This window comes from Pleurodeles waltl, chromosome 9 (genome assembly GCF_031143425.1).
Source record: "Pleurodeles waltl isolate 20211129_DDA chromosome 9, aPleWal1.hap1.20221129, whole genome shotgun sequence".
NCBI lineage: Eukaryota > Metazoa > Chordata > Amphibia > Caudata > Salamandridae > Pleurodeles > Pleurodeles waltl.
In genome coordinates, this window is record NC_090448.1 from 312,531,882 (window position 1) to 313,108,597 (window position 576,716).

General features: G+C 44.9%; 2 protein-coding genes across 7 annotated transcripts; both read right to left on the minus strand.

The window, feature by feature from the left end:
- Nucleotides 1-21,993: 21,993 nt before the first annotated feature.
- IFRD2 (interferon related developmental regulator 2) lies at nucleotides 21,994-91,075 on the minus strand. Of its 2 annotated transcripts, XM_069206815.1 has the most exons (13): nucleotides 90,839-91,075; nucleotides 81,395-81,454; nucleotides 78,908-79,027; nucleotides 76,644-76,728; nucleotides 75,955-76,079; nucleotides 64,842-64,999; nucleotides 58,000-58,050; nucleotides 46,805-46,986; nucleotides 45,564-45,669; nucleotides 36,732-36,869; nucleotides 35,456-35,584; nucleotides 34,728-34,823; nucleotides 21,994-24,627 (listed from the first exon to the last, which is right to left on the minus strand). In XM_069206815.1, exons 1-13 carry the CDS (start codon nucleotides 90,885-90,887, stop codon nucleotides 24,547-24,549), a joined length of 1,380 nt encoding a protein of 459 aa, XP_069062916.1. In that variant the 5' UTR covers nucleotides 90,888-91,075; the 3' UTR covers nucleotides 21,994-24,546. The 2 variants fall into 2 exon arrangements, with proteins under 2 accessions (XP_069062916.1, XP_069062915.1); XM_069206814.1 differs by lacking the exon at nucleotides 81,395-81,454 and having other exon boundaries at nucleotides 90,839-91,019.
- A 106,377-nt stretch (nucleotides 91,076-197,452) lies between these two features.
- SEMA3B (semaphorin 3B) lies at nucleotides 197,453-465,757 on the minus strand. Of its 5 annotated transcripts, XM_069206820.1 has the most exons (19): nucleotides 362,634-363,141; nucleotides 347,656-347,936; nucleotides 303,917-304,104; nucleotides 289,153-289,310; nucleotides 286,043-286,105; nucleotides 257,622-257,741; nucleotides 254,429-254,522; nucleotides 254,208-254,327; nucleotides 243,231-243,373; nucleotides 229,833-229,950; nucleotides 228,679-228,748; nucleotides 223,160-223,304; nucleotides 218,672-218,891; nucleotides 217,390-217,481; nucleotides 215,690-215,731; nucleotides 214,595-214,752; nucleotides 209,655-209,710; nucleotides 207,881-208,020; nucleotides 197,453-203,252 (listed from the first exon to the last, which is right to left on the minus strand). In XM_069206820.1, exons 3-19 carry the CDS (start codon nucleotides 304,014-304,016, stop codon nucleotides 202,776-202,778), a joined length of 2,316 nt encoding a protein of 771 aa, XP_069062921.1. In that variant the 5' UTR covers nucleotides 304,017-304,104; nucleotides 347,656-347,936; nucleotides 362,634-363,141; the 3' UTR covers nucleotides 197,453-202,775. The 5 variants fall into 5 exon arrangements, with proteins under 5 accessions (XP_069062921.1, XP_069062919.1, XP_069062920.1 ...); XM_069206818.1 differs by lacking the exons at nucleotides 347,656-347,936; nucleotides 362,634-363,141 and adding an exon at nucleotides 465,624-465,757 and having other exon boundaries at nucleotides 254,208-254,330; XM_069206819.1 differs by lacking the exon at nucleotides 347,656-347,936 and having other exon boundaries at nucleotides 362,634-363,551.
- Between the last annotated feature and the right edge of the window lie 110,959 nt (nucleotides 465,758-576,716).

A 576,716-nucleotide genomic window follows, 5' to 3' on the forward strand; every position in this document is an offset into this window, starting at 1 on the left:
CAGCTAACCCTAGAGAGGTTTTGCTATCTGGACACCTATTCACTATCACTAAGGGTTGCATGGACTGAGCATAGGGTGCCACACCGTAGGTTTACACCATCAACTGAGCCAGACTCGTACATTGGTGGTGCAGTGGTGGGATAAGTCACTTGTGTTGCTTTACCACTTGTCAGCAGTGACTTTTCATAAGAATGATCACTACTATTAGTTACACACTACACTAATAACTTCAAATAATTCTAAACTTTTGCCTGGGTAGTCAGGGTCTAGCATAGCCCCTTCTCCAAGCCTTTTAAAAGTTTAGAAACTTAGAGAAGGTAGGTACATCACGTACACTACTCTAACACCATGTCTTTAGTTGAGGGAGCTGACCAGTTCAAGGAACTCAGGGCCCTGTGTACAGCTAGAAATCGTAAGACAGGTAGTAACCCTAACAAAACTATTCTCTTAAATTTACTTATTCAGGATGAGATACAGAATCCTGATAGGGAGAGAGAATTAGATGAAGAGGGTAGACTCTCTCTCAACCCCCCTTCCCCCTGTGTTGGAAAAAGAGGTACCAGATACCTCTGACTTCACTGACCAAGACAATGAGGATTCTGGGAAGAACTTTCAACTGCAGGGATCTGTGTTGGTAGCACAAGAGAGGGTGGTAGTAGCAGGCCAACTTTTTCTTCCACAGGGTTGTGTATGTATATAAATAAAGGGAGTACCCAGGAGGAGCGCATCGTCCTCATCCTCAGATTCCCTTGCCTCAGCATCTGCTGTTGGCACCATCCACTCTAGCTCAGATGAAGAATCCCTAGATAGGAGGTTCAGTTTGCTGAGACTTGAGCAGGCCATACTCTCTCAATAGCTAGTTGGTGCTTTATTTTTTTTTTATTTTTTTTTTTACTTGAGGCCTTAATGATGGATGGGAAAAGAAAGTATTTGGGGTTAGAAACCCATGGTGGCAGCAATAGAGAGTCTAGGGTCAGGGAAGCAACTTTGATTCCAGCAGTATCAGCAGGATAGTTCCCCCTCCCCTCCTCTGCTTTAGAGATGTCCTGTAAAGTCCAGAATGTCCATCAGAGGCAGTGGGCAGCTATCCCGTGGCTCTCCTTTGCAGACAAAGGAAGAAACAAACTCTTAGCAGTTAGAAAAGAAGATGCAGACGATGACTAAGTCTTGAAGGAGGCTATGATTGATGGGTTTGGGCTTACTACTGGGCAATACAGAATTAAGTTCAGGGACACTAAGAAAGAATCCTCACAAGACTGGGTAGATTTTATTGACTGTTCAGTTAAGGGTCTGGCAGGCTGGCTTCATTGTAGCAATGCACATGACTATAAAGGGCTGTATAATTTGATCAGGAGATAACACGTCCTTAACAACTGTATGTCTGAAAAAGGGCACCATTACCTGGTGGACTCTGATCTATCCTCTCCCGAAGAATTGGGAAAGAATGCAGACAAATGGGTTCTAAACCACGGTGAGCAAGAAAGCTCATAGTGGGAGTGACCAGAAGAAGAAAAATCATTCTAAGTCCCAGGAGTAGGGTGGGGAGAAGTCAAAGGATAGAAATAAAAACTCCTTCAGGCCCCAACCATCTTTCCAAGATTGGGGCTCAGGTCACTTCTATCAACATAAGTGGGTCCCAGGTAAGAACTGAGATTTCACTAAGGCATGGTGCCATGGCTGTAGACAGACAGGGTACAAAACAAAAGGTATTGCCTGTCCTAAAAACAAACCCACTAACCAACCCTCAGGGGTTGCCAGTGTAGCCATAGGGGATGCTTCCTTAGATGAGGAGGTCTCAGCCTTTAACTGGGAATTGGGGCCAAAAGGTGAGTTGGAGATTCTAGAGGGAAGCAAGCACTTCCACTACCTATTGGTGAATGGAATCCCAGCCACTGCCCTGAGAGACACCTGTGCCAGTCACACTGTTGTGCATGACAGGCTGATGTTCTCAGACCAGTGTATTCCAAGAGAGACTGCCAGGGTAAGGGTTATACCAGGGGAGGATACTGTTAGGCTTGTGGCTCTAGTGCCCTTAGAGATAGCTGGGTCCCTTAGCTGGAGAAAGGTGGTAGTCAACCCAGACCTCCCCCTTGATTGCCTCATTGGTAATGACCACCCAGAGGTTGGACAGAGCTCAAAGGAGGAGCTGGACCACACCCACCCACCCCTCTTCCAAGGATTCTGCAGGTGCTACCCCTGCAGTGAATGCAAGTAGACCTCAGAAGTAAAAGAGAAGGAAAAAGTTAGAAAGGCTGGGCAATTTTTAGCCAAAGTTACAGTGGACCAAGGAGAGTCTACTCCTGTAGGCAAGAACTCTAAAACTGGCCCTACTGAAGCACAACCTGACAAGAAGTACTGACTAGTTAGGCCTCTGTCCACTCCGACTTGGTGGCTCCTCAGCTGACAGAAGAGAGTGGAAGAAGGGTGTTTACTGCAAAATGCATTACCCCCCCAAACCCCCCACCACCACTCTAAAACAGCAGACATAAACCCTGAACCCACAGAAGCTTATCACTTAGTCTTTTCACTTGTCAGTAAAGAGCTAAATTGTGGTTCTGGACACTTGTCCTTGACTGACAGACTAGGAAGAGACTTCCAGATGTGGCTTAGTTTCCTGGCCTGTTGGCTGGTTGTATGTAGTAAACTCGGTTCTGAATGTAGTAGCCCCCACTTTTTTTTCTTGGGGTCAGTATGTTTTGGATTGTAGTGCATTGAGTTCCTGCTAACCAGGGACCCAGTGCCAGTGCTCTCTCCCCTAAATTTGGTTGCACTTAAACTCTTTAAGCCCATGTAAGTCCCTATTACTGTACATGAGCACCTGGGGCATTGGTGCACCAGGGGTCCCCCATGGGCTGCAGCATGTATTGTGCAACCCATGGGAGCCCATGCAAACTGCGGGCCTGCCATTGCACCTGCATGAATTGGTGCATGCATCCTTTCACCATCGAAGCTGGTTACTGCACTTAGACATTATAAGACACCCCTCTGGTAGGCCCTTCAGCCCAAGGGTATGGTGCATGTCTAAGTGTGAGGGTACCCCTGCATGTGCAGGGGTGCCCCTACAGACCCTAGGCCAATTCCTGGACTCTAAGTGCAGGGAAGCCAACTTAAGGTATGTAGTGGACAGTGGTCAACAAGCGAGGTCCAACTACATAATAGCTTCTCCAAACTTAGGCATGCTTGGTATCAAAAGTGTTGGAACCAAACATGTTGGAATCATGCAACTACACTGATTCCGTGTTGTACGATACTATGTACTCTGGGGTTCCTTAGAGGATTCCCCCAGATCTGCCTGTGCAGCCTCACGGGGTCTAGCTGCCAGTACATGCTGCTGCTCACCTCAAACATTGTTCTTCCCTCCTGTCAGTGAGCCAGGCTCAGGTCAGTGAAGCAGAGCAAAGGATTTCCTGCAATGGAGAGGTGTGACCACTTCTCCCTGTGCATTAGGTGTCTAAGGGCTGGGGTGGGATGGCCTCTTAGCACCGCCTGACTGCTTTGAAGGACACATTTAGTGCCTTCCTTGCATTATCCAGTTTGCACCAGTTCAGGAACCCCCAGTTCCATTTCTGGCGGGAAACTGCACAAAGGACATGGGGAGCTAGGCCAGGCAGATGATGTCTCTGATCACATCTGATAGGTGGGTCACTTCAGAAAGTGACCAACCTCCTTTTAGGTTTCTTAAGGGCTCCCCAGAGGGTGGGTCCTCAGATTCGTCAAGCAAGCGTCTCCAAGGAACTCTTTACAAGATGTCTTCTACTCCTGGCCTCAAACTGCTGCTGCTCTGCTTCTGGTGGGAAGGCTCACATTGCAACATTATTTCTCCGGATCCTACAAGAATTCTGCAACATCCAAGGCTGTGCATCCTCCAGGGTCACAAGGAAACTGTTTGCACCTGAAAGCATGAAGGAATCTCTCTTGGAGTGAAGGCGTCCTTTCCCTGCATCCGCAGGCACCTCAAAATGTCGTTGACCAGCTGGTGGGGTCTGCTGTCCCACAGACATCCAAAGACTGCTTCACAGGTGGTGAGTCTGTGGCTTCCTCTGGGTCCTGCTTACCTTCTAACCAACTTGGGAGACTGTGGGCCCCTGCTCCTGCCACTGGACTGGAAGCTCTGTGCACTGCGACTATTGCACTTGCCCAGGATTATTGACTCTACCAGGAGATCTTCAGGTGCCAAGAAGCCCAGCCTCCAGCACTCTGCAACTCAGAGATCAGCACATGTCCTGCAATGTTGGACTTCTGTTTAGTTGTGCTGGTAAGCCCTCCCTGTGTCCTTCACCTGTGGGTCACTCGTGGAGGCTCCATCAACTGCTGCTGGTCTTCCTGCATGCTGAAGGCCAGCCCTTACTCCCCCTCAAGGTTAGAGTCTCCTGGACCTTGCTGGTCTCTAAAACTTTGCATATAGCTCGCTAACCCTTCCACATACTCTTCCCTCATCCCAGGCCTTTGGGTTGAGTAAATGAAGGCTATACTCCCAATTAACACTTCTGGATTTCTTGCCTCCTCCACCCCTCCATTACTCCAGTCAATCTAACAAACTCTCATATCCACGGCTCAAATTAACTCATAATAATACTAAAACTGTACTCATTATTTCCCAATACTAATCCATCACTAATTCTTGTGGGTTCCAGAGTAGCGTTCTACTCACCGAAAAGCACTTTGACGCCTCGTCAGGGGTAGTAAGGGCTATATGAATACAATTACAATACAATATACTTCTTCAAGTCCTGCATTCATTTCCCAGTGCTTGTTGGTGGCTTGTCTGGTCACTGACCCTCCTTCAATCCAGTGACCATCAAGGGACAGATGGCAGGCAGCTCCTGGGATCTTTTGACACTCCTTAACCCCACAGCTGGACTTCTTCCACCGACTTGCAGGAAGATGACTTCCCGGAGGGTGGGCATTGCCCCCCTGAATCACCTGGGCCCCTCCAAGGACTCGGTCCCCTTCGGTTGCAGTTCTTCCGCATTTGGAATCTGTCCCCGGGTTCCACTGGCCTGGTCCAAGGGTTGTAACAGCAGCTGGACAATCTGAGGCATCCACTGACTTCAGAAAGAGTCCCTTCTTCACTCTGCATCCAGGTTTCCTGGTGTAGGTACTCCATCTTCTTGGTCCTCTCCAACCTTCCTCTGCTCTGCTCTGCTGGTTTCCTCGGGGTCCACTGGGAAGGGTTCCAAATCCTACAAACTCCAACCACTATTCCCTGTGTTACCCTATGGGACAACTGGGTGAGTAACTACCTTGTACCAGATTGCTGGGGACACTTACAGTAGTTACCTCTCATGTTTTTATCTACCCCAGCCAATAACTACCACACTTACCTTGGTTGGGTTCCCTATTTCCCATTCCACATTTTTAGTGTATGGTTTGACCCTCTCATAGGGACCTGTGTATCTTTATGCTATCCCTGATGATTATTTTGTGTATATATTGTGTGTAGGTATCTCCAAAAGAAGATATACAAATGTTGGTCTAGTAGTAGTGCTGTAATAAAGAATCCTTTATTTTTGCAACACTTTTGTGGTGCTTTCTTGTGAGAAAGTTACTGTCTGACTACTGTGGCAATTCAAATGCTTTATTTTCCTCCTGGATAAGCTTCAGGCGCTCGCCTCAGCTACCCTTAGAGCGCTTTTGCTATCTGGACACCTATTCACAATCACTAAGGGTTGCTTGGACTCAGTATAGGGTGCCCCACCATAGGTGTACACCATAAACTGAGCCAGCCTCCTCCACTCAACATTCAAATGAGAATGATACATGAACCAATCATTCTCGGAAGCGGCAACAAGCCTCTGGAACTTCCTCTGACTCCCATGCCAGGATACCTTTAAAACGAAATTTAAGACTCTTCTCTTTGAAAGACCGTTGGGGACAGACCTAATCCCCAAAATACTTTGAATTGCCAGTTTTTGTCTTTTTCTGTGCAATATTACAAACAGATTCTTGTGACGTTTGTTGGCAACTGTTCTCTTGTAAAGCGCAGTGATGCCCCTGGGCCATGTCCACACTACATAAACCCCCCCCCCAAAAAAAAAAACTGAACTAAGGGTCTGTTTATGTATTACTGAATGATAATTCAGTTATCCCGCCACTGCACGCTTGACACTGCAGGGATGGGGAGTGGACAGAGGGCCCTAAAAAGTGTTGGTAATGGAGTGAATATGCTGGTAGGATATAAACGTAATGAGAATGAAATACCATGGTAACCAAACGAGTATCACGCTTGCTCACCTCACTCACCCTCGCGGTGTCATACAGGATACAGTACAAAGAAGAGGTATTTTTGTTTTTTGACCACTCCCTTGGTCTTTGGTTTGGTAGTTGTTTGAAATAAAGCACAATTATATGGAATCTTGCTTACAATGATTATCTCTCTCATTTCCTTTTTCAGGGCACTCCCTGCACTGTACGCAGACCTGAAGAAGGGGGTTGACATTAGGGGCAAAAAGCACTTACCTTCTGCTATTAAAGAATTCTTCACGGAATGGCGTCAAAGGATCAGTTTTAAAATGACCTTTTAAATCACCTTCAGCTGGTTACATTATTTCACGTAAACAGCGCTGTCGCCATGCTCCCACTGTCATACTGTTTCATTGACACAATTGTCACATTTGTAAAATGCATTTCCAAGTAATTATCAGTGCTTCTGTCCACGGGTAAACAATGGAACCTTTACCCACAAAGGCAATGTGAAGTATCAAACGAGTTTAATTTTCACTATACATTGCACAACAGAATCCTACCAAAACCTCCTTTGCTAATTGAATAAAATGTGTGAATCATGGAAAGCAGCCATCCCCGTGGGCCTCCGATCGCTCGCATGGAAGGACCCATTTGAGCTCTCGGTGATGCTACTGGAAGCAGACACCCCAGCACTGAAATATCAGACTAGAGCACACAAAATGGTGATGTGCGATTGGGGTGGAGCAGATGACGGTACCTGCCCCCAAGCCCAAAACACCCCTCCCTTAAACACTGGTGTGCTCGCCTATGGAGTCTCCTGGCAACGGAGGAACTAGATACCAATATCGGTGATAGAATGGTAGACTCTGACGTGTGAGCTTTACTGCTTTCTGCCTATCAGAGGGGCTGCCCTCAATGACTTGTCATGACTTACGCTCTTTGAACTTGTTTGCACTGAGTGTAAGAATAATCAGGAAAAAAAATCCTGAGACGAGCTCGTATTTTGTTGTAATATATGCTAAAAGGGAAATTCTTGCCTATATTATTTGAGCTGCATCTTGCTCTTGAAAGAACAGTGAGGACAACTGGGGTGATCTATTGGTGGGAGGCAGGTTAAGTAGAACTCTTCCAATGGATTTTTGGAACTTACAGAGATATGTAGACGACAGCTTTTACACTGTTCGGGGGAGGGCAGGGAGTTATTGTATGGTCTGGATATACACCGATCCGAGAAACATAATAAATGATTAACCGTGTATCTTTTACGAATCGCTGTGCATGGTCTCAATAATTTTACAGGGAAATGAGACGACTGGATGCATAATTATGTAGTCAGAACAACAAAATGTCACTTAAAAAAAATGGAAGGACTAAGATGTTATACTCAAGCCTACACTCAAAAAAATAAGGACATTTGAGGAAATTTGGTACAATGTTCATTGCTCCTGGAGCGGACCGGGCCATCTGGCTGCACTAAAATGACTCATATACAAGTTTCCTAAGGATTGTGACCTTGGTTTAAATATTTCCAAAAGATGGTCAGAGTCCGAATAATGATGCAACGGGATGCAGCAAACAATTGTTTCTACTGTTTTTGCTTCTTGGATGAGACCTAAGAAATAAACTCCTGTGTCGTCCCCGATTTCACCTTCCCAAATCTTCACGACAGAGCTAGATTTGTTTCGTGGAGCAGGGTCATATTGAGTAATCCAGAACAGCTTTTCCTGGTTCACAGCCAATGTCACCACCACTTACTAAGCCGAAAGCCAAACAGTATCTTTAGCAATGAGCACAGCTCACTGCCTAAGATCATACCTCATGGTCTATGCAGGACATATAGACATCGATTTCCCTGCCCCCTATGTAATGCAGAGATTGGTCCGGGGAAAGGGTAGGAACATATAAAATGATCAAACTGGGGTAAATTAATGAATACAAGTACACGACCTGCTAGGAGTTTTTTTTAACAGTGCTCCTGTGATCCTACATCCCTGCTGGTGATCTGTAATGCCATTTCAGAGAAAATCTGCCGCGCTCCATCCCTGCTCTACAGCTGCAAAGCTCTAAAATTTCTTCAAGCAAGACCTGCTTACTGGGTAAACATGTATGCTAGACCACCAATGAAAAGTTTACACTTCCAGGCACTTCCCACGCCACCCACAGTCCCACCACTTACCTCACCGCACCATATTCAGCCCTCAACCTCACCCCACCTCCACTGTAAATAGTGCTCTGTATGCAGTATCTCACCAACAAAGATGCTGAACCACCATTGTCTACAACAATTTGGTACATTATGCTATTACAACGGACACTAGGAAAGAGCAGTAACACAGGGAACGCAGAGCTAGTCAGCCAGCCAACATTCTGGTGACTTATTCCCACCTAAAATAAATATGGAAGCGGCACATGGATGACGGAACACGAGGAAAACGTGCCTCACTGTAGCCCTACATGGTTCCGCAACTGATAATACTCCACCCCTGACTACCGAGCCCAGAGGGGGCTGACACACACAAGAGGTGTGTACAGGCCGTGCCATGCTGAGGTGTTGCGTGCAACACAGGCAGTCATTTCATTGACGTTTACCATGCAATGTTACATCCTCCGGAGTCCTTCTTGCCAAGATAGGTGCACTTGCCCCCCTCGAAGTGTCTTATTGTAGCACGATGATGGGGAAAGCGGAAGCCTGCTGGAGCACACTTCTAACCCATTGTACAACAGTAGGTGGTGGGTGGTACAACAGTAGGTGCTGTTCATTATAAAGTGAACGGTTAGAGAGATTGCTGTCCAATAGCTGGTGATGCAGGTGACTATTGTACATTACTGGTTCATAGCATCTATTTGTGCAATACTGAATGTGTGTGGCTGCTGAACAATTCCAGATGACAGCGGTGCCTACTTATTCCTGAAGGCAGCTCTTATTACAGAACGGCAGAGGTACTAATACACAATACTGGCTGACAGGAGTGTAAACCACACAATGCTACCAATTGGGTTGAATAGTTAATTACGCCTTTTTATACAGGCAACTGCTACACAATACTGAGTGATGAAGCAAACTCCTGAAACTGCCTCAGGTCACTAAGATCTCCTCTTCCTTGTCAGCTCATTGTTTCAGATGGATAGACTGAGTGGCATAAATATTTCCTGGAACCAATTTATGAAATGTCTTAGTTACTACCACATTTGTGATGATGTTAGTCAGAGATTGGTAAACTTCTTCATTTAAAAAAATAGTTCGATTTCAGTACAGCTGGCCACTGAGAGGTAACCCCAATCTTTCCAATAACCAGATAATTGTTGTGGCTTGTGTACTACACAACTCCAATATTTAAAATTCCTAGCGTTGTGTGATAGGGCTGAAATGTCGACCTCAGTGGCTGCCTGCTTCATAAAGTGTCAGATGAAGGAATAGTGATCTATACGGGCTGACAACGAACAGTAGGTTTTACATGGCTAAGGATATTTTTAAGGTGCAAAACGTCAAAATGCTTCTTCATGCTATTGTAGTGACAAGACAGTGGAGAAGGCCTGAGGACCACTACAAGAAAAACAAAGCATTAAAGTCCTTGATGGCAAGTGGAGTGTGACAAGTATTGAGTGGTAATGGGATCACCACACAGAACTAGACGATAGTTGCAAAGGATCAACTCCTGATGTCCAGATTACTGTTGGAAGAATGACTTCACAGTATTGACATTGTGATTTGGCTAGTAATGGCAATTGATGTGGCCGTTCACTGGGTATTTTGCTGCAGTTTTGGCCGAGCTACCAGCTGTTAAACCATCTCTCATGTTCTGAAGCTTTCACAAGTCTGATGATAGGAGTCACAGTCTTCTGAAAACCACAAGGATTCATAATTAAGATTTCAGTTTATTTTGATGTGACCTGCATATACTTTCCTAGAGCAATTTTGTCCATTGGTTAATAGTCCAGCACCCGCAATTGGTTAGTCATTTTAATGATATACATTAACAAGTGGCAGTCACCACTGGGCCGTTCAATTTAGGATTGCGTTTCCGAAGGAAATGCATTTTTTTTTTCTCCTGCAAAGCTGATAAATAACGTTGGCACTGTAGGAGGCTGGCCCTTTATGTCGTATGGGAATACTGTGTAAAGCGTCGAGGGGGTCCACAATGAGTGAACAGGACTTGCTATGCAAGCCCAAAATGATCTAACAAGGGGATGTGTGATCAAGGAGTACAAGACATCTACAAATACACACAATAGTCAATAAATGATATATACAACTCAAGGAGGAGATCCAAACCAAATAAAAGAAATAGCAGGTATCTTTACATATGTTCATGCATTGGTGAAAAATTGCGCAGGTAAGTATGTTTTTAAATAGGAATTATTTTCACTTAAAAAAAAAAAAATGGTCAGTGCAGTTTCAGAATTCTGCAATGTTATCCTATGGGAGGAAAAACAAGTTCTGCAAACAGGTAGAGTACAGCGACTTATAAGACCTATCTCCTAGGATTGAGGAGAGTAGTGGGCAAGGCAGCCCCCCCACCGTACACCCTCAACAGAACGTGGGCAGGCCCGTGCAGTGTGTAAAACAGCATTGGTTACCCAATGTGCTCCTATGGGGATCAGTCACTGTAGAAAGAGGCTACAGGATCTGTCTAGGTGGCCAGTCGGGCTAAACCAACTGTGGAGCTGAGGCCTCACAATGCTCAGACACCTGTAAGCACCTCTGGTCCTCTTCACACTCAGGGCAACCAGTTCAGAGGTATCCTTGGGTGTTTTTTTTTTTTTCTGACCGGACCAGTCGCAGTAAAGGTGGGCTCCGTGAGGAGGCTGCAGGCAGTTGTGGAGTCTATGGTGGTGGGTTGGAGGGGGGAAAGGGGGTGGGGGGGGGGGTGGGGAGGGAGTGTAGTAGTAAAACAACAGTGGACTCAGACTCTGGAGGGCTGCTGGGGAACCTTGTTGGCACCGGTGGTCCACTTCAACTCAGGTCAGAGACAGCCGGCACAATGGTGACTTCAGGTGTCTGGTTTTGGTGGTTCCAGAGGCTTCGGAGTCCCTTCATTTGGAGTTTGTTGGAGAACAGGTCCGCTGTTCACAGATCTGGAGTCCTTTCAGAAGGCAGGCAGTCCCTCCCGGGTTTCTAGAGTCACAGCTTGTAGGAAGTTGGCTCTGTATGTGCTATTTCAAAGTAAGGAATAGCATGCACAGAGTCCAAGGGTTCCCCTTAGAGGTAAAATAGTAGTAAAAAGAGATAATACTAATGCTCTATTTTGTGGTAGTGTGGTCGAGCAGTAGGCTTATCCAAGGAGTAGTGTTAAGCATTTGTTGTACATACACAGACAATAAATGAGGTACACACACTCTGAGACAAATCCAGCCAATAGGTTTTGTAATAGAAAAATATATTTTCTTAGTTTATTTTAAGAACCACAGGTTCAAATTTAACATGTAATATCTTGTTTGAAAGGTATTGCAGGTAAGTACATTAGGAACTTTGAATCATTTCAATTGCATGTATACTTTTCAAGTTATTCACAAATAGCTATTTTAAAAGTGGACACAGTGCAATTTTCACAGTTCCTGGGGGAGGTAAGTTTTTGTTAGTTTTACCAGGTAAGTAAGACACTTTCAGGGTTCAGTTCTTGGTCCAAGGTAGCCCACCGTTGGGGGTTCAGAGCAACCCCAAAGTTACCACACCAGCAGCTCAGGGCCGGTCAGGTGCAGAGTTCAAAGTGGTGCCCAAAACGCATAGGCTTCAATGGAGAGAAGGGGGTGCCCCGGTTCCAGTCTGCCAGCAGGTAAGTACCCGCGTCTTCGGAGGGCAGACCAGGGGGGTTTTGTAGGGCACCGGGGGGGACACAAGCCCACACAGAAATTTCACCCTCAGCGGCGCGGGGCGGCCGGGTGCAGTGTTAGAACAAGCGTCAGGTTCGCAATGGAAGTCAATGAGATCAAGGGATCTCTTCAGCGCTGCAGGCAGGCAAGGGGGGGCTTCCTCGGGGAAACCTCCACTTGGGCAAGGGAGAGGGACTCCTGGGGGTCACTTCTGCAGTGAAAGTCCGGTCCTTCAGGTCCTGGGGGCTGCGGGTGCAGGGTCTTTTCCAGGCGTCGGGACTTAGGTTTCAGAGAGTCGCGGTCAGGGGAAGCCTCGGGATTCCCTCTGCAGGCGGCGCTGTGGGGGCTCAGGGGGGACAGGTTTTGGTACTCACAGTCGTAGAGTAGTCCAGGGGTCCTCCCTGAGGTGTTGGTTCTCCACCCGCCGAGTCGGGGTCGCCGGGTGCAGTGTTGCAAGTCTCACGCTTCTTGCGGGGAGATTGCAGGGTTCTTTAAAGCTGCTCCTTTGGATAAAGTTGCAGTCTTTTTGGAGCAGGTCCGCTGTCCTCAGGAGTTTCTTGTCGTCGTCGAAGCAGGGCAGTCCTCAGAGGATTCAGAGGTCGCTGGTCCCTTTGGAAGGCGTCGCTGGAGCAGAGTTCTTTGGAAGGCAGGAGACAGGCCGGTGAGTTTCTGGAGCCAAGGCAGTTGTTGTCTTCTGGTCTTCCTCTGCAGGGGGTTTTCAGCTAGGCAGTCCTTCTTGTTGTTGCAGGAATCTAAATTCTTAGGTTCAGGGGAGCCCTTAAATACTAAATTTAAGGGCGTGTTTAGGTCTGGGGGGTTAGTAGCCAATGGCTACTAGCCCTGAGGGTGGGTACACCCTCTTTGTGCCTCCTCCCAAGGGGAGGGGGTCACATTCCTATCCCTATTGGGGGAATCCTCCTTCTACAAGATGGAGGATTTCTAAAAGTCAGAGTCACCTCAGCTCAGGACACCTTAGGGGCTGTCCTGACTGGCCAGTGACTCCTCCTTGTTTTTCTCATTATCTCTCCTGGACTTGCCGCCAAAAGTGGGGGCTGTGTCCAGGGGGCGGGCATCTCCACTAGCTGGAGTGCCCTGGGGCACTGTAACACGAAGCTTGAGCCTTTGAAGCTCACTGCTAGGTGTTACAGTTCCTGCAGGGGGGAGGTATGAAGCACCTCCACCCAGAGCAGGCTTTGTTTCTGTCCTCAGAGAGCACAAAGGCTCTCACCGCATGAGGTCAGAAACTCGTCTCTCAGTAGCAGGCTTGCACAGACCAGTCAGTCCTGCACTGAACAATTGGGTAAAATACAGGGGGTATCTCTAAGATGCCCTCTGTGTGCATTTTTTAATAAATCCAACACTGGCATCAGTGTGGGTTTATTATTCTGAGAAGTTTGATACTAAACTTCCCAGTATTCAGTGTAGCCATTATGGAGCTGTGGAGTTCGTTTTTGACAGACTCCCAGCCCATATACTCTTATGGCTACCCTGCACTTACAATGTCTAAGGTTTTGCTTAGACACTGTAGGGGCATAGTGCTCATGCACCTATGCCCTCACCTGTGGTATAGTGCACCCTGCCTTAGGGCTGTAAGGCCTGCTAGAGGGGTGACTTACCTATGCCACAGGCAGTGTGAGGTTGGCATGGCACCCTGAGGGGAGTGCCATGTCGACTTAGTCATTTTCTCCTCACCAGCACACACAAGCTGGCAAGCAGTGTGTCTGTGCTGAGTGAGGGGTCCCTAGGGTGGCATAAGACATGCTGCAGCCCTTAGAGACCTTCCCTGGCATCAGGGCCCTTGGTACCAGGGGTACCAGTTACAAGGGACTTACCTGGGTGCCAGGGTTGTGCCAATTGTGGAAACAATGGTACATTTTAGGTGAAAGAACACTGGTGCTGGGGCCTGGTTAGCAGGGTCCCAGCACACTTCTCAGTCAAGTCAGCATCAGTATCAAGCAAAAAGTGGGGGGTAACTGCAACAGGAAGCCATTTTTTTACACAAGCCCCCCCCCCCAGCCCACAGGCCAGGAGACTCAGCCAAAGCTGGGAGAGTCTTCCTAGTCTGTCAGGTGAGGAAGAGTAGAGGAAATAGGCTGGTTTGTTGCAGGGCCTACTCTGCCTTACATCCTCCTGTCCAGGTCATTCCCTCTGGGGAACTGACCCACTTCCACAGTGATAGGACCTAGTCTGAATTACCTCTTGTCTGGGTCTTTAATGTCTCCACCCATTCTCTCTATTTTGGGGTTAGAGGTATCCACCTCTGCTAATCTTATTTTAGCCAGGGTCACCCCTAGCTTACCCAAAGAGGTTACCCAGAGCTGGAGTAACCCCACCATGACCAACAGGGTCAGGGGGCCTAACTTGCTATTTGGTATGGGGTCAGACCACCATGCCAAGGATAGTGCAGCCATAAAGGCTAACACCCAGCAGAGGCCACTGACAGCTGTCAGTGCCCAGAACCACACCTTTAGCTCTTCACCTACAAGGGAAGGGGCTAAGTTACAGGCTTCTTTGGGTTCAGGGTGCCTGTCTGCTGTATTAGAGTGGGGGGTTACCACATCTTGTAGTAAACACCCTTCTTCCACTCTTTCTTCTGTTAGCTGAGGAGCCACCCACTCAGGCTTAACAGTTGCCTGACTAGCCAGGACTTCTTGTGGGTCAGGTTGGACTTTAACAGTGCCATTTTTGAAGTTCTCCCCTACTGGAGCAGAATCTCCCTGGCTTGCTGGAACCTTGGCTAAAGGTTGTCCACCTTTCCTACTCTGTTTTCCTTTCTTTTTCTTCTGGGGCCTACTTGCAGTTACTGCAGGGGTAGCACCTCCAGAGTCCTTGGGAGAGGACTGGCACTGGACCAGTTCCTCTCTTGGGCTCGGACTAACCTCTGGGTAGTCATTTCCAAGGAGACAATCAAGGGGGAGGTCTGTACTGACTACCACCCTTCTCCAGCTAAAAGTCCCACCCACTTCTATGGGCACAAAAGCCAATGGCCTATCAGTGACCCTGTCTGGGCTAACTCTTACTCTGGCAGTCTCACCTGGGATGTACTGGTTTGAGAACACCAGCCTGTCATGCACAATAGTGTGACTGGCACAAGTGTCTCTCAGGGCAGTGGCTGGGATTCCATTCACCAGTAGGTGGTGGAAGTGTCTACTTCCCTCTGGAATCTCCAACTCACCTGTTGGGCCCTTTTTCCAGTTGAAGGCTATGAAGATCTCCTCATCTGAGGAGTCATCCCCAATGGCTACACTGGTCACCCCTGGGATTTTGCTAGGGGGTTTGTTTTTGGGACAAGAGGTGTCCTTAGTGTGGTGCCCTGTCTGTCTACAGTTATGGCACCATGCCTTAGTGGCATCCCAGTTCTTACCCTGGTACCCACCTTTGTCTTGGGTTGTGTCTCGGGGCCCACCCACCTGGTCTGGTTTTTGGGGGCCTACAGAGGACTCTTTTTCTTTGTTTCTAGTGTCACCCACTTTCTCCTGGGGAGGCTTTGGAACCCCTTTCTTTTGGTCACCCCCAGTGGAAGTTTTGGTTACCCTAGTCTTGACCCAGTGGTCTGCCTTCTTTCCCAATTCTTGGGGAGAAATTGGACCTAGGTCTACCAGATACTGATGCAACTTTTCATTGACGCAGTTACTTAAAATGTGTTCTTTCATAAACAAATTATAAAGCCCAACATAGTCATACACTTCATTTCCAGTTACCCAACCATCCAGTGTTTTCACTGAGTAGTCAACATAATCAACCCAGGTCTGGCTCGAGGATTTTTGAGCCCCCCTGAATCTAATTCTATACTCCTCAGTGGAGAATCCAAAGCCCTCAATCAGGGTACCCTTCATGAGGTCATAAGATTCTGCATCTTTTTTAGAGAGTGTGAGGAGTCTATCCCTACACTTTCCTGTGAACATTTCCCAAAGGAGAGCACCCCAGTGAGATTTGTTCACTTTTCTGGTTTCACAAGCCCTCTCAAAAGCTGTGAACCATTTGGTGATGTCATCACCATCTTCATATTTAGTTACAATCCCTTTGGGGATTTTCAACATGTCAGGAGAATCTCTGACCCTATTTATGTTGCTGCCACCATTGATGGGTCCTAGGCCCATCTCCTGTCTTTCCCTTTCTATGGCTAGGATCGGTTTTTCTAAAGCCAATCTTTTGGCCATCCTGGCTAACTGGATGTCCTCTTCACTGGAGTTATCCTCAGTGATTTCAGAGTTGTTGGTCCCTCCTGCGAGGGAACCAGCATCTCTGACTATTATTTGTGGAGTCAGGGCTTGAGAAGCCCTGTTCTCCCTAGATAGGACTGGTGGGGGGGGGGAAATCACCCTCCAAGTCACTATCATCATCCTCTGTGTTGCCATCCTCAGAGGGGTTGGCTCTTTCAAACTCTGCCAACAGCTCCTGGAGCTGTAGTTTGGAAGGTCTGGAGCCCATTGCTATTTTCTTTAGTTTACAGAGTGACCTTAGCTCTCTCATCTGTAGATGGAGGTAAGGTGTGGTGTCGAGTTCCACCACATTCACATCTGTATTAGACATTATGCTTCTAAAAGTTGGAATACTTTTTAAGAAACTAAAACTAGTTCTAGAATCTAATTCAAACTTTTACCAAACTTTTAAACTCTAAAAGAAAATGCTAACAGGGACTAACACAAGGCCCTAGCAGGACTTTAAAGAATTTAGAAAACTTTTCAAATTGCAAAAATCAATTTCTAATGACAATTTTGGAATTTGTCGTGTGATCAGGTATTGGCTGAGTAGTCCAGCAAATGCAAAGTCTTGTACCCCACCGCTGATCCACCAATGTAGGAAGTTGGCTCTGTATGTGCTATTTCAAAGTAAGGAATAGCATGCACAGAGTCCAAGGGTTCCCCTTAGAGGTAAAATAGTGGTAAAGAGAGATAATACTAATGCTCTATTTTGTGGTAGTGTGGTCGAGCAGTAGGCTTATCCAAGGAGTAGTGTTAAGCATTTGTTGTACATACACAGACAATAAATGAGGTACACACACTGAGACAAATCCAGCCAATAGGTTTTGTTATAGAAAAATATCTTTTCTTAGTTTATTTTAAGAACCACAGGTTCAAATTTAACATGTAATATCTTGTTTGAAAGGTATTGCAGGTAAGTACATTAGTAACTTTGAATCATTTCAATTGCATGTATACTTTTCAAGTTATTCACAAATAGCTATTTTAAAAGTGGACACAGTGCAATTTTCACAGTTCCTGGGGGAGGTAAGTTTTTGTTAGTTTTACCAGGTAAGTAAGACACTTACAGGGTTCAGTTCTTGGTCCAAGGTAGCCCACCGTTGGGGGTTCAGAGCAACCCCAAAGTTACCACACCAGCAGCTCAGGGCCGGTCAGGTGCAGAGTTCAAAGTGGTGCCCAAAACGCATAGGCTTCAATGGAGAGAAGGGGGTGCCCCGGTTCCAGTCTGCCAGCAGGTAAGTACCCGCGTCTTCGGAGGGCAGACCAGGGGGGTTTTGTAGGGCACCGGGGGGACACAAGCCCACACAGAAATTTCACCCTCAGCGGCGCGGGGGCGGCCGGGTGCAGTGTTAGAACAAGCGTCGGGTTCGCAAAGGAAGTCAATGAGAGATCAAGGGATCTCTTCAGCGCTGCAGGCAGGCAAGAGGGGGCTTCCTCGGGGAAACCTCCACTTGGGCAAGGGAGAGGGACTCCTGGGGGTCACTTCTGCAGTGAAAGTCCGGTCCTTCAGGTCCTGGGGGCTGCGGGTGCAGGGTCTTTTCCAGGCGTCGGGACTTAGGTTTCAGAGTCGCGGTCAGGGGAAGCCTCGGGATTCCCTCTGCAGGCGGCGCTGTGGGGGCTCAGGGGGGACAGGTTTTGGTACTCACAGTCGTAGAGTAGTCCGGGGGTCCTCCCTGAGGTGTTGGTTCTCCACCCGCCGAGTCGGGGTCGCCGGGTGCAGTGTTGCAAGTCTCACGCTTCTTGCGGGGAGATTGCAGGGTTCTTTAATGCTGCTCCTTTGGATAAAGTTGCAGTCTTTTTGGAGCAGGTCCGCTGTCCTCGGGAGTTTGTCGTCGTCGAAGCAGGGCAGTCCTCAGAGGATTCAGAGGTCGCTGGTCCCTTTGGAAGGCGTCGCTGGAGCAGAGTTCTTTGGAAGGCAGGAGACAGGCCGGTGAGTTTCTGGAGCCAAGGCAGTTGTGGTCTTCTGGTCTTCCTCTGCAGGGGTTTTCAGCTAGGCAGTCCTTGTTGTTGCAGGAATCTAAATTCTTAGGTTCAGGGGAGCCCTTAAATACTAAATTTAAGGGCGTGTTTAGGTCTGGGGGGTTAGTAGCCAATAGCTACTAGCCCTGAGGGTGGGTACACCCTCTTTGTGCCTCCTCCCAAGGGGAGGGGGTCACATTCCTATCCCTATTGGGGGAATCCTCCTTCTACAAGATGGAGGATTTCTAAAAGTCAGAGTCACCTCAGCTCAGGACACCTTAGGGGCTGTCCTGACTGGCCAGTGACTCCTCCTTGTTTTTCTCATTATCTCTCCTGGACTTGCCGCCAAAAGTGGGGGCTGTGTCCAGGGGGCGGGCATCTCCACTAGCTGGAGTGCCCTGGGGCATTGTAACACGAAGCTTGAGCCTTTGAAGCTCACTGCTAGGTGTTACAGTTCCTGCAGGGGGGAGGTGTGAAGCACCTCCACCCAGAGCAGGCTTTGTTTAAGTCCTCAGAGAGCACAAAGGCTCTCACCGCATGATGTCAGAAACTCGTCTCTCAGTAGCAGGCTTGCACAGACCAGTCAGTCCTGCACTGAACAATTGGGTAAAATACAGGGGGTATCTCTAAGATGCCCTCTGTGTGCATTTTTTAATAAATCCAACACTGGCATCAGTGTGGGTTTATTATTCTGAGAAGTTTGATACTAAACTTCCCAGTATTCAGTGTAGCCATTATGGAGCTGTGGAGTTCGTTTTTGACAGACTCCCAGCCCATATACTCTTATGGCTACCCTGCACTTACAATGTCTAAGGTTTTGCTTAGACACTGTAGGGGCATAGTGCTCATGCACCTATGCCCTCACCTGTGGTATAGTGCACCCTGCCTTAGGGCTGTAAGGCCTGCTAGAGGGGTGACTTACCTATGCCACAGGCAGTGTGAGGTTGGCATGGCACCCTGAGGGGAGTGCCATGTCGACTTAGTCATTTTCTCCTCACCAGCACACACAAGCTGGTAAGCAGTGTGTCTGTGCTGAGTGAGGGGTCCCTAGAGTGGCATAAGACATGCTGCAGCCCTTAGAGACCTTCCCTGGCATCAGGGCCCTTGGTACCAGGGGTACCAGTTACAAGGGACTTACCTGGGTGCCAGGGTTGTGCCAATTGTGGAAACAATGGTACATTTTAGGTGAAAGAACACTGGTGCTGGGGCCTGGTTAGCAGGGTCCCAGCACACTTCTCAGTCAAGTCAGCATCAGTATCAAGCAAAAAGTGGGGGGTAACTGCAACAGGAAGCCATTTCTTTACACAGCTGAATACTGGGTCTCCTTTGGTGCAGATTTCGACGTGGAATGCAGACTGACCACCAGGATTGGTACCAGGTCATCTGCTTTTCTCTTCTGCTGTTGCGGCTCTTCTGTTTCCTTGGACTTCTTGGGTCATCAGGATCTGCTTCTCTGGTGCCAGGGGCTCCCCTAAATACTGAATTGAGGGGTGTTGGAGCCAATAAGGTAAGGACCCTTGGGGAGGGGTCACTACACCCCTATATGACAACAACTTGTGGGGAGTGGGTATAATAACCCAGTCCCAGAATTCCTAAATCTGCCAACAACAAGATGACAGATTCTAATCAGCAGATCATCCTGTAGGAGGCGCCTTGAGACCCTCACGGGTGAGTGGTGCGCTTTACAAATCCCCTGATTGATGGGTGTTACACCCTCTTCCCAGAAAGGCTTTTGTTCTGTGCCTCCTGAGAACAAACAGCTCTCACCCTAGGAGGTCAGATTCTTGTCTGGTGGTGGCAGGCTGGCCCAAACTGGTCAGCAAGCACAAGAGGGGCTGGTAGGTTTTCAGGAGGCACCTCTAAGGTGCCCTCTGGATGTATGGACTGGGAAATCCAACACTGGCATCAGTGTGGGTTCACCAAAATGAGATGTTTGCTACCAAACATCCCTGTCTTCAGTGAAGCCATTGTGTAGCTGGGGAACTCGCACTGACCAGAATCCAGCACATGCATTTACAATGTTTTCCCCAGTCACTTACTATACCTGAGAATTGACAAAGACATTGTAGAGGCATATCTGTACATGCAGATACACCCTCACATGTAATATAATGCCCCCTGCCTTAGGGCTGCAAGGCCTGCTAGTGGGGTGACTTACATATATTGCATGCAGTGTTGGGAGACATGGCACACAAGCTATGTGCCATGTGGTGTCTTCACTTTTGTCTGCACCAAGACATGCAGCGTACAAAAGCAACCTGCCATGTGCTTGGTGAGAGGTCCCTTAGGGTGACAATTCTTGCTGCAGCATTTTTTTTAGTATCTCAGGCCCTAGGAGGAAGGGGAACCATTTACAAGGGACTTACAAAGGGTGCTAAAGGATTTGTCAAACTCTGCAGTTTTGGGATGGAGCTCTGGCACTGGAGACCTCATTAGTAGGAACCCAATGCACTTTGTCAAAAGTGCAAAAAAGGGTTTGGGGAGGGGGTGGGGGCCACCACATGAAAATGAGGCACTTTCCTACAGGCTCTGTTTGATTAATCTCCAGAAAGCTTTTCCAAAAGTGCTACTTTTTGCACAATGAAAGTTTCAAGGTGGTCCATCAAGCACTGGCATGATTACTTCAGACACAGCTAAAGCCTAAACCGCTGAACGGATTTATACCACATCTGGATCTAGGTTCAGAAACAGTGCTTTATGTACTTTGGTGTAAATCCATTCAGTAATTTGAGTAATTAATGCTCAAATAGGTTGCATATCTAAAAGCCAAGATCTCATTGGGTGCCTCCACTTTAACGGCACTGCTAATTGCCCCACATATTACATCACTCATGACACCTGCTATGACATTGATATTACTCACTGCAACATTTGATGTGAAATTATTGATGAGAAAACTGCATGGCAGGGATGCAAGCTAATGAAAAACCAATGATTGTGACAGACCTATATATTTTGTGAACTTTGTGTTCTTCCGCTGAAAAAAAAATATGATTGTATTGCACCTTTAGCCTCGCGGAAACCTTCTACTCACTAGGTTAACACTGTGGTGGTTATTGTGACAAGCAAATGACCAAGGATATTGGTCTGATCGCTCCACTAAGCAAAGTTATGACTAAGCTATTAGCTTTCTTTCTTGTCACACTCGTATGCTTGCATCTTATTTGATGGTTTTCCTTTTCTTTTTGTGTTCATACCTTCGAGGATAGCCTCTTTACCATCTTTTTAAACAGATGACTTGTCTGATGGTCAGCTATGGAAGGATACAACTAGTTTTTATCATTTCCATTCAGCACTCCATGAAAGGTCGTAGCTTTCCATGCTCTCTACCTTGTGTGCTGCTTTTCCTCCCAATGTACACCGCACAGACTCTCAAGGTCACTCCCACAGAGTCTGTAAGAAGCACAGCAAGAGATATATTTTTGCTGGGGTAGCTAGAGAGCAGACTGTTTTTGTTTCAACCCCTGCATTACACACACTGCCAGAAAGCACAAGACTTACAATACCATGGCATTCATTGCACGGGGTGGGCCGTTTGCTGCAATCACTTAAAAGGGGTTGAGACAGGAGGCCTATTTACCATGACTGAAAAGGAGGTTATCTACCATGGGATTTTCCCTGTAATAATGAGATCTGCAGGATTTGCTAATACTTGCTTCTCCTTCCATTCAGGTGAACAAGAGAGAAATTATTTAAGTGAATGCCTGAAACTCCATTTTGGAAAAAGGTGAACGGTTGAAAGGCAAACTATGGCCAGCTCAGCTCGATACCAATCTTTTGGGGGGGGGTGCGGTTGGAGGGGACGGTAAGAAAAAAAATCACAACCCAAAACCAAATTTCCAATATCTTTATTTTCACAGATTTTTATTTAAAAAAAACTGAAAATAAATATCAGCTTTAATCAACTGTGTCCTCATTTTCTACTCTGCATTCTATGTAAAAATACAGGTCATGAGAAACTTACCTCTTCCTACACCACTTCACCATCAACACTATCAGCACCGAATTACATTGAAGTCAATTACTTAAAAAGGATATGGATTTTAGACACAAATACATTTGTCAGCGTTTTTAAGCTTCAAAGCCGGGCTGAAAGGAGCGACGGGGCGAGGAAGAAAAAAAAAAAAAGTGGGTAGTAGCAGCAGAAAAAGCAGCATTAGGTTTGTGTGCTGTGCCCCTATACCAAAGAAAGCCACTTACAAATCAAGAATTGCAGAAGTAACGCCACAAACTCAAAAAACACCCAAATAGGAACAGGAAGGCGACATCATGTGTTTATGTCCAGCATACAGAGCATGTCTGAGGTATGAAAAGAGAGCAGCCCCCAGCACAACTCCACTACAACAGGCAATTTATTACAGGAAAAAAGGTTTACATCTTAAAATGCAACTCTTACCTAGAGGTGGTTAGGAAGGTACGCAAGGGCATTCAGAGGCATGACTGTTACAGTATGTGGACCCTGTCTTCCCTTAATCATTTTGCCCATTAGTATTAGTAACCACTGCAACAACAGTCGTGAATACACCTCTATTCCGCAACTGAACTAAGAGAAAGGGAAGAAAAGCTAGCCCAAAAACTTCTATGCCTGAATGGATTTTGTTGTCACCTTCTGACACAATTTAAAAACTACTCTCAGCTTTCAAAGAGAATGTGGTAAATGGCCATCCCAACGACCTGTTTAAAAGGGAAATCCTTGCTTCAAGTCAATCATTAAATAAGCACAGCCTACAAATGCAACATTTTAAACCACATACCTTTCTAAAACATTCCAATTTAAAATCGTTCATGCAGGTTATACAGTGGGATTAATGTTTGGAATTCATAACTTTTTAAAAGAAATTCATTGGACCAGTCTCATGAGGCTGAAAGCCCCGTGTGTTTTTGCTACTGATTCAGTAGGTTCCTTCGCCTTAAGCTCAATGATCAATGAGATGTGGGCGATGTAAGTGACTGTTGGCCAAGCTGTGCAGCTAGCAGAAAGATAAACCAATAGAGGAAAGTGAGGACCATAGTCTCAAATACATTCAATGGATATCCTGCACATTTCAGCAACTGTGCCATATTTGTGTAGCTTGAAAACACCACACTTCAGATACATGTTCAGGTTTAAGTGCAGACTGTACACATTTAGCTACCTCAGACTGACTTCGTCTCAGCTCCTTAATTTCAACCATTCTCATGTACTTGTAAACCCTTTTCAAGTTCAACTTCATTAAATAGAACGGAGTGCAGGATAACCTTTCCTTTGATACCACCATTACAAGTACTTTGAAGATGTTTGGCAGTATAGCGTCAGCCCTTCTGCAACAGGAGCCAAGCCAAAAAACCCTTGTGGTCAAATAATTACACTTTGGGAAAAGGGGGCGGGATGAAACAGAAAGGGACGGTGCTGTAGAAGTTACTGCACCTTGCACTGTGAAATAAGGCAACACATTGAGTGAGTTGTGTAAAAAAAATAAAAAATTATATAGTATAGATGCACGAGTTACAAAATCTCGGAAGTGCTCAGATAATGGATGTTGTAACAGGCCTTTTTACTTAGTGGGGAGGGATGGACAGGGTCAGCTTCAGCTGCTGCAAAGCACCCAGATTGAGGGATGCAAATTGAAGTGGGGAACTGAAGAGTACGTTCTTTCTAAAGGGACCACCATTGCAGACAACTGCATGTGCTTTAGGTGAAGTAGGCTTCAGAGTTCTGCTCAGGGTAATGGCTCCGCATTAGCAGTAGACTGAATACATTGAAAAGTTGAAGAGTCTGAAGGAATGTGGAGACCCAATTAGGATCAGAAAAAAGGCATACTAACAGAAGTGTAGTAAATGGCTAAAAAGACAGCTGCAGGCCACACAGAATAAAAAGCAGCTCATTTTCGAAAGGACATCAAGAGGTAGCACTGCTAAAATTAAAACGCAAGGAAAGATACACAACAAATTCGGCTGCTAGAGGTGCAATGGCCATTTAAAACAAAGCCCTTCTTGGATCAATCTGTGACAGATCCTAACTTCTAAACTTGTGTCTTCAATTAAAAACATGTGTCCGTCCTAAATGTGTGCCCAGCTGCCCTATCAAGTCCAATAGCACGCGTCCCCCATGATCACAGACAATGGCACTGTTCAATCAGGTGAATGATGTTTTTTTTTTTTTTTTTTAAATAGATGTACAAAACACTCCAGGTTAGAGGACGCCCCTCGGATGAAGGCTGAGGGACAGCATGCTGTAGGGTCCGATGCTTCACTGTAAAAGCTGTGCCCCCTTCTTGGCTGTAGTTTTGGCATCTTCTTTCAGTCACAGTGGATGGCAAGTGTAGTTTATTTGGGCCTTTTGCAGACTAGGCGCATGTGGCATGTCTGCCCAGATTTAGGATAGTGTGGGTCACGTTCAGCAAGGTCACATGATGTCAGCACGCTTGTCACGCACTTTGCTCCTAGCTTTAGTCCGGGCTTTAAATGCTGCAGAGTTGTACATGTGCTGTAGATGAAGGGAGTTGTAGAGATACGAAAAGAAAAAAAAAAGTAATTAGACTACGTTAGACAAAAATAGCAAAATGTGATCAGAGGGAAGCAGAACACTTAAAAGCAAGTACAACCCCACAACCAAAAAAGAAAGAAGCGTGCACTAAAGACTCAATAGTGTAAACACCACTCAAGTCTAGAACACCTGGCTGAAAACTTCAAACAGTCCAAAGGTCCAGCCTAAGAGTGGCAGCAGTGCAAGCCTCAATCAAAAATAGGTAGTAAATTTGCAGTTACAGCAATCCCCTTTCCACCGAGGGAACAGTAAATCACTCCAAAGGGCATCTCAAACCGTCCCAATTACTCAGATGGAGCTTTAGAAGCCTGAATTTGCGAAGTCTCAAAACTAGGTAATAAGGGCGCCGCTGGCCATCCATATTCAGCAAAATTATGGTCTAAAAAAAAAACAACATCAATTAAAGTGGCGCTTTTGGAGTGTGGTGGAGATGTAACCTGATGAACAGCGCATGGGAAATAAGACTAGACTAAAGTGGTAAAGGCAGACCACCAGCAATTGCCTATCAAGGCAGAAAAGAGCAAGAAGGAACAGTCACAATTAGACGTTGATGCCACAGCTCCAAGTTCTTCTATTATGGGACAGTGGCAGGAAGAAAAGAAAAAAAATGTAATATATATAAAAAAAATATGGAAAATGTCACTTACCCAGTGTACATCTGTTCGTGGCATGAGACGCTGCAGATTCACATGCTGTGCATATCCCGCCATCTAGTGTTGGGCTCGGAGTGTTACAAGTTGTTTTTCTTAGAAGAAGTCTTTGAGTCACAAGATCGAGGGACTCCTCCCATTTCGGGTCCATTGCGCATGGGCGTCGACTCCATCTTAGATTGTTTTCCCCGCAGAGGGTGAGGTAGGAGTTGTGTATATAGTAAATGCCCATGCAATGGAGTAAGTATGTATGTACATAATGTGACAAAGTGTTATATTAAAAAAATTTCAAATGTACAAGCTTAATTTTAGTCAACTTATAACAGCTACAGGCTCCCGGGGAGGTGGGAGGGCACATGTGAATCTGCAGCGTCTCATGCCACGAACAGATGTACACTGGGTAAGTGACATTTTCCGTTCGATGGCATGTGTAGCTGCAGATACACATGCTGTGCATAGACTAGTAAGCAGTTCTCTCCCCCAAAGCGGTGGTTTAGCCTGTAGGAGTTGAAGTTGTCTGAAATAATGTTCTTAGTACTGCTTGTCCTACTGTGGCTTGTTGTGTTGTTAACACATCCACGCAGTAATGTTTAGTAAATGTATGAGGCGTAGACCATGTGGCTGCCTTACATATTTCGGTCATTGGTATATTTCCTAGAAAAGCCATTGTGGCGCCTTTCTTTCTAGTGGAGCGTGCCTTCGGTGTAATAGGCAGTTCTCTTTTAGCTTGAACATAACAGGTTTGAATACATTGAACTATCCATCTGGCAATGCCTTGTTTGGATATTGGATTCCCTGTATGAGGTTTTTGGTAAGCTACAAACAATTGTTTTGGTTTGCAAAACTGTTTAGTTCTATCAATGTAGTACATTAGAGCTCTTTTTATGTCTAATGTATGTAATGCTCTTTCAGCTACAGTCTGGTTGTGGAAAAAACACTGGGAGTTCCACAGTTTGGTTTAAGTGGAACGGTGATATAACTTTTGGCAAAATTTTGGGATTTGTCCGTAGAACCACTTTATGTTTGTGTATTTGTATAAAGGGTTCTTGTATGGTAAAGGCTTGTATTTCACTCACTCTTCTGAGGGATGTGATAGCTGTTAGAAAGGCTACTTTCCAGGTTAAGTATTGCATTTCACAAGAGTGCATGGGTTCGAATGGTGGACCCATGAGTCGCGTTAATACAATATTGAGGTTCCACGAAGGAGCTGGTGGTGTTCTTGGTGGAATGATCCTTTTTAGACCCTCCATAAATGCTTTTATGACTGGGATTCTAAATAGTAAAGTTGAACGTGTAATTTGCAGATATGCTGAAATTGCTGTGAGATGTATTTTAATGGATGAAAAAGCTAAGTTAGATTTTTGTAAGTGTAGTAAGTAGCTTACAATGTCTCTTGCGGACGCGTGTAATGGTTGAATTTGATAATTTTGACAGTAATAAACAAATCGTTTCCATTTATTTGCGTAGTGTCTTGTAGTAGGTTTTCTAGCCTGTTTGATGACCTCCATATATTCTTGTGTAAGGTCTAGGTGTCCGAATTCAAAGACTTCAGGAGCCAGATCGCTAGATTGAGCGATGCTGGACTCGGGTGTCTGATCTGCTGTTTGTGTTGAGTTAACAGATCTGGTCTGTTTGGTAGTTTGATATGAGGCACTACTGACAGGTCTAGTAATGTTGTGTACCAAGGTTGTTGTGCCCAAGTTGGTGCTATTAGTATTAGAGTTTGTTTTGACTCAATTTGTTTACAAGATACGGAAGGAGTGGGAGGGGGGGAAAGCGTAAGCAAATATCTCTGACCAACTCATCCATCACGCATTGCCTTTGGAGTGAGGCTGTGGGTACCTGGATGCGAAGTTTTGCGTTTTCTTTTGTTGCGAATAGGTCTATTTGCGGTGTTCCCCACTTTTGGAAGTAGGTTTGCAGTATCCGTGGATGAATCTCCCATTCGTGGATTTGTTGGTGATCTCGACTGAGATTGTCTGCCAATTGGCTTTGAATTCCTGGGATGTATTGCGCTATTAGGCGGATGTGATTGTGAATCGCCCAATGCCAAATCTACTGTGCTAAGAGACACAGTTGTGATGAGTGTGTGCCTCCCTGCTTGTTTAAGTAATACATTGTTGTCATGTTGTCTGTTTTGACAAGAATGTGTTTGTGGGTTATTAGCGGGGTTGAAATGCTTTCAACGCTAGAAACACTGCTAGTAGTTCTAGCTGATTTATGTGAAGTTGTTTCTGCTGAGTGTCCCATTGTCCCTGGATGCTGTGTTGGTTGAGATGTGCTCCCCACCCTACCATGGAAGCATCTGTTGTGATTACGTATTGAGGCACTGGGTCTTGGAAAGGCCGCCCTTGGTTTAAATTTACAGGATTCCACCATTGAAGCGAGGTGTGTGTTTGGAGGTCTATCAACACTAGATCTTGAAGTTGACCCTGTGCTTGTGTCCATTATGTTGCTAGGCACTGTTGTAAGGGCCGCATGTGTAATCTTGCGTTTTGGACAATGGCTATGCATGAGGACATCATGCCTAGTAGTTTCCACACTAGTTTTACCTGATACTTTTGGTTTGGGTGCGTGCTTTGTATTACGTTTTGGAATGCTTGTACCCTTTGTGGACTTGGAGTGGCAATCCCTTTTTTTGTGTTGATTGTTGCTCCCAAGTATTGTTGTATTTGACACGGCTGTAAGTGTGATTTTTGGTAGTTTAGTGAGAACCCTAGTTTGTGAAGGGTTTCTATGACGTATTTTGTGTGTTGAAGACACGGTTTCTGGGTGTTGGTTTTGATTAACCAATTGTCTAGATACGGGAATACGTGTATGTGTTGTCTTCTGATATGTGCCGCTACTACTGCAAGGCATTTTGTAAATACCCTTGGTGCTGTTGTTATTCCGAATGGTAACACTTTGAACTGGTAATGTACTCCTTGGAATACAAACCTTAAGTATTTCCTGTGTGAAGGATGTATGGGTATATGGAAGTACGCATCTTTGAGATCTAACGTCGTCATGTAGTTTTGTTGTTTGAGCAAGGGGATTACGTCTTGAAGTGTTACCATGTGAAAGTGATCTGATGTAAAGATTTAGTGTTCTGAGATCTAATATAGGTCTTAGAGTTTTGTCCTTTTTGGGTATGAGAAAGTACAGGGAGTAAACCCCTGTCCCTTTTTGATGACTGGGTACTAGCTCTATTGCCTCTTTTTGTAACAACGCTTGGACTTCTATCTAATAGATCCATGTGTTGTTTGGACATGTTGTGTGTTTTTGGCGGCACATTTGGTGGTAATTGTAGGAATTCTATGCAATAGCCATGTTGGATGATGGCTAGGACCCACGAGTCCGTTATTTCCTTCCAATTTTGGTAAAAATCTGTTAGTCTCCCCCCCACTGGTGTTACGGATTTGTGACACTGAAGTCACTGTTTGTCTTGAGGGGTCTTGGGACTTTGGAACTTCCCTCTAGTCTTGGGGAACTGTCCCCCTTTGTATTGTCCCCGAAAGCCTCCTCTCGGATACTGGCTCTGGTATGTGGGCCTGGTTTGTGAAGTTGAGGGTTCTGTTGTTTGAGCCTGAAACCCCCCTCTAAATTGTGTTTTCCTAAAAGTGACTCTGCTCTGTGGGGAGTAGAGCGCGCCCATGGCCTTGGCCGTATCTGTATCTTTTTTCAACTTCGATAGCAGTGTCCACTTCCGGCCAAAACAACTGCTGTCCATTAAAAGGCATATTAAGCACAGCCTGTTGGATTTCGGGCTTGAATCCGGAGGTGCGCAGCCATGCATGTCTCCGAACTGTCACGGCTGTATTTACAGTTCTTGCAGCTGTGTCTGCTGCATCCATTGCTGAACGTATCTGGTTATTTGGAGATACTTTGGCCTTCTTCTACCACCTGTTGTGCACGTTTTTGGAATTCTTTGGGCAGATGTTCAATAAAGTGTTGCATTTCATCCCAGTGGGCTCTGTCATATCTTGACAGCAAAGCCTGTGAATTCGCAATGCGCCATTGATTGGCTGATTGTGCTGCCACTCTTTTTCCCGCTGCGTCGAACTTGCGACTTTGTTGGTTGGTTGGTGGTGCATCTCCGAAGGTGTGTGAATTCGCCCTTTTACATGCTGTGCCAACTACCACCGAGTCCGGTGTCAGTTGCTGCATAATGTACATAGGGTCTGTTGGTGGAGGCTTGTACTTTTTCTCCACCCTAGGAGTAATGCCCTGCCTTTCACGGGTTCTTGAAATATTTCCTTTGCGTGTTTCAACATTCCCGGTAGCATTGGAAGACTCTGGTACTGACTATGTGTGGCTGACAGAGTATTAAATAAAAAAAGTCATCTTCGATAGGTTCAGCGTGCAGTGTGACGTGAAAAGCAGCTGCTCTGGACACCACCTGCGTGTAAGCAGTACTGTCCTCAAGTGGTGATGGTCTTGCTGGGTAACAGTCAGGACTGTTATCTGACACAGGCACATCATAAAGATCCCATGCATCTGGGTCATCTTGGCTCATGCTTGTGTGTGTTGGAGACTGCACCACTGGTGGGCTAGCGATTGGTGATGATTGCGGTGAGCGTTGAGGTGATGGTGGCAGAGTTACTTGTTTTGCCACCTTTGCTTGTGGTGGTTTATCCTTCTCTTGGAAAGCCAGTTTCCTTTACATCCTTATAGGAGGGAGAGTTCTTATCTTCCCGGTCTCCTTTTGGATCTGGAGCCTTCTCTGTGTATAATCTGGCTCCCCTGTCTCTAGTTCCTGTCTGAATTTATGGCTTTGCATTTGTGTGGAAAGCCCTTGCTCCTCAGTGTAGGAACTTGTTTTCGGCTCCATAGCTGGATGTTTTGGGATCGAAACCTTTTCCACCATCTTTTTCGGCTCCAAAGCCACTTTTTTGTGTTTCGGTGTTCCGATCTCTCGGTGCCGAGTCGTCTCGGTGCCAGTATATCGGTATCGAGATTGTTCTGACCCAGTGTCTCGGGGTCGAGTCTTTTCTGTGCCGGTATCTCGACCGGAGTCGAATGACTTCGACACATGCGTGCCCTTTTTCGGTGCCAATTGACGATCACCGATTTTTGGGGTTAAGCCATGGCCTGCCGGCGGTGGCGTCCCCTGGGCTCTGATGAATTTCCCGTAAGTTTTGGCTGGGGCGGTTTTACTCACGGTTTTCGGCGTCTGTTCTGTTTCGGCCTCGTCCGAGTCAGCAATGGAGAAGGTTTCTTCCTCCACTTCTTGGTGTCCTGACGGCACCAACGCTATTTGAAGTCTTCTCGCTCTCCGGTCCCTCAGCGTTTTCCTCGATCGAAACGCTCGACAGGCCTCACAGGTATCCTCTTTGTGTTCGGGAGACAAACACAAGTTACAGACCAAATGTTGATCTGTGTAAGGGTACTTGTTGTGGCATTTGGGGCAGAAGCGGAATGGGGTCCGTTCCATTAGTCTTGTCGACGCACGTGGTCGGGCCAACCAGGCCCCGCCGGGGAACCGAAACCCCGAAGGGCCACCGGAGCTCTTCAAAATTCGGTGTCGATCTGTGTTAACTAACCAGATACCGAACGCAAACAATACCGTCAAATTTTTCCGATATCTAACTAATTTTCCGAACCGAAACACGGAGCGTAGAGGAACACGTCCGAACCCGATGGCGGAAAGAAAACAATCTAAGATGGAGTCGACGCCCATGCACAATGGAGCCGAAATGGGAGTCCCCCCCTTGATCTTGTGACTCGAAAAGACTTCTTCGAAGAAAAACAACTTGTAACACTCCGAGCCCAACACTAGATGACGGGATATGCACAGCATGTGTATCTGGAGCTACACATGCCATCGAACATACACACACACATATATATATATATATATATATATATATATATATATATATATATATACACACATACACACACACACACACACATATATACACACACACACACACACACATACACACATATATATATATATATACATATATAGAAAATGTCACTTACCCAGTGTACATCTGTTCGTGGCATGATATGCTGCAGATTCACATGCTGTGCATATCCCACCATCTAGTGTTGGGCTCGGAGTGTTACAAGTTTTTCTTCGAAGAAGTCTTTGAGTCACGAGATCAAGGGACTCCTCCCCTTTCGGCTCCATTGCGCATGGGCGTCGACTCCATCTTAGATTGTTTTCCCCGCAGAGGGTGAGGTAGGAGTTGTGTATATAGTAATAGTGCACATGCAATGGAGTAAGTATGTATGTACATAATGTGACTAAAAGTGATATATTTACAAATGTACAACTTCAATTTTTTTTATCAACTTATAACGGCTACAGGCTCCCCGGGGAGGTGGGAGGGTGCATGTGAATCTGCAGCGTCTCATGCCACGAACAGATGTACACTGGGTAAGTGACATTTTCCGTTCGATGGCATGTGTAGCTGCAGATACACATGCTGTGCATAGACTAGTAAGCAGTTATCTCCCCAAAAGCGGTGGTTTAGCCTGTAGGAGTTGAAGTTGTTTGAAATAATGTTCTTAATACTGCTTGTCCTACTGTGGCTTGTTGTGTTGTTAACACATCCACGCAGTAATGTTTAGTAAATGTATGAGGCGTAGACCATGTGGCTGCCTTACAGATTTGTGTCATTGGTATATTTCCTAGAAAGGCCATAGTGGCACCTTTCTTTCTAGTGGAGTGTGTTTTTGGTGTAATAGGCAGTTGTCTCTTTGCTTTTATATAACAGGTTTGAATACATTTAACTATCCATCTGGCAATGCCTTGTTTGGATATTGGAATCCCTGCATGAGGTTTTTGGAAAGCTACAAACAATTGTTTTGTTTTTAGCGAATGTGTTTGGTTCTATCAATATAATACATTAGTGCTCTTTTTATGTCCAATGTATGTAATGCTCTTTCAGCTACAGAATCTGGTTCTGGAAAGAACACTGGGAGTTCCACTGTTTGATTTAAGTGGAACGGTGATATGACTTTAGGTAAGAATTTAGGATTTGTGCGTAGAACTACTTTATGTTTGTGTATTTGTATAAAGGGTTCTTGTATGGTAAAGGCTTGTATTTCACTTACTCTTCTGAGAGATGTGATAGCTATTACAAAGGCTACTTTCCATGTTAAGTACTGTATCTCACATGAGTGCATGGGTTCAAATGGTGGACCCATGAGTCGTGTTAATACGATGTTGAGGTTCCACAAATGAACTGGTGGTGTTCTTGGTGGGATAATCCTTTTCAGACCCTCCATAAAGGCTTTTATGACTGGGATTTTGAATAATTAAGTAGAATGCGTAATTTACAGATAAGCCAAAATTGCTGTGAGATGTATTTTAATGGATGAAAAAGCTAACTTGGACTTTTTTAAGTGTAGTAGGTAGCTTACAATGTTTTTTGCAGATGCGTGTAATGGTTGGATTTGATTATTATGGCAGTAATAAACAAACCTTTTCCACTTATTTGCGTAGCAATGTCTTGTGGTTGGTTTCCTAGCCTGTTTTATGACCTCCATGCATTCTTGTGTAAGGTCTAGAATTCTAAGATTTTAGGAGCCAAATCGCTAGATTTAGTGATGCTGGATTCGGGTGTCTGATCTGTTGTTTGTGTTGAGTTAACAGATTTGGTCTGAGATATGAGGCACTACTGGCAGGTCTAGTAGTGTTGTGTACCAAGGTTGTCGTGCCCACGTTGGTGCCATCAGTATTAGCTTGAGTTTGTTTTGACTCAATTTGTTTACTAGATACGGAAGGAGTGGGAGAGGGGGAAAAGCGTATGCAAATATCCCTGACCAACTCATCCATAACACATTGCCTTGAGAGTGAGGCTCTGGGTACCTGGATGCGAAGTTTTGGCATTTTGAGTTTTCTTTTGTTGCAAATAGGTCTATTTGCGGTGTTCCCCATCTTTGGAAGTAAGTTTGTAGTATCTGGGGATGAATTTCCCATTCGTGGATCTGTTGGTGATCCAGAGAGAGATTGTCGGATAACTGGTTTTGAATTCCTGGTATGAATTGCGCTATTAGGCGAATGCGATTGTGAATCGCCTAATGCCATACCTTTTGAGCTAAGAGACACAATTGTGTTGTGTGTCCCTCCTTGTTTGTTCTGATAATACATTGTTGTCATGTTGTCTGTTTTGACAAGAATGTGTTTGTGATTTATATGAAGTTGTTTCTGTTGAGTGTCCCATTGTCCCTGGATGCTGTTGGTTGAGGTGTGCTCCCCACCCTACCATGGAAGCATCTGTTGTGATTACGTATTGAGGTACTGGGTCTTGGAAAGGCCGCCCTTGGTTTAAATTTATAGTATTCCACCAGTGAAGCGAGTCAGAGTCAGCAATGGAGAAGGTTTCTTCTTCCTCCAAGTTTTGGTGTCCTGACGGCGCCAACGCCATTTGAAGTCTTCTTGCTCTCCGGTCCCTTAGCGTTTTCCTCGACCGAAACACTTGACAGGCCTCGCAGGTATCCTCTTTGTGTTCGGGAGACAAACACAAATTACAGACCAAATGCTGATCTGTGTAAGGATACTTGCTGCGGCATTCGGGGCAGAAGTGGAATGGGGTCCATTCCATTAGCTTTGAAGACGCACGTGGTCGGGCCGACAAGGCCCCGCCGGGGAATCGAAACCCCGAAGGGCCACCGGAGCTCTTCAAAATTCGGTATCGATCTGCGTTATCTAACCCGATATCAAACGCAAACAATACAGTCGAATTTTCCGAGATTTAACGAACTTTCCGAACCGAAACACGGAGCGAAGAGGAACACGTCCGAACCCAATGGTGGAAAGAAAACAATCTAAGATGGAGTCGACGCCCATAGGCAATGGAGCCGAAAGGGGAGGAGTCCCTCGATCTCGTGACTCGAAAAGACTTCTTAGAAGAAAAACAACTTGTAACACTCAGAGCCCAACACTAGATGGCGGGATGTGCACAGCATGTGTATCTGCAGCTACACATGCCATCGAACATATATCCATCTTTCTCCACCGGGTAAGGAAGACTATACACACACACTCCTTGGCATCTACTGTTACTGTAGCATACCTTTTTTCTCTAGTTCCTTTTGCCAGTAAAAATACCCTTTCTTCGCTCACTACAGACCATATATGCTGCGAGTCATGACCCAGTCACATTATCTTCCTCATAAACATAGTCCCTGTTGTAATGCATGTGAAGTCGCTGCTCATTTATGGCAAATCCTCACTAAAAAGGACATTAGTGTCAGGTTTATTTGAACAGATATATTCGAGTAAAGAAAAAAAAATTGAAATCCGGTCACAATCCTCTTAACACTATTAGGGTGCTTTTGTGATTCAATAAAAGGAATGGAACGTAAAACGGGAATTACCAAATGTATGCACTGGATACAAGGCAATTCTCAATGTAGCTTCCACTCCTGTAAGGCATTTGTCTTGTCACATACCTTTTCTACTCGTGTGATCTTGCTAGCTTTGATGGCAGCTGCATCCAACACAAGAGGAGGTCCCAATTCCAAGATGTCTCTGAGGAGCTCATTATGCTAAGTAAAAAGTATGACAGTAGAATTAGAAAGCCAGAATACAACTCCGTTCATCACACACACGCACAGCCTTAAGTTTACAAAGGCAACTAACAGTTCAGGACTGTCAGCACAGCATAAGCTCTGCACTTTCATTCTGATTTTGAACACTTCCGAAGTAAAGCAAAAATTAGTATCGGGAACACACAATATGGTGGTTTGACAGCATCTCGCTAAGAATTTCAGTTTTCACTAGCATCTTACCTTCATGGGGTGGGTGGGTCTTGATACTCTCTTAATTGGCAGCAAGTTAAAATACTTGAGAATGCCGTCTTCCTGGACTATAACCATAATTTCGCACTTTCAATATTTCTAAGATGTACACAGGAAATAGTGTAACTAAGAGCCTATATTTGTAAATATGTGGCACGTGGATGGCATAAACCTAGCCACAAGGCAGGAAGGTAAAGTGTACTCATCAGTAGAAAGGGGCGGCTGGGTGAGGATAGGAAGCAAAATGTGATTGAATTAAGAAAACAAAACGTATGCTGTACTTTCACCCGTTAACTGTTATGTTACACCACCACCAGTCAAGCACTAAATACCAACAGCTGCCCACAACCGTGTCCTTGATATGCCCTCCTTGATCATACCTGGAGATGATGTCGCACACCAGAGCCCAGGACTTCCTTGAAGGCGTTGTACGTTCTCCTCCGAACCCAGCTATCTATGTACATACACTCCAGGCCAAACTTGATTGTCTCCTCATGGCACTCTCCGTTCTGCAGGTGGCACAACAAATGGACCCGTTAGTACTATGTGATCAAGCCCATCTCCAAGCCCAAGGAGATTTTGATGCTCAATGTGGGAAAAGCCTATGCTCACATTAACTAAAATGTTAAGGATTCACTGTGCTCTGATTTGTCACTTTCCACAAACCCTAACCTCACCAAGTTTACAATAGACAATTATTTTTCACAATTTACCAGCAGGAGACAAAGGCTAACTTAAAATAAAAAGTGTATAAAAGAAAAAAAAAAAGAAAAAAACCACACACACACACACACACACACACACACACACACACACCGCTTACCTCAGTCATACGCAACTGAGCGATTTGAAAAGAGGCTAAAGACGATCAAGAATAGGAAGGCCACTGCAAAGCCTGTCCGCGCAGCATTCGGCTAGGCTTCTGCACCAGCATGTCATATCATTGAACACTGGTTCCAGAATGGTAGGTCAGAGGAAGACAAAGTAACTTTGTGAAATTTTTAAATTATGCATCAATCCTATATAGAAACGAGTCCTCAAAGGTCCGAGTTTCTGCTTCACCAAGCCTCATTCAAACTATCAAAGGCAATGGCGGTTCAGGTGCAGTGTTGGGAGAATCGAGGGGTAATCTAAAGTAGATTGTGGTTAAAATGTGATAGCAAATTTTCAACACAGATTTTCAGTGACCCCTGAAACATGCTCCACATCCCAGAAAGGAAAATAAACCTCCGAACAAGGACCACAGATAAGGACCAAGTATACTTTAAAATCTTTGTTTGAGCAAGTTAATGAGTATTGCCTAATGCATATGGGCTCAGACTACAGAATGGCGAAAAACAGAAAATTATTTTGCCTCTTGTATGCAGAACTAGAACCGTAGATCTTGCAAAATTGCTCTTTTTAACAGGCTGTACTACTTGCTCTCAACCAGGCGTGGACTCCGCTCCCAGTTTTTGGAGGGGTTGGGACAAAAAAAAAAAAAAAAAAAAAAGAAATTAGGCCAAGCCTGCACTTTCTCTCCATCCCATAATCAGGACCAGACTTTATCCCATTAAGAAGATCCAGAACTGAATGTCAATGGCCAATTTCGGGTTACTAATTTAGGTAGACAGTACATGCAGTACTGGAAATCAAATACACATCCACTAATTTTACCTCTATGAAGTGCAGTACATCTCTGAAAATAGAGCGCTGCTTGCGGCGGTCCACTTTAGCCCGGTACTTGTTGCTATCTGTCGCCAGGGCTTTTAGCTTTGAACACAGAAGGTCAGTATCTTCATAGAAGAAATCCTCCTGTGGGGGGGGAAAAAAAAATGAATGAATAAATAAATAACCCACACGATTCAATAGCGGCAACCATCTATACCAGAAGAAATAATAAAAGCTCAGTTTCCCAACATTTGCAAACAGCCCAACTAAACTGCTCAAGCACTTGTTCTGAATGCACCACGACTTTGACAAAACAAGCTAACCACCTGACATTTAATAAAAATAAATAAAAATAAAAATAAAAAAATAAAATAAAAAAAAAACACACAACTAGTAGCCTTCACATGCGGTCAAATGCTGCTTCGTTTCCGCGATCATAATCACCCCGATGGCGTGATTGTCCAATTACCAAATGTCAGTAGCTGCGAGACATAGAAAGCCCACAGCAAGCTTGGATCACATCAGCCAGGCATTGAGTTGTTTCATTCGTGCCTACTGAAGCAGAAACACTTCTTTCAAAAGAAGAGCTCATCCTTCCAACATCAACAGGTACAATACTAAGGTTAGTTGCCCAAGAGTAGCAGAAGAGAATCCGTGAAATACTCTACGAGAGAGGAACAGGGTAGGTAACTGATGTTTAGGTGTCTTGGGTAAGAAGACTAAATTGATGGTACCACGCTGATGGACAGGCTAGGTTGTATACAAAGCAACACTTAACCATTGCAGTCTTCGCGATTACAGTGAGCAGGCCAACTCACGTTTCAAGGAAGGTTCTATAGGCGATGCAGAAGAAAGAATGCTCATCATACTTAAGATGGATACTCTGGCCTCCACCCTATAACAATTTCTGGTAGTGGCCATCAACTTAGCATCTGAAACAGCATGCATGTCATGTGTGTAGGGACCAATTCAAAGTGACCACACTAGAATGCTCAGGGCTTGAAAGCCACTTCTCTATTACAGCAGCACATGTCCATTAAAATGCATGCGTGTGAGCATGTTGGTGCCCATCAACTCTAAAAAGGTGCAGAAAAGTTACCAGATATCTAGAGTTTTTAGGGATACTGTGCTGAAGCACGGGGTTGCTGAGCTTGTGAAAGCTGCAATGGCCGTTATTTTTGCAGACAAATACAGTCTGCATCTCTGAATAGAAGGCGAAGCGCCTACGGTTCTTGGTCTCTTCTGCACGGCTTTCATATCCCAATTCCTACAAACCAAAATAACTATTACACGACTGACCGCCAATTTTGTTTTCCATCACAATAACTGCGCATGCGGTGTGTCGGGTCCCGCTATGCAATAGTGTTGTGTAAGAAAACTTGATTTTTTGTTGTTGTTGTGTCTGCATTCTTCTGGCAGCGCCTAGAACCGCACGTTGCTGCACTTATAGGTATCTGCTCAAACACAAGCTTTAATGAGAAAGCCTCCATTAATAAGCTCATACGACTCGTGGAATTTAATGAGGCAACGTGCCATCGTGTCCAAAATGAGTAAAATTAATTTGAAAGCTAACACTTTGTGTATATTTATAGCTTTTTTTTTTTTTAATTAACGCACATAGATAAAAATCTGTTTCCTTGGGGCTCCCTCTTGTGGCACAAAGTTGCAATTGCCTCTCAGTTAAACAACTTGCGATCCTAAAACATATACTCGAGTTTAGACCAATTGGCCAAGCAAGGCAAGCTTTAGGGGGGGGAAGGGGAAAAAAAAAGAAAAAAAAAAAACAAACAAAAAAAAAAAAAAACTGCTCAGCCTAGCATATCAGGTACACATTTTCCTCTCACTTCAGTTTGACCGCATTTTTAGGGCACACTTCATCGCCCCGTTGATAATCAGTGAGTTAAAACTTTAAATCCGAGCACAGCATAAAACCCAATCGCATTTCCTCCTCACGAGAAACGTATTTTCGCAGACTTTAAATGAGGGTGCGAGAAATGAGAAAACGAGTCCAACTGAAGAGGGTATTGAGGTGTCGCGCAGCCTGCACTGGACTCGCAAGATTTTTGCAACAAGCTATTGTCACTCTTCTGCAACAATAAACACCTCAATATATACTACAACTTCGACTCAACCAGAACACGTCACTATTGCAACTCAACTTCCGATCACAGCCGAATAACAAACTGTGACCTAGTGGCCTGCCATCATCACCTATACTATGGAGTCCATCTACTCCGGGGGCCCCCCATCTGAGACTTGCCCCCCCCCTCTCCCACCACACACCTTCACCAAAGGACTACTACTGATGAGCAGCCCATTAAGCCATCCTCAACACCTTAACTGACTCAGTCACATTCCAAGCCACCTGGAAACATGCCACCACCCCTGCTTAAGAAACCATCAAGTGACCAAACACACACTCCAACTACAGACTCATGTCCTTCTCCCATACCTGGCCAAAAACTTCGAGAACCTAGATCAACCGACATCTCACCAACTACCTCAGCAACCACTGAGGTCTCACCTACCACATGTGCAACCACCGACTCATTACCACGCAGTCAAGCACAACCACAGTACAGAAACAGCCTTCATCACCGCCACAAACATCGCACAATCCTTGACAGAGACAGATTGCTATCCCTGGCCCTGCTGGGTCTCTTCCTTCTTAATGGACATAACAAGCCTGGTAACTTACTCCTCGGAAGGTCGCAAACCCATCTGTGGAGTGCGTCTGGATTCACTGAACAGCCACACCCTCTTCAAACGCATGAACGATCTCTGGCCAACATCATCCGCACACATGACATCAAGATCCTTTCCTTCATCAAAAGGATCACAACTCATACTTTCCTTCTCAGACAAGAACCCCAACACAAGCAACACACTCACTGGCTGCTTGACTGAAGTTGCCAACTGAATGAAAGCGGACTGTCTCGAGCTAAACACCAAAAAGGCAGAAGTGATTTTTGGCAAACACACCTTGCTGTGGGACTCCAACTCATGGCCGGCCCAACTGACCCACACCAGAAACCTCAATCATCATTGACAGGAAACTGGACATTAAGACACAAGTCAACCACTCAATCATTGCATCCTGCTTGTATACCCCGAAAATGCTGAGAAAGATTTTTAAATGGCTCCTAAGCTACACCACAGAGCCAGACACACACAGACACTTACCACCAGCAAGATTGACTACAGTAACATCCTCTATGCCAGGAATCACCAAACAACTCACAAGAAGACTAGAAACTACCCAGAACTTCCCAGCTAGACTTATCCTCAACCACTCACACAAAACTCACATCACACACACACACACCACACATCAGGGAGGTCAATGGCTTTCAATACACAGAGTAATTTCAAAATTCCACTGTGGAGTATTGCCACATCCGCGTGCAGACGGTCTCCACGGAGATGCCGTGAGAATACCTTGCGCAGTCTCCATGGAGAGGCGGACGGGAAAAGGACGGTTGGAAGGCAGACGGCGAGGACGGTTACGAGATGTCGATGGCTGGGGCAAAATAAAATAAATCCAATACTTTGCTTTTGAAGGAGTTCTCTTGCCTCTTACATTGAGCACCCTTCTTCACACTGGTGACGAGGGTGGCTCAATTTTGCCCCAACGTCGCAGGAGAGGCTGGCGTTTTTACACGTCATAACCTGGTGTTAATATCACGCACCTTGTTGGTTTCCAGTACAGGCAGTTACCAGGCGGGTGAACACCGTTTGGGAATCCGAGTCTGCCTATGCGAGGAGCGACAGCAGTGGAGTGTACCGGAGTCGAGTTCAGGCTGGATGAAGTGCTCCGGTTTCCTGTTTCATGGAGGCATGGTTTCCTCTTAAAGGGATGGTCGAGGATCAGCGTTAAAGGGGAGGTGTTCCTTGCTGTTCTGCTGCATTGTCAAAGAGGAATTCATTCGGTGAAGTTGCTGGATGGTGAAAGATCTGTAATATCTGTATACGGTGACAGGCACACCTGCATCATTGGGTGTTGTATACATTACACGGTGACAGGCACACCTACTGAAGTGGCATTTTGATTGAGTACAGTTGGACAAACATGCATTTAATGTGAAAATGAGTATGCTGGGTATTGTATAGGAAGTTTGCGAATTTAGGATTCTGTTTTAGTTCTGCACCAGCATATTTTAAGGGAAGTGTTTTGTTAGCTACTATAGAATACCTACTGTTTAAAAATGCAGAATGTAACACCTCCCTTATTCTTAAGCAGTCCAGGAGATCCTACATACCCTTGGACTAAGGGTAAGAAAATGTTTGTTCACTACGCTAGAGTGTGCGGACTGACACTCAGTGCAGAGAGGAAACACGCACTTTTGATGCACTGTTTGGGGGGGTGGGGGGGGTGAAGGTAAAAAAAAGTACTCGAAAACTTACCAGACTTAAGTATTGAAGGGTCTAGAAATCTACATGAATACAGATTGTGCATTAGTAAATTAGACAAACCTTATATACCGAGAGTCCGTACGATCATGGAGAGGTTTCGTTGTGAACTGCCACAAAGCTAATGCTAGCAATTGTCCTGCACTAAATGTAGTGTGCAATGGGTGTGGGAGAAAAGGTCACTACCATAGATGTCGTAACAAGAAGAATGGTAACAGCAGCACAATGAGAGGTTAAAGAAGTCTCAGGAGGTGGTTTTCCAAGTTAAAACACTGGGAAAAAATTAGGAACATCCGAGTGAGGTGGTGAAAGTAGAGGGGGTTGATTTTTTGATAAGGTTTGATTCCTGTTCGCAATTAACGATAATTTCCAAGAAAAGTTTTGATTTATTAACAAAGAAAGATATAGTTTTAAATAAAATGGATGTACGTCCAGGTGGATATGGTAGACAACCAATAAAAATGTTAGGATACTTTGAGGGTCATCTTGAGTTAAAAGGGAGACATTTAAGAGGAAAGATATGTGTCAAACCAGGGGGACAATCTTTTAAGTTGGGAACATCAAAGATTGTTGGGGGTTGTATTGAATCCCAACACACAACCGCAAGTGCAGTGTGTTAGTAGTGTTGAAGGGGAGTTAGTCTCTGAATTTCCTAACGTGTTTTTGGAGTAGTTAGGTTGTCTAAAAGGATACAGACATAGAATTAGACTGAAGGAGGGTGCCATTCCGGTAGTAGCTAAAGTGAGGAAAATTCCTTTGGCGCTACAAGAGGCAGTGAAGTCAGAACTTAAGAGACTGCAGGATTTGGGCATAATTGAGGAAGTGGAAGCAACAGAATGGTTGGCACCCATAGTTGTAGCAAAGAAGGGAGATGGAGACATCAGATTATGTGTGGACCTTAAGGTTCTGAACAGAGAATTTGTAGTTGACAGATTTCCTCTTCCAAATATTGAAGAATTTGTGTCCACGATTGGAGGAGCAAAATATTTCTCCACACTAGACTTAACATCGGCATACCAACAGGTAGAGCTAGAAGAGAGTTCACATGAGTTGACGGCATTCATTACACCTTTTGGTGCCTTTGAATTTAAGAGGATGCCTTTTGGACTGATCAGCAGCCTCTGTGTTCCAACGCATTATGCACAAGGTTTTGGGAAATGTAGGTGGTGTGAAGTGTTATCAGGACAATGTTTTGATTTTTGCAGACACAGTGGCAGAACATTGGGACCGTGTGAGGTTGGTATTGAGAAAATATAAGTCAAGCTGGTTTTACTCTTAAAAGGAGAAAATGTCGGTTTGGTTTAACGGAAGTTGAGTACCTAGGACATTTAATCACGGGAGAAGGTGTAAAACCCAAACCTGAGTTGGTCACGACAATAATGAAATTATCAGCTCCCCAAACCAAGGAAGAAGTTCATTTTTGGGGATGGTAGAGTACTATGGGAGATACATCAAGAATTTGTCAGAGAAGATGGCGAACATAAGACTTCTTTTAAAGAAGGGAAAGGAGTTTATTTGGGACACTGAATGTGAAAAATAATTTGTTACAGTTAAGGAAGAGTTGGATAGTGCTCCGTGTCTTCAGGCTTTTAAACCGGGCAAGCCTACTATTATTGTTACGGATGCCAATGCAAAGGGTTTGGGTGCAATTTTGATGCAAGATGACAAAGGGAAGAAGTGTTTGATTGCTTGTGCATCTAAAACTTTGAGTGGAGCTGAAAAGAATTACTCCGTATTCGAAAGAGTCGTTGGCCATACACCGGGCACTGAGGAAATTCAGGCATTTTGTCTGGGGTACAGAGTTTGTGGTGCTGTCTGATGATAAACCTTTAGTTGAGGTGCTTTGCAGCAAAGGTTTAAATTGTATTTCAGCACGAATAAGGAGGTGGATTATTCCTCTACAAGAGTTCAGATTTAAAGTGGAATATCTGCGAGGAGTGTTGAATTTTAGCACAGATTGTTCAGATTAGTTGCGGAAGATGTTAAAGGGGGTGAACAAAAAGGATTACCTGGACAGGAGGATGATGGTTGTGAATTATTCTGTGATGTATATGAAATTGCATGTGGGGTGATAACTGAGCGAGAGAGGAAAGAAGCGGTGAAGGATGATGCAGAACTGCGTGAGGTGTGCGAAGCATTAGAGAATGGAAGATTTAGGTCACTAGATAGAGTATGGAATTTGGTAAAAAATGAATTAGCAGTGAATAATGGCATACTGTTGAGAGGCACAAGATTGGTTCCACCTGAAGTTTTAAGGGTTAAGATTATGAACCAAGCTCATGAAGGTCATCTGGGAATTGTTAAGACAAAAAAATTGAGGGAGAGTTTCTGGTGGCCAGGAATGGATTTGGAGGTGGAACGTGTTGTCAGTGAGTGTATACAATGTTCACTGTGTGATAAAATATTGAAAACTCGCAATGTACCAATGTGCTGTAGAAAGTCGCTATAGACAGACATAGTTGGCCCATTATCAGGTGAACATTTTACCCCATATCTGATTGTATTAATAGATCTATATTCAGGTGGGTGGAGGTCAAAAATGTATGTGATGTCTCCTCTTCCAGTGCGATAAGTTTCTTAGAGGAAATTTTTAGGAAAGAAGGATTTCCTAAATCTTTATCAGACAATGGTCCACAATTTTGCTCTACAAGCTTTGAGAAATTTATGAGTGAATGTGGCATCAACCACAAAAAGTCAGCGATATATCATCCCGAGACAAATGGTGCAGTAGAGAGATTTAATAAAATGTATTAAAGTATCCAACTGCCAAAGGCAAAACACTTTGAATTGGAGGACAGAGCTGTTGAAGAGGATCACAACTTATCGATTTTCACTACATGCTACCACTGGGAAATCTCCTTTTGTTCTGTTCAAGAAGAGGTTACCTAATACCAAGTTGTGTCCTGGCTGGATGGAGTGGAGGAAAAATTGTTTCAATTTGGACAGTTCAGATTGGCGGGACAGAGAACTAAGACTTTTAGAGAAGAGGAAGCAACAATTTGATACAAGGAAAAAAAAAAAATAGTTTCAAAAGTGAATTTAGCTGTGGGTGATATAGTGAAGAGAAAGGCACCCACAGGGTGTGTAAAAGGATCAAATTTCACAAGAACTTGTGGTAATCAAATTATTTTAAAACGCTATAAAAACTTCGGATGGGAGAATTTAGAACATGAACTGAGTGGTTCGGATTAGGGATGCAGTGCAACCAGATTGAAGTATTGGAGATAAAAGCAGAAGTGTATCTGGCTCAGGAACACAAAATGACAGCTCGTGTGGTGATACAAGGTGTGATGGGATGAGAAGTAGTCGGAAGAAAGTCTTTCCTGAGCATCTTAAAGACTATGTTCTAAATTGAATGTATTTGTTCAGTGGTATGTGGGTGTGTTTTTATCCTATGCTTTCAAAGGGTAATATTGCATCCACTTACTGATCGTGTATTAAGAGAGAGAGGTTGTTGGGTCACTGGCTGGGATGCATTTCTGGGAGAAGTTTAAATACTGTTGTATGAATGTTTTTGTTCTACGTTCATGATCTTATATTTAGATAAATTTTAACATTGGAAAAAATGTGTTACTATTAACAGAGGGAGATGTGTGGAGTATTGCCACATCCGCGCGCAGGCGGTCTCCACGGAGATGCCGAGAGAATACCTTGCGCGGTCTCCATGGAGAGGCGGACGGGAGAAGGATGGTTGGAAGGAGGACGGTTATAAGGTGTCAATGGCTGGGGCAAAATAAAATAAAACCAATACTTTGTTTTTGAAGGAGTTTTCTTGCCTGTTACATTGAGTACCTTTCTTCACAACCACCATAACCCCCTCCCCCTTAGGTCAATCCCTACTGAAATAATAGCATCTCCTTCCACCAAGCCACCCAGACACTGCCACAGGACTCATACTAGAATACATCCCACACATACATGGAAACATACAAGGATGACAGCCTTACTCTTACATTCTCTTAAAGCATGTTATGAATGCCCACTCCACACCAGAGCCGCCTCCTCTCTAGTTCTGCAAGAAGCTGAAGATCCAGCTTTTCAATTAACCAACCTACCCCTATGCAGGGATAGGCGCACATACACACCTGCTCAGCGCCAGGATACCATTTTGGGCAATAGTGTGCTTTATAAATACACATTAAGCTTCCAGAAGGCTGGTTTTGCAATATAAAAAAAACAAAGATTAAGGCTGTGCATGGAGGATGAGCTATGGGTCAAACTATACATTCATGGGCTAGGAACGGAAAATATTGACCTTTCTGGTCCTAGCAAGCAACCAAGTCCTGGTTCTATTTTGCAGAAATTAGGCATAATGGTGGACTTTGCTGTACATAGAAAAAAATGCATACTTGGAAAGTACAGAAAACTGTAACAAGGTGTTGAAAGAAACCTACACAGACATGCCTACCCACTCCAGTTTATACTTGCCTCCAGTTCTCTGGCCAGTTCAAACAGCAGTGCGATGGTCTCGCCAGCCACAATGCGCAGGTTGACATTTTCACTGGATAGTATGCTGGGCAGCTTGGGTAAGTGGCTGGATAAATGAAAATAGCATTACACAGTATGAGAATGGAGGCCAATGGTTTTCCGTGGAGGGGACAGGACTGGTATTCCATATCAGGGACACACCACAGATTCAAAGTGACCAAGTACCTCAGAAATCCATTTGAAAATGCTGTTCAAATGAATAAGACAAAGTGATACATCTGTATTTTGGTGGATGGAGCTTGGTATCACTATCGCAATTGAGGTCTCACCGCACATTAAAGAAATTTTTTTTTGTTAAACTGCCAGCATCATAATATAGTCAGGTTGTGAACTACATCTAAACATGAAATAAGTTCAACTATTGAAGAATCTCTCGAACTACCGACCTAGGCTAAATAACTTCAAAACTGTTAGCACCTTCCTTTACAGGACGTCATAAAACCTTTCAAATGGTAACCTACAAGTTTCATCCACTTATGCCCTACAGAGTGGAGTTTAATTTGTAACTATTTACACAGAACATTTTCATCAGGTTTTAAAATCAGAGATTAGGATGGAGCATGGGTAAGGGGTGATGGAAATAATTCGCTCAGGTGTGTGTTGGACAGGATTACATTTAACACCAGGTGCAAAACAAGTCACAAGTTTAAATTCTAGCAGGGAGACCGTCTTTTATCCTTCCAACACAGAAAACACGTGAGAATATGTCCACCATCTAGCTAGAAACAACCTTTAAGACTGTATGAATAGCAATGTATTGAGCAACTGTAAGAACACTAAGTAACCACAAAACCATGAGCACAAATAAGTTATTGTTCAACATTAGTGAGCCATGCATACACAATAGAATCCTTATGGTACGCGACAAATCACATAAAAAAGGATGTTTGCTTAGTGTAAATCAATGTGTAGGGAATGAACATGTGTGAGATATGATCAACCTCTCTCAGCAAGTTTAATGGGGTCTCTTGCACCACTCTATAATTTGAGAAATGTTGGGCAAGAAAAAAAAAAAAAAAAAAACACACCTGTGCTCCATAAACTTATGAGGAGGATAAATAGTGTGGTTATTTTATCATTGCACACTTCATCAAAAAATGAAACAAAAGACTCAACAACAAATGGTTCAACTTTCCTCTCCCTGCCTTCTCTCACCAAATTAGCTGCTGCTCATAACTTACTTTAGAAGGATCTTTTCCACTTGTGAGTTGGGGCAGATGGTCAGCAGCAGGGACCAGGCATGCAGGGCACTGCAGTGCAGTTGGTGGATCTGAGGGTTGTGCTGCACAGTGATGGGTGAAGTAGCATTCAAGTATGAAGAGCTGAAAATTCCTTCTAGGCAAGTGAGGCAAATACTTAAATCCTATATGCGAGTGAGAAGAACACAAAAGAGACAGCGATTAGGAAAACTGTAATCAACATTTGTAATCTAAGTTTGACTTTATCTCATTTGGATCTTAAAGAATTGAACACAACCACCATTACACCTAATAGTTACTACAGAATATTGGGTTCTAGACAGTGGTAGAGAAGACACTGCAGACAAACCGTATTGGTGGAGGGGGGAGAAAGTCGGTTCGTAATAGTCAACTTGGCAGATGGCTTTTATGATTTTTCTCCAAAAGGCCATTCTAAAATTCTTTTGGAATCGAAACCCCTTGCCCCTCACATATGTGCAAGTCTCTCTCAAAGCAGACAGATGCATTCCATGGACCATGATGTGGCCATTGTAATGGCCTCCGAATATGCCATGCTGAAACGTAGCAAGGAGAAAAAAAAAACAAACAAAAAAAATTCTAAAAACTGAAACAAAAAGGTGGCAAATCAAGGCGTATTTTTTCTGTAGATATAAAAGCTTGTAGGCCAAAGTCATAACACCCCCCCCCACCAAAAAAAATCATGGCCCATGATCAGTTAAAAGGTGCAGGTTTTGGTAAAGTTCTAGTCTGGATTAATTTAGATTTACTAGATATATGCTATAACTTTAGTAGGTCAGTTCTCATGCTGAAAAGATTAAACTAAAATTCAAATCCTTGTGGTTCACTTGGAAAATTGAGAAAAATGATTTCCAATGTACGGGAAAGTGTGTTTACAAAGTGTACCCTAACTTCCTCAAAGTGGACTACAACACATTTGGGATTTATGATGTTTCACAATCTAGCATTTTCTTAGGTAAGATTCACTGCTTCCATTCGACACACTTTTAGGCAATTTTGTTATTTCATAGCTAAAATAATGAAACACAACCAGTATTTTTAGCAATAACATTATACAGTTTTGTGAGGCAAAGCACATGACCTGCCTTCTTATCCTTCAAGCCTACAGAAGTCAAAGTAGTATTTTGATTTTTTTTCTAGTTTATGCCAATGGCATAATTACTGCATCAGCCAGTTTATTTTCTATACCAGAATATTCTGATGGACTGAATTATGCATGTATTTTTGGATATGTTCCCCATGGAGTACACTCACCTTGAAACCAAATTTAACTTGCCAGTCGAAAGGAATAAAATCAATTTGAGAAACTTTATTAGTAATCTCCTTATAGTCTGCAACCACATTCAGATAGACCTCACTTGTTTAGGAAGCTTGAGAGTGGTTCTGCAATCTAGTCTTGTAACTGCGCTTACATATTGCTTTGTGCCAACAAGATGCTTGATTGCATTTGTGGGTAGTTGGGAAGCTAATCTAAGGGAACTACTTGAATGGAAGAGTGTGCATGTCGCATGGCCTACAAGGGTAGCGTTTTGATGTGGTGTGGGAGGACTAGATTTGTGGCCTTATTGCGATTTAGCAATGAGGACTTGGCATGAATTGTAGCAAAAATGAGAGATGGGAAGTTTCATAATTAGATGCTAGCTTATGAGCTCATGCTCTGGAGCCAACTCAGGAGAGGCAGATAGAGCAACTCGAACCAAACCAATTCCTATATTTCATATTCTGGCAAGCAACTTCCTGAAAGGTGAATAAAGCAGCTGATATTCAAACAATTAGTGCCCTCTTCATTCAAAATGCCCAAGTGCCAATGGAAATATGCCATTTCAGAGAATCTTTTAAAATGACTATCCAGCATGAGTAACCTTCTACAGTACTCAAGTGGAAAAATATGACGAAGATGCAAACCAATACTAAAGCAAAAGGGGTTTGCCCATCTTCACACACGACATGGGTATACCACAGCACAAACTGTTTCACTAATCTGCTTCTATTCTATACCAAAGACAAGCAGAGGATTTGGACTAGAGAACAAACAGCAAACACAGGGTCTGCCGAAAAGCACAAACTCATAACTCTAAAGAGTTGAGTGCAGTGATATTTATATGATCCAGACTATCTGCAAAAAAAGAAATCACCTATTGTAGAACTGTTCAATCAACAATTACATCTTACAGAGGCACCTACAGTGGAGTGGTTATTGCAGAACTGTTATTAGCTCAGACTAACATACCTTATGATTATAAACTCAGTGGGCTATATCAGAAATACACATACATTTGCCCAGATATCTACGATTGAAGAACGATGAGAAGAGAACACAGTAAAAGGGTTAAATAGAGGGAAAGGAGGTGAGATGAGTGTTGTCAAGTAGAAGGAAAGATCTAGGGAGACATGGGCATGAAAGCTAGTCTGCCAATTGCAAGAGCAATTCATCAACTTATGTCAGAATGTGATTCAGGACAGTCAGCATCAAGGCGATTTGAGCTTGTGTGTGGCAGAAGCTGGGGGAACTAGGTCCATACACACACCTCATTTCTCACCAGGCGATGCAGAGGATACCAAGCATGGACAGGCTCTTGAACCCACACACAAGGGGATCCCAACATTTAAAACTTGCCTGGATCGACAGATTAGGATCATTCTGCATTTGCCTTAGCTCACCTTTTTAAATATGCTGGAGAAACACAAATCTGAAGAAAAAAGTAAGAGGGCGCAACCAGCAAACATTATTTCTGAGCTGATGTGGACCCAGAAAAACTGACTGAGCACTGGCAATCATGGGCAAGCTAGTAAAGGCCTTTGGATACCTACTGTAAGAACAAGGCCTCATTTCAGCTAATAAAGTCATCAACCAACACCCAAAAAATAATTCCAACTTTTCAAGAGGAAGGAATCACCCAGAAGAACATGATTTGGGGGGAGCAACACGGAGGGCATGGGTGGGCAGCTAGCAGAGAGACATGAGCAAAAGGAGAAGTGTATGGGTGTGGGCAGGAGTGAGGCGCACACAGTGGGAGTGAAAAAGGCAATGGATGGGAAGCAACATGGAAGGAGCGAGGAGGCAACAGAGGATAGCACAGGAGAGCTCAACATGGAGGGTTGGGGAGAAGCACTCGCTAAGAGAGAAATGCTGACTGCAGGGGGAACCAAAATATAGGTGTGGGTGGGACTGTGGAGGACAGAATTTTTTTTATCATTCAGTGCTTAACACAAGATGGAAGCAGAGATGACAGCCAATCAAAGAGATAGTAACAAGGCAACGTTCCATGGGAGGGAAGGACAGACAAGGCTGACAAGCTGGGACATGAATAAAAAGCAGGAAAAAGAGTGACTAAAACAAAACAAAAAAGCCAACTAATGGTAACGATTGGGTGGAGTCAAGCCCCTCTATGTTCTTGGTAAGCGACAAAATGCCTCACAGTCAGCGCATACTGTGTCTAGTAAGCTTGACCTAAAAGGCATACTATGGATCTGGAAAAAAGTAAGTATGACACAGTAAGAGCTATATAAACGAATTGCAAATATACATATCATGGTTAAAAAATAAAAATAAAAAAAATTTAACCATTCCCAGCATGTTTGAAAATTGCTTGAATGGCACCTGCAACCTTCTATGGCATTTGTATAATTTTAAACTAATTTGCTCTGGTTTGCTGAGATTTTAAGCAGCAAAAAGACCCTGGAGTGGAACTGAAGCCAAGATGCGGACTTCTCATATTTATTCCTTCCCTACCAAAAACACACCTACTTAATTAGCACAAAATGGTTCCTAACAAGGAGATAAAGGTCTGAATGGAAATGTAAGTTGACCTCGCCTCTCGAATGCCACATTTTTAAATACATGAGAGGTAATTAGCGATCTACCCGTAAACATTTTCCTGCGTATAGAAGGAAAAGGAACAAAGCTGTTTCAGTGCCTACGCCAGGGATTTAAGCCAGTCACAAGTGCTGGCATTTGGCAGTAGGCACTGATTTAATTGGGCTGTGCCGGTAGTAGGTTCAACCTAATGGAGACAGGAGTGAATAGGGTTGAAATCAAAGACTGCGGGGTCATCGAAAGCAAAATAAAGAAGAGAAAATAGCGCTCCTGTAGGCAATTTGCAGAGAAAGCTAAGGAAAACTATTTCAGAATTCTCTGGACTATGGTAGCAAATGACAGGACAGCTGGGAATACACAGGCCAGCGTAGCAGAGGACAGTTTGTGTGGAACACCTCAAAAACACAAATAAAAAGATAACATATCAATACTAATACGTAAGTGTTAGAAAAGGGGTCTCTAATTGGCTTTCGGTTTGCACCCTGTCCAAGTAGGGACGCTCACTCTAGTCAGGATAAGGGAGATACCTGCTCAGATAACCCCTGCTCACCCCCTTGGTAGCTTGGCACGAGCAGTAAGGCTTATCTCCAAAGCAACGTGTAAAGCATTTGCACATAACACACAGTAATAAGTGAAAACACTACAAAAGGTCACCTCACCAGTTTTAGAAAAATAGCCAATATTTATCTATACAAAACAAGACGAAATACAATAGAAATCCAACATACAGTAAGAAAAATATGACTTCTGAAAGATTTACTCAAAACTACAGTTCCTTGAAGTCGATAGCTCCACCTGGGGCTATCACAACGTTGTGATCAACAAAACCAACAGTTCAGGCCGGCCGCAGCGTTGCGGGCCAGCTTCGGTGCCGGAAGACCCAGAAACAGTACCTTGGATTTGCACGCCGAGTCGCGATCCTCGAGGTGAGCTCAGGAGAGCGGCATTGGTTCTGGAGTCTGTGCAGGAGTCATCGGGCCCTTGAGGTCACATGCGTTGCAGATCGTACTCCAGGCTGATGAAGTCAGGCGCGCCGGCGTGGATGGGGTCAGGGCTGCGGTGCGAAGCGGGACGATGCGATGTGCAGTGTCCACAGGTAACCGCGCAGGCAGCGGCTCAGTGACTGCATCCAGCGGCGGTAAGACCAGGGCTGCAGTGTGAAGCGGGGCGGTGCGATGTCCGGTGTCAACAGATCATGGTGCAGGCAGCGTTGTCGTAGTTGAAGCGCTGTCGCCGGTAGGCCCAAGCCAGCGGGGCGGGACGGTGCTTCGTGACCCTCACGAGCTGTGTCCACAGGCCACGGTGCAGGCAGGATGCCTTGTGATGACACAGGGGGTCGACGGTGCTGCCGTCGGTGGACCGGGGCTGTGGTGCGGGAGAGGACGGTGCTTCGTGTACCTCCCGAGCAGTGTCCACAGGTCACGTTGCAGGCATCGGTGCTGGGTGTCAGCAGGAGCGTAGTTGTCGGGGATGCCCAGGTTGCGGTGTGAGTAGGCGAAGCTGGAATGCGGGGCCCACAGGTCGCGGTGCGAGCAGCGGCTCGGTGAAGTCGTCTGATGACAGCATCAGGGAGACCAGGGTCGCGGTGCGAAGCAGGGCAATGCGAATGTGCGCCGTTGGCAGCGTCACAGTGGTTTCTCCTCTTGAACAGAACAAAAACACACAGTTCCCAGTGCTGCAGGTCGAGGATACTGAAGTATTTGGTGTCCCTGAGACTTCCAACAGGAGGCAAGCTCTACTCAAAGCCCTTGGAGAATTTTCTCAAGCAGGACACACAGCAAAGTTCACCCTTTGCACTCTTCAGGCAGAAGCAACAACTGCAGGCCAGTCCAGCAAAGAAACACAGCAAAGGGACAGTACTCCTCCTTCATCTCTTCTCTTGCGCAGAGGTTTCTCTTGATTCCAGAGAGATTCTAAAAGTCTGGGGTTTTGGGTCTTCTTCTTATACCCAGTTTTGCCTTTGAAATTGGCAACCTTCAAAGCAAAGTCTCAAGTGTTTGCAAGATCCTTCCTTGCCCAGGCCAAGCCCCAAACGCACACTGGGGGGGGGGGGGGGGGGGGGGGGGGTGTAAATCAGATACAGCATTGTTTGAGGGCAGGCACAGTACTTTCAGGTGTGAACGACCACTCCTCCCTCCTCTCTAGCTCAGATGGCTCATCAGGATATGCAGGCTACACCCCCTTTTGTGTCACTGTCTAGAGAGGTGCAAAACAGCCCAACTGTCAAACTGACCGATAGACAATCCACAAACAGGCAGAGTCACAGATTGGTATAAGCAAGAAAATGCCTACTTTCTAAAAGTGGTATTTTCAAACAGACAATTTAAAAAACAACTTCACTTAAAGATGTATTTTTAGATTGTGAGTCAGAGACTCTATACTCCACATTTTTACTACCCTCAAAGGGAATCTGTGCTTTAAGGATATTTAAAGGCAGCACCCATGTTAACCCAGGAGAGGGATAGGCCTTGAACAGTGAAAACCGAATTTGGCAGTATTTCACCGTTCGGACACTAGTATATGTCCTACCTTAAACATACACTGCACCCTGCCCCTGGGGCTACCTAGGGCCTACCTAAGGGGTGCCTGGCATGTAGTAAAAGGGAAGGTTTAGGCCTGACAAGTGGGTACACTTGCCAAGTTGAATTGGCTGATTAAAACTGCACACAGCCACTGCAGTGTCAGATGTGAGCCATGGTTACAGGGCTAATGTGGGTGGCATAACCAGTGCTGCAGGCCCACTAGTAGCATTTGATTTACAGGCCCTGGGCACCTCTAGTGCACTTTACTAGTAAATCAAATATGCCAATCAGGGAGCACTTGCACTTTAGCACTGATTAGCAGTGGTAAAGTGCGCAGAAACCATAAACCAGCATAAAACAGACCTAAAAAAATAGGAAGAAGGAGGCAAAAAGTTTGGGGATAACCCTGCAGAAAGGGCCATTTCCAACAATAAATATGACAGAGCAACAATAGAAATCACCAACCTTAGGAGAAGAAACAAGAAGTGTTAGGGCACATTCAATAATGAGGCAATGAAAACATCCATCGGCAGTCTAGTGATGGGTGTAAAGAGCAAACATACTGCAGTCTAAATGCTTCTGCAACTTTCAAAGTTGGTGGACTCCGCATCTGAGCCAGTCATTTAAAATTTAATGAAGACTCAAACCTTTCAGAACTCAGTGGTGATAGTGTGGTGTGGTCTCCATCAACACTAAAGGAGAAAACAAGTGCGAGCCTTCAGGCCCAACAAGTCTTCTAGATCTATACCATAAGCTCTTCACTAAACACAAACTGGAAGCTTTACAAACAAGGATAACTGAGCAGAATAAAAAGGTTGTCAAAAATAGGCCAAATATTTGGGCATACGATATTATCAAACAATTTTGTATTAAAAAGACATGGCAATGTAGGTCATCATAACTACCTAAAGCCCATGCTTTCACACCAATCTACTGTGGATAAAGCTTGAAAATCGGTAGAGCCTCCACTGTAACTCAATTAAACTACTTCTGCACCTATATCCAAAGGGGCAGAAAACTGGAAACAAGGAGTAGAGTAGGGCTACTTCCTAGTGTGTGCACCTTAAGCTGTACATCAATGATTATACTGACAAAAGCTATAAAAGAGGTTCTGCATATTGGATAGAAAACAGTTTAATTTCTCATATGCAGACGAAACAGCCCTGCTAAAAAGGACTGCCAAACTTGACAGCTCTTGCTAGGCACGAAGGAGTAAAAAGACAAGCTGGATATCAAAACATAGCAAACCAGAAATCACTGAAAAAACTCGAACAAAAGGGACAAGTAAGAAAACAGTCCTGGATGTAGTACCAAAACCCCACGGGTCATAAACCTCCACACACAACGCAAATTTGAAGAAAATCTCAATTAGCTGGACAGGGCACAGGGGTGTGGAATTTCTATAGCCTGGCACCCAGGACATATTGCTTGAGATCAAGGACAGCAAGTTCTCAGGTTAATTTTGTCCTTGGGACAGGTAGACCCAACCTCCCTGCAGCACAAACCCATTGGCTGCCAATTTACAGTATTACACTACAGAGCAGTGAAGTGAACTGTCTGCAGGCGAGATAATATTGGTGTCCCTATGTTAAGGCTGTTCAAACTTGCATTTACGGTTCATTAATAGAAAGCCTTACTATTAGGGTGAACCTTCTAAATAAATGTTGTAAGCTTGGGCTGCACTACTGACAGTGGTTTCAATAATATATATATATTTTTTTTTTTTAAGTGTACACAGGTCTGCAAAGTTTAAAAATATGAGAGGACGCTTAATGGTTCCTAAGTGCTTGGACTAAACGCAAATAATTGAATACGTTTGAAAGCAAGATTGATGATTTTTTCCATTCAAAATAAAATGTTCACAAAAAAATGCAACTAGGTAGGAAAAAAAAAAATAAATCTTTTGCTGAGCTAATGTGAAATTTTAGGTACCATTTCTTTGAAGCATCATTTAGCACAATGCCTTGATGCATTTCCCAAAAACATTCATAATAGAAAGTCAGTGTAACAAGTTTCAATAAGATTATAGGAAACATCAATATAAATAAGCACTGGCAAACCCAACAGATCCGGCATAGGTGTCAATGCCTGTCTTGTTTTGACACGGCTTTTGTAAAACTTTACTGTTGTGGGAGCTTCTGGGCCCTCACCAATGTAACAAATATTAGCAAAAAGTAAAAATATTTTTTGGGTCGCAAAACGTTCACGTTAACCCAGTAGTTCCTGGTACTGAACAAAACTACTTTGTGTGTCACTATGATCGTGTAAAAGAGCAGATTGCAAACATTGTAATGCAACATGGATCTGCCCAGCATGCAACTTGTCACTCACAAGGGTATCCAGGTGCTGAGCAAGAGCGGGTTCTGCAAGTAGGATCAGTCACAGTGAAGTCAGCTGACAGATGGATAGACAGACACATTGTTTTATTAAAATTCTAAGTTCTTGGTTAATGCCAGATGTAATTAGGGGGCCCAGTTCTTAAAGAAAGTCACAAAAACGCACCCGTGGTATAGGTCTTTGTATTAGTGCAGATTAGAGCATTTCATGAATTCACAATAATTTATAGATGTAGACAAGGAAATCGTTTTCCCAGAAAACATCTGAACTGCATTTGAGGATGAGCAAATATGTAGGTGTAAATTTGCTCAAGTTAAAAAAAAAATAAAAAAAAAAGCAGTTGACTGTTCGCAAGTTCACTTTACCTTTTCCACTTTTTCCCCAACCCTGGAAGACGTTTTACTTCGGATCCTTGTCAGAAGTAAGTTTCCAACCTTTCTAAGTAAATGGGAAACAATTAGGCGATCTGAGGAAACCCTTAAAACGTGCAAGTTAGTAGATTTGCACGGACTCCAAAGAGTATTCCAACCCTGGAACTGTTGCTTGCTGTTGGCTCCAGACCTTTCTGCAGAAAGGTGACAAAATAAGGAAACTGCTATTATTCAAGCCCTACTATAGTATTAGCCCTAGCATAACCAGAGAGGCTATTTATCAGGAGCACTTACATAATGAGATTGATGCCATAATTTGTCACCGTACTACATGGCACCAAAGGGACAAGTAGTTTTTTTTTTTTTTTTTTTTTTAAACAGAAGAAGTAGATTTATGAAGCAACCGGTCCCATGGATAAGTAGATATTTTATTAAATTCCACTACCCTGAGGGTATAAGTTGGTTAAAAGCCTTGGCCATAATTAAGCAATCTTACTAGACAAGAACTATTGACATCAAGACAAGAGGGAAGAGTGCCTGTACAGCACAGCTGTGCATATAAAAAAAAATAATAATAATAAGTTGATGGTTGAGAGGAAGCTGGGGAGAAAATTAATCTATGCATCTCAAACACTTTAATTGCAAGAGTATGACAGATTTGACACACCATTCTAAAAGCCTGACCAAAAAATATTTTTCTATAAAGAGACACACTCCAAAGAAACAACTTGGTGGACAGAACATGGGCAGAGCATAATAAATGAAGGAACAATATCCCCTTACAGAAAACATTCTCAGAAGACAAGGGTGTCTGGATATCTGCACACCAAACCATCAGGATTGTAAAAAGTGGCCTTTTGCAAATTCACCAAAATGAAACTAGTAATTTCTGGAAAGATAGAACCGGCTGATGTCACCATTGAGAAAGATGTTTCTCCATTGCGAAATGGCCTCAACCTGACGTAATTTTTGCACTACCCAGAAGAAAGGCCACTTAACACAGCAGTAAGACACAATCTGCCAGTGATTGCGCAGTTAAAAAAAAAAAAAAAAGCGGATGAGATATCTGTTTGACAAAAAGAATCAGAACAACGCTCAAACATTTTACTTTAATCTGCCCAAAATAAGACACAGGCTATAAAACAAAAATTGTTTTGCTTTTAGGATACCACTCTGAAATCACTGCAAGAGTGGTCTCAAAGCATGGACAATTAGTAAGAAGGGAGTGTGGGTGAGAATGCACGAAAGATTCGAAGAGCAGCATTGAGCCACAAACTCCACAAGAGGTGATAATGGAACAATCTCTAAGTTACATTGCCCCGAACAGTTCAGCTGGCTCAGCCATAATGTTTGTTTACCCCGGTAGCACCCCATCTCTCACTTTCCTTAAAGTACTGATTTGACAGGCCATACCCTACTGCTAGCTGAACATTTATTCCAACTCTGCATGCATTTTATGTTCTACTTTGGAAATGTGCAAATGAAACAATAAAGTTATTATATTATGACACAAAAGATGCCTGGCATAGCTTTTGTTTTCTAATAAAAAGTGAAATTGATGCACCTTGACAAAAAGGTACCAAGAGGTTTGTGGAACAGTAAATGTTAATACGCTACCCAAAGCAACCCACATTTGCTGTTTGTTGTGAAATTCATATTTTTAAGCCGGGATATTAAACACACATTATATATATATATATATATATATATATATATATATATATAAAAAAAAAAAATGAAAAAAAACCCACACACACAACACAGCACAAGAAGCACTATTAAATAGCTCGAAACACCTGCCAAGTATAATTGTAATAAAAAGTGTGAGTGAACTGAACGTTTTAATCGTTTGGGACGGATTTCCATGACGCTATTATTGCTAGCCTTCTCAAAATGAGAAAAAAAAAAAATCCATCTGTCTAAATGATCCCAGTCTTACACATCCATAATCTTACAGCTAGCACAGTAAGCAAACAAATTATTATTCAGGCTTGCATTACTTACAAAGCCATTTATTTCAAAGGCACACATCTTAATGATAAAACATAACACTCTGAAGGCATTCCCTCAAAAAAACAGCAAGGTGGACCTCTGCATGAAGACCTCGCTTACCTCAACATCAGCTGCAACCAAGTAACAGCACATTGCTAGGGCAGAGGCACACTGCGGGGAAGAAAATAGGTTTGTGAGATCAAGAAGTACTTGTGAATCCATCAATATACTACACAAATAAATATTAATAAGGAAAGCTGCTTCAGGAAGGGTTACGTAGGATTACGTACTTGGCCCTCTTCTCAATTTTTATGAATCATGGCCCTCTCAGACTTGGATTAAGGGTTGGAATAATCGTAGAATATAAGTGACACTACTTGGTCCTATTCAACTCCAGTGGGACTTCAGAGGCTTCAGGATATTGTTTAACAATATTACTTATAGCACTTAAAAAAATAAAATGGCTATGTCAAGCTGTCATAGGAAAAAGTGTGGTATGCTAGCACCCTAATTAGAATAGTCTCCGAATTCAATTATGTGGGGATTTTGCTTTCACTAAAGCCGCCCAGTACCAGAACACTTGCATTGGAACAAACACTGTTACAGAAAAAACAAAAAAATAAAATAAAGCTGGTTGGCACTCTAAACTAGCATTTGAATCAGAAACATCTTAAGAGTTGATTATGGGCAAAACTTTTCTAATGTTAATTTCTCTTTAAATGAAACCTTATTTAGGATCAGATATGTAAAGAGTTTACATGTTAATTCAAATGCATAAACTGCACATATCTGGAGATTATATGTTTTCCTGCAACCTGTTGCAGTACTGGGGCTATACCATAGCATTTAAAACAATAAAGATCCTTCTATGATATAGAGCATTAACGTACACATTGTTTATAGCTGTTGAGCATTTGAAAATTCTCCTTTATTTTGTTAAAAATTTGCTCACTTCAGTCCTAAAAAAACACCTTAAGAAGGTCCACTGTAGTACTAGTCACTATGTAGTATTTTTATACTAGAACCACAGTTTGCAATAATGACTCATTCTTAGGTAGGGCCTTCCTTTGCTAATGCCTGTAAGTTGTTAGCAGAAGATTTCTGTAGAGCAATTTTGTAATTTGGGTCAGTTGATATTGTGCATGTTTCGCTATGTTCACCATTAATGTCAGGCAGGTTTTACGGTATAACATACATTTAAACAGAGCTCAGCAAACAACCAGGTACATTTTATTTTATTTACTGGGAAACACTTAGTTGTATTTTATGATGATTTGCAAGAAATGTTTTAGATGCTGGAGCCAGAATACTTGACACAAACTCAATACAAACACTATTTTTAAATTGTTTTTCTTCTGATCAGGCCTTGAGAAAGTCTTGATGACGAAATGTGTCTGCTGTAAATCAAACTGGAATAATTGTTCTTGTGAATAAACCATAAAATATCATCAATGGGTTGAAGACTTCATGTACTCGTTATGTAAAGTACAAGGTTCTTTGTACTTCTGCAGTGTGCCCTGGTAACCTTTGAAAATTCGTCTAGCCTCACTTGGATTTTTTTTTTCCAATCTAACAATTACACCCTTGGTGGTTGAGTGTACACCAGGACGGCACCTATGGGACATTGTGCGTGTTCAAATACTATAGTTTCCCTGAATATTATGTTTACTGCTGGGATGTGCAAACTAGAGAGCATAACCACCATTGTTTTGAAAATGTAATTTACTGTTCTTAGGGAGTGTATAGAAGACTAGAGCAGCTTAATTTTTCACCACCTGAAGTTTGTCAAAAGCACTGCTGGGAAGACCTAAAAAGACAGAATTTGCATAATCTAATTTCGGTGTAATGGAAGCAAGGATTGCCATTTTTAGGGCTTCTGTAGGAAAAAAAGGAACTATCAAGTCATTTTAAAGCGATACATGCATTTTCAGATCACAGCTCCAATTTGACATTTCATAGAGATGCAACTATGTGGGACAGAGTGGAGGGTTGCTACACGAATTGGGAATGCTGGTTGCTTCTGTTCTGCATGGATCAGTGTATTGCCCTTTTGTGGATAGCTGCAGTTGCATTAACTGCTAGGATTATATACTCTCCTTATACTGTATGCTGTAGTGAATGTTCTTTGCTGCAATGTTGATTCAACTGAACTTACAAATAAAAGGTTTCTATAACCAAAAACAAAAAAAAAAAACAAAAAAAAAAAAAAAAAAAAAAAAAAAAAAAAAAAAGAAGAAGAAGAGCTCGAAAAATCATAAAAAGGTTACTAGTCCTGAAGGTCGAGTAACTTAAATAATCTACTCAACCTAATTGTAATGTACTTGACCCGTAAACAAATTGTGTGAGCCTAGGCAAATAGTTTACAGAGTCACCTTTTTCTTAATTCTCACAAATGATTGCACCTTCAAATATGAGAGCTCAGCATTTCTGGAGTTAAAAAAAAAAAAAAAAACTGTTTGATTAAGTAGACTAAAGTTTGCTGCATGCATCACAAGAATCTAGCCCACATACCCATGAGGTCGAGCCCACATAACCTAGGACTTCTTTTAGTTTACTAACAACATTGCCATCAGAGCAGGAGTCTCTCAGTTTGTTTAAACACTCAATTTTAACAAATATACTACTAAACCATGATGTGGTAACAATGCCATATACACACAGTAACTTTCCATAAAATGTTCAAAAACATCTCCACTAACTTGCAGCTTTACTGATAAAACCATATAGTGTATTAATCTATGAAAATTGGGTTTCAGAAATCATATCCTTTGCACATCAACATGTTAAGTATTCGGATTTGTTTCTATCCTATTAAAATATTTATTTCATCACACAGAAATATATAAAAAAGGGCTTTCACAACTGATGAAAGCTATTTTGAAGTGTTTGCACAGTTGACTTAGTCATTTAATTGTTAGGTGTTAGGAAAAACCTAACACCCTATATCATTTTATTTTACATTCTAAGCAGCAGGTCACAACCTTACAAAGTCCTGGAACTCTGGAGTCAGAAGGAAAATTAAATTGTAAGAAAACGGACTTTTGACCTTTGTCTGAGAACACAGAGCAAATGTGGCATAAGAACAGGATTTAAAGACATCTTTTATTGTCCCTCCACTTTGCAACTAAACAGAACACCTGTTCAGTGTCAACTCGAGCCCAGAGAGATTATATATATATATATATATATATATATATATATACACACATACATACACACACACACACACACAATCTCTCTATCTATATGTACAGGTGGAGTTTGCATCTCCAATGGGCAGAGAAGGGATTTCAAAAGACCCCTCACTTACTCAAGACCACCATCTCAGTTTTATCACGTTTCATTCTGGATGCTTATCGCACATCTAATTTCAGATGGCTCATGATATTTTTGAACTCAAGCTGTGTGGCCATCTAAACGGATTAGGAATCAGTTGCATAATTATATAATCTGCAGCCTCTGCACCAAATCCTTTATTAGAAGCATACACATTAATCAAGTGAGGGGATAAAGAGGATCCCTGGGGGAACTCTGCAGTTTACAAATGAAGCAGATGCTATAAATGGAGATTACTGAACTGCTTGGGTCTTTCAGAAACAAATTTCACCCTATTCAATTTAATAGCTGTAAAAGTAGTGATGCTTCCAAAGTCGACCAAAATATCATGGTTAACAGTGTCAATGGCCGCAGTCAAGTCCCGAAGAACTAAGGCAGAGCACACTGGTACACCCATATAATTCCCTTGTATATGGTACCTAGGTACCCAGGGTATTGGGGTTCCAGGAGATCACTGTGGGCTGCAGCATTTATTTTGCCACCCATAGGGAGCTCAGGCAATTCTTACACAGGCCTGCCCCTGCAGCCTGAGTGAAATAACGCCCACGTTATTTCACAGCCATGTTTCACTGCACATAAGTAACTTATAAGTCACCTCTATGTCTGACCCTCACTTGGTGAAGGTTAGGTGGCAAGTTACTTAGTGTGGGGGCACCCTGGCACTAGCCAAGGTGCCCCCACATTGTTCAGGGCAAATTCCCCAAACTTTGGGAGTGCGGGGACACCATTACACATGGTACTATACATAGGTCACCATCTATGTATAGCGTCACAATGGTAACTCCAAACATGGCCTTGTAACATGTCTAAGATCATGGAATTGTCACCCCAATACCATTCTGGTATTGGGGGGACAAGCCCATGACTCCCCCCCCCCCCCCCCTCCAGGTCTCTAGCCCAGAACCCGGGTACTGCCAAACTGCCTTTTCGGGGTTTCCACTGCAACTGCTGCCAACCCCTCAGACAGGATTCTTCCCTCCTGGGGTCTGGGAAGCCCCAGCCCAGGAAGGCAGAACAAAGGATTTCCTCTGATAGGGTGTTACACACTCTCCCTTTGGAAATAGGTGTGAAGGGCTGGGGAGGAGTAGCCTCCCCCAGCCTCTGGAAATGCTTTAATGGGCACAGATGGTGCCCATCTCTGCATAAGCCAGTCTACACCAGTTCAGGGATCCACCCCCAGCCCTGCTCGGCGCGAAACGGGACAGAGGAAAGGGGAGTGACCACTCCCCTGACCAGTACCTCCCAGGGGAGGTGCCCAGAGCTCCCCCAGTGTGTCCCAGACCTCTACCATCTTGGATTCAGAGGTGTTGGGGTCACACTGGACTGCTCTGAGTGGCCAGCGCCAGCAGGTGACGTCAGAGACCCCCTCCGATATGTTCTTACCTCTCTTGGTAGCCAAACCTCCTTTTATGGCTATTTAAGGTCTCTCCTCTGGGGTATTCGTCAGATAACGAATGCAAGAGCTTACCAGAGTTCCTCTGCACTTCCCTCTTCGACTTCTGCCAAGGAACGACTGCTGACTGCTCCAGGACGCCTGCAAAACCGCAACAAAGTAGCAAGCAGACTACCAGCAACATTGTAGTGCCTCATCCTGACGGCTTTCTCGACTGTTTCTTGGTGGTGCATGCTCTGAGGGCTGTCTGCCTTCACCCTGCACTGGAAGCCAAGAAGAAATCTCCTGTGGGTCGACGGAATCTTCCCCCTGCTAACGTAGGCACCAAAAGACTGCATCACCGGCACTCTGGGTCCCTTCTCATCCTGACGAGCGTGGTCCCTGGAACACAGGCACTGGGTCCAAGTGTCTCCCACAGTCCAGTGGCCCTTATGTCCAAATTTGGTGGAGGTAAGTCCGTGCCTCCCCATGCCCGACAGGAAACCTGTGTACTGCGAGATTTGCAGCTGCTCTGGCTTCTGCGCACTTCTCCAAGGATTCCTTTGTGCACAGCCTAGCCTGGGTCCCCAGCACTAAGTCCTGCAGTGCTCAACCCGCTGAGTTGGACTCAGACATCATGGGACCCTCCTTTTGTGACTGAGTTCACAGAACTTCCAAGCGCCTGCTCCGGTACTTCTGCGGGTGCTGCCTGCTTCTGCGGGGGCTCTCCGAGTTGCTGAACGCCCCCTCTGTCTCCTCCTCCAAGGGGCGTCATCCTGGTCACCGGCAGCACCCAAAAACCTCTACCGCGACCCTTGCAGCTAGCAAGGCTTGTTTGCGGTTATTCTACGTGGAAACACCCCTGCAACCTTCCGGACGCCATGGGACATCTTCCATCCAAAGGAGAAGTTCCTAGCCCTTTTCGTTGTTGCAGAATCTTCGGCTTCTTCCACCCGGAGGCAGCCCTTTTGCACCTTCATCCGGAGTTTCCTGGGCTCCTGTCCCCCTGGACACCATCACGACTCTTGGACTTGGTCCCCTTGCCTTGCAGGTCCTCACGTCCATGAATCCTTCAGTGTTTTGCTGGTGCTTGTGGTTCTTGCAGAATCCCCCCATCACAACTAGTATCTTTGTGTGGTAGTGGGGTAGTAGGGTAACTTTACTCCTACTTTTCAGGGTTTTGGGGGTGGGGTATCTTGGACACCCTGACTGTTTTCTTACAGTCCCAGCGACCCTCTACAAGCCCCCATAGGTCTGGGGTCCATTCGTGATTCGCATTCCACTTTTGGAGTATATGGTTTGTGTTGCCCCTAAACCTATGTTCACCTATTGCATCCTATTGTGATTCTACATTGTTTGCACTACTTTTCCTACTGTTACTTACCTGTTTTGGGTTTGTGTAGATATAACTTGTGTATATTACTTACCTCTTAAGTGAGAGTATTCTCTGAGATACTTTTGGCATATGGTCATAAAAATAAAGTACCTTTATTTTTAGCAACTGAGTACTGTGTTTTCTTCTGATATTGTGCTACATGATATAAGTGGTATAGTAGGAGTTTTGCATGTTTCATAGTTCATCCTAAACTGCTTTGCCATAGCTACCGTCTATCAGCCTAAGCTGCTAGAAACACCTATTCTACTAATCAGGGATAACTGGACCTGGCACAGGGTTTAAGTACCACAAAATACCCACTATAAGCCAGGCCAGCCTCCTACAGTTTGTGAGCTCAACATCAACTTGAATTTGAAACATCTAGCCCCACTCTCGTAGGATTAAGTCTTCGCCACCGCAATCCTGGTGAAACACTAAACGCAATTCAGAGTGTTGATGGCCTCCGTTGTCATAAAACTAAGGGCTCTACCTGTAAGCTGTACAGACTGCTGGAGAACCATGTTGCAGCTAGGCTTTGCATCACATATAAACGGCAAACCTGCAGTTCATTCACTCTTGACAAATGTCTACTCTTTCTTTCCTGGGCATATAAGATAATCAAAAGGTCGATCAGTCCTATTTGGATCAATAAAGATTTCATACACAATTCAAGTATCCCTGAAAGCAAAATCCCATAAATGTATCTTCGCATAGCCGAAACAGATAAAGAAAGTTCACACAGGCAACTTGCTGAAGTTACAAATACAGGCAAAGGGCCATGATAAAGGTTTACTTAATTGTTACAAATAAACATTAGTGACCAACTTCTGGAAAGCAATATAAAAAGTAAAGGACATTTAGTCAAAAATTAGTACTTACACTTTGCCGGGCGATTAGGCTGGCTGAGGCATCAGTGAGGATACTGGTTAGAAGTGGCTTAAGACTCCGGAACACTTCTTCCCCTTCAGGCCCAGAGCCCATTTGAAGGCACAACAGTATCAGCACATTAGCGGCTGCAGACTGCTCCTCTCCTTTCCCTAACATTTATGGAGAAAAAAAAAACACACACCACAAATGAGACTTCTACGTAGGAAAGTGAGTTTGGTGCACATGGATCAGTGCAAGACTATTGTCTAAAGCCAAGACATGGTTTATATCCATAGGTATAAGTTTATGCATTAAATAAATCATAATTTAAGCATTGTCATTTTTGCACTCATGTACCCATTTATCGAACAGACTCATCATTACATTCACCCTCTGTCGCCATAAAATACACACAACACAACATATGCAAGATAAATAAAAGAATACATGTCAGGAAAATATATAACATACTGTCGGCCTAAACATAGTAGGCATGCGCTTGCAAAATGAAACTAAACAGAATCGGATGTCCACCTTGCAGAGATAGTGACTAAAGCTACTGTTTTAATGCTCCAGTATGTCGCCACGTTTAGAACCAACATACTGGCCATCTTGGAACAGTAATGAAAATGTCACTTACCCAGTGTACATCTGTTCGTGGCATCAGTCGCAGTAGATTCGAATGTTCTGCAATAGCTCGCCATCTGGTGTTGGGCCGGAGTGTTACGAGTTGTTTTTCTTCGAAGAAGTCTTTCGAGTCACGGGACCGAGTGACTCCTCCTTTTGTCTCCATTGCGCATGGGCGTCGACTCCATCTTCGATTGTTTTTCCCCGCAGAGGGTGAGGTAGGAGTTGAATTGTAGTAATAGTGCCCATGCAATGGAGTGACTAAGTATGCACCTATTTAAGGTTGAGATGACACATATATAAATAATTGAAGGTAACTTCCAAACTGCTACAGGCTCCCGGGGAGGCGGGTGGGCACATGCAAATCTACTGCGACTGATGCCACGAACTGATGTACACTGGGTAAGTGACATTTTCAGTTCGATGGCATCTGTCGCTGTAGATACGCATGTTCTGCATAGACTCGTAAGCAGTTATTTCCCCAAAAGCGGTGGATCAGCCTGTAGGAGTGGAAGTAGTCTGAAATAATGTTCTTAATACAGCTTGACCTACTGTGGCTTGTTGTGCGGATAACACGTCTACACAGTAGTGCTTGGTGAATGTGTGAGGCGTAGACCATGTGGCTGCCTTACATATTTCTTGCATTGGGATGTTTCCTAGAAAGGCCATGGTAGCACCTTTCTTTCTGGTTGAGTGTGCCCTTGGTGTAATGGGCAGCTGTCGTTTAGCTTTAAGGTAGCAGATTTGGATGCATTTAACTATCCATCTGGCTATACCTTGTTTTGAAATTGGGTTTCCTGCATGAGGTTTTTGAAATGCAATAAAGAGTTGTTTAGTCTTTCTGATGTTTTTTGTTCTGTCAATGTAATACATCAATGCTCTTTTGACATCTAATGTATGTAGTGCCCTTTCAGCTACGGTATCTGGCTGTGGAAAGAACACTGGAAGTTCCACTGTTTGATTTAGATGGAACGGTGAAATAACCTTTGGCAAAAATTTAGGATTGGTCCTTAGGACGACTTTATTTTTGTGTAGTTGTATAAAAGGTTCCTGTATTGTAAACGCCTGAATCTCGCTTACTCTTCTTAGGGAAGTAATGGCGATGAGAAATGCCACCTTCCAAGTTAGGAACTGTATGTCGCAGGAGTGCATGGGTTCAAAAGGTGGACCCATAAGTCTAGTTAGGACAACATTTAGGTTCCATGAAGGAACAGGTAGTGTTCTTGGTGGTATAATTCTCCTAAGGCCCTCCATGAATGCTTTAATTACTGGTATCTTATATAGGGAAGTTGAATAGGTAGTCTGCAGGTATGCAGATATTGCTGCAAGGTGTATTTTAATGGAAGAGAAAGCTAGGTTAGATTTTTGTAAGTGAAGCAAGTAACCCACTACATGTTCTGGAGTTGTGTGTAATGGTTGTATTTGATTAATATGGCAGTAGCAAACAAACCTCTTCCATTTACTTGCATAACAGTGCCTGGTGGATGGCCTTCTGGCTTGTTTTATGACTTCCATACATTCTTGGGTAAGTTGTAAGTGCCCGAATTCTAGGATTTCAGGAGCCAGATTGCTAGATTCAGCGATGCTGGATCTGGGTGTCTGATCTTTTGGTTGTGCTGTGTCAACAGATCTGGCCTGTTGGGCAATTTGATGCAGGGTACCACTGATAGGTCTAGCAGCGTTGTGTACCAGGGTTGCCTTGCCCAAGTTGGTGCTATTAATATGAGTTTGAGTTTGCTTTGACTGAGTTTGTTTACCAGGTAAGGAAGGAGAGGGAGAGGAGGAAAAGCGTAAGCAAATATCCCTGACCAGTTCATCCATAGGGCATTGCCTTGGGATTGTTTGTGTGGGTATCTGGATGCGAAGTTTTGGCATTTTGCGTTCTCCCTTGTCGCAAACAAGTCTATCTGAGGTGTTCCCCAGAGTTTGAAATAAGCGTTCAGAATTTGGGGGTGAATTTCCCATTCGTGGACTTGTTGATGATCTCGAGAGAGATTGTCTGCGAGTTGATTTTGGATCCCTGGTATAAACTGTGCTATTAGGCGAATTTGGTTGTGAATTGCCCAATGCCAAATTTCTTGTGCTAGCAGGCTTAACTGCGTGGTGTGCGTCCCCCCCTGCTTGTTTAGATAATACATTGTTGTCATGTTGTCTGTTTTGACGAGAATGTATTTGTGAACTATTATTGGTTGGAAGGCTTTTAGTGCTTGAAAAACTGCTAGAAGTTCTAGGTGATTGATATGCAGTTTTGTTTGATGTACGTTCCATTGTCCTTGTATGCTGTGTTGATCGAGGTGTGCTCCCCACCCTGTCATGGAAGCATCTGTTGTTATTACGTATTGTGGCACTGGGTCTTGGAAAGGCCGCCCCTTGTTTAAATTTATGTTGTTCCACCACAGAAGCGAGAGGTAAGTTTGGCGGTCTATTAACACCAGATCTAGAAGGTGACCCTGTGCTTGAGACCACTGTGATGCTAGGCATTGTTGTAAGGGCATCATGTGCAGTCTTGCGTTTGGGACAATGGCTATGCATGAAGACATCATGCCTAGGAGTTGTAATACCATCTTTGCCTGTATCTTTTGTGTTGGATACATGCGTTGTATGATGGTGTTGAAATTTAGAATTCTTTGTGGACTTGGAGTGGCTACTCCCTTTGATGTGTCTATTATGGCTCCTAGGTATTGTTGTACCTTGCGCGGCAGAATGTTGGATTTTGTAAAGTTGACGGTGAACCCGAGTTTGAAGAGGGTTTGTATGATCAGATTTGTGTGATTTGAGCACTGTATGAACGAATGGGCCTTGATTAGCCAGTCGTCCAAATATGGGAACACATGTATTTGCTGCCTTCTTATGTGTGCAGCGACTACCGCTAGACATTTGGTAAAGACTCTTGGTGCGGTTGTTAATCCGAAAGGCAGTACCTTGAATTGGTAATGTATTCCTTTGAATACAAACCTTAGGTATTTCCTGTGCGATGGGTGTATTGGTATATGGAAATAAGCATCCTTGAGGTCTAAAGTTGCCATGTAGTCGTGTAGTTTTAGCAATGGCAATACTTCTTGTAGTGTGACCATGTGGAAGTGGTCTGATTTGATGAAAGTGTTCACTACTCTGAGGTCTAGGATTGGTCTCAGTGTTTTGTCCTTCTTTGGTATCAGAAAGTACAGTGAGTAAACTCCTGTGTTTATTTGTGTGTTTGGCACTAATTCGATTGCATTCTTTTGCAGTAGTGCCTGCACTTCTATCTCCAGGAGATTGGAATGGTGTGTTGTTAAATTTTGTGCTTTTGGTGGTATGTTTGGAGGGAATTGTAGAAATTCTATGCAATAACCATGTTGGATAATTGCTAGAACCCAAGTGTCTGTAGCGATTTTCTCCCATGCTCTGTAATAAGGACCTATTCTTCCCCCCACTGGTGTTGTGTGGAGGGGGTGAGTGACATGTGAGTCACTGTTTAGTAGTAGGGGTTTTGGGGCTTTGAAATCTTCCTCTATTTCTAGGGAATTGCCCTCCTCTATATTGTCCCCGAAAACCTCCTCTATACTGTCCCTGGTAACTGGACGGTGTGGCTTGTGAGGTGCTGGCTTGTGTGCTTTGACCCCGAAACCCCCCTCGAAAGGGCGTTTTACGGAATGTGCTGTAATTCCCTCTGCTCTGCGGGGAGTAGAGTGCGCCCATGGCTTTGGCAGTGTCCGTATCTTTTTTGAGTTTCTCAATCGCTGTGTCCACTTCTGGACCGAACAGTTCTTTTTCATTAAAAGGCATATTGAGAACTGCTTGTTGAATCTCTGGTTTAAATCCAGACGTTCGGAGCCATGCATGCCTTCTGATAGTTACAGATGTATTAATTGTCTGTGCAGCTGTATCTGCAGCATCCATGGAGGAGCGTATCTGGTTGTTGGAGATGGTCTGACCCTCCTCAACCACTTGTTTTGCCCTATTTTGTAAGTCCTTGGGCAGATGTTCAATGAGATGTTGCATCTCGTCCCAGTGGGCTCTGTCATAGCGCGCAAGTAGTGCCTGGGAGTTCGCGATGCGCCACTGGTTTGTAGCTTGTGCTGCGACTCTTTTACCAGCTGCATCGAACTTGCGGCTTTCTTTATCTGGGGGTGGTGCATCTCCAGATGTGTGAGAGTTGGCCCTTTTCCTAGCTGCTCCTACAACGACAGAGTCTGGTGGCAGCTGTGTAGTGATGAAAACCGGGTCCGTAGGAGGCGGCTTATACTTTTTTTCCACCCTTGGTGTGATTGCCCTACTTTTGACCGGCTCCTTAAAGATGTCTTTTGCGTGCCGGAGCATACCAGGGAGCATAGGCAGGCTTTGGTATGAGCTGTGGGTGGAGGAGAGTGTGTTGAATAAGAAATCATCCTCGACCTGTTCTGAGTGGAGGCTTACGTGGTGAAATTGTGCTGCTCTAGCCACCACTTGAGAGTACGCGGTGCTGTCTTCTGGTGGAGATGGCTTTGTAGGGTATGCCTCCGGACTGTTATCTGACACTGGGGCGTCGTATAGGTCCCATGCGTCCTGATCTTGGTCACCCTGGCTCATGGTGGTGTGAGCTGGGGAGTGTGATGGAGTTTGTGCTGGTGAAACGTTAATCACGGGCGGAGGAGAGGGTGGTGGTGTAACTCTTTTCACCACTTTTGGTTGTGGTGTTTGTTCCGTCTGGAACTCCAACCTTCTCTTTCTCCTAATGGGGGGGAAGGGTGCTTATTTTTCCTGTCCCCTGCTGAATGAAGATACGCTTTTGCGTATGGTCCACATCAGTTGCTTGTAGCTCTTCCTCAAACCTATGCTTCTGCATTTGGGAGGTTAGCGAGTGCTCTTCTGTATAAGAGCCTGAAGCTGGGTCGCTTGCAGCTTGTTTCGGCATCGAAACTTTGTCTGCGTGTTTTTTCGGCTCCGAGGTGACTTTTTTCCTTTTCGGGGCCGAAACCTCTCGGCGTCGATCTGTTTCGGTGCCGCTGTCTCGGCGTCGAGCCGTGTCCACACCGGCATCTCGGTGTCGAGGCTTGTCTCCAGCACTTTCTCGGTCCCGAGAAGGCTGCGTGCCGGTGTCTCGACCGGAGTCGGACGATCTCGGCACTGTTTGGGCCTTTTTCGGTGCCGACGGTCGGTCACCGAATTTATGGGTCGAGCCATGGCCTGGTGGCAGTGGCGTCCCCAGGGCCTTGTAAATGTTCCTCTGAGTGGATTTTGACGTCTTACTCACGGTTTGTGTATCGTCGAATCCTTCGGAGTCTGAGTCTTGGATCGAGAAGGTACCTTCCTCTTCCTGTTCCTCGAACTCCCGTTGGGCTGTCGGTGCGGACGCCATCTGAAGTCTTCTGGCTCGACGGTCTCGGAGTGTTTTTCGGGACCGGAACGCACGACAGGCCTCGCAGGTGTCTTCGCTGTGCTCAGGTGACAGGCACAGGTTGCAGACCAAGTGTTGGTCTGTGTAGGGGTATTTATTGTGGCATTTGGGGCAGAAACGGAACGGGGTCCGTTCCATCGGCGTTCTTCAGCACGCGGTCGGGCCGACCAGGCCCCGACGGGGGATCGAAAAAACTACCCCGAAGGGCACCGGAGCTCTTCGATCCTTCGACGCGGTGTTGAATCTAACTACGCCGATCCCGAACGCAACAATACCGACGAAAATCTTCCGAAATTAGCTAATTTTCCATTCCGAAACTCGGAGCGACAGGAACACGTCCGAACCCGATGGCGGAAAAAAAACAATCGAAGATGGAGTCGACGCCCATGCGCAATGGAGACAAAAGGAGGAGTCACTCGGTCCCGTGACTCGAAAGACTTCTTCGAAGAAAAACAACTTGTAACACTCCGGCCCAACACCAGATGGCGAGCTATTGCAGAACATGCGTATCTACAGCGACAGATGCCATCGAACACAATGATACACTATGGACAACAGCATTCCATAAGTAGTCGCCTGGTTTATTGGAAGTGGCCAAATGGGGTGTGGCGCAATGCAGAGCAAGTACCCTCCTAGCATTGCATGGAGAGCTGTAGTATCCTATTGTGGAAATTTGAAATAAAAAAAAAAAGAGAAGCAAATAAATGAAAGGGGAATCCCAAGAGGAAAAAAAGCTGAAAACTAACGGACTCACTGACGGCCCATAACACTGAAGCGCTCTCATTTTCATGAGAATGTGTACATCCAATTAGAAAACATTCAGAGACAAGAGAGCCTATGATTGATGTAGACTGAACTATTACACCATGTAGAATGTTATCATGGATAGAAGAAAAGTGGAAAAAAACATGAAATTAAGAAACAGCAGAAGATGGGGAGGATCCAAAATGTACTCTATGGATCTACAGTTATTTTATTTAATTAGTATTTTATTGCAAGATTGAGGAAGACAGCAAGCTCATCAGGTCTTTTGAAGAGATTCCAGCAAGAATTAAAACAGCACAAATCTTCTACCCTAAAGGGTTTGTGAGAGGGGGTAATCCATACCAAAATACTTTGCTACAAAGGAATTCTGTTAGATTTCATGTAACAAAATCTCTATGAGCTTCATACCACACACACCCACCCCTCACTCACCCCACCCCCACCACACACGAAGAAACCGAAAAAACCATGAACTCCATCCACTCCGGTTCCCCCTCCGACCCCTGCCCACACCGCATCTACAACAATGCTAGATCAACCATCGCCCTCATACTCTACAACATAATCAACTCTGCCACCTACCCAGAACCCTGGAAGCACGCAGAAATCACCACTCTCCTAAAAAAATAAAAAAAAGCCCCCCCCCCCCCAAAGCCGACCCGGAGATACTCTCCAACTACCGCCCCCATCTCCCTCCTCCCTTTCCCCGCCAAGGCTGCAGAGAAATTAGTCAACGCCCGCCTATCCCACTTCCCATAAGCAAACACTCTTGACCCCTCACAATCCAGGTTCCGCAAAAACCACAGCACGGAAACCGCCCTCATCGCATGCACTGACGACATCAGGACCAAAGTCGACAAAGGCGAGACCGTCGCACTCATCCTCCTAGACCTCTCCGCAGCCTTTGACACCGTCTGCCACCACACACTCCGCACACGCCTCCACAACATAGGAATTTGCCACAAAGCCTTAGACTGGCTCACCTCCTTCCTCACCGACCAGACCCAGAGTCCGCCTTCCACCCTTCGACTCCAACACTACCAAGATCACCTGCAGAGTCCCTCAAGGGTGCTCCCTCAGCCCCACACTCTCCAACATTTACACGATCCCCCTAGCCAACATCCTCTGAGCACACGGAATCACTATCCTCTCCTATGCAGAGGAGACCAAACTCCTCCTCTCTCCCTCACCCGCAACCCCACCACCGCCAAGACCAACCTACACGCCGCTCTCCTCAACACCGCCAACTGGATGACCACTAACAACCTCAAGCTCAACTCAAACAAAACAGAGATCATCATCTTCAGCCCCAACAAAACCACATGGGACGACTCCTGGTGGCCCACCGCCCTAGGCCCAGCACCCACCCCCCGCAAACCACGCACGCAACCTCATCATCATCCTTGACCCCTCCCTCTCCATGACACAGCAAATCAGTGCTCTAACCTCCTCCTGCTTCCACACACTCCGCACTCTAAAAAAAATCCTTCATATGGATTCCCCCAGAAACCAGAAAGACATTCACCCACGCACTCATCAGCAGCAGACTGGACTACGGTAACGCCCTCTACGCTGGCACCACACTCAAACTCAAACTCCAGAGAATCCAGAACACAGCCACACGCCTCGTCCTTGGCCTTCCCTGCAACAAACGAATCTCACCACACCTCAAATCCCTTCACTGGCTTCCCATAGACAAGAGAATCACATTCAAGATCCTCATCCACGCACACAAATCCCTCCACAACACCAGCCCAACCTACCTCAACAATAGAGTGAACTTCCACACGCAACCTCGCCCTAGCCACAGTCCCCCGCATCACCACAGGAGGCAGGTCCTTCTCCTACCTCTCCCCCAAAACCTGGAACTCCCTCCTCACCAACCTTCGCAAAACCAAGGACCTCCTGGTCTTCAGAAAGAAGCTCAAGACAAGGTTGTAGTCTTCAGCATTGGCTTAACACTATCCAGCACAGGCCTACTGATGTGTGCATAAACTGTCAACCATTGAGCAGTTATATAAGTCAGAAATCTGTACAAAATTACTGCTGGCAAAACTCTACACAACCCACCTTAGTAGGGCCTAAGTAGATTCATCACAGTGAGATTCTCTCCCAGTGGTGTGTTAGAGTGGGTGACCAACACCAAACTCCTTGCCTACTGTGGCCGAGATCACATGTAACTAAAAACCAGTCTACGGCCCGTAACAATGTGAGAAGGCATTTTGGCTTTAACAAGAGACTTTCACAATAAATAAGCCAGGCCTACTGCTTTTGCCATAAAACTTTTCAGAACAAGCAGATCAGACACACAGCACAGGATGTTCCCCAATGCACCAACCAGGCCTATAGCTTGTCATATCCAAATCAGGCCTACTATCTTGGGCATAAGCTATTTCACAAGGAAACTATCAGGCACACAGTCATAATATTAGAAACGTAGACACAATTTACAGTTGAGTAAGCCAAATACTATCTCATTAGACAGCCTAGTAAGGATTCTCATAGATAATAGTCTATATCCATGTTTCATTACAGGTAACAAAACACCAAATCCCTTTCCTACTACTACTGTAATCTGCGAAATTCAATGTATCAAAATACATCCCTGTAGGCTTTAATGCAGAGTAATAATCCACCCTTAAATGCTGATAGAGTTTAACATCTGTTTTTCAAAATTAATACAGCCTTTATCATGACATGTCATAACAAACAGATCAGGCCTATAGCCATTATCACTGGCTTGTCACCATAAGCTCTGCCACAAGCCAAAAAGCGCAACACAAGTACTCTTTAGTGGAAGTACATACATGTAGGCCTATCATATCCTGTACTTAGGGAACCAAAATGTGGATTTACTCTACTCCCCTCTCAGTAGTACTCCGCAGCTTTTTTTGTTCACCACATAAGGACAGCCAACAGCTTCGGTGTTAAGCCAGACCTTAAAAGGTATGTACATTAGTTTAGCCCTGTGCATCCCATTCTGCTCTCAAACATAACTCCACTCTAAGTCTAAAGGGAATGAAAGAAAGGGAAGGGGCAGTTGATGGGACTGGAAAACAGCAACGTGTTACTCATGGCTGCCCTCCTCCATCTGTGCTTCTGCCAGAGAAACACAACCTATTTAATCATCTACTTATCTAGGACACTTCAACAGCATTACAATTCCCTGTGTCCCTACCCGAAAGGCTAATAGTCACTTCTCAAGGGAGCCATACAGCTAATGGTTAAGTCAGCAGGATAAGCAAAATAATCAAGTTGTATGGAGGGGGGGAGGGGACCCAAAACAAGTATCCTATCCACAAACATATGGACTTAAAGTCACTCTGTAGTACTCCTGAAAGCTTTTTTTTTTTTTTAGGTTTGTCGAAAGCTCTGCTGTCGAACCAGACCTAAAAATGATAAAGACCAATAAGTGGAAAACTATTACAGACAGCATCAAAACAAATTAAGGGGCAGGTCCCTAAAGAAAGACACAAAATCTGCAGGTGTAGATCCGTACACTGGTGCAGATTTGCACATTTAGGAATTCACAATAGTTTCACTGTAGTTTCTAGCAGGCTTTAAAACCATACTTCTATAATTCTATTTTCACATGGGCAAACTTACTTCATTGATTAAAAAATTCTCTTTTCCTACACCCCTACCCTGGAAGCTTTCTCCAGTCCTTCTCAGGAGTAAAGTCCCAACTTTTTCAGTATGGAAAGAGACTGAGGAGGAGTTGGTGACTATCCTTAAACATGTTTATGGGTGCACACAGGCACCTAGGACGTTATAACCATGGATCTGGCATTTCACGTCTATTTTGAGCCACTAAATGAGTATCATCCCCAACACAATGAAATAAGTTAATATAGGAGCTCACATACAATTAGACTGTTACAAAGCTGGACACAGCACTGCATGGCACCACAATGAACGAACAGATTTTTACACATGGCAAGTACATTTCCGAAGCATTCTGCTCACTGAACAACTACATGTTTTAGAAAATTACACAACCCTGTACAAATGACTGGTGGATGCCGTTACTCAAGGCAGTGATCTGCTTGAAGGGAGAAGGCACAAAATGTGCTTGATTGGTAGTTCCTCATTCCACACAGTGATACAGATGCCTGGTGACAATATAAGAGATTAGAAAGAAGGGATCTGATAGTGTGGAATATCCTATATAATGATAGTTGGGTGCCTATGGACGTTCTTTATTCCATTAAACACTGAAGGCAGAAAAGTAGCTTAAGGTCTTCTGAAGATGGGGAAAACTTGAATAAAAATGCTATTTCTTATCCAATCATTCCTCTCCTCTGTTCACCACCGCACTCTTCCCCATCACCGTGCAGACTGCATGATGACAGACACCAGTTTCAAGACGCAACCTACCTTTCTTCAGACATCGTTCCAGAGCATCTGTGAGTGTGAGACGTCGCTCTAACAGGAAGTCATACAAGATCCTAGCTGACAATGCAAGCCGCAAGCTCTCCAGGGCCGTCTGACGTGTTTTAGCACTGTTAAAAGAAACAGGACACGCTGGGTCAACAAAGGAAAAGATCCAGGGAAAAGCAGGTTCTCAGCTCACCGGACAAAGACACACTTTTTGGTGTCATTTATGGGTAGACAATGGTACAGGAAATGTAGGCTACACTTGTTCTCTGGTACAGATGAGGAACTTTACAGATGTGTGGAGACAGCTCTCACAGCATGGCTCCAAAAGAAGAGTCCGTGTGCAGGCCAGGTACTTTTAAAACTTGTGCATGCAAAGTTTGAACAAATACCACAGTTACCGCCGTTCACCTTTAAGTATGCACATGGGATACCAGGAACCTTATTTGTTTCGTCAACAAAAACCCAGTCACTTTTGCTCATGGGACCATTTCTTCAGCCATCTGTTAATCGATTTAGCAGGATTCCTTGTCAGTATTCCTATCAAGGCCCTTATACCTTTACACCTCCATTAACCAACTGTCTGCTGGATCTACCTTTGCAGAGCACAAACACCACTTATTTTTTCTTCTAGTTTTTAAGCACGATACATAAAAGAAATTCAACCGTGGCACAAAATGATGGCTCACCTCTTATCCATCACATTGTCAATGCATTCTTTCAGCTTATCTTCCCGCTCTTCCTGCAACGTCTGCTCATCCACCGACTCACTCCCTGAAACACAGATGTAACTGTCAAAGTGGCAGTCAGATTTAAAAATTATTTACTGGGTTGGGGACAGACCTAACTTTGAGGGGCATTTTAAGCCTTAGGTTTACATGGGATTATAAGAGGCTTTTGAGGGGTAGGGGGCTGTAAAACTGCCGCAGGGTGAATAAGTTTAAAATCTACTGACTAGTGAGGCACCAGGCAGACCGATTAAATCAACATTTCTCGTTTTGGTGTCATCTGAATTACAGCAGACATAATGCCAAGCTGATAATTTTACGAAGGTCTCCAACTATCATCCTGAACCTTATGGGCCGATGCCTGTGCTCACCATGGTCATGTGTGCTTGATGTTGTGTTCAGTCACAAAGCATTTAAAAGAATTTCAGCAAGCTGGAAGTCAATAAAATTCATACTGCAAAAAAATAACTAGTTTTTATTAATGGGAGAAACCTTAACTTGTAGTCAATATGAAGCCTCATTAAATTTTACTTTTGTAAGTCATCAGTATGTTTTCACCAGCTCAACAGAGCGGCTCCAGTGTCTAGTTATTAATATCTCCGACTCTCAGTCAAAAAGGTAAGAGCTCAAGGGCCTTTGTTGTATATATTTGAAAGTCTGCTAAATCAAAAGGTGCTACAATTATCTCCACTAAAAGCGTTTATATTGCAAAAGGACAACATTTTTAATAATGTGGGAGGAGTTAATTTGAAGTCACAGAGTCTTCATTAAACACCACTCTTCGATCTTATGTCAAAAGGTGTTCACTTTTTAGCCGCATTATGTTGAGGTGCATGATCAGTTTAGGATCTCCTGCTGTTTAAAGGACTGTTCTACCAGAATGCATTTCAAGGCTATCTGAAGAACGTGTAAAGTCAATAGCTTTCATCCTGCAAACAATATAACATTTATTGGGATGGCAGAGGAGTTAACTTGCAGTGTTTGAAATTCTATTGATATTAAAAAGGTAACAAACTGGCATAGATCTCGCTTTGGGACATATTGCCTTTGCAAATGGTTGTAGCCATGCTGCACAGAAACCCAGATGAGTGCAATGTGGAGTTAAAGAGTACAATTATGTATGTAAGAGCAGCACAAGGGGCAAAGTTGTGGGAAGGACATTTCATCTAATAAAAAACGTGCTGAAAGAAGCGGGCAAACATGCTGAATGGTAAAAATATATATGTACTCTTACAGAACGCTTAAGAAAATTGTGTGTTTTTTTTTTTTTTTTAAGTTATGTTAGCATTAGCGGTAAAAGATAAAAATGTGCACACAGAAATATAGGAAAGGCCCTAGATAAAACAGTTTAAAACAGTGTGCAGGAGAGCCAGTGGAAAGGCGGATCTGTATAAAACTAAACAGTAGCTCAAATGCAAAAAGTGTTGAAAATAGAATTTTATGATTTTTTATAAAAATAAATGTGCTGGGAGAATTGGGAAAACAAAGAGGGAGAAATGCATGCATTCTCAGAGTGCATTTCAGGAAGTTTTTTTTTTTGCTCATTCTAGAAGCAAACACTTGGGGAACCCATCAAACAGATAAGGGGAGAAAAAAAAAAAAAACTATGCTCACAGAAGGGAGACAGACTAGCCAAATGGGTTAAAGCGAATAAAACCAATACATGAAGAGCAAGTACATTAGAGGCAAAACAAAAAGTCAATGGAAGGAGTCCCTTTCAAAGCAACCATTGGCATGTCCTCAATAAGTCTTTCACAATGAGACAGCTGTGCCATCTGGCAGGAATCTACCCAAGAATGAAGTGCAGAACAGTGTGGAGCATTTAAAAAAGAGACAGTACACTGCATCCCCTTTCCATCTTAGCCAAAGTGCGACAGTAGCTTGCCCGCAATGACTTAATGTGGGCAAATCACTGATGAAATCCCGCACACAGGGCCAGAATCCCAATGTCGAGTATCCAACGTAGGAAACGTGCACACTAGAATACCCTCGACTTCACTCTTAAGTGAGGAACATATGCACTCTAGTGCAGTAGACACCTAGGGGTCAGAAAAAGAACTGGCCACAAGGAGACGAAGTCACTTAATTGGATGGAAAAGTAGAGGCCATTTGCCAACAGAAAGCCTTGTGAAACACTTAGCAAAGGAAGTGCAATGGGAAAGGGGTTTAGACAGGCTCATGTAGAGAAATGACAATTAGCCCTGACGATTCAACTGCCTACTCACCTGTTCCTTCCTCCGCAACACTGGCTGTTTCACTATTGCTGCTGTAGTGGCTCTGCCCTTCACTGGCAACCTCGTCATCGTCGCTGGCCTGCGAATCTGCTGCAGCTGTGCCTCGGACACCTGGGAAATGAAGAGCAATGGTCAGTATCAAAGGTGGCACCCTAGGGGCTGGGCTCCTACCATGTAAGCACCAAGTACGAGAATGCGCAGGCCATGCATGTTGAAGATCAGCCTTACAGAAAGGAATGGGAGGGTATAATGGGGCTAAGGCAGTTTCCAATGCATAACTTATCTGTTGCAGCCAGTATAGTGTAGAGAATATAATTTTCCGGCGTCTCGACTTCTACCTCCAACGCTTTCCAGTTCACGGGGTCACTCCACACAGACCAGTATGACATCTACTGCACCTGCACACCAAGTATGACCTTGAGACCCTGCACACCTTTGCCGTGTTTACTTCAACCGAGACCAGCAGGGGAGCTGCTATTTGTGTCATTTTATATCTGCCTACAAAACCAAAGTAATCCTCTGAGAAGGACAATTATTTTGTCGTCAGAGGGCGGAATCAACTCTCACGATTACACCACTGCTTAGTCGTGAGTGTTCTGACCTGTGTCAAATTACTGAAACATTAGCATTTAGCTCAATGGCCAGAGTTCTAACCATCACTAAGATGATTTAGAACTCGGACACGGGGCAGCTTGTGCAAACACTACTCAGTCTGAATGTTTTAAAAACTCAATCTAAACGGTAACAAAAGACAACCCTAAACCTCAACAAATACCACAATAAAGGCTTCATAGACTTCATACATAAAGAACCTCTCCAACCAAAAAGCATGTCCTTCCCATTGCAAAATTAACATACTATTGTGGTGATAACCTCTCTCCAGTCATTAGACTTGCTATCCAGCCCTGAACTTCCCACCTACAAATCACTGCTTTCAGGTATGTTAACCTAATTATGTACATAAAAGCAAAACAAGACTACACCGCCCAGTATGCTCTATTGTGCCTCACAAATCCAGGCAAACACTTTGCTTAATTAACGGAAGAAAGGTGGCATGCTATTTTGAAAGCTTTTTTTTCCCTTTCTTTAATCATGCTGCATTAAAAAGAGAAATAATTATGCTAACTTTGGCGAAAACCTAAAGACAGCTGTCATCTAGGAGTTAAAGCATGAAAAAAGAAGGATGGGTGGGGGCCGCACAGAGGCGGCAGCTATTTCTGTACAAGGACGCTAATCCAACGCTAGGACGGAGCCAACAGGAGGCTGGTGTGCAGCGTCAGCACACTGAATGGGATCCCAAAGCTGACGAGGCTCGACCTGGCGTGCACTGATAGGGCGGGTGGGGCCAAGGCGGGCAGACTTTCATTGGCGCAAGGCCTATAATTACCAGGACCTGGCACTTTCTGAGGAAACTCCATGACCTGCGAGAATACGTCAGGATTACTAACGCCGTAAAGCAAACAATCCAAAGCAGCGCTGCACGAAAGCTGCCACAAGCAAACACCAACTATAAAAAGGCAGAGGAGTCGGTGGTGGCACTAAACTAGAGGGGAGGGATGGCGAACGAGATGCATAAAATGCAATGACGTCATTTAGCAAAGGACGTAAGCACCAACATAGTAAAACGCCGGATCAATACAAGGTCACAGAAAACGTAACAAACCCTGAGCATACTGCGGCAAAGGGCGCGTCTAGGGATCTTTTATGTACACAGTTTAAAAATGTGAAAAAATTAAAGTTTGAATAACGTTTACTACAAATACAAAGTTCTAATTATTTTTAAAATATTTGCTAATACAAAAATAACTTAATAGTTGCAGAGAAAGGCAAATGCTAGGGACAGTACGCCTTGGTCGGTATGTACGTGCTACGGTACTCTAGAGCGTAGGCTACGGCAAGCGAGAAGGTGAGGATTACGGATTTGGTTTGCGCTTGAAAAGGGTCTGAGAATGGATACGTATTCATGTACTTCGCAGCATTGGCAAAACGAACAAAATACACTTAGGAGTAAAGGGTAAATCAGGATGCGGTTATGGATGAAAGTAAAGACTAGATGTGTGTTTTGTTGTCTTCTTGATTAGATTATGCGACTTACATCGTGGGCAAGATAAATGTAGCTACCTTATGAATACAGGATAGAATTTACATCTTAAAGATGGATAAATGAGGTTCTTTAAATGGGCATATAAAGTATCACCTGATATTTCGATCTAATTGTATATTAAGTTTCTAACTAACTCCATGCCCCCTCCCCTAAAACGTACACACATTAATTTAGTATGCCGGCTCTGTAGGTTAAGGGAACGATGGGTGGAGGTATGATTGCACAATGTACGACACCCACCTTCCTCAGAGGTCACATACAAGCTGAGCAAACATTGTTGAGAACGGCCAGCAATATACAGCGCAAGAGGGAGTGTTAGCGTGTAGCCAGATGGTGGGCCATGCTTTAGAAAGTGGGGAAGCCGAGACCATTACCTTTCACCAGGCTGACTTTCGCTGTGACCTGCAGCTGCAGCAGCTCCTGTCTCAGAGACCCTTCGGCCATGGGAGAGCAAGGTAGGCACAAAACAAAGTCAACAAAAACACAACCTCAGTAAATAATGTATGACACCACTCATAAGAGCAGATTATGTTGTGCTGACATATTCGTTTTAGTTACACCTGAAGCAAACGCTAGTAACATTTGTAAGCATATCTAGTCGGACAGACTCGGAGAACTTATTTCCAGAAAAACTTGCGTTGCACCTTCAAGAATATCGGATGCACTACTGCTGCACTGATAATCATGTGGGTAAGAACCTACATCATAAGGGTTTTGAACAGCTGTGATCTTGTCAAATAAGTCCAAAAGCATGGTAGAATTGCAAGAGGAAGGAACAAAATCGAGAAGGTCCAAGTTTGCCTAAAGCATTTCAGCCCACGCTATACTTCCAAGCATGACTAAAAGGTGAATTTCCAAAAAACAGAATGATGGCTGTAAGGGCCAAGGACACATACCTTATACCATCTGTAACAGATCATTGCCTAGTTTACAGGTGGAACCCTCAACATGTTCTAGTCATCGAGATCTACAAAAAGGTGAAAAAAAAAACGGCTAAACCCCACCAAAGGGCATATCTGAGACGACAACTACTGCAGGTAGGCTAACAGGCCATGCCTATGGCATCTTTGAGTATGGTAAGTGAGAATATTCATAGATATATTTTTGGGGGCAAGTTTATACACCTGAATTTAAAAATAATAATAAAAAATATGTACCCACTCCAGAAATCGTACTGGCAGCAAAACTTGCGTACAGTGGGATGCTTTTCCAAATAACGAGCTGGATTTTGAAGGACAGGGACTACCTGGTTTCCAAACTCATTTATTGATTGAACAATAAAACAATGCACTTATATGCAATGCCAAATCTTAAATTGGATCAATTTATTTAAGGGTTCGAATGTTTACATGTGCATCACCTATGGGTACGCTGTCTAGTAAATTGGTTTTCAATGTATTGGTTTCTATTACCAATAGTTCTGTTGGGTTGCAATAGCCATCTACATGATCAAACAAACTGCCCTCAGCAGCCCTTAAGTCACCCACACCAGTACGAAGTGTCTGCTGAAATAGAACAAACTCTAGTAGCGGTATGCTCCCCTTTTAGGCTGAGCATGGCAGCACGCAAGGGCTGCTTTTCTGACATCTTGGTATGTATCTGGGCTTTCAACCACACCCATCAGTACCATTTGTTTGTTGGCTTGCTCTTCAAAAATCCTTTGAAGACATTAGTAAATGGTTTAGGTTTGTCCCTCCATTGGGGAGGCTTTGTTACCGCATTGGCCATCGCCCCTGTTACATGGCTAATTGCACTTTTGCCGATAAGTGTTACTGCGAGCGAACTTCTTTTTCCTTTTGTGTGTTCACGCTGGTGCTAATGGTGGCCATAGCGCTGTGAATCCACTTGCTTATGTGAAACTCTTTTTACTTTTCAATTTATGTGGCAAGAAAAGTCCGTTTAGGCACTAACTTTAGCAAATGCAAGACCCATTGCATTGCAAATGCTCGTTAGCATACTCCGTCACCACTGCTCACAAAACCACCAATTTTGTCCTAGAACATTAGGTTCTCTTTCCAAAAGACTACCAATTAAGATTGGTAGAGCTTCACTTGTAAGTGATTGTAGGGACGGTGTGCCAGTTTGCAAACTTATTAGACATTTGGGTGAGAAACGGTGACAAAAGCAGCCCTGTCCCCCAATCATGGACGCTGAAAAAAAGCATTGTTTGCTGGTGTAAAAGAATTGAGAAGTCTAGGCTGAGAGTTGTCAACAAGTCACCCTGAACCCTTTTTCAGCCAACCGCAGATTACAACTCTGCATAAAATTAAATCTCAACGTTCTGACCTGTAAAATGCTTTTGGATAAAAAGCTTGATTGTAAAAAGGTGTTCATGAGGATACTGGTCTATTGCCGACTCTACATCCATGCCAGAAAGAAGCAAAGCTTCACATCGAGGGTAAACAGAACAAAGAAGTTTAAAGTGGATAACGCTAACCAGCCTAGAAGGAAAGTTATCAAAATGAACAACACTAAGGGCCAGATGTATCAAAGGGTTTTACCCATTCTGTGGATATGGAAAAATGTTTCAGTACATCTGGCCCTAAGTCTCTACTTAGCAGCCTTTCACTCACTCCCAAAGAAACTTAATTATTGGTAGCCTTGAACATTCCAACTTTAGTGGCAAGATCTCAAAATCATTTTGCAGCAGGACGTAAAGATAATTGCTTGCTAATGATTGAATGAGGGCTGAAAATTGTGAAGAGGTTGCAGCCAGACAAATTAAAAAAAATAATAATAATCTGAGATGCGCTGCTCTAATTGAAGTAGGCCTCAACAAATTAGCGCTGTATGCCAATTAGTACTTTGGCTGTTACCACCTGGTGAGTAAGCACCTCAAGAACTGACTGTATAAAATTCCTGCTGCTTAGGTAAAGACGCAATTTTAAACATACTTCTACATTTTAGACGAAATCAGTGAGGAGGTACAGGATGTAGGTCAAATAAGGAATTCATTGCTGACACTTGAATCATGAAGTCATTTTCTGAAGTAGAAATATCTATTACAGTCAACAAGTAAAGTGTAGGTACAGGCGTTTTGCTTCCATTTGATAAGACAAGACCAATATGGTTAAAGACAACATAAGCACGCCAACCATGTTCCTTGTCAGTCCTCCTAGGTCCCCAGTTCAAGCACCAAATGTAACTACTGGTAATGGATCCATCAAAACGTCATGTTAAATCAAGTTTTTTTTTTTACCCCCAACACAGATCCATGAAAAGGTCATACAAATAATTATGCGAGGCCTCCAGCTCTTGGAAACAAGAACCACCAGTGAAAGAGGACGGTTGTGTTGAAAAGCTGACGTGGGTGTAATAAAATGCGACCAACACGAGAACAGCCCTGCGCGTTGGTGTACGAAGACCCACTACAAATGTGTTAGCACTGTCAGCACACTCCTTTATATTGCCAGGGAAACTATGGGTGAAACCTGTTCAGAGTGCACTTACAGCTCTCTATAAGCTGTGTTCATGCAGAAACTTCACTTTCTCGAAAGAGCATGCTTCTTGAGCAGCACCAAGGTTTATTGATGTCCATCTGATATTGGTCAAATCACCAATGCCTACTCCACAACAGTGGATAGATGGAAAAACAAGCATTTGCAATGCAACGGGTCTCACATTTGCTCGAGTTAGAGCTATTAGCGTTGTAAACTCGCCGGACTTTTCTTGCCACACCAAAAAAAAAAAAAAAAAAAAAAAACACAGCACGATCGCACGGAAATTGAAAACGGAGAAGCCAAGCACGATCGCGCCATGTAAACCCCAGCGTGATCACACTGCATGGAAAATATAAAGATAAAGTAGTCCGGAAACCATGCTGAAAACATGGAGACTCGTATGTTTTCAGTAGTTTACCGGTGCGCTGAAAGACGTCTAAATACCAGAAAAGGCATGAAGTATGCATGCCTTTCACAAATGAAAGCAAGCGGATTTTAAAAGGCATGCCAACAAACTAATGAAAGTGACTGACGTGACATGGTCGTGGTTAGAAGCCCAAAGAGATTACAACAGGGGACGGATCGCTTTGCGCTCGCCCCTAAAAACAAGGCTGGTCTATGAAAGAGACCGACAAAAAAAAAAAAAAAAAAGACAAAAAAAAAATACACACCATAGGTATTACAGCATAGGCTAATATTATGTTTGTCTTATAATTTGATCTGGGTTCCACAATACCTGGATTATCACACTCAAATATGCAATACGTAAAATTGATTATTACACAACACTACACTAAAAGACCACTGTTAAGAGTGAGAAATATAATGAGATGCTTCTATGGGCCCACCTTTATTCCTTACTACAAAACATTAGCTGCAACAATGTATACATTATAGCAATGCCTAGTGTGGCAGAATGAACAAAGTAGTCACGCACAAGGACATCAATCAGGGACAAAGGTGCTGTTGGTAAAGAGATTAACAAGAAAACTAGGAAGTGGTTACTGCGGGGGAAAGGCGACGCGCTATGCAACGTCTGCATATTCCAAGCTACTTTCTAACACATTCGTAAACGGCAAGTCTGCTATGTCTGGTCACAGTTTGCCATTTTGAGCACTAAGCAAATGCACTCAGTAAGTCTGCAATACTGAAATCCTAAACAAACTAAAACAAGATAACCCTTTGAGGGAAATAAGTGGTAAATACTTCATAGTACTTTAAAGTAATATGGGCCTACAACACCATTCATTCTGACTTTCATCAGATGTCTTAGCAAAAAAAATGTGTTTTGTTAGGTCATTACACCAATAATTTGTTTGTGGTCCCTTTTCTTAGCATACGGCAGAAGGTTGGCAATTGGTGCCTGCTCTGAAATGAGGCCAAACATATCGGGGCAACCTGTTTTTTGGCATGACAATTGTTTGTTCATAAATCATACCCGACCAACGGGCTTCTGATTACACACACACACACAGATGTTGTGCTTTATACACCAGGGCACTGTTTTTTTTTCATGTGCAGGGTCCTGACACAATGACCCGACAAGGAACAGCACGGACACTTCAAACTAGTTACCAACTTGAACCGATCTGCATTTGAGAGTATTGTATTAAAGTATTACTCCTGCAAAGTCTGAACATTTCTCAACAGAGAGAGATGATAAACTGTCGCAAAAAACTATTATGGTGGTGGGCCATAGCACGGAACAGTCACTGCAACTCATGCAGTACAAATATGATCTGCTGTACATTCAGTAGGTTGATAACTGGTATATAGTTTACAGAATGCATATTTTCTGTTTTGGAGAAATACTGCTCCAGGATACGTTGGTTAAGTGCAAGGTACTACACATATGTGAATCGATATTTGCAGTATACTAAAGACTCAAAATTGAAATGCCATCCATCACTGGGAACGGGGCAATATAAATTGAGGAATATGCCAGGGCAGCACCTCTATTCAGCTGGTTTGCCCCAGCTAAACCAGGAGACAAGGCAGATATAATGATGAAGGCGAAAGGACAATCCAAACCACAATATGGCATAGCTTAACGTTGGTGGATACCAACATATGGCAGCAGAGTTCATATCTAACCAAGTTTTTGTCCCATAAGTATTTGAGTCTCATAGAACCAACAATTAAAGTACACGCTGGCAATTTTAGAGGATAAAAAACGACAATAGATATAAATCAGGAAGAATTGGAGGTAGTAAATATTCATCTTGATATAGATTTATATACATATCATTGAGTCAAGTATTAATAATAGTAATAATAATATGATGATGAACTATTTTAGTATAGGTGAGCAGAATGTCAGGTTGAAAAAAAAAAATGGTATTCCATATTCAGAGGGCAGTTCTATGTTGAACAAAGGTGGAAATGTACGACCCATAAATGTATTACAATAGATATACATCATTAGTAAGAAAAAAAAAAATAGAAAGGGTGCGATGGAAGGGGGAACACAGCGAGGCTAATGAATAGATTGGAGAAGTGATAAGGTAATGTAGATGTCAGCGTGTATTGGGAAATATATATATAGCTTGCCAAACTCTCTCCAAATCTCTTCTTAAGAGGTATGGGGCCATCTGAGATTCAGGCCCACCAAGCGTCACTGGATATGTTTTTGAAAGACTTCCACTCTGAAGATAATTTTGGTTGCAATGGTCTGAAGTTGGTCATGTAATGCCATATCATGCACAGAGGCCTAGAGTGTTTGTTGATGCCCAGCAACCTAAAAAAATTTATTGGGAAGTTTAAGGAGGTTGGTATTTCAGATATCTGTTAATAGGTTCTCAAACAAACAATGAGCATTATGGGCCAAGGAGGACACTGCTAAAGAACACATGTGTGGGTGTTCCACAAGTCAAGTTGCAATGCCAGCATTTGTTGTGATGCAATTTTAAATTGTGTAGTTTGACAGGTGCCCAAGGCAGAAGTTCATAGGAGGAAAAAAAAAAAAAAAAAAGTGTGTGTGTATATATATATATATACATATACATACACACACACACACTTACACTTGATTATGAGTGATGTGGCAATTTTGTTGTGAAGTGATGTGTTGCAGGTTTTTGACGAACTTTCTTCTGAAATCAAGTCAGTGTATCTGGGGGTTAGATGTTTGGTCTATTTCAAATGTAGTGGAGAACGTAGCGTTGGAGGAATGCTGGTTAAGATCTTTGTACATTTTCAATGCCGTATGCCCTCAAGTGCCAAGATAATAATTGCGAGGCAATATCTTGGTGAACAAATGGGTTTAGTTTTGATGGCCTCACTATTTTTTTTAGGAAGGGATACAAGTTTAAATTGGGCAGGTTGAATATGGGCTCGAGTTCAGCAAAGGAGCACAGATTGGTGTTCTCGTGGAGGTCACGAATTAGACTTTTGCCTTTGGTTGCCCATGAAGTATCAAGGACAGTTACTCTTTCAGGTCTGATTTTCGGGTTGTGTCATATGGACTCTAGTTATAAGTTATAGATAGATTTTGGCATCTGTCTTTAAAGTATTCTGAGCGCGCTCATGTATCAGTAAATATTTAGTGAGTGAGTAAACTTATTTTGACGTGGTGATAATGGAAGTGGTATTGAAGGGCTCGCATAATGAACATTCTATTTCCAAACAGCAGGGGTGTTCCATTGTATCTGGCAAAAGCCAAGGGGCTCCTTGCACTACCAAGAAGGCCGACTAATAGAGGTTCCAGTTTGGTAGGTTGCAACCTCCCATCGCAAAATGTATTCAGTCTTATAGGTGATTCTAGCTCTTCTGACATTCCAGATGAAGTTGGACGTCAGCTTGTCGACAGAGTTAAAGTGGGTGATCGTTTCAACTGAAGCATGGATGTGACAAAATGTACTATTGGGTTAGTCATCCTTTTACGTGTCTGGAGTTTGCCCCACCAAGATATATGTATTTGGGGGGACCATGAGGCGGAAAGGTCCTTGACTTTAGATACGGGTTGGGTTTCATTGTGTCTTAGTGATTCAGTTAGATCACTGGTAACTGATAGCCAGGTATTTGATGAACTTGGGCTGCCATCTGAGTCCCAAGTCTCCTCAAGCGAGTAGGCAAGCCAAACGGGTTAAGGGGGAGCACCTCCATTTTGTCTTTGTTTAAGAGTTAGCCAAACACCTGGGAGAATTGTAGGATTATATTAGTGATCTCTGGAATGGCTTTCCTAAAGCCTTCAGAAGAAAATAAGTTACTGTCTGCAATGCTGCAGTTTTGTATTACATTGTCCCAAACTGGAACTCTAACTTCTGGGGAGATAGTGATCATCTGCAGTAATGGATCAATGGAGAGTAAGAAATGTAGAGGAGAAAGGGGGGCAACTCTGTCATGTGCTTTGGTGTAGGCTGAGGGGAGTAGAGTGTGTACAGTTGATTCCGATTTTCGACGTCTGGTTGGCATAAGCCATAGTCAATTTTATGAACATTGTACCAATGTTGTTTGTCTCGAGAACTGACTGCAGGAACAACCACAAGACCTTACCAAGGGCCTTTTCAGCATCACGGGCATTTGCAACCTCTGGGAGGATAGATCGTTGGGCCTTTTCTAATGTATGGCAAAATGTATATGTTATTTCTGGCAAGCTTCTTTTTAACAAATCCCGTTTGAGAGTTGTGGATCAGATTATGGATGCATGGTTATAATATTTTGGGCCAGATTTTAGAATAGATTTTGGCCTCCATGTTGATGAGGGATATTGGACAGTAGTTTTTTTATGTCAGATTCACTGCAATTGTGGCTTCTGCACCAGTTCTAGAAACCGTACAATGTACCGCAAAGTGGTCAATAGTATCTTTTAGGGATTTAGTTATAGCTCTAGTCACTTTTTTTGGGGGGGAATATCATGGGGAGGCCGCATGGGGCTTTACCACCCTGTTAGAATACACCAACCTGCTCACTATTAGAATGATAGCCAACCACATTAAATGACAAAGTGTACCCCTAGGGCTGTAGACCTTCTAGCCCCATCTGCAGAAAAGTACAGAAAATAGGTGCATTAATAAGACTTTACCTAAACTATTCTCCGGCACATTTCAAAACCAAGGGGAGGTTGTAATCTGTTTTTAAACCAGGCACACGCATACTGTGCATACCAAATCTTACAAAAGTCATACTAATTCTGAAAATATGTATTGTAGAAACCGCCATCAAGTGTTTTCACTCAAATGGCAAAGCACGTTAAATGAAGTTAACTTTTTGGATCTTGCAGTTAAGCCCTTATCATAAGCAGACATATGGAACTGGGCAGTCATCTCATGGCTAACATTAACGAAGTCCAGCCAGACATGTACTTATAGTGGGAGCAGTGAAGGAACGGTTTCATTTAACATTCAAGGCACACTGATAAACTAAGCCACGGTGACTGTTCATTTTAATTTCCTTATATAGGCCGTATGCGTTTACGAGTGTGTGTGTGTGTGTATATGTATGTATATATATATATATATATATATATATATATATATATATCTTAGTGCCCAGCTTTATTTAATAAAATAAAAAAATATATATTTTACCTTTAGGTATAATCCTCTAGTTTTCATTTTATTGCTATGTCGCTGCAATTACTGTTAAAGAGTTGTTACCTAACATAGATAACGTACTCGAAATACTGAGTCTGTGTTAGATTATGATCTCCAATCACATAATCAGATGGGGGGGGGGGGGGGGGGGGGGAGTGTGGCAACAAACTGCCGTGTACTGACCACAAAAGCAAACAGTCCGCGTACAGGGAAGAGAGGAGCAAAGTGGAAAGGCCACCCTTCTCACAAGGTCACCTCCACCTGCCCAGAAATGCAGGCCATCCTGGAAGGAGGGTGACTGTGAGAGGAGGCAGATATTTCCTGCTGTCACACACAGGTTTCCCCACTACGGTGCTGCGATAGGGTACTGGTGTGATGTTCCACCCTCTAGGTAATGGCCAAGGTGGATGGCCCTTGCGCCGAACAACCTACATATAAAATTATTAAACCTAAAAAAACGTAATGGAAACCCGCAGCCTTCTAACCGAAGGTCCTCGGTAGGTCTGCACCAAGCAGGAATGACCGCAACACTAGATCGCCAGCACCCTTGTTTCCTGTCGCCAGCCGTGAAGGTCTCTTTTCGGCACTCCTCTAAAAGCCCGAGAAGTACAACTCCAGAAGCTCGCCCACACGGCTGCTCAGTAACACGCACCTCCAGTCAAGCCTTCAAAACCCAGCCACGTATTCGGACCGTAGCACGCTTGCCACCCACTAATCACATATCCCGATATGTTTTTATCATCATTATCTCATCCCACGCGGCCAGGAACGACTCGATCGCTTCTCCAAAGCCTCGCGACAGCTGCCTAGCCTCCCTACCCACCCACACCTGTCCCACACTCACCCCGGCCGTTCCGCTTGGCCTGCGGGTGGGTCCTTCTGGGCTTCGGCATTCCCGCTATCAGGAGTGCGGAGTTTGCGCTGCCCCGCCGCCGCTCCACACGTTTTCGCTCAGCACAGGGATTGGGAAACACACCGCTAGCTCCGACACCATCTTCTTTCGGCGCCCTCTGAGCTGTCCCCGCTCCCGCCCGCTGCTGCAAAGGTCCCTGGAACCTGCAGTCCCGCCGCCACAAGCGCCCCTTTCACGAGGACGCTGCAGGACTATAACTCCCACAGTGCTTAGCGCAGCAGCACATTTCCTAGCGGCCGACAGGGCTCTGGCATTATGGGAATATAGTTTTCCTATGACGTAACAAATTTGCCAGTGAGGGGTTTTGCAGCTATATGAAATACATATCCCAGGCTACATGCAAAATCATTGCGCATCCAGGAGGACGTGTTAGCTCGTGGAAATGTTGCGGTAACTAAGCAACAGGGTTCATCCACACGGAGTAAAATAAGGGACAGGTCTCGGAGAAATAGAAGAAAGACTGTGCATCGTTACTCTGTAGCATCAACAAACAAGAAACACAGTTACTGCTGCCTAGCCTGGCTTTGCTGCTAAACATAGTTCATGTTTCATTTGTGGCAATACTGAGGAAACCTTTTGACATTTATTGTTTATCTTCTAATTAAACTGGAAGGGAATATTTAAATCCATTGTACTTGCTACTGTAAGTAATGGGCATAGTACGCTGCGAATGGAAACATTTAGGAACACCTTCATGGAAGGCGAGGTAGAGAAAAAATTGAGAGAATACTACTCCCCTTTAAAACACATTGAAGAGGCGGGAGTTTCAAATGAGAGAAAGTAAAATGGCGTAATAGCTGCTAAATTTTCAAATTACTTGAATTAGAAGGTTTCAAAGCATGATTGACGTTATTCTGTCACGCCTATGACACTGAGTGACACTAAAAAAAATTCTAGCTTACGCGTCAAGAATTTTCAATTCTATTAAGGACACTGAGGCGAGGATTATGCTGTCTCTTTCTTTACTGAATCTCACAGCAGCCAATTGAAATATATTAAACAAAAAACTACATTTCCCACGATGCCCAGAACCAGGCATCACATGTACCAATCACCGACAGTGACCTTAGCCCACATAAGCTGTAACCCCAAACGTCACATCCTCTTTCTTTGTCCAAACCAATAACTTTTTAACTTTTCCCAACGAAAACTTCTTCTGTGTCCGTAGAATCGAAAAAATCCACTCATCTGCATCAACAACTATCAATAAACCATCCAGCTTGGATCGTGGAGAAGCTTCTTAACTTCTTAAGGCAGAACATGTCCAACCGCTAGACTTCAGGAAACATTTATCAGGAATTCTTCTGATCCGAACCTGGGATAAGTAATAAATAATATAGGTAATACCACCAAATGGTAGACAAAACCAACAAAATTTCTTTCCCAAATTCAAACTCCAACATACTACAGGGAGGGTATAAATGAAGAAAGGTTATATACATCTATACATTAACAGAATTTCTTTATTCATTTGAGGGAGGGATAATCCTCGCCTCCGTGTCCTTAATAGAAATGAAAATTCTTGACGCGTAAGCTAGAATTGTTTTTATTCTATGTCAGGACCGGAGGCTCAGATTCTGCTAGTTCAAAGCTGACTAACAATAACAGAGGCTACATCCATCACAGGTTTAAAATAAAATTTATGAAAAGTACTTTCAGAAGACCAGTCTGCTGTCTTCATAATCTCCTCAAAACTAGAACCCAAACCATATGATTTTGATGCCATAGCCCCTCTAACAGAACGAGCTCCAAATTGACTGGTATTAATACCTTCTTTACTCATTAACCATCTTATCCATTTTGCCAAAGTGGCTGAGGAAACCGGTTTAAAAGGCTTCTGCCAAGAGATTAGTACTTGACCATTCATGTTTTGTCTGAATTCTTCAGTAGCCAATTCATAATCCTTTAAACATTGCACAACACATAACTTTGAATTATCTGGAAACCAAGGGTAAGATACTGACCTGCAATTGGTTTTAGTTCTTCTAGAAATGTTGAACGGAACACCCTCGGGGGAGTAAATCCTCCCAGACAAGTCTAAGGCTCTGACATCCGAAACCCTCATGCAGGAAACTAAACATAACAACATGGCTAATTTAGCCAACAGTTGTTTGCGGGATAAATATTTGTTACTGGGCAAAGCATTTATGAATTTCAACACAATGTTAACATCCCATAAGACCGAATATTTGGCCTGAGGAGGGTTAGAAAAACGAATACCTCTCAACAGTTTGCAAAATAGTGGATGCTCCCCTACAGGTTTACCATCAATGGGTTTATGACCAGACGATAACGGTGATCTAAAATTATTAACCGTCCTGTAAGCTAGACCTGACGAAGCTAATTCAACTAAAGAATGTATTATTAACTCAATACTTGACTCCATGGGATTGATACCCTTTCCATTGCACCAACTAACCTATCTGCGCCCTGCAGATGTATATCTCTTGTGAGTGCTAGAGGCCCAGGCTTGCTTGATATAGTCCTCAGCCTATTGCGAAATGCCTGGGGTTTTCCATCTTGCTCTGAAACCATCCAAGCCATCAGTGTTAAGTTCCCTGATGCAATCAATGGATGTTGAAGGCCCTCCGGATTCAATAACAGATTCTGGCGAGGAGGGATGAGCAAAGGAGGAGCACAAGCTAACTGGAGCGCAATAGGGAACCAGGGCTGAGACCTCCACAACGGGGTCACCAGGACCAGGTCTGATTTCTGTTTCCGAATTTGAGATAGGACTCTGGGAATCAATAGAAATGGAGGAAACGCATAAACCCGAAAAGGGGACCAATTCTGTAGAAAGGCATCTGTCGCTAATGCCAGGGGACCCGGTCTCCAACTGAAGAACTTCGGAACCTGAGCATTGAGACGAGAGGTCGAAGAGGTCTATCTCGCAAGGCCCCCCTTCCTGTACAATCTGTTGGAAAATAATCGGATCCAGTCTCCAATCGCTGGCATCCGTCAGATATCTGGAGTTCCAATCTGCTATGGTGTTCTGAACTCCCGGGAGGTACTCTGCCTGGACCACCAATCTGTGACTCAAGCAATAATGCCAAAACTCCTTGGCTATCTCCGCAAAGAACTCTGGACCACGTTCCTCCCAGTTTGTTGACATAACGCACTGCTGAGACGTTGTCCATTCGTAGAAGGATGCAGCAATCTGTCTTGTGAGGAGACAAGCTCTTTATTGCAAATGATCCCGCTAGAAGCTCTAGACAATTGATATGGAGACCTTGCTCTGTCTGTGACCAATGGCCTCCTGTCACTACTGATCCGCAGCGGGCTCCCCATCCCCACTGACTGGCATCTGATTCTATGACAATCTCCGGGTGAGAACCGAATATGGCTCTGCCATTCCATGCCTCCATGTGATGAAGCCACCACTGAATCTCCTCCTTGACTTCTGATGACAAGGGGATCAAAGCCGAGTAACTCAGGCCCTGTCTCAAGTACTGACTCTTCAGCCTCTGTAGAGCTTGGTAATGTAGGGGGGCAGGAAAAATTGCCTGAATGGATGAGGCCAACAGACCCACCAATCGGGCAATGTTCCGCAGGGAAACAGTCGGGATGGATAACGCCGATCTCAACTCCCTCTTGATGTTGCGAATTTTTAACGAGGGGAGAATCAATTGAGACTGAACAGAGTCTATCTTGAAACCCCAAAACTCTATCATCTGAGTTGGTTTCAACAATGACTTCTGTGCATTGATAAGGAAACCTAAATCCTGCAAAAGACTGATTGTCCAGTTCAAGTGCGTCAACAAGGTCTGAGGTTCCTGCGCCATCAATAAGATGTCGTCCAAGTAAATTATTAGTCGAACTCCCTTGGTTCTCAGCCATTCTACCACTGGTCTCAACAGTTTTGTGAAGCACCAGGGGGCCGAGGATAGGCCGAACGGTAGAGCTGTGAACTCCAAACAATGATCCTTCCATTGAAATTGGAGAAATCTCCTGTGAGGAGCAAGAATTGGAATGGAGAGATACGCATCCTTTAGATCTAGACGTACCATCCAGTCTCCCTCTAAAAGTATATCCCTCAACATGTGAATTCCTTCCATCTTGAAATGCCTGTACACTATCCAAGAATTGAAGTCTTTTAGATTTAACACCAGGTGATGTCCTCCGCCTTTCTTGTCTACCACAAAAATGGGATTGCAAAACCCAGAAGGGTGAGGAGTTGAAAAAACTACTGCTCCTTTGTTTAGTAAAGCTTGTACTTCTACGTCTATAAAACTCTGATTTTCTAGGGAAAAAGACATTTGTGCAGGGGGGTACAATTGGACCGGAGTACTGGTAAACTCGAGTTGAAAACCTGTTACCGTCTGAAGAACCCAAGGATCCCCTGAGATGTCTCTCCATTATTCCACAAATAAACCTACTCTTCCCCCAAGTGTAACTTGAGAATGGTGAATAATGCTTACCAGAAAAGAAGGAGTCTTGTATCGCTCCTTGCTGTCCTCTGCGATGTCCCCTGCGAAACCTGGACCTACCTCCTCTAGAGCGAGAGAGGTAGAAGGTAGCATCTGATTGGTCACCAGACCAGTTACCCCTGCCTCTGGGATAGTAGTTTTGGGGACTGGTATAAGAACCCTGGTCGGGCATTCGTCCGCCATAATGCTCAGCCCTGAGAAAAAGGTCACGTTTAAAGACTTTTTTAAGTGACAACTGAGCTTTGTCCAGAGTGGAAAAGGTGGAACAACATTTTGCTAGCTCTTTAATAAAAGACGAGCCAAAAAGGAGTCCTTCAGCTGCTGGTCCTGCCTCCGAGGAGGTCAGATCTACCAATTTAGGATCCATCCGCATCAGGATGGACTTACGTCTCTCAGTGGAGATGGCGCAGTTAGTGTTACCTAACTGGCACACAGCTCTCTGAGCCCATCCCTGCAGAATGTCTGTGTCAAAAGGGTTACCTGATTCTTTGGAGACAACGGCCATATCTAAAATCTTAGTTATCGGACCTGAAAAGTCTAACAATCTGTCTTGACAAAGGCGCCATGATCTATCTCATACTTTTTTAGGATCCTTCGCAAACTTTTTCAAGAAAGTTACCATGGTAGTATCAATTTCCGGAGTGTCCGTCACATTGTTGTCCAGACCTGGACTAGGACATTCCGCCTTGAGCCAAGAACGAACCTCCTTGTCAAAACCTCTATGTATATTAGCATGAACATACTGCGCAACGTCCGAGGTTGGGACCCAATTAGAAGACCTAGGGTGTAGAATATCAGAAGGATCGAAGTCTAGCACCTGAAGGGAAGGAGACTGTTTTTTTTGCTTTTTTAGTAGGTACTGAACTATTCAGATCATCAGAATCTTGATCGTCAGATTCTCCCGAAGTGGAGGAATTATTTAGCCTACTATAATTATGTTACGCACTTCTTTTCTTGAGTAGTTTTTCAAACATGTCAGCATGTAAGTCCTCTGAGGGACCCTCTCTTACGAGGTTCTTAGTTTTGGCTTTAGACTTAGATGCAACCTTTGGATTATTCTCTTCCGGGACAGAAGATGTATTATCAGTCATCCAGCCTTGAGAGTGAGCGTACTCTAACAATTGCCCCGAAAAGGGGCTTAAGGCTCTCACCAAGGCATCATTTACTGACTGTTGCACCCTAGAATCGAGTGCTTCAACTAGATTAACCTCTAGTTGGTTATCTATATCCTCAGGGTAATACCCTGCATCTTGGCCACTCCATTGAGCCATGATCAATAACAGTCTGTTCCAAAAATCAGGATCAGAAACAAGGGGGAGTGAAAAAAAACCTCCAGGCACTAAAGAAATGAAAAAGTTTCTTTATAAATATAATTAGAGGGAGCTGCCTGGTATTCACTCTAGGCCCAGCCTCATATATCTTTTACATCCCAGAGGGAGGCACTCTGGGCATCAGGGAGGTACTTAATATGTCAGTGGACAGACAACACTCGATTTGCCTGGACGCGCTAGCTGAAACGAGCCGATCTCTTCAAAGTATTGAAGGAAAGGAGATCGTCTTGTAAAAGCGCGCGCGCCCGGCAACACTCGTTGCCAGGGAAAACAGACTAAGCGCATAGCGCGTACAGCACTCCCGCTCCCATTCCAAATAAACACACAAAGGCAAAGCGTGCGCTCGGCAAAGCGCTGAGAATTATGGTATTAAAAACATTGAAAAAGCGAGCGGAATCCCGTTGCTTGCTTAATAGTACACAGAAAACATATATAACAATCTTAAAGTATAAGAACTATAGGAGGAAAGATAAAAGTTACTTATCTGCTGCAAAGCAGCAAAGAAAGAGGATGTGACGTTTGGGGTTACAGCTTATGTGGGCTAAGGTCAATGTCGGTGATTGGTACATGTGATGCCTGGTTCTGGGCATCATGAAAAATGTAGTTTTTTGTTTAATGTATTTTAATTGACTGCTGTGAGTTTCAGTAAAGAAAGAGACAGCATAATCTGAGCCTCTGGTCCTGATATAGAATTTCAAGCACATAAGAACATAAGAGAGAAATATCCGAAATTATCCCCATTTGAGCATTGAACAGCCTCAAAAAGGTCTTGAAACTGCTTCAAAACTAGGGTGACTAGATGTCCCAGTTTATCAGAACTGTACCGTTCTTTAGTCGAGCTCAGTGCTGGAATTAGAAACACGTTACTGGGGAACCCATAAATTAGGAGTGAAGGGGTGGCAGAGGAAAGGCAGTTGAGCCACGAAGGGCGAAGCTTGAAATGGAAAGTCTAACAGTCAAATTACAATTAATTTTTTTAAGTTGACTGCAAAAATTGACAAGGACACATGTGACAGTAAATCTGTTCCAGCTTACTTAATTGGTCACAAAGAGACTGTATTTTAAAATATCTTACAGGCTTAAGACGCCTGCTGCGGCGATCTTTGTGTGTTGAGCAATTTTGAGGGGATTATAATAGGGATAAGATAAATCTGGTGAGTAATTCAGTTCTGGGAAAGTTCTTTGTTTTGTCCAGTCATAGTCTTGAAAAAAAAGTAGAATCGAGGGGCAATGTGCCAGCTGCAAAGCACATTGTGTAATATGCAGATCATATATTTGTATTATATGTAGATAGGTAAGGGCGCTGCTGCTTTTCACTCTGAGATCACCTTGTTTGTTACTTCCAGTTCATAACTTGCAATCTTTATAATAGACACAGTGATCAATTTACCACATCAAGAAGCCACACGCAAACTGTAAGCCATTGGTATAGACCCTTATAGTGTTTTTTCTCAATCCGTTGTTATTCTAAAATTGCAAATAAAGGGTCCATTTGGAAGTCACAAAGACTTGTTAATACAGACAATCCCAATCACTGTTACATTTTGTATCCTTATTTTGTGTTTTCCTGACCATTTACTCATAGAATTATAATGTCAACAAGTATGGATATTATATGATTCCTCCAACTTATAACCCTGATTGTCTTGCATAACATTCCCATACATTGATTTGCTATTGATTTATTGTATGATTTATTGTGTCTCTGTACATGATGTAAAGTGCCTCTGACACCTTACACTGGGATGAGTCACTCTAGAAAATAATTTAATAACAAATTAGAAGGTGCCATAAAAATCATTATTTGTGTAATTACTCGTACAGATACATTTTGCATCCTTACAGTGCAACCACACCTTTTACATTGGGGGACTGAACAAAATCAAAGGCCTGTCTGCAATTCATTGTTTCTCTAAAGTACTTATGAAGTGGTAAGCTGTGTGCCATAATTTCCTTCCATTGCATAGGCATCTAGGTGTGTTGGCCTTTATATAGCTTGCAGCCAGGAGGATACTTGTACAAAAGACAGCCTTTGCTACCTACTGGAAGTGAAACTAAGAAAGCCCACTCGCAGCATGGGCATCGCACCACTAAACTGAATGCAAACAATGTGCAGGTGCTGCTGAATTGTGTCCTGGTATCAGAACATCACAACAGGACAATTTCAGCCAATTTTATTGGCTCATCCAGAACCCCGCTCTTAACCAGAAATATCTTGGGAACCAGGATCCTGCATATTCCATCTACTTTACAGCACTGGTTGAGCCTAACTAATAGCTGCACAATAGTGGGCCCTGCCAAGAACTTTGAGTGGGCCTAAAGACTGACCATTGGTTACCATTGGTTGGTCTACTGCCACTCTCATTTCCTTGCTTCTTATTCAATGGCTTGCCTTGTCCATCTTGTTTCATCTTGTGTTTGTCTTCTCCATTGAGCAAAGCCCCTTTATCATTCTTTTAATCTGTCTGACTTGTATTCTCCCACTCCTCACATTCAGGAAGCTGCTTTTTTGTTTTTGGTTAATCACTCAATGAGAATGTTTATGTTTTCAAGCTCCCCCCCTCTTCCTTCTGCTCACCTAAATGCCCCTCATACTCCACTTTTCTCTCTCCTGTACTTCTCCCCCTTCCACGTGCTCCGTGTTGTTCTCGTTCTCGTGTGCTTATCACCTGCTCTCTGTGTTGCAGTCACAATGTGAGCCTCTTGCTCTATAAAGCACTCTATTTTCTTGTACCTGAAAATGGCATCGACGTCATTCTGCGGGCACGCGCAAGTCTTGTGCTGCACATGTTTACTAGCAGAATGATATGACTTGTTATGTCATCACAATTTTTTTTTCTATTTTGTTTTTAACCAGTGTTGCACAGCTTTGGGAAAACGCATTTTGCCCCCCTCCCCCCCCCTCCATGTCATGTTCAGCATTTCAAAAAGTCATGTGAAGCTGATAGGTCTCTAAAGGAAGACCTATTGACGTGCTTGCAACAAGTGTGTGCCAGAGTCCCAAGAGACTGTGTTGGGATGCATTTTCAAACTGGATTTCTAAATGTGGCACATGTTTGTTGTATGACAAACACTGGGTAACACATCAAACTCTGCTTGGCACTGTACCACTGCCAGGTGATGTGCGGACAAAAGTGGATTTCGACTTTGCAGGTCCTTTTGAGGTATTGCTTTCAGACCAGAGATACCTCCTGGTCTTGACAGATTATTTCTCTAAATGGGTGTATTTTGATCTCGTACCCACCACTTCAATGGCTACAGTAATCACATTTTAGCAAAACATTTTTTGAATTGGAAAGTTCTACAAGGGAGTTGGTGACTGACAATGGCACCCATTTTACCTCTTTCCAAATGAGAGATTTTATTGATCATTTCCACATCAAACATTTGAAGGTAGAGCTGTATTCACCATCCTCAAATGGACTTGTGGAGAGGATGAATGGATTTCTCAAAGAGGGTGTCCAAACTGCCATTGCAAACAATTTGCCAGTTGAAGATTTCATTAGAAGTAAATTATGGGATTATTTGATCACACCTCATACTACAACAGGTGTATCACTGTTCGACATTTTAAGGAAAAGATCACCAAGATATGAAGTGTGTCCTGATTGGATTAAAGATCTGTTTATCAAGGAAAGTGGTTGTCAATGTAATATTAATAAATCTGTGAGAGAAGACATTTTCAATGTACAACCTGCACACAAGGCATACTTTGATAATATGAATTGTGTCAAACATACCAATTTTCAATCTGGTGATTGGGATTTAATTAAATGCGCACTCAGAGTGAAAAATGGAGAATCCAGGTTTTATGCACCGGTGAGGATCACTAAAGTTGCTAAAGGATATGGTTTGTGTGATAAAAAGGAGTGGTGGAGCAAAAGAGCTTTAGTCCTCAGAACAAGCTGAAAAAAGCAGTCAAAAGAAACTTGAATGAAGACAATGATGAGAGTGCTTGGTGGTTGACCATGGACAGCTTATGCTCTGGTGAGGCAACCAATAAGAAATCTGATCATACATTTTCAGGTGATGCAGAATTCACAATGGATTATGAAATAGGTGATATAAATGTTTTAAATAACTAGATTCACAAAGCAGTGGCGAATATAATGGATTTGAAATTTCTGAGAGGCTTGCTCGCAATGCACCCATGCACACATGATTTAAGATTTTCTTTACATAAATTGGTTTAGCCTTATGTGCTATGCTTTTAGGTTAGGTATTGTAAGTTATGACTTCACTTTGTTTTGTTAAAATAAGAAGATGATGTAGTGTTAAGTATTATGTCCTGCATTTGTGACTCAGGCTGGTGTACAGCCTCATTTGCTGATCAGTTTTACTATGGGTTTGCCGTTCTGTGTTCATTCACCATGGTTTCCAATTGCAGTTGAGACTGCTGGATTTGCGATTTCGTGGAGATAGGCTCTACAGGACGTGGGCTCCCTTCATTGAATAAAGGTACTTAACTTACTCCACTGCTTCTGCCTGCTTCATCCTGCATCAACTACTCCACACAGGTCCTGAGCGACTAGTAACTGAGCCCTGCCTACCATCTGTGGCCTATTATCAAGTGGGTCCTGGCTTTTAATATCATGTTTAACCGTATAGCGCTAATCACCTTTGAAAGTATCCAGGTACTTTACAGGTGGATATCAGGTCTCTTCCTGGTGTGTTTATTCTAACAGCACGGTCTTCAGCTTCATGCAGAGCTCAAAAGTGATGAGGAGACTCTGGTGTGATGTCGGAGGTTTGTTCCATGCTTTGAGTGGGGTATAAGAGAAAGAGCGGCCTCTTGCTTTGGTTTTGAGGATGTGGGGTAGGTGCACCTGTGAGAGTCCGACAGAGAGGAGGAGCCTTAGGGGTAGCTGGAAGAGTACATGGTTGTTGGAATAGGCTGGGACCAATGTTGTGTAGTGCTTTGTATGTGTGCATGAGAAGTTTGAAATGAGCACATTTGTGTTTGGGGAGCCAGTGAATCTTTCTGAAGGTACTGTGGGGTAATGAGTGTGTGGGGATGTAGATTGAGGAGGAGTCTTGCTCCAGCATTTTGGATGGTTTGGAGTGTGTTTGTGAGATTTTTGGTGATTCCTGAGTAGAGTACATTGCCGATAGGCGAGAAGTTTGATGGTAATCAGGGCCTGTGTGACCATTTTTATAGTGTTCTCTGGTAGCTATTTGAAAATCTTTTGGAGCATCCTCAGGGCAAAGAAGTAGGTGATGGTCACTGCATTCACCTGTGCTCTGATGTTAAGCTTGTCGTTGAGGATGATGCCTGAATTTCTGGTGTGGGTAGTGGGAGAAGGTGTGGGGCAGAGGTCTGATGGCCACCAAGTAGAGTCCTAAGCAGAGGTATCCTTTCTGAAAATCACCCCTGCCGTTTTGTCACTGTTGAATTTGGGGCAGTTGTATCTAATTGAGATGGCTATTGAAGTCATGCAGGTGGTGAAGTTGCCTTTTGATTTGGTGGCCTTGTCTGACAAGGAGAGCACCAGTTGAGTGTTGTCTGTGTAGAGAAGTATGTTGATGGCATGTGATCTGATGAAGTCAGCAAGCAGGGTCAGGTAGATGTTAAATAAGGTAGTACTGAGGAACGTTCCCTGTAGGACTCCACAGGTGAGGTTCTCGGCTTCTAACATGTATGGTAGCAGGCTGACTCCTTGTGTTCTATCATTGAGGAAGGAGCAGATCCAGTTAAGGGTGGGTCCTTGGATGCCTGCTTCATGTAGTTTTCAGATCAAGGTGGAGTGGGAGATGGTGTCAAAGGTTGCTAAGAGATCGAATAGTATGAGGGTCACTGTTTTCCCACAGCTGAGGATCAAGCTAATGGTGTCTGTTGCTGTGATGAGGGCTGTCTTAGTGCTTTGATTGGGCTGGAAACTTGATTGCGTAGTGTCTTGGAGTTGGGGTGTGTTGAGGTAGTGAGATAGTTGTTTGTTGAGGGCTTTTTCCATGACCTTGGCTGGGTAAGGTAGATAAGAGAAAATAGCGGAGCACACAAGTTGTTCTTAGTATAAAAATATTAAGGGCCAATTGCGGCTTAAGAAGAATAATATAAATTCCAAATTATTCCTAAAATGATATTCTTATATTAACAACAGTGGTGTAGGTTCTTTTATTAACATATACATATAAACTCCTTTATACATATAACATTTTATTAGAGAAAACATGTATCATAAATGACAAATCATAACACAAAAACGAATTCAATGAAGATGCACTAAATTGTAACTGTCACAAAAAACGCTGTGTATTCTTATTGAAATGACCAAATTTTGAAGTATGTGGGCCCAGAATTTGTACTTTGAGCGCACATGTAGCATCAGCCGACACGTGTTTCGTCCAAAACTGGACTTCTTCAAGACTGATAAATTATAATACAAAAACATTGTATTACTGATTAAAAATATTTGGTATAAAAACTACAATGATAACTACACATTGTGAATGAATGAAAAGACACACCAAGTCTCCAAAAGTGTATAATAATAATAAAGATTGTGAAAAAAGAACCAACACCAGATGTCGAAAATCCTAGTTGTTGTAAAGTTGGTTAATTATTCATTAGCCATGAGTGGGGCCAAGTGCTCGAGCAGTAGAAGTGCAAATGTTTTTTAAATAGAGCAACCATGCAAAGATTATGGATGTTGAAAAAAGTCCCAATAGTTCCTGAAGTAAAACAAGCCCTATTTGGCAGGTCATCCCCAGAGTGATCATATTTGCTAGCCCCAAAGGTAAATACCTTAATCATCCATTTCTTCATGGGTCCCAAATCGATATCCAGAACTATAAACAGAAATGGGGACCAAGTCATGAACTTAGGCTCAAAGCTGTATAGATGTATTAATTATGAAAGTGTTCAAGTCTCATACTAACCTTCATAAGAATAGCATCTGTGCCAATTAATTATAATGGGTCCCAAAAAATAATTTTCTTGTTGAAAAATTCTACTTGAACTCTCAGGTCTCAGCTAGTCTCAGAAGAAGATAGTATTCATATATATCTCATAAATAGAGGAAAAAGTCACAAAAGACTATTCTTCTACCTACAAGCAAAAAATGAATTGGCTTAATATTAGACAAAAACATTTTTCAATTATGAAGACTTTTTAACGTAGATTGTTACGATTATAACTCTATGGTGGTCATTACAACCCTGGCGGACGGTGTTAAAGCGGCGGTAAGACCGGCAACAGGCCGGCGGTAAAAAAATTGGAATTACGACCGTGGCAGAAACCGCCAACAAAGACAGCCACTTTAACACTCCGACTGCCACGGCGGTACAGACAAACAGCTTGGCGGTCACCGCCAACAGACAGGCGGAAGACAAAGTACCGCCCACAGTATCACAACCTACCAATCTGCCACCTTTTCCGGGGTGGATTCACCACGGACAAAAACACGGCGGAAACAGGACTTCGAAGGAAAAACGCTCACCTCTGCACACCCTACGAGGAATCCGGACACCATGGAACCACAGCTGCACATCCTGCCAGCCCTCATCTTCTTGCTCCTCTACCAGGAGCACGAACGCCGGCGGTGAAGACCACGGTGAGTACTGCAGCTACGACACAGGGGAGGGGGGAGGGAAAAAACAGGGACACACACACGCTACACCCCCACCCCCACCCTCACCCACTACAACACACACTAATACATATTTATACATTATAGTTACACCCCCCAATACCCCTTGAAGAATGCAAAGACAAAAGGAAATGAGTGTAACCATTGTAATATATTCAAATCAAGTACGCAAAAATATATATATACACCATAAACAAAATATACACCAAGCTTAGTAGTCCAGGTAGTGCTCCAATGAAGTCCGTGGAACACTGGGCCCACACCGTATGGGCGAGGCCCACACAAGATCACCGACCATGACAGAGAGAACACTGCAGGGGCATCAGAGAGCAAGAAAACAGGCACCTCAGGGGGAGGGAAAGGGGGGGCACCTCAGCCGGTTGAGTGCACAACACCAAATCCACGAGGGGGCCACATGCCCACTGTTCAATCCTGGGGAGTGCAAAGCCACAGTCTCTCAAGTCTCTACATTGGGTGAGTTGCCCACTGTTCCATCCTGGGGAGTGCAAAGCCACAGTCTCTCAAGTCTCTACAGTGGGTGGTTTGCCCACTGTTCCATCCCGGGGAGTGCTCACAACAGTAAAGAGCTCTTCAGCATCATCAAAGAGCTCTCCACTCTCAGGACCTGCTCCAACGAACCCCCACCTTCACAGGAGTTCTGCAACTCACTTGCATCCCACTTCCGTCGAAAGATAGAAGAAATCCACAACAGCTTCAACCCCCAGACGCACCAGCTGACTACAAACACCCACGAACCCAATGTCCCAAGCAACCCCCACCTCCTCCACACCTGGACCCCCATCAACAAAGAAGACACTGCCAACACCATGGCCTCCATCCACTCCGGATCACCATCGGACCCCTGCACACACCATGGCCCTCATTACAACCCTGGCGGTCGGTGGTAAAGCAGCAGTAAAACCGCCAGCAGGCCGGCGGTGAAAAAAAAAATGGAATTATGACCATGGCGGAAACCCCCAACAAAGACAGACACTTTAACACTCCGACCGCCATGGTGGTAACAAACAAACAGCATGGCAGTCTGTAGTATCTTAATAGCAGCGGTTGCCGCTGCGCGTGCCGATCAGCTTTTCCTTGTCTCCGCACGCGCAGCGGAGCTGCTCACACACGGCTGTATTTCACTGTTCGGGGTTCCTTTCCGCGTTACGAGCGCGAGGAACGCCGAACATTTGAAAACGGCAACGGCAGGCAGCACAGTTGAAACTGAGGAGAGGAGAGCCGTTTATGCTGCGCGCTGGGGTGATTTCATGGAAAGAATTTAAACTGAAATAAATTCAACTTGATTTCAACAACGTGGTGTCTGGAGGTTTGTTCCCAGCTTACTTTATGTGGCGACGAGCTGTGGAACTGGATCACCCCAGGCTATTACGTCGAGGCCCACTCGTGCATCAAACCTCGACCTTCTGGACAGCTGTATTTACGGTGAGAGTGTCTCATCTCCCATGAACCTCGTGTCAGAAGGTGTGGCTACAGCAGGTTTTCATTCTTGTGGAAGTATAGCGGCCATCTTTAAACGGCTACTTTAATCAAGGTTTTTATACTATTATTATAAAAAATCTGTGGAGGAGTTAATTTAATTGGTATTATATGGTCCCGAGTGACTTTATTTTCTTTTAAATACGGTCATGCAGTCGGTCAACCCTCCGCCACCATTCTTGGAAACTCCTGGTGAGCCAGCCATACCATGGAAGCAATGGTACAATGCTTTTGAAACATATATGGGTGCCATTGGAGCGTCAAGATTCAGACCTGAAAGAAAGAAATGTTTATTGCTTCATTCTTTAGGTTTCGAGGGTAGGTCGGTGTTTAAACATTTACCAGATATTCAAGTGGAAGAAGGCGAGGAACTTGATGAATTTGAAGAAGCTCTTAAGAAATTGGCCACCAGGTTTGACGCACCTCCTAGTTTGGTTATTGCAAGACATACGTTTTTTAGGAGAGAACAAAAAAAATGGAGAGGATGTCAATAACTACATTTCTGCTTTGAGGAAACTTGCGTCTGAGTGTTTCTTTGACACATTTACTGATCAGTTAATACGTGACCAATTCATTTGTCACTGTGCGGATAAATTGATCAAGCAAAAGTTGTTGTCCTTAGGAGATCCATCTTTGTCAGATTCTATTAGAATTGCTAAAAGCATTGAAACTGCAATGAGATCTGCAAAAGAGTTGGAACGTGCACAGGCGGAACATGTGAACGTAGTACAGAGATCTGACGACAGGCGAAAGATGAGTGTTCCTTTGCACAACAAAGTGGAAGTGGATAAATCCAATAGTTTTTTCAAGCAGTCTAACGTTTGTTTTAGGTGTGGCTATCCACCACATATAAAAGGAGGAAAAATATGTCCGGCAAAGAATGTGCAGTGCAGATTATGTGGCAGAACTGGTCATTTTGCAAGAGTGTGTCAAAGTAACAAAAGTGGTAACACTAAGGTTAATACTGTCATGGATGACGGTGATGACAGGATGGATGAGTTGATGAGTGAAATGCAAGAAATTATTCTGACTGTGGGTGACTGTGACATAATCACTGGCAATCCAGTGGACTGCATTGATCCGTACGTTTTAATTCAAGTAGGTGACAAACATTTAAAGTTGTTGGCTGATTCGGGGGCTAGAATCACTATGATTACTCAGGAACTTTACCAACAGAATTGGGGCACGCGAAAATTAAATCCTCCAGATAGGACTCCGTTTTCATTTGAGGGAAGGAGGATTGACTTAGTTGGTTTCTTTGAAGACATTTTGGTATTCAAGGGGCGACGCATTGTTGGGAAAGTCTATGTTGCTGTAAAAGGTTTGAACATTTTAGGATGGTTTCACCAAGGGCTGTTTGGAATGGTTTTGCGTCCAGGTACGGGTGATCAGGTGACAGTTATTAGAGATACCTCTGATATAGAGAAATTGCTAAATGAGTTTCCCAGAGTTTTTTCGGGTGATTTAGGTAAAATAAGGGGCTTTTCACACCAAATAAAGGTCAAGGACAATGCCATTCCCGTTAAACATAAATTGAGAGGTGTGCCATTTAGTGTCAGGGATGAGTTGGAGAAAGAATTGGAAAGTTTACGGATGAGGGGAATCATTGAGCCCATTGATTCTTCGTTATGGTTATCTCCGTTGGTGGTGGCAAAGAAAAAAAATGGGGAATTGAGAGTTTGTGTTGACTTGAGGGCACTCAACAGAGAGATCTGGGTGGACTCTCATCCATTGCCTAAGATTGGAGAGATGCTTTCTTGTATCAAGGGAGCAACATTTTTTACTGAACTTGACTTGGCCACTGCTCATCACCAAGTAGAATTGACACACGAGTCGCGACACTTTACTGCTTTTGTCTCCCCGTGGGGAACGTATCAATATTGTCGCAAGCCTTTTGGACTGGCGTCAGCAGCGTCAGTATTCCAGAGAATAATGTCTACCATTCTTAAAGGTATCGATAAAGTGTGTGTTTTTCAGGATGACGTGTTGATTCATGCTTCTGATCGATATGAACATGATGCGATTCTGAGGCAGGTCTTGAGTAAGTTTGATAGTGCCGGTGTCGTATTAAGAAGAGAGAAATGTCAATTTCTCCAAACGTCTGTAGAATATTTGGGGCACGTCATCACACCAGAAGGGGTTTCTCCCAGACCAGGTCTTGTAGAAGCGATTGCAAAAGCACCTGCACCTCAGGACAAAGTTGGTGTCAAATCATTTTTGGGTCTTTGTGAATTTTATTCCAGATTTATTGAAAATTTTGCTACTCTAGTCAGACCCATTTCTAATCTGTTGAAATCTAAAACAGAGTTTTTGTGGAATGCTGAGTGTGCGGAAGCATTTGATACTATTAAACAGAGATTGAGTAGTGCCAATGTTTTACAATCTTATGATCATAACTTGAAATGTTGTTTGACTGTCGATGCCAGCAAGTTCGGTCTTGGAGCAGTTTTGACGCAAATTAATGAAAAGCAGGAGTATACTATTGGGTTTGCGTCAAGAGTGCTCAGACCTAATGAAGTACATTATTCTGTAATTGAAAAAGAATTCCTAGCATGTTTGTGGGGTATAGAGAAATGTATGTCTTTTCTATGGGGAAGACATTTTTTTCTCCAAACAGACCATAAGCCATTAGTCTCTATTCTAAATGGTACCAATCTTAAAGGTAGCTCACCAAGAATTGCAAGATTTGCGGCCAGGTTGCTTCAATTTGATTTTTCTGTGATACACATCTCTGGTGGAAAAAATGTGAGAGCAGATTACCTCTCCAGGTATCCAGTTTCCAAAGATATTGGAGAGGAAATGGACACTCAGGATGAAAACTGCTTCATTGCTCCTGTCGAATTAGAACGTACTGGATCGTTTTCCGAAAAGATGTGGAAAGAAGCGTCTACAAGTGATAATGTACTTTCTAATGTTTTAACGTATGTTGAGAATGGGTGGCCGCATGAAAAAAGTTTGAATTTGAGTACTCAACCTTTTTTCAAAGTGTCTGACGAACTATCAATTGAAGATGGTGTACTGTTGAAAAGTGATAAAATGGTGCCTCCTGATGTTATAAGATCCATTATTCTGGAAAAAGCACATGAAGGTCACTTGGGTGCTACTCTTACTAAAAAGAGGGTTAGGCAATACTATTGGTGGCCGCAAATGGACAGAGACATTGAACCTTTGGTCAAGTCCTGTTGCATTTGTTCAACCAGTGATAAGGCCCTCAAAACGTCAACTCCTCCGCTAATGCCAATAGAATGTCCGGCAGGTCCTTGGGAAAAGATTGGCATCAATTTGTTGGGTCCCTTCAATTCTCTTCCTCCTAAATTACGGTATGCTTATGTAGTAATTGATTATTTTTCCAAGTGGCCTCATGTGAAGTTTGTGAGTCATGCAGATTCCACGTCAGTGGTGTCGTGTCTGAAAGATGTATTTTTGGAAGAAGGGTTACCCAAGGAACTTGTGTCTGATAATGGGGTCCAGTTTGTGTCTTGTGAAGTTGAAAATTTTCTGAGTGAGTGTGCCATCAAACATTTGAAGAGTTCTCTCTATCAACCACAAACGAATGGTTTGGTTGAACGGTTTAATAGAGTGGTTGGGGAGTGTATCCAGTGGGCGTTAGCTAATGGGTGTGTGGTTGATGGTGCTGTAAAGAGTATGCTCTGGTTCTACAGAACAACACCCCACACTAGCACGGGGATATCACCATTTGAGGCACTTAGAGGGAGGAAGCCTGCCACCCTATTTAGACCAGCTTGGTTGTCCAAGTTTTTCAAGCATTCTACATGTAAGGAACTCATTTATGCACAGGTGGGTTCGAGTATTAAAAATTCTCAAGAGAAACAAAAGTCATATTACGACAAGAAAAGAGGTGTGAAGGAGGTGCAGTTCCTGGTGTGTGATTGGGTGCGGGTTAAATTACCGGTGTTTGTCAAGAAAGGTGATTCCAAGTTTTCTGAACCATTCAAGGTTGACAAAGTTTGTGGGAATGCTGTGCGGGTTGATGGACGTAACTGGTGGAATATGGGGAAGGTGGTAAAGGTTGAACCTAAGAATGTATTGTTACCTGTTCACAAGAAGGTTGATCACTCTTCAAAAGCACAGGATTTCTTGAATGTACAAAATTTTTTGGGGGTTAAGTCCTCGAGTTTAAAGGAGGTGGATTCATGCTCCAATCTTGTGCCTGTCAGGAGAAGTGATAGGGTGCACAATTTACCTTTAAGGTATCGTTAAGTAAGATTACCTTTAAGGTATCGTTAAGGGAGAATCGCTTATACTAGGTTTTATGTGTAGCGTTTGATTTGGTTATACACAACATGTATGGTTACTTTCATAGTTTAGTTGTGCAAGGGGTAAGAAAAAAAAATAATAATAATTGTTTCTTTGCTTGTTGTTTATTTAAAGTGTTAAAAGAGAAAACTAAATGTAGTATCTTAATAGCAGCGGGTGCCGCTGCGCGTGCCGATCAGCTTTTCCTTGTCTCCACATGCGCAGCGGAGCTGCTCACACGCGGCTGTATTTCATTGTTCGGGGTTCCTTTCCGCGTTACGAGCGCGAGGAACACCGAACATTCGAAAACAGCAACGGCAGGCAGCACAGTTGAAACTGAGGAGAGGAGAGCCGTTTATGCTGCGCGCTGGGGTGATTTAATGGAAAGAATTTAAACTGAAATAAATTCAACTTGATTTCAACAACGTGGTGTCTGGAGGTTTGTTCCCAGCTTACTTTACAGTCACCGCCAACAGACAGGCGGAAGACAATGTACCGCCCACACTATTATAACAGGCCAATCCACCACCTTTTACGGGGCGGATTCAAAGCAAACAAAAACACGGCTGAAACAGGACTTGGAAGGGAAAACACTCACCTCTACACACCCCATGAGGAACCAGGACACCATGAAGCCTGAACTCCAAATTCTCCCTGCGATAGTCTTCCTGCTCCTCTACCAGGAGCACGAACGACGGCGGCGACGACCACGGTGAGTACTGCGCCTACAACACAGGGGAGGGGGGAGGGAACAGAGAGTGACACACACATGCAACACGCAACACCCGCACCCCCACCCACAACAACAAACACACAAATACATGCTGCAACATTACATTTACATCCCCCAACCCCCCCGGGAGAACGCAGTGACAAAAGGAAATGATTGTAACCATTGTAATCAAGAATAATCCATTAGCCAAAAATGTATATACACTATAAACAAATATGTACACCAAGAATTCAAGTCCAGGTACTGCACCTATATAGTCTGTGGACCACTGGGCCCAAAATGCATGGGCGAGGCCCAAACTCGATACCCGATCGAAATGGAGAGAACACTGCAGGTGCATCAGATCGAAATAAAACAGGCACCTCAGGGGGAAGGGAAGGAGGAGCACCTCAGGCGGATGAGTGCACGACACCAGCTCCACGAGGGGGCCCCATGCCCATTGATGTATCCTGGGGAGTGCAAAGCTGCAGTCTCTCAAGTCTCTCCAGTGAGTGGTTTGCCCACTGCTTTATCCTGGGGAGTGCAAAGCCACAGTCTCTCAAGTCTCTCCAGTGGGTGGGTTGCCCACTGCTTTATCCTGGGGAGTGCAAAGCCACAGTCTCTCAAGTGGATAACAGTGTCCACTGGTTCTGGAGGTGGCTTTGTGCCCAGAGTGCTTCATCCTGCCAAGGACAGAGGTAGTGGATGTCATTCTCCACTGGTTCTGGAGGGGGCTTTGTGCCAGAGTGCTTCATCCTGCCAAGGACTGAGGTAGTGGATTGCTTTGTACCCAGAGTGCTTCATCCTGCCAAGGACTGAGGTAGTCGATGTCTTTCTCCACTGGTTCTGGAGAGGGCTTTGTGCCGAGAGTGCTTCATCCTGCCAAGGACGGAGGTAGTGGATGTCTTTCTCCACTGGTTCTGGAGGGGGCTTTGTGCCCAGAGTGCTTCATCCTGCCAAGGACTGAAGTAGTGGATGTGACACTCCACTGACGGTGGTGCAACATGCAAGCTGCCCAGGCCTCTGGAACTGACCACTAGCCTCGTAAGAATGACCACTGGGGATGGCAGCCATGTCTGCGGAGGTGCCACCGGCTCAGGATGTCGCGGGCCGCTGGCGGTGCTGGCGTCGGGGTCAGTAGCGGCGGTGATTGTGGTAGTCATTATGGCAGCGGTGCTGGTGGCGGCCTCACTGACTGTGGTGCAGGTGGCTGGCTCACTGACTGCCGTGCTGGTGGCTGGCTCACTGACTGCTGTGCTGGCGGCGGTGTCAGTAGCGGCGGTGCTAGTGGCAGGCTCACTGACCAAGGTGCTGGCGGCGGCGTCAGTAGCGGCGGTGCTGGTGGCGAGCTCACTGACTGCGGTGCTGGTGTCAGTAGCGGCGGTGCTGGTGGCGGGCTCACTGACTGCAGTGCTGCTGAAGGGCACAGTGTCTGCGGTGCTGGTGAAGGGCTCAGTATCTGGGGTGCTGGCGGCGGTGTCCGTGGCGGCGGTGCATGTGGCGGTGCCGGTGGCGGTCTTGTCTGCCATGCAGGTTGGCGGCGACGTTGACTTGCCTTTCATTTTCAGGCCCTTCCCTACCTTGGATGGTGGCGCAGCTGTCTTGCCACTTACAACAATTGTCTTGCCTGAGCCCTTGGTGGCAGGTGTTTTGGCCTTCTCCCTCCGGGATGTGGGCAACGTTTTCTGTTTTGGAGGTGGGGGAATGTCCTTGGCCTCGCTCCTTGGGACACTGGCAGCCCTGTTGCTTGGCGCACTCCAAAATCCAGCTATTGCTGGCACCACTGTGCCCGGTGATGTGGTGGCTGAGGTGCTGGGTTGGGACCTGGAAAGGCGGGCCTTCGGGACGGACGGGGTGGGGGAGGTGTAGGGAAGAGGTCAACATTTGATAGGAAAAGCTTTTTAGACACACTGGGACAGGTAGATGGAGGGGGTTTGGGAGTGGAGGAAGAGGTAGTGGTTGTAGGAGGTGTTCGTTTGCTGACTTTGGGTGAAGGTGCATGGGCTGGAGGCTGTCGTGAGGTGGATGGCTGCTGGGTGGGTGTGTGACTGCATTTGTGTACTTTGGGAGAAGGGCTCACAAACACACTGGGAGAGGACACAGGGGATGTGTGAATGATAGTGGGGTGGTGAGTGCACGTGAGCGGTGTGTGGTGATGGGCATCCTAGTGATGGAGGTAGTGGCTGAAGATGTAGTGTATGCAGGTGTGAGTGGAGACGTGACAGGGAGGGAGGAGGGAGACTTGGAGGAGGGGGACACAGTGGAGGCAGTGGTTGTTGGTATGTGTGCATGGGTATGATTCTTGTGTGAGTGCCTGTGGGATCTGTGGTGCTTATGTTTGCCAGAGCCACCCTTGTGTGTTGAGGTGTGTGCATGCTGGTCTGATGGTGTGCTTGGGATAGGCTGAGGTACTGGGGATTGGGTCTGGGTGGAGGAAGTTGGAGGGGGGAGGCTGGACACAGGGACAATGGCTGCCATCAGTGCAGAGGCCAGAGCCTGAAAAGCTCTTTGTTGGGCTGCCTGGCCAGAATGAATGCCCTCCAGGTATGCATGTGTCTGTTGCAACTGCCTCTCTACACCCTGGATGGCATTCAGAATGGTAGACTGCCCAACAGTGAGGGATCTCAGGAGGTCAATGGCCTCCTCACTGAGGGCAGCAAGGCTGACTGGGACAGGGCCTGAGGTTCCTGGGGCGAAGGAGATGCCCACCCTCCTGGGTGAGTGACCACGGGGCACACGCTGAGGGGCTGCTGGGAGGGCAGTGCGGGTAGAGGGGGTGGCGGCTGTACCTGTAGATGCGGTGGGCACAGAAGGGCCCGCCACCGCAATGGAGCTACCATCAGAGGAGGAGTCGGTGTCGCTGGTCTCTGCTCCTGTCCCTGCCGTGGAGCTCCCCTCGCCCTCTGTCCCACTGGTGACTTCAGACTCCATTGTCTCGCCCTCCAGGACCATGTGGGATGCAGCTCCCTCCTGCTCCGGTGGCACAGCTCCTCCGCCTGATGATGCTAATGCACACAAGAATAGGGAGACCACAAAAAGGGGGGGGAAGAAAGAAGAAAGACATGTTCAGTGCATGCAATACCGCTACCGTTGGCGGACACTACAGACACAGCAGCCCTCTGCACCATGCCATGCACTTAGAGTTCCCTAATTAATCACAGGGACATGGGGTACATGGCCTATGCCTGATTGCTGCACACATGGAAGTCACAGGAGCCTGGCTAGGTGTAGATGGCTCTTACTACTGGTGGGGTTGGGGTGCCACTTAGCCTGCCTCACAAAGGGTCCTTGCCTACAAAGCTCGACCTAGCCTAGGGGAACCCACAGCCCACCTCCCCCCTCCAGACACCTCCAATGCGCGCAGAGTCAGATGGATGTGACGGTACTCACCCCCTTGTGGCTGCTGTGATGCCCTCAAAAGCCCATTCAACTCCAGATATGCCACCGCCAGGATCCAGAACATCAGGGCGTTTATGGTGCGACGGGCACCCCTCCCACATTGGGAGGCCATCCCCAGCTGGGCCTCCGCCATCTTCTTGCTCCAGCGGCTAATGTCCTCCCATCTTTTACGGCAGTTGGTGCTCCGTCTGTGGTGGACCACCAGGGTCCGGACGTCCTTGGCGATGGCACGCCAAATATCCTTCTTCTGGTGGGGGATGACATACAGGAATAGTGCAGGGGAAAAGGAAAAACTTTAACCGTCCTGACCGTCACAGTCATTGTCCCACGTTCCCACCTTTGCCCTGACTCATATACACTCACCGTCCGATCATGCAGGCCTCATCCCCCCCGTATCTTCCATCCACACCACTCCAAACAGGCATTGCCCATACAGCATGCTCACAGTGTACACCTGTTTGTCTGGATGACCATAGAGTAGCGTGTACTTGGGGAGGACCCCATCCACTAGTTTATCGAACTCCTCTGATGTGAAGGCAGGGGCCTTTCCCCAGACACATGAGCCATCATCGCTTCAAGACTGAGGTCACAGCAGCACTTGCAGTGTAGGTCCTCTCTTGTCGAAGATCAGGTATCAAGTGAGTGAACAGACAAAAAATGGCGGTCACGTCCGGGGCGGTGCGTACCGTCACCGCTGGCGTACATCGTCATTGGCGCCTGGGACCCAAAGGGTCCAATGTTAACCAATGCAGGATTGCGCCGCGGTCTTCGACCGCCTACCGCGTCAATGTACAACGCCAGCGCAGTTACCTCATATCCCCTTGTCCCACATTACAGGTCAGGGAGCTGCCATTTCAGGGGGCCACATGGCATTACTTTTAAATGGATCACACATATCTAGGCCTTGCATACACACAAAGACAGGCACATAGCGGATTGACAAATGTGTGCAATAAAATTGTTTTTTTACTACCTCAGTGTTGGCTTACTCTGTGCTCGCTGTTCTCATCCACAGGGCACGTACGCTGGGGCAGGTGAGTAGATGGCGGCATCCTCCGGTGTACAGACGGCTGGTGGACCTGTCGATAATGGAAGAGAGACATGTAATAGTCACCTACAGACTTGATTGTGCCACAATCCAGGAACTGTGTGCCCAGTTGGAGCCAGACCTGATGTCAGTTATCTGCCATCCCACAGGAATCCCCCCTCTAATGCAGGTCCTGTCAGTACTCCATTTCCTGGCAAGTGGGTCTTTTCAAACAACAGTGGCCATAGCATCAGGGATGTCCCCGCCTATGTTCTCAAACGTGTTGTCCAGAGTGTTGTCTGCCCTGCTGAAACACATGCGCAGGTACATCGCGTTCCCTCAGGTGGAGGATTTGCCTACAGTGAAAGGTGACTTCTATGCCCTGGGACATATCCCCAACATAATAGGTGCCATTGATGGGACACATGTGGCCTTGGTCCATCCCCCGCTGGAGTGAACAGGTGTACAGAAACCGAAAGAGCTACCATTCAATGAATGTGCAGATGGTGTGTTTGGCCGACCAGTACATCTCCCATGTGAACGCCAAGTTTCCTGTCTCAGTGCATGACGCTTACATTCTGAAGAATAACAGCATCCCTTATGTGATGGGGCAAGTCCAGAGGCACTGTTTGTGTTTAATAGGTGAGTGCAAGGACACTATACCCTGTGAATAGTTGTCTGGGTCTGGGGTTGTCCCTAAGGGTTAGTGTGTGTCTAACAGTTGTCCCTTGACATTTGCAGGTGACTCTGGTTACCCAAACCTGTCATGGCTACTTACCCCAGTGAGAAATCCCAGGACAAGGGCAGAGGAACGCTACAATGAGGCACATGGGCGAACTAGGAGAGTGATAGAAAGGACCTTCCGCCTCCTGAAGGCCAGGTTCCGGTGCCTCCATATGACAGGTGGTTCTCTCTACTACCCACCAAAGAAGGTGTGCCACATCATCGTGGCCTGCTGTATGCTGCACAACTTGGCTTTGCGACGACAGGTGCCTTTTCTGCAGGAGGATGGTCGAGAAGGAGGTCTTGTGGCAGCTGTGGAGCCTGTGGACAGTGAAGAAGAGGAGGCAGAAGAAGAGGATATCGACAACAGAAACAACGTGATCCAGCAATACTTCCAGTGAGACACAGGTAAGAAGACATCACAGCCTCCTACATCTGATAAAATTGTTAGACCTATCATATGTCTGTCACTTTCACCCAGTGTATGAACCCTGACCTGTCACTTTGCCTTTCCATTTCACAGATGTGGGTCCCACTGTGTGACCTCTGCTATGTTACCACATGGACTAGAGCTGTGTGACATAGGTATGTTGACAATACAATGGACATTGGTATTTTCCTCAGTTATTGCAAATACACATTTGTGAAAGCACAGACTGACTCCAGATTGTTTTGTGATTCAAGGGGTTTATTTAAGTGCAATATAGTGGAGGGGGTTGTAAAATGGTCAGGGGTGATGGTGGAGGGATGTCCATGGCAGAGTCCAGTTATTTGTCTCACAGGTGCATTGTCCAAAGGGGCATAGGAAGTGGAGCTAGGGCAGTTTAAGGATGGACATGGTGACAAAGTGGGACAGAAGGATGACATTCAGGGTGGTCTCATTTCTTGGCGGAGGTCTTTGCATTGTTCTCTGTCTTTGTCCTGGATTTCAGGAACCGTTTGCGGGGTGGTTCTCCATCTGCAGGGGGTGGGGTGCTGGTGTCGTGGTCCTGTGGCGGTGTCTCCTGTCCACTAGCGCCGGCGGAGGTGGTGGGCAGTTCATCGTCCAGGCTAGTGTCAGGGGCCCCTTGGTGTGCCACAGTGTCCTTCCTGGTGTTCACAAGGTCCTTCAGCACCCCTACAATGGTGACCAGGGTGGTGTTGATGCACTTGAGTTACTCCCTGAACCCCAAATACTGTTCCTCCTGCAGCCGCTGGGTCTCCTGAAACTTGGCCAGTACCGTTGCCATTGTCTCCTGGGAATTATGGTACGCTCCCATGATGTTGGAGAGGGCCTCGTGGAGAGTGGGTTCCTTGGGCCTGTCCTCCCCCTGTCGCACAGCAGACCTCCCAGTTCCCAGGTTTTCCTGTGCCTCTGTCCCCTACACCGTGTGCCCACTGCCACTACCCCCAGGTCCCTGCTGTTCTTGGGTTGGTGGGTTTGCCTGGGTTCCCTGTCATGGTGGACACACTGCTGCTTGACTTGTCCTGGGGACAGAGGTATGGCCCCCCTGGGTGGGTGCTGTGCTTGTGTTTCCTGAGGGGGAGGCTCTGTGGTGGCTTGTGACTTTGTCAGGGGAACCGACTGCCCAGAGGTCCCAGATGAGCCGGGCTGGTCATCTAGATCCAGTTGGACAGAGCTGCTGTCATCACTGTGGGCCTCTTCTGTGGGGGGGGGGGGGGGGTGGACATGTCTGGAACCTCCTGTCCGGTGACATTGGGTAGGGGTCCTGCAGGGGTGTAAAGGCATGATTATTGCATCTGTGTGTGCCATTGTGTGCAATGGGTGGGTGCCCCTGTACCCCAGTCTTACATTCTTGTGTAGGACCTTGTGTGATAATTGTTTTGGGGTCTGTGTGGATATCTGTAGTGGACATGCTTTGGTGATGGGTGTCCATGCTTTGTTGTTGCATGCAGGACTTGGTGATGGGATGGGTGGTTTGTGATAGTGGGACATATGTGAGGTGTTGGAGTGATAGGGGTGAGGGTGGGGGTATGTGATAGCATGCAGGCAGGGCGGGGGATATGGTAGTTAAGATTTGACTTACCAGAGTCCATTCCTCCAGCTACTCCAGCGAGGCCCTCAGGATGCAGTATAGCCAAGACCTGCTCCTCCCATGTTGTTAGTTGTGGGGGAGGGGGTGTGGGTCCGCCACCAGTCCTCTGAACTGCAATCTGGTGTCTTGAGACCACGGAACGCACCTTCCCCCGTAGGTTGTTCCACCTCTTCCTGATGTCATCCCGTGTTCTTGGATGCTGTCCCACTACGTTGACCCTGTCCACGATTCTGCACCATTGCTCCATCTTCCTAGCTATGGGGGTGTGCTGCACCTGTGATCCGAATAGCTGTGGCTCTACCCGGATGATTTCCTCCACCATGACCCTGAGCTCCTCCTCAGAAAACCTGGGGTGTCTTTGCGGTGCCATGGGGTGGTGTGGGTGATGTGTGAGGTGTTGTCTGTTGTGATGTGTGAGGGGATGTGTTTGTGTGTGTTGTGTAAGGTGCATGGATGTTGATGTTTTAGGTCCTGAGCTCGCCCCCCACGTCCGCAGCACCAACCTGCTGTCTCCTGCCTCTGACCCCCGCCCACGCTGCTGCTAGCGTGTTCGAGGCTTCACTTGACCCCGTGTGCCGTTTTTCCGCCATCCTGTAAGTGGTTTTCTATTTTCAGCGCCTTGCCTCTTGCGCTTCTGCCCCCGCCGTGCCCCTTCTGATTGTGCCACTTTGCGCCGTCCTGTAAGTGCGTCTCTACTGTTTTCAAGCGCCTCGCCTCCTGTGCATCTGCCCCCGTTGTGCCCCTCTGATTGCTGTTTTCCCCGATTGTATACTGTGCCATTAGTGTATTTCTGTGACTGTTTTTAAACTGTAACTTTTTCTAAAATTGTGCCCGACTTTTTTTGCCTTGTTTTTCGTGTTTTCGCCCCTTGTGCGCTCCCCCTTGCTCTCCGCTCCCTGTGGCCCCCCCCCCCTCGCGCCCCCATTCGCCGCTCCCTCCCGCCTCCCACCTCCCAGCTGCTCCTCCCTCCCCCCTCCCTTCTTAATGGCGGGCACTGCGCGTCGCGAGTGAGCGACCTCTGACCTGTTTTAGGTCCTGAGCTCGCCCCCCACGTCCGCAGCACCAACCTGCTGTCTCCTGCCTCTGACCCCCGCCCACGCTGCTGCTAGCGTGTTCGAGGCTTCACTTGACCCCGTGTGCCGTTTTTCCGCCGTCCTGTAAGTGGTTTTCTATTTTCAGCGCCTTGCCTCTTGCGCTTCTGCCCCCGCTGTGCCCCTTCTGATTGTGCCACTTTGCGCCGTCCTGTAAGTGCGTCTCTACTGTTTTCAAGCGCCTCGCCTCCTGCGCATCTGCCCCCGTTGTGCCCCTCTGATTGCTGTTTTCCCCGATTGTATACTGTGCCATTAGTGTATTTCTGTGACTGTTTTTAAACTGTAACTTTTTCTAAAATTGTGCCCGACTTTTTTTGCCTTGTTTTTCGTGTTTTCGCCCCTTGTGCACTCCCCCTTGCTCTCCGCTCCCTGCCGCTGCCTCCCTGCGGCCCTGCCCCCCTCGCGCCCCCATTCGCCGCTCCCTCCCGCCTCCCACCTGCTCCTCCCTCCCCCCTCCCTTCTTAATGGCTGGCGCTGCGCGTCCGCGCCACTGGTGCGCCGGAGGCGCGCCAGAGGCAAGCCCGTCTGCGCCCGTCCGCGCCTGGACCGCGCCAAGCGCCACCCCCCCTGGTCCTCACACCCCCGCACCCCCTGCCTTCGATACTCGGCCCGCGAACTCCTCGCCCTCAACCCTGGCCCCTCCACAGAGTGCTTCCTGGCCACCCCGAAGCACACCAAAGGACCTTTTTCCTGCCGCACCTGCAACTTCTCCTGCAACAGAACAACGAAGCCAGCAACAACCAACACAAACCAACTGCACTGCATCCTCCTCAACACACGCTCCGCACGAAAACACGCCATCGAGCTCTGGGACTTGCTCGACACCACCACCCCAGACGTGGCCTTCCTGACCGAAACATGGTGGAACGACTCTTCGGCCCCGGACATCGCCATCGCCATACCTGACGGATACAAGATCACCAGAAATGATCGCACCAACGGAATCGGCAGAGGGATAGCCATCGCCCACAAATCTACCATCAAGATCCACACCCACACGGACGACACCCTCAAGACAGCCGAACACCTCCACTTCCAAATTCACACGGACCCCAACACCACCCTCAGAGGAACCCTCATATACCGCCCCCCAGGACCAAGAGCCCCCTTCAGAGACACCATCTCCGACCTCGCAAGCACCCACGCCCTCGCCTCTCCAGACTACATCCTCCTGGGAGATCTAAACTTCCACCTGGAAAACAACAACGACGCCAACACCGCATCACTGACCACCAACCTCCTCAACCTCGGACTCAGTCAACTGGTCAACACCCCCACCCACACCGCCGGACACATGCTTGACCCACTCTTCACCTCAAGCAACCACAACTCTTTCAGCCACACCTCCGAACTCCACTGGACCGACCATCACTGCGTCCACTTCACCTTCAAGAAAAACACCGAACACCACCGCATCCCTCTACCGCCTCACCGCCGCTGGGGAAAAGTCACCGAAGACTAACTAACCAGCACGCTCGTCAAATACCCACCACCCGAACCCACCGACCCGAGCACCGCCGCCATCAACCTCCATCAATGGATCCTCAACTGCGCCAACACCTTAGCCCCTCTCAAGAAACCCACCGCCAACCAAGAAAAGAAAAAAACAGCCTGGTTCACAGACGAACTAACCACCTCCAAACGCGCCTGCCAGAAACTCAAGAAGAAATGGAACCTCGAGCGCACACCCGACAACCTTGCCACCCTCAAGGACGCCAACCGGGAACACCACCAACGGATCCGACTCGCTAAGCGCGCCCACTTCACAGAACGCCTCAACAACAACGCCCACGACTGCAAAGAACTCTTCTGCATCATGAAGGAACTCGCCAACCCTAACGCCAACGTCAACGACATCCCTCCCTCCCAGAAACTCTGCGACGATCTCTCCACCTTCTTCCACCAGAAAATCGCAGCCATCCACGACAGCTTCAACACCGCACCTCCGCCAGACCCCACCCCGACGACTCCTCCCACGCCTGCCGCCTCACCACCTGGACCCAAGTAGACGACGCCAAAACCCTAAAAACCATGAATTCCATCCACTCAGGCTCCCCCACGGACCCGTGCCCACATCACGTATTCAACAATGCCGACGCCACCATCGCCCCCAAACTCCGCAAGATCATCAACCTCTCCTTCAACACCGCCACCTTCCCGGACAGCTGGAAGCACGCAGAAATCCAACCCCTCCTCAAGAAACCCAAGGCTGACCCCAACGATCTCAAAAACTTCCGACCGATCTCTCTCCTCCCTTTTCCAGCGAAAGTCATCGAGAAGATCGTCAACGCACAGCTCGCCCACTTCCTAGAAGACAACTCCATCCTAGACCCCTCACAATCTGGATTCAGACGAAACCACAGCACTGAGACCGCACTCCTCGCCGCCACAGATGACATCAGACAACAAATGGACAACAGCGAAACCTCAGCCCTCATCCTCCTCGACCTATCAGCCGCCTTCGACACAGTCTGCCACCGCACCCTGCTAACCCGTCTCCACGAAGCCGGCATCCAAGACAAAGCCCTTAACTGGATCTCATCCTTCCTCTCCGACAGAACCCAGAGAGTCCGACTCTCACCCTTCCGCTCCAAAGCCACCAACCTCATCTGCGGCGTTCCCCAAGGCTCCTCGCTTAGCCCAACGCTGTTCAACGTCTACATGGCCCCCCTCGCACAACTGGCCCGTCATCACAACCTCAGCATCATCTCCTACGCCGACGACACCCAGCTCGTCCTCTTCCTGACCAGAGACCCACTCACCGCCAAAACCAACCTCCACGAAGGACTAAAATCCATCGCCGAGTGGATGAGCAACAGCCGCCTGAAGCTCAACTCCGACAAGGCGGAAGTCCTCATCCTCGGTCGCACCCCCTCAGCCTGGAACGACTCCTGGTGGCCCACCGCCCTCGGACCCCCACCCACCCCAGCCAGCCACGCACGAAACCTCGGTTTCGTCCTCGACTCTGCTCTCACCATGTCCAAACAGATCAACGCGGTCTCCTCTTCTTGTTTCAACACCCTCCGCTGGTCCACAGGATCTTCAAGTGGATTCCAACAGGAACCAGGAAGATGGTGACGCAAGCCCTCGTCAGTAGCAGACTTGACTACGGCAACGCACTCTACTCAGGCATCTCATCTAAAGACATTAAACGACTCCAACGCATCCAGAACGCTTCCGCCCGCCTGATCCTCGACATACCCCGCCGATGTCACATCTCCCCCCACCTGAAGGACCTCCACTGGCTCCCTGTGGAAAAAAGGATCACCTTCAAGCTCCTCACCCACGCACACAAGGCACTTCACAACACCGGACCCACCTACCTGAACACCAGACTCAACTTCTATGTCCCCACACGTCAACTCCGCTCTGCCAACCTCGCCATCGTCCCCCGAATCCAGCGCAAGACCTCTGGCGGCAGATCCTTCTCCTTCCTCGCCGCCAAGACCTGGAACGCTCTCCCCACCTCACTACGCCAGACCCAGAACCTCCTCACCTTCAGGAGACTCCTCAAGACATGGCTCTTCGAACGCTAGCAGCACCCCCCCCCAGCGCCTCGAAACCCTGTCGGGTACATAGCACGCTTTATAAGTTGATTGATTGATTGATTGATTGAGTGATGGTGTTGAGTGCCTGTGGATGCTAGTTTGTTGATGATGGTGTCTCTCTCTGGTCTTCTGTCACAATTCTGGTCGTAAGTGTTTGTGGGTGATGTGGGTGTGTGTTTTATATTGTATTAGGTGTGTGGGAGTGCTGTGTGTATGGTATCAGGTGTGTGTATTTCGATTTGTCCAATGTGGTTGTGTTTTGTAAGTGTGTGTGTATTGTGAGCATGGCGGTGTGTACCGCCAATGGAATACCGCGTTTGAAAGACCGCTGCGTGGATTTGTGGGTCGTGATAGTGTGGGCGTATTCCTGTTGGTATGACGGTGTCGGTTTTGTTATCGCCAGGTTATCACTGACCTTTGGTGTGGCGGACTTGTGTGGGTGTCTGGATTTTGGTGGATTCCGAGCTGTGAATCGTAATAGCTGTAGCGGAATTCCGCGGCCGCAGCGGTGTGTTGGCAGACTTCTGCATGGCGGTAAGCGGCATTTACCGCCAATATTGTAATGAGGGCCCATATCTTCAATAAAGCAAGCATCATCATCGCTCCCCACCTCTGCAACACCATCAACATCTCCTTTGAGTCAGCCACCTTCCCAGAAAGTTGGAAGCACGCAGAAGTCAACGCCCTGCTGAAGAAGCCCAAGGCAGACCCAGACGACCCCAAGAATCTCCCTCTTCCCCTTCCCAGCCAAGGTCATAGAAAAAATAGTGAACAGCCAATTATCCCGGTTCCTGGAAGACAGCAAGGCGCTCGACAACTCCCAGTTCGGATTCTGCAAAAACCACAGCACTGAGTACGGACTCATTGCTGCCACAGACGACATCAGTCCCATGCTTGATGAAGGAGAAACAGTAGCACTCATCCTCCTGGACCTCTCCGCAGCCTTCGACACAGTATGTCATCTCACTCTCCGCACACGCCTCCACAACGCTGGAATCCGCGACAAGGCACTCGACTGGATCTCGTCATTTCTCGCAGGCAGAACCCAGAAAGTCCGCCTTCCACCATTCCTGTCAGAAGCCTCCAGAAACATCTGCGGCAGCCCCCAAGGATCATCGCTCAGCCCCACGCTCGTCAGCGTTTACATGGCCCCTCTCGCCAACATCGCACAAACCCACCACATCAACATAGTTTCCTACGCAGACGACACTCCGCTGATCCTCTCCCTCACGAAAGACCCTACAACTGCAAAGAACAACCTCCACAATGGACTTCACGCCATCGCCAGCTGGATGGAATCAAGCCACCTCAAGCTAAACACAGACAAGACAGAGATCCTCATCTTTGGCGCCAACCCCTCAGCATGGAACGACTCCTGGTGGCCCACCTCCCTAGGACCTGCACTCTCGCCCACCACCTACGCACGCAACCTTGGATTCATCTTGTACTCCACACTCAGCATGACTCAGCAGGTCAACGCCATCTCTTCCTGCTACAACACTCTCTGCATGCTCTGCAAAATCTTCAAGTGGATTCCCGTTGAAACCAGGAAAACTGTCACCCACGCCGTGGTCGGCAGCTGATTGGACTACGGAAACGCCCTATATGCATGAACAACAACCAAACTCCAAACACAGCTGCAAAGAATCCAGAACGCATCCGCCCGCCTCATTCTTGAAGTCCCATGCCACAACCACATCACCCCCACGTCAGAGACCTACACTTGCTACCAGTATCAAAAAGGATCACCTTCAAACTCCTCATCCACGCACACAAGGCCCTCCACAACACAGGTCCAGCCTACCTCAACGACAGACTCACCTTCCACACCCCCACCCGCAATCTTTGCTCCGCCAGCCTCGCCCTCGCCTCCATCACCCGCATCGCTGCACCACCGCCGGAGGAAGCTCCTTCTCTCCCCTAGCCGCTAAGACCTGGAACTCCCTACCGCTCCACCTTCGCCAGACCCAAGACCTGTTGATATTCAGGAAACACCTCAAGACATTGCTTTACGACCAGTAGCTCCCCCGCACCCTCTGCGCCATGAGACCCTAAAGGGTGATTAGTGTGCTTTATAAATCCTGTGATTGATTGATTGATTGACTGAAGTAAAAAAATAATACCCAGTATATTATTTTCAAATATAAACCCTCCCTCTCTACCCACAACAGTCCCACCCCTCTCCCCGAAAAAAAATATAACCTCATCCTCACAAAGTCAAATGAAAAGTCCAAATTGGAAGTCCATCCCAACTCCCTCCCCACCCTCTATACCTACAACAAGTCCCTCTCACTAAAACAAAAAAACAAAAAAAGGACTATAAAAAAAGGGCACTCTCTATATGGGTGCAGAGCTCGTCAATGCTCTGCTCTATCCTGGCGAGCCAGCTCTCCAAACGGGCCATCCACTGCAGTATGCGTCTTTGAAATGCACTAATGGAGCAGGTGGGTACAGCAGCAGGTGCAGTCAGGGTCCCTGACTGCTGAAGTCGGTGTCAACGATGTAGTGGCTGGGAGGCTGGGGGCTGACGTGCTCTTCTTCTGGGTCCTGGGTCCGAGGCAGCTGTTTCGGCCTCTTCCTCCTCCAAAATCACCAGGCGCTGGTACTCGGCCCGAATGTTCCCAAGCCTCTGCTGCGCAGACTGGACACTATTTCCTGCCTAGTTGGTGGTGGTCGTCGGACAAGAGTATCTATGTTGAGAAAAAGAATAATAATAAAAGACAAATTATAAACAATGGTCTGAACAAACACTTGTCCAAATGATAGATAGTGGGTAGCACAGTAGCACTACATTGTAGGTCCCCTAGGAATGATGGAATTTGATGTGATTATTATTTATGATTAGGAGAGTTACAGGGCCAACATTTTATTTCTTTAACTACCCATGCCTCACATAAGAATCACTAACTGTCTGACAGAAAAGAATTAAGGCCGAATTAGAATAGATTAAAAAGCTGACGATTTTTTTTCTTTTAAAGGCTTTTCTAGTAACTAATTAGACACATTTAGTGGAGAAAAAAAGAATTACCTCTCATTATGATGAGTAAGGCATTATGCACTATGGAGTACAAGTAGCTATGCGAAATTATTGGAGACATGTTAGCCAGCGCTTCAAGTACCTTGCTACTGTCTGCAGCTCGGGCAGCTGTATCTGACAATTATCTATCTTTAATTCCAATGTCCCTGCTCTTCCCCACATGCCTTTCTCTTAGTTTAGTTTCTACCCTGACTCCAAAGAGGCAGAGGAATAAATATAAGATGCATCACACATGTCATGTATTAAATGCAGAGATATTTTCCTGCCTGCTGTAAGTAGATGGGGGGGAACAATGCACTGCACCACAGAGAAGGGAATGGGCTATATAGATTGTACTTGGCACATTCGTCACAGAGTATCAAACTTAAAATCACATCAGGCACTTACTGGTCCATCTTTAGTCACTGGTTTCACCCACCAACACAAATTCTTTCCAACAAATTGATTTGCTGGGAAGTAAGGAAAGTAAAGAAACTTGACTTACTCTACTGCATAGTAAGGTAGATGTATTAGGCAGGTAGGTAGAGCTTTTACTATAAAAGAATAGAGGGGTCTCACAGATCTATCTACAAAAGAAGAGCTCCCTTCTTTATTCATCCAAGCAATTATTCAATCATACTTTCATTCTTCTCCTGTATACACATAGCCACCATGATTTAAGCTTTACTTTCTCTAATCCAGCCTTCCACCCAAATTTACAATTCTTTATCCATCCATTCAGTACCCACAATATCACCCTTTCTTTCAAACATCCTTCCACCCATCCATCTATTTATCCAATACCAATACTCACCCATGCATCCTTTTTCATCCACCCACGCATCCTTTCCTTTCACTCTTTTCACCGATCCTTTTCTTTTAACTTCCGTTCTTTCCCCTTTCCATCAAGCCATCATTGTTAGCATACATTATATGTGCTTTTGCTGCGTTTCAGATAGAAGAGGCCATAAGTAACCCAACCACCGCTGTAGCTGTAATGCTGTGGGTTCATGAATCCGAACACGGAAATGCCCTTGTAGATAGTGAGTAAGAGTTATTGTCAATAAGCAAGCAATTTGACTTACCAGCGCATCTCCCTCTGCTCCATCTGCTCTTGCAGCGGTCGAACCTGAGCCGGCTCCTCTAAGCCCACTGGTGGGTGGTGTGGCTATAAAAAAAACAGTATACAGTGTTTAATTGCCAAATCCCATTCTTAATTTTTAAAATAGAAAAAATGCAACTACAATCGTTACAGTTTGGTTAGCACTGAAGTATCTTCTGTCAAAAAAATTGTAATCCTGCCCTCCATGTTTATCATTCGTTCTTGCATTGACGCCATTTCCAGGGTAATGTCGCCTAAGGAGGGTTCAGTAGTAGTGACCCTTTTTGAGAGCCTCCATTGATCATCTTGCAAAATTCCCATGTCTGCCACCATAGCATATATTTTCAGTTCAAGTGCTTCTCAAGAAGTGGCAATGGCCTGCAGTACAGTGTCCAATGTAGCTCAATGGTGCCCCCGCCTGGAGATCTAGTGTCCAGAGCCTTACTATCCACTTCAGTAGATCCAGATACTTGGGAAGAGCAAGAGTCAGCTGCCTCCTTTTTATGGGAGTATTTGCTCAGAGTGTCCCAAGGGCTCTGATCCCGGAGAGGGCTGCATCTGGTGTGACAGGTAGGTTCTTCTTCCTGTTTTAAAGAACCTCTAAGGCTCCGAGCCCATGAGAGGGATTCGACCGGCGCTGCAGATACAGTCCACTCCTGGCCACACAAGACCCTCAGGGGAGCCAGTAGGGGCAACAAAGCTATAAGTCTCTGCAGTAACCTCACCGGGTAGCCAACAATACCAAGGGTCATCAGGCAGTGACAGGCCTCCGTCAGCTGAACCGTAGAGAGCTTCTCAGCAATAAGCCACCTCTCTCTTACTCAGCAGCAGGTAATCAGCACAAGCATTGAGGCAAGTTGGCACATCACCAGTGGTGCCCATGACCTTCTGCACCAAGCCACTCATGGAGGAGAATGGAGGAGGCCCCTATATAATCTCCAGCCATGCTGCACAGGTCAGGTCCTGAGCAGCCCCTTGGGCTGGGGCAGTGCTGGTAGGCCAGGTAACAAGTCCCAAGTCCCAACTGTTTGTGCTCCTGGTACCCATTCCACTGGGCCCCTTAGCAGCAATTAAGTCACAAAACAGTAGTGGGGGCCACCAGTGAACCCATGCTCCAGGTCCCAGGCAGCAGGAGGGACAAGGGAAGGGGTGAGGCAGACATCCCCAACATTTTCAGGGCCCTCAGGGAAGGTGGCGCCAACAGTCCCACCAGAACACCTCCTGATTCAACATAGAGCCAAGGAGGTCCAGGCCGCCACAGGGCCTCCAGAGACCATTACGTTTGCAGAGCTGCACCACAGATCACTCAGTAGGCCTCTGGCAGTCCGCCCCAGCAGGCCGCAAATGCCCACTCCTTTCAGACGCCTATATGGCAGGGAACTCAGGTGCAGCACTCTGGGTCAGACGTCTTAGGACAGTTGGCTAAGCATTGCACAGTGCTACAGCTGCACCATGTGTTTCAAATGCCGCAGAGGGTGCATCGGCTCATCCTGAGCCTCTCAGCAATTTCTTAGCAGCCCTCCCTGGCATGCCGCAAATAAAAACAGGGCTTCAGCTGCGCCTCCCACAGTACAGTATGCCGCCTTGAGGTAAGCGCTTACAGGCCAAGGCACAAAACACTGCGTCTGTCCTGCCCCCGAATGGGATGAGTCCTCAGCGAGGAAAAGTGAGGAATGCTGCAGCAGGAGAATGCGGCCTCCTCAGCAGACTCGTGCCACCGCCTTGGGAGAACAGCTGCACAGTATCCTCGATCACCAGGGCAGCAGAATGGGATGTTAAGGACCCCCACAGGGCACATCAAAGGGGTCCAGTGGAAGAGAGGGCTCCAGTTGTTTGCAGGAGAGTGTCAAACAAGGTAAATGGAGCTCAGGATGCCCTCGGATGGTGGAGTTTGGCTGGGAGCACTACAGCTCTTGTCCTACTCCATCGGTGCTTAGCCACCCCCCTGTTTGTTTTATAGTTTGCATAGTGGTGGATAACTACCAGAATACTTTTCTATCTAATTTTGTACAGCCTGGGCCCAGCTAATGGGTTTAAGTGTTTACAAAATGTATGTGTTCCTAATGTACCATAACTGTGTAGAGGTATTGAACATGTTATAAATGTTTCCATTCAAAAGTAACTCTGAGTGCAAGCAACAGGTGACCTGTATTCATGCTCCCTACAACCTTTTGGTTCTGGGTAAAAGGTCGCCAACAGGAGAAAGATTCTACATAGAAGATACTAACTTTTGTAAGCAGCATTGATTTATTGGAGAGAATTGTGCCAGCATAATAACTTATACTTAACATAGAAGACTGTGTGCACCGGGTACTAACCTATGTATGTGTGCTTGTTGTGCATCAGAAGATACGTCTGTAACGTTTTCACCACAGTATGAAGGCTGCAGGCAGTTTCATCCTTAGGATCTTCCGATTTTGCATTTTGTAGCAACTAGTGTCTTTTTGCCAACTGTTGCATAGAGTGTAAATTGTTTTAGTAGTTTCTTTTTAATATATGGTATCATTCTCATGAGAGTTTCACTGGTTCCAAACAGTGTGGCACAGATTAAACTCTATCCATAGAGTAATTACTGTTTACATTACCCACTTCTCTACTCATATTACGTTTACTTCTCAATAAATGTTTCGTGAATGTCGTGGATTTGATACAGATTAAAGGTGTATGTATTAAGATTCCTTTTAACGAACATTCATTATTTTGGGTTTCTGTCAATAATTGTATAGATATTGAACACTGCGGCCAATGAGTGTTTCTCATATATCTGTGTTTGATTGTTAATTTGATCTATGCTGCCTGTGTAGTGTATGCTATAGGCTCAATGTTGCTTATGATCCTTGTTTTCAACATCTTAAGAGAGTAGTGTGTATAGTGAGTAATGGGTGATATTCTCCAGAACTATTTTATACTTATTGTCAGGCCTCTAATGTCATACTAGTTTATAGATCAATATATGTGAAAGTGAAGTTTGGATGATGTCATCAGTGATGTCATCAATGATGTCATTTGAGACGTCATGAGTGATGTAAAAAATAATGTCATAGAACATGTCATGAATGATGTCATATGTGAGGTCATAAGCAGTGCATGGCAGGAGTACAAGTTGTAGTTAGTGCTAGTAACTATAGCTGCTGAATGTCTGTGTTTTATTTTTTGTTCAAAACATTAACGTTGTCACTGAGAAATTCACCTAACTATAGCATTGCTTTGACCTTTGTGTTTTTTTCTGTGAATTTCAAGTTTTTTTTAAAAGTAACAATTATTTTGGTGAGTGTATGGATGGTAGATTCACTTTATGATAAATCTTGTGTTCGGACATTATTTTGTAAAAAGAATGTTTTTTTATTGTGACATAAGATATGGTTCACAACTCACAAAATCTTTCTAAACTGTGTGTGAGTATTAAACAAATAAATATTCAATATTTCAATAGAAACTGTTTATTTGCTCAAATGTTGTAAATCTGATATCAAGACATGCCACTAGCAATCTTTTTTTGAGGTATCATTACTCTCAAGAGACGCTTGTGGGTCACTCACGAGATTGTAAAGTTCTAAATTTCATTGTCATCTGTTGCATATGGTTTGTGATCATGTTTTCAATTATAATCTAATGTTAATCTATAATAGAGTAGTGAATAAAATATAGTTTGATAAAGATATATACATATTTTTTTTAAAGAGATGGCTCTCGCGAGACGCACAATCCCCTGTGTGAACTCCAAAGGGGCTGTACTTCCTGTTCGGCGCTCGTGAACCACTGGTAAGATTTTACATGTAGAATTAAGTTAATTACAGTGTTTTACTGTAATTTCGAACAAGCTATAACCTTAGACATGATGTTCAAGGTAGAAAAATGAATTATATATTATTCTTTCTCTCAGACGATGGCTGCGCGTAGTATGTGGGTTTTTTCAGAGCTCTCTCAGATGATGGGTATGATTGGTAGGGTAAGTGGAGAGAGACTTGCCTCTCCACTGAGACATCTCTTTCAGATGACGGCTATATATAGTAGTTTGTGTGGAGTGACAGGCCTCTCCTTTCAAACCCCTCTCTCTGATGACAGGTGTGTGTAGTACAGTATTTGGATTGACTGGCCTTTTGTTTCAGACCTCTCTCTCAGATGATGTGTGTGTTTAGTAGTGTGCTGAGAATGACACGCCTGTCCTGTCACACTTCTATCTCAAATGACAGCTGTGTGTAGTAGTGTGTGGGGAGGGACTGGCCTTTCCTTTTAGACCTCTCTCTCAGATGATTGATGTGCATAGTAGGGTGTGTGGATGGACCAGGTCTCCTTTCAGCACTCTCTCTCAGATGACAGGAGTGCATAGTGGGTTCTCTGGATGAACTGACCTCTCCTTTGAGACCTCTCTCTCAGATGACTGGTGTGCACAGCAGGGTGTATGGGGAAGGACTGGCCTCTCCATCACGCATCCCTCTCAGATGACAGATGTGTGTAGTAGGGTGTTGGAAGGTACTGCCCTCTTCTTTCAGACCTCTCTCTCATTTGACAAGTGTACCTGGTAGGGTGTAGGAAGAGACTGTACTTTACTCAAAACTCTACTAAACTGATGGGCATAAGCAGTAGACTCTCATAAACACCATCTCCAGTAATACTCCTTCCTACAGTAGCAAGTGTGCATACAACAGTGTATTCAAAGATCATCTACTCCTTCCTATTTTTCATGATCCCATGAGAGTCTTGTGAGATTGTAAAATTTTTCTATAAAAAAGACTTAACCTTGTACTCATCAAAGTACTTATATCTTACACACGTTCTCTCAATAGCACGGACCACAATATGCATTTCTACTAGTAGAGTATTTTAAGAACTCACATACTCCTTTTTACTATTTACTATCCAAAGAGTGTCCAGCGAGATCGTAAAAATTTGTTACAAATATTATACTTTTATAATCTTCACAGTAGTTATCCCTTAGACAGCTCCTCTCCTCCTCTCCTCTCTAAATCCAGGAGGACAGCATGGCCTTCTTCTGCCCCATTATATAGTTATTTGCTTCATTTCCACAACAACTTAAATTTTTCACAGTAAACAGTAATGGTGTCCATTCCATTTCTAACATTTCAACAGCCAGTCAATCAGAATGCTCACTCCTGCAAAAGCATGAAAGCTCATGGGAAAAATAGGCCTCTCAACTAATCAAAGGGTCCATTTTTGAATCTGTGTTCTCACTGGAGGCTTGTGAGACTCTTGAGAGCCCAACTGCCAAAATATACAATTATTTTTTACCCTTAATTACTCAAAAACTACTGGTTGGCAGTTCAACATTTCTGTGCCAATGGGAGCAGATGCAACCTGTATGCTCTGGTGCTAGCGCACTCACCACCCCCAGAAGCATGCGTGGCATAGCTGTGGATGCGGAAGGAGACTGCTGATGGTGCCATGGAGCTCTGCCCGACCAGGACCAGGAAACAGGCTATGAGTGTGAAGATTTGGTGAGCCTTCTAACATGCCAAGCCACTTCTACGGATTTGGGCATCAGTGGCTGCTATTAGCAAGGCTCGGGGAAGCAGCACAATAAAGGTGAGTGTGGGTCACTGGAAGAAGTTGGGCGGGCCTTGACTCACCTAAGACCCATTTCGAGGCCTGTGGAAAGGAGTGGCTGTCGGAGAGGCTGCCAATCTGTCACTTTCATTGCTGCAACTTCATGTTTTTTGGAAAGTGTCACCGTAAGTGGGCTAAGCTCTTCAAGACTGCTTCTTTGGAGGCAGACAGAGCTTTGGAAGTAGCTCAGTGGGCATGAAAATGATTCCTCTGAGTTAGGATTAGGAGTGCTAGGAGTGCTTCTCCTTTTTTGCCAAGTTGGTCAAGTGTTGGATGAGGCCCAGTGATAATTTGGACAAGTTTGTTAGAATTGCAGCAGCAATCTTGGGCCGGCACTCAGTTGAACTTTGTCTGTAGAATCAGTCAGCATAAGGGAGCTAATCCAGTTGCTGCCCCGTGTCACTCCACCTCATCCCAGAAGCTAAAACTCAGAGGTGGGCCAAATCAAAACAGTCAGCACATGGACGAGTAGCAATATGCATCACAGGATAGAGTTTGGAATTAGAGAACTCCTTGAAGCCAAGACAAATGGTGCTAGCATTAACCCTCAGGGGGGTGCCATGGGGCTGCACAGCGAGAGCGGGGGAGAAGTTTTGGATCTTCTGTCAACTGATTCGCTCTCAGGATTAGTTACTATTGATGCCGAGGTGGGGAAAGCGGATCTGCTACCACAGCAGGGAGTTGTGTAGCTGTAGTCCCTCAATCTAAGTAATACCGCCTTTTTCTGAACAAATAAAAGAGCCTATGCAGATGGGGGATCCGACCCAGCCCGTAGATGTTGAAAGTACTAACCAACCCGCTTCTCTTCCTGAAAAGGTGCACCTGGAGGTAGTGACACCTCAGACTGGATTTCAAAGTATGACTCCGTTGATGAAAGCTGTGCGCAACAAGCACTGGGGGATGACCGGGATGATCTAGAACAACCCACCAGGAAAATGTTCAAGGCAATTTTAGCCAACATTAAATACCTGAAAGCCACACAAGCACAGGAAATTGCTGCTCTCCATGGACGTGTGGCTAAGACTGAGGAAGTCATGGGTCATGTCCCAGACATGCTGACGGAAGCGGAGGTCAAAATTTCAAACCTGGAGGACAAGGTGGCGGCTATCCAACAAGAAGTTGCTCAGCTGAGAAAGCGTGAATGCCTTTTGGAAGACAAGCTGCAGGACTTAGAAAATTATAACAGGCAGTCAAACATCAGAATTATAGGGGTACCAGAATGGGTTGAACATCAAACGATGGCTGAATGGGTGGCCAATCAATTGAAAAAGGCTATACCAGAGCTAACGGGCGAATTGACAATTACATGGGCCCATCTCATGCTTGCTCAGTGCCTCCCAGATGCTAAATATCCACATACAATTTTGGTAAATTTTGCTGATTACCGAGTTAAAGACCACGACCGGTCCCATGCCATTGAAAAAAGAACATTGTCTACACCAGAGGTGTCCCAGCGCAAGGTTTTCTCCAACATGTCAGCACTGGCAGCACACAGACGAAGAGAGTTTGTTAAAATGATTGACTTGTTTAAGACTAAGGGTGCTCAAGCATCACTTTTTCAGCAGTCTAAGCTCAATGTCCTGGCAAAGGGCCAGTTTCATCTTTTTTCAGACATAGGTAAGGCCCAGACCCTGCTGCAGAATCCATCTAGTCAGACCATCCTTTAGTTAGTTAACTGGATTTTGCCTTTTGTTGTTGGGTTGGCATATACATATATATGTGTGTGTGTGTGTATATTTATATATATATATATATATATATATATACATATATATGTATATATATGTATATATATATATATAAAAATTTCAAAAAGCGTTGCAAAGTTTTTCAGCACCAAATGGCTGCACAATATCTAGAAGATCGTGAAAAGTAGATAGCGAAACAAATCAAAATTAGTTTTTGTGAAAATCGTCGACTCTTTTTATTGGAGAAAAAATTCATAAAGGCAAATCTCAATATATGAAGCTCAAAAAAACAATCAAAAAATGTAATAAGAATAAAACTAATGCCAAAAAACAACAGACACACGCTGTCCCGGCCAAATATCAACTCGTTTCGGCAAACGCCTTCAAATGGACATTTATTATATAGGTGGAAAGAGGTCGAGATTTGTGTTGGGGGTGGGTCACCAGAGGTCCCTAGGGAACGCTTGAGGTTTTCTGAGTGCGATAGGGTGTAGTGTCATGGAACCCAGGGCAAGTTGGGGGTGATGGGAGGATGTGCGGGTTAATGCTCTCTTCCCTAAGGGTGTGTGGCTTGGTGCATGGTTTGGAGGGGGGGGGGGGGGTGGTGGTGATTGCGGGGTTTTGCAATGGGGAAAAATGGGAGAGGTTTTCATTCACTATGCAATATTAGGTATGATTGGGTGGAACCCAGTAGGATCCGAGCAGGAAGTGTTTTTTGATGGAGGTGGTCAAGCCGGGAGCATCAGGGACTGCCCCAGAAATTGGGATGTTTCAGTGTCAAAGGGGTTGAAAGGGGATGGCCCAGTGTGGATTTAAGCAGGGTTCGTATGGAACCATTATGTGGTAGGATAACAACCAGGTTTTTGGGGTTATGGTGTTTTTGCCATCATCGCACTGCACCTTAACGGAACAACTTTTCAATGTTTTTTTCTTGGGGGTGAGATAACAGCAGGCAGGACTTTACGTTGCACTATTACTGCACTTTGTACTTTATTACTACCCTGCACAGGTGGGCGCTCAATGGGGTACCTGGAGCATATCAATATCTATTTTGATGTTCTGCCTGCAGTTTTTTGTACTATAACAGGTTGTAATTGTCAGAGGGATGGATTAGGGCTGCTCGAGGGTAGGCAAGCTGCCATGACAAATATGGATGCATTCGTATCCCTTCTTTTTATGTATTCTCTTTTTGGCACACTGCACTTTTTTTTGCAGTCTGTATTTGTCAGCATAGCATATAAGCTCAATACTTTCACTCCTATGTCATCCAATAGAAAGATAGAATGGATGAGAAGCAAAGTGCTTTACTCACAACTATTTGTAAGAACCAATCTCGCCCTCCCCATTAGGCACATCAGAAAATATTATGAATTGTCCATAATTTAGGGTTTGGTATCATTACTTTTAATGCTAATGGCTTCAATAATAAGCGTAAAGCACAGGCAATTGAAGTCTGGGTAAAAGGGCATTCGCCAGATTTGGTTCCCATTTAGGAGACACATCTTCAAGACAAAAAGGTACCAAAATATACATTTTTGAGCACTGGGCAGGTTATCAATGCGCATCATCCGCGAATGCCACCCATGGAGGGTGGCAATATAAGTGAGTCGTTTTTTCTGTACAAGTCGCATTTTCTGAAATAGGGAAAGCTGGACGATGGGCTCTTATTAGTGGATCGCGTAATAGCTGCAGAGAGACTCTACGCCCCATTCCCGATGATCCTGCTCCAGCCTGTGAACTCACTGAGGCTTAGTTAACTATTCCTGGACCAGTAATCATTGGGGGATTTTAATTTCCTTTTAAATCCAGCCCTAGACTCTACATCCCAGGGGCGCAAGCAGAGTAAAACGAGGCTGGCAAAAGCCATATCTGACTGTAGGAAAACTTTAGGTTGACCAGATTTGTGGCACGAAAAGTATGCATCGAAACATGAGTATTCTTGTGTTTCAGGTAAATACAACTCTGCTGCTAGACTGGACTATTTTTTGTCCTCTTGTGAGTTGAAATTAAGAAGCTATACTCATACAGTTTTTCAGACCATTCTCTGGTGGAGATGGATATTATAGGGATCAAGGTAGAGAGACCCACTGTGAGTTGGCATTTGGATAACGTTAATCCCAAGAATGAAGAATGGTGCAAGGAAATTATTAGTGAAATAATAAGCTACTTTACACTGAAAGCAGACACCACTAGCAGAGGTTGTGTCTGGGATGCATTTAAGGCAACAATACGTGTCCAAATAACCTCAGGTAGTATTATGCAGCAAAATGTGCCTTCCACTTGCCAGCGGGTCTGGAATTTGCCCTCTGGCAATCAATTTTGCATATTCTTGTAATAAAAACACTATTAGTAAATTGGTGCTCAACCAGGCGAGAATGAATATGCAAGCCGAATATTATGAGTGTGGATACGTTACAAATTCTGCTCATCTTCAAAGGGCATATGAGGAGAGTGAGTATGCAGGGCAATTTTTAGCCAGGCAGGCTCGAGAACGTCAGATACAGAATATGGTTACTTCAGACTGAGCCTACTCAGAATTTTGATGCATTTTCATGCACTATAAAGCACTCTATAGTGTGCAAAAACAAGTGTATATGGTTTGCCTCAAAAGTTTTTATCTCAGCTTCCTCTGAAAGCTCAGAGCTAGTCGAACACAGGCACTGCTAGCTACAATCTCCCTTGAAAGATTGAGGAGGTGGTGAAATCATTGCCCAGTGGGAAGGCCTGTGGTGAAGATGGGTTGCCAGCAGAGTTTTTTAAAATAAATTTACACCAGCTTTAAATCCAGAATTGATAAGGCTCGCTAATCACATCTTGGCAGAGGGTGGGGTCCCAGCCTCATATCGCACTGCAGCAGGGTCAGCTTTCCACACAAAGATAAAAATAAAGAACTAAAGGGTATGTTTTCGACTTTTATATGGGCAAATAAGACACCTAGACTAGTTATAGAGGGACTTTAACGGCCTGTTAAAGAAGGCGACCTAGCTTCGCCTGATCTGAAATGTTATTACTTTTCTAATTTTGCACATTGCTCCTACAGATTTCTTAAAAAGGCTTCCAGCAGGATGAGTGTAGATAATTCTTTTACTAATTTGACTTTTCAGGAATATGAGATTGTTGCATTTCTTCACCTCACAAGATCCCCCAAAAAAGGCAGATAAAAGGTTTGCGGGTGGTTTCTTAAATGTAAAGATCAACTGCGCAAACACTTCAGCACCCCGGTTATTAATGGTATCATCCGCCTGGCAGATGTTTATGTTGAGAATTGCTCTTTATTGGATAAGAACATTGTGGCCAGGTGGGAGTCCAATGACTTTAGTAAGATCCTTGATTTTTTAAATTTAGCCAACTGGAAACCCAGGGAAGAAATCGAGCACTCATTGAGGCATTTTAAGATAGTGATGCAAGGATCTTTTATTTGTATGAGACAGTTTGAAGCAACTTAGATATTAACAAAATTTAGGACAACATGGATTTGGTAGGAGACTCAACATAAACCACTACAAGAAGATCCATCAGCTGCTAGGTTGGTATCCTTAGACAACAGAAGGCTAATACCTTATACTTGACAGATCAAGATAAGTGGCTGTCTAAGGAAAGTTTCTTAATCACAGAAGAGATTTGGGACAGGATAAACACCCGCAATTTTTCATTAATAATTGCCCTAACTTTCGCAGAATGCGGTTTTACGCAACGTGGCAGCTTTATAGAACTCTCAAATTTTTGCACAGAATTAATCCCCAGAACCCTCATAGATGTTTAGGTATTCAGAGAAGGGTAGAGCTAATTGGACTAATATTATCGGGAGATATCCTCGAATAACTTCTTTTTGGGCAGAAATTCAGATGCACTTTTCACACACTTTAGGGTTAGACCACCACATAGATGTTAACACTGCAGTCCTGGGGTATTCTTCTGATACGAATATTACATGTTTGCTGAAAAAAAGATTGCTTATATGCGCATTAGTAGCCAGATGTATTATTCTGCAAAACTGGCAATCTGAGTTGGTTCGAGCATATTCACAATGGTGCTCTAAAATGCAAAAAATGTAAGAATTAGAATGTCGCTATGTACTAAGATCCGGATCTCTTGAGAAATTTGGCAATGTGTGGGGAACTTTGTGCTAGGGAGTATAGTAGCACATTTTTGAAGATTGGAGGTGGCAGAGATGTATCTCTTCAGAGTGGTGCTGTTAGAGGTTGCGAGATGGTTGTATATTACAGTATATAATGTTACGATGCTGCCAGTCTTTTCCAATGATTTTTATAACCTGTATGTTGTATGAACTCTTCCAATAAACAAATAATAAAAAATCACGGAATGGATTTACACCAGATCACAAAAAGCACAATATGCAGACTAAGGTCTAGCTTCCTCCTGAATTTGGTGCAATTCTGTTCAGCAGTTTTTTCTAAAACCTGTCTTAAAGAAGTCTATTGAAAATGTATGGGGATTTTACGTTTTGGAACCCCCCTCCTTTTTTTGGCACCCACTTGATAAATCACCCCGAATCTTTACAGGAATGAGCTGAGGTGAATGAACTTTTTTTTGTAAAGTTTTGTGACAATTCGTCAAGCGGGGCCAAAGTTATTATCAAACCAAAAAGCGCTCTGTCTGTGGAGAAGCAGACCTCACCATAACTACCTACTGGTGTCTGCAGCAGGTAATGAATATATTACGGTACAGTTGTTTGTAGTACTGGAGAAATGTGTCATTGATCTCTCGATGTGCCTACTATGTAACCTCTTTATTTTTGTCTTTAATCAATGTGATTGTGTGGTCTGAGAGTTGCTTTGCGTACTGTTGAACTCAAATTTCAAATGTTCAAGGTCCTTGTACTTGAAGCTTAGGTTGTTCTTGATAACTGAGGTAAAGTTGATGCAAAGTGCCCCTTAGACCATGCAGTTAAGACATAATTGTCGACCACACCCATTGTGCCGTTTCAATGCTTATGTTTCAAATTGTGGTGTTGAAATCCTCCCATTCAATTCACTTTTCAAGGAATAACTGTTCTTTATGTATTTCTCTTGTGTGTCTAAAAGTAGCATCTTCTTACATCATATTTACATGCTCCCTAGCCCAATGTAACTCTGCCTATAGCAGATTATGATCAGATGTAATTATTATATTACACTCTGAATGTTGAAATAATGTTCACAAAGCAGCTGTGCGTACTGTACAATCTAGCCTTGTATACGTATTATGCATAGCTGAATAAAATTATTACTATCTTACGGAAAGGGTCTTGACTCTCCAAGTGCCCTCCCTCCCTCCAGAGCCCAATATTCCATCCATCTCTTCAGCTCTTTCGCATTGAACATGTCTGGTGCTTCTAGTAAAATGGACCTATCTAATGTGACATCAATAGCCCATGCTGCTATTCCATTGGTCATCAGAGACCACTAACTAGATTGGTCTGAGTTTGGGGTGTATATATTGCTCAGCAATATTAGAGATCTATTTATATTACTTCTGATTAAGACATTTCTGGCTTCTCTATCAAACAGTTTCCTCTACCTCAAATGGGACTCCCGCGCTACTCCAAATCAACACTCCAAGCACATAGGCTGAGTAGGTTGTGGTATGAATTTGTGCTCTTCAACTGTGCTGTAGCTTAAGTCCCTCAGCTGAGAAAAAGCACATCTCTTGAAGAAACATAATTTGGGGTTTCCACCTCACGAGGGAAGAACGTATGCAATATCGTTTCGTCACAGCATTTACTCCCCTGACAATCCATGTTATAATCCTATAGTTGAAATTTAATTGTAATTTGCATTAGAAATAATCAGTGTGATGATGATGACCAAGTATCCCCATCCTTCCTGTGATTCTGACCTTTAAGGAATTGCCAAGGAATTATGAGGTAACATATTCGCCATGTTTCCCCTCTCTATGTGCTCTGACCTGGATCCCAAAACCAACCCCCCTCCCCTTGGACAGACCAAGACAATTGCCTGTCCATTTCACTATTTCACAGAAGGGGTCTGCATGTGCCTTATTTTGGTATCCTCAGGAAAGAGGTATTATGGAGGAGGCTGCAATTTCAGTGCCCCCTGAGCTATACCTACCCACTTCATATGTATTCCATTAAGCAATGTGTCTGACTGGAAGCTCTACACTGCCGCTTGACATAATAAGCACATTTTAACACAGGACAGCAAGCCTGCCATAGAATCTTTTCACATAATCAGCTAGATTGGCTTATTGTTTTGTTGTCGTTCCAGGCGATTATATGGTGTATCTTCTGCATACACTTGTGCCATGTCGCTTAATGTTGTTCAGCACAATCCCATGCTGATTCTGGCTCTGTAAAAAAGGGAACACTGATTGTCTACTATTCTCAGCTTTGCTAAAAACAATAATGCATACTTAAACCAAGAGGTCTCAATCAGCGGTGGCTCCTCTGCTATGGCGGAGGAGCGTCGAGCCCCATCCCCGCTAGCAGCAGCAGCTGCAAAACTTTAATAAACTTTGTTAAAGGGGGAGTGTATTGTGGATAACGGGGATGAGGGGGAGTGCACAGCACCCCCTTTTAGTGCGCATGCATGTTTGGCCAGCCATCTTGGGTTAGCCAAACTCCCATGTGCACTGTGCTCTCTCCAGCCCGGCACAGCCCGGCACTGTGTTGCCGGGCTGGAAAGAGCCTGCACAGGCTCCCAGTCTGCCTGGGAGCGCCTTGGCTGGGTGCTCCAGCCAATCCTAACGCTGCTCTGAGCAGCATCAGGATTGGCTGCAGGGCAGGCTGGGAGCCTGTGCCTGCTGAGGGGACAGAGGAGCCGTGGTGCGGCGCGCAGGTAAGTTTTATTTTTTTTATTTTATTTTTATATTTAATGTTTTTGTTCCCCCTTGCCCCTCTGCACGCCCCTCCGCTCCTTTAACACGCAGTGAGCCGCCACTTGTCTCAGTATGCTGGACCGCCAGGGTATAATGACAGAATATCGAGATCTTCATGTTGTCAGTGTTAAACTATCCTGCATTTCTTTCAACTTGCGCAAATGCTTCCTGTCTCTATATTTCTTATTTAACTGCTATGGGTCTTAGAGCCGGTCCAGCAGAAATCATGTAGTCTGCAACCTGTGTGCCTGGTCTGCAGTGAAAAGTGGTGACGACCCCTGTGAAAGGCCTCATTATATTGGGTGGAATCGCAGCCAATGGAGGACGGAATTGGAGGCGGATGGAGGGGAATCAGTGGTGAGATCGGTATTTGAAAGGGAGTAAGTAGCACAACACAAGAGAGAGCAAGGATACACATGCACTCTCATGGAGTGATTCATGAAAAATAAAGTTTTTCCCTAAATGTGAGTAGTGGAAGGGTACAAGTAAACCATTCAAAAGGATGGTAAGGAGGCTGGGCTCCATAGGAGCAACAAGCACAAGAACAGAAAGGCAAGTCAATGAATAAGAAGCAAGTAAATGAGTGACAACAAAGGTAACCAGTGTAAGCAATGGGCAGCCTCTAAGCCCGTTCTAAGAATTTGGTATGATCCACAAGAGGTTTTTGCATACAGAAATCTAAATGCTGTCCAGTAGACAAGACATAAAAAAAAGAAGATGCATGAATCCTCTATCAGAATAACAAAGTGAATTTGCAGGGGAGGAGAATAAACTGTGGAGCACCCCAGCAACATACAACATAGAAAAATAGTAACCTTAAGCATGCAGCAGAAGAGTATAACTCATCCAATCAGAAGAGTGTGAGACAAAATGTTCCTAGATGGCACAAACACAAGAATATTGGGGAAAACTGATGAATCAAGAGCAGGCAAGTGTGTTAGACAAGGTAAGTAATTGGTTTATTATTTGGTTTGCGCGACAGCCCAGGAACAATCACAATTATTGTCTAGGTGAACTCTCAAAGTCGCTAAATTAACTTGAGCTCAACTCCTCTGTAGTTATAGCACAGTACAAAAGCTTAACCTAGAGAAAATTCAAAACACCAAGCTACAAAACTTCCAACCAAATTAGAACAGAGTAAACTTTAATAAAAAAATTACATCAAATGTCAAAACTCCAAAAAGGGGACCATATGATATGATTCTTTAAAGTTTTATGTAAAAATATTGACAAGAAAAAGTAAAGCGCCAATCATGCTCTATGGTCATAGTAGACTGAGATATAGGCGTGATTTGAGGCCAAATGCAATGGAACGGTACACCAACCAGGTTCATGTTGGTCACATTTTTAACTTCTGACTTAGTTCTTTGGATGCCAATGCGCCACAAAAGTACACTTCTTAACCCCCCCCAGGATCCCAAAGGAGGTAATTGAAGTCTCACAGGGTGTCAGGCAGAGGCCAACAGCAAGGTCCTTTTCAGGCCCATTTGCCACTGGTCAGCTGGGTAGATACAGGAAAAGGCCTCTTGCAGCTTGTTGTCTCCCTCTAGCCAGACAGGAGGTCAGCCAACTGACCATTGGAGGACATTTCTTTGTCCTGGATATAAGAGAGAGCATGCCCAGCCCTTCAGGGCTCCTCACAGGTCAAAGGCATCAGGTCCTGTCCTTTTAAGATCTTCTTCCAGTCCAGAAAGCATTTTGAGAGGGTGCTTGGTGATGCCAGTTTATGCCTGGTATTAGCTAGTGGGTGAGGATGATGTCTGATCCCACCACAACCAATGGGGTACACGTTCTCAGGGCCAACCTTACCCACTTTTTCAGTAGTTCCTGTTTAGCTCACAGCCCCACAATGCCACATGTTAGGGCATTTTCAAGCATGCAAAAGCCTTCAGCCATGCTAAACTTGGACTCTAGGGACTCGGGATATGTGTGGGGAGTGTCCAGTGGTAATTATAGTGTCTGCCCTCAGATAATACTAAATTTGAAGCAGACACTGTACCCACTGCAAACCCAAAGCCAGAAGCCTGGCCATACAAGAACAGGGCCCTTTAGCAACCCGACAGGTGATCCACAAGAATTGTTTGGCATCCCGTTCTCTCCCTTTGAAGTGTACCCCAAGCATTACATGTGGCTCAAATGACCTTTCAAGCAGGTTATGCTACTGTAGTGTCAAAAATGATGCCCACAGCCTCCACTCTGACTGTTCTGTGGAGATCGGAGGAGTCATCACTGCCCTTTCAGATGACCCTATTGTTTGCTACTAGGAAGCATTTCACATCTTTTTCACACCGATTGAAGTATAAGCACATGCTGGGAGCTGGCAGACTTATGCTACTTAGCCTTGTAACAGTTCAGGGTACCTTTCTAAAAGTTACTTTTCCTTAATCTTTAGTAAAAATCCAACATCGCGGGGCGTCAAGATGGCGGTCGCACTCTGAGAGTGCTCTGGACCCCTCTGTCATCCGCCCCATGAAGCTGCCGTTATCCAAATAATTGGCGCTGCCCTAAATGCGCCCGTGGGCTCCTGGACCCCGGGGATCCCCTTGAAAAACGAGCAATGGAGAAATCTGAGCCGTAGACGCCAGCCACGAACGGATCGGGAAAACTAAGATGGCGTCCGGGACTGCGGCGCCCCGCCCGACCCGGAGTGAGGGGCTGGCCCACTGACGCGACCGCCCTGAGCACTGTGAGCGGCACCGGGGGCGCCGGCGCTGCGCCCCGGGACCTAGACCCTTGTGAGCTGAAGCGAGGTTGTGGTGTGAACGGCGGAAGGAAGACTCGTGGCGGCCCGGACCCCGCTGTGCAGGCGCGCGGAGGTCTGGGAGGAGGGAGAGACAGACTGAGATGGGGAGAGGACTCCCTCATCTGGCTTGACCGGACCGACGAAATCAGGATGGCGGCCGTGGCTGCGGCGCCCCGCCGGGCCCGGAGTGAGGGGCTCGCCCGCTGACGCGGCCGCTCTGAGCGCTGTGGGCGGTGCCCGGGACACGGTCGCTGCGCCTCGGGACCCGGACCCCTGAGAGACGGGGAGAGGTTGTGGAGCAGAGGGGAGGCTCCCGGCGATCCGGACCCAGCTGTGCAGGTACGCGGAGGTCCGGGAGGAGGTAGAGGCGGACTGGGGTGGGGAGAGGACTCCTCCATCTGAAGTGAGCGGAAGGGCCGCCGCATGAGGCGCTTGCACTTCTGACCGTTGGCTCCGTGTGCCTGGGGCGGGGCGGGCGCCCCCCCGGCGGTCCACTGGTCTCCAGGGGTCAGCCCTGGGAGGCGAAGCGATACCGAGCTTGGGGGGTAGGGGCCCCTCCCCTCCCGCCTCGGAAGAAAGAAAGAGCTCCAACCCAAATTTAACGAGGAGATAAGACCCAAGCGAAATAACAGGCCGGGCAGCTGGACAGCCCCAGGCTTCCCCTGTTGAATATCACCGCAGCTGATCCCATAGAAGAATAGATCTATAATCCTGACTGGTGCAGGGGGACCTCTACGTGCCCCAGCCGCACTTCAGGGACGCAGCGCGGGCAGCGCACACCAGCCAACCCCGGCCAAGGAGACCTGCTGGGGGTGTGCTGGGACGCCGGGGAAACAAAGAGTCCTGCGATCTCCTGGTGATCTAGGGGAGCGAGGCGGGGCCTGATGCAGGACCGGGCGGTCGCCCGGCGGCGTGATCTGGCAGAGTGAAGTGGACCAGTGACTACCGGACCCCAGGGAGGGGACTGAGACAGTGTCTGCCCGCATGTACTGTTGAGACCCCGCTGGTGGACCTCCTCCGGGACGGCCCGCTGTTGGGGCGGTTCAGGTGCTGGAAGCTAGACGAGGTGGCTCTGGGAGTCGACATAAGCCGCCCCCAACTTCCTGAGACAAAATGGGGAAGGACAGAGCGAACAAGCAACCCCCGGCCTCCCAGCAAAAGATCGACCAGTTCACGATGCTGGCGGGCCCCAGGAGAGAAGGGGAAACTGCTAATGGAGGCCCAGCGCTAGACGGAGTGAGTGCCATCCTCCAAGCAATCCAGTCATCGCAGTCAGCCGTGGAGACCAGAATCAGGGAAGTGCAAGAGGATAAGACCTCAGAAATGCAGTGAGCCGAATTACTGAAGTGGAAAGTCGGGTCTCCCAAACTGAAGACGAACTGGCTGATCTTAAAACAAAAGTGGCCCAGTTACAGACTCGAACAAGCGAAATGCACCGAAGATGCAGAAAATCAGTCAAGACGCAACAACCTACGCTTTGTCGGATTCCCAGAGGGTGCGGAGGAAGACAAAGCTTCGGAATTCTTGGAGCGCTGGATCAAGACCTGGATACCAGACCAGGCTCTCTCACCCTGGTTTGCAGTTGAGCACGCCCACAGAGCCCTTGCACCGCGCCCCCATCCGGGTGGCCCGAAGCGCCCGATGATCGCACGCTTCTTCAACTTCAAAGATCGGGACAATATCCTTAAAGAGGCGAGACGCTCAGAAGATCTTCAATGGGAGAACCACAGGATCTTAATATTCCCAGATTACACCCGGGAGGTCCAGACCCGCCGCCGATCGTACGAGCAAGTCAAACAAAAACTTAGAGCAATGCAATTCTCGTACATGCTCCTCTTCCCTGCGTGGCTTAAAGTCATTATGGCTGGTAGGGCGTATTTCTTTGAATCTCCGGAGGAGGCATGGGACTGGCTGACCGAGGAGGGCATCGAAGCCCGAAGGGGACCCCTGAAACAAGGGGGAGGAGCCCCCCTGGGATGGCCCCCCATATGGGAGGACCCCAGAGGAGCCAGAGACGCACCAGATCTCAGAAAGGGAAGCGGGGGGACCTAGCCGTTCCCATAGGCGGGGGGGCGGCTGGAGACCCTGGCTCCCAGATGGAGGGGACCGCCGTTGAGTCCCTGGAGGTGCAGGACCAGGTGCGGGCCGAGGATGGTGGCCGCCTGAGCCAGTCCCCAGTGCTTGGCTGAAATGTTACATGGAGTTCCCGGCGTGGTGCATGGGGAGGACCGATGTGACCGGGTCGCCCCTGAGGGGCCCTCCGGGGTGCTTCTTCTGGTGGCCCGGCGGCTCCCTGGGGTTCGCCAAGTATGACTTGATGACTTTTTACTGATGATTGCAAATGATCCTATTGAATGGAGGGATCCACCACTCCACTCCTATGGCAGTCTCACTGGCTGTTTTGTTCTGGTTGGGTACTTGGGCAACAGATGCTTCTGGGGTGGGAGTATGGGGAGGGGGCGGTTGGGGGGTGAGAATTTTGAGTTCGGGTTAGATAGTAACATTCTGACATTCATTTTCTATGGTTTTAATATTTCACTGTTACGTTTTAAACGGTCATCCCTGTGTCCACTGACAGACACCCAACAATGTACGGCACCCACGCAGCCCACGCCTGGTCCTCACTGACACAAATCATCTCCTGGAATGTGAACGGGCTGTTAGACAAGATCAAGAGATCCGCAGTATTCAATACCCTCCGTAGATATTCCCCCTCGGTGGTCCTACTGCAGGAAACCCACCTCCTAGGAACTAAGTGCCCTATGCTCACACGAGGAGGATTTGATAGGGTTTACCATGTGGGCTTCTCCGGGGGCTCCAGAGGAGTGGCCATCCTACTCAACCGCTCACTACCTATGGTGATTACATCTACGCTGTCCGACCCACAGGGCAGGTTCGTAGTTGCCTCAGGGGTGCTTCACGGTTCACCGCTGAACCTTGTATGTGCATACGCTCCCCCCAGCGGGATTCGATGCCTTCCTACTCTCACTCCGCCAGGTAGTAGCGGGACTCCCCCAGGGAACCACGTTGGTAGGGGGGGACTTCAATGCTGTTCTGGACCCCAGACTGGATGTATCTGGTGACATTACTACTGGTAGGTCCTCCCGGGCCACGAGTCTTAACGGATGGGCCGAGAGTCTCGGCCTATGTGAGGTATGGAGAACATGGCACCCCAATGAACGTCAATACACACACACATCAGCCACCCACTGGACACACTCTAGAATTGACTTAGTATTTCTGCCTGCTCTAGACATCATCGTGTCACAGGGGCGGAGATACTGCCTCGGGGGTCTCAGATCACGCACCTGTGCGAGTCCAGTTGGGTGTGGCAGACCCCGCCAGACGCCCGATGTGGCGTCTGAACGCATGGTACTTACAAGATAATGAATATACCCTTGAAATTAGAGACCACCTTGCTCAGTATTTTGAGCTGAACTTGGGAACGGTCCGGTCCCCAGGTATAATATGGGCCGCTTGCAAGGTCACACTAAGAGGACATGCTAAGTGTCTCCTTCGTTCACGTGAACGTGCTCGAGACTCACGAGTATCTGAGTTGGAAGCTGAAGCACTAAACCTGGAGCGCCAACAAACGACCTCATCCTCGGCCTCTACTCTGAGGCAACTCACTAGGGTCCGAGAGGAAATTAGGCACTTAGTGCTAGAGTCAGCAAAACACCTATGGAGAGCATCAGCCGCCCGAATATATGGCTGGGGAGACAAGAATGGGAAACTTCTGCATTGGCTGGCCACCCGCCCCTTGGTTAATAGAATTATACCTGAGATCAGGGATGACTCGGGCGATCTTGCTACAACAGCCGTCGAGATTGCACAGAGCTTCGCCTCCTATTATGCACACCTGTACGCAGAACACCCTCGGCCCACTATTGAAAGGGAATCCCCCCTCTTGAATGACATAACTCTTTCTAGAGTTTCCCAGACGGCCAGGAATAGAATGTATGAGGCAATTAGCCTCACAGAAATAACCAGCGCGATCGCTAGCCTGGCATCGGGCAAGACCCCAGGGCCTGATGGATTCCCGGCAGAGGTATACAGGAAGTGCAGTGATATTTTGGCTCCACACCTGCTCAATATGTATGAAGAAGCTGAACAGAAGGGCCACTTCCCTCCTGAGATCGACCTAGCTACAATAGTAGTGATCCCCAAGACCCAACATCCGTCGCAATACTGCTCGGCATACCGACCCATTTCACTCCTGAATACTGAAGTCAAAGTGCTAGCCTCAATCCTCGCCTCAAGGCTAAGAGACGTAATGCCCACATTGGTACACCCTGACCAATGTGGCTTCATGCCTGCCCGTAGCACTAGGCACTGCATTAGGCGGTTACACCTAGCCTTGGCGCACCATAAGACCCTGTCTCACACCCCCCTGGCTTTGCTTATACTCGATTTCGAGAAAGCCTTTGACACAGTAAACTGGTCCTACCTCGAGCACGTCCTACAAAGAAACGGACTTGGACCCAGATTCCGGGGCCTGGTGAGGCTACTTTACTCTAACCCGAAGGCCCGTGTCTAAGTGAACGGGGTAATATCCGACCCATTCCCTATTGGCCGTGGCACCCGGCAGGGGTGCCCGTTATCCCCCCTGCTTTTTGCGCTAATAATAGAGCCTCTGGCTAAGTTGCTTCGGGAAGACCCGTTGATAGAGGGTTGGCCCTGGCCTGTTTGCCCAGAGGACCGTGTAGCATTGTACGCGGACGACGTCCTGCTGTACATCTCTAACCCGGCTAAAAGTGGCCCCCGCATTTTACAAATTCTAGATCTCTTCTTGGAAGCCTCAGGACTGATCCTAAATCCTAGTAGTCCTTATTGGTTCCTCTCCATCAGTCTCGAGACTGTGTGGACTGGCAGCAAAACATTCCAGTACGGAGAAATAGCTTTAAATACTTGGGTGTACATGTCTCCATGCTCCCTGAACTAACATTGGAACTCAACATCACACCATTAATCAAGAGAATTAAAAATGACCTCCAGCGATGGAGGGACCTCCCCCTTTAATCTACTTGGGAGAATCGCACTTTATAAGATGATGGTTCTCCCCATACTCCTCTACCTCCTCCAGAATTTCCCTCACCCTATTCCCATGAGATGGTTCGGAGAGATGGACTCACAGGCACGCCAATTTTTATGGAATGGCACCCGTCCCCGGTCGGGGATTAAAACCTGCCAGAGAGACGTTTATGAAGGGGGACTAGGAATGTCCAACATCCATTATTATCATCTAGCAATGCAACTACTCGTGATCAATGACTGGATGGGGGGTGGATGGACAGACCCGGCGTACCGGCTAGAACTCCAGTCACTGAGTTATTCGAAGATCTTTGATGCCCTATATGGCGGGCCGATCTCGGGCGGGACCCCGGAAGTGACTGGGGTGGTACTGCGGGGTTGGTGGGCAACCCAAAAGGTGACTGGGTGGTAAGGGGCGCCTCACCCAGCAGACCCCACTATGGCAGGGGACGCACTTAAGAGAAGTGGCGGGCCTGGAGGGATTACAGAAATGGGACAGCATAGGTATCTCTACACTGGGTGACGTATGGGATGGCTCACACATGCGTTCCTTTGAAGACCTCCAGAAAATCTTTTCACTAAACAAGACGCAATTCCATAAATACCTCCAGATCCGCCACGCCCTACTGACAGAAGTCCAGACAGGGGACAACATACCTGAATATAGCCCTATAGAGGCGAGAGCACTGATGGGGAACCTGGGTAGGGGAGGCGTCTCCCAGATATATCGTACATTAATCGCTATCACTGCCTGTTCCCTGGAGGGGCTGCTTCAGAGATGGGAGGGATGGGTGGGTCCTATGGAAGAGGTGGACTGGAACGAAGCATTGGCAGCTCCACACACACTAACGATGACGACTCGTCTCCGGCTAATACAAACCTACTATCTCCATGCGGCCTACCTTACACCCGCCAGACTGCACGGGGCAGGTCTCCGACGCACAGCTGACTGCCCCCGTTGTATGGGCCCAGATGCAGACTTTTTCCACATGGTATGGACTTGCCCAATTATTAAAGCCTACTGGGGGGCGGTTACACAGGAGATCTCAGCGGCCTTACAGATAGACATGCGGTTGACACCACTGCCACTCCTGCTGGGGATCATGGGAGATACTGGACTGAGGAGAGCGGAACAAACCTTTCTAGGGGTGGCGTGCCTGGTGGCCAAAAGAGACATAATGACAGACTGGAAAACCAAAAGCGCACCGGCTTTGACTAAATGGAGACGAGGAGTGGATTGGTGTGCACAGTGTGAAAAACACGTATACGAGGCTAGAGGGTGCCCGAATAAATATAATAAGGTGTGGGGGAAGTGGGAGGCCGCAACAATCAACCTCCATGCACTATAGACTGGCTCAACATTGGAGAGAGCCGGAACAAACCCCTTTCCTCCCCCCCAATGGGTTAAAGCATTCACGAAACGCTCCAACAGGGAGGTACACAATCTACTAGTTTAACGTGCTGTCTAGGACTTGGGATTGACCACTGTTCGGTGCCCGTTGGCGCCTAGTTACATGTATGTACCATTGTTTTACTTTTTTGCAAAACCAATAAAAATTTATTTATTAAAAAAATAAAAAATAAAACAACGTCGCCATTGATTTGGATTTTTAATAACTATCAAAAAACGTGTTTTCATTATTTTTCATGCTGGTCACATTTCCTAGATATAGTATTAGCATTTACTTCTGTACTCTGGTTTTCTATGTAGGACAGAGAAGCTTGCCACAGTGAAAATAGATTTTAGGGCCTTGTTATTGTAGGGACATCATAATATAAATTTTCTACATGTCTCACTTTTTAATACCATGTACCCTACCTTCTGGGTTATGGGGCTTACATAAGGGTGACTTGCTAATATTTAAAAGGGAGTTTTTACCTGTCAAAAGGGTTATTTTAACAGGTTGCAGTGCAGCAGTCAGGCTACACAAGGTAGGTATTTGGGTATGTATGCACTGTCACTGTAGTGGATATAACAGTAGATGCTGCAGCCCACAACTGGCAGTTCACTTTCAGGTCTTGGGTGCACTTTCTACACCATATACGAGGGATGTACAGGCAAGTTAAATCAGCGAATTACGAATAAGCCGAGGTATCCATTTTTAAAGAGGGATCACAAGTACTTTACTACTGGTTCGCAATGGGGAGTGCACAGAGTTCTAAAGCCAGAAAAATATAGGTGGTCATTAGAACCCTGGCGGTCGGTGTTAAAGCAGCGGTAAGACCGCCAACAGGCCGGTGGTAAAAAATTTGCAATTACGACTGTGGCGGAAACCGCCAACAAAGACAGCCACTTTAACACTCCGACCACAACGGCGGTACAAACAAACAGCGCGGCAGTCACCGCCAACCGACAGGCGGAGGACAAGGTAACACCCACAGTATCACAACTTACCAATACGCCACCTTTTCCGGGGTGGATTCACCGTGGATAAAAACACGGCGGAAACAGGATTTCAAAGGGAAAACGCTCACCTCTACACACCCCACGAGGAACCAGGATACCATGGAGCCGGAACTCCAAATTCTCCCTGCGATAGTCTTCCTGCTCCTCTACCAGGAGCACGAACGCCGGCGGCGAAGGCCACGGTGAGTACTGCACCTACGACACAGGGGAGGGGGGAGGGAAAAAACAGGGACACACACACGTAACACGCAACACCCCCACCCTCACCCACGACAACACACACACTAATATAGCATGATACATTACAGTTACACCACCCAACCCCCCCCGGAAGAATGCAAAGACAAAAGAAAATGAGTGTAACCATTGTAATATATTAAAATCAAGTAGGCAAAAAAAAATATATATACACCATAAACAAAATATACACCAAGCATAGTAGTCCAGGTAGTGCTCCAATTAAGTCTGTGGAACGCTGGGCCCACACGGTATGGGGGAGGCCCACACAAGATCCCCGACCATGACAGAGAGAACACCGCAGGGGCATCAGAGAGGAAGAAAACAGGCACCTCAGGGGGAGGGAAAGGGGGGGCACCTCAGCTGGTTGAGTGCACGATGCCAAATCCACGAGGGGGCCACATGACCTCTGTTACATCCTGGGGAGTGCAAAGCCACAGTCTTTCAAGTCTCTACAGTGGGTGGGTTGCCCACTGTTCCATCCTGGGAAGTGCAAAGCTACAGTCTCTCAAGTCTCTACAGTGGGTGGGTTGCTCACTGTTACATCCTGGGGAGTGCAAAGCTACAGTCTCTCAAGTCTATACAGTAGGTGTGTTGCCCACTGTTCCATCCTGGTTAGTGCAAAGCCACAGTCTCTCAAGTCTCTACAGTGGGTGGGTTGCCCACTGTTCCATCCTGGGGAGTGCAAAGCCACAGTCTCTCACGTGGATAACAGTCTCCACTGGTTCTGGAGGGGGCATTGTGCCCGGAGTGCTTCATCCTGCTAAGGACAGAGGTAGTGGATGTATCTCTTCACTGGTTCTGGAGGGGTCATTGTGCCCAGAGTGCTTCATCCTGCTTGTGATGGACTCAGTAGCGTCAGTGCCCTTGGCACTCATGGGCCAGCGGTGCTTGAGGCGGTGGTGCCCTGTTCAGCGGTGCTTGTATCGGCGGTGCCCTGTTCAGAGGTGCTTGTAGCGGCGGTGCCCTGTTCAGCGTGCTTGGAGCGGCGGTGCCCTGTTCAGCGGTGCTTGGAGCTGCGGTGCCCTGTTCAGAGGTGCTTGGAGCGGCGGGCTCCTTTGCAGTGACTTAGCTGCTGGCGGTCCTCTCTAGCCCAGCGGGGCTTGTGCTGGCGGTCCTCTCTAGCCCAGCGGGGCTTGTGCTGGCGGTCCTCTCTGGCTTAGCGGGGCTTGTGCTGGCGGTCCTCTCTAGCCCAGCGGGGCTTGTGCTGGCGGTCCTCTCTAGCCCAGCAGGGCTTGTGCTGGCGGTCCTCCCTGGCCCAGCGGGGATGATGGCCGTACTGCTCTTCCCAGACTTTCCTGGTTTCTTGTGGCCCTTTCCCACCTTGGAAGGTGTCGCAGCTGACTCCACACTCCCACCGGGACCCCTGGGAGCGGCTTTGGTGGCTGGAGTCTTCCCCCTCTCCCGCCGAGCACTGGGCAAATTTCGATGCTTCACAGGTCAGGGACTGTCCGTGCTGTGGCTCCGTGCCACACTGGCTGCCCTGGTGGCCGGTGCACTCCAGATTCCGGTGACTACAGGCACCACTGGTCCCGGAGATGTTGTGGCTGAGGTGCTAGTTCGGGGCCTAGGAGACAGATGGGGTGGGGGAGGTGTGGGAAAGAGGTCAAGGTTGGACAGGAAAAGTTTTTGGGAGACACTGGGACGGGTAGCTGGAGGGGTTTTGGGAGTGGAGGAAGAGGTTGTGGTTGTAGGAGGTGTACGTTTGGCGACTTTGGGTGAAGGTGCATTCGCTGGAGGCTGTCGTGAGGTGGATGGCTGTTGGGTGGATGTGTGCCTGCGTTTGTGTATCTTGGGAGGTGGCGTCACAGACGCACTGGGAGAGGACACAGGGGACGTGTGAATGGTAGTGGGGGTGGTGACTGCACTTGAGCGGGGTGTGGTTGTGTGTGTGCTGGTGATGGCAGTAGTGGCTGTAGATGTAGTGCATGCAGGTGTGAGTGGAGACGAGACTGGGAGGGAGGAGGGAGACAAGAAGGAGGGGGACACAGTGGAGGCAGTGGATGTTGGTGTGTCTGCATGTGTCTGATGCTTGCGTGAGTGCCTGTGGGATGTTTGGTGCTTATGTTTGCCTGAGCTTCCCTTGTGTGTTGACGTGTGTACATGCTGGTCTGTAGGTGTGCTTGGGATAGGCTGGGGTACAGGGGATTGGGTCTGGGTGGAGGAAGTTGGAGGGGGGAGGCTAGACACAGGGACAATGGCAGCCATCAGTGCTGAGGCCAGAGTCTGAAAAGCTCGCTGAAGGGCCGCCTGACCAGAATGAATGCCCTCCAGGAATGCATTGGTTTGTTGCATCTGCCTTTCGACACCCTCGATGGCATTCAAAATGGTAGACTGCCCAACAGTGAGGGACCTGAATAGGTCAATGGCCTCCTCACTGAGGGCAGCAGGGGTGACTGGGGCAGGGCCTGAGGTGCCTGGGGCGAAGGTGATGCCCACCCTCCTGGGTGAGCGGGCACGGGGCAAAGGCTGAGGGGCTGCTGGGAGGGCGGTGCTGGTAGGGGGGTGGCGGCTGTCCCTGTAGATGGGGGGGGGCACTGATGTTGCCGCCACCACAAGGGAGCTCCCATCAGAGGTCTAGTGCTTGTTGCTGGTCTCAGCTACTGTCCCCGCCATGGAGCTTCCCTTGCCCTCCGTCCCACTGGTGAAGTCCGAGTCCGTAAGTGTGGCCCTCCATGGCCATGTGGGATGCAGCCCCCTCGTGCTCCGGTGCCACTGCTCCTCCGCCTGATGATGCTAATGAACACAAGAACAGGAAGACCACAATAAGGGGGGATGACAGAAGAAAGACATGTTGAGTGCATGCATTGCCGCTACCGTTGGCGGACACGACAGACACACAAGCCCCCTGCACTACGCCGCGCTCTTGGGCTCCACTGTTCAAATCCTGGGAAATGGCCTACTAGGCTATGAACGACATCTGCACCCATGGATGACACAGGGGCATGACTAGGTGTACTTGGCACTCTACAGAGGTGGGGTGGGGTGCCACATGGCCTGCCTTACGGAGGGACCTTGCCTACGGAACTCGCCCTGGCCTAGGGAAACCCACAGCCCACCTCCCCCACCCAGACACCTCCACTGCGCGCAAAAACTGCAGGATGAGAGTGTACTCACCCCCTTGTGGCTGCTGTGATGCCCTCAAGTGCCCATCCAACTCCGGGTAGGCCACCGCCAGGATCCTGAACATCCGGGGGGGTCATGGTGCGATGGGCACCCCTCCCACGTTGGGAGGCCATCCCCAGCTGAGCCTCCGCCATCTTCTTGCTCCAGCGGCGAATGTCCTCCCATCTTTTCCGGCAGTGGGTACTCCATCTGTGGTAGACCCCCAGGGTCCGGACGTCCTTGGTGATGGCACGCCAAATATATTTTTTCTGGTGGGCGCTGACCTGCATGAATTGTACAGGGGGAAGAGAAACTTATTAGCAACTGCACCGTCACAGTCATTGGCCCCCATCCCTACCCTTGCCATGTGGCACATGCACTCACCGTTGTTTCATGCATGCCGCAATCTCCCCCCCCTTCTTACATCCACCCCACTCCACACAGGCATAGCCCATACAGCATGCTCCCAGTGTACTTACCTGTTTGTCTGGAGGACCGTAGAGTAGCCTGTACTGGGGAGGACCCCGTCCACGAGTTTCTCCAACACCTCCGATGTGAAGGCAGGGACCCTTTCCCCAGACGCACAAGCCATTCTCTCTTCCTGACCGAAGTCACAAAAGCACTTGCAGTGTAGGTCCTCTCCTGTCGAAGATCAGGTATCGAGTGATTCAACAGATAGAAAATGACGGTCACGTCTGCGGCGGTGCGTACCGTCACCGCCGGCGTACATCGTCATTGGCTCCTGGGACCCATAGGGTCCAATGTTAACCAATGCAGCATTGCGCCGCGGTCATCGACCGCCTACCGCAACGGTGTACAACGCCAGCGCAGTTACCTCACATCCCATTGTCCCAATTTACAGGTCAGGCAGATGCCATTTCAGGGGCCCACATGGCTTAATTCTTAACTGCGTCACACATACCTAGGCCTTGCCTCAACACTCATACAGGCCAAATTTCGGATTATGATTCGTGTTCTGTGTAAGCTGTAGGTACGTACCTCTGAGTTGGTTGACTCTGTGCTTGCTGTTGTCCTTCATAGGCACCGTCCACTGGGACATGTGAGGAGATGGCGGCATCCTCCGGTGTACCGACCGTTGGTGGACCTGTCGACAATGGAGGAAAGACATGTGATCATCACCTGCAGGCTTGACCGTGCCACAATCCAGGAACTGTGTACCCAGTTGGAGCCAGACCTGATGTCAGCTATCCGCCATCCCACAGGAATCCCCTCTCAAGTGCAGGTGCTGTCAGAGCTCCATTTCCTTGCAAGTGGGTCACTTCAAACAACAGTGACCATAGCATGAGGGATGTCCCAGCCTATGTTTTCCAACGTGTTGTCCAGAGTGTTGTCTGCCCTGCTGAAACACATGCGGAGCTACATCGTTTTCCCTCAGGTGGAGGATGTGCCTACAGTGAAAGGTGATTTCTATGCCCTGGGACATATCCCCAACATCATAGGTGCCATTGATGGGACACATGTGGCCTTGGTCCCCCCACGCAGGAGTGAACAGATGTCCAGAATCTGGAAGAGTTATCATTCCATGAATGTACAGATGGTGTGTTTGGCAGACCAGCACATCTCCCATGTGAATGCCAAGTTCCCTGGTTCAGTGCATGACGCCTACATCCTGCGGAATAGCAGCATCCCTTATGTGATGGGTCAACTCCAGAGGCACAGTGTGTGGCTATTAGGTGAGCACCTGGAAGCAAGACAGTGGGAATGGTTGTCTGGGTCTGGCGATATCACTACAGGTTAGTGTGTGTCTAACTGTTGTCCCTCGCCATTTGCAGGTGACTCTGGTTACCCCAACCTGTCATGGCTACTGACCCCAGTGAGGAATCCCAGGACAAGGGCAGAGGAACGCTACAATGAGGCACATGGGCGTACACGGCGGATAATCGAGCGGACCTTCGGCCTCCTGAAGGCCAGGTTCAGGTGCCTCAATATGACAGGTGGATCCCTATTCTACTCACCAAAGAAGGTGTGCCAGATCATCGTGGCCTGCTGTATGCTTCACAACTTAGCTTTGCGACAACAGGTGCCTTTTCTGCAGGAGGATGGTCCAGATGGCGGTGTTGTTGCAGCTGTGAAGCCTGTGGACAGTGAAGACGAGGAAGCAGAAGAAGAAGACATGGACAACAGGGACTCAGTGATCCAGCAATATTTCCAGTGAGACACAGGTAAGAATACATACCTGCCTACTACATGTACTTTAACACTACTACCTCTCTACTGTCTGTCGTTTTCACCCAGTGTATGGTCACTGAGTTGTCACTTTCCCTTACGATATCACAGATGTCCTACAGCTGTGTGACATAGGTATGTTGACATTACAAATGAAAGAGCTTTTTGACACTGTAATTGCTAATACACTATTCCGAAATCACAGACAGACTCCAGATTGTTTTGTGCTTTAAGGGTGTTTATTTTAGTGCTCAATATTGGAGGGGGTAGTAAAATGGTGAGGGGTGATGGCGGAGGAATGTCCATGGCAGAGTCCAGTCTATTAGTCTCACAGGTGCATTGCCCAAATGGGCATAAGAAGTGGAGCTGGGGCCGTTTAAGGATGGACAGGGTGACAAAGTGGGACAGAAGGATGACATTCAGGGTGGTCTAATTTCTTGGCGGGGGTCTTGGCATCGTTCTCTGTCTTTGTCCTGGATCGCAGGGACTGTTTGCCGGGTGGTTCTCCCTCTGCAGGGGGTGGGGTGCTGGTGTGGTGGTCCTGTGGCGGTGCCTCCTGTCCACTAGCGCCGGCAGAGGTGGTGGGCAGTTCATCGTCCAGGCTAGTGTCAGGGGCCCCTTGTGGTGCCACAGTGTCCCTCCTGGTGTTGAGTACTTCCTTCAGCACCCCTACGATGGTGCCCAGGGTGGAATTGATGGCTCTGAGTTCCTCTCTGAAGCCCAAATACTGTTCCTCCTGCAGGCGCTGGGTCTCCTGAAACTTGGCCAGTACCATTGCCATCGTCTCCTGGGAGTGGTGGTAGGCTCCCATGATGTTGGAGAGGGCCTTGTGGAGAGTGGGTTCCCTTGGCCTGTCCTCCCCCTGTCGCACAGCAGCCCTCCCAGTTCCCCTGTGTTCCTGGGCCTCCGTCCCCTGGACCGTGTGGCCACTGCCCCCAGGTCCCTGTTGTTGTTGGGGTGGTGGGTTAGCCTGGGTTCCCTGTAGTGGTGGACACACTGCTGATTGACGTGTCCTGGGGACGGAGGTATGGGCCCGCTGGGTGGGTGCTGTGCTGGTGTTTCCAGAGGGGGGAAGCTCTGTAGTGGCCTGTGACTGTGTGATGGGAACCGACTGTCCCGAGGTCCCCGATGGGCCGGGCTGGTCATCTAGATCCAGTTGGACAGAGGTGCTGTCATCACTGTGGGCCTCTTCTGTTGGTGGTGTGGACATGTGTGGACCCTCCTGTCCGGTGACGTTGGGTAGGGGTCCTGCAGGGGTATAAAAGGATGTATATTAGATCTGTGAGTGCCATTTTGTGCAATGGGTGGGTGACCGTGTACGCCAGTGCTTGCATTCCTGTGTGGGACCTTGTGTGATGAAGTTTTAGGGGGGCATATGGGTATGTGCAGTGGTCATGCTTTAGTGATGTGTGTCCATGCTTTGTTGTTGCATGCAGGGCTTGGTGTTGGGATGGGTGGTTTGTGATGGTGGGACATTTGTGAGGAGTTGGAGTGATGGGGGTGAGGGTGGGGGTATGTGATGGCATGCAGGTAGGGTGGGGGATGTAATAGTTAAGATTTTACTTACCAGAGTCCATTCCTCCAGCTACTCCTCTGAGGCCCTCAGGATGCAGAATCGCCAAGACCTGCTCCTCCCATGTTGTTAGTTGTTTGGGAGGAGCCAGTCCGCTGAACCGCAAGGTGGTGTCTTGAGACCACGGAACGCACCTTCCCCTGTAGGTCGTTCCACCTCTTCCTGATGTCAGCCCGATTTCTTGGGTGCTGTCCCACACCTGTGATCCGAATAGCTGTGGCTCAACCCGGACGATTTCCTCCACCATGACCCTGCACTCCTCCTCCGAGAACCTGGGGTGTCTTTGCCGTGCCCTGGGGTGGTGTGGGTGATGTATGGGGTGGTGTGTGTAGTGATAAGTGGGGTGATATTTAGTGGTGTGATGTGTGAGTTGCGTGGAGGTTATGTGGGTGATGGTATTGTGTGCCTGTGGATGCTTGGTAGTTGTTTGTGGTGTCTCTCTCTGGCCTTCTCTAGGTAATTGTGGTCGTAGGGGTTTGTGGGTGATGTGGGTGTGTGTTTTATATTGTATTGGGTGTGTGGGAGTGGTGTGTGTATGTGTATCAGGTGTGTGTATTTCGAATTGTCCAATGTGGTGGTGTTTTGAAGATGTGTGTGTATTTTGAGCGCGGCGGTGTGTACCGCCAATGGAATACCGTGGTTGAAAGACCGCCGCGTGGATTCGTGGGTCGTGATAGTGTGGGCGTATTTCTGTTGGCGTGACGGTGGAGGTTTTTTTTTTGCCAGTTTATCACTGACCTTTGGTGTGGCGGACTTGTGTGGGTGTCTGAATATTGGCGGATTCCGTGCTGTGGGTCATAATAGCTGTGGTGGAATTCCGCGGCGGTGTGTTGGCGGTCTTCTGCACGGCAGTAAGCGGCTTTTACCGCCAATGTTGTAATGACCGCCATAGTGTCCAGCTGGCCATGACCGTGCAGAAAAGGCGACAAATTTATCATAAGTACAGGCTGAACCAAAGCATACTCTAAGTATACAGGAAACAATAGATTTAGCCAGCACTTAGTACAGCTGTCTGTAGCTGAAACCTAAAAATGATATGCATGTTCTTTTTCTGTCTTGAGTGGGATGGTTAGTTTAAGTAATTTTGGACACTTAAAATGTACTCATTCCATGTCAACAGATACACTGTAGACCTTTTCCTAGGTTGCTAATGTAAATTGTACCCCTTCCTCTATGACGTTACCTGTCCTGGTTTTTCACTTTGAAAAAGTCATGGTATACAAAAAACATGAAATGAGAAGTCACTAACGTAACGTAACCTTGGGTGATGACTGCCATGAATACTTCCAAACCCCTTTTGAGAAAAAACGTTCTGAACCTTATTCTGTAACTACAGTGTACTACACTAACCACTTGTCTGTTTACTAGGAAAGAGGGAAGGCAACAAATAATCCACCCAGTCATCTCTTGGGATACCACTGGACCATTATTTTAACAGTCTGGCAGGTATTTCAAGTCAATATATGTAAAACCAATTGGGAAAACCTGTAGAGTTCAGTATTTTATACCCTTTGAAAAGAAACCTACACCAATAAATAACAGAAAGAAGCACATCAAACATGTTTATATTTTGTCTAAACTTTTCCTAAATTAGTTTTAAAGCACACCAACTTGGAATACGTAAAGTGCTTTATTAAGCAAAAGAGTAATGAAGATTTTACTCAAACTATATTATTTTAAAAGCAAAAGAAGTACAAATGGCTGATATTTGTCCCTAAGAAAGGGATGGGGGGAAGACTATCATCACTGATTTCCAGGCATACATCAGACAGGCTGCATTGTAGATCTCTGGGAGGCTAGACTGTTGCTGCAGCTAGTGGTGCAGATTACACCCAGCTGCTGCCACTGTGCTAGTCTGGCAGAGGGGTGATCTCCCTGAGCTCTGGGTCACTCTATGCTGGGCCAGGTGGTACTGATGGATGGATCAGGCACTGGTCCTGGGAATACCGTGTCTCCAAAGCTGGGTGCCGCAGTGCTCCATAGGATGCTGTGTCTTCAGTCTTACATATGGTTGCCCAAGTACTAGCTTGATGACCAAAGATATAGCGGAGACCATACACAGCACCTTGTTTTGGAAGCATAGATGCCAAACAGAAAGAATGGCTAAAAGTTAGTGACGTGGAGTAGGGTGGGGTAGATTGTAGGAGTAGACTGTTGTAGAGTGGAATAGGGTGGATTGGGTAGAGTAGAGTAGATTGGTGTAGAGTGGATTAGGGTTTGAGTGGGGTAGAACGGAGTTGGGTGGATTTGGGTAGATTGGTGTGTGGGAGTTGGGTAGTTTAGCATGGTAGTTTGGAGTGGGGTACATTAATTTGGAGTAGATTGGGGAGGAGTGGGTGGATTGTGGGGTTGAGTGAAATAGATTGGAGTGGAATAGGATAGATTGGACTGGGCTATGTTAGGGTAGAGTGGACTATGGTAGGTTGGGGAAGATTGGAGTGCAATGGATTGGGGTAGATTGGAGTGAGGTAGATTGAGTGTGGTGGATTAGAGTGGGGTAGATAAGAGTGAGGAAGATTAGAGAGGATTTGGGTAGATTGGAGTGGGGTAGGTAAAAATAAGGTACATTGGAGTGCAGTGTGGTAGATTGATTGAAGCAGGGTAAATTATGGTGAACTGGGATAGATTGGAGTGAGATAGGAGTGGGGTAGATTGTGGTAGATTTTAGAAGAGTGGGGTGGATTGAGTGGAGTAGGTTGGAGATTAGTTGGATAGAGTGTTGTGGGGTAGATTGGGATGGGGTGGGGTAGACCAGAGTGGGGCAGATTAGAGTGGGATAGATTAGAGTGGGGTAGATTAGGGTGGGGTTGTATAGATTGGGGTGGAGTGAAGTAGACTGGAGTGGAGTAGATTGGGGTAGATTGAAGTGGGGCACATTTGATGGGATAGACTGGATTGGGTAGCTTGGGGTGGAGTGGAATAAGGTAGACTGGAGTGGAGTGGGGTTTATTTGGGTTAAGTGGGTTAGATTGGACTGGAGTGGGGTAGATCTGTCTTTGAGTGGCGTGTGATAGTATGGAGTGGAGTGGAGGTTGATTGGGTAGAGTACAATGAAGTGTGGTAGATTGGGGTCGAGTGGAGTGATGTAGATTGGGTGGACTGGAGTGGGTAGATTGGAGAGGGGTAGATTAAGGTAGAGTAGAATGGGGCAGATTGGAGTGGAGTGGGGTTGGATAGTTTGGAGAGGAGTGAGATAGATTTGGGGGAGAGTTGAGTGTTTCGGGGTAGATTAGGAAGGAGTGGGTAGATTGGGTAAATGAGAGAGGGGTAGATAGAAGAGGGATGATTGGAGTGGGGCAATTCGGAGTGGGTAGAGTAGGGTGGGTGGGAGAGTGGAGTGGGTAGGCTGCAGCAGGGTGGGGTGGAGTGAGGTGAAGTGGGGTAGAATGAGGTAGAGTAGATTGGAGTGGAGTAGATCATGGCACTCATATCAAGTAAGACAGGAATAGGGTGGGGAACATGGTGGGCGTGTGATAGCCAATCGCTAGAGCACGTACCAGGGGCACCCTACCCCGGCCAGGGAGTGTGTTGTTTTTCCCTTGCATCGTTTCTCTTCTTCCTCGCACTGCGGTACCAGACGCCGCTCACTGATGTGCAGAGCGCTGGCCCCGGTGAGCATCAGGAGTCTCTGGAGAGGCTCTGAGTCTCCTGTGGGGAGTTGCCATGGATGCATGCCTTACTGCAGCTCCAGAAGAGCCGCAGGGCAGCCTCACGCATTCCCCTCTGGGGGATCGAAGGCAGAGTCAGCACAAGAGGGAGCAGAGCATCAGTGAACCTTGGCAAAGAGAGGCTGCTTGTGGTGGAATCTCCTGAACCTACATGTGTTTGAGAGGAGGTGTGAGGCATCATGGAGAGTGTGGTAAGGAAACAGCTCAGAGGGCTGCCTCCAGGGCCTTTGGATACGAAAAAGGAGCCAAGGGGGCATCAGAACAAAGAAAGTGGACAGAAAAAACGGTTCCTAATAATAAAGTGTGGGGAGGGACAACTCAGAAGAATCTGGACAACTATCAGGGGCTTTGGGCAGTGGGGAAGCGTGGAGCACTAAAGAATCTAATAAATTAAAGCATAAGCCTAATACAGCTCACCCTAAGGTCACGCCCTCTCTCAGAGCATATTTTAAGGCTTTACCACTGGTCTTGAGCAATTGCTCCACAAGTTCAATGGAGCTAGATCCAGAGCGGAGCCTGTCTGTTGCACAAAGTATGGAAGATGGGAGTTTGGATAATGGGGAGAAGGAAGCCAGTGCCTGCGAAGGTAGTCAAGCTATCCAAATCGTGGCAAATATTTTTATGGCTTTACCTCCTGAGACCTTAGAGGTACCTGAAACCAATCGATCAATCAGCCCTCCTCCACCCCAGTCTCTAACATCTCTTTGGAATCTATGATTTTGGCACTTTCTGAAAATATCAGAAGGGCTTTTCAGTTTCTGAGGCAAATCAAAGAGAAATAAGAGGGGCCCATGAATCTCTGAAAAGAAATTAAACCTCCTGACAATTAGAATGGAAGAAAGGATTAAATTTATCAGTTAAGAGAGTATGAGAGAGTGTTACAGGGGAGAATGGAGCAATTGGAAAATCATTTGAGAAGGAATAATTTGAGAATTTTCCATGTGCCAGAAGGGGTGGAGGGAGATGATCTTCGGATGTTTATAGCTTCCCTGATTAAAAAGACACTTTCTTTGGAAGAAAGCAAGGAGGGGCTGGTGGGGGATATTCAGAGAATCCACAGAGACCCTTTTAGGAGGAATACCAACAACAAGAAACCGCAGAAGATTCTGCTGAATTTTCAAACCTATCTTTTGAAAGAAAAGATTCTGACAAGTGCATTACAATTGAAATCCCTGAGAGGAGAAGATTATTCTTTTGAAATGAGATCTCATCTGTCTGGGACAACGTTGAATAAGCAGTGGGAGCTGGGGAAACATTTAGAGGAATTTAAAGCCCAAGGTGCAGTGGCTGAGCTCAAATTCCCAGCATTTCTCCAGGTGATTCATAATGACCGAATGCATACTTTTAAAGATCCTATGGCAGCAGATCAGTTGTTGGCAATGATTAACAAGGGGAATGTGGGTGACTAAACATTCTCTTCTTTTTTTCTTTTCTTCTGGTATTTATAGTTACCCGGCTGGGTTGGGGGGGGGTCTACAGGAGCTCTAAAATCTAGGCCGATGGGTCTACTAAAAGAAGGGGGAGTTCCCCAGGGAGGGGAGAGTCTTGCTAGAATACACGGTGGAGGGCAGTAGGTGCTCATTGGGTGGAGAGCATGTGGGAAAAAGAGAAAAAAAAATACCTCATACACCTCGGGGCATCATTATCTATGATGTTACATGTGAATGGTTATTGCCCTTATTTAGTGTAATTGTTCCATGCATGAGTATTTGCTTCACGTGTGCTGTTGGTTTGCTGTGTAGTGCTGTGTCACAATGTTGCCTTCATTGTCTATCTGTTTCATACCCTCCAGGCCTCCTCCAGGTAGTTCCTTAGTAAGGTAGGCCGTTTTGTTTCCTTTTCTAGAACTGTTACCCATCGGACATCGGTTTTCTTGTACTCCTAGTGTGAGTCTTAGGGACCCTTTGCCCTGATGAATGCCCCGAGACCTTCCTAGGCTCACCACTGAGGGCAGAAACATGTCGGCTATCACTCTTTAGATAGGTGACCCTGTGAGTCCTTGCTCTCACAGAGGTGTCCCAATCTACGTTTTTAACCACACCAAACAGACCCTACTATTAAAAATTCACACAGGTATCTGTTTAGGTGTTTTTATTCCCTAGATTAGCTGGATCCCGATCTTTCCAGACCTAGAATTGATTTACGCACTCCCTCCTGTTCTTGTAACAGCGAGGTTGAGTCCGCCCAGGTGGCACTGTCCTACCTGGGTAGGGCTAGGTGGTCATATGATGAAGCATGACACTATATAGTATGTGAGACCACCTAGTCCGTAAAGGAAATTCCCCACTCTTTGTCTCCAGACCCACTGCTTTCCCACGTCACACTGACCCCCCTCCTCCATTAGAGGACCACAAGGAACCTGGGGCACAATTGGTGCACCAGGTGTCTACCCCTTGTTGCAATGGAAGAAGCCTGTACTCCATTTGTGTGTTTTCAGTTATATAGGGAGTTGAGTATGGTTGTGTTCCCCCTAAAAGATCCCTTTCTCCCACATACTCTCTCTGTGTGTATTCACAGAAATGGATACCCTGCTCTGCAAGTTCAGATCATAATTTTAATACTAAAGGGGCTGCGATCCTAGTGAAAGACCAGCTCAATGCTACACTGTTGGAGGTGGTCTCCGATAAACAGGGTAGATGGGTAATAGCCAAATTACAAATTGAAAATAGGAGATTCACTTTAGGAGGGTTTTATGGGCCTAATCTAATTGTGATGATATAGAACCACTCAGGCAGGTCTTTACTCATCTATTAGAGTTCCCTGATCCGGTTATAATGGCCGGAGACTTTAATGTCGTTTTAGATAACAAATTGGACAGATTGGCTAACTATAGATCGGTAGGTACCCCTAAATCCCAGCAATATCTCAAAGGGACGATGAATGAGCTTGGACTGTGCAATCAGTGGAGGCAGCGAGCTGGGGGTAAACAGGGTTTCTTGTTTTATAATAAGTACGGCCATGCCTCTCGGATTGGCAATTTTTTAATAGATCAAGCAGTTTGTGGTTTAGTGTGTGATATTAAGTACTCAGCAGCACATTTATCAGACCATGCAGGCATTATGTTAAAGATTAGTCTGCCTCAGGTTGTAGATGGAGGGAGGTGGACTTTCAGTTGTACACTTTTACTAGACGAGGAGCTTAAAAGACAACTCCGGAAGGAAACAGTGGACTTCTTTAGGATTAATGCGGGATCTGCTTCCGCTATTATAGTTTGGGACATTTTTAAAGCAGTAACAAGAGGGAGGATTGTGAGCCTCACTAGTCACAGAAACAAGCCTTATAGGGATGAGCTCAGTCATATAGATCAGGAGTTGTCGCTATGCAACAGTTTGAGAAGTATGAATGGGGAGAAGCAGGCATTAGATAAGAAAATACAGCAGTTAAAGCAGCAGCTGGAGAATATACTGCAAGTTAGGAGTGTTGAAAAATGGCAAGCAAGTAGGCTCACTCGCTTCGAGTATGGGGAAGGCGCTGGAAAATTGTCAGCCTGAAATCCAAGGGTGAAGGAGTGAGAAACTATATCAAAGAGATCGAGGTTGATCAATTAGTGGAGCAGTTAGTGGTAAGGCTTACCTCTGTAGAAGATATTGCAACTGCTTTTCAGAAGTTCTTTTCTGTGCTCTATTCTGAAGATTTGGTGGTGGGTAAGGAGGCAATTGAGAAATGGCTGGGGCTGGGGGCTGTTCCCTTATCGAGGCTGGGACAGGAGAAGCGGAGTGCTTTGAATAAATCTATCTCTCAGGCAGAGTTAAGGAGGGTGCTGAAAGAAAGTAAGGGGGGAAGAGCAGCCGGGCCGGATGGTATTCCTGGTGATTTGTATAAAGCTTTAAGGGAACTTTTTTCAGAAATCTTTGATGCTGGTATTCTTTTACTGGCCTCATGGAATGACGCAACAGTCTCACTCATTTTGAAACCAGGGAAAAGCCCACATCAATGTGAGTCCTATAGACCTAGTTCCTTGCTCAATAGTGATTATAGGTTGTTTGCAAAAATTCTAGTGGATAGGTTGAGTGGAGTAATAGGGGATTTGATACATCCAGATCAGAGGGGTTTTATTAGAAACAGATATTTGCATGAATTAACATTTAGCATGATAGGAGCTATAGATATGTCTAAAACATTTCAGGAACCCCTAGCTGTTATTGCTCTTGATGCTATGAAGACGTTTGATAGGCTTAACTTCAACTACGTTAATACGATTCTTAAGGGATATAAACTAGGTGTGAAATTACACAGGGCTATTTGTTCTATATATCATTGTCTTTCTGCAAGGGTATTGGTGAACAGCCCCCTTTGAGATAACTAGAGGTACAAGACAGGGCTGCCCTCTTTCCTCCCTGCTGTTTGATTTATATGTGGACCCTTTCGCTGAAAAGATTAGGCAAACCTCTACAATCTCTTCCTTCTGCTGTAAGTGGGGGGAGAAGTGAGTTGCTTTGTATGCCAATGACTTGCTGGAGTACACATCTGATTTATCTACGGCCTTCCCTGCTGTGTTGAGCATTGCAGAGGATTTTGGGAAGGTTTCGGGTTTTCATGTTAATGCTGATAAAACTAAGATCATGTTATGGAATTAGAAGGGGGATCAGTGGCAGATAAAAAAGTCAATGATGTATTTAGGTGTAATGATCGTGTGGGAAACTGAACAAATTGCTATGATTAATTAAAAAACCCTAATGGTACAGTGCCATAGGTTAATGCGTGGCAGGCTGCATCTACCCCTCACAATTATTGGTAGAGTCAATTTGGTCAATATGATAATTCTACCCAAGTTGAATGGACAAATGGACAAATAATTATTGGACAAATTCCAACAGGATATAAACTCTTTTATTTGGGCTCATGACAGCCCAAGTATTGCTTGGAAGAAGTTGTGCAGAAGGTGGGAAAAGGGGGGTCTTTCCCACCCAGATTTACAATCTTATGCTTGGGCATTTCATTTTAAAGAATAATAGGATGTTATTCTCCCCTGCGGGTCCATCAGCTGTTGAAGTCATGTTTAAGGCCATGATAGGTACAGTGAAAGGTGCAGCAAAGCATTTTTTGTTTAAATTCGGCAATCCCAAATTCTTTAAAAAAATTAAACTTAAGGTATTATGGGGTGTGGTAAAGACCTGGTATAAAGTTCGGCAAGTAATAAAGATGGAGTATTATAGTCAAGGGGCCCTGATTTTGGACTCCCCGAGATCCCCTGAATATTTGGGAGATATATTGGCGTTGCCTCTTAGGAGGGCGGGAATTGAATTCTGGGCGAACCTGGTCAGAGACGGTTCCCTACTCTCTTGGGATGACCTCACAGTAATGACCGGGGGGAACCTTTCTAGGTTGAAATATATTCAGTTGAGTAGTTGGTTACAAAGGTGTGGGATAAGCAAGGTAGTGCAAGGGAACCTGCTGGAGGATAAGCTGATCATTGACATGGTAGGTGCCAACAAGATTTCCAGTTGGTATTGGGCAATCTTAGAGATACCTGATAATGATTTTAATCAACCTGGAAAGCTTTGGGAAGGAGATATGGTGTTGCCGGGCGAGCAATTGCAAGATTTGTGTCAGTCATCCATGAGTATGCTATTTAGCACAGTAAGGCCTGCTGCGCTGAGAAGGAATCATCTACGTAGAGCTTACTACTCCCCTTTTAAACTTTCAAAGGTGAGGATGGAGGGTATGGTATACTGTCCTTGTGTGGTTTGCCGAGTGCATCTGATGTCCATATGTTTTTAGACTGCCCTGTTGTTCTTCATTGCTGGGAGGAAGTTTGCAAGCCGATGTCAAGTATATTAAAGCAGGAAATCTCGGCATCCCTCCTGCTAATAATCTTCGGTTTACTGGAAGATGGGGATATAAAGAGAAAGACAGCGAAGATGGTTTTCTTTTACGAAGTACTCCTGGCCAGGAGGGAAATCTGTTGACAGTGGGTTTCTGTCATCCCCCTTCATATGAGCACTGGTTTCATGAGCTTGTTCAAGCGGCAAAACTAGATATGCTTCTGGGTACTTCAAGGGAAAAGAAGAGGAAATTATGGTCTTCACTGCTGGAACGGAGGGATTTAGGGCTAAACTACGAATAATGATGGTTTATTGGGTTTGTGTACTTGTCCTATGATTAATCACCACTCTACTCTCCCCTTTCTGGAGGCAGGTCTTGCTTCCAGGATGCTAGTGAGAGAGATTCTGGTGCCCTGGCATTGGCCACCTCCACATTTGCGTTGATGTACCGGAAAACTAGTTTGGAGTGGGTTAAGAATCTGAGGTGTATGAGGACAAAAAAGAAAAAAAAGACAGGAATATGCTGCCTCCAAAGCAAACACATAGAACGGACATAGCTGTAAGAGAAGAGGGCCTTGTACACCATTGCACCTGGGTGCTATCAATAAATATAAAAGAATAAAAACGTTCACAGAAACAATTTATTTCAAATAGGTTAAAGCCTAAAATATATTAAACATTTGTTGATTTGTGCCAACAAAAAGGCGCTTTTTAAAAAGGGTCTGACAACAAAACAGACAGTCGTCACCTATAACATTTGGGGAAATAAAGAAGCAGGTCTATGTTGGCGCAAACCCTTATTTTGAAGTATTGTCAGCAAATACCTACGCAACAAGGGGTCATGACACTGGCAGAAAAAGAAAAAAATGCTCCAAAGAATGTAGAGAATAATCATCACAGCAGCAGACCAAAATGGTGCTAGGGTCAAATTGGTCCAGTAGGAAGCAAATGTGAGACCTAATCCAGCCCAGATGAAACATTCTTTCCCATGGGTTGCTAATCAATGAGAGGCAAGGTTTGGGTCCAGGGCAGGTGTTAATAATCGCATAATCTCTCAAGGTTGGCTTACCCAAGACCACTCTCTCTCTCTAGCTTCCAAGGCATGCTTTGCGAATGAATCTTTAACATGTACAAGGTCACCTTTACCAGCTCACTGAGGAGAATAATACAGTTTTGGCCTACCCAGGTTTACGACAACTTCCCAAACATAATCCAACCAAGGTATTTTAAGGGTAACCTTCAATTACATCATGATTGAAAGTGGTGTGCTGGCTACTCCAGACCTACATCCACAAGTGCAGCGGAGAAAGTTTAATGAGGTCCTCCACATAGTCTAAGCTCAGCTCGTCAAGAAAAAAAAGCTAGGGCTAGTGAGACCCAAGCCCAGCAACCTCCTGCAGAAGTGATTCTCCTTCTGCTGGAGCTTCAAGCTGTCCTGATAGCCCCAGCTGGCAGCACTTGAGGTCAGAACAGGAACACACTTCATTCTATACACTTCCAATAGTGGTAAAAAGGGTTAGCTGCCAACACTTGAAGTGAATCTGAATAAAACTCCACACGCCTGACTAAAGCACAGGCACAGATTAGGAAAAGAGGGAAACTAACTATTCTGTAAATCACAGGTGACCCTGAGTAAGGAAACTTGCTAACTCTGCCACTGATGTTCTCCTTGATGGATATTGGCCTAATTTTGGACTGCCTCTCACATGTTATATACTGCGTCTTAGCTATATTTGTATCCAGATTTAACTGGCCTCCCACATGTCATATACTGCGTCTTAGCTATATTTGTATCCAGATTTAACTCATCCATTAATTCTACAATTGAGTCAATAAAGGGCCTGAGATCAATCGGGTTGCAGGAGAGTAGCATTGCATTGTTGGCATATAAAAGGGCAGGAGTGGGTGTGGATTTCACTTTAGGCATATCTTTCCCATTTGCAATCAGGAATGAGTTCATGCCATTTACATATAACAAAAATGGAATAGGAGCCAGAACACAATCTTGCCTAACATCCCAGGGGAGGCAAAAAGAGTCTGTACATTCCCCCATTCATATCATATCTAACAAGGGCGTTGATCTCTGAATGTAAATCCTGTAAAACCCCAATCAGAGGTTGAGCCAGACCAATTTTGGTTGAGATGTACCACAACTTAGATGTGTTGACCTGGTCGAAGGTGCTACTTGGATCCATAAATGCTAAATAGATTGCCCCTTCCTTGCTGTTGCATATTTGCCTATGATAAGATTACGATTCAAACACTGCTCCTGTATTTCCATGCCTTCCCTAAAGCTGTTTTGCACTAGACAAAGGAAATTGTTAAATGAATTCAGTCCTCAATTCTATTGAGGATAATATGGCCCAAGATTTTAACTAAATAATTTAATAAAGAAATGGGCCAGTAACAACGATGGTCCCGTATGTTCCCTTTCTTTAACACTGAAACAATGGTCGCCGATCTCCATAGATGGGGGATTTTAATAGAAACAGCAGCATTTAAAATATTGGTGATTAGAGGGGCCCATATTAGGGAACTGGCCTTATCGAGGACCAGGGGTACCCCACCATATCCTGGTGCCTTGTTAGAGTGGATAGCCTCTATAGATGAAGATACCACCTCATGCTCATAAGAAATCCCCAAAGGGAACAATGGAGGCTCTGCTATGACATCTGCTGCTTCATCGTGACCTGACAAATAAATCTGCTTGAAGTGAGTCACCCAATCATCAGGGTTAATGTTAGATCCGAGGCCATCAGACAAGGGAAAGGATGCCTCTTTTCCATTAACAATTTCCCAGAAACCCCTAGCAGCTCAGGCATTATAAGTGGAGACTAAACGCTTTCACGTCTCCTCCTTAATAGCTTGCTTCTTCTTTCTGATAGCCTCCTTATAAGATGCCCTTGCCAAAGTGAAGTTATGCTGATTCATTGGGTGAGCATTAAGGGCTTTACGGAGCATACTGTTGGAGACCCTGCATTGCTAGTCAAATCATCCTTTTTTCTGTATCCCCCTAGGGCCAGATAGCTTGAGCATAATTGTTCTAGTAGGTGAGACTGAAAGGCACCTAAGATTACCGTAGACAGGGTATTAGTAGTTAAGAGAATGTCTGTCACCAGACCCAGGTTGAGTCCAACGAGGGAGTTGGTCAAAGCAGGTATGGAAATTCCTACCCGCTTTATCCAGAGGCCCTTGTCTTTGAGGTCATCCCAGTTATACCAGGGGAGGCTAAGGGGCAAACGCTATAAGGAACGCTGAATACAGTCTCAGTCTCACTATAACCATTTTGGAGCACCCCACCTGAAAAGACTAACTGTTTCAAATGCCTGGATATAAAAACATAGTCAATGGTCATACCCTGGCACCAACCAATTAAGGTAAGGGGTTGATCAAGAGAATCCTCTGACATGTGCATCACATGAAGCAGGGCCGCATGACAAACAGCTTCGAACAACCTCCTCCCACTGTGGTCAGATGCCCTAGACCAAGTGAAAAAGTCACTAGTCACAAAAGGGTCTGTAACTGGATGGTCCATGCTCAATGTTGCACTGAAGTCCACTCCTACAATCAGGTTAAACCAATTAAAAACAGTAAATGATCTCGCCTCCAGGTTCGACAAATCTTCCAACAGGATCTTTATCTGACATCCTGGTTCATACACAGAATTTTAAAACTTAACAAGAAATGTGTTTTAATTTGTTAGGCAAAACTATCCACAAGATCTGAATCCCATTATGCTTGTACTGAAGCTGGACGACCTTAAAGGATTTAAAAATAAGAATCGTGATAGCTAGGCCACCATGAGCTCTTTGCCCCAGGAGGAAACAGCAGGGATATCAAAACTCTCAAAACCATCCCACCTGATAGCCTCGCAGGCCCGGGTTTCTTGAAGCATGAATATATCAAACTATATAATAAAATCAAACCACTTAGTATCTTATTCCTTGACCCTAATTCTGGCAATATTCCAACAGATAAGCCTAATAGCAAGGTCCTGTTTTGGCTTGATAACTCTGTGTGGGGAGTAGCTGCTGATAGCACACCCCATGTTGGGCTATTGGATGGAGGTTCTACCCATCAATCATTGCAGTCTAGGTCTAACAAGGGAAGAAATCTATTGGAAGTGGGGACAGGAGGGTTCCCATTCTCACATGCCAGTGGGGGGAATCTATGAGGTCCTACCTCCGCCTTTGGCCGCAGGTGCCTGTGAAAAAACCCTGAAGGGAGAATGTTGATGTCCTCGCCCAGGGCAATCCGCCTGCTAGTGCCCACCTACTCCTCCTCATGAACAGAATGAGTTAGCCAAAGACATACCTTATTCTTCAACTGAGAGATCAATTTAGAAACACCTGTCATAATGGCAACATAAGGGCAACACTCTGGGGGCAAATTAAGTCAAGGCGCTTTTGAAAGTGTGCAGTCTATCCTCCAGTGGGGCAACACACTGAATGACAATTGATTTACATCTGTCCAGGATAAGAGTCCCAATCAAAGCTTGGCACTGCATTGGCCGAGGCCAAGGGGCACATCAATCTGCTGGCAAACAGTAACAGAACTTTTCTTAGAATTACATTGTGGCTGTGACCTCATATTACCGGTTCGCTGTTGTTGACACTTTCCTTTTAATGAAAGCACTCAGTTGCTGCCATTAGAGATCACAGAGTCATTAACTGCTATAGTCAAAGGGAGAGATACAATCGGATCAGAAGCAATAGGCACAGAGTTACGTAAAACATTCAAGTCAGATGAGCCTGGGTGTGATTGAGGGCCTGATTGGATCGAGGGAGGACAGCTATAGCACCCCACTCCACTCGAATCTACTCCATTCCACTTCAATCTATCCCATTCCACTCCAATCTACTCCATTTCACCCCAAACTACCCCACTTCAATCATCCCACTCTGGTGTACCCCACTCCATTCCAATCTACTCTACTCTAATACACCCAATCTATCCCACTCCACTCTAATTTACCCACTTCACTCCAATCTACCCAACTTCACTCTTTGCCGGTTCATCTCACTCTACTCCAATCTCGACTCCACTCCAATCTAGTCAACTCCACTTCAATCTACCCCACTCCGATCCACTCAATCTACACCACTCCAATCTACCACAATCTACCACACTTCATTCCACTCTACCCAATCTCCCCCACTCCACTGCATTCCACTACCACATACCACTCAAATCTACCCCACTCCATTCCACTCTAATCCAATCCACCCTACTCCACACCAAACTATCCTACCCCAATCTACTCCACTCCACTCCAATCTACCCCACTCTAACCCAGTCTACTCCACTCTAATCTTCCCCACTCCGCCCCTACTCCAATCTACCCTAGCCCAGTTCACCTCACACCACTCTATCTGACCCCACTCCAATCTACCCAACTCCACTCCAATCTACCAGAACCTACCCCCACTCTGAACTACTCCCTCTTATCTATCTCACTCCAATAGACCATACTCCACTCCAATCTACCCCACTTCACTCAATTCTACCCTACTATACTTCACCCAGTCTACCACACCCCACTTCAATTTACCTCACCTCACTCCACTTCAATCTACCTCACTCCACTTCTGTCTAACTCTTCCCACTCCAATCTACCCCAGTCCACTCTGATCTAGCCCAATCCACGGCACTCCACTCTTCACCAATCTACCCCACTCCAATCTATCCCAATATATCCCACTTCACTCTACCCTTATATACCTCATTTCAATTAACCCAACTCACCTCCAATCTACCCCACACCACCCCAATTTACCCCGCTGCCCCAATCCAATCTACCCCACTCCAAACTACCCCAATGCACTCCACTGTATCCCAATCACCCCATCTCAATCTACCCACCCCATCCCAATCTAGCCCACATCACAGCATTCGACCACGCTCCCCTCCAGTCTACCCCAATCTGCTCACACTCCATTCCAATGTACCTTACTATAATCCACCCATCTACCCCACTCCAATCTACCGTGATCTACTTTTCTCCAATCTACCCCACACACTCCATTCCAATTTACCCCACTTCACCCCAATCTCAACCAATTCAATCTTCCCCACTCCAATCTATCCCAATCTACTCCACTCTAATCCACCCCCATCGACCCCACCCCAATCTATTGATTGACCTAGCCCTTCCCACCCAATCTACCCCACTCCACTTCAATCTACCCCACTCCCCCAATCTACCTCACTCCACTCCAGTCTACCCCAGTCTGCCCTCATTCATTCCAATCTACTTTACTATAATCCACCCATCTACCCCACTCCTCTCCAATCTACCCTTCTCCACTGCAATCTACCCCAAGCCACCCCACTCCAATCTACCCCAATAAATTCCACTCTACTCTGATCTACCCTACTCCAATCTTCCCCACTTCAATCTACCCCATTCCAATCTGCCCCACTCCAATCTATCCAATCTACCCCAACTCCCCCAATTCAGCCCAGTCTACCTCAATTCAATGTACCCCACTCTAATCTGACATGCCAATCTTCCCAGCTCCCTCACTTAAGTCTACCCCCATTCTACCCTACTCCACTCTTTTCCAATCTACCCCAATCTACCCAATCCACACAACTCAATTCTACCCAACTCTACCCCAATCTACCCCACTCCACTCTACCCCAATGTACCCCATTCCACTCTACCCCAATCTACCCCACCCCACTCCATGCTACTAACCTTTAGTCATGATGAACAGCAGACACACCTATGTACATCACAGCTTAAACACATTGCTAAAGGCAATAGCTCTTGCCTAGAAAAGACCTATTGACTTTGCCAGTGCTTGCTTGGAGGGTTTCTAGGATATAGGTCTCAATCAGTTTGGAACTGTACACCTGTGTGCTTATATCCACATTTTAATACATTTATAACATTTCAAGAATTTACAAAGAATTTTTGGAGTACGCTTGAGAGGCTGCAGATTCACAGGAGTACTCAAATTTGTCACAATTTAAGCATTCTGAAAGAAAAAGTAAAAGTACATTTTTATTTTGTAGTTTTCAGTTTTTTCCCATGAGGTAAATAATTCCCAGAGGGGGAAGCCCGTTCTCTAACACCCTCCTAATTGAGGGAGCATTTCTTCTTTGGTCCCACTCTGAAAACCCATTTAGGGGGTAATTTTGACCCTGGCGGTCTTTTGACCGCCAGGGTAAATGTGGCAGTCCCACCACCAACAGGCTGGTGGTGCAGACCGCCACATTATGAGTGTGGCAGGTTGGCCTATGCCAACCTGCCACATCTCCACTCATACCGCCAAGGTGGTCAGAACCGCCGGGCCGGAGATGATCATCTCCGACCCGGCGGTCCACAGAAGACCGCCGGTGATATTAGGAGCCGGCTTTCCACCATGGTTTCCCCGGCGGTAGCACCGCCACAAAAACCACGGCTGAAAGGCTACCCGTGACAGGAAATTTCTTCCCTGTCACTGGTAAACGGCCCCCACATCCCCCTAGCAAGTACTAGACCCCCCTGCAACCCCTACCTCCTCTTCAGCCACAGCGTCCCCCTCCACGCAAACATGCACACAGTCACCCACCCGCACCACGCATACACCCATTCACCTACACTTACATAGACAAATCCACTCACACTTATCCAAACATGCATACTCACACGCATACACACTTACATGCAGACACGCACTCACTTCTACATTAGACATGCTTACCACCACGCATTCACACATTCATGCACACACTCATACACGCACACACAACACCCGTCCCCTTCTCACCCCCCCTCCCCTGTCGGACAATCACCTTACCTGTTCCAGGGAGAAGGTCGTCTGGCAGGGAACGGGAAGGGGTGCTTCCACCGCCAGTAGCGTCCCCCCAGCAGGACACATCCAGGCCGTATTATGGCCCATAGTATGGTGGTGGTGTCCTACTGGCAGGGTGGGGCTGGTGGTGGAACCACCAAAGCGCCTCTGCCTGCCAGCACTGATACTGCTGGATTTTCCACCTAAAGTGTGGCGGAAATCCGGCAGTACCCGTGATATGGTGGGTGGGAGTCCGCCAGCACTGGAAGTCTTGTGGTGCCGCGGCTTTGGCGATATTCATGGAAGACCACCAAAGTCGTAATGAGGGCCTTAGTCTTGCCCTAGACAGTAGTCAATCTTCAGCTCTTTTCATAATGGGAAAGTGAAAATGGAGACTAGTGACAAACTTGTGAGTATGATTGTTGAAATAATAAATGATAAAATAAATACCCTGTAAGTTTTACAGTAATACTTTTATAAAACGCAGAGGCCTGTAGTCAGCCTCCATGTGTGACTGACTCATAGAACAATGATTTATTTGGGTTTTTATACCTCTTAATACATCTTGCCTAATTAACATAGCCAATCAGGCTAACCTGGCATTGTGGATTTCCAAATATTTATTCAATCATTCAACAAGAGACATTTATCTATATTTGAATATTGTTGTGTAACCGAAGGAAAGCAACAGTTTGACAATTATAATCATAACCTCAGGACAATGGAGCACCAGGCCTTTAGATGTTCTTAAGTGTCACAAAAAAATGGAATCTGAAACTAAATGTATTCTACATCACCTCCTCTGATACTTAATATTGTAATTTAGGACAATTCAATAGCCATCAAGCATTTTTCTTCTTGGTCAATTGTAGGTTCTATTGGTATTATCCTCGGATGTTTGATAAATCACATTCATTTCAACATTGACCAGCTTGTTGCTGAGGCCACATCTGGACTTAACCTCCTTCCTGTACATACTGTGCCTTGTTACCTATGTGGTGGATCTTATCTGCTGTGTGGCAAATGTTTCCACTGCTATGAGGAGTGTAAGTGGAACACTTCTAACAACTACCTTCAGAACACCACCTTTCTTTGCCAATAAAAGATCTATTCTGGATCACTACTGTGTTCATTGGAGTAATATTTCCTAAGGCAGCTGTTATTTCATCATATAGATTCTCAATCAATTTAGCCAACTTATTTATCTGGGCACAGTTATGGGATACCCGAAACGGCCTTATCATTATGCCCAGGCCAGTCAACATCCCGCTCTGAGCCAGGTGGCCATTCTAATTTATCTTAGTTTTCCTTGAGCAAATATTGAATGTTTAATATCTTGGGCATAACAAATGACAGATAGCGGCTCCCATAACACACCCCTTCTCGTAGCAGATGGAAGTAAGCTGATTGTCCACGTATGAAGAACACTCCCTTGTGTCCAACTACCTATGGAGAAGGTCCTGCGCTTTGCCCATCCCCCACTGGATGCGTGCATCTGAAGAAATCTATGTAATCCCATATATATGTTCCTGTACTGTAGAGTATTTCCCATGTGTTCAATCAGAATGTCAATGACATGACACTGTATGGTAGGTACAGTTGATTCTGACATGCAAGGGAAATGCACAATGAAGGGTGCAGCTCCTTTTTATGATAGTGTTCCACTATTCGCTGTACTATTTGCAGACTGGATAACCACGTGCCATTTCCTTAGAATCTATCATGTTAGGCTTTCAGGGTCAATTTCCCCTGCCTTAGGACCCTGGCGATGCAGGAAGTGGAATTTTTCTTGTTGACATTCCCTTTTGAATCACATAATTGTGTGTTACATCTTGCCTCGTAAAACATTTCCCTTATAAAAACACAGCTTGCAGTCTTTATTAATGGCACTACAGTGTACATCATATTGTCTTGGGTGCTGGTGATCAGATGTGTGCAGACAATATACATTAATTACTGGGACATATAGTTCAATAACAATTTAACATAATCATTTCCTTCATACATTACATCTAGACAAGACTAATCCTCAGTTAGCTCAATAGTAGCAGGTACTTTAATCATTAGTAGCAAGTGATAGAAAGTTTCTTGTTTTCCATCAATTTATGGGATTCTTATACAATTCTTGAAGATAATGAGTAACACAGTCACTAGTATCGCTCTCACGAAGGTGCATGATTCAGCAAGCGCCAAAGGCCACTTCCTGGTGGTTCTTGATGTGGTCTAAGTCATCAGGCACAGAGAGGTCAACCAGTACTTCATATGCACTTGCTTGTGATCTCACTTGTCCATTTATTGTAAACACATAGGCTTCCTCTACCTCAAGTTACAGCCTGTTGTATGGAAAGGTGCAGGTAACTCTTGCTTAAAGTTGATGATACTCTGCTGCTGCCCAAGCAGAATTTCTCTCTCTGTATAGAAGCTGCTCACTCAAGAACTCAGTCACACACACTTTGTTTGACTCTGGTGTGTTGCTGGAGAAATGCTCATTAACATCAAATTCATTACCAGATTTGGGCACAACAAATATAGGTGAAGCAAGTGTTGCAGGTGGAACAACAATGGAAGGTTCTACAGTATTCTGCTTCTATCTCTTGAGATAGCTGCAGGCAGGGCTGTTTTAAGTCATGAGCAAAGTGGACAATTGCCCAGTGCCCCCACCTTCAAATTGATCAGGACAGTCAAAAGACAACCACTCCCTTCCTCTACCTCTTTCTGCCTACAACTACCTCCAACACTGTATTTCTCTGCCTAGCCCTCCTTCATCATGCTCCATCCTTCCATCTACCTCGCTTTCTCTACCTCACCTATCTCGTGTTCTGGTATCAATCAATCCTCAGTCTTATAGAGTGCACAGCTATTCAATGAGTGTCCTGGCGCTAACTAGGCCTGTAGATTATTCATGCCCAACAGGTTATCTAAATGCATTTTCAAATAGCCAGGTTTTCAGATGGCGTTTAAAGGTGAGTTTGTCCTTTGTCCTGCGAAGCTGCAAAGGGAGAGAGTTCCAGGTGGTAGCCACAAGGAATGAAAAGATTGAGCCACCCCAATTTTCCTGTTTGTCCTCTGGACCACTACAAACAGCACATCCGAAGGGCACAGAGGATGGGAAGGATGATATGGTCTAATCCTTTTCATTGGGTACCAAGGCCCAGAATGCTAAAGGCTCTGTGTCAGAATGAGTTCTTTGAACCTCACTCTTTCCTTGGAGAAAGGGTTATAGAGTTCATCTACAGCTCAATGAAAACCTTTCTGGTTTCAGGAAAGAAAAAACATCTCTCAGACATAAACACAGCCTCAGCTTTCAAAATTTTTTTTGTTACAAATAAAAATGAAACCAGAAAAGTTTTGGATGAATTGGATTGCACTGTCACCAGAGTTGATTTTAAACATTTTCGTTCTACCTATGAAACTGAAACCAGATAGGTTTTTGGTTGAACTGCCGATGAACTGTGTAACCCTTTATTCAAGAGTTGATTTATGGCCGAAGCTGTGAGCTGCTTTTATTTCCCAAACCAGAAGAGCTTTCTGCAGAAACCTGTGTAAACAGAAAAACACTTAGTTAAATAAAATGAAATGTTGTGCAGCCTTGAATTCACTGGAAACAAACACACAGTTGCATTTCCTCTCTTCTGTCTTCACCCAGCACATGCAATGAGAAGGCTGTGTTTCAGTGAAATAGAATGCAGCCCTCTCTCATAACTCTGATTGGCTGTTGCCAACCACTCAGTATGAAGGTGTGTTTCACAAAACTGAAAATGTATTGGTATGACTGAGGGATGAGAAATGAGGAGTAGGGATGATGAGAAATAGGAATGAGGGAAGATGGATGAGAAGTAGGGATGAGAAGCAGGGATGAGGAGTAGGAATGATGGAAGAGAAGTAGGGATGACGGAAAAGAAGTGTGGATGAGAATCAGGGATGAGAAGTAGGGATGCTGGAAGAGAAGTAAGGATGATGGATGAGAGGTAGGGATGATGTTTGATGGCTGAGAAGTAGGGATGAGGAGTTGGGATGATGGCTGAAGCATGAGAAGTAGGAATGATGGAAGATGGATGAGAAATAGGGATGAGAAGCAGGGATGAGAAGTAGGAATGATGAATAGAAATAGGGATGATGGAAAAGAAGTATGGATTAGAAGCAGGGTTGAGGGGTGAGAAGTAGGGATGATGGAAGAGAAGTAAGGATGATGGATGAAAAGTAGGGATGATGTGTGATGGTTGAGAAGTAGGGATGATGGATGAGAAGTAGGGATGATGGAAGAGAAGTAGGGATGATGGCTGAATAGTAGGGATCAGAAGCAGGGATGAGGGATGAAAAGTAGGGATGATGGATGAGAAGTAGGGATGATGTATGATGGATGAGTAGTAGGGATGATGGATGAGAAGTAGGGATGATGTATGATAGAAGAGAAGTCGGGATGATGGATGAGAAGCAGGAATGAGAAGCAGGGATGAGAAGTAGGAATGAGGAGTGAGGAATGAGGATGTCCTAAAATGGATGCCGTACGCCAGATAGTAAGCTCCTCGTAGGTCTAACTTGGTAAACAACAGGGTGCTCTTGGTCTTTGAGTCTGGAAATGAGAGGCAGAGAATAGCGGTTCTTTCCAGTTACATCATTAGGAGCTCTATAATCGATGCCGGCATGCACCCTCCCCCCTTAAGTAGGAAAAATAAAGCAGAAGAAGCAGGAGAAAGGGATGGCCTTTTAAACCCTATCTGTTACATCTCATCTAGGTATTCCTTCAAATAGATGTTCTCTTGTTCAGTGAGTGCATGTATTCTGCTACATGGTATACGCTTCCCAGGAATCAAGTCTATTTGGCAATTATAAGGACAATGTGGAGGAAGAGCTGTGGTTTTCTTTTTATTGAATTCATCTGGTAGGTCTTGGTAGGATGCAGGGAACTGAGTATTTTCTGTTGTAATAGACAATGGTGCCATCCTTTCAGGTTCTGACTGAGAAAAAGTGTGGAAATAGTGCTCCCTACAATACAAAGAGCAGAATGTAATCTCATGTTTCTTCCAATCTATAGCGGGATTGTGGGTCTCCAACCATGGTATGCCGAAAATAGCTTGGAATCGTGGTGCTTGTATCAAATCAAATTGTATCTGTTCTGAATGAGTTTTTTTATTTAATACTAAACCCCAAGACAGTAGTGGCATGAGTTACTGGACCTGATTTTAAGGTGCTGCCATCAATAGTTCTCACCTCAAAACCTGCTTCTCCGGTTCACAAGGAATGTCATATAATGAAGGTCAAGTGCGATCCGTAAAATTATGTGTGGCTCCTGAGTCTACTAATAACTGAAAAAGTAATTGAAACTCCGGTCCAGGTCAATAGAGCTGTTATAAAAAAATGATGATGGTTTGGATACAGGATGTTTGTGCTAAGGTTTTAGATGCTAAACTAGTCCATTCACCCAAAACACTTGTCTCTTTAAATTTTGGGTGTTCTAGTGTCCCACCTCAGTTTTCTTTTTAGGTTTCTTTGGGCAGTCGCGTAAAATGTCACTTTATCTTCACAGTATAGACAGAGCCTTAATGTCCTTCGTCTCTGCCTTTCCTCCTTGCTTAAAGGACCCCTTAGACTGCCTATCTGCATCGGTTCTGATTCATCACTTTTGTCTGGGTCAGTTCTTTTGTTGTTGAATACTGTTATCCTAGTTTCCGTTCAACTTTTATCTCACCTACGCTCTGCCAGACAGTGATCTAGTTTTCACTACAGGTCTATGAGATCATTACAGCTCTCCAGGGGATCAACCACTTGAGCCTGTAAGTCCTTCAACTCATCAAGTAACCTTTTTTTAGAATAAGGAACTTTGGCTCTCATTATGACATTGGTGGTATAAACCGCCTACCGCCATGGTGATGGCCTCCAAAAGACCTGCAGACATGCACAGACGCATTCCCATGTAAAGGTCTGTCAGATAGTCGTCGCCTACTGCATGCTTCACAATGTGACCCTCAGAAGGCATGTACCATTCCTGCAGGAGGAGGGGGAGACAATGCACCTGTGGCAGCAGATGAAACTGAAGACAGTAATGAATATGGGGAGGAGGATGATGTGGACAACAGGACAAATCTGATACACCAGTACTTCCAATGACATTTAGGTAAGACTGTAGTTCTGTTCATACCACCAGTTCAATGAAAAGCTCTGTGGCAGCAATGATGTACCAAGCTCTAATGTGTGCATGATGAAACCTAACACTGTTCCATCTGGGGTTAGTGATGCCAGTGGTATGATGATTGGTTAAAAAGCGAATTCTGCTTATGCAATCCATCAGCTGTTTTGCAGTTTCACATACATGCCCACTTCCAACTGTGTCCTCAGTCCATACAGTACTTAGCATTTGTTCTTGGAAATGTAGTGTGAGTTTGAATGTGCTTACACAACCTCTCTGTGATTTCATTGTCCCTGACAGTTTGGCCTAGGTGTTATAGAGGAGGAATTGGAGAACATGGCACAGCTCATACCGTGGTAACTTGTCTAAGGCCCTTACAAATGTTGTGTATTACTCACAACTAGTGTTTTGAGTTCATTGCAGTGCAAAATATTAGGTTGATGAATGTAGGCTGTCATGTTACAGGGACTTGTGTTGCTTTACTTCCCTTTAATTCTGATGTGAATGTCACTAAAGGTTTCCCTTTTTTCAGATGTTGGTGTGATCACTACTGTGTACTCATAGAATGCCTACAGACTGCTTTATCACAGTGTGGTGGATGGTGACTTGTGGCAAGCACTTCCACTGGTAATGTGTACCCCAAGCTGTCTGTAGATGGAGTCATGCTTCACATGGTATTTGAACACGGAATAAAGGTCAAGACATTGCATATACATGCAAGAAATGCACAAATCCTTCTGTTGTGTTTAAGTGTGTTTAGTATAATTACAAAAAGGAAGGGATAGTGCAATTGAGTGGTGTGATGGTGGATGCTTCTTCAGTGTAGTGGCCCAGTTAGTTTGTAGCACAGGTCCATTATCCATGGGGCAAAGGACAAAGGAGCAATGGCAGTTCAAAGTGAACAAGGCATCTCAGTGGCACACAAGGGAGACATGTTGGTGAGGCCCACTTCCTGGCAGTGGTTTTGGTCTTGGCTACAGTCTCTGTAGGATGTTTGGCTCACAGGGTATCTTTGCGGGGTGGTTCCTCTGCTAGAAAGGGAGGGGTGCTGGTGGGCTGTGAGTCCTGTGGCAGGTCCTCTAGTCCACTAGCTGCAGCAGATGTAGAGGTCAGGTCAATACCCTGGCTAGTGGAAGGGCCCCGCTGTTGTGTTGTGGACGCACGCATGATGGTGGCAATTTCACTGAGCACCCCTGCAATGGAGGCCGTGTTGCCATTGTGGGCCTGCAACTGCTGCATGACCTCCTGGTGGTGTTCCCTCTGCAGCCTCTGGTTCTCCTGCAAGGTGGTAAGTACCTGGGATTTCTGGTATGCTCCCAGGACTTGTGACAGTGCCTCCTGGGCAGTCGGTTCCCTGGGTTGGGCCACCCCTTGGCGCACAGATATCCTTCCACTGGCCCAGGCCCCCTGTGCCTGTGTCCCCTGAACTGTGTGCCCACTCCTGCTGACACAAGGACCTTCTTCATCTTGCCTGAGAGGTGTTGACTCCGGTCCCTATACAGATGGGCACACTGTTGATTGACATGGCCTGGGGACGTTGGGTGGCTGCTGTCGTCATGGAGTCCGGTGTGGGGTGCCATGGGGTGGACTGGGTGTTGCTTGTGGTGTCTGTCTAGCCAGTGGTACCAGATGGGCCAGTACGATCTTCCAGATCCAGACATCCAGAGTAGCTGTCATCACTGGGGCCTTCTTCTGGTGGAGGAATGGGTAGACGTGACACATGCTGCTGGCTGACATTGGCGTGGGTACCTGTGGAAACGTATGATAGTTGTTTATTTCATCCTCAGATACATGTTCAACATTTATGGCTTTCCCTATGGGATGGGTGTTGTTTTTACACCTTTGGTTTGTGTATGGTGATGCATTGTGGGATTGGTAGTGCTTCATGCTGACCATGCATTACTTATGTGTGTGAATGATGACCTTGGAGAGGTGTGATTTAAGTGGGTTGGGCATGCAGGGGAAAATTGTTGTGGGTGGTTATGGGAGTGGTTCAAAGTTTGGGATGGAGTGGGTTGAAGGGAGATAGGGTGACAGGGAGACATGCCGTACAGGTGTACGTGGTGGTAGAGAAGTATGGGTGACTTACCAGTGTCCAGCCCTCCAGTTATTCCAGTGAGAGCCTCAGGATGCAGGATAGCCAAGACCTTCTCTTCCCATGTTGTCCACTGTGGGGGTCCACCGGCAGCCTTCATGATGGCCATGTGGGACATGGATGCCATTGCATGTACCTTCTCCCATAGGTCGTTTTACCTCTTTCTTATGTCGTCCCTTGTGCGTGGATAGGTTCCCACAGAGTTCCCCTTGTATACGATTCTCTGCCATAACTCCATCTTCCTGACAATGGATATCTGCTGGACCTGTGCACTAAACAGCTGTGGCTCTACTCTGGCGATTTCATCTACCATGACCCGCAACTCCTCATCAGTGAAACGGGGGTTCTTTTAAGGTGGCATGCCGACTGTGTAGTGTGTGTGTGTTGTGCTGAGGGTGGAATGTTTGGTGGGGGTGAAGGTTGTGTGAGTATGTGGGATGCTGTGAAGTAGTGATTGAGTACAGAGGTGTTGTGCGTGTTTGGTGTAGAGGTATGATGTGTGGTGTGTGATACGTGAAGGGTGTATGGATGGCTGTGGTTTGTGTGTGCAGTTCAAGGGATATGTGGGCTGACAACGTGTAGCAGAATTTGGGATTTTGCTAAGAATTGTGGGTTGGGTGGGGATTTGTTTTATAGTGCTCTTGGTGGGTGTGTACGGTGTGTGTATGCGTATCAGATGTGGGTAATTTAGTCTGGCCAATGTTGCCTTCTGTTGTTGTGGAGTGGCAAAATCGACCGTGGCGGTCCGCACTGCCAATGGGTTACCGCAAGTGATTTGTGGGTCGTAATTTGGAGGGTGGTTTCTTGTTGGTGTGGTGGTAAGGGTGGTGGGATCGACTCTTCTCCCACCTTCCTTGGATCTGGCGGTGTTGAATTAATGTCTACTTTCTGGCGGTTTTGTTTTTGTAACTCATGATACGGAGGGCGGATTGCTGCCTCCGCGGCGGTCTTTTGGCAGCCGTCACCACAGCGGTCTTCGGTGTGGACCGCCAAAGTCGTAATGAGGTCCTAATTCTTTTGAAAATTCACATCTTGGCTTGTGTATGTTGGATTTTTGTCACCCTGGTCTTGTTTGATTTAGATAAACATTACCTATTTTTCTAATCTGTTGTTGTGTCCATTTTGTAGTGTTTTCACTATATTGCTGTGTGTTGGTACAAATACTTTACACATTGCCTCTGAAATAAGCCTGACTGCAAGCTACCAAGGGGGTGAGCAGGGTTTATCTTGAGTGTGTATCTCCATTGCCCTGACTAGAGTGAGTGTCCCTGCTTTGACAGAGTGCAGACTGACTGCCAACCAGAGACCCCTTTTCTAACAGCACTCATATGGGTGGATGTGGCATAGGTCTGTGCAGCAAGTCTACACGTTACAAGTCATTAAGCCTCACTGCAGGAGCTGTTTGCGCATCCCCAGGTTTACATGGTTCTGCCACTTTGGGGAAGTGTCAAAATCCATGAGTGCTGTGTTTGAACAACCCTCGTAACACTCATGGAACGCACCCCCAAGTGCAGAGTAAAGCAACAAAGTGATTTGCGCAGCCATGCCTCACTCCATAACTAGGAGGCCATTAAAAGTGGCTTGGAGTGGCCTCATAGATATGATTTAGTAGTGAGCGCAGCCAGAGCACCACAAAAAGTGATACTCAGGTTTCTCAAGGGGCTCATAAATATGCCCCCATGTCTCTTATGGAGAGGAGTAGTCACAGCTGGTTTGTAAGTCCATGACATGGATACTTGCTGACAAAATCCCAGAGCCCAAGAAGTATAGTAATGATGTGGATGAGGGGTGCACTGATGCCAGCAGGCTTGCAGTTGGGGAAGGTGGCTTTGGCTGGTAAGGTGGGTGTTGAGGAGGCGAAGCATATACATCTAGTGGTTGAACTGCACAAAGTGAAACCAGTAAAGGTGGGAATCAACCCAGCTTCTCCAATTGAGAAAATTGTGTGATCCTAGACAAATGTTTTTTTTTTCACTTTGCCTCCTCTTCCCCCCAATCACATATGAGCAAACCTTGGAATACAGGACTTCAGGATATGTGCTGTACATAACTGCATCCATAGACCACGATGTTATTCATGTAAATTGGGAACACAGGCCAGAAAAAGAGTGCACAGAGGAAATGATTGACCTCCCAGTCCACAATAGGCAATGTTGTTCCAGGGAGGGGTAGTGGAATGAATGTCACCCAAACCTTGGTTGGTAATTGTGCATATCAAACTTGTACTCTGCAATGTATTGACATGGTCTTATGTGCAAAAGCAAACAAGTTCTGCATGTTTTGGAAAACTCCTTTAGAAATTTGAAGAGACCATATCATACTTATGATGCCCCTAAAAATGAAGGTATGCTGTGCAGGACACCCTAGTTATTTCCATCTTGTAGCTATCAGTAACCTTGGTTGATATGAGGGCTGTGTTGTATTAACAGCTGACCCCAGTGTTGCTGTTGACCAGGAGGCCACATGTAAAGGTCAGGAGACACAAATGTGCCCCCCCGTCTGTAACTTGCAGATCACTGGGCTCTAACCTATGACATGTACATGTAGAATCACCATCATCCTTTGCACTTAGATATGCACTTGTATGCTACATTCCAGCTGCTGGCAGGACTACCTCAGAGATGCAGATGACACCATCTAGGGGTTTGGGAGACATCCTGACTGCAGCAGTCAAATCCACTGCCATCCGCCCATCAGATAAGCGTACCATATAGTGTTGTAAACTATTGATACTCTACTCATGCACAATAACCAAATCCTTGTGGAGGGGCATTACTAGATATAGCCACTTTTGCATTGCATCTGAAGTTGGTGCGTAAAATGTCCCCAACATAATCAGAAATGTGTGTGTTTTGTGCATATTAACACATAAGTCATGCAGAACATTAACTATGATGTGACTTCCTTCACAAGCTGCTGGATCAAGGACCATATCTTCTGCCACACACTGAGGAGCCGGCCCCAGCAGCTCACATCAATGGGGATGTCAATACCACACAGAGCTGTGGTTGGAACTGGTGAGTTTGCTTTTGCATTGTATATCTGCATTGAACACCTCAATGCTACAGTGTGAGCTGTCATGTGTAGATGTTACAAACCAGGTCACATGTGTAACATTCGTAGATGCAGAGATAATTTGACTCAATCCTTGCGTTGCACCGCATGACATTCTAAGGTAAATACTTAGCCTATTGCAACCTCTGTTCTACAGAGAGGATGATGAATTGCTTCAGGAAGAATGACCATCCACCAGTGGCGGGCGATGGGCAATCCAAAGGGAGAACCGATTACTCTTCCAAGCTGCCTTGTCAGCTGCCAGAAATGCATAAGAGGAGGAGGAGGAAGTAGAGTAGGATTAAGAACAAGCACTGTTTGCAATGTTGAAGAGGCCGATCCCGTGCCCACTATTGCTGGCCTACACTCGATAGCATCTAAGCCTACATGTGCTCTGATCAGCATATTGCCTGTTACTCCACCTCAAAGGACTGCCCATTCCTCAAATACCCCAACACAACCATCTCCTCTTGGCAGAACTCACATCCAGGTCAGACGTGTTGGTTGCCGTACACATTCCTAGCCTGACAGTGCCTCCCAGGCCTTCTCTCCAACATCTGAGGGACATGCCAGCCCTGGTGAGGAGCAGGTAGCCCCTAGGCACAAATTTCTTCCCCACAACTTCCCACCTACTGCCCTCCGCCCCTGTTGGTGGACCTGAAGGTCGCATTTGAGGCCTCCTCAGGGAGAGAGGGCTGGGAGATGTTTATGGTGGAGAGTGGGAGAAGGATTTCTTCCAACAGCAGTCTGATGTGAGGCAGGACATTTGTGCCATGGGGGCTACTCTGTCTGACATGTCAGACTCACTACAGGAAATGTGCCAACTCCCACAGTTAGTCCACAGAATGACCCAGGTATTGGAGAGGATGGATACATCTTGGCAAGACATGGGAAAGAGGCTAAATGATACCATGGCCATAAAGAGGGAAGAGAGTGCAAGACACCCTGCATTGGCTATGAAGATGATGGAGGGCATACTTAAACAGATACCAAATCAGCCTTCACAGTCAATACATGGAGGGAAGCCAACACATCTACCTGCACCATGTCGCACCTAGCCCCTGGTAACAAAACCTGCACAGGCTCCCCCACCAGCCTTCAAAGGCATCACTCCCCTTTTACATGCGTCCCACTGCACAGTCACATCCCCCCCCTGTCTAGGTACCACCCTCATCTGCACAGGCACCACCACCCTCTGTTCAGTCACCTCTCCCACTTGTGCAGGCAACACCACCTCCCGTCCTGGCACCCCCCGTACAGGCACCACCAACCCCTGTTCAGGCACCTCATCGCCCGTACAGGCACCATCACCCACTGTCCAGGCACCTCTACAGGCACAACCACCCCTTGTCCAGCCACCTTCCACCCCCGTGTCCAGGTACCATCACCCCCTGCCAGACACCTCCCTCACCGTACAGGCACCCTCATCCCTTGTCCAGGCACCTCTACCCTGTACAGGCACCACCACCCCCTGTCCACGCATCTCCTCCACATGTACAGGCACCACACCAACCTGCACCTCAGAACCCCAGGAAATACATACTCACAGTGATCCTCACCACGAACATCGAAAAGTCGCAAGAGAGATCCCCATGAGCATTGTACTATGTTTTCACAAAAGTTTGTAAATAAAAGACATAGGGGGTTATTACAACTTTGGAGGAGGTGTTAATCCGTCCCAAATGTGACGGATATACCACCAGCCGTATTACGAGTTCCATAGGATATAATGGACTCGTAATACGGCTGGTGGTACATCCGTCACTTTACCGTCACTTTTGGGACGGATGAACACCTCCTCCAAAGTTGTAATAACCCCCATAGTCCACATTTAAATTGAATTGACTTATAGTTGATGATGCTCAATTGTTTAATGTGTTATAGACCATAAATGTGTTGATAAACATGGTAAGACATGTTTATTAGTAGAACCATCTGTGTACAAAGGTATCATGTTGAAAGCATAGCTAAACCATTCCAGACGTATACTTCCATACTTTGATTCCCAGATTCCAGTATATTTAACCACAGGCCTGGAGTGGTGCATCACAGGAGCAGCAGCCAAACATGGCAGCAATGAGCATGGACTATCCACGTCTTTACATTGGTCCAATTGTACCATGGTGTACATATGACAGACATATAGCCACACTGTCAAATTAGCTGCATCACATACAAGGGGCCTGGTTCACAAAGGGCCTCTGCCCTCGTGGCAGAGGACCCTCAGTTTTAGGAGAGTCTCCCCACTTGGGGCAGGATCTCTACACTGTGAAATATCATTGCAGCAATTCTGCCTTGTGAACAGAAACTCACCTGCTGATGTGGCTCCTCTGCCCCAAGGACAGAGATTCTTTGTGAATCAGACTTCTCTCCTGAAACTGCGCAAGGAGGTCTCAGACATGCATATATTTAATCCCCTGTGTCAATCGAGCCCTTAGCAATGTTGTCCACACTGATCTCTGACATGTGTACATAACGTATTGCATGGCCAATCTGTTAACTCTCGTCAAAGGCTGTTGTTTACAGACATCATGTAAGGCTTACAAAGTAGTCTCATTGATGACAGACTGCAAACCACATGAAGGTCATGACACAACAAGTTGCTCAGGTGAAAAAGGTGCCAACCAGTGTCCACGCACCTGCATACCTGTATAATACTCTGTTTTATACAATAGCCTGATTGCCCAGATTCAGACCTAAATGAGGGTCCAGAGGTATGAGTAAGCCATGATTTAATGCTATGTTTGTGCAAAACACAACAGGCTACTATAATCTTGCACACAACTTGAGGGGAGTACAGCAGCACCCCCCGGCATGGTCAAGACGTCTGAATCTTAACTTCAGGAAACTACAACTGCACTCAATGATGGCTCGTGTACATCTGTGGGCCCTATAGTACCTCTGGTGAGGTACTGTGGTTGCATGTCTGCATAGTGTGAGGAGATGAGGGGAGAGTGTATATGCAGCATCACCTGAGGAGGGAAATGGAGTAATATTCATACTTATCCCTCTTGCATCTCTACAGCACATGATGTATGAAATGGTACATGCTGTGTCTGTTGGGTCATGTAGGGTGCATGAGGATTAGTGTTGTATGATGGTTGTGTATTTTGAAAAACAATTATACATGTCATACTGGTGTGGTGCTTAATACTTACACAGTAGCCACGTGGTGCCAAATTCTCCTGTTGCCATCCGCCGGGAAAGAAGTGACCTGCAGAATACATAGCTGTCATGGATACTGCCTGGGAACACAGCATGCACATCAATCAAGCAACCACTGACGTCACAGACACCCTTCACATTGATGGAGTGCCAGTGGTGTCTGTTGCAGAAGATGTGTTCATTGCTGTTAGAAATGGGGTCTCTAGTTGGCAGTCGGTTTGCACCCTGTCCAAGTAGGGACCCTCACTTTAGTCAGGATAAGGGAGATACCCGCTCAGATAACTCCTGCTCACCCCCTTGGTAGCTTGACACGAGCAGTCAGGCTTATCTCAGAAGCAATGTGTAAAGCATTTGCACATAACACTCAGTAAGAAGTGAAAACACTATAAACAGACACCACACCAGTTTTAGAACAATAGCCAATATTTATCTATATAAACCAAGACCAAATACGACAAAAATCTATCATACAGTATTAAAAATATGAACTCTGCAAGATTTACTTAAAAATACAGTTCCTTGAAGTCGATAGCTCCACCTGGGGCTACCACGGCGTTGTGATCAATAAAAACCAACAGTTCAGGCCAGCTGCGGCGTTGCGGGCCAGCTACGATGTCAGGAAGACCCGCAAACAGTACCTTGAATTTGCAGGCCGTTGTGATCCTCGTGGTGAACTCATGAGAGCTGCGTCGCTGACTTCGCAGTGTCGGTTCCGGAATCGGTGCAGGAGTCGTTGGGCCCTTGTGGTCACACGCATTGCGAATCAAACTCCAAGCTGATGAAGTCAGGTGTGCCGGCGTGGATGGAATCGGGGCTGCGGTGCGAAGCGGGACTATGCGATGCGCGGTGCCCACAGGTCACGGTGCAGGCAGTGGCTCAGTGATGGCGTCCAGCGGCATCGGTGAGACCAGGGCTGCGGTGTGAAGCGGGGAGGTGCGAACGTGCAGTGTCCACAGGTCACGGTGCAGGCAGCTGCGTCGTTGTTGCTGAAGCGCTGTCGTCGCTAGGCCCAAACCAGCGGTGCGGGACGGGAAGGTGCTTTGTGACCCTCACGAGCGGTGTCCATAGGCCACGGTGCAGGCAGGATGCCTGGTGACGACAGAGGAGTTGATGGTGCTGGCGTCGATGGACCGGGGCTGCGGTGCAGGACAGGATGGTGCTTCGTGTACCTCATGAGCAGTGTCCACAGGCCAGGATGCAGGCAGCGGTGCCGGTTTCAGCAGGAGCGTCATCGTCAGGGATGCCCAGGCTGCGGTGTGAGCAGGCGGTGCCATAGTGCGGGGCCCTCAGCTCGTGGTGCGAGCAGTGGCTCGGTGAAGTCGTCCATTGGTGGCGGCGGGAAGACCAGGGTCGTGGTGCGAAGTGGGGCAATGCGGCTCCCTGTGGCGTCGCCAGGTCACGGTGCAGGCCAGCGTTGTCGGCGCAGTGGTTTCTCCTCTGGAACATCACAAAACAAACAGTTCCCAGTGCTGCAGGTAGAGGAAACTTAAGTCTTTGGTGTCCCTGAGACTTCCAACAGGAGGCAAGCTCTACTCCTAGGCCTTGGAGAATTTTCTCAAGCAGGACACATAGCAAAGTTCACCCTTTGCACTCTTTTCAGGCAGAAGCAGCAACTGCAGGCCAGTCCAGCAAAGCAGCACGGCAAAGGGACAGTACTCCTCCCACATCTCTTCTCCTTGCAGAGGTTCCTCTTGATTCCAGAAAGATTCTAAAAGTCTGGGGTTTGGGGTCTTCTTCTTATACCCTGTTCTGCCTTTGAAATTGGCAAACTGCAAAAAAAAAAGTCTCAAGTGTTTGCAAGATCCTTCCTTGTCCAGGCCAGGCCCCAGACACTCACCAGGGGGTCGGAGACGGCATTGTGTGAGGGCAGGCTGAGTCCTTTCAGGTGTGAGTGACCACTCCTTCCCTCCCCTCCAGCACAGATGGCTAATCAAGATATGGAGGCCACACCCCAGCCCCCTTTGTGTCACTGTCTAGAGGAGAGGTGTGAACAGCCCAACTGTCAAACTGACCCAGACAGGGAATCCACAAACAGGCAGAGTCACAGAATGGATTAAGCAAGAAAATGCCTAATTCCTAAAAGTGGCATTTTCAAACTAACAATCTAAAAACCAACTTCACTAAAAGATGTATTTTTAAATTGTGAGCTCAGAGACCCTAAACTCCACATTTGTATCTGGTCTCAAAGAGAATCTGCGCTTTAAGGATATTTAAAGGCAGCCCCCATGTTAACTTATGAGAGAGATATGCCTTGCACAGTGAAAACCGAATTTGGCAGTATTTCACTGTTAGGACATTTAAAACACACTAGTATATGTCCTATCTTACACATACTCTGCACCCTGCCCATGGCACTACCTAGGGCCTAACTTAGGGGTGCCTTACATGTAGTAAAAGGGAAGGATGAGGCCTGGCAAGTTAGTACACTTGCCAAGTCGAATTGGCAGTTTACAACTGCATACACAGACACTGCAGTGGCAGGTCTGAGCCATGTTTACAGGGCTACTAATGTGGGTGGCACAACCAGTACTGCAGGTCCACTAGTAGCATTTGATTTACAGACCCTGGGCACCTCTAGTGCACATTACTAGGGACTTACCAGTAAATCAAATATGCCAATCATGGATAAACCAATCAACAGTACACTTTACACAGAGAGCATATGCACTTTAGCACTGGTTAGCAGTGGTAAAGTGCCCAGAGTCCTAAAGCCAACAAAAACAGGTCAGAAGAAATAGGTGGAAGGAGGCAAAAAGACTGGGGATGACCCTGCAAAAAGGATCATTTCCAACAATTGCGGTGAGGTGGCTGAAGTGCCACATGTGTACAATCAATCACACCCTGCACAAGTGGGAAGTGGAACATGAGGTAGAAATCCTTAGCTACCCTTTACCTTCTGGCCATTGTATGGGGCATTTGTATGTGGAGATGGACACCCATACCGATGCAGCTCAGTACCTGATGCAAGCATCAGAACTGGGTTGCCTGGGAGATATCCACAAGGTCACTGGAGACCCTCTAGAATGATGTTGTAGCAAGAAAATGAAGGGCTGTTAGGATCTTGACATAGGCTAGGATGGCGTGGGAGCAGCAGGTCACAGTCAAGATCCTGCTTCCACTCACAAACCATCTCCAAGGTGGCATTAGGGGGAATACGGTATCTAACCATGACATCTTGGGTGGACATCACAAAGAGGTTTCCCCCTTGTCTGAAAATCCTCTCTACTCTCCCTCTCTGCCTCCTCAAATCGTCCAGTAGTGTAACAAGGGGAAAACCAACAATCACATTCAGCAACATGTTGAAAGGTCTTAGGTGTTTCAGCTGGAGCTCAGTGGGGGGATGGTAGGCACTGACAGAGGTGAATCAATATGAAAGATTACCTCCTCCGGTCCGAGTGCAGATGATCCACCCCGAGTGCGGATGATCTGCCCCGAGCGTTAATAATTCTCCCCAGTGCGGAAGATCCACCCCAAGTGCAGACGTAAAGATATTACTCGTAGCTTACCTTTGTGAATACCGAAAAGTCATAAACATAAACTTTTGGTCTAAACTCATGAGTTTACCTTTGTGAATCGGGCCCTCAATCTCCAGGGCCAATAAGGTTTTAAAAATGGGAATATCAGCATATTTACCTTAAATGGGCTGGAGACACTATTCACTGATATTGCACCTCATCTAGAATTGTTTTGAAATCTTTCTTGGCAGCAGGCTTCAGAAGACATCAGTTAAGGGAATAATATGTACAACAGTTCCTCATCCTGACCCTGATAATTACAAATGGCAGTGACCAACTGTAGTGCTGTTTAGTGACGTGATGGTCCCTAAGTGAATGGAACACCAGGGAGTAGATAGCATCCATTTAAACTTCTACCTGATAGGGATTTGAAATAACAACTTGAGTGGGTCAGACTTTCTCAGTTAGCATAATATCATAACAATCTGATAAATGAGCTCACAATATCATTGATATTTTCCACTTAATATCCCTACAAATTTGAATTTGACTTGTGTAAATTAATCCCAATTCACTTGAATACCTATATGGAGTTTCAACTTGAACAAGGTTTTTTGGTGACGCTTGAGATTCATCTGGACTACTGTGATTCCCAAGGTACTGTCTCAGATAGTCACCACCCACACCCCGGACATCAGGAGAACTCTTGGCATGCTTCTCCCTTCCAGGTCCCTTGAAAGAAAGGGTACTTTTGTTTGGATCTGCTCTACTACCCCCACAATCCTAGATAGGGTGTATATAATGTTCATCAGAGGATTACTACCTCTCGGGTAGAGGATTGGGGTCTTTCAGGGCTCCATTGTTTCACCTTTCCTTGAGATCACAACCCCTGTTCCTTTTATGTATGATAATATTGATGTTGTATTTTAAGAAACTCACCCTGAGTTTTAGAACCATCACCTTGGGACTTCTGTTGATGCTGCTTCTTCTGTTGTCAATTATAATTATTTTAAGACTTTAGGCCTGATTTAGCATTTGGTGGAGTGGGACCACCGCAAATGCCGGTCATCCCTCCGTTTCAAACTCATGGTACTTTTGCTCAATTTTTTGTTGTTGAGGGAAGGTCAGCTTCACATCAGTGAGCATCCTGTGACGCCACAAGTAAAAAACCCTGACCTAGAGACATGGTACTAAAGATCTGTCAAGCCTTAATGACACTCATCCTGCACCATTAAAGGGCAGGGAGAATGCCTTTCACATTTTGTTGTGATGCATGGCAAATACAGATAGAGTAAATACACACTAGGCTTCAAGCAAAGGGACAAAACTCCAAAGTATTTTTTTGTATTGAGAAAACAAACTCCCTTTTGGGAGTTTATTTTATCAGTACAAAAAAAGTTTGCTATGAAGGGAGCTGCAAACAGCTGAAGCTCCTTTCACCCTACGTGATCCCTAACAAGGTCTAAGTGACCCCATTAGACTTTAATTTGGGCCTTCGTGCCAGAAAGTCCAGTCCCATTGAAACAAAAACTTGAGAAATAATATTTGACAATTCTGCTTTTATTCGGACTGGCCGTGTAACTACATTTGTTTAATGTATGGCCAGAACTGCTGCGTCCTTCTTTATATTACCAGGGACCATTTCAGTAATGGCCTCGGTTTTCCAATCAATTACATGTCCATGCCTAATCCTGGAGATGCTCCATGCTCTTCTTGGGTCTGTCTAAGAACTTCAAGCAATACTGCTATTGAAGAGAGTGTGAATGGTTGTATGTAAGGCAGCAAATATACTTCCCCAAGTTTGGCGGGGCATCTCAGTATCGGACCATCACCAACAGAATGACTTCATCTCTTCAACCATAGCACCCTAGACCCACACAGCTTCTACATGGATTCAAGAAAAGTGAACGAACACCAGCAAAACTACAGCCAATCCTCAAATAAAAGACTTTTGACGTGCCAGAGGCTACTTGGCAATTCTAAATCCTTAGGAGCATAGACTGTACGAGACTTGTGCTTGTTTCAAACAACGTAATGAAAAGTCACAGCTATGGCACTGTCAACAATTGTGCAATGACATAAGACAATGCAAACAACATGCTGCAATGCAGAGATGCTGGAACAATGTTATATGGTGGTAGCATGCAGTCTAACATTGATGACTGTAGATTTCAGGGAGCTTTGGTGCCAACTCATGTTCGGACCTTCTCTAGAGATATTGCAGGTAGAGAGTGCACATGGAAGTCAATCTTTTGTACATTGGCTGCATCGACTACAATTCTCTGGCAATGGCATTGACAGGCTGTCAATTGGTTTTAAATTTTATCTTGGCTCATTCTGTAAAATGCTTCTGTTTAGTTGAAAGATAGAATTTATTGGTGTTACACTCATCCTGACACATTCTGTAATGTGCTTCTGCTTAGCTGGAAGATGAACTTCAAGTGTACCGTCTATCAGGAAAGATGACATTGCTGGACAAATAACTGTGTGTGGTTCAAAGGGTAGAAACTGATAAAGCACATGGAAGTACTTTTATCTAACATATTGAACATACCTAAAATTCTTCAAAGCTACACAGAATAAAAGCAACTTTCTTTTCTTTCATTAAGCCGTCTATTCGGATTTTGTGGCTGACTTTTTTCACCTAGTTTCTATACCCCTTCTTTGGTCAGCGCTGAAATGATTTTTGTCGGGTTTTAATCATTCATGTCTTATGATGAGTGAATATCCTAATAACTGGCTATTTATGGAAGTATGATTATCTTTTATGTGTGATCAGCGTCAACACGTTGCTTATTGTTGGCTAGATGTACACTTATCCTTGAATTTGGGGCAATGGCTTGGGCATGCTTTTGAACTGGTGTCTTTGATGCGTTGCCCAGTGGATGCTTTGACTTTGATTAGCCCATAGGTTGTGTTGCTTCTTTAGGTCTGGTCACTTGCAGATTTGATACTCCTAATACAATCATTGGTTTCCCTTCTGTAACTGGATTTAGATCTGGCCTCTCTTGTGGTTGATGCATTCGATGTGCCTTGATTTGGAGTTAGTCCTTTAATCAGGTTTCTTTGGAAGTGGATGCTTTGGAACATGCTCAGAGCTTTAATTGGGATGAAAAAGTGGGAGAAGCCTTTACAGACTCGTGGCTTATATGCATGTGAAATAGCATCCTGTGTTTGTTAACCTACTAAGTAGGTTCTCACTGGATAAAGCATAATCAAAATAAACAGGGTATTTTATTGAATTGCTTATATATCACTTTTATCTAGGGCAAAAGAAATAAAAATGACAAGGTAAGTTTAAAAGGAAGTGGCAATAAATTAGCTAATCGGTTGGAATGAAATAATGCTTTAGGCCCTGGAACACCAATGGTAAACAACAGAAGCCACTTGCCACAAAGTCAGTGTGTCACAAAAGGGACTCAGGGTGACGTTGTATTGCAGTACTAGCATGTGACAGGCAGGATGGTAGGGTGTGTTCTTTAGCCAGTGAATGACAGAAATAGAGTACAGCAATTAATGGCCACTTTCTGGCTTTGCCACGGTGCAGCCCTGGAAGACCCTGGTCCACTTAGAGCGCTTAATACGGTCTTAATATGAGTAGATACTCACTGATAGGCACATCTGAAAGAGCTGGATCGTCAGATATCACCTTCAACAGGAATGGATTAGATAAGACTTCCTTCGGGGATTAGTGTGTTAGATTTGGCTTAATTTGTAGTTGCTGTGTGGATGAGGGAATTTACAACACTGTAAATTTGAAAAATCGCCATTTGGGTCACTCTCTAGGTGGGATCTAGTTCTTTAACCTGCCCTCAGACGTTTGGTTTAATGTAGGTTAGCCTTTTCACCTAATCCACTGCCCTGAACTGATACTTTGAACGTGATCCTCATGTGATGGGGTGCTTTGGTTCTCTGTCATTTTTCCTTCCATTGTTATTTCGGGTTTGCCTTCTTTTGGTATTTATGAAGATTTGGTGCTTTGAATGAGCCCTCAGTTGAGTGAGACTGCTTTGAGTCAATGATTTCCATAAGGTACCTTTAGTGAGTTGGTTCTTTCGGTATGGTCCCTTTCGAAGTTCTTGCTTTGAAATATAGCACTTTGGAAGTTGATGTTTGGATCCGACGCCCATTACTATTAGAAGCATTTGTCTGGCCCTATTAGGAGGTGGTACATTCGCCACAATTAAGAAAAGATACCTGGATGGGCCTCCTCTGATAGCTTCTATTTTTGTCAGGTGCCTGTATTAGGCTCTCTTTGTTTGTTTGAGCTATGAATCTAGCTTCTTGGCCAGTAATTGCTGAACACCAGACACCAGCAGAACATTAATTTATTTTTCTTCCTCACATTAAGAAGGTATGAACTAAACAATGTAATCAACTGCATTTATTATGTTAACTTAATACAATTTGTCTTTGAAGGTTATTTTTTACATATTAATCCTCACATTATTTTCTCCAAAATGTTCGTACCTCTATACATAATTTGAACTTTGACCTTGTTTGTAATGACATCACATTTCATGTCCAACGTCCATCTCTTTGGCCTGTCTTTCTCTCCTTCCATGTCCAAAGCCATATATACACACACACACACAGGATTAAACCTAACAAATATTCTACTTCTAGAAATATGAGTTTTTCTGCATCTAGTGTCTTGTTTGCATCGTACTCAAAACCAAGGAATGTTTGTCTTCAAATATTATAATTTAGATTTTTACTGTTAAACAGAGGGTCACATCTACTTTCGGCTGCTTTTAGGGTGGAGGGGTTGCATGTGCAGAAATATTGATCAGATATCACTGTAATTCCCCCAGGGGATCAGATGAATCACGCGCTCGGAGACTCTACACGAGTCATTTTTTACTCCAGTTTAGTAGAGCTCTCTGAGTTGCACATTAATTTCTAGAGAAAATGCGCATTTTGACGACCACCAAAATGATATGATTTTTGGTAATCCTCTAGCCAGGGAATATGCAATAAAGACCACCAACCAGTACCTTAACTGATATAGCACAAGTGGAATCTGCAATGCACCCTGCCCTGAGTAAAGACATGCAGCCCATATGTAGCTACCGGAAGTCAGCAAGAAGTCACAGGCTTTCCACAGATTTTCCTGATCTCAATGTTGATGTGAAGTCTCTCGGACAGTGAACTTCACCCCACTGGTGTCAGAATTGCATACAAATATATCATAATATGCCTGCAGGTAATAAAACACCCAAAATAGAAATTAGATGAATGTACACACACATACACAATACCTCCCTAAAACTCACAATAATCCCTGGTTTGTGCCGAAATGGTTAAGATTGCTTATATGTGAGGTGCATTCTGGCTGAAAAAATGTTGGTACTGATGATACGCGGTCCAGGCTGGGGTTGGCTGGCAAAATGATGTGGCCTAGTTATAATAGTCAGATTGCAGGTGATGTGATGTAAGACCACATTAATTATTAGATGCTTATGTGACACTGTGACAACAGTTTTCTCGAAACAAAGATCAAATCTATCACAAATTCCTAGCTCATCCCATTTATTCTTCCGGAATTTCAGATGGCCCATCCTACACCCCATTTTTCAGTTCACCTTTATCATTTACACTCCTTGATATGTTTCCTTGTAATCTGCTTGGGTTCACCATGTATTCTCTCACAATCTTTTTTTTCTTGATCTCCAGTTTGTTTCTAGATTATTTTGCCCTCGGTCTTACTGAAGTTGTTTGTTGACAGGTGCACACTGCGTTCCTCTCTAGCAATATGTTGTATCAATCTATGATAAAAACCCTGCCTCTATCCTTCCTTGTGGTGGCTTCATCCATGATTCCTCTGTCTTTTAGTAGCGTTTTGTTCTCCATGTTGATCGTATTCCTCGTTACCCTTTATGTTGCTTAACATTTATGGTCATTCTTTTGCTTCTTCGCCCTTTCCTATCTCACAAGAATTCTGCTTCCTGTTAAGTATCTCCTGCCCTGGTGCACGAAACAGCTGCCTATGTTGCCTAGTGGATTGGGCCAGCTTTATTTTTAGTTTCTTTCTCCTACGCGTTTACTGACTGTTTTCTTGCCTCTGTTTGCTTTCTTGGTGGCAGTCCTGTCTTCTGGTTGTCCTATCTGTTGCTTGCTCTTTTGAGTGACATTCCCTTTGGTACATGTTTCTATTTTTATCCTGTCATTATAGAATCAGGTGGCTCTTTTGGTCCCTGCCCACTTGCTTCCGTTCTTATACTTAGACCCCCAACAATGTCCTGCACTTCTCGTGTTATTATTTATATTATATTTCTGATCATTAAATAATGGGACACCACAATGAGCTGTGTCCATGTGCTTTATTAACTGATGGTAGATATTTCCTAACTTACTGGTACTCATTTGATGACTTATAAAGGATGAAACTCTATGTCAGTCCTTAAGGGATTGTAACCTGCATGCAGCTCACACCTGGGTCGCCAATCCAGATGGCACTATTTTGTCACTTTTTTACTAATTCGTCTCCTTGTTTTATTAGCTTTTTTCCTCCTCTTTCTTGGTAGGTTCAAAGGAGATTCTGGTGCCGGTGTGATTTGTGTCAGCCTGAGTTCTGTTCTTACAGTTGCTGTGTTTTCCTTTAGTTTTAAGGGTCTGTTGGGCACGCCTCTGCCTTGTGACTCTCCTGACTGCTTCATATTTTTAGTCCTTCTCCTAGTGTTACTATCCCTGGCTCTCCTATTTTGTCTTCGTCTGTTGTTCTTATTCCAGCTTCTCCTTTCTATTCAGGACCTAGATTCCAATGTTCCTGGTTCTTTTCTCTCACTCCAGCTTAATACTCTTAATGATGCCTTCCGTTTCTTGTAGCCCTCTTTTGTTAATCTTGTTCTTTGTTTGCTCTTTCAGTTGCTATTGATTTCCTTCGTATTTCTTTGTCTCATCTTTTCTTGTGGCTGCGTCGTCTTGCCCCCTACTGCTCCTTTACCAAGGGACTCCTACCAATCAGTGAAGCAATCGCATCCATCCTCAACGCCTCCATCAAGTCAGTCACATTCCTGGACATCTAGAAATATGCCACTGTCACGCCCCTGCTTAAGAAACCATGGTCTGAGCCAGCCGTGCTCTCCAACTACAGACCCATCTTTCTCCTACCATACACAGCCAAGGTCTTAAAGAAACGAATCAACTGAGGCCTTGAAGAGCACATCAGCAAATGCCAGCTCCTTGATGCCATGCAGTCTATATTCAGGCCCAACCACAATAAAGAAACCCTACATCGATGCCACAGACAACATCCTCATGATCCCTGAAAAAGAACACAGAGCAGTGCTCATTCTCCTGGACCTCTCTGCAGCATTTGACATGGTATTGCACCCAAGGATTCACTCTCCACTGAATCTGCTTCTTAACGGATAGAACATAAGCTGTCAGCCTGGAACCTTAGTTCTCGGAAGCCTGAAAACTCATCTGTGGAGTGCCTTTAGGTTCATCACTCAGGCTCACCCTCTTCAGCGCGTACACAATCCCTCTGGCCAACGTCCCCTGCAAACACATCAACAACACACAACTCATACTCTCCCTCTCTGACAAGACTCCCAGCACAATGCACAAGTTCACGACCTGTTTGAAGAAGTTGCTACCTGGTTGAAAGGCAACTATCTCAAGCTCAAACCTGACAAGACAAAAATAGTGATCTTCGGCAAGAACACGTCACCATGAGACTCCAACTGGTGGCCGAATGAACTCGGCACCCACCCCAGGACACCCTGAATCATCATCAACAGCAAATCGGACATGACTGTATAAGTCAACACCATCTCAGCATCCTGCTTCCAAAGCCTGAGGAAGCTGGGGAAGACCTTCAAATGGCTCCCAAGCAACACCAGAAAAAACATCACAGAAGCCCTAGCCACCATCCAACTGGACTACGGAACACCCTTTATGCCAGGATCACCAAGCAAGTCACCGGAAGATTATAAGTGACCCAGAACACAGCAGCCAGACTCATCCTGAACCTCTGACACACAACTTACATCACACCATCCCTCAGGATGCGCCACACACTCCAGATACACAAACATGCTCATTTCAAACTCCTCACACACACATTCAAGGTACTACACAAGTTAGAACCCACTTACCTGAACAGTTGCATCTCCTTCCACCTATTTCATAGATGCCTCCACTCTGAAGGACTCCTACGAGCACACATCCTGCACACACATAGAACTAGATCAGGGAGTTGGGCATTCTCTTACATTGCTCCTAAAGCCTGGATTGAACTGGCGTTCCACATCAGAGTCTTCACGTCCTCTTCTTCAATTCTGCAAGAAGCTGAAGACCTGGTATTTCAACTACCCAACCTACTCAAAGCAGGTCCAGGACACCCTTGTGGATGATAGTGCTTTTTACAAATACACATAACATAACTTATAAACAGAAGATTTTGACTCTACTTCTGTGGTTCCATGTGTGCTGTGTTCTGCCATATTCTAGTGATCATTAGACAACCATACCTCAAGACCAGAAGAAACATCATGTGATTTTTCAGTAGGCAAGAAAGGAATGGAATTGTGGCCTGAAGATTTCGGATAATACTGGCACACCTGATAAAAATAGAAGTGATTCCTAAAGATATATGGAAAACTGTTGCCTATGACTCTACTCTCCAACCTTCATGTCCCCATGTGTGTGCGTTCTTAGACTGGAACACACACTTGAGTCAAAGATTATAGTTTAAACTGAACTGAAACCAATTATAGGGAATATGGGTGATTGAAATACATCTGTGATGATTAGAGCCATGCTGATGAAATCAGAGGGCATTCAATACACTTGTCAGACTTCAATCTATGATGTTCATATAACTATGATAACACATGTGAAATACATAACTTGTTACTCAGTGAAAATTCAGTCTTCAGCTCAGGATGGGATTGATGCCATCCTTATGGAATAACCTGATCTGGATATATGGCAATCACAGTGTCCCAAGCCAGAGCTGAACAGTCAACACCTTTGGAGCAATACTCAAATAAACCCAACATGAGCATCAGAAATAAAATTGAAACATCCCTTTGGAGTGTGGAGGCAGGGTGAGAGAAAAGGACCACCACAATTGTGACCAAACAACTTCCTATCACCCAAACCTTGATACTAACACTTGACCATCTGACTTGACCACAGTCGTTCTCCCCTACAAAACATGTCCTTCTTGCTGGTGCAAAGGTTGAGCAAGCGAGGCGATGGAGGACCACCACAACCTGGTGCCACCCAGGTCCACCTTCTACGATCCCATACTTGGTCTCCATCTTTGGTTGCTTGGTGTCCAGAGATTCTGGAAGTCAGGAGGAGATTCCAACTGGCCTTCAGGAGGCTATACAACAGCCCTCTGATTTTTTTTGCCTTTCTTAATTTCACCTGTTTGCATCCTGGTAAGAGGATTGATTTGCTATCACTAAAGTGACTCTCCCCTACCAACTACATGTGTAAACATTATTATTAAATAGCTGTTAGTTTTTATGGGGGGAAAGCTCATCTGGTGCCATATTCCTCCAGGCATTAAGGTTTTGGCATACACGTGTTCAGAGTTATGTGTATTTTGTCATCACAAAGTTTTTCCTCTATGGTAACCTGACTGAGAAGGTTCCATGGGCAGTGAAGAAATGCCTGTCACCATATGGTTGCACTTCGAGGCCCTCGGTCAGCTCTAGATGTTTCATGAGTCCGTCGGTTTCTGGCTTTTCGTTTCTCCTCCAGGTGCTTCCACTTGTGAGCTTTGGCCCGGACATTGAGAGGTGGGAGTGCTGGAGGCACTAAAGGCTTCTTTTTGGGTGGATGACTCTTGCGACTCCACAGTTGTTCACACACTTGGTCCACTGTGTTGAGGGTGGGATGGTCGACCAGCTGGAGGAAATCTTGGTACCACACTTTGCGAGAACCAGGTGCAGAATTGGTACCCGTGGGACCTTCTTCCTCAGAGAATGAGTCTGCTTGTTGGGCCCCAATAACCTCCAGGGTGATGCGCATGAGGCTTTGTGTAAAGCCATGCTCAGTAGCGTGGCACTGGTAGATACCCCCATCTTTGCGCAAGGTGCTGCGAAGAAGGATTCCTCGGTCAGTCTTCACAACTCGGTCATCTAGATGAACCTAAGAATGGAAGGAGAGCAAGAAGAGTAAGCTCAGTCAGGTGGTGGTATTTTGTTTTCTCAAACCCAAACATCCCAACCTATCCCAATATGGATAAGTCTTGCACAACTAAATGAAAGAAGACAGATATTTGATGTAACAAAGACCCTTGTGCTCTGAAATGTAATGATTGCTTTTAACTGGGCACTTCTAAAAATTAAAAGACACAAATCAGACATTACTTTTGTAACTCTGTGTTCTTCCTTAATACTGTTTGAAAACTTGCAAAGACCATTCATCCACCCTTCCATCCGAACCATCACCATCCTGACATGTACTTTTATGCATGTGTGTTTGACTTGAGGAGAGGGCTTTCATGACACCTCAGGCCCATAATTCAGCAGCCGAATGGGAGGGAAAAAGCGGTACAAAAATATTACTTTTGGAATCTGCCATCTTCTGTACCCAACTTATCAGAGGTCTGTGTTCCTTGTTCTTTTTGGCCATATGACCTCTGTTGCCTATGTCAAATGTCATTACCTGTATGCCCAACCACTGGCATAAAGTAGCTGCAAGTAAGTTGGTGAATTCAAAACTAGAGTAACCAATGGCTTTGTCTGCTTCCCAAACTATGAGCTACCAACAGCTGGGCTCTCAAAATGTTATAGCATTGTTCATCACTGATAAACAAAGGTGATATTCCTTGCCCTAAAAAGGCCACTTACAAATGCCTCCATGGAAGAGCCACTTGCTGTCTGAAGTAAAAGGTCATCCATATACCCTCAGCAGATCAGTGGATGAATAGGTACTGTCAGACCCCATTTGGTGGTCAGAGGGCAGACAGGGTCTACTGGACCTTACTTGTGGGTGCTTTGGTAGTTTGCACTGATATCATAAGGCCAGCCATTCCTATGGCTTTGCAAAGCTGGCCAAGTACAACCCCTCTGCATTTGACTCTCCGGGGAGCGTTGCCAAGCAGTCACAGAATTTCAACTGGAAGGAGGATAGATGTGGTCCTAGGGAGTTCCTCTGCATTTGGAGTCGTCTGGACAGCTAGTGTGGCCCCTGACTGGACTTTCAGCACTTCAGCAAATGAAGGCCCAGACAGGCTTTCAGCACATTGGCAGATGCAGCCCCTCTCGCTGCATGGGACTTCAGCAGCAATTTGGCAGATGCAGCCCTTAATTTGGCAGATGCAGTCCTCGACTGCAGGCCGATCAGGTCTTCCCAATCACAGGATTGCGATTCCTGCTAGAAGCTTAAAGGAGAGTCTAGAGGAGGTCTTTCAGGCACCGGGGTTATCTCCAATTGCTCCCACTTAGTCTGCTGCTTCTGGGAGCCCCACAGAGAGGGATGCAGTGGACCTTATTCATTCATGAACAGCCTTTTCTCCTGCAGGCCCAGTAAGACTCCTTCCATCTCTCAGCAGAGGTAGACTTCAATGCATTTCAGACCAGGTACACAACTCCTTCAGCAAGAGATGTAGACCTCAGGTGATACCCCTTCACCTTTGAGAGACTGCCAGTCAGGCACCCATCCTAGTTTCACAGCAAGTCTCTGAGTACACTCCAGAGCACTCCCTTCCTTGGTAACAGAGGAAATTACTCTGGAATGAGTGGGTTGTGTGGGTTCCACTTGTATACACAACTTTCAGGCAGGACATGGGGATTCACTGTCAAACAACAGAATCCATTTTTGGAAGTTCTTCTTTCAAATATCCTTTCCAGGATGTTCTCTAGACTCAACATTTGTGTAGAGTGATGCATGTCAGAGCATGGTTGCCTCCTTCCTGCAACACATAAAAGTTCCACAAAGAGGGCAAGGTTTCTGCATCTTGCTGTTATTAGCTCAAATAAATGAGTAATCTGAGAAACACAAAAAGGTAAGCCCTTACCTGAAGGCCTTCTAACTTTTTAGAACAGGATCTGCATTCCTGCCTAACCTGTACCATACTCCAAACGGTAGTTCAGTGACCCAGATAAAAAGGTTTGGACACCCTAATTATCTGCTATGTGGCTACAACTGAGCTAGGTATTAAACTCATGACAGGGATAGTAGTCCTTTGTCATAAATGAGGGCACAGGACGAGTCCAGGACCTCTCATAGATGGGTACATACCTAGAGATGTGCACACATGCTTAGATAAGCGTGACACAGGGCCAGTAATGAAAGTCAGATACCTGCACTCAGGCATTCAGTGCAGGGGAACAGGCCCATTTGTGTACATGTGAAAAGTTACAAGTACTAACTTTACACTTGTAAATTTGGCTCTACCCCATGTTTCTCAGGGTGGAGACAACAGTAGTAGATATACTACAAAGTGTAAAGTAAATTTGCCTATTTAGATGTACGTACTTCTAACTTTACCTTTGTGAATATTCCTCGATTTGTTTGACAGGTGATTCTTAGTGATAGCTGCTGTATTCTGTAGCAGTTTCCTTCTATATCCTGTATGTCTGCAAAAAGTTCCCTTTGCTTTAATGGCGTGTTTGCATGGAGTTGCTCTGTGGCGAACACCGCATTTGGTAGAAGATCATATGTAAGGCCCACTGTGTACGGCTGCATTTCTTTTTGGCAGCCTTTGTGTTCGGTATGTGGCCCATCGTGGTAGCCAGTGTGTTTTGGTAGGAGTTTCTTTGTGACAACTATTTAGGTGAGCAGACATCCTTTTGAGGTGAACTGATTGGGAGATCTTTCTTTTCAAAGATTTTTATTATTTTTGAATAAAATACAACAGAATTTGCAAACCGTAGCGGAAGAAAGAAAGAAAGCAGTGCCCTTTTGTTTCCATCAATTCAGTATCATTAGTAAGAATCTCAGATTAAAGTGATGTAGAACCAGATTCTGAACAATTAAACCTCAATAAATATTTGATATCATCCTATTTTCATATCTATTTAACCTCTCATCACAATGCAGATCTTCTGGTATTTTATCATCAGTTTTAAAATCAGACCTTCTGCTATCAACCATTCCTTGGCATCCAGTTTCCATAGATTAACTAATGGACTAGGTGCCTGTAACCAGTGAATTATATATATGTCTCTTGGCCAGCACCTGTGACAGGAAAGTGAAACTGTGTTGTAAAGGTAGAAGATCCTTATGCTTTCTGGTCTAAACAAAATATGCCTAGCAATTATACACCACCTGAGGTCCGTCCACTCCAAGATTGCCCAGCACCTTCATATAGTGACAGGTCGAGAGAGTCAGGGGCAGCCTTATGAAAGGGGCAGCATGGTAACTAGGGAGAGAGGTGGGCTCTTGGTGCTCCACCTCCTCCCACAGAAGCAGGCGGCCAGGTGTGATAGACCTACATGAGGAGAAGGGCATGCCCAATTCCATGTTGGAAAGGCTTGGAACCCCAGTTGGCCTTCCGTTTTGTGTCGGGTGTGATGGATGTTGCTAAACGGCTTAGCCCCCCGGAAGGCCATCCTATTATAGGGGATGATGGCAAGCTGGTACTTTGCTTTTCACCCTCACTGGGCCATGCCTGCTACTTTGTTCCCTGTCAGACCTTCCATTTTGTGCAGGGGTGGGTGGCCTTGACAGCTGGCACTGGTGCCCAGGCAGACCTTCTTGCTACAAATGGGGTGGGAGCAAACTGGTGCTTTGCTCCCTACCTCCATGGGGGCTATGTCTACTGGGCTTGGTGTGCAGGTAGGTCTTCTGTTTTTTGTGTGCTGTGGCCCTGCCTTCTAGGCTTTGGTGCCCTGACAGGCCTTCCATTTTCTGTGAGGATGGGGACGCAATGGCTGCTTGGCTTGGCCCTCTGGCAAGGTTTCCATTTCCATTTTGTTTGGGTTTTGGTGGGCCAAACCTAATGGATTTGGTGTCCCAGCAGGCCTAACTGTTTTGATTGAGGTAGGGGCAAGCTGGCACTTTTTGATCCAACCCCATGAGAGCTATGCGTTCTACCCGTGCTATGCAGGGCAGGCAGCAGTAAGTGAAAAATATTAAATCACTGAGCTTTGTTATAAAAAACAAAACTACAGCAAAGATATACCTAATCAGAAATAAGCAGGTAAAAACTACTATGTACATCACCTGATGTTCGAGTTGGTCCAATGGTGAAACTACTTTTCAAACACTGTAATACACTGTCTCGGGCAAACTTTTGTGAAGTTGAAATGTTTAAACACTGATAAACATTGAATTTTGTAAAAACTCTGGAAAATAGCCATTGCAATTCGCAAAAAATAAACACAGAAAACAGGAGACTCTAGAGGTCCGGTATGATAATCAATTTGTTTATCAATACATCATCATTCTTGATAACCACCGTATTTGGTAGGAGATTCTTTGTGATACCCATAGTATTGTATACACATCTGTTGTGACTTCTGATTTGTCTTTCCAAACTTAAAGTTTAGTGGGTTTGTCAAGTCAGTTTTCAGAATTTGGCCAGAAGTTGGCAGTGTGGCCATGGAATTAGCATGGACAATTGTGACATACTAGGTGTCACACTCACAATATGGGTAAGAGGCAAAATCAATTAATTAATCTACCTGTTGTTTGACAGAAGTATTGAATAACTCATGGTAAGAGAAATTACATTACATCATGTTAATTGCTGCTAAAACGAGTTATGCAGCCCTACTAACATTTTTCTTGGGATCCCACAGAGTGACAAGAAGAAAGAAAACACTTACCTCCTTTCTAATGCTGTCTCTGGTCTTTTGGTAAGTCCACGTCACCTGAGCTTGTAGGGATTTGGGTAGACATTCCAGAAAGGCACTGCTCCCTTCCACACCATACAGCTTCTTTTCCTGCACACTGATACGGTGGTGATCTGGAAGGACCGAGAGATTTAATGGGTCAATGCCGAAAGACAAGGTAACAAATCCATTCATATAATTATATTTTAGTGAGTCAGGAACAGCACCTCCCGAATTAAGATTACAATCAAGATATTGTCTTTTAAGCAATTTTGACAGCTTCAGAAAATATTTGGTTCTCTGTGAATACTACAGCTATATTTGGTGACAACTGGTCATGAGGAAGTAGGGTCAAAGTTGAAAGTGGGCCACCAAATCCAGAGCCTTCATTCAAATCCACATATGTAAAGAGAAAGTGCTTGATCTGAACCTTGCTGAAGATGTCAAGCAGTCAGCGTGAGAGTCTGTTCAAAATGTTTTATGAACTTTCCAAAACATGTTAACCGGTTTTCTGGACTTTGCCTTTTGTCTTGTTCCTGCCCAGCTCAGATCAGGTAAAGTATGCACTCTTTCATTTTGTACAATGGATTTATTGGTCTTTGCTTTTGAATCATCTAACACTGAAGATCGGTCCACCTTATTGCATTGTTTTCCTCCCATGCTTACTGTATCTCCCACTAAAAGCCCCCTAAGGAGTTGCCAGTTTTTCAATGGCCAGATATTGCTGCCATTTCTTACTTGCTCTGAGATGTCTTGGACAAGCTCCTGCCGCAGATAAAGAGTGTGACCAGTAGATTCATAGAGATTGACAGTTTATGTTGTGTTACAGAAATGTATGCTGTGCTGCACTTTTAATGTTTATGTCACACTTGATACCACTGAAGGTTGCTTCAGCCATTTATGGACAATGAGCTGATGATGCAAATGAATGAAGACAACACTCAGAGGAAATAAATATACATATAGCTGTTTACCAACAGATGTAAGACAATCTGAGGTGATGAAACGCTATGTACTTACAAGCTAGACCCAAAGAATGCTTTGGACAAGCCACAGAGTTATAAAAAGATAGACTGACAAAGATGCAGGGGAAAATATGTAATACCAGCCTAATCAAGCATACACACACATATGGATACAGACATACAGGCATGCAGATAGTCAGATTGGTAGGCAGACAGATCACCAATAGATAGATAGATAGATATCATTTTTACCCAAACTGGAGTCCTCTAAAAAGTGAGTTTTGGTTCTAAAAAGGTTGGGAAGCACTGACATTCCTAAAAATTCAAGTTCTTGTGTGATCGTAATTTGCACTGCAGGTAAATAACGTTAGAGACTCCTTGAACATGTAATTAATTTGCAGACTAAAATTCTGGGATGATTTGCAGAGGATTAAAGAAACCATTCAATGTAGAGAAAAAATATTTAGCTTTACCTAGCCCTGCATCACTAATAATCCTGAGTAAGAGGTGTTCTAGAACAGTGGTTCCCAGCCTGTGGTCCGGTGACCCACGGGGTCCGTGAAGCCTCCTCAGGGGGCCCGGGACTGCTTAGAAAATTAAATAACATTAACAGATTGGGTCCCCAGCTTTCAGTAATGACTCAGTGGGGGGTTCCCCAGATTCCAATAATCATTCAGTGGGGGTTCCCGGATTCCAGGAATGATAAAGTGGGGGGTCCATAGAAGTCAAAAGGCTGGGAACCACTGTTCTAGAATGTTCAAAATGGCATCCTCGAGTTATCATTTTGCACATGAAGCACTCACCCCCAGAGCACAGTGTGTTCGGGTCTCCATTCCGCACATCCTGCCGCCGAAACCTCCTGCAAAACAGAGTGTAGAAGCCATGCTTAATCCTTCGTCATACACTTTCCACATCACTTGTACTACCCAAGCTGCATGTCCCAAAAACAGTGTGAGCTTTACTGGCCTCTCTAAAACGGCCCTTGTTAAAAATGTACCCTTGTCTCTTCCACGCCAGATTAGTTTTTTAGTAAGAGCTGTGCATGTAATAGCTGCTGTACGGTGTCATGCACACTGCAATCTACAACAATACTGACCACACTTCAGGTTCAATTCACCATCTCTTTACAGGAAGACTCTAACCACGAGCAGGGAGAGACATACGGTCCACATGCTTTCGATTTTAACCATTAATAACCGAAATGGGACTAACCCTTATTTGTTCAAACAGATAAAGATTGCCCTGTGCTACAGCGCTGTTAAGTATTGCACTTTCGAAGCAGGCTGACACAGACATCTTGATCCAGAAAACATTTTATCTTGAATACGGGTGTCTTATTGGTGAAATAAATCACAGCTAAGCAAAGAGTAAGACACAACTACTTACAGAAAGCTTAGTGACTCAAGCCCGCAGTAAGGGAAGCTACACTGCTATTGCATCAAGATAAAAGTAAGTGTGAGAGAGAATTTATGCTTTTCAATTTCTCACTGAAGGGCTCAAAACAATGTGGCTTGTTTGTTGAAGGCAGCAAGTAAGAGAGGTTCAAAATTAGTCTATCATTTTGATGTTAGAAAATGCCACTAAAAATAGTTTATTTTATTTTCCTTCCGTTTGTCTCATTCTTATTTGATGGCCCACAGTGACCCAGGGATTACAAGCACATTTGCTACTCTGATCAAACTATTAATTCAAGTCAGTGTATAAGCAGTGGCTTTACCAAACATCTCATGGATTAGTGATTCATGGTGTAAATTTCTCTAGCTGAGAGGGGAAAGCATAACACAAAACATTTCACGTACGAAAACAGGACAATGCTCTCCGTATCAATAGATGCCAAGTGGCCCAAGGGTATGTGCGAAACAATCAGTCAGGCTTGGGTTTTTGACCCCATACTATATGGTATTCCTTGTATTACAAATCTCAAAATGTAAAGGGGCATATTTACTAGAAGTGGCCAGCATGGCTGCTGCACCAAAATTGGCAGTGCCGCTCTGCGTCACTTCTAAAAGGCAGGGATGTGCCGTATTTAAAAGAATAGGGCAAATCCGTGTGTTTCTTCCTGCGCTGGCGCTAAATTAGCTGCCAACCTCCAACGCAGCCACACTTGCGCCATGGTGCAAGGATGGCTGCTTTGCAGGGGAGATTGTTTTTGAGCAGGACGGGACACCTTCCTGCACAAAACAATCTTTATTGTTGATTTGCTCCTTCAGAATGCAGCACACATAAAAAGAGCAAAAAACGAGAATAAATGAAAGCATTTCTAATTGTTGCGCCATGCTAACCCCACCCTTGGGGTGACATTAGATTTTAGCACTGCTTCAGGTTAACAAAATCTTGTAAATCTGGGGCAGCGTCAAAATGCAATGGGTGTGGCTGTCGACCGCCCCCAGCAACACCCACTGCATGCCGCTTACATGCAAAGTGCTGCGTGTTAAGGGACTGTATTTACAAGGAGCGTTAAGCCACAAAAAGAGGCTTAACGCTGCCTTGTAAGTGCAGCACAGTGTACAGCGCCACCAGAGCGTCACAAAAAGTGACGGTCCGGTGGAACTAGGGGCTTGTAAATATGCCCTAAAGTATTTTGGGATAATACGTTTATGTTGATATTACATCTGACAATACAGTCTTTATGGCTGCAATGAATATTCACACAATAGCAACACCATATCATATAGCTTTCAAAAAGAGTAAATGAGGTGTGGGGATATCATCAAAGATTGTCCAAATAATAAACATTTAGTTTGGCATGGAGCTGTAGCGAGGTCAACATTTTGAACTTATTTTGACTGTTATTGGCACAAGTAGGTATCTTTAACAGGGAAAATGCAACATCACAAGTATTCGTTTTTCAACGATATTGAAGTATGCAACGCCCTCAAGTGGATCACCTCCTACCTCAAAGAACGCATGCAGAGAATCCAACTACCACCTTGACCACAGAACTCAAGAACATCATTTGCGGCACACCCCAAGGATCCTTCCTCAGCCCCACACTATTCAACTCCTATAGGACCACCCTCGCTGACATCGTCAGATCCCATGGATTCAACATCATATCCTATGCAGATGACACATAGCTCATCCTGTTGCCAGTGTCGCCGACTGGATGAGAACCAACTACCTTAAGCTCAACTCAGATAAGACAGAATTGCTGAGCTTTGGGAGAAACACCTCCATATGGGACAAAAGCTGGTGGCTATCTAAAGCTCGGCCCTTCCTCCACTCCAACAGACCAAGCCCGCAGTCACAACATCATCCTCGACAGCAAACTTACCATGAAGCGCAAAATCAATGCAGTCACCTCCTTCTGCTTCCACACCCCCTACACGCTCTGGAGAATCGCTAGATGGATCCCCGTTGACATCAGGAAGACTGTCACTCAGGACCTCATCACGAGCCGGCTATACTACCATGATGCACTCTACTCCGGCACCTCCAACCAACTCCTAAAGAGGCTCCAGACCATACAGAACGTAGCAGCCAGCCTCATCCGAGATCTTCCCAAACAGGCTCACATCACCTCCCACTTCAGGAGCCTTCACTGGCTCCCTATCCAGAAAAGATGCCAGTCCAAGATTCTTACACACACCTACAAAGTATTACACCAACAGGGACCGTGTGAACTTCCACAAACCCGCCAGATACCTGCGCTCCACCTCCCTGGCCCTTGCACTCACCCCTCTCATTTGCCGCAGCCAACGTGGTGGTCGTTCTTTCTCCTACACTGCCGCCAAGACCTGGAATGATATGCCCCTCCATCTATGAACAGCACCATCCCTGGCTGAATTCAGAATGAAACTCAAGACCTGGCTCTTCGACTGAGACCTTGCAACCTCAAAACCCGGATACCCTCAGGGGTGATAGAGTTGTGCTCTACAAATACTGCTTGATTTAAAAAAAAAAAAAAAAAACATTTGTGAAAAAAGAGCTACTCCCAGCAATAGACTTTTCGTTAAATTTTCGCTATACCGGTGGCAGAGATCTCCCTGAGGGTAAGTATGGGGAAAAGTTAAAAAATTTATCAAACTTGAAAAAACGAGTTAAAGTATTTTTAAGTTCAATACTCATGTTAATTAATTTTATATATTTATTTTGAGCATAGAACAAAGTAAAAAACAAATTCAGCATTAATGTGTAGTTTAAGTTTAAAATGCAATTATATTGAATATACTAAATTTAAATTATTTTTCTGAAGGTTAAATTGAAAAATACTTAAAATATAAATATATATTATTAAAATGTATAGAATTATTTCAAAGCTATTCAGTTATGTTCTAATAAAATAATGTTACATACATGTTTGAATTAAGAAAGTTATTAAAATATTAAAATAAAATAAACATTTTTTCTTTTTAAATGTGTTTTTACATTACATTAAATGTTTTTATATTTTTAACTATTTTAAATAATTTAACATTTCATAATAGGTTTTCTTTTAAGTCTTTACCTCCATAATTTTCTAATGGAGAGTTTTGCTGCAGTTCCAGTGATTGGCCACATGTGGTGCAGGACTTATTTAGGCTTTGAGATGGAGTATATTTATGACTGTTGTGTGTTGTTTTGGCTTTAGAAGTGCAGTTGTGAATTGCAATAGGTTTGGGGCCTGATTTAGAAGCCACCGGACGGGTTACTTCGTCACAACGATGACAGATATCCCATCTTCCGAAATCTAAGTCCCATAGGACAGAATGGGATTTAGATTTCGGCAGATGGGATATCTGTCACCGTTGTGACGGAGTAACCGGTCCGCCGTTTCTAAATCAGGCCCTTAGTCTTTGGTGGGTGGATGTCTGTCCCTCTCCAAACAGTACACTCTCTAAACCACTCCCATTTAGTAGTAGGTATGCCACTTCCATCAACCACTGCCCTTGGTCGCTCCCACATTTACCGATAAGTGGTAAACTTTTCATAGGTGTGGATTACCCCGTAGAATAGTTAGGAGAGTTGGTGATTATAATTCCTAGGTTTTTGAATTGCATTTTGTAGCAAATATGTAGTACTACTTTATGTACTACAAAATGCAGTTTGAGGTTTGCAGTTTGAGGTCCTTTTGGGGTTAGGCTATGTGCCCCTGAATATAAGATACTGGATGCAAATCATTATTATGTGGGGTAATTCAGTCCATTACTAGTGGCAATTGTATGTTTTGTCCTGTCTTAAAGGGCTCACATACACAGTATGTATATTTATATATGCAGTAAGGAGACAGATGAACAAAGAAACATGTAATATATAGTCTGGGAGTTTTTCTCTATATACATATCAACCATAACGGATAAACCTTGTGGTAATGATTGCTTTTTCCTTCTATCGCTCAGGTCTTTTACTCACTGACCAGTGCTGCCAGTAACTTGTTATTGTTTCCTGCTGCCCTTTTCCCCGAGGGCTCTCTCTGCTCTGGCTTGTTACTAGAGAACAGGGGCTCAGTGCATCAAAGTGTGACAATTCCTCAGCAGCCCATGGTAGAGTATAGGAGTTGACAACTATCTTAGTAACTTTCCAGGATTTGTTGAATTTTCCAGACTTCTTGGTCAGTTAACATATTGAGAAGATCAGCTTAACCCTATATATGCAACCAGCTCTTCTACAGTGGGGGATATTTTTGAAAGAAGCTACCGAAGGGGTCACTGTCAGTTTAATATTTATTTTTGCACATGCACAGAGATGTTCCTCTCTCTCCCCATTCAAGCTCCCATACTGGGACAATGTATTCTTTTAGATAACAAATTCCTCTACCACAAACCTTTTAGTATTGGGCAGATAACGGGTGCAGGTGTTGCCATCCCAGGCGCAGTATGGGTCTCTGGCCAAGCAGCACTCGGCACAGGCTCTGCCATATATACTGCATCGGTGCAGAGGTACCTGTGAAATGGATGTCCTGGATCCAATGTACAGTTGTTGCTGTGGGAAAAAAGGTATAGGCAGATGACTACTAGCAACAGAGTCGTAACACATTAACTAACCACAACCTCACTGAGCCTACTCATGCCTTGATGCAGTGGATCTCCAAATCAATTTTGTTTGACATTAAAGAGGTGCTGTTGCAGCATTGACTACTTCACCTTTCCTGCAGGGGGTTGGTGATCCATGATGACCCATCTCATTTTCGCAGGTGTACTAAAAAGGAGATGCTGAGCTTAACAACTCTTTAACATTTTCAGAGTTTATTTATACATGCAAAAGATTGCTTTTTGGCTCAACCGTGGATATGAAGTGAATATGGGAAGGTTTTTATTTCCTTAAACAGTGGTGTTTGGGTGGGGGCTTCCCTCTTCTCATCACGAGTGTCAAATGACAAGCCTACAAAAGGGGGGGACAGCATTGCATGAAAAGCAGCAAGAATAGTATGCGCAAGGTTACCTCTTTACCAACTCTCCACAAGAGGATTTCATCCACAAGCCCACTTACAATAATATCTTGTGGAAACTAAAACGTGACTTTCACCAAACTACATATTTTCTTACTTAAAAGAGCCTGAGCCTTCAACGTGGGTTTTATATTGACCCAGGAACTCAACATTTTTATCTACCCACAAGAATCACGCAGAACACCAAAAAGCTTATTCTGTGTATAAGGAAACCAAAACAGAGAAAACCAAACTAATGCATCTATTTTTAATGTTAGGTTTAGAGTGGCTTCCTTTGATCTCGGCCAAGTCACTTTACTCAGATGTGTCTCATTCATTTGTTCAAGCATCAATGGTTCAAACTCAGAAACAGGCTGAGCTGGTCCACATCATAAAGCGTGTGGCACGATGGAGGTTGAAGGTGTAGCCTTCCTCTAAGTACTATACCATCGTGCAGCTTTTTTCCACTTAACCAATCAGAAAGCTACTTACTCGTTTTGAAGACAGCTGTAAGTTGGTGATGGGAGATGAATCCTGAAGAAACAGAGAAAGACAAGGTCAAAAATTTAATTTTCAAAAGGAAGATATTTTCAGTAAAATAGGCACACTTAGGCAGTGCCTGTCATTAGAGGGTGCAAGAGGTGGTGTGTAAGCTCAGGATCATGTCTTTAAAGAAAGGTATTTCCTCCATATATATATATATATATATATATGTATAGTCACCTGAGAAAACCGGGTCACTCAAGTTGGCCACGTGTCTCTTATGAGACAGTGGATTATACAATGGTTGTCACCCAGCTGAGGTTGAAAATTGAACAGGTCCACAATACGTAGATAAACAGAAACAAAGCAAACACCTTTGTTAACCCCAATCCTGACAGCAAACTACGTTTAGATGTTCCTTTCTAGATTATAAGCATTTTTCACACTTACACTTTTATTTCCATATACAACGCTTTTATTCATTTTAACAGACTTTCAAGGGAATCTCATTTAAAACATTTTCTCAAAAATGCTAAAATGTCAACTTCGATTAAAGAGAAAGATGAATCAAAGGTGTAATAAAGCTGTACTGTGGACTTATCAAAGGACTTTTACAGTTGCAGCTGCTACCAGGAAGGGGTGGGGGTAGGGGAAGCACACATTGGGGGGGTGCAGGGGCAGTTAAATTTAAAAAGAAAAAAAAAAAAAACGTACCTCCCCTCTGCAATGCGGTGCTCCACTCAAGACGCTTCGTCTTGTCTCCCCAACCAATCACAACACTTCTTTCATGTTGTTACACCGCATGAAGGAAGTGCCGTGATTGGCCTGAGCAGGCAGAAATGCCACTGAGGGGGAGAGTGGGGCACTGCGCTTGGCCCCCACCCCGCTGTAAACACACAGCCGGGTGGAGAGTTTCTAAGCGCATGTAGGTTTGGCTGGCATCAGACAGCCGGACAAACTGACATGGACACTTAGAAGATCACATACCACTCCTCCTCCACTTGGCGTGGAGGAGGCTGGCCCGTCCCACCCTAGGAAGGTGGGAAAAAAAGGGATAATAACATACTTTTAGTATGCCTTTATTTTTTTGCTTTTCGTCAGTGGGGCGACTCTCCTCTGCCATAGTGGCGGGCCCCCCCCCGGACTTTTAAGCTATAAACTTGTAAATTATCACTTAATCCATAGGAGAGAAGGACTTACAAAAACACATTTTCATGGAAGATAACATCTGATGCTGCCCTGTTCAATTATAGAAATGGCTTAAAAAGATACTAGTGAAATACTTATCAAAGGGTCGGTCAGAATAATAGGACTATAGTTTGCCAGCCCATTTTTTAAATGGGGATGTCAGAATCGTTCCCTTCCAAAAAAACAAGACCGCACAGAGTTTTCCAAAATCAAATTTGAAATCCTGTTGCGACCTGCTGCACAAAATGGCCTTCGCTTTTACATCAGTTTCCTGATATCAGTAGCACAATGGTGTACTGCATAAGTAGTTCAAGTACGATCAGTACATGAGTCATACAGGAGATTGTGATTGCAAATATTCAGGAAAGGGCGGACGCCAAACCTGAAGAGATTGAAAGGAGAAATCGCAGCAGGATTCACATGGTGCCAGAAGGAACTGAATAGGAATTGTTTTATCAGTAACTGAATTTAGCTAGAGATAGGGTGCATCATCCACCACAATCATGCATTGGATAACTCACCTTTAAGACCTGCAGCTCCTCCAGAAGAAGCTCCTCCATATTCTGCCAGCTTTCTTTGGGCACTGAGATCACCTTGAGCACTGTCCCAATATCTGTGTTAGAGAAAAACAGAGCCGGGCATGTCAGTGTGGCTATGGGCACTCTGGAGGCGAAGTCAGAATTAGGTTAGGAGGTCATCAGAATTTCACAGCAATCACTTGGTCTGGTAGTAAAGTGTGGGATTCTGCTGAGGTGCACTATTCATGTAATGTGCTAACATATGAGGCTCTAATATGTTGATGGTGCTAGAGATGTTATAATGAGTGAGGCTAAGTGTGTGAGGTTGCCAACTCAGGGCATGATATGAGTAACATGGGCATGGAGTGAGACACCATTGAAGTGCTCAACTTTTCTGTTATCTGGATGCAATGAGATACCACTGAAGAATACATCATCGATGATGTGGGGATGGAGTAAGATACCAATGAAGACCTGGTTATTAAGTGATTTGGGAGTGACGTGACCACTACTACAGTGTTTTGTTACCAGTGTAGGGATGGAGTGAGATATCTGTGAAGTATATGATGTTATTGATGCTGGTATGGAGACACACTTATATAATGTATGAAGTCACAACAGGACCTGTAGCATGAGACATGATAGCAAAGAAAAGTGTGGGAGAACAATGACATCAGAAATGTGTAGAATGATGAGACTAGCATGCTTGGTAAGAAAAATACTAGCAAGGAATAGTGAAACCAGTATTGTGGAAAATGAGACCATTGATTTAGGGACCTATGAGGCATGTGTGGGGAATAATAGCACTGAGATGTAGGAAACGATGGGGCAAGTGTTAGGGACAGGGCAAACATCAATAATGCAGGGAAGGAAGAGGTATGAAGAAATGGTGAAACAGATATTTGGGGAATGCTAGACCCCTGGCGTGGGATGGTGGAACGAGTGATGTGGGGGCAATGCGTCCAACAAGATGAAGAATGATGAGACAGTTATGTGGGTTAAAACATAGGTGCAGGAAATGATAAGACAAACAACGCTGGAAATGATGGGCCTAGCGATATATGGAAATTTGTTGCCAGTAATGTGAGGTCATGTCACCAACAATGTGTGGAATAATGGTATTAGTGAAATTGGGCGTGGGCCAGGGATGTTTGGAATGATGAGCCAAGTGACGTAGATAAAGGCAGGATAAGAGATGAGATAAATGTGAGACCAGAAATGTGAGGAATGATATTAGCAAATTAGTGAAGGTCCTTCAGAGCGCTGTGACCTTCATTCTTCTTACCAGTGCCTATAAAGAGGACGTCATACTGCCCATCAGCGGCGGTCACTCTATCGACTACAATCTGCGTGAAGGTGTAGTTGACATTGGTTTTTAGGAAGATGGGGCGATGGTTAGAGGACACAACAGGGTTGTACATGAGTGGGTGGTTACGAGCAAACTGGATGACCTCATCTGGAAAGTTCTTAGTGGACTCAAAGCTGCCAAAGGTTTTGCTGGGGCACTACGGATAAGAAAGAGAGATGTTTCATTGACATTCACAGCAATGGACACATTACACTTATTAGCTACACTAATGCAAATATCAAAGGAAATTGTATGCAAACCTTCAGTAATCAAAGTATTGCCACAAATGTCAGGTATATTGGTCAAAAGGCAGAATAAATTGACTATAATTTGAGAGAAAAGGTACATCATGAAGAAATGATCTTTCCTACTTAAGAAATGTGTTAATAAAGCAGCTACTTAGAACAGAATATTATGTTGTCTAAGGTTAGAGCTCGCTACAGCTTTAAAGCTGAAAACTCACGTGGGTATTTCTTGTTTGGTCCTGTAATATCTGTAAATCTGAAGAGTAGCTCTCATATCTGAACAATTTATAACGCTTGAAGGTAGAAATGCTGAGTGGGGTCTGAGCAAGCAAACTGGTAAGCCTCAGGCATAGCTCTATTTTTCATCTACCCCTGAAGGATTGGTAAATCCGAATGATAGAACTAATGCCTTGATGTTAATGTTCACAAGAAATTTAAACCTGAGGAATAGCTTGACACTCTAGAGACTGATCCTGTAAGATCTGTAAACCTGAGGAATAGGTCTGAAGCTCTTTAGACAGGTGCTACTTTAGCCCCTATTGCACTGTGAGCTCGGGATATCTGGATATACCTATACCACTTAGAGTGACTGTGGGAATTCTCTATTTCTGTGAAACACCGCAAGTACCATGTTTATGCCTACATTTTGTTCCTGACCTGGATGTACCTCTGGAACTCAAGGTCCACCTCTACAATGAGGTTGCTGTTTTCCCCTTCAAATGGAACAGAACTAGAGGCTTGGTCAGGGTAAGGATACATTTGCATACTGTTGGTTAATGTCTATATTGGCACAGGAGCTAAAAAATATTCAAATTAAATGGTTCTCAAAGCAAAAACCAGAGGTAAGATTGATGAAAGCATTTCCATCCATCACATTTTGCTGTGTAATTGAGTCCAACTGAAAGCCTGGAATCTGAATTAGCAAAATGTGTAAACCGGCTCTGCTGCCTGCATTTCCACCTGTGGAAGCAGTGAATGTGGGCGATTGCTCTGCTGTTTGGAGTTTGACATTGCACAATTAATAACTCCGTGGCCTAGCTCTGCTGTTTCACCTTCTAAGCATTCACGTTCTCTAAGTCCAAGGAATAGCTGTAGTGTCTGAGATGTGACCTTTCAAGATTGTATTAGTAAACATGAGAATTAATGCAGTTTGGGTCTGAGCCTTCGTGATCTGTAAATCTGACAGATACCTATTCTAGTGGCTGTCACTTTAGGCTTTGCTATGTTACATCATTTACTCTAGCACCTGACCACCAAGAGGTACTTTACACAGAATGGAATAAGTATAGTGAGATGGAAAACTTAATATATGAAAAAAATAATCTGATCAGAAAAATAGAGCAGAAAAAACACAACAATTGCTTTTCTTTTTTAATTTGTAATCTGTGTAAAGTCTATGGCTGCCAAGCTCCCGGCATTGCTGGGTATGTTCTTCTAGAAAAGAATGCAATGTAAGATATCCCAATACAATTAATTGCCTTGTGCACCAAACATATATGGGGTCGAATAATAATTATCATCACTAGTGCAGCAAATGTATAGTGAATGAAATGGACTTGAATTCTTGGCACTGGGAACACTGAGTGACAGGACTGGGAACAGCAGTGTTTAGGAAACGCTGCAGCTGGAGGATTAATTTATTTGGAAAGCTCAGGTTCAGTCTTATTGAGTAATCCTAACTGGCTGAGATCAGTAAAGCAGTAGCCATGCTTCAGAACTTTTCAGGAAGAACAATAAGCACTCTCTTCACTCTCAACCTAAAGAGGTCAAATGTAGAGGCAGCCTAAACTATGGGTACATGTAGTTCAATTGGAGTAAAGTTAAATACCCAAATTGTAAATAGGTCTTACGTGAGCTGGAAATAGGCCCCCACATGTAAAGACCTCTTTCTTAACCAGTTAATTGCAAAAGGTATATATCATCCACATAAGCAACAAATTGAAGATCATAAATGAGGTTAGTTTGGCCAGTGGATGCACATAGAAATATGTAAACAGAAACTAAGAAATGGGTCTTTAGAATGCCACTTATAAGACAATGTGGAGGAGAGGCAGAAGGATGCAAAACAACATTTCAAAAATGAGGTTACACTGCAGGGGACTGTGCCTATTGGCCCAGTAAATCCACCAGCTTACAGACCAAGATCTTATAATCACCTGTGTCAGAGATTGAGTAGGATGACAGTGCAGTATTCTCATTGTTTCATTAGACCACCCATCAGAGATGTTACAGTAGATTCCAGGGTTACCTGTGATGGCTCGCAAAGCTAATTGGCCTCAACAAAATATATCCTGAAATTGTCTAGTGAACATCTTCTCAAGAATTTCAGTGGGATACAGCAGGTGAGAAATGGGTTGGCGGTTGCTCAAGTCGCAGGAATGTAGTGAACGTTTTAACAAAATAGGGAAACTGACGGTTTTTAAAAATTGGGTGTAATGTTGCCTGTGGTGGCGCATTATATCTTGTCTACCATGTGTTTCACAATCTATTGGGTACTTCTCCTTAGTTGACCCTAATGATCGGATACTCCTGATTAAGGATATGGTATTCTACAAAGAAAACTATTAAAAATCAGTAACCAGATAGATTCAATCTGAGGATTCATCTCAGAAACTTGGTAGCGTATAACTGATGCCATGCCAATCGGGTAAAAAGAAGAAAACCTTTTACCAATTTTCAAGGTTTTATCACAGAGAACAAAGAGCCTAAGGAGTAACAAGAAATTTATGAGGTTATCAAATGGGCCATTGTTCCCATTCAGACGAATCTTGGAAAATTTGGAAAAAATTATTTGGAAAAGTTTGCTACCCAATATTTCTGTGAGACACACTATTTTCCACCTTGGAAATATCAAATGATATTTATTTTTTACATATATACAGGCCGTGGGGATAGCTTGAGGAGAGTCCCTCTGTCAACACAGTCCTAGGTTATGTTTGTTACCATTAATAATACAAATTCTTGAATGAACCACGTATTACTTTTACAGAACTAAATTTAGCCAAAACAGTTGAGTGTGCCAGATACACCAATGGCAGGGTAAATACATCTAACCTGGTGGTAAAATCATCTTTATTAAAAACAATTGAGAGCCTCTTGACCCCTGAAATATGTTTTCAAATCTTTGTAAGTGGAAACAGACAAGGGAAGTTGGATATTATTTGACCAGATAAGTCTTAAATGTAATTGGTTGCAAACACTGTAAGATTAGCACATATCACTTCTATCACATTTCCATATGTGTGTTTAAATTGAACACTATTTAAATTACATTTAATGCAGCCAATAAATCACCCCATGTTTAGGAAACTACAATGTAATCAACCTATGTTTAGGAAACTATAATGTCATTAACCTAAACCAATGTGTTAAAATCCAACAGCAGCTAGATAAGAGCTCAAGAGATACAGTGAGATCAGAAAATGCTCTATTTTATTGTCAAAACTGTCATTATTACTAGCAGGTCTTTCGATCATGCCAAGGTTAAATTTTGTTTTAGTGGGGGGCATGGTGGGGGAGGAGAAGTCACTGCCACAGCCTCAAATGAGAGAGTCTGTTCAAGGGCGCATTTTAAACGTAGGCCTATTTCTATAAATCACCCCCAGTCCTCTTCCAATTCCTTGTGAGTGGAGTTTACTAATGGGTTTACTAACGATTGAATAATCGAAAGAGACTAGTATAAAAATTAAGAGGCTGCTATCCTAATTCAGCCATGTCTACGTCAAACACAATATACAATATTGCCATTATGTGGACGCTGAAAGAGATCCAGGTCTTGTTTATATGGTGAGTGGGCATTAATAAGCAAAATGTTCCAGGAGTGTCCCAGGGTTTTAATAGGGGAGTGAGGTGCAGTGGTCTTTGTGTCCTTAAGGCCTCTGCACCCTGCGGTACTTGCCTCCATGGCATGCTGCCTCTGAGAGCTATGCAGTGCTGTCTCCTGGCAAATGCCTGGATCCCCAACTGATTTATCATGATTGTCTACCTGACGCTCATTAAGTGACACTAAGAGGCATGGTAGAGGAAGGCTTGCAAGGAACTTTAGATGACATTTATTCCAGGGGTTTGATTCTGTTTCAGGGATGTGTATTTCTAATCTGCAATTTTAGCAAAGTTTATCTATTTCATACAAAGTATTTTTACAGAGAGCGCACTGTCTTGGAGAGAGGCAAGCACTTACCATCCCTGGCCGTGGATATGGTACTCGTCCCTGATAGGACACCCATTGGTAGTTTGGTCCCTCCTTGTGTGCAAATGGGCCCAGGAAGGCTCTTCTGATGTCATTCATGGTGTAGAGGCAGACAGCCGAGCCTTTAAAAACTGAGCTGAAAGAGATTAAAAGAGCACCAACGCATATTTTAGGAATTGCAAGGAAAATAGGGCCACAACACAAGAGGAGAGCAGGGCGTCCTACAGAAGGTCTGAACACTAAGTGAATTTTTTAAATCGTACTGATGGGGATTCCCTATACATCATGCTGTGGTCTGTCTCAATATAACAGAGCATATCAAACTTCTATAGGGGGTTAGTGCCTGCTGACTACCAAGCTGTACGTCTCAAAACATATGCAAAGCATTTCAGGGTACCTGTTTTGCTGGGCGCCTGCTTTAGTCCGTGTACCCTGTACCCTGTTCTGGTGCTCTCGCTGTAAACAGATGACAGCTGATAAGTGTGCATGAAGAAAATGACAGGCTTTGACAGGCCATCTGCAGAAGTAGTGGAGCTGTTAGTCCATAAAGGAGCTCAGACTAACAAATGCGCTGGGAGCTCGCAGGGAGGGACAATGGGAAAGAATGCATGAAGAGGAGGGGGAGCACATAAAGGTGCCCAGTGAGAGACAGATAGAAGACAGAGGGAGTCGTGGTGTCAGGGTTCAGCAGGTAAAGGGGACTGATTGGGAAAAAACACATATGTGCATGTTGGGGACTTGCACACAGGGTATCCCTTCCATAACAAACAAGAGTGTGTCCTGCTTATGTTTGTGTAGTAAAGCACATTGCGGGGTTGGATAAGAAGTCTTGGTAGTATAGAAACACAATAAAGGGTACAATAGGAGGACAAAGAATGTTACACTACATCTAGGTAATAAAGTAGGCTAAATATGCTATACAAAGTGTTGGTAGTGGAGCAGATCACAGTATGTTATCATTTGTCTTGGGAGTAAAGAAGGCCAAAGGCTATAGATGCCATATAAATTACAGATTTACTTATTCCAATATTATGTGTATTACTGCCTGCTGACACCTTTTGTTTGGATTTTATTTTCGAAAGGCTCCTCGTGTACTATACACCACCATCGCTTGGGCTGAGTGGAAGTAGGAGTGAGGATTATTGTTGTGTTGCACATCAGTGATGTCATAAATTATGTCATAGAACATGTCATGAGTGATATAACATGTGAGGTCATAAGCAGTCCATGGCGTGAGTGCAAGTTATAGCTAGCTCTGCTAACTGTAACTGGTGAATTTCTGTGCTTTTATTTTGTTGAAAATGTTGTCACTGACATATTGACCAAAATATAATGTTACATTAACATTTGTTATTTTAAGGGTTTCTTTAAACAAAAACAGATCGTTTTATCACACCTAACTATAATGTTACTTTAACATTTGTTTTTTTCAGTGAATTTCTATGGTTTTTCTAGAGTCAAGTAATATTTTATTACCGTATGTAAAGCCAACCTTTGCTGCGCACAGGCAAAGGCTGTATGTGGCGGGGGTAGTCACCAGGCCCTGCAGCAAAGCCCCCACAAGCAGCCAACCCCACACTGTGCCATTTGGCTGTGCACAGCAGGGGGTTGGCACAGGGCCTGACCTGCGGCCAGACCCTATAGCCAACCCCAGTGAAGGCAAACAACCCCACCCTGTGCATAGCCTATTGTTGTGCGAAGAGTGGGTTAGCCATGGAGCCTAGCTTGCAGCCAGAGCCTGCATCCAACTCCCCGCAGGCCACCACTCGGAGGCAGCCAATGCCACTCACAGCCTTTGGTCGTGCATGGTTTGGGGTTAGCCACAGGGCCTGTGTTGCAGCCAAGCCCTACTTCCAAATCCCTGCAAAAACAACAAGGTCATGGATGGAATGCTTGAATGAGTCTCAGCCACAGGCAATCGCTGGGCCACATCCCAATCCATCATTATTTTGCCCACCATGCCACCCCAGTTTTCAACAAGCCATATCCAAATCAGCCTTGACTCTTCATGGGAACACTCCAGCCAGAACTGCCCGGCCATGTCCTCCCTGGACCAGAAACGAGCATCATGGGACTGGGTTCAGGGTATCTCCCCCTCATCAGCCAGAGTAGCTTGAATCTGGTGGCATATTGAGCCCAGAACCCACGTCTGGGCATACCCGGTCGACAAATGCAAAAACAACACGGGGATGGATATAATGCTTGAATTAATCTCAGCCACTGGCAATCACTCGGCCCGCATCCCAAACCATTGTTTTTTTGCCCACCATTACACCCTAGTTTGTACCTAGCCATATGCAAATCAGTCTTGACCCTGCTCCCCATGGCTATAGTCCAGCCCGAACTGCCAGGTCAGGTCCTCCCTGGACCGTAAACAGGCATCCTAGGATTGGTTTTGGGGTTATCTCCCCTCATAAGCGAGGGTAACTTGAATCCACTGGCACATTGAGCCGGGGACCCACGTCTGGGCATACCTGGCACACTTAGGGCAACAAATTGTTTAAAAAACAAGGTGATGGATGGAATGCTTGAATGAATCTCAGCCACTTAAGTATAGCTGGGTCCAAACTGGGGTGGCATGGTGGGCAAAAATTGATGGATTGGGATGCGGCCCGATTACATTGTCTGAGATTCATTCAAGCATTCCATCCAACACCCTATTGTTTTTGCATTCAACTTCCTGCAGGAAGCCAACCACATGCTGCACCCAGCCTTTGGCTGTGGGTAGCGGGTGTTTGGTCAAATAGCTTGGTCTGCCACCAGATCCTGTGGCCAACCCCCCCCAACAGGCTGCCAACCGTACACAGCTTTCGGTGTGTGCAGCATAGGGTTGGCCTTCAGGACCTGCAGACTCCATCGTCTGGGGCCATGGAGAGGGGGGCATGCAGAGCCCTACTCAACCCTTGATTGGCTCCGGGGACCTTATCCCCTGTGGTCAAATACAATAAATAATGGGAGTGAGCAACACGGCCCCTCCTCCCCAAGCTTTCTGGTGCCCCTGGGACCCCTATACCAAGGCAAAAATCTAAGAGCAGAGAGCATAAAGCCCCTTTCCTCGAGCCTTATTAGGCTGCGGGGACCCCATCCCCAGGACCACATATAATATAAAACGAGAGGAGGGTGGGGGCCCGCCAAGCCTTATTAGCCCACAGAAATCTCATCTTTTGTTTGAAAGGCCTTATCAGTGGGTGGGAACAATCTGTTGATTTGCTTCAGGGAACAGATCTCAAGTCTGCTTCCAGCTGGCAGGAGAATTTTTAAAGCTCCTGATGGGAGCAGACTGTGTTGCTCAGTTTGGCAGGAGGTTCAAAAATACTTCAGCCAGGTGAAACAAACACCTGTTCTGGGCCCGCGCTGGTGCGGGCAGGGACACTATGGCGGTCATTACTACACTGGGGTCACTTTACCGCCAGACTCACAGTGGTGGTCGGACCACCGCCAATGCGGCGGTCTGAGCGCAACATTATGACCACGGTGGCCATGACGCGGTCTGATCGCCAGCACCGTCAGAGATCCCAGCGGTCTGGCAGTTGCGGCAGTCCTAATCCACCAGGACACACTGCCGTGAAAATGCTGGTGGAGAACAGGTGCAGGGTCCCCCGGGGGGCCCATGCACTTGGCATGGGCAGTGCAGGGGCCCCCAGGCCATCAACCTTGCACCCTGCACTCTACAGCATTGCCGCTGGCTCGATTATGAGCCGGAAACAATGATTTAGAGTGTTTCCTGCTAGGCCGACCTGCGAAACTCTTAATGGGTACAAAGGGAGATAACCACTATGGTGGCAATCTCCCCGTTGGAAGTTTAGCAGATGGGCTAAACCATCCGCTGCTCATAATCATGCCCTATGTGTCTGGGAGTGGACCCCCGGGACACAGTATGTGAGCCAGGCCCTAGGGTGGATTCCCCAGGGCCTATAATGGCTTGGGAGAAGGTCCCCACGGCCTCCCTCCCCTTTAATTAAAGAAAGCCGACCCAGCAGATGGGGACTCCAGGGCCTTAGAAGACTCAGTAGGGGGACCACACAGCTCCTCTAAGCTTTTATGGACATTTTGGCTGCAGGGGTGTGCTCCCCGGGGTGTATTATGGCTCAGCACAGGTGGTCTTCCGCCCCCCCAGCCCCTTGTGAAATGCAGCCCAAGTGTAGGAACTTCCCTTAGCCTGGGCATGCACCCCCTCTTAATTAAGCAATGGGGCATGTGTCCCCATTTTGTTTTTGTTTTTCTCTGATCCTGCAAGAGTCCAGGGGGATTGTAGCAAAACTTTTAAATTGGTATTTATTTTCTCAATTTTGGCTCTGGGAGGGGTTCCCTCTTGGTCCTTCCTATGAGGCCAAGGGGGGGAAGAGTATTCCTACCCTGCTCCCTTATATTATGTTTTTTAAAGTTCAGGTCAGGTGAATAAGTCCCTGAGTCCTGTAATGGCTGGCAGGAACATTTTTTTGATGTTGTTGGCGGCCAATCAGGGAGCTCACTCCCGCAGTAGTCTGACTCCTACGGGAGCCAATTGGCCCAAGGGTAAAAGAGCTCTCTGTGTCAATCGGAACAATCTATATATGAACTAGGGCTCCCAACCATCCAGATATACAAATATTTTTCAACCTTAATTTCTAAAAAAACTATTGAGCTGATTTACACCAAATCACAAAAAGCACAAAAAGACCAATATTTAGGTTCCTGCTAAATTTGGTGTAATTTTGTTCTGTAGTTTTTGCGGTAGTGCTTTTTAAAGAAGTATATGGCAAATGGATTGAGACTTTGCGTTTTGGGACCCCCCTTCTTTTTCTTGGCCCCTGGCTGACGGATCACCTCAAACCTTTCCATGCATAAACTACACAAAAAAGAGCACTTTTTCAGGGCCAAAGTTATTAGCAGCACAAAAACACATTTCCTATCGAAAAGCTAACCTAAGTATAACTATGCCATTGGGTAACATAATATCAAAATAAGTTAATTTATTTTAACATAATTTCCTGTGGGGTTTAATTCCCTGCCCCCATTATTTTCTATCTAGTAGCTCTGAGTGGCTATGTGTGGTCCTGGACTTACTCCAGGTAGCGGCTGGAGTACACTCATGGCTGTTTTGACTAGCTTTTTGGCTGTAGTACCTTCGGAACGTCATTACTGCAGTTTGTAATGGGCTGTCGTTTTAAGGGTGGGTACTTGCCATCTGTAAACCCCTCCTTCTTGGTAGTAAATAATCCCCTTTCTCCAGCCAATTCCCTGTCCCTCCCACTTTTACTATTACAACGTAGGCGATCGGGCAGAGATCTCTACACAGAAAAGGTAGGAGGCGCAAAGGTGGAAGTCTCTGAGTTTCGTAGTACAAGGGTGGACGTACGACAAGGGGCAGTTTGAGAACAGACCCCTATGGGAGTTATGTGTCTTGACTGACAATGAAATCACATACTTTCCCAAATGCACATCTGTCGCGGTTGGGCAGTTCTCGTGTAGAAAGCCTTTTCCTAAGGGTACTGTAGAAAAAATGTGATTTCCATTCAATGACATTTTACCTGGATGTTGAGAAAACTGCATAGACTAGAGGGTTTCGTCGGTCTCTTGTCTGCAGGAGAAAAACGTCACCTGAAGAGAAAGAAATCAACCAGTGAGAGATCACCGTTTTATACAGAGAGCAGCACAACACAGATTTCATATTAGGCACTGAGCAATCCAGTTTTGTACTGAGCAATGAATAACACAACTTTCTACAGACCCCTGAGCAAACCTGCTTCATATTAAAGAGTGTACAGTAAAAATCTGAACTGGGCTTTAAACAAGATAGTTACATAGCTTTAACCTTAGCACTGGCTAACACACCATTAAACTAAGCATTGAGAAAACCAGATTTGCACTGAGACCTGAGTGACATAGCTTTTTACGGAGCAATGGAGAACAGCCTTATACTGAGCAATGAATAATGCAAGTTTGTGCATGAGCTGATGACAACAGCTTTTAACTTGAGACATACACAACACTTCTGTGTACTGATCTCTGCATAATACAGCTCTGCAGAGGATACAAAGCAACAAATGTTCGCAAAGAGCAAAGACCAGAACAGTTTTGCCCCAAACCGAATACTGTTTTTATCGAGCACCGCGTTCAAAGTGGAGCACAGGCCAACACAACACTTAAAAAGAGTTCTACAATTCTGTTTTGCACTGAACACTGTAGAACTGAGTGTTACACTGTAATCTGACAACATGGTTGACTTCTGACATGTGTATCCAGCCAACATTACAGGACTGAAGGTTCTTCCAGCTGCAGTTTATTGTGCTGTGTTTTCTTTATAAGTCCATGGGCTCTCGGAATCTGTGCAGCCTTCTGGCAGTACTGTGCGCCAACTGATTACTCAATCTTAGATATTTATAGACGGATCCAGTTATTTATTTTGTGAGTTTTCTAAAGCATGAGCCAGTCTTCAGCGGTTATCCGAGTGCTACATAAATGTTTGAGCAGCATATCGTACAAGTATTACAGATGCACACATTCCAAGATAGTGAAATAAAGAAAATAATCAAAGATGCATTAAAAACACCAGGAAATCTGCTTTTGTTATAAATCCTTTCCATGGGGAGACCTCTGTGCACACACAGACACTGTAAAGCAATCAACCGCCTATGCATTGTATCTGCTATATCTGCCGTTGATGCCCCAGTTATCCACTTACGTAGCTCATCAAAGAAGGTCTCTCCACCCCCGTCACTTCCAGGCACAGAGCACACCAGCCGAGCCTTGAGAAAAGTTGTCCATTTGTTGACCAAGCTTCTCTGCCCCCCTAGATCATTCTGCAGAGGATCAGATTCAAAGAACAATCAGTTTCAGTGGGCTACAGCTCACCAAAAACACAACAACATCATTCATAATACACTTGACCCAACTATATTGGCAATGTTGACCCATCCACAACCATGATGCAAAGGTAGATTTAGAGCATTTAGGAATGGGGAATGGATAATACATGTCATAAATAGGTTCACCGGAGACGGGTGGTCTGTAAATTCCATAACTGTAGGTTCTCACTTATTCATGAGCATATGTTATGTGATTGTGCTTAAAAGCGGAGTGCATGGAAGTCATGTGCACTATGAATGGTGTTCCCTGCAAGGATACATTGCATTCAACACAAACTGGAGATTCCTTCAACAAAATTAGAGCCATTCAGTTTTGCTCTCATTAGAGCAGTACACGGGTCTGTACCTCACTGACACTGTAACTGTGTGGTTATAAGTGCAACTTAAATAAAAGGCGAAACTAAAGAAGTTTGCTTCCAGATTTACCTAGTGCTAGCTTTCTCCTGCTCAAGATGCTTGAAATGGCTTGGACGATTCAGATCCAAGTGGTCCCCTTTTGTGTTGGGCTGAGCAGGGGATAAGCGAGCACCAGGTAAATCAGGAAGCAAACTATCTTAGTTTTGTCTTTTGTTTTGAGCTAAACATGTCTAAGGACTAGATATGGCCTCTACTTCAGGAGTGTGGCATGTCTCTTGTAGAATATACATAATATTCACCAGTCGGTGCATGCCCACTCCTCTCACTTGTAAGAATGCCTTTGAAGATTTGACAGATGACGGGAGTTGTGAAGTCTAATGGTGGCACTCGCTTTCGATGGCCCTGACCTCCCATGAGGGCTCACAGAATATATTAAGAACTGGCTACCTGTAGTCATTTCCTTTATTCAGTTCAGAAGCATTAGACGAATGCCATGACACTTGTAGGAAGTTGGCTCTGTATGTGCTATTTCAAAGTAAGGAATAGCATGCACAGAGTCCAAGGGTTCCCCTTAGAGGTAAAATAGTGGTAAAAAGAGATAATACTAATGCTCTATCTTGTGGTAGTGTGGTCGAGCAGTAGGCTTATCCAAGGAGTAGTGTTAAGCATTTGTTGTACATACACATAGACAATAAATGAGGTACACACACTCAGAGACAAATCCAGCCAATAGGTTTTTGTATAGAAAAATATCTTTTCTTAGTTTATTTTAAGAACCACAGGTTCAAATTCTACATGTAATATCTCATTCGAAAGGTATTGCAGGTAAGTACTTTAGGAACTTTAAATCATAAAAATTGCATGTATACTTTTCAAGTTATTGACAAATAGCTGTTTTAAAAGTGGACACAGTGCAATTTTCACAGTTCCTGGGGGAGGTAAGTTTTTGTTAGTTTTACCAGGTAAGTAAGACACTTACAGGGTTCAGTTCTTGGTCCAAGGTAGCCCACCGTTGGGGGTTCAGCGCAACCCCAAAGTCACCACACCAGCAGCTCAGGGCCGGTCAGGTGCAGAGTTCAAAGTGGTGCCCAAAACACATAGGCTAGAATGGAGAGAAGGGGGTGCCCCGGTTCCGGTCTGCTTGCAGGTAAGCACCCGCGTCTTCGGAGGGCAGACCAGGGGGGTTTTGTAGGGCACCGGGGGGGACACAAGCCCACACAGAAATTTCACCCTCAGCAGCGCGGGGGCGGCCGGGTGCAGTGTAGAAACAAGCGTCGGGTTCGCAATGTTAGTCTATGAGAGATCTCGGGATCTCTTCAGCGCTGCAGGCAGGCAAGGGGGGGATTCCTCGGGGAAACCTCCACTTGGGCAAGGGAGAGGGACTCCTGGGGGTCACTTCTCCAGTGAAAGTCCGGTCCTTCAGGTCCTGGGGGCTGCGGGTGCAGGGTCTCTCCCAGGCGTCGGGACTTTGGATTCAAAGAGTCGCGGTCAGGGGAAGCCTCGGGATTCCCTCTGCAGGCGGCGCTGTGGGGGCTCAGGGGGGACAGGTTTTGGTACTCACAGTATCAGAGTAGTCCTGGGGTCCCTCCTGAGGTGTTGGATCTCCACCAGCCGAGTCGGGGTCGCCGGGTGCAGTGTTGCAAGTCTCACGCTTCTTGCGGGGAGCTTGCAGGGTTCTTTCAAGGCTGCTGGAAACGAAGTTGCAGCCTTTCTTGGAGCAGGTCCGCTGTCCTCGGGAGTTTCTTGTCTTTTCGAAGCAGGGGCAGTCCTCAGAGAATGTCGAGGTCGCTGGTCCCTTTGGAAGGCGTCGCTGGAGCAGGATCTTTGGAAGGCTGGAGACAGGCCGGTGAGTTTCTGGAGCCAAGGCAGTTGTCGTCTTCTGGTCTTCCTCTGCAGGGGTTTTCAGCTAGGCAGTCCTTCTTCTTGTAGTTGCAGGAATCCAATTTTCTAGGGTTCAGGGTAGCCCTTAAATACTAAATTTAAGGGCGTGTTTAGGTCTGGGGGGTTAGTAGCCAATGGCTACTAGCCCTGAGGGTGGGTACACCCTCTTTGTGCCTCCTCCCAAGGGGAGGGGGTCACAATCCTAACCCTATTGGGGGAATCCTCCATCTGCAAGATGGAGGATTTCTAAAAGTTAGAGTCACCTCAGCTCAGGACACCTTAGGGGCTGTCCTGACTGGCCAGTGACTCCTCCTTGTTGCTTTCTTTGTTCCCTCCAGCCTTGCCGCCAAAAGTGGGGGCCGTGGCCGGAGGGGGCGGGCAACTCCACTAAGCTGGAGTGCCCTGCTGGGCTGTGACAAAGGGGTGAGCCTTTGAGGCTCACCGCCAGGTGTCACAGCTCCTGCCTGGGGGAGGTGTTAGCATCTCCACCCAGTGCAGGCTTTGTTACTGGCCTCAGAGTGACAAAGGCACTCTCCCCATGGGGCCAGCAACATGTCTCTGGTGTGGCAGGCTGCTGGAACTAGTCAGCCTACACAGACAGTCGGTTAAGTTTCAGGGGGCACCTCTAAGGTGCCCTCTGGGGTGTGTTTTGCAATAAAATGTACACTGGCATCAGTGTGCATTTATTGTGCTGAGAAGTTTGATACCAAACTTCCCAGTTTTCAGTGTAGCCATTATGGTGCTGTGGAGTTCGTGTAAAACAGACTCCCAGACCATATACTCTTATGGCTACCCTGCACTTACAATGTCTAAGGTTTTGTTTAGACACTGTAGGGGCACAGTGCTCATGCACTGGTACCCTCACCTATGGTATAGTGCACCCTGCCTTAGGGCTGTAAGGCCTGCTAGAGGGGTGTCTTACCTATACTGCATAGGCAGTGAGAGGCTGGCATGGCACCCTGAGGGGAGTGCCATGTCGACTTACTCATTTTGTTCTCACTAGCACACACAGGCTTGTAAGCAGTGTGTCTGTGCTGAGTGAGGGGTCTCTAGGGTGGCATAAGACATGCTGCAGCCCTTAGAGACCTTCCTTGGCATCAGGGCCCTTGGTACTAGAAGTACCAGTTACAAGGGACTTATCTGAATGCCAGGGTGTGCCAATTGTGGATACAATGGTACATTTTAGGTGAAGGAACACTGGTGCTGGGGCCTGGTTAGCAGGGTCCCAGCACTCTTCTCAGTCAAGTCAGCATCAGTATCAGGCAAAAAGTGGGGGGTAACTGCAACAGGGAGCCATTTCTTTACACAAGCCCCCCCCAGCCCACAGGCCAGGAGACTCAGCCCAAGCTGGGAGAGTCTTCCTAGTCTGTCAGGCGAGGAAGAGTAGGAGAAATAGGCTGGTTAGTTGCAGGGCCTACTCTGCCTTACATCCTTCTGTTCAGGTCATTCCCTTTGGGGAACTGACCTACTTCCACAGTGATAGGACCTAGTCTGAATTGCCTCTTGTCTGCCTCTTCAATGTCTCCACCCATTCTTTCTATTTTGGTCTTAGAGGTATCCACCTCTGCTAACCTTATCTTGGCCAGGGTTACCCCTAGCTTACCCAGAGAGGTTACCCAGAGCTGGAGTAACCCCACCATGACCAATAGGGTCAGGGGGCCTAACTTGCTATTTGGCATGGGGTCAGACCACCATGCTAAGGATAGTGCAGCCATAAAGGCTAACACCCAGCAGAGGCCACTGACAGCTGTCAGTGCCCAGAACCACACCTTTAGCTCTTCACCTAAAAGGGAAGGGGCTAAGTTACAGGCCTCTTTGGGTTCAGGTTGCCTGTCTGCTGTATTAGAGTGGGGGGTTACCACATCTTGTAGTAAACACCCTTCTTCCACTCTTTCTTCTGTTAGCTGAGGAGCCACACACTCAGGTTTAACAGTTGCCTGACTAGCCAGGACTTCTTGTGGGTCAGGTTGGACTTTATCAGGGCCATTTTTGGAGTTCTCCCCTACTGGAGCAGAATCTCCTTGGCTTGCTGTAACCTTGGCTAAAGGTTGTCCACCCTTCCTACTCTGTTTTCTTTTCTTCTTCTTCTGGGGCCTGCTTGCATTTACTGCAGAGGCAGGACTTCCAGAATCCTTGGGAGAGGACTGGCACTGGACCAGTTCCTCTCTTGGGCTCTGACTAACCTCTGGGTAGTCATTTCCAAGGAGACAATCAAGGGGGAGGTCTGTACTGACTACTACCCTTCTCCAGCTAAGAGTGCCACCCACTTCTATGGGCACTAAAGCCACAGGCCTCTTAGTGACCCTGTCTAGGCTAACTCTTACCCTGGCAGTCTCACCTGGGATGTACTGGTTTGAGAGCACCAGCCTGTCATGCACAATAGTGTGACTGGCACAAGTGTCTCTCAGGGCAGTGGTTGGGATTCCATTCACCAGTAGGTGGTGGAAGTGTCTACTTCCCTCTGGAATCTCCAACTCACCTGTTGGGCCCTGTTTCCAGTTGAAGGCTATGAAGACCTCCTCATCTGAGGAGTCATCTCCCATGGCTACACTGGTTACCCCTGGAATTTTGTTCTGGGGTTTGTTTTTGGGACAAGAAGTGTCCTTGGTGTGGTGCCCAGACTGTTTACAGTTGTGGCACCATGCCTTAGTGGCATCCCAGTTCTTACCCTGGTACCCACCTTTGTTTTGGGTTGTGTCTTGGGGCCCACCCACCTGTTCTGGTTTTTGGGGGCCTACAGAGGACTCTTTTTCTTTGTTTCTAGTGTCACCCACTTTCTCTTGGGGAGTTTTTGTAACCCCTTTCTTTTGGTCACCCCCAGTGGAAGTTTTGGTTACCCTAGTCTTGACCCAGTGGTCTGCCTTCTTTCCCAATTCTTGGGGAGAAATTGGACCTAGGTCTACCAGATACTGATGCAACTTTTCATTGAAGCAGTTACTTAAAATGTGTTCTTTCATAAACAAATTATAAAGCCCAACATAGTCACACACTTCATTTCCAGTTAACCAACCATCTAGTGTTTTTACTGAGTAGTCTACAAAATCAACCCAGGTCTGGCTCGAGGATTTTTGAGCCCCCCTGAATCTAATTCTATACTCCTCAGTGGAGAATCCAAAGCCCTCAATCAGGGTACCCTTCATGAGGTCATAAGATTCTGCATCTTTTCCAGAGAGCGTGAGGAGTCTATCCCTACACTTTCCAGTGAACATTTCCCAAAGGAGAGCACCCCAGTGAGATCTGTTTACTTTTCTGGTTACACAAGCCCTCTCAAAAGCTGTGAACCATTTGGTGATGTCATCACCATCTTCATATTTTGTTACAATCCCTTTGGGGATTTTTAGGGTGTCAGGAGAATCTCTGACCCTATTTAAGTTGCTGCCACCATCGATGGGACCTAGGCCCATCTCTTTTCTTTCCCTTTCTATGGCTAGGAGCTGCTTTTCCAAAGCCAATCTTTTGACCATCCTGGCTAACAGGGGGTCATCTTCACTGGAGTTATCCTCAGTGATTTCAGAGGTGTTGGTCTCTCCTGTGAGGGAACCAGCATCTCTGACTATTATTTTTGGAGTCAGGGTTTGAGGGACCCTGTTCTCCCTAGATAGGACTGGTAGGGGGGAATTTTCCTCCAAGTCACTATCCTCTTCCTCTGAGTTGCCATCCTCAGAGGGGTTGGCCTTTTCAAACTCTGCCAAAAGCTCCTGGAGCTGTATTTTGGTAGGTTTGGGGCCCATTGTTATTTTCTTTATTTTACAGAGTGACCTTAGCTCCCTCATCTTAAGATGGAGGTAAGGTGTGGTGTCGAGTTCCACCACAGTCACATCTGTGCTAGACATTTTGCTTCTAAAAGTTGGAATACTTTTTAAGAATCTACAACTGGTTCTAGAATCTAATTCAAACTTTTACAAACTTTTAAACTCTAAAAGAAATGCTAAACAGGATCTAACACAAGGCCCTAGCAGGTCTTTTAAGAATTTAGAAAACTTTTCAAATTGCAAAAATCAATTTCTAATGACAATTTTTGAATTTGTCGTGTTAACAGGTATTGGCTGAGTAGTCCAGCAAATGCAAAGTCTTGTATCCCACCGCTGCCACCAATGTAGGAAGTTGGCTCTGTATGTGCTATTTCAAAGTAAGGAATAGCATGCACAGAGTCCAAGGGTTCCCCTTAGAGGTAAAATAGTGGTAAAAAGAGATAATACTAATGCTCTATCTTGTGGTAGTGTGGTCGAGCAGTAGGCTTATCCAAGGAGTAGTGTTAAGCATTTGTTGTACATACACATAGACAATAAATGAGGTACACACACTCAGAGACAAATCCAGCCAATAGGTTTTTGTATAGAAAAATATCTTTTCTTAGTTTATTTTAAGAACCACAGGTTCAAATTCTACATGTAATATCTCATTCGAAAGGTATTGCAGGTAAGTACTTTAGGAACTTTAAATCATAAAAATTGCATGTATACTTTTCAAGTTATTGACAAATAGCTGTTTTAAAAGTGGACACTTAGTGCAATTTTCACAGTTCCTGGGGGAGGTAAGTTTTTGTTAGTTTTACCAGGTAAGTAAGACACTTACAGGGTTCAGTTCTTGGTCCAAGGTAGCCCACCGTTGGGGGTTCAGCGCAACCCCAAAGTCACCACACCAGCAGCTCAGGGCCGGTCAGGTGCAGAGTTCAAAGTGGTGCCCAAAACACATAGGCTAGAATGGAGAGAAGGGGGTGCCCCGGTTCCGGTCTGCTTGCAGGTAAGCACCCGCGTCTTCGGAGGGCAGACCAGGGGGGTTTTGTAGGGCACCGGGGGGGACACAAGCCCACACAGAAATTTCACCCTCAGCAGCGCGGGGGCGGCCGGGTGCAGTGTAGAAACAAGCGTCGGGTTCGCAATGTTAGTCTATGAGAGATCTCGGGATCTCTTCAGCGCTGCAGGCAGGCAAGGGGGGGATTCCTCGGGGAAACCTCCACTTGGGCAAGGGAGAGGGACTCCTGGGGGTCACTTCTCCAGTGAAAGTCCGGTCCTTCAGGTCCTGGGGGCTGCGGGTGCAGGGTCTCTCCCAGGCGTCGGGACTTTGGATTCAAAGAGTCGCGGTCAGGGGAAGCCTCGGGATTCCCTCTGCAGGCGGCGCTGTGGGGGCTCAGGGGGGACAGGTTTTGGTACTCACAGTATCAGAGTAGTCCTGGGGTCCCTCCTGAGGTGTTGGATCTCCACCAGCCGAGTCGGGGTCGCCGGGTGCAGTGTTGCAAGTCTCACGCTTCTTGCGGGGAGCTTGCAGGGTTCTTTCAAGGCTGCTGGAAACGAAGTTGCAGCCTTTCTTGGAGCAGGTCCGCTGTCCTCGGGAGTTTCTTGTCTTTTCGAAGCAGGGGCAGTCCTCAGAGAATGTCGAGGTCGCTGGTCCCTTTGGAAGGCGTCGCTGGAGCAGGATCTTTGGAAGGCAGGAGACAGGCCGGTGAGTTTCTGGAGCCAAGGCAGTTGTCGTCTTCTGGTCTTCCTCTGCAGGGGTTTTCAGCTAGGCAGTCCTTCTTCTTGTAGTTGCAGGAATCCAATTTTCTAGGGTTCAGGGTAGCCCCTAAATACTAAATTTAAGGGCGTGTTTAGGTCTGGGGGGTTAGTAGCCAATGGCTACTAGCCCTGAGGGTGGGTACACCCTCTTTGTGCCTCCTCCCAAGGGGAGGGGGTCACAATCCTAACCCTATTGGGGGAATCCTCCATCTGCAAGATGGAGGATTTCTAAAAGTTAGAGTCACCTCAGCTCAGGACACCTTAGGGGCTGTCCTGACTGGCCAGTGACTCCTCCTTGTTGCTTTCTTTGTTCCCTCCAGCCTTGCCGCCAAAAGTGGGGGCCGTGGCCGGAGGGGGCGGGCAACTCCACTAAGCTGGAGTGCCCTGCTGGGCTGTGACAAAGGGGTGAGCCTTTGAGGCTCACCGCCAGGTGTCACAGCTCCTGCCTGGGGGAGGTGTTAGCATCTCCACCCAGTGCAGGCTTTGTTACTGGCCTCAGAGTGACAAAGGCACTCTCCCCATGGGGCCAGCAACATGTCTCTGGTGTGGCAGGCTGCTGGAACTAGTCAGCCTACACAGACAGTCGGTTAAGTTTCAGGGGGCACCTCTAAGGTGCCCTCTGGGGTGTGTTTTGCAATAAAATGTACACTGGCATCAGTGTGCATTTATTGTGCTGAGAAGTTTGATACCAAACTTCCCAGTTTTCAGTGTAGCCATTATGGTGCTGTGGAGTTCGTGTAAAACAGACTCCCAGACCATATACTCTTATGGCTACCCTGCACTTACAATGTCTAAGGTTTTGTTTAGACACTGTAGGGGCACAGTGCTCATGCACTGGTACCCTCACCTATGGTATAGTGCACCCTGCCTTAGGGCTGTAAGGCCTGCTAGAGGGGTGTCTTACCTATACTGCATAGGCAGTGAGAGGCTGGCATGGCACCCTGAGGGGAGTGCCATGTCGACTTACTCATTTTGTTCTCACTAGCACACACAGGCTTGTAAGCAGTGTGTCTGTGCTGAGTGAGGGGTCTCTAGGGTGGCATAAGACATGCTGCAGCCCTTAGAGACCTTCCTTGGCATCAGGGCCCTTGGTACTAGAAGTACCAGTTACAAGGGACTTATCTGAATGCCAGGGTGTGCCAATTGTGGATACAATGGTACATTTTAGGTGAAGGAACACTGGTGCTGGGGCCTGGTTAGCAGGGTCCCAGCACTCTTCTCAGTCAAGTCAGCATCAGTATCAGGCAAAAAGTGGGGGGTAACTGCAACAGGGAGCCATTTCTTTACAACACTCACATATTTTTGCAACCCTTTCTCTCCCCTCAGGGCTAGATCAACCCTGGACACTGAAGTGATTATGCTTTTGTGTCCCTCCATGGAAGACAAGCAGCTAGTGTATCCAGTGAAGAGCGAGAAACTTTGAGGACAAAGAACAAAGCTCAGTTAAACTCTACACCAGAGAGAAGGATGACTCAAAGAATGGGGCCGTGCCTGTGACTTTGTTTTGTTTGGGGCCCAGGGGCTCTGATGCTGCTCCTCTGTGCAGCTGTATCTGGGGTGGGACTTCGCCTCCCAGAGTTCTTTACTGCTTTAGTGCTTAAGGAGTAGGGACCTTGTCATTCTCGCACTTAAAATCTCACTACTGCTCCCACGAGGTGGGACGCGCCGGTGACTTTTTTTTGGGTGGGGCCCAGGGGCTCCGACGCTGCTCCTCTGTGCACCTGTATCTGGGGTAGAACTTCATCCACCAGAGTTCATTAGTGCTTAAGGAGGAGGGACCTTGCCATTGTGACACTTAAAAGTGCACAACTGCCTCCACAGCGCGGGACGTGCGCCGGCGCCGGCGTGTGACTGGGCCAAGACTGGGCCAAGAGCGGGCCCAGAGCGGGCCCGTCTGTGCCTGTCCGCGGTTGGGCTAAGCCCGCTCTCTTGGCATGGGCATTTGGTTGAGACTTCAGAAACGAGTGACACAGGTTTAAACACCCCCCCCCGCAAAAAAAAATTATGGGACAAAGAAAGGTAAGTTCTAGTGCTGGGAGCTCCAAAGAAAAACTCAGCAGCGGTCTCTATTGAGTGCTTTCTATCACCCGCTATGTTGTACTAAACACCGTAACTTGATATATCAAGTTTAGAAAGGGGGTCAGACAGGGGTGTGTTCTGGCTCTCTGTTTTTTTAGTCTTTATATTTATGACCTTGAGGAAGCCTTAGTAGATGTTGAGGCGGACACCCCAAAGATAGGTGCTCGTCTACAACATATTATCATGTATGCTGACCACTGTGTCCTGGTGGCATGAACAGAGAGGGGTCTCTAGAAGTTGTTGGATAAATGTATAGATTTTATGACTGCTCTGGGTCTTTCCACTAATAAAGCAAAATCTTACACTATGGTCTGTGGGCACCCAAGAAGTAGGGTAGCCCCTTTTTGAATTTGTGTCACATATTTGAAATGAGTCTCCACTTTCACATATTTGGGGGAACCCTTTGATAGTGGGAGTAAGTGGGACCATCTCAAAGCAGTTAGAGTCTTGCAGCACGGGCAGGCAGTTGCATCTTTGTGAAAGTTCATCTCTAGACTAGGATCTGTGCCACTATAAACGATTATCACTATTTATAAAGCTAGGCCTACCCCTATCACCACATATGGTGCCGGTCTATGGAGGTATACTAGCTCATCTCCACTGCAAATTAGTGAGAACTGATTTTGAGAAGGCTGTTGTCAATTCCTGGTAGCATAACTGCTAATATTGTTCATGAAGAACTTGGTCTCCCATTTTTGGAAGATGTGGTTAGATTGGTCCCAGTACTATTGTGGCTGTCAGTGCGGGCCTGGCCTGAAGCACCGCTCACTTAGTCTTTGAATTAGATTGTCTGATTCTTGACAGGCTGTATAAATGTAACTGGCTCATGTACATGAAGAACATTCTGGACAGCATAAATAGATTTGAGCTCTTTGTGAATCCAGGGTCTATAAATAAAGATGCTATTTTATAGATAAAGAATGAGCTAGTCAGTTGGGCTATGGAAGAAAGATGGAGTAGTAGCCAAGATAAAGGTCTAGTGGCAGCATACTTTCTTTTGTGTACGACTCCTAAAATTGAGTGATACTTATTAAGGGTACTCAGGCACTATAGTTTTTATATAGTGTGGTTTGTTTCGGTTGGGTCTGGCCATTTTTTGGTGGCCTATCCGTCGAACACACCTGCAGCTAGGGACTTAATGCGTTGTCCGTGTGATTCCTTCACGCCTCAATCTCAGCTACCTGTGGTTTTATTTTGTGGTTTACACCACAAACACAGAAAGGTCATCTTAACCCCACTTCTTATGGCCCTAAATATTAGCTCTTATAAGGAAGCAATGCTATATTTGCAGTTGTTGGAAACTGATTTAGTGTGTGCCACTATGTACTATTTTTATTTCATCTGTCGTGAGCGCAAGGAAAACTATTGGTAAATGATTTGTCATCTGGATGAGTTGAGCTGCATCTATCCGTATTTGCTGCACATTGGTATTTTAGTTTTATATTATTTATTATGTATTTTATGAAGTCTGTGTTTAAGCTGACTTCTGATATTAATTGAATAGATTTTTTATGAAACAATGTTTTTATTGGCCTTTTATGCTTTTTATGACCTACTTTTTTTAAACCAGTGATCTTGTTAATTCATATGTATTTTCTGTAATGACGTTTTACAGCCTTTTTGGCCAAAATAAAGTTTCTTTGACTGAGTGACTCAAAGAAGTGAGCTGCCCAGGATCCAGGAGGGCCTTGCTTCCCAGCTGGCCATGACTGATTAGGTAATTTGAACATCCATACGTTTGATGATACAAAAGGAACATTCAAGTGTTGAAACTGCATTTCCCTAGAAACTTCTGACATTTGGGTAGCTGACAGTAATTCAAAGGATTTCCTTTTTCTCATAGACATTGTTCCCTAGGTTGTTTTGTTGATTCCAGACCTCCAGTATGACTGAGGGTTCTGGTTATAGTGCAGTTTAGAATTGTGGATGGACCATGACCCTAAAATCCAGTTGCCTGGCTGCCAGTGGAACAATGTGGTACCCCAGAGTCCATAAATGGCCAACCAATCAAAACATTTGATTGTCACCAGAAATTGATTAGGTATAAGCCCCTAAATGCTGATACCCTATGAGACCTACTTTGGGTGGTAGACTAATGTTACAGACTAGTTTGAGATGGACTGGTCTCCCTCTGAATCGGGTCTAGTGTCTCATCTTGCCAAAGACCAAGTGGTGTCCACAATAACTAGAACTTGGACTTGAGATCAGTCCATTTGAACCATAAAATTATATTTCCTCCCGGTCAGAGTTCAAGTTCACTTACATGTGTTAGTGTTTTGGGTATTTACAGCATTTTCATGCCTTGCGGAAGATTCTTGCCTTGCTGGGATTAATCTTCCCCACTCCACCAGACTATTCCTTTTTTCATCCTGGGTCACCGAGAATCCAGGACAAAGGACAGATGTAGCATAGCATACTTATTACATTTTTTAGAATTGTGTTTGCCATATTTGTTCTTTTTTAATTAGGTAATTGGAAACAAAGACCTAGCAGGCGATGTGAAACTCAAAGGTTTCCAAACACAGCTGAGGACTTAAGAGCCACAAAATAGGATAACATAAACCAATACCAATGTTATTCATATTGGACATCTTTGCTGCATAAGCCCTTCAAAGCATCTTCGGGTGGCACCTTGACCCAGATGCTGCAACCACTTTACTCTTGTTGTGCCTACCTTCATATTTAATGTGTTACTTTTTGGTATTGCAAATTATAATTTTAAAAAGTTACATTAAAAAAACACTTCTCTACTAGCACTGACTTTCAATGTGTTGTTACTTCTGTTGTGCAGTGTTCAACTAGATTAAGCCTTGAATGAGTGACTACCGTAACTTTTGGGGAGTCAATCATAAAACAGGACTACTTAGCTGTGTAATAGCACTCAATGCACTGTGACACCAGAGGTAAAGTTTTGTTACTTATTAGAGAACTGACACTAACCACTGACTGCCTGTGGTTGGCTAAAACTCCTTTAAAGTTCTCAACTCTTCAAGGGCAGCAGGTCAAGTAGAGAAGGCTTACTCTACGAGGTGGTTTCTTTTGGAACTCTACAAGGACAAAATGGAGGTTTATTTTCAGAGCTGTGAAGGACCCAGGACTAGTAGGGCTAGAGATCCGTGACGCAAGGATCGAGAGGTATTTCCAGAACTGTGTATGTAGCTAGAACCAGTGCAGTTAGTAGTGCTGAAGACCAAGCTCGAGGTGCGCCTTGCAAAGCGCAGTGTAGAGGTCGAGTACTGGCACTTCGGGTAGTGTTGGAGGTTGGGACTTTGAGATGATTCTTGGAGGCTGTGTAGGTGCCCACTACCACAGTACTGGTGAAATTGAGGACTGAGGTACACTGCCTCATACATGAGGCACCAGCACAATGCCATAAAAGTGAATGCAAAACCCCCTTCTTACCCTGCAGACCTGTCCGATGCGGGAGTAAGAAGGCTTCCCCGTACCATGTCCCTCCACGGCTGTCTCCCGGAAGAAAAAGTAGATTTTGTCATCATCTGGGTTCTCACTTTCGGGGATCCAGAACACATTTACAAACCGTGGCTCTGTGGAAATCAAAACAACAAAAAACTAAATTAGAACCAGAGGTGAACAAAACTGAGCAGATTTGTCAACATTCCCATCATGCATTGTGTCAAAAATGCCAGCATTTTATGAACCTGTAGAAATAGTATTCACGCATAGAAGAATGAAATCTGCAAAAATGTGTTTTTTCAGTGCATTTGGTGGCTGAGTTAATATGGGAACCAGTGTGAACAGTGCTACTTGTAGTGGCTTTCTGAGTTGTTTCTCCATCATTTTAAGAAGACTTTTGGCAAAAATCGGTATATGCAGAGGTTCTTCTCTGCACTAATGTTGTGTCATCAGGCCACTTAAAAGAACTTTGCTGCTGTATGAAAACAGCGAACAGATGACTTGCTTGTATGCCGACATACACCCAGACAATTATGTCAAAGTGGAAACGAGTGGTTACCATCAAATGTTGTGAGTACAGATAGCCTACTCAAAATATTCTAGGCCCGGTTCACAAAATATGAATTTGAAACTCACACATTTACTCAAGTTGCCTTACATCTTAGAACTGTAGAGATTTCTGAAATTGAATAATTTCTCAAAGAATTACAGGACTGCTGGGAATGGTGGACATCAAAACTTCCCAGAAGTATTCACGTGTGTCTCCATTTACACATTACCGGTGGGTTCAAGTGTACATTTGCACCTCGTAGCGTTTTCTGTTTCTCTGCGAGGAAGCCTCTTCCCCAATGGGACCTCCCATCTCCTACAACCCCATTACTGTTCGGAGTATTTCTGCCCATTTTCACTATTGACAGTTTCTACCTGCAGTTGGTATTTGCCGGATACATATGTTCCCTAAGTATTATGGGCAAACCCACCCTATAAAGCCCCCCGCCCCCAGGCGAGATTAGTTCACACCGAACTTTCACTATATTTGCAGAATTCATATGTAAGTAAATCTCATTGTATTCCACTATTCCTGGATCTGTGATTCGGGTGAGGGGGTTCACCCTCACAAAGAGCCTATCTTTGCACATCTAAATGTCACTGAGCTGCACAAACCTCTTTAGGAATCCACCAGTTAGTGACTCGAATTTAGTGACTGTGGGTTGTGAGGTCTCATGCAGACAGATGATAAAATGTAGGTAAACTGGGTAAATCGCAAATACATTTTTTTTTACAAATAAATAATCTGGGCAAATCGCAGTTACTGGTATACTCGAGAACAGCAAGAGACACCTATGGTCTAGAAAACAGTTTAAAATCTCTACTCACTGTCCCATTTATACTTGGTGCAATTGCAGTACACAGAGGGAAATACATGTTACCTCATTATCTAGCCATGCCAGCAGTGGTAGCCATGAAATGCACCATAAAAGTGCAGAGATCGTGAGGCAGAGGTGAGAAAAATATGGGGAGAAAGTCCGGTTCTTTAAACCACAGGTTGTTTGTACCAAGTTCCCACAACCTCCCATTTAAGATTGATGGGCGCCTGCCTGGCTTTCATGAAGGCTGTGTAAATGCAGCATGTCGTAGAATGTATGGATTGGATACAATGCTGTTGCGTCACATACATTATTGTTGACATACAGGGTAGATATGACACTGACAGCCCTTTGTTAATTCCTGGCGGTGTGGTCAGGGCACTGAAGAAGGGGAAAAGTTCATATTTAAAGACTAATACTTTTAATTGCTGTCAGTAGAGGCGTATGTATTAAAGTAAGAGGCAAGCTTTCAAGAAGTAACCTATTTTTACTTTAACTCATTTTACAATGGTCAGACCCCTGCGAACTCCCAGGAGGATAGAATCCTGAGGGATTTGCACCCCTAAAGTCTGAAAACCATGCGCCTTAAGTGATGCCCATTTCTAGCACTGAGCTATCATCGGGCTACAAGAACATTTCAATTTTATAACACCGAGGCCTAATAATGGGGTAAAAAGCGAGATTTCATATTCCTTGAACTGGGGTTAGTCCTGGCAAATCGACAAGTCACTATTCATTGGCTTTCCCCATCCCTTCCCAGAGTGCGTGCGTGGGTGAAAAATGTGGCTGAATGGGCAGTGGCTGAGGAAGGACGTATGCGTAAATGTAGGAAGGATATAAAGCTGGCAAATGATTTACAGGGATGGGCTGCCATACTGCCTGACCTACTTGAACCCCCGGATGCTAGACCACCACATTGTTGATATCTGGTTGCGGACACTGTGATGGCATATTGAGCTGTATGACTGGATTCTATAACTGGCTTAAGCCACTGCGTCAGGAGCCTAAGAACCTAGATTGCATATAGAAGAAAAATTTTCTCTCCATGAAGTTGTGTACTTGAAAATTGGAATGTTCTCAAATACCATGTTATTACTCCAATACCCAAATTGGGTGCAGAGATGGTAGAGCGAGGATGAGTTAGGGATGACGGGAGGGATAGTATGCACTGTCATTAACATGCCTGTTTCATATGGATATTATATGCTGATATGCCAATATCAACATATACAAAAAAATTACATCTATCTATATCTATAGATAGATAGATTTTATATATATATATATATGTATGTGTGTGTGTGTGTGTGTGTGTGTATATATATATATATATATATATATACACATTTTTTTTAGATTTCTACAATTTAAACCTCACTCCTGCCTCACACATTTTTCCAACAATTCGGACAAAAGTGGGGCTACCATAATCATCTCAATGGCGTATTACTACAACACATGTACTCATGCGATTAAAATGAAGATGCTGGAAGACTGAGAGACACCTACCGGGATTTGAAGATATGACCAGAACACACCGAACACAGGCTTTTACAACAGATGCTTTAATCAACTACATAATAGAAGGGCCGGATCAATGCTAGATTTTTAGAACCACCAGTTTGTAAATAATGTCCATGCAGATTGCACATACATTTATCCTATGTGGACATCCACCCTATCTGGCATGAATTTGACCATTGTGGAACATTAATGGACAACGCTGAATAAAACAGTTTACAGTTTTATCCGTGGGGACTGAATTTGAAAACTATTAGTTGCCTGGCTTAACTTACATTAGTTCCTTCTACAATGTGTCACTATTCAGCTATATCAGCTTTGAAACGTCAGGGTGGAGGGACATTGCATTAAACAAATTCCTACTTGCCATATGGTAAAAGATGGTGGCGGGCTGGCCACTATCCTGACTGATCTTCCAACGATTGTCCTTCCTCAGTTTCTCATTTAGACCACCGTCAGAGTTCATGCCAGCCTGATTATGTGGCTGTCTTGTAGATGCCAATAAGTTGACCCTCTTATATCAGACTAGGGTTGGCCAGCAAAGATAATATTCAGCTGTGTGAATACTGTCCTTTATTTACAAATAGTTGCAGCAACACTAAACTCGTAACTTTTAATCATGGGCTCTCTTCTGTTACAATGACATTGGAAGACACTGCCTTAAATCAGTTTCCACGTATAAGTGGGTGATTAACAGAAAAGGGAGTAACTTAATTCTGAGATTTACTTCCTGATTCAAACAATCATTGACAAAGCCAATTGGTCTCGCTTATGTGCTCTACTGGCTTTGCCAATCTGTGTAGCATCGATAAAACCAAAATGCTTTTTGCCAATGCTGTGAGGGCATTGATACCGTACACCCTTTGCTACAAAAATGACTGCACGATCCACAGATGAACACGTATGCGTTATGAAGTCATGCTGCCACTTCACTCAGTAGGTACGTACACGCATAACCATGCATGGACACGCCTAATGAATAACATGGATGCCCTTATGTTTTATTTATTGATTTGGAATGGCGAATGCCACTTGGAGTGGAAATTTAAAAAGTATTAATTTTCACTTGTGCAAAAGAACATTCGTGAAAGCAGACCCATCCGGCAGCAAACGGGAGCTGCATAGCCCTCCAAAAAGTGTAAAAATAGCAGAGGGGGAGCTCGAAGAATGAGTGCGTATGGGGAGGTGGTTAAGGGAAAGTAACAGGCAGTAAGCGTTGGAGCAAGACGCCCAACTTTTTCCAATTAAGTGTAGCTGCACACACTTGGTATGAAAAATCACTGCAAATATTGGCCAATACGTTGGGCAAATCTTCACCGACTGTGCACTGGCAGGACGTGCTCCATCCCTGGTAACATTTACGTTTCAGTCCCAAACCTGCGACTGCCGAAATCCCTCAGACCCGGATACATACCGTGGCCGGAAGACCCGCGAACACGATTGCCCAGTTTCTTATCCTGTAATCAAGATACCTAATTGGCTCTCATAAAGGGCACCATTTCATATCTAAATAGAACATATTTTTAGTAAAATGCCCCCCCCCCCCCATTTAAGTGGCCACTTTGTTTCTTCCTAAACGAGGGAAAAGCAGGTGAGAGTGATTTTGTTTAAGACTCATTTGTATGTACAAACTCTCATTTGTAGATGTTTACAGAGAAAGGTAGCGGTACTACCCAAAGCTCTCTGCTGATGAAAGAACACACTGCCAGGTGGGCAGCAGAGGGAAAGGGTATTCGGGCAGCTAAATGCAACCCTTTGGAAGCTAAGTGGATGCATTAGATTTATTAATCGGTGTAAACCTCTCGCAGTTTGAGCACCTTTAAGAACGCTTATCCTGGACTGGGAAACATCTGCTAAGCTTGGCAGCCGCTAGGCATCAATAGATGTTGAAAGCAAGACTGGGTCAGATTAAAATGATTACAGAAATGGGCGCCTGCGGTCTGGTGCAGGTGCGAAGAGAAGCTGTTACCTGCGCCTTCAGGATTTTGAGAGGATTTTGAGCCCCGAGTTACTGATATGCGCTGTTTGCATCAATCAGGGTACAGGTGTAATACAAGTAACGATTTCTTTTTAATTAGAAGACTAACAATATGCAAATATCTGAGCTAGTATGCGCTTTTTTAAAGCAGTTAAGTATTGTTTGTTCAGGGCTGTTTCATGCTACTCAGTTTGACTTTTGGAGATCAGACAGCAGTTGTTTTGCAAACTTGCCACAAGGCGGCAGCAGAAATCCACCAAAAACCTGATGCCGTTCTCTATTCGTCTGAACATTCCTCTGATAAAGACGCCTCCCCTACTTCTAGTGCGCAGCTGAAGTTATTCCTGTTATAGCAACATTCTCCTGATAGCTTAATCTTTCTACAGTCCCAGAGGGATCCTCCCTGGGTAAGTAACTGCTGCTGTAAGCACCTTCAGCGAAGAAGCAATGTCTGCCCGCACGGGCACAGCGCTTTCAACTGACGCAGGCATCCGTGCGCCAAGGGAGCCGCTGTGAGGTGACAGAGACGAACGAGGCCAGAGGTTGAACCCATCACGTCTCATTTTAAGGAGGGGAGGGGTGCTGGGGGTTTATAGTGTGTAGTGAAGTCTGCACTGTGGCTGTCTGTGATGTTAACATTCTGTAAATTGAATTTATGTAGCGTTTACTATCCCTGGCGAAGCGTTAATGAGGTTTTTCACTACAGCTGGACCAACATTTGTTTTCCTGATTTCCAAGCAACTGTCACGCCACATTCCTGTGGGGTCAGAGCTATCACAAAGCGTGTAATTCCTCTGCTAGCCTGTAGGCTGGCAGGGGGCTTTCTACCAGCTCGTAATTGGGGTCTGTGTGTCTAGGAGGGATCCCTTCCAGGTTGCACGATAATGAACCCCCAGAAGCCACCACTGGACAGGGGTCGGTAGTGCATCCGTCGTACAGACACAGTCGGCACTGGTGGTGAACTGCAGACCTTTGTGGAAGGCGCTGGTACACTGAACCCCGCGACCGTTTTTTGACAGAACATTGTTAGCAAAAATACCGTCTAAAAAAAAAATCGTGTCTTAGTTGTAGTTTACACAAGAAGTGTCCTATACCGTATAGATTTTGTATGAGCTCATGGTAATGCCGTTTAGGACACAGAACCTGAAAGATGAAATGGCATTCAGGTACCAGACCGTAATTCCACGAGCGCTCAGCGCACATGATGTTGCCGTACTGATATTACTGGCTGCCAAACAGTTTGGTACCGTACATAGCATCACATATTTTAAAGATTCCCGCGATTAAGTCAATTTCGGTAAGTCCTTTCGCCTTCTTCTCTTTATGTGTAGCAACAGACTTGTTTACAGCGCACTGGCTGGTGTGTCAGCACACAATTCGCCTAAATGCATTGTGGTAAATGAAGTGCATAAGAGCACTCACTTTAGTTGAAAGACTTTAGTACCCCCCTTGGTATATCTATAACTCTATGGGTACTTTTTTTTTTGGGGGGGGGGGGGGGTCTGGTAAGAGATACCCAGTACTTGCTGCACAAACAATGGAGATTACTGAAGTTTTTCAACAGAAGTGTTACCATGCACTGTGGTACCATAATGCATTTGGGAGAAATGCGGGCTGGTCCACCTTGCATTGTGCGATCCCTCCTTTCGTCATCGACCCACGGAAGTTGTTCCGCTAGCGGCTTCAACACGACGCTGGTAACAGGGATACTGAAACTAAACGGGGAACGAGCAGCGCTTCTAGCAGTGAAATAATGCCTTTGTGATCCCGCAGCACCACACTTAGGGGCTCTGCTCTCAAAGATGTAGGGTGTAGGGGATTCTCTGAAAGTCAGAGAACAGGATAAAAAACGTGGAAATGATTCTGTGCACCAACGATGGTAGCCTTTGCAGCCCTGGATGCAGAGCATGGTACAGACGCTGGTGGCCTCCAGCGGTTGTGAAAGAACTGTAGGGAAAACCTATGCCACTTACTTGCATGAACTTTAATTCATGTGACGGGGACCTTCGAGTGTACTGCCAAGAGACCTTCTCGGGAGTGCGCCCGTGCTCACCTGTGATGTTTGCGTAGCTGGAGCGAGCAGCCAGAAGCTGGCCGGGTTCATGATCCCTAGGCAGCACAGGGGCATTCCTAGAAACCCACCACATGAAGGCACGCGGGACACAGGACAGACCAATCAACATAAGGTAGGACTATTTAAACTGGTTTTGCGCATATATAAACTGCTCACCTTACTGAAACTAACAGTCACCGGCAATGCCCCAGGTGCAAATGGAATCCAGATCTACAGTGGAAGGAACTATGGGGTTGGCAGCTCAGAATACATAAGTGACAGTGAAAAAAAAACGTAACAGAGGGCACTGCAAGCAGAGAGGCGGTGCTGGCGATAGGTCTGGGCTGTATATCAAGTATCTGCCTCTTTTATATTGGGAAGGAGAAGACCTGGATGTTTTAAGTGGCCTGGACGAGATGCCCTGAGTGATATAGAGGGGTGTGTTAAGCAGCCCTGGTAAGATACCTCGACTGGCATGGGCAGGATACCTCCAGCTACATAGCTAGGATGCCTCAAGTGGAATAGGGCATGCCTCGAAGAGCATGACTAAAATTCCGTGAGTGGTTAGGTGGGGAATGCCTCAACCGGTATGGGTAGGATGCCCGGAGCGGAATGAGCCGGATGCCTTGAGCAGTATTGGTGGAAACCCTGAAAAGCAGAAGTGGATGGGTGGCATGGTTGTATGATGGAACCACACATGCGGCAACCATGCATGCCTGAACAACGTGGTCGGAACTCTGACAGCGTTGTTTCCCTTTACAATGATTTTTCGTTGTAAAGGCATGCCTAGTAAAGGCATGTGTGGAAACGGCATGCATGGTTGTAACCCTTAAACCCTTAAAAACTACCCCAATCCCCCACACCCATCCTTAGCCCTAAAACCAACCCAAATCCCCAAAAATAAACTAACCCAACCCCTAAAAATACCCATACCCCCCCACCCTGCCCCTAAAACTACCATGACCCCCACCCCCTAAAACCTAAACTACCCCGACCCCCCCCCCACCCGCCCCTAAAAACGAAAAATACCCTGGCCCACCACTCCTGCCCCTAAACCGCCCCAACTCCACACCCCAAAAACTAAAAATACCCTGACCGTGAAATACCCACACCGTGAAACCACCGTGACCCCCCACCCTCCTAAAACCTAAACTACCCGACAGCCCACCCCGCCCCTAAAACTACTGTGACTCCCCACCCCCTAAAACCTAAACTACCCTGACCCCCCACCCCATCCCTAAAACTACCCCAACCCCCACCCCCAAAAGCTAAACTACCTCGACCCCCAACCCTAAAACTACCCCAACCCCCACCCGCCCCTAATAACTAAAAATACCCCAACCCCCCACACCCGCCCCTAAAACTACCACGACCCCCCACCACCTCTAAAACCTAAACTACCCAACCCCCCCACCCCATCCCTAAAAACAAAAAATACCCTGACCCCCCCACTCCCGCCCCTAAACCACCCCAACCTCCCACCCCAAAAACAAAAAATAGCAGACCCCCCACCCTCGCCCCTAAAACTAGAGACCCCCTACCCTTGCCCCTAAAACCCGCCCTGAATAGAAAATTACCCCAACCCCACACCTCCGCCCCTAAAAACAAAATAACCCGGACCCCCCACCCCTTCCCTTAAAAAATAGCCTAACCACCCTAACCCCTTCACCCCCTGCCCCATCCCTAAAAACTATCCCCAACCCAGCCCCACTTACCTGACCACGTCCTCTCCTGATGGATCTTCCTTTTTCTCTGCCTTAACAACGCATGCGCGTTGTTCAGCACATGCATGGTTAAGGCAAAGAAAAAGGCCTGGTTGTTCAGGCAAGCGTCGTTCCGCTTGCCTGAACAACGGAGGCTTGGTTCCGGACACATTGTTCCGTATCTTTCCCAAGTGGCATAGGTAGGTAGAATGCTTGAGACGTCCTGTCCACCCCAATTGAGGCACGCTCATGATGCCTCGAGTAAGGGTGGAGAGAATGTCTCAAACAGCACAGGCAGGATGCCCTTCGCGCTGCGCTGCACACTGTGAACATGCGCTGCTTAGAAGTAGCTGTCCAGCCCAGCATTTGTTTACATGGGGGCACTGGGAAGCAAGAGCATCAGGGTAAGCACAACAGAGCTTTAGAAAGCCCTCCATATACAGTGCTGCCAAGAACGAGGAATTTGACCACATGGGCTGAAGTAGTTTAAACCCATCCAGAGCCCGGCCTAAAAGACCTAAATTGAACCATCCAGTGCATAGACAAAACACTCCTCTTTACCCAGCCCTGCATCTCTAACAATCACCAACAACAGGCATTCTAGAATGTTCCTTTGGTTGATGATGTCATCTGAGATTTGAGATGTATTGTGATGAAATAATTTGCATGGTGGCCACTTTTAATCAGCTGGCGGACCGGGCATTAGCCCAGTAAACGTTACAGCCAGTCTGTCCCTGGCATTAGTATTCGGATGTCCCCAAGCCTGGAATGTTGAGGAGCCGGATACAGGGCAATTGTAACTGCAAATCTGTCACAGTGACACATTCAAACACCAGGAAGGCCAGTGAAAACCAATGTTGCAAGCGAAAGAATGCAGCCCTGGGCTTTCAGCGGCATCCCCTCCCCCAGCCTTGCTTCATCTTGGAGAAGCTGCAGAGTTTGCGGTTGCTGGGACATGTCTGTTATTTGCAAAGCTGAAAGTAAATGTTTCCATCCTAATAAAGACACCACTCTCTCCTGTTCCGGGCTGCCAGCGGCTTCATGTTCCATGTGGGAGAGAGAAGGATGGAGAAGAGGTGCACTGCTTAATTTGTGAAGTAAGTGCCAGGCCCAAAATATTGTTCAGAAGCCTTTGGCCGGATCAACTGAAGGACAGAGTGATGAATGCCAATGTTGTGTAGTCTTTATTCTACCTCATGTTTCATCAATCCACCATCAGACACTCCCTGCCTCTTCATTTCACTCGTGCATGTTCTATTTCATCTCTGCTTCCTCCCTTTGTCACTATTTTTCCATCTTCCACTTTCTCCTTCTTTGCTACTGTTTTGTTTTTCCTCCGTCTTGCTCTGGATAAAAGTTTGTTGAGGACAAATAAGTGCCTGTCCCCAAAAATGAGTGCCAGCAGGCCCCACCTCTAACCACTGTCTCTAAGCACCGAAGAGGTGGCAGGGATGGAAGAAAAGAAGATGTTGTTTGCACAGATGCAGAATGTGATGCAAGTGAGACAATGAGTTTCTCTGTAGGCGACTGTTTCGTCTCCTTCATGGTAAACTGAGGGAGGTGGAACCCTGACACAAGTTTTCAATTTCAGGGACCCCCAAGCTGAATGAAACAGATGGGTGGTGTAAGGGTATTTTTTGCAGCTCGTGGTACTCAGCTCTGTTACTGCCTGAATGCCACAGCCACACAATGTCCTGGGCCTGTGCATCACCTTTCCAAGACTGAGCTATGGTGATGTGAAAGCTGGGTAGGAGGCAGCACAAGATAGAGCAAAGTGTGAGGGCTAGAGTTATTCTTATCAGTTATCCTCCAACTCCACCGCTTGTTAAGATGGACCCAGTGGAAACCAGTCTGGACCCCAGAGGAAACCGCACTCATCAGTTTAGACCCCCGCAGAGTCCAGTGCCCATGTATTTCAACTCTACATGCCGGTCACACCTGCACGTACATTAGAGAGTGGGATATTTGAAGAATGTTGGTATTAAGAAAGAAGACTGCTCTAAAGTGTGGGACATAACTCTGCATCGTTTCCTATTCCCCAAATTTATGAGTGTTCCTAACAATACCAAATTCTAAGGTTCTTTATTGGCATGATAATTAAACAAATGTTTCTTAAGTTCTGATGCTGATTGACATATGCAGACTGCTTGTCCTTTCTTTGAGAATATGGAGGGTGCCTGATGAGGGTATCCTTAGGTATTTGACAGTGGTGCCTGGATGGTGCTATTATGTACTCTCTATTAAGCCTCAAACCGGCACCATTATCTGTGTGTCATAGGGGATGTGTCTGAACGACCTTGCCCTGTGCCTGCCATCTTTCCATATAATCTGAAATACCCTTACCGTTAAGCCACCGGGAATCGTGCTGCTCAGTCCTGATGGAGGGGCGCCTGCCGAGGCTGCGGAAAATGGTGAAGTCTCGCCCCATCAGATCTGTGGCCACCCCAGAATACAATTCCTCACCTGCTGGGTGGAAGAAAAAAACAGAGAAAGCATTTATAAACCAAAAACAATTGCAGCACTATTGGGAGCCCACCCCCTATTTGGCCACGTTGCAATCTTACCTACAAGTACCGAAGCAGCAGTGTGCTTGGGATCATATGGACTCCTTCCTTTCCCATCCTCCATCCTGCTGAGGTCCAGCCTGAAGACGGGTTCCTGAGATGAGGGACAAGGACAGGAGACAGGAAATGACATATACGGTGCGCCAGTCAAAGGGGCCCAGGAATGTGTCAGGAACGCAGCCTGCCACTTCGAGAACCAGGACTTCCACAGTACAGATTGCACCCTCTAGCTGCACTTTCTGTTGTAACAGATGGTTGCACTTACGAAAAAGACCCTCAAAAACGAGATCTGATTACTTAGAAAGTACAAATTAAATGTTATCATTTTCTGTTACTTTTTTGTGTTCTGCATCAAAAAATCTTTAAATGATTTTATCTTGAAAACAGAGATATCACTTTAGGAAACACCTCTGCTCCAAAATTTCAAAGTGCTATCCATTTTGTACACATACAGAGTCTAAAGGTTAAAGGTTAGGTATGTGGATTGGTTGAGGTTGTACTGGGCACAAGCAAGCGGTACTTAGGGTCAGTCATTTATGGTTCAGGCTGTATTATGAAGCGGCCTTCCTTTAGTTTCTTTACTACTTGTTCTTTGTGCTACGACTAGGGGAAGGTATAGTTTTTATTATGTTAGCAAGTTTGGCATGGCTCCCTCTTCATAAGGTAATTTTCTTAGCATTTTCTCAGACGTGTGCTGCAATATTGTGGCATTGGTAGATTTGAAGATACCTCTTTGAAAACAGCTTGTAAGTTACAAGTTCACGTAGGTAAACAGCCTCATTTGCCCCTGACCACTGCCATGACACCAGTTACATTCATTGTTGGTAATTCTGCTGCTCAAATCTGCTCAAACAACACTACATCCTCATGAAATGGTGAACCCCCAAATCAGACCTTAGTGACACAATAGGAAGGCTATCCTCTGGCCTCTCGACTGCAGTAACTTTCACCCAGTCTCAAACCTATCATTTGTTGTCAGTACTAGAAAAGGGAATCCTGTCCCTAAAAACATAACTTTAACAAAGGCTTTATTGCTTCCCGTCAAAGACAGTCATTCCTATTGTAAGAGTCACCAAGCTTGAAGCACATGATGGAGGTCAAAGCAGTAGTTAATGTGTAAAAGAATGAGTGCCGGTGCCCAAAGCTCTGCTCAAAAGCCTGGGGCTGGTCCCTTTATCACACTCTTTCATGTTTAATATTTCTCCCTTAGTGACAGTCTTTCTTTCCTTCTTCCTGCTTTCCCCTTTGTATATTTCTCCTTCTCTTGCGCTCGGCAAATGTCTGAAGAGAAAAAATAAGTGCTGGTTCCAAAAAGTGAGAGCTGGTGGGCTTCATCGGCAAACACCAGTGCAAATTGAGAAATGGGTCAAAGACACTACAGGTAGGCACTGCCAGACCAAGCCTCCAAAATCAGCAGCCGGTCATAGGCCGAGAATATATATATTTTGCGTGTGACTTCACAAGTTGGTAAAATTATAATAGAACCCCTCAGCAGCTGACAAGCTAGTTTCGGACGCCTTCATGTCACTGAGCCATTCTCCGGAGTCACTCTCCCTTTGTGATGGCGCTAGGATGGAAGCACTGGCCTTGTGGGACGTCTGAGCTGCTTCTGATGCCACTGTGCATGCCACATTGATGAGGGCGTTGCATACCCTCTGGGATGGTTTGGCTACTAGCCTCTAGCTGTGTCTCTCAAATAGGGACAAAGAAAAAGCCTCTCTGATATACAGTGTATTGATGTATGTTAGGTCCAGATCCAAACATACCCTTGTTAGCGCCTTACCTTACTCACATCAAATCAAGGATGACTAACACGTGGCTTTGTCTCAAAGACTCTAAGAACCAGTTCAGGATGACAAGGCCCAGCATTAACACAATCAAAAATCAAGAACTGTGCCTTCTTCTCACACACAAGAGGAAGAATGTCCCAAGCGAAATCTATAGGATTCACTGATGAAATGAAACATGTACAAAAATCCATTTTGTCCATCTTGTAAACCATCTTCTAAAAAAAAAGTAAATGACTGCTAACCGCAAAGTAAATCATGATAGCCAAACAAGCTCTCCCACCTTGATAATACCAACTCGGTTCAAGCAAGCAGAGCACAAAAACGCTGACTTGACAACACTGCAAATGTGAATTAAAGCAGTAACAAGACTCAACCTTTTCAAAAATTAGGTCCATGCTTCCCTCCTGCACCCCTCCCTGCACTTTAAAACCCTATGAATCCCCACGAAGCCTTTGGGATGAAAAGCCTCATTTATGCAGCTAGCAAGCACATACTTTGAAGCAAAAATCTACCCACAAAGAAAGCCTCAGCAATTCTAGCAGCAATCCCTGAATACAAGCAAACTGGTTCTGACAGTACAGCATGTACAGCAACTGCAACATCACTCATGGCAGCTAGAGAACAACCCTGGGAACTGAAAAAATGCAGGAAACCGACATCTTTATAAGAAGTGCTACCTAAAAACTTTCAAACCCAATACTCGCAACTTCAGCTCAGTTTGCATCATCAAATTATTATGAATGACCTCCCAGGCCTGTGTAACGTGCCCTCAACTAGTTGCTGAACTTTGTAACCCTTGCTACTGCTGAGTATGCTATGTTCCTCTTTGGCTTGTACATTTTCAAGCTAAACTATTGTCTTGGCACCAATAGCTGGTAATAGTATCATGTCACAGATGAATAAATGTACTGTTGGCATGGAGGGGGAACCAGCAGCATTCCGGGTCCGACAGGTATTCACAAGATCGGTCTTGGTTATGGGCTGGCCATGGAGACTGCAGTACCAAGGACAGAGAATTCTTCAACTGGCCCACAATAACATTCCCACAATGGCTAACATTGAGCAAATGGGGTTCTATTGTCCCACTGCTATCAATGGTGCTTTGCCATTACTGGGTGGTGTGCCTAACTTTATATCAAGTAGAGCTTGAGGGTGACGGTTTTTTTCTCCATGTCTGATTTTAGCTGAGTATTCATTTTTGATTTGGTTAAAAAGCGATCTTGGCTTTGACTGCAAATCCACTTTCATTGACTTTGGGAATGAATGAGTAATACTGGCACTGTTCCACCACCAATCCTCTAACCACCTCTTATTGAGTTTAGGCAATGGTTGCTCGGGCACTGTTACCTCTAGTGAGCCGATGTAAGGAGTCCTAAGGAGACACACCAGTCGCCTCTGCTTACCTCAGACCTCTGTCCCACCTCCACAAAGCCGCAAGTGGGGTGGAAGGCGCCGGTTCCACAGGTGTACAGATGGGTTCGATTGTAGGAGTGCAGAATTTTTACGAAGTTCATGCAGTCGTTCTGAAAGAAGAAGGCACCAGAGAGCTCATCACAACAGCACATAAGGGCACGTGAGAATGAATGTCTATCTAGAAGAAGGTGAGCCAATGTGTGTGCCAGTAGATGGATGAGTGAGTGCGGATGAGTAGGCACATGACTGAGTCAGTAAACAGCCGACAGGTGAGTGGATGGTTTAGTAAGCAAAGTAGCGAGTGAATAACTAGGTGAGGCAGACACTGAGTGGGCGGACTGGTGAGCGAACAAGTGAGTGGGTGAATCAATGAAGTGTCACATTGAAACACTGGGTTACTAAGTGCTTGACTTCTTAAGGCTCACCTGAAACACTGAGGTGGGAAACAGAGAGAGAGGGAGACATGGGAGGTAAGCAGGAAACAAGACGCAGGTACAGAGAGGGTAGGGAAGATGGAAGGAGGAAGCATGATGTTATCTCATGAGTGAGTCTCCTTGGGTGCTCACAACATCTTATGGTTGCTTCACAGCGCTAGGACAGAACAAAATAGGGAAGAAGAGGACATAAGAGAGAAGAAAGGGGTCCGAGAACTGAGAGAAGGAAGTCCATGATATTAAGTCATGCTGTTTTTTGTAAAGTGTGATACAAGAGGCAGTAGGTGATTAAAAGTGTGGGTGGGGTGGTTTGAGAATTAGTGGATGGGCGCACCAGTGACTTTAAACGTGGTTAGTGGGTGATGATCGAGAAGGTGGTCTTAAATTGGGTGGGTACACGGGTACCTAGGTTGTGAAAGGGTTCGTCGAGTAAACAGGTGAATGGGTGAGCGAAAGGGCATGTGGATCCACATTACAGAAAACATCTGTTTTAACTCTGTGCTCGAAGAAGAATTCAGTTAGGTAGTCGATTCCTAGTTTTCAAAAGCAAAACATATCCTTTGAGTTAGACTCCCTTTAGCAAACCTTCACACTGCTGATTGTTAAACTCCCTCACAACGTCACACTCTATTTTTACGACAAACAAAATGTCGCATGAGGACAACCAGCCCCATCTCCCATGCCCAATTTCTGCTCTTTATGAATAAAAATGTATCGAAACAAATACGGTACCTAGCCTCCAGCTTTACCAGGTGTTATCACCCCCACCCGTGTCTGTCCCAGGCTATTCTGAAATCATCTGTGCCAAATGAAAGATATGTCTAATGTTACCCTGCATTCAGAACCCTTCAGCCTTATATTTCACCCTCTACTTTCAGAAGTTCTTGTCCCTTTATATACTGTTTTACTGACAGTCGTTTTTTAGAGGGGCCAACAAAGCAGACTTTGTGTGCCTGGGCTCTGTACAGGTATGTAGGTACAACTATTAAACAAATATTTAATGAGCAAACAATAAAAGCGGCAGCTTAGTGAAAAGGACAGAAAAGATTAAGGAGCAGTGATGCGAAATTGGAGCCAAAAGTCTATGGCAACGACAACAACAAAAGGAAATTGGGAGAGGTACAGAATGGCAGCCGGGCGTGTGCTCCAAGAAGGGGTTGTATGGCAGAGTGCGGAGGACAGTATTTGTACTACAAATAATACTGTGGTCAAAATATTGACAACCGAACTATAGTAGAGATCACAATAAACATGTAAGTACAGACTTACTATTCAAAGCTCTACATCTCTGTGTTGAAGACATACACCTTGTCAAGGTGCACACATGTGGAGTTCATTATAGTAAACATATATAGTCCCATGTATGATGCCTTTTTTTTTTGGTCGCAAAAGGCCAAAATCACCGTTTGCGACTGCAAAATGACCTGGTACGATGTAACATCGCTATTTTGCGAATCGGTATGCAGTTACTGACTGCAAAATAGGGATTGCGACTTGCAGTTAGGAAGTGGTGTCCGAGGGCGTCCCTTCCTAATTTCAAGTCGCAGTGGTATGTATGATTGTTTTGTGACTGTGCATGTGGTCGCAAGACAATCGCAGCTAACACCAGTCTCAAATTGGTGTTAACCCATTCAGAAACGGGAAGGGGTCCTGATGGGACTCCTTCCCCTTTGTGAATGCAGCGAAAATGTTTTTTCAGAGCAGGCAGTGGTCCAACTGTCCACTGCCTACTCTGAAAGAATAAAAATATTTTTTTTCATTTTTCTTATTGAAATGGAGCCCGTTTTCCATTAAGGATTTATTGAAAAGCAGTCACGGACATGGTGGTGTGCTGACCCCAGCAGGCTACCATCCCTGTGAGTGTGGCCACTCCCAAATGGGGTGCAAATTGCGACCTCCCTCATGAATATTAATGAGGCAAGTCCCCTGCGGCCCATTTCGGAATTGCAGACCGTGTGGTTCACACTGCTGTACATTTTGTTTCGCAACTCGCAATTTGTGATTTGCAAACGGATTGCAAATTGCGAGTTTCAAAACAAAAGGTCCTACATCGGGCCCATACTTCATTTCATATCCTTACCTTCAGGATATTTTGGTAGACGATATTTAGATCACAATCATTTTTGTAGGGCAATATTTCATCCACAGTATTCTGGCACCCTATTTTAGAAATTACACTATCGACCATTAAAGAGCGAGTGTTACATGATGTGATTTTTTTAATACTGCAGCATTTGCCAATTACAGGGCCTCTAACCACTGTTGTAAAGATGGTTGAGGTGGTTGTCTCCACTAGGAGTCCTTGGCCTGGAAGTGGGACACTGAGCTCCATTTGTAATTTGTTTGACTGCTTGGTACTGTGGTTTTGTGTGTAGTATTTTTTTTTTAAGTTTTGTATAGTACAAACAAAATCAAATGAGTATCAGAGTGCTTTATATGAGAACAAACTTCCAGCTGCATTCAAGCAGTTGACATAAGAACGGTTTCACATAGAGTAGATATAGTTAGGACCATGTTAGCATAGGAAGAGAGTTTTTTGGTTTGCTAATAACTTTGGCACCATTTAACAAATCTTGAAACTTTCCCCAAAAAAGTTAATCCATTTCAGCTCCTCCCTAGAAAGTTTTGGGGTGATCCCTGAAGTGGTGGCAGAGGAAAAAGGGGTGTCCCAAAATGCAACTTCCCCTTGCTTTTTTCACAGGAAAATTGAACAGCGATATTAAGAAAATGGCTGATCGGAATTACACCAAATTTGGCACAAAGCTAGATCTTGGTCCAGAAAGCATGCTTTTTGTGATTTGGTGTAAATCCATTCAAATGTTTTTGAGAAATTAAGTTTATAAATCTTTGCCCATCTGGACGGTTGAGTTTGGGTAGGCCCGTAAGAGCCCTTCCACCACGCAAATTCAAATAATAGAGCAATCTGATTGATCGAGATGGCTTTTTTCGGTTGGCCACCTCGCTCTAAGGGAAGGAAAAGCCTCCTGCAGGAGCTTGCGATCAGTTGACTTGACACAACATCCACCATTTCAGAATCCAGGGACTCTGTGTATGGAAAGGAAAAAAAAAGGTATAAGGAGCAGGGTCGGGGCTCCCTGATCCCCTGTGTCTTCTGGGTGTTCTCAGCGGGACCTGGGTTAAATTATAAAAAATATATATATATTTGTTGGGTTTCCGCTATTTTGTGTTTTTCCAGGGGCAAGCAGCATGTCCCCATAGACTCCTACAGGAGCCCAACAGAAGCACCGGGACTGCGCTGCCTCCCTGGAGAGTCTTGCGGGGTCTAATTTTTTATTTTCAAAAGTGGGCAGAGCCTGAGTGTATGTGGTGGGTTGTTGCGAACAGGCAAAGGTGTTGATTGCCTACAGGAGGGTAAGGCCTGGGCACAGGCTGTGCATGGCAGAGGGTGCAACGAAGTCCCCACCATGCATGACCTGTGGGGTTTGACCTTTCATATGGTAATAAAATATTACTTTATGTTAAAAATTTCTAAAAATTCAATGAAAAAAAGGTTAAAGTGACGTTATAGTTAGGTATGGTAATACTATCTTACTTTGCATTACAAAAATCCTCAGAAGTTCACTAGAAGGTTAAAGTGATGTTATAGTTAGGTGAAAATGTCAGTTTAAATGTAAGTTTTCAACTAAAAAGAACAATGAATTCAATAGCAATAGTTCTTTCAAGTGGCTATAACTCTTGTGCCCTCGCCAGTGCATAATTTGTGCTTGTTTGTTTCCAGTGCTGAGCACCAGCACTTGTTTTTGAGGGCCAGCGCTTAATCTTCTGCCTCAGGTATTTACTGCGAGCAAAAGACACAGATGGGAAAGACGGAGGAAGACAAAAACGAAAAAGCATCACAATGGGAGAAAGCAGAAAGCTGCAAGAGTGAGCTGAAGGGCAGAGAGTGGCTTTAAATGGATTGAAGAGGCCCGAGATGGCTTCCGGATTTTGCAGCCTCAGTATTCCGCGCACGCACATTTAAAAACAGCAGCCGCGTGCATCGGAGGAGGGCTTTGTGCACCGGCACGTTGTTATTTACAAATTAAGCTCTGGCCCTCGCCATGACTTCACATGTTATAATACAGAAACTCACGTCATCGAGTGTACATTCAAATGAGGCATATGAAGTATCACCCAACTTTTAGAATGTATTTAGAGTGTGTGTCTTAAGCAGGGTCAGGAATAAGTGTTTTTTCGGTGGATTTTTTAATCAGGGAAAAAAGAGGCACATCTGATTTTAACTGGACTGTCATTCTGTATCTCAGAAGCAAAGCTTGGACAGGGTACATGTTGCGGTCTTGTTGTATTGTTTAAGTTATGGGAGACAGACAGTTGCGACATAATGATGTGGTTTGTTTGGAAAAAAATAAAACAATATATATTTTTTTTAAATCGCATTTTTTTGTTTCACAATTAATCCATTTATTCTCTCTCCTGCTCAACCACTGTTCTTCATAAAAGTGTAAACCCACCTGTTACTCTCTACCACCCCTTGTCCTCACATACGCAAACCCTCCCTCCTCCCTCAGCCTGGTGAGGCGAACCAGCTGGGCTCGAGCAGGCGGCCGCGCGCCGGGGCAGTGTAATTACCCGCAGTCTGGAACCTTCCCCGGACCCCTCGTAGCAGTGTCATATCTGAGATGTCTGGAATAACTCGCCAGAAGAGATGCCTCCCTGCGCCAGCTGCCCGTGATTAATGGACAGTAAATATTACTCCAGGGGGTGTTCAGAGCAAGCGACAGCAAGACTGCACACGGCAGGAATGTGCTGTCTCCCTACCCCCAAACTGCCGCCCCCAACATTGTCTCTTCTGAAACAATGCCTCGGTTTATTCCCTAAACGAGACATGTTAACAGTGTCAGCTTCCGCAGCTGGCTCGTCGTGTTCCAATGACGAGAACACTGTTTTATTATCTGGAATTACAGATCTCGCAGCGCTTTGAAGTAGCACCGCTGTCCTCACAGGACTTCCAGGCAGGTTATATACGTCATGCAGCACTTTGTTTTAAGACCTCACGGTGTTTTGCAGACACGCTGCACGTTATACAGCGCAGTTTGATCTAAAAACTCAAAGCGCTTTACAGTCATCTGGGCAGTGGGCGCGCACCACGGCATAGCGCGCCCCCAATACAGGTGCGGGCCGGATCGGACCGGTTTCGGCCGGCAGCCCAACTGTGGCTGCCGCGAAATTTTTTGAAAATCGCGCTCACCCCGAGGGGTGAGCCGATTGGTTGAAGGGGGTGTGGTGGGGGGCTCCCAGGTAATCAGCAGGGGCAGCCCGAGTTAGTTAAAAGGGGGACTAAAGTCCCTCTAGGGTCAGGTTGTTTTCTTGACCCTGGGGCTGCCCCTGACTATCGACGCTCTCCTCCAGAGGAATTCTTTGTCCTCAAAACTCAAAGCAATTTTCAGACAGGTTACATACTATACAGCGCCTCTGTCCTTCGTACGCTTTAGAGCCCGCTGACAGACTACACCACTGTTCTAGCATCGTATTTCACAGTGCTTTAAAAACATATCACACAACACATTAGCCCTCACAGCACTTCCGGACACAGCATGCCTCATACCGATCTTGCTATCTTCAGAGCGCAGTGTTTACAGACATACTACAATTTACACAGCGCCCTTTGTTTTTAGTCCTCAAAGCGCTTTACAGGTACCTTAATGTACTGCGTCTCTGTCCGTGTAACACTTTGTAGACCGCTAAACCGACCAGTTACTTAGTATTTAGACCCATCCTCAGACTTCACGCCGTTTTATGGACGCCTTCCCCACAGGAGTATAGCTACAATTTGTGCAGCATGTGTAGTAGCACCGGGCCCAGAGCCCTGAATGTCCAATTTAACCCTGGTAATGTATGTATTTTGCTGCCCTAACGGCAGTCAGAACGGGCATTTTCTTTGCTTGCAACACGGCCCACGACATTTTACGTTACGTCACTGGGTGGAGGCCTGCTTGGGACAAGAAACTCCCATTATAACATTCTTAATGTGCAGCCATCGTGACCACCATTTCTTATAGGCACATGGGTCACAATGCCACAAAATAGTCACATTATAAACTGGACATTGTGGATAGCAAGCAGTTGACAATGAGACCGCTGCCTGTTCCTGGTGATGTCTGCAGCTCGCGCAGGCAGAATGTTAAAGTTTGACTGCTAAGCTTCCGCATTACAAATAGGCCACTCGCCTGCTCCACAGCCACACATACGCTGACGTCCAATTTTCCTCTGCATTCGCTTGACCGTCCCAGTCTCGTCTCCTCCCAACCACGGGCTTCACTAGCCCATTTGGGCTGCCGTTAGCACACACCCGCAGGGCCGCGTCACCCGAATCTGTGTTTTGGTTTAGTGAAGACGGCGACACAGGGTGGTCACAGGCCAGTTCGCAGGTATGAGCTAGTGTTTTGGGAGCAACCCCAGTACAAGGCTGCGGGGTATCGGTGGCCTTGCCCTCTGCTCAGCTCGGAAGGTCGGAGGGCACGCTGGGAGGCAGCTTCCACAAACTGTCCCCCTGCAGACACGGGCTCAAGAGCCTTTGACGTGAACTGCTCGTCTCACCGGGCCACCACTGGCCACCCGTACGGAGCACCAGCCAGCCACGGCCGTGTGAGGTGACAGCAGGGATGGGCGGCCTTTAAAAAGGTTGTAAGGAGTTGTCCATACTCATCCTCAGTTGGATGTGGCCAGGTGTCTCCTGGCTTCAATGTGCATCCACTACAGAAATCAAAGTGTGACTCCAAGGTCACAGGGGCAGCAGGGGACACACATTCTCTCCACTTTCAGAGGCCATATAATGACTACAGTGCATTTAGGTACTAATATACTTGCATTATCTGTCACTATTACCAAAATACCCCCCTCAAACTGAATACTTCACTTACCAGGCTGATCATGAACAAAGCAAAGTTCTGGCCCAGAATGCCATCTTTAAAACAGTACCTTTCAGAAGCAGACATTAGATTATGTTCTAAAAAAGTAACAATACTGAACTAATGTCAAGGCCCACTAACTTATATCAGCTAAAACTGAGTATGCACCCTCTGTCTGCTGCTTTCTTCACCACCAATCCCTTGCACCTACGAGTGGGAGGAGCAAAGCAACCAGCCTGGGCACGGGTGGGCTGATATTACTACGCAGGGGGACATTCTGTCCATCTCACGACCAATATCTAAAACTTACTGAAAAAGGTGTGTGAATTAAGTCTGTGCGCATACAGTGCTTACTATTTGAAAATCACGTGTAAGTCACACTTGGATATGAAAGTTAATGCTTTTGAATCAGACCTCGTTATTGAGGGCTAAGGTACAACTAAGACAAGAGAAAAACCCAACCGCTCCTAGAAACATTTTTGTAAATGGGGCCCTCTATATTCTTCCTTCCTCCCCCTCACAGATAGGTGATTTTTCAAAAACAGGCCAAAGTCCTGTTATTGATAACCCCGTAAGTTTACCCAAAGAGCAGGTGGTGTCTTTAGGCCAATGCACAGAGACATCTGATCAGTGAATCATGTGTTTGTGGGACTCTGAGACTAAAGTACCAATCTCAAGTGACAGGTGTGCCACCAGCCTGGCGTCTGTGCCTGTGCCGAGAACTAGACCTGCCTGTAGGGTTATCAGAAATGGACTCAAAGGCCTAGGCCTATGACAGGCCTGTCGAACTACGAAGGAGTCAGTGGAATATATGGATTTCGCCTTTCAAAACACTGTTCAGAGATACACCGACATAAACCAATCCGCCTTTTTTTTGTTAAAAGGGGTAGAAAAGGGCAGCAGGGCACATTGATTTGGAAGGCACTCTATGGGAAATTATTAAACATTAGGACCATAAACAGTGACTTTAGAGAGAATGGATATAGGGTCAGTCTTTGAGGGACTGGGTAGAGAAAGGGAAATGAGTCACTGCAAGTCAGGTGATGGGTCGTCTCAGAAATGACAATCTCACGTTTCTGAAATGCATGAGAGCTAAAATGGATCAGTATGAACAGGACTCAGGGGCTTTTAATTGTTCCCCAAGAGGCCTAGGAACCCCAGAGAAGGAGGAAAAGCCTAGAGCCTGCCAAAATTAGTCAGGGCCCCGGCACGAGGGGTGGAGGGGGCTTTAGAACAAAGCGGGCATGTTGATTTGCTAAAAGTAGGGGTTAGAGCAAACGTGTGTAGTGCTTTACTGTGCTGAGTTTATTTAGTGTGCAAGACAAAGGGGGGTGAGGCTGTGACTTGGGAGGCCTACCTCACGTCACTATTAAAGGAACATCTGTAAAATTCAAAGATGCGTTGGTGGGTTCTTTGCGCCATATTCTGCAAAGGTGGGCTTCCCTAGCACCTGGAACCAAAGCTCCCTCCTTTTCACAGGTGGCGGGCCAACAGGGCAGCTGTAAGTGGCTCGGGCGAGGGGGGGGCACAGGCACACACAGTCTTTGTATCACAATGGAGACCGGTTCTGCCCACATACATCAATGAGAGGGCGTTCCAGGGGTCTAGTCCCCCTCATCAAATAATTATCTTTTACTATTGGTGCACAAGGGGTCAAGTGAACCTTCCCCCAGGTCTGCAGCACACCTAGCGGTGGCTTCCCTGGCTCGTGCGGCCTCCCTCTTGTCAACAGGCTTCTGTTTCACCCAAGGCCCTGGAGAGAGATAAGCACTTAAGCCCCTGTTAGTTGTATTGACATTTTGACCTGGCTGGTCACGAGTTGGAGTCAGAGGCCTCAGGGTGAAAGGGCAGACTGCAGAGGTCAACACCCCTGCAGGTCACTTCTCTATACAGCCACTGGAAAGGGGGGCTAGCTGTGAGTGAACATGAAGTAGCCCTGCAAGAAGCGATCTGCCACCCCTAAATTATCGGTGTATTGGCCTAGACCAGGCTTGGACACGTGGATTTTAAAGGGCAGCAGAGGGTAGAGTGCTCCTTCCTGGGTACTTCAGACTGTGGTGTTGGTGGGCAGATTCTTTAGGGGAGGACATGGAATATGGGACAGCGGAACACCTCTCAACCCTATCGCTCAATGGCGAGTGTATCCTTAACACTGGTGTAGCTAGGGGGGGAGGCGACCTTAGGAGATCACCTTGCCCCTGGCACCTTGAGTGGGTGTTGTTGTGGGTAGGTGTGGTGGGTGGAGGGCAGCTGAGATGAGTGGGGATTAGTAGAAGGTTTGTAACGGCAGTGTTAGAGGGGTCGTGAGCAACGTGCTAGCAGGTTAGTGTAATTTTCTAGCATAGACAACCAGCACGTCGGTCAGCTCAGCCTAAAAGCCACCTTACCGAAAACTGTGGAGCCAGGAAGATAAGTATGATGGTTGTGTTCCTATGTCAAGGGCCTAACTGAAGAGCAATGTTTTTCAAAGTTTACTAAAGATTGTCGGAAGGGGCTGATGAACAGGCAAGGATGGTCCCTATACTGAAGCCTTGGACTTGCTTGGGCCCTGACCAAGCGGTGTCTATCCCCAATTCCCAGAGTAGGGCTTTGTGGTGGTCCATTTTGTAAGTGAACAACAAGGTTGTTGCCTGCCCACGCCTGGGGTGTCTCTTGCCTTCCCTGGCTGTCGCTGTGGACTTGGCTTACATTTCATCAGAATCTACCTTAGATTGAGGAGTTCAGAAGGAAAACTGGATTTGGAGACCATTTAGAGAATAACAGAACAGCATCGTCAGAGGGCTTGTGTGTTTTTTTCTCTCGCCTCATAAACATTGGGCGGACAGCTTTGATTCTGATCGTAGTGTCAGTTGTTAACCAGGTTAAGGTTTTTAGGACTGGGTTTGTGAGGTCTACCTTTGAGTGCAAGTTATCCACTGAGCTGGGAAGTTCTGTACCGTCTCTCAGGCTACAGCGAAGTTTTTGAGATTCAGCTCTGGCAGCATTCCACTAATCCAGGCCTGTAATCACAAGATAGTCTATAATAACTTTTAAACCTGTGTTCCAAAAAAGCCTTAGGACATTTACGAGGCTGAGCTGTCAAGTGTAATACTTTGTGATATGTTTTAGTTGCTGAAATCGGGGCATGTTGCATGGAGGTACATTCTTGCCTTGTGCTTGGTTGACTGGTGATGGGACTCTCCCTTTGGCTTAATTCACAGCATACATGCTCAGGTCAATATTGGTCCTTGTAACAGCAATTTTATAAAGTACATAATTTGCAAGCAAGGATGGCTTCCAGACCCTCAAGCAGACAGATTATTCAATGGGAGGAGGCAGAACAGTCTGTCCAGTCAGGGAAAGCAGTACCACCATTTTTCTGTTGGTGAGAAAGTTGAGTTTTGGTAGTATCGTACTGTCTGAACATGAACGTGCAATTGTAGATTGATAAACTATACACATGGGGTGAAAGGTTGTCATCTCATGAATAAGCAATAAATATGTGTTTTGCATGGCTTGCTAATCTGGTGCTAAAATTGTCTGAGGTGGCATATGATTGTTGCAACCTCATTTTGTAACTGCTGCAGTACAAGCAACAGAGATTGATTGAGACCTAAATATTTGCTCCATGGAGGAACCTCAGTAATGGATATAATCTTGCTATTGTTCAAAGATGAAAAACCCAGTTTTCATCATGCTACTGATTTGGGAAGTCTATGCATGGACGAGATATGGCGTCAAAGCCAGAGCTGCCAACTTTGGAACAGGGGAACAAAGTTCAAGTCCTGGCATTGCCTCAACATCCCGTGATTCTGGACAAATCAGTTAGTGCCTGATTTGGAGTTCGGAGCACAGGTTGCTCATCACAAAAGTGACAGCTATCCCAGCCGCTATATTACAAGTGCATTATATGGCACATGTAATAAGGTAGACAGGATATCTAATCCCACTGTGCTTGAAAAAGGAATATGACCTTTTGTAGTGTAATCTGGTGCTCCTATAAAGCGCTCCATTGCCCTTGGACTAGGTTTGTGCTAAATAACACAAAAAGCAGTATTCCATGACGGGGCCTGTCCCAAAGTCTTTGGACGCATTGTAGGCTCTTTAGAATGGGGCTTGAGATTTGTTCACTCCTTGGTGTTAGCGGGTCTCATTTTTAGATAAACACCTTGCGTCTAACTGTTAATTGCTAGCAGGCAGGACATAATATTTTCCTTGCTGTCCCTGCGGCATGGCAGAGTTTGAACATATATTGAGCTTTATCAGTGTTTCAAATACATTTTTTTTCCGAGAGCCTATCTCACCATGTGTACCTGTAAATATTAAATAAAGAGGACTCTCTCTTCTGATCTATTGGGAGAGGACTGGAATGAACGCGTGGCCATAAACTGTGAACTCTCAGTTGGAAATGAGTTAGCCTGCTTGAGTAGGTCAATGCACACTTGGAGCATTGAGCTGTTGAAGGCTGCTGATAGATCTAGTAGGATGAGGCTTCCAATCTGCCCGATTTCAACTTGTTCCAGCAATTTTGCTCGAGACCGCTAGTTGAAGATTGGCCTTGGTAGGGTGGGGTTTTGGCAGGGTGCCTTTCTTTTCAGAGAACAGAGTCTGCCCAGTCAAGTGTATGGCCATGACCACTGCTGAACCATAGTCGCCTATGTATGACCATCTAAACCATGGATAAAAGCTACTGATCAAGAATATAGAAAGAGATTGGTTTCTGAAGACAAATGCATTCATTCAAGGATGTTGCTATTACTGTTGACTGTACCAACTGCTTGAAAACAAGCGTCATCCACTGAGTTCAGAGCTATGCCATCAGTTTATTAACACACACTGTTGGGAAAGGGGCAGGCCAAATAACCCAGCTGGCATGTAAACACTGAAGCCAGGTCTCTGGCCAGACCCAACAAACTTACAACACTTCTAATTATCACTATGAAAACATCAACTACGCTCACAATGCTTACCACAACCCACAAACACCAGGCTCCGGTTTGTTGTGGAATTCTCAAAACATGAGTGAGAAGGTACAAATGCGAATGGCGCTGCGGATACTAATGATGGAATGTACACCATGTAAATATCTAGGACATTACATAATATACTAATACCATTACGTAACATACTGGGGCAAACACTACCTCATCGGCCATTTGCTTGAGCTTACATATGCACATATTACTTTCTAGGCTGTCTGTACAGATTTATACAGTTCCGACTGAATAGTAATTTGGGGATATTTTTTTAAATACACATTCTAGTTGCTTAGATTTAATTTATTGTTTACAGTAATAAAAACAAAACACACACACATTTAACTGTAATGCTATGTCACCAGGGAGATTTTATCAGTTCTGATCGATTTCCATTCCACTTTGGAGAAGTAGCCAGGTTAGTTTGGGGTATTTGGAGGTTTTAACTAGATTTTTAATAAATATATTACATTTTGAGTGTAAAGTAACTTGAACAGCTTTGTGTAGTGGATTATTTTGATTTCATACATTTTGTAATGTGACATTAACCCACATGTCCTCAACATTTCATCTTTGTTGATCAAAAAGTGTCAATTTCCAATGAAAGACCTTGTGTTTTTCCTTCTCGTTGAGACATTTATGGTGCTGCAGGTGCTGGTGGTAAGTCATAGTCACTACACATTGCAAATAGAAATGCTCGACGGAAAATTAGTGGTGGAATGTAACAAAGTTTGTTGCGCAAGTATAGAGATGAATGACACCTAAGGTGGTTACCACAGTAATCATGCTGTGAGGTCTTATTACAGTCCTTTGAGTGTGGAGTTACTATGAACATTGTTTTATTGTTTGTTTTTTTTTCAAAATAAATTGGGACAGGCAGCTTCGCCATCTCAGGCAGGTTTTCAGCTCTGCCATGAGGTCTGATGTACTGTTGTCTGGACGCTGAGACGTTGTGCAGTAGGCGCGGTCCCAGTAATTCCAAAAACTTTGAGACCTGAGTTCTAGTATGCGTATTCCCACTAGACTAAACTTTGTGTGATGCCTGATGGTGTGATCAAGCTGCCAACTTTAACATAATTTGCGAATGGACTAATCCCTTTATTAGGTCCTTGGTAGCAAACTAAAAAGCTGTCTCACAGCATAGATGTCATTTAGGTGTTGCCATCCCTGGCTTGCCCCTTGCTATCCCTGGCACTGCCTTTGCAGCCCTTGCTTCAGAGGTGTAAAATTTGGTTTCAAGAACACAGGAGTGATTCCACGTTCTTTATTTTCTGTCCATTTTCTTTACACTACTAGTGTACAATGCAGTATTATTCACTACTAGTGTAACAAAAATTGAGCACAATTAGCTGGAAAGGGACCTTTGATGGCAGCTAAGCTCAGTAAAAATGCTTTTAAATGTATGTTGTGTGCATGCTTGTGGGCGTGTGAGATTGGGTGTCAGTAAGTCTGAGTGAATCATAATGAGTGAAAATGAGTGACTGCAAGTGAGTGAGAATGAATATGAATCACTGAAGAGGAGTGTTAGAGAGTGTGAGTGAGAATGAATAAATGAATGACTGTGCATTAGAGAATGTAAGTGAGTGTGTCTGGCAATGTGGTTTAATGCTTGCAAGTCTGACGTTGGCCATGGCCTGCTGACAGTAATTCTTGTCTTAAAGAGACACCCATGGTAAAATACCAGTGCTGGCACTCTCTAAGCATGTCTTAAGCATGACAGACACTTGTGACAAAATACTGGCACACTAGAGATGATTCTTGACATAATTGACACCCATAGTAAAATACAGGTAATGGCATACCAGAGGTAATTCATCGAAAAATGCACTAGTTGTCCACATTCTTTTTTAAAGAAAAAAATATCACAGGGGAGAAACCCCTTAGTAGGGGCCTGGATGTCTCACTTCACTCGCTCACTACAATCCAGGGCAGGTGTCTTGTCCCAGAAAGATGAAGTCAGCAGAATAATGTAGATGGTATCTAAAATAGACCTTTGTGTGCGATGTCATAGTAAAAACTTATAATGGAGCTCCAGTGATGGCAATTATTGTGATGTTATAAGAGTTAAGGTCATGTGACATGACTTTCTGAAAAATAATCAGGGTCAAAAGTCATCTAAAGTCCCTTCCCGTGATGTCATTAAGGTTAAAGGGCATATGATGTCACTTCCACTACCCCTGGCACTTTAGTGAATTGACGTCCATGCCCACGGGTGCTATTTTTACATAATTAATTTACACAACAGCTAATATTTTTGATATGCTTAATTTACACGGTATTTTATAAACGCACAGGTACTATTTATCTCGTGGATGGCTTCCGCAGTGTTCACAGATGCAGGTTTCAGCAATGACTGTGACGTAAGATGCCACCATCATCCACCCCGGCTCTCCATTAGTAACTCGATCTCTTGTAAAGGTCAGAGCACGGGCTGTTACCCAAACACTCCCCTGGCAGCCCGGAATCTTGTCTTCTTGACTTTTCTCTCCCCGCCTGGCTGCCCGGATTCCTCGCAGGTCATTACTCACGTCAAGGGATGCGCGCGCTAATCACAGAGCGAGGGCGGGGTCAGAGGTCAGCGCTGCTGACAGACTGCCTGCCAGGCTCCCTACCTGCCTCAGGGCAGGGCAGGTGAATGCATTCCTGCAGCCGAGCTCAACAAAGAGCAGAGGGGCCGGGGGTCACTGCCAGGGCTCAGGCAAGGTCTGCAGCCATTGTGCGCTCCCTGTGCTCCCACGCAGCTGGGCCCTTCACAGTGACCTCACCTTTGTTCCTTTCTATGCAGCCTCTCGGGGTCAAAGGTGAGGGGTTGCCTGTCTGACAAATATGTCTATTTGAACAACTCACTTTTAGATATGATTTCCTTCAAACTTTAGATATTTGTCTTCAGAACAACTCTTCTCTAAATATTTATGGCCAAAGAGTGAGAACCATTACTTCTCATATGGGGGTTTAGGCACAAAAATACCTGTAAACATTCTTCACTTTACAAACGGAAATAATAATTTTACTGGAAATGTGATATTTTCTGGATGTAATGTTTAAAATTACTTGATCTCCTTACGATCAAGACTTTATGAGACTGGTCCGATTGATTTTTGAAGTATATTAGGATTTGGGACTTATAAAAACAATACCTGCCTTGCTTTCCATTTGGCATATATTTCTCCACTAGCGTTCCATTATGTCAGATACTCATATATGATCCCTTCATCTCTATCTAGAGCTTCATAAAGCTGTCAGTCTGCACCTCTTGGCGACCATTAACCAGCGGTGACTAACTGCAGCTCTCTCCCCTTTATGGACGTTGGTGAGCCGGTAACCTCTGCATCACTGCCACTTCTTGCTGTGATTACCCTTTTTTTAAAACCCACTGTGCATAAACAAGTCCTTATTTTCTGTGAATTCCTTTAATGCACCCATCAAGTTTACCTCAGAGATGCATGCATCTGACCCAGGAAAGTTACCGAATGTGTGGTAACTGCAGTCAGGACTGAAGTCAACACTGTTGATTCTATATTAAAGTTGTTTTCTCCAACTGGACCACGGCTCAATGTACATCTGTCCCCCACAATCTGTCAATTGATTCTCCCTTATATAGCTTAAATGGTGCAACCAGGCTGATCATACTCATATCATCTTTTGGAACTTGGGCTCTCAGGCAGAAGACCTCTGGATACTAAAGAACCACTTGAAACTCAAGCACACCAAAATGTAAGATTCTCTGCTGTGGATCATGGCAAAATTATGATCCCATCAACGCCTGGCATAAGATTATGCAATCTCCAACAACAATGACAGAAGTAAATAACCTGGGCATATACATGCCAATATGCCTGAATCAGGCAGGATACTCTAGAGTTTTGAAGCCAAAAATGGCTTTATCTTGGCTGCCTCCCACCTGAAATTGTCTCTCCTTTAATAGAAGTTAATGGCAGAAACATAGTCTCAAGATTTGTTTTAATCTCCCACTTTCCTCTTCTAAAACATTGGCATGTATGGGAGCGGGATCATGGACTCTAAACTCTCATCCAAAGGGAGGCTGTTAATCAAGTGGCTTACGGAGATTTTTACATAATGAGAATAGTATGCCATGCCTTTACTCCCCTTGGATTTTCCCAATGCTTTCATCCCTCAATAAGGCTGACAATGACAATACACTTTACGCTGGACTCCCCAAGTACACATTTGGCAAAACACAACCAATTCGTAATGCTGCAGCTAGACAAGTGCCACACTTGTACCACTGCAACAAAGTTCATCCTCAAGGACCTGCACTGGCTACCCCTTGCAAGAAGAACTTCTTTCAACGCTTTGCTGACTGAGCAACAAATAGGATTGAGTACCTGAAAGAAAAAAAATACTTCTTTACTGGTAAATATTCTGAGGCATTTAAGTCAGAGGAGTGGAAGCTATGGGAGCAAGTAAATTTCACCAACCGTTGGCAGCAGTGAGTAGTGAGGGGCATCCATAGTTGCAGAGGTTGTGGGGATATTTAAAAAAAAGCAAAGGAGGATCAATACATAGGTAGAGAGCAGAAAAACAAACACATTCCTACGGAGTGCTAAGTACAAAAGAAAAAACGTAGTATGCAAGCAGTGGAAACTACGTCATCCAATCAAAAAGATGGTAAAGAAACTACGAGGGGAAAATGGAACAGAAAGGAAAGCTATTGAATACAAAATAAAGGAAATTAGATTGTCAAGAAATCAAACAAGTGATAAGCAATGGGCTTATCCAAAGCCCACTTTAAGTACTGATGTTGTCCACCGCTGTTCTTTTGATAACACACAGCTAAGGCTATCTCTAGGAAACACCTAAAAACCGCATGCATTTAAATTCGGTTTTTAGAGGGTGAAAAGAATCATTTCCTCTGTATTATGAAAACATTTTGCTTCCTAGTTCGTGAACGTTTACATTTACATTGTGGTGTACTCAAAGCGCCAGTTACTTCTAGGGAGCCAAGTGATTAGAGGAATCATAACCATTTTGCATCTGTTTTAAGGCCTTCTCTTTTGAATGTAACATTTTCCTCTTTGTGAAGCATGTACATAATAAATGTGTAGTGTGCAATACTGTTTGCAAACCCGGTACATGCAGGGAACTACAGGTTTTTAAGACTCTAAAGTGAAAATACAGAAAAATAAGCATTGTCAAAGCTAATAGGTCTGGCGATGACCATTACCTTTTGGCTTTGCAATGCTTGTTTTGTTTCATTATGGTTTTTGTAAAACTTTTTAATGAAAACTTCTAAGCCCTCACTAAAAGCACACAATTTGGCTAAAAGCAAAAATATTTTTGTGTGTGCTCAGAAAGCACACACAATAGCCCCTGACACTGAAGGGAGCTCGTTTAAGGTGGGCTGGCTGAAGGCCCTTGAAAGTTAGGAGTGCCATTTACTAAGGCTGCGTAGTCTTGATTTCACCTTAAGCCTCTATAACTCACCACCACACACTCCTGTGAGGTGGAATCAACACTACACAGCCTTAGAAAATGGCACTCATGACAATCAGTATTGCAGGTCGGTGGATTCTGAGCAAAACTTTGGGACCCTGAATGTATTGTTTTACAAATTAAGTAATGCCTAGTATACCTTCCCATATTTGACACATAGAGCTGGACCCCTGGGTCCCCAGAGCCTCAGGCTGCTGAATGTACTTAGCCTACCCCTTAGGGTAGCGCTCAATTCTATGCCTTTTAGGAAGAACATGAAACAAAAGCTTTCAGACTTTATTAATTGACATGTAAGCAGGTGCAGCACAGAATAGTGGACATAGCTCCAAACTAAACCTGAGCAAACTCCAACTTCCCCTACCCCCGATTCGGATCAACAACAAACCCTCCACAGCACTCCAAAGCAAGGCGATGTGCAGGGCTCCACAAAACCACCAAATAAATACATAATAACCAAAATGCCCGATAATAGATGGGCACTTTTATTGCAAGATGTGTGCATATGAATGTTTGTTTTCTGATGAGTGCAAAACTGTACACGTTTTACACCCACAATTTATCCTGGGAGATAGAAAAAACACTTTCATAAAATAGTGTCCCTGTACTTCCTGCAAGACAAAATTATTAATAGGTGAGAACTAAATTGTTGTAAGCTTTGGTGCAAGTGTGCATTGTTCTTTCTATTGAAAGCTCTGCATTTTCAATAGCTTTGGGACCTCTTCAGTATGAAGAGTTCACTCGCTAAACGTCAAAATAGGTGTATAATGAGGCCTCAGAATATGCCGCATAATTTATCTTTAATCGCTTACTGTGCCGCATGATTTGATTATAATTTAGTCACACAATGTTTTTTTCACCGATCTCACATATATCTCGAAACCGTGTTTAAAACGACGAGAGTGTAAATGACCCCGGTCAGATCGGCTTTTGCAGAAGTAAAAAGTCAAAAAGTCTGCACTCTGTAAAGAGGCAATTGGTTGGGAGGGTGAAGCTAGAGCACCAAAAGGACGTCCAGGAGGGGAAAAAACAACAATCCAGGCGGTTAAACCAACACTTTAGAGTCTCCTTCAAAACGTGACAGTAAAGACTCTCAGATTGCGTCCTCGGTGCCCCGCCGTACTCAGTGCACAGCCGGCGCCCTCGTGGGGAATTAAAAGTCAAAGGTCATGGAGGGAACAGGATGGGAGGTTAATTCCTGGTGGCGAGGAGGCGGGGGATTCCTGAAGGTTGCTCCGGGAGGGTGAAGGGGCTTGACCGCAGTAATTTGTGTGCACAGGGATTAAGACAAGCGCTTTTAGGCCCATCGGAGGTATTTGCACCTTGACACAAAAGACCACCTGCTCCCACTTCAGATAAAGCAATAACAAAAAGTCCGGCTGCTTCCTGTCAAACACAGGGCTCTGACTGCTGGCTTTACAGGCCTTGCAACACCCGTGACTGGCCCAATGTGCCTGGATGTCGGCCCGGAGATATTATTCATTCATCCACTGGTTGTTATAGATATCCTTTGTCTAACCATGGGTGGTAATGCATCGAACAAATAGCTACGCATTTTACATATAACAGTGTCATAGCAAAGGATGCAATTGGCCCAATAAAAGCAAGACAAATGTCATCCTGATCCCAGTTGGTTAGTAAAAATATAACTTGCCCGCAATGATCCCTCGTACCTCTGGGTCACATTGCCCTCGCAGCTGCTGCACTAATGGCAGTTAAGGCCCCTGAAACATAGGGGCAGGGCCGGCTTTAGCGCTGGTGGCGCCCTGTGCGAATGTCTTTTTCGGCACCCGCACCCCATGACCACCTGCCCGGATTCCCTCACTACCACCCAGCTCATGGGCGCCTCACCTCTCCCTAGCCCCCTTTCACATTCATTCGTTTAAAGCGCTTGTAAAGGCCGGATTTGCTAATCCACTCAGCTATCCACATAAAATATAGTTCTGTGCTTTGCAGCAGGCCCTTTAACCGATGGCGAGTCAAAACTGCTGCACAAAACTCCGAGCTCTATCTCGCAGGAACATTAATCACAAGAGGTAGCTTGACACTTTAATGGCTTCCTGAAGGCTGGAGGCAGAAGGAACTTTTCAGCAGGTGCTTTTAAATCTCAAAGTTCGTGAGTTATTTCCACACACATCGCCTCCCTGAGGTCAGCGCCTCCCCAATCCAGACCAGCACCCGGTGCGGCCGCACAGCTCGCACCGCCATAAAGCCGGCCCTGCATAGGGGTAACAAAAACGAGGTACAGAGTATATCACAGTGAGGTGGGATCATGATCACACAATTTATGCCGCACGTTGCCATTACCCGCGTGTCTTTACGTTGAAATCGTTTGGTTCATGTATGGAACCTTTATAGTGCATTTTTTCAGCTCTGGTGACAACGATGTACGGTCTTGATTTTCCTCCAGCTAAAAATCTCCAAAAAAGCTAAGGGCTTCCTTGATTGTTAAAGAGCTTTGAGAGATTGTTGCCTTTGTGTCTTTGACTCAGCAAGTCACACTTGAAGAGACTTCGAGGCTGAACGGCCGAGGAATCTGAAGGGGAGGGTTAATGCGGGTTTGGTGCCTTTAGACAAATCTAACTGAAGTAATCCCTCGCTAAAATGGTAATAAAGGAAACCAGTTCTCTTTTTTGGTAGCAGACTGGGGGCAAAACAACTTTTCTTGAGAGGGAGACTCAATTATATAAGCACAAACATGCCAAAAGATTCGTGTTGCAAAGGGGCGGCGCTGATTTTTCTGCTGACTCATTGAACTTTATGGATTTGTAGCGCTGACTGGAAAATGCTTGCTACAAGAAACACATGGCAAAGAGTTTCAGGGGAATCCCACATGAGGATGGGACAGTCGGACTGGCTCCAGTCTCAAACAACAATTTGTAATTCCATCTTGCATGAGCCAAAGAGTCATACAAAGTCATACAATGGATGCAAATGCCTGGGTTCACAAGTTCTGAATCAGGGGAGTAAGCGTCATCAGTTTGCGGATAGATCTGTGTGACTCTGTGTCACTCTACTGTTACCTCTGCCCGAGGCCGGTGGGGCTGTGCGCATGCAGTGTCCAGCAGAGGTTGCAGAACTCAAGCAGCGTCCACCAAAGGGAGATGGTACAGTGGTCACCACGTTCAGAAACAGGTTAATCAATGATGGCGCCCTGACAAAATTCCCAGATCCCTGGGTGACTAGATGCTCCAGTGAAGATTTTTCTTTGAAATTTAGGACTTGTAGTCTTGTTTGGTCCATTATAAAGCCAGGACTAAAAGTCCCAGAATTCAAAGACAAACCCTGGTCTGGGGCAGTTTAATGCTCATGAACTTGGTAAACTTGGCAGCTATGGTGATGCAGGGATGTGAGGTTGCCAGGTAGAGTTTCTGCTAAAGGAATTCAGCTCAAATGCACTTTGTCCTTGTTGTTACTGTAGATCTTCCCTGTGTTTGGTAATATGTCTCTCAAGTTCTTCAAGGTATTTTCTTGGTATATTTGAGTCGACTGTGGTCCTGCTCTTGGCAGCATTTTCAGTCAAGATTGACAGCCAGCAGCTGGGTCACAGGCTAAGATTCAGGCTTCCTGCCAGCCAGTAGGGGGTGCTCCATCCAATAAGGCCTTGTAGGTCTTGTTCAAGTGCAGCTCTTCACATTGCTGGAGCGAAGCTCCAGATTGTATTCTCAGATTCCAGCAGTGAGACAGCATCCAACTGCCAATCAAGTAGTTTGGAATGTTTGCAAAGTTCAAAGTTTTGGGCACTAGCCAATAAGGTTGAAATTCATCGCTGAATCTTTCTTCCTTTTCCTTACGAGCTGGCTTCAGTGCGATCCGATGGAAAGCAAGAGTGGAAAAAAAGCTCATTACAAGGAGTTTTCTTTGGGCAGGATTGTGTTCTTACTGCACAGCGGTTACATTCGTAGCAATAAGAGGCACAACAGAAGCCTAGCATGCCCATGCAGAAGGGAGGAACTAGCATCACTCTTGTATACATCCTTCATCTTCTCATACACATGGCCCTATTCCACATGACACACTAGAACCTTTATTTGTGGTATCCTCACACACTTATGGCAAGGTGGAAACTGCCTCAGTTTTGAAACCCAATGTGATACTGGCCAACTGGGTTTCAAAACTTGGTCTAGAGTAACACAGCTATATAAGAAAGAGAATAACAATCTCTGGCGAAGTCGAAATATGATTCTCAAAATCAGTTTATTACTTTGATAGTTACTAGTTTGGATTTACTTAGTTACAAATGATATGTCCTCACGTATTTTAATTGCTGCATGTTTTGTACAATCTCTAGTAGAACTCAAGTGAAAATCCAGGTGTAAACAACAAATAAGAAGAAAACTAACATGACAAGTTAATTTTACATGTTTTTTCTTATTATGATGCTAAACTCTCAGTGCGTTGAAGTCACATTTGATCAGCGAGAGCAGTAGGCAAAATACATGATCACAACTCTTGTTGTCACTGTGGGGAGTATGAAAGGGATGGTTATGCCATAATTCATATAGCAAATTAGGTGACAAAGGCAATGTAAAGAGATGAAAGATAATTATAGAAGAGGTCTGAGGTAGTCCTCAAAGCTGAATGTAACAACAAAATAAAGTAACAATCGTTGCCCATGCCAATAGGTTTGGCTTAAGAATGGAAATGCCTTTTGTGTCACTGATGGGTTTATGCACTCAATAAGCTATTAATTATGTACTCTCTCATTCATCCTTGCACTTGTGCATTGATTCATCCATCCACTGACTCATTATTCAACTCACCCTCTAAGACAACCGCAATAAAAGACACACAAGCTCAACAACATGCAAGATAAATGAAAAGACTGCAAGTAGAGAAAAAGAAAATAGGCTGCTGTCTAATTACAGCTGTCATGTTCTTACAATAACGAAACTAAACATAGCAGCGTATGTCCGTGTCGCACAGGTATTGTAAATAGTCCTTCATTGTTTTAAAGTTTCAGCATGGCCGCCAGAGTTAGAACCAACTGTTGGCCATCTAAATTGGTAAAACAATAATACCTAAGTAAGCGACCCATTAGCACTACCTGGAGAGCTATAGTATTCTCTTAAGAAACATTAAAATAAAAAGACGACAAACAAAGAAATGCAAGTGTAACTATTAAAGGAGAAAATCGAAAACTTAAGGACTGATCAACCAGACACTGAAGTGCACAGGGCAAGAAAGCCAAAGACTGATGTGGTCTGGACCATTACCCCATGCAGTACGCTGTTGTGGATGGAGGCAGAGTGAAAATAACACTCAGATAGACCAATGAAACAACAGAGCTGACTCAAAGGACATCTAGTCAGACAGCTAATAAGAGGATATATTAGAGTGTAATTTTTCTTCCCTTACAGTTTTTCAGAGGTGGTATCTAACACCAAAATCCTTCCCTGGAAAAGTAATCCGTTACATTTCATGGAACCAAATACCTAGGTATGAGCTTCAATACAGAAAAATAACAATACACCGTTATATACCTACTGACTTTAAAATATGATTTTCACAGACAATATATCAACCTAATGTATGTATCATAACTTTTCACAATAACAAGTTCAAGCCTTTGGCATAAGAATTGTTTTTACTATTGAACCAATCAGGCCTCTAGTTGCTATCACTGGCTTATCACTGTAACCAACTGAAGGCTAAAGTACTGAGTTTAGGTGTTCCCATAATCCAAGCATCAGACATACAGACACAAAATTACAAAGTATACAAAATCACGGTTGGCAAACAAAATATTCTCTCCTAAGAGGGCCTAACAAGGATTCTGACAGTACAAATCTTCAATACCCCCAATTTGTCAGACAGGGTAGCCAGCACCAAAACCCTGTCCTATTAAGTGATAGTCTGTGAGATCCCATGTAATAAATTACCCTCTATAGACTTCAATACAGACTAATAACTATCTACCTTTTAATGGCTATTTACTTTAAAAGAGACTTTTCACAAGCAATATTTCAGGTCTACAGCCTGTGTTGTAGCTTTTCATAATAAACAATTATGTATGTAACTTTTATTATTGGCTATAACAAGCTGAAGCCCACTGTACTGAAAGTAAACTGTGCACAAGACAAAGATCAGGCATACAGTCCATAAAGGTACAAATGTATACAAAATTAAAGTTCTCTCTTAAGAAAGCTTAACATGGAAAGTTGTAGTCAATGTCGTAACAAAGGCCCCTGTAGCCCCTGTGGTGTGGGTCTCCCGAGCTCCAGGGGGTCCTCTCAGCACAGTACCCTGGCCTGACAGCTCCTGTGCGAGTTTGAAAGCGGTCGCCTCCATGTATTTTGCAGGGGGTACTCTCAAGTTTTGTTACACCACTGATTGTAGTGCCTTCCCTATCTTCTATCCACATAGTTTGTGGGGAATCATCAACACCAATACCCTTGTCTGCTATGGTAATCTGTGAAATTCCATTTAACAAAATACCTGCCTAGAGGCTTTAGCATAGTGGTATAACAATCCATCCTTAAAAACTATTGTCTTTAACACATGCTTCCTACCATAAGGTCATGCCTACTGGCTTTGTCATAACCTTTTCAAATAAATAGATCAAAACCTATACAATGTGGCAAGACTTTTTCTAAGAACTGATAAAGCCTTTACCCCTTAAAATTTTCTTTACACTTTATCCAATTCCAGCCTATTCTAGTGCACATAACCTGGCAACCATCATGCATACAGATATAAAATTATGATAATGTTGGAAAATACAGCTTGCAAAACAATATATAGCCCTTTGCAACAGGGCCTACTAAGAATCATAACAGTGAAAACCCCCAGGATTTGGCAGAGTGGGTGGCCAAAGCCAAAATCCTTACCTACGACAGTAGTCTGTGAGATCATGGGCAACACAATCACAGTCTATAGCCAGTGTAATACAACATGATAATAACCAACTGTTAAAGGCTTACTGGCATTACCAAATGCTTTTTACACTTAATAGGCTACGGAATGTGCTTATGTCATAATGTTTCTTAACAGGCATTGAACAAAATGTTTTCCAGGGCACCAATCAGGCCTACATCTTGTCTCCATAACCAACTCAGGACTGCAGGTTTGAGCATAAGATTTTCACAAGGCAATCATCAGACTCCCAGTCATAAAATTAGAAAGGTATAACAAGTTACATTTGGCCAAGCAAAATACTATCTCTCCTAAGACAACCTAACACGGATTCTCACAGAATTAACTTTCCGTATCCACGGTTGTTCACAGTGTTTAACCTACATCAAAACCACTGCTTACTATGGTAATCTGTAAAATTCCATGTAACAAAAAACCTACCTATGGTCTTTAATGTAGAGTAATAACAATCCACACTTAAATGCCTATAAACTCTAACATATGCTTTTCACAATATAAATGTCATGCCCAATGCCTTTATCATAACCACTGGCTTGCCATTGTAACCAGCTCTGTTCTGCTGCCTAGAGTATAACCTTTGACATAGGCCAAAACGTGCAATCTAAACATTATTTTTAGTGGAAGCGCACAAATGTTGTCAATTCAAATTGTGTACTCATGAAAACCAACATGTGTGTGGAGCCTAAGCTACTCTCTCAGTAGGACACTGCAAGCTGTTTTTGTTAACAACATACGGTTGAGATACAGTTGCACTTTCCAGCCAGACCTACCAATCAATGTGGAACAGTAGACTTGGGCCTCTCATACTGCTCTCTAACACAAGTCTGCACTCTGAAGTTAAATATGGAAGTAAGGATGTTGGGCCTGCAATAAATCCCTTATGACTGCCCTCCTCACATCTGTTCTGCTGCCAGAGGAACAACAAGCATTGTAAATTATCTAGCTATCTAAGTCACATTGACAGGACTACAATGTAATGTGTGTGCCCTTTAACTCCAAGGTCAGGCAGCCACCCTGCTGCTGGCTCAGGTAGCTGGATAAATAAACACAATACTCAGGGCTCTGTGGAGGAGAAGAAGTTTTTTCTTTGGAAGCACACAACTTCTCCCCAATCATAACATGTACCCCTGGCTACCAACATGTGGGTGAAGCACAATCTCCTCTCTGTAGTACTCCTGAAAGGTATTTTTAGGTTGATCACATTATCTGGCCACAGCTGTGCTCTCAAGCCGGACCTAAAAAGAACACCACACTTTTACTTACAGGAGGGCTGTCCCGAGTCCCAGAAGAATGGATGGGACAATGCGCTCACGGAAGAAGAGTGTGAAGCACAGTGCAGTGTGGTGACTGGCAAAGAGACAGACTCAGAGTTAGAACTGGATCCTGCAGCCTTCATTTCAGCTGCATGCCAAGCATTTCAACAGAGTGACAAGGCTGTGGTCAGGCTGACAGCGGCAGTGGACAGAAAGTCTTTGTCCACTGGAGAATAACTAGACAGGCCCTTCTGGTGTCCAGCTAAGGAGGCCACGTCGCTCAATCTAACAATTGAGAGAATGGTTGGACCTGTGAACCTCACTATGTTGGAATTTATATCTCATTGAGGCCAAGAAAACATTTCCATTTAAGGCCCAAATATCAAGCTGCACAGTACTATTGCCTTTTCGTTGTTAGCCACTATTCTCACAGTTATCAAATGTTTCCTGGTCACACGACACACCATGTTTATAGTTCTGGACTCTCAATCAACAATCTAGTACATTCTGGAAGTCACACTCTTCAATCATTTCAAACCCATTGAACTCATGGACCTGATTACTTTGGTTTGTAAAAGGAAAACCAAAGACCTGAAACAGGGTTTCCTAAGTATAACTGTCCCTTCATACAAAACCTACCCTGACATAGCATACCATGCATGAAGCCAATTAATGACAACTGCCTTAAAGCCCATTTTGTAAGATTGCAAACAAATATGATCATAGAGTGCACTTTTTGAGTTGAAAACAGTATTAATTCAGCACAATGTGAAAGTGCTTAAAGTATGGCAATCTAGAAAGTTGCAAAATACAATTTTCAATGTGCTTTAGGCAATGAGCACACATAAATGTACAACTTTATGCCAACAGGGTCCGGATCTTGACGTGGTTTAACAAAGATGTGCTTGTCTTTTCAATAATTCTGAAGTGTTTTGGTGTGTGCACAATATGCCACAAAACCAACCATAATGGCACGGAGATGTGGCGTCACAGCACTCTTCAAGAGAAAGAACTACCTAAGGTAACAAGCTTTGCACCTGCAGTATAAAGTTATTTGTTTTTTACTCCAAATACTTTTCATGCTCATGAAAAACAACCACTGTGTGCATGTGTTAAGCTGTGAGGTACTTTGTAACTTAGCATGTGATTCCTGAACTCGGTAAAACAGACAGCAGTGGAGACAGAAATGACCTTCATACATTCCTAGAAGCACAGCAGCTCACGCATTCATTCAGAAAAGGCACAGCGCTACCATAACCTATTCCCCCACACCTGAGATGCCGCTAGTTTTCCTGGCCACACTGAGGTGCCTTGAGCATTTCAAGGCTTCTCCTGTGGGCTCCTACCCATTAGATAAAGTGCTGCCCTCTTATACTTTCTTCTGTCAGTAAGAGGTCAGGTCTCTTGGACATTCTGCTGATGCGTCTCAGACCCTGTGCCAAGACAATGATAAGATTCTCTTGAGATATCTTAAAGTCTTTATGACATAAAGTCTCCTTTTCAAAGATTCACTACTACAACATATTGGCGAATCTACTACAACTGAAAGGAGTTTCTGCTACAACCTCTTAGCATTTAGGCTACTACCTATGCGGCACTCGGTTAGACACAGGCATTCTACCACAACTAATGAGAGATTCTGATGCAATTTTTATGACTTTGCTGTAAAGGGTCAGATAGCTTGCTACAACCTCCGAGAGATTCTACACCCTATTAGAGACTCTACTAAACGTTCTCAGAGATTCAACAGAAAACAATTCGAGATTTTGCTGCAATCTATAGGAGTTTCTGCTACCAACTTTATCAGACTGGTGTGGCCATACTAGAAACTCTTATAAATCCAGAACCTCCCAGAGTTTTTACTACAACCCATTAGAGCTTATATTACAACCTCTTGAGTACTAAGTGACCTTATGGCATTCCATAACAAACACCCTAGATCCTGTTTGTTAAACCCTGTCAGATCTGCAGAGACTTCCCAGGCATCCTGCTACAACCTCTTAAAGAATTTGTTACAGCACCACAGCATTTCTGATTTTGCCATGGTCTACTAGACATGACATCTGATTCTGACATGGTCACTCCGAGATTCTTCCACGGCATCTCAGATTCTGCCATAGTCTCCTAGACATGACATCTCTAACTCTGCCATGGTCTCCTTGACGTGACATCTCACAGACACTGCCATGGTCGCTCAGAGATTCGTTCATGATAGCTCAGATTCTGCATTGGTCTCTCACATATCCTGCCATGACCTCTATGATTCTGCCACTACCTCTCAGATTTAGCCACGACCATTCCCAGATTCTGCCTTGACCTCTCAGAGATGAAGGTGTGACCAAAAAAAAGTCACAGAGGGCCCAGCTACCTTGATCCAGAGGATGCTCTTGCATTTGCCCTCGGATAGAAATATTAACTGAAATACTTGCAGGAGTTGCCAGAGAATGAAAACTCATCCGTTATCACAGGCTTTCCTCAGGTACAAAGCAGCCGACATTTCAATCACTTGCTCCGTGGCAACCAGACAGCCCCCCAGACACAGCTGACCGCGCAGAAATTGGGAGCTCACGCACATTGATGTCTTTCCCGGCCCAGTTGCATTCTTCTCTCCACTCCACCGGAGCTGGCCAATGGACCTGCAAAGAGACAAAGAGACAGAGAGCCCATGAGGGCAGGCTGACAAAGGAGCTGAGCTCAACTTTTCTTCGAAACTATTTGCGTCCATTGTTAGCAATGTTGAAGGCTCATAAAGCAAACACAGAGCACCACATGCTGGGCACCCAATATACCTCTATGAGGATCTCACTCAACCCATGCTTTTCTAGCACCGGGGCCCAACACAGCTCTGTTAATGCAATTTAATCCTGATCATCAGTCCATTACGTCCAGCTACATTGACACACACAAGCAGTCAAATGCAAGCACAAACACAGACACATGCACACAATGTCCTGTTAATGCAATGTAATCCTGATCAACAGTCCAGTACTGTCCGGTCACATAACACATACATGCAGCCAAATGCATGCACACACATGCACACAATGCTCTATTAATGCAGTTTAATCCTGATCAACAGTCCAGTACTACTGGCTGCATAGCACGCACATGCAGCTGAATGCATGCACACATATGCACACAGTGCTCTGTTCGTGCAACTTAATTCTGGTCAGCAGCAGCATTGCAGACCAAAATTGCCCTCACATTTTTCACAAGAACATGTAGATGCACACACGCACATGCACACTTCTGCAAATGCACTTCACTACTTGCCTCAGATATAAAAGTCCTTCTTTCAGAATGTTCCATATCACAGAGCACCACATGCATCTTTATGAGGATCTCATCCAGGTCATGCTCTCATTGCACTGGGGTCTACATTGATTTATTAATACATTTAATCCTGATACTTATCCTCTGGTTGTCCATTATGCAACCTAATTCTGATAATCAGCCCTCTGCAACTCATAACTGCCCCCACAATTTTTCACCAACACACAGCCATGCACACACAAAAACAGAGGTGTTCTCTCTCACACACACAGGCACACCACTCTGCCAATACACTGTGATTTTCACCTGCAACACCACTAGTGATCCATTACATGCCCTGTTTAGAGTTCATTCTTTCAGTTTACTCCTATCACAGAGCACCACATGCAGGAAGTCCAATGCACCTTTACAAGGCTCTGATTTAACCCATGCTATTTTATTTCTGGAACCCAACGCTGCTAAGTTAATGCAACTTCATTCTAGTCAACAGTCCCCTCTACTTCAAGACTCCCCTCAATTCCTCCATAAGCACACATGCACACACGCAGACATGTACACACACAAAACATGTATCCTATGGGAACTTTACCCAAGGTCGCATGTTAGCCCCTTAGCTATTCTTCACAAAGCTTTTAAAATACAACTCATTTCTCATCAGCAACACCGCCCGTGTGCCATGACTAAGTATCCCCAAATATTCATCTCTAACGGCAACACCGCTAGCCCTACTTGGGTTTACAGATACAACTCTGCCAATGAAGTTCAAACCTGACCACCAACTCCCCTTTTTGATTCTATGAAGGCTCCCACCCATACAGCGCTGAAAATTGACAACACTAATAAATCTGAAAAATCCCGCATGAGGCCATCTAACTAAGATAAGTGCAGAGCCACTGGAGTTATGTGAAAGAAGACGACCAAATTATGAAGTAGGGCTGACCAAATTATGCATCAATGAAAGGCAAATTTTGTGGCATAATGAAGCACACTTTGTGACTTTCTGGTCAAAGATTTCACTGACAAGTACTACTTTGACACCAAAATACATAAATAAACAAGAGAAAGGTGACCAGTCAATCTTTGAGAAGGGCCTGCCACTGCGCGGCAACTGAGTGACTGTGTTTTTAGAAACTTTTGATCTGTTTGAGCAAAAATCAAAACTTATTTTTTCTGAAATCTGCAGTGTGTGCAGCAAATGATTGATCATGTGGCAAATGCTGCCAATCTATATTCATGCCAAAAACAATGTGACTACAAATTAATATAATTCCAGTGGCTATGGTAAGGGTAAGGTACACAGTGCTGATCTAAGTAGGCAATGCTTACTTACTCTTTCCCCAATATTTGTTTGGAGAGACCAGAGCTAACTGGCATACTGGCATCGTGGGTCCAATGTCAATATCTAAAAGAGAACCTGCACAGGTAGGAGGTGGATATTTAATTATTAAGCAGAGGTTTCACCTGTATCAGCTCAGGAGGGCTACACAGGGGACAATAGGTAAAACTGATTGTAAAAGAGAAACTCTGTCCTCTCTCACACGCTCCAGTCTGTCTCTCAAAGCCATTAGGGACACCTGCCCAAATAAAGTCCCAAAAGAATTTCCCCAGTAAGCAAATCAAGCCTCTCTAACTCCAAATAGTTTCAAACTATTCCCTTATTGATGGTTCCCAGGGTGGATGTATGTTTCATTAAATGTAATTTCATGGTTAGTTGCGGGTGGGGAGTAGTGGGGGTAAGGTACTGAAGAGGCAGAGATGTTCAGAGTTCCATGCTGGACAGAACAAAGCCCCCCGGCCGCCTCTCGACCCCGTCTCCTGTTTCCCATGGCGAGAAATTCCCGGGGCTTTTCATACACGAAAGGTGGAATGTGTGCATTGTATGATGCATGGGGAGAGAGTGAGAGTTATCTAGGCTCAACACATCGCTCTCCAGACCATGTCACCTATGGCAGCCTCCTGTACGTGCTTGAGTTAGCAAAAGATGGTCAAGATTACAGACAGTGCTTGTCTGGTAATAGCTCTAGCTCATGAAATCATGAAAATAGTAGCACAGGAAAACCCAAGTATTTCGACTGGACTCAGAGGATTCCCTGTAACAGAGATAAAACCGCTAATGCTGAAACAGTGGCCAGGCCCTGAGATTTGGACTGGAGATTGTAGGGAATCTAATGAGGCTATAGGACTAATCTTGAGGTTTCAGTGGCCTTTGTATAGTACAACAAATTCAGACTTGAAGTAAGAACCTCAGATTTCCCAGGGATGACAAATCATGTGTGTGGGAGCTGAATCCCAAGACTCGTCAGGCATGGAGATAGTGAAGTTTATGGTGGGATGGTACCAAGGGTCAGACTCTGAAACATCCCAGCTGTGTGGCGCAGAAAACATTAAAGAGATACAGGGGGTGCCTCACCTTCTGGTCCTGCTTACTAATGTTCTCCAGGCTCAGGGAGGCCAGGTAGTTCCTCGCACCCACAAAGAGCCGTCCACGCTCCTCATCCAGTAGTAGAGCATCGTAGCAGCAGGACCGTTCCAACTCATAAGTCCTCAGCCCTGGGAAGGACTGCAAGTCTGCATAGGGATACAAGAGAGACATAAATGCAAGTGTCTATAGGTGCATATAAGTCGAATGTCACTTTCAAACTGCATAGAACAAGAACAATATAAACATGTGCAGGATACTTGAGAGGCATCCTTGTAAATATGGATGGGTACACGAGTGACTTTGCTGGGAGTCTAGATGGAGCGCACAAGGGGTACTGTAAATCAGGATGCGATACAAGAAGAAATTACTGGAAGTCAGCAGGGTACATGAGGGACATAACCGTAACTCTTTGTGGTTAGCGGAGCAGCATCACAGGAAGTCTGCATGGGCACCTGAGGGACATCACTGCAACTGTACGGGTACTTGAGGGACATCACTGTTAGTTGGCAGAGGTGCTCAATGGACATCAATAAGTCTGCAACACATACATGTGGGACATTAATGGAAGCCTGCATTGGTTCTTGAGAGACACTACTGGAGGTGTGCATGGGTACATGAGGGACATCACTATATGTCTGCTCATAAGTCTGCATGACGTACTTGAGAGACATGACAATTAGTCTGCATGTGGTACATGAGGGGCACCAGTGTAAATTGGCCTGGGGAGTGCGAGGCATATCAGTGTGAGCCTGCATGGGGTACATAAGTATAGCAATATCACTTGCATAAAGACATGAGACAGGAATGACTGCTAGCCAGCATTAGACCATGGGGCTGGGAGGGATCACAATATGTCTGCATGGGGTCTTGAGGGATATTATTGTAAGTCTTCATGGGCACTTGAGGGGCATCATTGTTGAGAGTTATTACTGTCAACTTTTGGCCTCACACCAGCCTCCTGCACCCCAAAGGTTACTAATTTGGGGTTATCGGTGTTTTGGAGTAACTGTGGTTGGCATGTTGGATCTTGAGGAGACCTTTAGAAATGAAGAAATGCAAGACAACTTGTAATGTCGGTTCTGACCCCCCTTGGTTATTCCTCATTTTGCTTTGGTATTTCACCCACACACACCAACTGCTGTAATGAACTGAGGCCTCTGGGTCAAACAGCACAAATCATTACAGTTGCCATAGATCTCGTTATTTCCCGTACTGTCAGCAACTCCTGTTACATTTAACATGTGTGGCCACTCACAATATGCCAAAAGTATACTTTTTTATATTTTTTATAAACCTCAGCAGGGACATTGGCTTTGCTGCTATCACCCATCTGCACAACCGTCACACAGCTTTCAAACAAAGATGGGAAAACGTGCTACGAATGTTATGTATAGGTGGCATAATAATTTACCCGAACACGATAAGATTGTTAGTTTCCATTTTTTTTTTTTTAGAAATACACCAAAAGATGTGGATTGAACTGGCAGAAAAAAATGTATAAAGGAAGTTTTTAAAAAAACGTTAATAATGTGCGCTCAAACGGTCAAAAACGTTAGCCAGAGGTTGAAAAACATAGCCATAGATTTTGAAAAGTACTAGGCATCACAAATCTTGGTTACTCTGTAAGTGAAGCATCGGTTATTCAGCTACCAATGGTGTTTGTCAAATTCAAGGGAAGCCACAATATCTCTCCCAGTAACACAAATGACTGTGTCTGGAAGGCATGAACTTTCTCAGAAAACTTTTGAATTAACCAGCTTATTGTCTGGCCTCCTGTATCTAGGCTGCTAGTACACTGATTTCTAGTGTTTGATGGTGCCTCCGCGACAAGCTGTCCCCTGTCAGTTCACAAAGAACTCAAAACATCCGACCTGCGTGCACTGAACGTTATCTCTGAGAGCCCGAACATACGTGTTTAATCACTGAGTACGCGAATGAACTCAATCTGCGCTGCTTACGTGCCCTGTACCTAAGGCCTGCAGCTTTTTCTCACACAAACCCGTGCACTCATCCGGCCCAACGCTTTGAAAAACAGTAATTATCGGCTTATCTTTCTTTCCATTTCGTCTACCAGCATGGCTTCCAAGCATCCCCTTCTCACTCCACCCCATTTCCGGTTCAAGCCCCACCCCCACCAATATCTTCATCTTCTTTCCTCTCTGCCACTGTCTCTCCATCCCTTTTTCTCTCCACCTGATGCCCACTTACTCCCCAGCGCCTCATTTAACTCTCAGTAATTTCTTTTACTTCTACACTGTCCTACTATGCCACGGATGCCATTTAACCAAAATGAGAGGGGTAGCGGAAGTTACATCACAGAAATCCTCGACAGCAGCCAAGCGGCGCATTCCATTCCTTTAACAACACTACTGGGAGTGGGTTCTCCATTGCACGATGCTCTCCACACCATTTCTATCTCTTTCTGTTGGCGCCATTTGCGTCTCTATCGTGCTCCCCGGGGGTTTAAGTGGGGTGAGCCCCCCCCAGATCTCAGAGCAGGCAATAATTAGAAATTGACCTTGAAACGGTCCCTCCCACGTCCTAGAGTGAGGTCTTTACCTTCAAAAGTAGAAACAATCATCAGTTTCTGAAAAATAACTCTAAAATCATATTAAAGCAATTCAGTACAGTCCCTTGCTTCCTGTTTACATTTCACAAGCACTGCAATACCTGCATTCCTTAAGAGTATTTACTTTTTTTCCAGAATGTCTTGTTTCTGTAGTTTTTTCATTTAACATATTACTCTTGTACAGTGCATAGCATGACCTGTGCTGCCTTTGGTGTCTGGGACAGTTGAGGTTTTGAATGGGTACTTATAATGGGCCAAGATTAAGAATTCTGTCATTGAGACTGAAGGCAGGGTGAGTTTCTCACAGTAACCGTCAGTGGGTCACACAGGGGTTTAGAATACATGCAGGCCCAGTCCTTGGCATTTCTACAGAGTGCAGAGAGCAATGGTCACATGTGCCAATTGTTGTTGTGGGACCATGACAGAGTGAAGGAGGTACAAAGCTGTTGAAATAAGTAAATGGAAATGCACTGGCCACAAGTAAGTGATTGCATTGTGTGCGCTGAACAGTGAAAGGAAAGAGAAGCAACAAAGCACATGCATAAGGAGAGAGTAAAAAGAGTGAAAAGAGGGTGAATAAGAGGAAAGAGATGAGGTGTGAGACATGCAGATGGAGGATTGCAGAAAGATGTGAGGAAAGGGGCATGTGTCCAACAGAGAGAGAGACTGCAGAGCAAAGTAGAGTGAGGGGAAGGACAGGAGTGATTGAGACACTTTGAAGACCACTACCCCTTCCATAGACTTTGGAAATGTTTAATTAATAGTCTCCCATTTTCAATTCTGATTATTATTCACAACAAAAATCATTATTGTAACTCGTTTATCTTATGCTGCTAACAAACATTCGCAAAGCCAACAGGTCTGACTTTATTTAGTGCATGTTCATTGTTGCGTGATGTTTCTGGATGCAACAGCAGGAAATTCACACAGAGGGATCTGAAGACTGGTGAAGTGGCACCCTATAGGAAGCACAGGTGTTTAGTTTATGTTTTAAGCCACACCCTTAATTACATAGGCCATGAATGAAAAAATTCATATTTATGCTTTTTTTTTTACCACGCCCCTGCAAGCAACCCCACCTTTATCATCCCACTTATAGTCCTGGGCCAAGATTTAACAAAACGTTACACAACGTAGGGCAGCAAGTAAAGTTGCTGCGGTGTGTGAATAGGAGACAGCAGAACAGCGCCACATCTCCTACGATGCGGTGCTGTTTTGCTCAGGGTGCCATAGCCACCGCAGACACTCTTGTGCAAGGGTGTCCGCTTTGTGGCAAGCTCTGTACTAGAAGCGATCCCTTCTGGGTCAAAATCTATGTTCTTAGGCACTTCCCACTTTGTATGTCTGCTGTACAGATGCAAAGTATGAAAAAAAGGAGAATTTAAGACAATTCTCCTTCTTATACGTGCCTCGAGGAGGCACTGGATTTTGGTGCGAATCCCTGCATACAATTCTTTGTAGATAGGGATTTGCGTCAACAGGCATGGGTAGTAGAATGGGAACGCCCAAGCCCCATCCATGGAGCCCTCCCTTGATGTAACCTTACGCAAGGCCGCACGTTGTTCAGCTTTGCATTACTTTGGGTTATAATCCAACACAAACCATGATTTGCGTTGAATTGTAAATCCCACCCGAACACTTTGCGCCTGTATAGTGTTAGAAAAGTAACTTAAGCTCAATGCAAAACGTTTGTAGATCCGGGCCCTGATTTTCTCTTCCCTCCACTAGCGGACAGCCTTGTAACAGAGGAATTTCTGTCCTTGCTTCCGGTTGTTTAACACCCCTCCTGCTTGCCACCACTTGCCCCTTTCCTCGCACCCCACTTTTGTTCCTTTGCCCGCTTTTTTGTGACCTTCCCTTTCTTTGATAATTACTTTCCTTTTGACCTCCTTTTTTTTCAGGTCAATGGTTTTGACCACCACCCCTTCCCTTGCAGCGCCTTCCAGGCACACCGCGCGCCCCCTAATTTCACGAGCACAATACAGCCAAAGGCAACAGTGGGACATTAATCTCCCAGCAGTAGACCAGCGGCGGCAGGCACAGTAAAGCGCCGTTAAGGGGGCAGTTATCAGACCCACGGCCTAATGAACTGACTTTTGAGGAGGTGAAGAGTAAAAAAACATGAATGAGCTATTGTTGGGGAATCCCAGGGCAGTTTCAGGGCAGGGAGGCCTCTGGCCACATCACCGAGCATGCACAGCACCGAGAGGCAGCAACGCAGGCCATCTGAATGAGCATGGAGCTGGAGCAGAGCATAGCAAACAGCCATCAGTGCAGACCACTACTGACCAGGGCAGCTCTAAAGTCAGCAAGGCAGAGCACCACACTGAGCATCCCTCAGCAACACAACCGGCTGTGGACACCAACACACAGAGTGCAGCACAACTCCATACTGAGCAAGGATCTGTGCTAGTGAGGAGGGCGCAGCACCACATGCCGCAGTGCACACTGCTACACTGAGCAAAGTACACAACCACAATAAGAGGTGTGCAGCACCACAGTCACAAATGCACAGCAGCACAGACAGCCATGCACCCTCAGACAGCAGTGCACATCCCCCAAACTGAGCAGGACACAGCACCACAGTGAACATACCACAACACTACCACCGGCTGTGAACACCAACACAAAGAGTGTAGCAGAACTCCACTGTTCCGGTGAACAGAGCCCAGCACCACATGGGGCAGGGCACACCACTACATTAAGCAAGGTGCAGAACCACAATAAAAGGTATGCACAGAACCAGGGCCAGCCATACACACAAAATCATACAGCAGTGCACAACTCTTAACTGAGCAGGGCACAGCATCACAGTGAGTACTGCAATGAACTCCAGTCAGTGCACACTACCACACTGAGAAAGGCACAATCGAACAGTGAGTAGTTCAAACGACCACTGCCAGCAATGCACACCAAAGACACTGAAGAATGCAAACCACAAATGAGTGGTGCACTGCATCGCAGTAAATTGGGAACATCACCACCCAGAGAACAGCATAACCTCACAGCCAGCCTTGAGCATCAACACATGGATCACAGCACAACCCCAGAGTGAGCAGAGCACAGCACCACCCAGAGAAGTGCACACCACAGCAGTAAGCAAGACGCACCACCACAGCTAGCAGCGAGCAGCATCACAGACAACAATGCACAAAAACAGAGGTAGCAGTGCATATCTCTAAATTGAGCGGGACACAGCACCACAGTGAATGCTGCAAGTCACTGCCGTGCAAGATTCATTATTTTGTGATTTATACTCATGGCAATTCTGGATGGGGAAAGATTTGACCTCATTATTACCAGTTTAACAACCAAAACAGAAATAACCAACTGACAGATGACCAGTTAACCTTTGCCAAGGGCATTCCACTGTGGGCAAGCACATCTTGGCGTTTTAGTAAATTTTGAATCTTTTGAAGTAGAAACACATTTTTGCATTAAAATATGCAGTTTATGCATCTGATGGATTATGTGGAAATGCAGTGAATCCATAATTATGCAAAAAAAATAGCAGCATTGCATAATCCCAGTGGTCCTGGATATGATATTCAAGTATGCAAAATTAAGTTTAAATCTTCGAATTCAGTCAGGCATAAATATCACTTTGTCTTGTCAGCTGCACTGACAGATTAGTTCCCTTCCACATGGTGAGACAATAGGCATTTCTGTTAAAAAAAATAATTAAAAAAACACTTCCGGGACATTTTCAAAGCCTAGTAGGCAATGGTTTGAACTACAGATTGAGCTGTGATGCACTAAAATACTAAGCTCACATATCTGGGCTGCAGTAAGTCTACTCTTTCAAACCCTTTGCAAACACTGTAGGGTCCGGTGAACAAGGTTATGAGTTGACCAACTAGCTCCATGCAGAAGCAGCTAGACTACCTGAGCCATAAATGCCATCTAAGTTTGCTTAACCCAGATGCCACCATACAAGGTGTTAAATCGATATGGCTAGCTTCTAAGTTAGTTGTGCCTTTGAAGTTGTATGCCAAGAAAGGTGTTTTGTAAAGAACATACTAACCTATGTATATGTTTCAACATTGAAACACACTCTTTGGACCTTCCACAAGGCACTAAAACCCAACAGACACACAGATGTGAGTGTAAGCGACACCCTAAAGACATACTTGCACTACTCCTGTAGTGCCGACAATGACCACAGGGCTCTCTAAAAAGCACATCAGGGCCTTGGCAAGAGGCAAGAAAGCTGTATAGAACTACCACAGTACAATACACTCTCTCTTAAACCTTTTAAATGTACTTGGAAAAGGTATCCTATACAGCGCCACAACCTGAGGACATTATCTTTGACCCTGTGTAGTTTTTAAAAATGTATTCTGCTTCCCATAGCTGTTTAATGTGTTAAGAAAATGCTGCAGTCTTACCAGAATACGATCACATTTGGTCATATCATCCTTATAGAGCAAGACTGATATCCTAGATTCACCAATGGTAGAGTGAAATTAGCCCGCAATTGATGAAATCATTATAAGTTGAGGGAAATGCAGCCCAAAAAGGGGACGGAGAAACAGACTTCTCGTATGGTCCTCCATTTAATGTCTTTTTTGCCAACATACCATTCTGAGGGTTTTTAAACTGAGACTGCGTATTTACAGGGAGTTACATGAACAAATAGAATGGGCAATGGTTAATACACCAAAAGGTCAGCTGTGGGAATCCTCAGCCTACACAGCACAGTGCTTCTCTGCCGTGTGGACTCTTGGGCCAGGCGTGGCAAAGCAGCATATTAAACCACGGTAGTTACCAGAGGTGCAGCTTATTTTCTCCTTCTAACATAAGCATTAATACTGCATCAAAGGCAAACAGGACCCTAACGGATTACTTTGCAAACCCATTAAAAAAATAATAAAGGCTTAAATTGACTACCAGCTCAAAAGCCGAGACTATCACTAAGAGCATCACAATAATTAACAGGAGGGGTACGAAGCATATATGCCAACATTTTGAAATAGGAAGGAGGGAATAGAGAAAAAATCGGAGGAAAATATTTTTATCCATTGACTAACATTGAAACAGCGGCAATTTTAGGCAGGAAACAGCTAAAATAAAACTATTTATGGCCCTTACAATTTGGACTCTCTTGTGTGAATAGGGTCTTTTGTCATGTATGAAGAAGCCAAACTGTATGTAAGTTTTTCTACTAGACTCATGCAGGACCTCACTGATGAGGCCTGGTAAGGCTGAAAACGGTCACATTTTGCTTGTGTTCTCACTCAGAGAGGAGGAACCCTAACAAATAGCATCTGTTTAATGGAGGGGCCAACACTGATTTGCAGTTTCCTGTCCATTATGGCACAGACAAACAGAAACATTGGACTGGAATGCAGCCTGGTGAGCAAACAAATGGCTAAGATTCATTCAGACATTTCATCCAAACCCTTTTTTTTTAAAGGAGTGCTAACATCCACCTTCTCCCTCCATTAGTTCTTGCGCTACTAATCCATAGCCACTAGTCTTTTTTTTCCTCTGTTGGGAACATTACAGTAAAGTTTCGGTTCAACAAGTCAGGTTTTTCCTGGAAGAGTTGAAGCACTCTCAGCAGGGACGCCCTTGTCAAATGTCCTTGGCTTTCACTTTCGCCTTTCAGCAGCTCCCCCTCTCTCTCCAGCGAGAGTGCATCGATTTCTGGCACCTGCGGGACCAGACATGCCTCCCTATTTTCTAAGCATTGAGTCATGCTTGATGCTCCTGTGTTCTAATCGCAGCCCCGTTTTGGTGGCCCCTTACACTCCGTGTTGCCCGCAAGTCATGCTTTTCTCAACCAGTAGCATGCGCAAGGTGGCATGAGTCCTGGTGCAGTCAAGAAAATGGCCCCATTGGCTGCTGTCGTGGAAGTAAAATACCATACTGTCGGAATTCAATGGGCCCGGGTGACACTGTCCCTGCTGCATCAATGGTAGATCTGCCCCTGCTCTCGACCCTCTCTGAGCCTCTCTCACGCCCAGTGTCCGCCTCGCCTCACACTCTTTCCCTCTACAGATGTCCACCTCACCTGCAGTCCGCCCTCTCTACCTCTCCCTCCTCTGCACGTCACGTGCCCCGCGTGGGTGGCCCACTTCGGTGCGTGACGCAAAGGGCACGGAAGGACTTGACCGTGGGAGTTGGGAGCTCGCGTGACCTCTCACGCCGCAGCCCGGCAACCAGACGCCTCTGCCCGGCAACCCCCCTGGACCCGGGGCAGGGACCAGCACTTGACTAAGCTGTTTTCTTTTTTTTTTTAATTAGCTTTTAGCTTCCCGTTGGAAAACCTGGTACTACGCTGGAGGTTAAAGGAATGCAATTAATGCCGTAGCCTTTCAGAGGCACTGTGTGCAGAAGCCTAGCACGGAGAGGCAGGGTTTGACCGCGGCTAGGAGAGAGGCTGCTTCAGTGGAGAAGGGGCGCTGAAGAGAAAGATGGCGAGCCCGAAGGCGGAGGTTGGGCCCACAGAGATGAATGCTGGATGGAAAGAGTTAAAACTGCCAATTGGTCCAGGTGATAAAGAACACCAATTTAGGGTTGGCATCTGGCCAGTTTTATTCCGGCATGACCAGTACTGTAATGTCTTAGCCGTTAGAAAAACTAGCAAAATCACTTGAAGCCAGTAATTTCCCCTCCTTATGAGTTCATCGATAAAACAGTAAAGATTAGAAGAAAACACTTCACAATGTCTTCTAGCGCTGCATCGGTGGTCTTGGTAGGGCAAATACTAATAGCCGTTTTACAAACCAATGGATGCACCCGGCACATTGATTGTGTGCGGGGGGGGGGGGGGGAGCTTATACTAAGCGCATCACAGACTTTGGCACTGTAGGTGCTAACACATTTTCAAAGAGCACGCCCAGGGCACTCTTGCTTATTCAGAATCTCAAGGTGACCCTAGTGCTAGGGATCCCGAGCTACGTGTCTCACGTCGTGGGGAGGGACCAATAGCTATGGGCTGCCACTTGATTGGCTAGCTCCATTGGCTTCCACTGCAGTTCTACCCTTAAACTTCTGCCTGACTCTGTTCGTTCTGGCTCTAGTGATGCTGTGCAGGGTTCAGTGTGGGAAGGATTCATACTTTACTTCTCAGGATCACACATTACACTTGTAGGAAATTGGAGGCTGCTACTAGATAATCACAGCCCTTCAGATGGTGGTATTCCCACGACCACTACTAAGGTTCAGCTCGGGCACAATTCTCACTCAGCAACGAAGACAAAGATAGTTTTAGAGGAAAAGAGGGTGTGGAAGAGAAATAAAAAGAAGAACAGCCAAAAGAAAGAAGGAAATGCAACGGGTAATTTGCGAATAAGATGGCAGAGTGAAACTAAGAGTTCAAGGCAGTCCGTGGGACACATTACAATGTGCCTTGAGGTGCAACAGCCACGTGCCCCTCGGATTTAGGATGTGGACAAGGACCCTTATGGTTGCCTTTCATACACCTAGATGATGCGCTATCAGCCATGATCACAATATTATTTAAACGATGCAAGTTCCAACCTAAACCACTGCACCAGTCTGAGAGAGAGCAGACTACAGCCACACAGGAGACAGCCGAGGGACATTCCCTACACCCCCTCATTATGCCCAGTGCTTGGCAATCTGCAGCCCATGGCCACGCCTATTCTCGGAAAAGGAAGTGCTTGTGAGATGGAAGGGAATAAAATACAGGTGCATAGATGAGACAAAGGTAATTACAAAGAATTTATGGGCTTTTCTGACGTAGTCCGTCAGGAATATTTGCACCGCTGGGTGAATGTGCACAGATGAATTTATGCACAACAAATTCCAATTTTCATAAAAAATGTCATTACAATGTATTTGAATTTCATAATTTAATTCAATGATAAAGCACAATGTTTTTGCACTGTTGTTGCTACAGGTTCAGTGTATATTCTACATAGCAAGCACCTGAGAGGAGACAGATTAGGGTCTGCAGAATTCAACCAGTTCAGTGATTCACAGCTGCATATTTCCAGCTGAAACGCCCAGGCACAATATTGCTCCTGGAAACCAAGTGCAAACATTGCCAAATGAGCAATCACCCAAAAGGCAGTAGGAATCGCCTTTTTGGGGGCGACCCAGTTCTGCAGTGCGTCTTTGAAGAGCCCATCACCTAAAGAATAAGAAAGAATCAAGTGCATTCATGTCTTTCCAAGAGTGGATCATTATGAGGCCCATGAGTTGTTCTATTCTTTTTTGGGAACAAACTGTTGTCAGTGCGTTTTGCCTCACGGACAGACGACTCAACTACCCAAAAAACTCAGATGAACTACATGGTCATTGATCATACTTGGCCCTACATGAGGGTGCCATTTTCCTATTAAGCAATGCAGTGATATTTTCTTGTCTACAGTACCTGGCACACTTTCCTATTGGCCCTGAAGAACCTGCTGCCACTGTATGACGAGCAAGACAAATGTTGGTTGTGTTCTAAGCCCATACTTGTGGAAAAAAGCTTTATCTTCCCTGAGCCACGGGCTATTGGGATGTAGCCTCACACTCACTGCAAAATTTTGATTGCTGTATTAACCTAGGAGTGCTGCACCCGGTGTTTCAGAAAGTACAACCAGGTCTTGTAAAGTTATTGGTTTGTTAGAGGAGCAGTGGTGTGACGGGGACGAGACGCTTTCCTCCATCTTAGAGGTCCAAATCAGTCCTGAGGCGCAACAATTTTCCCATCAAATCCCATGAGGTGGGTAAATGTTGAAATATGCCTTCTCAAATTCGAGTTGACAAAGTACCTAGAACTCAAACCACACAGTAGGCTGAGCATTTGTTGAATCTCTAATCACATCAGAATTAAAGTGATTCAAGTTCGACGTGGTACATCCAGAACTTGCTGAAAAAGTCAGCAATGGCCATCATACTGATTTCTGAAAATTGTATGAAATATATTTTATACCTCTCAAAAATAAATTGCAACGATGCACATCTACTGAGCCTGAACACAGAGCCATGTTGAAGAAGTTAAGTCCGGGGAGATGGTTGATGCTGACCCTCTCTGTTGTGTGCAATGGACGAAGGTCGACAATTGTGCCACACCTCTTGTGTGACACAGCAATTTCATATTAGAAAGGTATTGCAGGCCCTCCTGCAGCCGCATATGAATTGACAAATGTGCATCTGTAAATATATGTTCATAAGTTTTAATTTTGAAACTGTGTAGTTATGTGCATTTGGTCTGCTTAGACTTTTAATGTTTTAGTGAATGTATCCTCCCTCCTTGGCTTGAGTATCACAAATGATATTATGCCATCAAACACTAGTCTTGTGGTCTCAGAAGCTCTTCTTCACTGGTAGCGAACAAGAGTCTGTTACTTTCACTTTAATGGTAGTCGATTCACATTTATGCAAAGTCCAATTTTTGTTTCAATTCGAAAATTGTAACAGCTGTTCTTTGCAGAGATTTGTAATTACGATAGTCCTAAATGAAGTGCTATACACATATACATTTGTATTATTTGAAAATGCTTTATGCCTGCCAGAATGGAGTCAGAGTTAGTAGAGAGCAATAAGAAAACTCATTTTGCCCACATTCTTTGGAATTCCATCGTGAGAGTGATCTAGGTCAGACCACAACACTGAATTTGGTGACTTATTTACAGTCTAGTGCTCACCAGATATGAAGATCCCAACCTCCCTGGATAGAAACACTGGGCCTCCAATTAAGTCTCCATACCAGCATGTTCATTGAAAGCACTGGCTCTTTGCTGAGCGGGTGCCAAATCAAATGAGCCCACTCAGAAATGTATTTTGTTCTGCGAGAATAAACTCCCAAAGATAAAGTTTTTTCTGGCAGAAAAAAGATGCACATCAAGGTTTGCTGTGTGTGGGGGGGGGAATTGTGTGATTTCCCTAGAGGACCTCCATGTCTTGCATTATACTCCCACATAGGGAAAACAAGCAATGGTCGCTCTGCCCTAAATAGGGCTGGGTGACTGCAATTATGACCCACAGTGCCATGTTGGAAGGACTTCTGGGTCCCAAGTTCCACTGATGAAACTAGTGAAGGGCTCGCTGATCCAAATCCAGTTCTCCCAGCTCTAGTTGGAGTGGTAGAAATACGAGTTTGGCAGGACAGTGCATTTGCAGTTTTATGGTTGGTGTTTTGGTCCACCAAGCTCTAAAAGAATCCCTTGGTCCTTTTTTTAGGACCATTTTACTCCAGTTGTTGATCGCACAAAAAACATAGATAACCTGATCCCAAGTCCCCCAAAGCTGGGTTGATTAAATGGAAATTATGAACGGAACATGAGTTTATTGATTATAAATGCATGGGGAAGTTGTCTATTTTTGACCAAATTTTGGGTGGATTGCACAGAAAAGTTGAACGCTTGGTATAAAATTAGAAATTAAAAGCATGATGGGAAAATATATTTTATTCTCATAAAGGTTTCTTGTTACCTGTTAATTTCTCAATAAATTAATAATCAGGTAATCGTGCGATATATCTAGTACGTCAGTATTTTTGCTTATGTTATAACTTAAACTGCAAGCTACATTTGCCCCATTCTCCCAGTCCCATGAAGACATGTATCTCTATCTGACTGGCTACTCCACATACTGTGAAGACCTTCACAGACTAGGCCATTGCTTTTAATGGCCACCTGTTCCATCTCGTAGACAGGTTTCCAGCAGAAGGGAATAGTACTGTCACCAGCGGTCACCAGAATCCAGAAAATCTGGTTTATTATTTTTTCATTTGTCTTCAAATATTACATTTACCTTAGTGACAACCTTGAATATTAGGTAGTGTTGTAATGAATGTATATAGGGATCATAGTCCTCAGAAACACGCCATTCCTGATTAGGACTTTACATTGAATCTGAAACATGTTGCCAGTAAACAAGGGTTGAAAAATTCCCCTTTCATTATAGACTTGCTAACTAGTAACCAGAATAAACCCATGTTTTTTTTTTATTATTGTTTGGTCTTCCCCATTTTTCGCTGCACAACATAGAGATTTGGAGATGGTGGTTTTAGCTCTAATACTGATTGGAACCACAGTGGCTCCAACATAAGACCTCCATTATTAAAGGGTGAGCCTACTCCCGTTATTCATTCTAACTAGAGTGACGAGCAGGACCTAGGATGAAGGATGCCACCTTTGGGTGGGTAAAAGGACAATGTCCTCCTTACACGTTGTCACAAATTAATTTTGTTGTTTATTGGCTCCTCTCTTGGTCGACTCATATTCATACTTACAATGTTGAGTGCGGGCTCCTTACTCTTTCCAAAGGATCCGATATTCATGAAATTATGGTGTGTGAAGGATAAGGCAGTTTTTGCCTCTCTCCTCATTAGTGAGTTAGGCCAAAGACAAACCTGTAGAAAGCCCTTCAGGCAAATGCCTGTGAAAGATGGGCTTTACTGGGGGATTAGGCTGAACAGTGACTGGCTCTGAGTGAGCCTTGTTGGCCTTTCAGAAGCATCAACTTGTCAACCGTTCACACAACTTGGCTACAGGAAAAAGCTATTGTCTGCTGCAAAAGATGAGGTGCACCACAATGGTTAATTTTTTTTATCTTTACTGCCCTGTCCACAACATGCCTTTCATTTTTCTGCCTTGCTTTTAACGCCCCCCCCCCCCCATCATAACCTCAATATGAGCATTAGCTCTCTACACTAATTTTTCCATGACATTAACTGACATATAGTACTTATGACACATACTATTTTTCTAAACCTTCAATTTGTTTCTGTGGTAAACCGGAAAAGCATGGAGGACCAATCCTCGACCCACCATTACCATATTTCATCACAGATTAAACAAGCCAATATTAAGGTTGAGTCCAGGTTATTTTGCCTCACTTTCAAGAAGCATGAAAGTATTGAAGTAACAGAGTGGTGAGGTCACGGGGTACTGGTGCAACACTACAAACCTACTGTTGTCTAAATAGAAAGTAGCATTAATGCAAGTGCTGCCCTTTACAGTCTTCTTCACCATATAAACATGTCTCTGTATGTGGATGAGCGATGAACCTAAAAAAGCCAAGCAGCTCAAAAATTATCTTTATTTGAAGTGTGGACAGGTGAGGTTGACATACACTTTTGTTTGCGGAATCTGTGATTGGCTAGGTTCCACCTCCTTCCATAGAAGCACCCTTCTACCAAAGGCTGAGAAAAATCTCAGAGTAAAAGGCAAAAGTGTTTAGATAGCAGGAATCCTGATCATAAGTGGTTCAACCTACCTTGGAAGGACAGCTTCAGTCGGGGGATATTGGTACCGCTGCCAGCATGGCCCAACCCTGCGAGACTGAGCCAGGATAGGAGATTCCAAAGAAGAGCCATTGCCAACACCCGCCTATTCCGTGGTCAGCTCCTCGCAATCCAAGATTACATGCAAACCGGTCCCACTACAGTCTCCACCCTTCGTGGCCTAGAATAAAGGAGGGAGAATGGAGTTAGATGTTTGGGAATCACAAAGATGGAATACGCAGATCCTACAGCATTTTAATAAGCATATCACACTTGAGGCAATATGTTTCTAAGCACAGCATACTGGGGCAAAATGTCAGGTAAATCAAAGCCAGTGCCGTAACTAGTAACTGACAGCCCATATTATAATCACTAAACCAAAACTACTAGCTCATACCTTGTGTTACGTCCGCAGTGTTCTAAGCTCTAATTCTGACCAACTACTTCCAGCATAGACAAAATTACAAAGAAAGGGAGCACACTGCCTACATAGTCTGTTTATAACAGCTCATACATTTATTTTTATTGCAAGTTTATGCAGCCTGAACTTGGTCTGAGGGCACTGGAGGGCTTTACATGAACGCCAGATTACCCTACAGATGTTTGCTGCTGAGGTTCCAGTGCGATGTACCCGACTCATGTCTCTCACTGTAACTGCGGTGCCTTGACTCATGACGCACACCTCTAGTCCTCCAGCCAAAGCCCCCCACACCTCAGCTGAGAATCCAAATTTAGGTTACATTTGGCAACATAAGGGACTGGAAAAACAAGCACCTCTGGTGAATCACTGAACGCCTAGCCAGCCCACCTGTCCTGCAAAAGTACTGGCACCCTCTACCCAGAAAAAAGTATGAAAATGCTTTATTTGCTTATTTTGATTAGGACTGTTTTAAACATTACAATTACTATAAAATATTAACAACATAATCATCCCACAATCAATGACAAGCACGGCACCACAACAAAATGAGTTGGTAGATGGAAACTGCCAAGGTCAATGCTCTAAAGCGTACAAAAAAAAAAAAAAAATAGTCGCAGTAAGCACTGATGATAACTTTGCACAAGATTAGTGGAATGCTTCACAACATAATCTACTTTCCACTGAGGCCGGGCGCACTTGTTCTCATGATTTCACATAAATTGAAGGTAGTGTATTCATAATGCCTTGCACCAAAAGTGTAGAACCAGTATGCGCATCTCACCTCCTACAGGACATTTTTGGAAACCCTACATAGGATGTCCATAGGACATCTATGCAGGATTGCCAACCTCTTTGAATGGGAAGACAAACACTTGTGATAATCTATACCCTACTCGAAATACAACTTTTATGGCATTACCTACTCAGTGTTGAGCTAACTGCTAATCCATGCCGAACATTGAGCTACACTGACAACCCCGGTCACTGTCTCTCAGATAGTACTTTGAGGAGCAACAGCTTGAGAGGCCTGTTTGGACCTGACTTTTACTTCCTGAGCATTGCCCCTACGTGCAACCTGCTCCCACGGTAAGCGTACACATGGCAGGACCCTGAGTAAACACCCCGCTTGACAGGCTCCTTTGCCCTGCGCCCTCACCAGAAACATTGGATTTAAACTTGAAGTTGAGCATGTTCATCCACCATTCTTGAAGTTGGGTTCACAGCAATCCAGCCCCAGTTGTTTGGAGCAAAATGTTTAAAACCACACATCGGATGCTGGCATCATTTCTTGCAATGATGAGTATCAGGCACCAACCAGCAGTCACTGTCATGGTGACCATCTCCTTTCCTTGTCCCAAAACTTCCCATGTCCCTCCACAGCATGCGGTCCCAACGTCTGATCCCGGGTGCGGACATCAGAGGGTCTGAGCTGCTGTGGGGAATATCCCGGGAAACAAGCAGAAGGTCGAGGATTCCTTAATCCTAAACCAGGGCTCCAGCATTTCAAGGGCACCTAGGAAACTGGATGACAATTTCTGGAAACAGTCCAACTGTCCGTCTTTGGCTAACTGTACCCCATCCAGAAATGGATTCAAAAACTCACCCGTGAAGCACTGCCCTTGTCTGTGCCATTAGCATATGGAGTCCCCTTCACCCAGAGTGTGTTTTGCTGGCCCCCTACCTGGCCATAGACCTTGATATTTTCTAGTTTCAGCACCGAAGACAGTTCCACAGCTATCCATGGTGCTGAAAGTCTAGAGGATAACTGAACCCCTGTAACCTGTGGGTGCCTGGATTACAAGAGGAACTAGGGCACCGCCCCACTATTCATGAACCGGAAGCATACCCCTTAAATTGGAATTGTTTAGCAGGATAGCAGAGGAAAGAATGAACTAATGTACGTGGTGACAAAGATGACGAATTAAGGAATGAACCACAGGTTCAATGTAAACTAAAAAGTGAATGATTGAGTAAACAGACGTAACAGGTGAGACAGCAAATGCATGAGTAAACTCAACGAAAGACAATGTGCGCATGAAGTGAGTAGTGAATGGCTGGAATGATTGAGTGTATGAGCGAAGTATGCAGCCAGTGACTAGTAGGACGATTGTATGAATGAATAACGAACATAAATGGAAAATAAAGGTATCTTTATATATTCACAGAGACCACAGACAGAAATATCATTAACTCTCATCAAAATCCGGATACACACATGCAGTTTATAACGCATCTAACTCTCAGCAACAAATATACACTGCCACTTACAGCAACTCAGAGACTCAAACCTATGAAGGAGTCTTCCGTCCGAGTGGGGCGAAGGTAGCAAACTGAACAGCGCTGCAAGGCCAAACGAATGGCAGATTGCACGTCATGTAACAACGTATAAAATATTGAAACATAAAAATGCAAACCTATCGGGGGGGGGGGGGGTGTTGGGGGGTGATCCCACTCTGTGTCAGGCACTCGAGGAGCCATCTATGTCACTCCTTGCAACTGCGTATATTGCTTTTCAAATAACTTGTGATGCAAGATGTGAGACTACAATTGTAGCAATTCATCAAAAGCTTTATTTGCGCAGGTCATCGCAAAAGTGAAACCGTGGATGTGGTCCAACACATTTCTGGCAAGTCATCCAAGCGTTTGTTACAACCTTGAAAATAAATCAACACTAAAATATTTATAAGGCGTGACTTCAGCGGGAATAGTGTTAGCTGTGTAACACAAGTGAAAATTTCGCATGACATTTAGAACTTTTAGTAGCTCGGGGGCGCTGCCTTGTAAATAGTACACATCGCAGGACGCTGGGTTCAGAGCATGGGGAGTGAGGTCTCTTCTGTGATCTCATCGGAGTGCAATGAGGGTACCGGTCATGTCTGTGACTCCTTTGAGTTGGGGTACATGACGCTCTTATGTGTGACACAGCACTTCTGCTGTTGGCTGATTCATCATATGAAAGGGCGCACCAGCACCGAAAAGGCCCTTGGATGTGTTGCGAATGGAATGTATTTATGACAGTTTCTTACTAAGTGTATTCTTAGGTCCATTGCAATCCACATGCTTTACTGCAGAAAAGCAAAGGACTCACTTTTCCTGAAACTTGAGCTGTTTATCTTCACCCCTCGAGCACATTTATGAGTCCTGCTGTCATGTTATTTCCCGGTTATGTGTTTTCTATGTTTGACGGTGCAACATATTATATTGTATCACTTGATCGGAGAAGCCATGACACATTTTGTGCAAAGTGGAGACAGCAGCGAGAGGGAACGGCAGCTTTGTGGAAACTGCTGAAGTTTGCGGTCACCACGTTACCCACATCAAAGCCTAAGGCTGTCAGACAATGTCAAAAACCTGAGGCTCTGTGCAACTGAATGTGCAGCCAGTGAAAGTGACGACCGCCTGGATGGACGCGGGGCGAGGGGCTGATGTCAGGCTGGCGGTGTGAGATGGTTCTGATATAAATATAGTATTGGCAGAAGTTTGTGATGTCAGTTTCGGGAAAGGAGGAGGATTCGAAGAGGCCGTTTATGGACACGAGGAATGTTCTCACGTGTGAGAGATGAGCGGACACCAGGGTACCCTGACACCACCCTATCCAGGCTCCCGATGGCGTCTTCCAATCTGTCAATCGCCTTTCCTACAAACATTCAGTGCTTAATTTGTGAATGTTGTTTCCGGTGCTGAGCACCGGCACTTATTTTTGCGTGCCGGCGCTTATCTTTTTGCCTTAGGCAAAAGACACATATGGGAAAAATGGAGGAAGAGAAAAATGAGAGAGTCAAAATGGGAGAAAGCAGAAAGCTGCAAGAGTGAGCTGAGGGGGCAGGGAGTACCTTAAAACGGATGGAATAGGATCGAGATGGCTTCAGGATTACGCTGCCTCAGTATTCCCTGTTCGCACATTTAATTGCGGCAGCCGCGTGTTTAAGAGGAGAGCTTTGAGCACTGGCGCATGTTTATTTACAAATTAAGCACTGCAAACATTCATCAAATAAACCTTACACACAGTAGTAAACTGGTCACAAAATGTGGGCACACCACGTTTTGGTACCTTGTATTGTAATATTCTTCAAATTTAGAAAGGCAGCAAAAAAGTGCAACTTGCTTTACAGGACAAACTCGGTTTGCTTCTTCGAGTTTATGACTGTCAGTGACGGTGGCAGCCTTTGATCTTTTTATTTTCCCATGCAAGAATGCATGCGTGTTTCCGCTGATCATACATCTTGTACTTGTCATCTTTCAGTTCCTGCGCTTGCAACAAATTATTTAGCCATCACACAGCTTTCAGGTGGTTTTGTCAATGGCTGTTTTAGACGTTCCCTAAACAGTAATTTTTTTAAAATAAGGTATCTCAAGATGTTTTTCAGGCTTTTGAAAGGGCATCGGTCTGCTCTTCCACCAGGTCCGAAATTTTACAAGCATGCCAAACAACTGAAGTTTGTTTTCCCATTGACTTGTAAAGAAATAATAAATCTCTCTCTCTCTCTCTCTCTCTCGCGCTCTCTCTCTCTCTCTCTCTCTCTCTCTCTATATATATATATATATATATATATATATATGTATATATTTCGCCAGTAGGTATAGTTAGGGCCATGTTTCCATAGAAAAAACATTTTTTACTTGCCTATATCTTTGGCACCGTTTAATGAATCAACACAAAATTTTCCTAAAAAAGTGTGCCGGTGATTCTAGTTGTGCACGGTAAGTTTTGGGGTCATCTGTCACGCGAGAGTCTTAAAAAATAGGGAGTCAAATAAATGTGTGTTTACCATGTTAATTCTTATAGGAGCTTTGTATACGACTACAGCCTGAATCGCAGAACATAATTACACCAAATTTGGCAGAAAGGTAGGTTTCGGTACGCAGATTACGCTTTTCCATATTTGGTATAAATCTGTGCAGTAGTTTTTGAGAAATTAAAGTGGAAATAAATTTGTATATCTAGGTCCATGGATCCATCGCAATGTTTTAACAGCGATTGCGACAAATTCATGAATGCATGCACCAACAGGAATGCTGTGATTGGCTGGCCACAACCTGACCAGAAAGTTGCATCTGACATTTTTCTTAATGGGACACGGTCCCCGGGGCTGAAAAATAAAATGAAAAGTGGAATTAGGAGTCTGGGTGAAGGTACCCTGACTCCAGAGCTGTGATACAGGGGTCTTTGAGGGTCAAATAATGACCTTAAAAATATTTTCTTCATGCTGCATGATATTCGCTATTATACATTGCGACACTCAACGCAGCCCCCGTGTAACATAACAACAAATTCGTGAATATCGGAAAAAAAATTGAAAAAAAAATTCACAGACTCATTTATCCACTAAATCATTCACTCATAGAAGTACTCAGACACTCACGCACCCACTCAGAGAATCATACACCCACTTTCATACCCACTGAGACACTCAGGGACCCACTCAGACCTACTCAGACACTCAAGCACACACAACAGACCCACTCAGACGATCACACACCCACTCACAGACCCACTCAGACCCTCATGCACCCACTCTCACACCCAGCAAGACCCTCAGACACCCACTCACAGAACCACACAGATCCACTCACACAACCACTCACAGACCCACTCAGACACTCACGCACCCACTCACAGATACACGCAGACACTGATGCACCCACTCACAGACTCAGTCCCTCATGTACCCATTCACAGACCCAGGCACTCACTCACCCACTCACAGATCCACTCAGACCATCACACATCCACTCACAGACCCACTCAGACCCTCAAGCTCCCACTCTCACACTCAGACAGACACTCTTACACCCACTTTCACATCTATAGACACCCTCTCACACCTATTCTAACGCCCAAAGAGACAGACTCTGCGGCCAACTCACGCCATGCATAGCCAAAGGCCTTGTGCGGTGCAGGGTTGAGTGGTTATGCAGGCTTGGCCGCAGTCCCTGGCCAAAGGTCAGGCCCTGCGGCCAACTTCTAACATGCACGTCTGAAGGAAGTGCGCTGCAGTGGCTTGATTAACGTATAGTAATTACAATTATTTTGCGTTAAAAAAACATCGAAATTCACTGAAAAAAACAAAGGTTACAGGGATGAAATAATTAGGTTAGGTTCTGAATTAACTCATACAAAACCATAGAAATTCAGCAGTAATAGTTAGAGTTATTTCAAGTAACTATAACTTGCGCCCTAAGGTAACTATAACTCGCGCCCTCGCTATGCCCTGCTAATTACTCCAGATACTACAGCACTGATGACAACTTTTATAACATTATTAAAAATATGAATGAAGCACTAACAGTCAAATTCATGCTGAAAAAAATGAGCATGGTGGGGGAGCGAGTTTTAGTTAACTTAGGTCCGTGTGACCCCCCCCCCCCCTTATTGTTTTTAAAATGTAGACCCTGGGACGCTGGGGGCTCCGCTGGCTCCCCCCATAAGTTTTTATATTGTGTAGCCCCTGGCACGTGATGGTCCCCATGGCCCAGGGGGATCTGTGCGGCTTCCCCATATATTTACTAATGTTGTTCTGAGGAGGTGGTGGTCCCCAGGTATTGGTGGGAGTCTGCCCAGCCCCCCCATGTTTTTTTATTATGTAGCCCCAGGGAGGTGGTGATCCCCAGGCCCCAAGGGGGTCTTTCCAGCCCCCATATACTTTTTCAATGTTGTCCTGGGTAGGTGGTGGTTCCCGGGACCCATGTGGGGGGAAATCGGTGCGCCCACCCCATGTTTTTTTTACTATGTAGCCCTGGGGCGGTGGTGGTCCCTGGGCCTGACGGGGTCCATTCGTGCACCACCTCACATATTACTTTAACGTTGTCCCATGGAGATGGTGGTGCCCAGGACTGGGGAGGTCTGTGCATATCCCCCCAAAATTTTGGGACCTCTGTGGGCCCATGCAGCCCCTCCTAAATATATATATTTAATGCTGCCAACTTGAAGCTCCAAACCGCTTCAGCAATGTGTGGCATGGGGTTTAGAGCTTAAAGGGGGTTGACCGTAGGCCCAACCCCTGCCGCCCAGAGCTGAAAGCCGTTAGTGGTGTGGGGTTGGCTAGTTATATAGGGTTGTATGCAGTTATACGGGTTGCTGCAGGGCCTGGTCATAGGCCAGCCCTTCAGGCAACTCACCTGTGTGTAACGCAATTTGAGCGGTTATAGGAGGTTGGCCACAGGGCCTGGCATGCAGCCAGCCCCAATGCGCATGGCTAAAGGTCATGTATGAAGCAGTTTTGGGTGGTTATAGTTTTTTTTTTTTTTTTAAAGCACAGGCTCCCGTGCTTGTTTCAGTGAAGACCCCGGGTGGGCCTGGTACTAGGGGCATTTACATTTTGAATGCGGAGGGCCCTATGGCACCCACCGAAGTCCAGGGGACACCATCTCCCTGGGGCAATTTTTTTTTTATGTATGGGGAGGGGGGCACATTGTCCCCTTGCAGCCCTGGGGACTGCCACATTCCCAGGGCACAATTTGTAAAACAATGCATGGGGCGACACACCCCCACTGCAGCCCCCAGGACTGCCACCTCCCTGGGCAAAAGTTTTAAAGAAATGCAGAGGGACTTCCCAGCCCAGCTACAGCACACGGCCCCAGGGCACAAATTGTTAACAAATGCAGGGGGCCACCTGGTCCATCCCACAGCCCCGGGGACTGCCACTTCCTCGGGACACAATTTTTTAACAAATGTGGGGGAGGCTGCCTGGCCCCCGCCGCAGCTTCAGGAACCACCACCTCCCCGGGGCACAAACTGTCAACAAATGAGGGGGGGCCCTCGCGCCAATTATAGTTACTTTAGGGCAAAAGTTATAGATACTTGAGATAGCTATAACAGGTGAATTTCTATGGTTTTCTGCGTTTACAATGTGAGCCTAACTATAACGTCCCTGTAACCTTTGTTTTTTTCAGTGAATTCCTATTGTTTTTAATTCTATTTCCTAACTATAACGTCCCTGTAACCTTTGTTTTTTTAGTGGAAAAAAAATAATATATATATATATATATATATAAAAATAATGAAAATACTTGTAGGGGCTTTCAGCCAGCTCTCTCCGTCTATTAATCTGTCAATGTGCATTCGCAATTTTGTCTGGCCCACCATAGCATGGGGCACGCACAGCGTGAGCCCACTTCAGGCATTGCGGTACTTAAAAGTAAAGTAATTCTCCTCTTCCGCAGTGCACACTTGCAAACAAAGAAATAGCTCCTTTGTACACTTTTACAAAAACCATTTACACACACACATTGACAAAGCCTAATGTTGGCTTTGCCATTGCTTATTGTTTGGAGGGGCGGAGAATGCTAACGAAATAGGGGGGGGGGGGGGGGTTGCTTGTTTTCATTTAGACAATTACCTACATGTTTTACTTTTGTGGAATAGTAGTGCATGACCCAGATGGAAAGTTGGCTATAATAGTTGGCGTTCTCTGTTGCCTGGATAAATAATCATTAACTTTGTCTTAGGCACTTTCAGAGATAACAAATTGCTCATCCAGCAGGACTGGCTCATATCCAGGCAGGTGGAATGTCTAATCTTAATGCAGATTTTGGAGTCATCCACACAACACTGTGGCTGACATATGAAGCTGTGAGTCAATCTGTACAGTAGGAAAAGAAGGAACCCCCCCAACATTTTGGAGTCACAGGATCTTAGATGGTCCTCGGCAAATACATATATTGGTTGACTGTGGATCCAACTATCCTGCTATATCTATGTATGCGAAAATTCGCTATGAACTAGTTTTAAGGTTGGTGCCAGAGCCCACAGATCACCCAGGAAAATGATGTCACACTGTGTTGAGGTCACTCACGTGGCCAAAAGCACCAGGGCTGTGAGGGGGTCTATCACTCATTTAATTTTAAGAATTATTTATTGCGTTTCTAATTATATTCTAATTATAAAGTGTACACACTAGGTTCACGAGTTACATGTTTCACAGTATCATACATACATATGGCATGAGATCCCAGGAGGTGGGCCACCTCACATCATTGACGTCACAGTTCGTGCCAGTGGTGGGTTCTGTGCGAGTAACTGTTAGCGGCGTCAATACGTCTTTTGTATTTGAACTGTAAAAGAAACATCAAAACCGTAACCTTTGCCCAGTCCGGTACTGCTTTACCCTATCGCATGTTATGGGCTCACAGTGCTCATTGGTAGCAGTTGACACCTAGGACATCTCACATGGCTCAGTTCTGGGTCACGAATTGGGTGTGCCGGCCTCTTTATGGCTGTTCTGGTCCGGTGGTATTATTCTAAGGTTATGTTGTGGTTCCTTTGGAGGAGTCTGCTTGTTCGTTCCAGAGGCCTGCGGTTGGGTACTTACCAGAGACCCAAGCCTTCATTGGTGTGGAGGGCCATGCTCACAGCTCTTGCCCATCTGCAGTCTTCCTCCATCCAGAGGCAGCAGACGGTCCTCAGGTGATCTCCAGTGCATTGCTATGGCTGGACAGGCCATAACCAAATTTAAGTCCACAAAATGGGCCTGCACTTAGGAGGGCTGTGAGCAGGGATACAGGCCCAGTGGGCAGTTCTCAGTGCCGGATTAAACCCTGTGGAGGACCCTGGGCAGGCGAAATGTCGCTCCCCCCGCAAATTATCTCCTAATACACTATTAATTTTACCAACCAATAATTTTAATAAACCAGTTTGATTAGACAAAACTAAACATTACACATATGTAGTTTGCACCGATATTTTTTTTTTTTACAAACTGACGGCTGACAGAAGATAAGCTTTTAAGAGACAAACTGTAGTGTGACTTTGATGTCAATGGGTTATGTAGTTTAAGTTGTTAATGGGTACATTAAATTAATACAATATTTTATCTAAAGAGTCTTTAGTGTAAAGTTTCCTTTCCTTGAGTTGATTTTTTTCTATTTTTTTAAAAACAATTTAAGAAAGCTTGATTGGATTTTTTTAAAAGATCAAATCCATATTATTTTGATCCGTTTTCACGGGGCCCCTAATAGGAGTGGGGCTCATAGGCCGGTGCCTACTTTGCCTATTTGGTAATCCTGCACTGGCAGGTCGCCAATGTCAGTGGGTGTGTCCTCCTTGCCATTTTCTCCACGTCTCTTGTGACCTTTAGCCAAAATCTGACCTTGGATGGACACGTCCATGCCTTGTGTACAAAGTCTGTGTCCTTCGTGTGGGATCAGGAAGACAGTGTTCAGCGGTGTGAGGTATGTGGTGCCCAGATAGAAATCTAGTGTTCCTGGATAGCGGTTCACATTTGAGTCCTGCACCAGTCGCCTGTGGTGGGACGTGCTGGAGTGGGACATCATTCATATTAAGAATTAGGTCGCCCTTCCCTGCAAGGTGAGGAGTTTCAAACCCGTGCTTTATTCTGAATTCCAAGGTGTCTTGTGCTTTAGTTAACGTGCATTTGTTAATATTGTGCCGCTCTTGTTTCTATCGTCGTCAAAACAGTCAAAGATTAGAAACAGACAGTGATTTCCACTCCCACAAGACCCAGTAATTGTGTGTTAACGTGCATGGAGGCTTCAATGCCAGATTCGATGTATCTGGCATCCTTGCAGCTTACACACCTGTATTTACCAAGACTGTGATTAGTGGAAGGATCGAACTGACTTTTCACCACAGAAAAACAGACCACGAAATACTGTGAGTCTGCCAGTGCAGGTGTCCCTCCATTTTATTGCTCTGGCCATTTATTCTCTCTCCGGGATGCCCAATGCATGGGAGGGAACATGTCACGTTTTCAACACAGCCACTGAGTTTGTGAATGACTCCCATTTAAAGTCATTGTATGTAAAGGTACCCTAAACATTCAGAAGGAAATGTAGAATTATTCGGGGATCTTTGACCTATGTTGGGCTGCCATGGTCTGTCTTTTAAATGTAGCAACTTATGGTGGCGTCCAGGGGCCTGAGACATTATTAACGCAGACGCAAGCTCTCCTAAAGAGCCCTTCCTCACTCTGCTGGCGACTGAGTGTTACTTGAATCTACTTCGCAGGAGTTGGTATATTCGCCTTTGGATGTTGTACAGTTTCTCGCCTCTGGACCTACCGAGAAAGGAAAGAACACTGGCCGGATGTGAGTGACTGCCTCCAGGCCCCTTTCCGACCCTGTACAGCCTTCATCGAGCCTACAGCTACAGACACTGGTAATAGGTGAATATTTTAACTCAAACATTGAGAAATATATAGGCTCAAATCAATTAGTTATATGTGAGATGTTGAGCAAAGCAGATAGATTGCAGGGTGAAGACATTGGATATATTTTAGTGAACGCCTTACATTGTAAAAGATAAAAGCTCACCCAGCAGGGTTTACGGGGACGGGAAAAATAAACAGAATATGCACATTTGTGGGCGATAGGATTGTAGGAGGTGCACGGGGATTTCTCTTGTTTTAATTAACATCAGAAGTTTAAATATTATAAAAGATAGTACTCCTTAATCTAAACACTTAAGAGCTCTTGAGTCAAGCCAGCTTAAGTAAATGTTGGAGCAGAGTGCTTTAAGTGGCCGCTGCCCCAGCAGTACAATCCACCTGTCACTCGGGGTGAACAGAATGGCAGGAATGTCGAGCAATATACACAGGAGCGGTGTCTGGGTGATGTTACTATTGAATTTACTTTTTTAAAAAAATACTACAATATTTGTATTACAATAACTGACCTAAAGTCCGCTTTATGCTAAAGTAGACAACTATAAGAAAATTAAATGTGTATTCAGTGGCCATTTATTAGTCAATTACCTATTTCAGTGATACAGTAGACAGCATCATTTTAACAGCTCACCTGCAGCCTCCATCTACCTGCGTTGCTGTTAAAAATGCATATGGAAAATATAAAGAAACCTCGACTGTTTCACTTCGTTTTAAGTGTGCAACACATTTTAGCATCGAAAGCGATGATCTGGAAATCCTTGTTTTGACATTTATGTGTATGGAGCTATGGCCCACTTGGTCAAATACCTTTTTCTGTTTCAGATGTGACATGTAAACAGAACCACTGAATGTAAGCACCCGTGACATTTTCCGCAAAGTAATGGATTTACTGCACTTGTTACAAAGTCCACCATGTGCTACATAACTTTCAGAGTTTAACAAAATATGGTTTCAAGTTCAAGCAGATCATAAGTTACTAAAAATTGCCACTCATGGTGCCACCTAGTGGCTTGACCTTTTGCAAAGGTTAACTGATCATTTATCAGTTGTATCCACACGTTACTCTGGTAAAAACGAGGTGAACCGCTTGCAAACACAGTATTAATATGTTTTAAAATGACAAAATAGTGAAATAATACTGCCCCAGAACGTGGCACAATATGCAGTATAATTTACCATATCTTGCTGCATAAAGTTGTCAAACCTGGCACCTCATCTGGTCATCGTGTTTTGCATTATTATCACTGAATGTAACCCGTAGTTCGCCATATTCCACGTACTTCAAAGCTCTTACGATAAGTTTTCACCCAGCATGACTCACAACTCAATGGTGAGATGTATCATATTATTTGAAAGGGAGCCTAATCCCTTATTGGAATTCTAGCTTTGGTTCTTCAGGTTTCTAATGTTGTGGGTTATCTTTCAAAGCAAGCATTGGCAAAGGCAAAAGATCTTGGCTCTAATACGCTGAGCTAGAGGCTTTGCATATGCATTTTGATTCATGCATGTGTACAAGTGTTGAGAGATATGTGCACGTATGGCTTGAGATCCCAGAATGGCCAACTATGCACAGGCATGCATTGTGACACATACTCATACATACCTCATTCCACTTGTGTTTGCGTGTTTGCTGAAGTTGGTGTTACCATTCTAACATGGCAGAAGGCCATATGAGAACAGTCAATTAAAATATAAAAAATAAAATAAACAGGAAGTGCGCATGAAGCACATTCATACCAATATGTTCATGGGCGGGACAAAAACAAGAGTAGGATGGAAAATCATTCAATCAAGAGGAGAGAACTGAGATAGACAACAAAGCCTTCCAATCATGAACAAGGGGCTAACTCAAAACCTTCTCTAAGTATATGTTACATTTGAAAACAATAGGTCTTCCCACAGACAGTAAAATCTGTCTGCTGGAAAGACCAAATAAAGGAGAACAATGAATCAAATGGTCAAATGAATAGACCAACTAGTGACAAAAATACACACAACTATTAGCCTCTTTTACGCAAGCACCATCAAACAACTCCCTCAAGAAACAACATATTTTATGTAGTGGGCCCTAATGTGGGCCTGCAGAAAGATTTCTTTCTTTAACTGTTTTTCATTGCACCACTTCTTCTTCTGCCAAGCATTCGTGAATAAGAACGAGAACAGTACTACTAACAGAGAAACCAGCAGTATTAGAGATTTTTTTCTCGGAGTTGAACTCTGTCCTTTTCCAAGGCTTTAATGCCAAATCCTCTAAAAACATAGCTGCAGCACTTGTAAAGAAAAGATCCAAAACAATGCACTTTATCTGCTCCCAAGCCTACAGCTCTCTGCGAACCGCGTTCTGCTCTGTTATGCATGCATAAAAATCAAGGGCTAAATGTACGAAGCAGAATCAGGCCCATTTGCGCATGCAAAAAGCCATTTCCAAATGTATAAACGTCAAATTGCATTTCGGTAACCTGTTACCAAACCATTATTTGGGTTTGAGAATCAGTATTTGGAAGGGGCATGTTTACAGCATCCCTTCCAAATACCGATTCACATTGGTATATATGAATGTTTTGCTATCAAAATGCGCAAAGCATTCACACTTTACAGTCAAATCAATATTGGTGGTAACCCATTTGCAAATCGGTACGGGTCCCCAAGGGACCCTTCCTCTTTTGAGAATATATGAAAGAATATTTTTTAAGAGCCCTGCCAGCTCTTAAAAAATAAAACTTAAACACTTTTGCTTTTTTTGTTAAAATACATCCTGTTTTCCTTTAAGGAAAATGTGCTGTGTTTAAAAAAAAGATTGCTCTATTAAAAAGTAATCACAGACAAGGTGGTCTACTGACCCCAACAGGCTTCCATCCATGTGATAGCAGTGAACGTAGTCCGTCACAAATTGCAACCTAACTCATTAATATTCATGAGGTAGGTCTATTTGCGACCCACTACTAATTGCTAAATGAAATTTCATACATTCAAAATATTGGTTTCCTAGGTGCAATTTGCAAAATATTGCGATTAGGAAATCACTATTCCTAATCTTTGTACATCTAACCCAAGATTTCCTAGAAAGCAACGTAGGCCATATCTATAAACATCAGGAATACAGACTTCCTAATTGCGATAATCTCCTAATCACATTTAGGAAATCGGTATTCCTAAAGTATGAATTATTATATTTCCAAATATGAAATTCCTAGTAGGTCGCAAATCAACCTACCTCATTAATATTAATGGCATAGATCTCAATTTGCGACCCCTTTGGAATCACAGCCATCGCAGGGATGGTGGCCTGTTGCAGTCACCAAACCTCCGTGATTGCTTTCCAATAGAGCAATCTGTTTTTGTTAAATCCAGCCCGATCTATTTCCTTAAAGGAAAACGGGATGTGTTTCAAAGGAAAAAATGAAACTTTGAAGTTTAATTTTTTAATAGTAGGCTGTGGTCCGGGGGGCCACTGCCTGCACTTAAAACATTTTTTCAACATTCTCTGAGTAGACCCCGTTCTATTTGCAAATGGGTTCCTGCCACTTATTTAAATGGTGGTAAATTATTACCATTTAGCGACCAGAATTCAGTTGCAAAACAGTAACAAATACCATAGAAATGTTGTACATAGAAGTGATGCCTGATACATGCCCCTTCCAAATAACAAATTGCAAACACAAATTGAATTTGGTAAAAAGATACTAAATTACATTTTGCACGTTTGAAGAGTCATCTTTCCGGTCACAAACAGACCAATTGACTGAAAAAAATGCTTTGCACAAGTAAGTGGCCCAATGGGCAAGCTATTCCTCTTGTGCTCGCTTTCGCTCTGCAACCTAGCCCTCGAAAGCCCACCACCACCCCACCACTGGTAATAGCCGTTACCTTACAACCGTCTCGCCTCATGTCCCAAACCTGAGTGCCTGGCATATAGAAGCCAAACAAGAGTTAGACACAGCATTTCCATGGACTGAAAACAATTCTTCAGATATAAATCAAAGGGCCATAAAAACTATGCTTGAACAATATATTAAGGGTGTATGCTTCCTTTTCACAACTCGACACCTACTGCACTTTGTATACTATCCATCTGGATGCTCTAATTCCATTAAAGCTATGCAAGGAAATTAGCAACACAAAAAGCCAAAGTAAAAGCATTTGATTTGCCTTTATAGTTCCCTGTGCCCTACTCGACCAGGCATGTAGCGCTTTCATTACCTCCCCTCAATTAATTTAATTGATGCTATATAAAGGAAACTGCCAGCATGAGTAGGTGTTGGGATGTTTAAACCGTTTAAGCAAAATCGGACTGCCTTGCCACATGTCCTTCCCCACCTTTTATAAAATGATTTGTGCAATCTTCTTCCGGTAAAAAGGCTTTTACAGGAGCAATGAAGAGGCGTTAAAGACTGATTGTTATGATCATATTATCTATATTGTGAGTTTGATAAAAAGCATTTTCCTAGTCTTCTGCCTATTTATGTGTTTTTGCCGGTCATAGGTATTGGGTAACCATTGCAACAGAGGGAATTAACTAGTACCTCCTTCCCTCTCAAAAAGCTCCCAGATGGATCCTTTCAGTGAGCCTTGCTCAGCATTCCCGATTTGCAAGTTTAACTTCACGAATGCGGTCACAGAAGCCAGATCCTGCCTGGACAAGCCAAAATCTAGCTGGATCTGATTCTGATTGGAGCTTGTCTGCAAATTAAAAATATTCCTAAACGCAGAGAGCCTTATTGCATCAAGGCTGGGAAAGCCTCTTGAGCATAAATAAGGGAGGGAGATAATTTAGCACAAGTTATTTTTAGTATTTGGTTCACTGATTAACATTTTAACTTTGCATTTAGTCTATCCAATGCAAATGTTAAGGATGCTCCTCTTTTTTTGATGTGGAAAGATGGTGGCAAGGGACCTCTGAATCTGTACCCATAATGCCATGCAACTGTAAGATGAAGCGTGTCTTAAAGGTAGATCACCAGTATACTATTTGTTAGATGATCTGTCCCTCTGCTAACTGCCGTCATCTTAGATTTATTTGTGTTTGCCCTTAGTATGTTAAGATGACTAAACAGTTGCTTTGCATGCCAAGATAAGTGGGAACCACGAGGAAAACATTAAAACGTAGAAAATGTTTTGTGATACCAAATGCATTGTTTGCCTAGGTTTCCAGCTGCTGGTGGCTAGTCTAGGGCCCCCATTCGGGAGGTTCATAGCCCTCTGAATACATGAAGTCAGCATTCAGCTCTTTGGAGAAGCTCTTATGCACACACTGCCTCCTTCCACTGTACCTCAACTCCCTCATGTCCCATGTGGTGAAATATCATCCTCCACTTTTCAAGTTCACTCGACTAATGGAGTGCTTGGTTTCACACTGATTTATGAAAACGCTCTCGGCTGTCCTTGAACAAAATGCCAAGCCACTTCACAAAGGGGGTATATATCCACACAAGTAGTAGATGCAAGACATGCACTTCTTGTTCGGATGTGCCCCTCTCTGTGAAGTGGCTAGGAAATTTTCCGTAAATTAGTGTCTGCCAAAGAAAGCCTGAGGCCTGTCATTAGCTCCAAACATGTATCATATTTAGGTCTGTCAAGAGCAAGGATCAAAGTTGGATTTAGTAGATGAGGGACCCACAGGATACTGTAGCACATCTCAAGTTGCAGACTGCTGCGCGAGCCGATCAAGGGGGCATTGATGGGGTGAGCTGATGGTGGCAGACTTTGTGCCCAGCGCAGGAGTACTGCGAAGTGTACACAACTCAAAAAGAGAGGAAGAGCTAAAATAAACCTGTGATTGGTATTTGCAGGGAATATTCACAATTTGGACTCCACAAATGTGGACCCACAGGTAAAATTCCAGCGGAATAGCCTACTACATGGGATTACGTTTGAAATGTTCACTGCAGGGTTGGTAAGTGGGACTTTCAAAGTTACTGGTGACTCAATGGTATGTGTTAAGTCCTCTTGGTGTCCAACTCTAAGCAAGACTGGACATATTTGACCCAAGGTCACGGCACATTGAGATCTCACTGACAAAATCCAAAAGGAACAAGAAATCCAAAAATGCAAAGGGTCTTACCCACCTATCAAGGCGGTGAAGGAACCATGACGGAAAACCTTCTGACTATTTAGATCTCCCCTCATGCTTTGCAGAGTTTGTGTGTCATGAAGGAGCCACTATGTTGGAGCTCCCTCCACGGCAGTGCAGATTTGCAAAATGGGCAATAATTGATCCTAACATGGAGTGGATTTTCTCCATGACTGTGGACACTATTCTACATTTTCTCTGACTGTGTCCACCATTCCTTGCATGATATGCTGTTGAGCAGTCTGGTTGCTCCACACGCAAGATCATGTGTTGCACTCTGTGCAGGAAAAAGGTTCTCAACACCCGCACTGCGCGGCTCTCCTAATGAGTGAGTCCTCGGTGTGCTCCTGAAGCTTGCCTTCGCCTTCTCTCACATTCCTTTAGTCTTGCTTATTTGTTTTCTTTTCAGGGATTGATGCCAAGACGTTGGCATCTCTCCAGTGCTGTGGGGAAGCTTGTTGCTGTATTTCAGCTTTTTATTACTTGACGTTTTTTGGCTCCTCCGATGCTCTCGGCATCATTTCTTGACTTTCATAATCTCATTGTGACAAGGTAAACATTCTTCTGTTCCAAATGCAGTATCTACCCGTGTGTTCTTATAGCAGTAAAGGAGACATGTATAAAGAAGTGACCACACACTGAGAACTGTAAATTTCTATTCTTCGTACTTTATACCATCTTTGGGGGGTTTCTATTTTGTTTACTCAGTACAGTTCTCTTTGTTATGAAATGAATTTGATATGAATTTGTTATGAAATCATGTTATGCTTACCAGAAACATACATTGATGACTGCACCCACTTAGTCTCTCTAAAATGACGTAAGGCCTCCAACACTGAGCCACCAAAATACCACGGCTCGTGTAAGTGACATAACATGGACTTTGACCTCGATGCATTTGATCCCTTATGCCTCTTTCCCCCCTTTAACAGCCTCCTGCTGCTGAGTAGGGCTGGAGTAAAGGCAAGGTGTGGTACCTACAGAAAGTGTGCTCAACTAATGGATCCCTGATTGCTTTCTGTTCCTATCGCTGCCTTCGTGACCTTTGAAACTAGGGATAGCAAGGTCACAATGACTTGAGCATCGCAATGCAATTTCTGAATCCCCATTAACTGTTACAGAGCATTTACCAACTCAATGAAGATGCCACAAAAGGTCACTAAAATAATTTATAATGTTTTCCAGAACATGACACTACAGTATCATCACAAGTATTATCTATGGTGTCTTTTGGAATTGGGTTTCCAGTCAAAGGGGTCTGTGACTCCAGCCCATTAAAGTGCTACACACTATGCTGTAGGTGACACAGGTTCAAAAACTCTGAGTGCCCTACACTACCAAAGTCTAGACAACAGTCTTATCCACCAGGACCGCCTCAGTGCAACACTCCTTTCATCTCATACGGTCCATTTCTCTGCTAAAGCGCACAGATTTTTTAAACGTTCTGGGTGGATCACATCACTTTGTAGATCACACTTCCAGCTTCCACACATTGATCCAATGCCTTTGCAGAACGAGACAAGGTCCCCTAGTGCCGTGTTATCCTCAGAGCCAAGGGGTAAGGGACCAAAAGATCATTACTTTAGAATCAGCAGAAATAGATCGCCATTAATTTATGATCCAAAAATGCTGTAGTGAGGAAAATTGGTTAAACTAGTGCAGGTTGGAAACTTGTGAACTACAACTCCTAACTCTGACCTCACAACCTCAATGTTTATTCATGGTTTTGCACAAACGTTTTGGTAATTCACAAAAACATTTTCAGGAGCATTTTTGGGAAATGATGCCCGAAATAAGAACAAGTGGCCACAAAGTCATGTTGGAACACTGTAGCTAGTTTGCTTCCTGTCAGTCAGTTCCTGTCCCATTCCCTACCCTAACTTGACTCCGGAGGATGTTTTCCACATGGAGGGTGTTCCATCATCTATTGGTGGACATCTTACAGATGAAAATCGGCCTAGTTGTGTGAGTGGGGAAATTTCACATCGGCTACGTAAAGCGAAGTCAGAAATATTTGCTAATGAAAAGATTCCCAATTTGGCGAAAGTTTCAGGGTTTTTCATTACATAGCACCAGCATCAATATTCATTGAGAGCGGCAGGGTGCAATCAGCTAGAGATCAACAGTTTTTGCTCACAGTATCATGTCTTAGTTGTGTGACAATGGTTCACTTACTCATGACCATATGAAGCGGAAGGCGATGGCTAAGCATCATGCCCAGGTGCATGACTTAAATGCATCCTCAATAGGGACTAAACAAGCTAAGGATGATTCCCTAAGTTGTCTGGCTAAGGATGACGTGACCATGCTCCTAGCAGCCCACCAGCAGTCCACCAGCCCCCAGCCGCTTAGGCCCTCACAGCCCAAGACCCAAAATATGGAAGCAAGAGAAGTTGTGGAGGGATTTGCAGGCAACCCCAGGACCATCAGAGGATCACATTACCAAGAAGGCAGAATTCATGGGCACCCCAGAAGGTATGACCAAATACGGGTTTTCATCGCTGTCTCCACACTTCACCCCAACACCTATTACAAAGACTGGGACCTGGACATTGGGACAATCCTCTGGTGAGACATAGACATGAAATGACTCTGGGTAACAAACATCAGAAGACAGTGGGAAGACAAGGCATGGTAGACACAAACCCACAGTCACCCAACACCACACTGCAAAGTATAATAGCATACTTTACCACAACACACAACGCATTCCTGATTCACCCATACCACACCCCAGTGCAACATTCCACACAATGAATGATACATTAATATAACGCCATAATACAATATACAACAGCCTCACATCAAACTATACAATACCAATTCACTGTGTACTCTCTCCCTTCACCCGCCCTGCCCCCCCTCCACACACATAAAGAAACAGGAAGAGGCAGTCTTTGATGGCCCACTATACTTAACAGGAGACAAGAACAACTCAACAGCACAAAACATTGCAACATATAACCACATACTATACTACAACACACTGCCCAACTCTGGACAACACTATACAAAACCACACCACAACATATATCTCTTCTCAAGATAGCGTAACTCTATTGGTACATCACCATACCACGTTATACAACATCATCACATTAGAGCATGCAGCTAGACTTCACACTGCACCTCCTCCTACAGGCACCATACCATACCCCCGCTTCTCAGAACACTGGAAATGGAGTTCTGATTTCAGGAAGTACAGCTGTATGCCTGATATCCTACCTGGTCAAATCTTTCCAAACTCGGGACTGGGAGGAGTAGGTTCTGTCGGGGAAGTGGCTCTCTTGTTTTTAGACTTACCAAAGTGCCTGGAAGCCTGGGTGTTATTTTCCAAAAACCACCTCTCTACAGGGGCCTAGGTCCGGGGGGTGAGGGGGGAGGTGTTTGGGGTGTTACACCCACCTAAAAATTGTATTCTCTAGTAAATAGTTGGGCAGAAGAGCTTTCACTTGGGTAAAGTGAAGTGTCTGTCAGATTTCACCTGGGATTCTCACATGCCCACACTGACACAACACAGTCCCTTTCTCTTGTCTATGTTTTGACAGCTTAAACCATTTGGAAAATGTTCATTAGTTTGAGAACTATTGCTGTTAAGTACCCCTCATCTCTCTGCACTGCCCCCTACGTCCCTTCATGTCCTGCTTCTCATATAATGGGTCTTTACAAGATGTCTGAGCGTGATTGTTGGGAAATCTGAAGCTCGACTGCCCCCCCCACCACACACACACCCTCAATCACACTGACTAAGCTACGCCCCTGCCTCGCTATACTAACACCAAGCTTGAATCAAGCATTCATCAAGGACAGCGACATCTAGTTAAAAATTCTAAATGATGTGGCTCTAGTTTTCGCTGGACCTTCAGCTCTACGTGTCTGAACTTCGCTTTAGCCTGCTTCTGGTTCAAGGCGTGCCAAGCAGCCCTGGGGTGGGCACTGAGACAGGGAAGGTGACCATCAGAACTTTAGCGGATACTGTGCGCGCCTCATCCATCCATCTACAGGCTACACTGTGACCGCCTTATGCTTGCAATCTGGAGGAGATTTGAGGGGGAGATTTGGACACTGTCTCAGGAGAATTAGTGCAAGCACGGTCCAAAGTGCTTCCAAGTAACGTTTCAGTGGCCCAAGAACCCGCCACAATCGGAGCAGCTCCTCCGGATGAACATTCCCGAGGGATCAGGCAACCCCTGTGTGAGGGGCCTGAGGGGCCGTGCACCCTTTTCAGCTTTGTGACAGGAATACAAGGAGCCCTGTTGTCCCACACCCCCGCGCAGTGTACAGTATCACACAATGCACCAGCATTGGCTTTCCATGCTCTCACAGGCCACCGCCGCATTCCTTAAATCACTTGCTTAATTCTAAACACAAATAGCTACTCTCTCTGAATGACTTTTTGTCTGTAGGTTCACACAGGCACAGACGAAACTACCAATCATATTGCGAGTTTACTTCTGGTCCGATCACCAGCGAGGGTTCCTGGCCTGCACTGTCAACCTGTAGCGTGACGCATTCTGGGAAATGTAGTTCTGCCTCGTCAGCAAGCGTACCTCTCTACGTTCCAAAACTACCTTCTTGGAAGCAAAGGTACATTACGGAAATAATGTTAAATGGGACATTTAAAGCACATTGGCTGGTTAAAACGAAAGAAGATTTAAGTATTACTTTTCAGAGAGTTCTTAGGGATCTCTTCAAGGAATTTTAGGGGAAATGCGAGCAAAATGGGAAAATGTTAAAAAACACAGTAATTCCCTGTAACATTGGATTTAAAGACAACATTTTCCTGGAGGAAAGTGGCAAATTGTACCTCTGAAAGAACACTCGATTCAGAACATAAAAGAAACTGAGCTGCATTTAAAGATTACTTAAATGAGAGGGGTGCATGGAACTCCCTCATTGAGATGTTGGGAAAGCAGTGACAAGTGGTCCATTTTAAAGCATCTTGGGTTCATTCAATTGCTAAAATGGACCAGATTTAAAGAACACGCCAAAGAAGGGGTGAGAATTCTAAGGCAATGAGTGGACAACTGTGAATCGGGCATGTTACATTACTAAAGGATTTGAAAGATTTAAAGATAGTCTATTGGGTTGGTCCCCAAGGAAATTAAAGGTATATTAGAAGCAAAAACTCAATTTTGAAATGCATTTGACAAAAATCATCAACAACTGGATGGATTTCTAAGGGAGTTCTACACATGCCCTGAGCTTGAAAGTCAAATAGTGTCTGTTATTATTATTAGTTATTAATGCTTGTTATTAATATTTATGATTTCTTTTTATTTTTGATATTTTGGGACACAATGGCGTCAGCACTTTCAATGGGTTTTATCATTGCCAGTACCAAAGGTAGACAATCAAATTCCTATATTGACAAATCACTGCAATTAAGGTTATGTTATCAGCATTAATATAATGAATGTACACAGTGGTCTCTGTGAAGGAATTAGTGTTCCATTGCCGTCCAGTTCTGTGGCGTCTCATCGAGTGGAGTCATAGACGACTCGAATCACTGCAGTTGGTCAGTGAAGATTAAATAATCCAGCAACCTCCAAAATTGCTGCCAAGACCATTCTTCATGACCAAATGTATTGGTCTGCAAGACAGTGTTCAGCATTATTACATAATATGTATTTATTTATTTTTTTAAGACATTTTATACATAATATTTATTCTATTAATTTATGACAGGGCTTTTGGCCATCAATTTTGTGCAACACTTCCACCCCTGTCGGTGCGATGGCCAGGGGCTCTTTAGGCTGGACAGACCCTAACCAGCCCCTTTTAGGGTCAAGAGCGCAAGCGCTCTATCCCTGCTGTAATCTCTCTGTGGGCTTTTAACCACGTCCATGTCACGACCGTCACTTTCATTGATTCGTGGTCCTGCCTTTTAAAATTTGCTTGATTTCATTAGTGAAAGGCATGCATCCGTTATGCCTTTTCCAGTGTTAGGCCCTCGTCGAGCGCACCGGTAAACTATTCAAAACATACGAGGCTCCACGTTTTCCGCATGGCTTCTGGACTACTTTTTCTTTTTATTTCCTACGCAGTGCGATCTCGCTGGGCAGTAGTCAAGCGCTTTACATGACATCGCCCCTTTTACATTGATAATTGAACTTTTGCTGGTTACATGGATAATTGCACTTTTGCAGATACGTTTGACCGCGCCCATACTCGTGGTGGCTATCAGCTTGGTTATGTGAAACTGTTTAACTTTTTATTTTGGGTTTATGCAGCAAGAAAAGTCCGGTTAGCAGTTTACAACGCTAATAACTCTAACTCAAGCAAATGCGAGACCCATTGCCTTGCAAATGCTTGTTCTGTTTGGCCATTGCTACGAAATAAGGTGCAGGAAGTAGCACAATTACCCACCCATCTGGCTACCTTTTGATCTTGTACCTGTTGGGGTTATATTGATTGTCAGCAGAATAACTACCTCCAATATTACTTCTCAACGGCATAGGGGCTCTGCGTCTCTTTACTTCTTAGTGCAGCACATAGCGGATTGCCAGCAATAATGATTCAGCAAAGGACATTCTCATTGCTTGTGGCATAGGCTCAAGATTTACCAGTAAAGGGCATGAGGCTGTAGCCCCTGCTCTCACTTTTTGTCACTCCTAAGACAGCCTGGTGTTGGAGGAACGGGCCATGGCACGGAGAGTTTGGATCGGCCCTCAGGGATGCAGGTGGTTTCACGTGTGTGGTCCAAGTGGGTTGAAGGGTTGCCAAATCCTTCGCAATGGGACATGTTCAAGGAGGGCCTCACTGTAAATAGTTGAATGTTAGAAACACCTTTAGTTGAATGTATGTATGTTGAATGTATGACTCCCCCTGAGTGACAGATTTTCCTAAGTGCTGAACTTTTTATTTTAATGTTTTGATATCATTTATTGATGTGGTATGTTTACGTTTTGCTTTACACTTCATGATGTTGTGTTTTTGACCTTCACTGTAATAAGCACGACCCAATCCCCAGACTAAATATTTGATAATGACTTGTCAGACATTTATTAGGTTTTGGGAAGGGTGTGGTCCAGGCAAGGGGTCTCCAGGGCCTTTGGGCTTCTTGGGAGATTTTCAGGTTAGCTTGGCAGACATCTTTTTGAGCAGTAACTTAAGGGCATATTTATCAAACTTTCACGCATGGCAAAGCAACGCAGCAAGCCACCCTGCTGAGCTGCATGAAAGGGCAGGAATGCACTGCATTTAACATTATAAGCTGTAATCCCGTCCTTTCCATCTGCTGGCGCATTTCTGGTTGCCTAGCGCCAATGCAGGCACCCTTGTACTATAGTGCAGGAAGGGCTACCTTCCTGCACAAAAAAACAATCCTGAGAGGCATTTCCCTCGTTTTATGTATGCTGCGAAATGCTGTACAAATAGAAAGAGGAAAAAATGAGGAGATATAAAGCCATTTCTCCTTGTTATGCTTCCCGTGGGATGCATGGCTTTTGCAGCAGAGTAAAGCTCATCAGTGATTTTTGCTGCCTTGCATTCCTCAAGATTTATCAAGCCATGCAAGGCCACGCAAGGTGGCCTTGTGTGGCTTGATAAATCTGACTTTATTGTTGCGTCACCTTTGCACCTCCTTGCATGGCTCAAGGGCGACTCAACACAACAGTAAGTATACCCCTTAGTCTGTACATGCAACACAATTGGCTCAATCATCCCATCATAACATAGACTCAATTGTGGCATATAACAGCTCTAACATCCCAAATTATATTCAGGGAATTGTGAGGTACTGCTGTATTGATAGCACATTATGCATTACATATAAAGTGTTGATAGGGCAGAGTGCAGCTTTGGTGCTGGTATGTACTGAGATGTAATATTGTCCCTAAGGCTATTAATTATTTTGCCCATTATCAGCAATATAACAAATCCCATAGCAACACATAATTCCCCCTACACTATCAATACAAAACAACCACATCCTAAATACACCTTAGACAAAACATACACTCCCTATACAAAGTTTCTTAATCATTAAAGTGTTGCCTGGACTTCAGTGGGTCCCAACACACGTTACCAGTTTCTACAAAGTCCCTGCAAACATACATTTGAGGTTTACTTAAAATCCTAGGAAGCTGGTGCCTCCAGTACCCAAAATGCTCCTTAGAACCACAATGTCAGTCTCGGCAGGGCCCCAAAAACCAGAATCCTAAATTGCAGCCACTACCTGTAATAAGCAGTGCCCAATTCAAAAAGCATCATCAACTACACACAACCCATTTTTCCACAATGGTCCGATAGATGGCACAGGCATTGCCTTTTTTCCTCAAATGTCTTAAGATTTACAAATTGGCATTTACACCAGGTAAGAACATGTTGTCAGTATCAGACATGCCCGATTAATACACATATTGGTTTAGCACATTTAAAAAAATGTTTCAATAAATATACACTGCCAGTTTCACCAAAGCATCTTTTAATAACACGTTGTCAGTATTCACAATACAAGTAAACAGTGGCAGTTTCCCTTAAGTCAAATGATGAGGTAAATATTATAATGGATGCATGTCCATCTGTGATTACCACGTTTTAAATGTCACTCTGCATCACGGTACACTACTTGCTGCCACAGCAAGGCTTGAGATGAAGCATTTTAGTAGGCTGAACCTGAACTTCAACAGGGTTGCCATGACTACACAGGATGTAACCTGCACACAACACCTGAAATCTTACATAACCCATGTCAACCTGTGCTTCAGTACACAATTTTGGATTAATAATTAGAACAATTCTTGTTGTAAACTTGTGAATGATTTTAGATAGTGTTGTGTGAACACATCAACCATACGATTTATTTTATGACCAGCCCAAGTAGTCCAGTTGAGTTCTACCGCTTTATATGTAATATCAGTATTACTCCATAGTGGGGCTTGAGAATGTAGACACATATGAGATTTCATACGCATGAGTGCCTTCTGCCACGCTGGTTGCAAGGAATAAATGATAGAGTTAATAGAGTTTGTAAACCACGGTCGTTTAGTGCAATAAATTACCAAGTCCATGTTAGACTGGAATAGGGACTGTTCAGGTTTAATCCAAAGTGAGGTATTCCTGTGAGTGGGTAACATATCAATAGAGTGAGCTAGATGTTGTGCAATCCAGTAGTTTTATGATGAGGGAGATATAAACCCCTTTTTGCTGAGGAGGAATGTAACTGCAAGCCACTTAAACAAGGTTTATCGCCACCCCATATGAAGCAAGATATGGTGTAGATCATTGTTTGGACAAAAGCTTTTGAGATAGAGAGTGAAATAATTGCCAAAATATAGTTGAATCTGTAATCATATCTTTCAGACTGCTATTAAAGTTTATTCCTATATATTTTAGGTTTGAATGTGGGCATTTAAAAGGAAGACCATTAATATAGGCTATAGTGGTCATTGGAGTCATTGGTAGGGCTTCACATTTAGTCCAGTTAATTTTATAACCAGAGTAATTTGAGAATATATTTAGTTGAGAGATTAAAGAGATGGTAGATTATTTTGGATCCATTCATATCTTTAAATGGTTTCTCACTACTCTTAGTCTAGTCAAAGTTAATAAATATTACATTTCTGGGGGACCAATGTTATTCCAACAATTCATACTTGGCTTGAAGATATGTTTGAAGTGGCTAAATTTGAAAAAATGGTTTATAAATTAAACAACAATTTACATAATTTGATCATAACTGGGGGCCTTTTTAAGATTCAGGTTCATGACAATTCGATCTTTTAGTATACACCTATAATTGATGGGTCAATACCTATTTAAAGTTTATTGTTTACATAAACTCCTTTATTTTGCTGCTTTAATTTAAATATTGTTGAGACGACTGATTACTTATGTATGTCAATGCGGTGCTTGGAATATTTTTATTTTGCTACTCTTCTGTTGTTGTTGTGCTTATGTTTTTATATATCATCAGTACTTTATGTCTTTGTGATGGCTTTTGGCTACTGGTCATTATTTGTTTTATTTTGAAAAAAATAATACAGAATTGAGAAACAAAGAACTGGAATAATTCTGATCTCTGTTTGCCTCAGAACACTGGCATTTTGTCAGCATCTAAGGCTGTGCAGTATGCTCCCAGGAATGTTACCCACTTCTGTCCTCATAGAAGGGCTGTGGGAGAAACTGCCCAGAAATAATGTATTAGATGCCTTATGGTGCTGGCTGGAGGAGTCATGGACAGCTGAAGATGCCAACCCTATATACGTAGGCATTGCTCTGCTTCATATGCTGCACCCAAGTATGCCAGCCTGGATAGCTGTAGTACACTAAGAGTCAGTGAGAAATGTCCACTAAGTGTTGGCTCCATCCTCAGCAACAGGGATAGCTGAAGTTCTGTCACTCCAGAGCATGATTGATCGGAAGCACGATGTAAGGGGTTGCGGAAAAAGAAAGTTAATGTCTACTGCAACCATGACAGATGAGACAGTGGGAGGGGTAGGTCAGATTCTGTGGCTTGGGGTGTGTGTATATAATGTTTACATATGTATATGTTTGGATATGTAGGTTTATATATGTATATTTATATACACACTCACACAAGGTGGGAATAATAATGTCTGTCCTTGAGTGCTACCCTCCTCTTCCAGGGATATCGCTCCTAGACTAAATAAATTACATGCCCTAGACTCTTAATAATTGCTAATTAATTTTATTTTTTAGGGCAGGAAGGAGGATTAAGCGAGGTGGTGGGCCCTTTGATGGGGTAGGCCAAATTAATAATGCAAATTAGCAGAAACGTGAGCTGATGTCGAAAACAATAAAATACTTGAATCATTCACTTTCCGAATTTTCAGACACCTCTTCATTTTATCCCCTCTTCGGCGGATGTGGCTCTGTTACCTCTCTGGCACGCTGCATTGGTGGGCTCTTTGGTGGAAAAAAGTCTGCGCTCGCGCTGTGAATGAAGCAGCCCTTTCATGATGTCACTCCCGGAAGACGACTTGGCGTCCGCTCTGGCAGGCACGTGCCAACCCAGTCTCCCAACAGAACATGCTGCGGGCTCTACAGCTCTCTGGCAGGGAATCCAAACCTGCAATTATCCAATATAACGAGCTCCGCAGCAAACATCACTTCTCTCTATTCCTTGTTCCCCTTAAAGAAGGATGTGACAAGGAAAACAACACCCAATGTATTTTCTGATCTCAGCCTCCAGCCATTTTCATTCTGTGGTCCTACACACCGCAATTCAACCCCACCCACTTCGAAATGGCTTAATCTGCTAAACTACCCACTGAGTGTGAAACTAAAATTACCCCCTCAACCAACATTTTACCATCCCAACATAAAATTGAGTTTTCATATCAAGTTCTGTTTCTAGAATGCCTTGAGCTAGAAGTCAGGACATTTAGAAAATGCCAAACAGCCTGGCTAGAGGATACTCTGGCCCTGCTTCCTCAGTGGAGAGATGTGCGCCTTAAATATAGATCTCTGCTGTCATGTGGGGATCACGAAAGCCTCCCTCAAGTGCTACTGCCAATGAGGCGGTTAAGGGAAGACTGTGAACTTCGCCAGTTCTCACAAAAGCTACTCAGGCCATCGGGATCTGTCACACATCTTGTAGAGACAAACTTGTGGAGCATCCCTGGGAAGTACATCATACCTGAACTGTCTGCCCAATTCACTGCAACCAAGGGGTGGGTGGGCCAGGAAAGCTGAGCAGCTCTTGAGGAGAGATCTGGAAGAGGGCTCCTGGAATAGTTTTTTGCCCAACACTCACTTTTCAGGTCACCACCTGGATTCCTCAACTTGCTTTGCTCCAGGGGGTGAGTTTCGCTGATCTCGCAGGCTACCCACAGAATGAGTGCCTCCTTGATCTACATGAGTCAGGAATCTTAGTTTGAGTGTGTATACTATTTTTAACAGAAAATAATTTTTAGATTGAAGAGGTATTGGAGACATCTTCATTTGGACTGCCTAGTCAAAGAAAAGATGCATTTTACTGTAACCCCTTGCTTCCCCTTGCCCCTTCTCCATTGGTGGCCATGTGCCGCCTTTGGCCTGGAGTCCAGGTCAACGCACCAAAACCAAAGGCTCTTCTAGGGAGATGCTTCCTGAGACCAAAAGAAGTGATCAACAGCAATGTAAAGAACTGCACACAGAGACACATACACCGCTCGCTTTAAGACCATGCGCAGAGATAAAACTTTGCAAGCAAATGAGACAGCAACAGACATAGCTAACTACAGAGAAGAAAACGGGATTAGCACAAGGCTCGATACAGTGGTAGTAGATATCTGGCGCAAATTATATGCAATTACATAGCTTCAGCATCCACATACACGTGGTTTTGCAGTTACAGTGTATTCCAGTAATGACAGGGGACTGTGGAAATAGATTGATCTAACGTGGCAGTACAGGTTAAGGGGAGGGGTGGAATTTGGTCTGTTGGGAGCAGTGTGGGCAGAGACAGTAGTTGGAGGTGGTGGATGTGAAATTGTAGGCGTAGCTACAGATATAAAGCTTGATATGTTAGGCAGAGAAAGAGGCAAAACAGGACTAGGACCTTTTAAAGTAGGAAATACTGAGATATATGGAAAGAACTACCCTCTGCTCTGCATTAGAAGGAATATGCAGCTCCGGTTTCATGACCATATTGAGAAACAACATAAAAGGCTGTGGTGCTTTATATAGAAATAGAACACCTAAGTGACATGAAATAGATTTATACAAACAGCAGAGGGTATTTTATTCCTTACAACACACGGTCACACCATTGACGTTCCTCCAAAAAGATTAAGTTGTTGATCCCTTACTCCTTCATATGAATAAGCATTGCTGTACGTGTAGTGTTAAATTAAACACATCAATGTACAGCTATTTATGTTACAAAACATACTGTATGCAGGTTAGTGGAAGCCACTCTCAAAAATAGCTGTGGCCCATGTAGTAACATGCAGAGATACCTGGGTTTGTGTAATGAACTACAGCCATATCAAAAATACACACACTGCAATAAATGGCTCCCTTCTGATACAGATTGTTCATTTCACAGAACAGCTCAGAAGATCTGAAAGGCGGCCCCTTGCTTTCATTGTTCAAACAGCAGTTGTAATAGTATTCCATCACCGGCCTTTGATACTGTCTGTTGACTCTGGCATCAGGCATTATGATGTCACAATTCAGATGTAAGAACTTGTTAGGCAACTGGGCCAATTTCTTACTACAGATTACTAGTGAGGTCACAACTAGACTGTAATTATAAAATTAGTGGCAGGTTTTTTTATATAGGGACTGCAGGCTCCTATGTGTTCTAAATGCCCATTAGCAAGAGGGACTACGACAGGTCCACATACCTAGCTAAATTGCTAGATACAAGCACAGACAGATAGTTAGTTAATAAAGTTTAGCACAAACAGACATAAGCTAGTACATATATAAAGTCACCTATCCAGTGCAAATGTTCCTCCATAGCGAGTCAACATAGAGGCAGTGACTAGTTCACTACTGTGCATGTTGCTGTTATGATGGGCAGTGCTCTCTACGCCTGTTCCGATTAGTTCTTTTTGGTGCCAGCACTACAACAGTATAGTGGAAGAGGGATAACTGCAGGTTCCCTCGTAATGGGAAGGAAGATAATGGATTGCATGGGCAGAGCCTGGATTCCAGTACGCGCAGAGCTAGTGTGCGATTGAGCTGGTCGATGGATGGGTGTGTCTACAGTCTGCATGGTCCAGCATGTGTTGGATGAGAGAAAATCAAAAAGGGTGTGAGGATGCCTACTGGGAAGCGGGTGTTTCTTTACCACTAGAGGTGCACACCTGGGCCCTGATGGAACAGGACCCAAGGGGAATCACATTAATCTGACAAGTGTTGTATTGTAATGGCATTTGTGTAGCGCTTCATAAGCAAATGTGAGGCGGCAAAGCCCACTGCACAAAAGCTCTCTTAAATCCATGAAAAGTTATCCCACAGAGAGCTCATGTGACCTTCCCCGTTGCTATTGATGGAATTGCCCTGGACCCATTCTCACCGCAGCCCTCTGGAGCCCAGGTGGAGGAGTACAAGTGTGCAGGCTTACCTATCCCCATTAGGGCTGCCTATCCTGCTAGGCCCGGACACTGAGTCAGTCTTGAAAAGGTCCTGGGTGGGTAATGCAGCAACTCAGTTAGCAAACCAGGGAAATGTGTTGACGTTTCATGGCGAGGAGTCATTGGCAGGCCCTCCTGGAGTCAGTTATCTATGGGAGTGTGCACAATCCTCTAATGAGTGTAGGTTTGTGTGACCCTAGTCTATGGTCTGAAATGCCTGGGTAGGGCTCACCTTACTGACCACCCAACCTGTAAGAATCATTCATTGCCCTTACCCGCATGAGAGTGCACGCCACATGCCGGTGTGCACCTTCTAGAATAAAGGATTTGGCATAGTGAGGTAGGTTTTTTTTTGGTACTTGGGAAGGAGAGTGACGAGTCGCACAGCTCTTGGATTCCTAAAGCACCAGTGGAGGCACTAGTATAGTAGTGGTTATGAGAGTGTGCGAGTCCACAAGTGGCTTAACCAGAGGTAGGAGAGCTACTGGCTGGACAGATGCCGGCTATAGCTGAACCCAAGGTCCTCTGACACTATCAAGTCAAAAATTACCGCAGCCCGGAAGTAGTAGTTTCTGCATCCCTTGCTTCACTCTTCACTCCCACATCATCATTGCCAACGCCCCCGGAATGCCATAGAGGAGTGGCTGGTCAGCAGCAAGAGCTATTTGTATTTCTGCCATCAAAATTCAACATGCATTGGCAAAGCCAATAGGTCTCGCCTTTGGGACCTATTGGCTTTTCCAATAGTTCTAGCAGACCGGCACAGCATCCCCAATGCTGTGCCGCGTAGCTATAGAATTAAAACATAAAAGGCTTTGAACAGTTGCTTTAGTCTCCTTTCTAGTTACTGATCCAATTTGGATCGGTCACTAAAAGGTAACAAAAACCACACACAAAAGTGTTTTAAAAAAAAAATCAGGTGGGCGATCCATATACAGGAGGCAGGGTTGGGGTAGCAGAAGCAACAAGGGGACCAGGGGGAGAAGCAACTCGGAGCAGACCCCTAAAGTAAGTTCGGCAGAAGCAATGCAGGGTGCGGTTGGAGGGCAGAAGCAACAGGCGAGAGGGGGAGAAGGCATACAGGTGAAAGGACACTGCGTCACTGCGGGGGAGTTGGGAGATGCACAGAGAGGTGGGGAAGAGAAGCTCACCCGAGACCGAATTGGAAAACATGCACTCAAGCAGTGTGTAAACTAAAAGGAAAAGACGCAAACAGGCAGGACCTGCTACAAGGGAAACTAATAGCAACGTTTGTAGAAGAGAGTGAAGAGGAGGAAGCAAGAAACGCAGAGGAAAAACAAAGAGACAGAACAAGACAGGGAAATGAGAGCAATACTGGGGCACGGAGAGTGAGAAGGAAAGAAAGCGGCAGAGGGTAGACAAGTAAGAGACAAAGGGAGAACGTAGAAAGGAGAAAGCAGGGGAGCAAAATGGGAAAGTAGAGTCAGAATAGCAGAGAGGAGAAAGCGAGACAAAGATTGGGAGCAGTACAGAGGGCAATGGATTGGAAGAGCGAGGAATAGAAAATTAAGCAGAAGGGGAGATGGGGGAGAGTGAGAGAAAATGAGAAGGTATTTACTTGGACATTTTTTCAGGTTCTGCTCACCTTTTGGCTTTCCTAGCCAGGTTTGACCCATATTTTGGCTCCGGCTCGGCTCTCCCTTTTAATTATCTGACTTGCGACCTCTAGGCTCTGCACTGCATTCACCCGGACTCAGGTTAGGGGAGCCCAGTCCAGATCACCACCTCCTGCTGCGTCACTGTTAGTACACCGCAATAGCATAGCAAGGATACCCTGGTCCTGCTGCAAGCAAGGAAAATGCCCCCTTTTGCTGCTTTGCGTTAGTAAAATAAAGCTTTGTCCGGGTTCAATAGGCCCCTCAGGTCTCTCTGCCCCGGTGCCACTACACCTGCTGCACCAACAAAAGCTTCGCCTCTGGCACATTATATGGGCCAGGGTGGGGGAAAGGGCTAGACCGTTCCCTTGGCTCTCATTCCACACAGGGTTAGGGAGTGGTCATAAGCGGCTAGACCAGCATAAGTGGTTAACATGATAAACACAAAGCCGCTTTTACTTTCCTTGAATTAAATAACATAATGTAATGTAAATAGCGTAATGTATTATTACAAACAGAGACAGATACTGCTACTGCAGCAGATATGAAGGCCAAGGTTTACGCAGAAATAGACACAGTGCACAAGACAGGATTAAACTCGGAGACAGGAAGACCTTTAGCACCAGAGATAAAGTTATAGCTATGTATGGAGACCTGGGTGATAAAGTTGACTAAATTACCGGAAAAAGAAGAGAAGTGAGGACAAGTAAAGAAACAAGCACTGCCAATGCTCATTGTTCTGGCTCTGCTTGCCAGACTTTTGGCTTTTTCAGTGTGTGCTTCGTCATGATTTTTGCAAATCTTCAATGTTGTGCGAGCTGCTGGGAGGTAGACAATATAAAAAAAAAGCTAAAAGCACAAATATTTTTTTAATCAAAAAGCAGATATTTCCATAGTAGTCTCTGACACTGAAGACAATTACTTGGTGTATGGATGCGCTCCTTTTGAAGGAGAGAACGGCATCACTCGCAATCAAGTTAGCCCATGGCCATGCCACGTGACGTGGTTGATGGAAGAAATATGTGGATGACATAATAACAAACTAGTGGGAGAAAAGTGCTGTCTGACAGCTCCTATTAGTAAGTGACTATTAATATAATTTTAGTAAAATTAAAAGGTCTGCCTAAAGTCCAACGTAAACATTCATTAGCAAAGCCAATAGGTCTCATCTACTAGAGCTATTGGCTTTGGCAATGATTTGTAGCCATGCCGTACTGCAGCACCCTCATTGTGCAGCATGGCTAAAACTATTTAGGAAAACTATGATGTGGACAGTGCTCGTACTTTTTTGTGAGAAGGGATGGTGCAAGCAAATGGACAATGGAGGATAGGTGAGAGAGACAGCAAGCACAGGAGGGAGGGAGATAGCAATGGGAGAGGAACACATTTTGGAGAGGTACAGGAGGGACAGAGCTGAAAGGCACACACTCACACACACTCATAGAGTGCTAGAACACAAAGAAAAAGTGCCTGACAAAGCAAGCAGTGGAAGGGCGCAGTAATGTGCCCATGCTCTAGTGGAGGGACAAACGCAAGAAGAGAAAGGAAATCTGACAGAAGCTGACAAATAAGAAGCAAGAAAATGAAAGTGACAATTAGGTCAACTAGTGCTAAGCAAATGGTGGCCTCTCACCCCACTGTAAGGTAACAAAAGATCTTGGAAGAGAGATCATGTGCATTGTCTTAGGTGAGACCTGAAAAAGATGGGTGGTACTAGCAAAACAGAGTTTAGAAAAGGGGGAACAGGGCGAAGGGGATCTTTACAAAACTGTAAGCAAGGAAGCTTCCTGATCCTGGAAGTAAAAGAACTATACTGGAGTTTTTCGAAATGAAAGATGTTGATTTGAAAAAAAAATCAAGGATACGGGATTGCCCAGAGAATGTCTCCAGTTAGGTTTCCATCAGTCAGTTGTTCATCAGAAGCACAAACTGAGGAGAAGGGCATCGTTGTGTTGGTAATGGCTTGAGTCTAAGGCCACAATGACGAGTGCAGCATTATTGAGAGAGGTACATTCTGCCCCACCTGTTATAGTGATCCCTCCACAAACCGGTTTTGTGCATGGATGGTAAAACAAGGACATGCAAAATTGAGGCTTGCCTCATCACAGTCCTTCCACCAGGCCAGGTTCTAGACGGTGGGCCAGGTGGGTCAGGCCCTTCCAAGATAGCTGCGTGGCCGAACCAAGGCCCATTCACAAGCAGAAAGCACCTTTTGTGCTTTTCCGTAATGAAGTAAACACACAAACCTGCAGCCTCGCTATCAAAGCCTAATTTTATATTTTTCAAATATAAAGCCAATGTCTTGGGCTATTTTAAGCAGCCGGCGGCAGGCGTGTGGTCACAGGGAATGGTTCAATCAGACAAAAATTAAGAGATGACAACAGTTCTATGTCAGAAACAGTGTGAAAGATGTTGCCACTGCAACACAAGAGGAAATGGCAAATACTCAGGCTTTATATTAGTAGTATTTCGCTTTATTTTCTTTCTGCTATGATTCGATTCCTTATTTATGCCAGGGGTCTCTTGATTTATGTGAGTGGGGAAAACCAAATTATGCAGCAGGGGTGACTGAATTATGTGGCAAGAAAAGACAAATTATTCACTGTAATGCAGCACATTTTGTGATAGTATTAACATTATTTTTAAATGTTATCACTGTCTTGGCAAAGGTAATACCTTATTGGTACCAGTCGAACACCAAAATGCAGCAGTAGCCAACTGAAAGGTGACCAGTCAACCTTGGCGTATGGTTTACGCTGCACAGAAACTGGTCACTGCATTTTTGATCCATTAGAGTCAGATACATTTTTAAATATGCAAATTATGCAGCAGATGAAGGATTATGTGACAAATGTAGCAAATCCATAATTATGTGGAAGACGCTGCGGCCACACAATCACATACGTCTATTGGCGCTATATTAAGCAAAACCACTCTGACAATGGCAACGTTTTGCCTGTTCATAAGTGAAAAGACTTGACAAGTTTCACTGATGCAACACAGATACTAAATGGGAACGGGCAGTGCCAGTGCCGATTATACAAAGAAAATCACTGGCTACAGTTCCATGGTAGCACTGGCGACACGTGCTGCCACTGCCTTCCCTGAGCCTCACGCAGCGCTCGCAGCAGGTGGCGCTGGCAAATAGCAAGGGAAGGACCTTAAAGGACATACACATCATTCTGGGGCATCGGCGACTGTGCATTTATTCTCTCCCAACAAATTATCTCATCTTGTCACATTAATAGACAGAAATGGATTATAGTCAGTGTCACTGGAATTCTGCAGCAGCAGCGTTTTATGCTTAGTTATGGATTTGGCAAATTTTGCACATAATTCGTCATCTGGCACAAAATTTGCAGATTTTAATAAAAGCCATTTTATATGGATCAAATGTTACTGAAAAAGCAGTGAAGTGCTGCTTCACAGTGGAAGGCCCTTTGCAAAGGTTTACTCCTCACCCTTCAACCGCTTATTGCTGTAGCTGCATTTTAAACTCGTACTAATAAAGTGAAACCTTTTTCCACACAGCGTTAACGTGCAAAAATGTCAAAGTAATAAAGTGATATTACCCCGCATTATGCTGCATAATTTAGTCAGCCCTGCTGCATACTTCGGTCCTCCCCTGTCGAATGATTCCACAGAAGCTGATTATAGCGCTGCTGCTCTTCAGCTGATGAGAGAGCAGGGTGAGGCGGCGAGAGGGGAAGGTGAAGGGGCGAGAAGGGAGGGCGATAGGGAGAAGGCTGAGGCAGGAGGGACGATAGTGAGGACAAAAGGATGGCGATGGGAAGGGTCACAAGGTGAGTCAAAACTACAGGGGAGGGTGAGCAAGCCTGAGAGGAGGGCAAAGAAAAGGGCGAGGAAGAGAGAGGTAGATGGGTGAGGCGGAGAGGGAATTAGGAGGTGGAGAGAGAAGGGTGAGGTGGAAATAGAAGGGTGAGATCTAGGGAGAGCAGGTTGATGCACAGTGAGAGGATGCCAAGGTCGGAGAGAGCACAAAGGATTAGGTGGAAAGAGAGGAGAGTGGGGTGAGAAATACGAGTGGAGAAGGTGAAGGGACAAATTGAAACAGGTGACTAAGGTGGAGAGAAAGAGAGTAGGTCGATGTGAAGAGAGTGAGGTGGGAGGAAGTACAGGGGGAAGAGAAAAGAAAGGCGGGACAGCAAGGTGAAGTGGAGAGAAAGGAGGGTGAAGTCGGTACAAAGGAGGGTGACAGAGAGAAAGGACATGTAAGGTAGAAAGAGCAGAAGAGACCAAGCCCATAGGTTTGAACCTCTAGAAGTACACAGTTGAAGCCAGTAGGCAGATCTTGGTGTAAGTATGCTCTGCAGCTCACAGCCATGTAACCCCGCCCAGCATGCAGAGGCCCAACTCTCAGACACCTGGGAGTCTCTGGACACCCCACTCACCTTCATGGCCAACCCGTTCTTCTTCATGGCCCACCTAGATCCCAGGTCCCGGCGCCGGGTCTGCCTCCCACCCAGACTCCCAATATTTACAAACACCTTTGGCTTGTATGTGACAGAATGTGGTGCTGGCGGGGGCACTGACATATCAGAGAAGTGGTGGGGGGGAGGGGTCGCAAAAAAATGTGGCATGTAAATAAACATGTAACCAGAGGGATATTTTCATGGGAATAGAGCTCGGATTCATGAGCAAGTGGTTTTTTTGAGCTCGTAGAAAAGAAGGTCACCACCACGTAATGGAAGCCTAACTGACTGCCAGTAAAACATAAGTAGGAAAACAGACAGAATAAGACAAAAACACAAACACAACACATGGAGCACACACCATATCCATTGACAAAGATCTCTCACAGCCAGCTACTGACAGACCACTGGCTACAAGTCCTTCCAGCAGCCAGTAGCACAACGCCCACTGCTCTCACTCTCCATCCACACCGCCGCCAGGGGGGATTTATGTCCTCGGCTGGACCGGCAGCTGTATTGACAGTAAATAGCTATTGCTCGGATCGGGTGACGCGTGCAGTGGGGTCCCCCTGTAATTAAATCCCGTCTGGGTCCAGAGTTTCAAGATGCCCGGGTCACAGCGGGTACTTTGCCCCTTGAGGCAGGAGGCATGGAAACCTGAGGAGATGGCGTCACTTACAGGGTGGGACCTTTGTGGTAGACTGGAGGGGTCGCCACCCTGCAGACTGTTTGTTATATGGTGTGTGTGTATCTTATACGGTACTTTAGAGGTTGAAGGTCATGTATAGCCTTTGGGACCAAGCTTCTGTGCTCTGGAGAGGTTGGTCACTTATTTCTGTATTAGAGACTCCCAAAGATACCCATGGGCATCTGACATTACACATGTTAGGCTCAGACATACAATGGCTATGCTGCACACAGACATATACTTTCTGTTTCGTAGTGAGACACACAGGCCCATCTTAGATTCAGGCACATGGTGCCCGCTTTGGGTCCAAACCTACAGCACACACCTCGGGTCCAAACACTCAAGGCTTGTCTTGGAACTTGGCATGCATACCTGGGGCTGGGTATATACATGCAGTGTCCATGTAATAGCCAAGAACACAGAGCCCTCTTTAGGATACACGCATATGGTGTCTGTCTTGAATGTAAACCTAGATCTTGGAATTTGAAGTAAATGTCTATGTAAAAGGGCAGTGCCCAGGCTGGACGGAGATAAGCTGCCAATGCCAATGATGGATCCAGACATAAAGTTCCCATGTACTGGAAACAGCTATCTAGCGCCCGTCTTGTGCCCAGGTATATATATATAGATATATATATATACATATATATAGTGCCCATCTGGGATCTGATAACATTCCAACTGGAATATTTAAGGCAGAACACCAAAGTAATTAATCCCACATGCTTCCCAGGGGCAACAAGTGGGCACAACTAACTTATGAGACCTCATAAACACTCTCCCTGTCAGACCTAAACACCAAACAAAAGGAGAGGCGGTGTTTACCTTTAATTGAACCCCTCCTCTTAATTATTCCAAGTTCATATTTACACATTTTCCATCTTCTGACTCCCGAATAGACCAGCCTTTATTGTCACCTAAACTCATATTTCTTTATACTGAGCTTATTATCCCTTTTTTCTTCTTGATTTCCTCTCTTTAATATCATTATGTCCCTGCTATATTTTCCCTATTTTTTCCTTACCCATAAAACCAGTGTGAATTTGTGCTGCTAGTTGCAGCCGCAGGCACGGGCACTTATTTTTCATCTTTAGACTTTGACCCAAAGCAAGAGAGAAAAGAACGAAAGGAGAAAGGGAAAAATGGGAAAACATTAATGAAGAAATAAAGCAGGGATGGAAACGAACCAGCAAGAGAGAGATAAAGATAAAGGAAATGTATGGTGCGTTGGATCACGACTAGGCAGAGTGATGTTAGGCAACCCCGGGATGGAGCAGAGTAAGCGGTGGGATCTCAAGATCATTAGGCCACTTTATTTTTAAAAATGTTTTCAATGTATTTTCTGCATAGATATGTATAATTAGGTAAAGTTTAGTTAAAATTGATTGTATTTATCATGATCCAGAGATCTATTAAATCTGTGCTGGGAAGGCTAAGAGTGCAGAACTCTACTCCAGACTCACATTGTCTGCATAACACCCCATCTACCATTAGCAGCTTCAATAAGTATAACTCCTTTTGACGTAACTCGAGCGAACAAACCGGATTACAGTTACGCTAACGATATCACCATAAGGTTAAGAACAATTGGGAGGTTCTGATACAGAAATTGTGAACTATGAAGAAATGTACAACTTGTTAATGCACAAACACCACTCAAGCTACAACGGATATCTTCCCCCGTTTTCTGTTCCACCTTCCTTGTTATGCTCCTAGAACACTATGGTCCACATTCATATGTCGTAATGGGGGCAACACCACCGAAGTCAAAGTTCTGTAATCTTGCCACCTTACATTTTTTGGTAGCATACTTTCTGTTGTGTTGAATAGATGTTTACTGCTGACTTCCTTTATTAGAAGCCATTTTACTTCTGTCTGGGCCATCCACGCGCATGTCGGAAGGTGTTCGGGTATATCACTGCTCTGCACAATTACACCTTCTAGGATGTTTCTCTTTTGATACGTTATCAGCAGGATGATTGACACAAGCTCATCCATATCTTTAGCTGGATTTAGTAAGTGCAGGTTTTGTGGGCAGGAAGGATTACTTTAATACTTCCAGCCTGATTTGAGAAGCCTTTAATCAATCTACTTGTCAATCGAGCGTCTCTGAAATGCCATTGTTGGCTTTAAGTCTAAAATTGGTTTATTCCTATCTCTATCTTATTTTCTAAACAGAACTAATTCTAGACCATTGTAGATTTAATCTTTACCCCGAATAGAATTTTTGAGTTCCTGCTGAAACCTTTTATTTTATTTGGTAGTGGCTAAAAAATGAAAAGGTGCCATATTATGTGAATATTACAAAATTAATTGAAATCATGCACTATAAGGTGCAGTGGAAAAAAAGCTGCCCAATAACACCCTTTTTCTCCATGCCTGGTACTGGTTTGTCATCGGAGATGTGTTTTGCTACACTTGGTGTATTTGAGGGGCTTTAGAACTAATGCAGCTCAACATGATGTCAAACAAACTGAATGATATGACAGGTACAACATTGTGGATAGACAAACATTCTATGAAAACAACCCCGTGATCGCCTTGACACTGCAGCCCACCCAGGCAGCACTATATGCTGATGGAATTCTGGGACGCAGTATTTGAATCTATATTTACTGCTCCATCAAACAATCATAGGCTTCGAAAGCCACCCCACCCTAACATTTGTTTACACATCCTGGACAGGATCTCTCTCTCTTCTGCTCAGATCCATGCAAGAACTTCAAACTAGCAACCAATCTGACCCATGGCCTCTTATAGTGGGCCATGTGACATGTATCTTTTGGATATCCCCTAATCCCAGGCCACTTTCTGAGAAGACGATGCAAACCCTCTGCTGGAGGATATTGAACAGAGCCGCAGAGCATGGCTGGGACAATTTGGTGTCTTGGGCATAAGGATAGTTCTTACCACGTAACCCTACACGGCATTGGGCCAGATCCAGCACATGGATTTTTGGTCCTTCAGGCAAAATTATACAGAGTAACAATTCCTTTTTTTCAGCCACTTGTTTGAATCTGGCACCATTTTGTGGCCATTTGGGGTGGTGCTGGAAGGTAGCTGTCAGCAATGGCCTTAATGTGACACCTGGCCTGCAATAGGCCCGCTTGCCAGTGGCAGAATAGCAACTGTCTACAATGGTCTTCCTAGCTATTGAAAATGTCCTGTGAGTGCATTGTATTGGAAGCTGGAGGATGTCCGCTAGTGCCCCACTATTCACTCACTATGCCTTTGGAAGTTTGGACCATGTGTGGCTAGGGAGCTATACAGTTTAGAAGGTGTACAGAAGTTGTATACCTATGAAATATCCTAATAGATTCTACAATATCACCAAGGCTACTGTTTCACCTTTGTGAGGGTATCTCCATAAAATCTTTACACTGATATCAGCAGAACCACTTCTACTCCCCCTTGAAGATTAATTATTGTTAGGTTATATTTAGCATCCCTAAATGCCCACAAAATCATATGATAACAACATGGGTGCTTGGGGATGAGAGGCAATGGTGAACAGGAAAATGGTCAAGCCATGTACTTACTCCCTCCTCTACAGCTTTGGTACCACTATGGAGAAGCATAGTGCCAGACATGAAGGTCTGACCTTATGTGCCAATGCTCTGCCCATCTGATGAAAATCCTGGCAGTGCCCATGTAAGGATACATGGATACATAATCTCTCTCACTGGAATTCACGCCATGGTCCTCCAACTGGTAGACCCACGACTTAGCAGGGACAGGCACCACATACTAACTGTGGGTGAAGGCCCGAAAAGGAAACTCCTCTTGCAGCTACTGCCTTCAAAACTCTGGGCATCTGGCTGTTTCATGCCAGAGTCTCTGTAATTAAAATAGACATCAGAAAGTCAAAAGATCTTGTCCATAATATCTATTGTCTTTGCCAATCCTTGCTTTTTCCTTTATGGGAAAAAAATAATTCGAAAAAGAACATGACGTGTGCACGTGTACCTATGGCAGCATTTTGGAAAGATTTTTGGTTTGACTTAAGAAAAATTATTCAAAGATGGCCAGAATGTATACATACGCACAGCTGTCCTCTTGTCATTGTTGTATTATTACACAAGAACATGTTCTACAGTAGTTCCATTTTGATCAAAATTACCCATATTATTTTCAATTTTTTACCTAACTTCCACTTTGACCTAATACCTTAAACACCCTTGTTGCTAAGGAATAGGGCACACCTGAACAAAAAAGTGTGATTTTGATGGAACTCGGAAAATCCTTGTATCTTTCAACTGGAGCAATTTAGGAAAAAATACTACAGGTACATACATGTTGTTTGAGGTTTAAAAATAAGACTGCAGTACTTTCAGCTTAAAAATGAAATGCTAAATCAAATAATGCAATACCCGATGTGTACAGTGAGATGTCTACTCATACAAAATAGTTACTGTTTGTACTCAGACGTGCATTGTCAGAACAACAACAGTGCAGTTCAGCCTATTTTTTGGAAGGATTGTCATAAGGTAGCAGCTCTTTCTGCAAACTCAACACAGCTGCAGATCTTTCAATGTCTTTTGTGGTACTCAGCTGTGTGCCTGGTAGACAAGTGTGGCAGAGCAGTAGTCCCAATGCTGGAAAAAGAGGAAGCCAGTGGAATTCAGGATTTGGCACTGATGTGCTGGATCCACTTTGGCTAAGTGCAGTTTGCCAACACTGGACACATTCAGCAGTGTCCATATTTTGCATGGTGTTCACAGCACCAACCTACAGGGAGAATGGGTGGGGAGGATCTCTTGTTTTTCAGTACCAGCTAAAACCAAATTAATGCCTCACTTAAAGAACCATCAACACTCCCTTTGTTCGCCTCTAATCCTGGTACGGAGCTAGCTGGAGCTTAACTTGATGCCAATGCTATCTAGGGAAACAAGCGCACTCAGCTTGTCATGTCACACGTGCTTAAGAGATAATCTTTTATTTGGCATGTTTTTCACGTTTCCAAGCACAGTATGTAAGAGATAAACATGCACTGTTAGCAGGTCAGATGTATCTGTCTGTATGAGTAAATTACACTAATACAAGTTTACTTAGAAGTTGCCAATATTTTTTTATTACTACTTAAAGGAACTCTTTCTCCTTAAAGCAACCTTGGATTAAGGAAAGAATGAAGGCAAAACAGCATGGTTGTCAACTTATAATGGTAGCAACGGACCCTATTACTGCACCACCTACAGTAGTTACAAAGTACACAAAGCGTGTTGCCCACCTCTATAGGCCAGCTACCAAATCTCCCAACATTAGAAAAATGTAATCATATCAGAGAGGCAATATAAAATGATCATACAAATCAATCAATCAGTCAGGGATTCGTAAAGCGCACTACTCACCCGTGAGGGTCTCAAGGCCCTGAGGAAGGGAGGGGGGAGTGAGAGGTGCTGCTACTGCTCGAACAGCCAGGTCTTGAGAAGTGTCCTGAAGGTAAGGAGGTCTTTTGTCTGGCACAGGTGGGTGAGAAGAATGTTCCACATTTTGGAGGCGAGGTGCAAGAATGATCTACCGCCGGTTGTAGTTCTCCAGGCGCGTGGGACGGTTGCGAGGGCGAGGTTGGCGGAGTGGAGATGCCGGGTCGAGGTGTAGAAGGAGAGTCGTCTGTTGAGGTATTCTGGTCCTGAAAGATGAAGTTCATCCATAAACAAAAAATAGAACACTGCTTCATCTTTTGTATCATTTTATTCTTGTACTTCTACAGTGTATAAGCGCAGCTAATGTGTTTCGCCCACTCCAACAGCATTCAAATTCAACTGTGAACTAATCGACTGGTTCACCAGTGAATTTGAACACTGTTGAAGCGGCCAGACATAGTTTGGGGTATTGGGCTACTGTGTCAGACCTAATCATGTTGCCTTTGCAAACTACGTTGGTACTCTTAATTGGATTTGCAATAATGTGTACTTTGATCAAGTGTACCCTGGTTGGGTGCTAGTTGATTAGGAAAGTTAGGACTCATTCAGCCCTGGAAGCCTTTTGTTTTAGAACAAGCCCTGAGGAAGCCACCGAAAGGGCGAAACACTTTGGCTGCAGTTATATACTGAAGAAGTACAAGAATAAAAGTATACAAAAGACAAAGGATTGTTCTATTTGTTGCTTATGAAGGGAGTTTCTCTTTGTATGATCATTTTATATTGCCTCTCTAATATGACTACATGGTTGAAACCTTGTACATTGCAATTTATATGCATACTGCTTCATAAATCATTAAGCTATATAACCAGGATTGAACCATGTGGACCACGGGTCACAAGGATCTCTTCAGCTCTATAAGAGAGAAATGTATAACAAAAGGAGTAATCCCTTAAGCTATCTAAATAAAATACAGATCTGTGGGCTGCAAGTTAATGCTGTGTTTTGCTGCAGGACCATTAACTCTAGCTGTTATCTTATTATGAGATAAACCTGTGACAAGACAGTGCGCACACAGATCACTCCAGCAAGTGCATTAACCACTAGAATTCTCTGATCGCTACTGTACCCTGGACATTTAGGGGTACACAAAGATCTCTGCAGCCCATATAATCTCTCAACCTATGGTACTTTAAAATGCAGCCTATTTGTGACCAAGTAAGGAAGCCAGTTCAGATCTTCAAACATATTTGTCCTTGTTCTCACTTTCTCTGTGGCAGCGTTTAAAAAAATAAATGCATAAGTTGATTGTCAGACTCTGTGCTTCACCACTCTTGTCCTTGTGACATCACACCTTTTTAATACGATATCTTGGCTCCCAATTTAAGGGATCCTGATATAATTTGTTTCAATTTCCACCATTGAGTGATATGCATTTTTGGAATGTATTTTTTCCGGGTCACCTCCTGCTTTGAAATGAACCTGTGCATAATTAAGCTGTGATTTAACATGAGAAGCTGAACACCAAAGTTTAGATATGCAGTGCACAATCTCGTCACCTCCAAAAGTCCTCACTGTGATCACTCAATAGTGCTCTTAAATATTCTATGGCGACATAGTTAAGCATTGGATTGCAATAACTCTGGTCTCCACTGTCACTTATTTTTGGAGACTGGGACCTTGGTGCAGTTCAGTGTGACAGCCACTCATGTAAGACACTGCATGCACCAAATGCAGTAGGAGAAAAAGATCTTTAGCCCTGGCCCACTTGCACCATCGCAGTGCCTTCCAGTTGCTTTATTTGAGGTGCACCTGATGGGGTGGGTCATACATAAACCGAAGCTGCACATGCTCGCTCTGTCACTGGTGATGGTTCTGTTCGAAGAGACTGTTTTTATTGTTAGATTTATATAATGCTTAGTACTCTACTGTGGGGTGCTGAAGCACCCTTTTCCTAGTAGGGTGTGCTCTGCAGGCGTATTCTTGTTTTGATCCCACGTAGGAAGTGTTTCCATGTAGAGCTCCAGTTATCGTGTAATGGGATGCAGCGCTTAGCGGTGTGCATGAGGACGTGGGAGAGGTTTGGTTAGCAGCATGCTGGCAGCCTTGATCAGCTCTGCAGACCCATTCTGGTGTTATATTCACAGTCCTCTATGCTGGTAACTGCACAGGGTGGTCCACACTGACATTTTATGGTCCTGAGCAGGCACAGGTAGGAGGGGAAGACGGTCAGTGATCTTCCAATATCGACGGAGACATCCACCTGTCTAATAGTGGATGATGAATGAGAGAGAGGGAGAATTTTGCTCTTAGGACTCTGTCAATGTCTAGTCACTTAATTTGCCCCCCTTGTTAGATCAGGCGGCGTCCCTCGAATGACTCAATATGAGACAGCCACCTCTTTTGTGGTCTTCATGCTCTCACCACTGTCAGGTCACATAAATTTGCACTGTCCTACCACTGAGGGCGCACATCTTTCCCTCTTACTACAGCTATATCTTCATCTGACATTGTCTTGGACTTGGTGTACGCAATACTCCCAGGAGTGGAACTGAGCAATGACGCAGCAAGAGTGCCATGGACCCTAATGCATGGACCCTAATACAAGCAAAGACAATTGGGCCCCAGGCTGGAATAAATAGCCATAGATGGGTTCCAGAGGGCCCTGCAAGCCTATCGGCCCGGATGCCACGGCACCTGCCGCACTACTGATTGGCACACTCCTGGAATTGGGCCCTGGCTCAGAAAACAGGCTGCGCTAACGTAAGAATCACATTTGTAGAGCTCGTATTCACACAGAGGAGTAGGTCGGCGCTATTTTTTAGGGAAGTTTATTTTTACTCAGCTCAATCATTCTCGTCTTATTGAACTCCAATCAGAACGCAAGAGGATGAACGTGTGACAATGAGGGAAAACACAGACTCCTGAAGTGAGTGTAATAGACCCGGCTCTCTGGAATACAGGGCTAACAAAAGACAAAACGGTCTGACAGGTGAGCGCCTGTCATGGTTCTGCACGGTGCTAGCCAGGGTGTCACCACGGTAACCAACATGCTCAATTCGCCCCTCGCGTTGGCGCGCTCACATGCACGCGCCCTTCGCCTCTCCCATAACTGTGCCCTACATGAACGTAAACACCCCGGCCCAGAGCTTCCCACGGCAGTAAAAGTTACTTCTGTGGTGCGGGGCGAGATCTGCGAGAGAAGAGCGCGCATCTGCTCTGACCTTTAGGACGGGCTGAGCGCGCGCTGCCCGAGAATGGAATGCGAGGTGACGCCAGTGCGCCCCCCTCCGGCAGGAGGCAGCACTCTGGGGATCTCCCACTCACTGCCTCAGGCTGGTGTACTCGTGCAGTGTTTTGCATTTGGCGTAAAGCCCACAAGAAAAAATGTGCGCCAGCATAGAGGCTTGAAGAGCTAACTAAGGTCTCTGGAATGGTGAAACGTTATGGAGCGTGCAAAGTTTCTCAGGTAAAAATGTTGACCTTTGAGGCAATTAGTTTAACATGAGAGGATTCTGTTGCAGCGACATCTTAAGGTTTTTTGAGGGGCCTGACCAAGACATATTTTGGGGGCCCCTGTGCAGAACAAATTTGAGTTTTACTACTCGTCCCCTGCTAATTCAAACCCACACAATGCCAAATAAACCTAAATTACATATTACAGTTTAAACAGGGTCACGCAAAGACAGCTGAACTATGTATTGTGTGTGACCCCAGAATCCGTCAGGTGACACTGCGCAGAGACAGAGTCGAAGGTAGATGTAGAGCGGGAGTGCGGTTTAAGTATAGAACAGAACAGACAGTGCTCAATCAGAGAGAAAGTTCACTTTCGCAGGGGGCCCTGTGCAATTGCACCCTTTGCCCGTGGAGATATACTTGAATTAAGCAGTTTATGCACAAATTAGGGTCTCCAGGGTGCGAATACAATCCACAGATATAGTTGGAAAATGCCTCGACACACCTTCGGAGAACGAGGAAATAGCCCCTTGGCCACTCTTTGAACTGTTGAATCAGAAATAACCAGGGTTCCATGGGCCTCCCAGGTCTCTGGGCCTCGGCGCCACTGCGCATGCCCCAGCCCCCCACCAAACCACAGGTAGACTATAGGCCGTGGAACATACCCCCAAAATGGAGTGACATTTTCAAGACCCAAATCAAACTTTCCCTGACGCACTAGCAGTTTTCTCGCAGCATTACCTGGACACTGCAGTTTACCTCAGGTGCAAGCAGCCGTAACTTAGGTGGCGGTCTTTCACAGAGGTGAAGACACCGAAAATGGTAGTGGACAGGTTACCCTAATGCAGGTGGGTGGCACACGACCAACGTTTACAGGGATTACACGCACCGACAGCATAATGGCAGACTGCATTGCTCTCCCATCAGGGTTGTCATCCTCCTGCGCACTTTAAATCAGGCGGGACAATTTAAATGTGGGCAGATAGGACACTACCTAACATTTGGGGGTATTTTACAAACATGTTTAAAAATCAAATATTCTCTTACCCACCAGTTTCAATGAGTGTATAGTGAAATGTTTCTATAGGAGTCTTCCCACTCAATAATTATCATGGATTTAAACATTGTAACAACAGCTCACTATAAACAGGACTAACCTCTGAGCTGGCAGAGATGCTAACTAAATCAAAGACATACATGGTACCCTATAGTAGTAGTTAGTAAGTGAATCTATTTTTAATTAAAACATTACAATATAGGAAATAACAGTGAACTAAGAACAATTCTGTAGTAATTACGCAGTCAATAAAGTTGTAGGTCCTTTATTTCAGTATTGATCTTGAACAGCAGTAGTAACAACGTAACAACCCCCAGCGCTCCAGCTTCAGCCTCCTCTCCTCACCAGCTACCTTCTCTTCTCTCCACTTGGAATCCTCACTCACTCTCCATTCCGCTCTCCTACATTCCACACTCCTCCTTCAAGCCTATCACTACACATTCAACAATATTAAAATAGCAATGTTTTATAAATATAAATATCATAAAAATCTATCACTTGATTTAGTATTTTTTTTTTAAACAACCTGAAAAGATGTTACAGACTGCCCAGTGGTAGTAAGTACATTTATTATATTCGATTAATTAAATTAACATTACCTAATTAACATTAATTAAAATCATTACAGTACAGAAAAAACAGAGATTCTTATTTTTTTTTAAAGAAAGGCAGCCTGACAGGATGTTACAGCCCTTCCAAACGAACTATCTTAACAACTTTTACCAATTTCAGAAACAAGAGTGAGCAAAACCTGATATTTCTAACCAAAATACTTTTTATGTATCTTTGTGCTAAAATGGGAGCACCTCCTCGTTTGTTGGAGTGATTTCCTTTCATTGCTTGGCCTTTCTGTGGAAATCACCAAAATGTTTCTGGGGCTTGGGGCGATTGAAGCTTATTCCTAGGAGATTTTGCACTGTCTTTCTAAGGAGGTGGGCTGCGGACTGACGAGAATAGATCCCCTTCCTGCCTGAAAGGAACTCAACCACAAAACTTTAGAGGAAAACATAAGACCATATTTATCACAGCTACTCAAAATTCATGAACCGAGTATACATAATACAGTGACACATGCACAAAGCAAACATGAACTTTATAAGTCAGCATTGCCATTGAACTGCACTTACGTCAAACACAAAAACCTCCTGCCAGACGAAACCGCTCAGGTGACTCTGCACCCACTTCAAGGAAAACAGATTGTGTCCAAGTGCCAAACATGCCCTGAAGAAAACTACCTTTAGGGGGAACGTTCTAGATAAAACTGCATAGGCCATCCCACCCTTCCATACCATGGACCTCAAGGGAGAGGATAGGGGATAAGGCAATATGACCTATGACCTGTGCCAACATTAGCCTATTTCATTTGTGACCATCACCCCGCGGATAATGAACCCAAGCATTTTTTTCTTCATAACTTGTAAGATGTAATATCCAAAAAATCCTTATTTAATAATGCAATCCCACCCCTTTGCAAACAAACATTACTCTGCGTCCAAAGGGTGAAAAGCTGACCACTAATATTACCCTACTCCAGAAAGTCTAATACATCACACTAACATCATAACCACCTTATAGGACCAACAAACCCCTGCTTTTAAATGTTTCATTTTAGTCGCCAGCCAATTCCTAGAAAAAATTATTGCAAGGTGGGCAAAACATGAGATTCACCTGGGCAGGTGGCGATACCAGTAAGGACTTTCTGATGTTAAAAGCATTCACAGGGCAAAGAGAACACAGCTACAGCCAATGACCATTGCGGTGGGTTGCACTGTGTTCAAGTGCGCTGTGTTTGTGTCACTAGCCTACCTCTAGGACCTGAGTACGGAGTCAAGACAGCTTGAACATTAAATTACTGACATCTCTGACAAAGCTTCAGAACACTTTCTCAAGGGTGCTGAGTGTGAGGTTGGTTTTAGAGCATGACAATCATCCTCATGCCAAACTGATAATGGTACGACTCAGCAACTTTCAATCGGTGACCTTCAATGAGTTGTGGTTGATGGATGACTTACAGCTGAAGCTATCTGTCCCTCTTGTCCCACATAGAAGGTGACCTATTCTAGAGGTGTCTGACTATGACCCTATTCCATCACCAAGTTTCCGTCAATTTTATGGTTTAGGGAGCACTGTATTTCGATGGTAAACGCCTCAGCCTATCAAATTCTATAGGAAAAGGATCCATGTCTCTATGCCAAGCCTCTGAGTCTATCAGGTTCAGCAGGTGAAAAGCTTTTGATTTCCGTGCCAAGCCGCGGAACCCATCAATTTTAGTAAATGAAAGGATCTGTATATCTGTGCCAAGAGGAGGCCTCTGAGCCCATAACCTCCTATAGGTGAAGCTCCCTTTATGCTTTTTCCTGGCACTGGGAGACCTCATTTCCTTTAAGCAAAGGGTGCTGTATCCTCGGTCGTAGCCTTTAGGAGAAACCGTTAATGCAAGTGAAGGGTTCTGCAAGGACCCCTCAATTTGTAAGGTTGAAGAGCTTTATTTCTCGGGTTTCAATTTTCTGAACCCTTCCCGTACATGATGGGTATCTTATATTCTTGCCAAACCTCTGAGCTAAAACAATTCCTCCAGGTGAGGGATGTTCATACCTTCTTTCAACGTTTGTAAGACAGATCTTCTCTAACTGAACGCCTTCTGACCCCTGGTTCTAGAGTCTGAGACATTAATACCTGTAAACGAGGGGCTGTACATCTCTGTGAAAGTAGCAATTCCATGGGTCTATTCAGTCCTCGAGGGATAAGCTGGGAAAGGATGGAGTGAAAGGATGTTCTATAAATCAGCAGATTACCTGCACACACTAGTCCTGGTCCCCAGCCAAAGCACTCTCCAAGAGCAATTAATCTGCCAAAGAATTACAGGACATAAATCTAATAACTGAAGTTTGCCAAAAATGCAGCTATCCCCTCCTGCTTTCGTTGTACACTCCAGTAAATAGAAAGTTGCACACATAAATAAGAAAAAACAAACTTTAAAAAGGTAGATAGAATGAAAAAATCAAAGTGGATGCTTAATGTAACAGGAGAAAAGACAAGAAGTTTGGTGAGTACCACCGTGAGAGTCTAGTTTGAGAGAGGAGGGCAAAGAAAATAAAGGAAAATAGGAGACACAGAGAGAATTGGGAAGAGCAAGGAGAAACAATTAGAAAGTTGTTGCTGGTGGTTTGGAAACAGCAGGAACATAATAAAAAACTGAACAACTATGGAACACTAGACAAGCTCACAAACTAGTGTAATTATATGCACAAAGGGTGCAAGCAATGCACAAATGAGGAGGAGGATTGCCAGGTGGTGAATGGATCACCCTGATGAAGGCATACACAGAAAGCTGCAAGATTGCACCTTTCAGAATTGTAAGCTAACACAGGGGAATGAGATCCAGGAGAGATCCAATGTATCCGTGCAGAAAATATGCATGCCCCTAACAAAGTGTTATACCACTATATCATGGTCGGAATATCCACCTGCAAAAATAGTGCATTCAGAATATCAGCTGCCACCATGTGGTGACGGTAGGTAGATGTGGAGTTTAGAGCAGCACATCTACATTTAACCTATAAATACGTACTTTATAGATATAGTTGTAGTCAGCATTGGGGATGCAATATTTCTGCAGGTCATAGTTCGACCACGATATACTGATATACAACCCTCTAACTCCACTGTACTCTTATAAAACAATAGACAAGCAACAACTGACACCAGCCGCAATCAAATGCTCAAAGACCAACCTTTAAAAAGACAGCACATATCTCACACACTATTAGGACTCGGAGGCCGCCATAGGGGCCTCACCCCAACACCGGTCATACACCAACCGACAAGACAGTTTTGTTTGTTGGAAGAAGTATTTATTTTCAAATATACTTTCATAAACATTCATAACACAATTTATGCAAGTCATCATATGCACATTACTCAACTAAAACATTTCACTGCAAACTTTAATATATATAAACTGTTATAGACGCTACTTTGTAACCATAGATTTCGACAGGATCCCTTCCTGTCCTGAACCTCCGTTGGACCACACAGGGACTGATCGTCACCTGTATCCTTAGGGGGGCGGTATCCCTGCTTCCTCTGTTCCTTGCCCCCTTGTTCAGGGTTCCGCCCCCTCTCCAAACACCACTCAACCAAGGGGTGTACCAGGGCGGCCCAGGGCATGAGCCCTGTGACCACCCCAGTGATCTGGGCTCCCTACCCCCAAACAGGTGTGTCCATCCGCAGGTTGGTCCAGGACTTCAGGATCCTATCTCTGTTGTTATACCGGGGCCCCACCCTTGGGGTCCCCTCTGTTGCGTCCGGTTACTTTATTCTCTCTTTCTGCGCCCTTCCTCCAAGCCTAATAATAAGGAGAGGGTGGGTGGGAATCGCCGATGGGTCTGCCTGTCCCAGGGCCGCCGCGCACGAAGTAAGAAGGCCGAGCCTTCTGGGGGGGGGGGGCGCTTTTATGCCCCCCCACCAGTACGTGGCGGCCCAAACCGGTCCAGCACTGCCCCGACCACCGACGCTCTCCCAGCGTCGAACTTCCGCTCGCGCGTCTCGCGAGACGCGCGAGCGGAAGCCCATGGCCAGCCTGCGCACAACTAGTGCGAGGCTCGGCCCCAGCGTCCCGGATCCCTAAGGGGCCGCGCTCCCCCCATGTTGGGGGGGCGCTCTTCCAGAGACACCAAAAAGACAAAAGAAGCGCCAAAAAGACAAAAGAAGCTACCAGTCAAACAAATGTAAAACCACCTTAAAAGATATCCCCAGGACATTAGATTAGCCCACTCAAAGATAATCATAAATATTAGACAATCATCTACAACACACTACCGTAGACTCAAAAACCAACACATGCTTTTAGACAATGAAATACCAACCTGCTATGCGACCATTCACTCAAAGGCCAGCAGATGCTATAACACAATCAAATAACAGACAAAATCACAAACTGAAAGATCACAGATAGTTGTACACAATGGCATTCAAACACTATCAGGCAGTGAAATACTTAAACACTATCGAACACTCAGGGACCAACACAATCCAGAACCCATGTATCTGGAGAGCATATACTATTACTACACACTCACATATAAGCTACTACATAAACCAGAAACTAGCTAGATGTACCAACGAGCCAAACACACATTTGGGCAGTCAAACAGCAACATACGTGTTCATATTATAAGCAATCAGAAAACTAAGAACACAAGAATGCAAATCAGAAATCAAGAGCACAACTAAACATCTTAAAACCACCTAGCACTTCCACAAATATGATAAAAACTGCAAAATAACCAGAGAGTAAAGGACTCTATAAAACATCAACAAAATAAATTACACTGTATTCTCAGGTGCTCAAAGACCAATGAACAATAACAGACAATCATAAACTTGTGGAAATTAGCAACCTTCCAAAGACCAACAGACACCGGTTGTGTGTCGGAACAACGAAGGTCTTTAGCACGCCTGCCTTAAGAACGCGGCCGAAACCACGAATGCGTCTCTGCAACGCATTCTTTTACCACGCAAGTCATTACAACGACTAGCCTTGGGGAAAGCGCTGGACTTTGGAATAGTATAGTTTACTATTCCAACTCCAGTCAGCGCCACAGTAGGGAAAGTGTTGGACTTAAAGTCCAACATCAGTCCAACAACACTTTCCCTAAGGCAAGTCGTTGGAATGACTTGAGTGGTAAAGGAATGCGTTGTGAAGATGCTTTCGTGGTTCAGGCCGCGTTGTAAAGGCACAACGTGACTCGAGCCACGTTGTTAAGGCTGTTTCCCACAGACACCAACAGATACGAGGCAATAAACATCTTATGACAACCAGGGATCGACAACACACTATAACTTGAGACAATGATACTACCAGTGTAATACAGAAAAGCAGACACTCTAAATCTACTAGACATCCAGGCCGTGGCTGGGCACTTCTGGGCAAATAGGGGGCAATGAACACTACCAGATATTCAGAAACTAAAGATGAGATAAGTTCGATTGGGTTTTAGGGTACGACCAGACTACCAGAGATTAATGAACAATACTAGACAATTAGAGATTGAAACCCCACTAGGTAAATGGAAACTAAATAACACTAGTTTATAATCAGAGGCAATTAGATAATGCAAGAACAAGACCAGCAGACATTATAAGACAACCAAAGGCCAATTGACACAGACATTCGAAATGAGACCACTGTACACTTTCACTTACCCTAAGAGAACAATGGGCTATCAGTCACTGCAAAGGTAAATAACAGACACGCATTGGCAAACTTTAACCCACATTCAGACAATTATGGACAGTTCTAGATAATCATGCTCCTCTAGATGGCATAAGAAACCCTCAGACCTATGTTTACGGACAAGGAGAGACGATTAGACAATACCAGACAACCAGAAATGAACACACGCAGGTTAGAATTTGAACATATGGACAATAGCAGAGAACCAGGTACAGCCAGATACTACCAGACAAGCAGAGACAATTGACTCTGTCATTAAACCAAAGCACAGTGGAAACCACGTAGTAATGCACAGTAACAGAGAACTAGCACCAATGGACAATCTTAAATCAACTGACACTGATATTACCAGTGATAGAGACACTACTAAACAATCATAGATAGATGAGCAATACCAGAAAGAGACCGATGGAGAATAACAATCAAATAGGGGGCAATTCACAATACCAAATAACCAGAGAATAAATGACGCTGCCATAAAACCAGATACTAATGAACTCAACAAGACAAATGGCCAATAGACTATGTCAGACAACTGGAGAACAATAATTGTAGATACTTTGACACAACTGACACTACCAGACACCAGAGCCTAATATTCAGTAACAGACGATCAGAGACAAATGCTTTAATCAACCATAGACGAAAGAATAATACTAAAGACCATATATACTGCTAAAAAACAAGGGACCACTCGACTTTATAAGACATCCATAGACCAAAAGAAAACACTAGACAGCTAGCGAATAAGTAGTTACACCAATTTACTAGAGATTAATGACACTACCATAAAAACATAGAGTGAGACATTGGGCCCAATTGACTTTCTAAAACAAACACATGCAAGAGACATTGCCAAACAAAGATCAACATACTTTACAATACAAACAGATTAGCTCAGGCCAATGGGTAATTCATGAAAAGAACTGCAGTGACCAATTGGTACGACACTAAAATCAAATACCAATGGACACAATCAGATGCCCAAAGACTAATGGACAATACCAGACACTAAAACAGACCTAGAGCGCTGCGGTATACAGGAAGATAAACTAAAAGACATCTAAATACCAAATAATGTTTTTGGACATTGTAAGACTAATGAGTAATAGAGACAAACCGATCCAAATGAGCAAACCAGTCATACACAGACCAACAACACATTAGGTCAAAGTGAACACAAGGAGGCAAATGGACATTGCCAGGAGAACAGAGAAAACAAAAAACAACCCAGCACTACCAGAGAGGAATGCACTTTACGAGACAGCCAGATATCAAATGGGAAAATCATACAACTACTAACAATGAACAATACAGGGCAACCTGAGACAAAGACAACAGTAGACAAGAATCAACCAATGCACAACACCATGGTTCTCGCTCTGGGTTGTACGATACTGGGAGCAAGGTAAAGGCACATGTGATTTTACTGTTACCAGTTGGTAAATGCCCCACATTGCCATTCGATTGCAGGTAACTCTACGAAATGGGGAATTACCCTGTGTGGACTGATTTGTCTGGTCATAAATCCACACTGTGAGGTTTAACACATATATACCCCTTACTCTGAGCTGGTGGTAATTCACAGGGGGGTATCTTGGTGAGGTGACGAGGAGGGAAGGGGTGAAATTGAGGAAGGGAAAGGAAAATGTTTGCTGGTGGACAGCACTGTATGCCACCACCAGTCAGTAATAATATGGGGAAGGATACTTGACTTGGTCTTATTCTCGAACATCTGGAAAAAAAACAGTGTTGAAAAACCGACCCACTTGGAGTCAGACGTAGAATTCCAGGAGGTATTTTCTACTCTACCTGACTCATAATGAGGGCCCTACTATACTACTAAACAGCCAGACCCAAACCACCACACAGTCTCAAACATACAATCAGGCACCAGCCACATTGCTGGCGAAAAAGAGACCCATATACACAACCAGGTAATCAATAACCGTATGACACCCAGGAATAGCGTAGCAGGGGTGCAAGGGGCCCTGGATCACGCACGGAAAATGGCCCCTTTGACTACTGCCGTGGTAGTGAGCTACAGCACATTTCGTGGTTCAATAGGCCTCGGTGCACATGCACTTGCTGCACCAATGGTAACTAAGCCCCATCCAGCAAGAACAGACACCCACCACGCTTAGGGCAGTTTACGAGTCTGTATAGTGTTTGAGTCGGGCCTGAATTCACCCCGTACAAATGCATATTACGTTGCATCATTTCATTGCCAGCAAGGCAATACTGAGATGAGATTAAATGTCTTCACTTGGGAATGGAAAGCCGGGACGCAGGGAAGTCAGAGGCAGTTATATAGCTCAGGTTTGATGCAGGCAGGACAGTGTGGCGGGACTCTTCCCCGGGCCCCAGAGCCAGGTCGCTCTGACCCAGAGCAAGTTCTAGGTCTGAGAAAAGAACCTCTTCTGGAAATAAAGTGGTGCGGTTGTGTCTGCGGCGCACAACTCAACGAAACAGTCCCTTGTGGGGCGACCGGCTCTTCACGGGCTTTAATGTGACTTGCGTCCTGTAATTAGCGTTCTCCAATTAAAGGGCGCAGCCAGGGACCCGCCCCTTCGGGGTTCGCAGAGAGGCTGGCAACCCGTTATAGTGTCAATAGTGTCATGGGGGATAATCGGGGCGGGGAAGGATTCTTTAAACAGAATTGGGGGCGTTGGGGGGAGGCAGGGGGTGCTCTGAGATGTTACTGCCTTGCTCTCCTACGTTGATGGGGCTCGGGCAGTTCCGCACAAGGAATTCCAGTAACACAGCCGTGTAAAGCGCTAGCCCTGTAAGCAAGCGCTTCGACGCCACCCATAGAGGTAGTAAGAGATACATAAATGTTGCAACACTATACAGACTCGTTTTGACACTAAATTAGAAATAGGTAGTAAAGCTGAGCGAGACGGGGAAGGGCTTGGGGGATGCGAGAGGAAAGGGAGAAAAATAGGGGAGTATGAGACACGCACGTCAGAAGCTAGTATGTGGGAGAAGGAGCGTATGGGTCTGGGGGAGGGAGAAACCGGTAAAGATGTGAGTCGGAGTGAACAGAGAAAGCGAAAATGAAAGATCGGTTAGGGAAAAGTGAAATTGTGCAAGACCGGGGAGAGAAGAAACGCCGGTGGCAGAAAGGACACAGAGATAAAGCCAAGAAATAAAAAAAAAACACACTAGAATAACTTGGTTTCATACGGAACTCAGTACCGCAGGATTTGTCGTTTCTATATGCTACAAAACAAGCAGCGACGACTACTACCATATTTAATGGTCATCAAAGTGTTGGCATGGGAAGCATAAAAGACAGAGGTGGCCCTACTGAGTCCTGACTGCTTAAATGACTGAGCCACCTTGCTGAAAATATGATATCTGGCCCTTAGGATAGCGCAGTGTACACAGGGCAGTGGGGAGAAAGAAACTTAAGGGAGGAATGTGAATACAGACATGTATTATTTTTTGCAGTTTTACATAGCGCAATGGAGGACTTTACATGTGCACAGTTACATTACACACGGGCATATTAAGTGATGTGCACAGAATCACATGGTTCTGAGCCGACGCCGGGAGTCGAAGTTAATTTCCTACTTCCAAGGTGGTCAGCTCGGGCTGTACCACTCTTCCTCTGCACGATAACAAATGAGACAAGAGAGAAGGTTAAAATGATGCAAAGAGAGAAGGTTAAAATGATGCTTAGAAAGAGAATGGCGTAAGGAGCTACGGTAATGAGAGAGAAAATACGGACAGGAAGGAGATCCAGAGGGGGTAAAACTAGGCCGAGAAAAGTGTTGCTATGGGTAACTGATAGACACGAGGTGAGGCATGGGGGAGAAGGGAGGTTTTAAAAGAATGCAGAGATGGAGGAGAAGAAGGGGGAGGAATAGAAACATCAGGAGATTAGTAAAGGTTACAGAGAAGAGGGAATAGTAGACCTGAGACGGATGGAAGGAAATGACAGGCGGCTATTATGGACATTGATGCGGTTTAGAGATGGTGGGCAGGGAGAGAACAGAGGAGCAAGGGACTAGAGGACGTGGAGATAAAGAGAGGAGAAATGTGTAGGAGAGGCACGATGGAGTGAAACGAGGAAAGGGGATGACGGAAACAGAAGAGAAAGTTTAATTAAGCTGAAGACTGCGGAGCTGGGAGAAGCCTCCAAGGGCGTCCCGCATCACCTCGCTGTGCAAATCGAGGTGACAGAGCCGCTTATGCCGAGGACCCCTCACCTGAGTCCGCCTTCCTGCCTCCGGTGAGGCGCTATCTTTCCAGGGGTGCGTTGGTCTCCTCAGCACCCCTCTTCCACCCCCGGCTCAGCCACACGTCCGCTCTCTCCGCTCAGATGCCTTCTTCCCCGGGCAGGTGATGGGCGCTTGGTCACCTGTTGCGTCCGCGCCCTCGGGAGCCGGGGAGGCGCTGCGTGCCCTGCGGGGGGCGCTGCACCTGTCCCGCACCCCGCGATCCCCTTCCAGGGCACAACAATGGGATGGTACTAAATAAGAAAAGTACAGTCGAGATCAAATCAAAGCCACGCACCGGCGTCCAGAGAAATCCCGAACAATCAAGTGAATCCTTTTAGTTTCAGGGTCGAGGCTTTCCAGAAGTTGGGGCGCGACGTCGGAGCGTGGCACCCCGAAAGGAGTTTACTCTCTGCGCCGCTCGGCCACCACCACCACCCTAGCACTTCGGAGGCCACAGCCCGGGCACAGCGAGCCGCAGCGATGGCAAGTGAAAGCCCAGGGGAGGGCGGCGCACGGGGACGGCCCCGCCGTGGTAGGGGCGGGTGAAGGGCGGGGAGGACAAACCTCCCGCCCCCGCACACGAAAAGCGACAGCAGCAGCAGAAAGTGAATGAAAAAATAAAAATAAAGGCAGCGTGCAAGGTGAGCGGCGGGCAGCGTCCACCGAGGCTGGGTCTGAGCGCTGCCCGGGAGGGGGAGGAGATATACTTCATCCAGAGAGGAGGAGAGGGAGCAGAGACGTGCCCTTCCTTCTCCGAGAGCTGAATAGCTTCCCTGCCAGGAGATTTAATCTTTCTTTCAATCAGACTGCTTTCCCTCCCGGACACTCACTCCTTCCTCTACCCGCTCCCAGTAGGCATCCTCCACCTCACTGACCTTCTCCCTCTCCACCGTTCCTCCCCGACTCACCTTCTATCACTTGCTCCACCTTTCACCATGTTTTACTCTTTACTCTCATTCGCCCTTCGCTCCTGAACTCACTCCTACAACCACTTCCGCCACTTCTCTTTTTCTGCTTTCTTTCATTTCTCCCCCCCCCCCCCCTTTCCTGGCGTCTTTCCTCTCCCACCCTTCACCGGCACCCCCTTTCCAGCCGACCACTTGTTAAGCTGCTGTCCTCTCTTCACGCCCCCTCTATAATCCTGCGTCACCCCTTCTACAGTCCACTTCTCTACTTCTACCCCCTTCTGGTGACCTCTCCCGCACTCGCTGGGCGCTGCCCCCCTTTGTAACCTCCCCCCTCCTCGTTTCACAATGTGTCCCCAACAAGTGCCGGTGAAAAGAGAGTCCCAGCGACAGATTCCAGCTGTTGTGTACATTTCACATGGCAATTACAAAGTGTGCCCCCTCCTGCGGGCACATTCTATCCCCGCTGCCCCCATCTCGGCCCTGGCTTCCACCTGCATCTCCAGGGAGTGATGCGCCCCCCTGTCCCCTCCACGAGTCACAGGTGCATTATTCATTCTCTGTCAGGACTGCCAAACTTTACGCGAGCTTCCTCGCTCTCTTCTTAAGATTCCCTCGTTATTACATTTCAGGACAGCCTCGAAGACCCGACTTTATAGGGCCCAAGCCTCCTTTTCTAGCTGTCCTGTACTCCCGAGCCCTGCTTAGCAGCCAGACACCTCTCGAGGTATTTGCTACGCTTTAGAAACTGTATGACATAGCATACCTCACCCACAGTATAAGAGGGAAGCTTTTCTATTGGCTCAGAAATCCATGTCTCCCTCGAGGTAAAGATTCGGGTTTTTTGTCCCCACTTGCATGATTCATGTGCTGGTCCCCCATGTCGCTCCATGTGTTATATCGGTTAAGTCTTCTTTCACCACTACTTGGTTACTCTCGTTTACTGTTTTTTTGTAGCTTATTTCTACATTTATGCATCAACATTTCTGGTCATATGGACAGTGCTGACTGACCACAGAGGAGCCAGTAAACACCTGTTTCAAGTGCATGTCAATACATATGATTTGTAAAGGCTGCAATCACTCTTACATGTGCCAAATCACTTTCGTTGTACACAGCGCAAAACAGCAGCATGATTATCCCATTCAGTGGTATCCATAGAAGTGAATTCAACAGCGGCCCGTCCATAGGGCCGAGGGGCCACGCCTCCCTACCTTTTTCCTAATGTGAAGAGTATCTGTCAGGCTGAACAAAAGTCGGCTTGTCAGACAATCTTCTGCATCAGGTCAGGCAGTCAGGAGCTGACATGCACACGATAAATGCGCAGACTCCTGGCCTCAAGGCTTTCCCCCTCAAGGTGAGGGGGAGTGTCACTGATTGCTTTGGACCTGGGCGCTTCAGTCTTAAGCCCTGAACTGCCCAGGGCTGAGTATCAACCAGTCTCACTGACCCCATCTCACTCTGTGACGAGTTGGGACTGCTACCTTCCCTCATTGGCTGACCTTAGGCCAGCCAGTGAGGGAAGGCAACTGTCCCAACCCTTCTGGGACCTCTGAGGCTTCCCTGTCGGACCTGCTGAGGTAAGTTGTATTTTTTTTAAAACATTTTTTTTAATGTTTGGTGCGTGCATGCGTGTATCAATGTATGTGTATTTGTTAGTGAATGTTGTGAATGGGTGTGTGAGTGCATGTGTGAATGAATAAAGTGAGTGAGGTGTGTGTGCGTGTGTAACATTAATGAAAAAACACCGACATTCACCCGTTACAGTTAGCAAACCTAACTATAACACGCTCCACCACTGCTTATGACCTCACATATTATAACACTCATGACATGTTCTATGACATCATTTATGACCACTGATGACATCTTCAATGACATTGTTGATATTATCAATGACATCACTGATGACATCATCCAATGAGTGTGTTAGTTTGCTTTATAGTTTACATAGTGGCAGGTAACTATCATATTACTTTTCTACCTAACTTTTTTTAACTTGTGTCTAGCTAATGGGTGTAAGTGTTTACACAAGTGTTTACAAAACTCATGAACTCACAATGCATCATAAATGAGTAGAGATATTGAACATGTAATGATATTGATATTGATATTGCAATGAAGAATAACTCCTGTGCAAGTGAAAGATGACAACTTGTACTCAGCATGTTCCACACAAGATTTATGGCTCTGCAGAATTTTTTTTGAACAAGGCAAATATTCTACATAGTACATACTAAGTATTGTAACCAGCATTGAGTTACTAGAATTGTCTCAGCATGACAACTTCTACATAACATAGAAGACTGTGCACCAAGTACTAACCTATGTTTGTGTCCTTCCTTTGCTTCAGAAGATGGGCAATCTGTAAAGTTTTCACCACAGAATGAAGGCAGCAGGAAGAATACTCATTAGCACCTTCAGAGCTTGGTTATTTTAAGTAAATAGTCGCCCTTTGGTAAATTTTGGAATAAAAGTGTACACTGTTTATAGTAGATACTTTTTAATACTCTGTGGTGTATTTCTCTTGAGATTTGGGTTGGCTTTCGGACCTAGGGAACACCACACCCTGGGAAAAAAAATGCATATAGTAAGGAGGGCATGCACCTCCCTCCCCGACCCTTTATTGGCAACAGGGAACCCATCTCCTGGGCTAAGTCCAATAAAAAAGGGGAGGGGAGGTCACATGTGGTCCCCCTCCCCAAGTCTTAAAAGGCTCCGTGGACTCTATCGTCCCAGGACCAAATACAGTCAAACTGGGGAGTAAGGCAAGCAGCCCCACTCCCTGAGCCTTAATAGGCCACAGGAACACATCTCCTGGGGCCAAATGCACCAAAAAATGGGTGAGGGGCCATGCCACTACCCTCCCCAAGCCTTCTTGGGCTCCGGGGACCCAATTTCCCCGGAGCCAAAAGCTAATGGGAGGGGGGGGGGGGGGTGCATCCTCTCTCCCTGAACCTTATTCGGTCCTGGGACCCTTCCCCCAAGGCCAAATATATTTAAAAAAGGGAGGGGGCCTGTGTGGCCCCCTGCACTGAGGCTTCATAGGCTGAGTAAGAAATGAAAGGAGGCAGGCATGCAGCTCCCTCCCTCGGCCTTGATCAGCTCTGGAGAGCACATTCCCTGGGGGACAAAATGTAAAAAAAATAGCAGAATCAAGCCTTTACAGGCCCCAGGAACTCCATCCCCCAGGGCTGTGCCTTATTAAATAGGTAGGTGGCTGCGCTTCCATCCTCCCCTTTAAAAACACACACAGCCCAGGAGATGGGCTCCCCGGGGACTAATAGGCTCAGGGAGGCCATACCTCGGAGGGGGCTCAGCAAGTGAGCAAGCCCTGTAGGATTGTGTACCCAGGTCCATTAGATGCTCATGGAGTGGGCTGTGCGGCCCTGCTCCCTTTCAATTGAAGTTGCAGCCCTGGGAGATGGGGTCCCACTGACTTTTTAAGGCTCAAGGAGTGGGCTGCATGGCCCTTCCCCTTCAGTGTACATTTCAGTCCCAAAAGATGGTTGGCCCATAAAAGGGGGCCATGCGTGCCCTCCCTTTTTTAAGAAAATCAGCCCCAGGGGATGAGGTTCCCAAGGCTGAGATGGCTGTAGGAGGGGCACCCCCTCCACTTCACAAATGCATAGAGCCCTGGGGATGGCGTCCCTGTAGTCAAAAACTGCTTTGGGAGAGAGGCTGCTAGCCCACTTTCCTCTTTTTAACTGTATTGGACCCTGGGGCATCAGGTCTAGAGACCAAAAACGGTTCAGGGAGGGGGGAAGCGCAATCCACTCCCCTTAATAAAAGCACTGGGCCCTGGGGGATGCGGTCCTTGGGGCTTAGAACGGCTCAGGGAGGGGGGCCTTATGCCACCTTCTCCTTAAATAATAATATACATTGTCCCGGGGCCCAAAATGGGCTGGGGGGGACCTACTAAGCCCCCTCCCCATATATTTAAAAAAAGGGGTGCCCTCTGGGACCCCCCATGGAACCTAGCATGGGCAGGGTATCCCTATCCTGCCCCCTTATATAATTTCTTTAAAAAAAAAGTTCAGGACAGGGGACTGTTGCCTGCAACATTTTTCTCATGTTGCTGGCAGCCAATCAGAGCGCTCGCGGTGAGCGAGATGGCCCATGGGAAAAAAGCTCCCTGGGTCCATCAGAACGCTCTATTTTTAAATTGGTGCTCCCATGAGACTCTTGTAGACCCAACCGTCCAGACATACAAGTATTTTTGAATCCTAATTTCTCAAAACTGCAAAACAGATGTACACCAAATCACAAAAAGCACAATCTGTGGCCCTAGATCTAATTTCCTGCCAAATGTGGTGTAATTCCACTCAGCAGTTTTTGCTGTCGCCCTGCCTAAAGAAGTCTATTGAAACCCCTTTATTCCTTGTCTCTGCTGGACAGATCACCTTGAAACTTTGCAGGAAGGAGCTAAGGTGAGTTCTCTTTTTTTTGGAAAGTTTTGTTAAGAGTTGTTGAATGGCACCAAAGTCATTAGCACACCAAGAAAACCTTGTTCATGGAAAAGCAATCCTAACTACAACTGCGTTGTGGAGAGCGCCACTGGGTAATACATATATTTTCATTGAAACAATCAAAGATTAAAGTAACGTTATAGTTAGGTGTAAATTTCAGTGACAACGTTACATTTAACTCAAAACCCCCCCAAAATTCACCAGTTATAGTATTCTATTAACTATGGGCCAGATGTAGGAAGGTATTAGCGCCTCGCAAACAGCGAAAAACGCTGTTTGCGAGGCGCTAATGCCCTCACGCGATGCTGAAACACATATTGCGAGTCGGTACCGACTCGCAAAATGTGTTTCAGACTCGCAAATAGGAAGGGGCGTTCCCTACCTATTTGCGAGTCGCACCGCGATGTAGGGTTGATTTGTGATCGTGAAAACGGTCGCAAATCAACCGGCAGTTACCATCCACTTGAAGTGGATGGTAACTCATTCGCAAACGGGAAGGGGTCCCCATGGGAATGCTCACAATAATGTTTTTTCAGAGCAGGCAGTGGTTCTATGGACCACTGCCTACTCTGAAAAAACACCGAAACAAAAAGGTTTCGGTATTTTTTTCTATTTGCAGCTCGTTTTCCTTTAAGGAAAACGGGCTGCAAAGAGAAAAAAAAACTGCTTTATTTAAAAGCAGTCACGGACATGGTGGTCTGCTGTCTCCAGCAGGCCACCATCCCCGTGAGTGCCTAGACTCGCTATGGGGTCGCAGAAGGTGTCTGAGACACCTTTCTGCATACCAATTTGCGAGTTGCAAATTGCGAGTCGGAAGGACTCGCAATTTGCAACTCGAAAATTGGTTTCTACCTACATCTGGCCCTCAAACTCTTGCCCTAAGGTAACTATAACTCGCCTCCCTGTCATGAACAGTTTAGTCATCAATCAAGTTGTTTGACATTTGCAGTGATGTTATCAGTGATGTTATAGAATACGCCATGAGTGATGTAAGAATGGGGGTAATTAGCAGTGCATGGCAAGGGTGTAAGTTACAGTTACCATAGGGCACAAATTATAATTACTATGGATAACTATGACTGGTGAATTTATGTGTTTTGTTTAGTTTAAAACATTACGTTGTCACTTAAATTTTCATCTATTATGTCACTTTACCAATTGTTTTTTTCAGTGAATTTCTATTTTTTTTAACGCAAAGTAATTTTTTTTAACCAAATGTAAAGCCAACCATTATGGGCCCCAGGGAGCCCACCCCCTGGGGCTTTTCTTTTCATAAGGGGATAGGGTGTGTGGCCCCTCCTCCCGAAGCCACCATGGTTACCATGGAACTAATTCCCCAGGCCTTCCTTTTTTTATTAAGGGGAAGGGGCCCAGAGCCCCCTCCCTGAATCAATGGTGGTCCCAGGGACGGCATCCCCTGGGTCCTAAGGTGTTCCTGGGTTGGTGCCCCAGGGCCTGGGACACCCACCAAACATGTGTTGCAGGGAGAGCCTCAAGGACCCCATGGCTCTGCAGGCTCTCCAGATGCACTCATGCTGGGTGCTGTGGGAGCTGAGCCGACATTGCTCCCATCCGGTGGAAGCCGCTGTTTGTTCTTGCTCCTGCCAGGCAGGTAGAAGCACACTTGCTTTCCTTGCCCATCCTCCTGCAGGCAGGGAAACTACTGTGTCCCGATGGTGGGCTCCCTGGCTAACAGTATATGAGTCGGCCTTGAGGATGAGGTCCTGGGACCTTTTAAGGCTTGGGAAGGGTGGCCGCAAGCCCCCACCACTTTCATCCAAATAGTGGCTATGGGGGATGAGGTCCCTGGGACACAGTATCTGGCTGAGGAGGGGGAGGACACATGTCTCCCTCTCTTATTTTTACATTTCAGCCCAGGGGAATGGGTCCCATGGGTTTTGATGAGGCTCTGGGAGGGGGTCGCTCACCCTCACCTTTTTGTTTTGTACGTAGGCCCCCAGCCACAACTTCAATTTTTAAAAATTCTGCATTCCTGGATTGCTGCTTTTTAAAATACTTTGGCCTGTGGGGTTGTTCCCTTTGGACCCCACCTCCCACAGGGCCTAGGTTACCTTGTCCCCTTATATTATTTAAAAAAATTAAACTCAGGACAGGGGTCACAGTCCCCGAGTCTTGTAATGGCTACCTGCAATGTTTTTTTCTCATGTTGCAGACAGACAGTCAGTGGTATGGAGGACAATGCTGGTGTTTTCAGCCAAAATTCGTTGGTTTCTCAGCTATTTATATAAAATAAAACATTTTGGAACCAGCTGTGGGAGCTACAGCTTTGTCCCTAATATATGGCGGAAAGTGAGTCATTTAAAAAACGTGTAGCTGGCTGCATTTCTAGCAAGTCACCACTGGCGTTCTGGAGCATGCCAGCAACTGCAGATTCACCAAGATGGTGTATGTATATATATATATATATATATGTATACACCTTCTTGGTGAAGAAAAAAAAAATATATATATATATATATATACATACATATATATATATATATATATATATATATTGCACTGAGAAAAAAAAAACAAAGGTTAAAGGGAAGTTATATTTAGGCTCTGAATTTAGTCATACAAAACCTAAGTAACTATAACTTGTACCCTTGCCATGCACAGTTTAATCACAAATGTTGCAGTGACAATATCAAAGATGCCATACAAGATCTCATCAATCATATAATATGTGGAGTAATTAGCTGTGCATGGCGAAGGCGTAAGTTATTGTTACTTTCACTTTCTTTTCATGTGGTTATGCCCTCTGGGGACTAACTTTATGGTAACATGACCATGTTTCTTACAAATGCTATTTTCATTGTGGTGTTCTCTATGGGCTGTTCTGAGCATTACAGTCTAATGCCAAATGTTTATTTCTGATAAAGGTTTTTATTGGGTTTATATGATAATTGTATATGTTTTATTAATCACTCCTTATTGCAATTATGACTATGATTCAGGCCAACTTAATATCCTTATTACACAATGACTGTTTGAACACTCTTGATATGTTTGTGTGACCCTTTTAGTTAATTTCTCTTGTTATTGCTCCGTGGCTGTCTTGTTTTGGGAATTGTGTTAGCCCTCCAGAAACTCTGATGGTGGTGTGGTGAAAGTGGTATTCTATTGGAATTAGCATGGCAGATTTAAATTAGGATGCTAAAAGGCAAAAAATGTTATGTTTGGCTGCAGATAGAGGAAGAAGGTAAGTGGAAGTACTTTAGCTATATGCAGGGCCACTGGTGTTATGTGGCAGGAAAATGCCACATTATGAAGCAGGGTTGACCAATTTATGTGGCAAGAGAAGTCCAGTTATGAATTTACAACACCAATAGCTCCAACTCAAGCAAATGCAAGACCGATTGAATTGTAAATGCTTGTTAATTTATAAATTACTGGCAGCATGTGAAACTACTAAATTAAAGGTTAAATATAAGTAAAAAATATGCTTGCAAGTGCAAAAAAAGCAGGTGAGTGGCCCAGCGGCACTTTGTACTTTCCAGCCCTTGTAATATTAACACATTTATAGAAGTAACACTGAAAAGAACCGTGGAATGTGGTGCAAGGTGGAGAGCTCAGGGAGCATGCGGGGAAGCAAAAATAGAGCTCACTGGGGCAGGGGGCAGCTGCAACGCCCTCATAAATAAATAAAGGAACAAATAGCTAAATACTTTAAAAATGTAAAGCATGATGGGTGAGGCCAGAGGGAAGGAGAATAGCACATGACTTCTATACACATGACTGAGAGAACAAAAGGTCATTTCTGTTAGTAGTTGGAAGTATTAGTACATGCATGTATTGACTAAATTGGGATTGATGAACTTCACAAAAGTTTCTAAGCCTTGACTGATTTCATAAATTTAATGTTATGTGGTGGGTTTTATCTCTTATAAATTCTTTATAAAATAAAAAATAGATACATTTTTCGCCTGTAACCAAGTGAATAATCACAGACCATCTTGACTCATGTGAATGAGAGTCCGAGACCTGGTCATAGATCCCCAGCCGTGCTAGGGCCTACCGGCCCAATGCACCTCTCCACCCTTTGCCTGCCTCACAGCTGATCAGCATCCTTGGAAGCTCCTTTCCTGCCACACCCTCATGCCCTCCCGCCCACCTCCCGCCCCCTCCCAGTGTCCTCCCACCTCCCAGCATCTTACCTTGTCACAGCGCCCCATCCGCACTAGGGCCTGCCAGCCCGACCTATCTCTCCGCCTTCAGACCTGCCTCACAGCTGATCAGCATCCTCAGACGCTTCTTCCCTGCCACACCCGGACACCCTCCCGCCCCATCCTAGCATCTCCCACCCCCAGCATATATGAAGGGAGTCTCTGCGTGAGCAGTGATGGCCTGGTCACAGCTCCCCAGCCACACTAGGGCCTGCCGGCCCGATGCATCTCTCCACTCTCCTTCAGCCTCACATCTGATCAGCGTCCTCGGACGCTCCTTTCGAGCCACACCTAGACACCGTCCCGCCCCCCTTCCAGGCCGCTACCACTTCCCAGCATATATGAAGGGAGCCGATGTGCAAGCTCCCTGAGCAGTGACGACCTGGTCACAGCTCCCCAGCCGCACTAGGACCTGCCGGCCTGATGCATCGCTCCTCCCTCTGCCCACCACACAGCACCTCAGCATCCTCAGATGCTCCTTTCCCACCACACCCAGACGCCCACCTACCCCTCTCCCAGGCCCCTCCCACTTCCCAGCATATATGAAGGGAGCCACTGCGTGGACTCCCTGAGCAGTGACGACCTGGTAACAGCTCCCCGGCCGCACTAGGGCTTGCCGGACTGACACATCTCTCCAACCTCCGCCCGCCTCACAGCTGATCAGTGTTCTCGGACGCTCCTTTCCGGCCACACCTGGATGCCATCCCACCCCCCCAGGCCTCTTCCACCTCCCAGCATATATGAAGGCAGCCGCTGTGCAAATGCGCCGCTGACACACCAAAGGCAAGCCCACCTGCGCCTGTCTGCTCCCTGACCATGCCCAGCGCCTGGACCCCTCGCCCCCCACCACCATCGCTATGCCTTGAGAGTGCTCCGGGAACTAAACAGCAGACAGCCCATCCTCTGCTGTTTCACTGCCTCTCCTTGATCAACATCAGCACCTTTCACATGCCGAAACTGCCACTTCTCATGCAACAAAGACCCTCCCACCCACCACATCGCCCACACAGCAACCACACAGAAACTGGAGGATGTCCCTGCACCTCTACACTGCATCCTGATCAATACCTACTCCCTTTGCAAACACACCACGGAAACCTGTGACACCATCCCCACCCTTAACCAGGATATCGCCTTCATGACATGACTACAACCCTCCTCCAACCCAGACATTGCAATCGCCATCCCGGTCGGATACCAGATGATACAACATGAACGCAAAGACAAACACAGCAATAGCATTGCCATCATCTTCAAGGAATCCATCCAATGCACCATCTCCAACGATGACTCGTGCCTTTTATCGAACACCTCAACTTTCCACTCCAAACCAACGCCAACAACACTGTGAAAGGAACCTTCGTGTACAGACCCGCAGAGGTGCGCCCAGCTTTCTGCAATGCCATTGCCAACCTCATAGCCCCTCTTGCCATAAACTCCTTTCACTGCATCCTACTCGGCGATCTCAACTTCCACCTTTACGATCCTAACAACGAGAACTCCACCTCTCTCTTTTAAAACCTCAACAATATTGTCCTCACCCTCCTTGTCACCAAACCCACACAGAAATTCAGACACACTCTGGACGCCATCTTCACCTCCAGCGACAGAATCAGCTTCTCACACGTAACCAAACTCACCTGGACGGACCACAACACCATCCACTTCACCATCTTCAATGATAAGCACAACATCGCAAAGCCCCGCAGAGCCCCCCACCAAAGCTGGGGCTAGGTAGCCAAGAACTTACATCAGACTTCAACCAAGCTGTCCAAAACGTGACTTCCTAGATCACCAAATGTGCCGACAGAGTCACACTGCTGAAACCAGACAAATACACTAACACCTCCAAATCAGCCAACTGGTTCACAGCAGGACTCAGAAACTTCAAACACAACTGCAACGACTTGAGAAATAATGGTGCACCACCAAGGCCCACGTAGACAGAACAGCCTACAAGTCAGCCCTGAAGGACTACCACTGTCTCATAAAGACAACGTGAATGAAGCAGTCACTACCTGTATCAGCACCACAGCCAACCACATGAAAGAACTCTTTAGAATGTTCAAGGAATTCTCTAACCCACAGAAACCACCATCTACCCATTCACAGGAGCTCTGCGACTCCCTCTCCGACTACTTCCACAACAGGATCTCAACCATTTAAAAAGACTTCAAACCCCAAACACCCATGCCCACCCCTGACAATCACCCTCAATAAACGCACACCAACCACTTGATAACCACCAGGTCCCCCATCACTGAACAAACCACTGCAGCCATCTTGATGTCCATCCCTTCCGGGGCCCAAACTGATCGGTAACCCACCGGCTCTTCAACCTTGGATCCAACGCCATTAGCAAAGAACTAACCACCATCCTTAGCACCTCCATCACCATGGTACCTTTCCCACACAAATGGAAGCACGCAGAGGTAAGGCCCTTCCTCAAGAAACCTACAGCTGCCACAGTGATCCAAAAAGCTACAGACCTATTTTCCTACTCCTCTTCCCTGTGAAAGTTCTCAAGAAAGCCATCAATCAACAGCTAACCGACTACCTCGAACAGAACCAGCTCCTCTACTGTTAACAAACAGGCTTCCGAACCAATCACATCACAGAAACTGCGCTGATTGCAGCCACATATGACATCAGGGCACTCCTTGGTAAAGGGGAATCAGCAGCCTTTTTCCTCCTCATCCTCTCAGCAGGGTTCGACACAGTGTCCCTCCTCACTCTCCTCAAGAAACTTCGCGACATAGGCATCCAGCAAAATGCCCTCAAATGGATCGCCCCGTTCATTCCAGGCCGCACTCAGAGCATCCTCCCCCCTCCTACAGCTCTGCAGTCAAAGACAACTCCTGTGGTGTACCCCAGGGATCCTCCCTCAGCCCCCCTCTTTTCAACATCCTCATGACCCCCTCGCACACACCCTCAGATCCTATGGACTAAACACAGCATCCTACGCCGACAACACATAAGTGATCCTCTCACTCACCAAGGACCCACTCAACACCAAAGCCAACTTCCACAATGCCATGAACGAAGTAGCCTCATGGATGAGAGAGAGCTGCCTCAAACTAAGCACAGACAAGACAGAAGTCCTGATGTTTGGGAATAACACCTCCATATGGAACAAAAGTTGGTGGGCAGCGGAATTCTGACCCACACTAACTCCACCAAACCATGCACACAACCTCAATATTATCCTCGACAACCAACTATCCAGGGACCATCAAATAAACGCAGTCGCCTCCTCCTGTTTCTACATCCTCCACATGCTACGCCACATTTTCTCCTGGATCCCCACCAAAGCCAGAACAACCATTACACATGCACTGATCACCAGCTCTTCAGACTATGGCAATGTGCTCTATGCCGGAATGTCATCCCACTTACTCAAAAGGCCCCAGACCCTGCAGAATACTGCCACCAGACTCATCCTGAACCTCCCCAAGCTAGCATCACAACCCCCCTCAAAAACTTCCACTGGCTTCCCTTCCAGAAGAGATGATCCTCACACTCGTCTTTAAGGCTCTTCACAACATAGGCCCAGCCTACAACAACCACCATGCCTCCTAAAGTCACCTTTGCTTTGCCCGCTCAACCTTGCACACACACCCTGCATCCACCGCAGCAGACTCTATTTTTCCTGCATAGCAGCCAAATCCTAGATCAACCTTCCTCTCCACCTCAGAAAGGCCCCATTCCTGGCAGATTTCAGAAGGAAACTCAAGACGTGGCTATTTGATGGAGAATTGGCTCCCGCGGTGCTCAGATACCCTTAGGGGTGACAGTGCCGCGCTCTATAAATGCTTGAATGATTTAAATGCTTAATGAGTGCCCAGGTACTGAAAGTACCAAATGCAAATGGCAGAGGAGAGCTACACAAATGTTGGCAACATAAGTCAAATCATAACCCTTAATTTAGTGCAGATGACGAAACCGCATCCCGTGTGATGTTAAGAGGGCTAGTGCTTCACATTACTTAGCACCTCTTTAATTATGTGTTGCATTTTATTTGGTGCAGACATACCAGGGGGTCGGCCATATGCCCACACCAAAGTACAGGCATTACAAGTTATGGACCTGGGAATGGGGAATAACATATGGAAGTGGGTCAATTTTCGCTCATCAAACTGGACCTTGGAACCTGTAATGTGCCATTTTTTCGGTTCCTATTTACCACCTGCCAATGGCAGGTTGAAGGCTGGGAAAAGCATACAGGAGCCAGGCAATGCCTCTGTCCGAAGCCCCTGTACCTCTCCAGCTGTGGTTTCACTGGCAGCAGACCCTCTAGTGTTTCCAGACCCTGGAATTTCAGTCCTGAAACACTGGAGTGCATATAGCATGGGGTGGGTGGAATGCCCCAAGAATACCCCCCTGACAGGCTCATAATGAGGCTTTTAAAGAGATTTAGGGCTTTATGTTGAGTTTGTTGGATGGGGTTGTCCTTCTGCAATATTACAATCCCATTATATCCTACATGGATCGTAATATGGTGGACAGGATATCCGTCACATTTGCGAGGGACTAACCTGGCCGCCAAAGTCTAAATCAGGCCCTTAATGTGAATACGGGTACTGATGAAAGTACCGCACTTGTATAAAGTCAAATAGAACTTTTCTGTATCTTTTAAAGGATTATATTAGTTCTGCTCTCGATCTTCTTAGGACTGTTTACAAGTTTTCATCGATATGTTTAAAGTTTTAAGGTTTTCAATTGGAAGTCAAATGAAGCTTATCACGAGCTAAAAACTGAAAGTGACCCTCGGCTGGCAGGCGGAGGACATAAAAAGTCCCAGGCTTGAAGTTCTAATGTTCTGTCTTGCTTTTCTTTGATTTGCTTCCTTCCACCTTGTTGGCTCTGGATCCCTGAAAAAGGGTGATCTAAAAACCACTCAGTCGAGAAAAATTAAACCACTTTCATCGACAAACAAAATGTAACTCATTTCTTTTACTTTGATGGCTAGGCAACAATCAAAAATGGGCACATAAAGGTGTCACAATTTCACAACTGCAAATTCCTCCAAACGCTTCCAGCACAGAGGACAAACAGAGAGCTCAGATTGTAACAATGGATAAGATTAGCACACTGATTTACCACTGACTTCCAGAAAATAACATTGTGCGGTAGCCCCCGCTTTTGTTTTAAAGCTGTGTTTACCTGTAATGTGATTTTGAGTGTGTAACAAAGCGATACCGCTAAATGTCCAATGATTTATAATGGTCCTACTGACATTGCATTATAGTGTATTTAGTACCCACATTCGGACCACTTATCATTGGAGAGTTAAGGGGGCCAGGAGAGAAGGAAGCCAAGTTGTATGACCTTTCTGAAACAGCTACGTGTTCAAACAGCTAACAGGATCATGTATGAGGCCTGTCAGAGGGGCCTGGGATCCACCTAGTACCGTAAAATACATTCTCAGTTGAACCTTAGTACCACAGATTCGAACTCTGCTTGGTCTGGGTATGCCCCTCGTTCCAAAGCTGCCTTGGGACATTTGCATTTACCTATTTATTTATTTATATATTGCAATTTTCTGTAGCGTGAACTCAACCCGAAGGTATTGGAGCAGTTTACATGAACACCACTTACATTACACAAGGACACATTAATTTCCAAAATCGGCAGCTCTGGCCGGTTGCCACATCCTCTCCCACTTAGCGTTGAAAGGTATCCGTGCGCTTTGCACAAGGTTACAATGTGAAAGACTGCACAAATATAGAGAACTGCATAAGAAAACGTCAGAAAATGGATTTATGAATGCAAGTGGAACTACTATATAACAGGGATTCTCATCTGAATGGATGCATTGCACGAGGACACCCTGAAAATCTGGCATGGATTCCTCCTGGGCATACGTTGGACACCCTTGATCTAACAGATTATTTAAGATAGAGGCAGGAGAGATGCCTATGGACACCTATGTATATGGGCCTATATATAGTCATTATCAGCAATATACACATTTATATACACGGGTATCTACACACTATTAAACTACGGACGTCAATGCCATTGGGCTGAGCATCTGAGGCAGAAGCAGACACTGACCTGCCACTAGTCAGTACAAGAGGAGGATAAAAGCAGACAAGAAGGCGCCTGTAGTGACAACTGTGCTTACCTCAAGAACACCAGTCTTTGTTTTCAGAAAAAGACAACTACAGTGCTGTATTTCAGCAATAGTTCCCCAGTGGTCTAGTGCTTTGGATTACCAGCTTCTCTGGAAGATCACGGGGCTTTCTCATGGACTAATCAAGGAAGTTGGGTGAAGTGATGCATTACTATACAAGGTGAGAGTTACTCCCTAAATAACAAAGGAGAACTGGACTGTAAAAAGATTGGGGACAATTATTTCTCAATGGCCTGAGACTGTGCAGTAACACAGCGTTTTTAAAGATCGCAGTCAATAGGCAACAGTCTAATCAGTGATTATGCTATGTAGAGTAAAAACATGTAATCTTTCTTCTGTTTGAAATTTGTCATATATAATAGGTTAGGGTGAGCTCAGATGCTCGTTTGCGTTGTGAAAGAGGCAGGACCTTGAGGGGTGACGTGGCCGACGGGAGTGCACTGTGGACTCCCCTCAGTGCGCATGTATGTTTGGCCGGCTGTCTCGGGCCGGCCAAACACACATGCACAGTGTGCTTTCTCCAGCCCAGCACTGTGTTGCCGGGCTAGAGAGGGCAAGCACAGGCTCCCAGTCTGCCTGGGAGCGCCTTGGCTGGGAACCAATCCTAACGCTGGTCTGAGCAGCACCAGGACTGGCCGCAGGGCAGGCTGGGAGCCTGTGCCAGCCTGCAGCAACGGGAGAAAGAGGATCGGCACAGCAGCAGATCAGGTAAGTTGTTATTTTTTGTAAAATTTTTATTAAATGTTCTCGAACACCCCGCCACCCTCCTCGCGCCGCCCCCGCCCCTCCCCTTGTGAGCACAGCGAGCTGCGACTGGAGTTAAGGGCACCCCTGGCAATGGCTGCACACTGCCACCCAGGCTGAAGACCTCAGAAGACTCTGACTGTAGGTTATTCTCTCACTGGCAGGACACAGGTGGAAACTACCTGAAGGTCTCCTAGCCAACTTCCCATAACACCCACACGCAGCTATTTGAAAACAAGTTGGCACCATAGACAACTAAGATATTTATTAGCTCCACTTTGTGACAGTTTTGGTCCAGCTTAAGGTCCAGCGATTCACAGGGCGCTGGGCGGTATGCAAGAAGAAGCAAGCACAGAGAAAAACATATAAAATAACTTAAAGTCTAGCAAAGAAAATAGCAAACATGTACGAGCAAGATACCTAAATGATCAAGAATGAAGAGACAATTAAAATGATATGGAATCAGTATGGATTACATCTAGCTTGTAGTCAAACAACTGTTTTACAATAAAAGCAACAAAACAGTCAAATTCAGACAATATCCGTTTTCAATACACCATTTAATAAAATAAATGTTACAAAATATTACATTAAAATAGTCGCTCAAATATTAAAAAGTACTCCAAACAAAGGTATATCAGCCAGATAGCTTAAAAGCCTGAGCAGGATGTTAACAATGCTAGACAGCAGGTTATATTGGGACAATTTGGGAAAAATGCAAGGATGCCGGTGCACAACTGTGATCAGTTTTTGTTCAGTGAAAAGTCTACGTGTTCTACGTATACACTGGACTAACCCAAGATGGCCTCTATGCAGAATGAAGCTCACATACAGAGTCCATTTAAAGATGGTGGTAAAACCTTCTTCCCGTTCTCTGCTCAGTATAAAAAAAGCTGAAAGGAAAGGCCTCAGTTTCTATGTTATCAGTGATATTCAAGTGTGCTTTTCATAGATGTTTACCTTTGTCTGCCAAAAAGGTATACTTTTATCTATGTATAAAGTGTACATAGCTAATCCCATCTGTGAAATCTTAAATATAGGATGGTCCTTTTCTTAATGATGAGTAAATACTGTCTAGTTTAAATGGCAGATTTGTGTAAGTTAAGTTATAGTTAAGACCTAGTTACCATAAGAAGAGTGTTTTTGGTTTGCTAATGACATTGACATTGTTTGAAGAATCTTCACAAAACTTTCCAAAAAAGTTCATTTCCCTTAGCTCTTTCCTGGAAAGTTTCAGAGTAATCCTTTAAGTGCTGGCTGAGAAAAAAGGGGGTCCCAAAAAATAATTTCCCAATGAAATTTCACAATTCACTACCTGGGGGCTATAGGAAGATCTTTAGGGCCTCTGTGGCCACAGCCATCTCTCCTCATCCTGTGGGAACCACCATTGCTTCTGCTCGAAGGGAGCAGATGCTTGTGCATGTGTGTTTTCTTGCCTGCACCCAGTGGGAGCATTTTTAAAGCTCCTGCCAGATGGAAACAGACTTCTGTTTCCTTGCCCACACTCTTACCGGTGAGGAAACTACTGTGTCTGGGGAGCCTAAGGGATGTGGTCCCCGGGGCCCTAACAGACTCTGGCAGGAGGGGGCCATGTGGCACCCCTTCACTAATAATTCATGTTTGGCCCCAGGGGGTGGGGTCCCAGGGGCCTCATTGAGCCTCAAGGAGGGGTGGCCAGGCACTTCCTTTCCCAAAAAAGGACTTTGTGTTGCCCTGGGCTCTGGTCCACCTATTGTTTTTTTCAAAACAGTGAGGGAGGCCACACTTTTTTTAAAAAGCTTGCTGTGGATTTGTGGCTCCTCTGTGAATTTGAAGCAAAATTAAAAAAAAATATTTTTGGCCCCTGGTAGTGTCCCTCTCGGACCTCACCACCAAGCCTATGGGACAGGGTCTCCCTGCCCTCTTACATCTTTTTGTTCCCTTTTTTTTAGATCTCAGGACTGAGTCCCAAGTTGTTAGATGGCTGCTGCCACATCCTTCTTGATGTGGTGGCAGTCACTCGGATCTACTCTAGAGATCTGCCGGCCTGCAGATCCTCTGTGGTGTGAAAAATACAATGTTTTTGAGCATGAATTGTTCAAAAACTGCTGAACGGATTTATACCAAATCACAAAAAACACTCTGGAGAAAGTTCTAGCTTTCCTCGATATTTGGTGTAAATTAGTTCAGTAGTTTGGGCTGAAGTTATGTCTAAAGTTCCTTTAGAAAAATGAATGGGATCATCCCAAAACTTTCGAGGAAGGATCTGAGGTGGACGAATGTTTTTTGGAACGTTTCTTGAAGATTTGTTAAACCAGCGCCAAAGTTATTAGGAAAAAAAAGATCCTTTCCCCATGGAAAAATAGAGAATACTTTTGCACTATGGACTCATACACTGTTCTTTGATACTGTTCAAGATTAGGCCTACGATATGAGGCAAAGACCTGTTGAGTATCTTATTCATACAATGTGGAATCCTGCATCATGCTGAGTTGGTCCTTACTGTCCCCGCCAGCTGTGTGCTTGATACTACATGACCATTTACTGTGCCAGAATTCTATTGGAAGGATGCTCCAATGGAAGGTAACTTTCCTTACTCATGGTCAAGTCAGCAGCTATACTTGAACAGTCTGTGACATATATCAGGTCTTTAGGTTCAAAGTTATTTCCTATTAGCAAAGCATCTGCTCTCTTGGGATGGATGTTGCAGAGTTTTTAAGTCCTTGCTTCCATGTTCAGGTCAAGCTACAAATACTGTGCACTTGGTTTGAAGTGAGATCTTTGTAAGGATGTGGGCTCCTACATGCTAGGGCACTACTTCTCCAGTTAAAATCAACTAACCGGTGAAGGCATTCCCGAGCTTGAAGGATGGCTAAAGCGCTTCCATGTGTTTTTCACCTTGATATGGGGAGTTTTAAAAGTCATAATACACTCAGGAGAATCCATTGACAAGGACAAAGGACGATCCATGTGTGGATTATCTTATGGTAATAAAAAGTAGAGGACAGAGACTCCAACCCTTATTGTTTCATATTATGATGAAAAGAAATACTTGAAACTTGAAAGACGTTCAAATATCCGAAGTGTTTATTCTTCAAGAAGAACAGCCGACTGCCCCTAAGCACTGCAGCATATTAAATGTCCCCATCTACATTTTACATTCTAGAACAACAATAACTGTTGGAACTGGGGTCTCTAGTTGGCAGTGGCTTGCATACTGTCCAAGTAGGGACCCTTTAGTCAGGTGCCACACAGCTAAGATTACCACTGCTCATTCCCTTGGTAGCTTCATACAAGCAGTCAGGCTTATCTCAGACGCAATGTTGTAAGTATTTGTACACATGCACACACACACACACACACACACACAGTAACACAGTGAAAACACAGCAAAAGTACTTCACACCAGTTTAGAAAAATAGCCAATATTTATATGAATAAAACAAGACGAAAACGACAACAATCCAACATACACAAGCAAAGATACGTATTTTCAAAGATTAAACTTCAGTATAGCAGTTAGAAACACAATAGCTCCAATTGGGTCTATCACGACATCTTGATGAATTGTTCCCAACAATCCAATGCCACTCGCAAGGGAGTGTGGGCTGGTCACGGAGTCGCGCAAATCCCAGGTACAGTACCTTTGAAAATGATTAAACAAAGACATTGCAAGTATTCAAGGAGGTGAGGCGTCGCTGGAGCCAGTGCGGCATGGGTTCCTTACTGTTACCGAGGAGGTGAGGTGTTGGTTCCTTACTGCTAGGCAGGGGAGATGATGCATTGGGTCTTTACGGTTGCAGGGGAGGTGATGCAGCATCGGTGGGGAGGCATCGGTTCTGTATGAGCCGGCAGGGTCAATGAATCCAGCAGGTCAAGACGCAAGACGTCGACTTCGTGGGGTTGCGATCACATCAAGGGGCCACAGGTGCTGAACCGGAGTTGTAGTTGGGTGTCGCGGACATCAGGGACAAGGCATTCAGGACTCATGCTGTGGCTGGACTTCTGAGGCGCTGCAGTAGCATCCGGCCTATGGCGTTGATCACAATCATTGCACTCAGTGGGGATCACGGTTCTGATACAGGCAGTGGCGCAGAGTTGGACAGCGGCACCAGTTCCGAAGTCACTCTGAAGTCGATGTACTTGGTTACTTCTTGGTTTCAGCAGAACTCTCTCCCAAGGGCCCGGGGACTGGATTTGGCACCATTTGGCAAGTCAGAACTCTCAGCAAAAGAGCCCAAGCACTGGCAAGTGAAATATTTGCTATATCTGAGACTTCTTAACAGGAGGCAGACACACCCCAAGCCCTTGGGGAACCTTTAGAAGCAGGATGTAGAAAGCAAAGTCCAGTCCTTTCACTACCAAGACAGAAGCAGAAAGCAGCAGGCCAGCACAGCAAAGCAACAGGCAGAGTGGCAGTCCCTCCTACAGGATCCAACTATTCTTCCTGGCAGAATACCCTCAGTCCAGAAGAATTCTAAAGTTGTGGTCTCATAGGTCCGGTACATATTCTCATTTCTATCTTTGAAGTAGATACATTTCAAAGGAAAGTCTTTGTATTTCACACAACCCTGCCTTTCCTGCCCAGGCCCCAGACATACTCCAGGGAGTTGGTGACTGCTTTGTGTAAGGGCAGGCACAGCCCTATTCGGGTTCAAATGTCAGCTCTTCGCACCACTCTAGCCCAGGAAGAACCGTCAGGATATTCAGGGTACACCTCAGCTCCCTTTGTGTGACTGTCTAGAGGGAATTCACAAACAGCTCAACTGTCATCCTGACCCAGACGTGCATTCCAGCAGAAATGCAGAGGCACCAAATGGTTAAACAATGCCCACTTTATAAAAGTGCCATTTTCAAACTTACAATCTAAAAAACAACTTCACCATAAGATGTATTTTTAAATTGTGAATTCAGAGACCTCAAACTCCAAACCTTTATCTGCTCCCAATGGAAAATTACACCTAAAAGATATTTCAAGGCAATCCCCATGTAAATCCATGGGAGCGATAGGCCTTGCAATAGTGAAAACTGAATTTAGCAGTATTTCACTATTGGGACATGTAAAACACACCAGTACAAGTCCTACCCCTTAAATACACTGCACCCTGCTCATGGGACTGCCTTGGGCCTAACTTAGGGGTGACTTACATGTAGTAAAAGGGAAGGTTCTGGCCTGGCAAGTGGGTGAACTTGCCAGGCCGAAATGGCAGTTTAAAACGTTAACACTGCACACACAGACACTGCAGTGGCAGATCTGAAAAATGTTTCCAGGGCTACTTCTGTGGGTGGCACTATCAGTGCTGCAGACCCACTAGTAGCATTTGATTTACAGGCCCTGGGCACACAGAGTGCACTATACTAGGGACTTACTAGCAAATCAGATATGCCAATCACCGAAACAATTTAGACAGAGAGCACTTGAATGTTAGCACTGGCCAGCAGTGGTAAAGTGCCCAGAGTCCTAAAGCCAACAAAAACAGGTTAGAAAAAGTAGAAGAAAGGAGGCAAAAAATTTGGAGCTAGCCCTGCAAAAAGGGCCACTTCCAACAATGACCTAGGAACATAGTGACATAGTAACATTCTCAAATAAATAATAACTAAACAACATCAAGTAGTATACCTATATAATACTTAATCCATGTAATATGGAAATATTAAAACTCATAATTTTGCTGAACATTGGGATACCAATGATTGATCACTTATGGCTGATGAATGATGATGATGATGGCAATGATAATAAAAACAACAGTTGGCTCGCAAGACAAAAGGCCCCAGAATTGTACAAATGGTCTAAGATGTAATATGATTGTTTATGAGCTGAAGAAGATATTTGATGAGTTCTAGGCCAATTCTCATGCTACGCTTATTACTCCATTATAGATGGTGTAGAATAAAGAAGAATAGAAAATATACTAAATTCTTGTGTTGAATATTTGAGATTATGTTGATGGTGCCTTGCTTTTTCTTTTTTTTTAGGGTCGAGTCTGCGTTGCATGTGTTCGCGCATGCGTATCGCAGTGAGACGCTTTTGTATTTAGAAAAGGGCTCGGAGCCCTGTCAACTTCACGTCAGTGTTTTTTATTGGTTCGTGGGCTTGCCTAATAAAATCTGCTTGTTTTCATTAGTCAAAGGCAAGCATACGTCATGCCTTTTCCGATGGCTAGCCCTCCTCGAGCGCAGCGACCAAGTACAGAAAACATGCGAGGCTCGCTGTTTTCCATCGGGCTCGTGGACTTCATTTTCTCTAATTTACGAGCGCGATCTCGCTTGGAAGAAGTCGAGCACTTTACATAGTTAATTTCACTTTTTCGGGTTGTGTACATAAATGCACTTTTGACCGATAGGTGAAAAGTCGGGTTAGGAGTTTACAACGCGATCAGCTCTAACATGAGCAAACACGAGACCCGTTGCATTGTAAATGCTTGTAATTGTATATGTTACCACAGAGATAACTGATGGGTTAAAGTGCAGCTAGAGCTAGACATTCTTGCTTCCAAATTACCTCAATAGTTTGTTTCTGGTTGGTGTTAATTTCACATCAAAGAAGGCGTCATCATTGAGTATGTGTTAGTGCTGGAGATCTATGCCATGCACTTTGTCATTAAGCCCAGAGTTTTAACATGCTGATGGCTTCTTTAATGGATTCATGTTGTACTATTAAAATTGCTTTGTACTAGTGATCATCACTGATTTGGAATATGACAGGAACTTTTTAGCACCTGGCTCAGCAACTGCAAAATGTAAAGAAGAGGTGAGGATTGGCTGACATCTATTATTGTGCATGTGTATGCGATTTACAACCACCTGCGTGGTCTTGTAGAGCTTTTGGAATCTGAAAAGCAAATGGGGTTTATTGACACTGTACTGTGTTGTGTTTTATATAATTTGAGGTGAATGATATTGGATAATGCGTTGCGTGCATAAAAAACACAATATCTTTGATTCAAAGTTGTTTTTCTTGAACTAAAACTATAAGAACAGATCACTCAATATGTGTTGTAGTTATATTTTTAGCGAAGAATACACATTCGTTATTTGCCTAGAGAGTTTGGAGATGTAGAACATTTCCGGATACCTAACGTTATGTGCTGATTGTGCATCTCTGCCGGAGTTTGTATGCAGAGAGAAAGCACGCAGAAGCATAATGAAGGAAGACGGGGCCTGGGAGGCGTGGCCTGCATGAGGAGAAAGTACATTAGGCCCCAAGAGCCAGATGTACGAAGGATTTTTCAAGTCGCAAACGGCGAATCGGGCCATTTGCGACTTGAAAAAAGCTATTTGGGATGTACAAAGCCCAAACTGCGATTCGGTAACTTGTTACCAAATCGCATTTTGGGTTTTGCGATTCGGTATTAGGAAGGGGCGCGACAAGGGCATCCCTACCTAATACCGAATCCAGATGGTATGTATGATTGTTTTGTGACCGCGAATGCGGTCGCAAAACAATCGCAGTTAGCACCAATTTCAAACTGGTGCTAACCCATTCGCTAACGGGAAGGGCCCCCCATGGGACCCCTTCCCCTTTGTGAATGGCTGCGAAAATATTTTTTCAGAGCAGGCAGTGGTCCCACTGCCTGCTCTGGAAAAAAATGAAAAGAAAACTTTTCATTTTTGATTTTGAAATGCATCTCGTTTTCCTATAAGGAAAAAAAACTGCTTTATTTAAAAGCAGTCACAGACATGGTGGTCTGCTGTCCTCCAGCATGCCACCATCCCTCTGAGGGCAACCATTCTCAATGGGGTCGCAAATTGCGACCTAGCTCATGAATATTCATGAGGTAGGTCATTTGCGACCCCATTGGGAATCGCAAACAGTGTCATTGACACTGTTGTACATCAGGTTTTGCGACTCGCAAATTGCGAGTCACTATGACACCATTTGCGAGTCGCAAAACCTGAATTTTGTACATGTGGCCCCAACTCAGGATAGCATCAGTGCTGTGACTGCAGAGGTTCTCATTCCTTCTATGGCAACTCAGCCAACTTCGATGTTGGAATGAGCATTATTGAGTGAAACATTCCGCTAAAATGCACAACATTCACCTGTGGTGGAATTCTGCGCACAGAACAGATTTTTCAAGGCTTTCACAAAACTGTTCCATCTCGGAACATTTCACAGAAGTTTGAGGTTTTGTCGTTTTGGGGAAGTTTGTGAATGCTTTGGTGTTTTGTGGTGTTTTGTGTGGTTCACAACATTAAAAGACACACCCCCCAAAACATTGAGACAGTCCCAAAATGTATTGCTTCATACCGTTTCTTTAACACACGGAATTCAACCAACCGTAGTTGTTTTACAGTTGTTTTTTAAATGAAACAAAAAACTCTGCCCAGGCCTATGACCTCAAAACAGCGGTCGAAGTGTATTATAAGAGGTATGGCAAGTGTGATCCTGAGTGCAATGGGGGCGGGGTCAGTGAGTGTGGGAGTGTGCTGCAATGTGGGTAATGCTAGGAGGCCCCAGCCTGTGACAACAAGCACTGTGAAAATATTTTTAAACTTGCATTACACACATTACAAGCTGCCACAAAATGCACAAAAAGATTTAGGATTAAGATAAAAAAGGGCTTATATAGATTTTAGTAATACGCAGACCCACTCCACAGCTCAGCTGGTAAACACTTACAGTACCTCTCAAAAAGAACAAGGGCCTGGTTTAGATCTTGGCAGAGGGAAAAACTCAGTCACAAACGGGACAGATATCCCATGCCACGGAGAAGATATCCGTCACGTTAGTGAAGGAGAATTCCATACGCAGAGATCTAAATCAGGCCCTAAATCTTTGTCATCATGAAGCTTCAAGTGACTCCATCAATTAAAGCCAGTAAAGGCTTCCTCGCATCCTTTACATTTGCAGACTAACCAGTTGCACACATTTGTGTTGCTTTCAAGCAGGAGGCATCCTGGCAAGAAGTCTTGTTTCTTTTTAAGCTGGCGGTCCCTCCCTTCCACTTCTGAGTCATCCCAACTGCCAGAATTAACGTCCTTGGAATCTTGTAGCAGAACTATTTTCGTTAAATTAAAAAATGATGGTTCTCTTTGTGAGCAACAGATCTTGTAAGTTTTTACATGGTAACCACCCAACCAGGGCTTTAAATGGGATTTCGGCCACTTTCTTCCAAACAACTTAAAAATGTTTAATTCACAGTTTCATATTTTCAGAACTGAAATATTTTAAATTGTAATTCTTCACAAAATCATTGTTCTTAATCACTTATCTGATATGGCTAACAAGCATTGGCAAAATTACCATGTTTAGCTTGTTTTAGGTGCATGCCCTTTACTGTGTGATATGTCTGGATGCAATAATGTAGAACTCACAGGGATGCAACTCAATATGGGTCGGTAGTATACTAAGGGAAGCACAGGATTCTAATGCACATGTTTTAAGGCACATCCTTAATTATATAGGTCACGTCTCTTGGAAAGGATCCCTAGTTAGGTTTCGTAGGCACTGTCTGCTGAAGAGACACCAGTTTTTTCATCCCAGTTAAAGCTCTACTCCAGTCAGAGCCTAGCAATCATCTAATGAAGGCTCTCTCGTTAGTCTTAAAGCTGAATGTGACTAGACAACCTGCTTAGGGGGCACACATTTATGTGAAGGGTGGTTGAGGTGAGGTGTGTGAATTTTCAAATACGAGCCCCAAAGAGTTTGACAAGAGAAATGCGTGAGGTTTCAGATACCCTGACATCTAAGTTAATAAAGGAGAACTAAAGACATAGTTGGGTAATGGAGCTAGAAACTCCACATATTTCAGTTATCTTGCTCCCAGATATTGAGAACCATAAACAAATAATTAAATGCAATTTGATGTTCTTTGTTTTGCTAAAGAAGACAGTTGCATTATTTTGGGAAGCACTGATTTACTTCACTTCTTTTTTCCTGTTTTTTATTTTTAGCTAAAAAACTCAGTGATTTATTACTTAATTTGTAATATCGCATACTCTTCTAAATGTCTCTATTTATTCCAGTGATTCAACAGGTAACACTTTCAGACATCTTCTATGTTTTCAAATGCAAGTTAATTCGTTCAGTTTTTGTAATCTGGACATTGAAATCATATTTAAAGGTTATAATATGGAATGGTATTTGGGGAAAAAGTAAAGTTTTGAAACAATGACACAGATGGATTGGCATAACACACAGCAAAATTAACAAAACACCCACCAGAACGAGTATAACATATTTTGCAACCAGACAAAATACCCACCAATATCAATGAGCTTATGGAAAATACATATATTGTTCAATAAATAAAGCATTGACGTACAACAAAATACCTGCCACTGAATCAAAACATAAGCATTTACAGTAGCATAACACTTGCTGACAATTAATGTAATTTTTTGTAAAGAGAATGGCACTTGTTAAAGTTGATCTGGCATGCCCATAAATTAAAATGCTCCACAGTGAAATTTACATGTCACATTTTTCAAGGAATATGCAGCATGATGAACTGCATTTGGCACACATTGGAGTAATTAATTTTACAAACAATGACATGAAGATGATATGTGCTGAAGTCAATATATTCATGTTGAAATAATTATAACACTTTAAAATTAATTTTAAAAAATGTATTGGAATTCAAAAGACAATGATGTAACGCAAATAATCTATGTTATTTTACATGTGGCAAATGTTGAAATTAATGACCTATCACTCACTATAATATTCTTTGAATGGAAGATGGCACAATCTGAAGAGATTAAGGCACGTTCTGAAATTAATGAAAATGTAGGGAATTTCTCCGAAATTGAGATAACAAAGACATACTGAAATGGACTAGCCATGTGTTATCATACAAGTCTTCCTGTCAAGAACCCACTGTACTGGAGATGGCTCTGGAAACTTTTGCATCCAATCCCCTTAAGAAGGTAAGTGTTCCCCGAGCAGGAAGGCAAAATGTGAATTGATTGATTAGATTTAGATCATGGAGAGCTGGTGATGTAGTTATGTGCATTTTTGCTTTCACATTATAAATGCAGGAAGCAATCCCCTCAATACTAACAAAAAACAACACTGGATGATCTCCTCAGACAAAGCATCGGACTATTTGAGATTCCTGATAGACTTTTAGCCTATGTATCTTGGCATGTGAACCATCAACACTGAAAACGTTTGTTAATTCTTCCTCTAAACAACCAGATAACTGTAAAGTAAGTAGTGGTCTAGTTGTTTTGCTTTAGTGGAATAGACTGCCATAATGACTCTGACCCACAAGATCTGAGACACATCAATAAAATATGTTTGTGGTCAAGTGGTTCATGCAAATACAAAATGGTTTACAATCTTCAGCCCAAAATTCGAGACAGAATTGATTTTTATCCTATGTGTTTTTTCGTAACAATACACCAAAGGAAAATGTATTCATAATTTATGCATTGACAACAACCCTTTTTAATAGAGCAGAAATATGTGAAATATGTGATGGATGGCGGAAATGTCATGATTGTGGATACACAAATGAAATCTTGTATAAAGCATCACAGGTAGTACCATATTGAAATCTGAATACCTATTAGTAAATGATAAACCAAATAACAGAATGACTGGTGAATATGATGAGGTTTCCCTGACAAACCTCTCTTTTTTCTCCTTTTTTGTTCTCATACCACCATTGCTTCTGCAAACTCAGGCCATCTATCAATTATTATCTGACCCTCAGCCTGCTGCATTTACCTAGGCGCCACTGCACTGACTGAGCTAGGAGACTCGTCACCCACAGCAGCGCCAGGTGTAATCATAGGACCATTTATTCAGCTAATACTGGCACTGACATACCACTCCACCTCAGAAAGTTGGCCCATACCTTGCTAGTCCAACCAGCCTTACGCACAATGTCCAAATGGCAGGTCCCACATACCGCTTTGAATCAATCAGTTGCAATAGGTGGGGATGAGTCTGTCTAATGCTTGCAGATCTCTCTCCTCGCTAAAAGTACAAGATAGAACAGCAAACCTCTCTGCGCTCTACTCAGGAGACCACGTGAAACCGTATCCACCTCCAAGAGAACCAGCTCAAGACTTAATTTGATATAGACCCCAGGATGACCTTAACGGCGATCTCCACGTCCTCCTAAAAAAAGAAAGTGTGAAAAATAGATGTTCATCGTTAGCTTTTAGAAGACCACACCTTCGACACCTCAGTGTCGGGGCCTGCACAAAGTGTGCAATCATTTGAGGGGTCCAGTATAGCCGGTTGATAGTAAAGAAATGATTTTGCTTCAAATTTCCTGGCCTAACCACTGAACACAACGGCTTCAAAGACGCTTGCCACAGGAAATTTAAGTCATCACCCTGTAAGTCATCCCCCTGTATGGTTCCTTCCCAGACTGACTGTGGCGCCGCCATTTTCCAAAAACTTCCAATATCAGGTGGCAACCTCATCACACTTAGGCCTCACATTCTCTAATAAAAACTCTTCCTCCCAGGAATCCCCGTCTCCTGAGTGACACTACTGAGCCAGCCAGGAATACAACTGCGAATATCTAAACCTCAATAGGGGTCCCCCAGCCTTAGCTTTCAGTACTTCCCAGGGTAAGACCCCTTGAACTAAGGACAACCGCCCCAGTAAGGCCCCCCCATCCTTCCTTAATGGGAGGCTCAACTTGTGTCACAGGAACTCTGGGGGGGTCTTACCCTGGGAAGTACTTAGCTGATCAGTCTGTCCTGAGAGTTCCTCCGATAATTTTTTCCTGTTGATTTTTTTTTTCCTACAGGAATCTGAAAAAAGCTGCAGATCTACACATATTTCACGGAAGCTTGGAATTGCGTTTATGGACTGGAAAATGTAATTGATATGATTTTGGACTTTGTTTTTTCCTGGAGATTGCAGTTCTTTTTTAAAAGTAGCATTTCAGAGTATTTTGTTGCACCGAAGGGAATATTGTCCGGGAAAACAAAAACTGAGTATACTTTTCACTCTAAGAAGGTTGTATTTTAAGGACCTTCTTGTAAAGTTATCTAACTTGCATAACGCTGATATATATATAAACCCAGTTGCTTCGTAGCACTGTGCGCTCAAAGAAAGAAACCACAAGAGACACAGGAATTAAGGAAATAGACAGTTCTTAGGTTTAACAAAAAAAGTCTAAATTTACATTCAGTGTGGCCAGGCATCTCTCCTGTTAATCCCAATGTATTAAATATACCACAACGCATCTGTTTCTGAAACACCATGTGACCACACTGTTCAAATAATAAAAGCCCTCTCAGCTGTGTCAGGAAGACATATGCTGGGCAGTAATTTACAAATCCTTTGTCAAGTAGCCAAGGAGGCACTCTGCGGGAAACCATAACAATGGCTGGATGTCTCCTTTAATGATTAACAGCCCCCATAATCCCCGCAATTGCCTGCTCCCGGGTGACATTCATTTCTGGGCCCGGTGGCATTGTTCTCTGCCATCTCCCAGGCGACAGCAAGGGTGACGAGGTATCCAATAACCGTACTGAACTTTTGTGACTGAAGAGTAGTTTAGTCTAAGAGTGTATTTTTTAATTCTAAAATGGGGCATGTTTACCTGCGACTGGATCTCTTCCATCCTGCCCACCACTGACAAGCACCTCTCGTTTGCTTTCCGCTCATCTGCTTCTCCATTCTGCTTTCACCCACATACCCCTCCCTTTTTCTTCCACTCATCCACCAGTGTTTCTACATTCCACTCATTGTCACCTACATTTATCTTTCACAAATATACCCAGTCATCTTGTCTTCCATCTATACTCCTATCCATTCGACATTCCACTCACCGGCTTGCCCATCCTCTTTTCACCCATATACTCCCCCACTTATCGTCCACCCATCCTCCTACCCATTCTACATCCCACTCATCAGCCCTTCCTTTTGGCTTTCACACGGAAACCGAAGCACCTTGTTTTCCACCCATCCTCACTTTCATTTGGTATTTCACTCATCGCCCCTGCATCCCTACCTCGCACCCAAAAAGCCCTAACCCTAAATCTACTCCTTTGCGATCCATTATGCCTTGCACTTATAGGCTCCTCCGTTGCATTTCAGACCCAAAGAACCCTCCACCCTGGAGCCACCCATTGCTGATCGATTATGCATTACGCTCCTAGACCCCTCCGTCCCACTTTGCACACAAATATCCCTCTACCCTGAATCTACACACTGACGATCCATTTTCTATTACATTCATAGACCCCCTCCATCCCACCCTGCACCAAAAGAATCCTTCACCCAAAATCCACCGATCCATTATGCATCATATTAATAGGCCTCTCCATCTTGTCTCGAACCTAAAGAACCCGCCACTCTGAATCCGCTCATTACCGATCCATAGTACTCAACACTCTAGGGGCCAGATGTATCATGCATTTTTACAGTCGCAAACAGCTGGGGCCATTTGTGACCATAAAAATGAATTTTTGTATGTATTAATTCCAATTTGCGATTCGGTAACTTGTTACCAAATTGCAAGTTAGATTTGTGACAACATTCCAATTCGGTATTAGGAAGGGGCGTGTCAAGGGCGTCCCTTCCTAAAACCAAATCGCAGACGTATGCAGGAATGTTTTGTGACTGAAATGCGGTCACAAAACATTCGCATTTTACCACCTACTTCAAGTAGGTGGTAACCCATTCGCAAATGGGAAGGGGTCCCCAAGAGACCTCCTCCCCTTTGTGAATGCATACAAAAACATTTTTTAAGAGCAAGCAGTGGTCCCCCTTTAAAGAAAACAGGCTGCATTTAAAAAAAAAAAAGTGCTTTATTTAAAAGCAATCAGAAACATGTTTTTTTGCTGAGCCCAGCAGGCCACCGTCCCTGTGATAGTAGCAAAATATTAATGAGGTAGGTCTATTTGTGTGCCTTTGGAAATCGCTAAATGAAACTCCCAGAGTTTCATACATTCAAATAGCGATTACCTAATTGCAATTCGCAGAATATTGCAATTAGGTAATTGCTATCTAATTGATACATCTGGCCCTAGATCCCTATGTCCTGCCTTACACTCACATAACCCTCCTCCCTGAATCCACCCATTGAGGATCAATTATGTATTACATTCATATAGCCCTCCTTCCTGTGTCTGACCTAAAGAACCCTCCACCCGACTCCAGCCTTTGCAGATCCATTATGCATTACACTCATTGGCTCCCCCGTTTTGCTTACCACACGCAAGCAGGGCTGATGCAAGAGGCTCTGGTGCTGTCTGCTTAATAAGGTTTAGCTGATGCCCTCTTGCAATGGTGAATTTTTTGTTCTTTTAGGAATAATCAAAAGACCTGTGTGCTGGATCCACCACAGCCAGCTGCCTAGTAATGTCCTGCCAGATCAATAGCCTTGTATGATCACCCCCCCTTGCCCACTACCCCGTTCCTTCTACCTGCCTTCCACCCATCACTGCATGGGGCTTCCTAGCCAAGCGTGAGATGCTCCAGCTTGCATTGCATGCACGGGTCACATTAACTTTCCTGTTACCCTTAAAACTCTCCAGCTTGCAATCTACCCACAAACTTCTTTGTCACACATTTCACCCGTAGACCCTCTCACCCAGCCTGCCATCTTTATGTCCCTGTGGCCCATATTCGCACCAAGGGCATCTCCATCCAGTCTGCCACCGGAAGTAGCCTGAGACCTGGCTTGGCCATTATGCTTCCCAGTCCTGTGTGCCACCCGCAGACCCATGCAGGTTGCCTTCACGCCAGAGGCACCTCAGTTCTGCTTGCCACCCTTGGCACATCCAGGCGGCCTGTCGAGAGGCTCAGGGCTAAGGTTTCATAATACCATCCATTCTACCCAGCCCTCCGCATCCTATCTTGGGCCAGAAGCTCTCTCTCTCTTCCTTCACCAGCTTTGACCCCACCCTGCCTAGCTTCTTTCTTATTGTCAATATACGCCAGGGCACACCATCCTCATCCTTTTCCTCCTCTAAGATCTTTCTCTTCAGTGACCTTTGCTCTGATTGGACACTTTGTCCGGCTCCCAAAGCATATCATTCGTTCCTGCCTCTCTCTCTAGCTGCCCTCCCTTCTCTCCAGTGACCTCTTCCCTGGTGTTTCCTGTGGTATCTAGCTGCTCTATGTCCACTCTTGTCTCCTCTCTGCTCCCTTTCCTCCTTGTATGTCCTCCTGTTGTTTCCACTTTTTCCCTGTCCCCCATACCTCCCCCTTCTTCAGTACTTTCGCCGCCTTCCCTCTCTTCCTGCTCCCTGAGGAGTCCATTTCTGCTTCCACCCGCGTTAGCCCTACTCACTCTTTCACCTTTTCTGACACTCTCATAATCTGTCCTCAAAATCATCTCAGTGGCATAACAAAGGTCCCTCAAGGGGGGGGGGGGGGGGGAGATGGAGTCCAGCTCCAGGGGTCCCCCTCAGCATGGTACACTGGCCTGAGACCTCCTGAGTGACTCTGGAGAAGGGGCCTCTCCATGTACTGTGTAGGGGGGTGGGGAGGGGGATTGGCTCAAGTTTCGTTAGGACACTGCCCCATCTCTCTCCATCTCCAACTCCATCACCCTCTCCATTCTCCCACCACCTGCCACTCCCCTTCCTCACTCTGACTCTCTCTTGCATTCCCTTTGTCTTCTACTGCGTCTACCCTTCGCCCTTCTCATTCTCTCTCTCCCATCTGCACTCTCTCTCCCTCCCTCTCTTTCCCTATTGTTCTGTTCTTGCTCCATCGCTCCTTCTCCCGGCTCTCTCTCTCCCTCCTCACATCTCTCGTCCTCTCGCTATATCTTTATCTCGGTTTCCCTTCTCCTCTCCTCTTCTACTTTTTCTCCCTCGCCCCTTCCCCGCTCTCTCTTTCTCTCGTCCTCCGTCTCACTATCTAGCTCTATATTTAGCTCTCTTGTCCTTTCCTCTCCTCTCCCCCCCTGTCTCCCTAGATGCTTCGCCCCTCCTTCTGCACTTGTCGCCTCTGCTTCGTTCTTTTTCTCCCCCTTCTCTCTCCCTCTTTATTGCTATTTCCTTTCGCCTCTCCCACTGATTCTTCTTTCCTCTTTCCCGCCCCCTTCTCCCCTTCTCTTTGTCTCTTTCCCTCCTCTCTCACTCTATCTCTCTTCCCCTTCTCCTCTCTCATTCGCCCCCCTCCCTCCCTCTCTCAGCTGTTCCCCAGATGCCCGGGTTTTGCACAGTTCAGTGAAAACAACATTCCTTCGATGGTTGCAGTTTCCAGTGACGCCAACAACAGCAAGTGCCGTCCAGGTTACAGCAAGCGGGCTGCCCGCCGCTCAGCCCCTGCACTCCCTGGCCCGGGCGGCACCCGGATCTGAGAGCCGCCCCAACCCCGCGAAGTTAAAAAAACACTTAATAAAAGAGAAAGCGCTCGCGGCCAGCCGGGAAGGCGGTGTTGACCCCAGAGATGTGCCGGCCCCGCTGCACCGCACAACCACCTGCGCCTCTGAGCGCTGCAGCCCCGCCGCAGCCCGGAACCGCGCGTTCAGAGGCACATACACTGCGGGGGCGGCCCTCCGAAAGGGAGAGCGCCGCAGCGCCTTTTCGGTCTGGCCAAGTTACCGCTTTAGCTGCAGGACTGCGAAATTAGAATCCAAAGTAGTGTTCGGATGGACTCATCAGCCATTGACACGAAGTTAGGGTTGAGTTTAATTCCAGTTTCCAACAAAAATGTGTTTTCAAATAAACTCAATGACCATTAGCTGGTATGTACAGTAAAACGTGTTTGTGTATAATATAATCTTGCGACCAGATGTAGTTGAAAACTTCTTAAAAGGCTGTTAAAAGTTCTTTGGCCAGATGTGTATAGAGGTGAAGACTTCTTAAAAGAGAAATACAGCCCACACATGTTCAATCTAAGTGACTTTTTCAAGACTGTAAAATATAGCCTAGTATTATATAGTGGTGCATTAAATTAGCCAAATCCCGAGATGGTGATCTGTTCCTGAGAGTTGTGTGACAAAAGAAAACGGAAGAATGATTATCAGTGGAGTACAGTAAGGCATTAGTAAATCAAATCGCTATTCACTCTCCAGAAGAAAAGCATTTACACCGCTTAAATTAAATGAAATTCCCCTCAGAGCAAACAAGCACTTATGGTGCTGGTTACCGGCTGTATTTCTGAGAACGCTGAGTCATCTTTAACTGTGTCACCCATGTCATGTTTTCAAACAATCACTGGCAAAGCCAATTGGTCTGGCTCAGGCTGACTGCCTTTTGGCTTTATCAATGCTTGTTTTGTTTTGTTATGTTCTTTGAAAAATGGTTTTCTTGTAGAAGCTGCCTGGCCCTCATCGACTAGAAGCATAAATATTTATTGGTCTTAAAAAGCACGATTTGCCATTGTAGGACCTGGCGCTTAAGGGAACTCCTTTATGTGTGGATGTGCTCCTTGTGAAATGGTAGAATGCCATCACTCACAGTGAAGTTAACCAATGGCTATAGTGAGCTGACCATCTGCTGGGCTTTCTAGTGGGAGAAAGAACATGGGAATGATACAATACCGAACCAGTGGGTGGAGATGGCTCACAGTGAATCCCTACATGTAAGTATATTATACATATATTCTTAGTAAAATTAAACTTTTATTTTGCTACAGCCAAGCTTAAAAATTATAACAATATACATACATATGTATGGTTAGCCATTGGCCTCTTCAAGTGTCAGTCACATTTTGCTTCCACCGTCACTGCATGGTGCAATGGGTCAACCCACTTTATCAACTGTCCACTTTGAGCTGTGAGTCTCTGCATGTTGCTTGGCCACAAGCGCACTGCATCCTCAAAAAAGAGTGTACTTCAGCGCAAGGGCTGGTGCGCCTGGGCTGCAAGCACACTTCTATATTCTTATGCTTGCCAAACCCTTTTGCATATCGCATATATATGCAAACACAAAAAACATTGCCAGACCTATTGGCTCCAGGCAGCTTTAGGAGGATAAAGTGAGAGTGAAGAAGCAACTACCACACCCCAACCTCAGATACGGATCTCCTTTCACGCTCCTGATTTCAATTCATGCCTGAGAGTTGCTGCTCAGCGTGCACAAAACATGCAGTCACCTGCCTGACGAAGGCAGCCGTGCTCCTCATCGTACATCCACCTTACTATAACAAACCCTTAACAGCAGAGCTACTCAGGGGGTTACAATTGACACTGCAACATCACACGTAGACATCAGTTATCCTTTTTGTAAAGATAAAGTGATAGCAGAGAGATACACAGATTCTGTAGCAGGGGTCTCCAACCTTATCTTTAATAAGAGATACTTAAATTCTATGAAAATCATCTAAAGCTACTAATATTATTTGTGTTGTAATAATGAGTACATCAGACCAGATTACATTGGTGGCTACCCTATGCAAGATTACCTGCAGTGGTCAACTCACTGCAGGTGTGCCAGAAATGATCACTTCAGTGCACAGGCAGGGTTGCCACAAGCTATGTAAAAAGGCTTTGTCAATTTGGAATTCCTTTATATAGGTAAGATAGAGCAGCAATAACTACAACCCCTGGCACCAAGGTAATATTATTTGTAATAAGTTTCCCTCAGTTCCACGTAATTTATCACTGAAACATCGGCTTTAAATATGTTTTGGAAATGCAACCATTTTTCTCCAAACAAGCTTATGAGGTCTGAAAATACACACATTTTCATCTCGGGTGCACACCTTTTAATGTTAGTATACATATATTAATTCAGCCAAGCAAAAACCTCAAATTTAGTAAACTGCACTGCACACAGGAGAGCTACTTTCACGTAGCTGGCGAGCTACCAATAGCTCATGAGCCACTCGTTATACAAGGCTGTTCTATAGCCTTAGACTTCAACCAGCATATATATCCATCAGGTTCTCAGGCCCCAAAATGTCAGGCTTGGACAGCAGGGCTATCTCTCATTAAACACATAATCAGCCTTGCAGAAAAAGCCACCCAGAGCCTACAGTCTTGTGTGTTAGGGAGCAGAGCTATTCTTTAGGTTTCACTGACCTTACAGGTTCATATCTTAGAATGCACATTTACTCAGTAGGTTGCAGAGATCTTACCGCATGAGATGCCAGAGTAATGCCTCGGGATACTCATGCTTCACATAACAGGATTAGTTATCGAATTAAAAAGATCTTAAAGTCCCAAGCTACAGTGTCAGTTTTTTTCTCCATATCAGGCAGGTTGTCTGGTATACCTAGTAGTATCAAGGCTAGGACTGCACATGTTCCTAGCTCACCTGCATGCTCAGTACTTAGTACCTTATATACGTAGGGGCGCAATTTGACTTCAGTCACAAATCGGTACAAGTGTCACCTGTCTTCCCTTCAGAGAAGCAGAAGGTGAGCTATCAGACAGAGCTTCCTTTCGCCTCACAACTGAGGTTCCATTAAGCACCAGTGCTGATGTTTCCTGAAATGGTGGTAGTCTGGCCTCCCGATCTAGGATGACATGTTTGCCACTACTTTCTATAGCACCAAACATATATGTCGCTTCACAAAAATGTCAGTGGTAGCGGAAGTGACATCATGTCTCCTTTGACCCCGTGACATCACAGGAAATGACATCAAAGCACCTTTGACACTGAATTGCACACACTACTGAGAAAGCACCACTCTGGTCACACCCACTGAACACAGCCCTGTCAAGTTTCCCAGGTCCACTAGTGATGTGCTGCTCCAGTCCAGTTTTTATTTATTTGTAGTCTTTTTTATTTAATTATAAAACAGGACTACAAGTCCCAGAATTCAAAGGAAAAAAGTCTGGACATGGAGGGGCATATCACGCATGAACATGGGAAATCTTTCAGCTATGAGAACATAAAAATACTTCCCAAGTAAGGCACATGCAATTGACCACTGTTTCAATGAAGTACTCCTACACTATGTAGCATACTAAGGGGGTCATTCTGACCCTGGCGGTCATGGACCGCCAGGGCCAACGACCGCGGGAGCACCGCCAACAGGCTGGCGGTGCTCCCATGGCATTCTGACCGCGGCGGTACAGCCGCGGTCAGATACGGGAAACCGGCGGTGTACCGCCGGTTTCCCGCTGCCCAAGGGAATCCTCCATGGCGGCGCTGCAAGCAGCGCCGCCATGGGGATTCCGACCCCCTTACCGCCAGCCTTGTTCTGGCGGTTTTGACCGCCAGAACCTGGTTGGCGGTAACGGGTGTCGTGGAGCGCCTGGGGGCCCCTGCAGTGCCCATGCCAATGGCATGGGCACTGCAGGGGCCCCCTAACAGGGCCCCACCAAGATTTTCAGTGTCTGCCACGTAGACACTGAAAATCGCGACGGGTGCAACTGCACCCGTCGCACCCCTTCCACTCCGCCGGCTCCATTCGGAGCCGGCATCCTCATGGAAGGGGGTTTCCCGCTGGGCTGGCGGGCGGCCTTCTGGCGGTCGCCCGCCAGCCCAGCAGGAAACTCAGAATTACCGCGGCGGTCTTTTGACCGCGCAGCGGTATTCTGCCGGTGGGACTTTGGCGGGCGGCCTCCGCCGCCCGCCAAAGTCAGAATGACCCCCTAAATGTACTTCGGCTCCTTATCAGGTATACAAAGCGCTATATAATTGCAATTACAATAAAATACTGTTTAACTTATATTAAAATTACAAAAAGGAGCAACAACCCTACCACGGAACTTGCACACAGGATTATGCTTAATTTGCCTTTCCTTGCCGCATAATTCAGTGTCAACTACATTGCATAATATGATTTTTCATTGCTACATAATGTTAATGACCTCCCATAGAAAGGATTAAAACCTCACACATGAGCAAATTGAAAATAAAGAAACGTCAAAAATAAGCAAAGTGAATACTTGCCAATTATGTAGTGCTGAAAGAGCTACCATAAATGAACACTAGTTTAAATGGAAAAAGTAAAAAGAAGGCACAACCCGCTAATGTCCTCAATGCTGGAACAGGTGGCAGGATGAAAAATGATGCATTCTTAATCTTTTGGCAGCACGGTTCACGAGCCCACAATGACAGCCTGCAGAAGAGACATGCCCTTCTAATTCCCACCTTTTTCTACTGAAGACAAGTGGAGAAAATCATCAAAATCCCTAATCTTCAGGAAAACAAATAGTGTTTGGGGCCTGGAAGGCCTTGAAGGGCGTCCTACTGGCTGAGAAATTGAAACAGTAACAAATTGCAACTGTTTCCTTTCCCACAGCCATGGGCAGCTTGGAGCACCTGCTTACGTGTTCACTTAAACCAGAAAGAAGTAAAGGATCCCAAATTTATAGTTTATTTTTTTTATTTATGTTCTGCTATCAGAGAGTTTAACCTCTCTGTGAATGATGCTGCATTTTCAGCTTCTGAGACCAGAGATTGCAAGGAAAGCGCCAGGGCTAGCAAGGGGCAAGCCGGGGGATCGCTGTTGCGACCCCTGGAGACCCTCAAATGATGTCAACACATTGTTAGATTGTCATACCCTGCATGGCACCCTTGGATGGAATGGGCATTCAAATGGAAAGCAGCTGCTGTGAAAGATCTTCCAGCATGCAAACCACTGACATTTGAAATGTGGGTGTTTTCAGGCTTTCGGGGTACCTTTCCAGTACCCACATGTGTTGTCATAGGTTTCACTATGCTACATAGGTATGGTGAACTTCCTGCAAGCGAGTTCTCATGCCCTAAGTTGTTCATCCCTTGGCAGAGGCAGCCAGCTTGAGGAAGTGCTCCTGCAATATTGAAGCACATTTAAATATGGTGACTTTTCCACCTTCAATTTCATAGAGGGGCTACCTCCTTCACAGTCAGAACATCTGCCTAAAAAACACTAACACTCTCTTATTTCGAGAGAAAAACATTCTTCCTTAAACCCTTGTGGTTTTGCCAGTGTAGATTGCAGTGGTACTGGAACAATTTTCAGAGTAAAGGTTCTGCAATCAATATTACTACTGAAGTCACAGGGATTGTGAAAAAAGTGTAGCACAAGAGGAAGTGTAGTGAATGAGCCATGCCCATTCAGCAGGAGAGTGGCAATGGTGTAATAGGGGTCCAGTGGTGCATTTTGGAGCACACTGTCACAAAGATATGGCACTAAAGTATGGAGTGGTAGCGCACTGTCATTCACAGATAGCATATTTTTAATTGAAATGTTCATTAAAATTGCACAGACATACATTTACCAACAAAACTATTCAGTGCACAATTGATAAGGTGTAGAAAATGGGTTCCAGTGAAGCTGTATTATTTCCACACCACGAAGTAAAGTGTCTTTACTTGTTTTGATCCTATTAAAATCTTATTTCCATTTCCATCACCCTTCAGAATGAAAAATGTGAGTCTTTTGAGCTCTCTTTGCGGTTTATGAATTTTGAAATATTTGTAGAATTCATTAATAGGCATTTAAATGTAATTGTGTGTTAGAACAAATGACATACTACAACTTTTCCTTTCACACTCTCTGTACTCCAACAAGATTGTCTCATAGTTCACTTTACAAACTCCTCTCACTTTGCAGTCAGAGAAAAAAAGTAATCATCACTATCTCTTTTAAAAGAATACACAGCAATTTTTCAAAAGATATAGCCTAGCATTTGTCCCCTGTCTTTGAAAATATTGCAAATGCTACAAGAACTAAGCATACTTTGAAGGCATCTTTTCTGCTTATTCCCAATCTGAACTAAAGCAAGGTTATTTTCGGGACATTAATTTCCACGTCTGTGGCAGACTGGGAAGCCTATCAAAGCCTAACTCAAGGTAAGTCGTGTAAAAGACGAAATCAGGGACAGTATAACACATTGATGATCACTCACAATAAAGCTCGATGTTCCATCAGGACTACTACCTATACATGGAATAACCATGTATTGAACACCTTACAATAAAGGAGAAGCAACATGAGGAACAACGCTGTTAGAGAAATTCAAGGAAATACCTTCAAGGCTAGGGCATCTGTTTAAAAGTTTATGGGGGGCATATGTTTCTTACTTGCTGCAGATAGGGTCATCAACCGATGGATGTGACATCAATTTACTCAGACACTGTCAAGCTCTATTCATAGGTAGGTCTGGATAAAATTTTAATTATGCCACTGTAATTAGCTCAATTGCGCATTACATCTGTTACATGAAATTCCTGAAATTACACAACACCATGTTTGTGTTGTTTTGATTTTGGCACTATTTGTTTAGCGCAGACTGTGACTTTGAGTCCAAAATGGATGAAAGGATGCTTTTTGTGAGCACTGGTAGGGGGCCAAAATCTTACACCCCAATGGACTCTTCAGTAGTAGATCCATCTGTAGGTGGATTGGGGATTGCAAATTCATGAGGCAGGTTAAAACATCATATCTAAAAGACAGGACTGACCCAATAAGTGAGTTCTAGGGCAGAATGAAGCATTTTAAATGATTTATTACAAGATTTCAAAGGATACAATATAGGATAATCATTACCACAAAGCCTCCCAGGAATAAGTCAGAATAATGGCAAAATCAAAAATATTCTGAGTCCCAAATGAGCAGCAAAATCAGTAAGAAATCAAACATTATCCTTATCCCAGAAAGATCTCTGGCTCACCTCCAACTTTGAGAGTTTATATAGGAAATCTTCTCATAGAACAGAATGAAAAATGAAGATTCATGATGGTGTGAGCAAAAAAATGACAACTTCAGCAAATCAAAGCAATACAAATAAGACCACCACACCATGTTATAAAGTGATCAGGCTGCAAGCACCAACCACACCACTACAAATGAAATCAGCCCTCCGTATGCTAATGTAATCCGGAGACATCAGAACAAACTAGTTACAAAACAGCATTGAACTGTTGTAATTGAATACAATATTGCGAGCAGACAGAGGAATCTTGAGGAAAATTACATTACTAAGCCCATGTTAGAGAGCCTGCTTCGACAACATCTGTGAATAAACAAACATGACTTGCCTCAAAATGTGCAGCAGAAATAATAAACATTGAAGGTGCAAGGTGAGAAATCAATTTATAGCAAGGTGGCATTGAGGCCTACCTGACGCCTAGTTAGTATAGGCCAAGAAAAGACACTTTAACAGTTTGTTTCAAAGACAACACCATCATATACACTTATGAATTTGAGTGCTGATTACTATTTTGCATATTGTTAAAAATGCACACCTTTATAAATGCGCAAAAACGTCTACAATTTTCACACTAAAATGTAGTGCTAGGTGCCAGATTTGCATTTCACATATTTATGGGCTAGTTTTTGCAATTTCCCTGAAAATTCACGTATTTATGTGATAGCAATTTACACAAGTTTTGCATGCCCGTATTCATAGAGTGCACAAGTGAACTTGCGCAGGATACATTTCATCTGTGCATTATCAGTGGCAGGACACTGAATGGTTGTGTAGGGCAGGTAAAGAGAGTGGTAAGCCTGAGCTTCACACCACATCCATCCAAGGAAGCAGCTATTGTTACAGCAGCAGGTACATTGGCACAGGAGTGGGTGGGGCCTACAGCACTCTAATTGTTTGCGTCTTTTACTACCTTACCAGGGAGTTGGTGGACATTTTACTTGATTGCAAAAGGCCTGTGCAACCTTACATTTGAAGGCATAGTTGGGATTATAGCACTCCTTTTATAAACAGTGCACATATTGGTGCAGAAGTGGGAGCTTGCTAGGCAAAGATTCCACTGGTGGAGGACAGTGCGGCGTAACCTTACGCTCCCCTCTTCTTCTTTGTCATTAGGATTTCACAGTTCCCCAGCAGATCCTGATGACAACAACATGGGAGGGCTAAATAGGTTTTTCATGGGGCACCTCTGTTGGTCTCGAGTGGCAGCCAAGGATGTTCAAGCAGGGAGGCAGGCACGGTTGTTGGACCTACAGGTGAGTTATTGAGGCTTGATCCACGGCTTGAGGACACTGGTATCATACAGCTCCAAAATCAAGAATCACTAGCACAGATTCATTTAGATCCTTGCCCATGGGAACACAGCTTGTAAGTAGTGGACTAAGAGGTCATGCTTTCTATTACAGTTTCATCGGGAGGTAGAAGGGGTCAGCTCCAGTCCACATCGAATCGAAGTTCAGACTTCTGGAGGCGAGCTAAATGTATGAGATGGACAATGCATGGGCTTTCTCCCAACCTGGGCAACAGATCCTTGTTTGGGCTGGACCAGCATGTTATTTACAGTTTTGAAGCCAGACATCTGGGAAAAAATCTTTTTGGCATTTCCTCACTATTGAGAGGGCTCCAGTATGCAAGAAGCCGCTCCAGTGGGTAAAATGAATATCACAAAAATCACCACTCAAATGCAGGTTACAAGCATGCCCTAGTCATGATCACAATACACTTAGCTGAAAAGAAGTGTTTTGTTTACAATGGCTATATGAGGAGACCTCTCCCCAAATATTGCTGTGGAAAAAGATATACCCCTTCAATGCAAACTAGCAGTAACCACACAGTAACATCTAGGTCAGATGAGGTAGGACAGTGAGACAGGGAGGAAACATCCCTGAGGAAAACAGGATGTACACTTTTGGCACTCCCATGGGACTGGACTGGAAACTAAAATCAGCCTTTGGAAAACTCTATTCAAACCAGTTTCACACTGCAGGATGGAATGCCTGGAATGGGGCTCTGGGGGCTTAACTAGTTCATGATACCCATCCTGCACTGACAGCAGCCTCCTAGCATGCAGCCTTTTGAAATGCTGGAGGGACAGAATAGCTGTACCAGCCCTGTGCTCCTAAGTCTGGCACTAATACCACTTAGTACAGTGTTTAATTGTTAAACAAATAAGTAAATGGGATCAATGTTTTTTTCAGAAAACTGCCCCAGCCTCCTTCATGGGGAATACCTCATCCTGTCTCTCCCTTCTAGCTCCAATTTTAGTCTTCTCTCCTTCCTCCTGTCTTCCAGCTCCTCTGGGGACAGGCATCTAGATAAAAGGATGTTCCCCGCCCTAGGGGGAACCTCCACTCCATTGGCTGCCTGCCACACAGGCAGCTCCGGGGACTCCTTGTCCAGGCCACAGCATCCTTTATTATGCCATCCTCCTCTTCTGGGGTCACAGGTGCCTCCCGGGCTGCTAACCAGGCCCTCAGCTCCTTTTGCAGCACCTCCTTTCTGGTGACGCATTTTGTAGACAAGCCAAATCCCTTGCAGAAATCCTTGAGCTTGGCCACAGTGTAACTTTCCAGCTAGGCCACCTCACAGTCCATTTTTGCAGGTCCAGGTGCAGATGTAGGACCTCCAGTCAAAGCATGATTTTAGAGAAAAAACATAAATGCCCATCAGGAAGAATAGAAAAATTTAAAAAACGCCAATCAGAGAGAGTGGGGGAAAATTACCAATGAAGATCAGAGGCAATTGATTCAAATTGAACTTATATGCGGGTGGTAGTGTACACCAAATTACTGTAATGCACTGCACAAACACAAGTCCTATCCCACTGCTGCCACCAATGTGAGAAATCGGGTTTCTGTTTAGCAGAGTTGTGCACCCTGTCCAAGTAGGAACCACAAACCTAGTTAGGGTAAGTCAGATACACACTAAAAGGTAACCTGTGCTCACCCTCTGGTAGCTTGGCATAAAGCAGTAAGCCAATGTGTAAATAAATTGTGCAACACTTAGAACAGTAAACCAGTGACAACACCACACAAAAATAATTCACACCAGGTTAGAAGAATAGAACTTAATGAACAAAATTAGACAAAAATGAAAAAAATGCAACAAGTAAAAGTCGAAATATGATTTTTTTTTTAATATCTGCCATTGTAGTGCTTAGAACCTTACGCTCCAACAAGGGTGTTGATTTAGACCTAAGTAAATCCTAAAGTTCAGTCTGACCATGATGGAGCCCGGGCCAGCTACAGGGACCAACTTTGTCCTGCTGTAAAAGTACCTTGTGTGGAGCGTTGTGTCGAAGTAGAAGATCCGATACGAGGAGGAGAAGGGACAATCAGAGGGTGATGAGTTGGTTTTGTTCTGCGCAGTCAGGGATGTGTCGTTGTCAAGCTGCGCCGTTGTTGATGCGATATCCTTGAGCAGCGGAGCATATTCAAACCCTTTGCGATGAAGGCGATACGTCATTGTCAAGAAGTGGAGCCGGCGAAGTGAAGGTGATGTGTTGGGATGGAGGCCAATGTGCTGGTTCTGGGCCACGCTGTTGGTACTGTGATGTCTTTGTCTTCTGTGGTAGTGGCGATGCATCAGCGTCGAGGGGACATGCAGCAGTTCCGATCAGTGCAGTGACAAAGATTTGTGGATTTCTGCAGATACAGCTGCAGAACCTACTTCCAAAGACCTAGGATTGGCACACGTTGACAGGGTAGGACACACAGTATGCAGAGTACAGGAGCTGTAGCAAAGTTGAGTGAAGTCTTTGATGTCCCTGAGACTTGAGAACAGGAAGCAAGCCAGCAAGCCCTTGGAGTCCCTTTGGTTCTCAGGATGTAGAGATGGAGGTCCAGTCCTTCCCACTCCCAGGCAAGAAGAACGGCAGACAGCAGGGCATGCACAGCAAACAGTAGTCCAGTAAAGTCCAGCAGAGTTCCGGCAGAGTGACAGGGCTCAGGACCCAAACCATTCAGATGTAAGTGTCAGCATCACACTCCCATCCTGCCTAGGATGGGCCAACAACATGCAGATGACCACTCAGCCACACCTAAGCTCCCTTTGTGTGTGGCTGTCTGGAGGGAATGCACAAGAGCCCAGTGTCACCAACCCGGACTTGTATTCAGAAACAGGCAGAAGGCACCAGGTGATTTAAAATAAGATCATACCAAGTTTCTAAAAGTGGCATTTTCAGAATTACAATTTAAAATCCGACTTCACTATAAGTTGTGATTTTGAACTGTGATTCCAGAGACACCAAATTTGGCGGTCCTACCTATTCCCAATTAGAAATGGCACTTAAACAATTTAAAAAGGCAATCCCAATGTTAAACTATGGGAAAGATAGGCCTTGCAGTAGTGAAATCGAATTTAAGAGTGTTTCACTACCTGGACATGTAAAATTTAAAAGTACATGTCCAATTTTTTAAATACACTGTACCCTGCCCTAGGGGCTGTCCATGGCCTACCTTAGGGGTGACATATGTATTAAAATGGAGTGTTTGGGCCTGGAAAGACAGTTAGTTTGCAAGGTCGACATAGCAGTTTAAAATTGCACACACAGGCTTTGAAATGTCAGGCCTGATACATGTTTAAAGGGATACTTAAGTGGGTGGCACAATCAGTGTGCAGACCGACTAGTAGTGTTTTCTTTAAAGGCCCTGGGCACATGTAGTTCTCTTTACTAGGAACTTATAAGTAACTTAAATATGTCAATTGTGGATATGCCAGATGGTAACACATTTTAGAAAACTAGCACATGCGCTGGTCAGCAGTGGTGAAGTGACCATAGTCCTCAAGCAAGCAGACACGAAGTCAGAAGGCAAAATTGTCAGAGGAACCTATGCTATGGATGTCAGGTCTAACTATTGGTAGCACTGTCTGAGTTGGAACCAAGAGCCCTTTGGGAAAATAGAAGAGGAGACCTTTCAGAAGACACAATAGAAGAGAAGTCCTGGGTGGCACAGCTGCGGCAGACAGCTCCAGGCTCTCAACCCTACCCAGACTTACAGCCAAATGACCTCTCAGGTAATGCAGCTATTACAGTGTAATGCCTATCAAGGCTGAGCTATTAATCAGAATATGGTTATTGTACCAGAATATAGTGAAGTAAGTATCATCTAACAAAAATATTATGACCTAGTCATTATTTACAAAAATATAATCACATTGGACATTACAAAAATAATCATCTCAATAGATTTCATAATATAAAATCTAAACACAATTCGACAATATTTTTGTAAATTATACTTAAGGCACGATAAGGCAGATGATATTTCTGTCAACAATATTCTAATATCCAACTCACATTACATATGTACATACATGATATCTGTATAGTGCAAGCTTAGCCGAAAGGCAGTGGAACGTTTTACATGGTATACAGATATTACAGGATGAAGTCTCAGACTGCACAGTCGACTTTTAGGTTACACCTATATTATGAGCAAAAGTCTTAGACACCAGACAGGTTCCTCCAGTCATTTGATTATCTCCTATAGCTCTGAATCAGACAGCTTTTCCGTGGCTTATGCCAAGTCATAACTGTTGAGGACTTAGGCCCTGATTTATACTTTGTAGACGGAGTAATCTTCATTGGTCTTGCAAAGGACTTAATGTATGACTAACCGTGACTACTTCACCCACCAAATTTAGAAATGACTGCCAATCTGGTGGTAATTTCTAGACCATTGGCAAGTAAGAGGGCTCCTGTCACTGCTTTTTACAGTTTGGTGCAGGGCTTCATCAACATCACAGAGCCCTGCACCAAACTGCTTTCTTTTTTATTTTTCAAAAGCATAATCTTGCTTTGGGATCTTCTTTTTAAAAATGCTTCCCTCGCCCCAGTAGTCCTTTCACCTTAGACAGCAGAATTATCCCTCTTATTACATACATCTTACATCCGGAGACTGGGGATCCATTCTTTAAATTATAGTGACCACACATCTTCTTTCAGTTTACCTCAGAGCTATCTCTCATGTTACACAGATGAAATGGCATCCTGACACAGAACTATTTTGTTTTACACAGACCTTATGACCAGAGCTCTCAGACAGAAGAGCTATCTGTTTTTTAATAGAGGTCTTACTACCATACTTTTGGTATTAGAGCTAGGGTTATTAAATTTGCCCTACAGTTCCAGGGTTCAAATGTTAGAGCTATGTTTTAGACTGGATCGTTCTGAAATAACTAGGCATGAAGACAGCAACATAAATTTTTGTTTTTCACAGATCCTTGGGTGATAGGAGATTTACTCACCACAATAACAAGTCCTAGATTTTCCGACCCGTGTGTTACACAGTTAATGCATCACGTAGATCATGCTGGTGCTTTGTGTCATCAGATTTGCTTCAATAATAGGGATGAGCTGTGGTCCAATGGCCAGAACTGCGGACTTTGGAACAGAAGACCCAGGTTGACTTCGGCGTTGGCTCATAATCCTGGGATTCTGGCCAAATCACTTAATCTCCCTGTTCCTAAATTAATGACTATGACCTTGTGTAATGCAATCTACTGTTCATATATAGCAATCTCCTCTCAAATACCCTTGGGCCGAGTTTATGCTATGTAAAACTGCAAAATAAATAAACCAATGCCCTTACAAACTCAGTGATGCGTTTCAATATGGCATGGCACTGTTGAGTGGAGCACGTCCACAGAAGAATATTTTGATAAACCAGGATCATAATTACAATGATGTGGTTTTACGCTGACCATGTGTTGAGTGTGGACCCAGTGAGAATAATCTGGGGGAAGAGGGATGTTCTAACAGGACAGCATAGTTACATGGGTGGAGCGTGGGTGTTCCCATGCCTCGACCGATGGATTTTGGTACATTCCCAGGTTTACTATCCATAGTAAACCTGAGAATGCATCAGAAAGGAATGAGGAATGAGGAAAAATAATTTTATTTCTCCTCATTTTTTCCTCTTTCAATGCATTCTGGAGCACAGAATGAAATAGGAAAAAGTATCTAAGGATTGTTTTTGTGCAGGAAGGCATAAAAAATGTTTGTCTGAAATGCAGACACCCTTGTACATTTGTGCAAGGGTGCCTAGGCTTGCAGGAAGTCTGCACTGTGTGCACCAGCACAGAGAGCAAGCAGGGATGCGCCTTATCTTAGTACGTGATACAGCTTAGCAAGTTGTCTTGCTGTGTTGTGCTGTGTCACATCTTCGTAAATCTGGCTCTAAGAGTCAGATAAATTAAGCTCTTGCATCTCTGGGAAGATGGAGACAAGACAGATCAGTTCTGATACTTGATACTCCAGACTGTGAAGGAGAACAGTGTTATGATAAAAAGCAGTGATATCGCAGTTAAATAAAATTAAGCAAGTATCAAATTGCTATGTAATTCTAATATAGAGTCCTTAGACCCCCTAATCTTCACCTTCTTACAAAGTCTAGCTAGATCTCCCATTGCTTGGGTTAATATCCTCAGTTAGAAAATAAATTGTGTCACAATGTATTATTAAAGCTGCAGATGTCCAAACAATGACCGGTTCAGGATGAGTGCATCAGAATAAGCCTAGCTGCCCTACTCCCCTATCCATGAGCTCATCCTGGGCCAGAAGGGCAACTGCTCTGCAAAGTGTTGCCTCCACAGTGTCTGAGATGCCCATTCAGGCCCAGATTTTCAAAGATTTTGCGTTGTGGTTCTGTCACTTTTTTGACGCAGCCCTGACACAAAATCATTTTTAGTATTGAGAAAGCCATGCACACATCAAATTTCATAACAGGTAGGTATTCCAGTCGGTGCATAGGCGTTCCAGTCCATCCACCCATTTATTTGGACATAAACACATATTTACAAAAAGATGTAGCCATGAGTTTCCACTACAAAAGTGTGCCAGCCTGAGGGTGGCTTTACGAGGAGAAATATCTTTACTTCTCATTATTTCCGCTTTGCATGTGAGCTGCGTTCCACGTCACATATACAAAGAGGAAAAAGCCTGAGGGATAGTTTTTGTGCAGGAAGATAACTCTTCCTGCACAAAAACCATCCTGACCACAGGCACTATGATGCAAGGGTTCGTGTGTTGGCGCTAGGCAGTCCACAAATGCTCCAGCACATGGCAAGAACATAACTGCACCATTTCATTGAAGATATGCACAGTTCTGCTCTATCCAAATGATGCAACTCAGCGCAGCACAACGCTGTGCTGCGTTGCATATGCCCCTAAGCGCATCACCATGGGCTGTTCCTCCACTTATACTCCCTCATAAGGACTAAACCAATGTTCCCACGGAAGGTACCCCCTTATTTTATATTTGACATTAACACATAAAGATGTTTGAAGTCATCTAATGGTAACCTATTGACAGGTGTCCAGGAAGGACGACACACTCTCATCCATATGCGATTCAGTGTTCATGCTCATCACTGTGATTGCAATCCAGCTACAAATTTTAATGAACAAAGCATTACAGATATTCCTGTTACCAGTGATTTCAGGACTTAGTTTATTTGAGGACATGTAAGCTTCAACCATGGGTGCATCTACTACTACAGAAAAGCTGTCAGTAGCAGGACCTTGTGAGGGACTGAAGAGGGTACCCCTTGGGACTTCTGAGGTGAGGAGACTAGCTCATGGTCTCCCGTGTCCTAGTGTATACCAAAGGTGCTCCTGGGAATATCTGAGGCCTAGTTTGGGTGGGGTCTCTTGGATTAGGTGTCCCTAAAAATGAGCAAAACCAAACAAATGTTTGAGGCCGACTATCAATGCTAGGGTTGGAACAGGTATTACATTACACTCACATTGAACAGCATGGCATAGCAAAGCATATACGCAGGGCCACTGGCATTATGCAGCAGAAGAGGACCAAATTATGTGACAAGAAAAGGCAAATTACTACAACTTCATTATGTTGTCATTATTTTACTATTATTTCATAATACTCTTTGACAAAGATCTCACCCAGTTAGTACCAGTTTAATAACCAAATACAGCAATACACCACTGAAAGATGGATGAGCAGTCAACCTTTGTGAAGGGCCTCCCACTGCGCAGGAATATGTGTCACCACATAGGTAGTAACTAGTGTTCTGTTTGAGCTAGAAACAGCATTTCTTGTGTAAATTCTGCAGATTATGCAGCAGATGATGGAGTATGTGGCAAATGCGGCTAATCCATATCTATGAGGAAAATGCCACAGCCACAGAATCGCATAATTTTAGTGTCCCTGTCTATATTGTTTCACTCCCACAACCTCACTGTTAGAATGATTTCTAGCATTTAGAAGTAGCGTTAGTGAGGACATAAGGATTAAATAAATAATCTATAACACAACCTTGAGTCTTTGAGTGCCTTGGTCAGTTGACATCACCCCTTCCGCAATTCTTTTATTAGAAATGCCTCCAAAATATGCCAGGGCAGCCACCCTCACCCATGTGGTAATAAGAGAGACGCCTAACCTATCTCCAAGGCCTCCTATGACGCTCGCCTCAAACACTCTTATCTTTGCAGGGAAAAGGTTTGCTTCTGCTCTGTGCATCAATCCATTCACCTCTGTTCAAGGATACATTTCAGCAGCTCATGTGGAAGGTTATTGCTTTCACTGCTTGACATGGGGCAGGGCAGCGCTAGGCATGGGCAGTGTGGGAGCCCCTCCCTCAGCCCACGAACACAGGGCCCCGTCATCATGGGCCTAGGAAGTGTGGGGGACACGGGGGATATGTCCACCCCTCACCCCCAGATTTTGGAGTGGAGTGGGCACGGGGGAACAAGGTAGGGGGGACGAGGGCAATAAAAAACATCTAGGGAACCTCAACAACACTCCCTCAATCCCTCTCCTATCCCCACAAGGGTGTATGGTAATTGTTTTAAAGTAGTTTTAGAAACTCCCCTGCTGTGCGGCAGTGTCTCAGTGAAGCAGCACAGCAGGACATTAAGAGAGGCAAATCAGCATCTGAAAAGGCCTTCAGCTGACGCCTGAGTTCCTGAGCTTTCCTCTTAGCTTCAAAACAAACTTTTGAAAAGGAGATGGGCTGCAGAATGAAAAAACATTTGCACTGGTTTCATTTAAATTGCAACACAATTGGAAATCCTTTGATGCTATATCAAGTTTTAAAAAAGGCCATGTATGTTTTCGTTTTTGGTTCCAGATTGTAGAAAAGGCTGTTTGTTTTATAAATCCTTGTGCCTCTCTTCACTACCTTCCTTTCCTATTAGGCACATACTAAGTCCTGCTTTTATATTTGTCTTTCAGGATTTTGCAGCTCTGTTTTTGCTTTTCTAGAGGCAAAACTACAAGTACCAGAATGCAACCAAACTGAATGTCGACCTGGGCAAGCCACTAAAAGCTTGAGCAAGGTATGAACCTGGCTGTGAATTCCCTCGAGGCCCTCTTGGAACCTCGAGCCCAAAACGAGCCAAGCTTTCACATGAGATGATGTGACCTCACAGCTACAGCTGTCGATCATGTAACATGGAGAACCCTGTTTAAATATTGGCCTCAGCGTTGCATCCTATGAACCCTGGCAAATATTGCTGTGCCAAAAAAGAAAAAACATGTTTCACAGTCTGTCTCTTGTGAAGAACTTGTCTGTCCTTGGGCAAGGTTTGCTCTTTCTAAAACTGTCCAAAATAAAATATTGAGTCTGTCTGCCACCTGCGCTTTAATCTCATCCTCTAAGAATGATGGACAAAGCATTACCCTTTGATGTCAGGAAGAGATATGCATCTAATTTCTGAATTTCTCAGTGTAAGAGTAGAAAATCTGGGATCAAACCCAGCTTCCATAAATTATGTGAACCTAGGCAACTACTTTAGTTAATCAAATCTCCTTTTTGTTCATTGTGTCCATTAGTTGATGCAAAACTGTAGCCCTACTTCTATGTTTGTCAAATATCCCAGTTTTTGATTTTCAAAATGTGGTGACTTTAACCTAGTATGGCCCTGCTTTTGACTGTCTGACAGAGCCTAGTAATGTGACCGACTGTCATGAAGTACTCTAGCCTTAATCCCTCTGCCTTTTTATTTATACTCCCTGGCTTTGCCTATTCTTTGTGTGCCTTGTCGCCCACAGATTCAAAGTGTCCCGTGCCATTGAGGACAACAGAGGAGGAAGCTGTTTGTTGTCTACTCTTTACTGCCTGCAGCCTGCCAAAGACAAGACCTAGGACCTCCACATATCACCCACTGGCTGCCAGAACCAGACTCTGTGTCATTTCATGCCCCGGGCCCTCCTCCGAAACAGCCCTGCCACGTTTCCTACATGCATGTGTTATAAACTGCTTCAGTCTAGATTTTTTCTTTGAATTCTGGGATTTTATTCTTGTTTTTTTAATTATAAAAGCAACACTACAAGTCCCAGAATTCAAAGAAAAAAAGTCTGAATGGAGCAGACATTATGTATGCACTTGGGAAAGTTGGCAGCTATGCATCCCTAACCTGCTCGATGCTTCGAAGACAAGTTTCATGCTGAAAAAGAGGACGATCAGTGTGCCGCCCAGCCCAATCCCTGCATACTCCCACTGCTAGTCAAGAGATTGCTAGAATGTAACCACGCACACTACAACAACATGTAACATTTAAACAGACACAGCAATGCAGTACTGTTTAAATGTTTTGTTTTTTGTGCATAAAAGCATGGGAACTGTGATCCTGTCTACAATGGAGACAGAGGATAGAGATGTGGAAAAATAACATTATATTATTTAATCATTTTGCTGGCGTTTGACTTACAGATAATTTGTAAATTGTTTTATTTATAGACCCAGCTGACCTTTTACCTCAGTGTCAAGGTTCTGTTGTTTTATATTGTATGAAATATTTATTAAATATATTCTGATTTAAAAATTGAGGAACCTAACCCCAAGAAAATGTTAAAACCTTGAATTAATCATGCTTAGTCTAGACTTAATTTCACCTTTTCTCTTTTCAAGGAGCGGCCACCTAAGCCAAAACCTTGATATCTGTACTACTCAATCACATGCCAGTACACACAGAGGTTGAGTTGCTTCTGTAAATTAATTTGCTCCCTGAAACATAACATGTTTTGCTCCCTGAAACATAACATGTTTCAGTGGCTGGTGATAGAATCTTCAAGTCTTGTGTGTTAGAGCTTTACCAATTTGTTACCTTTCACCAACTGTTTTTCCTGTTCTCCCCTCTGTTACATTCTCTGATCAAAAATGTAATTTACTGCTACTGGAACTCATGATGGGTCACTTGATGGTGACTGGATTTCACATCAAACTGAGCACAGCCAGTCTTGACAAGTAGTATCATAGTGTGCTTAGTTATGTGTGTGTGAACAAGCTTATGACTTTTACAAATACCCTGTTGAACAGTGCACCATGAGCAGGGCCAATAAAATAATGCAATTCTGCAACTGCTGCATACTCTGCATTTGTATGCATTTGTGACATTTGTGACAGAATCTGTATTCTACTGCATAACCTTCAGAGTTTAACAAAAATTTGCTTCTAGCTCAAACGGATTAAAAGCTACTAAAACTACAGCCACGCAAATCACTGTGCAGTGGTGAGCCAGTCACAAGGTGACCTGTCTGTCTTTCAGATGCTTATTCCTATATTTGGCTGTTAAACTGGTACTAATCATGTGAAACCTTTGTTAAGATTTGTAAAAATGTCGAGATAATGAAGTAATACCACCACAAAATGTGCTGCATTATGCCTCATAATTTGCTTTTTTTTACTGCATAATGAGGCAACCATGCCACAACATTTGGTCCTCTTCACTTCATAATACCTGTGCTCTGACTGTGGGTGATAACTGTGTCTAAAATATAAAGCAGACACCTGGAGAGAAAATTAAATGCGAGACACACTAATATGTGGAAAATGGATTGTTCCGGTAGGAAAGCTTAGTTGTATAAAATAATGACTTCAGATATCTCTGTTTATATCTGGTTGGTGCACAGGGGACTAGTGACGTGTGTACATGGGCCTAAGAGGTCCCAGCCTGGGAGTGAAAGCACTGTGAATGTGTAGCTCAGTTAAAAAACATATAATACACACTGTGTATAATAGGCTCTATATGCTGCCACAAAATGTGCAAAAAGACTTAAGGTAAATATTCTAACACGTTTCACTAGGTTAGCATCATAAAATAATGCAAACTCAGGCAAAGTGTTGTGTTGTGATTTACTTTCCAACACACATTCTGATTTGGGTTTGAAAACTGCCTATCATAACTCAAAGTAGAGCTACATGCTGCTTAGCGACAGGGGGATGTTCCATGGGGGGTAAATGGGCATTTCCCTTCTACCACCCATGGTTTTTGATGAAAAGCTGTTATCTTTTACAAAAATCGTGGACAGGACTTTGTGCCAAAATTTCTAATTCTTTGAGGCAGTCATACAGTTTGAGAAACGTTTTCTTTTCTCTCAACTTTTATAACTTTCCTCACATACTACATTTTATAGCATAGATACAAAGTGTTAAAATTGCTGAAGGGTACCCTTCCACTCCAATACCTGCGCCGGGCATCAGATACCACACTTGCATTATTTCAGAATTTATATTACAACAAAGCATACTTGCAAACTATGACTGCATGCCTGCCTTTCTATTTCGCTTCAGAACTTTGTGATTTTATATGTTTATCAGTGCCTGTGGCATCGCAGACCACAGGCACTTTGTACGTCGTAGGTCTCCAGACCTGGCCCTGTCCCCTCCAGAAATGTAGTGTCTCCTACGCCCTTGCCCAGCACCAGTGCGTTACTGCCAGGCCCCTGCTCATCTAACTTGAGAGCAAGGTGTCTCCTAGCTGTTGTGTTCACAGGAAGGGTCCCTTTCCCTGAGCCTCATGACCATGGTATAGTGAAGTGAGATCTAGCGGGCCCTTTCTATGGGCACAGTTGCAAGGAGACACATTCTGCGGGTTTGTCCTGCAATCAGGCCTGCTGTCCATTCAGCTGCACCATTGGATGCCCATTGTCCCACAGCAGTTTTAATCCTTTCTGAGGAAAAGCAGCTCTCACACATTCAGCCTTTATGAGCTACTAAGAGGCGCTTGTCGGTGGCTGAGAGGGAGGAGCTACAGCTCAGGAGGGGTTTGCACAAAGCAGCTTCAGGAGCAGGGTCCACTAGAGAGATGCAAACTGCCTTTTCAGGTTTTATGCAAATTAGAGGCTCCTCCCATATACCCTTTCTGCCCAGGGCCCCAAAATCCTAGACCCACCCCTGCCATAAGGAATATGATAAGTCCAGGGTGCGGGGGTATACTTACAATTATGCGTTACAGTACATGTGCAGTATTCCGTCTGATTATAGTCATGCAGGGGTGTACGTGGAAGCTCTTTCTTGACATTTTCAAAAATATTGAGATTTTATACAATTTTGAAAACCGAGAAGGAAATACATTTTACATGCCAAATATTTGGGTGACTGTGTATTCCGAACATGCCAGTCTGGGTTTTAAGATGGCTTCAGACTTTCTGCAATGGCTCGAATGAGGGGAGGGGAGGGCTTTGGTCCCTTTTACGTTTTAAGTCACAGTTGCCATTTGTACCTTAGGTGGACCTGTGAAAAGGCCCAGACGGAGCACACGGATTTGGTCAAAAACTCTGTGAAATTCCGCTGAGTTCCGCGTGCAGCGTAGTGTCGCCTACCTGCCCAATATGTGCCGATCTCCGAAGCGCTAAGCAGGTTTGGGCAGCCAGACCCTGTTTAGTACTCCTGAGATCAGGCGCTTCCCTTCACAAACTGCCCTCCTTCACAAACTTGCTACGGAGGGCCAAGCACACCGCCAGTCATGCACCTAGCAATAAAAACTCCCTCCGTGGGGGGTCGATTGGATGTAGATACAGGTGAGTGGACAAGACTCATAACTCAAAATGCAAATATTATGAACAATAAAACAATGTCCAGCCAAATACTTGGTTTTACAAGAAAAAGTAGTATCTATTTCTAATTCAATACATACAAAAAGATACAACATTCAAATGTAATAACACAATCCCCTTTGGGTTCGGGCTCTAGTACTTATCAGACAAATCCCTGTTCCACCCTTCTTCTTGTAAGATGTCCAGGGTATTCCCCATTCACTGATGACTGCATCAAGGAATGCAAACTATTAGGAAGTACTCAAGAATTCCTTTTGACTCCTCAGGATTTCAGTCATGTTTCTATGGCGCCGCACCACCTTCATCAGTAAATCCACAGGGCCCCATCTAGTTCAAGTCTTACTCACTACTGCACGACTGAAGCATTTGGTGTTACATGGATGCTTCTGCATGGGCACTCATGAGATCAGATCATGCTCAGAGGAGTCAGGCTCCTTGCAATGCATGCAGCAGTGTCAGCGGGTGCGGGGTCACTCTCCGGAGAGGCGAGCCACTCTACCCAACGATCGGAGCAGATTCCTGCTCACAGGGATGTGGTAAATTAAGTTCTCCCAGGCAGGGGAATTCTGTCCTGCAGCTTTCGACTGAAGACCCGCAAGGGTGCATCATCTTCCTCTGCATCCTCGTGGTACCCGGGGGTCAGCCAGGGCAGATCCTTCAGTGTGGCTAGTTCAGTTGGTCAGTGGCATAACAAACCTTGAGGGAGCCCCCCTGCAAAGTACCTGGAGCGGGTCTCCTCCCCCCGACCCAGTCAGTGGTCTGCAATCCGTTTATCACGGGCACTGCGGGGGCCTTTGTTACAACACTGCAGTTGGTCAAGGTCTCACTTTAGTCCCGGGTGACAGCCCAAAGTCTTTGTCTCAGCTGCCCCCACTAAACATACAGGGTTTCAGCAGTACCTTGTGAACTCAACAGACTCCTCAGGTGCATTCGCTCGCACCACGGCATCCCCTTCTGGCATACAGGGTTGCCGCTCAGACGTCCATGAGTCCTTGCACACTGGTCAGACAACTTCTTCACCAGTGGTCCCATCAGTCATACAGGCTCACTACAACAAAGGCTGTAGGGGCTTAGCGCCCTTCACACAGCGCTTGATACTTGGCACAGTCTACAGCGGCGAGATCCTTGCATTAGGTGGTGGTCGAAAACAGTCTTGCACAGGGGCTATGGCCAGATCGGTGCACAGCCAAATCCTTACATTTCGCACAGGGAGTTCTCACAGCAGGGCTCCCCACTGGACCTCGCTCCCTCTAACGCTCTTCTCTTCCTCACAGGGCACCCTGGTTTTGGCAAGTAGGCAGGTTCTGGTGCTCCAGGCTTCAGGGCAGGTGGTCTTGGATTCCCTGGATGATGTCCCCTCACCCAGCAGGGACACTAGCGGGTGTGGGCTTCAGTACTGGTCGCAGGCAGAGGCCTTGCAGAACTTCCCCTTCTCACACATCCTGTCTGGCTGCTTGGCAGATGACAACTTTTTGGGGACTCAACCTCCCTTTCCTATAGTCCTTTTCCAGACACCAAATGCAATTAAGGGTCTGGGTCTTTGAAGTTTTTTGTTGGAGTTCTGCTTCTTTAGAAGTGTGCACTTCTCCTTTTCACCTTCCTTTATGAAAGAGGTCTCCCACAGCAGGAACAACTCTGAAGCTGACTGTCCACATCACAATTCACGGGAGTGACCAGATTTCACACCCGATGTCAGCCACTGTGATATGTGCATCAAAAGGTTAACCCTAGACCACCAGGCTTACTCTTTATGACTCTCTTATCAGCCCCATCTCACTTCCTGAAATGTCTCAAGCTCCCTTCCTTGTGATCTATCACTGAATCAAAAAGCAGTATTTGGAAATATAGAAGGAGTCTCTTCCTGTCTCCTCCAGTGTGCCCCCGCCCAGCTTACAAGAGTGCTGCAATACACAAATCTCCTCATGTCCTTACCAGGAAGGTCTGGGCTTCCCAAAATTTAACCCAGGGTTCTCCATATACTGTACCACTGCAGGCACACTTACTCAGTGTACATTCATAGCACACTTATTGTTAAGCACTAATACTTCTAAGCATTGTACTCGCACATGTACACATGGCCGCACTGTTCAGCACTTATGCTTTTCTATCTCACTATGTGCGCGCTGCACAGCTCTTCATGCATTGTACTTCACTCAAGCACATGTGCACCTAGCTCAAGCTGTCCCTGTGCATGCACAGCACTGCACCTCTCCTGTAATGTATTCATCTCAGGCATACATACACTCAGTACATCTACTAACCACACATACTGCACAGGACTGCACCATCCTTGAACTGTACCCTTCACAAGCACACATGCAACTACTGCAGAGTCACTACTCCTGTGCTATGTAGCACTCCACATCTACCTGGTGTCCGCCAAGGGTGAGCTAAGGACACAGCAGCAGAACTTTTAAGCGTGTGAATGAACCTGTAGGCCTCGCTCCAGTGACATAAGGTAAAAAGGTCCTGTTCACTATTAGTGATCACTACACGATATGGTGCTATCACTGTGCTCGTGCTGCTTAACTCCAGGTGAAGGTGGAAACCTTCCACCACTATGAAGGTATCTCTGTGGGCACCACTATTGGTCCAAGAAGACTGCATTATGTGAGACAGGCCTATTTCATGAAGTTCACGCATGATCCATATTTGCCTACGACAAAAAAGTCAGCATTAGGGATCCAGACTGCAGTACTGTTTCTCAACCAGGGCAGGGGTAGACATCGCTTACCATGTAGGGGACCTTTCCACACCCAAAATGGCTAAGCCCTGAACATCCTATCAACCTATTTCAGACATCTGAGAAACCATGGTGTCACAGGGATGCCTCAATCCAGGAAGAGACTCAATACCCGAGTGGCAACTTTTTACGAGTACAGTACAACAATACTGAGTTCTAAATATTGTTGTACAAAAATATTGTAGCCATAATATCCCTAAAAAAAAATGTAAAGGTAAGTATATATAAGCTTGAATGGATTTACTGTGCTTGAATCTAACTCTGTATGCCTGTAGTGAAGTCACACCTCTGAAGCCAAGCTGCAGTAAAATAGCATTAAGATCCTCTCCTCAGCCTTTGGAAGCCATGCATATTTATAAATACAGCAGGACCCAAAGGACCAAGGGAAGGCCCCAAAATGCAAAATAAGTGCTCAGAGTGGGAATAACACCACATGCAGCTGGATCGCAGCGCGTCCACCGAACACGCAACAGTTTTTGTTCGGATAAATAAACTTTGTTATGGGTGCTCCCGTTTTGGGAAAATGCTCTCCCATTTTCCATTAGAATACTATCTGGCAGCGCTTGACCCGTCTAGGGTCAGCGACGCAGCACTCCTTATTGCACAGCTAGGCGCAGTCAGCATGCTGGCTCACCGAGGCGCCAAACTCGACAGCAGTTCTAAACAAGCATTTGCAATGCAACGGGTCTCGCGTTTGCTCATGTTAGAGCTGATAGCGTTGTAAACTTCTAACCCAACTTTTCACCTATCGGCAAAAGTGCATTTATGTACGTAACCCGAAAAAGTGCAATTAACTGTGTAAAGCGCTGGACTTCTGCCAAGCGAAATCGCGCTATGAAAATAGAGAAAAAGTAGTCCGCGAGCCCGACAGAAAACAGCGAGCCTCGCATGTTTTCTGTACTTGGTCGATGCGCTCGAGGAGGGCTAGCCACTGGAAAAGGTATGACGCATGCATGCCTTCGACAAATGAAAGCAAGCAGATTTTAATAGGCAAGCCCACGAACCAATGAAACACACTGACGTGACGTCGACAGGGCTCCGAGCCCTTTTCTAATACCTAAATCGTCTCTCTGCGATACGCATGGGACGCAGGCTAGACCCTAAAAACAGGTTCAAATGATGTGGGGGAGCAGGTTCAACCAGTGGGCAGACCGAAATGCACTGGTGAGGTGGAGAACTGTAAGAAAGGGCTCGGGGCGAAGGAAAGCTTGTTCAAAGCCATGCCACCCAACATCCCTATGCCAATCAAAATTCTAAGGTCAATTGATGAGGGCTACTTGACGAGCTAGCACTGCCCGTGGACAGGTATCCAAGAAGGCGTTGGTATCGACCTCCGCCCGCACGGTTGCTGTTTCAGTCCCTCAAAGCGAAACCCAGGCGAGCCGAGGGCCTGAGGTCTGTGTGCCCTCTTTAGGTTCCGCTTGGAAGCTGCATTGAAATGGGCGACGTAAATAGATGTCAGATACAGTGACCCCGGACTGCTGCCAAGCGCGTGATGAGTGAGGCGCAGCTGATTCAGGAAGTAAACAAACGGCCTCATTTCCTAGTAAACGATGACGACACAGTCTAGTTAATCGGATGCCAGCCGTGCCCACACTTGAGTGTTCGAAGTCCTGGTTCCGAGGTGGGGAAGGCTGCCACCAGTGACCGGCTGAGTCACTCTTCCTCAGAAGCAGCGCGTGAGGGCGCGCCCGCTGTGCCAGGCGTCCCGCTGGCACGGGGGCGAACCTTGCCTTCACGCCCCGCCCTCTCTCTCTGCAGCCCATTATTTATGAATCTGAGTTTAAGGAGAAACGATTCAGTGGCCACATTTTGAACAAAAATGAACGTAGTATCAATAATAGTTACATAAATAATTAACTAAGTGAATCAAACAATCATTACAGATAAAAATAACAATTAGTAACGTATCTCATTTGACACTAGTCAGGAACCTCTAAAATATTATCACACTAATCCACACGTAGTGACATTACCACTTGGAATTTCGATCCGCCTGATTCAGAGTTGGTAGGCTTTACTACACTTAGCTTTACCGGATGTCTAAGAGCTATGCCCAATTTTTACAGCCACCAACTATGGCAGGAAAATCGGTTGAGGCTTTGTCTGCGGCAGCAGCAAAGTCCCATTTCGTTGTTTTTTTGTGAAGAGAATTAAGCATTTTGAGTATTAAATTCCCCCCTCTAGTAAAATCTACTACTTTCCTTCCCTCGCCTTACCCCTCCCCTCATTTCCCACCCCATTCAGAGTCCCACTCATACATTTAATACATATACCACCTGCTCAGAGCAGGTGGTAAATGTATGCGGTAAACTGTAAAACCACAGGGAATGGCAAATTCGGTGTGATTTTATGACCAGAAAAATCGGCCCCGCACATGCTTTCCCAATTCCATGGGGGTTTACATCATTGCTCTGTACTGAGAGACATTACCAATTATTAACTGTAAAATCACATACATTTTGCTGATATAGAACCGTGGAACTTTTTATTAGGGTCTAAGTAGGTAGAGGACTTGCTTGCATAGCTACTTTGGTTGGTAACAAAGATGTAAAATATGTCCATCTGGTGCTCTCTGCACTATCCGTGCTTCTATCAGAAGAAATGAAGACATGAAATAATGCAATATTCACATACAAAGTCCGCTGGATGCAAAGTGGATCCAAGCTTGTCCTCCAACATATGTAAATAGTCTTTTATTCTTGTGCTTTTTTGCATTGCGATGCTTCACTTCCTGTATTTATGCTGAGAAAACCTAAACTGGAAATACCCCACAGGAAGGTTCCTAGATCGGGATCTCAAAAGACAGCCATCAACAATAAATATGCGGCATGAAAGGAAAAAACCTCAAGATTCTTCCAGTGAAGTGGCCAGAGGCTGACGAAAGGGAAAACTGCATCTGCCATAACCGTCAAATCACAATTACCCAATGCCTGATGAATGTGGGCTGACCAATATGTGACTGATACGTGCAACGGCCAATGGCTGAGCAGGACGGGGCTGTTTCCCTTATGTTTAAATTGTACTAATTTGCCAAGAAGGGCGCAAGTGCCATTAAGTAAACCCAAACATTACATACTGGATTCGTATAGCAGTCCTGATATAGAACAACTTGAACATCGGACATTTTTCCGGGAGGGTGGAAGGGTGGGTGCCGGTTTGCAGCGGCGGGGGCCGGTCTGGGGGCCGGTTTTGCAGAGGTGCTTCAATATCGGCCCCCAGGAACAAAAGCGGCAGTGCTTCGGAGGGCTGGCCCCACAAAATTGCCAGGGCTGCTTTGGGTTCCCAGTCCGGCCCTGCTTGAAATATCATTACTTAATTTAGTCAACTTATATTTTTTTATTTAACTACAGATGTAAAAGGAACATATGTGTAAATTCAGAGCTAGATGCGTACAAATTTTTTAAAAAGTATAAGTTCATCAATAGATTTCAGAAACTGCTGTACCACGCGTTACTAAAAAAAAAAAAAAACTAAGTATTATTAATATATAACATAAGGGTGCACCACATAAAGTGCTTCTGGGCCTCAGTTCGTTGCCAGCTTCTATGCCAGATAAATTTTTCTAAATGCTAGTCACTAGGTGCACAGTCTGCTCACATCCTGTTAGATGTACTACGAGGCACATTACTAAATGATACACTGGCTTTCTGATCCCCTATGCCCATGTGCCCCTTTCCCAAGAAGTTTGTCATAATTTTGTCACTTCTTTCCGGAACTGAATATGTTATCCGCATACGTATGCCATTTTCTCTTAACCACTGCATATAGCGGGAAGAAAATTTATGGTAAGAATTGCCTGGTGATGCACCCTAGCTTTCTAGTTCACCTCCTAGTTAACTAACTCAAAGATATGGGGAAGTGGTTCATTTGTGGGTCATTTGCCAGCTATGGAATCAGAAAACTTGAGTTCTTATCTCAGCTTTTCATTTTTAGTCAGTGTGTGATCATAAGCAAGGCCCTTCCTTACCCTGGGATTACTGAAATGCCCATATTGGGAGTGCCACTGCCAACAGACTACCGTCCGGTACACTTCCTTTGCACATGAAGCACAGTATTAATACATTGGGTGCATTCTTGCCTGAGTCTTACTAGACGTCTCAGAAAGAGGACCAGGATGACCTGTTCAGCAAAACAAAGACCACGTCAAGCAGAAAGTGGTAAGGACATGTTCAGTAAAAAAATCAATGACCCAAGTTTTAGGACAAATAACTGATCCTAGATTTTCACCACGGTTCACTCCGGAGAAAATGTAATTTTATTAGGAAGGATACAAATAAACTGCCCTACAGGAAATCCTAGACATTTTACAACACGTTTTGACTCTTAAAGGCTCACTGAGTTTGTGCTGAGTAAAATCCATAGGAAGCCATTCATCATCAAAATTACTTACTAGACTTTTTGCCCATAAAATCTCACTCACCAGGATAATAATACAAATGAAAACACGATAAACTTTGCAAGAAGGAATTAAAAGGAAATACAATGTTTAAGCACGTCAAAATCTTAAAACATTACAATAAACACTAGCAGGCCTTCTTTGCTAACATAAAAAACAAGGAACCGCAATGGCCACCCCATTTATGCTTCTTTCTAATAAAAATCTGAAAGCTGATGCAGGAGTGCAGTGATTATTTTCAATAAATAGGGGTTTCAGATATTCTGCAACCACAAAGGCTTTTTGCATTGTAAAAATCCCATGTTAGATCTTGGAAAAGTTTTTCTGACTCCTAACATGTGATTCTGAGTGGATACCGATTCAGTGTTTGGAAGTGTAGTGTTGTAGTCGTCCCTTTCAAATACTGAAGCATTATCTTACGTATCACTGTTTTGCGAATCAAATTCGGTTGCAAAACATTCATAAGTTACCAACAACTCAATGCAGGTGGTAACCCATTTCATAAGAGAAGGGGTCCCCTTCGGACCCCTTCCCTTGTGTGAATGCAAAATGCAAAAATAAATGTGTCTTGGGGAGGAGGCAGCGGTCCAGAGAACACTGGTCTACTCTTAAACATTTTAAAATTATAAAACTTTTTTTTACATGCAGCCACATTTCCTTCAAGTGAAAAGGGTTGCATTTAACAATAAAATATTTTAAAATCGATCACCCCAACATGCCCTGTGATGGCTACCAATCGTAGTGAGTCCCAATTTGCAACTCATCTCATGAATATTGATGAGGTGGTTCGGAATACCACCCACTATGATTCTGAATTTTGTTTAATGATTATTAGTACATTGGTTGGTTCGCCGAATTACACACTGGTCACAAAACTACTGTTTGCAATTTGAAACAGGTATTTTTGTGACAAGCTTTTTGTACATCTGGCCTTTAATTTTAATAATTTTATAGCTTAGTATTTTGACATGAAAAAATCTAATAAGGAATTTCTGTCGATTACTGATGACAATGAACTTTACAGGACCACTCAATCCCATGGTTTCAGCAGCACGACCCGCTCCAAAATATTTGAATTGGCTCGCAAACTTTTTTCTTTTCTAAAGAGCTGCAACATATCCTTATTTGCCCCCATGCAAAAAGTTGGATTTTACGTCCTCTTTGTGTGGAAACTAAAATATACATATTCAAGGGATGCACCTATGGTTTTTCCCATAATGAGCAGGTACAACCGCTCAAGGAGCCAGTTTCCATTTCACGAGAACCAATGCAAGTTTAGAAGGCAATGCTTGAGAATTAGCTTGTCCTGTTTCTGGAAACCCAAGGGGTCCCAACATACCAAAAACAACGAAAGGTGGTTGAGTATTTGCATAAAGATTCATAGAAACACATTCATTTTTGTTCATACAACACTAGAGATGAAGAAAATGGCGACATGATGAGCCACTTCAGGGCACTCTTTTCACTGGAACGCTGCTCTGATATAATACTGTTATAGTAAGTTTGGTTGCCTCCGTAAAAGTCTTTCTAGCAGAATACCAACATGAAATTGTAAACTCTTATCCATCCAATTGAAGTACAATTAGAAATCAATACAATCACTATGTGTTGTGTGGAGCAAAGTGTTAGACTCAACTTCATGACCCTGGAAGTTGTTCTGATTGACTGATGCACAGCTCCCTGGATTCATAATCCAAACCCAGCCTCCTTTTACAAAGTAATAGTATCTATATGCACCTGAGAGGGAGCATGTTTTCAAGTGAACTTTTTCCTGTGCAAGATATAATGCCCAACTACAACACTGTAGGAGGTGGCTGTAGGAGGTGGCTTCAGGAGCCTGCAGTTCAGCCATCATCCTTGTGTCAACCTTGTATTTGACTCCACTGTTAGAGCCAGGGATATTTAAAATCTGGTTCCAAATAATCCAAAATCGACCTAGAGTGCACAACAGCATCTTTCTTCATTTTCACTCCTGCTCTGGATTTGGAGATTCTTCAATAACAGAAAGCCGACAAGATTAATAGTAGATACATATATCTCCGCAACAGGGTTATTCTAATTTACTACTGCAAATAGTATCAATCATTTCCTGCCTTTATTTCTGGTGTGGCAATCCATAAAGACAAACTTCTAAGGAGAAGACTTCATTATGAGCTATTGTGAAAAGAAAGATGGACGACACTTGTGACAAACAAGAACTGTTTTTTTCAAATCAGCTGTTTGGAAATACGCAATTACAGGCCTGAGGTGCCCCTACTCTGGAGTTAGCAACACATTTTGGCCCAATGAAATATGTACGCTAAAAATAAGCTCCATCACTTTCTTCCCCGTTTCCTTTATTAAAATGCATCTTATGGTTCTTTACTGTAAAAACACCATCTTGTCAATGTCCTGAGGACAACCCTCCACGCCACTGGGGTCAAAATCCAATGACGTTTTATGCAAAGGATGAAGGGCACCAAAATCTATGACTAGATGGGGCCCAACAAGAGAAGTGAAGCACCAGCAGACACTCCCCCTCTTTGACCATTGGTCCAAATGACTAAACACTTTACCTTGAAACCTGGGGGGGATCCAATTGAATCATAAATCCCCATATTGTGTCAAATACACCTAAGTCAAAAAATAATTTTGAATATATAGCGCTAAGATCACTTTAGTCCCACAGGTGAGAATGATCACTGAAGGATGCCCCCTCTAACTGTGTGCAATGTTCTTCTCATACCGGTACGCATGAAAGTGTGTCTCAGTGATTATCCATGTGTACTCTGTGAAAATGGTCGGTAAGATGATCTGCATTCAAGATCATTAAAAAATCCTGAGACAACAGAAGCAGCACTTGTTTTTTCCTAAATCAGATTAGATTTGCTTGTCATGGTAAATTTCTATATTCCATGGACTTTTTTCGGTGAGCAGTTTGTTTGGCAGCAGTAACTCATGTTCTATCCCAAGTAGTAAAATAAAGTTATGAATATCAAATCTGTCACAGGGGCAGCTGAGTGCAAGACTTATTGTTACAAGTCCTTTGATTGGATGGGCTCTGTCTCCACCCAGATTATTCTCTCACGCTATTGGCTATTCGGCATATCATTTTACCTTGCACAAATTGCTTCTACTGGAATACATGAGAGATTATTTTACATCTGAAAAGTACACCCAATCTTCACACTGTTCATCACATTCAATTCTTTATCTCCTATATGCACTCTCTACGAAGGCAGCTATTTTTGTACTTTTTCACAGCGCTAGCAAACCAATAGGGCAGGCTTTAAAGTAATAAATAACATTTTTGCATGCAATGCATGTTAACTGTAATTGTGAACACCTATGGTTATATAAGTTTTCACATAAAACCCAAACTAACTGGCATTACCAATGCTTGTCTCTGTAGGGCTTCATGGTTCTTACTCCTTCTGTGGGGAGATGTTAGACTCAGAAAGTAGCACGGACTGCAGGCTGTGGCGATGTGACTCACAGGTGATGTCTTAGAGAAGTACAAGAGTTTGCCCGTGTACAATGATCTAAGGGGTTTCGTTAATGAAGGAAGCTCTCAGGAAAGTAGTCCCAATATCAGAAGCTCCAAGGCTGGGTTCTTGATCCTGCCCCCAGGGTTTTTTACATGTCAGGGAAACAGACCTGTATACTTCAAGGCCTTTAGAGATTCAATAACTCCTCTGAGGGCCATACATTAAGTTGCATCTTAATATGACAGTGTCTTGGATGCATAGCCTGCAATTAGCCATCAACGACCTTCACTGAAAATTCAAGATATTTCAGGGAACTGTAGATCTGAACTGTCTTCTCACAGAAGCCACCAGGAAATACACGCTTGGATCTCACAAATATTTCAAAACAGCTCATTGAAAGTCGTCAGCACATTAAAAGGGTATACAACACAGCTTAGTGCATAGCTTCTTAACAATGGTGCATACTACTATATTTTATAAGCTGGTTGCCTTTGAAGCACCGTGATACTACATTTGGGAGTGAGACACACAAATGATGCAAAGAATCTTTCCATATCATAACTTCATACGTGTCAATCTGGTCAAGCTTTGCTTTGAACTATTTTTGAAAATTGAAAGCATAGTGATAAAGGGTATGTATGCAAACTAAATTATGAATCATGCCCCCCTTGCATGGGCTACCTACCCAGCCAGCTCCTTCAGGCTCACACAAAACTAAAGCCACATGAAGAGTATGCTCAAATAATCTGCAATGTACCAATGACCAAGAAAGTGTAGGCAATGTGAAGGTATAACATTTCTTTTATGTAATCATCTCCCTCTGAAGGGCAAAGTGCAAAAATATGCAATCATGATGGGGGGAACCACACATCACCAACATTTCACCCACATCCGTGGCCTTTGTGAAAGTCGGCTGGTGCATCTTCTGACTGACTTAGTCACATGAAATTATAAAGTTGTTGCTCATTTTAAGAAAAGTACAAAAGTCAAATAGATATAAAAAGCAAAGTACAAATACACACTATTACTCTGACAAGATGACATATTAAAATAGCTGTTGGCAATAGTATAATGCAATAACATCCTGTGGAAATCATAAATATGAATAGTGTGGAGAAATGACTCAATTATTGATCTCAGTCAGATCATTCACATGCACTACAGTATAGAAAATTATAATTATCATCAAATAAATCAGTCTAATCAGGACACCAACATCAATGGTCCCTGAGCACATCATGTGTATAGGAATCTGAGTCAGATAATCAGCCTGCTAAAGTACAATCACATGTCAGATGAACTTTGGATAGGTCAGGGGAAAGTAGTCAGTAGTAAATAGCATATCTCATATAACAATGCCTAAATTATTCAAGATCAAATAGAAAATAGTAAACTGCATTCCTCATATTCCACTTTCATAAATACATTCCAATCAAGAGAAGAGGTCTGTATAAATTCAAGAAACATATAAATGGAGGACGTATCTCAGAAATATCTAGAAACAATAGAGCTTCTCCTTATTCCTAATAAAGCTCCTCGTCTGTGTTAAGAACCAAAGGTTTCAAGGTGGTCAGCATGAAGACGATTGTAGATTCCAGTCGTATTAGGCATAAGTCACAATTTTACCTCATCGATATCAATAGTAAGTACATATCGCTACAAATTTAAGAGCAATATAGTCACCATTATGAGACAATTTGAATCCAGCAGCTACATTTTTGAATGGCTGTTATGTGATCAGAAAGTTTTACTCTGAGTTGCTAGATTGCTCTACCATCATAAAAGAGTTTGCATGGACATTGGAGAATGTATATCTCATAAGCTGTTCTACAGTAGATGAGCATTTCATCAATCATCGTCCATAGGCAGACCTAATAATAACATCCACAGTATCCATTATGTAAAAATGATAAAAATGTCACTAATGGAAGAAGGAATATATCCAAATACACTGAGAAAGAGTCAGTCAGGTTTTCTACTCACTGACAGCAGGTCTCCCTGCAGGCAATGCGGGACATGCCCGGGTCTCACTCTGACCATCCTGCGCCTGTCAGTGACTGAGAGATGCCGGGCTTCTCTATCGGTTTTAAGTTTTGGCGTACCCTTCTGGTGTGGATGATCTCGTGGAACTTATGGGTAAGAGAAAGACCACAGCAATCACCACGGCAGGGGACACAATTGCCATATTGACTCTTTTTTGGTTCATGCAGCACTTGTTCTTACAAAGGAGATAGAATTGATGGAAATATACCTTTCTACGGATGAAGGTAGGGTTAACTTTCCAACACTTGCCCATAATTTTGCTCAGGAGCAGAGTGTGCTATTACGTGCCCTTGGGCAGTCTTTCTCCCTGTTACTATCGGGGAACTGTGCATGGCAGCTGTCGATAACTCTTAACTCGACATTTACTGAACAACCAGTTAAAAAGAAGCAAGTATTTGCAATGCAATGGGTCTCACATTTGCTCGAGTTAGAGCCATTAGCATTGTAAATTCCTAAATGGACTTTTCTTTGTCACATAAATTGAAAAAGAAAAGTAAAACAGTTGACATAAGTGAGCCAATTCAAAGAGCGACAGGCACCATGAGCGTGTCCGCGAAGGAGACACACAAAAGGAAAAAGAAGTTTGCTCACAGTCAAACGTATGGCAAACATGCAATTATCTATGTAACAGGGTTGATGGCCTAGGTGGTAACAAAACTGCCCCAAGGAGGGACAAACATAAAGCATTTACCAATGATAACAAAGGATTTTTGAAAGGCAAGCCCATGAATGAGTGATAGTGATGGGCGTGCAGTGGTCATGGTTAAAAGCCCACAGATAGATTACAGCTCGTCAGAGCACTTGCATGCTCGTACTAAAAAGTAGGTTCCAGGAAATAAGGGGGTCAAGGTGCCCAAAGACAATCAAGAGATTGCTTGTTCAGACTTGGCCTGCCCTTTTTATAGATGAAATCTGTGCTAAGGTGGAAAATGTGTTGCAATTACATCTTAAACCAGCACTGGATTATCTTGATGGCTTAGAGTTGAAAATTTCCAAACTGTTTAACCATCATTTTGATACTAGACAAGGCTGGCCACCAAATTGTATTGCCCCCTTGGCCAGTGAAAATGTTTCTGATGCTAAGAAGAGAGGGAATAACCAGCAGCTACTGCAGCCAACCACTCTCCTTGACACCACCAGGGAAGGGGGACAAGCTGCATTAGTGGTCTCCAACAGTAGTAGTAGTACTACCATCACTACATATTGCCCCTGAGATGAGCCTGAGTCTCCCCTTACGGAGGTTGGTGGTAGGCAGCCACAGGAGATCTCCTATGATAAAGGTAAAAAAAAAGCAACCCATTTACAAAGGCCTAGACGTGGGGAAAAGGTAATGAATACTGCCCGTATGTGGTGGTGATGGCAAATGTATCTAGGCCTACTCAGCCTGAGTCAACTATCTAGCTGATGTCAAACGTTTCTCATAGGTTTAAAAAGTCCCTGGGCTCCGCTCACCTGCTCTTACCCTATATCTTCAAGGCAAGATAGGTTGACTGGTTGGGCCCATCACAGAAAACAAAACATTACCAGGAGACTGCATAGGTATCAACTTTAGAAGCCCAGCCTTTGCTCAAAACATATTCAGACAATTAGTACACCTGTTGGTAGGACCCACCCAGATAGCGGTTCTCACCCTGGGTTACTTTTATAAATCATGCAACCGGGCCAGGGTGTGGCCTATTGTGATCCCAGAATCCCAAGCTGGCCATATCGTGGTAACCCAGTCAGGATCCACTTTGAGGGTGCTGGCCAGTAATACATTTTCCCCTTGGACAGTCTGGAGGGCTGCGATTGACTGGTTGATTCAGGAGCCCCTGCGACTGCACGGGGCAGAACGAGCGCACCGTCCATTTGTATCCCTAAAGAGAACGCTCCCCAGCCAACCTTAATTAGTGTAATTTCTTGGAACATCGCGGGCCTTCAAAGTAAGGTGGGAGACCAAGAATGGTTAGATCATGTGGTAAATTGTCAACTAATTAGTTTACAAGAAATATAAGTGGTGACCTCTCCCTATATTAATGGATACATCACTTACTATATGCCGGCCACCCCTTCTAATGTGGGCAGGACAAAGGAGGGATTGGTCCCTTTTATTTTCAACTCCAGGGGTGGTTAAACATTTTGATAATGACTCGGTGCATTCTCACTGCCTGCTGTATGAGCTCCTAACTGACTGGGACATGTTAATTATTAACGATTACAACAATTGTTTTGATGGATCTGCCACACAGGTGGTGGTAATCCTTGAGGGTGTTATTAATGAGATTACAAAAGGCCCACCGATAGCCCACAGAGCTGCTCTGGGTATGTGATTTTAATACCCATTTCTGCTAAATGATTACTAAATTTGCATGTGGCCTAACAGATAATAATAATAGGGAGCGTTTAACCCACTTTTCACATATTACCTATGATAGCGTCCTTAACTCATTTCTGGAAAAGTGTGATCTTTCGATGCTGAATGAGGTCAAATAATCCATGGAGGTGTTGGCCCCGACCTAAATAGGTACACACCGCACCTCAACTTTTTACATGCTGTGCACAGAACGTCTAGGCGCCAGAATCGTTGACTTCACGGTTACATTTACTGGTTTCAGGGATCATGCCCAGGTGTGCTGGAAGACAATGATGGAGGGGGAGGCATGGCACACTCGATGGTGGGGTTTAGGCCTTTTTAGCCAGAGAAAATGGGTTCACAGTGAAGTGGGATAAGGTGGATAAATTGAACTTGTTGCACACTGTGCTTTTTAACAAACAGGTCAAAGTAGCCACATGTTTAGATGAGGGAGCGTATGCTCCTCAAATCATGGCTGCCTACCTAGGTAATACTGAGTGTGTAAAACCCTGATATGGGATGTAGGTACAGTTAAATCCCGTCCCTTGGGCTGGTTTGACAATGCTTGTATGAAAGCACTCTCTAATTTACATGCAAGCCTAGGTCAGAAACCTAGAGATAGGGCCTGCATTAGGGAGGCGGTGGCAGCTTATAAAAAAAAGCTTGTGGGCTAAAGATTCAGGAGATTGAGTAGAGCCTCAATAAGGGCTGGGCTACCCTCAGGGGGTGATCAATGGCTCTTATTTCAGGGAAGATGTGGACCCTTCTACAGATACATATATTCAGGCTTCAGCTTGGGAAAAACATTTTTCTGCTATATATTCCTCCCCAACAGGAATTGAAGAAGATAGGGAAGTCTCTGTGCCACAAGTTGAACACCCCCCCTCGTTTTTTAATTAAAGCATGTTTGGAGAGCATGAAGGAAAGCAGCAGAGGTAAAGCCCCTGGCCCTGATGGTGTTTTGGTTGACCTTTATTTTGATTGCCCAGATCACTGGGGACCCGTAATTACAAATGTTTTTAATGCAGGGTTGAGGGTGCCCCCCACCGGAAAGTTGGAAAAGGTTGGTCATTGTTCCCATCTACAAAAAGGTGAGCGATCTGAGCAAAAAAACTATATGCCGATTTCCCTCCTGGATGCAACAGCAAAAGTAATGGGAAGAATACTGTTGCATTGATTGGAGCAATACACTAGTGCAAACCACACTTTGGCCGATACCCAGTACAGTTTAAAAAAAGGGATGGGCACCATAGACCAAAATTTGAATCTGAGCCTGCTAATTGGTAAATACGCTGTAGCAAAAAATGGAACCTTGCTGCCAGCATTTATGGATTTAACTGCAGCATACGACTGCGTATCTCATGTCAAGCTTTAGGCAGTTATATCTGATATGGGTGATGAGGATGGTATCATCAACTTTATCAGACAGCTTTATGCCGAGGGCACAACTTGTGTAAGGTTTGGAAAGAACAGAGTAGGTACCGGAATGTCCATATATTCAGAGGCGTGTGAGACAAGGGTGTGTTCTCGCTCCCTTTCTCTTTTCTCTTTGCAGCAATAGGATAGAGGCTGCTCTTACTTTATTTAAGGATACCCAGCATGTAGGGAATCGCCCCACCTGCCACTTTGTCCTCTGTGCGGATGATACAGTCCTAATGGCTGGAACTGGGAGGGCTCTGCAGGGGCTTCTCGATGATTATGCCAGTTTTATGCAGGATCTGGACTTTCATGTCAACAAGAAAAGAACCTTTACAAAGCTCTGTGGGAAGAAACCCAAGACCAGCACATTGCATGAATGGTCTGAGAGTGAAGGATAGCACTTCCTTCTCTTACCTCTAACCATTTATGTGGCTAAAGCAGTGTCGGCTGCCACATAGGAGGTGGGCATTTGGGGCACTGCAGACATCCAAGGTATGGAAGTTATCCAGATAGTAGAAATCAGCTTTTTCAAAAAGCTTCTAGCGGCCCCGCGTAGCTGTCCTAACTCCATGGTACATGATGAGCTGGGTGTCTCTTACATAGCGGACAAAATCAAAGTAGCACCCTTATTGCTCTGGCAAACTATTTCAGAGGGAGTCCACTCCACTAAATCAACTCATAATCAAGGACTGCCTGAAATTGCATACAGTTGATAGCATCCCCTGGCTCGCGTATGTGAGGGCGATGTTGGAGGAAAATGGACTTGCAGATTTATTCTCCTCTCCGGTTTCCTCCAGTGCCTATATATGTTCCCCTTATTGTTAATGTTGATATATATATATATATATATATATATATATATATATATATATATATATATATATATATATATATATATATATACATACACACACACACATATCTATCTATCTATCTATCTATCTATCTATCTATCTATCTATCTATCTATCTATCTATCTATCTATCTATCTATCTATCTAGATATTTACCAAATGGCAGCATACCAGTCTGCGTGATCTTTCTGCCAGTGCCAATGTGGGGGTTGATGGCCAAACTCCCATAAATCTTTTCAACATAAGTTAGACATCGCACTCCAGGAAGTCCATTCATTAGCTCCTTTATTGGAATCAGTATGTGCTCCCACCACCTAACGCGTTTCAACCAACAAGGGTCTTGATCACAGGTAGCCATTGTCTCTTTTTCCCACAATGTATATAGTCCTCTGGTTGTATCTTTACCACATCATTCTGGGACATGTAGTTTTTCAATGTTTTTGTTGCAATTTATTTTATTTTAACATTTTCAACATCATTAACATTTATACATTTTCAATACTTAACCTGTCCCATTATTCCTGTACTCTAATGTTGCATCATAATTCTATGCATTCATTTTGTTTTTCTTCCATTGCTGATCGTGTTATTCATTTTCCTATCTAACGGTAAACAGATATTGGGACAATTACCTAATATATATGAAACCATATATTAATTTACATAATTTCCTATTCTATAATTCACACCTTATATCCTATTATTTGCTATAAAATATGTTTTTTTAAATTATACAGTTTCTCTAAGTCACTTTACCTAAGGGGAAATTTCTTTCTATTCAGTCTTTTTCAACAATCATTACAAATATTTGTGGGAATGAGAGACAAAATCGCTCACAAACATATTAGTGTATACTTAAAATCACTGATATTGCATGATTTTCTAAATAGGTGATAGTATATGAGGTCCATAGTTTCTTAACATCTAACAATTTACAAATGTTTTTTTTAGATGGCTATATACTTTTTTTGGATTGATTTATGTCTTTATTTGTTCTTTTTTTCTATTTCCTTTCTTCATAAGTGTACACAAAGTTCTTCATCGGCATTCAGGTGAACAGGATCTTAGTACTTAATTGTATTATGTATCTAGATTCCAGACAATGCAGTTTCAATGTTATATTACCTCCTCTCTCATTATGGGGCTTCAAGAGAGGAAAACAACCAATATATGGAAAAAGTAATACTTTGGTTGAGATTTATTGATGATTTGTTTATCATTTGGAAAGGAACAGATAGTGAATTTCAAGAATTTGTTAAGATTCTAAACACCAATGATATTGGTTTAAAATGTACATATCAAACAAACAAAAAAGAGGTAGAATTTTTGGACATCAAGATTTATGTTCATAATGAAACCTTACACACGACAATGCTTCGTAAACCAACTTCAACAAATAGTCTTTTACATGGCTGGAGTTTCCACCCACAGAGTCTACTCAAAAGTATACCTTATGGAGAGTTTTTGAGAGTTAGACGGAACTGTTCAGAATATACGGTAATGCTATAACAGTTTGAGGTTGTGAAAAATAGATTTGAAATGAGAGGATATTAAAATGGGGATGGCAAGAGCACAAAAAACACATAGAGAACAAACTTTGATAAGGAAAGGACAAAGTAATATTAGGAGTCAGAAAGACCAAGAAATGAGAATGATAATGACATACAATAAAGAACATGATGAGATCTTGAGGATTTAAAAAAAACATTGGAATCTGTTATGAAATGATTCGGAGATTGGATCTTTGATAGGAACAGGACCAACAATTACTTTCAGAAAAGCACCATCTATTAAAGATCAGCTTGTGAAAAGTCACTTTGTTGAATAAATATCTCAAACATGGTTTAACAAAGAAAGTGTGTTTTTTTTAAGTGTTTGAAATGCAAGTCATGTCAAATTGGTGAAAACAGAAAGGATGCAAAAGATACTATTGGCCACACATTTAAGATCAACCAAAGAATGACATGTGAAACAACATACGTAGTATATGTACTAAAATGTGGATGTGGCATGAAATATGTAGGAAGCACAACTTGTAAGTTGAAGAAATGAATATTGGAACATATCAGAGCAGTGAACAATAAAGATCTGAGTTATGCAATGGTGAAACATCATAATCAATGTCATGAAAAGAACTGGCAGACAATGCGGTACTTTGTAGTAGCTCATGTCCCCTATATTGAGAGAGGAGGTAATAGAACTTTGAAACTGCATTGTCTGGAATCTAGATACATAATAAAATTAAGGACTAAGATCCTGTTTGACCGGAATGCCGATGAAGAACTTTTTGTACACTCATGAAGAATGGAAATAGAAAAAAAGAACAAAGAAATACATAAATCAATCCAAAAAATTATATAGCCATCTACAAACATTTGTAAATTGTTAGATTTTAGGAACCATGGACCTCATATACTATCGCCTATTTAGAAAATCATGCAATATCAGTGATTTTAAGTATACACTAATATGTTTGTGAGCGATTTTGTCTCTCATTCTCACAACTATTTGGGATGATTGTTGAAAAAAGACTGAATAGAAAGAAATTTCCCCTTAGGTAAAGTGACTTAGAGATACTGTATAATTAAAAAAAGATCTTTTATAGCAAATATTAGGACCTTTAGATGGGAAAATGAATAACACGATCAGCAATAGTAGTAAAATAAAATGAATGCATAGAATAATGATGCAATATTAGAGTACAGGAGTAATGGGACAGGTTAAGTATTGAAAATGTATAAATGTTAATGATGTTGAAAATGTTAAAATCAAAAAATTGCAACAAAAACATTGAAAAACTATATGTCCCAGAATGCTGTGGTAATTATACAAACAGAGAACTATATAAATTGTGGGGAAAAGAGACAATGGCTACCTGTGATCAAGACCCTTGTTGGTTGAAACGTGTTAGGTGAAGGGAGCACACACTTATTCCAATAAAGGAGCTAATGAATGGACTTCCTGGAGTGCAATGTCTAACTTTTGTTGAATATATATGTATATATATATATATATATATATGTGTGTGTTTTTCCAATTCGTCCTGGGGTGTTAGTCTGAATGCCGCATTGCCTCTTGAATGAATGTTCTTTCTGAGCCTTATCTCTCTTATTCCCTTGAACAGAGCTTCCCTTTTAGATTCCCTCGCTCCCCTGAATTTCTGTGTGATCTTGGGCAGCTCTGTACTCAGTATTCTGCTTACTTTCTCTTCCCCGCCTCCAGTACTAGCCAGCACTCCCCAACAGTTCCCAATAGATAATTTTCTTAGTAGTATAGCACGTTCAGGTCCAAAGACTGTTCTCTGGCAGATTGTAGTGTCTGACAGATTAAATGTAAGTCATGAGACTTATAATTCATTGCTTTGTTTGTTGTTTCTTTTTGGATATCTGCATTCCTCAAATCAATCTTTGGTGACAAAAGTTTGCATTTCTTTTCACATTTTCCTTTTTGCTTGACTGATTATTCCCTGGTCCTTACCTATAGAATCGTATGAGACTCTCCCTCATCTCCTATAAAAAAATCAGATTTTTCAATGGGGCCGATGCACTTCTTCATTGTCAAGAAAGTCCTCTTCTGGTTAGCGGGAGATACTGTGCTTTGAGGCCCATTTTTCTTCAACAGATGTCAAATTACAATGCAACTGATTTTACTTCTTAAAATGCATATATTCTTCACTTTCATAGTTGTGGATGTACTGCTGGGTATTGTGTTGTTTATAAAATCTAATTTTGTCATGGTTCTTTTTCAAATTTGTATTCATTTTCATACAAAAGACAGTGATTGCTTGATTTTGCAGGTAGGTATCCATTTTCTTCTGTATTTCATAAATTCATGAATTGATCTATTGTGTTCAATCCTAACATGTCTGTCAAATTTGTTTAACATGCGAAAGGGTGATTTGTCAGGGATCCCACTTTAATCTGCACCTGCAGATCCAGAGAGAATTGGGCTGAAGGTAAATGGTTTCACCAAGCTGGTGACCTTTCAAAGAACTATCCAACATGCCAAGCCTCTATCACAGCATGCCAGAAACGCTAAGTCAATGGGAATGGGGAAATTTACAACTTTAAATTCAATATCCTCAAGGTGTAAATGGGGTACCTCCTGCTCATCAAATTGCCCAAAAGAAAAGCTATATGTCGAGATGTGCTCAAATAATTCTCTCAGTGACCAAGAAAGTACAGGAAATGTGAAAGTATAATATTTCTTTAATGTACTCATCTACCTCTAAAGTGCGAAGTACAGAAATTTGTAAAAATGATGGGGCCAACAATACATTTCCAATGTTTCACCCACGTCCAGAGGCATTAACAAGGTCATGTGGGTTGTCTGTCGACTAGTTTAAACATTCACATGATAATATGACGCATGGGTAGCCAATATGCAAGAAAAGTGCATTAGTCACCAAAACAAATTATTCATAATGCAAATATACAATATTACTGCAGCAAGATAATACAATGAGGATGCTGACTTTTGAGGTACTTAGGGCCAGATGTAGCAAAGGGTTTTACCCATTCTGTGTCTATGGGAAAAAGTGTTCGTACATATGGCCCTTAGTTTGCCACTCGTGCTATAAAAATACTCAATGCACCTTTTAATTGCTTAAAATATGCAGTTTTAGAGGCAGTGTGGGTGCATGCCCCATGTGCTCATTACATTTAATCTGTTTTTCCAGTTTGTGTGCTGTGAAAGCAAAGGAGAAATAGTGGATTGTTCCTACAAAAGTGTCCTTGATTTGCCTGGGAGTTTCCCATCATCATGACGTCTTTACAAAATTGCCTGTATGCCCCTTTTGCCTCTCCATGGTCCGAAGGCCTTCAGATGTTTGGGATACCTATTTTTATTTATTTATTGAACAGTTGTATATAGCGCTTATGCACCATGAGGTAGAGGACCATTTTACAAACTGACATGAGTAGCAAATCAAAGGTCATACATCAACAGGAAAGCAGCACGAACAAGAGGAATCACTTATAATGAGCAAGAAGTATATGGAGGAGAAGAAAGGTCTAAGAGGAAGCAGTGATGACAGAGGGAGAGGTTGGGCACATGAGTGAGGGGAACCAGTATGATTAGGCAAGTAGAGAAGGGGAGGGGAAGTGATTAGGAGGATAAATTAAAGAGAGAGATAACGAGGGGAGCTGGTGGGTTAAGAGGGTAGGGGAGGCAGATCAGGGGCAAGGAAGGGCACCTGGCGGAAGTAAAAGGATTGTGAGGGAGTGGGAGAGAAGGAGGGAGGTAGGAGGAGCAACCGGAGGTGATCTGGGGACAATAAAGAACCAGAGAGGCTTCATGAGTCGAAGATAACTGGCAGTAGGTGGAAATAGAGGCCTTTGATCACATACCACCAAATAAATGTAGGCCTTTTTGACACGTACTCAACATGAGATAAATCCCAAACTCTTCAGCCTTGACTTTTATACCCTTGTGAATCAGAATGCAAAAAAAAAAATCATACTAAACCTAGGCACCTGATCTGCTGTTTGGCAGATGGGGTACAGTCTGTCAGGGTGGCAGAGGACATTACCTCCAGCACCCTGATAGGCTGCTGTCCACCACATTTAGAGCTCACATTAGTGATCTCTATACTTTGACAACCATCACCTTGATGGTGATTCATGTCAAGGTACAAAAAGTTTGGTGGACGATCATTTTTGGTTTTGACAACCACCCACCAAGATTTACTAACGTTTTTGTTTTTGAAAAGCAAACCCCTAAAGTGGACGTTTGTCAATGAAAAGCAAACAACTAATGTCCACCACACCTAAGGAGTTTTTTCCCTGGCTGTGAAAGTGATTATTCATTTAGCATGCTTCATTGCCAGGTTTCATCTGATGGTGACAAACAGAAAAGAAAAAGAACACGATCCACCCTAAGTAGTGAGTGCGATGTGATGACCTTCCTCTGACAGACCCTACTATTTCGGGTCATCACAAGATCCTTTCCATTGTCCCTGTCTGCCAAACTCTGTTAGGCCATGCACTTCCAAGATATAACAAGTGTTGCAAAGCCATCAGGTCTGCACTTGGCAAGCCTGCACTTTTTAAATTTCTTTTTTGCAATAGATGATAACAATGCAAAAGTAATATTGAAGAAGTAAAAGGTAATCATAGAAATGTCTTAAGCTGGCCTTTGCATTTTAAGAAAAAAGTAAATAAAAAAAATCATCCATCACAAAAATGACCTATTGGCAAAATAAATAAAAACAACATAAAACGAAAACAGAGTTTGGCATAACAGCCCTAGCACAGAAATAGACTTATTCCTGGATGCATATGCACATGTGTGGCAGTTCAATGCTGTCACTTAGTGAACAGAGCCAATGGCTGAAGTAGGCAGAACCACTACTCATGCAGAGACTGTGGATCTCTGGGCCAGGCCTGAAAATGTAACTATTAGCTACCAAACAAAGAAAACGTTTCCTGATAGCACATTAGACTCATTTCAAAGCATCTGGCTTCTGCAATCACAAAGATAGATGAATCCCAAGCTGTAACTCTTCATCCAGCATGCCAGGGTGATTTAAGCTTCTTCTTCCTTTGTCACTTCTGCTCTATATTATTGTCTCTATGACCTACTGCTCAGTATTATCACCCCACACCTAGTACACAACTGCCAATCATTCTCATTTCCTATAGAAACTGAGAGAGAGGGGCTGCTCTCTTCTCTCTCTCTCTCTCTCTCTCTTTTAATGCTTTATCCTTAGTACTCATCACGCTAGTGTTTTGACAATTTCTGATACTCGTTATTATGTTATGCCTCCCTGTGCGGAAACCCACTTGCAAAGGCACAGAGCAGTTCTGTATCGAAGTAAACTTTATATTGTGCTGTGAAGGTAACCTAGACATTATATGCGTGTAAACTATTGACATTTTGGCTATTTCTGTAGAACTCTGATTTTAATCTCAGTTCTTTCATACCATATGTATAGTTAGAAAGTGGAGGATGTGGTCAGCTTCTATCACACCTTCAGAGCTTAAGCTGGTCAAAGGCTAAAGCTAGGCCTCTGACAGTGGCGAATTAGAATCAATAAAACCATGCGTTGACTTAACATGGATCAGACACAAATAAAGTAAGTGTGCTGTATTTTCATTGTGAGCAAAAAGAACAGACGATGGACGGAATGCTGAACAACGCAAACATTCAGTCACAAAGAACTGGGTTTAATTAATTGTTGTTTTAGTCCACCACTCCACCCTAGTTTGGATCCAGCCATATGCAAATCAGTCTTGACCCTACACCCTATTGGAGCAGTCCAGCCTGAAGTGCCAGCCCAGGCCTTCCCTGGACTCGAAACAAGGATCACAGGACAGTTTCGGGGAATCACCCCTCATCAGCCAGGCTAGCTTGAATCCAGTAGCGCACTGAGCACGGGACCCTTGTCTGGACATACCCTTCCCACTTAGGGTGACAAAAGCAAAAAGAACAGATAATGGATGGATTGCTGAACAATGCAAACATTCACCCCCCAATCACAAAGATCTGGATTTTAAAGTTGACATAAGGTCTCAGATTTATTTTCAGAGTCATACACTGCACAATTTTAATTTGTTTTCCCATTTCTCTGCCTTTGCTCTGACAGTTAAAATGTCCTTCAGTATTTAATAAATGGCATGTTTACGTTAGTGTAAGAAGGCCACAAAAATAATATTGGACCTTTGCCTGATTGTATTAAAAACGTGGCTTTTTTAAAAGTTGCACTGTGTTCATGATTTTGTTCATACAATGTTTTTCTTTACTTCAAGAAGTAGTCTAAATGTGTTCTGCTAGGTGGTAATGTTTATTCCATCTTAAAAGTTTACGAGCTCACTGCTTGCTGCAAAGGAAAACACATATGTTGTTCAAATGTTCAACAACTGTAATATTTGCCACCACTTTCTCCCTTCCTTTTATGTCTATCTAGTGGCCTCTCATCATCTGCTTTGCAGGAGGTAGGTTTGGGGATGATGATTTGGCTTGATGTCTTCCCTCCTCTTTGTACCTCAGCCTTGTGCCATTTACCCCTTTACTGTTATCTCTCTTCAAGTCATCCCATTGTGGTGTCCTGTTAATGCTAGTGTGTGAGGAGACAACTATTGGGTCAATAAATCTGCTAAAAGCAATCCAATGATTCAGTGTTTGCTAAATCAGTTGTGTACCCTTCCCAGGCCACACTAACTCATCACATTCCAACAACAGAACACATTAGACACAATTCCTGACACCATCAAATGCTAAATACAGCTCAAAGTCATACAGTTGTCAAAGTATTTGCTCCATCAGCACTACATTGTTTCAGGTTATATTGACAATGATATTCTATCATTAATCGATACATCCAATGTGGAACAAGTTAAATTGAACCTACCACATCCACAAACACTTGGAATGGCAACAAAGCCACATAATTAGGTATATCGGAATGTAATAACAACTTGAAGCCGAACAATGGAGAATCAGACATCCCGGTAAAACTTAACAAATGATAATGTTCTTCAGCACACAAATCCATGCAAATGATCTTTATACCTTTACATGTGTGATACCATTTCTATATGTCCTATTAAAAGGGGAAAGAGAGAAGGATCACCAGTTCCTTTTTGTGTAGCTCACCACAGTGTACAAGGGCTTTATGGTCCAGGTATCTTCCAGCTTGCCTTTCCTGGGGGTGTAGGTGCCTTAGGTCATTACACACTGCTAGGTAATATGGACTACTATTTTGCACCTTTCACCTAGGCTATTTGCCCTGATTCCTCGCTTCTTCCAAGCGTGGTCTGCTGCTGGGCCTGAGCTACTAAAGGGCCTGGTTTTACAGGCCTGCGGCATTTAGGTATGGGCCTACGCCATCCACTGTCTTCAGGCTCTTTGCCCTACTTTGCTGTGATTAGGAACTGGACTAGAGTGGACAACACAGTACAGACTATCTCATTGAGGCCCTACTCTGATTGGCTTTACTTTTCCAAATAACTGAAAATGAATGCCCTTAACACAGTGCATTGCCACTGTCCAGTAGACCCCTCCTGTCCTATCAATTTTAGTTGGGTACACCGCATTGCTTTTTTGAAAATCTCAGACTCACTCCCAACAAGCACAATTGACTAAGCCATGCCTCTGTGCTGATATTTTTTAAATAGTATGTTAACTCTAAGCTTCAAGACTATACATTTTTACATTTCTTTCTTACAAAAATGCAAAAAAATAATAAACAAATACATCCATAAAATCCTGAAAACCTAAATTTCTATTTTCCAGTGTGCTAATAGCAACGCCTAGTATGTACTTAATGCATGCTTTTATCTTTTCCCGGTTCTAAATCTTACCATCCGTGAGTTCTATAATCCCTTCTGCTTAGGCTTCTCAGTGCAAAAATATGCCCCCGAGGCCCTAAACTTGTCTCAACCTGAAAATGATCTATAACAGAGCGACCTGACCACCTGCGTTTGTTACTGTAATGCAGCAGTGATTACATTAATTGGAAAATGTTAAAACTGTTGTGGAAATCATGTTTCAGAATCGCAGCAAAATTACAATCAACATGTTCTGTCAATCTGGAGATAATGCAGCCTTGTCTCAACCCAAATTCTACGTATTACTCTATTACGCATTTTTCTCTATTCACAGTATTTATCAAGCACTGGTAAACCCAATAAGTCTGACTTTTTTGTGCTAATGCATGAAAACACACCATTACGCCATTAAAGCCAGTCAAAAAACAAAACGTGTCTTCACTGAAAACTCCTAAATGAAATAGTCCTCTTGCTTTGCAATGCAAGGAAGCACCTATTGGCCAATACTATGAGGTGAGAGACAAATGATCCACTGGGCAGAGCAAAGATCTGATTGACAAAGTCTCAAGCCAAAGGCTGGAAGGAGCTTGAAAAAGGTTGAAGGGGGCGTACAAAAAGTGCACTCTCCATATACTGTATGCAATAAGTCTGGTTGACAGCGGGGATGGCAAAACCTAAACTTAAAATTGGCAAATTACTACAGTTTTCATAAGGGATTTGTAACGATGTAATTTTAAAAGTTGCATAATTTTAATAAAGCTACCAACCATTCTGTAAAATGTGGGAACTGGAATGTGGTTGAGAAGATGGAGGGGCATTTAGCAAACTTCTAGGAAAAGTCATGTAAGTCACCTATAACTAACAACTGATAGCTTATCCACTCATGCCATATGGTGAACCTCTAGCATTTTGTGCCTGTTAGAAATGGGGTCTTTGGTTGACAGTCAGGTTACCCCCTGTCCAAGCAAGGACCCTTCCTCTAGTTAGGGTAAGTCACACACAATCCGAATTATCCTGTGCCCACCCTCTGGTAGCTTGGCACTGAGCAGTCAGGCTTAACTTAGAAGGCAATGTGTAAAGTATTTGTGCAATAAATCATACAATAACACAATATAGCACCTCAAAAATACACAACACAGTGTTTAGAAAAATATATAATATTTATCTGGATATTTGCAGGTCAAAACGATCAAAGATACAACAAGTAAATGTAGACATATCAATGAAAAGTGATATATAGGGGGTCATTCTGACCCTGGCGGTCATGGACCGCCAGGGCCAATGACTGCGGAAGCACCGCCAACAGGCTGGCGGTGCTTCCTGGCCAATTCTGACCGTGGCGGTAAAGCCGCGGTCAGAAAAGGGAAACCGGCGGTTTCCCGCCGGTTTTCCCCTGGCCATAGGAATCCTCCATGGCGGCGCCGGAAGCAGCGCCGCCATGGGGATTCCGACCCCCTTCCCGCCATCCTGTTCCTAGCGGTTCTTACCAGGATGGCGGGAACGGGTGTCGTGGGGCCCCTGGGGCCACTGGCATGGGCAGTGCAGGGGCCCCCTAACAGGGCCCCATAAAGATTTTCAGTGTCTGCTTTGCAGACACTGAAAATCGCGACGGGTGCCACTGCACCCGTCGCACCCCTTCAACTCCGCCGGCTCCATTCGGAGCCGGCTTCATTGTTGAAGGGGCTTTCCCGCTGGGCCGGCGGGCGGCCTTCTGGCGGTCGCCCGCCGGCTCAGCGGGAAAGTCAGAATGACCGCCGCGGTCATTTGACTGCGGTACGGTCTTCTGGCGGTTCCCGCCAGGCGGGCGGCTTCCGCCGCCCGCGGGAGTCGGAATGACCCCCATAGTGTCTTAAGTCTTTTTAAAGCAAACAAAGTCTCTTTTAGCACAAAGTACCTGGCTCGCGTGAAAAATCTACACAATGGGCCGCAGAGGAGGAGAAGCGTGGAAACAAAGGAGGTTTGCGTCGATTTCTCGGGCCGCACATGGTGATGCGTCATTTAGTTTCCACTCAGGGACGGCTGTGTGTCGATTTCCGGCGCTCGGTCGTGGATCCTCTTTGGGTTGCGGGTTTTTCCTACGCCCCGGGGTCTGTGCATGGAATCCTGGACTTGTGGAGTGAAGTCACAAGCGCTGCGTCATTCCGGTTTGGCGTGCAGTGAATTTCTCACCACGAGACAGGATGTGCATCATTTTTAGCAAGCTGTGTGTCAAATTTTTGCCGCACAAGGAGTCCAGTTGCAAGAGAGAAGTCTTTTTGGTCCTGAGATTTCAGGGAACAGGAGGTAAGCTCTGTCCAAGCCCTTGGAGAGCGCTTCTTCACCACAGCCAGGGAGCAGCAAGGCAGCAGGGCAACAGCAAGGGAGCAGTCCTTCACAGAAAACAGTCAGGTGAGTCCTTTGGGTAGCCAGGCAGTTCTTCTTGGCAGGTTCTGGTTACAAGACTCTTCTCCAGGAAGTGTCTGAGTTGGAAGGGGCAGAGGCCCTGTTCATATACCCAAATGTGCCTTTGAAGTGAGGAAGACTTCAAAGAGTGGCTTGGAAGTGCACCCGGTCCCCTTTCAGTTCAATCCTGTCTGCCAGGGTCCCAGTAGGGGGTGTGGCAGTCCTTTGTGTGAGAGCAGGCCCCCCACCCTCCTAGCCCGGGAAGACCCATTTAAAATGCAGATGTATGCAAGTGAGGCTGAGTATCCTGTGTTTGGGGTTTGTCTGAGTGAATGCACAAGGAGCTGTCAACTAAACCCAGCCAGATGTGGATTGTAAGGCTCAGAAAGATTTAAGTTCGGAGAAATGCTCACTTTCTAAAAGTGACATTTCTAAAATAGTAATATTAAATCCAACTTCACAAGTCAGCAGGATTTTATATCACCATTCTGTCCATACTAAATATGACCTTCCTACTCCTTCCAGATCAACAGCTACCACTCAAACAATATATGAGGACAGCCCCAATGTTAGCCTATGAAGGGAGCAGACCTCACAGCAGTGTAAAAACGAATTTGGGAGTTTTACACTACCAGGACATGTAAAGTACATAGGTACATGTCCTGCCTTTCGCCTACACAGCACCCTGCCCTATGGGTTACCTAGGGCATACCTTAGGGGTGTCTTATATGTAGAAAAAGGGGTGTTTAGGCTTGGCAAGGACTTTTAAATGCCAAGTCGAATTGACAGTGAAACTGCACACACAGGCCTTGCAATGGCAGGCCTGAGACAAGGTTAAGGGGCTACTTAAGTGGGTGGCACAACCAGTGCTGCAGGCCCACTAGTAGCATTTAATCTACAGACCCTGGGCACATATAGTGCACAGTACTAGGGACTTATAAGTAAATTAAATAGTCCAATTGGGTATGATCCAATGTTACTATGTTTAAAGGGAGAGAGCAAATGCACTTTAGCACTGGTTAGCAGTGGTAAAGTGCGCAGAGTCTAAAAACCAGCAAAAACAGTGTCCAAAAAGTGGAGGGGGCAGGCTAAATGTTAGGGGTGACCACTCTAAGGCTGTCAGGTCTAACAGTGCCCATTTGGACAGGATGGAGTCCACCCATGATATAATGCCCATTCTTGTAAAATGACACACGTTTGGCATCCTGTGCCGGCTATGTGGCATTATGGGACCTATCCCTGGGATAATGCTCTTTCTTGTATAATTTTTGTAATCCTTGGCATACTGTACATCCTCCTTACCACACTGGGTCCCCGGGATGATGCTGTATCAGGAATAATGTTTGCCATGCTGTGGGCCTCCTTGGCACTACAGAACCATCCACTCAAATAATGCCGCCCATGACATGACAGTAGACATGACTGGCATCATGGAACATTCTTGGCAAGATGGACCCCACACATGATGTACTGCTGGTCACTTTTGGCATACTTTGGCCATCCAATAAATTAAGTGGTTGGTCCTGGCATAATGGTGGCCCTGGGAGTTTGGTGTACCTTGCATACTTGTTGTGCCCTTTCCTGGTATAATGGTGACCATTTCTGGCATAATGGTGGAATTCCTGCCATAAAATAAGCTTCCTGGCTACTAATAATGATACATGAGTACGTAAGGCACAATCAGTTCATCGCTGTCACTATTACACCTAAGTACATAGTGAAAATAAAAAGCTGATGTTCTAGGACCAAACATAGACTTACTAAAATTAAACATTGATATTTTAAAACACAAATAGTGTTTTTTATAAAAACATACATTTTGGCCAGAGGGTGGGTTGAACAGGAGGTTTATGTATTCATAATCAAAACATTAAATGTAAGTACTTAATAGCAAAATGTGTACGATTTCAGAAAATGCTGAGGGAACAAAATGATTGTCTTCCCAAAATATATTTAAAGCTGATATTTGGGAGATAATTCATGCTGAATGTTTGGTCTTGTTTCCTTAGAGCTAGAGGGTACTTGCTAGTGCGAATGTTACTGCAATCTTCTGGTGGAAGAATTTCATGATCTGTATTGCTAAAAACATTTTTCACAATATGACTGCTTCGGCCTGAGATATGAGCCTTCAAGACTGGTGTGATCTCTTGTAACCTGAGCAGCCAATAAGATCTGTGTATCTCTATCGCCTATGGCCTGGTATTGTGAGACGTTTGTAGTTTTCAGCTCGGTATGTGACTGAGAAGCTACTTGGAAGGGCCAGGATGGCAAAATTAAAACAAATGGAATGTTGAAATAAAGAAGGGTGCTACATACAATTTGAAAAAATAGGTCATTTGAAGTCACTTAGAAAGGTTTGTTTGTACTGCCTATAATATCTTTGGCTTTTTAACCAATGTTTATGGAAGCTACCACAATGTATGCAAAGTTATCTTGGCAGATGGAGAGTCTGCAACAACCCTTGGGAATGGTTGGCATGTCATGAATATATTACAGTACTTCATAAGTATCCCTTCAGAAGCCATGGTTTTTTAGCCAATTTATATGTAAACAATGGTCCGAACTGCAAAAGTTGACATCACTGTTTCCAGAGTTTCTTAGTGGGACAACCCCCTTCGGCTTTCATGGAGGAAACTGGATCATTCATTTTGTGCAAGTGGCAAAGGGTATTGATGTTCCACCTCTTTCAAAGTTAATAAATCTGCTGATGGAGTTCCTCCTGGGTAGTCGGCTCTCAGATCCATAGTAAAACCAAGAGAAGCCTAGCCAGCTGTTACTGTCAACATTCCCTTAACATAAGATACATGTGTGACAAAGCTTCGCACCACCAAAGTCAAATCACCCATAATGATGTTTGATCTGCTTGAGGAAGGTCACCTTTATTCCTGGCACATAGTCCATTCCTCAAGACTCCACCCTCAGAGGTACCTTAATCTACAGACCACCAGGACCAGGACCATGCCCCGCCTTCTGCGACACCATTGCCTACACCATCAGCTCAAACGCCCTCACCTCCACAGACTACATCCTCCTCGATGATTTCAACTTTCACTTGGAAAACCTACAAGACCACAACTCTACCTCCCTCATAGACAACCTCACTAACCTCGGACTCAAACAACTGGTCACCGCACCCACCCATTCAGCAGGACACACACTTGACATGATTTTCCCATCAAGCCAACACATAGACCACACCCACACCACCGAATTCCTCTGGACTGACCACCACTGCGTCTACTTCTCCTTCACCAAACCCCCCACACACCACCATCAACAAACCACACCCTACCGCATGTGGGACAAGATCCCCACAGAACGACTAAACTCCCAACTGTCTCACAACCCCCCCACGCCAACGACCCCAACACAGGAGCACTCAACCTCTCCAAATGGATCACCACCTGCGCAGACACACTAGCCCCCCTCAAAAAACACATTGCCACCCGCAACATCAAAAACGCCCTATGGTTCACGCCCGAACTCCAAGACTCAAAGCACAAATGCCGCCAAGCAGAGAAAATATGGCGGCTAGAACCCTCCACAACCAACTTCTCCACCCTCAAAACCACCATTCGCACCTATCACCAACTCATACACACCGCCAAAAGAGATGTAACAAAGACACGCCTTGACAACAACTCTCAAAACAGCAAGGAACTCTTCACCATCACTAACGAACTTGCCAAACCCAAAGCCAGCAACATAGACCCCTCACACACACAGCCCCTATGTGACGCCCTCTCCAACCACTTCCACCACAAAATCCTGGACATCCACAACAGATTCATACCACACACACCCACCGCACACACCCCTCACTCACCCAACCCAACCCCCACTCATGACCCCCCCCACTACACTCACCACCTGGACCCCCACCACACACGAAGAAACTGAAAAAACCATAAACTCCATCCTCTCCGGATCCCCCCTCCGATCCCTTTCCACATCGCATATACAACAAAGCCAGCCCAACCATTGCCCCCATACTCTGGGACATAATCAATTCCTCTTTCGACTCTGCCACCTACCCAGACCCCTGGAAGCACGCGGATATCACTGCTCTCCTAAAAAAAACATAGCTGATCCTCTCCAACTATCGCCCCATCTCCCTCCTCCCTTTCCCCGCCAAGGTTGCAGAGAAACTAGTCAACGCCCGCCTGTCCCACTTCCTCAAAGCAAACAACACTCTTGACCCCTCACAATCCGGGTTCCGCAAGAACCACAGCACGGAAACCGCCCTCATTGCATGCACTGACGACATCAGGACCAAAGTCGACAAAGGCGAGACCGTCGCACTCATCCTCCTAGACCTCTCCGCAGCCTTTGACACCGTCTGCCACCACACACTCCGCACACGCCTCCACAACATAAAAATTCGCCACAAAGCCTTAGACTGGCTCACCTCCTTCCTCTCTGACCGGACCCAGAGAGTCCGCCTTTCACCTTTCCACTCCACCACTTCCAAGATCCCCTGCGGAGTCCTCCAAGGGTACTCCCTCAGCCCCACACTCTTCAACATCTACATGATCCCCCTAGGCCAACATCCTCCGAGCACTCGGAATCACTATCCTCTCCTACGCAGATCACACCCAACACATCATCTCCCTCACCCGCAACCCCACCACTGCCAAAACCATCCTACACACTGCTCTCCTCGACACCGCCAACTGGATAACTACTAACCACCTCAAGCTTAACTCCAACAAAACTGAGATCATCATCTTCGGCCCCAACAAAACTGCATGGGATGACTCCTGGTGGCCCACCGCCCTAGGCCCCGCATCCACCCCCGCAAACCACACAGGCAACCTCGGCATCATCCTAACCCCTCCCTCTCCATGACACAGCAAATCAATGCCCTAACCTCCTCCTGCTTCCACACACCCCGCACTCTAAAAAAATCCTTCAAATGGATTCCTCCAGAGACCAGGAAGACAGTCACCCATGCACTCATCAGCAGCAGACTAGACTACGGTAACGCCCTCTACGCCGGCACCACACTCAAACGCAAATACAAACTCCATAGAATCCAGAACACAGCCGCACGCCTCGTCCTTGGCCTCCCCCGCCATGAGCATATCTCACCACACCTCAAATCCCTTCACTGGCTCCCCATAGACAAGAGAATCACATTCAAGATCCTCATCCACGCTCACAAATCCCTCCACAACACCGGCCCAACCTACCTCAACGGAAGAGTGAACTTCCACACTCCCACACGCAACCTCCGATCAGCCGACCTCGCCCTAGCCACAGTCCCCCGCATCCAACGCACCACCACAGGAGGCAGGTCCTTCTCCTACCTCGCCCCCAAAACCTGGAACTTTCTCCCCACCAACCTTCGCAAAAACAAAGACCTCCTGCTCTTCAGAAAGAGCCTCAAGACATGGCTGTTCGAACAGTGACCCTCCCTGCCCCCCTCCCCCTCCTTCTTTGATCCCCCCCGCACCTTGAGACCCTCACGGGTGAGTAGCGCGCTCTATAAATTTGGGATTTTTTATTTTTTTGCCTGCTCAAATTAAGTGGAATTCTACTGGTGACAAAAACTGGACCAAAGCGAAGACAAGCTTGAAGTGCCTAAGATCCCATAAACCTATTAAAGGCAGTGCACCCTTTCCCTCTATCGTTTGATTTAAACATTATCCATGTGATCGATTACATATGCTGCATTTTCCCCATATCAATCCTAATTGCAGCTTGTGACTGTTATTCCTTTTTTGTTCGAGACACTGATGATGATTCAACAACAGAAAGTGTAAATGCAAATCTTTTTTGTTCTTATTCCAACCAGCAAATTTTCAACACCTCCCAACACTTTCACAGATAGCCATCATAATGAGTGAATTTCCCAGCATCAGTGCCAGCAGATTTTCCAGCAAATTCTTAATCATGCACCTCCTCGCTTCACTCGCTGACGCTCTTTTTGTGAAGATCACTAACTAAAATGGCCAAGGAATCACAATGCTCATGTTACTAGCTTAGGAAAAATCCCTATCCATTAAAGACAGTAAAAATGCTCCAACTCTCCCTATTTTTTTCTACCTTTTAGCAAAGCCCATCCATTAGCCCATTTCCCTTTGGAATCTAGAGCATTTAATTCAACTATCCGCATTTCTAAATCTCACTCATACAAAAAATTAAATCATATACAAATCCAAGATCAAATATTTAAAATAATCCTCAAAGCCTTCACTCACATAAAATACGAATTAATGTCATATTCAAACCCATGATCAAATATTTAAAATAATTGACAACGCCTATAAATATGAAATTGCTACCTAGAATCTATGACTAGCCACTACTTTACAATTGCTATGTAGCCAAAGACAGGCCATGGTTGGCTCCAGGGTTTTTTCTTACAAGTACTTGGACTCTGCTGTCATCACTGGGAGCTGTTCTACCACATGATTTGGAGGGAGACCTTTCTTCTTCCACTCCACGTGGTCACGCATCCATGGCGTTATTACCAACTCCATGGATGTTCTTAGCCCTTTCTATGTATTTATTTACTTCTGCAGAGAACAGAACCTCAACTTGCCTACTGATTGCATAAAAGTCTCCAACAGTTTATCTCTTGTTTCCTCACACCAACGATGATGACAAAAGAAAAACCATTAATATCTTATCCTAAAATGCTCATGAATTTTAGAACCACTTCAAAACAACACTGAGGGGGTCATTACGATTCTGGCAGCCTTGAGACTGCCAGGGTCGCGGTGGCAGTTGGACTGCGCCAATGTGGTGTTCTGACAGCCACATTACGGTGGTAGCGCCACGGTCGGACCACCAGCACCGCCAGTTTGACTCCAAAGGAGGGACTGGTGGTTCTGGTGGTCCTAATCTACCAGGGCAGCGCTGCCCAGGGGATTACAAGTCCCTTCTCTACCGGCGGTTACATGGCAGGTGCACCGCCATGTAACTGCTGGCAAAGATGGGGTGCAGGAGAACCCCCCCCCCCCGGTCAGCCCTGTCACGATGTTCATTGTCTGGTGCACCCTACGCACTGCAACATTGCTGCTGGCTCTATTATGACAATAATAATATGTGTCAATGTTGTGGGCTGTTTCCCACTGGGCCAGTGGGCTGAAATACCGTTTCCCCCCCTGACTGAGCGAGAAACTCTTAAGGGGGCCCCTGGGAAGGAAGCCACACAGGAGGCAACCTGACCGACGCGACTTCGGCAGTTGGCCTTTTTCATCTGCCAAAGTCGTAATCCACCCCTGAATGTCTCCAAGGGGACTTTGTTTGCCCCCTACGGATACCTCTTACCTCATACTCAGCTACCATGAGACAAATGTTCTCACCCAAAGCACAGCTAAACTCTTAGGGGCTTATTTACAAGCCCCTTTCACTGCCATAGCATTACTCTTTTGAGGCTATGACAGCACACGCAGTCCCCTACACTGTGCCTCATTTACAAACTGGAGCAATGGGACCATTGGCCAGTTTGTAAAGCCCTGTGCCACATTATATACCAACTGTATGCCAGGTAGGCATTCCCCTGTTAAAAGCAATGCAGAACTGGCGCAGTGAAATCAATGGCCTTCCTGCGCCTTCACCGCGTCAATTTTTTAGCACCTGCTCAGAGCAGGCATTAAGGTGACGCTGGACTTTTTTTTAACAGTGGACCCCCTCCACCACCACATGTTGCTGGAGTAGCGTAATTTTTTTTATGCTAGTCCAGAAATGTGTCGGTTTAGCGCCACAGATGTGTCAGAATTTCTGACGCATCTGTGGCAACGTGCGCTATGGAGCACTGTATGATAAATAGAGTACTACCATGGTGCTGTTGAAGGGCTGGCGGAAGAAAACTGACGCGTCGAATCCGATTAGCCAGTTTCTTGTAAATGAAGCCCTTAATTTTTCCTTCCTGGAATTTTTTTATTAAAACATCAAAGATTTGTTACGGAGATAAACCCAAGTGTTCATACGCTTTAGTGAACCAGCGTTCTGTGACCGCCCTAGTACTCAGAAAGCTCCAGTCCCTGGGCTGCCCTCTCTGTTTCAGCCAATGGGAGAGCTGCGCATGTAGCATTGACGCGTCACCAAATCGAACTACATGGGAAAAGAGCAAGACAGCTTCTCCTCTCAAGGCACTTTGTAGTTTCACTTTTCATTTTGCAATTAAAGAATCAAGAATCTCAGTTTTTAAATTATTCATAGTTAAAAAGCCAATTCTCGTTACAAGTGTCACAAATAACACCATTCCAAGCTGCATAGATTCAAAAACGTTTCTACATTTAACTAAAATTATTACTAACAAAAGGTCTCGATTGAGATTACCCCTGTTTACAGTCCCAGTACAAACACCTGTTTGTGTAGTGATCAACATTAAACTACAGGTGATGCAGTTCACCACACCATGTAGTTAGTGGATGCGATAAAGTTCGCCCCAGAATAGTGTCAGCAGGTTGAAGCCACTAACATTTAAAAGGGTAAAAACGTCCGGTAAAATACCTGGGGCGTGCGCCTTCAGGTGAAGATTTAACTCATAAAGCTCTGGGGCATCTGTACTCTGTCTAATTCGGGGAAATTGACATATTTTGAACTTCTGAAATTTTTTGAAGAAAGGAACAAAAACAAAAAAAGTAAAGTTAAATATATATATCGTTACCCGGATTTTGTGTGTGGACTCTAAAAATTAAGCATTGAAGACGTAGTCAGAGATATTATACAAAGGCATTCTGCAAATACAATCACAACAATCAAACTGCTAACAGTGCCATGTTTCCACTGTTCCTCTAATGAGTTTCCCTTACTTTTCTCTTCTGCAGATGACATTGGAAGGCGACAAGGTTGACGCCAAATTCTGACACACTTCTCTAACCCTCATCTTGTTAACAGGAATTCTCTGGTCCTGGATCTCATTACAACTCCCTTAACCACCAGCACATGTTGACACCCTCAGCAAGTACTTCATTCCCTCTGGCTGCCCTCTCCATGATCTGGAGCTTGCAAGCATGAAATCACAGCTGTGCGAGGGATGTAGTCATATCATGTTTACCACGTGGCAACTCTCTAAGATCACTGGAGACATGGGGCCAATGATTAAATTTAAAATGATGCCCCCATTGCAAAATCCATTACGTGGCTGGACATTACTAACCTCAGTGTCACTCGAATGTAATGATTTGATCTCCATGTTCGCCATACGATAGATACCTGTGGACCCAGACCTCAAACAACCAAGGAGAAATTAGATTCCTTTTATGAAAACATTATGGTGACAAGAACCAGTTTAGAATCAAGTTCTAGTGTCCACTTGTCTACGGTACAGTACTCTGGTGGTTGGTGGTCAACAGAATACTGGAAACATTTCAATATGAGATAAGATATTTCTCCAACCGGTCTCCAGAGTGAAAATCAGAAAAATTGAAACATTTTAGGACCAAATATGCAGATGTTGGCTGCACCACATAACCACAGCCTCTCATACAGCCTTTGAGTTTCTAAACGCAGGACTGTATTTAAGGGTTTGGATCCAGCTGTGTTGTAAAACTGTGATATCACTAGAACTGGAGGAGGCACAGAGATAGCTCAAATAGTTATGGAACCAAAGCAGCCAGGCTTAGCCGAAAGAGGACATTCCTAAGCCTTAAAGAGAAAGTCCCCGAAGTCTGCCTTTGCCTGGAAACGGACTCATAGCAGCTTCTACAAAGTCAGGGAATCATTGAGAGAATTAATGAGGGAGTTACTATATTCACAGCCCTGAAATTCCTCCTCTTTTATAAAAAAAAAAGCAGTTGTCTTTAGTTCTGATCTGCAGTTCCGAGCTGCAAGTTCACTTTAGCCCCTCAAGACAACCGCTGCGCTGCCCTCAGTCAGCTGGGCTCTGTATTTGTCCCCCTGGACAGGGGTCAGCTGCTCTCCAAGCTTTCGGGAGTACAACGTGCTCTTCCAGTGGAGGTCAGAGCTTCCTCCACATTCTCCAAGCTTGTTCCTAACCTTGGAAAAAACAACTTTCAGAGTCCTGTTCAAGGTCAGTCTGTAGAAAATCTCCAAACATCAGTCAAATACAATATACTGCCAAAGTGTGGCCGGTACTTCTGTTAAATTTGAAGCATTGGAGAAAACCTGGACCACCTGAGGTGTGTGCCCTACTGATAATCTATACCGCTATTAACCCACAGTGGGGCACATCTTCCCGAGCATTCTACCTGAGCATCCACAAAGAAGGGGGAGTGCAGATATTGTGGGATAAAGGGCGATATATATAAGGGTTAAGACTATTTGACACTACTTTGTAGATAGAGAGGATTTTGAATGTAGTGTGGCCTACGTGGGATGTTTATTTGCGTTGCAACATTATGGCAGAGGTTGCTCATATGTTTCTGCAAACATAAAGTGACAGACATCTACACATGAGATTGTGTTTACCATCATTGAGTTGAGGTTTGAGAGATCCTGTCAAGGCTCAAACAGTAATAAGAATGAAAGTGGACTTGAGGAAGGGTAAAAAAATCCATTGTCTATATATACACACACACACGATACTCAGCTTACCTTTAGGCTTATCCTCTCAGATAAAAGTTGAGTCGCTCCTTTCGAAGCGTCTGCTTGTAATACGTTTTTGGATGAACATCAATTTCCTGAAATGTAAAGCTAACAAATCAGAGAATTTGTTCTATTTCCACCAAAATTGAGATAAAAGTTCTTAATTGGCCAGCTTTGCAAGTCCAAAATCTGGCATACACATAGATTCGAATTTCAGCTTTAATTATCATTTTTTCAAAGTGTCAAAGTGTCAAAGTGTCCAAGACTTGTTTCGTTCACTTGAAAACCTTATGAGTTTTTCCCATTCCTAGAAAAGGAACACAGGGCTCCAGTGATCATCACATTAATAGACTCTTGATTAGATTACGGGAATGTCATTGTCTTAAACGCCCATAAGAACCTGATCTCCCGACTCCAATTTATCGGAATTGCAGCTGCTGCTTGCTCTGTGGTCAATATGGTTTAAAATTCGTGAAACAGATCACTCTAAAGATGATAGATGTTCACATGAACGTCCAGGTGTAACATAAATCAAACAGATTCAAACGACAAAAAAACATAGACGGTACAGATATATCTAGGCACAGTTTAAACGTTCAGAGCTGAGGCTCGAAAAACCCAGGAATTAAGTGCTATGTGGGATCCAGATGGGGGTGACCTGGTTCCCTACTGAATGCCGCAGGTACAAACTTCTGTATAAACTCCGCAGTGCCTGTGTTCCTAAGATATCATGTTGTCTTATAGCTGCCAGAAGCTTCAAATTGCTTCTCATGCTGTGCCAGCTTCGGGCTGAGAAGTGCATGCATTCCAGTACGGGTACCACAAGGAAGGAGATGCTGTGCAACTAGGGGTGTTGTATTATCTATTCGAGCCTCAGATGGTAAAGTGCCTTATCATGCTGTATGGAGGTAAAAGTTTAAGGTGTGGACGAACAATGCTACGCTACCCATGTAGACCACATGACAGGCATATACACTTACATCTAAATCACTCCCAGAAAGTAGTGTGGCACCCATCCGCAAATATGCCTTGGTGCCTGGTTAGAGGTATGGATCACTTCTAAATGTAGCTACCGTACAATATCTCAGCCCCATATTCTTACAGGAGTGATGGTGCCTCATCGGAACTCCACTTGAAGCACCTGCACAGCCCAATTCACTAGAGTCCGTGTATACTGCAATTAGCTTTTTACAGGATGAGAGAGGTGAGTCCTGCTTCGAATCCTTCAGTGATTAAGGAACATTAAAGAATCTGAAACTGACAGCCTCTGTGGAGGGATATGGGGCCTGTTAGACCTGGCAGCTTTTTGGAGTGTCTCCCCTGTGTTTTGCCTTCTGACCTCCTGGTTTTGGACTCTGTTTTTGCTAGTTTATTGTCTCTGCGAACTTTACCACTGCTAATAAGTGCTAAAGTGCAAGTGCTCCCCATAAAAATTGTACTGTGGATTGGTACATCCATAATTGGCATATTTGATTTACTAATAAGTCCCTAGTAATGTGCCCTACAGGTGCCCATGGCCTGTGAATCAAATGCTGCTAGTGGGCCTGCAGCACTGGTTGTGCCACCCACATTAGTAGCCCTGTAAACATGACTCAGACCTGCCATTGCAGTGTCTGTGTGTGCAGTTTTAAACTGTCAATTCGACTTGGCAAGTGTATCCACTTGCCAGGCCTCAATCTTCCATTTTACTACATGTAAGGCACCCCTAAGTTGGGCCCTAGGTAGCCCAAGGGGCAGGGTGCAGTGTATGTTTAAGGTAGGACACATACTAGTGTGTTTTATATGTCCTATCAGTGAAATACTGCCAAATTCGGTTTTCATTGTGCAAGGCCTATCTCTCTCATAGGTTAACACAGGGGTTGCCTTTAAATATCCTTAAAGCGCAGATTCCCTTTGAGAGTAGATACAAATATGGAGTTTAGGGTTTCTGAACTCACAATTTAAAAATACATCTTTTAGTGAAGTTGTTTTTTAAATTGTCTGTTTGAAAATACCACTTTTAGAAAGTAGGCACTTTCTTGCTTATACCATTCTGTGACTCTGCCTGGTTGTGGATTGTCTGTCTGGGTCAGTTTGACAGTTGGGCTATTTTGCACCTCTCTAGACAGTGACACAAAAGGGGGCGGGGTGTAGCCTGCATATTCTGATGAGCCATCTGAGCTATAGAGGACGGAGGAGTGGTCGTTCACACCTGAAAGGACTGTGCCTGCCCTCACACAATGCCATGTCCGACCCCCTGGTGTGCATCTGGGGCCTGGCCTGGACAAGGAAGGATCTTGCAAACACTTGAGACTTTGCTTTGAAGTTTGCCAACTTTAAAGGCAGAACTGGGTATAAGAAGAAGACCCAAAACGCCAGACTTTTAGAATCTTTTTGGAATCAAGAGGAACCTCTGCCCAGGAGAAGAGCTGAAGAGCTGAAGGAGGAGTGCTGTCCCTTTGCTGTTTTGCTTTGCTGGACTGGCCTGTAGTTGCTGCTTCTGCCTGAAAAGAGTGCAAAGGGTGAACTTTGCTGGGTGTCCTGCTTGAGAAAATTCTCCAAGGGCTTGGAGTAGAGCTTGCCTCCTGTTGGAAGTCTCAGGGACACCAAAGACTTCAGTTTCCTCGACCTGCAGAACTGGGAACTGTGTGTTTTGTGCTGTTCAAGAGGAGAAACCACTGCGATGCCGCCAACGACACCACTGGCCTGCATCGTGACCTGCCAACGCCACACAGAGTCACATTGCCCTGCTTCACACCACGCCCTTGGTCTCCCCGATGCCATCATCGGACGACTTCACTGAGCCGCTGCTCGCACCGCGACCTGTGGGCTCCGCACTCCGGCATCGCTAGCTCACATCGCAGCCTGGGCATCCCCGACGCTGCCGCTCCTGCTGACACCGGCGCCTCTGCCTGCACAGTGGCCTGAGGACACCGCTCGTGAGGTACACTAAGCACCGTCCCATCCCCGGTCCACCTGCGCCAGCACCCTCGACTCCTGTGTTGTCACCAGGCATCCTGCCTGCACCGTGGCTTGTGGACACCGCTCGTGAGAATCACGAAGCAACGACCTGTCCCGCACCGCTGGCTTGGGCCTACCGACGACAGCGATTCAGCAACTATGATGCCACTGCCTGCACTGTGATCTGTGGATACCGAACATCGCACCGCCCCGCTTCACACCACAGCCCTGGTCTCACTGACGCCGCTGGACGCCGTCACCGAGCCACTGCCTGCACCGTGACCTGTGGACACCGCACGTCGCATCGTCCCGCTTCGCACAGCAGCCTCGACGCCATCCACACCCGCGCACCGGACTTCATCAGCCTGGAGTTCGATCTGCAACGCATGTGACCTCAAGGGTCCGACGACTTCTGCACCGATTCCGGAACCGACACCGCGACGTCAGTGATGCCGCTCTCCGCGAGGATCACAATACCCTGCAAATCCAAGGTACTGTTTGCGGGTCTTCCCGACACTGTAGCTGGCCCGCAATGCCGCGGCCGGCCTGAACTGTTGGTTTTGTTGATCACGATGCCGTGATAGCCCCAGGTCGAGCTATCGACTTCAGGGAACTGTAGTTTTGAGTAAATCTTGCAGAATTCATATTTTTCTTACTGTATGTTGGATTTTTATCGTATTTGGTCTTGTTTTATATAAATGAATATTGGCTATTTTTCTAAAACTGGTCTGGTGTCCTTTTGTAGTGTTTTCACTTATTACTGTGTGTTATGTGCCAATGCTTTACACATTGCTTCTGAGATAAGCCTGACTGCTCGTGCCAAGCTACCAAGGGGGTGAGCAGGGGTTATCTGAGTGGGTATCTCCCTTATCCTGACTAGAGTGAGGGTCCCTACTTGGACAGTGTGCAAACCGACTGCCAACTCAAGATCCTATTTCTAACAGGGCCCAATTTATGAAAGGAATGCAGCAAAAAATATAAAGGTTTGCCAGACATCCTGCTATTTGGCAATTCATTGCAATGTTGGCAAAAAGAAGTGATTCAAACAGCTGAGCAAACACTGATATCAGCTGTTTGTCAAAGGGACTGTACACCCAAGCGTCTTGTGTATTCGTAGGAGAAGAACAGAAGTGTATGGATTCTGTGGCGTTCTTCTAAAGTTGTTTATCTCCTGCCTGGATTTGAGTTTCACAGTGCAGACATATGAACACAACCACATATACAAATCATCATTTAGGCATCTCCACGTGTTGACAGCTGTGAATACCATAACAACCCCTATGCTTCTGGGACTCTCAGCCGTTTCCTGGGCCCCCAGCTCTCAAATGATTGGAGATACGGGCACTTGTGCACAGTAAGGTGTTCTGCAGAAAAACAAGCAACAGGCAGGCATGCTTTCAGTTGCACAGCAGACTGTGGCATGGGCACTTTTCTTGTGTTAGACCCACAGCTCTAGGCTCTTACGCGCGCCTTTTATCTGACTGTAACATTCTCGATTTCCCACATATTGTAGGTTTTTCTGGACAAGTATTGGAGGCGGGGTCAAATGCCACATAATATTTCTTCCAGTGATGTCATCAGGAGGCGAAAGGGCGTATGCTGTCAGGTCTCTTAATGCTATGAGTTCAGTGGAATAGAGCTAATCTAACAAAGTAACCAAAACTATATATTTCGTAATCTATACAAGCACTTTAATATCACTGTGCCCAGGACAGTCATTTGGGTGGAGACATGTTTAGCAATGTCCATCCATCTCCTGCTGCTTGGACCCCTGCAGAGTGCTTCATAAAAGCCGCGATTCTAACAACTCATCCTTTTAGACTTAAAACATATTTAGCTTCAGTACTTTCAGTTTACTGATTTTTTACAGCTGTTAAAAATAAATGTTTGTAACATATTGTGTCCCTAGGTTTTCATACCACTGACCAAAATAAGCAGACAAAGGTAAGGAACACCAGTTTACGTTTATGTGAGGTCACTTCCTATAATGTCATCAGAGCAAACAATTTAACTTTTTGCTACTCCTGTGAGTTATAGAAATGACACGACTTCCTGTATCGTACAGAAATTGGCAACACTGCCCCAGCCTGGCAAGCAAAATAAGATACGGTTGATATCAAGCAAGCAACTCCCGATACACTGATAAAATACCAGTTGCCAAGAAGATCGTCACAGTGTGGAAAGATACATGCACAAGGTTAGGCGCAGATCCCCAGAGGTGTCTGTTCGGAGTAGTTATGTAAAGGAGAGAGAGGGGATGGTGAAATATCAGTGGATGCAATTAAACGCAATCAGCCTCAGCAATAAAAATTGAGATAATATTAGGCATGGCAGGGCTTATGGAAAAGAACTTCCGGGAGAACAAAAACAAACTGCTGGTAAGAGTGACAGCCTCAAAGAAGCTGACTACATTACAATAGTTGTAAACAGAAAGTTATAGCGAATTTCAACACAATATGCCATGTAGAGCAAGGAAGTGCATGCATGGCATCAAAATGGAACCCCAACTAACACCATAAATGATATCTTCTCAGACATAGAAGTGCAGCTTTATCTTGCAGCCTGGCTGTAAACGTCAGAAATTGACATGTACACATTCACAGCCAAGTATTTTCATGCCACAGCAATCCTGGCACAAGTGTTACAGCCCCACCTCCTTTCACAATCAGTGTTCATCATGTGCAAACACAACCGATTCTAATTGGAAGATACACGGCACCCACCTCAATCCACCTCTAAAAAGCACAAAGAGGAAGACTTACAGGAAAAAATACTCATTATACAAAATGATCATTAATGCCATTGAACAATATGCAAGAACAGTGCGGTTGCTAGATTAACATATGGAAAAGTTAAAAACGAGTCTAGGTTGGATGCAGACCCTGACACTCACATTTACTTCTACAGTTTGCAATCAGGATGAGCAGAAGGTGCAGATAGGTAGCCTGTAGGCAAGGAAGCTCTCCCTCAAGCTTGAATTCTGAAGAGTAGTAAATTGATGAGACCTAGCTGCTCCCAAACTCATGATCTTCTCAGGCTGAGGTCAGGCAACAAGAACACACAAGTGTCTGCAAGCGCAACTCTTATGAAGAACTCCTCCCAAACTCAGGCATAACAACCGATGATTCCCACATAGGCCACCCTACAGCACATTCATGTGCTATAGCATGAAGGAAAGGGTAGCGCACCAAAATATTGTGGATGCACTACTGTCCTGCAAATATACTGCAGTAAGAGTAGTGACTGCCAAAATACATAGCTTTACTATATTTACGGCCACTGGAATTACATATTTTTGCAGTTACTGCAGTTTCTGCATAATTTTGAATTTGCCGCATTCACCGCATAATCCATCATCTGCTGCATAACCTATAGATTTGAAAAAATGGATTCTAGCTCAAATGGATCAAAGGTTACTGAAAACGCAGTGGCGTGTTGCTGTGCAGTGACGTTCCTGCTGCTTACTGCAGAATTTGGGTGTTAAACTGGTATTAATGTGGTGAAATTGTTGCCCAGACAGTGTTACCATATGTAAAAATGGCAAAATAAATAAGTGAAACTATCACGAACGGTTTTGCATTACGCCACATAATTTGCCTTCTGCTGCTGCATAATGCAGTCTTCCTTGCCTCATAACTTGGTCCTCTCTTGTCGCGTAATTCCAGAGACCCCGACATTACATGATTCCACATGTGTACCACAAGAATATATATAGCTTCAATGTTCGTAGATGTGGGGTTCAAACAGTAAATCTTCTTTACCATAGCATACTTACCTTGACAATAATTTCGAAGTAGATATTTTGGCTGTAATCATTTTGTAGGACAATATTAGCGTGTAATGTGACATGCAATGAACAAGAGTCCTGCTACAAAGGGCCAGATAGGCCCGAGGACACTGTTTCTTATTTATCTTAGTTGTGTGAAGCGCTACCTGGAACCTTGAGATGGCTTCGCAGTTGGCTTCCACTGTCCGAGCTCTCCCTGCTTCTCCAATACCTCATCCCTCAGACTCAGCAGCCAGAACTATGCTCACTTGTTCGTTACACCCTCCTCCCTTTTTTCCAGTTCCTTTTCTTCTCTTCTCCGTGTCAACACCTCACAACAGATCGTGACCACCTTTGGCACACGCTTTGGAGCCTGCTGCCCCCCCCCCCCCCCCCCCCCCCCCCATAGCTCAGCCAATCCTGGCTTTTAGCCACCAACAACACTTTGCTTGCTGAGAATTTTAGGCCCACACTCACCATGGTAAAATGAAACTAGAAATCCGAAAATCCAAAGCGCTTTTGGCCTAAAAAACATAACACAGGCGCAAAGTGTCGCACATGAGATGAAGGCGGTTGACAGCTATGACCACGTATCGCAACATTTTCTACTGTCTCTTTTTTCCATATCTGCCCTCTCTCACCAGGGTTTCCTTCCCGCCTCTTTTTGTACATATACCAGATGTGTACTCATGTGTTGTTATACCTTCTGTCTCTTGTAGCAATACCTTCCACCCCATCCCCCCAACTATCTTCATATCTACAACTGTCTCCTGCCCTCTCTTGCAACTGGAGGTTTCTTGAAATTTGCCCTATCTTCTCGCCAACATTTCTTCTTCATCTGCTCTCTTCTCGGTACTTTTCCCCCATCGTCCTCTCTCTCTCTGGTCAGTAATTCCAACTTTCCTCTAGCTCTGGCATTTCCCAACCTGGTTTCCTTTTAGCAGAATCTGCAGAACTTGTATCTGACTGCCCCGCCCCCTCTCTGCCCTTCTGAGACTGGCAGGCTGGAGCCATTAACTTCACTTAAACATGGCTGGCCAAAGGGCACGCTGCACAGAGAAACAAACAGGAGCGTGCCGAGCGGCGGAAAGAACCCGTATGCAAATCTTTACGTTATCGCTCATTTCATGACAATATCTGCAAATGCGAGTACAAATGGTCGCGGAATGTCTGCAATCTTACCCGGTCAACAAGTCCATAGGGGCTCAGAGGCGCTGGGTCTGAGCAGCAGCTTTCCAAGTGGGCGGACGGATGCCCTCAAACCCGTGGCCTGCTGCCTGGGAGCCTGGGACATACCGGGGGCACTCTGTGGAGCCTCCGCTGAGACAGCATGTAGGTGGGGAAGGGCCTCCGGGGTGGGAGCTAGCCGGGACAGGTAAAGGTACACACAGGAGCGGCCCGGAGGAAGGAATGAATGTAGTGCTAGTCACCACACATAGTGCACGTGTCTGACGCACTCTGATTGACACTCCCACCTTCAGGCGTCCTCTGGCTTAAACAGCAGTGTTTTCCTTCTTTTCTTTGTTTTTCTTAATGCATTATTTACACTAAGTTTTATGACCCTTCTTTTCTGTGTGTTTTCATTCTTCTCTTTAATACATTATATATATTTTTTTTTGCAGAACAGAAAATGTTAGTTCAACAAAAACGTATTACATACCAAGGATTTGGGGAACAAGGACCAGTTCGGTCTGGGCACATAAAGCGTTTAGCGAAATATTGATTAATTACAAATATTAGCTGTAGAAAACATCAAATTAATTTACATATTTAAATTGACCAGGTTCTTTTTCATATTCTAATTGAAGTCCTTGAGAACACTTCATAATTCTCATAATAGATGTCATGGGTCTTTCTTATTTGCCATTTGTTAATTTCCTTAATCACTTACTCATTCTTTCTGTTTTGCTCTGTCTGTTTTTCTTATTTTTTACTAGCTCCTTATTTTATCGACACATCCTTTTTTGTACAATTCTTTAGTACGGGTTCTTTGTTTTCGTTTCTTTCCCTGTCTTCTTTCTCATTTATTTTTGCTCTCTTTTATCCACCCTCCATTTTTTCTTGCTTATTCTTTCTTTTTCGCCGTATTAATTTCGTCACTGAGAGTCTGATTCACAAGAGCCTTTGAAAAGTTGTCAAAAGGGGGCAATAGGCAAAGTCCCGTTCAGCAGGTATCGGCTCATTGGCATAATTAGTGACATCACAGGGAATGGTATCACTGGAAGTCCCATCAAAGGAGGATATTAAAATGTTCAGAATATTGATAAAATTACTAATATAGCCTCAAAATAAATTCAAAGACCTGAATATATCTGAACTGTAAACATTATCTACAATTACCTTGATTCATTTCAACTACTTCTATTTTCCCCCCAAATCAGCATCACTATTGCAAGCAACAGATGAACTAATACAATTAGCAAACATGTTTTTTTTGGGCTTACTCACATAATTCCTGGAGTACTCATAAAAACTGTAATTCTAAGCAGTACTCACATGCGCATCTACTTACTCTCACAGAAATGCATATGTGTACAAATCTAGATGTGGAACTATGACACTATAATACATTTGTACTTAGTAATTTTCTGTTTCTTAATAAGGAAAATATTCTTTATTTATGAAGAAACCCTTTCACCTGGCTTCCCCATTCTGAAAATAGATTTACTCCTGGTCCTTGACAGTAGTAACTGTGAGTAATTACCTGCAAATCGTATCAATCAATCAATCAATCATGATTTATAAAGTGGGACTAATCACCCAATAGGGTATCCAGGTGCTTGCAGGTCCCTGAGGCTTATTAGAACAGCCTCCGGAATTCCGGAAGTGAGGTGATGGTCTGGAGGTGCATGGGGAGGCTGTTCCAGGTTTTTGCTGAGATGCTAGAGAAGGATTCTCCTCACTTCTGCTTTGGTAGATGCATGGAGTATGGGCAAGTGAAAGGGAGGCAGAGTATAGTCCTCTTGACGGTTGGTGGAAGTTAAGGCGGTGGTTAATGTACATGGGTACTTCATTGTGTGCATGGGTCAGCAGCTTGAATTGGCATCTCTTCTGTACGGGGAGCCAGTGGAGCTGCCTGAGGTGGGGAATGATGGGGGTCCATCGGGGAAGGCGGAGGATGAGTCAGGCTGAAGCATTCTGTATTTTCTGAAGTCTCTGTAGGAGGTGTGCAGTGATTCCTACGTACAGGGAGTCCAGTCGGCTGGTGATGAGGGCCTGTGTCACATTGCCTCTCCTGTGTAGGGTTAGCCACTTGAAGATCTTACATAGCATGCACAAAGTAAGGAAGCAGGCAGAGGAGAAGGCATTGATCTATCATTTCATGGTGAGCTTGTTATCAATGATGATTCCGAGGGTTCTGGCATGGTCGGAGGAAGTGGGTGTGGTCTGTTGTTGCATGTGTTGCTTCTGTTGCCAAAGATCAGTACTTACATCTTGTCTGTGTTCAGCTGTAGGCAATTGTTCCTCATCCAGTCAGTGATGCTTGTCATGTGGAAGCTGGTTTCTGGTAGTGAAGGCGTTGTCGAAGAGTGAGAGGATGAGTTGGGTGTAGTCTGCATAGGAAATTATGTTGAGACCATGAGGTCTGACAATGTTGCCAGCGGGGTCTTCTGTGCCTTGAAGAGCATGGGGCTGAGAGATGAGCCCTGGAGAACACCGCATGTGATCTCCTTGGGTTCAAAGGTTAAAGGTTGGAGGTGGATCCTCTGGGTTCTTCTGGTGAGGAAGGAGGTGATCGATGTAAGCGCATCCCTTTGGATGCAGATGTGGTGGAGTCTTTTGATCAGCATGTGGTGGGATACGATATTGAAGGCTGCCACAGGTCGAGGAGGATCAAAGGTGCTGTTTATCCTCAGTCAAGAAGGGTTTGGATGTCATTGGTGGCTGCAATTAGGGCAGTTTTGGTGCTGTGATTGCTGTGGAAGCTGGACTGGGAGGCGCTGAGTAGCTGGTTCTGCTCAAGGTATGTCATGAGTTGCTTGTTGGTGATCCTTTCCATTATCTTCACTGGGAATGGGTGCAGGGAGATTGGCTGGTAGTTTTTGGGTTCGCTGGGGTCAGCAGAGGTTTTTTTGAGTGGTGGTCTGAGTTTGTCATGTTTTCAGGTATCAGGAAATGTTGGAATGGGACTAGAGGTGTTGAGCAGGGTGGTGAGTTCCCAGTCGATCCTTTGGTTTCCAAAGTTGAAAATGTGGTGCGGGCATGGGTCTGTGGGAGCTCAGGAGTGGATGGATTTCACTGTGGCGGTGATGTCCAGGGTGTGGTTTGTGTCGGTTCCATTGATGGAGTATCTGTCAAGGAAGTCCGTACATGTGAGTTGGAGTTCGAAGTTTGTGTATTTTGTTGAGATCTTGTTGTGGAAGAAGTGGGCGAGGTTGTCACACAGCTCATGTGAGGGTGTAATATTGTTTTCGCTGGCATCTGGATGGAAGAATTCCTTAACAATGTTGAAAAGTTACTTGGTGTTGTTGGCGCTGGTTTTGATGCATGCACAAGGCCTATCTTCTTTGTTGCCCTCAGCAGGTGGTGGCAGAGGTTGAGGGGGTCTTTAAGGCTGCTCTGTCAGAGGTGTCCTTGCTGGCGCGCCATCTCCTCTCCAGCTGTTTGCTGTCTCCTTCCTCTGTTCTGAGTTCTTGGGTGTACCAGTTGGCCTTTTTGGAGGATTTTCTCTGGATGTTTCTCTTGATGGGGACGATGCTGTGAATGCAATTGGTGATCAAGGCGCTGAAGTTTTTCATTCCCTGTTTGAGGTTGGTGGTGGTAGCAGAGTTGGAGGTTTTGAGGGCGTCTGCCCAGCTGGTCTCTGAGATTTTGTTCCACCTCCTGTGGGGGGTGCTGGTCATCTTGGGTTTGGCAGTGCAGATCATATCACTAACTTTTCAAAGTAGATCCACTTAAGATCTTCCACCGACCTTCCTGCAAGCACAGAAAGTCCACCACACTGCAAGCATTTCTGTGTGAGTACATCCCAGTTACAATGGTAAGGTCTCAGAACTGGATGTGCAAATGTCTCTATTTGTGCATCTCAAATTTACTTGAGTGTGCAAACCATGCTCTGAATTTTATTTCCTAGGCATTCTATTTTCTCATTTTTTTACATGTTTTCATTTTCCTGTTCAGTTTTTTTGGCACATTTCTTTCTCTTTGTAGGTTTTTCTATCTCTCCTTTTCTGTTTTCTCTGATATTATTTTTTTCTTTACATTTTTTCCTGAAAGTGTATACTATCATTCTCCATTGTTCCTAGGAGTAGGCACAGCTTAATGTTCTTACTTGTATACACTGTACAAGTTACTTAGATAATGCCTCGTTCCACTTAAAGCACTATTGAAGTGAATAGTTAGTGGAGTCAAGAACTCTAAAATGTCAGGTGCAGCTCACAGTTAGTTGAGTCGTCTCAAATCTCTTTACTTATTGACACCCTGTAGTCTGAATTATGTGGAATAAACTCAAGCCAGTTCAAATCCAAAGAATAGTAAACATTTTAGATTGTGGTCAATAAATAAATGAAGGGCTATGCTATTTTCTACACAAACATCAAAAGCAGGGGTGGGTTGTGAAACATACATTGTGAGTTTTCTTTATAAAGAACGCTGTCAACTTTGAGTATTTTACAAAGTTAGCTAAGTGTATTATTTAAATAAACTATGTGAAAGAAAACAGGTAAAGCATTTATGCAGGAGAAAAGCGTTGTCAAAAGACAATGTAATCTGAAGAACTGTCCTGTAAAGAATGTTTTGAAGGAACATTTCCCTACAAACAAATTTGAAACTTCAGATAAATAGCTTATGAAGTTATAGTTTCCACTCAGATATTCACTAATGCCTCCCCAATGTTTGGCCATACCCACCTTAAATTTTTGGAATGGTACCATGTAACAGGAATCAACAGAAAAGAACAAAAGCTGATCTTTTAATATACCGGTCTGCATTGATTGAGTCTGTTAGTTATTGCCAATAAGTAATGTCTTCATTAGAGCTGCTAAACAACTGCCTATTTTCCAGGAACTAAAAAGCCTGATTTTAGACTTTTTATTTTTCAAAGACACATCTTTCAACTTCAACTGCAAAAACAAAAAGCAGATGTTTTCCAAGAGTTCTGTTGTGACTTCCTTAATTTACCATTTAACAAGGCTCTGAACTGTGCTCTGATATCAGATGTTTAGCTTTTATATAAAGCCAAACATTTTGTTTCTCTGAACTGCGAAAACATCAAAAACAGAATACATTGCTAGTATGATGGTTTGCTGAGATGTGTTAAGAAGCTCTGGGTACTCTCTTCAGTTCTTCAGCTCCCCAAACACAGGTCTTGCTCGACTCTTTACTCTGCACAGGAAGCAGTCATGAAGAGCTTGCGCATGTCATTTTCCTAAACACCGCTGTTTCGCAGTGCTGACACACCCTAGAGGATGCTACAAGAATCACATTTTCATCTTGAGCAAGATAGACTAAAAACACTTACCTTTTTTAAAACCATACCTTTTAATAACTTTCAAACTGAGGTCTCAGTGGTTTGAATTAGAAAAGAAAAGCTATCCAAAGCCATGTTGTTCTGGTAGGCCAGAATCAGATCCAACCAGTTTGTCTACCACGCCACACTTATCTCCCATGCTATGCTCTAACATTTCAACATTATTTCACACCCAGACCCTACAGTATGTGCCTCCCGCCAATTCATTAACAACACATATTGGGGGCGATGTACAACCTGGAGCAGGCCCTGCCAGGTCATTGGAGGTTTTTACCTCCCCTCCACAGCCAGGGGACTGTCGCCATATTTTGAGATATCCTAATGTGTGGTGGGGATTTCGCTGCCTTCAAAACAAGCGCTAGTGGCCGCCGCACGGGAGGCAGTGCACCTTTTTGAACGAGAACCATGTTGTTTTGCCTCCCCACCTTTTGTATTTGTTTTTGAAAAGCAAACTCTTAAAGGAGCGGCTTGTAAAGTGTCTCAAGGCAGAATTTTCTACTGTCTGTGGCCTCAACCTAAATATGGATGGGTGACCGTCACAATGATCTAGGGGCTTCACTGTGGACTGGTTGCTGTTTCAAGGTTTTTCACTGATGGAGCTGGCTGGGGCTGCTGTGGTGGAGATCCTGTGGTTGCGCTAAACGGGGCAGGTTAACTATGATTTTGGTGGGAATTAGAAGCATTGTTTTACAGTGGTTAACTTGCTCCGCCAAACTCGAGATTACTCCCCTTGTCTTTGCAACCCACATATCTCCCTCAACTTTAACTGTCTCATCTAATCCACTAAACTACTACCGCCAATGTTCCAATTGCTCTCGTCCTGTCTTTCAACAACCTGGTTCCAGTTTTAATGACCATATATTCGATCTTTATGATTTCCTTTTACAACTCAGTATCCTCTGTATTTCTCCATCTTCATAATACCATATTTGTTATGTATAACAACATCTTTGAGCCTATTCAAGCTGATTAATGGAGCTTAGGTGAATCCCTGGGACATTAGTCTGGTGAGTTGTCCATCCACGCACAAGGTCAACGAAAGCTATGGCCTCTGCTCCAGTGACGTCAGACTTGCTCAGGGCCGGACTGGCCGTAGCGGGCATTGGTCATTTCCCCGGGGGCTGGAAGGGTGGGGACTGGTTCTGCATCAGTGGGGGACAGTTTTGTTACTGGGGGCCGTTTTTGCAGCGGTGCCCCCCAGTAACAAAAGCAGCAGTTGTTCACACTTTCACCCCCTGACAATGTTGCCAGGGCTGCTTTGGGTTCCCAGTCCTGCCATGGACTTGCTGCCATCTCTGTGCCTTCAGCAGAGCCGCTTGTGCAGTGACTTCACTGAAGGCCACTGCTTTATTTGTAAAACAAGGAGTGCTGGTGCCCAGGGCTCTGCTTAGAAGTCCGCAGGCAGTGCAATTTTATCTCGGCGCGCCCAATACCAAGGCTGGGTACTCTTGAATCTACCTCATGCCTCTTTAAGCCACTACCAGACACTCCTTGCCTGTTAATTGTACTCTTTGCCGATTTCTGCTTTCTCCCAATGTGAAGGTTTTTTTCAGCCTTTCTCTTCCCACGTCTTTCTGTTTTGTGTATTTTTCACTCTCTCCCTCTGCTTTTTGTATCTTTCCCTCTCTTGACCTTGATAAATCTCAGATGTGCCGGTCCTCAAAAATGAGTGCCTGTGGCCCCCAACGGCTCAGATAAACTGAACTTTGCTGAATAGGTACAATGTTTGATACACACACTTGCAATGTTTTTTTACTTTTCAAGAAACAAACTCCTAAGCAGGAGGTTTCTTCCTTAAAACAATAAAGGGCCCTGTGAAGAATCCACGGTGACACAGAGAGATTTATTAGAGCTGATAAGTACACCTTGTTAGGAGGGTAACTGCAGGCAATAGACAACTATAGAATCTCTGCTCCAGCCTTTTCTTCAGAGAACTGTACTACAAAACCACTCTAGAACCCCACCACCACACATCGCCCTGTCTATTACAATAATAATGTGCGAACATACAAAACTGTAATGACGAAGCAGATGCCTAATCAATCATTGAACATAACAAAACACTAGAAAACATTAGATGCAACAAAATACTGTTTACACCATAGCACCATCGCAACAGGAACAAACCCAATTGTTAAGGGTGGATAGGCTCACCTCTCAAAAAATCATATACTATTATGTCCATTGGGAGCTTGTCTTTTTGACACCCTCATTGCACTACATTTCTTGATAAAAATGTTATTCTAACCCTCCTCACACACACAAGCAGATACCACCTTTACTTTGTTTCTAAACATTTCCATCTGACAACTACATGACCTGGTTTTGAAAGTAATAAAGGACTACACCAGTTGTAGGGTAAGAGAGACCATCTACTGGACCTCATCTCATCTATCAACTCCGAACATGCAACTGCAACTAATAGATCCCTCCTTTTAGATGATGTCATTGAATTCTATAAGACATCTGAATGAGAAGGTGGACAAGTTGAACAAGCAACCCCACGTCTCCCAATCTTCACATCTTGCTGCAAACTAGAACAGTTTGAATTTCTTGTTTCTGCGCTATGATGTGCACTGTTTTATACCCTGGGGTGCTTCCTCAAATGACCTCAATCTAAAGGGCTTTATCTGACGTCAAACGTTTTTCAGCAATCATTTCTCCTGAACTTTCATTCTGCAGGTCTTATGAACTAGTTATTCCCTTTTCAAGTAGCGGCCAAAGTCCTTAAAGCGGGAACGAAGCTGTCAATAGGTTCTCCTGGTAGCTGTCATCGTCCTAAAAATGAATTATTGCTGCCAATTCATTTGCTGTTTTTCCATAGTTGGGACCCAGTTGACACGTGCCAGTTATGGTTAGTTCTTCCTCTCCATCATTCGCAGCTACTAAAATGTGAGGGAGATGTTTGAAACATGACACCCCTCAGCACTCGAACAGTGTTTCAATAATACCATGTTATTTTTGCCTGTAAATATAACACCACCCATGGCTTCAACATAGGTTTTTAAGTGGTCCTCCCACTGCAACCATTCTAAATCAGGCTCACTTAATGTGGTCAAAAGTATGCACAAGGAGCTGCCATTCCTTCCAAGGTAAGGCGTGCTCTATTATGATTTCAGAACATACAGATTATTTGTACAACATATATCAGTATAACATGAATAATATGTTTTATATTTTTCCTTGTCTGCCTAGAATTGGTGTTGGTGTGCTACTTTTCTCCCTATAGTTAACCCTACACTAGGCCAGACCACAGTCCTGTAAATCTTACACTATGCTTCAGTGATTCAGAGCTTTGTTATGAGACAGTATCTTAGTGTGCAAACCCTTTCTTCCTTCTAGAGCATTACAATGCCGCAGGGCAACTTCATGAGCATGCCAGCTCCAGACAGCATCCCTCTACCTTTCACCGCACTGACAGGCAGCGTCCTGGTAGGCTGACGTCAGCACCAGGCAGCATGCACACTGCTCTTCTGAAGTTGTCCAACAAGCAGCTTTTGAGCCCACCACACTCGGCTCTCTTTTTTTAGGGTGGAGCATGCAAGCGCTCTAGCCTGCTGTAATCTCTCTGTGGGATTTTAACCACGCCTACCACACGCCCATCAGTTTTGTTGGTTTGTGGGCTTGCCTTTTAAAAATATCTTGAATTAATTTGTGAAAAGCATGCGCACGTCATGTCTTTTCCGGTGTTTAGCCTTCCTCGATCGCATCGGCCAACTACTGAAAACATGCGAGGCTCCATGTTTTTGAATGGTTTCTAGACTACTTTTTATTCTGGGCAGTAGTCGTGCTCTTTGTATGACATCGACCCTGTTAAATGGACATTTGCATCACTGTCCATACATTTGACTGCGAGCAAACTTCTGTTTCCTTTTGTGTGCTCCTTCACACTCATGTTAATGGTGTGGCGCTTTAAATCAGCTTGCTTATGTAAAACCGTATTACTTTTGATTCTCAATTCACGTGGCAAGAAATGTCCGGTTAGGACTTTATAACGCTAATAGCTCTAACGTGAGCAAACGCGAGACCCATTGCATTGCAAATGCTTGTTTATTCAGCATTATGTAGACATGCCTGCGACAAATCACAGACCCAGCAACAGCCACAGAAAACAGTGAGTGATTCACACTATGCCAGATGCGTTCTAGCATCTGCACATGGAGTTATAGACAATTTTGCATGTTTTTCCTTTCATAAGAACTATTCCTGTCTCGTAACCAGTAAAAAATCCCCAGTAACATGGATGATAACTGAAGAGATTTATTTGAACACAGAAGGAGTGGAAAGGCAATTGACAATTGTAGAATTTCTGCTGCAGCCCCTTCGTCACAGAACTATAACCAGGGCCAATGGAGTTATGCGAGTGTGTGCCACAGTGTTTTTCACACATTTATGGATTTAATACAACCATCATCTGCTGCATATTGCATATTATGCAGATTTTTACCCAAAAATTGGTTTCTAGCTCAACTGGTTCAAAAGTTACTAAAAATGCAGCGAGACGCGCTGCTGTGCATTGGAAGGCCCTTTGCAAAGGATGTCTGGTCACCTTTCTGTTGCTTATTACTATTCTTGGGTATTAAACTTTTACTTATGAGGTGCAACACAGTGTTAGCAAGTGTAAAAATGACTAAATAACAAAATAATGAAGTAATACTATCACAAAATATGCTGCATTATGCTGTATAATCTGCCTTTTCTTGTCCTATAATTTAGCCAACTCTGCCACATAATTTGGCCCCCTTTTGATGCATAGCTCCAGTGGCTCTGACTATAATACACACAGTGGCAGCTGCTGCAGATCTCAAGGGGAGGGCGGGGGATGGGGTTGAGAATGGCAAGGGCGGGGGAAATAAATAATAAAAAATGAAATAAAACGTACTGTTCCTGTCGCCTGCTGTATTACTCCTTTTCTTTTCTGATGTGCCAGCAATCACTGAGACACCAGCACAGGCTCCCCAGCAATCCTGGAGCTGCTCTCATGCTAAACCTAGCATGAGAGTAGCATCAGGCCTGGTCTCAGCGGCTTGTTCTGCCGCTCTGACAGCGCACTGGAGCCTGTGCACTTTTGTCAACCCCCGCTCTGCAACACAGCTCGGTTGGAGAAACCTAAGTGCGCATGTGTGTTTGGCCGGCTTGAGACGGCTGGCCAAGAACACATGCAAACTTAAGTGCACAGATTCCACTTGCTTGTCCCCAGGCACGTGGCCCATTCTCACCCACCCTACACTTCCTGCTGGCTGGCCAGCGGCTGTAAAATAAAACAATAATTAAATACTGTTTTATTTTACATTGCCTGGCTCTTAGCCAGAGGGATGGGGGGGGGGGGGGAAGGGGGTCGAAGCTCCACCGCCATTGTGAAGGAGCCCCCCTGAATACTCGTTCAACTCTAGAAATCCAAACCCTGACAAGCTTTCTCTCCGAGCGTTGAGGTCATTGTTTTATTACCCTGCTGCAGACCGCTCCTGTTTGCACGGTGGTCTTCAGCCTCTGGAATCTAGTGACAGTCACCTTGCACCAAATGGGTTGCAATGACTATCGATATGTCCTAGCTGCAACAAGGCAGACTAGCCATCTTCTGGAGGCAGAGGCAGATCCACCATTGAAAACTCTGGCATTCCCCCACTTTCAAATGGGCAGGGGACCACAATTTATGGCGGTTTTCCTGATCTGCTAAACTCTAAGTAACCACCTCAGATTATACGATTTTATTTGATACTGCATACTTTAAATAATCTCATGCTTCTGGTTCTATATGGGCTTCCTGGAGTGGGCCTGTCCCAATTAAAAGCTAATGCTACAGCGCATTTTGTGTCCAGAACCAAATGTTTTGACTCTATTACACCGGTGATGCTAACTCACAGTGGCTTTCTACTGAAGCCAGAGAAGCCACATATGAAAGGGCCTGCATCGCTCATAAAGCTTTATGCATCTTTCTTTAGGGACAAAAAGTACATCGACTGGGTCTCAGACCTGTGCCTGAAAAATTACACAGGAATCTTTTGCAAATCCTCAAGACATTATTAATTCATCATGAAAGACGGGCATTATTCCCATTGAGTGGAAAGTGGCTCACATTGTTCCACTCCTCCAAAAATACATCACAGTTTGAACACTATGGACAAATATACCAACTTAGTTATTTGTCAAAGCTGCAGGAGCAAGCTGTCTTCAACCAGCTGTCCAACTACATGGATCGTAAAAATCTTCACCCTTTTCAAGCGGGCTTTCCTATAGGCTACAATACAAAGGTAGTTGTTATGGCCGCATTAGATGAGCTCTGCAGTCCATACAGCTCACATTCTTTTAGACTTCTCCTCAGCTTTCGATATGGCCAATCATCAGCTGCTTTTAAACTGTTTGCACTTCTTTGAATTTAAAGACAGAGTGCTTGAACGGCTAAGTAGCATCTTACTGGACAGGAAAGTTCAGGTTTCAATGGCTCTTTTTGTATCAGAAATAAAGTCCCTAAAAATGCGAAGTCCCTCAATGATCCATGTTTCCTCCCGCTATTTAGGGCCTGATTTAGAGTTTGGTGGATGGGGTTACCCCACCACTAACGTGACAGATATCCCATCCGCTGGATTACGATCCCAACATTTTCTATGGGAATCGTAATGCGGCGGATGGGATAACCATCACATTTGTGATGGAGTAACGCATTCGTCAAACTCTACATCAGGCTCTTAGTCTTTATACGGTCCCTCTGGCTTTCCTTATTCATTTCTTTGGTTTCTCTTTTTTTATCCATCTTTATGATACGCAAAGCATGTTAAGGGTTGCTGGTGTTCTTAACGTACGTGCTGATATACTATATACCTGCTGACAGCAAGTTAATGCATAGAAAAGTTTCCATTAGTTGAAACCAAATGGTGTTAACACTGAGATATTAGTTCCTTTAGAACCACTCAGAGGTGGTACCTTCCATGGTGGCCTTCTTGTTTGGATGACAAAGCCAGGATGTCCTGATTCTGGACAACTGGACTATTGCGAATGTAATATCTGGAATTTCCAGATTTAGCAAAAAAAGTCCAAAACGTAGCAGTTAGACTTGTTTTCATACTAAAAAATCTTTATTCATTCTGCACTTGCCACAGAGCATTGGCTAACAATGAAGTACATTATTTTTAAACCACTCTTTTTGACTCCGTAGGAATGTTTAGGGATTGGCTGAAAACTCCAGTTAAATAAGTCCAGAAGTATATTATGGTCTAAACATACCTTTCCTGTTGTGGACCCTAATTTAAATTGTAGAACTATTGGCAGATGAGCCTACTCTTTAGCTGCCGCAAACAATGGAATGTGCTACCAGCCTCAACATAAGAAAATGGCGCACAACTGTGCGCGTCAATAATTTTAACACCACATAATGACTTTTCTTAGAGCCGTGCGTGTGCCATATTTATAAAATGGTGCACCATGGCGCTAAGGAAAGGCTAGTGTGAAAAAAAATTATGGTTACCTTTGGGACAGGTCGTAGAGAAAAAATTACGCTAATGCTGCAAAAGTGGGGATAGCATGATTTATGGCACGTTATTTGACGCTAATCGTGCTAGCACCATTTTTGCTTCAAAAGAGTAGAATTAAAACGCAAAAATGCCCAAGAGAAGCCATCATGACCAAGATGGAGAATGCACAGCAGGAGAGACCCCAGAGAGAGCCCATAGAGACCCCAGTCAGCCCAGTACAAGCCAGGGTGGACAGACAGACTCACAGGAGAAGGGGACAAGGAAGAGGTAGTGCTGTTTCAGTGAGGAGGAGAATGACATTTTGGTCAGAGAGGTGAAAGAGCACCAACACCAGCTCTTTGTCACCTCCAATTTGCCAATAGGTAGGAGAGAGGCCATATGACAGTCAATGGTCAATAAAGTCAACAGTGTGGCAGAGGTGAGTAGGACTGTGACCAATTGTAAGAAGTGCTGACAAGATTCCAAGCACAGAACTAAAGAGCAACTGGCCAGCAACCGAAATTCAGCACTGCTGACCTGCGGTGGGAGTCCAGCACCCCAGGGGGACCTGAATGAGCTGGAGGAGATGGTGGCAGCAGTCATCCCAGAGGAGGTGGTCACAGAAGTCTCAGGACAGGACAGTGCAGCCTTTGAAGAACTACCACTAATTAAGTGTACGTTGCAGTGGGCGCATTCTTCTGACTAACAAATGGCAGAAGGGGGAGGCACATAAGGCACACCGTGTGCATGCAAAAGGGTTGCATGGGGGCAAAATAGTGGCCAAACACTTGTAATTGGATCTCATATTTCAGCCTATATGCACAGACCATTTCTCAACCCTCACATCACTCCCTTCACAGTTGCAACTGTACCATCTGCCCATGTGTAACACTCATTGGGTGACATGTACAAGGGTCTGATGCACAGGGTGGGCCAGCTAGAACTGTGATATGCCTCCAGGCACCATTGGTAATGGCCACCAATGTGATTATACACAACATATGAGGTATATCTGTGATTATCATCTGTGCTGCTGTACAAGTAGCTCTCATTTCACCACGCTGCAAGGTTGCCTGTGTAGTGGGAATGGTTGGTGTTGTGCACAAAGGTACACCTTCCTACATAACATCAGCTACAAGTGGTCTCACAGTCTTACAAGGGGCCATATTTAAAATGCCTTAGTGCAACATCATCATTATATCCATTGATGCTAAGGCGGCCTGAAGCTGCCCATTACCCTTTTGCCACATTAACAAAGTTGAACAATGCATGTATAGCTCCACTTTGTAAATCCTTGCACAACAATATGCCTGTGCCAGATATGATGTATGCGAGGGGGGCAGTCCACCCACTGGGAGGGCAGAACAAATGGGGCAGAAAAATCATAAAGATTTCACTGTACCATCTTTTAATGTCTTTAGTAAGGCCTGCGAAAGGCAGATGTGTGAGGGACACCCCATTGTAATTAATGGACCTCCCTGTGCTTTGCTCCACTAGTGCTATCATTTATGGTGCCAATGCAGTAAAGCACCACAATAGTGCCATAACTCATGAGGCTATTGTGGAAATGTCCACCATGGTAAACAGTAATGGATATAAGGTGCTTCCATGGTGTCGTTAGCTGGGGCAAGGGCGGGGGCGCAAGGAAAGTGGTGCCTCTGTGTCAATGCACTATAAACATACACATTGTGCCCTATGTGTGAGGCACAATGCAACACACATTGAACAGCTAAAGATATGGGACATACAAAGTTCTCACACACCCACTTGTCACTCCCACACCACCCTTTAGTTTCTGGACCAAACTGATGCAAACCCAGTTGTGACAAATTAGGATGGTGTCAGAAGCTGGGTGGGTTACACATGTGCAGCATGGGATGACCCCCAACAATACACATTGAATGTCAACTACATGCAGTGCCAGATATGAGAGAGGCACATAAATACTAGGCCATGAAAAGGCATGCAAGATTGGTGAAACAGGCTGGGAAATGCGGACTGGCAGATTGTGCCAATGGTGACTAAATAAAAATGATGCTCAGGTGGCACAGTGGGCCACTAGGGGGCCATAAATGAGTGCTTTGATGTGTGGGTCTGCACCATGCCACCAAGGCATCAGTATCAAGAACATGATGACTCATGTCAACAGCCACTACATTCCAAGATCAACATTTCGCTATCCCATTTCCTGTCCTGGATTTCTCAGATGACTTGGATGACCAGCTGCCGACCATCAATGCTGATACTCTCCAGAATGTCCTGGGTGCCATCCAGACACCATCTTCACTCGTAGGGAGGACACACAGCGTTGTGGAGTCTCCACATGACCCACCCAACAATGAACACACAGTACCGACCAGCACAGCCACAGCCCTGGACTCTGAGGACCCAGACATTATCTTTCAGAAAACTGCAGTAGGAGTCCAGTGGGAGCTGGCACAGCAGGTGAGGGTGGGGATTGAGACCATGTCGGGCAGCCTAGAGGGAGTCCAGAGGTGCCTCAGTCCAAAGAAGGACAACTCTGCTGCCATCAGAGGCACCCACTCTCCAGCGGTGCATGGCCGACATAGCTGGTGTCCTGAGGCACAGGCTCGATCAATTGCCCTCCGAAAGTGGCACCAGCATGATTGACAACAGGTAGGTGGTCTCCAATATGTTCTGGAGTCCATGCAGTGGATGCTGGCCTCCCTCATTGACAACCTGGCTGCCTACCACCGAGATGTAGTGATGTGTTGCGAAACCAGCAGTTCCTCTTTGCTGCAGTAAAGCCTTTCATTTTCCCACAGATGACCGCTGCTGGGACCTTACATTCCACATCTCTATTTCCTGATGTGTGTGTGACCCCCTCAACTTCAAAACCAGTGTCATCGACAGCACAGGAGGCACCACACACATCAGGGGATGAAGATATGGAAGGAACAACATTCATCAGAAAAAACACCTGGTAGCTACAGTCTGTGGCACATGGCCAGTATCTCTTTAGTTCAGTGCTTAAGGTCATGCCAGTGTTGTAACAACTGGCAACGTGCCCTCTTACCTCTACCACTGTTGACTTATCACGCATGGAATGTCATAGTGTCAAATCCTATGTATTGGCAACTTCAACACCTTGTCACTGATGCGCTCCTCTCCTACACATATCATGACATGTCCCTCCTCCTTGGTCTCTGTCTGGACTTTCAATTGCTTGGGATCTCTCATGGGGTCAATATACTGTACACTGTACATCATCTGAAACAAAACCTGCACATGTGACTAAATTAGTAAAGTAACATTTGTGTTTTTGTTGGTGATCCGTTAACAGTTTGAATTGTATGTATTGTGTGAGGTCAATGCACAGAGTACTTAACAAAACGAAATGCGTGGCTTTGTGTCGGTCACCAAGCCACACAAATTGACGGAAACATAATTAAGGTGACTGACAGCATTGTGGACTGGCACAAAAGTTCTGATAAGGGACACAAGCGTCAGGAAAAATCTAGGATGGTTGCAGCAGTACAACATGGATGTAACAATCTAATTAGATATACGTAAGACTCTGAGGGGCAGCCATGAGTGTGCCAGAATCAATTTCCCAGTAGAGATGGAGTGCAATGTTCAAACCTTTAACCAATGAATGTCACATTACTTACCAACACAAATTGATGGTGTCAGATAACCTGGTTTTGGATGTGTATCCATGCAGAATCAAAGTGTCACGTACAGTGCTGAATACTGTATTGAGTGGCTGATGTAATACAGCTGCCAATCTGACAGGTACTTGGTCATAGGGGATCCACATAGTCACACATGTAACTCACTACTCAATGCACACCCAAAGGCATTTGTCTAAACTGAGCTGTGCAGCCATGATACAACCAGATAGCTAACCAATATGGAGATCATATTGTAGCAAAAAGCAAGATTCAATGATACCAAAAACATTACACCCAACAATTTGCTAAACTACAGATTCACCTACACTAAACTAAACTATACTATCTAATCATAACTTATCTCTACTGCTAATATATCTTATCTTAACGCATCCTATACATGTATCACCACATGATAAACATTGACCCCCCACACCCCTTGAGAGACATCAGTGGACAAGGACAACAGTAACTACAGCTAAACAATGACTAACTAAACCTATTGCCTAAACAAATACATATTTTTTGCATTTAAAAAAAATAATTTTTTTTTTTTTTTTTTTACACATATACCCAAGAACATAATCCAACCCCCTAAAAAAACGGTAAAAACCCAAATACCCATCCCATAACTATACAAACGATGTCCTAAAACTAAACAACACCACGCTAACTTACCTATGACAACCTATTTAAAACCCAATGTGACAAAGAACTGCTAAAACTAATGGAAGCGATGATAACATTTAAGGGTCCAAAGTCAGTGCCTCTTAACCTTCTTCTTGATGTACCACAGCATTTTGTACATTTTAGCAATTTTTGCGTTGAATTTGTCCAACCTTAAATTTGGGTCTGCCATTTCCTTCCGCATTTCATGTTCAAATGTAGGAGCCGTGATTGCAGGTCTTGGCTGGGGAAATGATGGTGCTGGAGTTGGGCCTGTAGATGTTGAGGGGCGGAACCTGCAGAGCCACACCTGTTCTTCTGCTTTGACTTGCCACTTGTGTGGGAGCTGGTTGCAGCCTGTTTGGTTGGTCCTCCATGTGGAAATGCCTGTGAGGGCCCGATGTTTTCTCACTCTGATACCTTCTGGCCATCCTACGGTACCCTTTCTCGAGAGCACGGATGTGTCTGTACCGTTCTTCTCTTTTTTCAAAAGCATGCTACTATTCTGGATTCATTATGGCCGCTAAAACAAGAAGGAAACACATCATCAAAATCTGCATTGGGCAGAGGAAGAACAAGCATGCAATGGAGACAGCATCTTCAGATAACACACGTTGTCCACCCCAAGACAACCATCTTCAACATATTGTTCATGTCCCAGGTATAAAGGATAACCAATGTTGCACGTTGTCAGTACACAAGCTTGAAACATCTCCTAAGTACCAGGTAAACATTCACTATGCACATCCCACACAGCAGCAATGTGACCATGCTTTGTTGCACTCATCATGCTGGATAGCTCATGTATGTCCCTCTGCATACATCTTTTTTCTTTGATCTGTAGACATGTACCAATCTCATCAGAACAAGGACTGCAACTTCAATGTGGACTCCACTAACTATGGGGCTTCTCAAAAAGCTCCTTGTGTGGCAAATGCATCACTTTTTTTATTGAAGAAAAGTGAAGCACCAACGGCGCAAGTGGCACATTGATAAGCCCAAAGTGACCTCTTCCCATGGTATTCAATCGTAACATGCCCAGAGATACTGCGAGCTACGTGTGGCACACAGTGCAGTAACATGTGCTTTGACTGATATGTTTCCAACATCCATACATTTCTTTAACCCAGCACTTCTGCCACATGTCTTGGCTGACTCACTGGGTTTGTGCGCATATATACCTTTTTCAAATATCATAAGGCCCTTGCAGCACACGTTGCCACCAGTGCATCAATTTGTTGCACTCCACATCCTCAACATGACATCAGACATACTGTTAATATCCAAGGATAGATAATGTTGTCCTAATTGTCACACATGGTATTTTAACATGGAATTGCACACACCATACAACTTCACACACAACCCTTGCACTAAACACATTAGACATACAAGGTAACACTTACTGGCAGCTTTGGGGTCTGCAAATCTTGCAACCTCACCGATGGTGATGTTGGCAGGCCCACCTGCAAGACATGACATGAAACATAGCTCTGTGAATGTTGAACAAAGAACACCATGGACAAATGTTCAACATTTCACATGTTTAGCTGATTAATCTGGATGAGTCAGGTTAGGGAATGACCAAGTGCCCCCTATAACATGTCAATTTGACACACATAGTTGGGCCAGCAAACATGTACATACATGGGCTTGACCCATACGTACATGTCTCAACTGCATAAGTAACATTTTGCTGAGGACAGTCCACTGACAATTTTCAGAAGCACAGCACATTGTGTCGCTTTGCTCATACATGACTCAAGGAACACACAAGTCCATGACTTCTTATACTCCTATATCATGTTTGTCATCACATTAACATGACTATGCAAAAAAACACAATGGTAAAGCCCCTGATGGACATGGACATGGACAGGAGTGCCTGATAAACATGTACCCTTGCACCATGACATATGTATTTTATTTGGTACACTTCAAATTGTTCAGGCGAAACACAGGGTACAAGGACCGTGTGTGCCAATTGTCAGCTTGGCAGTGCATTGCTCCCCTTCTCATGGATGCGGGTTGGCACAGGCACACTACTTGCAGTTCTGACCTTTGCCATGACATGGTAAAGTAACCCCTATGGCCTACAGTAATGCCAATGTGAAAAAAAGATTCAGCAACATTTAAGGTGTACTTACCAACAGTTCCAGCAACCTCAATTCCCAGGTAATCCAGGAGGTCCTGTTCAAAGGAGATCAGGTCTGCCCACTGGTGCTTCAGCTGGTGGTCAGTCCGCTGTACTGGGAAGATACAGGTTAGCTGGAACAGCACCTTGCCCTAGCGCAGCTTCTGTGCCTCTGTATTGTGGCACATGATGACACTGCCACCAATGGCCACCATATTTGGGAGGTAGTGGCAGATCAGCAATATGAACTCTCCCAGCTCATCAACTGTCATTCTCCTGACCCTTCCCTTCCCTGGCATGTTGCACACCAAACCCAGTGCAAACGTCAAACCCACAAAAACAAGAAATCCCCAACTAACCCCAACTACCCAACAAACGTATCTACCTCAAAGACGAACACCCGACAATACTCAGACAATAACAGCACAAAATGAAAAATACACAACAAATAAGACTTTAGTGACAAAACACAGACAGTAGACAGCACAAAAGACTCAAAACCAACCACTCCTCACACCAGCTCAAGCACCACACAACCTCTCCAAAGCACAGACAAATAGACTGCAAAGGGAAATTGAATGTTAGTTCACTTTTCCATGTGTGCAGCAAGGAAGTTCTCTCACATCACTTCCTGGGAGTATTACTCACATTTTTATAACATGCATTGTTTTTTGTACACATAACAGCCATGCGTGTCTTTTACAAGGATGGCTGACAGGGAATAACAATTTAATTTAGACGTGCAGGTGCCATTCATCAATTTTGGTATACGTGATAGTTTAAAATGACAATATGCATCAATTATTTTGATGCATGAATGGCATGCGTGAATATTAGAGGGATGCTGATAGGGCACTCTGTATCAACTTTCATGCACCGGTGCCACGCGTCTTTCATATTGAACGCTGTATGTAGGTCTTTGGGGTGCATGGGAGGACTGATATTGGTTGCAAGTTTGCATGTGTACGACACATTTTCCCACATTCATTTGATCACATGTGTAAAATGTGTGCACTGTGAGTGTACATATGTGAAGGAACTCCTATTGTTGGTGTAACACCACACAGCATATGATAGCTGACCCATGTGTGAAACATGTTCATGCACATGATACTCTTAAAAAATATTTACCAAGGAATGGTGGTAAAGTGGCGTGGTTTATGATCTGCTAACCCAGAACTATTTAAGTGCAAGTGTGTGGCAAACTCTGGTAGGACCAGACATCATGATGTAATGCAACACATGTAACGTACAGTTCCTCCATGCAATGCAAACAATTTCATGAATATGGTGTACTGACATATGTAATGGTTGTAATGTATGTGAGATGATAGTGAGTGAAAAGTGTTCTCCATGTCTGATCAGTAATGCATACTACAGTGGTGTGGTTTGCGCTGTGACAATTCCATTCCATCATGGATAATTGTGCACCACCCTAGCAAAGCTGCGTGCTCACATCAGTGTTTAACACGTTTGCCTATATAAACACGTGTACTGTACTTAAATATTCAGATTTTTATTTTTTAACAGACACCATGCCATGTGGTGAATGTTCTCATTTGCCCATGCTCAGAGTTATAGGCCATACCAAGCCTGGACCACGTAGGTGGGACATGTGCGATAAATTTCTGTGATAATTTGGTTAGCACACATACTTTGTCTGAACAATTACTCACCCTTTTGTTTTGCAAGACTTCTCTTTTAGCACACAGTCTGTATGGCAGAGCTGCTCTCAGACAGAGATGGCAGGCTAATCATCAGTGCTCCAATGGCATTTTGTATGCCCATACAGCCCCATTGTTGCTGTTGTGCGCACAAGTTGACTGTGGTCCCCTCAGCGCAGTTCACTGTGCACAGGTGGCATGCCCCTGACTGTCGAGAGTGGCTGTAGTCCCCTGTGTGTATGGGGGGTAGGGGTGGCATCCCCAAGTTTAAATTCAGCACTGTAGTACACAGTCAGCTGCAGACATCGAACTGCACAATTGTAGCCCAATGCCCAACTATGTTTCGGTAACTTTTAGGTTGTTGATGTCAGCCTTGCCCTTATTATGTACTAGAGACTTACAGGTTGTTTGTGTTGGACTTGTCTCATCATTTACTAGGGATTCACATGACTATGTCTACATATGTGAGATTTGTTCCTCTTATGCATTGTTAAGTCACTGGTAGATGGTGGAACGGGTCATATCTGCAGACCCAGAGTACAGATAGTGTCCGTTGCCATTTGCTTCTAGTACACTTGTTTGTGCTGGCCAAGCACACAGTTGTAGTTGTTGGCAATGTGACTGGGATATGTACAGTCCTACACAATGTGTGTTAATATGAGTCTGGTGTTACATGGCAACATTGTTGTTTAATACCTTGAGTATTTGACAATGTGTGTTCATTCACACACAGTGAAGGCAGATTGTGTAATGTATGCTTCTAGAGCAACTTTGCTGGCACACTTCCTGCAGATTTCCCTTTGTACACATCTTCCTGATCCTCATTGTCCCTTCATTCATGCACATCATAGTGAGTCATACTTGTCAACTTTAATAATGGACATGGCTTCTTCTACAGACTAAGCAATATTTGCCATAACATTTCCAGTGTTTGCAAGATGAGATAACTGGCCCCCACACATCACTGAACACCAGCCACAGCACTTATGTGGCGTCTGAGTCACCTGCACATATTGGATATCAAAGTTAAGTAAAGGAGTGTCTCAGCCATCCTTCCCTATTTCTTTGTTTGACACGTGCACTCACACAGAGCTACATTCCCCAACCTTTGTCTCATGCACTATGAGTGTATTTAGATTGTGGGAATACTTCTGAAAGCTATGCGTAGAACATGCAATTTTTAACATATCTATGTCCTTCATCACACGTAAAGTTTGCCAAGGCTTTGTGATTTGTTTTGACATTGCTTGATATGCATGCACAATACAAACTGGATAGAGTATGACAGACCTAGACATTCAGGTGTTTTCCCCTATGCATTTGAGTCTCTATTAGACATACATGTGAGTGCCACTGAGGGTTATGTTTTAAGTTGTCACCTGTGATTGTGAGATTCAGACATTGATTTGTTACATATCAGACACAGACTTACTGTTGTAGGTACTGTCTACTCTTGTCCTGCCTAAGCCAAACACCTGAACAACAGTCTTCACATGTTTTTTCTGGGTTGCTGCTGACAAATGTCAGTAAAACACACTTGTATGATATGTGTGTGGCACTGTAACTTATTTGTGCAACAGGCTATGTCTACATTTCACCAACACATACATGTAGTAGTGTTTGTGTGTAGTTGTTTCTTGTTCCAGAGTGTGTTCCTAATTTATTTACATCTTTTGTGGTCTAGTCCTGCTTTCCAAGATGTGGGTGAGTTGATAAGGTATGTGAAGGTTAAAAGAAGTACTCCATGATAAGTCTGAGTTCAAGTGAATTATTGTCAAAACTTTGCTCATTGATGATTGGAGTAAATTCTCTAAGTGAAGAAGTTGTCCACAATATTGTCCCTTCTGTGTGTTCCAGCAGCAGAGTTTTGTTGTTACCCATCCTCCGGTTGTGCATCATTGTCCTCCTCCTCCTCTCTGGGGACTTCTACCTGTTCGTCCTAGGGGATATTGGTACGCACACGGATGATGTGCAAAATTGCACAAACTAGTATTATTTTGCACACAAGGGGTGGTGCATATAATAGACTTCCTCCAGCTAGACCTAGGCACCTGAACCCAGATTTCGGCACGACAAATGTCCTCTTCACCATATTCAAGGTCCTTTTGTGCGCTTCATTGTAAGCCTTCTCGGCATCTGTATGTGGGTTTCCATATGGGGTCATGACCCATGGCTGGACGCCCTAGCCTTGGACGGCTGCATTGGAGTGGGAGAAACAATGTCAGATGTGTATTTTTTGTTTGTTGCCGAATGGCCAGGCACTGTTTTATTTTAGTAGAGTGGTGAATCTGACTTGCATCTGGCATTGTGTATGTTCCTGTTTGCATGCATGATTGTACTGGTGTGTGGTGGTATACTTTCCAAACATGGATTGTGCCTCAGGGGCATGATGATTGTATAATATTTTCTGGCATGACAGTTCACCCATGCAAAATATGTGTGTTGTTGTATATATTTGTCCCTTAGTCCTATTACTTTAGACCTGCAGATGAGTCATGTTGGCTAAGTTTGTAATTATTTTGTGTGGTGTGTTCCATGAGATAGGTGTTGCGCCCTGTGTGTTGCACATGAATCTTAGGGCCAGATGTAGCAAGATATGCTTTTGCGATTCTGAAATTGCGAGTCGGTGCGACTCGCAATTTCAGAATCGCAAAAGCATATGCAGAATGGTGTCTCAGACACCTTCTGCGACTCGCTATGGGGTCGCAAAGACCCACCTCATTAATATTAATGAGGTGGGTCGCTTTTTGCGACCCCATAGCGAGTCCCTGCACTCACAGGGATGGTGGCCTGCTGAAGTCAGCAGACCTCCATGTCTATGACTGCTTTTTAAATAAAGCAGTTTTTTTTTTCATTTTGCAGCCCGTTTTCCTTAAAGGAAAACGAGTTGCAAAGTGAAAAAAATACCGAAACCATTTGGTTTCGTTTTTTCAGAGTAGGCAGTGGTCCATAGGACCACTGCCTGCTCTGAAAAAATATTTTTGTCGACATTCACAAAGGGGAAGGGGTCCCTTGGGGACCCCTTCCCTTTTGCGAATGAGTTACCACCAGTGTGGCACTGGTGGTAACTGCGAGTTGCTTTGCGACCGCATTCTCGGTCACAAAGCAATTCTGAATTGCGATGCGAGTCGCAAATAGGAAGGGAACACCCCTTCCTATTTGCGAGTCGCATTCCCAAATTGCGAGTCGGTACCAACTCGCAATTTGGGACTGAGCATCGCGTTAGGCTGTTTGCATGGCGCAAACTGCGGTTTTTGCAGTTTGCACCATGCAAACGGCTACCTACATCTGGCCCCTACCGCTTTTGACATGGAAGACCATGCAATTTTCTGGATAGCATGCATATGTGTATGTAGTGAATTTGCACAGTGTGGCATAGTTGTTTGGGATGAATTGCCATATATGTGACAAGTTTACAGACACCTGTAGGACTGCACAGGGCATGAGGGTATTGTCTGCACTGCCCTGCATCACCAGTACTGGCCAAAAAGTGTGCCATGTCTCCTAAATATTGTGCCTTTCTGACCTCTGCCAGTGAGCTGGCAGTAATCCACTGTAGGCATCCTTGTAGCATGGTTGAGAGATGGCAGATTAATGAGTTTGATTGTTTCTGTGCTGTCAGGTGTCTATTCCTAAACATGATCTATCAATGATGGTGATGTCCTATTTCAATGTGTGCTACAGTATGGGAAACTTCTACACAATGAGAGTATCAGATATATTTCTTCATAGGTAAGTGGTGCTGCCACCACTTAGGTGGCATTATTTGTTGCTGCTGTCTCAGGTTTCTATATTGTGGTAAATGTGGGGCAGTGCCAATATGCGAGTTGTTTGACAGAGGCATGGCAAATACAAAACCCATTGCTCACTAATTACATTCTAAGTGATATGTGTGAAGGATCTATATTTTCCATACTACATGGGAACACATGTAGTAGCTTGACTCGACCTTTTGAATGCAGAGAGGGTATTGCTCCACCATAGCGTCATTAAAAGTGACAGTCTGGTGGTACTAGAGTCTTGTATATGTGACCATATGTGAGGGTGGTGTGCACTGAATGCGGTGGAGTGATGCATGTGGCATATATGTAGTTCTCAGAACATCTGTGCTTATCTGTCAATGTGTGTGTATTGTGGTGTATGTATTGTTTGTCCCACATGTGTAGTGTGTTGTCTGTGTTGTGTAGTTGCTGCTTGCTTACCTACGAGTAGGCCATTGCCATATTGTCCATCCTGGAAAGGCTGATTTATTATTGAGTGTCTGAAGATGTAGGCATCATGGACGCTGCCCGGATATCTAGCCAGGATGTTGGTGAATATCCTGCGATGGTGCACAATGGCCTCATTCATTGAGTGAGTGTGTTTCCTGTTCCTATAAAGGTGATCCCTAGCAGCAGGGGGGACAAGTTGGGCATGTGTGTAGTCCATTGCACCCAGCGCATGCAGGAACCCAGCAATTTGACAGAATCCTTGTTTTGTCTCCTGCTGCAGTTGCTGGGTGTTGGGGAGCAGGATGTGGTGGGGGGTGAGGCAGATGATGGCATCCAGGACCATAGCGAGGAAGGCAGAAAAGAATGGTTGTGAGATACCACCCACTCGTGCTGCAGTGGTCTGATATGAGACAGAGACCAGCTTGGTCATGGGTGGTATGGTTGTTCAACTTTTCACTCTTGCAGTGATGTCGGGAGCAATGTGGTGGAGCAGACGTACAATGAACTCCCGCTTGAGATGGTAGAGCCTGATGGCCTCTTCTTCCCTGCGGCCAAGAATGGATGTGTGCTGGTGAAATATTTTCTCCCTCCTTCTGCGCTGCCTTTGTGGCTGCAATGGTGGTGGTTGAGGGTGCTGTGATGGTGCTGGTGGCACTTGCTCTCGTCGCTGTCATCGTCTCCGGGTGCCGAGCTGTAGCAGTAACAACTCCATGTTGTTTAGTTGTTTGCCAGAGCTCCTTCTGTGTGTTTTCCTTATGTAGTTGTGGCTGGGCATCATTTTAATGCCTGGTGTTACCAGGAAATACATTTTGACGCTGATTGAAGTAAGCGCCATTTTTTCGGGGTAATCCTAGGCGTGTGTCTTTTTTCCAGTGGCTTGTAAATATGGCGCTAGCTTCACTTTTTAGGAGGGAACGCCTACCTTGCATATCATTGTTAAATGACGCAAGGTGAAGCGGTGCTCCTGAAAAATTACGCTCAATACAGAAAAGTGGTGCTAGACTGCTCTAACGCCACTTTGTCAATATGGCGCTGGCTTTGTGCTGCTTTTGCGTAAAAATAGGGCGCAAAGGCGCTGCAAACTTTTCTTAAATTTTGGCGCAAGTTTTACTAAGTTTCTTAGTTTTAGGAAAGGCTTAAAAGCTTGGATATATTTCCCCAGTAAAACGAGGGGCAGTTTCTTAGGCACTGGATTCTTGCTTACTTAATCACCTGTTCTCTGAACTAAAAGTTCAGCACTGTTGGTGACAGTTGTACTTTAGAAATACATATAAGTAAATAAATTATGCTCAAAACTGAAAGTATCCAGTAGAATCAGAACATTACATAGCCCTGAAACTGTACTGTTAAAGCCCTTGCTTTTAAAAGAGAAGGCACAAGCTCACTATTCCTTTCAGGCAGTGCCACTGGAATCTGGAACTCCTCCTTGCTCTCTTTATTCAAGACTGAGTTGAAATTTTCCTCTTCCAAAGACACTTTAGCTAGGCCCAAGTCAATTTACCTGTACTGATGTCTAGCTGGCCTCCTGCCTCAACCTTCCATGGTGCACACCTGTCACCTATCAGATACTGGCCTTCCTGGACACTTCTTCCTTAAGATGTCTTGTCCTCCTGTGTTGCTCTGTTACAAGCCACACACTTAAATCTGATGTTCTTAATGAACCTTAGATCACTGATATCCATTACTGATATCCATTACTGGGAGCTCTCTGGTGATTCGTTCATGAAATTATTTCCAATTAGAGTTGCAAACGTGTACTCTTATTTAGTTCATCTTCACAGTTCCAGAATTCTGTTCATCCTCTGGTCTTATATATTACTCTCACCGATATTGTTGCAGTTGCCTCATCTTTCTAGTACAACATAAGGTAAGGTGGTCTCATGCCGCGGGAAATGTCCACGCCATATAAAGCTGTGTAAATAAAAAAAAAAACAATAAATAGGGTCTGCAACATAGTCCACAAATTTTGGGGCACAAAATTAAAATGATATTATAAAAAGGGTAGAAAATTAGAGGAAAGTTGATGCAGATTTTCAAGCAGAAATGCGATTTTTAATAAATCTAGACCTTATAAATGTATAGCTAAAAAGAGGATAGCGATTTTCCTGACAGAATACTATAGGAATTTTAGTGATGAAAATAAAATAATTCAGAAGACAAAATGGTAACATTCTTGTTTTATCCAGGAAATTAAGGGCGAGTCACAAATGAAAGAGAGAAGTGCTGAAACCCACAGTGAAGGCTGTTCCATGTGAGTTTGAGCACAAACTGATAGCAACTACTCCTGTAAATCAAAAGTCAGGCGAGTGAGAACAAAAACACAAAGAGAAACAAATAATGAAAAAAGTAACGTGGGAGAAAAATAACAAATGAAGGATTACCAGAAAGAATAGGCTTGGAGAGAGATTTGGGTTTAGGGTAAGGGAAAATCAATAAGTTAAAGTTTGGATGATGGATAGCTCCTAGGCTACATTTGGGGTTAGGGTAAGTGACAAAGAGTAAGCGATGATTAGGTATAGGATTAGGATTAGCATTAAGCCTGGGCAATATGGGGATAAGGGACAGTTTAAGTGTTGGGATAGGGTAAAATCATCCAATATCCTAGGGTTAGATTAAAGTGTGGTCCATATCCTATGTTCAGTTTTAAGGTTGGAGTCCAGGTAAGGCCAGGTCAACGGCTTGATTCAGCGACTACTTTTACATATTTTTATGGATTTACTGCCAGTACCCACAAACTATATTGTGGGCGTCATACTTTGCAAACTTCCACAAAAAATGTTTCTAACTCAAACATATCGAGTTACTAAAAATGACATCATATGTGATGCTGTGTAGTGGAAGACCCTCTGTGAAAGCTACCTGGTGTGCTTTCAGTTGGGGGTGCAACATTCAGATGTCAAGCTTATACTAATGAGGTTAAAGATTTTCTCATACAGTATCACTATCTGATAAAATGGTAAAATAATAGCATTGCAGAATGTGCGGAGTGTGCAGCATAATTTGCATTTTCTTGCTCTATAATTTCCTCATCCCTTAGGATAACTGCATTCTACCTTGCCACATTATTCCATTTGGACTGAGGTAAGTTTAGGAGTTCCCATCGAAAGAGTTTCATTTAGGATTTATGCCAAACCAGTGAAGTTGCAATAAGGAATTGGAGAGTAGTTATAACATTACAAAAGATTTTTTACTTTTCTCACTTTTTCCCATACTGTCAGCACAGATTCACCCACTACAATCACAATAAGACACAAGGTTCACCTTTAGCCGGATGTCCGACAATCAAATTCCCCACAGCACATAGGACCTCATTAATAGATTGGTAATTACAGCAAGAGATATTTTAATTTCCAGGCCCATTCCTGAATGTTGTTCCCTGATTTCTAGACTCTTTCTCACTCACATTTTGTTCTTCATTTCAACAATAGGTTTTATCAGGCGCTTTCCTCCACCTGGTACAACTTGTGGTTGGGCAGAGTGGTATCTCCACCCCACTCAAATTGATGGCCATAATATATGTGTTTGTGCGACCCAGTCTCCTTCTCTCACTGGTGTTAACGCAAATAGTTTTGGTGGAATTTAAAGTGAGAGGGCCCGATTCACAAAGGTAAACTTAGACGTTCGTATCACCGCCCGAGTGCGGAAGTAAAGATACTACTCATAAATGCCCTTTGTGAATTCCCAAAAATTGTAAACTAAGATGTTTGGTCTAAACGTGGACCAAACGTCTAAGTTACCTTTGTGAATCGGGCCCATTATGTTTACTTCTGCAATCTTGATGTGTGCCTGAAACCTCTCCCATAATTATTTAGAGCTGAGACTTTGGACCATCTCTGAATCTCTCCTTCCCATTACCCAGAGTCCAAAGTCCTAATCGCAACAGAGAGAGGAGACACCTCAAGGCGGCACACCCTGGTGACTGGAATGCAGTGTCAACAAGTGACTCAGTGCATGCAATCAACCTATCTAACAGCCCTAGTTCAATTATCTCAAACAGCAGCACACCCCACCTCCTAGATTGGGATGTATTTGTCTTTGCCTGTGCCAGTCACTTCTGGCTCCAGCCCTTTGCAGACTTACACACAAAAGTATCCCCCTACTCACTGCCACCAGTGAAGAGCCAATTTAACATGGTGGAGGGGAAGGTGAGCTTGAAACCCTTGTTTTGAGTGGGTTTCCAGATTGTTTTTGATGCCCATTTTTGGTTGTAAGAGCCAATGAAAGACATCAGCCACAGACTCAGCAATCTTTAGTTTTATAAGGGGTGGGGGAAACTTGCTGGGGGAGAGGGCAGTAATGCCTGTTAGACAGATCTCTGCATGAAGCTGTGCCCTTTCAAGGCCACGCTGGCTCCTGTCACTTCTGCATAACAGGGCATAACATTTCACCTGTAATATGAAAATGGTGCAGCTGCTCAACTGTGAAATGTTATTACTGTTCAGTTGTGACATCATAATGCCTGCTGCAAAATCCAGTAGGCAAGATGAAAGGCTGATCACAGTGCATCAATGCAGCTGCAGTTTAAAATAATGAAAATGAGAACTGGCTTTACCTTGTTCTGATCTGTTTTCTATAAGGAATAGTGATAATTAGAAAGGAGCTATTTATGGCAAAGTTTATTTTTGCACACTATTGGGCTTTACAGGGAAGATGGAATCTCTTGTATGCTTCTGCATATTCCCAGCAACAGCATGTTTAATCTGGTTTAGATTCAATTTATTTTAATAGGTTTTTTATACAAAATGTATTTTCACACCACAGATAAGGCTTTTATTCTTCATGTCTCCAACCATACTACCTCTTTCATATGAAGAGCAAGATGCCAAGAGTTTCAATGTTTTAAAGTAAGGGTGGTGGTGTGACCATGAATTATATCAGTTAAATACCACCTGCCGTATGTTGAAAGGATATTGCACGTCTATCCAGGTTTTCTGTTACTTTATAAAGGAACACACTTTCAGCTTTGTCATCTATGTTGTCATGGAATTACTAGGTAACTAGCAATACCCATGTAATATAAATGAGAGAATGTAAATGAGGGTGTTACCTTAGCCCATTTACAATTTGTTCCCTATCCGGATTTAATTGATGACCAAAATCTTAGAATTAGTAACTAAAATTATAATGGGAATGGCATGATACTCTGGGCAGAATTAAAATGAGCCTATGGAGCAAATCTTTGACATAAATTACATTTGTTAAGCCCCACTGGCTATGTCAAATTCACATTAAGTACAAGTTAATGCTGTAAAAACTAAGTATTTGGGCCTGTGTGTAATATTGCATATGCCCAGGTCCAGCTTTAGGGCAGTACAGCAGGTGCGGTCACACTGGGCACTGACCTAGGAAGAGGGTGCTGACCTCAGGGTGGGAATTGTGTTTAGCAACGACTTACAATTTAAAAACACCTGCTGCAGAGTTTCTTGTCTGTCCAGCTTTTGGGCAGTTATAACAATTTTAAGATAACTCTTAATGTTCAAATCAAATCAAATCAAATCATTAACATTTATAAAGCGCTCTACTCACCCGTGCGGGTCTCAAGGCGCTAGGGGAAAGAGGGGGGTTACTGCTGCTCGAAAAGCCAGGTCTTTAGGAGTCTCCGGAAAGCGGAGTGGTCCTGGGTGGTCCTGAGGCTGGTGGGGAGGGAATTCCAGGTCCTGGCCACCAGGAAGGAGAAAGATCTCCCACTCGCCGTGGAGCGGCAGATGCGAGGGACGGAAGCGAGTGCGAGGCCAGAGGAACGGAGGGGGCGGGTGGGGACGTAGAAGCTGAGGCGTCGGTTGAGGTATTCCGGTCCCTTGTCGTGGAGGGCTTTGTGTGCGTGGGTGAGAAGTCGAAAGGTGATCCTTTTGCTGACTGGGAGCCAATGCAGGTGTCTCAGGTGTGCGGAGATGTGGCTGTTGCGGGGTACGTCGAGGATGAGGCGGGCCGAGGCGTTTTGAATGCGTTGCAGGCGATTTTGGAGTTTGGCTGTGGTCCCAGCGTAGAGGGTGTTGCCGTAGTCCAGGCGGCTCGTGACGAGGGCGTGGGTCACGGTTTTTCTAGTGTCGGCGCGGATCCAGCGGAAGATCTTGCGGAGCATGCGGAGGGTGAGGAAGCAGGCGGAGGACACGGCGTTGATTTGCTTGGTCATGGTGAGAAGAGGGTCCAAGATGAAGCCGAGGTTGCGGGCGTGGTCTGCGGGGGCCGGAGCGGTGCCGAGGGCCGTAGGCCACCAGGAGTCGTCCCAGGCGGATGGGGTGTTGCCGAGGATGAGGACTTCCGTTTTTTCAGAGTTCAGCTTTAGGCGGCTGAATTTCATACAATCTGCGACGTCCTTCATACCCTCTTGTAGGTTGGTCTTGGCGCTGGCGGGGTCCTTGGTGAGGGAGAGTATAAGTTGGGTGTCGTCGGCGTAGGAGGTGATGATGATGTCGTGCTTGCGTACGATGTTGGTGAGGGGGCTCATGTAGACATTGAAGAGTGTCGGGCTGAGTGATGAGCCTTGAGGTACGCCGCAGATGATCTCGGTGGGTACTGAGCGAAACGGAGGGAGGTAAACTCTTTGGGAACGGTTTGAGAGGAAGGAGGCGATCCAGTCCAGGGCCTGGCCTTGGATCCCGGAGGAGCGGAGGCGGGTGATTAGGGTGCGGTGACAGACGGTGTCGAAGGCAGCCGAAAGGTCGAGGAGAATGAGGGCGACTGTTTCACCGTTGTCCATCAATGTTGCTTCTAGACAGAGATCAGTCTTTTGTCTATGGGCAGTTTTGACTCGCCATTAAAGAAATACAGAAGTCTAATATGCCTGCTACTGTGAATGCATACCATGCAGATCACAGATCTGTATTTTATGTGGATAGCTGAGTGGATTACTGCTTTTGTTACAGAGATCCATTTGTTACAGCAGTCCATAAGATACAACCGTTATATAGTACAGTGACTGTTGCGAACTGTCATCAAAGAACTGCATGCAAACTACTGCATAAAATAGGTTCGGACATCATGGGCCTGATTTAGTTTTCGGCAGATGGGTGTTACTCTCTCACAACAGCAACAGATATCCTGTCTACCGAAATCTAAATCCCATTGCTTCCTATGGGAATTAGATTTTGGCAGATGGGATGTCTGTCACCATTGTGATGGAGTAATCCCTCCGCTGACATCTAAATTAGGCCCCATGTTTTTTTCCCCTCAGTTATCTTTCATAACGCCACCCTTTACCAAATGAAATGTAGGTGAGATAGGGCTATGGAGAGATGAGGGGCACTTTTTTTCTAGTGGTAATGAGGTAATCTGTGGCGGTGGTTATGCGGGGGACACCAAAAGTGATTGTCGCACCAGCACTACCAGCGCTAAAGCCGGCATAGCATATGCCCACCATGTACTCCAAGCATATTGTGAATTTACAAAACCCCATTCCAAAAGATATGCGCAGTATTAGCCTCTACGGTGTGCCGACATTTTACTAATAAGGTTCAAATATGGGAGTTTCCAAGAGATAACGTCCCAAAACGTATACTCAAAAATGGGTGTGGCTTGGGGAAACTGAATCAATGTACTGAAGAACAGGGCTAGTCAAGTGACACCCCAATATATGAGCTAGCAATTCAGAAGGAAGCCTTAATCGTAAAAGTAAACAACCAAACCTACTCAAGATATGCTGCAAGCCCAGACCGGTCATAGTTCCAGCTATCCACCCACGAAGACACTCACACACAAAACACAGGTAGCTCAGTGGATCTGCAAAAGATGCACACCAATATCACTAACTGGAGTAGTTTATTTCCCTAAGAAGTAAAGAAACTAAAATGACAAGCAAGCAGAAAGGGAAGGTGACAAGACTTTCCACAATACCAGTGTGTTGCCAACAGAACAACACATCTAAAAAAAATTTTTTTGCGTTGTGAGTACCCGTCAATATGTGATTCATGCCTTGGCAATAGGATGCTTTTGTTAAGAAGCAAGTAACACGATGTACATGATAATAAATCAGAGGTATCCAGTAGGTGTAAGGTGGGCTTTATAGGGACACGGTGTGCGTAGTGGCTGCACACTTGAACTACATGGTATGTTTATTGGGAAAAGGCGTGTGGCTAAATAATACTTTTAAAGAATATCCTTTGTAGCGTTTAGTAACATCAATACCCAGAACACCATCTGGGCAACAGAGTAAAATCGTGTATATTTTAGCATTTAATTAAGGGTCAGGTCAGCATATCATCTTGATTTACCCGGTGATTCTTGAGTGTGCCTGCTCAATGCTGCCATAATGGACCTTTTGGGGACCTCATAGACTATAATCTATTGAGGTTATGTAGTATGTGTTGTATCTGCAAATATGAGCAAAAAAGGGGGGGAAACACAACCAATTGGCAATCAAGGAAGGACATTGACCCTTAGATGGGAAATCACCATCGAAGATTCATTGTAGGGGGAGGAACAGAGGAAAGATGAAGACCTGCCTGCGAAGGCTAAGACCTCTCTGCATCCACCTGCATACTGAAAAGGAGGAGCGCAAGCCTCCATGGGACTTGGGTGAGGAGGCACAAGTCAGTGTTAGTGGAAGCATCATGGCCCATGAGTTCCTGGGCAGGAGAACAGTATATTGTCGAAGTGAGACCGCAACATTGCCCACCTGACCCATCTCTCTTCCCCATCAGAGAACACCAGCAGGACACTGTCTCCTTCACACCTGCCACCTCCACTTCATCTCGTGTCTCTTTTCAATCTTCCACCTGAACCCCTCATCATGCTGATGTCAAAAAGGCACTCAGGTAAGTAAAACCTGCCCAGCAGGCATTCATGTAGAACTTCGTGGATCTCATTCAAGAGATGAGTCTGGATTTTGTCTGTACCTGGGAGGGATAGGCTGCCCAGCAAAAGGATATCATAGTCCTGTTCCCCCCTTGGCGGCAGTTCGAAGCTCACTCCAACCCTCTAAATCTTTCCCATATGTGATGTTTGTTATCTCTTCATCCTACCTACTCCTTTGGTGTCCTCTCATAATGTATAGGTAATAGGTCCAAGTACCAGTTGTGAAGTGCCTACTCCTGCCATTTTGGACATATTTCAATTTGCTGTGAGTGAGGATGCACCTAAAATCAGGAAACATATATTGAAACGGGTATAGTGACTCTGTTTCCATATTTTTTCTTGCTTGAACTTTGTTTTTCGTGTTTTAACAGTTTTTTTAAGTGCAATTTTTTTAACTTTTCTTACAGCACTTTAACCCCTCAACGTTTGCACACTCTACTCAGATTGTGTATTGTATTCTTATTAGGTTTGCATAATTACTTTTATGCTTCCTTACATTTACTTCAGATTTACTTTTACTTTACTTTTCTGTGCATACCACCATGCACAGCTTTCTCAATCAATAATTGTATTGCAAATGTTGCAGTGATATTAATGATGCCATAGAACATGGTTTGACTAATGTGATATTGTATTGTATTGTATTGTATTGTATTGTAAGTTATTTGTAAAGTGCGTTCCAGCCATAGCATGGAAGGGCTGACAGATACCAGTGAGTCGTAGAAATACAAGAACAGAAAGAGATCGGACACCATGGCCATTCCATAGTCCCCCGTCCTAATGGGAGGCCAGCCAAGTTTTCAATTTCTAAAACCAAAGTATGACTCTACCTGCCTGATCGCAAGAGGGAGGGAGTTCCAGAGTCTGGCTGCCCCCACCGAGAAGGCTGTGTCCCCCCATCTTCCCTGTGACAACGGGGCACCAAAATAAGCTATCTAGATGAAGATCTGAGCATCTGAACCGGCTGGTAGGGCTGTAAAACTGATCTAAGATAAACGCAGCCATCTTGATGGTGGGCCTTATAAGTTAAACAGAGAGACTTATCAGAAACACTAAAAGAAGGGGTAATGCGGAGTAAATGGCGCTCTATGTCCCACCAATTATCTAATCTATGTAACGTTGCTGCTAAAGGAGAGCTACCCCCACTAAAGCCCTACACGATAACTAAATTATCCACATCAATCAGTCTTAGCAGTTTCCGTTAAAAGTCTCAGATTCTAATACCCAACTAAATGTTGAAATTAAATATGAAACCTCTCTTAAATTAAACAAGTAACAAATATTTATTCCTCTTATCACAACCCCCCTACTTATCACACATTTATATAATGTTCCAATTCACATGAAAGACATTCCAAAACCTTGTTTACTACTCCATTAGTGAATTTGTAGTCCCACATCCTATCAGTAAGATATCAGTCCATAAGAAATTCAAGTGATGTTCCAATTCACATCAAACAATCCTCATGTTATCCTTTTCAAATTTCATTGGTCAAGTCCATTTTCTGATGTTGTCTATAAAAATATGTTACCAAATTAAAAATAATTGTTAATAATACATTTTAAATATGGCCATTGCAGTGCCGAAATAAACTTTAAATATTGGCCCATTGCTATCCTTCTCACCTTAACACTGAGGGTCGTGTGAATTTCTACACTCCATCGCGAGTACGCTCTGCCGAAGAAACCCGCCATGGTTCTAATCGGCATTGAAATAGTTTGAGGCATGAACATAGGTGACGGACTATCCGACCCATTGACACTAGAGACGGACTTACGCGCATATGCTATCTCCAGAGTGAACACTCTGTAGCTTCTTACAGCGTGTTCCATGCTTTCAACTAGAAAGATAAAAAACGGACTAATCGATTTTTAATCCCTGTTATGGGACTATTCTCTCTGGTTTCACCCAAAAGTTGTGTAATTATCTACAGCTGCAAGCTATATTCGAAAATTAAAACAAGCTCATTAATAAAGCTATAATAAATTACAACAACCCTCTTTATTTTGCTGACTTCAAACAATCTAAATTTACTCCCCTAACTGGAAAACACTTGAGCTGTTAATTCTTCCAAACATGCTCATAGTTTGCACTACTAATGTGATTATATATTACAAACTTAAATTAAGTACTACAGTCCTAATCTACTTCTTAATGCTGACAAATTAAGTAAAAAAACTCCCAGAAGACACTCCCTATTACAGATAACTCCAAACTACACTACTCTAAATTCTCATCTAATTAGTAGTTATATCGCTTCTTATATTAAAAAAAGCCATGAGCATTACTCCCAAACCAGGCACATTCCATTACATCTGTTGCGATACTTTGCTCAAATTATGATGAAATGTTGTGTACTGCTTCATACAATATCCCTAAGTATAGTAAATCGGTAATGCTCTATCCTTCACCAAGAAAGTACTCCATTTCATAATCTGAGTTCAGATCTAATTCCACCGCCCCTAATCGCATGATCCAAATCAATTCCTTCCTACGTAAAGCCAATTCTCAATTCCCGCCTCGGGGGTTCTGTACACATAAGTCAAAACCGAAAAACTTAAATTCCTTATGGGTGCCTTATTCCTCAAATGTTTTCATATGGAGGGCAATTGGATATCGTTCATCCTCCTGTTTTATTGCTCTCCAATGTTCCAAAATTCTCACTTTCAGGGGACGAATACTACTGCCCACATATATCCTTCCACATTTGCAGGACAACATATATACTGCAAATTTAGAGTTACAATTCAGATATGATCTAATGTTATACTCCTTGCCATTGGCATCCTGAAAGGTCTTTTTCGCGTGCCAGGCCCATTTACACATGGCACAACAGCCACATTTATAAAAACCTGAATTATGAAGATCCAACCAACTAGGTTTCATTGTGTCAGACAGATAGCTTGGACTAAGAATATTACTAAGTGTACAACCCTTTCTATATGCTACCTCTGGCTTATTCCCAATGTACTTTCGAAGAATACGATCTTGTGTAAGTATAGTCCAATGTCTTTTCATAATCTTCAATAGTTTCCGTGAGTTATCAGTATAGTCTAAGATAATCCTAACCTTCCGGGAATCCATACTTTTATTCTCCTCATCTGTGGAACTGTGCTTCAATAATGTCCTAGATCTAGATATTTTAGATGCTTTACGTTGTGATCTACTTACTACATCCTCCGAATATCCTCTATTAATAAATCTCTTACCCATATCCTTAATACATTCTTGAAAATCACTATTCAGGCTTCAGTTACGCCTAGCTCGTACCATTTCCCCGAAAGGGATGGCTTCTATTTGGTGTTTCGGATGTGCACTATCCGCATGTTATATGGTGTTACATGATGTCGGTTTACGGTATAATCTACTTTTGATCTTATCATCCACCACAAACAATTCTACATCCAAAAAATCTATACAGGTCTTGCTATATTTATATGTGAATTTGATGTTAACATCATTCTGATTAAGGTGTTCACAAAATCTCATTAGTTCTCCTTCCTCCCCTATCCATAACATGAAACAATCGTCAATGTACCGTCCCCAGTAAAGAATATCCGACTGCCACTCCATTGCCTCTAGGCCCCATAACCATTTTTCTCCAAACCATCCCATGAAGAGGTTCGCATCTGAGGGAAAAAATGTCGACCCCATTGCTACCCCTCGTTTTTGTTTGTACCATTCTTTCTTAAAAAGAAAGTAATTGTGATTCAAAATGAGATCAATCATTTGTATTAACATGTGTGTGTGTGCCATTAAATTTGCTGAACTTTTATTCAGTATGTGTTCAATAGCATGTATGCCACAATAATGCTGGATGCTAGTGTATAATGCCACTACATCCAAAGTCACCATAGTCATATTCGACTCCCACTGAATATCTGATAATATACTAAGTTTGTGTTTAGTGTCTTTGATGTACGAAGGAAGATTATACACAAAGGGTTGTAAAAATATATCCAAGAACTGAGACAATTTCTCGGTAGGACCCCCAATACCTGAGACTATCGGTCTCCCCGGTGGAAAATCACATTGTTTGTGTATTTTTGGTAGTGTGTATAAACAAGGATATCTTGGATGATTAACCAACAGATATAAGTATTCATCTTCATCTAATAGCTTTTCTTCCCGCCAACCTCTAAGTAATCTATTTATCACACCAGTTAACCATCTCAATGGATTGTGAGATAGCCTCTCATTACATTCAGTATTCTGCAACTGTGTGCAAATTTAATTCTCATAATCAACACGATTCATCACAACTGTTTCCCCCTTTGTCTGCTCTTTTTATAATTAATTCTTCATCAGACTTTAACAGTTTCAATGCCAATAGTTCGTGATGATTCAAATTAGATTTCATAGTAGTCCTCTTTTTAGTCTCTTCCCGATTCAAATCATGCCACACCAATTTGAAAAATACATCAATATTGCTATCCAACACTTGTCTGGGTGTCCAGGTAGATTTCTGTTTGAGTCCACTTGTCACGTGAACATCCGGTACAATGTCCAAGTCTCGTAGTATCATAGAAGTAGTTGTTGGATATTCTTCATAGTCCGTAATAGACAGTAAAATCGCAGTATCATGTACATCCTGTATCGTTGTCTCATTAAGAGTCGGTACGTTCTCAGGTATTTCCACTGTTGTTGTTGATTGTGCATCAAAATACTTCTTTAATTTGAGTTTCCTAATATATTTATACAGATCTATTTTGGACTTACAGATATCACCTCTTGATGTTGGACAAAAGCCTAATCCTCTATTTAAAAGTTGCAACATATCCAATGAGAGTTCTTTCCTAGATAAGTTCACTACATTATTTGTTTCCTTCGACTGATAGTCTATATTTTCTTGTCTCAAGATCTCGTTTTCATACCCAGGAATGGTTCGCCTCCCTTTACCTCTTTTCCCTCTTCTTGTCCTCCTCCTCGACCTCTCTTTTGGCTCTGTTCCCAATTGCCCTATTTTATCCTTTTCAATTCCTGTAAAAAAGCTCCCCCCAATTTATCTGACCCTGCTAGTGGCACATCCGCCCCCACTGTATCACTTGTGCTTATTTCCACACTGCCTCTTGAAGTTGTTGCTGATTCTAAAGAACTTGTAGATTCTGATGTTATTGCTACATTTCTAACTAAATGGTCATATTTTCTTGAAAAGGTAAATACTCTCCCATTACGATAGTCTAACTCATCCCTCTTCATCTTTCTTGCTTTCCTAAATTTGATCTCATCCTGAAATTTCATTATTACTTCATTCAAAATTACGTAATTCTTTTCCGTTGCCTCTTTTAAATTCAACTCCCTAATCTCTTTTTCCAATCCTTCAATCTCAGATTGTAATCTTGTAATTTTCCTCTCAGAGTTCTCAATGAGAATATTCATAAGTCCCATTGAGTTAAGCTTCAATTCCTCCTCCCATCTTTTAAGTAGATCTGAATCCAGATCATCATATGTCGGAAAAATATGAGACCTTAGTCCTCTTGGTATTCTATCTAACTTTAAATATTGTCTGAGGATTGTTTGATGTGAATTGGAACATCACTCGAATTTCTTATGGACTGATATCTTACTGATAGGATGTGGGACTACAAATTCACTAATGGAGTTGTAAACAAGGTTTTGGAATGTCTTTCATGTGAATTGGAACATTATATAAATGTGTGATAAGTAGGAGGGTTGTGATAAGAGGAATAAATATTTGTTACTTGTTTAATTTAATAGAGGTTTCATATTTAATTTCAACATTTAGTTGGGTATTAGAGTCTGAGACTTTTAACGGAAGCTGCTAAGACTGATTGAGAGAGACTTATCAGTTTTTTCACCGGAAGCCAGTGGAGTCGTTTGAGGCAGCTGCTAGCTGATGCAGAGTGAGGAAGGTCTAAAACCAAACCAGCTGCCATGTTCTGGATAAGTCGTAGTTTGGGAGTGAGGATTTACTGATATTCAACATTAAGGCATTAAAGTAATCCAATCTAGATATTACCAGCGCCAGAACCCCCATGTGGGGTAATTAGAAGTGCAAGGTGAGGGTGTGAATTATAGTTACCTTAGAGCACGGGTTATAGCTTCTATGATTTTGTGTTTGTAAAATCTGAACCCAACTATAACATCTCAGTAACCTTTGGTTTTGTCAGTGAATTTGTATGCTTTTTAAATTCTATTTCCTACTATAAGGTCCCCTTAACCTTTTCAGTGAATTTCTAGTTTTTTTTTTTAACACAAAGTAATATTCAATTGCAATATGTTAATCCAAATGCCCTGCGGTCAACACAGGGGCTTAGCTCCAGGTCAAGGTGATTGGGGTTTTACACCCCTCTAATAAATGTATTTTGTGATAAATAGTCAGGTACCGGTGTTTTCAGTTGAGTATGGTGAGGAGTTTGTCAGATTACAATCACACAGAGAAAAAAACGAATGGACACACTCTTTCCCTCTCTCTGTTTGGAAAGACTAGAAAATGTTGGCCATTTCACAAAACAATGGCCCTCATTACAACCCTGGCGGTTGGCGGAGAAGTGGCGGTTTTACCACCAACAGGCTGGCGGTAAATAAATTGGAATTATGACATTGGCAGTTAACCGCCATGGTCATCCGCCACTTCTCCGAACCGACCGCCAGGGCGGAGACATCCGCTGGGCTGGAGACTTGGGTCTCCAGCCCGGCAGCCATCTTAAGACCGCCGGCGGGATCATGACCCGGCTGACCGCCATGGATTTCATGGGGTTGGGCACCGCCATGAAATCCATGGCGGTAAGCACTATCAGTGCTAAGGAATCCCTTCCCTGGCACTGATAGGGGTCTCCCCACCCCGAGTCCTTCCCTGACACCCTCCACACCCCTGCCACCGCCCAAAGGTGGCAGGACCCCCCCTCCCCACCCTACCCCTGACATCACTACACAGACACACACCCCACACGCATGCAGACACCACCAACACACATACCCGCACACACACGAACAAACATGCCAACTGACACACACAGTCATACACGCACACCCACATTCAGACATACACGCACACATCCATACAGACATACATACAGGCAGACACGCACACATTTCCAAACACACTATACCCCCGCATGCATACACGCACTAACACACTCCCTCTTCATACTCACACGCACACCCCCATGCATGCACACAACACACAACATCCTCCCACCCCCTCCTCTAACGGACGATCAACTTACCTGGTCCGTTGATCCTCTGGGAGGGGATGGGATCCATGGGGGCTGCTCCGCCGCCAGCCCCCCGGCAACACCGCCACGCCGAATCACATTATGTGATTCGGTGGGCGGTGTTCTGTTGACGGGACGGTGGAGGTGGAGCAACCTCCACTTCCCAGTCTCGCTGCTGGCGGCTCTCCGTCCGGAAAAGGATGGAGGGCTGCCAGCAGTCATAATTCGCCGAGCGGAAAACCGCCAGCACTGGCGATCTTCAGCACGGTGGTCCCTCACCGGTCTTGTGAAAAGACCGCCAAGGTTGAAATTACCCCCAATGTGTTTTCTCTCATGTAGTACTCCTGCCAATCGCATTCCTCTCCCTTTCCTCTGCCCCATAAGCCAATCTAGTGCATCCTGCCTGTCGTATAATGTATTTTAACATTATGTGTCAGTGTGATTGCTCGAAAACCTGAAGCTCACACCCTGCCCAATCTTTCTGACCAAGCTACACCACTGGGCCAACCCGCCACAGGCAGCCAACCCCTTCTGTGAGTCTGGTGAATGGGTGTGTGAGTGGTTGCAGGGGTGTGTGAGTGGGTATGTATGCTTGTGTGGGTGTGTGTGGGTGAATAGGTGTGTGAGTGGCTGTGTGGGTCTGTGAATGGGTGTGCAAGTGGTTGTGTGGGTCTGTGAGTGGGTGTATGAGTGGCTGTATGGATATGTAAGTAGTTGTGTGGGTGTGCAAGTGTGTGAGTGGGTGTGTGATTGCATGTGTAGTAGTGGCTGTGTGGGTCTGTGAGTGGTTGTGTGGGTCTGCGAGTGAGTGTGTGAGTGGTGGCATAGTTGTGTGAGTCTGTGTCTGAGTGGTTGTGTGATTGTGTAACTGGGTGTGTGAGTGGGTGTATGAGTGTCTGTGTGAGTCTTTGAGTGGGTGTGGGAGTGGTTTTGTGGGTGTATGAGTGGCTGTATGGGTGTGTTAGTGGTTGTGTGGATGTGTAAGTGGGCATGTGAGTGGCTGTGTGGGTATGTGAGTGGGTGTGTGAGTGGTTTGTGGGTCTGTGAGTGGCTGTATGAGTCTGTGAGTGAACGTGTGAGTTGTTGTTTGAGTGTGTAAGCAAATGTGAGTGGGTGCACATTTTTTAATACGGGCCTGGATCTGCGGATACTCATGCGCGCCCCTCCCTCCCCAAAAACATTTGTGAACAATTTCTTGCCCACAAGGGGTCCCGCCTCTCATCAGTCATATGGGGTCAGCATACCTCTAAACTGACCCTTATACACTATTTACACTTTATTCTACCCCCTCTCCCTCATGTAACTGTGTTCAGATTCACAATATGGCGGCCACAACTTTTCTCTCAGGTTGCGCCCAGCCAATCACAGCATTGCTTGTGGATTTGCAGCTGTGGATCCACAGTGGATGTGAGTATCTAGATATACATACACTTCTTCTTTAATAACTTCAAAACTACTGAACAGATTTATACCACATTACAAAAAAACACTCTTTCTGGACCATGATCTAGCTTTCTTCTAAAATTTTATGTAATTCTGTTCAGCGGTTCAGGCAGTAGTCATGCCTAAAATCCTTATGAGAAATTGCATGGGGAACCCCACTTTGTCTCTGTCCCCGCTTGACGAATCACCCTGAAACTTTCCAGAGAGCAGTTAAAGACTGGCAAACTCGTTTTGAAAATTTTGCGTAGGTTCGTCAAATGCCGCCAAATTTATTATCAAAATAAATGCTTTTCCTAGGAGAACTAGGCACCCTATTTGCAAGGAGCCTGCGTCGTGGCTGCGTCATTTTTTTGGACGCAGCAATGGCGCAGGCTGCTGACCTATATCTACAAGGCCATGCAAAAACACTTTGCATAGCTTTACATTGCCTTATGGATATGGAGTAAGGCAATGCAGCGCAAGTCGCGGTGTTGCCTTACTTTGCGTCAGGGAGGCATTTCAATGGGTGTTGCATGGGTTTTCTCACACAACATCCATGGATTTTGATGCATTCCCAGATTTATGAGGTTTTGTAAACCTGGGAATGTGTCAAAAACCTACGCCACCCCAGGGGCAGTGTAAGACTGACACAACAGAGAGAACTATGAAAAAAAACAAAGGTGACAGGGATGTTATAGTTAGAAACAGAATGTAAATAGCCTTAGAAATGTAAAGAAAAAACAAAGGTTATAGGGAAATTATAGTCAGGTTTAAATTTTAAATGCACAAAACCATGGAAATTCAACAGTTATAATTAAACTTATCTCAGGAAACTATAACTTGTGTCCTAAGTTACACTATAGGCCTTTGGCCCATTCCACATGTGTAGTCAACCTGGGAGAGGGGCACGCAGTCTCCCTCCTCAGACCAATTACGGCCACCATTCCCCGGGGCCTGGCTAATACATGAAAGGGATTTTGGCCGTGGGACCCCATTCCCAGAGGCCCAGACAATTCGTGAAAGGGTAGAGGGCCACGTGGCCCCCCTCTCATCCAATTTTGGCCCTGGGGACCCCATCCCCTGGGGCCCAGCCAGTTAATATGATAGGAGGGGAGCCACTCAGCCCTCCTCCTTGGTAGATTTTGGCCCCAGGGAGCACATCCCCCAAGTGCGGCCAATTATTGAAAGGGGTAAGGGGGAGTCACGCAGACCCCGTTCACGGGCTGATTTTGGACCCAGGCACTCCATCCCCATGGCAGAGCCAATCATTGAAAGGGGTAGGAGACCATGCAGCCTTTATCTCCAACGGTCCCTGCAGGCTCCCCTCCTCAAGCAGAAGGCGGCATTGCTCCAGCACGGAAGGAGCAGCAAAAACTGCTGCCCCTTGTATGCAGGACCAATTCTTTCAACAAAAGTCCGCCCCCAGCTATTTGCTCTTGCTTGGTGTGAGCTGTCATAGCTCCAAGCAACAGCAAACAACTATGTCCGAGGGTGAGCACCTTGGACACAGGTAGACAGACCTGAGGGGGGGGGTTCCCAGGGCCATTAATGGCTCCAGGAGGGGGGAGCGAGTATCCCGCCTCCTTTCTTATTGCAGAGCCTACCCTGGGGAAGTAGTGCTCCCCGGGGTTGAAAAAGGCCCAGGAGTGGGGCTGCACAGCCCTTCTCCTCATTAACAATACAGCCATACCCCGGGGAGGTAGTGGTCCTGAGGCCATAATAGGTCCAGCATGGGGGGTCTGTGCACCCCCCCCCTTTCTATATTGTAATGCCCTTACCAGGTCAGGGCCAGGCGACTACCCTTTTCTTGTTTTCATGTTGGCCTGGCCCCAGGGCCTGGCAGTACCCAGGGCTGATATCAGTCATAGGGAGGGGGCGCACAAGCACCCCACACCTCATCATAAGTTATTAGATATGCCATAAGGATCTGGTCCACCGAGGGGCTCAACTAGAAACAAGCTCCAGAAGCTGCACTCGCTTTCCCTGGGATCTGTGGATCCTCCGTGATTTCTGGAGGAACTGAAACAAATGTTTTATGGCCCTGACAGGGTTCCTGGCGGACTACAGTACCAGGCCTAGGGGGTCAGGGTATTCCTACCCTGCCTCCTTCTTTTTTTATAACTTTTTTTGGGAACTCGGCAGAGTGCAAGTCCCAAAATGGCTTCATGGTTGAAGTGTCGGCAGCCAATCAGACATCAGCATGGGCTCTGTCAGATCCGCAGAGGATCCAGACTTTGAATATCTACATTTTTTCCTTTAAATATCTTTAAAACTACTGAACGGATTTACTGCAAATAACAAAAAGAGATCTTTCTGGTGCAAGATTTACCTTTCTTCCAAATTTGATTCAATTCCGTTCAGCGGTTCGGGATGTACTCATGTTCAAAATCCCTATGAAAAATTGCATGCGGAAAACACGTTTTGGGACCTCCCTTTTTCTCGACCCTCCACTTAATGAATCACCCCGAAACTTTCAAGACAGCAGCTGAAGTGAGTGGCAATCTAGTTTCGAAACTTTCCTCAAGATTCGTCAAATAGTTCCAAAGTTATTAGCAAAAAAACAATCCTTCTCTATGGGAATTAAGTCCTAACTATAGCTATCCAGAGTGTATGTATGTGTGTGTGTGGTTGTATGTGTGTCTGTGTGTTTGTATGTGTGCGTGTGTGTGTGTGTATATTACCTACTGGCGGTTGCCAGTAGGTATAGTTAAGACCATGTTTCCATAGAAAAAACATTTCTTGACTTTCCTACATATTTGGCATTGTTTGATGAATCTTCACAACATTTTCCAAAAAAAGGTGTGCTGGTTGTTCCTGTTGCACACTGAAAGTTTCAGAGTGATCCATCCTTCGGGGGCCGAGAAAAAGGGGAGTCAGTAAAGTTACGTTTCCCATGTTAATTCCTATAGTACCTTTGAACATGACTAAAAGCCTGAACCACTGGACGAAATTATACTAGATTTGGCAGAAAGCTAGGTGTTGTTACGCAGATTGTGCTTTGAGGTGTTTGGTGTAAATCTGTTCAGAAGTTTAGGAGAAATTAAAGACAATCCAAATTCATTTATCTGAGGTTGCAAAGACTTCACAAATTATAATGGGCTCATGCATGGAAATGCAGAGCTCTGACAGTCTACCCACACTTCAACCAGGAAGTGTATGCAGCCATCTTCGGACTCGGCTTCAGTTGAGTCCCACAAAAAAACATAAAGGAAAGGAAAAGGGGTCAAGATAGGGACACCCTGACTCCTTAGCTCTGATGTTGTTGTCCCAGAGGGACCCTTCAGGGCAAAAAAGCACTTTAAAAAAGGTTTTTTTACAGCAAATGTGCAACATCATCACAAAATTCCTGTAAAAAAAAAGTGCAGTCTTCCCTGCTCGTGTTTTGTAAAGCCCCCAAGTGGGCTAAATCCCAGGGGCATATAAAAAATAAGAGGGGGGTGCAGGAAGGCCCCCTCCTGGGCTTATTATTGCCCTGGGACCGCCACCTACCTGTGGCTTATCATCTGTAATATGTGAGGGGCTTCCACCTAATCTAAAATCTAATGCGGTGGGGGCCACACAGCCCCCCTGCAGCCCCTTGGACTGCCACATCCCCAGGACCTTAATAGAATTCAATGGGGGTGGCACCCTGCAGCCCCGGGGACTGACACTTTCCCGTGGCCTTTACTGGAATTCGGTGTCACGTGGACCCCCCACACCTCTTGGAACCACACCCCTCCCTGGGGATAAAGTACTACAAGGAAGGGTGTCTCTTTCAAACCACCGGGGACCACTATCTCCCCAGGGCTAATCCAACAATGGAGAGGAGCTGTGTGGCCCTGCTCGTGGAGCCAATGATGGCCCGGCTTCTACTATGTCCAGGCGTGCCCAACCCCGGGACATGGCTGTTTGCTCCGTCCTGGTGGTAGCTTTGACAGCTACCATCAACCTGCTGCCAAGTCAGAGTAAACACTCCACTCCCAGCAAGGGAGATCTGTCAAACAGTTCACACTTGCTGCAAGTGGAGGTTTCTTCCGTTTCCCTGCCCACAGAGAGGCAGACAGGGAAACAGAGAAAACATTGCTCTCACCGAGAGGGAGCTGCTTTAGCTGGCTCCGGCAGGAGAAGGATAGTCGGTAGGATCGTGGAGGCCTTCAGGCTCCCCCGCTGACCCCAAAATTGTCACCGGGTGCCCAGTGGGGCACCCAGGTCACATGTCTGGGCCCAAGGGTTAGGGGTCCCCAGGGCCAAGATTGTTCTTGGGAGCGGGCCACCATCCCCCACCACTCAAAAAAAAAATATTTTGCCTTGGCCAGGAAGATGGGGTACATGGGGCAGAGATCAGCTTTGGGAGGGAAGCAGCGTAGACTTCTCCTCCACCCAAAAATTAAATATTTAGGCTTGGCCTTGGGGGATGTGGTCGAGATCGGCCTAGGGTGAGGGGGCAGCACAGGTATAACCACCCAACACAGCCGCTTGAAGAGATTCAGTAATAGTTAAAGGGTATGTGTTTACTTGTGGGACCAGGCTTTAGATTTCATTTCTACACTTAGAATAATTAATTTATCTTATTCCTGGAGTTTTGGTTCTCCATGGGGTCCATAAATATAAACAAATGTGTGCCATTTCAGCACACCATTTCAGCAGGTTTACGTTTTCTGTATTCAAGTATTCCATTATAATCTTCTAGAGTAATAGCTGGCAAGGAATAATCTGCCAATAGTCCACCAGTATCTGTCTTTATTTGTTCTGTGGCACTGTTAAGATGAGGTGGAGTATAGCAGGTGTACACTCCATGGGAGATACTCAGATTCACCGAGTGGAGGTGAGGATTTCTGGAGTCAGCTGACGGTATGGGTACAGGTGGGGCATGAAGGCGCACAGTGTGATGAGAAAAAGTCATAATAAACATACTAGGACAACCTAGTCTTCCCACAGGAGATGAGTGAATAATTATACATGACAGAGATCTCCTGTAGGAATTATGTTGTAATACCTTAAAATCTAAACAATTAAGGTTGGTCAGGCAAGATTCAACCCACAGTGATATTAGTTAAAAAAACGGAGTGTTAAATTATTAACAGAAATAAAACAGTAGATCAATAAAGAGGTGCACTATGGTCTTTGATTTTTATACATAAGAGATATATTTGCAAATTTACAAACATCTGTAGCATTAATACATAGAGAAATATATTTCCAGATTTGTAATTCTTTGTGGCATCATTACATTGTAGAGAGTGAATAATAAAATAGCAGTTTCTGGGGTCACCTGAGTGCAAGCATGCCTATAAGGACACACCGACCGGATGATGTAGTTTAACAAGAGGCCTTATCTGGTGTAAAAAAAACACCGCTCAGTTTGATTGCATTAACTCTAGACTAGACTCAGAGTATATAAAATATATACAAACATTTTAGAGGCTGATGTGGGTGAAAGCTGACATTTCAGCTTATTTGTGAGACTGGACGGTTATTAGAAAATGGACACTAGTGATACAACACTTCAAACACTAGATTCTGCCTGAAAAGGTTGAATTAATCTTGTTGGTCTATAATATCAGTGTAGAAGCTTTTTTGAAAAATGAGCTCCCGGTGACTGAATTGCCATATTCGTCATATCATCTAACAATATTAGTCTTTTCAAAGTATGTACTTCTCAATTTATCCAGCAAAGTTATGGCACACTCTCTCATGTGTATTACACTAAAATATCCCCATCATGTTGTATTCAATCGTTCTGTGGACCAGCTATATTCAGTTGTTTCAAAGTTAACATCATCCTGAAGTGGCAACTGGCCAGTGTACGTTCATGAAAACAGAATGAAAGAAAGTCAACAGCAGTTTAATGAGAGCTACTGTTTTTGACACCCACAACATCTGCCCAAGTTAGACATGTCTAAGAAACTAAGGTTAGATACTTTTTGTAAGGTTAGTGTAATGGATTTCTTTGCAGAAAGTCTGGTTTCTTAGATTTTTTCGTTATATCGCAGTGCCACAGGGCCTCACTAAGCAGTATGTACTGGAAGCCACTGTTCTGGGCATAGGTCTATGGGCACAAACCATGCCACATGTCCAAAGCTGTAGACCTTGCCAAGAAGGTATGGTGAGCACTAGTACTGGGCTTGAGGGCACACCCTGCACTGTGCCCGGGCACAGCCATGGCCACTGATCACTGCAGGCAGGGGTGTGTAGGAAAAGGGCACACCTGAAGTCCAAGAGGAATTAATTAGGAGCTGCATTGATCCCCTAATTAACACCACTGGAGAAAATACAGTGGTGCTGGAACCATTTTAAGTGCAGGGTGTGGCTATCACTGGTACCTCACTGAAGTCACATGTCTGTGAAAACTCAAAGAGTTAAGAAAGGACAAGTTGTGAGAAAGTAGCCTCTTTCTAGCCTTGTTACCCCCACTTTTGGCCTGTTTGTGAGTGTATGTCAGGGTGTTTTCACTGTCTCACTGGGATCCTGCTAGCCAGGGCCCAGTGCTCATAGTGAAAACCCTATGTTTTCAGTATGTTTGTTATGTGTCACTGGGACCCTGCTAGCCAGGACCCCAGTGCTCATAAGTTTGTGGCCTATATGTATGTGTTCCCTGTGTGGTGCCTAACTGTCTCACTGAGGCTCTGCTAACCAGAACCTCAGTGGTTATGCTCTCTCTTTACAAATTGTCACTAACAGGCTAGTGACCAATTTTACCAATTTACATTGGCATACTGGAACACCCTTATAATTCCCTAGTATATGGTACTGAGGTACCCAGGGTATTGGGGTTCCAGGAGATCCCTATGGGCTGCAGCATTTCTTTTGCCACCCATAGGGAGCTCTGACAATTCTTACACAGGCCTGCCACTGCAGCCTGAGTGAAATAACGTCCACGTTATTTCACAGCCATTTTACACTGCACTTAAGTAACTTATAAGTCACCTATATGTCTAACCTTTACCTGATAAAGGTTGGGTGCTAAGTTACTTAGTGTGAAGGCACCCTGGCACTAGCCAAGGTGCCCCCACATTGTTCAGGGCCAATTCCCCGGACTTTGTGAGTGCGGGGACACCATTACACGCGTGCACTACATATAGGTCACTACCTATATGTAGCTTCACAATGGTAACTCCGAATATGGCCATGTAACATGTCTATGATCATGGAATTGCCCCCTCTATACCATCCTGGCATAGTTGGCACAATCCCATGATCCCAGTGGTCTGTAGCACAGACCCTGGTACTGCCAAACTGCCTTTCCCGGGGTTTCACTGCAGCTGCTGCTGCTGCCAACCCCTCAGACAGGCATCTGCCCTCCTGGGGTCCAACCAGGCCTGGCCCAGGATGGCAGAACAAAGGAATTCCTCTGAGAGAGGGTGTTACACCCTCTCCCTTTGGAAAATGGTGTGAAGGCAGGGGAGGAGTAGCCTCCCCCAGCCTCTGGAAATGCTTTCATGGGCACATTTGGTGCCCATTTCTGCATAAGCCAGTCTACACCGGTTCAGGGTCCCCTTAGCCCTGCTCTGGCGCGAAACTGGACAAAGGGAAGGGGAGTGACCACTCCCCTGACCTGTACCTCCCCTGGGAGGTGCCCAGAGCTCCTCCAGTGTGCTCCAGACCTCTGCCATCTTGGAAACAGAGGTGCTGCTGGCACACTGGACTGCTCTGAGTGGCCAGTGCCATCAGGTGACGTCAGAGACTCCTTCTGATAGGCTCCTTCAGGTGTTGCTAGCCTATCCTCTCTCCTAGGTAGCCAAACCCTCTTTTCTGGCTATTTAGGGTCTCTGTCTCTTGGGATTCCTTAGATAACGAATGCAAGAGCTCATCCGAGTTCCTCTGCATCTCTCTCTTCACCTTCTGCCAAGGAATCGACTGCTGACCGCGCTGGAAGCCTGCAAAACTGCAACATAGTAGCAAAGACGACTACTGCAACTCTGTAGCGCTGATCCTGCCGCCTTCTCGACTGTTTTCCTGGTGGTGCATGCTGTGGGGGTAGTCTGCCTCCTCTCTGCACTAGAAGCTCCGAAGAAATCTCCCGTGGGTCGACGGAATCGTCCCCCTGCAACCGCAGGCACCAAAGAACTGCATCACCGGTACCTTGGGTCTCCTCTCAGCACGACGAGCGAGGTCCCTTGAATCCAGCAACTCTGTCCAAGTGACTCCCACAGTCCAGTGACTCTTCAGTCCAAGTTTGGTGGAGGTAAGTCCTTGCCTCCCCACGCCAGACTGCATTGTTGGAAACCGCAACTTTTGCAGCTACTCCGGCCTCCGTGCACTTCCGGTGGAAATCCTTTGTGCACAGTCCAGCCTGGGTCCACGGCACTCTAACCTGCATTGCACGACCTCCTAAGTTGTTCTCCGGCGACGTGGGACTCCTTTGTGCAACTTTGGGTGAGCACCATTTCACGCATCCTCGTAGTGCCTGTTTCTGGCACTTCTCTGGGTGCTGCCTGCTGCTGAGAGGGCTCCTTGTCTTGCTCGACGTCCCCTCTGTCCCCTGACGCAATTTGCGACATCCTGGTCTCTCCTGGGCCACAGCAGCATCCAAAAACCCTTACCGCACAATTTGCAGCTAGCAAGGCTTGTTGGCAGTCTTTCGGCGGGAAAACACTTTTGCGCGACTCTCCACGGCGTGAGGGATCCGTCCTCCAAAGGGGAAGTCTCTAGCCCTTGTCGTTTTTGCAGAAACCTACGCTTCTACTGTCCAGTAGCAGCTCCTTTGCACCCACAGCTGGCATTTCCTGGGCATCTGCCCATCTCCGACTTGCTTGTGACTTTTGGACTTGGTCCCCTTGTTCCACAGGTACCCTCGACTGGAAATCCATTGTTGTTGCATTGTTGGTTTGTGTCTTTCCTGCAGAATTCCCCTATCACGACTTCTATGTCCTTTGGGGAACTTTAGTGCACTTTGCACTCACTTTTCAGGGTCTTGGGGTGAGCTATTTTTCTAAACCTTGCTATTTTCTAATAGTCCCAGCGACCCTCTACAAGGTCGCATAGGTTTGGGGTCCATTCGTGGTTCGCATTCCACTTTTGGAGTATATGGTTTGTGTTGCCCCTATCCCTATGTGTCCCCATTGCATCCTATTGTAACTATACATTGTTTGCACTGTTTTCTAATACTATTACTGCATATTTTGGTATTGTGTACATATATCTTGTGTATATTTGCTATCCTCATACTGAGGGTACTCACTGAGATACTTTTGGCATATTGTCATAAAAATAAAGTACCTTTATTTTTAGTATATCTGTGTATTGTGTTTTCTTATGATATTGTGCATATGACACTAAGTGGTACTGTAGGAGCTTCACTCGTCTCCTAGTTCAGCCTAAGCTGCTCTGCTAAGCTACCATTATCTATCAGCCTATGCTGCTAGACACCCTATACACTAATAAGGGATAACTGGGCCTGGTGCAAGGTGCAAGTACCCCTAGGTACTCACTACAAGCCAGTCCAGCCTCCTACACAAGTGTAGCAAATTAAACGTTCATTCAGCAGGGGAATGGTACCGCTGAGATGTGAGTCCAGTGTTGCATTTTGAAGCATGTTGTCCCAAATGCTAGAGTGAAGCATGAAGTGGTAAGGTTCTGTGTGTACATAGAGAACATTTTCCATTTAAATGTCCTCTTGAAATGCCCATTCAATTAGCACCAGGCATGCAGTTGTACTACTAAATATACAATTTGCACTTTAAATAGCACCTGGAAATGTGTTTGTGGTATTATTTATCACACAAGTAAAGTGTCCTGGTTCATTCTGATCACATTCAAATCTTAATTCCTATCACACATCATAATTTAAAGAAATAACAAGAATGGTTTACAACTGGACATTCAGTAGTTAGTTGCTCTTTACTTGCTCCTGAGACAGTCTGAAATATTTGAAAAGTGCATTTACAAGTATTTTAATTGCGCTAGTTTTGGAGAAAAAACACATTTGATATATGCTGCTTTCTCCTATCCCACTCTCTGTACCCCAGGAAGCTTGTCACTGGGTTGCAAAATGTACTCACCTTGCAGTAAGAAGAGTGAGAAAACACACATCAATCTCCACACTAAAAAAAACAGAATAAGCAGCAATTTGTCGGGTGCAATTGCCTTGCAATAAACCACTTTCGAATGCACAGCAAATGTTACAAGTTAAAAATAAAATAAAATAAATCATTCCCGTTTAGAACTACTACAAATAATTCTGGGAGTGCTGCAGCATCTCCTGCACCCCTAATGCCAATGCTCCTAACAAAAGAAGGCCTGGGTGAAATTTTTATTAAGTGGGCACATTTTTGCACCACTTTGCTGTGGTGTAATTTCGCACATTTTTCACCCGTGAGATCTGTTTTGAGCAGGAAATGTCTTGCACGAACAGCAAAATTTTCGCCTGGAACCAGTCTCCTGCTGGTTTTCTTGCAGGGCTTTTGAACACAAGGCATACTCTTGTCTCCAATTTTCACACAACATATTAACCTACTACATTTTCTACAGTACCTGTGATTTTGTGCAACTTTCACAAAATGTACTTAAATTTCGTGAAAAAATATTTTTGCAAATCCAAATGCCCCAAAGAGAAAATCAATGTTTTTCAAGTTTAAGATTATAGGGCCTGATTTAGAGTTTGGCAGTCGGGTTCTCAGTCACAAACATGGCGGGTTTCCTGTTGGCTTATTACAAGTATGTTATAACCTCATGTACTTGAAAATAGGCGGACTCTAAATAAAGCACATAATAACAAAGTCCTTCCAGTAGTGTCTCACGGGCACACAAGCCACTGTAGATGTGCCAGGCAAATGTTATCACTCGTAGGGAGGAGAGACCATTTCGGAAGTGGAGAGACTCATTGCCTCACGCTGTGAGGGCAGAAGCAAAATGTGAGTGAATCTACAGCAGACCAATGGAGGAAGAGGGATGACTAAAATCCTCTGCTGGCATGCGCAGAAAGAAAAAGGTCAGATTCATAGAGTATTACCATACTGTGACCTACAAAGCCTTTACCAAGGCATTTTAGGCACTTTTGTGTAACAATAAGATCTGTCACAGGATTTTCTGGGCTAACAGAATGAGTTGGTCTTCTAACTAATTTTGCACAAGGTACTGGGGAGACCTTAGGTGATTTTAATGTGGGTTATCCTCCAGCTTTTACCATAAGGTCATTCAGACCATCTGTGCCAATGCACCCAAACTCAGAGTTTGAATACTGATTTACAGTATTTACACCTTCAAAGAATCCTTCATTGTTAAGATACAATGTTTTCATTTTGTAGTAAACATTCAGAATTTTCAAATGTTGTACCTACACACTCATCCACATGAGGAAGACAGCATGTAATTTCTTTCTTTAGAAAGTGCTAAGGCACACTAGTCTTGAGGAATACATCTGAAAGGAAGGCCCCTACCTGGTTTAGATGCCCTAACAAAGCACCTCTAACTCTAAAGGCTTCAATCACAAGGTTAAGGCCATATCTACCATCTCCCCTGTATTGCCAGCCATCAATCTTCTTCTCAATAGCACACCAATGCCATGCACATATATTCTTCAAAAGAACCAAGGAAATAATACACATTAAGAAAGGGCAATGCTGAAACACTTAGAGGCATATTTATACTTGTTTTGCGCTGAATTTGCGTCATTATTTTATGCAAATTTGGTGCAAAACTAACTCCATATTCATACTTTGGTGCTAGACCCGTCTAGCGTCAAAGTTATGGAGCTAAAGTCATTTTTGGGACGTGGAAACCTACCTTGCGTCAATGAGATGCAAGGTAAGCATTCCCAAGCAAAAAATGACTCTACAGCCTTAGTGCCTGATTTATCCCCCATGCTAAAATCATGCATGGGAGGAGGAGGAATCAAATACACCTGAGTCAGGGCAGGCGTTAGGGGACCTGTGGGCCTATTCCATGGTGGGACCCATGGAATAGGGCCACAGGTGCCCTCCCCAGGCCCCAGGGACACCCCCACCCACACCAGAGGGACAGCGGAGGATGGGGGACCCCATCCCAGGTAAGTACAGGTAAGTATTGTATTAGTGTTAGTGCAGTTTTGCACCAAAAAGTATAAGTGTGCCCCTTAGTGACTGTAATTCTTTATTTACTTAGTGTCAGGATGCTACATTTCTTTTGCTCAGATTTTGTTAAAATTAACTTTATTGTAACTGTGTGTTATGCATGGCCTAACAGAAAATTAAATAAACCACTGTTAAGATGTATATTCCAGATTCATATGCACTATTATTTTCTTTGCAAAAAGGGCCCAATTCACAAACTTCATTTTGTAGTACATAAAGTAGCACTAAAGTAGTACTACTTACATACAACAAATTCAGTTTCACAAACTTACGAATATGTAGGAGTAAAAAGATTGCTATTAGCAAACTACACTTCTAAATTTACTTTAGCGCCAAAACTGTAAAACAAGACCAAAATGTACTCTGGTCCAGTCTTGGCGGAAGCAGAGGATCACACGTGGCCACTCACAGGTACTGCTGCTCACTTCAATAGAAAACAATGGAGGCAGAAAATAAAATATCACTCAGTAGGAACAATAACCCTGTGTTAGAATAGAGAATATGGGTGAGTATAGTAGGAGAGGACCATCCAGAGTACCCGGTGAGTGCATGGTTACCTGGTGAGGAGATCAGACAAATAAGAAGTGGCTGGCTAGGATGCTGACTGACATCCAGGGACGACAATGGTAATATTTACAACTTCTGCCTTAGGTCTTTGGCATGAAAGAGTTGTTTAGTATGTGTAGGAGGCTGGCCTCGCTTATAGTGGGTACCTTGTGGTGCTTACACCTTGTGCCAGGTCCAGTTATCCCTTATTAGTAGAATAGAGGTGTTCTAGCAGCTTAGGCTGATAGAGGTAGCTATAGCAAAGCAGCTTAGGCTGAACTAGGAGACATGCAAAGCTCCTACTATACCACTTATATCATATAGCACTATATCACAAGAAAACACAATACTTAGAGTTACTAAAAATAAAGGTACTTTATTTTAGTGACAATATGCCAAAAGTATCTCAGAAGATACCCTCACTTAGGAGGTAAGTAATATACACAAATTATATGTACACAAACCCAAAACAGGTAAGTAACAGTAAGAAAAGTAGTGCAAACAATGTAGATTCACAATAGGATGCAATAGGTAGACATAGGTCTAGGGGCAACACAAACCATATACTCCAAAAGTGGAATGCAAATCACGAATGGACCCCGGACCTATGGGAGGTTGCAGAGGGTCGCTGGGACCATGAGAAAAGAGAAAGGGTGTCCAAAATACCCCACCCCAAGACCCTGAAAAGTAGGAGAAAAGTTACCCTACTACCCCTGAAAGACAGTATAGTCGAGGTAGGGGATTCTGCAAGAACCACAACCACCAGCAAAACACTGAAGATGGATTCCTGGACATGAGGACCTGTAAATGAAGGGGACCAAGTCCAAGAGTCACGCAAGTGTCCTCGGGGGCAGGAGCCCACTAAACCCCGGATGAAGGTGCAAAAGGGCTGCCTCTGGGTGGAAGAAGCCAAAGATTCTGCAACAACGGAAGTTGCCAGGAACTTCTCCTTTGGTCAGAAGATGTCCCACGGCTTGCTGGAGGATGCAGAAGTGTTTTCATGCAGAAAGACCACAAGCAAGCCTTGCTAGCTGCAAGAGTTGCGGTTGAGGATTTTGGGTGCTGCTGAGGACCAGGAAAGACCAGGATGTCGCCACTTGGAGCAGGAGACAGAAGGGGTGCTCAGCAACTCAAAGAGCCCCTGCAGAAGCAGGCACCACATGCAGAAGTACTGGAACAGGCACTTACAAGATCAGAGGACAGCAGTCAACTCAGAGTCTCAAAGGAGGGTCCCGCGACGTCGGAGTCCAACTCAGCGAGTTGGGCAATGCAGGACAGAGTGCTGGGGACCCAGGCTAGGCTGTGCACAAAGGAATCTATGGAAAAGTGCACAGAAGCCGGAAAAGCTGCAGATCATGCAGTACACAGGATTACTGTCTGGCGTGGGGAGGCAAGGACTTACCTCCACCAAATTTGGACAGAAGGGCCACTGGACTGTGGGAGACACTTGGACCCAGCTCCTGTGTTTCAGGGACCATGCTCGTCAGGATGAGAGGGGACCCAGAGGACCGGTGATGCAGAAGTTTGGTGCCTGCATTAGCAGGGGGAAGATTCCGTCGACCCATAGGAGATTTCTTCTTGGTTTCCAGTGCAGGGTGAAGACAGACAGCCCTCAGAGCATGCTCCACCAGGAAACAGTTGAGAAAGCCGGCAGGATGAGGCGCTACAATGTTGCTGGTAGTCGTCTTGCTACTTTGTTGCGGTTTTGCAGGCGTCCTGGAACAGTCAGCGGTCGATCCTTGGCAGAAGTCAAAGAGGGAAGTGCAGAGGAACTCTGGTGAGCTCTTGCATTCGTTATCTGAGGAATAGCCCAGAGGAGAGACCCTAAATAGCCCAAAAAGGAGGTTTGGCTGCTGAGACAGGAGGCTTGGCTACTAAGAGAGGTAAGCACCTATCAGGAAGGGTCTCTGACGTCACCTGCTGGCACTGGCCACTCAGAGCTGTCCATTGTGCCCCAACACCTCTGAATCCAAGATGGCAGAGGTCTGGGACACAATGGAGGAGCTCTGGGCACCTCCTCTGGGAGGTGCTGGTCAGGGGAGTGGTCACTCCCCTTTCCTTTGTCCAGTTTCGTGCCAGAGCAGGGCTGGGGGATCCCTGAACCAGTGTAGACTGGCTTATGCAGAGATGGGCACCATCTGTGCCCATCAAAGCATTTCCAGAGGCTGGGGGAGGCTGCTCCTCCCCTGCCCTTCACACCTATTTCCAAAGGGAGAAGGTGTAACACCCTCTCTCAGAGGAAATCCTTTGTTCTGCCTTCCTGGGACCAGGCTGCCCAAGCCCCAGGGGGGCAGAAACCTGTCTGAGGGGTTGGCAGCAGCAGTTGGAGTGAAGACCCCGGAAAGGCAGTTTGGCAATACCCGGGTTCTGTGCTAGAGACCGGGGGATGCATGGAATTGTCCCCCCAATACCAGGATGGTATTGGGGTGACAATTCCATGATCCTAGACATGTAACATGGCCATGTTCGGAGCTACCATTGTGACGCTACATATAGGTAGTGACCTATATGTAGTGCACGCATGTAATGGTGTCCCCGCACTCACAAAGTCAGGGGAATTTGCCCTGAAAAATGTGGGGGCACCTTGGCTAGTGCCAGGGTGCCCACACACTAAGGGGGTCATTCTGACCCCGGCGGTCTTAGACCGCCGGGGCCAGGGTCGGCGGGAGCACCGCCGACATGCCGGCGGTGCCCCGCAGGGCATTCTGACCGCGGCGGTAAAGCCGCGGTCAGACCGGCAACACTGGCGGTCTCCCGCCAGTGTACCGCCGCCCTTTTGAATCCTCCAACGCGGCGCAGCTAGCTGCGCCGCCGAGGGGATTCCGACCCCCCCTACCGCCATCCAGTTCCCGGCGGTCCGCCCGCCGGGAACCGGATGGCGGTAGGGGGGTTCGCGGGGCCCCTGGGGGCCCCTGCAGTGCCCATGCCACTGGCATGGGCACTGCAGGGGCCCCCGTAAGAGGGCCCCTACGAGTATTTCACTGTCTGCTTGGCAGACAGTGAAATACGCGACGGGTGCAACAGCACCCGTCGCACCTTCCCACTCCGCCGGCTCGATTACGAGCCGGCATCCTCGTGGGAAGGGAGTTTTTCCCTGGCCTGGCGGGCGCTCTAGGTATTTCGGAGGGGGGAACTCTGGCGGGCGGCCTCCGCCGCCCGTCAGGGTCAGAATGACCCCCTAAGTAACTTATCACCTAACCTTCACTAATTGATGGTTAGACATATAGGTGACTTATAAGTTACTTATGTGCAGTGAAAATTGCTGTGAAATAACGTGGATGTTATTTCACTCAGGCTGCAGTGGCAGTCCTGGGTGAGAATTGTCTGAGCTCCCTATGGGTGGCAAAAGAAATGCTGCAGCCCATAGGGATCTCCTGGAACCCCAATACCCCAGGTACCTAGGTACCGTATACAAGGGAATTATAAGTGTGTTCCAGTGTGCCAATGAGAATTGGAAAAATTTGTCACTAGCCTGCAGTGACAATTTTAAAAAGCAGAGAGAGCATAAACACTGAGGTTCTGGTTAGCAGAGCCTCAGTGATACAGTTAGGCACCACACAGAGAACACAAATAGGCCACAAACCTATGAGCACTGGGGTCCTGGCTAGCAGGATCCCAGTGACACATATCAAACATACTGACAACATAGGGTTTTCACTATGAGCACTGGGCCCTGGCTAGCAGGATTCCAGTGAGACAGTAAAAACACCCTGACATATACTCACAAACAGGCCAAAAGTGGGGGTAACAAGGCTAGAAAGAGGCTACCTTCCTACAGTATGAACGTGATTTACCTTGCTAAACAACATACTTTTAAAATAGGAAGGAAAAAGAACCATTTTTTTGTTATGTATTGCTTCGTGAGACTCAGATTATGCACTTCATCTTCCTCTACACTGGTCCTGTACTACAGGATGACTACATAGAGCCACAGGGCTCTTTTTGAAGATGGAGATATGACCAGGCACAAATATAAACACCATTGTTTATTTTTTAAGGGCATGTCTCTACTCAATACAACTGCACTACATAAACAAATATAAGTACTCTACTTTTGTCTGAATACATTCTGAAGTCACTTACAGTAGATTATGCACAAAGCACACATTTTTTTTATTTCTGAAAACATTAGAATAATCTTTTCCAGATGCACTTTAAAAGCAAAGCAGTTAATTACCTTTAACCTATAGCTCAAGAGAGAGAGAGAGATGAAGTCATAATGATGGCCCGATTAAAGTAAAGGCCAAATAGAGTACTGTATGTGTCGGAACCAGTTTTGGGGACTAAGGGGTGGTCGGCACAGGACAGTTGGGGGCTACTGATCTCCAACTGCGGTAGGTGAAGTCAATTTCAACTGGCTTCCTGTGGTTGATCCAACTATGGCTCTGCAAACAGCGCCAAGTGCAATCCATTTTGAACTTGACTGTCAAGGTAGCATAGGCTTCTCAGGGATGTACAGTAAGGAAGAAGGGCTTAGAACTCAATAGCCAACCTTGAGAACAACAGGGGTGCGTTTGTAACACGGGTCACTCCTGGATCGCTCTGTATGTTAGTCATCTTCCTCTGGGTGCACCAACTGCCTTGAACCTGATGGGCCTCTTCACCTAGACACTCTTTCCTCTTGCAGGGCCAGAAACAATACTTTCTTCCCTCTGCATACAGGCAGGCTTCTAGGCTATTTAGACGGAACTTCTACTGTTCCGGCAGAACGTACAGAATTCAAATGATGTCCCCTCACATTTGAGACTGGATGTCAGGCAGACACCCTCCTAGATCACACAGAAGCTCTTTGAGTACTCTGTGGCACACTTACTTTCTTGGTCAAAAAGAACTCAGGACTGGAACAAAGTAGGGATGGGTTTGGATCTCACATTTATACACATTTAACAGAAAGGGAAGTTGGATCCACTCTCTAAGTTTTCAGGACTGGTTTGTGTTTGTTCTTTTTCATATATCATTTACAGGCTGCTCTCCCAATACAGCATTTGTGTAAAGTCCTGTTTCTTGCAGCCAGAATCAATGAGGCTTGCTCCAGGCGGGGGGTACCCAAAACATGGAAACAATTGTGAGTCCTATGCCCCTGGTTGTCATCAGCTTTCCTGAAGCAGAAACGAGCAGCAGAGAAAAGTGTAGCACCCTGCCTAGAAACTTACTCACCTTGACCAACAGAAGCTGCAGTCCCACCTTCACTCCAACCATTCACCAAGTGGCGGTGCTCAAGAAAAACTCATCAGCAATCCTTTATTAGTGAGGACTTTATGGATATTCTTAAGGTAGTCCTGTCTCCCTCCGCGTCTGGGTCACCATGCTCTAGCAAAAGGAAGGTAAGCAATGCACTACCACTCTCTGTGGAAGCTACACTTGCCCTCCTCACGCTCCGTCTTGTGCCATGCTAAACTAAAGGCATCTAAAATTAAGGTCACTGGCCACAGTACTCAGACTCATACAACACTACTAACATACATGTGCTTTAGATGCACCACACTCAGACCCACACACACACGTGTACACACACATACACATGCGCGCGTGCACACACACACACACATACACAAACACACACACACACAGATACCTACACACACAGTCCAGGGTTCTGGGTTTCATGCAACAGCAGAACTTTCAACAAGAGTGGTCTATAGAATGTGCTGAAATCTATCACAGAAAAAAACGTCCTTGTCACACTACAAAATCACAAAATGTTATGCTTCCACTCCCACGTTTTGTGATGTATACAGGGCAGTGACATTAGTGGGATTCTCCAAGTCACAATACAGGTTCTGGACCTCACATTGTCAGGACATGCAGAAGACTCTCTGTACACGCTAGATTAGTGTGACGCCAGAGTCAAAATCAAACTCAGGATACCAGTTTCACGTGCAGTCGAGCACCCAGGTCAGGGCACTTTCCCACCCCAACAGAATGTAGAGTGCACAAGAACATGCAAGGGATACGTTTTTAAATGTTGTCTAGAGGATGAGAGAGAAGATTTGGTCCAATGTTCAGCAACAAGGAAGCTCAAAAGAGAAGCAGCAACTCATGTGACAGACAGGTTTTACCCTAAAGAAATGGCGAATTCTGGTAGTTCCAAAGCAATGTGCGCCTGCTTCTGTTGCATCTTGACCTCCTGATATTGTTAGGGTGTTTTTGCAAAACAAGAGTGTATGCTCTCGTGCAAGGTTTACAAGCTAAGTATCTGAATTCAAATCAGATTCTTGTCTTAATAGTTAGCCAATGTGGGTTTTATACGATGGGAAGATACTTGGGGCCAGTAGGTAATTTCCCACCAAAGTTTGTTTCACAGTGTTTAGCAACGTACAAATTGTGGAGATGTTGTACCAAATAAAACTGTCTCTCACTTATGAGAGGCCACTTACTAATGTTGTCCATTTACAGACTATGGATTTACAAGATGTTGGTTCAACAAAGCCCAGACATGGATTCTCAACCTCAGGAATCTCCGTACCTTCTCCATGCAAAAGATGGTAAGCATAATGTTATATTGCCTGAAGACCATCTACAAAGTATTCGGTTTTTGCCATAATTACGAAGGAAATTGAAATGGGGTTTGGGGCAGAAAACTTTTAGCTCAGTCCCTCTGCCTTTTTGGTGAATGGTGCGGTTGAAAGGACTGCAGGGTTGACATTGGCTGGGGTATTAAGAGACGTGCTCAGGGATGGGTGGATAGCTGGGGGTCAGGGGCCACTTTCTGGTAGGTGGGCCCTGCAGTCACCGGTGAAGTGAACGTTTTTATGGAGGGTTGTAGCTTATGGCCAGGTTAGTGTAGTTATTTCAGGGGTGCAGTATAAAGTATTGGGAGCATTGATGACCCGGCAGTAGGTGGGGAATGAAGATCTCTTGGTCCCTGGGCTGTCTTTTCAAGATGGTGTTGGGTGTAGGGCATGCCATTCACAGTAACCAGAGGAAGGGGTCACGGTGGCAGTTCTTGATGGTTCCCCACATCAGAAGAAAGTACAGAGGGCAGAGATTGTGGCACTCTCAGGGGATGTACGGACAAGGGCCCATATTTATACTTTTTTTGCGCCGCATTTGCGTCATTTTTTACACAAAAGCGGCTCTAACTTACAAAATACAATTGTATTTTGTACGTTTGCACTGCTTTTACGTCAAAAAGTGACGCAAAAGCGGCGCAAAAAAATTATAAATATGGGCCAAGGTCCTTAAAGGAGAACACAGTACACCTTTCTCTGGTTGAAAGGCCACAGAGCACAGTGAAGAGGCAGGCTTCTATACAGAACAAAGACTTAGGGCCAGAGGGCACCCTAGACCTACCTAAGGTCCATTTTGCAGGTTGGGCGCTGATTTCAGAGGTAGGTGAGAAGCAAGCATTTGTAATGGATGAGCCATGGCAGCTGAAGCGTGCACGTGAGGCTGCAGTGTCACCCAGTGGGTACAAGGTGGTGCTATTTCATAGCATGTGCTTTGACCTGGTGACGTTGTGGCGCTGACCGACATCAGCATAGTGCTATCATGAATCAGGGGAAAGTAAAGAAGGACTACTTTCTCGGTTCGAAGGTCCCCTGCTGGGGAGAGCCCTTCAGCTAGTCGTTGCGTACACTGTGGCTCTCTGCGTTCAAAGTCTTGCATTTACATGGTTTAGTCCTATGTGACTGTTCTGTTTTCATTCTAAGCCTATCCTCAGAATTTCTTATCACTTACAGAAAGTGTGAAGTGTTCAAGACACTCGTAGCAATGTTTCTATCATAACTTCATACTGCCAAAGCTGGCATATTGTATTGTCCCCTTATTTTGTAAGCTAACTTACTGTCATGTCTCTTTACTGTCTAAGATGACATGATGTTATTGTTTTTAGTTATTAATGAATATAATCAAGATATGAATTGAGAGACATCTTTGTCACCATGAATTTTTTGTCTTGTTGATGCTTTAGTTCCTGCAAGCGAGGCACTATTGTCATAACATAAGATAAAATCAACGATCAAATACTACAGACACCCAGGTATCAATCCGTAGTCTGGGTGGGACTTTGTGCTATATCTATCAAGCTAGAGGTCAGGGCATTTTAAAGCACCAGCCACCCTCAGGGACATCAGGGACAGTCAGAAGTGCTTGGCAGCGAGGGCTCCAGCGCTGAGGAGCTGGGGGGAGTAAAGCGAGTTGAGGATGACAGAAAGGGTTAAGCAGAGCAGAATGGCACATTCTGGAGGGTCTTTTGTGGATCAACTATCCCGAAAGGAAGACAGAGTACAATCCAGTGAGGCTGACCTGGTGGTAGCAAAGAACCAGTTCTATGAGGTTCAAGGAAGGTCTAGAGCAGTCTCCTTGATGAAAACATTGAGGTCGATTATTTTTAAGAGGGTGATGGTGTGGTTGGCAAAGTTACAGGTATACGTGGTACAGTTTGGAGGAACAGAGCCTGGTGGGTTGAAGGAAACAGAGCTGGATTTTTATGAAACGGAGGATGCAGAGGGAAGTGAGATCATTGAAGCAGGAATAGTGTTGGTAGTCTGAGGACCTGAGATTAATCAAAATTTGAAGAAGCTAGGTGCTCTGCAAGCAAGAAAGGTGCATTTAAATGGGCTGCTCGGACAGTGGTGGTAGAAGAGGAGAGGCCTGCTGGAGAACAGCAGGCTTTGGCTGATCATAAGTGCAGGTAACATGGTGGTGAAGAATGTAGAAATGGTGACAGTGGTGACATTGTCAAGATGTGTGGATAGTGAAAGTAGTGGCCTGGAGACAGATACAACTGATGGAATGGAAGAATGTGTTGGATGAAGGCACAATGATGGATGGAGAAGTAGGAATCAAGTCTAAGGGTAAACTGAGTATGGGATAAAAGGAGGTTGAGAACCCACTTTTTTGTAAAATATCAAATTTGCAGTTGTGTTACGATTTATAGTCAGAGATTAATACATCGAGTCAGAATGTTGAGTCCAAGTGCGTTTATTCGTGCTCATGTGGCCTGGAGATCAAGGATACTTGTTGATGTATTTTTTGATAGACACTTTTTGTCTTGTAGAGGGACAGCCGACCCGTGTTTCACTCCATTGTGGTTGGTTCACCTGGGGCTTTTTCAAAGCTGTAAAGAATGCATAGTGATAGAATCAAGTAGTGAGATATGAAATAGTGAGGGTACTATAGTATGGTGTAAATAGAGGAAATACCGGAATATGGCCCGTTAGTTAAGTGTGGTGATAAAGAAAAAGGAAAAGGAAAGTCACTTAGTCTTTGGAAGAAAATCTTTTCCCAACTAATAGTCCCATTTTGATCTAACATAGTGTGGTGAAGAGACGACAAGTAGGTATTCATGGCAAAGGTGTAAAAGGTTCATGTGCATGGAATTGTGCCGCTTAGTGGGCAAGACTGGGGCTGGCAGAAAGTGACTCAAATTGTTATCCCATTAATATGTGTGCATTAATATAAGTTAGTGGATAACATCTGGTAGTAGGTATAGCAGAGAGTAATCATACCTAATATTGTTCATCAAAAGGAATCCATTATATAGGTCATTGAGAATAATCTGAGTAAAGATGACATATTTTAAGTAAATATTCTTCTAAAAATATATTAAATGCACTTGTAAGTAATAGTTAGGATTCAACATTATAGTAGAAAATAACATTGTTATAATTCCATACGTATATTACTGATCAGGTCAGATACTATGGGGCTATTACATTCTTTAGGGTAGGAGGACACTGGTCAAAATGTAGATGTATCCAATCCTGTAATAAAGAATCAAAAGGTACCTAGTCTTTGAAATAAAATGTAACAACAAAGGTGAAAGTCTCAAATGCACGTACTCTTAAAACGAGAAGTATACATTATAGGCACAATGTCTATTTATGAGACGGAATTCTCAGTCCTCTGATGGATGAAATAGCAAATAAATAATAGAAGAGGCCTCAATGCATGCGCCCTTCTAGATTGAAATAGATGCATCATAAGTAATGTGTCTGTTTGTATAAATACATATCAAGTCCTACAAGGGTAAAGTAGGAAACAGCAGGAGGAGCCTACAACACATGAGTACTTGGTGCATATACATCATCCTTCAGAATTTCTTATTGGGTACGGGATACTAAACGTGTAAGAGAAGTGGCTGACCGTCGAATGAATATATTGTTATCACTGTAATAGAGGAGAAAGAAAATGTAGTATCGTACGCCATGGGCAGTCGCTAAAGCAAAAAATATACGTCAAAGGTACTACTTGTGTAAATATGAGCCCAGTCCTACAGAGGGTAGGGTATAAAATAGCAGAGGGATCCTCAAGCTCATATGCATAACTGGACATTCTCTAGGAAGAGAAAAGTGGACCTCATAAACTGTGTTGTTTAAACTGAGTATGGGTTAGGTAGTGATAAAGGAGTCATTGCAGGGATCACAGAAAAAGCAGAAAAGGTGAGTAAGTAGGTTAAGCACAAGACATTAACCTATTTGGGGATTGATAAGCCATTGTGGGCACATTTGATGGTGCCAACTAAAGACAAGATTTGGAAAAGGGAATATATTGAAGTGTTTGAGCAGAGAGGTGAGAGCTAAGGAGCGTGTACACCAGTTAAAACAGAGCAGCTGCATTTTTGGTTGCAATTCTACAACTAGAAGGATGATGCAGGGTTTTAAAGAGGGATTTTCTTTGGGATATGAGAAGTGAAGGGAGAGAAAATGGATAGAAAATGTCAAACATCAGGCTTCTGTAATATAAAAGTAGTTGAGAAAGTAAATTTGTGAAAGTAGAAAGGAGGGACCAGTCACGGCTTGCACTTAACAGAAGGGGCGGGGCGGCATGCGCACAGGGGATAACTAAATTAAATTAAAAAAAACAACAATTTTTTAAAAACCCACGTTCCTCCTCCGCCATGTGCCGCTTAATCCGCTCTGCTCTGTCTCCTCGTGGCTGCAGGCACAGGCTCCCAGCCTGCTCTGCGGCCAATCCTGACCCTGCTTTGGGGCGCTCCCAGGCAGATTGGGAGCCCGTGCAGGCTCTCTCCAGCTCTGTGCGCACAATGGTTTGGCTGGCCCGAGACCTACATGCGCTCTGAGAGGGAGTGCTGTGCACGTCACCCCCGTGGCCCCATCCCTTTTCCTATAACACAATCAGAAACACAGTTTCTGATTGTGTTTTGGGAAAATGTTTGCAGCTGTCTCTGCTGGCTGGGGGGGTGACGCCCCTGTGGAGGAGCCGCCCCTGGGAGGGACCCTAAAAGTCATATTTTGGAGAGGTTAATAATTTCACTAATAGCTGTGGTTCTAAAGAAAGAGAAAAGTGAAAATAAGATTGATTCAATGCTTGACCTGGCCCAAAGGTTAGTCAGAGAACGACTTTATATCTGAGGATTTTCAGTGAAATATTCTTTGGGGGATGTGGCTATGAAGCCACTGCAGAAAGTTAATGATGGGGCGTGCATTCAAAGAGTGACATAAAGCCAGTCTTCAGACTTTTACTGGTGTATTCAGATGATTTTGAGTTGTTTTTTATGCCGTATGAAAGTCCGTTCTGTGTAGATTAGGCATTGTCGATGGGTTGCTCCATTTCTTGCACATTGTTTGTAAAGTTTAGTTCATTTTTGATTTTTGTTTATATATACATTTGATGTGTCATATGTGACTCGTTATTTTTACAATTTTTTCTTTGTTGGTAACAGGATCAAAATATTTGTAGTCAGAGGCTGACAGCTTTTCAGGATTTGATATGTTGCCTGTGGGAGCATTTGTGGCTCGCTTCCCTAATGAGGAGGGGGTGGGGGCAGTGCGCTGGGGGGGAGGTGGCACACGGGATCGGGCCTTAAAATTAATTATAAAAATGATAATAAAATAAAAACGTACCTGCTCCACGCGTGCCGCTTCTGTCCTCCGTCTCCTTCCTCAGGCACAGGCTCCCAGCATGCCCTGCGGCCAATCCTGACGCTGCTCAGAGCAGCAGGAGTGCCCTGGCTAGGCGCTCCCAGGAAGACTGGGAGCCTGTGCAGGCTCTCTCCAGCCCAGCAACTGGAGAAAGCCTACAGCGCATGTGTGTTTGGCCGGCCCTAGACAGCCGACCAAACACACATGCGCTCTGACGGGAGTGCACAGTGCACTCCCCTCGGTGCTCGTCACCCCCGTGGCCCTGCCCCTTCCACCACAAAGGGATAATAAACCTAGTTTATTATCCCTCGTGGTGAAAGGTTTGCAGCTTCTGCTGCTGGCAGGGGGGGGTGGCAACGCTTCTCCGCCCTAATGGAGGAGCCACCCCTTTGTGGGAGTTCCTTTAGCCCTGGAAAAGTCAACTGGCCTAGCCACAGAGTTGACTTTCTTGGCTCTGTCAGAATGGAGACACAGTTCCTTGAGGATAACAGTGGGGGAAGAAAGCCTGCATCTATCGATAAAGCAAGGAGGAGAGTGAATAGAGAAATATGCAATTTTAGTAGTGAGAGGAGCGACAAAATTATTGCACCTGGAAATACAATTTGAAGTGAAGTATTTCTTTCTGGATGTCGGAGTGCACCTGTCAAACGATAGGGATGGAGATGTGCCTAATGCAAGTGAGGTAAACATTAGGCAGTTTGTGAGCATTTGTGGACGATATAAGGGGATTATTTCTAATGGTGGGGTGCAGAAAAACTCACTGTGATAGGGTTTTGCTGGCTAGGAGGTTTGCAGGCAGTTTCAGGACTTAACGTGGGTTGGTTACACTACTGGGTGGGTGGATCAGCTCGGGGTGGAATAGGATTGGACGCTTGGGAGAGTTGAGAGTTCATGGTCCAAGACACACAAGGCCTTATGATTTTAATGAGTTTAGTTAGAGAAATAAACTGCGGGTGAACTTTTCGTGAATGTTACAAGGTGGTTATTTAGGGGTGATGGTGTAAGGAGTTAGGTTTGATATCAGTACAGTGAGACCTTAAGGTTTGTTTTAATGGTGGAGTGGCAAGGATTGTTTATGGTTATGCACAACTATCTTATTGGAGCAGCTTTTGTCAAGCACAGGTTATTGTGATGAGTGGTTTCTGGAGTGCCCCGTCTCCCCCGATACAGCCACTCAATCAGCTAGTCAAATATTCAAACAAAACAATATTTATTCTAGGTACAGACTATGCATATCAGTGAAGGTACATTTGGTTTTTGTTACAGAGACTTGGTTTACTTAGGAAGTATTTCTAGATGAAAAGTCCAGGCCTCTATCTGGGTAAATTCAGGAGTAGCAGAGATTAAGATTTTTTTGATGTTTGTGTGACAAATCTGCTACAGCTGGGGTTGCAAACAACATATCAATGATAAATCACATAGATAACCCTGCTGCGATGGTTGGAACAAACTGCTAATAAAATATTTATTCACAATTACCATCTAAGTTATTTATTTTCTGCCTTGCTTGCATAGGCATCGCAAAATGTCAAACCACTTGCAGGATATGACTACGCCACATTAAAAACAAGCATTGGCAAAACCAATACATCTTGGTTCAAACACAGCATTCACACATTAAAGCCAGACATTGTAAGAAACACTCAATGCCTTCTTTAAAGATGACATTTTATTTCTATGTGAAGGGGAGGTCGTGCGGCAAGCAAACCTCCATTATAGTCCTTCAGTCTTTCTGTAGCATAGAATGCAACTAATGTCTACAATTAAGTATTCCTTGCCACCCATTCTTTATTTACATGTAAACAAAAAGAGGACTGTAATGAAGGCAGTGGAGACTTCTTCTATGCAGGCTTCCAGCTGTTTCCACGAAAATGGAAGATGGGATGTTCTCATTAATAAAACCTCCCCTGCCATCCAGTTAAACAACATACACAACCCTGGAAGTATTAATGTAATGGAAGTAAGGATGGACAGGGAATAATGAGGGGCACACACGGAAAAAAGAGAAGTGTGAGCAGGAGGAACAAGAGGGGGTGGAAGGAGAAACAAAGACTGAGACAGAAAAAGGGAAGGAACTAGAGGGAAGAACAGGAGAGTGGAATCTGAGCCTGGGGTTAACATGGAGGGACACATAGGGGAAAGTGGGAGGGATAATTGAGGGGTGGTGGGTGGCAGAAATGAAGAGCAAGACATATGGGGAGGAAAGAGGCCAGAAGGAAGGGTGGTGTGAGCAGGAGAAATGAGGTCCAAGACGCACTGCAAAAAGGAAGTGAGAAGAGGGAGCAAGCTGGAGTGGGCGTCAGATGGGGAAAGTGGATGATCACTGACAAAGTCTCAAACCAGTGTTTGTAAGGGGCAACCCAGATGCCTCCTTCACTTTAATTCAAGACACTACATCCAATTGACTCCTGTGCTTTCAAAAACCCAGACCTAAGAAAGAAGTCAATTGAGAGGTGAAACCCTTGCATTTACCCATCTCCCGGAGATTAATGCCTGAAATAATGCTCATCTCCGAGTGCCCTGTGCTGTCTCCCATAACGCCCACCTCAGTGCTTATATTTCTCCTCACGTTAAAGAGACAAATGCACCCTTGCTTTGGCCCCAGAGAATGGTGGTTGCTACAGAAAGGCACGGGACACTGAGGCATTCTAGGTGCGTCTGACATGACTTCTCTGTGAAGTTGCTGTGAGTGTGTGCTTGATCACCAGTTTTCTTCTCGGAACTTCATGTGTGTCTATGTGTGTTGCTTTGACTAAGAACTGTTGTGCAATGTACCAGCTTGCCCTAAATGCACATGAAACCGTCCCCGAATTAACATGCCATTGACCTTTGGATATTCTTCTCTTTTAGGACCACAGTTATACTGGGCCCTCACACCCAGACCAGAAATGAATTTTAGGAAAATTACTATCAAACGATTAAGATTTGAAATATATGTAAACTTTAAGTAAATGGCTGTTGAGATGGGATACTCTGGTTTAAAAACTATCTACTAACTACTTGAATGTTTCTAAAAATTGCACTTAAACATTTGCATCCTTTCAGCAATTTTTCTACAGGTTCCTTCCTTCCATTTTTTATTCCTAATACCACTAACTTAATAGAAAATCTCAGGGGTGCGGCAGGGTGTGGGAGGGATGGAGCGTAAACAGTTAATAACTAAAATGGCTGCCTAGTCTGAGAGTTCCACTACCTGAGCCCACAAAATCCTACAAAATCTGTTTAGATGCATGAAGATGAGCACTGAACACAAAGAATTGGCAACCAGGCGCCTGGGGGAGCTTTGTGTTGGATCTGAGTCACAGTGGAGCTAAGATGAGCCGAATGAGAGATCCGAGGATAGCAGTACAGTCTTCAGCCTGGGAGAACCTTCCAGCAATTGAGACTGGCTGTGGCGTCTGGAATGCTGCCCACAGTAAGCGGGGCAGGGGTAAGGTGGGGCTCATGTGATTTAGGGCCGTGCTGTGCCTAAAGCTAGTCCAACGGTTGAGGGCAAGAGTTAAGCACAGGTACCGGGGTGGAGCAGGGAGCTCGAATGGTCCCTATATGTGAGGGACCCCCGTTCTCCTCCTGAAAGACTGCTGCTAGTAAGTGCCCATTGCAGCCTGTCCTAGTTTGCAGAACAGTGTAATTTACTATGCCACAGCTACAGATGAAGATTACCATCCTCTAAAAACCTGCTGGCTTGGGTTAGTGAAGCACCAATGCTCTAGACTGTGAGCACAATAACCCAATTACTGACCTGACTCAGGTGGAGGGTACTCTAATCGATACATCACCCACACTGAGATATACCAAGCCATAAGTCAACACCTTTCCATGGCATAAACTTGCAAAAACAGACCCCAACCATCCTAAATTATGTTTTGAAAGAGGGCTAGGGCACAAAACCCAATTGGGCACTAGGGATGACTCACTGGAGCATGATATCATAATCCCAAATGAAGGAAGAGGAGGCAAACACGATCCTTACTTCTCCAAATGAGCACTAATATCCAACAGATAAATTGTAAACTAGACAACCTTACAAAGCATCTTGATCACATAAAGGAGAGGGTAGACAAATAAGAAGGCCGGTTGGCTGAGATACAGCACAGAACATTAGCAGTGGAGGACTTTACATAAGAACTCCTGAGCACAATCACAAAGCTAACAGCTGAAATGCTAATAGTGACTGTGAAAATGAGGATTTGGAGTCGTGTCACAGGTGCAAAAACACATGCATTGTCAGCCTAGAGTAAACTGTGAATACAGCCAAGATGGAGACATTCATTGAACAATTACTTGAACAAAACTTCTCACAGTGTTTTATTGTTGAGGTGGCTCAATGATCCTTGGGCCCCAGACATCCTCTGGGTGCTGCCCTGTACTCCATCATTGCCCAACCATGATCGAGGCTCTGTGTTGTGCCTCTCCAGAGAAAAAGGGTGCCTGACATAACAGGGCCCTGAGTTTTCCATCTATCCAGACATCACAGTGGTGGTGCAGGAAGCCAAAAGAGTATTTATTGAGGTCAAGTAACTCATTAGAGCACAAACAATTTCATATACAATGTCTGCAAAATTACATCCCCAGTTCGAAAACTGTACTGCGTTTTTTACATCTCCTAAAGATTCTCAATAATGCATTAAGGGACGTCTTAAATCCCAGAATAGACCGCATCGGGCACACTTCGACCTCCGGCAGATACGGACATGACCTCCAGGGACCTAGTCAGTGATGATTAGTGATTCAGATGGATCGTTGAATGTTATGATATGGATCATTGTATGTTATGATATGAAGAGCCTTTCCCTTCTGCGTATCCTGTAAATATTATCACTTGCTTAGACCATATTGCTCTAATTCCTCGCCAAGTGTAATAATGTTAGTTTCACTTAAGGTAGATCCCAAAATAAATTAGAATAATAGAGTATAATTTAATAAACTAAAGGATACCAAAATGACAAAAATGCAATCAGTAAAAGCAGAATTATGATTTTTTAAAGGTTTAGGTACAAATATCACCAAGTAGCATAAAGTGCCAATAGCAGTCAATGGTTGTGGTAGAACAGGACCTAGACAAATTCGATGCTGGCCGCGAGAGAGTGCAGGTCAGATACACTAACCAGTACCTTCTGACTTTTTTCTTTAAAGTCCTCGTGTACTACAAGTGTTCACTTATACAGGTCCACAGTGGAGGCACTAGGAGACTCCCAAGGTGACAGCTAGAGGCCACAGCAGGGTCCTATCTAGGTTCAGTTGCCAATGGTCAGCTGGACAGTTGCAGAAAAAAGGCCTTGTGTAGCTTGTTGAGTCCCTGTTCCTTTAACTGGAGAACAGCCTTGTGACCCTTGGAGTACGCTTTGTCCACAGTACAAGAGGGCGAGCAAATCCAGTTTTCAAGGTTCTTCTCAGGTCACAGTAGGCAGGTCCAGTCCTCTTCTGTACTTCCACATGTTCAGAAGTGAAGTGATGTGAAGTGGATGCCCAGTGGTGCCACTTTATTGCCTGGATCGAGCTAGTGGCTGGGTTTCACCCCTGTGGACACCCTAACCATAGGATAAAAGTTAACTGAGCTAAGCCTACTCACTTTGGGCATTTTCAAGAGGGCAGATATTCTTTGGCCACACTAAATTTGGTCTCTGAGAGTTGAGGGTGTTCTGTGGGAAGTGCATTATGGTAATCCAAAATGTCCTTCCACATTTAAAACCAAACTTCAGTTTGTGGCAGACCTTGTTTCCCCCAAAAGCTCAGAGACAGCAGTTGGGTGGGGAAAAGTTGGTCTTTCAACAGCTAGACAGTGAAAATATACGAGCTGTTTTGGTATTCTGTCCTCGCCACTTTGTAGTTTGCCTCAATTGTTATATCTAAACCTCCAGCAGACCTGTCACTGTAATGTCAGAAAGTGCCACACTGTGATTTAAGGCAGACTGGCTAGCTAGACTAGAGTGGAGGCAGGTTTTGGTGTTAGCTGCATCTACCTGTGAAAGAGAGGCCTCCTTGGAAACACAACAAGTCCTGGAGCACAGACCCCAGGTCATCCTTTCAAGGGAAGCCCAGCACATGTCTAAATACAAGCCCCTTGTCCACTGTCTGTCCCTAATACACATTTCTCAGTGCAGGAGCCATCAACAGTCCAAGGCAGCTGGTCACTCCCAGAAAGGGTCAAGAATCTTTAAGCAGGGAAATGCCTACTTTCTAAAAAGTGGAATTTTCAAAATAGTAATTTGAATTCCGACTTTACAATAATAGAGGATTTCAAATTACTATTGAAATGAATGAAATAATTATTTTTCTAACTGTTCCCAAACTGAATTTACCACTTATTAAATCTAACAAGGTAAACCAGTGTTAGTCTCTGGGAGGCCAACCTTGCCACAGGAAAAGCGACTTTGGAGTTTTCTCACTGCCATGTCATGTGAAACAGTAAATATACATGTCCTACTTTATAAATACCATGCAACTTGCCCTATGAGACATTAGGGCCTACCTTAGGGGACACTTAGAGGTATTGAAAAGGAAGGTTAGGCCTGGCAAAAGGTTTATTTTGCTAGGTTGAACTGGCAGTTTAAAACTGGCAGGCCTGAGACATGTTTTAAGGAGCTATTTCAGTGGGTAGCAGGTTGATCGCTGCAGCCCACGAATAGCATTTAATTTACAGCCTCTTGGTACAGATAGTAGGGACATATAAGTAAATTAAACGTGCCCATCATGTATATGCAAAATTGATCATGTTAAAGGGGCGAGCACTTGCACTTTACCTCTGTTTAACAGGGGTAAAGTGTGGAGTCCTAAGGACAACACAAATATGGGTTTGGTACGAGAAAGTAAAAATCTGGAGTGACCCTGCACAAAAGGCAAACAGGAACTAATTCTAAAGGTTAACTATAACCCAATGTTGGCAAACTCTCAGCTGAGGTGAAGTGCTGGATCACTGTCTCCTCTCTGACAGGCAGAGTAGCACTGATAACGATGCTGGTCCTACCTAGACATTACAACTTGTTACTAACAATCCTACTTCTTCTGGAAGGCATCTATTTGCTAAACTATGAACACTCCTTTCTAGAGTTGTGTGAGGCAGTAAAACCTCACGGATGAGCGTGGAGAGCCTCACTCTATTATATCAGCACGTGGATTTGCAAGATATCTCACCCCGAAAAATATTTTTTGTGACAAAGGCATATCATGCTATCTACTGAGTCAACTCATGCTGTTCTGTCCCACATTTCCCAATCAAAAGGGGCCAGCTTGACCCAAGCACATTAAACAGCATGCTGGTCATCAGGCTACCTAGTTCAGGTACTTACACTGAAATGTCCAAAGCATACACCGGGCATTGTGGGTGGTACCCAAATGGACTCACCTTCCTACTATTTACTCGCCTGAAATACCTATTTTCGGCAACTCAGCTCTGTCCTCCACAACAGCTAGATCAGCCCAGAATACCCTAAAACGACTAAGCCTCAGTCCTGCAGAGTACCCCTCATCGGGGTTAGACTAAACTATTTTAGTGTGGTGGTCCACATCACTGCCATAAAATGCATTAGTCACATATTTGGTGCCTCATTCTCGCAGTTTCATGACTCACAAACTTAGCAATACTGAGTACTCAACATAATTGGCACCACGAGCTGCACCACAAGACTCCTTCAGCCCAGCCACGGCGACCTCAGGTATCACGTGACATGGCTGTCACACTCTCTGACAACAGTCCTAATGCGGAGAGTGATCAGCCCATCACCTGGCAGTGTGATAGGGTGACCAGATTTTGAGGAGCAGAAACTGGGACACGTCAGACATAAAAGAAGGACAAACGACTTTACACTCAATTTTATATCTCGCATGTCCCGTTTTTTTGCATAGCTTTGTGAAAGTGTGCCTATACATGTGTGTGTTATATATATATATACACACACACACACACATTTACAAGACTATACATATGGCTTGACCTCCCTCCCTGCACCCCCCAACCCACCAACCTCACTCATCTCTCTGCTGGGAGCAGACAGGGGACTGTGTTGCCTGACAGTAACAGATAAATTACTTTATTTCATACTTTGTAGGCGGCTTTAACTTATCCTTCCCTAGATAATCTGACCTTTTTCCCAAAAACCGGGACATTTATGTAATGATTTGACCTTTGTCCCAGAAACCGGGACATTTGTTTAAAATTAAGAGAAGCGTCGGGACACCGGGACAGTCCTCTAAAAACCGGGACTGTCCGGGGAAATCCGGGACGTCTGGTCACCCTACATACAGTGTGAGTGCACGGGCTGAGTGATGACGTAGGGCCGACGCCTTGACTTTTGTTGTATTCTGGTGACGCGCCACCCCGGCAGTGCGCCTGCCCTGAGTGATGATCCGGGGGCAGTGCCTTGCCTTGTTGTATTCCAGCATCTGCGCCACCCTGCAACGATCTGTCAGTGTCCAGTAGAAGCAGTGAACGGCAATCATGACCCTACTATTGCGAAAAACGTTGTTTTTGTGATGTGGAGCCCGCCGCAGGCGGACCGTGAGTAGGGCAGGTGCCTCTGGTCCATGCGGCACGATGGACTCCCGGCATCAATGGCAGTGCATTACCTTGTCTGCTAGCCAGAGCCTAATCACAGTGTCGGCTCTGATGACTGGCAGGCACCAGGATCCTGCCGGCCCCAGGAAGGCATCGCTGCTGGTGGGTGGGGTCCATCTGAAACAACTTGAGGCATGTCACATGTGCTGCCCTGGACTGGCATCCACATGTCGGGGGGTGGCTACCACTTGTGTCTGGTCACAGTGGCATGTACTTCGCTGTCTTTAAAAGCTGGCACGGCATGGCACGGCTGAGGCTAAAGCAGTGACTCACAAACTTTCACTGTGCTGCCTACAGAAAGAGCATGATCATCCCGCCTGAGCTGAGTAGCTGCTGTCTCCTGGTCCCGACAGAGAGAAGGCTGAGGTCTAGAGACCATCACCAGCAGCACTGAGCAGCAGCGCCCCTTCAACTGCAGACTAGGGAGCACCGGCAGCAGATGTTAGCAGCCAGTGTGAGCCCACACACTGGACAGAAGCTGTAGTGTAAGCCTGAGCAGAGACTGCATCGAGTTAGTAAGTTGCAGGAGTAGCAAATATTAAGAGAAAATGATCTGTCTGTCACTGTGCTGCCTGGGGAGATCATATAGTGTATGTCATTGAAAAAAGGGGTTGGATTCCAATTCTAACTTCTAAGTTATGATAAAAGTTGTTAATGTAGCCAAGTTATATGGCCTGGCAATTCAACACTGTTCGGAGACAGTAATGCCTTAATTTGTCCACGGTACTCCAAGCAGCTTCAGAGCTCAGAAAACTCAGGTGTTAAATCATGTTGGATATAAGGTTGTGCAAGTTAGTGGGGGTGTTTTGGAGAAGAGTTAGTGTGCTGAAGGAGTATATGTGCAAAGCAGGAAGAGTGGGCCATCGGTGTTGGCACCTGTTGAGGGAGATTGCAATGACGTTTCAGAGTACATCACAAAAACTGCGGATCAAACCTGCGCAGCCAGAGAGAAAAGGAACTGAATCCTGTTTGGTTCAAGGGGAATAGTGATTTGTGTATATATATAGTGCTATGAAGTCCCGGAAAGAGACTGAAAGCACTGCGAATATCTAAGTCACGTTTTAAAAATTGTATTGCACACAGTATGGGATAGGCAGCAAGAAAATGTGCAGGCATTTTGTTCAATATAAAACAATAACTTTGAAAATATATTTTTAGTAGTACACAATGAAGCTGCAACCAGTGCAAACCTTTTCAATAAAGTGTCCATTAAGAGAAGGCTTTCCAGGTACTCAGCTGGTAACACAATCTTACACATTCTCTCAAAAAGCATTAATATTTCTCACCACTATGGAGGTTTCCAAGTAACGCCATCAAAGACAGTCACCTCATTTGGGCTGCTGCCATTGTAAAGTAAGCACCCTAGCCATTTGTTGATGTTTTGAGATTCTTGAGAGGCAGGATCTGGTCTTTGAGTGAAGAGTTCCAAATCTGAATTATTTTTAATATGACAATTCTGAGTTATATATTTACAGTGCGGAGTTCTATAAACTACTTTCAAATAAATTCTTGTATTTGTGTTTTTAAGTTTGACATTTACCTACTTCATGACTGGCCTAAAAATACCCCCAGCTCTTTGGTGCATCCCATTCCCCAGGATATAGCCTGCCCTTCCAGAAAGCCAATGTGACAACATAAGGTGTCAAGCTATGGTACACAAGTGGTGTGGTCGCCGTGCTGTGTCCAAGATCTCTTTATCGTGCTGCAGTCTTACCATGTGACACTACGATCATCATAAGCTGAGCACATTGCATACGTTGTATTCTCCATCCTAGACTGTGTTTAACTCGCTACAACCAGTGACACGATGAAATGCCTCCTACATACACTGTCACTGCTGTTGTGTGCCCGAGGCTATGCAACCTGCAAGCAAGCCAAGCTAAACTAGACGGCGTCTCTGTCCCAGGCTGGGTGTAACCTGCGACAACCAATGACACAATGAGCAGCGATCTACAAATGTTGCCATTGCTGCTGTCTTTGTCCCCAGGTTATTTAACCTGCAAGCGAGTCACATGACACTGCTGTGGTTATGCATTGACTTTGTCCTGGGGATGCAGTTAATATTACAAGCTAGAGTGCCAGTGCTGCCTATACAGCCTATACATTGTTCTTCTTAAACTTCTCCAGGCTCTGTTTTTGTGCCGAAACAATAAAAGATGTATTTATTTTATTTTATTTTATTTAATGCGTTTTTATATAGCGCGGACTTTACCCGAAGGAGTCAGAGCGCTTCATGTATGCGTGGGTTGTTGGATAACCGTACAATAGAGGTTTTCCTGAATTGCCTAATTGTGAGAAGATATTGCCTGCATCATTAATATATTTTGCTCTATGTTGGTGATGTTTCAATAGTTTGACAACCCATTTAATATTGTTTGTTTGTATATGGTGAACAAAACTAGAAGTCCCAGAATGAAGTTTGCAGTTAACTAGGCAAAAGCAGTACTAGGCAAAGGTATCAATGGTGGTGAGCCCGTCTTCACAATGCTCAGGACTTTAATACTTTAATAATACATGAAATCCTGCAGGGACATCCTTAAGCACATTGTGTGCAAAGTAATGGGGATGCTGTCTTGCTTAATCACTACATTGAGGTGTTACATCCCACAGTGTGTCGTAAGAGGTCTCTTTCTCTGTTTGCCTTAGATCAGTGTTCCCAGATGTGGCACAGTGGAAACTTAGAAGTGCAGGGACAGTAGATAGGGACCATGCACATGATTAACAATATAGCTCAGAACACAACCTTTGCATCTACTTTCTACAGCCAGTGTATTTTACACTTTCTTCCCTGTCTCTTATGAGCTCGTGCTTGAATGCCATTCACTGACATCATTTTGAAACTTTAATTTGCATTGATGGAATGCATTCTTACTTTTGAAATGCTACATTCAGTATGACCGTGAACCCTAAAACATGTTTAAACCTTAATTATTTATGGACAAGTTATTCCATTCATCCTCCACCATCCTTGCAGAGCAGGTGACCCCATGAAGCTTTTTGAGGATTACACTGAACAGGACCAGTCACTGCAAACTGCATAGCAGAACAGAGTCAACAACTTATTAGATCGTCTGTAAGTTCTAAACCTTTTTAATTTTGGGGTTTGGCGTTGTACGACAGATGCACATTCATTGGCATTGGCGAACTGGAACTATTAATTATTATTTCTAGAGGGTAAAACAGATCAGTGGATATAACTGAAAACAAGTCTGACTTCTGCAAAATGAGGGATACTTTCAGTGCCAGATAGTTGTAAACAGTGAAAGTGTTCTGGCTTAAAATAGAAATAGAGGGAGCTCAGCAGGAGGATTGAAAAGAAGAAGCACTAAACCCTATCAGTCAGGACACAACACCCGCTGGACTGCAGCTTCTCTTTGACCATCACAAATTGTCTAAAGCGTGCTTTATCCTTGTAGCTCATACATGCAGAACGTTGAAAATATTTTGGTTTCTTTTCCTCCCCTGTTTTAGCAGAATAATGTCTGACACTGATTACAGTGACACCTGAACTTCCACTAAGATTTCAATAGGTAAAGGCTGGAGCTAGCCAAAGGAATCCTAGCGAGAAGAAATCTGGGGCATGGCACTATCGAAAGTAAATTTGACATGTCCTCGATGCAAGCAGAGCAATACAAGGTAGTTAAGTAAGGTTATGTGCTTTAAAGTGTATTGAGAATAACGTATCCACTTCAGTGTATGTTCCTTTTGCTATTTCCATGCTGCCACCTAAGTTTAATATCATCAGCTGTGAGTTGAGTTATACGTATTACAAGTGAATGCATACCACCAAAAGTTTTTACAGATGTTAGTTTCCCATGCTATATAAGGAGATGTGGCATATTTTCTACTATCAACACTGGGGATTCAGGAGACAAACCAGGGCTTGACGTGAGCTGTTTTGTTCCAGTGCTCGGCACTGGCACTTAATTGTCAAGATGGACACTTATGGCACTCTGCCACATAGTGGTACTGTTTGTTGAATTTGGAGACCACAACAACAGTTGTTTATTAATCCAATATACATTAAAAATGACAAATACCTGCCGCCCAAGCCATTCATGTAGCCCAGGGGGCCTGCAGTAGTTTGAACTGTCAAGTGTGTAGGACTGTGATGCTAGCAATTGAGTTTCGTCTGTCCAGGGCAGCGCTGGCAGGAGCAATGGGTGATGCAAGCTTCTGACGAGGGCCCTGGCACTTATTTCGTTACAAATTAAACACTGAGATAAACATTTTAATTAGTGCCCCAAACCTGACCACATTGTGGGGGTCATTCTGACCCCGGCCGGCGGCGGAAGCCGCCGGCCTGGCTGGAACCTCCAGAATACCGCTGCGCGGTCAAAAGACCGCCGCGGGTATTCTGAGTTTCCCGCTGGGCGGGCGACCGCCAGAAGGCCGCCCGCCCGCCCAGCGGGAAACACCCTTCCATGAGGATGCCGGCTCCGAATGGAGCCGGCGGAGTGGAAGGGGTGCGACAGGTGCAGTTGCACCCGTCGCGATTTTCAGTGTCTGCCACGCAGACACTGAAAATCTATGTGGGGCCCTGTTAGGGGGCCCCTGCAGTGCCCATGCCAGTGGCATGGGCACTGCAGGGGCCCCCAGGGGCCCCACGACACCCGTTCCCACCAGCCAGGTTCTGGCGGTGAAAACCACCAGAACCAGGCTGGCGGGAAGGGGGTCGGAATCCCCATGGCGGCGCTGCAAGCAGCGCCACCATGGAGGATTCCCTTGGGCAGGGGTAAACCGGCGGGAAACCCCCGGTTGCCCTTTTCTGACCGCGGCTTTACCGCCGCGGTCAGAATTGCCCATGTAGCACCGCCAGCCTGTTGGCGGTGCTACCCCCGGCCTCCACCCTGGCGGTCATAGACCGCCAGGGTCAGAATCAGGCCCTGTGTGTTCCTGGGTATTTCAGTTTCTCTCCATGCACAGTGTACTTTTCAGGCATTCATGTAGGAGTGCTTACAAAAGCTATGATGAACTAGACTCCTATGTTTTACATCAGAGGGATGGAAACCTAGTATCCTTAATTCAGTGCTTGGTGTCCTTTCCTAAACATAGGCCCATATTTATACTCTGCTTGTGCCGCATTTGCATAATTTTTGGACTCAAAAAGTTCGCAAACGTACAAAATATAATTATATTTGTAAGTTTGGGTAATTTTTGTGTCAAAAAATGGCACAAATGCGGCGCAAACAGAGTATAAATATGGGGCCATAGTCTCTGGTCCAGCCCTCAACAAATGTCATGATGCATAGCATCTAGTTTTTGTCTTGTACTACAGCAGTCTGCATTAGAAGTGGTCCGTCGGTTCTCGTGAAAAGCCACTGTATGCACTAGTGCTTTAATTTAAAATCTTCATAGGCTAAAAGAGGGGACAATCATAATTTTGGAAATTCTTTTTAATTCAAGGGATTATTGTTCCTGTTAGAACCAATCCGCATGCCTTGATTAATAACAAGAATGTCTCTTGTGGGCATCAAGGAGAGATTGATCAAAAACGCCATATGACTGGTAACGTTCATACATCCCTTCAGGGCACAAAGATTAGAATGAAGCCCATCTCAGGCTACCTGACAAAGAAATATTCCAGTAAATACTTTCTAGCAGAGAGGCAAAAATACAATTCATAGGATTTGTGGAAAAGCACAGTGTGCCCTTTGCCTCTGTTATCATTTGGTCACCTTCCCATGGACATGTTTCCCAGACTCTAAAATCACACAAGCTTATGCTTGTGCTAAAACAAAAGCGATCTGTGCATTAAATGATGGAATTTCACAGAGTTGTTGACTGAGTTAGTGGCTGATATGACAGTCTCAGTATTTAGGCCCTCATTTCAACCCTGGCGGTCAGTGATAAAGCAGCAGTAATACCGCCAACAGGCCGGCGGTAACAAAAATGGAATCATGACCACAGCGGAAACCACTCAGACAGACAGCCACTTTAACACACCGGCTGCCAGGGTGGAATCAAAAAGCACCGTAGCGGTAATCTCCAACAGCCAGGCTGAAGACAATGTACCACCCACTCTATTATGACCAGCCTATCAGCCACCTTTTCCGGGGCGGTACCAACGACATCAAAAGCCTGGCGGAAACAGATGTCAGAAGTCAAAGGACTCACCTGTGGAGACTCAGGGAACAACCACGACGCCATGGAGCCCGAGCTCTAAGATTTCCCCATGCTCGTCTACCTTCTGCTTCATTGTGAACACCAATGCCGGCGAAGACGACCACGGTGAGTACTTCCACCTAGCACACAAGGGAGGGGGGAGGAAAAAGAGAGTGACACACACACGCAACACACTTCCCCACCCCCAACACCATACACACAACCAGATGCAGCAACATAACATATCTACCCCGTACCCCTCAGGAATAATGCAAGGAAAAAATGATTTGAAGAAAGTGAGTGTAATACGATAAATTTCTATGCATAAGTGCATCAAAATCCAAACGTATATACATATTTACAAATGTAGGGACACTGCCCAGTCCTCAATGTCCGTTGGCCACAGGGCCACAACACATAGGCCAAGGCCCCACCTCACTCCTGCAACAACACAGAGAGAACACAGGAGGGGCATGAGGTCGAAAATAGCCAGGCACCTCAGGGGGACAGGGAATGTGGGGGCACCTCAGCCGGAAGATGGTACAACACCACTGGTCCTGGAGCGGGCAACATGCCCTGTGCGCTGTCCTGGGGAGTGCAAGGCCACAGTCTCTCAAGTGGGTGGTTTGCCCACTGCTTGGTCCTGGGGAGTGTAAGGCCACAGTCTCTCAAGTGGGTGGTTTGCCCACTGCTTGGTCCTGGGGAGTGCAAGGCCACAGTCTCTCAAGTTGATGGCTTATTCCACTGGTTCTGGAGGGGGCATTGTGCCCAGTGTGCTTCATCCTGGGAAGGATGGGGTGAATGGATGGGTCTTCCACTGGTTCTGGAGGTGGCATTGTGCCCTGTGATGCAGATCTTGGGGAGTGCAAGGTCACAGTCTCTCAACTGGGTGTCAGACCCACAGGATTTGCAGGGGCCAGGCCGCACAACTGCCCATGGATGCAGGACTACACACTGTCCGCTGGCGGTGACGAATGCTCAGCGGTGGCAGTGGTGCTGGTGGCGGTGCTGGCAGTGGTGGGGGGAAGCTCCAGCCCATCCCCTGCAGCCTTGGACGACTGCCCACTGGGGCTGCTGCTGCTTGCAGTGGTGCTGGTGGCGGTGCTGATGGCGGTGCTGGCAGTGGTGGGGAGAGGCATCAGCCCATCCCCTGCAGCTTCGGACGACTGCCCACTGGGGCTGCTGCTGCTTGCAGTGGTGCTGGTGGCGGTGCTGGCAGTGGTGGGGGGAGGCTCCAGCCCATCCCCTGCAGCTTCGGACGGCTGCCCACTGAGGCTGCTGCTGCTGGCAGTGGTGCTGGTGGCGGTGCTGGCAATGGTGGGGGAAGGCTCCAGCCCTTCCGCTGCAGCCTTGGATGTCTGCCCAGTGGGGTTGCTGGCAGTGGTGCTGGTGGCGGTGCTGGCAGTGGTGGGGGGAGGCTTCAGCCCTTCCCCTGCAGCCTCGGATGGCTGAACCACCATGGTTGGTGCTGGGGGCTCCCAATGAGTCCCAGCACATTGCTCCTTGCCCTTCCCTGTAGCAGCTGGGGGTGCCTCTTTGCCCTTCCTTGAAGCAGCTGGGGGTGCCTCCTTGCCCTTCCTTGAAGCAGCTGGGGGTGCCTCCTTGCCCTTCCTTAACGCAGCTGGTGGTGGATTGTTGGCCTTTCTTGCAGCACCTGGTGCAGGCACCCTTTCAGTGTGGCTACCTGGTGCTCAATATCCTCTCCCACCTGGAGTAGCTGTCGACACTATTGTGTGCCGTGGACTGGGTGGCTGAGGTGCTCGCCTGGGTTCTGACCACACTGTCCCAACATGAAGGACGAGGGGGGGGGAGCGGAAGGGAAGAGGTCAACGGTGGCGAGGAAAAACTTCTTAGGGACATTGGGGCGGGAAGAGGGTGAAGGTTTGGGAGTGGAGGAAGAGGAAGTGGTTATAGGAGTTTCTGTCTGATGGTTTTGGGTGCAGGTGCATGGGCTGGATGCTGTTGTGAGGTGGATGGCTGTTCGGTGTCTGAGTGCTTGCGTTTGTGTGCATTGGGAGGAGAGGGCACAGACACAGTGGGAGAGGACACAGGGGAAGTGTGCATGGTTGTGGGGGTGGTGACTGCCAGTGAGGGGCGTGTAGTGATAGGCGTGACGGTGGTAGTGGATGAGGATGTAGTGCATGCAGGTGTGAGTGTAGATACAACTGGGAGGGAGGTAGACGAGGAGGTGGAGGGGGACACAGTGGAGGCAGTGGATGTTGGTATGTCTGCATCTGGATGGTGTTTGTGTGAGTGCCTGTGGGATGATGTGTGGTGCTTGTGTTTGTCTGAACCACTCCTGTGTGTTGTCTTGTGTGCATGCTGGTCTGCCTGTGTACTTAGGATAGGTTGGGGTTGAGGTGAATGGGATTGGGTAGAGGAAGCTGGAGGGGGAGGCTAGAAACAGGGACAATGGCTGCCATCAGAGAGGAGGCCAGAGTCTGGATTGATCTCTGTTGGGTCACCATGCCAGTGTGAATGCCCTCCAGGAATGCATTGGTCTGTTGCATTTGGGCTGCCAGCCCCTGGATGGCATTCACAATGGATGACTGCCCAACAGAGATGGATCGCAGGTGGTCAATAGCCTCCTCACTCAGGGCATCAGGGCTCACAGGGGCAGGGCCTGGGGCGAAGGAGATGCCCACCCTCCGGGGTGAGCGGGCATGGGAAACACGCTCAGGGGCTGCGGGGAGGGTGGTGCTGGTACGGGGGGTGGCGGCTGTACCTATAGTTAGGGTGGGCACAGAGGTGTCCGCCACCACCAAGGAGCTTCCATTGGAGGAGGTATCACTGTCCAAACTGTCCCCTCCAGGCTCCGCCGTGGTGCTACCCTCGCCCTCCGTCCCACTTGTGTCCTCACCGTCGGTGGATTTAGCCTCTTGGTTCCTGTGGGATGCAGCTCCCTCCATCGCTGGTGCCTCTGCTCCTCTGCCAGATGATGCTAATGCACATAAGGACAGGGTGACAAAACAAAAAGGGAGGGGGAGACAAAGGATACACTTGGTCAATGGTGGCAACAACACCACTGTTGGAGTACATGACACACACACACACAGGGAACAGTCCTACACACTAGGCAATGCACTACCAGTCACAATGCTAGTCACCAACCCATTGACATGGACACTTAACGCCAATTGCAGCATACCTGAGACCCACAGACCCCTGCCCAGTAGTGGATGCCCACTAGCTTGGTTGGAGGAAGTTTACATCAGACCCTGCCCAACATGGGACCTACCCTGCAATGTCCGGCCTGGCCTAGGGGCACCCACAGGCCCACATCCCCCACCCGGAAACCACCCCACCATGCGCAAGTAGTATACTGGGGCACTGTACTCACCCCCAAGTGCCCATCCAGGTCCGGATAGGCCACCACCGGTATGTGGGCCATCAGGGGGGTCAGGGTTCAACAGGCACCTCTTCGTCATTGGGAGGCCATCCCCAGCTGGGCCTCCGCCGTCTTCCGTGCCCAGCGTCTCAGGTCCTCCCACCGTTTCCGACAGTGGGTGCTCCACCTGCCATAGACCCCCAGGGTCTGCACGTCATTGGCGATGGAACGCCATATACCCTTTTTCTGATGGGCGCTGACCTGCAGAGAAATACAAATAGGTAAAAGTGTTAGTCAGACCGTCCTGCCTGTTACACTCATGGCCCACCATAACCCTTCACATCCCCTTACACACAGACATGGCCAAACATACATGCAGCATGCTGCTCAGGGCCCTTCCACCAATCCCCTCACACGAGGCCTTCAAACACAGCACTCCATGCATTCATGCCCCATGCATCATGCTCACAGTGTACTCATCTGTACTGGGGTAAGACCCCATCCACCAGTCTCTCAAACACCGCCGCAGTGAAGGCAGGGGCCCTTTCCCCAGTGAGACGAGCCATGTTCATTTCCAGACACAGGTCACAGGTCACAGCAGCACATGCAGTGTAGGTCCTCTCCTGTTGAAGGTCAGGTAGCAAGTGAGTGAACAGATAGAAAATGGCGGTCACGTCTGCGGCGGTGTGTACGGTCACCGCCTGCGTACATCACCATTGGCCACTGTAATCCATAGGGCCCAATGATAACCAATGAGGAGTTGCAGTGGGGTTCTCGGCCGCCTCCCACAAAGGCGCACAACATCAGCGGAATTACCTAATTTCCACATGTCCCTCCATACAGGACAGGCAGACGCCATTTCGGGGGCGGGCAGGCCATGGCACCTAACTGCGTCACAGTACACATAAGCACCATTTGGACCTACAGGGAGTGCAGAATTATTAGGCAAGTTGTATTTTTGAGGATTAATCTTATTATTGAACAACAACCATGTTCTCAATGAACCCAAAAAACTCATTAATATCAAAACTGAATATTTTTGGAAGTAGTTTTTAGTTTGTTTTTAGTTTTAGCTATGTTAGGGGGATATCTGTGTGTGCAGGTGACTATCACTGTGCATAATTATTAGGCAACTTAACAAAAACAAATATATACCCATTTCAATTATTTATCATTACCAGTGAAACCAATATAACATCTCAACATTCACAAATATACATTTCTGACATTCAAAAACAAAACAAAAACAAATCAGTGACCAATATAGCCACCTTTCTTTGCAAGGACACTCAAAAGCCTGCCATCCATGGATTCTGTCAGTGTTTTGATCTGTTCACCATCAACATTGCGTGCAGCAGCAACCACAGCCTCCCAGACACTGTTCAGAGAGGTGTACTGTTTTCCCTCCTTGTAAATCTCACATTTGATGATGGACCACAGGTTCTCAATGGGGTTCAGATCAGGTGAACAAGGAGGCCATGTCATTAGATTTCCTTCTTTTATACCCTTTCTTACCAGCCACGCTGTGGAGTACTTGGACGCGTGTGATGGAGCATTGTCCTGCATGAAAATCATGTTTTTCTTGAAGGATGCAGACTTCTTCCTGTACCACTGCTTGAAGAAGGTGTCTTCCAGGAACTGGCAGTAGGACTGGGAGTTGAGCTTGACTCCATCCTCAACCCGAAAAGGCCCCACAAGCTCATCTTTGATGATACCAGCCCAAACCAGTACTCCACCTCCACCTTGCTGGCGTCTGAGTCGGACTGGAGCTCTCTGCCCTTTACCAATCCAGCCACGGGCCCATCCATCTGGCCCATCAAGACTCACTCTCATTTCATCAGTCCATAAAACCTTAGAAAAATCAGTCTTGAGATATTTCTTGGCCCAGTCTTGACGTTTCAGCTTGTGTGTCTTGTTCAGTGGTGGTCGTCTTTCAGCCTTTCTTACCTTGGCCATGTCTCTGAGTATTGCACACCTTGTGCTTTTGGGCACTCCAGTGATGTTGCAGCTCTGAAATATGGCCAAACTGGTGGCAAGTGGCATCGTGGCAGCTGCACGCTTGACTTTTCGTAGTTCATGGGCAGTTATTTTGCGCCTTGGTTTTTCCACACGCTTCTTGCGACCCTGTTGACTATTTTGAATGAAACGCTTGATTGTTCGATGATCACGCTTCAGAAGCTTTGCAATTTTAAGAGTGCTGCATCCCTCTGCAAGATATCTCACTATTTTTGACTTTTCTGAGCCTGTCAAGTCCTTCTTTTGACCCATTTTGCCAAAGGAAAGGAAGTTGCCTAATAATTATGCACACCTGATATAGGTTGTTGATGTCATTAGACCACACCCCTTCTCATTACAGAGATGCACATCACCTAATATGCTTAATTGGTAGTAGGCTTTCGAGCCTATACAGCTTGGAGTAAGACAACATGCATAAAGAGGATGATGTGGTCAAAATACTCATTTGCCTAATAATTCTGCACTCCCTGTATCCAACAATATACTGTTACAATCACAACATGCAATGAAGTGTAGTGTTTGGAAATATGAGATACTGACCAGCTGCTCACCGTTTTGCCCCATAGATTGTAACCGCTGCGCATGAATAGGAGATGGAGACATCCCCCCATGTACAGACCCCTGGTGGACTTGGCAACAATGGAGAACAGGCACATTATCCTCACCTATAGACTTGACAGGGCCACAATCACAGTGCTGTGTGCCCAATTGGAGCCTGACCTGACATCTGCTATCCTTCACCCCACCGGGATCCCTCCTCTTGTGCAAGTCCTATCTGTGCTCCATTTCCTGGCAACTGGCTCCTTCCAAGTGACAGTGGGCTTGGCAACAGGAATGTCACAGCCAATGTTCGAAATAGTGCTGACCAGAGTGTTGTCTGCCCTGATTAAACACATGCGCAGCTGTATCGTTTTCCCCCAGGTGGAGGATTTGGCCACAGTGAAGGCCGACTTCTATGCAATGGGACATATCCTCAACATAATTGGGGCAATTGATGGAACACATATTGCATTTGCCCCCTTCCCCCCGGAGAAAAGAACAGGTGTTCAGAAATCGAAAGAGCTTTCACTCAATGAATGTGCAGATAGTGTACCTGGTGGACCAGTATATCTCCCATGTCAATGCAAAGTATCCTGGGTCTGTGCAAGATGCCTTTATCCTGAGCAATAGTAGCATCCCATATGTGATGGCTCAACTCCAGAGGCACCGGGTGTGGCTAATAGGTGAGCCCTGGTTCCCACCCAGTGGATGTTGGTGAATGGGTATGGTGTTGGCCAAAAGGGTTAGTGTGTGTCTAACAGGAATCTCTCAATATTTGCAGGTGACTCTGGTTACCCCAGCCTCTCATGGCTACTGACCCCTGTAAGGAATCCCAGGACAAGGGCAGAGGAACGTGACAATGAGGCACATGGGTGAACAAGAACAATTATAGAGAGGACATTCGGCCTCCTGAAGGCTAGGTTTCGTTGCCTCCATCTCACAGGTGGTTCCCTGTGCTGATCACCCAAGAAGATCTGCCAGATCATCGTGGCATGCTGTATGTTGCACAACCCTGCTTTACGTCGCCAGGTGCCTTTTCTGCAGGAGGATGAGGCTGGAGATGGGTGTGTGGCAGCAGTGGACCCTGTGGACAGTGAAGATAAGGAGGCAGAGGATGAGGACAACAGAAATGCAATAATTCATCAATACTTCCAATGACACACTGGTAAGACAGTGTAACTTCACTTTCAATTGACAGTTTTGTGTGTGACATTGTCACTGGCAGGCTGATTTTCCCACTTTTATGGCCACTCACTGTACCCTTTGGCATCTCTATTTGCAGATATTTGTGCCCAACTATCGCTTCTGGTGTGTTGACTGCAGCCAACTACAGGTCATTCCTATGTATACATTACTGTACAGTTGTATTGCAGTGTTTATACCTTGGTAAACGAATACATACTTAAATCATTTGACATACTCCATACTTGTATTTTTTCATAGAGTGTTTATTTAAGTGCTGATAAGTAGAGGGGGATGTGCAATGGGCTGGGGTTATGGTAGAGGAAAGTCCAGGATAGAGTCCAGTCTATGTGGATCACAGGTGCATTGTCCAAGGGGGCAGAGGAAGGGGAGCAATGGCAGTTCAAGGTGGACAGGGTGACAGGGTGGGACACAAGGGTGACATTCAGGAGAGTCTTATTTCCTGAGGGGGTCTTCGCAATAGTCTCTGGCTTCTGCCTGGATCGCAGGGAACGTTTGCAGGGTGGTTCTCCTTCTGCAGGGGGAGGGGTGCTGGTGGCCTGTTGGTCCTTTGGTGGGGCCTCCTGTCCACTAGCGGCAGCGGAGGTGGAAGGCTGTTTATCGGTTTGGCAAGTGGTAGGGGCCCGATGGTGTGCTACTGCCTCCCTCATAGTGTTGGCCATGTCTGCCAGCACCCTTGCAATGGTGACCTGGGTGGTGTTGATGTCCTTTAAGTCCTCCCTGATCCCCAGGTACTGTCACTCCTGCAGCCGCTGGTTCTCCTGCATTTTGTCCAGTATCTGGCCCATCGTCTCCTGGGAATGGTGGTATGCTCCTAGGATCGCGGTGGGTGCCTCCTGGAGAGTCGGTTCCCTGGGCCTGTCCTCCCCCTGTCGCACAACAGTCCTCCCAGCTTCCCTGTTGTCCTGTGCCTCTGTCCCCTGAACTGTGTGCCCACTCCCACTGACCCCAGGTCTCTGATCGTCCTGTGTTTGTGGGATGGCCAGGGGTCCCTGTAGTGGTGGACACACTGCTGATTGACGTGTCCTGGGGACAGAGGTATGGGCCCGCTGGGTGGGTACTCTGGTGGTGTTTCCTGAGGATGGAGGCTCTGTGGTGGTATGGGTCTATACGTCGGTAACCAACTGTCCAGAGATCCCTGATATGCCAGGTTGGTCTTCCAGATCCAGGTGTCCAGAGCTGCTGTCATCACTGTGGGCCTCTTCCGGGGGGGGACTGGATGTTGCTGGCACCTCCTTTCCGGTGACGTTGGCTGGGGGACTTGTGGGGATGTAAATGCCGTGTTATTGTTTCTGTGTGTGACATCTTGTGCATGGGTGTGTTGCCCTGTATGGTTGTTTTTGCCCTGGCAGCTTTGCCTTGTGTGAGTTGTTATTTGTTGGGCTAGCTGTTTCCCTCTACTGTCCATGCTTTAGTGATAGGTGTCCATGCAGGTATGTGATGGGTGTCCATGCATAGGTGTTGCATGCAGGGCATGGTTTTGGGATGGGTGGGTTGTGATGGTGGGGTGTGTGGGAGGTGGTGGAGTGATGGGAGTGAGGGTAAGAGTGGAGGTATGTGATGGCATGCAGGTAAGGGTGGTGATAGTAATAGAGATTTGACTTACCATAGTCCAGTCCTCCTCCTACTCCTGCCAGGCACTCATGATGTATGATTGCAAAGGCTTGCTCCTCCCATGTTGTTAGTTGTGGGGGAGGAGGTAGGGGGTCCACCGCCAGTCCTCTGTACAGCTATTTGGTGTCTTGCTGCCACGGAACGCACCTTCCCCCGTAGGTCGTTCCACCTCTTCCTGATGGCGTCCCTTGTTCTTGGGTGCTGTCCCATGGCGTTGACCCTGTCCACGATTCTCCGCCATAGCTCCATCTTCCTAGCAATGGATGTCTGCTGCACCTGTGATCCGGATAGCTGCGGCTCTACCCGGATTATTTCCTCCACCATGACCCTTAGCTCCTCCTCTGAGAACCTGGGGTGTTGTTGTGGTGCCATGGGTGTAGTGTGAGTGGTGTAGGTGAGGGTTTGTGGGGTGATGTGTTGGGGTGTGTGATGTAAGGTGCTTGGGTGGTGTATAGGTGATGGTGGTATGTGGCTTTGGTTGTGCTGTATCTCTTTCTGTTGGCAATGCACCACTATATCGGTTGTACATGACAATAGAGGACAGTAACGGTTATCCTATCGGAAAGGTCGGGATTTAGGGAGGGAGGAAAGAAAGAGGGTTGGGGGAGGAAAGGGAAGGGAAGGGTGTAGGGGACCCTTAATGGGCGACCTGAAAGCATTGAATTAGGAGAACTGTGCGGCGCCTCTAGCGATCAACATCTAAGGTCCTGCTATACTGGGGGATAACAGAGAATGCTAAGGAATAGTAAATCCCAATCTGAATAGCCGTGCAATATGTCTTGTAGCCGGTGGTCATTCTTCGAACTAGGCTGTCCATCTGTCAATCTGATGCTGGGGGTCTAGAAGGGGGAGGGATCGGTGGTATTGATGTCAAAGCTCAATTAAGATGGAGCAGCAGTGGTCAATGGGTAGTGCCTTTGGCCCATTACTCCTAGATAGGGGAGGGGGGTGAGGGGGGGCAAAGGTGGAGGAGGTTAAAGGGAAAGGGTAGTAGAATGAAGAGAGGGGAGGCCAATAGATGAGGATACACTGTCGAGGGGGTTGCATTAAATATAAGTAGGGTGCTGAGGGACCTAGAAGCATCAGGTGAGGTAGAGCCTAGTAGCGTATATGGTGGAGGGGCTGGAAGACGCAAGGCCAAACCAGGCCGATTTGGCTATGGTAGGAAGATGTTAGGGGGAAGGGAGGGGAAGGGTCAACTGCATCAGAGGGGATGAAGAGTGTGAAAACAAAGAATCCAGGGGGGGAAAAAGAAGAGAATGGGCAAACACTGATAAAAAAAGAGTAAATACTAGAGGAACAGGGGGGAGGATGGGAAGAGGGAAACGTGGAGGCCTTGGGCCAAGGGGCTCCCGACACCCTTGGTAGTCCAGAGGGAGGGGAAGGAGGGTGCTCAAGGGAGGAGGGGTAGTGGGAAGGGAAGGGTCCGGTACGGGGGGAGAAGGGGTAGGGAGGGTACGGAGCTGAGGCAGGTGGGAAGCCAAGGTCACTAGATTGACAATAGTGGCAGGTGATGGGGCCAATGTACGGTAAGCAGTCTAAGATTCCCTGCAAGAAAGGACGCCTACGTCTGCTCACAAAGAGCAGCCTGATCCTGCAGGTGATAAATGACACGTTCATGAGCGGCTTTCCGGGTCATTGCAGCTTTCCACTCCTCTGGGGTAAGAGGGACAGATGACCTCCAATGACGATGAATGCAGATTTTGGCTGTTGTTAGGGCTGTATGAAGCAGTCTCCGTTGCAGCCGTGACAGAGGGGGAAGATGTCCCATGTCGTGCAGGAGTATGTGAGAGGAGGAGAGCAGTAGCCGTAGCGGGAGAGAGGCACCAAGGCTGAAGCCCACCGTTTCCTACAGGGGTTGGACCAACGAGCAGGCACAGAGAATATGGGACAGGTCGCACTGAGTCTCTGGGCATTGCCAGGAGTCCGGATGAGGTAAAAGGCCTGTTCTGTATAATTTTACAGGGGTCCAGTACCAATCATGAATTACTTTAAAGAGACAGAATTTCAGGTGGGCTTCCCGAGTGCCTCTGTCTAGGGCATAAATATTGTCCAACCAGTCTTCCGTGGCATAGTCCGTCTGGAGGCGCGTCTGCCATTTAGAGCATAGTGTTTCTAGGAGGGGTTGCAAATATAGATGCTGTGTTAGAACCTCATATAGACTTACCATCACACCCTTACTGCGACCCCACTTCTTAACATAATCCACTACAGGTGAAGCCTGAACGACCCAAGGGGTGGCACCCATATTTCTTTGAAGACAGTGCTTAAGCAGTAGATAGCGCCACTCCTGATTAGGCTGGAGACTGTATTCCTCCAGTAGGCTCCCAAATGGTTTAAGTTCACCACCCATTACAATCTGATTCAGGCTGCCGATGCCAGCCGCACACCACTGTGCCCAGCCAAGGGAGTTCCCTTCTACTCGTAGGTTGTCGTTTCCCCACTTGCTTGAGAATGTAAAGAAGGATGTATTCCAAGAAGGTGGTGTGCCCTACGCCAGGCTGCATGCTTCGCCATCGGTTTAGGGTTAACTGGCCGGTTCGTGGTGGGCAGGTGCTGTATAGGCCACTAAGGCCACCTCTGTGAGTGAGTACCTGTCTTTCCATTTTCCATTTTCTAGGTAAGTATAACATACACTTTATATATATATATATATATATATATATATATATATATATGTGTGTGTGTATGTTTGTGAGTGTGTGTATATATATATATATACTCACACACACACATATATATATGTAATATATCTACATTTCTCTATATATGTGTATATATATATCTCAAACAAATCAATCCTTACTTCAGAAGAAGGTGCATGGACTCTTCGTATTTAGAAACTTCCAACAAATTTTATTATAAAAGCTTCACCAAATAAATAAAATGTGTTGGGAGTTTCCGAATCTGAAGAGTCAGCGCTCCTTCTTCCGAAGTAAGGATTGATTTGTTTGTTATATTGGGCGACCGGCACCCGGCACAGACTACCGCGCGGAGTGACCCCTGCTACAGCTGGACTTTGATTGATGTGGAATATATATATATATATATATATATATATATATATATATATATATATATATATATATATATACACAAACACACCTTTCCACCCAAAAACCCTACCTACCCTAAACCCTAAAAATTACCTTACCACCCCAAAACCCATACCCACCCTACAACCTAAACACCCCTTACCACCCCAAACCCCATACCCACCCTACAACCTAAACACCCCTTACCACCCCGTATTCCATACCCACCCTAAAACCGAAAAATGCCCTTACCACCCCAAAACCCACAACCACCCTAAAACCTAAAAATGCCCTTACCACCCCAAAACCCATACCCACCCTAAACCTAAACACACCGTACCACCCCAAACCCCATACCCACCCTAAAACCTAAAAATACCCTCATCACCTCAAAACCCATGCCCACCCTAAAACCTAAAAAAAGCCCTTACCATCCCAAAACCCATACCCACCCTAAAACCGAAAAATGCCCTTATCACCCCAAAACCCATACCCACCCTAAAACCTAAAAATGCCCTTACCACCCCAAAACCCACACCCACCCTAAAACTTAAAAATGCAATTACCACCAATAACTGTTACTGTCAACCCACTTAATACTTTACCTTTACCACACATACACCTTTACCATTCATGCCTTTACAATTAAATTTGAGGTAAAGTCATGCGTTGTAAATGCGTCGTGGTAAATGCATTTGGTTACATTCACCGCTTTGTAAGTGATGTTTTCCGTACTATCCTGGATATAAACAATATAAAGCTTACAATCACAGAATCCGGGGTGCCTGATCAGCCCTGTTCCAACATCAGTTTAAACATGAAAAATCAATATAAAAGAGACATCATAGACTTTTTTAAATAAGTCATAGTGGGCTTAGACCTCATTAATATCCTTATTCGGCTTGGCTAGAGAATTGTACACTACATCCTGTATCTTACATGCTACGTATTACATTCGTCATATCACATGTTCCTGCAGTTCTTCTGGCTGGACCCTGGTACGCCAACGGGGCGATAAGAAATTAAGTAGAGGAAGGGAAGGAGAAGGAGAAGGAGGGACATAGAGGTCACAATCTGGAGAAAAACAACACTATAGACCTGAAATCAGAACTGGATGTACCTTGACTTGCTAGTAAGTCTGAACTATAATCTGAATACACTGCGACTAGGGTGTCGTAATTAACAATAAACACAATGCAGTAAGATACTCATCTGTCCGCTGATATTGGGGTGTGATTTCCATAGCTCAATCAAGCCTCTCCGGCATCAAATGTCCCATGTCATTGCTGCAACGTCGGGGGCAGGAGGTGGTTTCAAAGGGGAGCAAGATTTGTCCCTGTCCGACATATGATTATGGTGCGCCACCACCTGTAGTATTTGATCTCTATCACCATGGATCCTCACTAGCTTCTCTGGATCCCTGCCTCTGATGTGAGGATCAATATCGTGACGGGTTCCTACCTCCAAGGTTGCTGGGGGAGGTGGTGCGCCCTGAGCGGAAACAGTCTGTCCTGAAAGCCGAGTCATAGGAGTCGTATCCATTAATTGTGGAGATAGGGTGTCCAAGAAGAAGTCCGAGGATTTATGAGTGACAGGAATGCTTTTCGGCGATCGTTAGTCTCCTTCGAGAAGTCTGCTGTGATGCGGACCTCATATTTTCCTGTTCGAAATGGTCCATGAGATTGAGCCGTGAGGAGTAGTTGATGGACCTGCCCATGGCGCATGAGATAGGCAATGATTGGGAGGGGACTGGATGCTCCATCCGGTCGTTTTGGGCCCAGCCAGTGTACCCTAAAGCTCCAATGGAGGGTCGAAAGTTAATCCTGTCAGTGTGGGGAGAGTGTCCTCAAGAAGGTCTGTATGTCTGTCCCTTGTAATTGTTCTGGGAATCCGAAAAAAAGACGTTGTCTCTGTGGCTCCTGTCCTCCAAATCAATAAGCTTACTGTGGAGATACAAACGTCCTTGGTTACGATCTGAAATAGTGTTGAGATGGTCCTCCACTGTCACTACTCATTGTTCCAACCCGACACTCTAGTCTGGAAACCTGCAATGTTTAATAGTATGGATTTCTTCTCCGCGGCCAGCGAGGATATAGCGGAGTGCATTCCCTCAAGTCTGTGCCCCACAGTTGTAATTTCTTGAAGTATCAGGTCCATTGTTGCTTCCTGCGCTGGACTGGCTGTGGTGTGGGGCAGGTCCGCTGGTTGCAGTCCCTTGGCAGCGGACATGGGGCGTTTATGGTGGAAGGCTTCGGAGAAGAGGAGTTGTCTTGCTGGATTGCCTGAGGATTTACCTGCTGCTTTGCCGCTGGGCAATTCTTTAACAGACTTATTGCATTGGTACCGTAGGACTGGGTCCCTAAGACCTCGCACCTGGCTTGCGTGCTTAGTCCACTGCCCAAAGGAGATTGGTCAAGATTAAGGGAGGGTTCATAGGGCCACACTGACTACTGAGCGGTCTTCGTCTTTGTAGGAGAAGCAGGGTAGAGGTGGGGGGGAAATGTATAGGCGTCGCTGGGTATCCATAGACCCTGGGACTCAGAGAGTCGTCACCTGTGGGCACCACCCCTTCTGATCCTCTCCGCCAGATAGTCCTCACCATATCTTCGTTCCTCGCTGATGGTATTGTGTGGGGAGGAAGATAGCTGGAGCCGGTGAGCAGTGGTATCTTTGAGCAATTGCAGTTTGGGGTAGTCTGCTTAGGGTCTCGTATTAGTCCTTTGGCTCAATGGCCCACGGAGTGTTAGCAATGAATGTTCAACCTTGAAAGAGTTGGCAGAAGGAGAACACTGGAGGATACTCACAATGAGGTGGGGCGAGACACGTCGCAGTAGGGCAGTTCATTATAATCCACAACTCCAAGCTCGGTGGAGGGGGAGGCTGATCTTGTTGGGGGGGAGTGGCCCCCGATTGGTCCAGGGGAACACTGACAGTGAAAGTTCTGGTGGCATGACTATCGATCTCTCCCTGCCCATGCCCCCAAGGTAAGCACAAGCTTGCGTAGTACTGTGTTGCAGGGTGAGGGCAGACAGAGCAGGGGTGAGGGGGGCAATCCCCCAGTATCCTTGGAACGGTACTAATTTGTCATCTTCACAGACGTGTGGGGGGCCACAGCCACATCGTGCCCCCCTGTCATTCCTCCATTGCAGCCAAATCATCCCTGCGTAGCTGCAGGCTGAAACAAACACCCAAAGGTAGGACTCTGCCGATATTATATGAATGGAGGCAGGTAGGGTCTCCGAGAGAGAGGGTGGAGTGGGGACCCATGCTGGATCCACTTCTATGGCAGTGGTGGGGCTATGGTCCCGCGGAGTGGTCTTGAGTGCTCTGGGAGCTCCGCTTCACAGGTACGCGAGGCCATCATTACGAACTGCCGGCTAGGCCCTCCCTCGTCCGGCATTGAGCCTCGTACATCTCGAAAAATGCCCTGTCGGCTCATTGAAGGTCTCCTGGAACTCAGCTAAGGAGCCGCACTCCAGGTGCCCCTGTCTACGGCCCATCGTCTCTCGGAGCTCTGGGATCAGGCGGCCATCTCTATGTGTGGCCAGCCCACGGTGCACACTGCAAATTTCTTGATGTGTTTAAGCAAGCACAGTAGAACTAAAGGTATGTTCACTGCGGTATCTAAAGTTCTGGAAAAACATCCCGTTCCATGTAAAAATTGTCTTTGGTGTACATAATGACTAAGTGAATGCGGGAAGGCATGACTCCAGCAAAACTAGAGCACTGTCTCTGAATCCTAATGTCTATTTCATGGTCTGTCTATGCCAGCGGGCATACAATGCAGCATTACATGCTTCTCCATCCTTCTGCTCCAGCTGTAAATAACTTGATATTAAATTAATTGCTTGTTGAGGTCTACTTCTGGTTTGACTATTCCTGAAAACATAAACAATTTGCATAATGAATTCTGTCAAATTGTTGATTCTGATTGCTGCCAGATGATGAAATTAATTTGTGAGAGGTGGCAAGGAATGTCTACGTTTGGATGCACTGATTATTCAGTTTGACACTGTGTGCATACTTCCTGTCAACCCCAGATAGTGACAGAACTAGCAGGGTCAGGTTAAGGAGACCTGCCCAGTGCTTTGAGAACCCTATGCCAGATATACTGTCTATTTTTCCAGGCTGTGTTACCTGCTTTTCTTAATTTTAACCTTTTACTGCAAAGGGTAGACCCAGTGATGCCATGATTGGACTTATTGTTGTACTATTCAATAGAGTGTTTCATGTTGATGTCATACATCCATTCAAGAGGAACCTAGATGCCAGTTCACCTGCTCTTACATCAGAGGAATGCCAGATCCCAGATTCAAGTCTGTATGTTGCATTATTGTGCGTAGAAAGTTAAAGAACATTATTGACAGTAGGGAAACGTATCCAAGAAGCCAGAAAGTTTTTTGCAATTTGCAGCTTTCACAAGAATGGAGTAATGTATACTTTGAAAGTCCTTCCAGTTCATCACAATGTGCTCAAGCATGTAAGGGTGCTGCAAATCAGAATCAAACGCCTTTATAGTTAGAAAGGTTTATTCCCAGCAGTACAGCAAAGCATCCTCCATGCAGGACGGCTCCATATTAACTGCAGTGCCTTCTGCATTCCATGGTCATCATTCTCATGGAATGAAGAATGCAATACAAAAAAAAACTTAAGCATGTGCAGAGGAAACATATTAATACAAATACAAAAAAGGGTCTTCAACTTCTTTGAGAAACAAAAACATGGTTTTGGTAGTGTGCTGTTCTTAGTGGAATGGTTTTCGACCTATCTCTAAACGATGATCTAGTTTTCTTAGAACATAAATTTGCATGGTAATAAGTCACAAATTTTGAAGATATATGAAGATATATTCAGTAATGCAAAAGAAAGGGCTGCTCTTAAAATACACTGTGGTAGTGGTGAGGTTGTGTCTTACAGGAGTGATGTAATTTGGCATTTTCTAGATACAGAATTTACTGTTGTTGGCACTAAAAGAAGCAAGTTATTCTGTCTTTCAGAAGTAACCAAACTTCTCTTTACGTTGCCCCAAAGCAATGCTGAAGAAGTAAGAGTGTTCTCAAGAATAACAAAGAATACAACCAAATTCTACCCCTGTTTATCGCTGGATAGAATCTGTCTTCTATATTAATGTTTCAAATGAACAGGCCGCAAGGGAAACCATGTTATAGATATTATCCATCTGAAAAAAAAGCAAGAATTGTGACATGAGACTACAAAAAATGACACGGATGAATAAAATAAAATGTTAGCCTGCATGTTTATTTGGTCTCAGAACAGAAGTGACCATAACCCCTATACGGGTTAGAGTAAGGAGCATGGCACTGTCAGCCTCTGGTACTTAGCCAGGTTTTACGTTGTTTTCTTAATTTTTTTAAATTGGGCTGAGCTTTAAATTGGTAGCGCACAGAAGCCCAGAGTTAGCCGGTGAAGAAGATAAAACTTCTACTCCCCCACCAGGCCTTGTTGATTTTAGGAATTACCATATTTTTGGCCGAGGGGGCCCGCAGCATGCGTTTAGGAATATACCAGTGAAATCTCCTTTTGAAGTATTCAAGACCCGCTTTATAAAGGGCTTTGTGTGCTGGACAGAGGGCTTTGAAATTGCCACGCTTGTGGACTGAAAGCCAACGTAGGTCATAGATGGCTTGGGAGACTGACTTAGATTTAGGAATTTTCTTGAAGCTGTGAGCTACCACGTTCTGAAGTTCTGGGATTTGTTTACCGAGCGTTGTTGAATCCCGAGATAAAGCGCATTGCGGTAGGCAATCCTAGAGATAACTAGAGCGACGATGACTGTCATCTGAAGCTCAAGTCGGATAAAGGGGAAGCGCGTTTTGCCGGGGTTTTGCCGGGGGACAGCAGCAGCCAGATCCTCAAGGGCAGGAGCCCTTTAAATTGAAGTATCGCGCTCCCGCCCAGCGGGAAGCGCGTTTTGCCGTGGGACAGCAGCAGCCAGATCCTCAAGGGCAGGAGCCCTTTAAATTGAAGTATCGCGCTCCCGCCCGCGGGGCGCGTGCGGGCGGCGCCCGGGCAAAGCCCGGGCCAAGGGCGGGCCCATCCTGAGCCCGTCTTCGTCTGGATGAGGCTGGGCTGGGCCTACTCTCTTTCACCTGCTGTCTAAATACACCAAGTAAGCCTTAATTTATATTCTATAACTTTATAGACGCCATGGGGAAAAGGAAAGCTGATGATTCTCTAGATCCTTTGTCAGATCGTAAAAAGCAGAGGAAGCGCACTGCTAAATTGGTTACTAAGCCCAAAAAACCCTTTGAGGAGATAGACCTGTTGTTTGAAGAGGTTGAGGCAATATTAAATTGTTCACCCAATCACAATGGTGCCTCCGTCGGAAAAAATGCCCTAGCCCAACCTGGGAAGATAAAAGACTACTTTAAGAAAAGGATAAAGGACCAAGGTCTGGACCCAGTTTCGACCAACAATGGTGCAACTTTATTAATAACGCACCTGCCACCTACCCCCCCTTCAAATGATATAACAAACATGACAAATGTATTGGTGCACAGGTGCGGATCTCCCCATGCGGAAACAGAGGGCAATATTCATAATCCTGTCATACCACCGAGTTCTGCGATCAATCTGATCTCGAACATACCCTGTAGAAACCGGTTTGAGGCTCTGGCTGAGGATGATGAAACTTCCAGAGCTCCTGATACAACTACAGATGATATCAACAAAGAGGCTATCCCCTGCACCCTAAAACCAGTTCCAGCCTCCCTCTCAATGCACCCCGTCACTGAGCCTAGCAATGCCTATATACTTCAGAGAATAGAAGAAGTTAGGTCCCTGGTCTTACAACTGGCCAAATGCTTTCGGGAGAGTTTAGAGTGTGGATGCAAGCGTAATTTTAGGGTTATAGGGGCGAATGTAGGTCATACAATGCCTGATCCAACACTTACAATCCGGCTTGCACAGGGGGGCCAGGCATCTGATCACCAAAAGGGGAAGATATATCGGGCTGGCTCAGATGGGAATGCAATACGCCTTGAATCCAACACTACACAGGCGAGCCAACATAGTAAAAGATCATTAGATGAGGGGGATACTATGGAAAACCATAGTGCTATTAATAAATTCCCCCCAGGGCCCTCAAATTAGCTGTCATCAAAGAGCCGTAAACAGATTGACAATCTCCCACTCAGGAGGTCCTATGCCATACCTAATGCCAGCGACCCATTCGCTCCCAAACTCTTCCCCGGTTGTTCTAGTGCCCCTTCTTATCAGAGGCCTCCTCACGATCCAGTCTTATTGTCAAACCCCCAATGCCTCAAGCTTGGAACAAATACTCTCTTCTTAAAACAAGTCCCGAAACTGCTGCCAGGACTCAGCGAGGATCACGAGTCTAGGGTTAACAAAGTAATCCACTGGCTACGACACCAAAGAAATTGTCTATCGGTCATACGTTCAGATATTCGTAACACTAAGCGGTGGTGTCCCTTAGGGTCAACCCACGACGTAATTTCAATCGAGTTTCATAATAAATCCCTGGTAGAAAACCTTATTCTGTTCAATGACCGAACTCTCCATCTTATGGAACAAAGAAGGGGACATATCACCCTAGAGACAGTACTGGAGATGGAAGGCCAACTACAAATCTCTGGTTACTCATGCAACAATGTAACTAGTAACCAGTCCAGGTATGTCGACTCTACCCGGCCTAACCCAGTATGACTGGCAACAGCCCAGGGAACAACTCTTGGGACTAGTTTAGCGGAACCCAGTCCGATGATTTCTGATGGACCTACCGACACAGAGTTGATTCCTGAGAGGCCAAACCCACAGCCACTAAGCCCGGTCTTTGAGGAAAAATGCATATCAATTATGACATGGAACCTAGCTGGCCTTGGGAGGAAATTAGACGATACTGACTGGTCTTCGTACATCAACACCCAAGATATATGTCTTTTTCAAGAAACATGGGCTGAAGAGCTGATTACCCTAGATGGGTTTCTTTCCTTTAATGTGGCTGCTCAACCCTCCACAAAACCGACGGGCCGAGCCACAGGAGGACTTCTGATGTTAATAAACAAAACTGTGCAGTGCACATACAAGACTCTAAAGTTTGATAGCCCAGACCATATGGGGCTACAAATCACATTTCAACAGGATTTTACTATAATTTTTGTCAATGTTTATGCCCGTTCGGTTTCGCGAGGGGTTGAGTCCCAAGTCTTAAAACAGCTTCTTGATTTTTTAGATACCCTACAATCAACCTCCTACCTAATAATAGCCGGGGATGTAAATTGCACTTTTGAACCCTCTGTGATACTAACTGGTCTCACAGAGGATGAAGATCAAACATGGGGGATTGCACAGCTGACTAGTGATAACAACTGCCCTTATTCCCGTGTAGCTATCCAATTGGCATCCCTTTGTTTGAAACATGGTCTCAGGGCATGCAATGGCCGCATGCCCTCTGACCTGGATACTGCACCCACTTTCAAACGTGGTTCATTTACAAGCGTAATTGATTATTTCCTAGTGGATGTGAGATTGTGGCCCTTTTTGAATGATATGGAAGTGGATGTTAGAACCGAAAGCGACCATTATCCCTTGCTACTCTCTATGTCAGGTGATGTTTTTGGTAGGACCTTGAACAAACAAACTACTTTGGTCCCCATTCCTACCATGAACATCACATCTACAAAGGTCAAGTGGCCAAAGGTCCAGTCAAATCCTTATCTGTTAGGCGAGATTTATCAGGCTTTCATAGACATCCTTGCTCCATACAGTGACTATGATTCCAATGATATCCCCTTCTTATTAATACATGAAAATATGATCACTAGATTACAACGTATATTTTATAGGAAGGTTGGGGCAAGACACCAAGGAGCTACTTCTAGCTCATGGTTTGACGAGTCCTGCCATACGGCCAAGAAAGGATTAAAAGGTGCCCTCATGGAAGGAACCCATAGGGAAATACTACTAGCTAGACGTATCTACAAAGAATCCATTACCCGAGCAAAAAAAATCTGGGAAGACACTACCTGGTAGGAGTTGTTGGATGCTACTCAATCCAATAACAATAAATTGTTATGGGAATTGTTAGGCAAGCGAGAGAAAGAGGGCAGGATTGGTGTGAGAAGCCATATACAACCAGAAAGATGGGTTGAGCATTTTTCGGTCCTATATGGAAAAATTGAGACCCCCACAACTTCAGTTACAGGGGAAGCAGGCCAAGATTTTCTCTCTACTCCTGATGAGCATCACGGGCCAGCTCCCCTCGTAGGGGGCACACTGGATTCTAAGAGCCATATTCGCTTTACTACCAAAGAAACAGCCAATGCTATTAGTACGTTAAAACTCGGGAAAGCTCCGGGTCCAGACAAAATTCCGGGGGATCATTATTCGTCAGAACCAATAGTCTGGACCTGGTACATCAACACACTCTCCAATAAAATTGATGAAGGGGGGCAGATTCCCACGACATGGAAGGGTGCAGAAATTATCCCCATCCATTAAAAGGGTAATGCAAACCTCCCGACAAACTATAGACCAATCAGTCTAATTGATAACATCCCAAAAATATTTGCCAAGCAACTCTTAGGTAGATTAACCCATTGGGCCAAAGATCAGCACATTCTTTCCCCTCTTCAAGCTGGATTTCGATTAAGGATCAGTACAGTAGATCAGGCCTTTAGACTGGCCATTCTGTACTGGAAATATACAGCCCTGGCAAAACAACCATTATACATCGCTTTTGTTGATTTGAGATCAGCATTTGATCTAGTCCCGAGGGAAAAGCTGTGGGAAGTGCTACAAAAAATAGGGACTCCGGCTAACTTAATCCAACTTCTGAAGCGGTTGCATGAGGACACATATGCGCAGGTGAGATGGGGAAACTCAGGCAAACTAACGGACAAAATCCCCATAAATAGGGGTGTTCGCCAGGGTTGTGTGTTGGCACCATTTTTATTCTCTATTTTTATCAATGAGGTTGTACAGGTTTTAATGACGTGCCAGAATGATGCCCCCACCTTATGCGCCCCAAAAATTCCAATCCTTCTTTTCGCTGACGACTCTCTACTTATTTCTAAATCTCCCAGGGGCCTCCAAACTCTTATCAATAGATTTAACTCCTTTTGTCAAGATCACGGCCTAGAGCTGAACCACAAAAAAACCAAGTTAATGGCATTCCGTTCAGGAGTGCTGAAGAAATGTACTATCCATTTAGAAGGGAACCTCCTGGATAAGGTTTCTTCCATCAATTACTTGGGTATAAGGTTTACTGATAATCTGAACTGGGCAGAACAGATCAATAAAAGTGTGGGTCGCCTGCAGCACGGTGCGGCATCAATCCTGCGTTTCTATAGGGGTACAACAGCAAAAACTGTCTCCCCGGCAATTAAGATCTATATTGCTAGAGCACAGGGTGCTGCCGCATACGGAGCAGAGGTCTGGGGTTTTTCTGACTGTAACAAGCTCACTATCAGTGAGAACAGTTTCGCGAGGTCCTTGTATGCTTGGCCTCCTAGTACTCCATTGATACCACTGTTCTTAGATCTGGGCCTGAGACGCATAGCCGATCTCATTATTTTAAGACCATTATTATATTGGATAAGACTATGGACTGTCCCTGAATTAGATGTTTATAAGTCCTCACTCCACGACCTGCTAATGTGCTCCAACTCAACCTCTATTCCTTGGGTTAAACATGTATCCAGTTAGTTTAATAAACTTGGCCTCAGCCATTTTTGGGAGGAACCCCATAAACTAGAAAAGGCTCACTCCATTGTACTGAAACGCATATATTGGTCTTATGTACGCAACGATTATATCACCCACAGAACCTATGGCACCTTAACAAATCGTTTTATAGATTTTAAGTGGTATCCACAATTTGAATCATATTTAGACAATATTCCTGACATTCTCGGTAAAAGCTTGTATGCCAGATTCCGCTTTGGGCTGTTGCCGCTGAAGTCATTGATGTGCAAATGGGGGGCAAAAACAGATACAAGTACATGCCCGGTTTGTGGTGCAAAATCGGAAACGGTTGAACATTTTATGTTTTTTTGCCCTGCTTACTCCCTTCCTAGGTCTAAGTGGATCTGCAACATTTGTCGCGAAATGGGGATAAGAGACTGTGCCTCTGCTTTGAGGATCCTAAAAAGTCACCATTCCACGGTTTTAATACTTGCTGTCAGTAAATATTTAGTAGTAGCAAGGCGGATACGCAATTCCATTGCTAGGACTGTGTTTTAATTTAGAGCCCTACTTTACTTTTTACCTTTAAAAGAACTGCAGGAGGGGGGCTGAAACCGTATTATGTGTATTACGTGCACTGAGAATTTTAATTGAATTATGCTCTTAGGCACTCATGTTTTACATTTTTTTCTATGTATTATCATTATTATTTTTATCATTGGTTTTATTCTTCCTATTATTATTATTACTGTATATTCGCTTTGATGATCGACTGATCGAATAAAGCATGTGTTAAACTAAACTAAAAAAGGAAGTTCTTTCTTAATGTTCTTAGGAGAAAAAAACATGTAGGTGTGACCTCATTGATCTGGTTAGAAAGGGTTAACTTTACATCAAAAAGAACACTCAAGTTCTTGGGATGGATTTTAATCGAAGTTGGCGGAATATTACCTGGGTTGTTATTGAGGGGAACTTTTTAAGTAAATATTATTGCTTTGTGATCTGTCCAGGTCAGTGGTAGGGCATTCCCAAAACTTAACTCTAGACTGCTAGTATAGACTCCATTAAGGGTATGACTAGTATAGTGAGTTGTTGTATTTACAAGTACGAGTAAGGTCAAATCTAAGCAAATTGTCTAATAACTGTTCTGTATAATTGTTCTCCAAGGTCTCCAAGTGAAAATTAAAATCACCAAGAATCACGTAGTTTGGGAACTCTATACATGATTCAACAAAGGCATTTAAAGTTTGAATTTCGCTTTAGGACCCAGGGGGCAGGGGGGCAGTGATAAATTAAGATGCTATTAAAGGCGCCATTATTTTTTAGTTTAAAATTGAATGCAAGGGCTTCAAAGTCCAGTTGGAAAATGGGCTGAAAGGAGGCCACCAGGAGTTGAGCTATATTATCAGTAGACCACCACCGCGTTTAGCTAGCCTGTCCATTCTGAAAATAGCGCAATTGGTTGGGGTGGCGATTCTCAGGTCTGGTCTGGGTAGGATGTAGAATCGCCCAGGTTTCAGACACAAAAGTAATGTCAGGGGACTATTTATCAACAAAATCGAAGAATTCATATTTATTTGTAATCAATGACCATGCATTTAAAATTATGCAGGTGAGTAAATCTAACAATGTATTAGTCTCAGAAGACCCTTTTTGCTCTCTCTGGTCTATGTGTTTTTCTCCCCAACCTATGCTGCTCTCTTTTTTTTCTTTTTGAGGAAGCAATCCATGAGTGAATGTGCTTCCCTTCTGTCTCCCTTTTGTTCTTCCCTCCCCCTTCCATGCTGCTTTCACTCTCTCTTTCAGTTGTTTCTCTCCGACTCCTAACCAGCACTGCTTTCTCTCTCACTCTCTCATCTGAGTTCATCTCTCCCAATCCCATGCTCGATGTTGTTCTCTCTATCCCACTTGTGTTATGTGTCCTCTCCCAAGGTGTATGCTGCACAGCACCGCCATAAGCAAATGTCAAAGCTTATAGGTCGTAAGGGTGAGACCTGTGGGCTTTGCTTTGTTGACTAGTGTTTTAATGTAATGGTATTTTACATCTGGGAAATTTTGCCATGTGATAGGGTTACGTGTTCAAACTGCTTTAGATGGATAAAGAACCCTGGTGGTTCTTTGCGTACAAGCCTGACCACAGAGTTTGATCCTGTGCAGGCCACATGTTCTCCCTGTGAAACAATTACAACTTTTTCTGGCAAACATCTGGGGGAGGAATTAATGGCACAAAATGACTTGTCAAAGACCCTGAGTGAGAACGTTATAGAAGATCATTTTTAACAATTTACTGAGAGATAGATGTGCTTCAACAGGCGAAATGGACATCGGATGGGAGTTCTATAAGTCAGTCGCTAGTATAGGGAAATGATTCCTTTCCCTCTTTTTCACATTCTTTGGTATTGAAGAAAAACATAAAGGCACAGACTTAAACTGGGATCCTATCCATACTGGATAGATTTCTGTCAATACTGAAGGGGTAGATACTGAGGTCTATAAACCACAAATACAGTTTTGCACAGAATCCTCTGAGCAACTCTCAACCAGTGAAGGTCGGGGGAGGGGGTTTGCAATGCATGTTCAACCTTTCAAAGTCGTTTTACCAACTAAAGGGCAGCATTTTTCATCCATCCAACCAAACGACTGAGGCAAGCCTCCCAGCTCCGTTTCTCACTATCCCCTCCAAGACTGAAACACTTTGTTGGCAGGTCTATGCACAAGGCACCTCCCATTGGAACCAACAAGTCTTAAAAGCATCCACTTGTACATTTAATTATAGTTCAGGTGGCATAACAGAAGCATTCAGTGCGTTTAGTTTCCTTTGCATTTGAAAGACCATTTATATGGTAACCCTAGTTAACATGGAAAAAACATGTAACCCTACAGGAATTTTCTATTGAAATTGTTGAATCCGGGGAGCCGCTGGTTTGATTTCATCACAGTTTTTGACACTTGCCAATCAGAATAATTGGCTTTGTTTACTTTCAGTAAAATGAATCAATCACCATGCAGGACTCCCTGTTTCAAGTACTGTGGGCCTCATTTACAAGAAACTGATGCATCGACCCAGATGCGTCAGATTACTTATGCTGGCCAACAAATCTCTAATGACACCACGGATGCGTTGTATATACTATACAGAGCTCCATGGTGCACATTTTCACAGATGTGTCAGACATTCTGACACATCTGTGGTGCTAAACTGGCGCATTGCTAGACTAGCGTCAAAAAATGGCGCTACTCCAGCAATGCAAGGAAGGCAAAAGCCCTGGTCAGTTTAACGCCTGGTCTGAGCGCCCAATGCGTCAGTTTGTAAATCTGGAGCAGTGTAAAGCACTGCTTAGTGCCACCGCTGCATCAAAAAAATTATGCAACGGTGGTGCAAAGGCCTTATAAATTAGGCCCTCAGTTTCTTCATTCAAAAGGACTCCTGCTTTGTCAACCTCAACTTTCTGCCTCTACCTCAGGGGTTCTTTCAAATGAATAAAATCTCTCTGACTCTGAATTAGGCGATCGGATGTTTCTCCTTTACCCAGTGTGGCACATCGGTCATAATATCCTGGTTTAATATTCCTATAAACCCACCACGTCCTCGGAGGAAAGGCGTTCACAGTGAAAGGGTCGAATGAAATTCCACAAGTAATTAGCAGTGTATCATTCCCCGCAAAATTAGAAAAAGACAAATTATTAAGGTAAATGTAGGAATGAAGTCCCGAACACTTCATGTTGTTATCCAAGTGAGACACAAAAGATACAAAAAATCAGAATCCAGAAGCAGGGCAAAGTAGTAATCAAAATGTGCAAAAAGGTAAAGGAAAGGTAAATAAAATCGGAATCCAGAGGTAGGTCATGCGGGTGCAAAAATGCTAAAGAAATAGAGTGGGGGCTCACAGAACGTTGGCAAACAGCACTTACACACTGATATTTTACAACACATTTTAATGAAAGCTCAAACTTACACTTTTGATTATTTTGTCCTGCATTTCAATGTTAATGAAAAGGTGGAGCAGCCTCCCTACGTCAAGATTACATCTCTCAGCAGCCAATTAGTGCAGAGTGAAGGAGATCAGCTGCTGTGGTATCCAAATGTTCTTGGAATGGATTGATAACAGTGATTACTCAGTCGTACAATGGCAGTAGGTGAAAAGTGAGCTTGGCTAAAGTTACACATTTAAAACAGGCCGAGATTTTGGTTGGTAGATTTCTATATTCAGTGAGGTTTCATCAGTTAAGTGGAACTACTAAAGTCATCATAATCTCGCCGCGGTAGTATGCACCATATTGCCTAAGAAGTAACAACCACACCTTCTCTCTGCCCTATGTTAGAGCATCACGCTGCCAATGAGAAGACCTCCATGTGCTGTTCCATTGGAGGGTACCAGATTCGTACAGATGCAACTAGCGTCTTCACCTACAGCACTATGGCACTGTGGAAGACACATCCACTTCAAATCTGTCAGTCAATAACTCACACCCCATAACTTGGAAAAAATTATCTCTCTAGGTGCCGCCTGTTTAGAAACAGTTCATTCTTCAAAAGAAAGAACTAATCTCTTACTTCTCTATGTAAGAGCAAAGGGTTAGGGCAGGGAACTTTTAGGCAGTCTTCTAGGTTGGAACCAGCTTCAGAATGTTCATTGAAGCATCAAACGTGATGCCATTGCAGTGGGATAGCAATGGCAAGATGTCCCTTCACTTAGGGACCATGTCACTGACCTCATACGACAGCAAACATCCCTTAATTTGTGGTGATGGTTGCAGATGGTAGGCGCCAGCAGTCATTTCTGGGGGCGCCGTCACTCTTTTTGTGGGGACCAAGACTTAGACCCTCATTACGAGTTTGGCGGTCTTCGGGCAAGACCGCAATGGAAAATCCCGCCACCATCCTGCCAGTGTTGGCGGTACAGTGTCTGCAGTATTACGAGTCACAATCACCAAGCTGATGAAACACAGCCAGAAATCCAACACCGCCAGTGCCACAGACGGCGAAAGAGCGACTGTCCGCCCGCCGGGCCCGCCACACCAACACCATTCCGCCCGCCATATTATGAGTTACATTTCAGCACAGCGGAACATGCACGGCGCGAAACCATTAGCGGTGCGCATCTTGGTTGGCTAGAAAATCACAGTCAATAGAAGGCAACACCAGATTGGACAGGTCGAATACCCCACACCTGAAACACACACACACTACACAACCCTGTTCACTGCACCATAATACACACCCCTTCACACACCCCCAAACCCTTATGAATACTACCACGACCCACGAACCACTGCACATTGAGCATTGATTTAACACGGTGCACGCACCACCACTACATGTCATGCCACAAGCACCCACGCTTCACCGACAATGAGTTGCGGGTCATGGTGGATGATATTGTCAGAGTAGAGCCACAACTGATGGGAGCACAAGTCCAGCAAACATCTATGGCCAGGAAAACAGAGCTATGACAGAGGATCGTCGACAGGGTGAACGCAGTCGGCAGCTACCCACGCACAAGGGAGGACATCAGAAAGAGGATGAACGACCTCAGGGGGAAGGTCCGTTCCATGGCGTCCAGGCACAACGTCGCCCTCAACAAGACTAGCAGTGGACCCCCACCTCCTCCCCTTGACTTGACATCCTGGGAGGAGAAGGTCATGGACATCATGCATCCTGAGGGCCTGACTGGAATCATCAAAGGGATTGTCTCTGGTAAGGAAGCAACACCCCCACTGAGCACTAACCACTCCAGTCCTGCATGCCTCCCAAGCACCCACCACTCCCCATTCTATCACAAACCACAAGAATGCACCGCCCACTATCAGCCCACCTTCCTACTCTGCATGTCATACCACCCCTCTCCCACCACCCACACACCCACCCTGCACAATGCACGCTAAACCTTCACTATCTCCTCAACTACCACTCTCACAATCCATCACTACGCACGCAGGATCCAAGTCACACTCACACCTCACAATGGAGCACCTGCATGGATAATCATCCCACAACCCACCCCGAATGCTAGCTAACACCGCCTCACTACCTATGGCAATTGCAGCAATGTCAAACAGCAAATCCACAACTACATATGATATGACAAGCATGGCCCAAAGTCCATTCAGCATGCAGTGCCTGCATTGCTGCAAATGTCATTGCCATCCATGGGAACAAATCCACCCACTGCAAGAAGCACACCATGAAACTACAACTACATATCCACGTAATAACTCTCACCCTTTCTATACACAGCTATCCCTGCTACTGCCACCCAATAGAGGGTGGAGGGTCAGACAGCCCTTCCCAGGATGAAGGCCCCAGTCGATGTCTGGAGGATGACAAATTGCCTGGGCCATCTGGGGCGACTGGCCAATCCACCCCAGCAGACCCAACCTGGACACCCCGGACTCACCCTCCCATGTGGCTACAACACCTCAGCTTGCCACTCCTCCCCAAACCTTTGCCTCAGGGGCCACTCAATAAGAGGTGTGCCCCACAGTACAGGGGCCTGAGTCAAGGGCACCCCACGACAATGAAGGCCCTGGTGCTACTGGGAGTGGGTACACTGTGCCAGGGACACAGACACAGGGGGCCAGGGCAAGCGGGAGGGGATCTGTGGTCCAAGGGGAGGGGGCAGCAACAGCATTACACTGGCCAGGAACCCCTCAGCCAAGTTCTGGGTGCATACCACCAAACCCAGGACACCATGGCCCAGATCCTCACTACCCTGCAGGAGACCCAGAGGCTTCAGAGGGAGAACCATCAGGAGGCCATGCAGCAGTGGCAGACCCACAATGCCACCATGGCCTCCATAACAGGGGTGCTGAAGGAACTTACCACCTTCCTGCGTCAGTCCACCTCCCACCAGCAGGCCCCTACCGTTAGCCAGATCACATCTGAGCCCTCCACGTCAGCCTCAGCAAGCGGAGTGGAGGCCCTGCCACAGGACACGCAGGACACCAGCACCCCTTCCCCTGTAGCTGAGGAGCCCCCACGCAAGCGAGGACATCCAACCAGACATCCAGCCTCCACTGATGCCAAAACCACCGCCAGGAAGTGAGCCCCTTCTGGACATACCCCCTTGTGTGTCACAGCAACACCCTGTTGACTGTCCACTGTCATAACTCAGTTTTCACATGGCCATCATACTGGACTTCGACTCCCCAAAGGTGGGCCAAGTACTCTGATGATCCCACTCACCATGA

Bases quoted from the DNA above. Each gene is read 5' to 3' on its own strand.
- IFRD2 (XM_069206815.1), bottom strand. From the start codon at position 90,887: ATGCCGAAGCCCAGAAGGACCCACCCGCAGGCCAAGCGGAACGGCCGG. The intron at 45,670-46,804 runs GTAAGTTATGAG...TCATTTATCCAG, and splicing joins GTGGAAAAGATCCTTCTAAA to CCACTTACCCAAGCTGCCCA. The intron at 35,585-36,731 runs GTAAAATTAGTG...TGCCACCTGCAG, and splicing joins ATGTACTGCACTTCATAGAG to AACGGAGAGTGCCATGAGGA.
- SEMA3B (XM_069206818.1), bottom strand. From the start codon at position 304,016: ATGGCTCTTCTTTGGAATCTCCTATCCTGGCTCAGTCTCGCAGGGTTG. The intron at 254,331-254,428 runs GTAAGATTGCAA...TCTTCCACCCAG, and splicing joins TGCTGCTTCGGTACTTGTAG to CAGGTGAGGAATTGTATTCT. The intron at 223,305-228,678 runs GTAAAATGTCAT...AATCTCTTTCAG, and splicing joins GCAGTTTTCTCAACATCCAG to CTCAGTTTTTAAAGGCTCGG.